This window comes from Narcine bancroftii, chromosome 13 (assembly GCF_036971445.1).
Source record: "Narcine bancroftii isolate sNarBan1 chromosome 13, sNarBan1.hap1, whole genome shotgun sequence".
NCBI lineage: Eukaryota > Metazoa > Chordata > Chondrichthyes > Torpediniformes > Narcinidae > Narcine > Narcine bancroftii.
The window spans coordinates 1,875,244-2,451,959 of record NC_091481.1 but is presented as its reverse complement, the minus strand read 5'-3'; the positions used below and the strand labels follow the sequence as shown (position 1 = coordinate 2,451,959).

At 44.8% G+C, this 576,716-nt stretch overlaps 4 protein-coding genes across 15 annotated transcripts in view; 1 reads left to right on the top strand and 3 right to left on the bottom strand.

Moving 5' to 3' along the window:
- The window catches only part of sephs1 (selenophosphate synthetase 1), a 51,626-nt gene extending 4,380 nt beyond the window's left edge, over positions 1-47,246 (bottom strand). For 2 of the 4 annotated variants that reach the window (XM_069909645.1, XM_069909647.1), the window contains exons 1-7: positions 46,314-47,184; positions 19,155-19,258; positions 15,292-15,399; positions 11,666-11,820; positions 5,209-5,299; positions 3,586-3,685; positions 2,154-2,366 (exon numbers count right to left, since the gene is read on the bottom strand). In XM_069909645.1, the coding sequence (XP_069765746.1) occupies positions 2,154-2,366; positions 3,586-3,685; positions 5,209-5,299; positions 11,666-11,820; positions 15,292-15,399; positions 19,155-19,258; positions 46,314-46,506 (964 nt within the window). In that variant the 5' untranslated portion in view covers positions 46,507-47,184. Of the gene's footprint in view, positions 1-2,153; positions 2,367-3,585; positions 3,686-5,208; positions 5,300-11,665; positions 11,821-15,291; positions 15,400-19,154; positions 19,259-21,103; positions 21,227-46,313 lie in introns of those variants that run through there. The other 2 variants (XM_069909646.1, XM_069909648.1) reach the window with 2 other exon arrangements.
- Positions 47,247-51,294: 4,048 nt separating this feature from the next.
- On the bottom strand, positions 51,295-82,582 carry bend7 (BEN domain containing 7). Of its 3 annotated transcripts, none has more exons than XM_069909642.1 (9): positions 82,382-82,581; positions 72,426-72,500; positions 68,297-68,638; positions 60,041-60,157; positions 58,998-59,287; positions 55,350-55,575; positions 54,517-54,636; positions 53,463-53,519; positions 51,295-51,913 (listed from the first exon to the last, which is right to left on the bottom strand). In XM_069909642.1, the coding sequence occupies exons 1-9, from the start codon at positions 82,440-82,442 to the stop codon at positions 51,840-51,842; spliced, it is 1,362 nt and encodes a 453-aa protein (XP_069765743.1). In that variant the 5' UTR covers positions 82,443-82,581; the 3' UTR covers positions 51,295-51,839. The 3 variants fall into 3 exon arrangements, with proteins under 3 accessions (XP_069765743.1, XP_069765745.1, XP_069765744.1); XM_069909644.1 differs by lacking the exon at positions 82,382-82,581 and adding an exon at positions 73,058-74,639; XM_069909643.1 differs by lacking the exon at positions 60,041-60,157 and having other exon boundaries at positions 82,382-82,582.
- A 1,989-nt stretch (positions 82,583-84,571) lies between these two features.
- prpf18 (PRP18 pre-mRNA processing factor 18 homolog (yeast)) lies at positions 84,572-188,971 on the top strand. 2 transcript variants are annotated; one of them, XM_069907584.1, is made up of 11 exons: positions 84,572-84,662; position 85,675; positions 88,671-88,747; positions 91,439-91,543; positions 167,819-167,932; positions 175,541-175,687; positions 176,788-176,856; positions 180,828-180,968; positions 181,894-181,965; positions 182,678-182,833; positions 188,529-188,971. In XM_069907584.1, the coding sequence occupies exons 1-11, from the start codon at positions 84,597-84,599 to the stop codon at positions 188,607-188,609; spliced, it is 1,029 nt and encodes a 342-aa protein (XP_069763685.1). In that variant the 5' UTR covers positions 84,572-84,596; the 3' UTR covers positions 188,610-188,971. The 2 variants fall into 2 exon arrangements, with proteins under 2 accessions (XP_069763685.1, XP_069763687.1); XM_069907586.1 differs by lacking the exons at position 85,675; positions 181,894-181,965 and having other exon boundaries at positions 84,572-84,666.
- A 15,458-nt stretch (positions 188,972-204,429) lies between these two features.
- On the bottom strand, positions 204,430-576,082 carry frmd4a (FERM domain containing 4A). 6 transcript variants are annotated; one of them, XM_069907581.1, is made up of 24 exons: positions 575,907-576,082; positions 558,384-558,497; positions 394,400-394,465; positions 365,346-365,440; positions 344,956-345,048; positions 330,353-330,437; positions 323,408-323,464; positions 321,225-321,247; positions 297,564-297,647; positions 295,260-295,325; positions 294,623-294,680; positions 287,949-288,035; positions 267,894-267,970; positions 267,127-267,265; positions 265,073-265,214; positions 245,710-245,843; positions 243,572-243,694; positions 231,649-231,877; positions 229,298-229,354; positions 228,021-228,255; positions 226,134-226,310; positions 219,344-220,203; positions 209,167-209,263; positions 204,430-206,282 (listed from the first exon to the last, which is right to left on the bottom strand). In XM_069907581.1, exons 2-24 carry the CDS (start codon positions 558,426-558,428, stop codon positions 206,180-206,182), a joined length of 3,132 nt encoding a protein of 1,043 aa, XP_069763682.1. In that variant the 5' UTR covers positions 558,429-558,497; positions 575,907-576,082; the 3' UTR covers positions 204,430-206,179. The 6 variants fall into 6 exon arrangements, with proteins under 6 accessions (XP_069763682.1, XP_069763681.1, XP_069763683.1 ...); XM_069907580.1 differs by lacking the exon at positions 575,907-576,082 and adding an exon at positions 575,053-575,403; XM_069907579.1 differs by lacking the exons at positions 558,384-558,497; positions 575,907-576,082 and adding exons at positions 207,114-207,188; positions 426,116-426,698 and having other exon boundaries at positions 206,192-206,282.
- Between the last annotated feature and the right edge of the window lie 634 nt (positions 576,083-576,716).

The window sequence follows — 576,716 nt, the reverse complement described above, 5'->3', positions numbered from 1 at the left end:
GATAGATGTGTGTGAGAGACCGAGGGAAGGGAGAAGAACATACAAAACACACGCAGCAGACGGGCAGGGAGCTAGCCATCTTTTCCTTTAAAGCCCCCATCTGCCTTGGCATAATGAAAGGGCTGTAGGCACTGAACACTCACGGAGGAGTTTCTCTGCTGCACAGAATTCTGGAAGGGCAAGTCCGCCATCGCTCGATGCGTCACTCAGGACATCACTGCTGGATGATAGGTACCCCTTTGCTCTGAGCACACAGAACCATTTTTCCTTGGTCCAGTGTGAACAGCACTACTAGTTTTTCTAAACAGTTCGCTCATCCACCAATTTAGCGGTTTGCCAATGTGAAAAGGGCTAGCGTCTAATCAGACCTTCAGAATATGGCAACATATTAGATAATGTTGTTTTCACTGGAGGGGAGACTTGATAGGTTATAAAATGAGAGGCACATGGAATAGAATTCCCAGGTTAAAAACATCAACTAACAGAGGACACGCATTTATGGGGAGGGAAAGAAAGTTTAAAGGGGTTGTTCAGGACAAGTTATAGTTTTAAAAAAAAAAACACAAAAGAGTGGTAGGTTCCTGGAATTGAAGCCAAGGATAGTGGTGAAAGCAGATATGATCACAGCATTTAAGAGGGTCAAATGTACAACATGGCAACAGAGCCTTTCGGGCCACAAGCCCGTACCACCTAAAAACACCTATCAACCTATAACTCCCGTACATTTTGAAGGGGAGAGAAAACAAGCATCCGGAGGAAACCCATGTAGACTTGGGGAGAACATACAAACTCCTTACAAACAGGCTGGATTTGAACCTGGGTTGCTGGCATTATAATAATGTTGCTCTAACATGTCACCTTCCCAATCGAAAATTAAGATGCAGGAAAATGGAGGGATTTAGTTTAAATTGGCATCAAGTCTAGTCCACACCACGTGGGTCAAAGGTCTTGTGCTATACAGTTTTTTTTAGCCACTTTGTTAAAATCTGCTGCCAATAGAAATGGACTCCAGGCATCTATGCTTGGTTCATAGATTACAAAGTAACAGCTGCCATTCACTTAGTTGCAAGCTGCTTTATGGAATTTTAAAATGTTTGCCACTGTCTAAATGTGAGAAAAACAGCTTGTAATTTAATCAGTGAATTCAAAAGCAGAGTATTCTTGTGATGTTAAATGAGGGATAAGCTGTCTAGGGGTGACTTGTGGTGCACGGCTTGACGCCATTTGGCACGTCACCACTCTTGTAAACTTTTACAGGTGTGCCATGGAGAGTATTCTGACCAGTTGCATCACAGCCCGGTATGGAGACGCCAACTCTCGAGACAAGAATAAACTGCAGAGAGTTGTTAACTCAGCCTGCGACATCACAGGCCCCAGACTTCATTCCATTGAGGACAGCTACATGTGGAGGTATTTTAAGAAAGCGGGCTCTATCCTCAAATACCCCCACCACTCAGGTCATGTCCTCTTCAATTTGCTACCATGGGGGGGGGGGGGGGGGGGAAGGTCCAGGAGCCTAAAGAAGACTTCCCCGCTGCCATCAGCTTCCTGAATAATCAATGATCCAAAGTCACTGCCTCACTTTGACTTTTTGTGCACTGTTATTTTTTTCTTTCTTAGTGATGTAGTAAGATGGTACAAAATGAATGTACAAGTATGAGCCTGCCACAAAACAATGAATTTCATGATTTGAAACATACAAACAAAGTGGGTACATATCACAATCAAGGATAGATAGATGTGTGTGAGAGACCGAGGGAAGGGAGAAGAACATACAAAACACACGCAGCAGACGGGCAGGGAGCTAGCCATCTTTTCCTTTAAAGCCCCCATCTGCCTTGGCATAATGAAAGGGCTGTAGGCACTGAACACTCACGGAGGAGTTTCTCTGCTGCACAGAATTCTGGAAGGGCAAGTCCGCCATCCTTTCTGCACTACTTGGTCAGCCTAGATTATGAGCACACTTTTGAATGATTAAATTAAGTACACTAAGTTGCGCAAGTTCCAAAACATTGAACCTTTTTAAACACTACATCCAGTTTCCACGAGATTAACGATTATATTATTTAACTGTGGTTAGATGACAGGCAAAGCTATGCTAGCAATCAACAATTGACAACCAAAAAAATCCATTAAATGTGAATTGTATGTACCTGACGTTTCAGGGCACGTGCCATGCATTAACCCAAACATATTTCCACACGCTTTGCTCACAGCTGCCATTTTAGCGAGGACAGGCAGGTTATGGATGACGAATGACACCTCATTTCGTTGCTGTTTGGCCAGGTTCTGAGCATGTCCAAGGATCCCAAAGCCCGTGATATCCGTTGCTGCATGTGCGTTGAAGGTGTGCATAAGGCCAGCAGCTGCAGGGGAAAAGGTCGAGACTTTGGTTCCATTTACAGAGGCTCACCTTCACCAATTTGGACACCAACTGTGATTTCAGAGCAGGTCTCATGTACATCAATATGGAGCACACAAATCTAAACTAGATCAGGGTTCTGGTTATTACTGATTGATTGTTTAAAAAAAAAGAAAATTCAACACCCAAGCGACAAAATATGTTGAATGCATGCCATCAGCTCTATTCTGCAACGAAGCACAAGGGGTATCATTTGATTAACTGTAATCAAAACTACCGATGAAAAATCTCATCACTAAAAATGCTTGGAGATTGGAGAAGGTGGACTTTCAATGACAATTCAAGGGTCACATAATATTTATGTCATGAGAAAGAGTGAACACAATTGACTGTTTAAAGGCCCCAGTTATTTTTAGAATGTGCCCAGAAGTATTGAACTGCACGTTTTACAAACATTTCTACGTCTGATTCCACCTGCATGGAATTCGCCCATCGTTACTGAATGAAGATCTACCGGGACCCGTGCCTGAAGAGGGCGCACAAAATCAGGGAACCGGTGCGGACTCGAAAGGCCAACGTGGCCCTGTTTCCGCTCCGTCAATGGTTAATACCCAAGGTACAGGAGCCCATTGGAGCTTTGCCATTAATATCAAGGATGACCCATTTAACGCAACTTCCGACCACATCCCTATTACCCTCAACTTTCATTAACTCTCAAAAGCCTGAGCCTGGGATACATCCAAAGGCTCAGTATGCAAATGAGGAATTTCAAAGATTCACACCCTTTAAAAGTAATTTTCATCACAACTCAACAAAAATGTTAAAAATGCACGTATAGTTAAGCCAGAGGATATTCTTGAACGCCATGAAAGAGAGGGTGTCTATTCATTAATAGTCCTATCACCAACAACAATTTGCATACAGTAAAATCTCTGGAATCCCAAATCTGCAGGGAATCGGCAGATCAGTAATTTCCCACTTGCTTGTTGCATGGAGAACGGTGAGGTCCACCAATTTTAAACTTCTATGTTTTTTAACCATTTATTTTCCGTGATTTTTTTGTGCCAGATGGTTGAATTCCAGAGAGATTTTACTGTCCATTTCCTTTTAAAGCTGTATATAATGTGCCATCACCAATTCTCAAGTAGAATTACACCCGTTTGTAAAATGTTTCTTGATATTCTCTTTGTGGCTATGAACAGAACAAACGAGTCACATCATACCAGTTCTGTTCAACCGTGCCATATTCATCATTGCTTCTTGGTAAGCTAATTCCACATCCTCTTGAGTGACAACAAGCTTAATCTTATTCCATTTTTCAGGCTGTTGGTAAAATATGAATAATTGATCAAAAATACTTTTGCAAATATTCAATCTTTGCACTAACTTAGCTTACCAGAATAGGTCTAATCCATGAAAATGAGGTTGAAACCAAGCCTTCTGCTGGCAGGCAGGCAAAGTTCCACATTAAAACCAAATTTATAAAATTATTTTTTAAATTTGTACTCATTTCATCAATGATCAGAATTGTCCAGAATGTATTAAACAGTTTGGGTGAGGCAAGTACACCCAGGTAAACTACGGAGAAGAAAAACACAATTAAGGGTCTTAAAATAATGTTTCATTGAATCCCATTCCCCTCCCCCCCATGAAAGATTTTGATGTTAACAGTTTCAAATGGAGTTCTGACAACAGTGAGCTCTGTACCCACAAATAGCACCAATCAGGTCAACATGCACCAAGAGTTTATTACACTCAAGTCTAGTTCAAAATGAATGGCCAATAGTTCACATGATAACACAATAAATGAATGAAATTTATCAAAACCTTCTTTCAGATACAAACAGGACAAAATATTCCAACAGGTCTCGTCATGGTGGCAGACAAGCTGAAAACGTGCTTTTCTGTTTTGAGGAAACACAAAGGGCTGTGGACACTACAACTGGGCAAGGGCATGACAGGCAGAATATATTGTGGAGAACAAAAAAAAACAGAACAGAATTTTTAATGCAAGGAAAAAGATTTTGCTGTTCAGAGGTAACAAATCAGTTAATGCACAAGTCCCCCAAGAAACGTGAAAGGTCTTTATTACAAGAGCAAAAGTTTAATCATGAAGAGGTCAAATATAAATTAGACTGGATTATTGTGAGATGCACCTGGACTATCATGGCATTTGCTACCATTTCACCAATCACAGTGTAGTTTAAGAATGGTGGTAATTAGTCAATTAGTCATGTAAACTTCCACTTTTATTACCAACTGCGCTATTTCCTCAGAAGCCCTAGGGAATTTGCCATCTTTTTTTTTAAAACAGATACATAATATAAAGTATCCTGTCTGAATGCATCAAAGGGAACTGGTCTGCCCAAGATCACAAAAAACTGCAGAGATGTGAATGCAACTCAGGCAATCCCACAAACCAAGCTTCCATCCAACTCCATCAGTACCTTCTGATGTTTCAGGAATGAAGATGTGCAGAGCAACTTATTTTTACACAGATAGTAGTAGGTGCCTGGAATGGGCTGGCAAGGATAGTAGTGGAAGTAGATATGATAAATAGTATTTAACTGGCTTCTGGATAGGCATATGAATGAAGATGCAGGGAATATATTCATCATTTTAGTTTAATTTGGCCATTATGTTATTGAATGACAATCTACCGGGACCAATGCCTGAGAGGGCGCACAAAATCAGTGAACCAGTGCGGACTCGAAAGGCCAACATGGCCTGTTTCCGCTCCGTAAATGGTGATATGGTTATTTGTATTTTTTTTTAATGGACAAGAAATGAGCTTAAAGCAACTGAAATTTGTCATGCAGCTTAAAAGCACAACTAATGATACTCACAATATCGAGCCACTGGTGGACAGCCACTGCTACTTGAGTTCCAAGTGGTTTTGTTAATACCAATACATCGCCTGGAACTGCATTGTCTGGCCTGGAAAATATTCAAAAGCTATTGCAATATATCCATAATGATCACTTCACATTTGTCAACAACAAAGCATTCAAGTGGACATAACAATTGTAAAGGTTGGTTTGAGGGAAAGCAGGCTATCAAGGAAAATGGGATGTTGGCTTTCATGGCTAGAGGAATGAAGAGCAGGGAGGTTATGTTGCCATTGTACAAGGTACTGGTAAGGCCACCTCTAGAGTACTGTGTACAGTTCTGGTCTCCTTACTTGAGAAAGGATGTATTGGCTTTGGATGTGGTACAGAGATGTTCACCAGGTTGATTCCAGGGATGAAGGGGTTAGCCTATGAAGAGAGAATGAGTCACCTGGGACTGTACTTGCTGGAATTTAGAAGAACAAGAGGGGATCTTATAGAAATGTATAAAATTATGAAAGGCATCAATAAGACAGAGGTAGGCAAGTTGTTCCCACTGATGGGGGAGATGGGAACTAGAGGACATAGCCTCAAAATTTAGGGTAATAACCCAACAGTATCAGATAGATGTTTTCGCTGTAAGAAGGAAACGGGAACAACAGTACATGCAATTTGGGCATGTGAGAAAGTGGAAAAGTTTTGGGAAGATCTAAATCAGGTATTAAATAAAATCACAAAAAGCAACATCCCAAAAAATCCAGAGATCTTTCTTCTAAGTAATATAAGTAGTAAAGAACTTGGCCTCAAATTGGATGAAGCACAAAAAAGATTTATTATGTTAGCCTTAGCTGTAGCAAAAAAATGTATTATGTCAACCTGGAAATTAGAAGATAGCCTGAGAATACAACAATGGTACATAGAAATGAATAAATGTATTCCATTGGAAAAGATAACACAAGAAATAACATCACAGTATTCGAAGAAATTTGGTCCTACCGCGGACCTCCATCATCTAAACTGACAGAAGGAGAAGAAGACGAAATGAAATGACCCAGTGTAAAAGTAGATGACACAAATTTCTTGTTTATTTTAATTGTGTGATGACATTGTTTAATGGGTTTAATGTATCATATATGTTGAACGTTGAGTGGGTGGGGAGGGGGGGTGAAGGAGGGAGGGGAGGGGGGGAAAAGGGGAGAAAATGACACTGTGTATATTCAAGAGGGAAATGTTTGTGTGTATTTTGGTCAGTATGGTTCATAGTGTGAAAAATAAAAAAATTATAAAAATATTTAGGGTAGTAGATTTAGGACAAAGAGGAGGAGGAACTGCTTTTCTCAGAGGGTGGTGAATCTGTGGAATTCACTATCCATTGAAGCAGTGGAGGAGCCTCAGTAAATATATTTAAGATTGGATAGATTTTTACAAAGTTGGGGATTTGAGGGATATGGGAAAAAGGCAAGGAGGTGGAAATGAGCCATGATCACATTGAATGGCAGAACAGGCTTGACAGTCCTTCCCTCCTTTATCTGGCTGCACGACTCACCTTCCTTATCAGAATCTATACCTCCATAGCCTGATTTCAAATCACCTCCTCGCCTCTTCTTCCTCTCTACATCCATCCATCCCTTGTCCCATCTGGGCTCTTTTCTCTTTGTCTCTTCCATTGGCCACTGTCCTGCAACTCCAGCTCTCCCCACTATTTACCTCCTCACATGGTTCCAACCTGCATGTGCGAGCTTCTGTCTCACCTTTTAGTTGTTTATCTCTCTCCACTCAAACCTGATGCAGGGACTCAACCCAACATTGTGACCATCCCTCTGCCATCATTACTGCTGGTTATTTCAGTTCCTTCAGCAACTTCTGGAAAAAAACTTTGCAAGGTTTACCTTCTTTATAAGTCCATATTAACTGACCCAAGTCTATGTTTATTTCTCAAAGGGAAATGGATGAGAAAATAAATATTAGAGAACACTATATTGGTCAAATTGATCGGAATTTTCATGGCAATACACTGAAAATTTTATTCCTGGTGTGTTAGCAGGAGTGGAAGACATAGGGAATATGTCCACGATATTTTAATTCAAGATACTGTAGCGGCTACTATGGTAGAGCTACTGAATACAAAAACAAACACCAGATAGTCAACTCAGGACTGATTTATTCAGAGTTTACAGGCTTCTTTTATATACCACATCCCAGGCTCCACTGGACAAGGTGGGACGTTACTATGAGATTACTGCCGATCCATTAGACCAGCAGATTTAAATTGAGCCTTGGGAGTGTCCCGCGCCTTCCGGCAGGAGATTCAATAGCTCCACATGCCGTTCTTCAGCACTTGGTATCTGTCACGTGCGGTCCGTTAAGTGAGTATGCAGGCAGACATCCATATTATGGTTCCGCACACCTTCAGAACTGTGCCAGCGACTGTTTGCGTTACTGCGCTGTGCACCCGCTTGGCCCACTACCCAGCCGCTACATCACTCTAATTAGTTTTAATCACCAAGAATGCATATTCACTAACAGCTACATTTTGGAAAATAACTGACTCTGATTAGATTTTCCAACTGCAATTCTGATCATTTGTGTGTAAATCAGATCACGGTAAAAATCTCAAAATGGACACTGAAAAAGTGATCAATTGCAGAAAATAGAAAACTGAAAAATAAGTCAAACTTGGAACATAGAACATTCCAGCACAGTACAGGCTCTTTGGCCCTCAATGTTGTGCCAACCTATACATTCCTAACAAAACAAAATCTTACCTCATAACTCTCTATATTTTTCTTTAATCCATGTGTCATTTAAGAGTCTCTTAAATGCCCCTAACGTTCTGGCCTGCACCCCTGGCAAGGCATTTCTGGCACCCATAAAAATCTTATCCAGATGTCTCGCCTAAACTTTCCTTTGTATTCACTTATGGAGCATTAACCACGAGATGCACCCAGTTTCACAAAAGCATGAACCAGTTATCATAATAGAAAAGGAAAAGATGGGGGGGGGGGGGGAAAAAATCACAGCTTTGGGTGACTTTGTTCTCAAAGTTGTAAATGGGAACCCCCCCCCAGCCTTCCTAGCAGAATTCTGAAATTTACAATGAAAATAGCAAATGCTGAGAATGCCCAGCAGGTCAGGAAAGAGACAGAGTTAACATTCCAGATCGAAGATCTAGCCTCAACCCAAAATATAACTGTTTCTATCCCAAGAGATGCTGCCTGGCCTGCTGAGTGCTGAGTAAAACTTTGAGTAAAGTTTGGACTTTACAAAACAAATGAACCCAGTGGAGTTCGGAGGTCTTTCCATACAAGAATAAATTACCTCCACGATTTTCTCATTACTCCAGTTTGTCTTGGCTACAAAGCTTCCTATTCCTTAGGCAGCTAATCATTATTTATCTGCAATATATTGATAATTAAGCTATTTTAGCACTGGGTAAAGAAAAGTCAAGATTAGTATTACTTATGAGAGATGATGGATTTACAAAAATGTATTCTGAGCATCAATCACCTCACTGGGCCAATCTATTAAACTGTGTTCCAATGCTAATTACAACATAACAGCTGCTAATCATCCCAGTACGCAAATTAAATTCAGGACCACTTTGGTCCACAAGGCTCAACTTATGTAAAACAAATCAGTATTTCATAAAGTTAAAAACCCAATTAAAATTACACTGTCATTAGCCCATTTTTCACTGGCATCCCTGTTCAATGTCCCAGGATAGGAAGTCCTCTGCGCCATTTCCATTGGGCCACCCTTCACTGGGACACTAATTGCTTTTCCAATGAACACAACTCATCTCCAGGGATTGGAGAGTTCTACTTTCAACTGGAAACAGGTGACTTTATGCTGTCCCTTTTCCACTGGCTTTATCAGCTCGCTGGTGTCAGCAAAGGCCGGGGATATGAGTAGGGGTAGAGGCAGTTAATCCCCAGCGTGAAAAGACGTGATTTGACGCTGGCATTCAGACAGTGTTCCTTTTCACTGGACCCTGTCCTGGTAAATTCCCAGTTAATTTCTGGCGCAGGGTGCCAGTGGAAAAGGGGCTATTGAAACAGGTTAAATATCGTAACAGCAGAGGGCGATACAGTTCTTTGGTGTGATCAAGAATGACAGGGAGCAAGTCATTGCCTGTAATTCCTTATATGGCAAGGCTATACAATTTCTCCTCTGCTAGAGAGGGGCCAGATGTTTGTTGTAAGGAGAAAGAAAAATACAAAAAACATCATTGTCATTTCAAAACATTTTTTCCCTGGCTTGATTAACTTTTGAAGATTACAAGTCTTGTGATTAATTATAAAAAAAGTAAACTTGAATTACCTGCACGATGCCAATCTAAAAGCTGTGTTCCATTGAGGACTGACAAGTTAAAATTCAAACTCTATACAAAATAATGCAAATGCAAAATTCGGACCTGTTTAATGCACTCGGGGTGGAAGTTAATTGGGTGCGATTGGGCGGCATGGGCTCGTGGGCCAAAATGGCCTGTGACCGTGCTGTAGGTCTAAATTTAAAAAGCTAATACTGCATATAGTAGGAGTACCCCATCCACAAACGTAACCATCTACTTGCTGCTGGTGCACCATCACTGCAGGGCATTTTAATCTACAAAATGATCAAAGGCACACAGATCATTACCTCTCCTACTTTGAAAAGAAAAGACCAGCAGATGCACACATCCACTTACATCTTCTTCTTCTAAATCACAATCCTCAATCTGATTAAACAGCACTGTGGATGCAACTTCAGCACAATTACAGATCAGAAATACAGCCCATCATCACATTCTTCTGGCCAATCAGTTCAGATTTGACCATACAAGCCCATATTCTAGGTACATACAAAACAGCTAGTTAACCTATATTATGGCATTGCAAATTTAGGATAATCCAAATTGTAAAGTTCTATATTGACACAACAAATTAATACTCCAAATGTCGGCCATCGTGCAAGTAACAGGAGGCACTGTTGATGTAGAGGTTAGCGCAACACCTTAAGAGTGCCAGTGATCAGAATTGGACCTGGGTTTGAAACCCCCACTGTCTGCAAGGAGTTTGTATGTTCTCCCAGTATCTGCATAGGTTTTCTCCGGGGGTCCGGTTTCCTCCCTCCCTTTAAAAGTGTACCGGGGTGTAGGTTAATGGGGTGTAAGTTGGGCGGCATGGCCTCATAGGGCCAAATTGGCCCATTACAATGCTGTATGTCTAAATTTTAAACATTTTAAATTTAAATTTTTAAAGATTCAAAAGTCAAAATGATATTATGTGAGTAGTTTGAATATCACAGTTTGTTCAAAATAAAACTTCTAAAGAATTAAATTCCATAGCTTCAAACTTCAAGTGGAGTTTTTAAAAAAAAAAATACCTGGTCAAAACTATTTCTCTACTGGCTTTTCAGGAAGAGGAAGACTTTGGTGCAGCCAGAAATCAATAAATTTAGGATTCTTGATACATCTTGTGGCATTCTTATTATCAGACTATTCAAAATTTCTTTGGCAATCCTATACTTGTGCGTGAAGTGTGCTGGAGTGCAAACAGCCTATGCCAGAGTGGCAAAAGTCAAAATGACACCATTAATCGGACTCAAATTATCACAGTCAGAGGGACGGACAAAAAATACAATCTGGATTACAAAGGTCCAACAAAAGTTGTTTCCTTACAACTAAGGCAGACAACATTTTAGTATGAGGCAGATAAGACCGGGAATGGGTTAGAGTATTTATAGTTTAAAATAGTTTGAACATTCACTAACTTTGGAATCTTTAAAAATTCAAAATGCCAAATCACTTTCAGTTCAGAGGTCCATTCTATTGTTCAATATTGTGTCTTCCAAACTGAAATTAGAAACAAATGACACTAGATCTGTAAATCAGGAATTTTATTCAAAACAGGATTTTGCCCTCATGTTAAGAATTCAGTTGCCCTTTGAGATAAGGATTACTCAATGTGGAAAAGGAAGAAATAGACTGCTTTATCCACAATGCAGAGTACCACTAAAGTCACAGGCTGCTAGATGACTGATACTTTAGAGTGTATAAATGTTAATCATGCAACATATCAGGACAATTTCTGCAGTGTTATTTTATCGGAATTTGAGGTACACCTCGGAATAAAGCAACTTGTAATTAGAAAAGTCCTTTATCCTGGTTCACAATGAGTTATTTGGAGTGAAAACACCAATAGAAATTGTTATCCAGTGAATTTATATTTTATTTAGGCACTTGCCTGCTTTTTGGTCATTCCTTGAGGAAAGACAAGCCTGAAATATCAGTTATATATATTTATCTCCCATGGATGCTGAGAGACCTGCTGAGTTCCTCCAACATTTTATTTTTCCTTGTATCTTGTCCCTTTTAGAATATAGCTACTCCCCTCAAATTAGTAATTAAAAAATATACAAAACCTCTATAAACTTTTCTACCTAGAATGAAAATGCTTTCCCTTCAGTACACATTCAATAAAAATAATACACTTACATGATGAATTCATTCGGTTGACAAACCGTAGTGGCCACACCTCCTAAAATGATCCAAGGGTTTAATACTGTTTGTCCACCAGTAACTGATGTACCCGCTTCATCTGCTGAATCTTTGAAACCCTGTATTATTAGTGGCATGACTTTGTCCCTCTCCTGCATTCAAAACAGACAAAAATTTGAAGATTTTTAAGAGTTAGTTTCAGCTATTAAAACTGTGTTCATCACTATATATAAATGCAGTTGCATAATTATGCATGACAGACTTAAAATATGAGTGACTCTAGCAATATGTAATTCTATTCTCTAGTGAATATATTAGCCTCAGTGTCAGACTGAAGTCAACTGCCTGGTTCAGGTGTCAAGCTCCCAATTCTACAAGTATTAGTAAACCAGTTGTGTTGTTAACCCCCAACAGCTTTCATCATTCTGTGGCTTCTACACTACTAATTACCAGATTGTATTTCACATGAGAAAGACATGAGAAGACCATTGGATTACTGCAGAAATCAGGCCAAACACCAGATTTTTAAAAAAAAATTCAATTATATCTTTAAACAATTTAAGAAAAATTATATCACTCAATGACATGGAACCAGTATCTGACTGACAGTATAACATCTATTGATGCAGGCAGTAAAAAAAAAATTCAAACACAAGATCCCAATGTTGCCAAATAGGTTAGATTTTGTTAATCCAAACTGGAGTGACTTCTAATTCTGAGTCCTTGTTTTATTCTGGCTAAATTAGACTTAATGATAGTTTGATTGTCCTACTTTAATGGCCAATTAACTTTGATCGGAACACAAAAACCCACTTGTATCCATTTCATATGTGCAAATTAAAAGCAGCAAACTGTACCAAAGAATTGTTTAAATTAACTGCTTGAATCATTTTGCTTCTTAAGCCCCCTGTATAGTCATAGATTCAAAGAGATGGACAGAAAAGGGCCCTTTTGCCCACCACATTCAAGCTGATCATTTTGTCTACCTTCCTGCATTAGATCAGTGTCCCGCCATGCCTTATTTATTCAAATGCCTCTTAAAATTGTAGAGGACTCTCACACCTTTGGCAGAATTCCAGATAATAAATCATTAAAGAAAACTTCCTCCTCAAATCCCCTTTAAAATTATTCCTCACTCCTTAACCCTTTGCCCTCTTTTTGATCCCCCGACAATGTGGGAATGAATCTCACCATCAATCCTTTCTATGCCTGTTATAATTTGACATCCCTTCAAGTCTCCCCTCAGCCTCTTCACTTCAGGAGCACGTCTAGTCTATCAATCACTAACGTTCTCTAATTCTGCAACATCCTGGTCAATTTCCTTCACAGTTCCTCCTGCACAATCATAGCCTTTCACATAGTGTTAGAACAAACTGCAAACAATGCCCCATCATGGTCTAACCACTGTTTAGGAAAGTTGCAATACAACTTCGATGTTCTCTGCCCTGACCTATGAGGGCAAGCATGATACCTACATTTCCACCCCCCACCCCACCTACTCATGTTGCCACTTCCAGGGAAATATGAACAAACCTCATGACCTATGTTCATTAACATTTCCAAGCACCCTAGCAGTTCCTGTTCATTTCCTACCCTTTTTTGACTTCCTAAATGCATCAGCTGACACTTGTTGGAATGTCAATTTCCATGTCCTTTACAAATTTACTAATCATACCTTCTGCATACATCCATATTATTAATAAAGAATATAAACAAACAACAAGGATCTCAGCACTTAATCGAATAAGTCACAGACTTCCAATCAGAAAAGCATCCTTCCACCAGTACCCTCTGATCAGCAAGCCAATTCTGGATCGAATTTGGCAGATCACATTAGGCTCGATGTGCATTAACCTTCTGGACCTTGTCGAAGGCCTTATTAAAGCCAAAGCAGACAATATCTACCACACAGCCTTCAATTACAGGTTCTATCTTTCTGACAGATGCAATTACACACTCACTACGCTACGCTCACGAGCAATTGGCACAGAGAGTAATCCTGAGATTATGATGCCAGAGCATTGTCTAATTCCCTGAATTTGCTTTGCAGGACCTCATCTTCCACAACCACTGCCCCCACCCCCACCCCAAACCATCCCATTAGAAATAGTGTGTACTATGCTGGTTGTTTTACAACCAAGTCATGCCTCCTTGACACCAGGGAGGCATTCTGGAAATCTCCCTCTTGGCCACAGACATTGTCTGCACATAATTTTTACAAACTAATCACATTCATATAGCATTTGGACTGAATTTGACATTTGCTCATTACCTGCATCCAAATTAACATGCTCCATGTACCAACCAAAACTTGTATAATGCACACCCAAGTTTACACAAAGAATCAGTATTCTTCCCTGGAGAACTTCAGTTTCTTCCAGTTGCAAAACAGAATCACAGGATAGCAAAACTTCTGGAAATGTGGCAGATTTGCCAGAATATTGGACATTACTTATATAATACCCCAATCCAATTTTATCTTTTGTGAGATGCTGCAAAGAATTGTAATGCATTTTCAGTGAACCAGATGAGTTTAGGGAACTCTAGAAACCGCCCTGGGGAACTGGATGCTGAACTATCAAGATTTTCAAACAACAGGATAGTGGATTTTCAAGATTTTTATTTTTCATAAATTACCCATGACCTGTACTCTGTGATTACATACCTGAAGGACTAAAAAACAATGGACTGTTTCTAACAGTACTTTTCTTCCCCCTCAATTATATACAAAGTTATCGCCAATGTGAAGGTGATATTTAGGATATCCGAATTTGGAAAGATTTTGTATAGCTTCAACTCAGTAAAACTATTTACAGAAACAAAAAGTACCAGAAATATCTTCTTCTCGAGCAATCCTATGGTTCAAGTATAATTTGCCTCAAATCTGGTTTTGTATGTTGAGGTTCAGCATGGGAACTACATTCTTCCATACATGAAACAGGACATTTCTGACAGGATGAGTAGGTAAAGAGTTTGCCAAACTCCTACTGTTCATACATGGACTTGAGGCTCAATATCATCTCACATATTTCTCCCCACATTTGAGCCAGGGATTCCCAAAAATACAGAGAAATATTGTATAATTTTGAAGTTTTGAGCATATCTTTGATTTTTATTTTCTCTCTCTCCCCCCCCCAAGTGTTTTCAGAAACCAAAACATAATTGAAGTAGTTAAGTTGCATACTAAACAGAACCAACCAAGTGTAATAAAGGTGTTAAGTGCTTGCTTTGTTGGTCTGGGAAAGATGCTTCCAGTGAATTTGGAAGGCAGGATCGGTATCTTACCGATGTCTGCGGTAGGAAGATGTCTGCGGTAGGAAATCCAGGTCTGAACATGTGGAAGACCGAGGACTACTGCTGCCAATAGACCACAAGGTCTATTTGGTCCCAAACTGATTGGGCCCCAAGGACATGAACTTCCAACATCTTTTTCCTCATTTCAACAAAAGGCTGCGTTGCCACACTGAAGAAGATTGAGAATTTCAAAGTCTGACTTAACAAGGAGGTGGATTGGAAGAGGTTTCCATTTTACATCGAACAAATATTCTTTGGAAATTTACCTAAAAATCTACAATTACTCTGCCTTTAGAGCATATTATTCAGACTACTTGGATGTGGCTTACCTTGTCTGTCATTTTATTGCTGACTCCAAGTAGCATCAACATATTGTCACACTCTGTGACACCCATAGCATAAAGATCACTTAGAACATTGGCACAAGCAATCCGACCCTGCACAAAAAAAAGGAGTAAAGAAAAGACAATGATCAGAATATGGATCAAAGGAAGTGAAATTAAGAGAATCTTTTGAAAGGAAAATTATAAAATTAGATGTCTGTGTCAAAATACCCCAAAATTATGAAACATCAAAATCAGGAGAATAAGAGTTCTAATTTAAATGAAAATAAATGCATACCTGGAGTTTGTTAATTGTCACCCAAGTTCAAATTCTCATTCAATGTTAAGATCTCAGCCTTTTGATGATCAAATCTGTCATGAATTTTTCACATGTTGCAATGCCATTTTAATGGACCCATTATAAGTATACAAACATTTTGAAACAAAATGGTACAAAACTAGAATTCTAAATACTACAAAAGAAAGATTAATACATACAAGGAATCCCTAAAGAAGCAAACTTTGATGTTCAAGTGACTTCATTTGAAAATGATGACTGCATTCAGATCCATGTGGATTTTTAATTTTTAAAAAAAATATTGACATACAGGTAATAGGCCCTTAAGCTCATGCTGCCCAATTAACCTACAACCTCCAGTCATTTTTGAATGGTGGGAGGAAACCTGAGCCCCCATGAAAAACCCACACAGATACAGGGAGAAAGTACTAACTCCTTATGGAGAGGGATTCAAATCCCCAATCCTGATCACCGGTGCTGTTACAGCGTCGTGCAAACCGCTACACTAACTCTACCGCCCAAGACTACAGTGGATTAAACTTTTACCACAATTAAGCTGTTATTGCATCGGGCTACATTCATGTCCATCTGTTCCTCCCATCCAAAACAAGTGTAGAAACAGCAGGAGGAAGCAAGAAAGAAAATACACAAACCTTCACGGGGTACTGCTCCAACTGCCAAGCATAAATCTGCAACACATCTGTGCCCAAGGACAAGTCCAGGAACCAACCACAGGAGAAGTCACAATATGACAGGATACCATTCAACCAAACAAGTTCCTGCCAGCTCCAAGCAGAGCAATCCTATCAGTTCAATCCCCCTCCACTTATTTCCCAGTAGCCCTACAACTGACTCTCACGTGCTTTCCAACTTTCCCTCAGATTCATATTGCCTTTCAAAGCCGCATGAGAGATCACCAGATTTTACTTTAGTTTCAACAGGTGAAATCGGAGAGTGGGAGCACCTGTCACCTCCTAATTTCCCATATTTCAATATTAATGTTAAATTTACAGTGACCAATTAAGATAACAGGATGATGGGATGTGGGAGGAAATTTCAGTCTTGGACAGAATGTGCAAAACTCTCCACAAAGAGGTCTGATTGGAACTCACAAGACCCCAAGATTATAGGATCAGAAGTAGGCCATTCTGCCCATCAAGTCCACTCTCTCCACTATTCCACCATGAGTTGATCCATTCATCCAGCCCCACTCCCCAGTCTTCCCATAACCTTCGATACCCTTACACTAACCAGATACTAATCAATCTCTGCCTTAAATATACTCAACAACCTGACCTCCACAGCTACCCATGGCAGCAAGTTCCAGAGACTCGTGTGCTGTGGCTGAAGATATTTCTGCGCATTTATGTTTTAAATAGGCACCCTTCAATCCTGAAGTTGAACCTTCTTGTCCTAGACTCCCCTACCAAGGGAAGCAACATTGCCACATCTACTCTGTCCAGTCCTTTCAACATTTGAAATGCTTCTGTGAGGCCCCTCCCTCATTCTTCATGCCTTAACATCACACCTCTCTACAGCTGTCAAAACCACCATGGACCCAAACAAAAAGGTTACAGATTCATTCCAGAAAGCACATCATGTATCTCTAGACAATATTATATATTGGGAGCACCCCAAAACCATCAAGAAAACACGAGACTTTACATGAACTGAACATTTTCCCACATAACTAATATCTCTAACATGTCCATCACCAACATACCAGTTTCCTGGCATTCCTAAATAATTGATCTTCTGCCTTCTATATTCTAGCCGTTGCTATTGAGCAATGAAGGATGGGACCCATGAGGAAGATGCAGATTGAAACAGTTATGCCACCTCGTAAGGACACTGTGTAGACCACCAGACCCCAAACAACTTCTGTTTCCAGATTTGTAGTTTTATTAAAGGACCTGACTCAAGTTCAGGGTGCAGAAGGAAAAGGAAAAAACAGCAGAAAGTTACAGTAGCCATCGACCAATTCTCACCTCAAATATAAAGATTCCATTATTGTCACGTAATATTTACACTTATAATGTAACATACATGAAATTCTTTAACTTTCATCTACCATAAGGCAGACGGAGAGTTACCACTTGGTCCAAAATAAGCATCTTCAAACATTTAGTACTATTTATGGGAGTCATTTAGTTTCTCTAGGTAAGTAATCATATATTATAAATCCTCTATCAAGTTACACAATGAAATCTTAGTACAACCATAAGCATCAGGCCATAACTTGGTGGCACATTCAGGATAAAGTAAGCAAAACAAGGGCAATTTCAATTTAAAAAAAATTCACCATTAAAAGGAAAAGGGGAAAAAAAAATTCACAAAACCAAGTTAAGAAACTGTAGGCCATTTGGCCCCTTGAGCCAATTCTACCAATCAACAAGATCATGGATGATTCTGTACCATGGAGTGAAACGCGATAGTATGCAGATGTTGCGATTGTAGCAAAAACAAATGCTGGATAAACTCAGCAGGCATCACAACGTACATAGGAGGTAAAGAAATATAACGGACGTTTGAGCCGGAGGCTTGTAGAATGGCTCAAGTCCCAGATGCCGGTTATACATCGTTACATCCTCTGGACACTGAGACTTGCAGTGTTCATTTTCCACATAAACTCTGAAGGAGCTCATTTTATTCCACATCCCAATTTTTTTGTGAATTTTCCAAGGGTAAATTTCCATTACCCACACTGTCATAATGTGGGCTCTCATGTAACCATGAAATTCCTGGATTGTGTAATAACCAATATTTTAAAAAGAAAATCAGCCATATTTTTCTGGGTCATTCTACAAACTCAGCTCAACCCTCAACATCCTCTAAAGTAACTTGGCAAGTCTCTCAATTGCATCCACACATTATGATAAAGCAGAATAATATAACTAGATAGGGAAAGATGTTTCCAATCTCAGCAACCAACACCAGGACACTGCCAGAAACATAGAACCATATCTTTAAGACAACTCATGAGATTCCTCCATCACCATCCCCAGTAACTGAATGCTGTAATGATAGAGTGCTAGTGATCATCCTGACCACTAGAGGGAGTCAAATACTAGTGGGTGGCAGCTTCAGTTGAATTCAAGATGGATGGATCCATGCGGTAAATTCGATATCCAATAATGTATAGTTGTTTTAAAAGAACCCAAGTTTCTTTATTACAATAAAAGAAACATCACAAACTGGCAGTACTTAATCCTTACTTTGAAGTCTCATGGCAAAGGATTAGATGAAGACAAAGAAATCTTTTGAGTGAAGCATCACTCCCAATAGCTGATAAATCATCAGTTGTATATTAACCTGAACCAAGAAGTAGTACTAAGGCCAAAAAGGACACATATCTACTAAGTGGGAGACTGCACTGCTGGAGGTGGTCAATTTCTGAAGGGCATAAAAGCAAAACCACAAGATATCAACATACAAGCTATTTGAAATATATCAGGAGTCTAAGAAATGCAAAGGTATTTGCTACCATGTACAAATATTGATAATTGTTTGCAATTTATCCAAGTTATACAAATGCACTTAGCGTTTTACAAATATATTAAAATATTCTCACCATCATATAAGGATCATCAACAATAGGATAAAAATAATCAGTCGTCTGAACCAGAGATAGACCACCATGTCTTAAGGGAATAACGCATGTATCCATCCCAATACCTGAAAACATTAACAAATGCATATTTTGAGAACCAACACCTCAAAATGATTAGAACAAAGTATAATTATAAACTTAAGAAAATTATTTCATCATTTGTGACATAAAATTTCAGTTTATTAATGTTAGTGACTTGTACAAGACACTCATTATATGGCAAAAGAGTTAACCAAGAGCTTAACAGAAAGCAAGAGGCAAATCACACAATAATCTTTATTAAGATGGTATTGGAGTCTCAGGAGGAAAGTGTTTTATTGCAGTTGTTTCGAACATTTGTGAGAATGAGGATTATGATCTTCATACCACAGTGGGTGTGCTGGTTCAAGGGATACCAAGAATGCCATATTCTCCTCAAATTCTTCAAACTATGATTTCTTGAAATTCTTGAAGGGATTAACAGGCCAGAAGCAAGGAGGATACTTCCCTTGGTTGAGGAGTCTACAATGTCAGGACACATTTAAGCCCAAGAGGAGGAGCGTTTCTTCACTTTGAAGCTGGGGAACCTTTGGAATTCTCCACTTGTTGGGCTGTGGGTCCAATGGAGATCCAATATAGATTTCCTGACAACTGAAAAAATCAAGGGATGCCAGGACAAAGCAGGAAAATGGTGCCACAATAGATCAAACAGGATTTTAATAAATGGCAGAGAAGGATTCATGAGCCAGATAGATTATGCTACGACCTCAGTTTCTGCCTTTAAAAGAAAGTTAAATTAAACCGTGGTCCAATTCATTCTGAAGGTTAATGCTAACCTGTTCACGGGCGATGTGGTAATTAGTCAACTGGACAGATGAAGTCTTTGAGGATAAAAGAGGCTAATAAAATGGGCAGATATTATTATACCATGATGGGGAAGCAAGATGACAAGATGTGCATATACAAAAAGTGGTATGCCAAATATCTGGGATATTTTAGTCTGAACAGACAGAGAGAGAGCGAGAGAAGGAATTCAACATACAGTAGTTGTATTGTATGTATCAATGAGGTGGGGGGGGGGGGGGAATAGAGCAAGGCATGTTATTACAGTCTGCACATTTTTTCTGAAAGTAGTACACCATGGGTTTCAAGTACAATGAAGACAACTCAAGATTAAAGCAGGGATGGAGTGATTCAATTCCAAAGAGTTTGTAACACAACAATAATTTTCTTCAGAGCAGGAAAATTCACAAATATATAGCAATGGGCGGGGGGGGGGGGGGGGAAGAAGAGAGACATTGTTGGAATTAAGAAGTTTCTTCACAAAGGGTTAATAGGATTTGAATACATCACTTGAAAATGTGTAGTAGAAACCAACACCAGATGTAATTGGGCATGTACCAGAGGACTAATTTATAATCAACTGCCTGCAGAGAGCAATCTTGACAACATTTGAAAGCACCAATGCAGTTACAAATGATAAAATGCAAAATATTTAGCTTTAGCACAAAAATCATCCATCCTTTTCCCACAAAATATAGTTGCTGGTACAGTCAAGTATCTACACGCTTATAAGCATCATTGAGCTACCAAGTTCTGGCAAAGGATAGAGCAAAAATGAGAAAATAGCATGTCTTAGACAAGGAGAGATACAAGATAAAATGTTATAATAAATAAACAAGGGCCATGGCAAGGGTAAATTTCAGAAAAATTAGAGAACAGTAAGCGAAGATGTACCTCAAAGGCCCACAAGAAGGCAACTGAGGAACATTATATTGAAAGTAAAATTACAAAATCTATTTTAAAAATAGTTCCAAGTCTTAATCCTCATTTATTCATACTTTAAAAAATTTAATCAAGAAATATGTGGCATTTATATTCACTAGACCTCATTTGGAATTTAAAAAAAACATTAATGAAAGATTTCTTGCCTTTATTTCTCTTGTCAACTCTTTCTACATTTCATCTTCAGCTCATTAAGAATGATAGAACGGTTTTGTATTATTCTTTAAAATCAAACCATATGTACTTGCTTTTCAAACAATGCACTGTCATGCTCTGACTTGGATGAAGGATTTCAAGCACCCTAACATTAACAGAGATGAATATTATAAAAAGGTGTTAAAAAGTTTAAATCAATTTTAAATTAACATTTTAAATCAAGAGGAAGGTGGGGGAGGGGAGGGATGGAAGAATGGGGGACATACACACACCTGAACATAATTCTCGGAAATAAAGTTAAAGCACAACGCTGCAGAAACTCAGCAGGTCAAATAGTGTTACTTTATATAGCAGAGATACATAACCAATGTTTCAAGCTTGAGCCTTTCAAGGTATGAGCAAAATATAAGCAGACACCAAACAAAATGGTGGGGGTAGGGGATGGGGCAGGAGCACAGTGAAAAAGGCAGGAGGTAATAGGTGGAGAAGGGAGGGAGGGCACACTAGCAAGCAGGGGGAGGAGGGGAAGTCGATATTAATGCCATCTGGTTGGAGAGTTACCAGATGGAAAATCAAGTGTTGTTTATGGGTAGTCTTGGTGGGATAGAACACAAGGCCATGGACAGACATGTGAGTATGGGAATTGAGTGCAGAATTTAAGTGATTGGCCACTGGGAGATCCTTATGACTGATGTGGACAAAAGCGATCTCCCTCTATGAAATGAGCATGTATGGGGGGGGGGGGGGGGGGGGTAGTGGAAAGGCTTACAGTGAGCCCATAAGACCTAGTTATTATTTGGCTTGATTTAATAAAATTAGAATTTAATAGAAATAAAAGGAAATGAACATTTTTAAAATGGAATAAGATCAATTTTATGAGGTTGCCAAACGATATAGCAAAGGTTGGCTGGTTAAAAAAAAATCTTGGAAAAAAGACACTCAAAGGTTAGTATTTCACTGAAGAAATGTCCTTTCTTCAGCTGGAATATACAAGAAATAGAAAAATACTACTGTCAGTAGAGGAACAGATGCAGCCCTAAATACCCTTGCTAGTAGGGCAGACATTTAAAAAAAGCACAGAGAATACCTTGTATTTCTTGAAGTAGTCATGCTAGAACTGCATGGAAGACACATTGGATTACTAGCTAAAGTACAGCAGTTTTGGTCTGCTAAACAGGAAGTGGTTTTCTTTAGAACAGAGAATTTAATCAGGTAGATAAAACTATGAAGGTCTTACCTAGATGGCCAAGAGAGACGCATTTCTCCTTGCAGAGAGCAAATAACTAGCGATGCGGATTTACAATAATTGTTAAATCAAGACACTAAGTTAGACCTACTGAAAACTATGATACATATGGTTCATATATTGGTCAGCAGAGAGGTGAAATAAACTGAAATTAAAACTCAATTCTTATTGTAAAATATCTCACAGCAGTTACTAGCAGAATGGTTAACATGAAAAGTTGAAACTTCAGAGACTGTAGCTTCTTTCATGTTACTAGTTACACATAAATGGACTGGAGATCTTGAGAATCAACTGCACAGGAGGGAAAACATTTGTCAACATTAATACTCTGACCATGGTAAACTCTTTCCACAATTCTTGTGTTTAGATGTCCTCTTAGCATAAACAATTAAAACTAAATACACAGGTTTACACCAAGATTAGAAAGGGATTGAAGTCTTTAGCGAGAGGGTAGTTGGAATTGAGAATGCACTCCGATAGGGGGTAGTGAAGGTAGACTCAATGTTTTAGTATCTAGATGCCCATGGACCAAGTGCTGGTGAAGGGAATAGAATATCTGGATATATTGCTGACATAAGCTTGGCAGGCGGTTTCTGTGCTATATGTCTACATCCCACAATACAAAACATCTAGTCAAACTGCAAGAAATTAGATTTTGGTCTAAGATTTCAAAAATTATTGACACCCGGACATTCAAGGTTGAGTAGTTCTAATCAATAAGATCAAACACTAAGTGTCTTACAAATCCATGTACAATGCAACTTAATTAAAACAGTAGTCTTGACCAGGAATTAATGCTCATTTTACAAACTTCACTTCCTCACTTAACATAACATAACAATTTACAGCATGGAAACAGGCCATTAGGCCCTTCTAGTCCGCACCGAACCAAACACCCCTCTCTAGTCCCACCTCCCTGCACAATGCCCATAACCCTCCATCTTCTTCTCATCCATAGACCTGTCCAACCTTTTCTTAAATAATACAATGGACTCCGTCGCCACTATTTCTCCCGGAAGCTCATTCCACACGGCTACCACTCTCTGAGTAAAGAAGTTCCCCCTCATGTTACCTCTAAACCTCTGCCCATTTTCCTTTCCCAACAGAAGAGGGGCTATTTGCCCGCATAACAATCAAATTAGATACAATTTTGTCATACAAGAAAATTCTTTAAGTAGCATTTAGGGTAAGGAATACTGTTGAATCTTCATAATGAACACAATCTTATCTTTTCAAATTAATGAACTGGTGGCACAGCTAACATAGTGGTTAACACAAAGCTATAACAGCACCAACGACTGGGGTTTGCATCTGGCATCGTCTGTAAGGAGTATGTACATTCTCAGTGTGTGTGTGCATTTCCTCTGGGTTCTCTAGTTTCTTCCCACCTTCCAAAAATTTAAGGGATTTGTAGGATAATTATCATATTGGTGCAGCACAGGTTTGTGAGGTAGAAAGGCTTTTTATCATGCTGTATCTTTAAATTTATTTATTTTTTAATTTAGCGATGACAATTTTGCAATTGTAATTCCATCATAACCCATTTTCCAAACTCTCACTTAACTGGTGGGTAAATGTAAAAACATAGAACATGTTTGCAGCGGGAAAGAAAATTCCTCTGCAGAGAGCAGTTTTGACCATAAAAAAAAAACATAAACCAGATCATCTGCAATGAACTTGCAATGAACGTGCAGGTGCAGCCAGCGGTGAGGAGGGCGAATGGTATGTTGGCTTTCATAGTGAGAGGATTTGAGTACACAGGAGTAGGGAGATCCTGCTACAGCTGTACAGGGCCTTGGTGAGACCACACTTGGAGCACTGTGTGCAGTTTTGATCCCCTTATCTGCGGAAGGATATCATTGCCTTAGAGGGGGGGTGCCGAGAAAGTTCACTAGGCTGATACCGGGGATGGATGGGCTCACAAATGAAGAAAAGTTGGATAGACTAGGGTTGCATTCTCTGGAATTTAGAAGATTAAGGGGGGGGAAAATCTTATATAAAATTCTTAAGGGTTTAGACAGACTAGACGCAGGAAGGTTCTTTCCAATGCTGGGAAAAACCAGATCCAGCAGCTATGGTTTAAGGTTAAGGGGGAAGTTTTTTAGGACTGAGATGAGGAAAAATTTCTTCTCAAAGAGTGGTAAATGTGTGGAATTCTTTGCCACAGGAAGTAGTTGAGGCCAGTTCCCTGTCAATATTTAAGTGTAGGTTAGATTTGGCCCTTGTGACCAAGGGGATTAGGGGGTATGGGGAGAAGGCAGAAACCAGGTACTGATCAGCCATGATCATAATGAATGGCGGTGTAGGCTTGAAGGGCCAAATGGCCGAATCCTACACCTATTTTCTATGTTTCTAACTTGGAGAGGAAATATGGTAGAGGTGATGGCAACACTTACAAATACTGGCTACAAATGCAATTGATGAAAATGCAGCAGAATCCTAACAAGTTATTTTTAAAGCATAGCTTCATCATGCAAGTTGAGGACTTATTTTAAGTCAGATCGAGAAAATAATTACTTTTCAACTCAATCAAAACAAACATTTAAAAACCCATCATGGCTTTAAGTTCAGTATAAAACACAAGCTATTTTATGATGTAATTGTATTTTAAACTATGGAATCAGACCGATTTCTCAGCACATAATGAAGACATCTCAAAATGTGTAAAAAAAACAGACTTGGCCATTAAACTGCCACATCCAAATTGATAGATTAAAAGGACTTACTTAAAACCCCAACAATATAGAATGAAGAATTTAAGTGTTATGTCAGACAACATTAAAATAGATTTCAAATTTACTAGCAAGAAAAATTTGATCTTTACAAAGACAGCAATTAAAAATAAACTAAAAATTAAGGGGGCATATCTCAAGAGCAGGTTTGTAAAGGACAAATTAGAAACACCTCAGACTACCAACACAATAAAATTTCAAGATCTGTTGTCCAATTATTCCAAAAAAGTGATTTACCATCTGCACACTTCTCCCACCCCTCTCCCACCACACCGACACACCCCACCACCATCTTCAAGGCCCTGCACTCCCTTTCAACTTAGCTGATTCATTATAAAATTTATCATATTGGATCTAATGTCCAAAAATAAAATTAAGAGGATACTGTATTAAGATAAAAGATATTTTGATTTAATGGTCCGGGTAAACTGCCGACCCAGCAAAATCCTAAACCAGCCAGATCATTTGAACTTAATAAATGAGCCAACATTGGTGCAGAGGCTGATGGTCTCAATGTGATGGCCTGAGCCATCTTGACAACCCTTTGCAGTTTGTTGCAGTCTTTGGTGGAGCAATTCCAGAAACACACAGCAATTCAACTGATAAGCTGCTTTTAATTATACACCTGTAGAAGGCATGAAATCCTGGTGACATGCCAAATTCATGCAGTAAAGGAATTCCATGTCATCACTGATGGCTAATAAATCTGAAATCTACATTATAAAAGAATACCAAAAAATTAATATTTGGTCCGTTCGTAGCAGGGAAAAAATTTGCAAATTTCACTTCAAGATCGTACAACTTTACAGGTTAAGCTAATTAAAATGTCTCAATGAGGTGGCATTTACAGTTTGAATTTTTTTTAAACCACTTTCCATTTGACTCCCAAAACTGAATTTTAGAAAAATACATTTTAATAAATGCTTCTCCTATACCTTATTGGCCATTTAAAATTGGAAGGTTACTTTCAGAGTGAATGTGTTTAAAACAGTGGAAGATTCTGAATGTAACAATGAGCCAAGTCAGTTAAACCAAATGAGTGACAATGTTGATCTTTGATCACAAATGCTGCAAATGTTCTGTAAAGTGAAGTTCTAGTCTCTAAAATCATGTCTCCAAAAATGCAAAAAATGTTTACAACCGTTTATTAATAACAGACCACCCATTAGAACAAGATTTTGCCTGGCAAGTAACAGCATTTTTTTTTAACCATACTATGCAAAGGTTGACTTGTTTGGATAGCACTCAAAACAGTTTTCACTGCATCTCTGTACTCCTGTCAATTGTTGTCTGGTTGCATTCAATTTTTAGAATTCTGGAATTTCAAAACATTTGTGCACAAAACAGTTATTTAGTTAAGAATTTTTTTAAAAAGCTCATCAGTCTCCCTATACATGTTCATGCTTTGCTTTAAAAGGGATGGTGAACTATAACTGAATGCCAGTAAGATTCTATGATTAACTTTCAAGAATTTAGCTCCATTAGTAGAAACTTCTCCAGAACAATATACAAATATCCATTTTAAAGTCTGATAATGAGAGAAAAACAGAACTGAAAGCAAGATATTCATTTAACATTTTCCGAACTGCTACAGCTTGTTGGTCAGATTTAATTGTTTTTTTTAAAACTTCTAGGTGCTTTTGTTTAAATTTAAATCACAATAGAAGCCAATTCCAGCCTTTGAAACCTATGTTCTCCAATTAACCTGCGAACCCTGTATGTTTTTGATGGGTGGAAAGAAACCAGAACACCTGGGGAAATCCCATGCAGGTCATGGGGAGAACAGACAAACTCCTTAGAGTAGGTGCCAGATTCAAACTCAGGTTGTTGGCACTGTAATAACATTGAATTAACCGCAATGGTAACATAAGCATTCATATTGTAAAAAGTTGGCAAATTATCTCAGCATTTACACACCTCGTAGAACCAACCGTGCTTAGTCCAAACCTACAGTGATTTGCAGCCATTAATTCTGGGGATTACAAATGCTGGAATCAAAACTAAATAACAATTCAATGCCATAAATCCCTCTCAATGTGGAGGAAGTTTAAAAACACAATTCAAATCAATTAATGTGAAAGTTATTAAATGTACAAACAATTTGAAAGATTAAATTCTAGGGATTGTACGAAAAAATGTACAAGGCATTTAAACCATATTATTTTTTAAAATCCTGTATATCTGCTCTTGCTATTTGAGTATCCGTTAGAGCAGTGGTCCTTAACCTTTTTCTTTCCACTCGCATACCACTTTAAGTAATCCCTGTGCCATCAGTGCTCTGTGATTAGTCAGGGATTGCTTAAGGTAGTATGTGAGTGGGAAGGGAAGGTTGAGAACCACTGTGTTAGAGTAATTAGTGTTTGGCATTCAGCCGAGTTGCATTTTTCTTTAATGAGAGGCTGGATTAGGGAGAATGGAATTTCCCCAACACCTGCCAGCAATCTGGTGATTCTTGCTACTCCTGCAGAAAATTACCATTTTTTTTCCAATATGCTGAATCAAGATTAGATGCACCTCCAATATTAGATTCTGCAACTTATAAACAAAGGTCAATATTCAGACTGAATTTTATTCATTCTTTAAATGAAATAACTAGCCAAGAGCATGAGCAATTAAACAATTCTAGTTTCATAGCAAGCAGCATTGAATTTTATTTGACTGACCAAGAAAACAGGAGGGACTTTATGGAATGCATTAGTGTTTAAATTGAAATAGACAAAAGATCCGTGACAACTTGACAACATTGACTAGATAATCACTATTTAAAATTCTGAATACAATTCAAGCATCAAAAAAGTTACATTTTATTTACAATATGTGAACATTTTATTTTAATTTTCATAGACTCGCAAAATTCAAACAATTCAAAAATAAAATTTTTTAACATTCATGCAGCATATAAAGTCTATTTATTCCCCCTTCTCCCCCCCCCCCCCCATCACATCCCCATCCTCATACAACTGAAAATGCATTCAATTAAATTACATTGATACAAATCCCAGAGGGGTCAAAGACCCCTACAGAAACCTAGGGGAAAAAAAAATCAGAAAGGCTAAGTAACAAATGATTAGAAATGAAAAAGAACTTAAATTTAATTTTTTTTAAAAAATGGTCACCTGCACCATATCATTGCATTCATTTCCCTGCAGGGATGAATTGCTACAGTACCCCTACTTCAAAGTGTGTGTGTGGGGGTGGGTGGTGGCTAATCAATCTATGTGCCAATATAATTCAAGGAAGGTTGCCACACTTTAACAAATGCGTTATGTTTCTTCCTTAGATTGTATATGTGATCTTCTCCAGGGTGATGCAACTCTATTTCCACATTCCATCATGTGGTATTTAGTTGGGAGTCAGACTTCCACAAAACCACTATATATCCCCAATGTTCCCCAGTAGGTACACTTCTAGATTCTGCTGAAAATCTACTTTAGTAATTTTTGTTTTAAAAGAATGCTCCCCCCACCCCCCCAGGTCTTCCCAGAAAGATGTTACCTTTGTACACAGCCAGATGGAGTGGACAAAAGTTCCACCTTCACACCAGCACAGATGACTACCACCTTATGTTCTCCCTTAGCAATCTCTAACCAGACAATAGCAACAGAGATCACCAATTTCTGGAAACCTTGCGTCTCGTTTTCTCAACTAACCACATCCTCCCCTGATTTCCCTCATCTCTCTGGCTCCATTCCTCCATCTCCTTTCTTTCTTTTATCCCTCCCAAGCTCTCTCTACCTGACCATCACCCACAACTTCCTTCCTCCAGCTCCCTACCACCTTTCCTTCCCATCAGAGTGCCTCTCCCTTGGCCCTCTGCTTCTTCCTCCCATCACCTCCTAGCTTCTTACCTCATTCCCCCATTTCTTCCACCTCCCACCTATAGGCATTCATCACCTGCTTTTCAAGGAGTCTGAGGAATTTTTGGCATGTCATCATAAACTCTACAGGTGCAATGTCAAAAAGTATACAGGCTGGCTGCATCACAGCCTGGTTTGGTAATGCAAGTGCCTAGCAATCCAGAAAACTGCAAAAGATAGCAAACATTGCAAGGTCCATCAGACTCTGACCTCACATCCAGTGCAGACATCTATGTGAGGTGCTGCTTCAAGGAGGCAGCCATCATGAAAGCACCCCCTCCCCCCAACAAAATCCCCCTGGTCACAACCTCTTCTCACTGCTACCTTTGTGTAGAAGGAACAGAAGCCTGAAGATCAGTACTTCTAGGTTCCAGAACAGTTTCTTTCCAATTTTTTTCTTTGGCTTGGCTTCGCAGACGAAGATTTATGGAGGGGTAAAGTCCATGTCAGCTGCAGGCTCGTTTGTGGCTGAGGGACAGGAAGACACGGTTGCAGTGGTTGCAAGGGAAAATTGGTGGTTGGGGTTGAGTGTTGGGTTTTTCCTCCTTTGTCTTTTGACAGTGAGGTGGGTTCTGCGGTCTTCTTCAAAGGAGGTTGCTGCCCGCCGAACTGTGAGGTGCCAAGATGCACGGTTTGAGGCGATATCAGCCCACTGGCGGTAGTCAATGTGGCAGGCACCAAGAGATTTCTTTAGGCAGTCCTTGTACCTCTTCTTTGGTGCACCTCTGTCTCGGTGGCCAGTGGAGAGCGCGCCATATAACACGATCTTGGGAAGGCGATGGTCCTCCATTCTGGAGACGTGACCTACCCAGCGCAGTTTGATCTTCAGCAGCGTGGATTCGATGCTGTCGGCCTCTGCCATCTCGAGTACTTCGATGTTGGAGATGAAGTCGCTCCAATGAATGTTGAGGATGGAGCAGAGACAACGCTGGTGGAAGCGTTCTAGAAGCCGTAGGTGATGCCGGTAAAGGACCCATGATTTGGAGCCGAACAGGAGTGTGGGTATGACAACGGCTCTGTATATGCTAATCTTTGTGAGGTTTTTCAGTTGGTTGTTTTTCCAGTACACAAGGACTGTCTATACTACAGCAAGTCACTTTTTAAAAAACCATTAGAATTACTATGAGACTATTCTCTGTCATATGCATTTATCACCTCTTAATTTAATACAAATTTATTATAGTTTTTTTTTAAAATCAGAACCTTTTGAAGGATTTTGGTGTCCAAAATCATTCACATTATCAACCTGTGCTCCACCTCCCCCCTCCCTTTTTTACTGGGTTGTTTGCCTGTTTCTTGCCATTTCTGATGAAGGGTTTTGGCCTGAAATGTTGACTATTGCCTTTTCTGCATGCTGCCTGCCCTGCTGAGTTAGTCCAGCTTTTCATGTGTTGCTAACAATCAACAACATTTTGGTGGATTTGGAGCCACATCTACCTAAACTTATTCTGGTCTATTTCTTTCTTGAGAGGATAGAAGAAAAGTAGCGTTTTGTTTTTTTTAAATTACTTTGATATCCTGGTAGCTACATTACTGATACTATAACAGGTTTTTAAATTCCAGATATAATTACTCAAATCCAAAATCCCAAGTCATTATAGTAAGATTCAAACATCTCCAGATCATCCATCTAGGCCCTGAGGTACTACCAGTCTAGTATCTTAATCACTACCCTACCTGTTCCCACATGATACAAATATAATCTATAGCAGAAATAGGTTATTGCATAACTTTCAAAAAAGACTGTTACACTGCTTTATCGCTAACCAGTTCCATCTTAATTGCATGTTATTATTAAAGAACTTATTTTTTAAAAAAAGACGCTTACCTCAGAGGATAGAGATAAGTGTAGGATAACTTTATCACTGAGCACTTTAAAAGGGCAATTATCATGTAGAATTGAAGTTAGCAAACACTAATAAACCCAAAAATCTTAGGTTTTTACAGAATCAACCAACGTTCAAGACAATCTTTGAAGAAGTAGCTCAGAGATTAAAAATGTTTTTGTTTTAATTCAACTTCTAAGCAATTTCATCTTTTGATTCTGCATAATGGGTATCACCTGGCCTCAAATGGTGGCAACGTCAGGTTATAGGCTACGTCAGGACATTGGCCACGTCAGGTCATTTGCCACGTCAGGTCATAGGGGCTTCATTAATGTTTTAGTGCAGTACTCAGGGAGCAACATGCCAGAGGTCCTATCTTTTAGATGTTGAGTTCAGGTAGATGCAAAAGATCCCTGGACAATAGGCAAGCTACCATTTCTCTCTCAATCACTGCAAATTTCATGACAGAAATAAGGGAAAGATTAGAAAATGTGGAAGAACGAGAAATGGCTGTAGAAATGGAAGTGAATGACTTAAGAAGAAAATTGGAAGACAGTGACAAAAAAGTTAAAGAAACACAGGAGTTGTTGGCTCAGAAGATGGATTTAATGGAAAACTATAGTGGGCGAAACAACATAAAGATGGTGGGCCTAAAGGAAGATGAAGAAGACACAAATATAAAAGAATTTATAAAAGAATGGATCCCAAAAGGTCCTGGGAATGCCAGAAATACAGGAAGGAATGGAAATAGAAAGAACAAACAGAACATTAGCCCCGAAACCACAGCCACAACAAAAACCAAGATCAGTTTTAGTAAAATTTCTGAGATACACGACAACAGAAAATATACTGGAGCGGGCAAGGAATAAAATTAGAGAAGACAAAAAACCATTGGAATACAAGGGTCAAAAAATATATTTTTTTTTTAACCCAGACTTAAGATTAGAACTCTTAAAGAAGAAGAAGGAGTTTAACACAACAAAATCGATCCTATGGAAAAAAGGCTATAAATTTATGTTAAGATATCCAGCTGTGCTTAAAATATTTATCCCTGGGGAGCAAAACAGACTGTTTTCGGATCTGGAGAAAGCACGAGAATTTGCAGAACGCCTGCAGGACAGAAGGAGAGATGAAGAGATGTAACAAGAACGAATAACGACAACAAACTAAATATAAAGATGTAAAAAATAATGTACAAGTAAGAACTAAAGAAGGGAAAGAAAAGGGAAATAAGAGGAGGTTAAAAAAAAGAGGGTGAGTTTTGTTAAATATGAAGATAAAAGTCTTTTCTGGAGGGGGTTGGGTGGGAGAGAATAACAGTCACTGCGAAATTAGTTGATGCTTGTGAGATGGTTTGCAATCCAAATGGAGAGGGGAGTTGTGGTTGCCCGGCTCGGGGAGGGGGCGGGAAGACACTTGGGGTTAAGGAAATTTTAGATGTGGGAGTTGTTGAAGTATTTTATGTTTTAGAAGTGTTGTCAGGAAACGCATCTAACTGAAGTGGAACATAATAAATTAAAGGAGAGATTGGGTAGGACACGTAGTGGCAACATCATATAATTCAAAATCCAGAGGTGTAGCTATATTAATCAATAAAAATGTACCAATCAAAATAGAGGAGGAAATAATAGATCCAGCAGGGAGGAATGTAATGATAAAGTATCAGATATATTCAGAATTCTGGAATTTGATCAATATATATGCACCTAATGAAGAGGATCAAAAGTTAATGCAACATATATTTTTTGAAGGTTTTAGATACGCAGGGGAATATATTGATGAGGGGATTTTAACCTTAATTTGGACTCAATGTTGGATAAAACTGGACAAAAGACTAGCAAAAAGAATAAAGTGGCCAAATTTATGGTTAAATCAATGCAGGAAATGAAACTTATTGATATATGGAGGAGGCAGCACCCAAGGGAGAAGGACTACTCATATTATTCGAGTAGACATAAAACATATTCAAGGATTGACATGTTTTTGTTGTCAGCCCATATTCAAGGGAGAGTTAGAAAAATGGAATATAAAGCTGGACTGCTATCTGATCATTCACCCCTGTTATTAGCAATAGAACTGGAGGACATCCCACCAAGAACATATAGATGGAGATTAAACTCCATGCTACTTAAAAGACAGGAATTTAGAGAATTTATTGAACACCAAATTAAAATGTATTTTGAAATAAATACGGAATCAGTGAAAGACAAATTTATTTTATGGGACTGTAATGGAAGATTCTAACCTGCTTTTTTAATTTGCTGCTCTTGGTTTTGCAAGGCTGAGAACCTGCTTGTGTTTTAGAATCAGCAGACACAAGCTAAATTCCACAGAGGGGCCAGAGATGCTGTTATCTGAAGAAAGGACATCTGTGTACCAAGAACATTTAATCTTCCTGCTTGTTTTGGTCACAGACTGTCAGAGGCCTAGCCTTGATGCAAAATAAACCATTGTATTCAAAATGATAAGCTGAAAATTATGTTATTCGTTAATAGCCTAGCATTCTAGCTTGCTTGCCTATCTTTCTTGCTGTGCTGGGAATAGGTGCTTGGGTAAGCAGTTTTTGGGTAATATAAGCCATGGTCCCGCTGCTGAAGAGAGAGACTCTCCGAGAGGTGGCAACATCTCTCAGTGAGAAGAAAAACTTCTAGAGTCCAGCCAACGTCCCGGTCAGGGGAGGTGGAGAAGCTGCTACCGGCGCCCTGACAACCAACTACAAGTGTGCAGTCATTGCCTCGCTTCGGCAGTTGGGACCAGTCCAAGCATTGATAAGTATAGTTGGGAAAGGCTTGCATATTGTAGTGTGAAATCAGCTTTTGAATTTGTAATAAACATTTGTATAAACTGAACTGCTCTCGGTGTGTGTGTGTCTATTTTCTTTCGGTAGCTCAAACACTGTGACCAATCTAAAATGAACAAAGTGAGAGGTAAAAGTTTACCCAAGACAGGGACGCAATGAAAGCCTTCATTCGAGGGCAGATAATAAGTTATGTAATTAAGATGAAAAAGGACTACAGTCGGGAAATAGAGCAGTTGGAAAGGGAAATAGTAAGTACAGAAAAAGAACTAGCAACAAGGGAAGATGTAACAAAAAGAGAATTGGCAGACAAAAAAAAAAGAAACATTACAAACATAAAAGGTAGAGAAGAACATAATCAAAATAAAGCAAAGGTATTACGAGCTAGGAGAAAAAAAAATGCACAAAATATTAGCCTGGCAACTTAAAACAGAACAAGCTAAAAGAACTGTATTGGCATCAAGGAAAAAGGACAAAACAAATTACATATAATCCAACAGAGATTAATGAAAACTTTAAGGAATTTTATGAACAATTATACAAAACTGAGAATGAAGGGAAATAATACAAAATAGATGAGTTTTAGCTAAAATTGAACTGCCGAAATTGCAAGAGGAGCAAAACAAGTTGATAAAACCATTTGAAATAGAGGAAATACAAGATATATTTAAAAAGTAGCCGTACAATAAAACACCTGGAGAGGATGGACTTCCAATAGAATTCTATAAAACATTTAAAGAGTTATTAATTCCTCCTCTACTGGAAGTAATGAGCCAGATAGAAGAAACACAAAACTTGCCAGATTCATGTAAAACAGCAATAATTACAGTAATACCAAAGACAGGGAAGGATCCACTAACACCAGCATCATTCAGACCAATATCTCTACTTAACTCAGATTACAAGATAATAGCAAAACTATTAGCAAACAGATTGGCCAACTGTGTACCAAAAATAGTAAAACTCGATCAAACTGGATTTATTAAGAAAAGATGGACAATGTCTGTAAGTTCATTAACTTAATCCATGCAGTACAAGGAAATAAGATACCAACAGTGGCTGTTGCTCGAGACACAGAAAAAGCCTCTGACGGGGTAGAATGGAATTATTTATTCAGTATTACAGAGGTTCAACCTACCAGAAAAATTAAAGCATTATATGATGGACCATTGGCAAAGGTGACAGTAAATGGATATGTATCGAACCAATTTAAACTAAGTAGGTCAACTAGGCAGGGATGTCCACTATCTCCCTCACTGTTCACTTTAGCAATAGAACCATTGGCAGAAATGATAACAGAAAATAAAATAAAAGGGATAAAAATAAAGGAGGAGTATAAAATCAGTTTATTTGCAGATGACATCATAGTATACTTAACAGAACCAGAAATATCAATAAAAGAACTACATAAGAAATTGAAGGAATATGGAGAAATATCGGGGTACAAGATCAACGCAAATAAAAGTGAAGCAATGTCAATGAATAATGCGGATTACACAGAATTTAAAAAAAGAATCACCATTTAAATAGCAAACACAAGCAATCCGATACTTTGGTATTAGATTAGATAATAATTTAGGCCATCTATACAAATTAAATTATCAGCCATTAATGAAGAAATTACAGGATGACTTAGAAGATTGGAAAGAATTGCCACCAACATTGATAGGGAGGGTAAATTGCATTAAAATGAATGTCTTCCCAAGGATTCAATACCTATTTCAATCGTTTCCAATTCCCTTAACAGAGAAATTCTTCAATGAACTAAAGAGAATAATAAGGAAATTCTTATGAAAAGGGGGGGAAACCGAGGATAGCTTTAGATAAATTATCAGAGAGGTACAAACAAGGTGGTTTGCAGTTACCAAACTTTTAAAATTATTATAGAGCAGCACAATTAAAGTATTTATCAGATTTTTTAATCAGACAAGGGAAAAACCAGATTGGACTAAGATAGAGCTAGATAAAATAGGGGACAAGGTACCGGAACATATACTTTATAAGTGGGATGAAAAACTGGCACAATATAAAAGTTCACCAGTACTGCATCATTTACTCAACATATGGAAGAAGATTCACGTATAAAGGAAAAAAAATTACCAACTACCAAAATTATTATTGACGCAAAATCAACTATTCCCTTTCACGATAGATAACCTTTCCTTTAGAGAATGGGAGAGAAAAGGAATTAAAAGAATAGAAAATTGTTTTTTGGGAAATAATTTATTAACATTTGAACAAATGAAGTACAAATATGGAATAAGCCATGGTACAATGTTTGCATACCATCAACTGAAAGCCTACTTAAAGGACAAATTGGGAAGCAGACTGAGATTACCAGAAGGAAGCAGCTTTGAATATGTGATTACATAAACAACGATAATAAAAAGATTTATAACAAACATGTACTTCAAGCTGCAAGAGAAGGAAAATGATGAAATAAGCTATAAACCCAAAAAGTGGGAAAAAGATTTAAACAAAGATAAAAAATGAAATATGGGAAAAGTTATGCTCTGGAACTATGAAGAATATAATAAACACAAGGTTACACATGATACAATACAATTGGTTACACAGATTATACATCACGCCCCAAAAGTTAAATAAATGGGATCCAACATTATCAGATAGATGTTTTTGCTATAAGATGGAAACTGGAACAACAGTACATGCAATTTGGGCATGTGAGAAAGTGAAAGAGTTTTGGGAAGATCTAAATCAGGTATTAAATAAAAATCACAAAAAAAAAACAACATACCAAAAAAATCCAGAGATCTTTCTTCTAAGTAATATTAGAAGTAAAGAATTAGGCTTCAAACTGGATGAAATGCAAAAAAGATTTATTATGATAGCCTTAGCTGTAGCCAAAAAAATGTATAATGTCAACTTGGAAATCAGAAGAGAGCCTGAGAGTACACCAATGGTACATGGAAATGAATAAATTATTCCATTGGAAAAAATAACACAATTTTTTAAAAAGTCATATTATTTGAACAAATTTGGGAACTGTACATGAATAACTGTACACGGACCTCCCCCCTAAAAAGATAAGACAAAATGACTTGATCCAGTGTGCAAAAGTAGAACACACAATTTTCTTGTTTATTTTCACTGTGTTATGACATTGTTTAATGGTTTTATTGTATGTATATGTTGAACATTAAATGGGTTTGGAGGGGGGTGGGAAGGTAGGGGGGGGGTAAAAAGGGGAGAAAATGCCACTGTGTATATTTAAGAGGGAAATCTTCGTCTGCATTTTGATTGATATGGTCTCAGTGTGAAAAATAAAAAATAAATAAAAAAATCACTGCCAAATTTCAGATTCTCTCCTCCCCTTGCTGTAACTTGAACAATAATCTAGATGTGCAACGACTAATCATTTCATATTTTATAATGTCTACATTTCAACAATTTAACAAATATTTTTGAACTTTGCAAGACTTCATTTTCTCATTTGGAAATATCACCGTCTGATAGTTTTCCTCTACCAATGGTATTTTTTCAGAAATATACTTAATTTATTGCTGAAGAAAATGCTTCTAACATAGAAACACAAAGAATACATTATTTCATTACAGCAAACTACATATGTAATACTCATTGAAAGGTCATGCATCCTGGGAATGACTTTAGGAAATTCATTCACCCAATTTGACCTTGAACTTCTCATGAAGATCAAAAAAGATTCCCAATCTATTCTAGTCAAAAAACATACACTTTTAAAGGAGAATGGAGAGGAAAGGAATGAAGTTTGTAATCTCATTCAAAGCAATTGATCCAATACTCTATTGCATGTGAACTTCTGAACACTGGGAATTTTCAAGCAACACATTCCTACTATAACATGTTTAAAACCATCAACATATGTTGCCCAAAATTATAATTGAACCATTTAACACCAGGTATCATTCCACCAATGGAAGGAACTGCAACATGGGAATATCTTAAAATGGTAAAATCATATATAAACAACTACATGTAGCACACGTCATAATATCTTCAATTAATGGAGTTAATAAAGTCAGTTCACTATTACATTTGCTTCCTTATTTATTCTGTCTACTGGAGGGGTGCTTTCTAAACTTAAAATTTATGGTGGTCACACTCTTTAAAAAATATTTATTTGCAAAAATTCCACTGTCAAAATATTGCATGAATAATTTTGATGTATTTGAATATATCAATTTGAATATAATTTTGGCTAACATCATAAAGTTGAAGGCTATACCCAGAGCAGACAGGGGGCACTCATGGCATAATCAACATCAAACCACAACACAGATTTAATATTCCACTAAGTCTCAGTATGCACCACAACAGTGTGGTAGACGTGGATGGACATCAGCCACCAAAGTTGGAAGGTTTAAAATAGCCAGCTAATGCACTCCTATTCATTTTGCATGCAGAAGTTCAGTTTATCTACCAATACAAATCTATTTCAGGGCAAACAAAAGTGTATTTTGTATGCATGGAATCTTGAATAAATGTAATCTTGGATGCTGGAGTTTAACCATGTTGGCTTAATGCAAATTATTCAGATCATATTCTTTAAGGGATTCAATGAAATTTTAATACTTTTAAAACCCTATCAGTGAACATTAAAGAATGAAATTTAACTTGGATATTAAAATATAAAATTCTAAAACCACAAAATAATATCTTTGGGTCAATTTATGAAATTATCCATTGCTTGATATCTTTTCATGTCAATTTTATATAATTTCCAAACATGGAACATTACATTTCATTCAGGAATTCTAAAGTCTGCTTCAAAAAAGTCAAAGGTAGACATGAGATTCTTCAATGTAAGTAGGTGATAAATAACCAAACTGCTGTATGTTTTTCTTCCTGTTAAACATTACTTTTAAAGACAATGAGCAAAACAATCAATTCTCCATTTACTAAAAACACGCAAGTACAGTAATAAATAAAAAGCCCAAAAATCCTCAAGGAACCATGACATAGCTGTAACTCCATGAGAACAAAGAGAACAATTAATTTCAAAAACTTTGAAAAAGGATAAAATTATGAAAATCTATCAGAATAGGCAGGAAACTCAAGACTTCTAAAAAAGTTATACAGTTTATATTATTTTCAGACACAACTGCTACAGAAATAGATCATCCTTAAACCATGATCATTCTTCTTTGGTTTGGCTTCACGGACGAAGATTTATGGAGGGGTAATGTCCACGTCAGCTGCAGGCTCGTTTGTGGCTGACAAGTCAGACACGGTTGCAGCGGTTTCAGGGGAAAATTGGTGGGTTGGGGTTGGGTGTTAAGTTTTTCCTCCTTTGTCTTTTGTCAGTGAGGTGGGCTCTGCGGTCTTCTTCAAAGGAGGTTGCTGCCCGCCGAACTGTGAGATGCCAAGATGCACGGTTTGAGGCGAGATCAGCCCATTGGCGGTGGTCAATGGGGCAGGAATCAAGAGATTTCTTTAGGCAGTCTTGTACCTCTTCTTTGGCGCACCTCTGTCACGGTGGCCAGTGGAGAGCTCGCCATAGAACACAATCTTGGGAAGGCGATGGACCTCCATTCTGGAGACGTGACCTGCCCAGCACAGTTGAATCTTTAGCAGCGTGGATTCGATGCTGTCGGCCTCTGCCATCTCGAGTACTTCGATGTTGGAGATGAAGTCGCTCCAATGAATGTTGAGGATGGAGCGGAGACAACGCTGGTGGAAGCCTTCTAGGAGCCGTAGGTGATGCCGGTTGAGGACTCATGATTCGGAGCCGAACAGGAGTGTGGGTATGACAACGGCTCTGTATACGCTAATCTTTGTGAGGTTTTTCAGTTGGTTGTTTTTCCAGACTCTTTTGTGTAGTCTTCCAAAGGCACTATTTGCCTTGGCGAGTCTGTTGTCTATCTCGTTGTCGATCCTTGCATCCGATGAAATGGTGCAGCCGAGATAGGTAAACTGGTTGACCATGATCATTAACAATTGTACAACTAAAATGAAGGACACAGGCAGTACGGATAGCGTAGCAGTCGGTGCAACACTATTACAGCGCCAGCGACCAGAGTTCGAATATGGCCCTGTTGAGAAGGAGTTTAGATATTCTCCCCATGTCTGCTCTGGTTTTCTATCTTTCAAAAACATAGGAGGGTTTTAAGTTAATTGGGACTAAAATGGCCTGTTACTGCACTGTATGTCTAAAGTACAGGTTAAAAATCACAACACCCAATAAATTTGAAAAGTGCATGTATTTGAATTTGAAAAGTGCATGTATTCGAATTCGAAAAGTGCATGTATTTGAGGGTTACAGGACAAGATTAAAAACAGGGAGGAAGAAGAGGGATTTGGAAAAACAAGAGGAAGAATACAAAATCCCAAGGTAGCTCCATTAGCACAAGGTAGATGAACAAACAGGCCTTGGTGTAAACTATAACCATGAGAGGTCAAAACTAAGGCAGCAAGCAAAGACTGCTGGAACAGTGATCAAAAAGTAGCAAAGAGTTTCAGTTACAGATGAACAGAGGCATGGGCAAAACCCATTCATATAATCTTTAGAATGGCAAAGATACAAGACCCAAAGCTCATCTTGAGGTCAAATATTGCACCATGGTGGCAAATAGTATGGTTCAACAGGAACCTGCTGCAATTATTAAATTTATTAATACAGTTTCCCTGAATTACTCCAAGATTTCAGAGAGGCATAAATTTTGCATAATTAAGAACAACCAGCGTTTAAATTAACTATTCAAAGCCACTTCCTAAATGAATTGTTCCAACAAGTTTACAGAATTAACTGCTTAGAGCGATCTGACAGAACCTGTTCCCATTTGAATAACGGCTGACCGAGAGCAATCTATCAAGATTACTGCAAAAGCAATAGACTTCATATCTCAGTATCAAGCCGTGACTTTCTCTTTGAACTTGAGCAAAAGTTCCTCTTTCCTTGTGAGCCCCAGACTGATAAATTTGTATGTGATTATTGAACCTCATGCATATAGAAAACAGATGTCAAACAAACCCTCTAGACATTGCCTTATCTGTATGCAAGATGTGAAATTTTACCAACAATACTGGTACCTGTAGCTAATTTATGTCAATCATATACATTTCTTAAGAAAGAACACATTAATTAGTATTAGCCAGGAACTGTAACAAATACTTCAAATGAATTCAAATAGATTCTTAGCAACTCGTAAGAGATCCACTGCCAAAATACGACATAAATACGGTGCCATTCACTGTGATCTTTGAATGAGATTTGACGACAAGGTGACATCAATATCCTTCATTCCCACTAGCATGTCTTAATAAATGCGTTTTGTATGCGCTATTTTCTGTTTTCGATGGCATGGACTATCACACTGCCATAGAGGATGAAGTTGTTGGCTGTGAAAAGGATTGGAGAGTACTAAAGTAGTGTAAATAATGTAGTTGACAGGAATAAAAATCTGATCCAGTGCCAGATATCGTGATGCCAATTTACGTGCTGCAAGGTTACCCACCTGTAAAATGCAAACACAAAAATGACATTGCACACGAAGAAAACACAAGTCTAGACATCACCCGTGACGGAACAGACCTCAATGATAGTTACTCGGTAACACCATTGCTCCAAAATCTTTCCACTTTGCAGACCCATTCTGCCCTGCTGTAAAATAAAAATGCTCTATTTGCAGCATTTTTGTTTTAATTTTAAATTTGGGGATGATACTGGACTCAAGAGTGAATGTGTGCTGTGTTATGGGGCAGAATGAATCTTGGTGGGGGTGGGGAGATGGAAACCTGAGATAACAGAGCAGGAATTTTTTAAAAACTGGCAATGATTGGAATAATACACAAGTTGTGTATCAATGAATAAGAGTCGACAACAATAGTATGGTTAAACATCATAAAGCTGTAAACAGTGGGAAATTTAGCACACATCTTTTAGAACGATGCTATGAATCAGTCACTTTGAGAAGGTGTGGTATCTGATTGGAATTCTTTCTCCAAAAAGCCGAGTATTGCCCAGCATTTTTTAAAAAATTAGATCTACAGTAGTTCACTTTATGAAAGATTCAAACATAGGACACAAGAAAAATGGGCATGGAATTAGGAAGTATCAACAAGTTCAATATTTTTTGAAAACACCTACTCAAACCTTTACTTTTTTAAAAAAGGGCAAGGCAGAGAGTTAACATCAGAACCAGAAAAAAAGTTGGTTAATTAGTGGGCATAGGGTCAATTAAGCAGGTAATGTGGATACTTGATCAAGTTATCCTTGACTAACATGTTAATTTTATCAATTTCAGATGTAATTTTTTACAAATGACTGTCATTAATCAAAAAAAAATGAACAAAGTAATCTATTTCACCAAATGCTAATTCCACCATTTAACTAGATCTTGGCTGATTTACAACTTCATATATGTCAGGTGATTTATTTTAATTACCATTAAATTGCTATTTGAGAACACTCTAAACTTCTAATACCATATACACCCAAAAATATTTCAAAACCCTACTCCTGAAAGATCTGGAACTAATTTTGACTCTGTTCCATTGTCTCAAATTCCCCAAGCAGCATTGGAAAACTGTCTCATCTACCCTAACATTCTGAGAGTCAGTCTGACAGCATGGAAAGCAGTCCCACAGGCCTACGTTGACCATGATAAACAATGTGCCCTCCTGAATTATTCGCACTTGACCGTATCAAGTCCATAGTCTTCCAATCGATGTAGTTATCCAAGTGAAAGGAAGCTAAAAGACATGCTAAATTAACTTAAGATCATCCCATAAGCCAACCACCCCAAATGAAGACCTGTCCCTTCACATTCCCACCCCTCTAAATCCCACCTCCTCACCTTAGTTATGCCCCCTCATCTTAAATTCTCTTATTCTAGTAAACAATTGCCACTCTTTAAAATCCTTATTGGACATGGATAAAGTACAGACTTCAATAAAATTCTACCCCCACCCCCCCCACCACAAACCCTCAACATCCCATGCTCCAAAGAAAATTTTCCTGACCCTGACAACGACTTTGTAAACCTCTTCGACTTTATATCTTTCAATGGCTAGATTATCAAAACAACACCCAATATTCTGTCTGGTCTCACCAATGTCTTGTACCACTTTAACATGACATCCCACTAGTTGCATTCAAATTCTCCCAAATGCTTCTTTCACAACTCCATCTACCTATTTCCATTTTTAAAGAGCTGCGTACATGCACCTTTAGATCCATCTACTCCACAACATTTTTTAAGAGCAATGAAATCAACAGAGCAAATCCTGTCCTGCTTTGATTTACCCAAATGCAGCTCCTCATACTTATTAGAGTGGAGCTGCATTTGTTTTTACCCATCCTCAGCATTATTATGACCTATATGCATGGAGTCCCATATAAAGACCATAAGATGTAGGAGCAGAATTAAGTTGTTTGGCCCATTGAGTTTGCGCATTTTCCTCTCAATTGCATTCTCCCCATGTCCTTCGACACCCTTCCTAACCAAACCCATAAAACCCGATACAAGTTTCACATCTTTGTTGTGTCTTTTAATGTCATGTGTAGCTGTGGTTAGTTAAGTGTTAAATGTTGAGGGTGTGAGAGGAAAGAGCTTAACTCTGCAGAAAACTTTGTATAAAATTGACATTTGTAAATTGTAGTCAATGCTGATACTGTTAACATTGACACTAATAATGTCGATAATTGAGTTTAAGTTTGGAAAATCATAAATAAAATATTCAAAAACCTATCAACCTCTACTTTAAATATACTCTACAGCTGCCTGTGGCAACAGATTCCATAGATTCACCAGAGAAACTTATCTCCATTTCAAAAGGACGTCCTTTTATTCTAAGGCTGTGCCCTCTTGTCCTAGACTCTCCCACCAATGGAAACATATTCTCCACATATATCCAGCCCTATCAATAAGCTTCAATGAAATCCCCCATATCCTTCTAAACTCCAGCAAATACAGGCTCAGAGGTATCAAATTCTCCTTGGAGATCAATCCTCTCATCTTCAAGATCATTATAGTAAACCTCCTCTGTACTGTCCCCAACGCTAGCAGATCCTTCCAGATACAGAGCTCAAAACTGCTCACGATGTTCTAAGTGTGATCTGACTAACTTCTAAAAGCCACAGCATTACATCTTTTTATTTTAGTCCTCTCAAAATGAATACTACACAAGTTCCCAAAGCTTGAGAGAAATACAAAAAAGGGGTTTCCATTCAGTGCATTTCAACTCAAGTCTAGTTTCCCACCTCAAGAGATACAAGGGAAAAGTAGAATGTAGCTGTAGAAACAGCCACTAAGATGTGATGTTTCGATCCATCAATGCATGGGGACACAGCATGGAAGGAGACCCTCTAGGCCAAATCTTTTTCTTGCACTATTTTTATTTATTTCGTAAGGTGGTTTATACAAATGTTTGCCCTGTGACGCTGCTACAAATTTTGTTTCATGTTCATGAGAATAAATTCCACTAAACAAAATGTCAATTTCTTTGGCTTGGCTTCGCGGACGAAGATTTATGGAGGGGGTAAAAAGTCCACGTCAGCTGCAGGCTCGTTTGTGGCTGACCAGTCCGATGCGGGACAGGCAGACACGATTGCAACGGTTGCAAGGGAAAATTGGTTGGTTGGGGTTGGGTGTTGGGTTTTTCCTCCTTTGCCTTTTGTCAGTGAGGTGGGCTCTGCGGTCTTCTTCCAAGGAGGCTGCTGCCCGCCAAACTGTGAGGCGCCAAGATGCACGGTTTGAGGCGTTATCAGCCCACTGGCGGTGGTCAATGTGGCAGGCACCAAGAGATTTCTTTAGGCAGTCCTTGTACCTTTTCTTTGGTGCACCTCTGTCACGGTGGCCAGTGGAGAGCTCGCCATATAATACGATCTTGGGAAGGCGATGGTCCTCCATTCTGGAGACGTGACCCATCCAGCGCAGCTGGATCTTCAGCAGCGTGGACTCGATGCTGTCGACCTCTGCCATCTCGAGTACCTCGACGTTAGGGGTGTGAGCGCTCCAATGGATGTTGAGGATGGAGCGGAGACAACGCTGGTGGAAGCGTTCTAGGAGCCGTAGGTGGTGCCGGTAGAGGACCCATGATTCGGAGCCGAACAGGAGTGTGGGTATGACAACGGCTCTGTATACGCTTATCTTTGTGAGGTTTTTCAGTTGGTTGTTTTTCCAGACTCTTTTGTGTAGTCTTCCAAAGGCGCTATTTGCCTTGGCGAGTCTGTTGTCTATCTCATTGTCGATCCTTGCATCTGATGAAATGGTGCAGCCGAGATAGGTAAAATGTCAATTTAAACCAATCCTATTTGCAGGTGTTTGGTCAACTTTGATGTTAGGTACAGACTAGAGCTCCAAAATTTATTTAAAATACAAATCCCCAAATCATTAAAAAGGTACATCATTTACTTTCCACACTCCAAAAATAGAATTATCACTGATTGACAAAAAGACGTAAACAGAATGTTTTATAAAAAAAAATAAATAAAATGCAAAAGTTCTTAAAGGAGTCCCTGATTGAGTTGGTTGTTGAGGTGTTTGATGATGGAGGGGGGAGCAACCTTGTTATTTGGGGCAGAACACATTTGATGCAGAAACTCGGAGTTCTGCATACACTTCTATAACATAACGGCAAATTTATTTGTATGGTAACAACACTCAGCAAATGCAAACTTCAAAGGAATGTTTAAAGGGCAGAACAAATTACTTCAGTGACTGAAATACACAGGTCGGTCTGGTCTCTTAATTAAAGTGAGCCCGTTCCCAGCCGGAAGGCACGTTTCCAATGAGGTTGACAACAGTTTGGTTGGGGGGGGTGGGGGGTGGAAAGAAGAGCTCCAACCTCAGAGCCACACACACATACACACACACGGGGAGGGGAGAGGAGGGGAGGGGGGGTAAGGGGAAAAGTGAGAGAGAGAGAGATTATAGGGATACAGCAGGACTTGGAGAAGAAAGCGTTGCCACCTGTGTTTACACGTTTGGGGGGGGGGAAATAGATAGAAGGCAGAGCTCCTCCCAGAACCACATTTGGGGGGAGGGGGGGGCAGAAGGCAGAGCTCCTCCAGAACCACATACAGTTGGGGTGGGGGGGGGGCAGAAGGCAGAGCTCCTCCCAGAACCACATACAGTGTGGGGGGGGGGGAGGCAGAAGGCAGAGCTCCTCCCAGAACCACATACAGTTGGGGTGGGGGGGGGGCAGAAGGCAGAGCTCCTCCCAGAACCACATACAGTTGGGGTGGGGGGGGGGCAGAAGGCAGAGCTCCTCCCAGAACCACATACAGTTGGGGTGGGGGGGCCAGAAGGCAGAGCTCCTCCCAGAACCACATACAGTTGGGGGAGGAGGAGCAGAAGGGAGAGCTCCTCCCAGAACCACATACAGTGGGGGGGGGGCAGAAGGCAGAGCTCCTCCCAGAACCACATACAGTTGGGGTGGGGGGGCAGAAGGGAGAGCTCCTCCCAGAACCACATACAGTGGGGGGGGGGGCAGAAGGCAGAGCTCCTCCCAGAACCACATACAGTTGGGGGAGGAGGAGCAGAAGGGAGAGCTCCTCCCAGAACCACATACAGTGGGGGGGGGGGGGAGAAGGTGATATGCAGCAGCAGGTTTTGGAGGGGAAGGCAGAGAGACACGTTGCCTGCTGGGTTTACGCCGGTCGGGGGGGGGGGGGTGAATCCGAGCTCCAGCCCCTGAGCCGCACAGTGAGGGGGTGGGAGGGAAAGGAGACACGTTTCCAATGCGGTTTACACCGGGGAGGGGGGGGGGGGGGGGTGGGGGGAGGAGGCGGACTCACCCAGCCGGGGCATGACGGCGCCGAGGAACTGCTCGTCCTCCTGGTAGTGGTTGTCGTGCAGGGCCTCCAGCAGCTTGTGCAGGACATCCTGCGGCACCTTGCAGCCCGTGCCCTTCAGCTCGGCGAAGCGGCTCAGCCGAAAGTGCTTATCCAGCTCGTAGGTCTCGGGGTTGAAGGTCTCCCTCACCGACATGGTCGGACCCGGCCTCCCCCTCCGGCCCCCGGCCCGGCCCCGGGCTCTGGCGACAGGCGGCTCGGACCCTACTGCCGGCGCCCCCGGACCTGCATCAGCGGCAAGGAGAGAGGCGGCGGGTCTGCTCGCTGGCGCCGCTTCGTCCCCTTTAAAACGGTCGCCGTTTAACTCGATTAACCCTCGATGGGGCCGCTCGCCGCCTTCCCTTCGTCCCGCGCGCGCCTCGGCACCCAGCGGAAAGCCTCCCACAACCCCCCGCGCGGCGGGAGCGCGCGCCGGCGCTTCGGCGCATGCGAGGTGGCCGGGAGGAAGACGAGCTGCAGACGCCGCGATTGAAGATCCCAACAACCGCGATGCTGGAGAATCTCCGCGGGGGCTAAGGAGTCGACTCGAGGGCTCGAGCGCTTCGTCGGGGGCGCGGGGGGACGACACCGCGCATGCGTCGCCGGTCCTCCCGCTCGCGTTCGCAGGTGCGGTGGGGCCGGAGCGCCGGGCAGGTGGCCAGTGCGCAGGCGCGGAGCCGGCGCTGGGGGAGTTGGCGCGCTCACGGGTTGGGGGAGCCCCTCGCCGTCCCCCCCCTTCGAGCTGCCGGGACACTTCACCGTCCGAACTGGCTACGAAGTCGACACCAGCGGCGAGGACGGCGCTGAGATCCTCTCCTCCCCTCCTCCTGGGCGCTCACCCGCGGCCGGTTCCACCGCCATTCACGGGTGCAGCGGGGCGCGGCTCCTTTAAACGCTGCCAAATGGCGCCTTTTATTCCTGCCCTGCGCCTTTAAGCGGCCATGGCAAAAGGGAATTAAAGGGATTTTCTTGGAGGCGGCGCCCAAGCCCCCAGCGCCGCATGGGAGGCCGTTAGTGTCGGCTCATTCAAAGTCTGAACAGAATCTTAAGGGGACCATGGCCAGAAACAGGGTTGTTTCTGCCTTCTGCCCCCCCCCCCACTCCCCCACTTATTAAGTGGGTGTCCAAATGGCCCACTGAATCAATGAAAGGGGACTTAGGAAGGATATGCCAGCTTTGGAGGTGCTCCAGATTACTGAATCTTGAGACTATGACCTCCCCCATCAATGGGAGCAACTTACCTACCTCCATCTTTATGCCATTCATAATTTTGTTTCTATAAGATCCCCTCTCATTCTTCTAAATTCTGGCGAGTACAGTTCCAGACAACCCCATCTATGGAATCAACCTGGTGAACCACGTCCATCACATGAAGAACATCCTCAACTTCACTTCAGGGACTTCTGCAAGTGCAATATGAAAGCCTTAAAAATCAACAGTGCTGGGAGGATACAGCAGACGACTGCAACAAATGGCAAGGTACTCTTCATCAACACTTTGAGCAAGGTGAAAGAATGATCTTGAGTCAGTTTGAGGAGCGGAGAGCTAAGCAAAGAACACAGCGGACAACAATTCAATGATGCCCTACATTTGTAGCAACTGTGGCAGAGCCACAGTTGACGCTGCTGAACAAAGCAGTGACTACCAGAGGTGCAATACCCATGATTGATCATGACTGACGGAGGCCAAGAAGGAAAGGGATTGGAGGGGTCTGGGGCTAATGCAGGCAAGTGGGACTAAAGCAAAAGGGCACTGTTTGGCATGGCCTGCTTCTGTGCTGTAGGACTCTTGTGAGTTTATGGTGTCAAAACAGATGCAACTTTTTATAGTATTGCAACAGTATCATTTCAATTATTCAATGATTTTAGGGTTCTTTGTGAAATATATTCTGGACATTTTAATATGCAGAGAATAGCTGTATTTTCTGTAGCAAGCTATTGAAGCAGTATAATTTCAAGGAATTTTTCATGCAATTTATTAGCAGAGTTGGTACTGTAAGATATCAAGATAGTCGGATTAACTTCAGCAGGCCTGGTCAACCTCCAACATTGGACCATTTGGACCTGTGGAGTATGTGAGAATCCAGGTGAAAGAAGAGACTGGAAAAAAAATCAGCTTCTTCCATGTGCAACTCTAGTGAGCAATTATCAGAACATGCACCAGATGCAGTTTGTGAAAAGATCAAAACGCTAAAGGCCAAGTTTTACCATTGTTAAGAATGGACTGGTGTAAAATCCAGCTGGTTTCTATTTTGCAACAAATGCCAAAACTACCAAGTCAATATGGTCAAAACTACTGTAAACCCACAGCAAAACATACAGAGACCTACTAGTACTGCTGTAATACCGCTTCTGTTCATGCACATACAGTTATAGATTAGACCATTGGAAGAGAATGCATTTACAAGCATACCCTGTATAACACGGCTAATATGTTCCAAGCAAGTTCAGTGTTGTGGAAAGCCACACGGTTAAAAGCACTGGCACAGTGCACTTTAATGTAATATGTACCAATCCTATCATCATTTATTCTTCTACCATGAACTCTTATACAAACATCTGGATAAAATATTTACAAGAAATATATAAAACTGAAATATGACAGATCTCTATTGGCAGTAAGTGGAGATTGGACAAATATTCTCTTCAATAAACAATGTTCCAGCTCCCCCACCGGTCTCTGCCAAACTCCACCCGCAACGCTCATCATGTGTGATCTATCAGGTGAGGAGGGGGTGGGGTTGAAGGTGGTCTTGGGGCCGTGGAGATGCAGAGCCAGGTGATTGTCGAACATCCGTCTTCGGCTTGGGACGGGGACTGCCTGGGACGGGGACTGCGACCAGCTGCTCAGGACGGGGACCCACTGGATGGGATGGGAATTTGCACATTTTCCTTGAATATATGTAAATAATTTTCTATGTAGTCATTTTTGAATTGACTAAATTACATGCTGAAAGAGTGACTAACCAACCTGAAATCATACCAAAATAGGCACAAGGTCAATTATGTCACTAATATCACAAGATGCAAAGAGAAATAAAAATTAGGCTATTCACTATTTGTATCTTCAACCTAGTGAAGAAATGCAGAAATTATATATATTTTTTTTAAAATCGAATCAAAGATGGAATGAAAGTACATGGACTGGCTGCGTTATATCAAAACCGTGTTATACAGGGTATGCCTGTACATCAAAGGTAGAGGTTTAGCCAGAGAGATGCATGCTGAATCTATTCGATGTATTTCTTCCCTATTGAAATGGCAAAACACTCTCTGTTGAAAAAGCAGCCAAAGCAATATTGTGATAGCAAATAGCATGACTGAAACGACACTTGTTAATTAATAAAGAAAGAAATAAGACAATAATAACAATTGCAGCAACTTTTATTATAAAGATGAATACAAGTCTCACATATTAAAACAACTGTAACTGACAATATATTACAGTACTTTTTGATCCAGGTTTAACTAATTTCACAATTACTAATAAAAATCCAATTTATTTACATTCCTCAATAATTTATAAAATGAGGACTTAAAAAATTATTCAATCTTACAAATTAATAACAATTAGTAAATAAGCTTCTAAAAACAATTACAGTAGAAATTATCTTTTGTTAATTGCACAATTATTTTCCTGAACAAGTGGCTAGTAAAATTGATCTGTAAAGCAAGTCCTCTCTCTAACAGCATCTGCATCATTGCAGATCACCAACGTTACCCTCCAGTGAAAAGCACCGGTTTTTAAAATTTTGCTGATAACTAAAAGGAGCTGGATTGAATATTATCTTGGGGTCAGTAGTAATTGCATAATACTGTCTGCTATTCAAATTTCACATTTATCGCCGTTTCTTCAATTAAAAATCACTAAAAAATACACAGAAATGACAATTAAAAAGAGTAAATTTATGCTGGAAAAAAAGTGTCCTTTTAAACGATTACATGATCTGGATAACTAGTAAAGATAAAATAATACTCCTCTCATGATGTGGGACTGCTGGGGCACAGAAGTGGAGTAGATTTACCTTTGAATGCCTGCTCCATCAGACAATGAATTCCACCTGACTGCTTTTTCTTCATCTTCCATTATACCTTTGGTTATCAAATATCTAATAAAATTATTTGTAGAAGAGAATTCCAAATTTATCTCACACTTTGCCTGTAATTAGATTTTACCACTTAGCTCCAATCTCTCCAACCAGTGGAAGTAGTTTCACTCTACCTCAAACAGATCTCCATAATATCTTGAACACTGAGAATAATGCAGTCCTGCTTTGTGAGATGTGTCTGCCATTTAACTTATGGTATCCATATGTTAAATCTATGCCACACCCCAACAAAGCCAATATACCCTCAGTGGTAACCTCCATGTATGGTCTAACCAGGGATTTATAGAGATGTTGCAAAATAGCTACCATCTGCATTCAATCCTCTAGTCTAGAGCTAGTGCTCAGCCTTCCATTATTTCTGAATCCTTCCATATTAGTTTGATGACAACTGGCAAGGAATTTACCCACTAAAACTGTGATACACTTGACAAAGCAAGTCATACAGCAAAACCCCAAGACCCAACTCATCCATGCTGAGCAAGTTGGCATTCTAGAATTCATACATCTGTCTAAATATTCTTTAAATGTCAAAAGCATACCCACTCTGTGGCTTCCTCTGGTTGCTCCTTTCAGATACAGACCACCTTGAGTGGAAAAGGTTGCCTCAGATCTCTCTGAAAACTCTCCCCTTCAACCTGCACATGCAGAGTTGTCTGGCCTGGGAATGACACAGTGAGCATGAACTTTATGCATGTCCCTTATGATTTTATATGTCGACAAGATCACCCATCAGCCTTCTTCACTCTAGGGAATGAATACCTAGCCCATTGAACCTCTCCCTATTGCTGAACCCATCTAGACCTGGCAACATCCTGGGGAATACAGACACTGATAGAATTTACAGAGACAAGGCAGCAGGGCAAAGAGTTCCATGATTTTCACCTTGTATTTTAAATCAGTACAAAAGCAATAGATGAAGAACAACTCAGTATCTTCTATTTCACACTTAACCTCCAAATCAGAACTGCAGAGAAGTTTGGGGAATAATTAAACTATGCAACTTGAATGCCATATTTCAAGAAGAGGTGTTTTGTACAATTTTCTAATTATAATAAGCTTGTCGCTGAGCTTTATTCCATGTTCTGTACTATTATATGACAGTAAAGGAATCTGGAGTCCAGAGAAAACCTGTGCTCATTTTGCAATGTTCTTAGCATTTGCGATAGCAGTACAATATTTCAGGAATATACACATCTGTCAAAAATTTATGATGGTTAACTAGAGTGTTAAGTGAATAAAAGATTAAAATGAGAACATCACATTGGTGTAGCAGATGCCTTGATGAACGAGACTGAAAGAAATGAATATGAATGTAAAGAATTGCCTTTGATCCAGCCTCCTCATGGGTTGGGTTCCAACAGGAAAGAACAGCTGTCCAAATATCACATTTGAACTGTACGTACTGGTTCTGAAGTGTTCCATATGTCACTTGTGCTGGCTGCAGTACTGCTCTCCCCTAAAACAACCATAAATTTCAGAGTTATTAGTTACCATTTGAAAGAAAATTTTAGCTCATCTTTAGCTTAAAAAAGGCAATTGACAACATTTTAGAAAGGCATCTTGGAACAAGAAAAGCCATGAATTTCTAGGAATTTTAAGACCTGTTTAAGTCCTTCAAAAGGATAATGTAACTCAAAGAGCAATTATGATGCAGAATACCTTACTGAGTCTTGAATTAATGATACAGAATTCATGATATATGCTCATATCTGGAGTGCTTGTTCTAATTCTCTGCACTGTCTGAAATCTGAAGTAGCACTTTTCAATTCTTGACCTCTCTATACTTAGTCAGAGACACAGGAACAGAGTTCAGAGTCTGCTTATTTTATTCTCTCTGTTTTACTCTCTGTAGAATCCACTGACCTTTCCTGAAATGGTGTCTAATATGTGACCCAACAGCTATCTGAGGACATCAACCATTTTACGCACCTTAGGAGACAACCCTACAGGACGCTGACCATAACCTCGGACAAGCGAGGGGCTCAGTGGTTGAAGAACCCACACAAGCTGCTGGCGACTTGCGGTCAAAGGACCCACATAGGCCTCACGGTCGATGGACCCACATAGGCTGCAGGCTACTGGAGACTGACATGGGAACCAGGTATCAGAACTGGGATTCGAGTTGGGGCTGAGGACAAGAAGGGCTCCCAAAGGTCCTCAGGCACAGACGGCTTCCTGATTGTGATGGAGATTTGAATCTGGACTTCACGTTGTCGATGGTTTGAACAGGAGCCTGTGCGGCTGCAGAGGCCACAGAATCATTGGAATCGAATCCATGAACACTCAGTGACTCACTTTTGTTTCTCTTTCTCTTACTGTAAGGGGCACCAGACAATACTAATGGCAAATCTTAATCTTCCTTATGGAAGCTGAAAGGAAAAGTTGTGTAATATTACATTTTTTGTTTTATTACATGACAATAAAAGAATCTTAAATATCTCCTCACAAGGTGCATACACAGCTATTTGGCAGCACAGGCTTATTAGTGATTCAGAGATGTATATCTGTCCTTCCCTTTTCTGTACCCAGTGCAATGTGGTCGTCTCTTAACTGCCCCCTAACATAACTGACACAGGCCATTCAGTTACGTATATGGAATTTGTTCAGTGGGTTCAGAGCAAGAATTGTGGCAGATGTTAACCCAGGACTCAACATCAGATTTCTTATTATCGCTTACATTAAAAATTTTACTATGGATCAAAATAACCCAACAAAGAGAAATTATATTATTTTAAATATTTCAATCGGTCTCTTCAACTCCTGGGAAATGTGTGTTTCCATTAGTGCCCAGTATGCAGAGCAGAAAAATAAATGAATCTATATTCAACAAGGAAACTAAAATGGACTTGTATGATTGAGTCTCATGTGTCAGCAGGTTATTATTTTATTTGGAAAATGCTAGACCCCTTTATAGTTTTTGTTAAAACTTTAAGAATATATAATTTATAATGTAATAAATTTGAACATCTGAGACACATTGTTCGAAAAATTCACCAAGACTTTACCGGTACTTAGAATGAAACTGGTTCCCATTTTCCCACTGGATTCAAATGACTCGAGAACTGGAAATATAAAAACAATTAGTTAGTATCAAAATAAAAAGGTTAACACCAAATTCCAAGTTAGAAATGATTAACTGAATCAAATTAAGTTGTGCAAGCTATTCAACATTAAAACTTGCTTTTCCCTCATACAAAAGCAAAGCGATACCAAAAAAAGACAGGAAATTTGTGATTAATACCAGAAATACTCAAAGATCCATGCAGCATCTTTGAGAGAAAGTGTCAATAATTTTTTTTAAGGAATTGGAAAGTTAAGAGTTGTATCAAATTTTAAACAAGTTCAGAGGAAGAACCAACAGAAGAGAACAAAATGGAAGGAGAGGCAGGATATATTAAATAAGGAGATGACGTGCAAGGAAAGATGAAGAAATTGAGCTGGTGGAAGTGGGAAAAGCAGAGCAGCTGGGCCAGTTCTGCAGCTGCCATCCTCTCTTCAGTGACTGCAGTGCGTGCTGTCCACTGGGGATTCCTGAGCAAGTTCAGCAAGTAGATGCCATGGCAAACTTCCCTCACACAGGTCATCAGTATGCACAGAGGTCATGTGATCACTGATGATGCTAACATGAAAGCCACACCAGCACCCCGTCCAATAGTTCATTCTTCAACTTGCCAATCAAATTTGTACATAAAGGTGTTCTGTGAGAATAAATACTGAACTGATTTCAAGAAGAAAATATTTAATTGACTGGGATCTTAGAAACAGAATGAAATATTGCAAGATGATCTAAAACACCTGACAAAGAAACACAGAACCCTGAAAAATTAGTATTACTGCATTAGAATTGAAAAGTAAACACAGAATGAGTTCAATGATGTGACCAGCTAGAATTATGTTTCCAAAGGAATTTCCCCTGCAGATTTTCTGGAGAGACAAGAGCAAAGATGATACTGCTGCTACGTATCATATTCCACAATGTTTAAAAGTATGCGGATAACACTCCTTGTATTAATAGCACATCTTCAGTTACTCTTGAGGTTACAGAGTACATTTACTCACCAGAACCTCTTTTTAAGCGCTTTCTTGCCAGCTTAATTTGATCTTGGAGAATCTGTATCCAATCCTTTGGTCCCGGAACTCTGTCGATTTGATTTAATGTGCAGTACTTTTCTGTAAAAACTTAAATTTTAAATTTTACATCAGTTCAAAGTCTCAAGTTTGTGGTCGAATTTATAGACCATTATTGATTTGAGAAATTGAGAAAAATCTACAGTAAAACCCATGGTATCCAGCACCTATAGGGATTGGTATATGCCGCATAAGTGAATTTTACGGTTGTTTGAGATAATGTGTTGCATAATTGGCGAACTGACCGCTAAGGGGCACCAATTTTAAACATTTGTAATTTTTTTTACCTACCGGTATTTCCACATTTCTTTTTGTTGGTTGAAAAACTGAGATTTTACTGTACTAATGTAAACCTTACACCCCAACTCTATAACTAGTCTAGTTTTAGAGTCCCCTTCTCTGGGAAAAAGACTGTCTTTATCTCTGTATCTAACCAGTATCTCCATGCAGTTCAAGTCCTCCTGTCCCGGTAACATCCTTTCCAGCTTAATTTCACCCTTCCGAGATTGGGGTGACCAGAACTCCACATTTTGCTTTTGTACAAGAAATTCAGCATCCTACTGATTAGTATAATTGAAATAACACCTATGGTAGGATTTTACAGCCTATTAAAGGGGCTCCACTAGATTTGCCTACTTGGCAATATACCGCACCCAAAAGGGACATCTGTGAAGCAATCGTTCACCAATGTAACCTCTTCACGCGAATTGTAAGGAACAAAGATCTTTAGTATAAACAAAGCAAGATTTCTTTTTCAGAATTACCTTTTATTGCTCCCACAATATTTTGATCCAGACCTTTCCTGTTGTCATTGGCTCCTCGTTTTCTTTTTCCATTTGGGAGCGAGTTCGCCAGGGTCCGATCATCAAAAAATGCAGAGACAAGTTTCCGGAAAAGCAGACTTCCTGTGCGGGAATAATTGAGTAATATGGATTCGAGCTGCGACTTGGGGATGAGCACGTCATATCCATCTGCGAGTCGGACTTCAGGCTGTTGGAAGAGAATGGGATTTTATCTGGTCGTTATTTTGTTTTCCCTCGATCTTCCCTCGTCATTCTCAAAATCACTGACACATAATATCAAAAACACAAGGAGACATTCTGTGAAGATATTTTAAAAAGTCCCTGCATCCTGTTATATTCAAGTGAAATTTGTAACACTGATTTGAAACTCCATTTCTATCCATTCCTTTAAATGTAAATGATAATCACTTCAAATTTGAGTTTTAAGTTTGCATGTCACAAAATATTAGTCCAAAGAAGAGTTCTTCTGCGAGCAGACTAACATAATCTCTAACATTATATGCACCCAAATAGAAACCAAATTTACAAAGTACTGGATTACAATGAAAAGGAAGATCAGTCAACACCAAGCATAAAAGCACAGTTGTAGGGTTTATTCAGGAGCCTTAAGGCACCAAGAAAGAACCTGTCATTAAGTCTTATTTTGTTCATTAAGATGTTTATCCAAGGAAATGTTCAAATGCTAATCTCTGAACTCCTATTGATCCAATAAACGTTAAGTGACGACAAAAATCAAATGCTCTCTAACATGGTTGTCAAAGCCCAGCACTTACTGACTTTGTAATAAATGGCTAATTAAGGTTAATGGTGTGTAAATTGGGTGGCAATCTTAGGGCCAATTGTCCTGTTACAGTGCTGTATGTCTTAATTTAAATTTTAAAATTTTAATTTATGAACACCTGGGCCCAGAGATCCTGTGTACACACACACACACACACTCAGAGACAGATCCTTGTGTACACACACTTGGACCCACAGAAGCATCCTCCTTTCCCATAGTATATCAAATTTGCCAATTTCTTATCTGGTTTACTCAACCTATCTTCATTGCAGACTCTCCCAAGTGCTAGCAACCTGCTACACACTTTGTATCGTTGACTTCAGTGCACCACCCAAGTCCAGAACTAATCCCTGTGGCGTCCCTCCACTTACTGATAGATGATCAAAAAAAAGACCCATTTCTCCCTGTTTACTGATAGTTGGTTAATCTCCAATCTATGCCTTTTTTTTGTCTGGATTGCAACGAGGGTTTTTGCCTTTACAAAAATCCCTTTTATTTCTTTGCTCCCGGAACAGGTGGATGTTGCTGGACCCTACCCCCACCCCGGCAGATCTCATCCCGGTGTCGGCTCTCCGCTTCTAATCCAATCTATGCCTTTGAATTAACCCAACCTTGTCCACTCTGGTCCAGTACATTATATGGCATCTTATCTAATGCCTTCTTCAAATTCAAATATACTTCATCTGCTGGTTCCTCATTACCCATCTATTTTATGATTTTTGGAAATACCTCCCTACTAAACCCCTCCATCATTCTCCCCTTTAGTTTATTACATCTTGCCTCCCTCATTCCTACATCTGCGGGATTTTAATCCTCTTTTGCTTCTCCAGAATCCAGGGAACTTTAGTAGATTCCAAGCTGCACATCCTTTAACTCTGCAGCCATAGTCTTTTAGCCCCGTTGACTGGCCTGGTACTTTTCCTATGATGAAAGAGATCAGATTAAATTCCGTCTTCCCTGCAGATTCTTAATTATCTGTAATAAGTTTGTGTCTTCTTATCCAGAATAAATATTTAGAACCTCATTATAGGAAGGACACAGATAAGAAATTGGCAAATTTGATATACTATGGGAAAGGAGGAAGCTATGGAGAGGGGGCAGAAGAGATTTACCAGGATGTTGCCTGGATTGCGAAATAAGTCTTATGAGGCAAGGTGAGCAGAGCTCTTTGGAGCGAAGAAGAATGAGAGGAAACTTAATAGAGGTCTACAAGATAAGGTGAACAGCCAGCACCTTTTTTCCAGGGCAGGAGTAGCAAACACTACAGGGCATTTACGCAAAGCGAATGGAAGAAAGTTTAAAGCCAAATTTTTCCACACACAGTTGAGGGTACATTACCAGGTGGAGGCTGAAACATTAGGGACATTTAAGAGTCTCCCAGACAAGCACATGGAAGAAAGAAAAATAGAGGGTTATGAGGTAGTGATGGTTTAGTTTTTTTTTGGCAGGAATATATAGGTCCACATAACATTGAGGGCCGAAGGGCCAGTACTGAGCTGTAGTGTTCTATGATCTCTGCCATTTCCCATGATTAATTACCCAGTCTCATCATTTAGGGGACCAAAATTTATTCTTCTCTTGGACAAAGGAGACATTCTCGCTGCCTGCTTTTATATTATTTTCTAAAACTGTCCTGGTCCAAACGACCCAAGAGGTGAACGACTCATTATGTGGAGGGAATGGAGATTAAAAAACGGGGAATGAGAGGACTCGACGAGCAAAACAGTTGTGAGTTGCCCTATTTGCGGTGTATTGAAGGGTGTAAGAAGCAGATTTGATAATATTCAGAAGCGAGGAGGTGAAAAAGTTTGGAGGCCAGACAGAGCTCCACAGGCAGAGCAGCCGGGGCTAAAACTTAGTCATTCTCACTTTTGTTTGAGCTGGAGGAAAGTGGAACCCTGTCGATAATTGGATCATATTAGGAGTCCGCAGATTCATCGCCAGTTGTTCCCAGGAGATTAATTACAAATTCACAATGCAGAATAATAAATATGCAGCTTTTGAAGTGCAAAACAGGTATTTGAGCTAATTTTCATGGAAAGAAATTCAAAGCAAACTGAACAGAATATAAATTACACACTGAGCAGGCTTTGTTGTTTGTCATCCACCCTGATGACTAACATTGCACTATTGTACTTAATCAACATGGGAATGTCATCATGAATAATTTGGATAACTTATGAACTCCTTGAGGTGCCTGGACCTTAAAAAAAAACTCAAGTTACTTTGTACTAGTCCTCTATTTTAATTACTTACGGTCTTCAGGGTCATTTTGGATGATTTTGAGGAGACCACCCCACACCAAATACTATGGATGCAGTCAGTGCCTAATTCAGACCAAAAGAAAATCTGCAGACACCGTGGTTGAAGTAAAAACACGAGGATGGAGAAACTCAGCAGGTCGAACAGTGTCCTTTATACATCAAAGATGAACATACATAATCAATGTTTCTGGCTTGGGCTTGAAGATGAGCGCTCAGCAGCACAAGGACGGCTTCTTCCCCTCCGCCATCAGATTCCTGAATGAACAATGAACCACAGACACTGCCTCACTTTGTCTTTTTCTTGCACTATGTTATTTATTTTGAAATGTGGTTTGAAGAAATGGTTGTACTGTGACGCTGCTACAAAACAACAAATGTTGTGACATGTTCATGACAATGAACTGTTTCTATCAGATTGGAGGAACTCGGAAATCTCGATCTATGGGATTTGAGTTGACAGAAATGTGAGGAAGACCAATGTCTTTCTCTTGTGAAGCTGAAGCCTAATACTCCATAGAACAGGGAGTGTGTTTCTGCAGCGAAGTATTCCATACTTTCACTTACCTCTAAAAGATCACTGTTGTGAATGCTTTCCAGTTCAGGGATACAGCTGTCCACCAGGCTTGGTGGAACCTGCCTTGGGTTTATTTCTGTGGTCAGTCTCTCTGCAGGTAACCCCTGGTCTTTCTCTGCCTGTGGTACGCCACTGCTCTGACTATGAGGTTTCCTGTTTGGCTGAGCTGGAACAGGTCTCAGCCTGTGGATGAGTCTTTTTTTAATGATCTTATTCCGTAGCAAAGTTGAGCGAAATGGATTGGAGTGGGCTGAGGCGACGTGCACAGTGTTCTGAGGACCTGTTAAAAAAAAAAAGCAGGGGCAAGATTCTGATAAATATCTCATTTTGATGGAGAATATTGTTTAACTAATAAAGTTTACCGAAATTAGACTACATTTTGAAAAATTTAGATATACAGCACGGTAAGAAGCCCTTTTGGATCTCGAGTTCATGCCGCCCAAGCACATAGATTGACTAACAGCCCCATACGGTTTGGAGGGTGGAAGGAAACTTGAGTCCCAAGGAAAGCCTCACAGACACAGGGAGAACATATAAAACTCCTTACAGATGGCTCTGATTTGCTCTGCTCACCGCAGCACCATTAGTGTAGTGGTCAGTGCAATATTATTACAGCGCCAGTGACCTGGGTTTGAATCATGTGCTGTCTGTAAGGAGACCTGCGTGGGTCTCCTCTGGTTTCCTTCCACTCTCCAAAAACGTATGGGGTCATGGGTTAATTGGGTGGCAAGGGTTTCACGAGCCGGAACCGGCTACTGCCATGTTGTAAGTAAAAAGTGAAAACAATTTACCTTAACCCAACATCAGGATAACACATTATCACTTCACCACACGGTGTGCATGCATTTGCATTTCCAATATTAAAAATAAATATGTAAAAAATACAGATGTTTAAAATTGGTACACCTCTTAACCGGCATTTACCAATCCCCATAGGTGCCAGATACCAGGGGTTTTATTGCACTTTAATGAAAATATTTAAAACACATGAAAGAAAGTCCACACTTGTTATTGTAACAAACTTGCTCCTCACCTGCCTGTGCTTGCATCAGCTCTCGCAAGGCTCGGAGCTCCTGCAGTATGGCCAGTAACGTTGGCTGACAATTGCACATACAACAGTTAGAACCCAGTGTAGAATACGATATTTCCCCTACAGAAAAGGTAACACAAATTGTACTTTTAATCCTGTTTCCTGAAAGGTTGTGCAGTTGGCAAAATACTTCATAATGAAAACAAAAGTGCGTTAGAAACTGTGAGATGAGGTGCAGTGCCTGAGGTTTGTTCGGCATGAGAAATTATTGTCATATACACAAATTCAATGTATAATCCAAATTCTTCCTTGCTGCATACACACAGGTAGGCAAGATACACTAACCATATAAATCAAATTACCACGAGACTGAAAGAAATAATACAAGATAATAGATCAATAAATATTCACAGTTGGGACAGAGAGTGATGTTTCAATACTGCAGTCACAGAACTATTTTACTTTAAAGTATTTTAATTATTTTTTTGATGATACGACATGGTAGAAGGCCCTTCCTGCCCAAGAATCCCATGCCTATCCCTAACCCAATTATACCTAATTAACCTACCAACCGCGTACGTTTTGGAACATGGGAGGAAACTGGAGCACCCAGAGAAATCCCAAGCAGGTGCCAGGGAGAATGCACAAACTACCGAGTGGCAGATACGAATGTGGGTCACTGACCCAGTAATGGCGTTGTGCTAACTACTTATACTAACCAATAAACACATGGAGATAGACTAGTTATTTCACAGCAAAACTGTCAATGAATTGTAATTTGAGATTTACATGGCACGGTGTGCTGATTCTTCAATTACAAGTTGCGTTCAGCGTGCCACTAAGCTACACCATAATGAAGCAAATGGGCAATGTCTAGAGCAGCCATTCTCAATGGGGCCCTACACCCAACCACATTTAAGAGGGGGCCACAGGCTGAAATCATAAAATTTGAGGGGCGAGGCATGGACTGAAATCATAAAATAATTTTTATACAGTAGGTAGGAAAGAAGTAGAGAAGAAACTAACGAAACATGACTGCCTCACCTAAACTTTGAGTAGAGTCCTAAGGAGGCCATAACTGAGAATGGCTGGTCAAGAGTACAGGAAAATTTGCATGTCCTGCAGAGTTTCTCCATTATGGTCCAGTGGGTGAGTCACAGTGGCAGCTCTGGGTCATGAATAACGGGCGAAACATTCCAGAAGAGTGCGTAAAATAGGCAGACTTAGATTTTCACTGCAGCTTTCAGTGCAGAATGTACTCTTGCCTTAAACATGGAGGAATTACTTAATTGCAACAGACTGGATTGACTTTACAGTGCTCTTGAGAAGAAGGCTCACAATTTCAGGTCTTCTCAGGTCCTGCTTAGACTTTGGTGTTTACTGAAGCTACAAGTAGGTCATATCTTTTTCTCTGCCCTTTGCAAAGGCACAAGTGGATCCTGACATGTTCAGGATCTTGCACGGGTGACTGTTTTCAGAGTTGTGTTGCACATTCAGAAGCAGAAGGAATGGGAACCAAGGCTCACGGGCAATATTCATCTCTGGTGGTAAAGCAATACAAAGAGCATTTTTTATAAACGTGTTGTTTTCTGCAAGTCAGCTGACCAGGGAATGGAACTCAGGCTCTTCTGGTCACATGCGTCAGTTGCAGGATGATGTTACCATTGAATTCCTTGAGCTCCCATTCTATCAACCACTTGTTCCCTAAACTGACAAAAGTTACCATGGAGGGCTCAGATCCGATTTGCAAGCTGACATTTGTAGCAGAGTTTGGAAAGCTGAGACAAAATCTGAGTCTTTCTTCAGCTCTTTGACTATTTGAACATTTGAAAAAAATAATTCTAACAATGGCACCGCTCCAGACTGGCCTCTGCCAGCTTTCATCTGATATTGAAAATGAGTTTATTCACAGACATATTGTACAATGTACACACGCATTTGCTGCAGCCATACAGGTGCTTTGTAGAAAACAACTCTAAGAATAGACATTGCATAACTGAATGGAAAGAGTTAATGAATAGAAAATATAGATAAATATACGCAGTTTCAGTAGTTTTAGAAGGATATGGGGCAAATGCAGGCAAATTGAACTAGCTTGGTTACCGTGGATAAATTGGGATGCAAGGCTGGTTTCCATCCTGTGGAATTGTAGGACTCCATGATAATAATCTGCAGCAGGTTCAAGAAATAGTCAGCCTTACCTTCTCAGGAGAAATGAGGATGGGGGGGGGGGGTGGAGTGGGGGGAAATGTGGGAGGTGGTGACACATTGCAAGAAAATTTGTGGATAGAACAAGAAGTCTATAGATGCATGGCCTGATGAGTTTTCTATTGCTTTCCATGGATTTTGCATGTCCTGCAGAGTTTCTCCAGCACTTTTGTGTACTGCAGGAAAATCTGGTTCCTCAGAAGGTAACCCTTTTGTCCTCAACTCAATCCAATGAAGCTCTTCTGAACCACCTCCAATAAAGATGCCAAGTGTTGTCCCACCAAAGCCCTGTACAGTTTTAGTTAGGTTTCATTATTTGTATTCTACTTGCACTAAAACTCCATCCCACTCATGATAAGTGAGAACCACAGTTGAACCAAATATTGTGGCACGCTTGTTTGGTTTCTAATTGGGAAAAACGGAAGTCTGCAGATGCTGTAATTGTAGTAAAAACACACAGTAAATGCTGAAGGAACTCAGCCAGTCTCGGAGCTTCCACAGGAAGTAATGATATATTACCAACGTTTCAGGCTGAGTCCTTCTTCAAGGTGCAAGCAAAGAACAGGAAGGCATCAAAATAAAGACTGGGAGAGAAAGGGGGAAAAATGGGAGGGGGAGGAGTCCAGACCAATAAACAAAAAGTGTTCATTGGATATGATCAGAGGAAAGGTGAGAATTGATTTGGTTCTGTGAAAGGAGACAGAGGGAAAAGGGAAGAGAGAGAGAGAGAGAGATGCGAAACATTCACTTTGCTTTCCATGGATTCTGTGATGGCTAATTTTGGCTGCAGAGAACTGTAAACTTTAGCCTTATTCCTTGAATTGAATATAGCTGTTTACAGCGCGGAAACAGGCCATGTTGGCCCTTCAAGTCCGCACCGGTTCACTTATACAACTCCACTAGCAGCTCGAAAGTTTTGGGGATCTAGCTGAGCATTTATACCCATGAACCCAAAATAAATTATCTGAGAGATATAATTGTTTCCACTCACCTCGTTCAGCAAGAACCAACAAGTCATCATGTAACCATTAAGTATAGACAGTTTTTACATTAGCCATAAGCCATGAATAAGTTTAAAATGGAATGAGTTATGAACATTTACCTGTGATGCCAAAGCACACATCATTTTAGAAGGTGCAAAAGATTTGGGAATCTGGAATCCACAGATGCTTTGTCCCGTACTCCCAATTTAAAATAAAAGGTTTATTTTAAATTCTAAACAACCCTGTCAGCAAGAACACAGATGGGAATTGCAGCAGTGCCTTATGTTACCTGCAGGCATCATCGTCAGACCAAAGACCTGCTGCTTGTCCCATATGCCAAAGTAACCATCGCACCATATCATTACATCACCTTTCAACGTTGGCATTTCAGACTAATTCAATCAATCTGAAAGTAACAACTAAAGGGATTCAAAAATCTTTTAATATTAAAATTTCACTTTCAAAAATATCCTTTTCCAGGAACAAAATCTGTGAGATTTACTGGAAGAATATAAATAGGGATGGAACATTCATCTCTTGGCCTGTTCAAGATTCAAAATTCCTTTATTGTCATGTAATAAAAACAGTGCAATATTACAGAGAATTTGCTTTAGTCCGATTTACCATAGGCAGAAATTTGTCAGAGAAAAACAAAAGAGAGTCCCCCCCAGAGTCACTGAGTGTCCATAGATTCGCCTCCAGTGGTACTCCTGCAGCTTCCAAAGCCACACAGACTCTAGTCCAAACTATCGGCAACCTGAGCTCCAGATCTGAATCTCTGACACAATCAGTAAACCCTCAGTGCCCTCGGCACCCTCTCGCATCCCGGTTCCAATACCTGGTGCCCCTTCAGCCTCTTCTTGAACCAGTCTCCAGCAGTCCGCCACCTGGTGAAACCTTCGACCACAATTGCCAGCAGCCCTTAGCCTGCGTGACTTCCTCACCTCTAGCCACCAACAGCCCGCTGCCTGTGTGTTCTTTAGCCGCAGAACCCCTCACTGGTAAGATACTGTGGTCACCGTCCAGAAATAAGGCTAAAGTTTACAGTTCTCTGCAGCCAACATTAGCCATCACAGAATCCATGGAATGCAAAGAGAATGTTTCCCATCTCTCTCTCTCTCTCTCTCTTCCCTTTTCCCTCTGTCTCCTTTCACAGAGCCAAACAGAGGGTGTTCTCCCCATCTTCTGGTTCTCTGTGCCAGTCCTCTGCTTTTCTGGAATCTGCTATCTCTCATGGGTTGCTGTCAATCATAGGTGCCACCATCTTGGGCACAGACCCCACGGTCACAGAATTTTTAAATAAAACCAGGCCGTTTAAACCAATAGGAAGCTTGTGGCAGTTGGACTGGGCAGTTGGACCTTGTGGGATCACTCTATCTCCGCTCCCTGCTATCCGTGTGTCTACACCAGTGTCAGCGATGCCGTTACAGCAGCTCTGTAGCGCCGCCACTCTGCTTTTACAACACACTTGGAATAAGAGGAGCAGGAGTGTGTCTAATAGCCAATGTGTCTAATAGCCAATGTGTTGGATTACGCCACAAGTTTCCTTGAACCTATTCAGCCACTGAATAAGATTACTGCTGATCTTCACTTCACCTCTAGCTTTCTTGTTGATCCCCCAACCCCTTTGGCAGCCCAAACATTATCACTCTTCTTCACAGCACTCAGTGACCATTTGGAGTGGAGAACTTCAGAGATTTACACTCCTGTGTCAGAAGGTTTCCTCTCATCTTTATTTTAAATAGACAACCTCTTATTGTGAGATTCTCATGCTACTACATGTCAGGACACACAGCGGAAACCACCTTACCACATCTACTCTGGTAAGCTATTAAAAATTTCACGAGTTTTAAAGGGGTCACAACTCATGATGAGAAATTCTAGAGGAAATGGGCACATCCTTCTACTGCACCCAGTGCTCCCATTGTGGTCTTCTCTTCGTCAGAGAGACTGTGAGGTCACTTTGTCGAGCACCTTAGCTCTGTCCGCTGCAACAACATGGATCTTCCAGTGGCCGCCCATTTCAATTCCCTGTCCCATTCCCTTGCTGACATGTCTGTCCATAGTCTTGTGTACTGCCAGACTGAGACCATCCACAAATTGGAGAAACGACACCTCATCTTCTGACTGGGCCCCCTCCCACAGAATGGCATTAACATCAATTTCTCCAGTTTCAATTACCCTCCCCCCCCATCCCTATGTCTCCTTTCCTCTAGCTCTGTCCCTCTCTCTCTCTTTCCTTTTTCCTGTCTCCTTATCCCCAGCTCTGCATTCACAGAGCCACCTTCTCCTCCAATCAATTCTCACCTGTGACCTATCCATATCCAATTATCATCTTTTCTCTATTGGTCTAGGCTTCTCCCCCTGTCTTTTCTTCCATTCTTCCCAGCCTTTTAATTCAGGCACCTCCCTGCTTTTTACTCACACCTTGAAGAAGGACTCAGGCCTAAATGTTGGTTATATATCGAGAATGGCGGACTTCCTCCCGCATTTCTATTTTCACTGCAATCACAGTGTCCGCAGACCTTCGTTGCTTCACCCCATTCGTGTCACAGGACATTTCAAAAGTTTCTCAGACATGTGCTTGCTATGTCTCCGAAAGTGTTGGAAACCTGTGTGGCAAACCGTGCTGCTAGTACATCTATGAAGACATCGGGATGAAGAAACCTTTCAGATGGGGCCTTTAGTTCGAACTCAAAAATTCACTCTCTCTACCTTTTAAATGTGTAAACATCTTCCACTTTTACTTTAGAAATTGGGAACTTGAACTGCTCCATTTGTTAGTTCAAGTTTATTACACTTATCTGTCTTATAAGAGGAAATGAAGTGAAAATCTCCCCATATGCTATGAAATGGGCTAGTAGTGTGATTACAAAATATATTCTAGAATATTGCATTTTAATTTACAAATTCTGGTCAAGTTGATCAGAATACCACCTCTTGGTTCACGTGACAATGGAGTTGAACTTGGTTTAGACACCAGGAGCTGATGTAACAATGATTTCCAGTTAAGCACAACATAACGACAAAGTTTTCTAACTCATTTTTAAATCCTCCTCTTGGCTGACTCCTCCATAAATATGAATTCCCTCCAGCCCTATAATCCTCTGAGATCTCTCCGTTTGCCCTGCTGTTCATCACCAAATTTTACTGCTCCACTATCAGTGGCCATACCTTCAGCTGCCAAATCTCCTGAGAGGCTTCTGAAAAATCAACCTTTGTCCAAACCTTTTGCTTAATTTTGGTTGTTTTCTCCTGTGGTTCGCTTCCAGTGGGAAGAAATACAGCTCTTGTTTTTCTTTATTGGAATAATTTAAAATAAAAATGTCACGTGTATTTATCCTTGAATATGAAGGCAGCTCCTGTGTTCGGCAGTGGCTTCGAAGGGATGCATACTCCGGGGCAGCTGCAGACAGTGCAGCGCACCAGTAACGGGAGAACACCTGTTGTTGAGAAGGAGAATCAGAGACGATGACCCAAAGATCAGTGACCATGGTGGAACACCGGCAAGGGGCTCTGCGGCTGAAGGATGTACACAGGGGGTGAGCTGTTGGCGACTTGCAGGCAAGGGCTGCTGGAGACCGGTTCGTGAAAACCAGGTATCAGAACCAGGATTCAAGAGGGTGTTGAGGGCAAGAAGAGTTCATGAACGGCCTCGGGCGCTGATAGTTTCTTCATTCTGTCGGAAGTCTGGATCTGGGTTCGGGTTCGCTGATGGTTTGAACTGGTCTGTGCGGCTGCAGAGGCTGCGGGAGCGCTGGAGGTGAATCCAAGGACACTCAGTGTCTCTGGGTGGGAGGGGTGGTTGCGGGGGGGGGCGCGGGGGTAAACACTCTCCTAAAGACAAACTCTCCTTTGCTTCTCTTTCTCTGACTGTAAGGGGCGCTGGGCAGTTTCTGCTAATGGCTAATCTTCGTCTGCCTTATAGCAGACTAAAGGCAATTTTGTGTAATGTTACATCTGTTTTATTGCATGACAATAAATAGTATCTGATTTGATCTCTGGGTAGAACCTGGAAAGGAAAGCAGACAAAAACAACTACCATATTTGAGGGATATAGGATCTACTTTTTCCCCCAAAATTTGGCACAAAAATATACCACAGGTCTTAGCTACAAAGTTGAAATTTTGAAAGATTCCTGCCAGACCCTGTGCATGGTTCCTGTTCGCAGGCCACAGTTTCCTGACAGTCCATGTACGCCTTCTGTTCACTGGACCCTGTGCATGGTGGGAACTGAACATTGCCGGGGAGAAGTGGTGGCCTGACCCGGGTCTGGTGGAAGATGAGCCTGTCACTACGACAGGTGGTGCACGCCACGTCCAGCAGGATAGACAGCCTTGTGGCTTCGCTGCTGCTTCGGCAGAGGGGTAAGGAGCCGCGGGTGACCAAAGGAGCGTGGTCGCTGTGAGGGTGCAGAGGGAGTGCGGCATTTGCTGCTGGGAGAGGCTCCATGTGCACCAGCACGAGCCTCCAGCTCCGTAGAAACCCATCTAATTCCAGAGCTCCTGCCACTGTTCATCTCCCCTGGTGAGAAGGTCGTAAATACACTAAAAGATTTTTTTCTTAATATTCCCTCCTGAAATGGGGAGGGAGGGTCTTATATGCCTGTCAGTTTTGTATGCCGTCAAATGTGATAAATATTTTCCACCTTCAGAGAGCACTTCTCAGATGCTGATATCCCGAAAAGTTCTAAAGTTTGACATTATTTTGAACAGCATTACTTATTTTAAACAGCTATTCACAGCTTACTGTGGATAACGGTGAGACATTAAATTGCAATCTTTCGTGCTTTAATGACAAAAATAAACAATTATTTAAAATATAACTATACAGTAAAATCCCTGGTATCCAGCACCTATAGGGATTTGTAGATTCTGGATAGGTGAATTTTCCGGTTGCTGGAGATTGTATATTGCATGATAGGTAAAGTAACGGCGAGGCGTACCAATTTTAAACTTGCGTACTGTATTTTTTACCTTTTTATTTTCTGCAATATTTTTTGCCGGTTTCTTAAATTCCGGATAACAGAGGTTTTACTGCACTCAATCACAAGACAGAAATAACATACCATTGCTTTCCAAAATGCCTTGAATTCTTTCAGAACTTGCATCGATGATTGGTTTAGACGATCTGGAGCCTTCATTAATGTATCCTCCAGAAACAAAGGTATCATGTGTTTGAACCTGGATGTCTTTCCAGACAATTCCGTGAGATGAGTGTGGCTCATCACGGCGGGCATGGGGCAGACTCACATTGCGTTGGAGCCATGTTAAATCTCGAGGCTCTGGTTCCCTCTTCACTTTCCCTCTGCTTTGCATCAAAGGCTGATGGATCCTCCCACTATTGACTCTGTTATCCAGCAAGCGCCTCATCCCAGAAACTTGCTTCTGCAGACCCTCGCATAGATTACCTAACAAACCACATCAACAGATGGTCACTAAAACTCCTTCAAGCATGGCTTATAGTTTTGTGGATTGATTGATCAATTGGCAGTTATGAATTGCCCCTACTGCTTGGGTACCTGGTAGAATCTGCAGAGAGTTGATGGGATTGTGGGAAGAATTAAAATGGGTTTAGTGCAGGATGAGTGTAAAATAAGTGCCTGATGGTTGTCATGGATACAGTAAGCTGTAGGGCCTGTTTCCTTGCTGTATGATTCTATGATTCGATTACCTTCCCTAATGCGTGTGAGTGCAGTGATTGGATTTTTCCAGACAATGCTCTGCCAGACCGTGACCACCCACAAATTGGAGGAATAACACCTCATAGTCCGATGGGCATGCTTCAACTGGATGGCAATAACATTGCCTTCTCCAATTTCCGTTAGTTCTCCCTCCCTCCACCCTATCTTTCCTGGTCCCTTTTCCTCTAGCTCGCTCTCTATTCCTTTTCCCTCTGTCTCCTTTCACAGAGCCAAAAACAAGCCACTCCCCCAATCAATTTTCATCTTTCCTCCCTCCTGTGTCCCAACCAGATCCAAGAAATACCTTTTGTCTGTTGGTCTGGACTCCTCCCCCTGCCCATTCTTTCCTTCTCCACAGCCTTTTAACACTTGGACCCAGAAGAAGGGCTTAGGACCAAAATGTGGTTTCACAAAACATCTTTACCTCCTATGAATGCTGGAGACTGGCTGTGTTTTTATCACAATCACAGTGTCTGCAGACTTGCTCCTCTCAACACTATCATTACATCGACTGAGGCTGGCTTTTTTTAAAACTCTGATTGTTCGAAGTTAGGCACCGCACCACTGCATGATGGTGAAGGATTTGGAGCATCAAGGATCTGATAATGGAAAGTCCATTAATGTAAGAACGTAGGGAACAGAAGCCTCGAGGATGCTCAATGAGATCATTGCTGATATTAAACCTCCACTTTGATTTCTTTTATATCCGATAATCTACCTCCCCTTTGAGTATGCAATAATCATCGACTTGAGAAAAGCAGCCTCTATCCTCAAGGACCTGCACCACCCAGGCCATGCCCTCTTCGCTCTTCTACCATTAGGAAGGGGGTACAGGAGCCTGAAAACGAACCCCCAGAGCCACAAAAACAACGTCTTTGCCTCCAATTTCTGAACGGACGATGAACCACAGACACGAACTCACTTACTCTTCTTTTGCACTAATTTAGTTATTATTTTAATGCAATTTATAGCAATATTTGCACTGTAATTCATCCACAAAACAATGAATTTCATGACATGCTAAATTCTGATTTTGAAGCTATGCATTGTGATTAGAGAATTCCAAAGAACAGCAACTTTGGGTTTATAAATGAGTTAGAAAGGTCTTGACAAATTTGTAAATAGGTTTGGGAATCCTGGGTGCAGATTTGGGTACCCCTTGCATCCTCCAAGAAGATAGACGTACTGGGGTTTGTAGGTAAATTGGGCAGCATGGATTCATGGGCTAATTGGCCTGTTACCATGCTGTATGTCTTAATTTAAATTTAAATAAACAAAAGCAGTGTAAATACTTGAGGTTTGAAACTACTTCATCCAAGCAGAGAAGGTTTACAAAGGAACTTTATATTTTTTTTTAAAGAAGCATCTTCATGGGGTGGATGGGGAAATCTCATTTCTTCAGGTCTGCAAGGTGGATGATTATTTTCAATTTGTCACTGTGAGCAAGTTGACTGCAGGTTAAATTTCTTTATATGGAGACAACTGGAGCATGAAATGTGCCACAGACGGTAGAGAGACAAGAGACTATTACATTTTTCAGTGATAAATAAATATATACTTGGAGCGGATGGCAAGAGAGGGATTTGTTGATGCAGCAGTCTGTGAAATTAAATTTGGACTGTCCTAATAAAGAGACATTATAATGTTTCAAAAGGCTCTTTCTGTGCCTCAAAGCTAAGTCATTACACATTGCTTTGACTTAGATCTCAGATCAAGTTAACGGCATTCTCAGGAGAGAGGGTGGGCAGTCAGACGCCGTGGTCCATATAGGGACCGATGTGTGTACGAAAAGTGAGGAGGTCCTGTAAGGAGAGTTCAGGGAGTCAGGCGCTAGGTTGAAGGACAGGACCTCCAGGGCAGTGATTTCAGGGTGGCTACTCGCGCAAACTGTGAAGTTAGGCTAGAAACAGGAGGAGGATGCAGCTTAACACGTGGCTCAAGACCTGGTGCAGGAGGGAGGGTTTGAAGTTTCTGGATCTTTGGACCTGTTCTGACAGGACAGTTTGCATCTGTGCAGGAGAGGGTCTAATATCCTTGCAGGAAGGTTTGCTAGTGCTGTACAACTTGGTTTAAACTAGATTTGCAGGGGGATGGGAACCAGAGGGTCAGATCAGATAAAGGAGTGGAGGAGGGAAATAATTATGCTAAAATTGCATGCACCGTTAGAGGTCAACAGGTTGTAAGTGGTGGAATTTTCCAAATCCATCTATTTCAATGCAAGGAGCTTTGAATTGGCACATGGAGTTATAACATTGTGGCCATAGTGAAGCTTGGTTGCAGGAGGGTCAGGACTGGCAGCTCGATGTTCCGGGCTTCTGTTGCTTTAGACACGATAGAACGGGGAGTGGGGGCAGTGGGGAGAAGTGGCATTGCTCTTCGGGGAAAATATCACAGTTGTGTTCAGGCAGGACAGATCGGAGGATTTGTCTACCGAGGTGATATGGGTGGAACTAAGGAACAGGAAAGTTATGACCACACTCATGGGGATGCCCAATAGTCAACGAAAATTGGAGGAGCAAATCTGTAGAGATAGCAGACAGCTGCAGGAAACACAAGGTTGTGATAGTAGGAGATTTTAACTTTCCACATATTGACTGGGATTCCCATACTGTAAAAGGGCTGGATGGCTTAGAGTTTGTCAAAGTTTTCTAAATCAAAGGAACTTTAGATATAGAGGTACCTTTGCTATATAGAGGTACCAACTAGAGAGAATACAAAACTGGATCTCCTTTTAGTGAACAAGACAGAAGAGGTAGGGGAACATTTTGGGTCCAGTGAACATAATACCATTAGTTTCAAGTTAATGATGGAAAAGGATAGGTTTGGGCCTTGGGTTGAGATTCTAAATTGGAGAAAGGCTAATTTTGAGCAAACGAGAAGGTAAAAATATATCACCGATGTTTCAGGCCTGAGCCCTTCCTCAAGGTGTAAGCAGAAAACAGGTAGGCATTTGAATAAAGACTGGGAAGAGAAAGGGGGAAGAAATGTGTGGGGGAGAAGTCTAGTCCAACAAACAATAGGTGTTCACTGGATATTTTGACTGTTGGTCTGGACTCCTCCCCATCCCATTCTTCTCCCTTTCTCTTGTCTTTATTCAGATGCCTGCCTGCTTTCTGTTCAAACACTGAAGAAGGGATCAGGCCCAAAACGCCAGTAATATTATCTTTACCTCCTGTGGACGTGGCGAGACCTGCTGAGTTCCTCCAGCATTTCTGTGTTTTTAACCACAATCTCAGTGTCTGTACTGATTAATATGTAGGTTGGTGCCTACATATGTAGGGGGTCCATCAGCAGGAGGTCAAGGGTGGATATGGGAGGGAGGGCACAAGAGGAAGGGTGTTAGGGGGACTGATATGCAGGGGGTGGGGGAAAGTGGGGGACTGAGGAAGCCGAGGGGGGGGGGTGATGGCTGGAGAGGCCAGAGAGAGTGGTGGCAAGCAGGGGTCTCTTTCGTGTCATTTCAAGATATTTTATTTCAACATATGCTTCATGAATATTTGTCAGCATTGCATACCTGTAACAAACATCGAGTCCTGAGATTTCCCCACATTTTCACCGCTGCTGTCGGAATGGTTCTCATCCTGACAATCTGCAACAGACACGGACATTTACCATCTCAGCACCCTTCATCAATCAGTTACAGGATCTGTAAATAGCTCCCGTGACAAATTACAGAAATAAATATGAATCACGTTTTGGCATAAGCCAGTTTCTCATTCTGTCCTCAACTTCCTAAATACCATTCCTTTAATAGGATATTAACAAAACTGTAGAACCTGGATCCAAAAGCATAATCAACCCTGTGCCTCCAGAACTGCTTCCCTCTGTACTAGGTATAACTGGAATCATTTTTGCTTTTTTTGTCTGGTCTTCCAAATCTTTTATTTTTTTCAAGGGATGTGGATTTTACCAGAAATTAATTGCTCCTTACTGAACTGTTGTTAAGAAGGTAATGGGGCCCTCAAATTCTCTACAGAAAAATGTATTAGTAGAATGGCACGATGGGAACTGCCCAATCACTGCATTGAATTCTTTCCAGCATACCAATCTGTACAGTTCCTATTCAATCTTTCCCTTTATTACAAATGGTACCATTCTGGGCTTATAGAACTTGGGTTCAACACCTGATTTCAAGAGTAACTTCACCTGAACTCCTTGGATTTTCCTCAGGCCTTTTTGAAAACCGTCTGATACTTCTTAAGCACTTGCTCCAGTTTTGGCTTGGCCTCGTCCTCCAGGCATAAGTTCATTACGGATCCAATTTCCAGCCAATCTCGTTGAATGCCTGATAACCAATTTCTTCCAAACAGCACCGGCCCCTTGATGTCAATGATGTAAAGGGTTAAATCGGTGTGTCCTTTACATTCCAACTTGACTTTGCATTTTCCAAACACCTTGACTTTCTCCCTATGACTGTTTTTAAACACCATGTCAGACTCTTTAATGGTGAGGTAACAGTCATGTTTTTAACTTTAGTGGCATTAACGACACTGCTGCCTCTGTGTCCAACTCCATTCGAAGAGGTTCATTCTTGATTTTCACATGGACGTAGATTTTTGATTTCATAACCTTTAGTCCATGAATATACTTTACTTCCAGTCCCTTGTTTTCCTCTGAGTCGTTAGTTTCACAGTTAGGCTTTTCATCCTTCTCCTCCATGGTTTTTTACTCCAAAGGGCTGTCTTCTGTATCTAGACCTTCACTTTTTCTTTCTTTTTTTCCTTAGTGGCCCCTTCTTTCTTTCTTGGACACTTGGCTTTAATGTGTCCCTCTTTATCCCATAGATGGCATCTAGATTTTCTGAAACAATCCGGACCATGGTTGCTTTTTCCACAGCAGAAGGATTCTTACCTATCACCTGTGGATTGTCTTGGCCAATGTCCAAGTTGTAACAGGCCATCTTGAAACCCAAGGTTGTGTCATACACCAACTTATGGGATATATCTTTTGTACTTAGCAATTGTTGTCTGGCACTGCGGTCTGCTAAACCCATTACTAACCGGTCTCATAATGCCTCGTTAAGAATGCATCAAACTCAAAGTTTTCTGAGTCTACTCAATTCTTACAGAATCGCCTGTTTTCTGCTTTCTGAAATAAAATTAGTCTTTTCTGCCATAATTAGTGGTTTAGGGTATAGGTTTACTCCTATTACTGCACACAACTCAGCATGTTTTTGTATTTGGTCTTTCAGGTGCAACCTAGAGATTTCATCATTTTAAATGTCTTGCTTCCCATTTGGCTCAGAAACAGCACTTGAATTTGGTTCAAAACCGGTGCGTCTCTAATATTATGGGCAAGACAGTGTTCATCGAATTTTTCTACATAGTCATACACGTCTTCTTTGGATTCCACAAATTTTCCAAACTGTCCATCTGCCATTTTGGATTGATATTCCAGCCTCTCTTCCTTTGTTCTCTGGGTTTGAGCCTGTGGGGCCCATTGGTGTGGTAGCCTTCCGTTCCTCTTTAAATCTTCTATCTGATGTTTGGAGCAGAGAGTAAGTTTGTTTCGATCCTCGTCATGTATTCTAAGCATAGAAATACACGAGCACATGGAGACATGGGGCTTCATTCATTCTTTGTTACTAGACTAAAATGGTTCCCGCGGCACACAATTTATATATTATATATATGTGATGACATCATATGCACTCTGGCATATATTCACAATATTTGCATCTTTATTAGCCAAGCATCTAATTCTATTGCATTGAAAGTCTAATAGGGCCCCCCTCCATTCTTCTCTTTTCTTCTTTGGCTTGGCTTCGCGGACGAAGATTTATGGAGGGGGTAAAAAGTCCACGTCAGCTGCAGGCTCGTTTGTGGCTGACCAGTCCGATGCGGGACAGGCAGACACGATTGCAGCGGTTGCAAGGGAAAATTGGTTGGTTGGGGTTGGGTGTTGGGTTTTTCCTCCTTTGCCTTTTGTCAGTGAGGTAGGCTCTGCGGTCTTCTTCAAAGGAGGCTGCTGCCCGCCAAACTGTGAGGCGCCAAGATGCACGGTTTGAGGCGTTATCAGCCCACTGGCGGTGGTCAATGTGGCAGGCACCAAGAGATTTCTTTAGGCAGTCCTTGTACCTTTTCTTTGGTGCACCTCTGTCACAGTGGCCAGTGGAGAGCTCGCCATATAATACGATCTTGGGAAGGCGATGGTCCTCCATTCTGGAGACGTGACCCATCCAGCGCAGCTGGATCTTCAGCAGCGTGGACTCGATGCTGTCGACCTCTGCCATCTCGAGTACCTCGACGTTAGGGGTGTGAGCGCTCCAATGGATGTTGAGGATGGAGCGGAGACAACGCTGGTGGAAGCGTTCTAGGAGCTGTAGGTGGTGCCGGTAGAGGACCCATGATTCGGAGCCGAACAGGAGTGTGGGTATGACAACGGCTCTGTATACGCTTATCTTTGTGAGGTTTTTCAGTTGGTTGTTTTTCCAGACTCTTTTGTGTAGTCTTCCAAAGGCGCTATTTGCCTTGGCGAGTCTGTTGTCTATCTCATTGTCGATCCTTGCATCTGATGAAATGGTGCAGCCGAGATAGGTAAACTGGTTGACCGTTTTGAGTTTTGTGTGCCCGATGGAGATGTGGGGGGGCTGGTAGTCATGGTGGGGAGCTGGCTGATGGAGGACCTCAGTTTTCTTCAGGCTGACTTCCAGGCCAAACATTTTGGCAGTTTCCGCAAAGCAGGACGTCAAGCGCTGAAGAGCTGGCTCTGAATAGGGCCCCCCTCCATTACACAATGGATTAAGGACATCATATTCTTCATTAAACTGGGGAAAAATCAAAGGAAGAGTGTCCACAGCAAATTTTTTCATAAATGGAAACTACTTTTTTTTTTAAAGACATACAGTGCGGTATGTTATATCGGGAAAGGAATGGAGGGTTATGGGTGGAGTGTAGGTCAGTGGGGTTAGGTGGGAGGAAGTGTTTGGCATGGACTAGAATGGCCAGGTTGGCCTGTTTCTGTGCTGTAATTGTTAGATGGTTATATATTTAACAGGCCTGAAGAGTCAGTAATACAGGCAAACCCTACTCCAATCAGCACAAAATTCAGTTACCGCGATTTGGAAAACTGCAACCATTTCCTGGTTTTACGCGTGTAATTATTCAGTTACCGAGATCTTTTTGGAAAACTTGATTACAAGTAGATCGTGTGAACGGCCCTAACAAATATGCGCAATGACAGTCAGACTCAGTGTATGTCCCCTATTAATATGGATAAAATAAAATGTGGAAAGAATCTGACATTAAAGGGAAAAGAACAGCAATTACTTTAGAAGAAAAACTTTTATTAAATGAGATGAAGAATGGGGCCAGCAATGTTAAAATTAGACACGATTTGGGCTACAATGGGTCAACACACAATGTTAAGTAAGAAGTACAAATCTGTTTCTCCAAGCTCAAATGTCTCAAAACAGAAGTCCATTAATGATTGAAATGGAACAGCAACTTCACCTTTGGATTGAAGATTGTAACCAAAAGCGAATAACATTTTGTACAAAAAACATTCAAACATTTTGTCAATGCATAAAGAAAATAAATTTCAAGAGGATGTGGAAACTTTTGCTGCAAGTTTAGATTGGTTGGACCACCTTAAATATCGAACAGGATGACACAAGACAAGGATTCTAGGGGAAGCTGCAAGGGCTGATAAAATTGCTGCTGCAAAATTTCCAGGAATTTTTCAAAAGGATTTGAACTTGTTGAAGACATCCAAGGATTTTTAATCAAAATGTTGATCCTAGCATGGAAGTCCACAGCAATTGAGAAAAAGCAATTGCTACTATAGGAAATTGTATAATGAGAGAAAACAAAACAAAATCTCTGCAGTCAACTTTGGACAAATATTTTTCTAGGAATTACTTTAGTTATGATGTCATTATGAAATAAATTAAAAATATTATTATTTTATTAACCTTAACACTTTTGGCATTATATGTGGGTAAAAGTTGTTTTCAAAGCACATTTTTATAACTCTTAATGGACTATTTGAAAGGATGGGGATTCATTGCAATTAAGCCCATTGATTCTATTAATTGCTTAACGTCAATTTGCCTTACACAAGTGAAAATTGGGATGAATTAATTGCGTCAAGTGTGGTTTGCCTGTATATTTTTCCCTCCGACAGACGCTGTGAGACCGGCTGAGTTCCTCCAGCATTTACTGTGTTTTTAATAATTTCAGACTCACCCACGTTAAATTTATCTATGATGAATACAAATTCTTGAATTCCTTAAGAGAAGGATATTGATCTGTGTGAAGTAAGGGAAATAAGTCGGGAAGTTATGGAAATGATTATGTTAACTAGAACCTTGAGGGAGGTTAGTGTAGAAATAGTAGGGACTTTGTCAGAGTTATTTAAAATGTTATTAGTAATGGGAATGGTGCCAGAGAATTGGAGGGTAGCTCATGTAGTTCCATTGTTTAAAAAAGATGCTAGGAGTAAATCTAGTAGTGGTCAAGTTAATGGAAAGTATTCTTAGAGATGGTATATAGAAATATTTGGATAGGCAGGATTTGAATAGGAACAGTCAACATGGATTTCTGAGGAGAAGATCAAGTTTGACAAGCCTTATCTAATTTTATGAGGAAGTTACTAGGAAAGTTGATGAGGGTAAAGCAGTGGATGTTGTCCATATGGACTTTAATAAGGCCTTTGATAAGGTTCCTCAGGGAAGGTCAGTTAGGAAGGTTGAATGATTAGGTATTAACAATGAAGTAGTAAAATAGATTCAACAGTGGTTGAATGGGAGATGCCAGAAAGTAGTGGTAGAGAACAGTTTATCAGATTGGAAGCCGGTGACTAGTGGTTTACCTCAGGGTTCAGTATTGGGTCCTTTACTGTTTGTCAGCCTGAAGAAAACTGAGGTCCTCCATCAGCCAGCTCCCCACCATGACTATCAGCCCCCCCACATCTCCATCGGGCACACAAAACTCAAAACGGTCAACCAGTTTACCTATCTCGGCTGCACCATTTCATCAGATGCAAGGATCGACAATGAGATAGACAACAGACTCGCCAAGGCAAATAGCGCCTTTGGAAGACTACACAAAAGAGTCTGGAAAAACAACCAACTGAAAAACCTCACAAAGATAAGCGTATACAGAGCCGTTGTCATACCCACACTCCTGTTCGGCTCCGAATCATGGGTCCTCTACCGGCACCACCTACGGCTCCTAGAACGCTTCCACCAGCGTTGTCTCCGCTCCATCCTCAACATCCATTGGAGCGCTTACACCCCTAACGTCGAAGTACTCGAGATGGCAGAGGTCGACAGCATCGAGTCCACGCTTATGAAGATCCAGCTGCGCTGGATGGGTCACGTCTCCAGAATGGAGGACCATCGCCTTCCCAAGATCGTATTATATGGCGAGCTCTCCACTGGCCACCGTGACAGAGGTGCACCAAAGAAAAGGTACAAGGACTGCCTAAAGAAATCTCTTGGTGCCTGCCACATTGACCACCGCCAGTGGGCTGATAACGCTTCAAACCGTGCATCTTGGCGCCTCACAGTTTGGCGGGCAGCAACCTCCTTTGAAGAAGACCGCAGAGCCCACCTCACTGACAAAAGGCAAAGGAGGAAAAACCCAACACCCAACCCCAACCAACCAATTTTCCCTTGCAACCGCTGCAATCGTGTCTGCCTGTCCCGCATCGGACTTGTCAGCCACAAACGAGCCTGCAGCTGACGTGGACTTTTTACCCCCTCCATAAATCTTCGTCCGCGAAGCCAAGCCAAAGAAAGAAAGAAGAAAGAATATATACACTAACAATCTGGATGATGTGATGGTAAATTGGATTAGTAAGTATGTGGATGATACGAAGATAGGTGGAGCTGTCAATAGTGAAGAAGGGTTTCAAAGCTTGCAGAGGGATTTAGGTCAGTTAGAAGAGTGGACCAAAAGATGGCAGATGAAGTTTAATGCAGATCACTGTGAAGTGTTACATTTTGGTAGGGCTACTCAAAATAGGACATACATAGTGAATGGTCGGGCAGTGAAGAGTGCAGTAAAACAGAGGGATCTAGGAATAATGGTACATAGTCCCTGAAGGTGAAGTCACACACGGATAGGGTGGTGAAGAAAGCTTATGGTATGTTGGCCTTTATAAATCAAAGCATTAAGTCTAGGACCTGGGATGTAATGTTAAAATTGTAAAAGGCAATGGGGAGGCCAAATTTGGAGAATTATGTACAGTTTTGGTCACCAAAGTATAGAAAAGTTATCAACAAATTGGAGAGAATGCAGAGAAGAATTACTAGAATGTTGCTGGGGTTACAGGGTCTGAGTTACAGGAAAAGGTTAAACAAGTTAGGTCTTTATTCTTTGGAAGTGTAGAAGGTTGAGAGGGGATTTGATTGAGGTATTTAAAATTATTAGGGCTATCAACAGAGTTGACTTAGAGAGGCTTTTTCCTTGAAGGGGAACGATACAAACGAGAGAACATAAGTTGAGAGTTAGGGGGCAAAAGTTTAGAGGAAACATGAGGGGGGGACCTCTACTCAGAGTGGTGGGTGTGTGGAACGAGCTTGCAGACGAAGTCGTGGAGGCATGCTCAATATTAGCATTTAAGGAGTTGGATATGTACAAGGACGGGGAAGAAAGATTATCTGCTGAGTGTAGGTCAGTGGGGTTAGGTGGGAGAAAGTGTTTGACTTTCAAGGGCAAACTTGACGTAATTGTTATATGGTTATTTATTTAAATTTAAATTGACTTGATTTTAATTCCCCAGTGTTAGTGGTGCAAATCGAGCTGGTTTTTCTGGATGTCTGGATTGGGTCATTGGACACCTCATCCAAAGCGCAGTACTACTATATTCCTAATATGCAAGACCAGACATAGGAGCATAAATGGGCCATCAAATCAGCCCTGCCATTTAATCGTGAGCTGATCCATTCTCCCATTCAGCCCCACTGCCCGGCCTTCTACTTCAGTGTCTCGATCATTCCCAGGTTGTGGTTTTTGAGGTGGACGATGAAATCAATGTACCTTCAGATTCTGCCTGTCGTCAGGGTGGTGGGTGATGGTTTGGGAGATCAGCTTCCACTCATTACTTCAAGAAACCCACCTCTTGTTCATGCATTCACGGTCAAGAGGTTCCAACAAATGAGCAGAGATGTTACACTTACTTCCAGGAGACTTTGAGAACATCCTTGAATCATTCTCTCCATCCACTCTTGAAGTGACAGAGCTCTGTATCATTTAGTCATTCATGGTTCAGTGTAAGGGGCTCATAGTTGGTAGAGAGAAGGTGCTGATGTTGATTTGCTCATTTTCCCAGTGGAATTTGAAAAAATTAGAGACAGGGTTGATGGTATATCTCAATCAGTTTGAGTGTCAACTTTTGAAGAGGTGATATACGAGTAATGGGCATCCATTTCAAAGCCAAATGAACTCTCACATCCTTCAGTTTTCAATTTCAGATTTATTGTCAGAGTACATACATGACATTACATACAACCCTGAGATTCCTTTTTCCTGCGGGTGAACCAGAATCACCACTATTGGTAGTATTAAAAAAAAACTGTACACAGCATACACATTTAAATATATACACAGCATATATATTAAATGAGTCCCTGATTGAGTTTGTCGTTGAGGAGACTGATGGTGGAGGGGGAGCAACTGTTCCTGGTGGTGCGAGTCTTGTGAAACTGATGCCTCTTTCCTGATGGCAGCAGCGAGGAACAGAGCTTGTGCTGGGTAGTGTGGATCTTTGATGATTGCTGCTGCTCTCCAATGGCAGCGTTCCCCATAGATGTTCTCGATGGTGGGGAGGGGTTTGCCTGTGATGTCCTTGGCTGTGTCCACGACCTTTTGCAGGGATTTTCACTCAGGGGTATTAGCAGGGGTGCAATGCTAAGTTTTTAGGTGCCGGAGCCAGCCCATGAGGTACCAGAGCACCACTCCAGTGACCACTGCACCCTGTCCCCATACCAGGCCATGATGCAGCCGCTCAGCACACATCTGCAAAAATTTGCCAGGGTTTCTGATGTCATACCAAACCTCCTAATTGACATAGAAGGTTATCTTGGGGAATGCTACTGAAGTGATGTTAGAAGATCAGTCATACATAGCCACTGATACATGGCTATGGACGAAACTGAAGAAAAAGCATTATGTAGAACAGATGGATGATGAAATATTCACCAAGCAGTAGAAACATTCACCCTAACATCAGAAATCTCAAGGGCACTGCGTTGTCACACCAACACACAGCTGCAAAGCACAACATACCCTCAACATCTGCTGCAGTGATCATGTCAGACTCCTATTTATATTGCTCTTCCTCCAAACTCATCTCCAAACCTCTGGGCTGAGCTCTCAGCATCCCCTTCTAGCTCTTAGATTTCCTGTCCTGCAGACCACAATCACACACCTCATCTTCAGTTGTGCAGATAGACTCAGCCTCATTGTCACAAGGCTAAGGAGCTGGATAATGACTTCTGGGAGAGGATGGAGCTCATTCCAGAGTCTGCATCAATCCTCAGCAACCTGCCCTGTTCCATCCACGTCCACACATTGACTAAGAAAGTACATGAAACTCACACTCGTCAATTAATGTTGCGTTGGTTCTCTTCCCCACTGTTACGCTACCCTACTGTACGATTTGATTTGCTGTACTATAGACTGTTTTGGTGGACTGCTCACAAACAAACTTTCTCCTTGAACCTTGGTAGATTTAGAATTTATGGCCGTGAACAATGTCATGAAATTCGTTGTTTTATGGCAGCATCACCAGGCACAAACATTGCTATAAATTACATTTCAAAATAAACAGTGCAAGAAACGAGGAGAAAATGAGGGAGACGCGATGATAAACGTGAACTTAATCCCAGTGCCCTGTCAGGTTGGGCACTCAACCCCTCCCTATGTTCACAACAGCAGCCAAATATTGCTACGACTCACTCTCCCTCCCTCTCCATACCCCCTCACTTTCCTCACCCCCCTCCTCACCCTGTCCCTTCACTCTCCCCGTCCCCCCTAACTCTCCCCCTCCCCATCCTTCAATCCTACTCCCCCTCATCCTTCCTGCCCATCACATCTTCTCTCCCTCTACCTGTCCCTCTGCCCCTCCCTGCCCCTCCCCCCCTCCCTCTCTCCCTCTCCCCTCCCTCCTCCCCCCTCCCCCTCCCTCCCCCCTCCCCCTCCCTCCCTCCTCCCCCTCCCCCTCCCTCCTCCCCCTCCCCCTCCCTCCTCCCCCTCCCCCTCCCTCCTCCCCCTCCCCCTCCCTCCTCCCCCTCCCTCCCTCCTCCCCCTCCCTCCCTCCTCCCCCTCCCTCCCTCCTCCCCCTCCCTCCCTCCCTCCTCCCCCTCCCTCCCTCCCTCCTCCCCCTCCCTCCCTCCTCCCCCTCCCTCCCTCCTCCCCCTCCCTCCCTCCTCCCCTCTCCCTCCCTCCTCCCCTCTCCCTCCCTCTTCCCCTCTCCCTCCCTCCCTCTTCCCCTCTCCCTCCGCCCCCCCCCCCCCCCACTCACCCTCCGCCACCCTCTTGAAGCTCTGTGATTTCCGGCTCCGTCTCCGCTCCGTCGCCTCCATGGGTTTCCCGACACGGGGTCTCGGGCGGGTTCAGGAGCGGTGACGCCAGCTCCGGGGCTCGGGGCGGGGTAGACGCGGACTTCAAACCGCGCCCGGGGCCCAGGGGACGGCGGCGGGCTGCGGCGCCACCTGCGGGGAAGGAGCGGCGGCCGGCCGGCAAGCGTCAGGTGGAGCTCCGCCAGGGGGCCGCTGCGCCCAAGGAGCTCCGCCAGGGGGCCGCTGCGCCCAAGGAGCTCCGCGTCGACTGCTCCACTGGGGGACACTGCATTCACCAAGGGAACATGACCCCAGAGTTCTGCCAAGGGGAATGGTAAGGGGACTGCTGCACACGTGGAACTCCATCGAAGCGAACCACTCCACCCGTGGTGCACCACCAAGTGGACCGGTGAACGTGTGGAGCTCTGCTGAAGGAACCAGCACATCCGTGGAGCTCTGCCAAGGGGGTGCACCATAGAGCTCCACCAAAGGGACCACTGCACCCAGGCAGCAAAATGAAGGAAACATCGCCTGGAGCTCTTAACAGGAGAGAGTTGGTGCCCCAGGAACTCCACTGGTAGTCACTACATGCAAAGAACTCCCGCTGGAGAAACACGACACATGGTTCTCTGCAGGGAAGCTCCTGGGAAAGCAATGCCAGGGTGAAACGAAACTGAAGGGCAGGTTAATAGTACTTGTCCCCGGAGCTCGTCAAAACAAGCCTGTTGCCAGTTACCTTAATGAAAATAAATTGGACTTTACTCTGGGCCACTCCCTTTGCTTCTTTTCTGCCTTGAGATAGATGTCATTAAGGCAACATCACCAATGACACCTGGGAATCCCTGGCCGATGCCCGATATGATACACATACAGACAAGCAATATACATGCAGGACAAGTGTTCATATATACAAATAAATAAATCTATTGTTATGAACATGATGGTTTTGCTTTTTTAAAAAAAAAGTCATATCCCTGCAGTGTTCTATTGACATTGTGGAAAGTGTTATGTAAATATAACCCGAGTTAATCCGGAAATATCAAATACTCAATATTTTAAATTTCTTCGAGTCAGTCTCTTGGAATTGAGATTGACTAACTTCCACTCCAACTTTGTGGATCCCAAATAAAATATTGCAAAATATTTTAGAGAAAATATTCATTTTTTTCAGAGATCTGAAATATTTGGCGATAGAGCAAGTTATATACAACTGAATATACTGTGTTAAGGTGCAAAGGAGATGACTATTTCATTTTAATCTAACGACGAGTGTGGGTATTGCAACACTGATACTTTATTGACCATAAAGATCTAATTTTTATAAAGGTGAAAGCAATTCGTATTTTATGAGAGTATACATCATATATTCAATTACAAATTCATAAATGCTTCCAATAATCATCATCCTCCAAGTACATATAGGATAAAACAGACATTTTGAAGTAATATTTCTGAAGTCTTTTGGGAACTCAGGCAATGTAAAGTCCAAGTGACGTAGAGCTCTTAAAGCCAATCAGACATTCAGCATGGAAACAGGCCCTTTGGCCAAACTTGCCCACACCAACCAAAATTCCAGCCCCGATATGCCTAGTCCCCCAGCCTGTGTTTGGCCTGTATCTCTCCAAACCTATCCATGTATCTGGCCATCTTAAAAAATATATTGCTCAAGTGCCTGCCTCAACAACTTCTTCTGGCATCCTGTTCATGCACACCATCCTCTGGATAAAAGGTTATCCCTCAGGTTCCAATTAAAATTCTCCCCTTTCACCTTAAACCCATGTCCTCTGGTTACCAATTTTCCTGCTCTGTCTTCACCTAATCAATTCCTCCCAATATTTTGTCCACCTCTCTGAGATCACCCCCCTCACCCTCCACTCCTCTCTCTAATAAATCCCCAACCTCTCCCTGCAGCTCAGGACACCACCACACCTCCCCACCCCAACACTGCAATACTCCTTCAGTCATCCCCGCCCAGAAACACCCCGTTAGTTCATCCTTCCCAATGCAAAGCTCCCTCAGTACCGTCCATCCCAGTGTGGTCCTCCCTCCCAGTGCGGCGCTCCCTCAGCACGTCCGCCCACCCAGCCACGTCGCACTCAATGCACATGCTCCGTTACCATGGCGACACCGCTGCGCCCTTTGACCCCCGCGCTTCCCGACGACCAGTGCGGCACTGTCATGGAGGGACTGCGGGCGGAGATCGCTCGAAAGCGGCGGCAGGTGGAGGAGAGAGAGCTGCTGGCGGTGAGCGGCGCTCCCTCGGCGCGCTCCCTCGGCGCGCTCCCTCGCCGCCGCCGCCGCCCCCCTCGCCGCCTACGCCCCCTCGCCGCCGCCGCCCCCCTCGCCGGGACCCCCCCCTCCCCTCGCCAGGACCCACCCCTCCCCTCGCCGGGACCCCCCCCCCACCCCTCGCCGGGACCCCCCCCCACCCCTCGCCGGGACCCCCCCCTCCCCTCGCCGGACCCCCCCCCTCCCCTCGCCGCCCCCCCCCTCGCCGCCGAGCCCCTCTCGCCGCCGCCCCCCTCGCCGGGTGCCCCCCCCCACTCCTCTCTCCAGGGCCCCCCCCACTCCTCTCTCCAGGGCCCCCCCCACTCCTCTCGCCGCGGCCCCGGCCGCCGCCCCCCCTCCCGCCGCCGCCCCCCCCCTCGCCGGGCCCCCCCCCGCGGGGGCCCCCTCCCCTCGCCGGGACCCCCCCCCTCCCCTCGCCGGGACCCCCCCCTCCCCTCGCCGGGACCCCCCCCTCCCCTCGCCGGGACCCCCCCCTCCCCTCGCCGGGACCCCCCCCTCCCCTCGCCGGGACCCTCCCCTCACCGGGACCCCCCCTCACCGGGACCCCCCCTCCCCTCGCCGGGACCCCCCCCTCCCCTCGCCGGGACCCCCCCTCCCCTCGCCGGGACCCCCCCCTCCCCTCGCCGGGACCCCCCCCTCCCTCGCCGGGACCCCCCCCTCCCCTCGCCGGACCCCCCCCTCCCCTCGCCGGACCCCCCCCCCCCTCGCCGGACCCCCCCCTCCCCTCGCCGGGACCCCCCCCTCCCCTCGCCGGGACCCCCCCTCCCCTCGCCGGGACCCCCCCCTCCCCTCGCCGGGACCCCCCCCTCCCCTCGCCGGGACCCCCCCTCCCCTCGCCGGGACCCCCCTCCCCTCGCCGGGACCCCCCCCTCCCCCCTCGCCGGGACCCCCCCTCCCCTCGCCGGGGCCCCCCCCTCCCCTCGCCGCCGCCCCCCTCGCCGGGGCCCCCCCCCACTCCTCTCGCCAGGGTCTCCGCCGCCGCTCCCCTCGCCGCGGCCCCGGCCGCCGCCCCCCCCTCCCGCCGGGGCCCCCCCCCTCGCGGGGCCCCCCCCCCTCGCCGGGGCCCCCCCCCCTCGCCGGGGCCCCCCCCCCTCGCCGGGGCCCCCCCCCCTCGCCGGGGCCCCCCCCCCTCGCCGGGCCCCCCCCCCTCGCCGGGGCCCCCCCCCCCTCGCCGGGGCCCCCCCCCCCTCGCCGGGGGCCCCCCCCCCCCTCGCCGGGGCCCCCCCCCCCTCGCCGGGGCCCCCCCCCCCTCGCCGGGGCCCCCCCCCCTCGCCGGGGCCCCCCCCCCTCGCCGGGGCCCCCCCCCCTCGCCGGGGCCCCCCCCCCTCGCCGGGGCCCCCCCCCCCTCGCCGGGGCCCCCCCCCCCTCGCCGGGGCCCCCCCCCTCGCCGGGCCCCCCCCCTCGCCGGGGCCCCCCCCCCTCGCCGGGGCCCCCCCCCCCCTCGCCGGGGCCCCCCCTCCTCGCCGGGGCCCCCCCTCCTCGCCGGGCCCCCCCTCCTCGCCGGGCCCCCCCCTCCTCGCCGGGGCCCCCCCCTCCTCGCCGGGGCCCCCCCTCCTCGCCGGGCCCCCCCCCCCTCGCCGGGCCCCCCCCCTCGCCGGGGCCCCCCCCCTCGCCGGGGCCCCCCCCCCTCGCCGGGGCCCCCCCCCTCGCCGGGGCCCCCCCCCTCGCCGGGGCCCCCCCCCCATCGCCGCGGTCCCGTTCCCCCCGCCGCGGGCCAAGCCCCGTCGTCCCTCGCCGTTCCCCCTCGCCGGGGCCCCCGCCGCCGCCGCCGTCCCCCCTCGCCGGGGCCGCCACCGTCGTCCCCCTCGCCGGGGCCCCCAAGGCCGCCGCCCACCCCCGCCGCGGCCCCCCTCTCCGCGGGCCCCCCCCCGCCGCGGCCCCCCCCCCGCCTCGCCGCGGGCACCCCCGCCACCGCGGCCCCCGCCGCGGCTCCCCTCGCCGCGGCCCCCGCCGCCGCTCCCCCCGCCACCGCGGCCCCCCGCCGCCGCTCCCCTCGCCGCGGCCCCCGCCGCCGCTCCCCTCGCCACCGCGGCCCCCGCCGCCGCTCCCCTCGCCACCGCGGCCCCCGCCGCCGCTCCCCTCGCCACCGCGGCCCCCGCCGCCGCTCCCCTTGCCGCGTCCCCCCTCGCCGCTCCCTCGCCACCGCGGCCCCCGCCGCCGCTCCCTCGCCGCTCCCCTCGCCGCTCCCTCGCCACCGCGGCCCCCGCCGCCGCTCCCCTCGCCGCTCCCCTCGCCACCGCGGCCCCCGCCGCCGCTCCCCTCGCCGCTCCCCTCGCCACCGCGGCCCCCGCCGCCGCTCCCTTGCCGCGTCCCCCCCTCGCCGCTCCCCTCGCCAACCGCGGCCCCCGCCGCCGCTCCCCTCGCCACCGCGGCCCCCGCCGCCGCTCCCCTCGCCACCGTGGCCCTCGCCGCCGCTCCCCTCGCCACCGCGGCCCCCGCCGCCGCTCCCCTTGCCGCGTCCCCCCCCGCCGCTCCCCTCGCCACCGCGGCCCCCGCCGCCGCTCCCCTCGCCACCGTGGCCCTCGCCGCCGCTCCCCTCGCCACCGCGGCCCCCGCCGCCGCTCCCCTTGCCGCGTCCCCCCCCCGCCGCTCCCCTCGCCACCGCGGGCCCCCCGCCGCCGCTCCCCTCGCCACCGCGGCCCCCGCCGCCGCTCCCCTCGCCGCTCCCCTCGCCACCGCGGCCCTCGCCGCCGCTCCCCTCGCCACCGCGGCCCCCGCCGCCGCTCCCCTCGCCACCGCGGCCCCGCCGCCGCTCCCCTCGCCACCGCGGCCCCCGCCGCCGCTCCCCTCGCCACCGCGGCCCCCGCCGCCGCTCCCCTCGCCACCGCGGCCCCCGCCGCCGCTCCCCTCGCCGCTCCCCTCGCCACCGTGGCCCTCGCCGCCGCTCCCCTCGCCACCGCGGCCCCCGCCGCCGCTCTCTCTGAGGAGCATGTGTTTGGTATTGAAGGTGTGAGGTTACATTTACATTCAACCCGTGAAGGCCTGGACCGAGACCCGTTTGAATATCTTTATATTTTTAAAATTAACAGCAAGGTAGTAGCTGATTCCGGCCATTCCACCCGTCTCACCCAGTTAACCCACTAACTCTATACGTTTGGAGGGTGGGAATAAACCAGAGCACCCGGAATATACTCTCACAGGACACGGGGAATGTACAAACTCCTGATGTAATTCAGACACCAGTAAAACACAAAAGTCTGCAAACGCCATGGATGAAGTAAAAACAACGCCGGAGAAACTCAACGGGTCCAGAGTCAGAACAAGTCTAATCGGGCATTAGGGTCACCTTGGGTGGGGGCGGGAACAATCTGATGTTCGCTCACCGGGGGCGGGGGGGAGATGTGCCTACCTGCCTTGAACCTCCTCCGTGCACAGGTGCTGCCATCACATTTCCCCCTCCCTTCGAGGTAACAAACGCGCTGCTCATATCCCGTGGAGTCGGGACGCTTGTGCTGCAGGTCATCGTAACCTCATTTTGGGGTGGGGGGAAATGACCACGAGTGCATCCCCCCCCCCCCACCTTGGCGCCTGCCCTGAGTAGGTCAAATCGTATACTTTAAAAAGATGCCTAACTCTTCATCACAAGCCCAAAATGTTGGTTCTTTTGCTCAATAAAGTACATTGTTTGACTTGCTGAGTTTCTCCACGTTTGTGCTTTTAGTCCTTTCAGACAGAACCAGACATGGGCCAAGTTTTTTAAAAAAACTGGAGTTAATTCGTAGAGCCAAAAAAAGTCTGAAATTGACCCTAAATTGAGTTTTGATCTTGTGTGAGTACAGTCCAATACATCTCCAAGTGTTTGGACTTCTGACTGCTGTGTGGAGTGGCCTGTGGCCATGCTGGTAGAGTTATCTAAAACTGCATTATTTCTTTTCATCATTTATACAAATCTTATTCGATACGGTTATAAATATTTTAGCAGTTCTGATGTTTGCTAAGAAATATATCTTTCTGATATCCCAGGAATCAAAAAATACTTCAAGCGTAGTGACTTGGCTAAGAAGGAAGAAGAAAATTACTTGGAAAGATGTGGTTACAAGGTAATTCCTTTGCATTTATTTTGTATTCAATATTGAATGAATTTATTGTCATTTCTATAAATGTAATGGCCAAATACATTTCACCAATGACATTATAAGCATTTACAGCAAATCTTTCCTGTGACGCTTGTGTCAATAGGTTGTAAATGAGGAGTCACCAATAAAGGTATGGGTTGAAATACAGTTTTTTTTTGTTTTGAGCTGCATGCAAGTCATGTAGCTAAGTGCATGAGAGCAACTTCTGAACAAGTTGAAAGTCTGCAGCTTGGCTTTGGGTTTTTGTGTTGGTTTATTATATTTGGCTGGCCTTTTTTAAGATTCAAGATTCTTTTATTGTCATGTGATAAAACAAAAAATGTATAATTACACAATTGATTTTCATCTGGCGTAAAGGAGGCACAGTTGCCATAAGAGTCAGAAAGAGAAGCAAAAGAGAGTCACCGAGTGTCCATGGATTCGCCTCCAGCGCTCCTGCAGCCTCCGCAGCCGCACAGACTTCTGTTCAGTTCATCGGTAACCTGAGCCCCAGATCCAAATCTCCGACACAATCAGGAAGTCTTCAGCGCTTCCATTAAACAAACATGCATCTTGTAATAGGTGGAAAGAGGTGTTAAGTAAACAGCAGATGTTTCAGCTCTGCCAGCAGATGTGGTTGTCTTGGCAATATGATTTAAACATAGTCTTCAACTTGTACATTCAATTGTAAGAAGACAGGTACCAAAATGATCTTCACCTAAAACCCCAAGCTGATCTTAACTGAATAATTTCCAGCGACATAATGCCGAATAAGTGCCCCTAAATTGACATTACCATTGCCTGGTTCTTTGACCGAGGTTCCTGCTCTACCAATAACTTCTATTAACTCCAGCACTGTTGATCTAGTGCAAGCAGACTGTGAACCAGTAAATGCAGAGGAGTATAAAAGTGAGCTGGTGTCCTCGCCATCACCTCTATCAGGCACTAATCGATATGTAGCTTTTACCAATTATACATTGATTCACTTTTACCTGCTATAATACTCTTAGCTTTAAAGGTAAGTTTCTATGTGTGCAGCTCTCCGTCAAGGCTGAAGAGGCATAATTTAAATGCTTTTTTTTCTTGTGTTTCGCTTGCCAAAGAATAAAATGCTTATTGCTTCTGCAGAACCGTGTTACTATCCTCTTGTGCATGAACTGAACAGGAAAATGTTAGTGTGTGCACTTTTGGAAATGATAGTAAATGCAGTCAAAGGCTGTGGCTTCACAGATGTCTATCTGCTTCCCACCAATGTCATTGACAATTAAACTCTATTTTCCATTCATGGTGATCAATTGTTCAAGTTTGTTGTCATCTGATTGTACATATTCATATGCAAGCTGAAGAAACAACGCATTTCTGGACCATAGTACACACACGAACACGTGGTGCACCCTTCACACAAACTACATATATACATAGTGATTCAAAATAAATCTATAGAAACATCATTTATGGGTTTCTATAATTGTTCTGCAGTCTCACTGCCTGCAGGAAGCTGTTTCCCAGATCAGTTTTTTTTCATGCTCCTGTATCTCTTTCTTGAAGTAAAGGTACCACAGGATGGATAGTAAGGGTTCTGAATGATTCTCTCAGCTCTCTTTAAGCGGCACTCTCCACAGAGGTTGTTGGTAGAGTGGAGGGAGACCCCAGTGATTATCTTGGCATTTTTTATTACCCTCCACACTGACCTCTCTCAGTAGTACTGCCAAGGGTTCTTTGGATACTGCAACATTCCATGCAGAATGTGGAGATGGGTGTCTGTATCACTCTTCCCCTGTAAGTTGTTAATAATGTTTGCGTTTCTGGGTGAGGTTGAAGTTCACATTTATTATCATGTGTATGAAAATGCAGTGACGTGCTGTTTAGTGAGTAGACCAATTAGACATCTCATACACAGTACAACTAGTAAGACACGATACAAAAATGCAGAGTTGCTCAGAGACATGAGTTGGAGCAAAGGCAGCATCATTTTAGTATGTGAGTTCAGGAGTCCGGTGCAGATGAGAAGGAAGCTGTCCTTCAATATGGCACTGCATAATCTTCTACTTGTGTTTCTTCTTGGTGATGAGAGGGAGAGTGTGGAGAGTGAGGGATGAGCCAAGACTTTCACAATGGTAACTAACGTAGTGATGGAGTGAGATCAGAGGAGCTTGTGGCACAAGATAAGGATATTTGGCCCATGTTAATGTTTTCTCCAGAGCCCTGCAGGTAATTTTTAAATATGGTGAGAGATTCCAATATCCTGTCAGGCAGTGAGTTTACTTTTGACAGATCCTCTGATATCAAAATTATCTTTCCTCCAATTCAGTCCATTCTTGGCCCATTTATAAGACCATACTGAAGCATTTCGTGATTTAATCCCATTGCTTTCTCAAATACCAATAATCTAATAATTGCTCATTCACTGTTATTAGCACATTGTTGCCTGCCTTATATAAAATGTTTTTTTGTCTACAGTGAATCTCTTTGGTGAAATCCACAGAATAGCAGATTTAAGGTACTTAATTCACTCAAATAATAGCAGCTCCATTTCGTGGGAAATGCGTTTTTTCCTCTGTTTCACAAAGCAGTGCATAAAGTGACGTACGATGATATTTGTGTGATTGCTGATGGTGTGAAGTGTAGCTTGGTTCCTGCACGAGTAATTTAATGATAAATGCTGTCAATATACAGGTACAAACAAAAACGAATGAACAAGACGATTCTTCGGCATCACATCCAGTGCTTGAACTCGAACTTGCAGAAGAGAAGCTACCAATGACCCTTTCCAGGCAAGAGGTACATTTTAGTCCAGCAGATTCAGAGCCTCATTATTCAATCGGAATTTGTATGATGTTAATATTCAATGTGAGTGGCAAATGGAATCTGTTATTTACTTTTGATAATAATTATCAAATTATAGCAGCTCTGTTTCCTCATTTAATCTAAATAGTTTAATTGGAGCATATAACAAAATAATCCATTTACATTGAAAGAGGCCACGATGGGATAAACTTGCTTTTGTGTTGTGCTGAATAGGAACCTGGCAACATCGAGCTCAAGCCTGAAATGTTGGTTATGTATCTTTACCTTTACTAAACTGGTTCTCAACCTTTTTCTTTCCACTCACATCTCACTTTAAGTATTACCTGTTCGTGCTCTGTGATTAGTAAGAGATTACTTAAGGTGGGATGTCGGTGGAAAGAAAAAGGTTGAAAACCACTGTTTTAATCGTCCCACATTGACTTATTATTTCAGTAACAATTGGGTCGAGAACAGAGATTCTTAACCTTCCCTTCCCACTCATATCCCACCTTAAGCAATCCATTACTCATCACAGAGATTACATAAAGTGGGATGTGAGTGGAAAGAAAAAGGTAGAGAACCACTGTTTTACTAAATGAAATACATTGTTTGATCTGCTGAGTTTCTCCAGCAATATGTTTTTACTTATAAGAACACAAGAAATAGGAGCAGAAGTCAGCCATCCGCCCGTCATGCATTCTCTGCTATTCAATGAGATCATGGTTGATTATTTTATATGAAAAGCACATCCTTTTATTAATGTTCACCTTGACCAGCAAAATGTGGCAGAGAAGAGATACTCCACTAATTATTAGAATAGTTATTTAAAACTGTTCCTAGCTGCATTTAAAATAGATATTGACTTTAACCTTCACAAGTTTCATTGTGGAATTTGGATATTAAGTGTTTCTTCAAATTTGCTGCAAGTCTGACTGTACATTACAAACAGCATTTCTCCAGACCGGTACGCACGTACACTTCTCATACAGCATTTCTCCTGACATGGTGCAATGGTACACCTCTCACACAGCATATCTCCAGAACACGGTCCACACGTACACTTCACACACAGCATTTCTCTGGACCACGGTGGACACGTACACTACTCACACAGCATTTCTAAAGTGCATGGAGAACACGTACATTTCTCGCACAGCATTTCTCCGCACCAAGGTGCACATGTACACATCTCACATAGCCTTTCTCCTAAACTCGATACACTGGTACACTTCCCACACTTCATTTCTCCAGACCCCGATGCAAATTAACACATCTCACACAGCATTTCTAAAGTCCCCGGTGCACACGTACAATATTCATACAGCATTTCTCCAGACCATGGTGCAAAGGTACACCTCTCACACAGCACTTCCCCGGAACACGGTGCACACGTGCACATCTCACACAGCATTTCTCCGGAACATGGTGCACTCGTACACTTCACACACAGCAGTTCTCCAGACCCCGGTGCACATGTACACTTCTCACACAGAATTTCTCCAGACCGGTGCACACGTACACTTCTCACACAGCATTTCTGCGGACCACAGTGCACACGTACACTTCTCACACAGCATTTCTCTGGACAACGTTGCACATGTACATTTCTAACACATACAAATTTCACACAGCATTTCTCCGGAATACGTGGCACACGTTCACATCTCACACAGCTTTTGTCCAAACCACGGTGAACTCGTACACTTGTCACACTGCATTTCTCCAAACCCCGATGCAAATTAACACTCCTCACACAGCATTTCGTAAGACACCGGTGCACACGTACAATTCTCATACAGTATTTCTCCGGACCACGGTACACAAGAACACCTCTCACACAGCATTTCTCCTGAACATGGTTCACACATACACTTCTCACTCAGCATTTCTCCAGACCATGGTACACACGTACACTTCTCATAAAGCATTTATCCGGAACACGGTGCACACGTACACTTCTCACACAGCATTTTTCCAGATCATGGTGCACAGCATTTCTCCGAACCACGGTATACACAGAGCACAAGAGATAGAGAGAGAAAATGCCTTGCACTGGCCCCACTGGGAGAAAAGTCTTCAGATTAACACTTTCGTTTCAAAGGTTTTAAAAGGTTCTCATCCTGTGATCACTGGTCTGGATCAGATTGGGTCTCCCACCACTGGGAACTATCACTCCTTCCTTCCCTCCCACCTCGAGTGAGCTACACGTCAGCCCACAATGTCTGCCCTGATCCCGCAATGGTGGGGGTGCGGGAAAGAGGGAGGGAGAGAGGATAAAACAGGATCCCATTTGATGCGGAGCTGGAATTGTGGGCACAAAATTAAAACCAAATTGTATTTCTCTGCCCTGCCCAACCTGGGGATTTCAGGGCAGCACCGCCACAGATTGGGATTGGGAGGGGGAGTGGGTGAGAGAGGAGGGGGGGGAGAAGAGAGAGAGGGGGAGAGAAGAGAGAGAGGGGGAGAGAAGAGAGAGGGGGAGAGAAGAGAGAGGGGGAGAGAAGAGAGAGGGGGAGAGAAGAGAGAGGGGGAGAGAAGAGAGAGGGGGAGAGAAGAGAGAGGGGGAGAGAAGAGAGAGGGGGAGAGAAGAGAGAGGGGGAGAGAAGAGAGAGGGGGAGAGAAGAGAGAGGGGGAGAGAAGAGAGAGGGGGAGAGAAGAGAGAGGGGGAGAGAAGAGAGAGGGGGAGAGAAGAGAGAGGGGGAGAGAAGAGAGAGGGGGAGAGAAGAGAGAGGGGGAGAGAAGAGAGAGGGGGAGAGAAGAGAGAGGGGGAGAGAAGAGAGAGGGGGAGAGAAGAGAGAGGGGGAGAGAAGAGAGAGGGGGAGAGAAGAGAGAGGGGGAGAGAAGAGAGAGGGGGAGAGAAGAGAGAGGGGGAGAGAAGAGAGAGGGGGAGAGAAGAGAGAGGGGGAGAGAAGAGAGAGGGGGAGAGAAGAGAGAGGGGGAGAGAAGAGAGAGGGGGAGAGAAGAGAGAGGGGGAGAGAAGAGAGAGGGGGAGAGAAGAGAGAGGGGGAGAGAAGAGAGAGGGGGAGAGAAGAGAGAGGGGGAGAGAAGAGAGAGGGGGAGAGAAGAGAGAGGGGGAGAGAAGAGAGAGGGGGAGAGAAGAGAGAGGGGGAGAGAAGAGAGAGGGGGAGAGAAGAGAGAGGGGGAGAGAAGAGAGAGGGGGAGAGAAGAGAGAGGGGGAGAGAAGAGAGAGGGGGAGAGAAGAGAGAGGGGGAGAGAAGAGAGAGGGGGAGAGAAGAGAGAGGGGGAGAGAAGAGAGAGGGGGAGAGAAGAGAGAGGGGGAGAGAAGAGAGAGGGGGAGAGAAGAGAGAGGGGGAGAGAAGAGAGAGGGGGAGAGAAGAGAGAGGGGGAGAGAAGAGAGAGGGGGAGAGAAGAGAGAGGGGGAGAGAAGAGAGAGGGGGAGAGAAGAGAGAGGGGGAGAGAAGAGAGAGGGGGAGAGAAGAGAGAGGGGGAGAGAAGAGAGAGGGGGAGAGAAGAGAGAGGGGGAGAGAAGAGAGAGGGGGAGAGAAGAGAGAGGGGGAGAGAAGAGAGAGGGGGAGAGAAGAGAGAGGGGGAGAGAAGAGAGAGGGGGAGAGAAGAGAGAGGGGGAGAGAAGAGAGAGGGGGAGAGAAGAGAGAGGGGGAGAGAAGAGAGAGGGGGAGAGAAGAGAGAGGGGGAGAGAAGAGAGAGGGGGAGAGAAGAGAGAGGGGGAGAGAAGAGAGAGGGGGAGAGAAGAGAGAGGGGGAGAGAAGAGAGAGGGGGAGAGAAGAGAGAGGGGGAGAGAAGAGAGAGGGGGAGAGAAGAGAGAGGGGGAGAGAAGAGAGAGGGGGAGAGAAGAGAGAGGGGGAGAGAAGAGAGAGGGGGAGAGAAGAGAGAGGGGGAGAGAAGAGAGAGGGGGAGAGAAGAGAGAGGGGGAGAGAAGAGAGAGGGGGAGAGAAGAGAGAGGGGGAGAGAAGAGAGAGGGGGAGAGAAGAGAGAGGGGGAGAGAAGAGAGAGGGGGAGAGAAGAGAGAGGGGGAGAGAAGAGAGAGGGGGGTGGGTGAAAGGAGGGAGGGAGGGAGCAAACCCGGACACTTCGTAGCTGGAAACTGGAAACAGGCACTTTTCCTTTCCCTTCTGTGTTTTGTTTCTTCCAGCTTATCTAAGCCTCTACGTTTTAAAATTTTGTTTCCCTCACCTGTTAGGAACATCTCAGTGCCCCCGGGTAACCAACCCCTCTTCCTCCAGCGGTCTACACATTTTCGGAGCATTTTTTGTTTTTCCAATGCCACATTACTGGTATTTCGCTCCTCTAATTCCTGATTAATTTCCTTAATAACTTGGTCAAAAGTCTTAGCAGGCAACTGTACAGCCATAGCTGCGGGACCGCTTTCTAATGCCTGTTTTAATTTAGGTTTTTGTCCGTTTAGGGGATCTATGTCAACGAAAATTGCTTTTAAAAATGTCTCCTTGCAAGCTGGATGACTAATATCTTTTAAAGGAACAGTCTCTAAGTCTTGTCCTCCAATTGACTTCGGACTGTCCTGTATACTCTGATTGCTCGTTTTCCACTCTCTGTTTTCCCAAAGGGGTCTGAAAGTTAAATTACAACTAGAAAACCAAATATTTGGGCTATACTTTTGTCCTGTTTCCCTGTACCAATCTATGAATTTACGTAACTTTATCTCCTTGGTGATGTTGGGAATACCCTCATTTAACTTATCAAAAGTATTTCGAATAAACCGGGTGTCTCTTAGGAGTTTATCAACTTTTTCATTAATATCTCCTACCTGATCCGGACACAGCTGTCGCAGCCTTCTGTCGTCGTTCTTGTTCACGAGGCAGGCGTCCCTGAGTACTTTTTTTGTTGTCTCAAGGTCTCTAGTGTCTGCTGTGGTATTCCACCACGGCGAATTGGGGAAATAAATTCTTAACTTCTCAAGTGTACAGACATTATCATACCTACCGGACATTTATAAGTCAGTCTCTCAGATACAATTGAGGCCAATAAGCCTGAACCTTTGTTTTCTTTCAAAGCCCAACCTTCACGTGGGAGATTTCTCCTCTTAATAACCAGTTTAGGGCAGAAAACTTAGGTCCTCAATTGTTTATAGACCACCTTCTCACTCTATTGGACTTTGCAACAACACAATAAAGACTTTTAAACTCTAGTAGTTTCTTGCGAAGCACTTAATAAATGTCATTCAAACACCTTAAGGACTTTTATCTTGTCTGTAATCACTTACGTGTTACAATCCTGGCATGCGACCTTCAATTGTGGTCGTCTAATTTGTCCGATCTCCAGTTCTTACTGACAATCATAAAGATTTTAAAAAAAAAAAAGAGAATTTTGTTAAAACAGGCTTCTCTGGACCTTTTTATCAGCCGGCTGAGATGATTGTCAGAAAAAACAGAAACCGTTGTCCAGTGTTCACTCACCCATCACGTCGGGGTCACCAAATTGTTAGGTCTGCTTTGTTCATGAATGAGTGAGACAAACACCAGACTGAGTCGAAATCAGGGTTCTTTGTTCTTTATTACCGGATTGTAACACTTGCGACTAACAATGTTAGTCGGAGAATGCATTCTGCCGTTATCAGCAAAATGGTGATTTTTTTATACCCTTGGATACGTGCTTAGAACATCATCATATCATTACTTGTCCAATGACTAAAACTGTTGCTATCCTTTCCCTGCTAGCTTCCTGCCTCTCAATCCATCAATGTCTCTCTTATCTTGTAAGTACAAGGATGCATTCACATCTTGTTACAGCCCTGCCCAGGGTAACTCCTTACACATTCCCATCTCATGATGTTTTACCTTACAACAGGTACACCTCTCACACAGCATTTTTCCGGAACACGGTGCACACGTACACATCTCGCACAGCATTTTTCCAGATCATGGGGCACACGTACAGTTCTCACACAGCATTTTTCCGGACCACGGTGCGCACGTACAAATGTCTCACAGTATTTCTCCAGACCACGGTGCTCATGTACACTTCTCACACAGCATTTCTGCGGACTACGGTGCACACGTACACTTCTCACACAGCATTTCTCTGTATCACGTTGCACATGTACATTTCTAACACATACACATATCACACAGCATTTCTCCGGAATACGGTGCCCATGTTCACATCCCACACAGCTTTTCTCCAAACCACGGTGCACTCGTACACTTGTCACACTGCATTTCTCCATACCCCGATGCAAATTAACACTCCTCACACAGCATTTCTAAAGACACCGGTGCACAAGTACAATTCTCATACAGTATTTCTCCGGACCACGGTACACAAGTACACCTCTCACACAGCATTTCTCCTGAACATGGTTCAAACATACACCTGTCACACAGCATTTTTTCAGACCACGGTGCACACATAGAATTCTCACGGAGCATTTCTCTGGACCACCGAGCTCACGTACACTCCTCACACAGCATTTCTCTTCATCACGGTGCATACGTACACTTCTCACACAGCATTTCTCCAGACCACAGTGCACACCTACACTTCTCACACAGCATTTCTCCAGACCATGGTGCAACGGTACACCTCTCACACAGCATATCTCCGGAACACGGTCCACACGTACACTTCACACACAGCATTTCTCTGGACCACGGTGGACACGTACAAGTATCAAACAGCATTTCTCCGGACCACGGTGCACACGTACACTACTCACACAGCATTTCTAAGGAGCATGGAGTACACATACATTTCTCGCACAGCCTTTCTCCGCACCAAGGTGCACATATACACATCTCACATAGCCTTTCTCCTAAACTCGGTACACTGTTACACTTCCCACACTTCATTTCTCCAGACCCCGATGCAAATTAACACTTCTCACACAGCATTCCTAAAGACCACGGTGGACACGTACAAGTATCAAACAGCATTTCTCCGGACCACGGTGCACACGTACACTACTCACACAGCATTTCTAAGGAGCATGGAGTACACATAGATTTCTCGCACAGCCTTTCTCCGCACCAAGGTGCACATATACATATCTCACATAGCCTTTCTCCTAAACTCGGTACACTGGTACACTTCCCACACTTCATTTCTCCAGACCCTGATGCAAATTAACACTTCTCACACAGCATTTCTAAAGACCCCGGTGCATACGTACAATATTCATACAGCATTTCTCCGGACCACGGTACACAAGTACACGTCTCACACAGCCTTTCTCCTGAACATGGTTCAAACATACACCTGACACACAGCATTTTTCCAGACCATGGTGCACACATACATCTCACACACAGCATTTCTCTGGAAGATGGTGCACAGGTACATCTCTCTCACAGCATTCCTTCGGACCATGTTGCACACGTACACTTGTCACCCAGCATTTCTGTGGACCACGGTGCACATGTACACTACTCACACAGCATTTATCCAGACCCCGGTGCACACGTACAATTCTCACACAGCATTTCTCCAGACCCCGGTGCACATGCAAATTTCTCACACAACATTTCTCCATGCCACGGTGCGCACGTACACTTCTCACACAGCATTTCTCTCCTGACCATGGTGCAAAGGTACACCTCTCACACAGCACTTCTCCGGAACACGGTGCACACGTGCACATCTCACACAGCATTTCTCCGGAACATGGTGCACTCGTACAATCGCACACAACAGTTGTCAAGACCCCGGTGCACACGTACACTTCTCACACAACATTTCTCAAGACCGGTGCACACGTACACTTCTCACACAGCATTTCTGCGGACCACAGTGCACACGTACACTTCTCACACAGTATTTCTCTGGACAACGTTGCACATGTACATTTCTAACACATACACATCTCACACAGCATTTCTCCAGAACACGTGGCACACGTTCACATCTCACACAGCTTTTCTCCAAACCACGGTGAACTCGTACACTTGTCACACTGCATTTCTCCATACCCCGATGCAAATTAACACTCCTCACAGCATTTCTAAAGACACCGGTGCACACGTATAATTCTCATACAGTATTTGTCTGGACCACGGTACACAAGTACACCTCTCACACAGCATTTCTCCTGAACATGGTTCACACGTACACTTCTCACACAGCATTTTTCCAGACCATATTGCACACGTACACTTCTCATACAGCATTTATCCGGAACACGGTGCCCATGTATACCTCTCACACAGCATTTCTCCACACCATGGTGTACATGTACACTTTTAACGCAGCATTCGTCCGGACCATGGTGTACACGTACACCTCTCACCCAGCATTTCTCCAGACCGGTGCACACTTACACTTCTCATACAGCATTTCTCCTGACCACGGTGCAGTGGTATACCTCTCACACAGCATTTCTCCGGAACATGGTCCACACGTACACTTCACACACAGCTTTCCTCTGGACCACGGTGTACAGGTACAAATATCAAACATCATTCCTCTGGACCACGGTGCACATGTACACTTCTCACACAGCATTTCTGCGGACCACAGTGCACACGTACACTTCTCACACAGTATTTCTCTGGACAACGTTGCACATGTACATTTCTAACACATACACATCTCACACAGCATTTCTCCAGAACACGTGGCACACGTTCACATCTCACACAGCTTTTCTCCAAACCACGGTGAACTCGTACACTTGTCACACTGCATTTCTCCATACCCCGATGCAAATTAACACTCCTCACAGCATTTCAAAAGACACCGGTGCACACGTATAATTCTCATACAGTATTTGTCTGGACCACGGTACACAAGTACACCTCTCACACAGCATTTCTCCTGAACATGGTTCACACGTACACTTCTCACACAGCATTTTTCCAGACCATATTGCACACGTACACTTCTCATACAGCATTTATCCGGAACACGGTGCCCATGTATACCTCTCACACAGCATTTCTCCACACCATGGTGTACATGTACACTTTTAACGCAGCATTCGTCCGGACCATGGTGTACACGTACACCTCTCACCCAGCATTTCTCCAGACCGGTGCACACTTACACTTCTCATACAGCATTTCTCCTGACCACGGTGCAGTGGTATACCTCTCACACAGCATTTCTCTGGAACATGGTCCACACGTACACTTCACACACAGCTTTCCTCTGGACCACGGTGTACAGGTACAAATATCAAACATCATTCCTCTGGACCACGGTGCACATGTACACTTCTCACACAGCATTTCACAGGAGCATGGTGTACACGTACATTTCTCGCACAGCATTTCTCCGCACAAAGGTGCACATGTACACATCTCACATAGCCTTTCTCCTAACCTCGGTACACTGGTACATTTCTCACACTTCATTTCTCCAGACCCCGATGCAAATTAACACTTCACACACAGCATTTCTAAAGACCCCGGTGCACACGTACAATATTCATACAGCATTTCTCCTGACCATGGTGCAAAGGTACACCTCTCACACAGCATTTCTCCGGAACACTGTGTACACGTACACATCTCACACAGCATTTCTAAAGACGACGGTGCACACGTTCACCTCTCACACAGCATTTCTCCGGAACACGGTGCACACGTGCACTTCTAACACTGCATTTCTCCAGACCGGTGCACACGTGCACTTCTCATACAGCACTTTTCAGGACCATTGTGCACACGTTCACCTCTCACATAGCATTTCTCCAGAACATGGTGCACTCGTACACTTCTCACACAGCATTTCTCCAGACCGGTGCACACGTACACTTCTCATACAGCATTTCTCCTGACCATGGTGCAATGGTACACCTCTCACACAGCATATCTACGGAACACGGCCCACACGTACACTTAACCCACAGCATTTCTCTGGACCATGGTGTACACGTACAAATATCAAACAGCATTTCTCTGGACCTCGGTGCGCACGTACACTTCTGACACAGCCTTTCTCTGGACCAACATGCGCACGTACACTTCTGACACAGCATTTCTCCGGAACACGATGCACACGGGCACCTCTCGCACAGAATTTTTCAAGACCACGGTGCACACGAACACTTTTCACACACCATTTGTCCGGACCACGGTGTACACGTTCAAATGTCACACAGCATTTCTCTGGACCATGGTGCACACGTACACCTCTCACACAACATTTTTCCGGACCTCGGTGCATAAGTAAACCTCTCACACTGCATTTCTCCGGAACACGGTGCACAGGTACATCTCGCTCATAGCATTGCTTCGGACCACGTTGCACACGTATACTTGTCACCCAGCATTTCTGAGGACCACGGTGCACACGTACACTACTCACACAGCATTTCTCCAGACCCCTGTGCACACATACATTTCTCACAGCATTTCTCCTGACCATGGCGCACACGTACACATCTCCCACAGAATTTTTCCGGACCACGGTGCACACGTTCACCTCTCACACAGCATTTTTCCTGATCATGGTGCACACGTACAGTTCTCACACAGTATTTCTCCGGACCACGGTGCGTACTTACATATGTCACACAGTATTTCTCCAGACCACGGTGCTCACGTACACTTCCCACACAGCTTTTCTGCGCACCAAAGTGCACACGTACACTTCTCACACAGCATTTCTCTGGACCACATTGTGCATGTACATTTCTAACACATACACATCTCACAGCATTTCTCCGGAATACGGTGCACATGTTCACACTCACACAGCTTTTCTACAAACCACGGAGCACTAAGACACTGCTCACACTGCATTTCTCCATACCCCGATGGAAATTAACACTCCTCACACAGCATTTCATAAGACACCGGTGCACACGTACAATTCTTATACAGTATTTCTCCGGACCACAATACACAAGTACACCTCTCACACAGCATTTCTCCTGAACATGGTTCACACGTACACCTGTCACACAGCTTTCTCCAGACCACGGTGCACACATACAATTCTCACACAGCATTTCTCTGGACCACAAAGCTCACGTACACTTCTCACACTGCATTTCTCTGGACCATAGTGCACACGTACACCTCTCACACAGCATTTTTCCGGACCTCGGTGCATATGTAAACCTCTCACACAGCATTTCTCCTGAACATGGTTCACACGTACACTTCTCACACAGCATTTTTCGAGAACATGGTGCACACTTACACTTCTCATACAGCATTTATCCGGAACACGGTGCCCATGTACACCTCTCAAACAGCATTTCTCCACACCATGGTGCACATGTACACTTTTAACGCAGCATTTGTCTGGATCACTGTGTACACGTACAAATGTCACACAACAATTTTCCGGGCCATGATGCTCACGTACACTTCTATTACAGCATTTCTCCAGACCGATCCACACGTACACTTCTCATACAGCATTTCTCCTGAACATGGTGCAATGGTACACCTCTCACACAGCATATCTCCGGAACACGGTCCACACGTACACTTCACCCACAGCATTTCTCTGGACCACGGTGTACACGTACAAATATCAAAGAGCATTTCTCCGGACCACGGTGCGCACGTACACTTCTCACACAGCATTTCTCACCTGACCATGCCGCACACGTACACCTCATGCACAGCATTTCTCCGAACCACGGTGCACAGGTACACCTCACACACAGCATTTCTCCGGACCACGGTACACAAGTACACTTCTCACACAGCATTTCTCCTGAACATGGTTCACACGTACACTTCTCACACAGCATTTTTCCAGACCATAGTGCACACGTACACTTCTCATACAGCATTTATCCGGAACACGGTGCCCACGTATACCTCTCACACAGCATTTCTCCACACCATGGTGTACATGTACACTTTTAACGCAGCATTCGTCCGGACCATGGTGTACACGTACACCTCTCACCCAGCATTTCTCCAGACCGGTGCACACTTACACTTCTCATACAGCATTTCTCCTGACCACGGTGCAGTGGTATACCTCTTACACAGCATTTCTCCGGAACATGGTCCACACGTACACTTCACACTCAGCTTTCCTCTGGACCACGGTGTACAGGTACAAATATCAAACATCATTCCTCTGGACCACGGTGCACATGTACACTTCTCACACAGCATTTCCCAGGAGCATGGTGTACACGTACATTTCTCGCACAGCATTTCTCCGCACAAAGGTGCACATGTACACATCTCACATAGCCTTTCTCCTAACCTCGGTACACTGGTACATTTCTCACACTTCATTTCTCCAGACCCCGATGCAAATTAACACTTCACACACAGCATTTCTAAAGACCCCGGTGCACACGTACAATATTCATACAGCATTTCTCCTGACCATGGTGCAAAGGTACACCTCTCACACAGCATTTCTCCGGAACACTGTGTACACGTACACATCTCACACAGCATTTCTAAAGACGACGGTGCACACGTTCACCTCACACACAGCATTTCTCCGGAACACGGTGCACACGTGCACTTCTAACACTGCATTTCTCCAGACCGGTGCACACGTGCACTTCTCATACAGCACTTTTCAGGACCATTGTGCACACGTTCACCTCTCACATAGCATTTCTCCAGAACATGGTGCACTCGTACACTTCTCACACAGCATTTCTCCAGACCGGTGCACACGTACACTTCTCATACAGCATTTCTCCTGACCATGGTGCAATGGTACACCTCTCACACAGCATATCTACGGAACACGGCCCACACGTACACTTAACCCACAGCATTTCTCTGGACCATGGTGTACACGTACAAATATCAAACAGCATTTCTCTGGACCTCGGTGCGCACGTACACTTCTGACACAGCCTTTCTCTGGACCAACATGCGCACGTACACTTCTGACACAGCATTTCTCCGGAACACGATGCACACGGGCACCTCTCGCACAGAATTTTTCAAGACCACGGTGCACACGAACACACCATTTGTCCGGACCACGGTGTACACGTACAAATGTCACACAGCATTTCTCTGTACCATGGTGCACACGTACACCTCTCACACAACATTTTACCGGACCTCGGTGCATAAGTAAACCTCTCACACTGCATTTCTCCGGAACACGGTGCACAGGTACATCTCGCTCATAGCATTGCTTCGGACCACGTTGCACACGTATACTTGTCACCCAGCATTTCTGAGGACCACGGTGCACACGTACACTACTCACACAGCATTTCTCCAGACCCCTGTGCACACATACATTTCTCACAGCATTTCTCCTGACCATGGCGCACACGTACACATCTCCCACAGAATTTTTCCGGACCACGGTGCACACGTTCACCTCTCACACAGCATTTTTCCTGATCATGGTGCACACGTACAGTTCTCACACAGTATTTCTCCGGACCACGGTGCGTACTTACATATGTCACACAGTATTTCTCCAGACCACGGTGCTCACGTACACTTCCCACACAGCTTTTCTGCGCACCAAAGTGCACACGTACGCTTCTCACACAGCATTTCTCTGGACCACGTTGTGCATGTACATTTCTAACACATACACATCTCACAGCATTTCTCCGGAATACGGTGCACATGTTCACACTCACACAGCTTTTCTACAAACCACGGAGCACTAAGACACTGCTCACACTGCATTTCTCCATACCCCGATGGAAATTAACACTCCTCACACAGCATTTCATAAGACACCGGTGCACACGTACAATTCTTATACAGTATTTCTCCGGACCACAATACACAAGTACACCTCTCACACAGCATTTCTCCTGAACATGGTTCACACGTACACCTGTCACACAGCTTTCTCCAGACCACGGTGCACACATACAATTCTCACACAGCATTTCTCTGGACCACAAAGCTCACGTACACTTCTCACACTGCATTTCTCTGGACCATAGTGCACACGTACACCTCTCACACAGCATTTTTCCGGACCTCGGTGCATATGTAAACCTCTCACACAGCATTTCTCCTGAACTTGGTTCACACATACACTTCTCACACAGCATTTTTCGAGAACATGGTGCACACTTACACTTCTCATACAGCATTTATCCGGAACACGGTGCCCATGTACACCTCTCAAACAGCATTTCTCCACACCATGGTGCACATGTACACTTTTAACGCAGCATTTGTCTGGATCACTGTGTACACGTACAAATGTCACACAACAATTTTCCGGGCCATGATGCTCACGTACACTTCTATTACAGCATTTCTCCAGACCGATCCACACGTACACTTCTCATACAGCATTTCTCCTGAACATGGTGCAATGGTACACCTCTCACACAGCACTTCTCAGGACCACGGTGTACACATACAAATATCAAACAACATTCCTCCGGACCACGGTGCACACGTACACTTCTCACACAGCATTTCTCTGGACCACGGTGTACACGTACAAATATCAAAGAGCATTTCTCCGGACCACGGTGCGCACGTACACTTCTCACACAGCATTTCTCACCTGACCATGGCGCACACGTACACCTCATGCACAGCATTTCTCCGAACCACGGTGCACAGGTACACCTCACACACAGCATTTCTCCGGACCACGGTGCACACGTACACTTCTCACACAGCATTTCTCCTGACAATGGTGCAATGGTACACCTCTCACACAGCACTTCTCAGGACCACGGTGCACACGTACAAATATCACACAGTATTTCTCCAGACCACGGTGCTGACGTACACTTCTCACACAGCATTTCTGCACACCACAGTGCACACGTACACTTCTCACACAACATTTCTCTGGACCACGTTGCACATGTACATTTCTAACACATACACATTTCACACAGCATTTCTTCAGAATATGGTGCACATGTTCACATTTCACACAACTTTTCTCCAAACCACGGTGCACTCGTACACTTGTCACACTGCATTTCTCCATACCCCGATGCAAATTAACACTCCTCACACAGCATTTCTAAAGACACCGGTGCACACGTACAATTCTCATACAGTATTTCTCCGGACCATGGTACACAAGTACACCTCTCACACAGCATTTCTCCTGAACATGGTTCAAACATACACCTGTCACACAGCATTTTTCCAGACCACGGTGCACACATAGAATTCACACGCAGCATTTCTCTGGTCCACCGAGCTCACGTACACTCCTCACACAGCATTTCTCTGGATCACGGTGCACACGTACACTTCTCACACAGCAATTCTCCAGACCACAGTGCACACCTACACTTCTCATACAGCATTTATCCGGACCACAATGCACATGTACACCTCTAAAACATCATTTATCCAGAATACGTTGCCCATGAACACCTCTCACACAGCATTTCTCCACACCATGGTGCCCATGTACACCTTTAACGCAGCATTTGTCCGGATCACTGTGTACACGTACAAATGTCACACAACATTTGTCCGGGCCACGATGCTCACGTACACTTCTCATACAGCATTTATCCGGAACATGGTGCCCATGTACACCTCCCACACAGCATTTCTCCACACCATGGTGCACATGTACACTTTTAACGCAGCATTCGTCCGGACCACGGTGTACACGTACACCTCTCACCCAGCATTTCTCCAGACCGGTGCACACGTACAGTTCTCATACAGCATTTCTCCTGACCACGGTGCAATATTATACCTCTCTCACAGCATTTCTCCGGAACATGGTCCACACGTACACTTCACACACAGCTTTTCTCTGGACCACGGTGTACAGGTACAAATATCAAACATCATTCCTCCGGACCACAGTGCACATGTACACTTCTCACACAGCATTTCCCAGGAGCATGGTGTATACGTACATTTCTCGCACAGCATTTCTCCGCACAAAGGTGCACATGTACACATCTCACATAGCCTTTCTCCTAACCTCGGTACACTGGTACATTTCTCACACTTCATTTCTCCAGACCCCGATGCAAATTAACACTTCACACACAGCATTTCTAAAGACCCCTGTGCAAACGTACAATATTCATACAGCATTTATCCTGACCATGGTGCATACGTACACCTCTCACAGCATTTCTCCGGAACACTGTGCACACGTACACATCTCACACAGCATTTCTAAAGATGACGGTGCACATGGACATTTCTCACACAGCATTTCTCCCTGCCACGGTGCGCAGGTACACTTCTCACACAGCATTTCTCTCCTGACCATGGCGCACACGTACACATGTCCCACAGTATTTTTCCGGACCAGGGTGCACACGTACACTTCTCGCACAGCATTTCTCCCGAACACGGTGCACAGGTACATCTCTCTCACAGCATTGCTTCGGACCATGTTGCACACGTACAGTTGTCACCCAGCATTTCTGAGGACCACGGTATATACGTATGCGACTCACACAGCATTTCTCCAGACATCAGTGCATACGTACATTTCTCACAGCATTTCTCCAGACCCCGGTGCACACGTACACTTCACACACAGCAGTTCTCCAGACCCCGGTGCATACGTACACTTCTCACACAGCATTTCTCCAGACCGGTGCACACGTACACTTCTCACACAGCATTTCTCCAGACCGGTGCACACGTACACTTCTCATACAGCATTTCTCCTGACCATGGTGCAATGGTACAACTCTCACACAGCATTTCTCCGGAAAACGATGCACACGGGCACCTCTCGCACAGAATTTTTCCAGACCAAGTGCACACGAACACTTTTCACACACCATTTGTCCGGACCACGGTGTACACGTACAAATGTCACACAGCATTTCTCTAGACCATGGTGCACACGTACACCTCTCACACAATTTTCCGGACCTCGGTGCATAAGTAAACCTCTCACACTGCATTTCTCCGGAACACGGTGCACCGGTACATCTCTCTCATAGCATTGCTTCGGACCACGTTGCACATGTATACTTGTCACCCAGCATTTCGAGGACCACGGTGCACACGTACACTACTCACACAGCATTTCTCCAGACCCCTGTGCACACATACATTTCTCACAGCATTTCTCCTGACCATGGCGCACACGTACACATCTCCCACAGAATTTTTCCGGACCACGGTGCACACGTTCACCTCTCACATAGCATTTTTCCTGATCATGGTGCACACGTACAGTTCTCACACAGTATTTCTCCGGACCACGGTGCGTACTTATATATGTCACACAGTATTTCTCCAGACCACGGTGCTCACGTACACTTCCCACACAGCTTTTCTGCGCACCAAAGTGCACACATACACTTCTCACACAGCATTTCTCTGGACCACGTTGTGCATGTACATTTCTAACACATACACATCTCACAGCATTTCTCCGGAATACGGTGCACATGTTCACACTCACACAGCTTTTCTACAAACCACGGAGCACTAAGACACTGCTCACACTGCATTTCTCCATACCCCGATGGAAATTAACACTCCTCACACAGCATTTCGTAAGACACCGGTGCACACGTACAATTCTCATACAGTATTTCTCTGGACCACAATACACAAGTACACCTCTCACACAGCATTTCTCCTGAACATGGTTCACACGTACACCTGTCACACAGCATTTCTCCAGACCACGGTGCACACATACAATTCTCACACAGCATTTCTCTGGACCACAGCGCTCACGTACACTTCTCACACAGCATTTCTCTGGACCATAGTGCACACGTACACTTCCCACACAGCATTTTTCGAGAACATGGTGCACACGTACACTTCTCATACAGCATTTATCTGGAACACGGTGCCCATGTACACCTCTCACACAGCATTTCTCCACACCATGGTGCACATGTACACTTTTAACGCAGCATTTGTCTGGATCACTGTGTACACGTACAAATGTCACACAACATTTTTCCGGGCCATGATGCTCACGTACACTTCTATTACAGCATTTCTCCAGACCGATCCACACGTACACTTCTCATACAGCATTTCTCCTGAACATGGTGCAATGGTACACCTCTCACAGAGCATATCTCCGGAACACGGTCCACACGTACACTTCACCCACAGCATTTCTCTGGACCACGGTGTACACGTACAAATATCAAAGAGCATTTCTCCGGACCACGGTGCACACGTACACTTCTCACAAAGCATTTCTCAGGAGCATGGTGTACATGTAGATTTCTCGCACAGCATTTCTCCGCACCAAGGTGCACATGTACACATCTCACATAGCCTTTCTCCCAAACTCAGTACACTTCTCACACTTCATTTCTGCAGACCACGATGCACACGTACAATATTCATACAGCATTTCTCCTGACCATGGTGAAAAGGTACACCTATCACACAGCATTTCTCTGGAACACTGTGCACACGTACACATCTCACACAGCATTTCAAAAGACCACGGTGCAAACGTACACCTCTCACACAGCATTTCTCCAGACTGGTGGACACGTACGTTTCTCATATAGCATTTTTTCAGGACCATGGTGCACACGTTCACCTCTCACATAGCATTTCTCCGGAACATGGTGCACTCGTACACTTCGCAAACAGCAGTTCTCCAGACCCCGGTGCACACGTACACTTCTCACACAGCATTTCTCCAGACCGGTGCACACGTACACTTCCCATACAGCATTTCCACTGACCGCGGTGCAATGGTACACCTCTCACACAGCATTTCTCTGGAACATGGTCCACACGTACACTTCTCACACAGCATTTCTCTGGACCACGTTGCACATGTACATTTCTAACACGTACACATCTCACACATCATTTTTCCGGAATACGGTGCACATGTTCACATCTCACACAGCTTTTCTCCAAACCACAGTGCACTCATACACTGCTCACACTGCATTTCTCCATACCCCGATGCAAATTAACACTCCTCACACAGCATTTTCAAAGACACCGATGCACACGTTTAATTCTCATACAGTATTTCTCCGGACCACGGTACACAAGTACACCTCTCATCCAGCATTTCACCCGAACATGGTTCACTCGTACACTTGTCACACTGCATTTCTCCATACCCCGATGCAAATTAACACTCCTCACACAGCATTTCTAAAGACACTGGTGCACACGTATAATTCTCATACAGTATTTCTCCGGACTATGGTACACAAGTACACCTCTCACACAGCATTTCTCCGGAATACGGTGTACATGTTCACATCTCACACAGCTTTTCTCTAAACCACGGTGCACTTGTACACTTGTCACACTGCATTTCTCCATACCCCAATGCAAATTTACACTCCTCACACAGCATTTCTAAAGAAACCGGTGCACACGTACAATTCTCATACAGTATTTCTCCGGACCACGGTTCACAAGTACACCTCTCACACAGCATTTCTCCTGAACATGGTTCAAACATACACCTGTCACACAGCATTTTTCCAGACCACGGTGCACACATAGAATTCTCACGCAGCATTTCTCTGGACCACCGAGCTCACGTACACTCCTCACACAGCATTTCTCTTGATCACGGTGCATACGTAACTTCTCACACAGCATTTCTCCAGACCACAGTGCACACCTACACTTCTCATACAGCATTTCTCGGGACCACAGTGCACACGTACAAATATCAAACAGCATTTCTCCGGACCACAGTGCACACGTATACTTCTCACACAGCATTTCTCAGGAGCATGGTGTATACGTACATTTCTCGCACAGCATTTCTCCGCACCAAAGTGTACATGTACACATCTCACATAGCCTTTCTCCTAAACTCGGTACACTGGTACAGTTCTCACACTTCATTTCTCCTGACCCCGATGCAAATTAACACTTCTCACACAGCATTTCTAAAGACCCCGGTGCACACGTACTATATTCATATAGCATTTCTCCTGACCATGGTGCAAAGGTACACCTCTCACACAGCACTTCTCTGGATGACGGTGCACACGTGCACTTCTAACATTGCATTTCTCCAGACCACGGTGCAATGGTACACCTCTGACACAATACTTTCTGGAACATTGTCCACACGTACACTTCACACACAGCATTTCTCTGGACCCAGGTGCACACGTACATTTCTCACAGCTTTTCTAAGGACCACGGTGCACACATACACTTCTCACACAGCATTTCTCCAGACCCCGGTGCACACGTACATTTCTCACAGCTTTTCTCCAGACCCCGGTGCACATGTACATTTCTGACACATTTCTACATGCCACGGTGCGCACGAACATTTCTCACACAGCATTTCTCTCCTGACCATGGCGCACACGTACACCTCATGCACAGCATTTCTCCGAACCACGGTGCACAGGTACATCTCACACACAGCATTTCTCCGGACCATGGTGCACACGTACACTTCTCACACAGCATTTCTCCTGACAATGGTGCAATGGTACACCTCTCACACAGCACTTCTCAGGACCACAGTGCACACGTACACTTCTCACACAGCATTTCTCTGGACCACGTTGCACATGTACATTTCTAACACATACACATTTCACACAGCATTTCTTCAGAATATGGTGCACATGTTCACATCTCACACAACTTTTCTCCAAACCACGGTACACTCGTACACTTGTCACACTGCATTTCTCCATACCCCGATGCAAATTAACACTCCTCACACAGCATTTCTAAAGACACCGGTGCACACGTACAATTCTCATACAGTATTTCTCCGGACCACGGTACACAAGTACACCTCTCACATAGCATTTCTCCTGAACATGGTTCAAACATACACCTGTCACACAGCATTTTTCCAGACCACGGTGCACACATAGAATTCACACGCAGCATTTCTCTGGTCCACCGAGCTCACGTACACTCCTCACACAGCATTTCTCTGGATCACGGTGCACACGTACACTTCTCACACAGCAATTCTCCAGACCACAGTGCACACCTACACTTCTCATACAGCATTTCTCCGGACCACAATGCACATGTACACCTCTCAAACATCATTTATCCAGAACATGTTGCCCATGAACACCTCTCACACAGCATTTCTCCACACCATGGTGCCCATGTACACCTTTAACGCAGCATTTGTCCGGATCATTGTGTACACGTACAAATGTCACACAACATTTGTCCGGGCCACGATGCTCACGTACACTTCTCATACAGAATTTTCCAGACCGATGCACACGTACATTTCTCACAGCTTTTCTCCAGACCACGGTGCACATTCAAATTTCTCACACAACATTTCTCCATGCCACGGTGCGCACGTATACTTCTCACACAGCATTTCTCTCCTGACCATGGCGCACACGTACACCTCATGCACAGCATTTCTCCGAACCACAGTGCACAGGTACACCTCACACACAGCATTTCTCCGGACCACGGTGCACACGTACACTTCTCACACAGCATTTCTCCTGACAATGGTGCAATGGTACACCTCTCACACAGCACTTCTCAGGACCACGGTGCACACGTACAAATATCATACAGTATTTCTCCAGACCACGGTACTCACGTTCACTTCTCACACAGCATTTCTGCGGACCACAGTGCACACGTACACTTCTGACACAGCATTTCTCTGTATCACATTGCACATGTACATTTCTAACACATACACATTTCACACAGCATTTCTTCAGAATATGGTGCACATGTTTTCATCTCGCACAACTTTTCTCCAAACCACGGTGCACTCGTACACTTGTCACACTGCATTTCTCCATACCCCGATGCAAATTAACACTCCTCACACAGCATTTCTAAAGACACCGGTGCACACGTACAATTCTCATACAGTATTTCTCCGGACCACGGTACACAAGTACACCTCTCACACAGCATTTCTCCTGAACATGGTTCAAACATACACCTGTCACGCAGCATTTTTCCAGACCACGGTGCACACATAGAATTCACACGCAGCATTTCTCTGGTCCACCGAGCTCACGTACACTCCTCACACAGCATTTCTCTGGATCACGGTGCACATGTACACTTCTCACACAGCAATTCTCCAGACCACAGTGCACACCTACACTTCTCATACAGCATTTCTCCGGACCACAATGCACATGTACACCTCTCACACATCATTTATCCAGAACACGTTGCCCATGAACACCTCTCACACAGCATTTCTCCACACCATGTTGCCCATATACACCTTTAACGCAGCATTTGTCCGGATCACTGTGTACACGTACAAATGTCACACAACATTTGTCCGGGCCACGATGCTCACGTACACCTCTCATACAGAATTTTCCAGACCGATGCACACGTACATTTCTCACAGCTTTTCTCCACACCACGGTGCACATTCAAATTTCTCACACAACATTTCTCCATGCCACGGTGCGCACGTATACTTCTCACACAGCATTTCTCCAGACCCCGGTGCACATTCAAATTTCTCACACAACATTTCTCCATGCCACGGTGCGCATGTATACTTCTCACACAGCATTTCTCTCCTGACCATGGCGCACACGTACACATCTCCCACAGCATTTTTCTTGACCACGGTGCACACATAGAATTCTCACGCAGCATTTCTCCAGACCACAGTGCACACCTACACTTCTCATACAGCATTTCTAAAGACACCGGTGCACACGTACAATTCTCATACAGTATTTCTCCGGACCACGGTACACAAGTACACCTCTCACACAGCATTTCTCTTGAACATGGTTCAAACATACACCTGTCACACAGCATTTTTCCAGACCACGGTGCACACATAGAATTCTCACGCAGCATTTCTCTGGACCACCGAGCTCACGTACACTCCTCACCCAGCATTTCTCTGGATCACGGTGCATACGTACACTTCTCAACAGCATTTCTCAAGACCACGGTGCACACGTACACTTCTCATACAGCATTTCTCCGGACCACGGTGCACATGTACACCTCAAAACATCATTTATCCAGAACACGTTGCCCATGTACACCTCTCACACAGCATTTCTCCACACCATGGTGCACATGTACACTTTTAACGCAGCATTTGTCTGGATCACTGTGTACACGTACAAATGTCACAAAACATTTTTCTGGGCCATGATGCTCACGAACACTTCTATTACAGCATTTCTCCAGACCGATCCACACGTACACTTCTCACACAGCATTTCTCCTGAACATGGTGCAATGGTGCACCTCTCACACAGCATATCTCCGGAACACGGTCCACACGTACACTTCACACACAGCATTTCTCTGGACCACGGTGTACACGTACAAATATCAAACAGCATTTCTCCGGACCACAGTGCACACGTACACTTCTCACACAGCATTTCTCAGGAACATGGTGTATACGTACATTTCTGGCACAGCATTTCTCCGCACCAAAGTGCACATGTACACATCTCACATAGCCTTTCTCCTAAACTCGGTACACTGGTACAGTTCTCACACTTCATTTCTCCTGACCCTGATGCAAATTAACACTTCTCACACAGCATTGCTAAAGACCCCAGTGCACACGTACACTACTCACACAGCATTTCTCCAGACCCCGCTGCACATGTACATTTCTCACAGCTTTTCTCCAGACCACGGTGCACACGTACACTTCTCACACAGCATTTCTCTAGACCCCGGTGCACATGTACATTTTTGACACAACATTTCTACATGCCACGGTGCGCATGTACACTTCTCACACAGCATTTTTCTCCGGACCACGGTGCACACCTACATTTCTCACACAGCATTTCTCCGGACCACATTACACACGTACACTTCTCAAACATACACCTCGCGCACAGCATTTCTCCGGACCACGGTGCTCACGTACACTTCTCACACAGCATTTCTCCAGACCACAGTGCACTTCCGACACAGCATTTCTCTGTATCACATTGCACATGTATATTTCTAACACATACACATATCACACAGCATTTCTCCGGAATACGGTGCACATGTTCACATCTCACACAACTTTTCTCCAAACCACGGTGCACTCGTACACTTGTCACACCGCATTTCTCCATACCCCGATGCAAATTAAAACTCCTCACGCAGCATTTCTAAAGACACCGGTGCACACGTACAATTCTCATACAGTATTTCTCCGGACCACGGTACACAAGTACACGTCTCACACAGCCTTTCTCCTGAACATGGTTCAAACATACACCTGACACACAGCATTTTTCCAGACCATGGTGCACACATACATCTCACACACAGCATTTCTCTGGAAGATGGTGCACAGGTACATCTCTCTCACAGCATTCCTTCGGACCATGTTGCACACGTACACTTGTCACCCAGCATTTTTCCAGACCCCGGTGCACACTTACAATTCTCACACAGCATTTCTCCAGACCCCGGTGCACATGCAAATTTCTCACACAACATTTCTCCATGCCACGGTGCGCACGTATACTTCTCACACAGCATTTCTCCAGACCCCGGTGCACATTCAAATTTCTCACACAACATTTCTCCATGCCACGGTGCGCATGTATACTTCTCACACAGCATTTCTCTCCTGACCATGGCGCACACGTACACATCTCCCACAGCATTTTTCCAGACCACGGTGCACACATAGAATTCTCACGCAGCATTTCTCCAGACCACAGTGCACACCTACACTTCTCATACAGCATTTCTAAAGACACCGGTGCACAAGTACAATTCTCATACAGTATTTCTCCGGACCACGGTACACAAGTACACCTCTCACACAGAATTTCTCCTGAACATGGTTCAAACATACACCTGTCACACAGCATTTTTCCAGACCACCGAGCTCACGTACACTCCTCACACAGCATTTCTCTGGATCACGGTGCATACGTACACTTCTCACACAGCATTTATCCGGAACACGTTGCCCATGTACACCTCTCACACAGCATTTCTCCACACCATGGTGCACATGTACACTTTTAACGCAGCATTTGTCTGGATCACTGTGTACACGTACAAATGTCACACAACATTTTTCCGGGCCATGATGCTCACGAACACTTCTATTACAGCATTTCTCCAGACCGATCCACACGTACACTTCTCACACAGCATTTCTCCTCAACATGGTGCAATGGTACACCTCTCACACAGCATATCTCTGGAACACGGTCCACACGTACACTTCACACACAGCATTTCTCTGGACCACGGTGTACACGTACAAATATCAAACAGCATTTCTCCAGACCACAGTGCACACGTACACTTCTCACACAGCATTTCTCAGGAGCATGGTGTATACGTACATTTCTGGCACAGCATTTCTCCTGACCCCGATGCAAATTAACACTTCTCACACAGCATTGCTAAAGACCCCAGTGCACACGTACACTACTCACACAGCATTTCTCCAGACCCCGCTGCACATGTACATTTCTCACAGCTTTTCTCCAGACCACGGTGCACACGTACACTTCTCACACAGCATTTCTCCAGACCCCGGTGCACATGTACATTTCTGACACAACATTTCTACATGCCACGGTGCGCATGTACACTTCTCACACAGCATTTTTCTCCGGACCACGGTGCACACCTACACTTCTCACACAGCATTTCTCCTGAACATGGTGCAATGGTACACCTCTCACACAGCATATCTCCGGAACATGGTCACACGTACACTTCACACACAGCATTTCTCCGGACCACAGTGCACACGTACACTTCTCACACAGCATTTCTCAGGAGCATGGTGTATACGTACATTTCTGGCACAGCATTTCTCCTGACCCCGATGCAAATTAACACTTCTCACACAGCATTGCTAAAGACCCCAGTGCACACGTACACTACTCACACAGCATTTCTCCAGACCCCGCTGCACATGTACATTTCTCACAGCTTTTCTCCAGACCCCGGTGCACACGTACAATTCTCACACAGCATTTCTCCAGACCCCGGTGCACATGCAAATTTCTCACACAACATTTCTCCATGCCACGGAACGCACGTACACTTCTCACACAGCATTTCTCTCCTGACCATGGCGCACACGTACACATCTCCCACAGCATTTTTCCAGACCACGGTGCACACATAGAATTCTCACGCAGCATTTCTCGAGACCACAGTGCACACCTACACTTCTCATACAGCATTTCTAAAGACACCGGTGCACACGTACAATTCTCATACAGTATTTCTCCGGACCACGGTACACAAGTACACCTCTCACACAGCATTTCTCCTGAACATGGTTCAAACATACACCTGTCACACAGCATTTTTCCAGACCACGGTGCACACATAGAATTCTCACGCAGCATTTCTCTGGACCACCGAGCTCACGTACACATCTCCCACAGCATTTTTCCAGACCACGGTGCACACATAGAATTCTCACGCAGCATTTCTCCAGACCACAGTGCACACCTACACTTCTCATACAGCATTTCTAAAGACACCGGTGCACACGTACAATTCTCATACAGTATTTCTCCGGACCACGGTACACAAGTACACCTCTCACACAGAATTTCTCCTGAACATGGTTCAAACATACACCTGTCACACAGCATTTTTCCAGACCACCGAGCTCACGTACACTCCTCACACAGCATTTCTCTGGATCACGGTGCATACGTACACTTCTCACACAGCATTTATCCGGAACACGTTGCCCATGTACACCTCTCACACAGCATTTCTCCACACCATGGTGCACATGTACACTTTTAACGCAGCATTTGTCTGGATCACTGTGTACACGTACAAATGTCACACAACATTTTTCCGGGCCATGATGCTCACGAACACTTCTATTACAGCATTTCTCCAGACCGATCCACACGTACACTTCTCACACAGCATTTCTCCTCAACATGGTGCAATGGTACACCTCTCACACAGCATATCTCCGGAACACGGTCCACACGTACACTTCACACACAGCATTTCTCTGGACCACGGTGTACACGTACAAATATCAAACAGCATTTCTCCGGACCACAGTGCACACGTACACTTCTCACACAGCATTTCTCAGGAGCATGGTGTATACGTACATTTCTGGCACAGCATTTCTCCTGACCCCGATGCAAATTAACACTTCTCACACAGCATTGCTAAAGACCCCAGTGCACACGTACACTACTCACACAGCATTTCTCCAGACCCCGCTGCACATGTACATTTCTCACAGCTTTTCTCCAGACCACGGTGCACACGTACACTTCTCACACAGCATTTCTCCAGACCCCGGTGCACATGTACATTTCTGACACAACATTTCTACATGCCACGGTGCGCATGTACACTTCTCACACAGCATTTTTCTCCGGACCACGGTGCACACCTACACTTCTCACACGGCATTTCTCCTGAACATGGTGCAATGGTACACCTCTCACACAGCATATCTCCGGAACACGGTCACACGTACACTTCACACACAGCATTTCTCTGGACCACGGTGTACACGTACAAATATCAAACAGCATTTCTCCGGACCACAGTGCACACGTACACTTCTCACACAGCATTTCTCAGGAGCATGGTGTATACGTACATTTCTGGCACAGCATTTCTCCTGACCCCGATGCAAATTAACACTTCTCACACAGCATTGCTAAAGACCCCAGTGCACACGTACACTACTCACACAGCATTTCTCCAGACCCCGCTGCACATGTACATTTCTCACAGCTTTTCTCCAGACCCCGGTGCACACGTACAATTCTCACACAGCATTTCTCCAGACCCCGGTGCACATGCAAATTTCTCACACAACATTTCTCCATGCCACGGAACGCACGTACACTTCTCACACAGCATTTCTCTCCTGACCATGGCGCACACGTACACATCTCCCACAGCATTTTTCCAGACCACGGTGCACATATAGAATTCTCACGCAGCATTTCTCCAGACCACAGTGCACACCTACACTTCTCATACAGCATTTCTAAAGACACCGGTGCACACGTACAATTCTCATACAGTATTTCTCCGGACCACGGTACACAAGTACACCTCTCACACAGCATTTCTCCTGAACATGGTTCAAACATACACCTGTCACACAGCATTTTTCCAGACCACGGTGCACACATAGAATTCTCACGCAGCATTTCTCTGGACCACCGAGCTCACGTACACTCCTCACACAGCATTTCTCTGGATCACGGTGCATACGTACACTTCTCACACAGCATTTATCCGGAACACGTTGCCCATGTACACCTCTCACACAGCATTTCTCCACACCATGGTGCACATGTACACTTTTAACGCAGCATTTGTCTGGATCACTGTGTACACGTACAAATGTCACACAACATTTTTCCGGGCCATGATGCTCACGAACACTTCTATTACAGCATTTCTCCAGACCGATCCACACGTACACTTCTCACACAGCATTTCTCCTGAACATGGTGCAATGGTACACCTCTCACACAGCATATCTCCGGAACACGGTCCACACGTACACTTCACACACAGCATTTCTCTGGACCACGGTGTACACGTACAAATATCAAACAGCATTTCTCCGGACCACAGTGCACACGTACACTTCTCACACAGCATTTCTCAGGAGCATGGTGTATACGTACATTTCTGGCACAGCATTTCTCCGCACCAAAGTGCACATGTACACATCTCACATAGCCTTTCTCCTAAACTCGGTACACTGGTACAGTTCTCACACTTCATTTCTCCTGACCCCGATGCAAATTAACATTTCTCACACAGCATTGCTAAAGACCCCAGTGCACACGTACACTACTCACACAGCATTTCTCCAGACCCCGCTGCACATGTACATTTCTCACAGCTTTTCTCCAGACCACGGTGCACACGTACACTTCTCACACAGCATTTCTCCAGACCCCGGTGCACATGTACATTTCTGACACAACATTTCTACATGCCACGGTGCGCATGTACACTTCTCACACAGCATTTTTCTCCGGACCACGGTGCACACCTACATTTCTCACACAGCATTTCTCCGGACCACATTACACACGTACACTTCTCAAACATACACCTCGCGCACAGCATTTCTCCGGACCACGGTGCTCACGTACACTTCTCACACAGCATTTTTGCAGACCACAGTGCACACGTACACTTCTGACACAGCATTTCTCTGTATCACATTGCACATGTATATTTCTAACACATACACATATCACACAGCATTTCTCCGGAATACGGTGCACATGTTCACATCTCACACAACTTTTCTCCAAACCACGGTGCACTCGTACACTTGTCACACCGCATTTCTCCATACCCCGATGCAAATTAAAACTCCTCACGCAGCATTTCTAAAGACACCGGTGCACACGTACAATTCTCATACAGTATTTCTCCGGACCACGGGACACAAGTACACGTCTCACACAGCCTTTCTCCTGAACATGGTTCAAACATACACCTGACACACAGCATTTTTCCAGACCATGGTGCACACATACATCTCACACACAGCATTTCTCTGGAAGATGGTGCACAGGTACATCTCTCTCACAGCATTCCTTCGGACCATGTTGCACACGTACACTTGTCACCCAGCATTTCTGTGGACCACGGTGCACATGTACACTACTCACACAGCATTTTTCCAGACCCCGGTGCACACTTACAATTCTCACACAGCATTTCTCCAGACCCCGGTGCACATGCAAATTTCTCACACAACATTTCTCCATGCCACGGTGCGCACGTACACTTCTCACACAGCATTTCTCTCCTGACCATGGCGCACACGTACACATCTCCCACAGCATTTTTCCAGACCACGGTGCACACATAGAATTCTCACGCAGCATTTCTCCAGACCACAGTGCACACCTACACTTCTCATACAGCATTTCTAAAGACACCGGTGCACACGTACAATTCTCATACAGTATTTCTCCGGACCACGGTACACAAGTACACCTCTCACACAGAATTTCTCCTGAACATGGTTCAAACATACACCTGTCACACAGGATTTTTCCAGACCACCGAGCTCACGTACACTCCTCACACAGCATTTCTCTGGATCACGGTGCATACGTACACTTCTCACACAGCATTTATCCGGAACACGTTGCCCATGTACACCTCTCACACAGCATTTCTCCACACCATGGTGCACATGTACACTTTTAACGCAGCATTTGTCTGGATCACTGTGTACACGTATAAATGTCACACAACATTTTTCCGGGCCATGATGCTCACGAACACTTCTATTACAGCATTTCTCCAGACCGATCCACACGTACACTTCTCACACAGCATTTCTCCTGAACATGGTGCAATGGTACACCTCTCACACAGCATATCTCCGGAACACGGTCCACACGTACACTTCACACACAGCATTTCTCTGGACCACGGTGTACACGTACAAATATCAAACAGCATTTCTCCGGACCACAGTGCACACGTACACTTCTCACACAGTATTTCTCAGGAGCATGGTGTATACGTACACTTCCGACACAGCATTTCTCTGTATCACATTGCACATGTATATTTCTAACACATACACATATCACACAGCATTTCTCCGGAATACGGTGCACATGTTCACATCTCACACAACTTTTCTCCAAACCACGGTGCACTCGTACACTTGTCACACCGCATTTCTCCATACCCCGATGCAAATTAAAACTCCTCACGCAGCATTTCTAAAGACACCGGTGCACACGTACAATTCTCATACAGTATTTCTCCGGACCACGGTACACAAGTACACGTCTCACACAGCCTTTCTCCTGAACATGGTTCAAACATACACCTGACACACAGCATTTTTCCAGACCATGGTGCACACATACATCTCACACACAGCATTTCTCTGGAAGATGGTGCACAGGTACATCTCTCTCACAGCATTCCTTCGGACCATGTTGCACACGTACACTTGTCACCCAGCATTTCTGTGGACCACGGTGCACATGTACACTACTCACACAGCATTTTTACAGACCCCGGTGCACACTTACAATTCTCACACAGCATTTCTCCAGACCCCGGTGCACATGCAAATTTCTCACACAACATTTCTCCATGCCACGGTGCGCACGTACACTTCTCACACAGCATTTCTCTTCTGACCATGGCGCACACGTACACATCTCCCACAGCATTTTTCCAGACCACGGTGCACACATAGAATTCTCACGCAGCATTTCTCCAGACCACAGTGCACACCTACACTTCTCATACAGCATTTCTAAAGACACCGGTGCACACGTACAATTCTCATACAGTATTTCTCCGGACCACGGTACACAAGTACACCTCTCACACAGAATTTCTCCTGAACATGGTTCAAACATACACCTGTCACACAGCATTTTTCCAGACCACCGAGCTCACGTACACTCCTCACACAGCATTTCTCTGGATCACGGTGCATACGTACACTTCTCACACAGCATTTATCCGGAACACGTTGCCCATGTACACCTCTCACACAGCATTTCTCCACACCATGGTGCACATGTACACTTTCAACGCAGCATTTGTCTGGATCACTGTGTACACGTACAAATGTCACACAACATTTTTCCGGGCCATGATTCCCACGAACACTTCTATTACAGCATTTCTCCAGACCGATCCACACGTACACTTCTCACACAGCATTTCTCCTGAACATGGTGCAATGGTACACCTCTCACGCAGCATATCTCCCCAACACGGTCCACACGTACACTTCACACACAGCATTTCTCTGGACCACGGTGTACACGTACAAATATCAAACAGCATTTCTCCGGACCACAGTGCACACGTACACTTCTCACACAGCATTTCTCTGGATCACGGTGCATACGTACACTTCTCACACTGCATTTATCCGGAACACGTTGCCCATGTACACCTCTCACACAGCATTTCTCCACACCATGGTGCACATGTACACTTTCAACGCAGCATTTGTCTGGATCACTGTGTACACGTACAAATGTCACACAACATTTTTCCGGGCCATGATGCTCACGAACACTTCTATTACAGCATTTCTCCAGACCGATCCACACGTACACTTCTCACACAGCATTTCTCCTGAACATGGTGCAATGGTACACCTCTCACGCAGCATATCTCCCCAACACGGTCCACACGTACACTTCACACACAGCATTTCTCTGGACCACGGTGTACACGTACAAATATCAAACAGCATTTCTCCGGACCACAGTGCACACGTACACTTCTCACACAGCATTTCTCTGGATCACGGTGCATACGTACACTTCTCACACAGCATTTATCCGGAACACGTTGCCCATGTACACCTCTCACACAGCATTTCTCCACACCATGGTGCACATGTACACTTTTAACGCAGCATTTGTCTGGATCACTGTGTACACGTACAAATGTCACACAACATTTTTCCGGGCCATGATGCTCACGAACACTTCTATTACAGCATTTCTCCAGACCGATCCACACGTACACTTCTCACACAGCATTTCTCCTGAACATGGTGCAATGGTACACCTCTCACACAGCATATCTCCGGAACACGGTCCACACGTACACTTCACACACAGCATTTCTCTGGACCACGGTGTACACGTACAAATATCAAACAGCATTTCTCCGGACCACAGTGCACACGTACACTTCTCACACAGTATTTCTCAGGAGCATGGTGTATACGTACACTTCCGACACAGCATTTCTCTGTATCACATTGCACATGTATATTTCTAACACATACACATATCACACAGCATTTCTCCGGAATACGGTGCACATGTTCACATCTCACACAACTTTTCTCCAAACCACGGTGCACTCGTACACTTGTCACACCGCATTTCTCCATACCCCGATGCAAATTAAAACTCCTCACGCAGCATTTCTAAAGACACCGGTGCACACGTACAATTCTCATACAGTATTTCTCCGGACCACGGTACACAAGTACACGTCTCACACAGCCTTTCTCCTGAACATGGTTCAAACATACACCTGACACACAGCATTTTTCCAGACCATGGTACACACATACATCTCACACACAGCATTTCTCTGGAAGATGGTGCACAGGTACATCTCTCTCACAGCATTCCTTCGGACCATGTTGCACACGTACACTTGTCACCCAGCATTTCTGTGGACCACGGTGCACATGTACACTACTCACACAGCATTTTTACAGACCCCGGTGCACACTTACAATTCTCACACAGCATTTCTCCAGACCCCGGTGCACATGCAAATTTTTTTCTCACACAACATTTCTCCATGCCACGGTGCGCACGTACACTTCTCACACAGCATTTCTCCAGACCACGGTGCTCACGTACACTTCTCACACAGCATTTTTGCAGACCACAGTGCACACGTACACTTCTGACACAGCATTTCTCTGTATCACATTGCACATGTATATTTCTAACACATACACATATCACACAGCATTTCTCCGGAATACGGTGCACATGTTCACATCTCACACAACTTTTCTCCAAACCACGGTGCACTCGTACACTTGTCACACCGCATTTCTCCATACCCCGATGCAAATTAAAACTCCTCACGCAGCATTTCTAAAGACACCGGTGCACACGTACAATTCTCATACAGTATTTCTCCGGACCACGGGACACAAGTACACGTCTCACACAGCCTTTCTCCTGAACATGGTTCAAACATACACCTGACACACAGCATTTTTCCAGACCATGGTGCACACATACATCTCACACACAGCATTTCTCTGGAAGATGGTGCACAGGTACATCTCTCTCACAGCATTCCTTCGGACCATGTTGCACACGTACACTTGTCACCCAGCATTTCTGTGGACCACGGTGCACATGTACACTACTCACACAGCATTTTTCCAGACCCCGGTGCACACTTACAATTCTCACACAGCATTTCTCCAGACCCCGGTGCACATGCAAATTTCTCACACAACATTTCTCCATGCCACGGTGCGCACGTACACTTCTCACACAGCATTTCTCTCCTGACCATGGCGCACACGTACACATCTCCCACAGCATTTTTCCAGACCACGGTGCACACATAGAATTCTCACGCAGCATTTCTCCAGACCACAGTGCACACCTACACTTCTCATACAGCATTTCTAAAGACACCGGTGCACACGTACAATTCTCATACAGTATTTCTCCGGACCACGGTACACAAGTACACCTCTCACACAGAATTTCTCCTGAACATGGTTCAAACATACACCTGTCACACAGGATTTTTCCAGACCACCGAGCTCACGTACACTCCTCACACAGCATTTCTCTGGATCACGGTGCATACGTACACTTCTCACACAGCATTTATCCGGAACACGTTGCCCATGTACACCTCTCACACAGCATTTCTCCACACCATGGTGCACATGTACACTTTTAACGCAGCATTTGTCTGGATCACTGTGTACACGTATAAATGTCACACAACATTTTTCCGGGCCATGATGCTCACGAACACTTCTATTACAGCATTTCTCCAGACCGATCCACACGTACACTTCTCACACAGCATTTCTCCTGAACATGGTGCAATGGTACACCTCTCACACAGCATATCTCCGGAACACGGTCCACACGTACACTTCACACACAGCATTTCTCTGGACCACGGTGTACACGTACAAATATCAAACAGCATTTCTCCGGACCACAGTGCACACGTACACTTCTCACACAGTATTTCTCAGGAGCATGGTGTATACGTACACTTCCGACACAGCATTTCTCTGTATCACATTGCACATGTATATTTCTAACACATACACATATCACACAGCATTTCTCCGGAATACGGTGCACATGTTCACATCTCACACAACTTTTCTCCAAACCACGGTGCACTCGTACACTTGTCACACCGCATTTCTCCATACCCCGATGCAAATTAAAACTCCTCACGCAGCATTTCTAAAGACACCGGTGCACACGTACAATTCTCATACAGTATTTCTCCGGACCACGGTACACAAGTACACGTCTCACACAGCCTTTCTCCTGAACATGGTTCAAACATACACCTGACACACAGCATTTTTCCAGACCATGGTGCACACATACATCTCACACACAGCATTTCTCTGGAAGATGGTGCACAGGTACATCTCTCTCACAGCATTCCTTCGGACCATGTTGCACACGTACACTTGTCACCCAGCATTTCTGTGGACCACGGTGCACATGTACACTACTCACACAGCATTTTTACAGACCCCGGTGCACACTTACAATTCTCACACAGCATTTCTCCAGACCCCGGTGCACATGCAAATTTCTCACACAACATTTCTCCATGCCACGGTGCGCACGTACACTTCTCACACAGCATTTCTCTTCTGACCATGGCGCACACGTACACATCTCCCACAGCATTTTTCCAGACCACGGTGCACACATAGAATTCTCACGCAGCATTTCTCCAGACCACAGTGCACACCTACACTTCTCATACAGCATTTCTAAAGACACCGGTGCACACGTACAATTCTCATACAGTATTTCTCCGGACCACGGTACACAAGTACACCTCTCACACAGAATTTCTCCTGAACATGGTTCAAACATACACCTGTCACACAGCATTTTTCCAGACCACCGAGCTCACGTACACTCCTCACACAGCATTTCTCTGGATCACGGTGCATACGTACACTTCTCACACAGCATTTATCCGGAACACGTTGCCCATGTACACCTCTCACACAGCATTTCTCCACACCATGGTGCACATGTACACTTTCAACGCAGCATTTGTCTGGATCACTGTGTACACGTACAAATGTCACACAACATTTTTCCGGGCCATGATTCCCACGAACACTTCTATTACAGCATTTCTCCAGACCGATCCACACGTACACTTCTCACACAGCATTTCTCCTGAACATGGTGCAATGGTACACCTCTCACGCAGCATATCTCCCCAACACGGTCCACACGTACACTTCACACACAGCATTTCTCTGGACCACGGTGTACACGTACAAATATCAAACAGCATTTCTCCGGACCACAGTGCACACGTACACTTCTCACACAGCATTTCTCTGGATCACGGTGCATACGTACACTTCTCACACAGCATTTATCCGGAACACGTTGCCCATGTACACCTCTCACACAGCATTTCTCCACACCATGGTGCACATGTACACTTTCAACGCAGCATTTGTCTGGATCACTGTGTACACGTACAAATGTCACACAACATTTTTCCGGGCCATGATGCTCACGAACACTTCTATTACAGCATTTCTCCAGACCGATCCACACGTACACTTCTCACACAGCATTTCTCCTGAACATGGTGCAATGGTACACCTCTCACGCAGCATATCTCCCCAACACGGTCCACACGTACACTTCACACACAGCATTTCTCTGGACCACGGTGTACACGTACAAATATCAAACAGCATTTCTCCGGACCACAGTGCACACGTACACTTCTCACACAGCATTTCTCTGGATCACGGTGCATACGTACACTTCTCACACAGCATTTATCCGGAACACGTTGCCCATGTACACCTCTCACACAGCATTTCTCCACACCATGGTGCACATGTACACTTTTAACGCAGCATTTGTCTGGATCACTGTGTACACGTACAAATGTCACACAACATTTTTCCGGGCCATGATGCTCACGAACACTTCTATTACAGCATTTCTCCAGACCGATCCACACGTACACTTCTCACACAGCATTTCTCCTGAACATGGTGCAATGGTACACCTCTCACACAGCATATCTCCGGAACACGGTCCACACGTACACTTCACACACAGCATTTCTCTGGACCACGGTGTACACGTACAAATATCAAACAGCATTTCTCCGGACCACAGTGCACACGTACACTTCTCACACAGTATTTCTCAGGAGCATGGTGTATACGTACACTTCCGACACAGCATTTCTCTGTATCACATTGCACATGTATATTTCTAACACATACACATATCACACAGCATTTCTCCGGAATACGGTGCACATGTTCACATCTCACACAACTTTTCTCCAAACCACGGTGCACTCGTACACTTGTCACACCGCATTTCTCCATACCCCGATGCAAATTAAAACTCCTCACGCAGCATTTCTAAAGACACCGGTGCACACGTACAATTCTCATACAGTATTTCTCCGGACCACGGTACACAAGTACACGTCTCACACAGCCTTTCTCCTGAACATGGTTCAAACATACACCTGACACACAGCATTTTTCCAGACCATGGTACACACATACATCTCACACACAGCATTTCTCTGGAAGATGGTGCACAGGTACATCTCTCTCACAGCATTCCTTCGGACCATGTTGCACACGTACACTTGTCACCCAGCATTTCTGTGGACCACGGTGCACATGTACACTACTCACACAGCATTTTTACAGACCCCGGTGCACACTTACAATTCTCACACAGCATTTCTCCAGACCCCGGTGCACATGCAAATTTTTTTCTCACACAACATTTCTCCATGCCACGGTGCGCACGTACACTTCTCACACAGCATTTCTCCAGACCACGGTGCTCACGTACACTTCTCACACAGCATTTCTGCAGTCCGCAGTGCACACGTGCACTTCCGACACAGCATTTCTCTGTATCACATTGCACATGTATATTTCTAACACATACACATATCACACAGCATTTCTCCGGAATACGGTGCACATGTTCACATCCCACACAACTTTTCTCCAAACCACGGTGCACTCGTACACTTGTCACACCGCATTTCTCCATACCCCGATGCAAATTAAAACTCCTCACGCAGCATTTCTAAAGACACCGGTGCACACGTACAATTCTCATACAGTATTTCTCCGGACCACGGTACACAAGTACACGTCTCACACAGCCTTTCTCCTGAACATGGTTCAAACATACACCTGACACACAGCATTTTTCCAGACCATGGTGCACACATACATCTCACACACAGCATTTCTCTGGAAGATGGTGCACAGGTACATCTCTCTCACAGCATTCCTTCGGACCATGTTGCACACGTACACTTGTCACCCAGCATTTCTGTGGACCACGGTGCACATGTACACTACTCACACAGCATTTTTCCAGACCCCGGTGCACACTTATAATTCTCACACAGCATTTCTCCAGACCCCGGTGCACATGCAAATTTCTCACACAACATTTCTCCATGCCACGGTGCGCACGTACACTTCTCACACAGCATTTCTCTCCTGACCATGGCGCACACGTACACATCTCCCACAGCATTTTTCCAGACCACGGTGCACACATAGAATTCTCACGCAGCATTTCTCCAGACCACAGTGCACACCTACACTTCTCATACAGCATTTCTAAAGACACCGGTGCACACGTACAATTCTCATACAGTATTTCTCCGGACCACGGTACACAAGTACACCTCTCACACAGAATTTCTCCTGAACATGGTTCAAACATACACCTGTCACACAGGATTTTTCCAGACCACCGAGCTCACGTACACTCCTCACACAGCATTTCTCTGGATCACGGTGCATACGTACACTTCTCACACAGCATTTATCCGGAACACGTTGCCCATGTACACCTCTCACACAGCATTTCTCCACACCATGGTGCACATGTACACTTTTAACGCAGCATTTGTCTGGATCACTGTGTACACGTACAAATGTCACACAACATTTTTCCGGGCCATGATGCTCACGAACACTTCTATTACAGCATTTCTCCAGACCGATCCACACGTACACTTCTCACACAGCATTTCTCCTGAACATGGTGCAATGGTACACCTCTCACACAGCATATCTCCGGAACACGGTCCACACGTACACTTCACACACAGCATTTCTCTCGACCACGGTGTACACGTACAAATATCAAACAGCATTTCTCCGGACCACAGTGCACACGTACACTTCTCACACAGCATTTCTCAGGAGCATGGTGTATACGTACATTTCTGGCACAGCATTTCTCCGCACCAAAGTGCACATGTACACATCTCACATAGCCTTTCTCCTAAACTCGGTACACTGGTACAGTTCTCACACTTCATTTCTCCTGACCCCGATGCAAATTAACACTTCTCACACAGCATTGCTAAAGACCCCAGTGCACACGTACACTACTCACACAGCATTTCTCCAGACCCCGCTGCACATGTACATTTCTCACAGCTTTTCTCCAGACCACGGTGCACACGTACACTTCTCACACAGCATTTCTCCAGACCCCGGTGCACATGTACATTTCTGACACAACATTTCTACATGCCACGGTGCGCATGTACACTTCTCACACAGCATTTTTCTCCGGACCACGGTGCACACCTACATTTCTCACACAGCATTTCTCCGGACCACATTACACACGTACACTTCTCAAACATACACCTCGCGCACAGCATTTCTCCGGACCACGGTGCTCACGTACACTTCTCACACAGCATTTTTGCAGACCACAGTGCACACGTACACTTCTGACACAGCATTTCTCTGTATCACATTGCACATGTATATTTCTAACACATACACATATCACACAGCATTTCTCCGGAATACGGTGCACATGTTCACATCTCACACAACTTTTCTCCAAACCACGGTGCACTCGTACACTTGTCACACCGCATTTCTCCATACCCCGATGCAAATTAAAACTCCTCACGCAGCATTTCTAAAGACACCGGTGCACACGTACAATTCTCATACAGTATTTCTCCGGACCACGGGACACAAGTACACGTCTCACACAGCCTTTCTCCTGAACATGGTTCAAACATACACCTGACACACAGCATTTTTCCAGACCATGGTGCACACATACATCTCACACACAGCATTTCTCTGGAAGATGGTGCACAGGTACATCTCTCTCACAGCATTCCTTCGGACCATGTTGCACACGTACACTTGTCACCCAGCATTTCTGTGGACCACGGTGCACATGTACACTACTCACACAGCATTTTTACAGACCCCGGTGCACACTTACAATTCTCACACAGCATTTCTCCAGACCCCGGTGCACATGCAAATTTTTTTCTCACACAACATTTCTCCATGCCACGGTGCGCACGTACACTTCTCACACAGCATTTCTCCAGACCACGGTGCTCACGTACACTTCTCACACAGCATTTCTGCAGACCGCAGTGCACACGTACACTTCCGACACAGCATTTCTCTGTATCACATTGCACATGTATATTTCTAACACATACACATATCACACAGCATTTCTCCGGAATACGGTGCACATGTTCACATCTCACACAACTTTTCTCCAAACCACGGTGCACTCGTACACTTGTCACACCGCATTTCTCCATACCCCGATGCAAATTTAAACTCCTCACGCAGCATTTCTAAAGACACCGGTGCACACGTACAATTCTCATACAGTATTTCTCCGGACCACGGTACACAAGTACACGTCTCACACAGCCTTTCTCCTGAACATGGTTCAAACATACACCTGTCACACAGCATTTTTCCAGACCACGGTGCACACATAGAATTCACACACAGCATTTCTCTGGTCCACCGAGCTCACGTACACTCCTCACACAGCATTTCTCTGGATCACGGTGCACACGTACACTTCTCACACAGCAATTCTCCAGACCACAGTGCACACCTACACTTCTCATACAGCATTTCTCCGGACCACAATGCACATGTACACCTCTCAAACATCATTTATCCAGAACACGTTGCCCATGAACACCTCTCACACAGCATTTCTCCACACCATGGTGCCCATGTACACCTTTAACGCAGCATTTGTCCGGATCATTGTGTACACGTACAAATGTCACACAACATTTGTCCGGGCCACGATGCTCACGTACACTTCTCATACAGAATTTTCCAGACCGATGCACACGTACATTTCTCACAGCTTTTCTCCAGACCACGGTGCACATTCAAATTTCTCACACAACATTTCTCCATGCCACGGTGCGCACGTATACTTCTCACACAGCATTTCTCTCCTGACCATGGCACACACTTACACCTCATGCACAGCATTTCTCCGAACCACGGTGCACAGGTACACCTCACACACAGCATTTCTCCGGACCACGGTGCACACGTACACTTCTCACACAGCATTTCTCCTGACAATGGTGCAATGGTACACCTCTCACACAGCACTTCTCAGGACCACGGTGCACACGTACAAATATCATACAGTATTTCTCCAGACCACGGTACTCACGTACACTTCTCACACAGCATTTCTCCAGACCGGTGCACACGTATACTTCTCATACAGCATTTCTACTGACCATGGTGCAATCGTACACCTCTCACACAGCATTTCTCCAGACAACGGTGCACACGTACACTTCTCATACAGCATTTCTACGCACCAAGGTGCACTTGAACACATCTCACATAGCCTTTCTCCTAAACTCTGTACACTGGTACACTTCTCACACTTCATTTCTCCAGACCCCGATGCAAATTAACACTTCTCACACACCATATCTAAAGACCCCGGTGCACACATAAAATATTCATACAGCATTTCTCCTGACCATGGTGCAAAGGTACACCTCTCACACAGCATTTCTCTGGAACACGGTGCACACGTACACTTCTCACACAGCATTTCTCCAGAATACGGTGCAAATGTTCACATCTCACACAGCTTTTCTCCATACCACAGTGCACTCGTACACTTGTCACACTGCATTTCTCCATACCCCGATGCAAATTAACACTCCTCACACAGCATTTCTAAAGACACCGGTGCACACGTACAATTCTCATACAGTATTTCTCCGGACCATGGTACACAAGTACACCTCTCACACAGCATTTCTCCAGACCACGGTGCACACGTACACTTCTCACACAGCATTTCTCCAGACCCCGGTGCACATGTACATTTCTGACACAACATTTCTACATGCCACGGTGCGCATGTACACTTCTCACACAGCATTTTCCTCCAGACCACGGTGCACACCTACATTTCTCACACAGCATTTCTCCGGACCACAGTGCACACCTACACTTCTCAAACATACACCTCGCGCACAGCATTTCTGCAGACCACGGTGCACACGTACACTTCTCACACAGCATTTCTCTGTATCACATTGCACATGTATAATTCTAACACATACACATCTCACACAGCATTTCTCCGGAATACGGTGCACATGTTCACATCTCACACAACTTTTCTCCAAACCAGGCTGCACTCGTACACTTGTCACACTGCATTTCTCCATACCCCGATGCAAATTAACACTCCTCACACAGCATTTCTAAAGACACCGGTGCACACGTACAATTCTCATACAGTATTTTCCGGACCACGGTACACAAGTACACCTCTCACACAGCATTTCTTCGGAACATGGTTCAAACATACACCTGACACACAGCATTTTTCCAGACCATGGTGCACACATACATCTCACACACAGCATTTCTCTGGAAGATGGTGCACAGGTACATCTCTCTCACAGCATTCCTTCGGACCATGTTGCACACGTACACTTGTCACCCAGCATTTCTGTGGACCACGGTGCACATGTACACTACTCACACAGCATTTTTCCAGACCCCGGTGCACACGTACATTCATACAGCATTTCTGCTGACCATGGTGCAAAGGTACACCTCTCAAACAGCACTTCTCCAGACGACGGTGCACACGTACACTTCTAACACTGCATTTCCCCAGACCACGGTGCAATAGTACACCTCTCACACAGCATTTCTTCGGAAAATGGTCCACACATACACTTCACACACAGTATTTCTCTGGACCACGGTGTACACGTTCAAATATCAAACAGCATTCCTCCGGACCACGGTGCACACGTACACTTCTCACACAGCATTTCTCCTGACAATGGTGCAATGGTACACCTCTCACACAGCATTTCTCAGGATCACGGTGCACACGTACAAATATCACACAGTATTTCTCCAGACCACGGTACTCACGTACACTTCTCACACAGCATTTCTGTGGACCACAGTGCACACGTACACTTCTCACACAGCATTTCTCTGTATCACATTGCACATGTACATTTCTAACACATACACATATCACACAGCATTTCTCCGCAATACGGTGCACTCGTACACTTGTCACAATGCATTTCTCCATACCCCGATGCAAATTAACACTCCTCACACATCATTTCTAAGGACACCGGTGCACACGAACAATTCTCATACAATATTTCTCCGGACCTCGGTACACAAGTACACCTCTCACACAGCATTTCTCCTGAACATGGTTCAAACATACACCTGTCACACAGCATTTTTCCAGACCACGGTGCACACATAGAATTCACACGCAGCATTTCTCTGGACCACAGAGCTCACGTACACTCCTCACACAGCATTTCTCTGGGTCACGGTGCACACGTACACTTCTCACACAGCATTTCTCCAGACCACAGTGCACACCTACACTTCTCATACAGCATTTCTCCGGACCACGGTGCACATGTACACCTCTCAAACAGCATTTCACCGGACCACAGTGCACATGTACACTTCTCATACAGCATTTCTCCAGACCGGTGCACACGTACACTTCCCATACAGCATTTTTTCATGACCTTGGTGCAGACTTTCACCTCTCACATAGCATTTCTCTGGAACATGGTGCACTCGTACACTTCGCACACAGCAGTTCACCAGACCCCTGTGTATACGTACACTTCTCACACAGCATTTCTCCAGACCGGTGCACACGTATACTTCTCATACAGCATTTCTACTGACCATGGTGCAATCGTACACCTCTCACACAGCATTTCTCCAGACAACGGTGCACACGTACACTTCTCATACAGCATTTCTACGCACCAAGGTGCACTTGAACACATTTCACATAGCCTTTCTCCTAAACTCTGTACACTGGTACACTTCTCACACTTCATTTCTCCAGACCCCGATGCAAATTAACACTTCTCACACAGCATATCTAAAGACCCCGGTGCACACATACAATATTCATACAGCATTTCTCCTGACCATGGTGCAAAGGTACACCTCTCACACAGCATTTCTCTGGAACACGGTGCACACGTACAATTCTCATACAGTATTTCTCCGGACCACGGTACACAAGTACACCTCTCACACAGCATTTCTACTAAACATGGTTCAAACATACACCTGTCACACAGCATTTATCCAGACCACGGTGCACACATAGAATTCTCACGCAGCATTTCTCTGGACCACCGAGCTAACGTACACTCCTCACACAGCATTTCTCTGGATCACGGTGCATACGTACACTTCTCACACAGCATTTATCCGGAACACGTTGCCCATGTACACCTCTCACACAGCATTTCTCCACACCATGGTGCACATGTACACTTTTAACGCAGCATTTGTCTGGATCACTGTGTACACGTACAAATGTCACACAACATTTTTCCGGGCCATGATGCTCACGAACACTTCTATTACAGCATTTCTCCTGACCGATCCACACGTACACTTCTCACACAGCATTTCTCCTGAACATGGTGCAATGGTACACCTCTCACACAGCATATCTCCGGAACACGGTCCACACGTACACTTCACACACAGCATTTCTCTCGACCACGGTGTACACGTACAAATATCAAACAGCATTTCTCCGGACCACAGTGCACACGTACACTTCTCACACAGCATTTCTCAGGAGCATGGTGTATACGTACATTTCTGGCACAGCATTTCTCCGCACCAAAGTGCACATGTACACATCTCACATAGCCTTTCTCCTAAACTCGGTACACTGGTACAGTTCTCACACTTCATTTCTCCTGACCCCGATGCAAATTAACACTTCTCACACAGCATTGCTAAAGACCCCAGTGCACACGTACACTACTCACACAGCATTTCTCCAGACCCCGCTGCACATGTACATTTCTCACAGCTTTTCTCCAGACCACGGTGCACACGTACACTTCTCACACAGCATTTCTCCAGACCCCGGTGCACATGTACATTTCTGACACAACATTTCTACATGCCACGGTGCGCATGTACACTTCTCATACAGCATTTTTCTCCAGACCACGGTGCACACCTACATTTCTCACACAGCATTTCTCCGGACCACAGTGCACACCTACACTTCTCAAACATACACCTCGCGCACAGCATTTCTGCAGACCACAGTGCACACGTACACTTCTCACACAGCATTTCTCTGTATCACATTGCACATGTATAATTCTAACACATACACATCTCACACAGCATTTCTCCGGAATACGGTGCACATGTTCACATCTCACACAACTTTTCTCCAAACCAGGGTACACTCGTACACTTGTCACACTGCATTTCTCCATACCCCGATGCAAATTAACACTCCTCACACAGCATTTCTAAAGACACCGGTGCACACGTACAATTCTCATACAGTATTTTCCGGACCACGGTACACAAGTACACCTCTCACACAGCATTTCTTCGGAACATGGTTCAAACATACACCTGACACACAGCATTTTTCCAGACCATGGTGCACACATACATCTCACACACAGCATTTCTCTGGAAGATGGTGCACAGGTACATCTCTCTCACAGCATTCCTTCGGACCATGTTGCACACGTACACTTGTCACCCAGCATTTCTGTGGACCACGGTGCACATGTACACTACTCACACAGCATTTTTCCAGACCCCGGTGCACACGTACATTCATACAGCATTTCTACTGACCATGGTGCAAAGGTACACCTCTCACACAGCACTTCTCCAGACGACGGTGCACACGTACACTTCTAACACTGCATTTCCCCAGACCACGGTGCAATAGTACACCTCTCACACAGCATTTCTTCGGAACATGGTCCACACATACACTTCACACACAGTATTTCTCTGGACCACGGTGTACACGTTCAAATATCAAACAGCATTCCTCCGGACCACGGTGCACACGTACACTTCTCACACAGCATTTCTCCTGACAATGGTGCAATGGTACACCTCTCACACAGCATTTCTCAGGATCACGGTGCACACGTACAAATATCACACAGTATTTCTCCAGACCACGGTACTCACGTACACTTCTCACACAGCATTTCTGCGGACCACAGTGCACACGTACACTTCTCACACAGCATTTCTCTGTATCACATTGCACATGTACATTTCTAACACATACACATATCACACAGCATTTCTCCGCAATACGGTGCACTCGTACACTTGTCACAATGCATTTCTCCATACCCCGATGCAAATTAACACTCCTCACACATCATTTCTAAGGACACCGGTGCACACGAACAATTCTCATACAATATTTCTCCGGACCTCGGTACACAAGTACACCTCTCACACAGCATTTCTCCAGACCACGGTGCACACGTACACTTCTCATACAGCATTTCTCCGGACCACGGTGCACATGTACACCTCTCAAACATCATTTATCCGGAACACGTTGCTCATGTACACCTCTCACACAGCATTTCTCCACACCATGGTGCACATGTACACTTTTAACGCAGCATTTGTCTGGATCACTGTGTACACGTACAAATGTCACACAACATTTTTCCGGGCCATGATGCTCAAGTACACTTCTATTACAGCATCTCTCCAGACCGATCCACACGTACACTTCTCACACAGCATTTCTCCTGAACATGGTGCAATGGTACACCTCTCACACAGCATATCTCCGGAACACGGTCCACACGTACACTTCACACACAGCATTTCTCTGGACCACGGTGTACACGTACAAATATCAAACAGCATTTCTCCGGACCACAGTGCACACGTACACTTCTCACACAGCATTTCTCAGGAGCATGGTGTATACGTACATTTCTGGCACAGCATTTCTCCGCACCAAAGTGCACATGTACACATCTCACATAGCCTTTCTCCTAAACTCGGTACACTGGTACAGTTCTCACACTTCATTTCTCCTGACCCCGATGCAAATTAACACTTCTCACACAGCATTGCTAAAGACCCCAGTGCACACGTACACTACTCACACAGCATTTCTCCAGACCCCGCTGCACATGTACATTTCTCACAGCTTTTCTCCAGACCACGGTGCACACGTACACTTCTCACACAGCATTTCTCCAGACCCCGGTGCACATGTATATTTCTGACACAACATTTCTACATGCCACGGTGCGCATGTACACTTCTCACACAGCATTTTTCTCCGGACCACGGTGCACACCTACATTTCTCACACAGCATTTCTCCGGACCACAGTGCACATGTACACTTCTCAAACAGCATTTCTCCAGACCGGTGCACACGTACACTTCCCATACAGCATTTTTTCATGACCTTGGTGCAGACTTTCACCTCTCACATAGCATTTCTCTGGAACATGGTGCACTCGTACACTTCGCACATAGCAGTTCACCAGACCCCTGTGTATACGTACACTTCTCACACAGCATTTCTCCAGACCGGTGCACACGTATACTTCTCATACAGCATTTCTACTGACCATGGTGCAATCGTACACCTCTCACACAGCATTTCTCCAGACAACGGTGCACACGTACACTTCTCATACAGCATTTCTACGCACCAAGGTGCACTTGAACACATCTCACATAGCCTTTCTCCTAAACTCTGTACACTGGTACACTTCTCACACTTCATTTCTCCAGACCCCGATGCAAATTAACACTTCTCACACAGCATATCTAAAGACCCCGGTGCACACATACAATATTCATACAGCATTTCTCCTGACCATGGTGCAAAGGTACACCTCTCACACAGCATTTCTCTGGAACACGGTGCACACGTACACATCTCACACAGCATTTCTAAAGACCACGGTGCATACGTACACCTCTCACACATCATTTCTCCAGACCGGTGCACACGTACACTTCTCAAACATCATTTTATCAGGACCATGGTGCACACATTCCCCTCTCACATAGCATTTCTCCGGAACATGGTGCACTCGTACACTTCGCAAATAGCAGTTCTCCAGAACCCGGTGCACACGTACACTTTTCACACAGCATTTCTCCAGACCACAGTGCACACCTACACTTCTCATACAGCATTTCTCGGGACCACGGTGCACATGTAAACTTCTCACACAGCATTTCCCAGGAGCATGGTGTACACGTACATTTCTCGCACAGCATTTCTCCGCACCAAGGTGCACATGAACACATCTCACATAGCCTTTCTCCTAACCTCGGTACACTGGTAGTGTTCTCACACTTCATTACTCCAGACCCCGATGCAAATTAACACTTCTCACACAGCATTTCTAAAGACCCTGGTGCACACGTACACTTCTCATACAGCATTTCTCCTGACCATGTTGCAATGGTAAACGTCTCACACAGCATATCTTCCGAACACGGCGTACACTTCACCCACAGCATTTCTCTGGAGCACGGTGTACATCTACAAATATCAAACAGCATTTTTCCGAACAACAGGGCGCACGTACACTTCTCACACAGCCTTTCTCTGGACCAAGATGCGCACGTACACTTCTGACACAGCATTTCTCCTTACCTCGGGGCACGCGTATACCTCTCACACAGTATTTCTCCGGAAAAGGATGCACACGGGCACCTCTCGCACAGAATTTTTCGAGACCATGGTGCACACGTACACTTCTCACACAGCATTTGTCCGGACCACGGTGCATATGTAAACCTCTAGCACAGCATTTCTCTGGAACACGGTGCACACATACATCTCTCATACAGCATTTCTCCGGAAGATGGTGCACTGGTACATCTCTCTCACAGCATTGCTTCGGACCACGTTGCACACGTACACTTGTCACCCAGCATTTCTGAGGACCACGGTGCGCACGTACACTACTCACACAGCATTTCTCCAGACCCCGCTGCACACGTACATTTCTCACAGCTTTTCTCCAGAACACGGTGCACACGTACACTTCTCACACAGCATTTCTCCAGACCCCGGTGCACATGTACATTTCTGACACATTTCTACATGCCACGGTGCGCACGTATACTTCTCACACAGCATTTCTCTCCTGACCATGGCGCACACGTACACCTCACGCACAGCATTTCTCTGAACCAAGGTGCACAGGTACACCTCTCACACAGCATTTTTCCGGAACACGGTGCACACGTTCACATCTCACTCAGCATTTTTCCAGATCATGGTGCACAGCATTTCTCTGAACCACGGTGCACAGGTACACCTCTCACACAGCATTTTTCCAGAACACGGTGCACACGTACACATCTCACACAGCATTTTTCCAGATCATGGTGCACACGTACAGTTCTCACACAATATTTTTCCGGAGCACGGTGTGCACGTACAAATGTCTCACAGTATTTCTCCAGACCACGGTGCTCATGTACACCTCTCACACAGCATTTCTCTGGATCACGTTGCACATGTACATTTCTAACACATGCGCATCTCACACAGCATTTCTCCGGACCATGGTGCACAGGTACACCTCTCACACAGCATTATTCCGGACCTCGGTGCATATGTAAACCTCTCAAACAGCCTTTCTCCGGAACACGGTGCACACATACATCTCTCACACAGCATTTCTCTGGAAGATGGTGCACAGGTACATCTCTCTCACAGCATTCCTTCAGACCACGTTGCACATGTACACTTCTCACCCAGCATTTCTGAGGACTACGGTGCACACGTACACTTCTCACACAGCATTTCTCCAGACCCCGGTGCACATGTACATTTCTCACAGCTTTTCTCCAGACCACGGTGCACACGTACACTTCTCACACAGCATTTCTCCAGACCCCGGTGCACATGTACATTACTCACACAACATTTCTCCATGCGACGGTGCGCACGTACACTTCTCACACAGCATTTCTCTCCTGACCATGGCGCACACGTACACATCTCCCACAGCATTTTTCCGGACCACGGTGCACACCTACATTTCTCACACAGCATTTCTCCGGACCACGTTACACAGGTACACTTCTCAAACATACACCTCGCACAACATTTCTCCGGACCACGGTGCTCACGTACACTTCTCACACAGCATTTCTGCGGACCACAGTGCACACGTACACTTCTCACACAGCATTTCTCTGTATCACATTGCACATGTACATTTCTAACACATACACATATCACACAGCATTTCTCCGGAATACGGTGCACATGTTCACATCTCACACAGCTTTTCTCCAAACCACGGTGCACTCGTACACTTGTCACACTGCATTTCTCCATACCCCGATGCAAATTAACACTCCTCACACAGCATTTTTAAAGACACCGGTGCATACGTACAATTCTCATACAGTATTTCTCCGGACCACGGTAGACAAGTACACCTCTCACACAGCATTTCTCCTGAACATGGTTCAAACATGCACCTGTCACACAGCATTTTTCCAGACCACGGTACACACATAGAATTCACACGCAGCATTTCTCTGGACCACCGAGCTCACGTACACTCCTCACACAGCATTTCTCTGGATCACGGTGCACATGTACACTTCTCACACAGCATTTCTCCAGACCACAGTGCACACCTACACTTCTCATACAGCATTTCTTCAGACCACGGTGCACATGTACACCTCTCAAACATCATTTCTCCGGGCCACGATGCTCACGTACACTTCTCATACAGCATTTCTCCAGACCGATGCACACGTACACTTCTCATACAGCATTTCTCCTGACCATGGTGCAATGGTACACCTCTCACACAGCATTTCTAAAGACCCCGGTGCACACATACAATATTCATACAGCATTTCTACTGACCATGGTGCAAAGTACACTTCACACACAGCAGTTCTCCAGACCCCGGTGCACACGTACAATTCTCACACCGCATTTCTCTGGACCACTGAGGTCATGTACACTTCTCACACAGCATTTCTAAACACCACGGTGCACACGTACATCTCTCACACAGCACTTCTCCGGACGACGGTGCACACGTGCACTTCTAATACTGCATTTCTCCATACCACGGTGCAATGGTACACCTCTCACACAGCATATCTCGGGAACACGGTCCACACGTACACTTCACACACAGCATTTCTCTGGACCACGGTGTACACATACAAATATCAAACAGCATTTCTCCGGACCACAGTGCACATGTACACTTCTCATACAGCATTTCTCCAGACCGGTGCACACGTACACTTCCCATACAGGATTTTTTCATGACCATGGTGCACACTTTCACCTCTCACATAGCATTTCTCAGGAACATGGTGCACTCGTACACTTCGCACATAGCAGTTCACCAGACCCCGGTGCATACGTACACTTCTCACACAGCATTTCTCCAGACCGGTGCACACGTATACTTCTCATACAGCATTTCTACTGACCATGGTGCAATCGTACACCTCTGACACAGCATTTCTCCAGAACATGGTCCACACGTACACTTCACAGACAGCATTTCTCTGGACCACGGTGTACAGGTACAAATATCAAACAGCATCCCTCCGGACCACGGTGCACATGTACACTTATCACACAGCATTTCCCAGGAGCATGGTGTACACGTACATTTCTCGCACAGCATTTCTCCGCACCAAGGTGCACATGAACACATCTCACATAGCCTTTCTCCTAACCTCGGTACACTGGTAGTGTTCTCACACTTCATTTCTCCAGACCTCGATACAAATTAACACTTCTCACACAGCATTTCTAAAGACCCTGGTGCACACGTACACTTCTCATACAGCATTTCTCCTGACCATGTTGCAATGGTAAACGTCTCACACAGCATATCTTCCGAACACGGCGTACACTTCACCCACAGCATTTCTCTGGAGCACGGTGTACATCTACAAATATCAAACAGCATTTTTCCGAACAACAGGGCGCACGTACACTTCTCACACAGCCTTTCTCTGGACCAAGATGCGCACGTACACTTCTGACACAGCATTTCTCCTTACCTCGGGGCACGCGTATACCTCTCACACAGTATTTCTCCGGAAAAGGATGCACACGGGCACCTCTCGCACAGAATTTTTCGAGACCATGGTGCACACGTACACTTCTCACACAGCATTTGTCCGGACCACGGTGCATATGTAAACCTCTAGCACAGCATTTCTCTGGAACACGGTGCACACATACATCTCTCATACAGCATTTCTCCGGAAGATGGTGCACTGGTACATCTCTCTCACAGCATTGCTTCGGACCACGTTGCACACGTACACTTGTCACCCAGCATTTCTGAGGACCACGGTGCGCACGTACACTACTCACACAGCATTTCTCCAGACCCCGCTGCACACGTACATTTCTCACAGCTTTTCTCCAGAACACGGTGCACACGTACACTTCTCACACAGCATTTGTCCAGACCCCGGTGCACATGTACATTTCTGACACATTTCTACATGCCACGGTGCGCACGTATACTTCTCACGCAGCATTTCTCTCCTGACCATGGCGCACACGTACACCTCACGCACAGCATTTCTCTGAACCAAGGTGCACAGGTACACCTCTCACACAGCATTTTTCCGGAACACGGTGCACACGTTCACATCTCACTCAGCATTTTTCCAGATCATGGTGCACAGCATTTCTCTGAACCACGGTGCACAGGTACACCTCTCACACAGCATTTTTCCAGATCATGGTGCACACGTACAGTTCTCACACAGTATTTTTCCGGAGCACGGTGCGCACGTACAAATGTCTCACAGTATTTCTCCAGACCACGGTGCTCATGTACACCTCTCACACAGCATTTCTCTGGATCACGTTGCACATGTACATTTCTAACACATGCGCATCTCACACAGCATTTCTCCGGACCATGGTGCACAGGTACACCTCTCACACAGCATTATTCCGGACCTCGGTGCATATGTAAACCTCTCAAACAGCCTTTCTCCGGAACACGGTGCACACATACATCTCTCACACAGCATTTCTCTGGAAGATGGTGCACAGGTACATCTCTCTCACAGCATTCCTTCAGACCACGTTGCACATGTACACTTCTCACCCAGCATTTCTGAGGACTACGGTGCACACGTACACTTCTCACACAGCATTTCTCCAGACCCCGGTGCACATGTACATTTCTCACAGCTTTTCTCCAGACCACGGTGCACACGTACACTTCTCACACAGCATTTCTCCAGACCCCGGTGCACATGTACACTTCTCACACAACATTTCTCCATGCGACGGTGCGCACGTACACTTCTCACACAGCATTTCTCTCCTGACCATGGCGCACACGTACACATCTCCCACAGCATTTTTCCGGACCACGGTGCACACCTACATTTCTCACACAGCATTTCTCCGGACCACGTTACACAGGTACACTTCTCAAACATACACCTCACGCACAACATTTCTCCGGACCACGGTGCTCACGTACACTTCTCACACAGCATTTCTGCGGACCACAGTGCACACGTACACTTCTCACACAGCATTTCTCTGTATCACATTGCACATGTACATTTCTAACACATACACATATCACACAGCATTTCTCCGGAATACGGTGCACATGTTCACATCTCACACAGCTTTTCTCCAAACCACGGTGCATTCGTACACTTGTCACACTGCATTTCTCCATACCCCGATGCAAATTAACACTCCTCACACAGCATTTTTAAAGACACCGGTGCATACGTACAATTCTCATACAGTATTTCTCCGGACCACGGTAGACAAGTACACCTCTCACACAGCATTTCTCCTGAACATGGTTCAAACATGCACCTGTCACACAGCATTTTTCCAGACCACGGTACACACATAGAATTCACACGCAGCATTTCTCTGGACCACCGAGCTCACGTACACTCCTCACACAGCATTTCTCTGGATCACGGTGCACATGTACACTTCTCACACAGCATTTCTCCAGACCACAGTGCACACCTACACTTCTCATACAGCATTTCTTCAGACCACGGTGCACATGTACACCTCTCAAACATCATTTCTCCGGGCCACGATGCACACGTACACTTCTCACACAGCATTTCTCCAGACCCCGGTGCACATGTACATTTCTCACAGCTTTTCTCCAGACCACGGTGCACACGTACACTTCTCACACAGCATTTCTCCAGACCCCGGTGCACATGTACACTTCTCACACAACATTTCTCCATGCGACGGTGCGCACGTACACTTCTCACACAGCATTTCTCTCCTGACCATGGCGCACACGTACACATCTCCCACAGCATTTTTCCGGACCACGGTGCACACCTACATTTCTCACACAGCATTTCTCCGGACCACGTTACACAGGTACACTTCTCAAACATACACCTCACGCACAACATTTCTCCGGACCACGGTGCTCACGTACACTTCTCACACAGCATTTCTGCGGACCACAGTGCACACGTACACTTCTCACACAGCATTTCTCTGTATCACATTGCACATGTACATTTCTAACACATACACATATCACACAGCATTTCTCCGGAATACGGTGCACATGTTCACATCTCACACAGCTTTTCTCCAAACCACGGTGCATTCGTACACTTGTCACACTGCATTTCTCCATACCCCGATGCAAATTAACACTCCTCACACAGCATTTTTAAAGACACCGGTGCATACGTACAATTCTCATACAGTATTTCTCCGGACCACGGTAGACAAGTACACCTCTCACACAGCATTTCTCCTGAACATGGTTCAAACATGCACCTGTCACACAGCATTTTTCCAGACCACGGTACACACATAGAATTCACACGCAGCATTTCTCTGGACCACCGAGCTCACGTACACTCCTCACACAGCATTTCTCTGGATCACGGTGCACATGTACACTTCTCACACAGCATTTCTCCAGACCACAGTGCACACCTACACTTCTCATACAGCATTTCTTCAGACCACGGTGCACATGTACACCTCTCAAACATCATTTCTCCGGGCCACGATGCTCACGTACACTTCTCATACAGCATTTCTCCAGACCGATGCACACGTACACTTCTCATACAGCATTTCTCCTGACCATGGTGCAATGGTACACCTCTCACACAGCATTTCTAAAGACCCCGGTGCACACATACAATATTCATACAGCATTTCTACTGACCATGGTGCAAAGTACACTTCACACACAGCAGTTCTCCAGACCCCGGTGCACACGTACAATTCTCACACCGCATTTCTCTGGACCACTGAGGTCATGTACACTTCTCACACAGCATTTCTAAACACCACGGTGCACACGTACATCTCTCACACATCACTTCTCCGGACGACGGTGCACACGTGCACTTCTAATACTGCATTTCTCCATCCCACGGTGCAATAGTACACCTCTCACACAGGATTTCTCCGGAACATGGTCCACACGTACACTTCACACACAGCATTTCTCTTGACCACAGAGTACACGTAGAAATATCAAACAGCATTCCTCCGGACCACGGTGCACATGTACACTTCTCACACAGCATTTCTCTGGACCACGTTGCACACGTACATTTCTAACACATACACTTCTACACAGCATTTCTCCAGAATACGGTGCACATGTTCACATCTCACACAGCTTTTCTCCATACCACGCTGCACTCATACACTGCTCACACTGCATTTCTCCATACCACGATGCAAATTAACACTCCTCACACAGCATTTCGTAAGACACTGGTGCACCCGTACAATTCTCATACAGTATTTCTCCGGACCATGGTACACAAGTACACCTCTCACACAGCATTTCTCCTGAACATGGTTCAAACATACACCTGTCACACAGCATTTCTCCAGACCCCGGTGCACACATACAATTCTCACACATTTTTTCTTTGGGCCACAGAGCTCATGTACACTTCTCAGACAGCATCTCTCTGGATCACGGTGCATACGTACACTTCTCACACAGCAATTCTGCAGACCACGGTTCACACGTACACTTCTCATACAGCATTTCTCCAGACCACGGTGCACATGTACACCTCTCAAACATCATTTATCCGGAACACGTTGCCCATGAACACCTCTCACACAGCATTTCTCCACACCATGGTGCACATGTACACTTTTAACGCAGCATTTGTCCGGATCATTGTGTACACGTACAAATGTCACACAACATTTCTCCGGGCCACGATGCTCACGTACACTTCTCATACAGCATTTCTCCAGACCGATGCACACGTACACTTCTCATAAAGCATTTCTCCTGACCATGGTGCAATGGTACACCTCTCACACAGCATATCTCGGGAACACGGTCCACACGTACACTTCACACACAGCATTTCTCTGGACCACGGTGTACACATACAAATATCAAACAGCATTTCTCCGGACCACAGTGCACACGTACACTTCCCATACAGGATTTTTTCATGACCATGGTGCACACTTTCACCTCTCACATAGCATTTCTCAGAAACATGGTGCACTCGTACACTTCGCACATAGCAGTTCACCAGACCCCGGTGCATACGTACACTTCTCACACAGCATTTCTCCAGACCGGTGCACACGTATACTTCTCATACAGCATTTCTACTGACCATGGTGCAATCGTACACCTCTCACACAGCATTTCTCCAGACAACGGTGCACACGTACACCTCTCACAGAGCATTTCTCTGGAACACGGTGCACACGTACACATCTCACACAGCATTTCTAAAGACCACGGTGCACACGTACACCTCTCACACATCATTTCTCCAGACCGGTGCACACGTACACTTCTCAAACATCATTTTATCAGGACCATGGTGCACACGTTCCCCTCTCACATAGCATTTCTCCGGAACATGGTGCACTCGTATGCTTCGCACATAGCAGTTCTCCAGAACCCGGTGCACACGTAAACTTCTCACACAACAATTCTCCAGACCGGTGCACACGAACACTTCCCATGCAGCATTTCTGACCACGGTGCAATGGTAAACGTCTCACACAGCATATCTTCCGAACACGGCGTACACTTCACCCACAGCATCCCTCCGGACCACGGTGCACATGTACACTTATCACACAGCATTTCCCAGGAGCATGGTGTACACGTACATTTCTCGCACAGCATTTCTCCGCACCAAGGTGCACATGAACACATCTCACATAGCCTTTCTCCTAACCTCGGTACACTGGTAGTGTTCTCACACTTCATTTCTCCAGACCCCGATGCAAATTAACACTTCTCACACAGCATTTCTAAAGACCCTGGTGCACACGTACACTTCTCATACAGCATTTCTCCTGACCATGTTGCAATGGTAAACGTCTCACACAGCATATCTTCCGAACACGGCGTACACTTCACCCACAGCATTTCTCTGGAGCACGGTGTACATCTACAAATATCAAACAGCATTTTTCCGAACAACAGGGCGCACGTACACTTCTCACACAGCCTTTCTCTGGACCAAGATGCGCACGTACACTTCTGACACAGCATTTCTCCTTACCTCGGGGCACGCGTATACCTCTCACACAGTATTTCTCCGGAAAAGGATGCACACGGGCACCTCTCGCACAGAATTTTTCAAGACCATGGTGCACACGTACACTTCTCACACAGCATTTGTCCGGACCACGGTGCATATGTAAACCTCTAGCACAGCATTTCTCTGGAACACGGTGCACACATACATCTCTCATACAGCATTTCTCCGGAAGATGGTGCACTGGTACATCTCTCTCACAGCATTGCTTCGGACCACGTTGCACACGTACACTTGTCACCCAGCATTTCTGAGGACCACGGTGCGCACGTACACTACTCACACAGCATTTCTCCAGACCCCGCTGCACACGTACATTTCTCACAGCTTTTCTCCAGAACACGGTGCACACGTACACTTCTCACACAGCATTTCTCCAGACCCCGGTGCACATGTACATTTCTGACACAACATTTCTACATGCCACGGTGCGCACGTATACTTCTCACACAGCATTTCTCTCCTGACCATGGCGCACACGTACACCTCACGCACAGCATTTCTCTGAACCAAGGTGCACAGGTACACCTCTCACACAGCATTTTTCCGGAACACGGTGCACACGTTCACATCTCACTCAGCATTTTTCCTGATCATGGTGCACAGCATTTCTCTGAACCACGGTGCACAGGTACACCTCTCACACAGCATTTTTCCAGAACACGGTGCACACGTACACATCTCACACAGCATTTTTCCAGATCATGGTGCACACGTACAGTTCTCACACAGTATTTTTCCAGAGCACGGTGCGCACGTACAAATGTCTCACAGTATTTCTCCAGACCACGGTGCTCATGTACACCTCTCACACAGCATTTCTCTGGATCACGTTGCACATGTACATTTCTAACACATGCGCATCTCACACAGCATTTCTCCGGACCATGGTGCACAGGTACACTTCTCACACAGCATTATTCCGGACCTCGGTGCATATGTAAACCTCTCAAACAGCCTTTCTCCGGAACACGGTGCACACATACATCTCTCACACAGCATTTCTCTGGAAGATGGTGCACAGGTACATCTCTCTCACAGCATTCCTTCAGACCACGTTGCACATGTACACTTCTCACCTAGCATTTCTGAGGACTACGGTGCACACGTACACTTCTCACACAGCATTTCTCCATACCCCGGTGCACATGTACATTTCTCACAGCTTTTCTCCAGACCACGGTGCACACGTACACTTCTCACACAGCATTTCTCCAGACCCCGGTGCACATGTACACTTCTCACACAACATTTCTCCATGCGACGGTGCGCACGTACACTTCTCACACAGCATTTCTCTCCTGACCATGGCGCACACGTACACATCTCCCACAGCATTTTTCCGGACCACGGTGCACACCTACATTTCTCACACAGCATTTCTCCGGACCACGTTACACAGGTACACTTCTCAAACATACACCTCACGCACAACATTTCTCCGGACCACGGTGCTCACGTACACTTCTCACACAGCATTTCTGCGGACCACAGTGCACACGTACACTTCTCACACAGCATTTCTCTGTATCACATTGCACATGTACATTTCTAACACATACACATATCACACAGCATTTCTCCGGAATACGGTGCACATGTTCACATCTCACACAGCTTTTCTCCAAACCACGGTGCACTCGTACACCTCTCACACAGCATTTCTCCTGAACATGGTTCAAACATACACCTGTCACACAGCATTTCTCCAGACCCCGGTGCACACATACAATTCTTACACATTTTTTCTTTGGGCCACAGAGCTCATGTACACTTCTCAGACAGCATCTCTCTGGATCACGGTGCATACGTACACTTCTCACACAGCAATTCTGCAGACCACGGTTCACACGTACACTTCTCACACAGCATTTCTCTACTGACCATGGCGCACACGTACACATCTCCCACAGCATTTTTCCGGACCACGGTGCACACGTACAAATGTCACAAAACATTTCTCCGGACCACGGTGCACTGGTACACCTCTCACACAGCATTTTTCCGGAACATGGTGCACACGTACACCTCTCACACAGCATTTTTCCAGATCACGGTGCACACGTACAGTTCACACACAGTATTTCTCCAGACCACGGTGCTCACGTACACTTCTCACACAGCATTTCTGCAGACCACAGTACACACGTACACTTCTCACACAGCATTTCTCTGTATCACATTGCACATGTACATTTCTAACACATACACATATCACACAGCATTTCTCCAGAATACAGTGCACATGTTCACATCTCACACAGCTTTTCTCCAAACCACGGTGCACTCGTACACTTGTCACACTGCATTTCTCCATACCCCGATGCAAATTAACACTCCTCACACAGCATTTTTAAAGACACCGGTGCACACGTACAATTCTCATACAGTATTTCTCCGGACCACGGTACACAAGTACACCTCTCACACAGCATTTCTCCTGAACATGGTTCAAACATGCACCTGTCACACAGCATTTTTCCAGACCACGGTGCACACATAGAATTCACACGCAGCATTTCTCTGGACCACCGAGCTCACGTACACTCCTCACACAGCATTTCTCTGGATCACGGTGCACATGTACACTTCTCACACAGCATTTCTCCAGACCACAGTGCACACCTACACTTCTCATACAGCATTTCTCCAGACCACGGTGCACATGTACACCTCTCAAACATCATTTATCCGGAACACGTTGCCCATGAACACCTCTCACACAGCATTTCTCCACACCATGGTGCACATGTACACTTTTAACGCAGCATTTGTCCGGATCATTGTGTACACGTACAAATGTCACACAACATTTCTCCGGGCCACGATGCTCACGTACACTTCTCATACAGCATTTCTCCAGACCGATGCACACGTACACTTCTCATAAAGCATTTCTCCTGACCATGGTGCAATGGTACACCTCTCACACAGCATATCTCGGGAACACGGTCCACACGTACACTTCACACACAGCATTTCTCTGGACAACGGTGTACACATACAAATATCAAACAGCATTTCTCCGGACCACAGTGCACATGTACACTTCTCATACAGCATTTCTCCAGACCGGTGCACACGTATACTTCCCATACAGGATTTTTTCATGACCATGGTGCACACTTTCACCTCTCACATAGCATTTCTCAGGAACATGGTGCACTCGTACACTTCGCACATAGCAGTTCACCAGACCCCGGTGCATACGTACACTTCTCACACAGCATTTCTCCAGACCCCGGTGCACATGTACATTTCTGACACATTTCTACATGCCACGGTGCGCACGTATACTTCTCACACAGCATTTCTCTCCTGACCATGGCGCACACGTACACCTCACGCACAGCATTTCTCTGAACCAAGGTGCACAGGTACACCTCTCACACAGCATTTTTCCGGAACACGGTGCACACGTTCACATCTCACTCAGCATTTTTCCAGATCATGGTGCACAGCATTTCTCTGAACCACGGTGCACAGGTACACCTCTCACACAGCATTTTTCCAGAACACGGTGCACACGTACACATCTCACACAGCATTTTTCCAGATCATGGTGCACACGTACAGTTCTCACACAGTATTTTTCCGGAGCACGGTGCGCACGTACAAATGTCTCACAGTATTTCTCCAGACCACGGTGCTCATGTACACCTCTCACACAGCATTTCTCTGGAAGATGGTGCACAGGTACATCTCTCTCACAGCATTCCTTCAGACCACGTTGCACATGTACACTTCTCACCCAGCATTTCTGAGGACTACGGTGCACACGTACACTTCTCACACAGCATTTCTCCAGACCCCGGTGCACATGTACATTTCTCACAGCTTTTCTCCAGACCACGGTGCACACGTACACTTCTCACACAGCATTTCTCCAGACCCCGGTGCACATGTACACTTCTCACACAACATTTCTCCATGCGACGGTGCGCACGTACACTTCTCACACAGCATTTCTCTCCTGACCATGGCGCACACGTACACATCTCCCACAGCATTTTTCCGGACCACGGTGCACACCTACATTTCACACACAGCATTTCTCCGGACCACGTTACACAGGTACACTTCTCAAACATACACCTCACGCACAACATTTCTCCGGACCACGGTGCTCACGTACACTTCTCACACAACATTTCTGCGGACCACAGTGCACACGTACACTTCTCACACAGCATTTCTCTGTATCACATTGCACATGTACATTTCTAACACATACACATATCACACAGCATTTCTCCGGAATACGGTGCACATGTTCACATCTCACACAGCTTTTCTCCAAACCACGGTGCACTCGTACACTTGTCACACTGCATTTCTCCAGACCACAGTGCACACCTACACTTCTCATACAGCATTTCTTCAGACCACGGTGCACATGTACACCTCTCAAACATCATTTCTCCGGGCCACGATGCTCACGTACACTTCTCATACAGCATTTCTCCAGACCGATGCACACGTACACTTCTCATACAGCATTTCTCCTGACCATGGTGCAATGGTACACCTCTCACACAGCATATCTCGGGAACACGGTCTACACGTACACTTCACACACAGCATTTCTCTGGACCACGGTGTACACGTACAAATATCAAACAGCATTTCTCCGGACCACAGTGTACACGTACACTTCCCATACAGCATTTTTTCATGACCATGGTGCACACTTTCACCTCTCACATAGTATTTCTCTGGAACATGGTGCACTCGTACACTTCGCACATAGCAGTTCACCAGACCCCGGTGCATACGTACACTTCTCACACAGCATTTCACCAGACCGGTGCACACGTATACTTCTCATACAGCATTTCTACTGACCATGGTGCAATCGTACACCTCTCACACAGCATTTCTCCAGACAACGGTGCACACGTACACTTCTCATACAGCATTTCTATGCACCAAGGTGCACATGAACACATCTCACATAGCCTTTCTCCTAAACTCTGTACACTGGTACACTTCTCACACTTCATTTCTCCAGACCCCGATGCAAATTAACAGTTCTCACACAGCATATCTAAAGACCCCGGTGCACACATACAATATTCATACAGCATTTCTCCTGACCATGGTGCAAAGGTACACCTCTCACACAGCATTTCTCCAGAATACGGTGCACATGTTCACATCTCACACAGCTTTTCTCCATACCACGGTGCACTCGTACACTTGTCACACTGCATTTCTCCATACCCCGATGCAAATTAACACTCCTCACACAGCATTTCTAAAGACACCGGTGCACATGTACAATCCTCATACAGTATTTCTCCGGACCATGGTACACAAGTACACCTCTCACACAGCATTTCTCCTGAACATGGTTCAAACATACACGTGTCACACAGCATTTTTCCAGACCACGGTGCACACATAGAATTCTCAGGCAGCATTTCTCTGGACCACCGAGCTCACGTACACTCCTCACACAGCATTTCTCTGGATCACGGTGCATACGTACACTTCTCACACAGCATTTCTCCAGACCACAGTGCACACCTACACTTCTCATACAGCATTTCTCGGGACCACGGTGCACATGTACACTTCTCACACAGCATTTCTCAGGAGCATGGTGTAAACGTACATTTCTCGCACAGCATTTCTCCGCACCAAAGTGCACATGTACACAGCTCACATAGCCTTTCTCCTAAACTCGGTACACTGGTACAGTTCTCACACTTCATTTCTCCTAACCCCGATGCAAATTACCACTTCTCACACAGCATTTCTAAAGACCCCGGTGCACTCGTACAATATTCATACAGCATTTCTCCTGACCATGGTGCAACGGTACACCTCTCACACAGCATTTCTCTGGAACACGGTGCACACGTACACTTCTCACACAGCATTTCTCCAGAATACGGTGCACATGTTCACATCTCACACAGCTTTTCTCCATACCACGGTGCACTCGTACACTTGTCACACTGCATTTCTCCACACCCCGTTGCAAATTAACACTCCTCACACAGCATTTCTAAAGACACCGGTGCACACGTACAATTCTCATACAGTATTTCTCCGGACCATGGTACACAAGTACACCTCTCACACAGCATTTCTCCTGAACATGGTTCAAACATTCACCTGTCACACAGCATTTTTCCAGACCACGGTGCACACATAGAATTCTCACGCAGCATTTCTCTGGACCACCGAGCTCACGTACACTCCTCACACAGCATTTCTCTGGATCACGGTGCACACGTGCACTTCTAACATTGCATTTCTCCAGACCACGGTGCAATGGTACACCTCTCACACAGCATTTCTCTGGAACATGGTCCATACGTACACTTCACACATAGCATTTCTCTGGACCACGGTGTACAACTACAAATATCAAACAGCATTCCTCCGGACCATGGTGCACATGTACATTTCTCACACAGCATTTCTCCTACAATGGAGCAATGGTACACCTCTCACACAGCACTTCTCAGGACCATGGTGCGCACGTACAAATATCACACAGTATTTCTCCAGACCACGGTGCTCACGTAGACTTCGCACACAGCATTTCTCTGGACCACGTTGCACATATACATTTCTAACACATACACATCTCACACAGCATTTCTCCAGAATACTGTGCACATGTTCACATCTCACACAGCATTTCTCCATACCACGGTGCACACGAACACCTCGCACACAGCGTTTCTCCGGAACACGGCCCACACATACACAACACACACAGCATTTCTCTGCAGGACGGTGTACACGTACAAATATCAAACAGCATTTTTCCGGACCACGGTGCGCACGTACACTTCTCACACAGCCTTTCTCTGGACCAAGATGCGCACGTATACTTCTGACACCGCATTTCTCCTTACCTCGGGGCACACGTACACCTATCACACAGCATTTCTCCGGAACACGATGCACACGTGCACCTCTCGCACAGAATTTTTCCAGACCATGGTGTACACGTACACTTCTCACACAGCATTTGTCCGGACCACGGTGTAGATGTACAAATGTCAAACAGCATTTCTCTGGACCATGGTGCACATGTACACCTCTCACACAGCATTATTCCGGACCTCGGTGCATATGTAAACCTCTCAAACAGCCTTTCTCTGGAACATGGTGCACACATACATCTCTCACACAGCATTTCTCCAGAAGATGGTGCACTGGTACATCTCTCTCACAGCATTGCTTCGGACCACGTTGCACACGTACACTTGTCACCCAGCATTTCTGAGGACCACGGTGCAAACGTACACTACTCACACAGCATTTCTCCAGACCCCAGTGCACACGTACATTTCTCACAGCTTTTCTCCAGACCACGGTGCAATGGTACACCTCTGACACAGCATTTCTCCGGAACATGGTCCACACGTACACTTCACACACAGCATTTCTCTGGACCACGGTGTACAGGTACAAATATCAAACAGCATTCCTCCGGACCACGGTGCACAATGTACACTTCTCACACAGCATTTCCCAGGAGCATGGTGTACACGTACATTTCTCGCACAGCATTTCTCCGCACCAAGGTGCACATGTAAACATCTCACATAGCCTTTCTCCTAACCTCGGTACACTGGTACACTTCTCACACTTCATTTCTCCAGACCCCGATGCAAATTAACACTTCTCACACAGCATTTCTAAAGACCCCGGTGCACACATACAATATTCATACAGCATTTCTACTGACCATGGTGCAAAGGTACACTTCACACACAGCAGTTCTCCAGACCCCGGTGCACACATACAATTCTCACACCGCATTTCTCTGGACAACTGAGGTCATGTACACTTCTCACACAGCACTTCTCCGGACGACGGTGCACACGTGCACTTCTAATACTGCATTTCTCCATACCACGGTGCAATAGTACACCTCTCACACAGGATTTCTCCGGAACATGGTCCACACGTACACTTCACACACAGCATTTCTCTTGACCACAGAGTACACGTAGAAATATCAAACAGCATTCCTCCGGACCACGGTGCACATGTACACTTCTCACACAGCATTTCTCTGGACCACGTTGCACACGTACATTTCTAACACATACACTTCTCACACAGCATTTCTCCAGAATACGGTGCACATGTTCACATCTCACACAGCTTTTCTCCATACCACGCTGCACTCGTACACTGCTCACACTGCATTTCTCCATACCACGATGCAAATTAACACTCCTCACACAGCATTTCGTAAGACACTGGTGCACCCGTACAATTCTCATACAGTATTTCTCCGGACCATGGTACACAAGTACACCTCTCACACAGCATTTCTCCTGAACATGGTTCAAACATACACCTGTCACACAGCATTTTTCCAGACCACGGTGCACACATAGAATTCACACGCAGCATTTCTCTGGACCATCGAGCTCACGTACACTCCTCACACAGCATTTCTCTGGATCACGGTGCACATGTACACTTCTCACACAGCATTTCTCCAGACCACAGTGCACATGTACACTTCTCATACAGCATTTCTCCTGACCATGGTGCAATGGTACACCTCTCACACAGCATATCTCGGGAACACGGTCCACACGTACACTTCACACACAGCATTTCTCTGGACCACGGTGTACACATACAAATATCAAACAGCATTTCTCCGGACCACAGTGCACATGTACACTTCTCATACAGCATTTCTCCAGACCGGTGCACACGTACACTTCCCATACAGGATTTTTTCATGACCATGGTGCACACTTTCACCTCTCACATAGCATTTCTCTGGAACATGGTGCACTCGTACACTTCGCACATAGCAGTTCACCAGACCCCGGTGCATACGTACACTTCTCACACAGCATTTCTCCAGACCGGTGCACACGTATACTTCTCATACAGCTTTTCTACTGACCATGGTGCAATCGTACACCTCTCACACAGCATTTCTCCAGACAACGGTGCACACGTACACCTCTCACAGATCATTTCTCTGGAACACGGTGCACACGTACACATCTCACACAGCATTTCTAAAGACCACGGTGCACACGTACACCTCTCACACATCATTTCTCCAGACCGGTGCACACGTACACTTCTCAAACATCATTTTATCAGGACCATGGTGCACACGTTCCCCTCTCACATAGCATTTCTCCGGAACATGGTGCACTCATATGCTTCGTATATAGCAGTTCTCCAGAACCCTGTGCACACGTAAACTTCTCACACAACAATTCTCCAGACCGGTGCACACGAACACTTCCCATGCAGCATTTCTGATCACGGTGCAATGGTACACCTCTGACACAGCATTTCTCCAGAATATGGTCCACACGTACACTTCACAGACAGCATTTTTCTGGACCACGGTGTACAGGTACAAATATCAAACAGCATCCCTCCGGACCACGGTGCACATGTACACTTATCACACAGCATTTCCCAGGAGCATGGTGTACACGTACATGTCTCGCACAGCATTTCTCCGCACCAAGGTGCACATGTACACATCTCACATAGCCTTTCTCCTAACCTCGGTACACTGGTACAGTTCTCACACTTCATTTCTCCAGAACCCGATGCAAATTAACACTTCTCACACAGCATTTCTAAAGACCCTGGTGCACACGTACACTTCTCATACAGCATTTCTCCTGACCATGTTGCAATGGTACACGTCTCACACAGCATATCTCCCGAACACGGCGTACACTTCACCCACAGCATTTCTCTGGACCACGGTGTACATCTACAAATATCAAACAGCATTTTTCCGGACAACGGGGCGCACGTACACTTCTCACACAGCCTTTCTCTGGACCAAGATGCGCACGTACACTTCTGACACAGCATTTCTCCTTACCTCGGGGCACGCGTATACCTCTCACACAGTATTTCTCCGGAAAAGGATGCACACGGGCACCTCTCGCACAGAATTTTTCCAGACCATGGTGCACACGTACACTTCTCACACAGCATTTGTCCGGACCACGGTGTACACATGCAAATGTCACACAGCATTTCTAAGGACCATGGTGCACACGTACGCCTCTCACACAGCATTTTTCCGGACCTCGGTGCATATGTAAACCTCTAGCACAGCATTTCTCTGGAACACGGTGCACACATACATCTCTCATACAGCATTTCTCCGGAAGATGGTGTACTGGTACATCTCTCTCACAGCATTGCTTCGGACCACGTTGCACACGTACACTTGTCACCCAGCATTTCTGAGGACCACGGTGCGCACGTACACTACTCACACAGCATTTCTCCAGACCCCGCTGCACACGTACATTTCTCACAGCTTTTCTCCAGACCACGGTGCACACGTACACTTCTCACACAGCATTTCTCCAGACCCCGGTGCACATGTACATTTCTGACACAACATTTCTACATGCCACGGTGCGCACATATACTTCTCACACAGCATTTCTCTCCTGACCATGGCGCACACGTACACCTCACGCACAGCATTTCTCCGAACCACGGTGCACACGTACACATCTCACTCAGCATTTTTCCAGATCATGGTGCACAGCATTTGTCCGAACCACGGTGCACAGGTACACCTCTCACACAGCATTTTTCCGGAACACAGTGCACACGTACACATCTCACACAGCATTTTTCCAGATCATGGTGCACACGTACAGTTCTCACACAGTATTTTTCCGGAGCACGGTGCGCACGTACAAATGTCTCACAGTATTTCTCCAGACCACGGTGCTCATGTACACTTCTCACACAGCATTTCTCTGAATCACGTTGCACATGTACATTTCTAACACATGCACATCTCACACAGCATTTCTCCGGACCATGGTGCACAAGTACACCTCTCACACAGCATTATTCCGGACCTCGGTGCATATGTAAACCTATCAAACAGCTTTTCTCCGGAACACGGTGCACACATACATCTCTCACACAGCATTTCTCTGGAAGATGGTGCACAGCTACATCTCTCTCACAGCATTCCTTTGGACCACGTTGCACATGTACACTTGTCACTCAGCATTTCTGAGGACTACGGTGCACATGTACACTTCTCACACAGCATTTCTCCAGACCCCGGTGCACATGTACATTTCTCACAGCTTTTCTCCAGACCACGGTGCATACGTACACTTCTCACACAGCATTTCTCCAGACCCCGGTGCACATGTACACTTCTCACACAACATTTCTCCATGCGACGGTGCGCACGTACACTTCTCACACAGCATTTCTCTCCTGACCATGGCGCACACGTACACATCTCCCACAGCATTTTTCCGGACCACGGTGCACACCTACATTTCTCACACAGCATTTCTCCGGACCACGTTACACACGTACACTTCTCAAACATACACCTCGCGCACAACATTTCTCCGGACCGCGGTGCTCACGTACACTTCTCACACAGCATTTCTGTGGACCACAGTGCACACGTACACTTCTCACACAGCATTTCTCTGCATCACATTGCACATGTACATTTCTAACATATACACATATCACACAGCATTTCTCCGGAATACGGTGCACATGTTCACATCTCACACAGCTTTTCTCCAAACCACGGTGCACTCGTACACTTGTCACACTGCATTTCTCCATACCCCGATGCAAATTAACACTCCTCACACAGCATTTTTAAAGACACCGGTGCATACGTACAATTCTCATACAGTATTTCTCCGGACCACGGTACACAAGTACACCTCTCACACAGCATTTCTCCTGAACATGGTTCAAACATGCACCTGTCACACAGCATTTTTCCAGACCACGGTGCACACATAGAATTCACACGCAGCATTTCTCTGGACCACCGAGCTCACGTACACTCCTCACACAGCATTTCTCTGGATCACGGTGCACATGTACACTTCTCACACAGCATTTCTCCAAACCACAGTGCACACCTACACTTCTCATACAGCATTTCTCCAGACCACAGTGCACATGTACACCTCTCAAACATCATTTCTCCGGGCCACGATGCTCACGTACACTTCTCATACAGCATTTCTCCAGACCGATGCACACGTACACTTCTCATACAGCATTTCTCCTGACCATGGTGCAATGGTACACCTCTCACACAGCATATCTCGGGAACACGGTCCACACGTACACTTCACACACAGCATTTCACTGGACCACGGTGTACACGTACAAATATCAAACAGCATTTCTCCGGACCACAGTGCACATGTACACTTCTCATACAGCATTTCTCCAGACCGGTGCACACGTACACTTCCCATACAGGATTTTTTCATGACCATGGTGCACACTTTCACCTCTCACATAGCATTTCTCTGGAACATGGTGCACTCGTACACTTCGCACATAGCAGTTCACCAGACCCCGGTGCATACGTACACTTCTCACACAGCATTTCTCCAGACAATGGTGCACATGTACACTTCTCACACTGCATTTATCCAGACCCCGGATCCCACGTACACTTCTCACACAGCATTTCTCCAGACCGATGCACACGTACACTTCTCATACAGCATTTCTCCAGACCGGTGCACACGTACACTTCCCATACAGGATTTTTTCATGACCATGGTGCACACTTTCGCCTCTCACTTACCATTCTCAGGAGCATGGTGTACATGTACATTTCTCGCACAGATATCTCCGCACCAAGGTGCACATGTACACATCTCACATAGACTTTCTCCTAAAGTCGGTACACTGGTACACTTCTGACACTTCATTTCTCCAGACCCTGATGCACACGTACAATATTCATACATCATTTCTCCTGACCATGGTGCAAAGGTACACCTCTCACACAGCATTTCTAAAGACCATGGTGAACATGTACACCTCTCACACAGCATTTCTCCAGACCGGTGCACACGTATACTTCTCAAACAGCATTTTATCAGGACCATAGTGCACAAGTTCACCTCTCTCATAGCATTTCTCCGGAGCATGGTGCACTCGTACATTTCGCACACAGCAGTTCTCCAGAACCCGGTGCACACGTACACTTCTCACACAACATTTCTCCAGACCGGTGCACACGTACGCTTCTCATACAGCATTTATGACCACCGTCGAATGGTACACCTCTCACACAGGATTTTTCCGGAACACAATGCACACGTATACCTCTCACACAGCATTTTTCCAGATCACGGTGCACACGTACAGTTCTCACACAGTATTTTTCCGGACCACGGTGCGCACGTACAAATGTCTCACAGTATTTCTCCAGACCACGGTGCTCACGTACACTTCTCACACAGCATTTTCCGGAATACGGTGCACTCGCACACTGCTCACACTGCATTTCTCCATACCCCGATGCAAATTAACACACCTCACACAACATTTCATAAGACACCGGTGCACACGTACAATTCTCATATAGTATTTGTCCGGACCACGGTACACAAGTACACCTCTCAAACAGCATTTCTCCTGAACATGGTTCAGACGTACACCTGTCACAATGCATTTCTCTGGACCACTGAGCTCATGTACACTTCTCACACAGCATTTCTAAGCAGCACTTCTCCGGACAACGGTGCACACGTGCACTTCTAACACTGCATTTCTCCAGACCACCGTGCAATAGTACACCTCTCACACAGCATTTCTCCAGAACATGGTCCACACGTACACTTCACACACAGCATTCTTCCGGACCACGGTGCACACGTACACTTCTCACACAGCATTTCTCCTGACAATGGTGCAATGGTACACATCTCACACAGCACATCTCAGGACCACGGTGCGCACGTACAAATGTCACACAACATTTCTCCGGACCACGGTGCTCACGTACTCTTCTCACACAGCATCTCTCTGGATCATGATGCACACGTATACTTCTCACACAGCATTTCTCCAGACCACGGTGCACACGTACACCTCTGAAACATTTATCCGGATCTCGGTGCCCATGTACACCTCTCACACAGCATTTTTCCACACCAGGGTGCATATGTACACTTTTAAGACAGCGTTCGTCCGGACCATGGTGTATACGTAGAAATGTCACACAACATTTCTCCAGACTACGGTGCTCACGTACACTTCTCACACAGCATTGCTGAGGACCATGGTGCACTCGTACACTTCGCACATAGCAGTTCTCCAGACCCCGGTGCATACGTACACTTCCTACACAGCATTTCTCCAGACCAGTTCACACGAACACTTCTCATACAGCATTTGTCCTGACCATGGTGCAATCGTACACCTCTCACACAGCATTTATCCGGAACACGGTGCCCATGTACACCTCTCACACAGCATTTCTCCACACCATGGTGCACATGTACACTTTTAACATAGCATTTGTCTGGACACGTACAAATGTCACACAACATTTCTCCGGACCACGGTGCTCACGTAAACTTCTCATACAGCATTTCTCCTGACCACGGTGTAATGGTACACCACTCACACAGCATTTCCCCGGAACATGGTCCACACGTACACTTCATATACATCATTTCTCTGGACCACGGTGTACATGTACAAATGTCAAACAGCATTCCTCCGGACCACTGTGTACAAGTACACTTCTCACACAGCATTTCTCAGGAGCAAGGTGTACACGTACATTTCTCGCACAGCATTTCTCCGCACAAAGGTGCACATGTACACATCTCACGTAGCCTTTCTCCTAACCTCGGTACACTGGTACACATCTCACACTTCATTTTATCCAGACCCCGATACAAATTAACACTTCTCACACAGCATTTCTAAAGACTCCGGTGCACACGTACAATATTCATACAGCATTTCTCCTGACCATGGTGCAAAGGTACACCTCTCACACAGCATTTCTTCGGAACACGGTGCGCACATACACACCTCACACATCATTTCTCCAGACCACAGTGCACACGTACACTTCTCCCACAGCATTTCTCTGGACCACGGTGCACACGTACACATCGCACACAGCATTTCTCCGGAATATTATGCAGTCGTACACATCACACTCAGCAGTTCTCCAGACCCCGTTGCACACATACACTTCTCACACAGCATTTCTCCAGACCGGTGCACACGTACACCTGACACACCATTTCTCCAGACCACGGTGCACATGTACACCTCTCAAACATCATTTATCCGGAACACGGTGCCCATGTATACCGCTCGCACAGCATTTCTCCACACCATGGTGCACATGTACACTTTTAACGCAGCATTCGTCTGGACCACGGTGTACACGTACAAATGTCACACAACATTTCTCCGGACCACGGTGCTCACGTACACTTCTCATACAGCATTTCTCCTGACCACGGTGCAATGGTACACCTTTCACACAGCATTTCTCCGGAACATGGTCCACACGTACACTTCACACACAGCATTTCTCTGGACCACGGTGTACACATACAAATATCAAACAACATTCCTCCGGACCACGGTGCACACGTACACTTCTCACACAGCATTTCTGAGGAGCATGGTGTGCACGTACATTTCTCGCACATCATTTCTCCAGACCCCGATGCAAATTAACACTTCTCACACAGCACTTCTAAAGAACCCGGTGCACACGTACAATATTCATACAGCATTTCTCCTGTCCATGGTGCAAAGGTACACCTCTCACACAGCATTTCTTCAGAACACGGTGCACACGTACACATCTCACAAAGCATTTCTCTGGACCATGGTACACACGTACTCTTGTCACACAGCATTTCTCCAGACAACGGTGCACATGTACACTTCTCACACGTACACATCTTACGCAGCATTTGTCCAGACCACGGTGGACTCGTACACTTCGCACACAGAATTTGTCCAGACCACGGTGTACACGTACACTTCTCACACAGCATTTCTCTAGACCCGGTGCAATTGTACACTTGTCATACAGCATTTTTACGGACCACGGTTCATATGTAAACCTCTCACACAGCATTGCTCTGGAACACGGTGCACAAGTACATCTCTCTCACAGCATTGCTTCGGACCACGGTGCACACATACACTTGTCACACAGCATTTCTGAGGACCACGGTGCACATGTACACTTATCACACATCACACATACACTTCTCACACAGCATTTCTCCATATTGTAGTGCATTCGTACTCTTCTCACACAGCATTTCTCCAGTCACGGTGCACACGTACACTTCTCACACAGCATTTCTCCGGATCATGTTACACACGTACACTCCCCTACAGCATTTCTACAGACCACAGTGCTCTCATATACTTCTCACACAGCTTTTCTCGGGACCACGGTGCACATGTACACTTATCACACATCACACATACACTTCTCACACAGCATTTCTCCATATTGTAGTGCATTCGTACTCTTCTCACACAGCATTTCTCCAGTCACGGTGCACACGTACACTTCTCACACAGCATTTCTCCGGATCATGTTACACACGTACACTCCCCTACAGCATTTCTACAGACCACAGTGCTCTCATATACTTCTCACACAGCTTTTCTCGGGACCACTGTGCACATGTACACTTCTCTCACAGCATTTCTCCAGATCCCGTTGCTCACGTACACTTCTCACACAGCATTTCTACAGACCACGGTGCACACGTACACTTCTCATACAGCATTTCTCCGGAACGCGGTGCCCATGTACGCCTCTCACACAGCATTTCTCCAGACAACGGTGCGCACGTACACTTCTCACACAGCCCCCTAATAATCACATACATACATAAAAATATAAAAAATAAATCTATCTGGCACTCTGCGCAGTTGAAGTATGCATACCCACCCTGTTGAGGGTCGTTAACTACTGTTTATTTGAATTTTGTGTGCGCCGCTTTACGTGCAGTGCTGGCTCAGTCACCACGTGCATGATGACATCGTGATTGTTGCCCGAGGCGTACACTGAGTGGAACGCTTGAGTTAGGGTGAATGCCTGTCGGCGCCATCTTCCCCTGACTGCCTCGCCACATGGCGTTGCACGCGGTCCCGGTTCGCCATGAAGGAGTGCGCTGCTACATATATATAAATATTCTAGAAAATTAGACTAATAATATTTGACGACAAGGGCCAATGTTTGATATATTTGAAAACATCCACTTCGACCCCTCTCGTATGTGCCGAATAATTGAGACTACATAGTTCCACTGACCTGCATCTAGTCCATAGCCCCCGTACCCCTCCAATCCATATATCTGTGCAATATTTTCCTTTAATGTAAAATTTGAGTAAAAATATTGACAATGTTGTAAATTGTTAAATCTCCAACCCAGAGAGTGAACAAGTAAACATGGAGGTTTAGTGAACATCACAGGTTGTTGGAGGTTTAACAATTGACACCATTTACAATTCATGTTCATATTCCCATCTGCCTCTGGTTTTGACATTGAATTCATCCAGTTGAATTTCGTCCTTTCTCAATCATCTTCAAATTTATTGGGTGAAGCAGATCAACTGGGTCTGTTGTCTACCAAGTTTACAGATGATCTGTTGTTGCCCTCACTGTGCTTTAAACCAGTTTGCTACTTCAAACACCCTTCAGGGGTAAAACATTTTTTGTGTTGAAGAGTGCAGTGGCAAACCTAACCAACAGAGCATGCGTGAAGCATTCTGCTCCTGCTAACTGACCTGTAGGAACTACGAATCTTAACTGCAGCCTCAACTATAGTGTTATCGCAGGGAGTCAGAGCATTGTTTGTTAATTCCACCTCAGACTTGAGTGTCCAAATCTAGGCTAACATGCCAGTACAGTTCTTGGGATGTGCTGCACTGTCTTTGAGATGTTTTAATGACATTTTCAAAGAGTCGGAGAGTTTCCTGGGATCCTGCCGATATTTATCTTTCACTAAAATGAATAGACTGGTCATTAATCACATGGCTGGTTGTAGAAGGGCAGCACATTAGTATGATGCTGTTACAGCAGGAGCAAGCTGGGTTTGAATCCGATGCTGACTATAAAGAGTTTGTACATTCTTCCCATGTCTGAGTGGGCTTATTCCAAGTTCTCTTGTTTCCTCCCAGCCTTCAAAAACATATGGACTTGTAGGTTAATGTGAATGTAATTGGGTGGCATGGATTTAAATGGCCAGAATTGGCTTCTACCATGCTGTAAATATCATTTAAAAACGTAATATTGCTTCAATGCAGGCACTTCAGGAGTACTTTGTACCATATGCTCTGTAATACAAGATAGACATTATGAATAATTTGGTCTTTTTCTTTCCTGTGTTAAAGTTTCATATCTTTAGAGGGGTGGGTTTTGAAAGTAGCTGTAAAAGTTTTTGGGACAGTATTGCAGTAGATGGTGCTGTTGTACCCTGCCAAATTTATTTAAAAGATGCTGCAGAGGAATGGTGCTGCCTTAGTTATTTCGGCTTAGTTCGCTGAAGGGAAAGGAAAACTGGACACAGATGCCCATTTCAAACAGGAGGTTGCTTTACCCCAAGGCAAACATTGAAAGCTGCAGCTTTTGTGTTTGGTTTTAATCCAGTGAATAGTTGGAGTTGCCATAAGTTTCTTTATTTCTGTAAAACAGATTTTTCACTCCCCCTGCTTTTACCTAAAAATCAAGTGTCTTTGTCCTGGCCGCCCATCAACCAGACCTCCCCATGCCCTGACTGCTTGCCCACTGGAGCACAAATGCCCCGAAAGCAGACCCTCGCCCCAGCTGCCTCCTCACCAGAGCACCTGATGCCCAGGTCACCCCCCCCCCCGAACTCCTGACACCCCATCGGTAGACCCTCACCATGGCTGCTCACCCATCTGAACTCCCAACACCTCAGCCACCCACTGATCTGCGCTCCTGACGTCCCGAATATGAACTTAACACCTGGTCCCAGCCATCCGAGCTCCTGCCGCCTGAACGATTCAGGTACTTTCAAGGTCAAAATTTGATCCATGTAAAAGTGGACCCCTCTCTGCCTGAAAAAGTGGTCCAAAAAATTTGCTGATTTTATGAGTCTATATGGTAATTATCACTGTGGATTTCCAATAAAAAGTTTAATGTTTTTTTCCTTCCAAGGTAATTAGAAGGCTACGAGAGCGAGGGGAACCAATTCGATTATTTGCTGAAACTGACTATGAAGCTTTTCAACGTCTCCGAAAAATAGAAATCCTAACTCCTGAAATTAACAAGGTAATGTTTTAAAATAACGTTTGGAGTTTTTCTGTGAACGACATCTTGATTATTCTCCACTTCTGGAAGCTCGAACATGATGCTGCTGTACTGATTGAATGTAGTAAAATGTGGAATTGATAAGGGAGAATTAATCTAATAAAGTCAATTATTTTAACCTAGCCACCTGATCTCCCCTCAGGATCCAATTTTCCAGAGGATGGCATGGTTATCAAAGTGGTTAGTGCAACGCTGTTACAGCGCCAGTGATTGGGACCAGGATTCAAATCCCGTACTGTATATAGGGAGTTTGTACGTTCTCCCTGTGTCTGCGTGGGTTTTCCCCGAGGGCTCCAGTTTCCTCCCACTGTTCCAAACATACCAGGGTTGTAGATCAATTGGGTGACATGAGCTTGTGGGCTGAAGCGGCCTGTTACCGTGTTGTATGTCTAAAATTTAAAATATCCATGTTTGTCTAATGTTCTCGAGCTAATAGTCTCCAATCCAGGCAACACACTGGTAAATCTCTTCCGTACTGCATATCCTTCCTGTAATGGGACAACCAGGAGACAACACATTACTCCAAATGTGGTCTAACCAAAACTACCAGAGCTGCATCAACCACGGAAGTGGAATATTCTGCACAGTTATTTTATTGTGGAAAAAGGATGTGCTAGGCATAGTGGTGTTGATTCATAAGGTTAGTCCCAGGACCGATAGGTTTTAGCATTTGAAGAGATGTCGTGTCAACCTGCCTTGTATTCTCAATGGAAGTTTACAAAATTCTAGCAGGGCTGAACAGATCTCTCTAGAATCGGTCCCCAATTCAAGTCAAGTTTATTGTCATCTGATTGTACATGTCTTTTCTTTGGCTTGGCTTCGCGGACGAAGATTTATGGAGGGGGTAATACAACCTAGCGAAACCGCGTTCTCCGGTCCTTGGTGCAAAAGCATGCAGACACACAACCAGACTTAACACACATATAGACAAATAATACATGCACAGGACAAGTATTATATCTATAAAAATAAATAAATATGAGAGTCTCAGATAGTTAGTGTGAGAGATTCCTTTGGTTGTTCAGCATTCTCGCTGCCTGTGGGAAGAAGCTAGTGGTCATGTTCAATAAGGGATGAGTATTTAGAGTTGAGATGTGGAGAAGTTTCTTTACTTGGAGGGTAGTAATCTCTCTACCCTGAAGGGATGTGAACACTCAGTTATTGAGTTTTCAACAGAATTCTGGATAGGTGGATAGCAAATAATTTGAGAGAGTTGGTATAGGGTAGAGATGTGGTACTAAGGTTGAAGATCACCCATGACCTTTATGAATGGCAGTTCAGGCTCACAGAAGCAGATGGTCTTCTCCACTCCTGTTTCTTGCTCTCCTAAAAGACCACAAGACAAAGGAGCAGAATTAGGCCATTCAACCCATTGAGGCTGCCCCGCCATTCCATCATGTTTGATTCATTTTCCTTTTCAACCCATTCTTCTGCCTCCTCCCAGTAACCCTTGTTTCCCTCTTCCTGACGTATCCACTTGCGCCTCAAATATCCCCAATGACGGGTTCCACGGCTGTCCGCGGTAATGAATTCCACAGATTCACCACTTCTGTCTATTTTAAACAGATGTTCTATGAATTCCTTCTCATAGGATCGAGCACTAACTTGGTTTTCTCAATCAACCTGCATATTGAAATCCCCCACGACTATTTTAATGTTGCCCTTTTTGCATGCATCTTCTATTTCCAAGTGTAATTTACACGTCACATCCTGGCTACTGTGTGGAGGTCTGTATACAACACCTGTCAGAGTCTTTTGAGCCTTAGAATTTCTTAGTTTTTAAGATTACAGTCTCTTAATTTTTAAGGACCTGCAACAGGCAAGGTCACGTAAGATCAGAATCAGGATTTATTGTCACGAACAAGTCATGAAATACAGTGCATCATAGCGCAAACATATATATTATAACCATCTTACGACTTTACTATAAAAATAAAAATATAATAACCATAATACTGCATGAAAAGTGAGGCCGTGACCTTGGCTCATTGATCATTCAGGAATCTGATGGCGTTGGGGAAGAAGCTGTCTTTGTGCCACTGAGGGCCCGTCTTTAGGTTCCTGGACCTTTTCCCCAACGGTAGCAGAGTGAAGAGGGCATGGCCTGGGTGGTGGGGGTCTTTGAGGATAGAGGCTGCTTTTTTAAGGGACCGCCTCATGTAGATGTCCTCGATGGAGTGAGGTCTGGTGCCTGTGATGTTGCAGGCCAAGTTAACAACCCTCTGGAGTTTATTCTTGTCCTGAGAGTTGGCGCCTCCCTACCAGGCAGTGATGCAACCAGCCAGAATGCTCTCTACGGTACCCCTGTGGAAGTTTACAAGAGTCTTCGATGAGATGCCGAATCTCCTCAGACACCTCACAAAGTATAGATCTTTTGATAATAGCCCAGAGAAGGCCGTGGGGATGGCAGCGGAATGCTCCAACTGCAGGATTTGGGAAAGCACAAGTGTCCCTGATGACTACACCAGCAAGAAGTGTCCACAAGGGTTCTATCTTCCGATCCAATGCCTCTTCTTTCCAAAGATTTGATTCTATTTTTGACCAACGGAACCACTGTTTACCTGCTTGTCCTACTTATACACTGTGTAACCTTGGGTGTTCAGTTCCCAGTCTGGTCTTCTTTCAGCCACAACTCACTGATGCCTACAACATCGTATCTGTCAACTGTCAGCTGTGCTGCAAGATCATCAACCTTATTTCTTACACTGCGGGCATTTAAATACAAGACCTTCAGTGCTGTGTTCATCATACTTTTAAATTTTATTTTTAAAGACCACAAATTAAATCCTTAGTCTTATGCTTTCAATTTTTCCCTCCTTACTGTCTATCCTCCCCTCACAATCTCACTACGCAGTGCATTTTCTCGTGTGTCTTCTGCACTATTCACTACCCTCTCATTCTGGATCCCATCCCCCTGCCAAACTAGTTTAAACCCTCCCCAATAGCTCCAGAAAACCTGCCTGCCAGGATATTGATCCCGCTCCAGTTCAGGTGCCGCCCATCTTTTTTGTGCCGTTGTCATACCCACACTCCTGTTCGGCTCCGAATCATGGGTCCTCTACCGGCATCACCTACGGCTCCTAGAACACTTCCACCAGCGTTGTCTCCGCTCCATCCTCAACATCCATTGGAGCGCTTTCATCCCTAACGTCGAAGTACTCGAGATGGCAAAGGTCGACAGCATCGAGTCCACGCTGCTGAAGATCCAGCTGCGCTGGATGGGTCACGTCTCCAGAATGGAGGACCATCGCCTTCCCAAGATCGTGTTATATGGCGAGCTCTCCACTGGCCACCGTGACAGAGGTGCACCAAAGAAAAGGTACAAGGACTGCCTAAAGAAATCTCTTGGTGCCTGCCACATTGACCACCGCCAGTGGGCTGATAACGCCTCAAACCGTGCATCTTGGCGCCTCACAGTTTGGCGGGCAGCAACCTCCTTTGAAGAAGACCGCAGAGCCCACCTCACTGACAAAAGGCAAAGGAGGAAAAACCCAACACCCAACCCCAACCAACCAATTTTCCCCTGCAGCCGCTGCAACCGTGTCTGCCTGTCCCGCATCGGACTTGTCAGCCACAAACGAGCCTGCAGCTGACGTGGACTTTTACCCCCTCCATAAATCTTCGTCCGCGAAGCCAAGCCAAAGAAAAATATCTTCCTCAGAAGAGATCCCATGAGCCACAAATCTGAACTCCTGCCCTCAAGACCAACTCTTCAGCCACAAGTTCATCTGCCATAATTTGTTATTCTTGCCTATCAGAGATTACCATCCTTTTTTTAAATTTTTAAAAATTTTTCACACTATGAACCATATTGACCAAAATACCCATAAATATTTCCCTCTTGAATATACACAGTGTCATTTTCTCCCCTTTTTCCCCCCCTCCCTTCCCTCCCTTCTTCCCACCCCCCTCCCCACCCACTCAACGTTCAACATACATGATACATTAAACTCATTAAACAACGTCATCACACAAAGAAAATTGTGTAATCTACTTTTACGCATTGGGTCAGTTCATTTCGTCTTCTTCTCTTTCTGTCACGGTAGGCCCTCTCTGTTGTGTTCCATGTACGGTTCCCAAATTTGTTCGAATACTGTGATGTTATATCTTAAATTATATGTTATTTTTTCCAATGGAATACATTTATTCATTTCTATGTACCATTGCTGTATTCTCAGGCTATCTTCTGATTTCCAGGTTGACATAATACATTTTTTTGCTACAGCTAACAGATTACCATCCTTGAGGTACCATCTTGCTTCTTAGTTTCCTTCCTAACTCCCTATATTCACTGTTGAGCATCTCATCCCTACTCCCATCTATGTCATTGGTACCAATGAGGACCACGGCATCTGGCTGCCCACCCTCCTGCTTGAGAATGCTGTGGACTTGATCTGAGATGTCTCCTAACTATCTGTTCCTCTAACCATTGAATCTCCTATCATTACAGCTGTCCTCTTCACCCCCTTCCCTTCTGACCTGATCTCTATGGCTTGTCCCTGGTACACTCCCCCCCCCCCCCCCCCCCCCACAAATTATCCAAAACAGTATACATTGTTGAGAGATCAGCCACAGAGGTGCCTTGCGCTGAGTGCCTATTCCCTTCCCTCTCCTAACAGTTATCAGTTATCTGTCTCTTTGGTGTGACTGTCTCCCTATAGCTCCTCTCTGTCACTCTCTCTGCCTCCTGAATTATCTGGAGATCATCCAGCTCCACTTCCCTAACATGGTCTCCAAGGAGCTGAAGCTGGATGCACTTTTTGCCAGTGTTGTCATCAGGGACACTTGTGCTGTCCCAGATTAGGCACATGCTGCAATTGGTGCATACCACTGCTCGAGCTGCCATCCACACTGCCTACTCTAGGTTATTATGAAAAGTTCTTACCTGACCTTGCTTGTAGCACGTCCTCAGCCACTGCTCCCCAAAGCCTCATGAGCCAAACCCTCTAAACCTCCACTCCCACTCTGGGCCACTCCACTTGAGCCTCCATTTTAATTTGCTGCTGGGTCTGTCTGTATCAATAGATTCCAAACAATCACCAAGGTTCCTGCTCCGCTTCTATGTAAGCTATCCTGGAACAAAGCACAGCTCCTGAGACTCACCTGTATCCACAGACTCAACCAAAAAGCACGTGATCTGAATAATTAGCAGGTTAAAGGGGCAGTCTAATTGCCTTGTCTGTTATTAATGAAGACAAAGCACGGGAGGAACTCCAGCAGGAGTTTGTTATTGATGTACAGTAATTTCTATTCAAAGTAATTCAGAGAAATGGTTTGTTTTTGCTTGTTGCATTTTACTTGTGTTCCAGGTTTCATTGCCTTCTTGCTTTTTACTTTCATTTTTCAATACTGCTTCTCTCCCTTTTGCATTTTTAACCTTCCCTTGATTTGCATTGTTCAGTAATTGAACCACATGAAATATGAAAAAGCAGGAAGAAACTGTACAAATCTGAGTACAGTGAACCCTGTTATCCAGAATTCAAGCAACCTGCAAAAAAAATTGCAGAAAATAAATAGGTAATACATATGGAAGTTTAAAATTGGCGCTCCTTGCTGTTAGTTTGCCAATCGCGCAATGTGCAACCTCAAGCAACTGGAAAATACACTTCTCTGGCATTTACCAATCCTAGTAGATGCCGGATACCATGGATTTTACTGTACTCCCTCTTTTAAAATGGACATTCTGAAATTGTACCAGGGACAAGCAAAGAAATAAAAACTGATGAGTCCCACAACTTGTTAAAATATGGGTAATGTTATTGCACTGTTGACTGGTATCAATTTAAAAAGTGCATGTATTTCATCTGGTGGGGGTCTTTGTCTTTCAGCTCTGAGTGAAGAGCTGAAATTATATCAGGCGATGAATAGTCGGTCGCACACCATTGATCAAGGACTTGGCTGGGGATTTCCAGAAAAAAAGGAAAGAAGTGAAAATGTCAGCCCTCTGGATTAATATTTTTCTATTTATATTGTCAGATTGTTAGAATTGAACTTACTGCCTGGAAAATGGTACTGTGAGCTCATCTGATGAGGCAGCGGCCTTTCCAGAGAGTTTGTCAGCTCTTAAAACAATCTCCAATCAATCTATTTTCCCAAATCCCTGCAAATGATTTTACTTTCCTTTACTTATTTAATTGCACTTTGAAAAAATGCAATTGAATCCCTATCTGCTGCACTTACAGGCAGTTCATTTCACTTCTTCATGACCAAATAAAAAAGCTGCTTCTCTTGTCACCTCTGGACCTTTTTAAAATTCTTCTTTCTTTGGCTTGGCTTCGCGGACGAAGATTTATGGAGGGGGTAATTACTTTAACTATAACCCCTGTAGTCTAGTGGGGATTGTTTCTGTCTCTTTGCAACTACTGAGTCTTTGAATACCTCTAATCACATCTCTCAACTTGGTTATTTGAAATGAGATGAGTTGTCAGAGAAGGTGATGGAAGCAATCCAATTCGAATCAGACTTTATTGTCATGACCAAGTGTCGTGAAATTTGTTTTGTGGCAGCATTATTGTTCAATACAGGTGAAAAATTGCGATAAATTTCATTTCCGTAAATACACTATTTAAAAAAAAAGTTGTGCAAAAGGAGAGGTAGTGTCTGCGGTTCATTGCCCATTCAGAACTCTGATGGCAGAAGCGAGGAAGTTTAATTTTTTTAAAAAATGTAGACGTACAGCACAGTAACAGGCCATTTCAGCCCACAAGTCCAGCCCACCCAATTTACTTTCAATTAACCTACACCCATGGTACTTTCCAAACGGTGGGAGGGAACTAGAACCCTTGGGGAGAACCCACTCAAACATGGGAAGAACGTACAAGCTCCTTACAGATAGCCCAGGATTCCTGATCGTTGGGGCTGTAAAGGTGTTGTGCCAACTGTGCTACTCCAGCTGTTTTTGTGCTGTTGAGTGTGCATCAGTTACAGCTTTTAAAGGGCATTTAGACTGGTACTTGGATAGGAAAGGGGTAGATTAGTATGGGTAAAGGAGTTAAACAGCAAAATGTTTGGATGCTGTGATTGTAGATTGCACAAAATGCTGGAGAAACTCAGCAAGTCACACAGCGTTCTTTACACAGCAAAGATAAAGATACAGATCCAACATTTCCGGCTTGAGCCCTTTATCAAGTTCTGAACAAAAAGCAGGCAGGAGTTTGAATAAAATGGTGGAGGAAGGGAAAGGGGAGGAGGCGATCACAGGGGAAGGTACCAAAAGGGTGATTAGTGGGAAGGGATAAGTGGATGAGGGAGTCACAGAGGGAGTGGTCCCTGCGGAAGGAGGAGAGGGGAAAATGTGTCTGGTGATGGGATCATGTTGTAGGTGACAGAAATTGAGCACTTGAGGTTGGTGCAGTGGTAGGTGAGAAAGGGTCAAGGGCCTGTTTCTGTGCTGTACAACACTATACACAGCAAGCAGGTGATTTTTAATCTGAATGAAACTATTTTTAAACATTAGAAGACAAGCAAATATTTCCAAAATACAATAGGTTCAACCATTGAGCAGGATCTTTCTGATCAGGAGGCATAGTTCTGAGAAAACTCAAATAATTTGTTTCTTTATTTCTTCAGGGTTTGCGAAATGACTTGAAAGCAGCTATGGATAAGATAGACCAGCAGTATTTAAATGAGATTGTGGCTGGACAGGAGCAAGGTGAAGAGGAGGAGCAAAATGACCTGAAAGTTCATGAAGAAAACACCACAATAGAGGAACTGGAGGTAAGAACTGCATTCATTTCTACCTTACTCCTTACTCCTTAGGGTTCTCTAAACCAGCCATTCTCAACCTTTTTCATCAATAGCCCCCACTAGTACTGTTCTTCCCGTGAAGCAGACAAGTTTTAGTTTTTTGGATATTTCTCTCTTACCCACATGGTTTTTATATATTTATGTTCCATGAGGGTGAAAAGCTTTTACTTAAATGTGCTGGAGCCCCATGAAGAATGGGTGTTCTAAACAAAAGATCAATGTTTTAATCTATCTAATCATTGGTTTTATCGTCTAATACCGTTTTACTAAGAATAGCTTCCTTTTAAACTTGTTTGAGAGATGATGAGTATTGTGGACAAGGCCAGCATTTATTGCAAATACCAGTTTGCTGCTATGTCTTCATGTTCATGGCCTAGTTTACTTTTTCATCTTGCCACACTCTTCCCTCCTTCTGTTGGGTGGAAGATTCAAAAGTGTGAATCTTACACCACCAGATCAAGGATAGTTTCTTTTGCCGATATCAGACTCCTGAATGATCCTCATGAATAAAATGATGCCCTTGCGCTGATCTATCTCTGCACTTTGTACTGTATTTTATTTGCTGTACTCACATATGGATTGACTTGCTGGATAACACGCAAAACAAACTTTTTCATGGTTTGTTTATATTGATTAACTATTCACATTTCTTTATTTGGTTGCATGTATTCGCTGTGTACAGTTTTGTTTGCACTACCAGTAAGGGGTAATTTTGCCTGGCCCGCAGGAAAAAGAATCTCAGGGTTGTACGTGATGTCATGTATGTCCTCTGACAATAAATCTGAAATCTGAACCTCTGAACACGTGGCAAAAAGCTTGAATTTGAATGTTCCCAGTATTTTCTATTTCTAATACTGTTTGACAGAGATCAATACATTTTTGAACTTGAGATCATTGAGTTCAGGAAAGTGTTACTGAGGTCAACTATTGACTCTGACCTGAAAACAACATTTGGAAAACAATTTCAGCAACTTTGAATAAGTTGTTTGCCATTTGATTTAGCTGCTGTTAAGTGGTTAATTTCCAGTACTTTAACATATAAGAGCTAATGGTTTGTTTTTTCAATGCAGGCCTTGGGTGAGTCCTTGGGTCAGGGAGATGACCATAAAGACATGGACATTATAACCAAAGTGCTCAGGGTAAGATTGCATCCATTAATAGTACACTGATGGGATGTTTTGCCTAGTGAGTTAGATCATTTGCTGATCAGTGGTTCTCAACTTTCTTTTACCACCTACAGATCCACTTGTGTATTCCTTTACTGCCAACCACCTACCATAAAGCCATGGGCCACAATTTTGGGGGAGGGGGGTGCTGAATGTGAATGCACATGGATGTCTGAGCTCAACCACTGACTGGATTTTGGTTTGTTTTAGTGGGAATATTTTTTGAGAATTTTTGTTGTTGTCATTATCTTGTACATATTATATCAGCGGCGTTTGGCCTTGCTGAGCAGTTGCAGGTCATCTTTAACAGCCCACTGATTACCAGTTTGTGCATCACACGTTGAGGAATACTGCTCCAGCAGGTTGCTGGGATGAAAGTGTCTTCTTACCGTGTGGAGAAGTCCAGAGTGATCTGCAAGGACCTTCACAATAATATGTCAGCTGTTTTACTTTAAGTCAATCGCATAGATCATGTTACAAGTTTCAGGGTTACCTTCGACTTCAGATGTGGTGACCTTATAAGCAGACATCTGTTTCTTGGTGTGATTTTACTGCCCGTAATCTAATTATGCAATCACTATTGTGGAGTTGATCAAAAAATTACAACCAGGAGTCTGTGCTCTCTGTGCCATCGAGAATCTGACGCTATAATTTCCTTTCGTGCAAAATATTGATTAGAAATCTGCTCCAGTATTCTAATTTATAGAATGAATGATGATATAGCCTTGAGTCGAAATTTTCTTTCACACATTCTTAAGTGCACTCTTCCAGTATTTCCAATCAGTCTTACCAAGACCAATCTCCCTTATTGTTTCATTTTACTGACAACAGTGAACACACTTAATCAGATCTTGCTTTCACCCAACTAATGGCATAATGCTCCCCAAGAATGGGAATAATATTTGCTTTTCAATATCCTCATCAGCAATCTTGTCCAACGTTTTGTGATAAACGCTTTGATTTCAATAGGTTCTATATTTAAGCTAATTTTTGCCTTGCTCAACTAGGTTCTGTTCCCAGGTCCAGGTAGCAGGGCCAGGTTGAAGCTGATAATGCCTCTTGTTTTGCACTGTCCTTCCAACAACCAAAGCTGATCACCTGTTTCTTAGTTCCAATCCTGTGGCTGAAAATTAGACCTTTGAACAATGTGATTTTTACTCTCCCAAGAACTATATTAGTTAGCCCGCTCTCACATGATTCAGTTGTATTTTCCCAAGAGTGGACTTTTATCAAGGCTCTTTAAAAACCTCCTGCATGGTTTTCTGGCTCAGAAGGTTGAGGCACAAGGGATCTGAGATGAGGCAAACTGACCTCACGTAGAGGATCGTGGTGGATGGGCGTTTCTCTCGAAGTCTATAACAAGTGGTACACAGAAAGGATTGATGCTGGAACCTTTGTTATATATAAATTGGTGTTCTTAAAAGATGAAGATGGCTACCTAAGGATAACAAGCCATAGATCAGCTAATGACAGAGGTGACAAATCCATCCAGGTGAACGTGAAATTTAAAGATCTGGGAGGGTACAATTTTTCACGTGGGGAGATTGTAAATCTATCTGCCTCCACCACCTCGTCTAGCAGCTAGTTCCAGATAACTATGTTTAAAAGGTGTCTGTGCAGGTACTTGGATAGGAAGGGCAGAGAGCGAGATGTGTTTAATGCAAGCAAAAGGGATTCACATGGAGGAGAAGGTCCGAAATGGTTCTTTTCTGTGCTGCATGTTCCGCTAATTCCAGTGGTTTACTAATTAACCGGGATGAAGTCGCTCCAATGAATTTTGAGGATGGAGCGGAGACAACGCTGGTGGAAGCGTTCTAGGAGCCGTAGGTGGTGCCGGTAGAGGACCCATGATTCGGAGCCGAACAGGAGTGTGGGTATGACAACGGCTCTGTATACGCTAATCTTTGTGAGGTTTTTCAGTTGGTTGTTTTTCCAGACTCTCTTGTGTAATCTTCCAAAGGCGCTATTTGCCTTGGCGAGTCTGTTGTCTATCTCATTGTCGATCCTTGCATCTGATGAAATGGTGCAGCCGAGATAGGTAAACTGGTTGACCGTTTTGAGTTTTGTGTGCGCGATGGAGATGTGGGGGGGCTGGTAGTCATGGTGGGGAGCTGGCTGATGGAGGACCTCAGTTTTCTTCAGGCTGACTTCCAGGCCAAACATTTTGGCAGTTTCCGCAAAACAGGACGTCAAGCGCTGAAGAGCTGGCTCTGAATGGGCAACTAAAGCGGCATCGTCTGCAAAGAGTAGTTCACAGACAAGTTTCTCTTGTGTCTTGGTGTGAGCTTGCAGGCACCTCAGATTGAAGAGACTGCCATCCGTGCTTTACCGGATGTAAACAGCGTCTTCATTGTTGAGGTCTTTCATGGCTTGGTTCAGCATCATGCTGAAGAAGATTGAAAAGAGGGTTGGTGCGAGAACACAGCCTTGCTTCACACCATTGTTAATGGAGAAGGGTTCAGAGAGCTCATTGCTGTATCTGACCCGACCTTGTTGGTTCACGTCTCCAGAATGGAGGACCATCGCCTTCCCAAGATCGTGTTATATGGCGAGCTCTCCACTGGCCACCATGACAGAGGTGCACCAAAGAAGAGGTACAAGGACTGCCTAAAGAAATCTCTTGGTGCCTGCCACATTGACCACCGCCAGTGTGCTGATATCGCCTCAAACCGTGCATCTTGGCGCCTCACAGTTCGGCGGGCAGCAACCTCCTTTGAAGAAGACCGCAGAGCCCACCTCACTGACAAAAGACAAAGGAGGAAAAACCCAACACCCAACCCCAACCAACCAATTTTCCCCTGCAACCGCTGCAACCGTGTCTGTCTGTCCCGCATCGGACTTGTCAGCCACAATCGAGCCTGCAGCTGACGTGGACTTTTACCCCCTCCATAAATCTTCGTCCGTGAAGCCAAGCCAAAGAAAAAAAAACTAATTAACCAATGATGTCATTTTCCAGGCATATCTTTCAGCACAGACTTGGTGCTGAGCTCATAAATTAATTTATATGAAACACAACCTTTAAGATACAGTATCTTAATGTGTAGCTGTTACATGTTTTGGGGTTTCCTAAATCGTCATCTTGTAAGCAACCTTGTGTTTCTTGGTGTAATTAAAAAAAACAACTTCTCATTATTTGTCACTTGTTGAGTAAGACCGTAGCATCTAGAAGTGTAATGTGCAAGAAGATGGCTGTTCTGACCAACCTGGTCTGAACAGTTCCTTCCACACAGGTGACCTCCTGTGAATGAGCGCTGCCTTTTATGCGGTACACCAAAGAGGATGTAGTACACCAAAGAGGATGATCCAATGCTTGCTGTTCCCAATGGTGCATGTCATGGTTCAACTTCTCTATGATGTTCCAAGAATCTCCTGTCCACCATGTCACCACTCGCCCTCAGTCAGTTCTCCAAAAAGTAGCTGCTTTTGTATTCAATAATCAGACATTCTTCCTATCTGGCGGCACAGTTAGAAGTGTAATGTGCAAGAAGATGCTGTTACAGTGCCAGCGGCTTGGGTTTGAAACCGTTGAGGTCTGTAAGGAGTTTGTACGTTCTCCCTATGTCTGCGTGGGTTTCCTCCAGGTGCTCTGGTTTACTCCCACCCTTCAAAATGTACCAGGGTTGTAAGTCATTTGGGTGTAATTGGGCGGTCCAGGCTTGTGGACTGAAAGGGACAATTACCATGCTGTATGTCTCTGTCTAAATGTAAAATTTTAAATGTCCTGTCTGTACAATCAATACACAATAAAAAAAATTACAACACTGGGGTTTGCCATTGTATCGGTGCTAATGACAAGTCAGAGTTTCTGGTGAACCTGACTTTGGAATACCAATACTAAACATGCACATTTTTTTTTTTCCGCTGTTTTTTGAAAAATTAAGCATTATTTTACTCTAATTTCTTTTATGAAGTACTTGAATCTACTTCTACTTTCTCTCTTTCAGTTTCTTCTGGGAGTTTGGGCAAAAGATCTAAATGCTAGAGAGGATTATTTAAAGTGCAGTGTCCAAGGTAAATTGGCCGGGGCAACTCACAAGCAGACAGAATCCTACTTAAAGCCTCTCTTCAGGAAACTTCGGAAGAAGGTAAGAAGCCTGAAGCTGCTGGAGTCACCTCAGTGCTTCAGTTAGTAGCAAGGATTCATAAAGTTGACTGGAATCAAGTGGTTAATTTAACTCAACAGGAATGGAGATTCTCAAAAATAGCCTATTGTAGATGTAAAAAAGGTTGTTTCGCATGGAGGGAGCGCTAAGACAAGAGGGTACAACTTCATGATTGCAGGGTGTCCGCTTAGAACAGAGAATTTCTTGAGCTAGAGGGTAGTAAATTTGTAGCCACAGGAAGTTGTGGAGGCCGGGTCATTGGGTGTATTTAAGGCAGAAATTGATAGGTTCTTGATTGGCCAGGGCATCAAAGGTTATGGGGAGAAGACCAGCAGTGGGGCTGAGTGGGGTAATAGAACAGCTCATGATTGAATGATGGGGCAGACTCGATGGGATGAATGGCCTATTTCTGCTCCTATGTCTTATGGTCTTAAATCAAAATAAAAGCAGGGAATGGTGGTAATAACATTTTTGGAGTGAGAAATGTTTAACAGCTTGGTTCAACGACCTTTTATCAGTTTCACTGCCAAGTGTTTTCAATAGTGGGTATGTGGTCTGAGAATTCTGCAGAATTGGAGATCAGAGTGTTTCTGCTTAAAGGATTTAATTGAACTCTTTAAGGTTCTTTGATCCTGACTATACCAGAAATAAATGATTCTAGGGGACCTTATCCTTAGCCCCCTGAACTCTGCTTGTACCGTTGCAGAGCACGAGAAAGCTGATTGTGACATTCTTAATGAATGTATTATTTTCTCTGATTACTGACCTTGATATATTTTTGACATAGGATAGACAGGGCAAGTCAGTCATGGTTAGTGCTGACATAAAATTTGTTGTGATTTCAAGAAATATAATCTTTTGGAAATAATGTGAAATGAGAGTATATTTCTTTTTCTTTGTTCCCCAGACTTTGCCACAGGACATTAAAGAATCTATAACTGATATTATCAAATTCATGTTACAGAGAGAGTATGTTAAGGTATATTTAAACAATTATTAAACATATTTTACTTTTTTTGTTGTTTTTATAACTTAAAATTAATTTTGATAGATGAATGTTTTTTTGTTAGTTTTTAGCCTTGTGGAATACATTGTTTTTATACTAACAAAATCATCTTCAGTCAAATAAAATATAGATTTCTTTTTTTAATTTAAAGGCAGGTTAATCTTTACAGTCTCTAGAGGGGATCTTAAGTGAAGATAAGAACTTAAAGAATAGAAACAGGAGTCGGCCAACCGGCCTGTCGAGCCTGCTCCGCCATTTAGTAAGATCAGCGCTGATCTGGACGTAGATTCAACTGCACATACCCTCCTTTCTCCATAAATCTCAATTCCCATATTCTTCAAAATCTTTGTCTTAAATACACGCAAGAAGACAGGCTCTACTGTTCCCTTGGATAGAGAATTCCATAGATTCACTACTCTCTGGGAGAGGGTAGTGGAGCTGAGTGGGAAAATGGATCAGCTCATGATGAAATGGCAGGGAAGATTCGATGGGCTGAATAGCCTATTTCTGCTCTTATGTCATGTGGTTTTATGGTCTAATTGTTACTGTTGAACTGAATTAGTGTACGGTCACCAGACCACTTGCTGTATACATAAGTGCCTTTGTTGAGTTTACTTAATCGTGGAAATTTTACTGCTCATTTTGGTGATACAATTTTATCCAAATTGTTCTATATTTCCTGCAGGCGAATGATGCTTACCTTCAGATGGCCATTGGAAATGCTCCCTGGCCTATTGGGGTCACCATGGTCGGTATTCACGCACGTACAGGTCGAGAAAAGATCTTTTCCAAACACGTGGCACATGTGTTAAACGATGAAACACAGCGGAAATACATTCAGGTTTGTTTCAAAACTCTCAATTTGGAGATCCTTGCTGACCTTTGAAAGGAATTGGGAATTTTTAAGTATCTGATTTGTTGTCATTGAGTTGTACAGCATGGAAATGGATCTTTTGGCAAATTGTGTACACCAACCCTCAAGTACCCATTGATACTAATCCTTTTTTTAATTCTCCCCCCATTCCCAACCACTCCCCTCCACCCCTCGGGATTCTATGCTCACCCTCAAAGTGTGGGCAATTGACCCACCTACTTGCATGTCTCTGGGATGTGGGAAGAAACTGGAGTCCCCCCGGGGGAAACCCATGCAGTTCACAGAGAGAACGTGCAAACTACACACAGACAGAATCAGGTTTATTGTCAGGAATATGTGTCACGAGTTTGTATTTTTGCGACGGCAGTGCATTGCAGATGCAAAAATTGGTATAAATTATAAGCAGTGTATTTAAAAATAAATTTAGTGCAAAAGAGAAAAAAGTGAGGCAGCATCTGTGGTTCATTGCCCATCAGAAATCTGATGGCAGAGGGGAAGAAGCTGTTTTTGTACCATTAGGTGCTCATCTTCAGGCTCTTGTACCACTTCCTTGATGGTAGCAATGAGAAGAAGGCAAGTCCTGGGTGGTGAGGGTCCTGGATGATGGAGGCTGCTTTCTTATAGATGTCTTTAATGGAGTGAAGACTGATGTCCGTAATGGCACTGGCTGAGTTCACAACTCTCTCTAAGCTTCTACCTGCCCTGTGCCTCCGTACCAGACAGTAATGCAACCAATGAGAACATTGTCAAAATTTGCAAGAGTCTTTGGTAACAAACCGAATCTCCTCAAACTCCTATCGAAGTATAGTCATTGACAATCCTTCTTCTCGATTGCATCAACATGATGGCCCCAGGACAGATCTTCAGAGATGTTGGCACGCAGGAATTTGAAATTTGGCAGCACTTGAGGTCAGGATTGTTCCTAGGTTGCTGGAGTGATGTGGCAGCAGCAAAACCGGTTGTGCCACAGTTTTTTGATAGTTAACTCCGCCACTAACAATTATACTGGAGGAGAGAAAATGTGGGCTGACTTCAGTTCAAGGATTTCTATGTCCACAGGGACCTCTGCACCAACTTCCTTTAGTACTAGTATGTGGGTGTGATTCTAATGTGCTGAGTAACGTTTCAATATCACCCCTTTGCCATTGTTTTCATTGGAACAGAGGAAAGATTCAATAGAACAATAGAGAGCTCTACCAGAGAAACAGGCCTTTCGGCCCACTGATGCCCCACCCTCACCACTATGTACACTAATGGGGGAAGTGCTCAAGTCCAAAACATCAACTGCCTTTTATATATTTGTGATAGTACAGATCTATCACCAATGTATATAATGTATATAGTTACAGTATCTAGACTGTGCTTCCAGCGATTGGCTGAGAGCTAAGCCACGCCTACTGTCTGGGCCTTAAAGGGTTGTGTCCCTCGCCAGGTCAAATCATTCCGGACTGGTCGGCCACCCATGAAGAGCTCCTGTCTTTTGCTAATAAAAGCCTTGGTTTGGATCAACAAGTCTTTGGTTCTTTCGACGAGCTCCACAATATTGCTATGTAACCTGCTGAGTTTCTCTAGAACTTTGTGTGTGCTGCACTGCACACCGGCCTCTGCAGAATTATTGATTGCCTTTTCAAGATTCTTTTATTGTCTTGTAATAAAGCAGAAAAAGAGTTTATTACCCAAAATTTCCTACCGTAAGGCAGACAAAGATTTGCCATCAGCAGAAACTGCCCAGCACCCCTTAGAATCAGAGAAAGAGAAACAAAAGAGAGTCTCCCCCCCCCCCCCCACCCACCAGAGTCTCTGAGAGTCTGTGGATTTTCCTCCAGCGCTCCCACAGTCACACAGCCTTCAGTCCAAGCCATTAACAAACCGAGCTCCAGATTTGAACCACTGACATGATCAAGAAACCTTCAGTGTCCTCGGCACCCTTTTGCATTCTGCTTCCAATACTGGTAGCCTTTCAGCCAATCTCCAGCAGTCTGCAGCCTGGTGCGAGTATTTTGGCTGCAGTCGCCAGCAGCCTCGCCTCAAGTCACCAACGGCCTGCCGCCTGTGAGTTTTCAGCCTCGGAGTCCCTCGCTGGTCTGCCACCATATCCATGCTGCTGTATTAATCTAATTGATTATTCTCAGACCCCTAGACTTAACTGCCATTACTTAACATAGCAGAGAGATGATGAAGGGGGCAGAGTTTTAAGGAATCCTCTTCACTGCTATCATCAGGGAAAAGGGACAGGAGCCTGAAGACGAGCGCTCAGCAGCACACGGACGGCTTCTTTTCCGCTACCATCAGATTCCTGAATGATCAATGAACCACAGACACTGCCTCACTTTGACTTTTTCTTGCACTATATTTGTAAAGTGGTTTATATCAAGGTTTGCCCTGTGACGCTGCCGCAAAACAACAAATTTTGTGACCTGTTCATGACAATAAATTCTGATTCTTTATGATCAGAGAGGATCAAAAAATGATCTAGAGGAACGAGTAAGGCATCAACAATGGTGGTGGGGGGTGGTTTGTGGTTTTAAGAAATGGGCTTGTTCAAGATTACTTTGGAATGGAATTAGTTAATGAGCAAAAACAATGAAAAGTAAGTTGGTCAATAGCTGTGGCCTCATACCCAGAGCAGATATATCAGAAATCAAGGAGCACCGAGGTTGTTATTGCAGAAGGAGAAGAAGGATAATAAAGTAATTTTCACCCAGAGTGTGAGGGGTCTGGAATTCACTGCTTGAAAGAAAGGAGAGAGCAGGCCTACCCACATTCAAGATGTACCCACACAGACATACCTAGTTGTTGGCATGGACATGGTGGGCCAACAACTGCTAAACTCCAAGGAATACAGACACAACCAGTTTAGCCTTTCTTGACCCTTTCATCCCAGAAACTTCCAGTTTTCATCCAATTGGACTATAGTAAAAATACGAGGCTGGAGAAACTTGGCAGGTCAAACAGTGTACTTTATATAGCAAAGATAAAGATACAGAACCAACTTTTTGGACTTGAGCCCTTCTTCAAGATATGACTCTACGACCAGCACCTGAAGGACTGTAGAGCTGGAGATCGAGAACTGGGGAGTGTGATTAGGCTAGTTCATTCTTTCTTAACTGGTGGTCCATGGGTGTGATGCAGGTAGTCTGCAGTGACATGGCAAAGACTAATATTAATAGCGATGTATCAAACAAGGTTATAAATTTGATGACAAATACAACAAAAATTTTCAAAATGTTCCCACAAAAACAAACTAAAAATCCTGTTGGTGGTCCAGAAAGGTTCTAGATCACTGGCCCTTCCCCTTCTCACTGGTAATTAAAGAAGTACTTAAGGTGATCTGTGGGAGAAAAGAGGTTGAGAACCACTGGCACATGACTTTTTTGGCCATCATGGATGTGAAGGGCTGAATCTCCAGCATCCATGTCATAAAATGGTTGTGGATTTAGTGCTAAAATAAGGTACTTCTACTACTTTCAAAATACAATTGCCATTAACTTTATGCCGGTCCTTGGATCAGAGACAGAAGTTTCAATCTGCCCAGTTATGACTGATTGCCATTCGCAGTCTTGATCTTTAACAGAGACTGTTCATTGGTGACCTTGCAACTTGCCAGGAAACTGAAAATCACAGCCAAGAAATATGTTGCGAAATCAACTAGCTGTTTAAAACTGTTAATATATTCTGTCAACAATGATAAATAATAAACCTGGAATTTCAGTGTTTTGCAACCTGTTAAATTTAGAAGGGAAGATGTATAGAAGTTCATTTTTGAGTATTTGTCTTAATTAATGAATAGCTTGTGCAAAATGGGAAAACATTGGAGAGAAGAATCATTCAGAACAGGTACAAGAAACATGTACGGCCTTTTTTTCTGATTGTTGAAGAACATGAGTTTACAGTGTTCATATGCTGGCTTAAATGAACTCCTAGCAAACACCTAAAGTTGTATTTATCACACAGCACTAAATTGTTCCAGTGTAAACTTCTATAATAGTTACAAGGCTGCCCCAGGTAACAAATGTGTTCGATTTTTATACACATCCGCAAGTCCATTTTGTCTCTAATTTGCACAAAAAGCACCTGATATGGTGCCATTTCAATCTGCTATGCTTTTGATGTTATTCGTTCTAAAAAGCTCCATGCTAATAAAGCACATAAACTGATGTTCAAAAAAACACTGACTAAAAGTGGAGAGAAATGAAACACCGGATGTCTGAATTTAATGAAGTCTGATGATCCTACCCTGTTCCCAGGTCTGCCAGTGTTAGAAAATAAAATTGAAAAGTATTGGAATTCTAAATTGTAAAGTGATTATGTAATATAATAGTTATAACAGAATTCCAAGTTCCTTTTTTTGATAAATAAAACTTGGGTACCTAGGTTTGTGAATCACAGAAAATTTGTGGAAAGGCAAGTTGTGGTAAGGGCATTGTGAAGGGATGATCGAGGGATTGAATGAGTGGGTGGAAGTTAATGTGAGAAGGTGTGAGGTCTTGCACTTTGTTAAGAGGAATCAAGAGGCAGATTATTATCTAAATGGAGAGGGGCTGCAAATGAGGGAAGTTAGAGCTATACGTAGATCATATGGTGAGCAGGTAGGGTAAAAATGAACCGTTGGCCTTGATTGCAGAGATTGGTGTTTAAAAAGAGTATGCTTTACAATTGTATAGGGTGTTGGTGAGCCTCCAAGTGGACTACTGCACTGTGGTTTGGTCCCAATTCCTAAAAAAGGATATAGTAGCATTGGAGTGAAACACGAAAGTCTACAGACACAATGCAACGATTGAAGTAAAACCCCAATGCTAGAGAAACTCAGCAGGTCACACAGCATACTTTATATAGCAAAGATAAAGATATTTCAGGCTTGAACCCTTCATCAAGATATGAGCAAAATGTAGGCAGGCATCTGGAATCAGGCTACATAAAGTACACTGTGTGTCTTGCTGAGTTTCTCCAGCATTGTGTTTTTACTATAGTAGCAGTGGAGGCAGCCTGGAAGGGATTCACCTGGCCAGTCCCTGGGATGAAAGGATCATGAAAGGTTAAACTGGTTGTGTCTGTTTTCGTGGAATTTAGCAGAATGAGAAGTGGCCTTCTTGAAGCTACTAAGAGAGCTTGATGGGTGGACGCTGAGATGTTTCCACTTGTGGAAAATTCCCCAACCAGGAGCCATAATAGAGGGGCATAGGCATTTCTTCTCACAGAGGATAGTGAATCTTTGGATAATGGAAGCTTGCCCATCAGAAGAGTTGGCATTTTAAATTAAAATATTAAATGTAGGCATCTAACACAGTAACAAGCACTTTTGCCCAATTATTGCCCAGTTGGCCTACAACCTCCAGTAAGTTTTGAAGAATGGGAGGAAAGTTGAGTGCTCGGAAGAAACTCATGCAGACACTGGGAGAATGTACAAACTCTTTCGAGACAGCGTGGGATTCAAACCCCGGTCCTGAGCGCTGGTACTGTAGCAGCACTGCCACCCTAAAGTAAAGATGGATTGATTAGAAGGGGTTTGAGGACTGTTGGAATCTGGCACAAAAGGGATGAGATGTGGTAGATCTGCTGTGATGAGACTGAACAGTATGGCAGGTTTGAGGGGCCATCTCCTGCTCCTATTGTGCTCTTTCGTTTAAGACTATATTGAATATTTTTCTTCCGCCTTTTCTAGGGGATGAAGAGATTGATGACCATCTGTCAAAAGCATTTTCCAACAGACCCGTCTAAGTGTGTCGAGTACAATGCTCTTTGATCTGCTCGCTTCTGAGTGGAATACATTATTATTCTTCAGTTGGAGAACCTGGAAGGGTCGGCGATTATAAAGAAAATTGTGTGTGACCATGCAAGTACTTCGTATATGACATTTTGTTCTTCAGAAAAGCATCAAAATTTAACATTTCTTGGCCTCAACAATTGTTTGTTTAATATTACATACATTGTAAACATCTGTCTTCAATTCTCTTCAATTAGCCTTTCAGTAATTGAACCCGTTTTTCTATTGAAAAAGGGCAGAACAAGTCACATAATACTTTGGGGGATGGGCAAGGAGAAAATGCAATCAGGAGTTGACTTTTTATATAGACATGGTTAATAAATGGTATCCATTTAGTAAAAGGTTTTGACTTAATCACACTTTTTGGCCCTCAGTTACTCTCTAATATTCTATTGCCTTGTTTGAGTCCTTGTTGTGTTGCAATATAAAAGATTGAGATGCATTCTGTCCAAGCAACATCAATTGATGCTTTGGACAAAGTTTCTTGGAGACCTAGCATCCGGAATCCCTATCTGGGCTGTTAAAATGTAATACTGTACTGCTATGGTGCCAATTTACAATGATCTCCTTCTCTTGTTGTGTTCACTTGGCACTTCTGCATCTCTTTAGCCCCTTGGGGCTCCGTGTCCTGGTTTTCAGGGACTACCAGCAAGCGCACATACTTCAGGTCCCCGTTTTCTGACTGGTTTTGTACCCAACTACCCGCTGGTTCGTACCAGTTCCGTACTGCAGTTTACCCATGGACCCAGTCTGGAGTATATATTAGGTAAGGTTAAAAGTGGCCGGAGTCCAAAGGGTTAAAGAGATCCTGATGTGTACGTTTTTCTTCTTGGAAGGTCCAAATGAACCCTGGTGCATTGAGTCCAATCGTTGCTGCATTTTAGTTTAAGTTTATTTGTTACGTTATTCAAAATTTTATTCTGTACTCAAAAATACACAAAGTGGTTCAGGGAGAAGGGTTCTTCTGTGAGCTGTCTTACAGGTTAACATTCATGCAGGCATGTAATGTAGAACAAGAACACAATTACAGGGCATAGGATGACAATACAAGTATGATCATTCAACACCAAGCAAGGGCAGTCTAAGAGCCCTATTGTGGGATTCATTCAGGAACCTGATGGCTGCACAGAAGAAACTGTCTTTAAGTTGGTGGGTGCATGCTTTCACACTCTAGCCTTCTCCCCAATGGAGGGAGGGAGAAGAGCGTGTGTCCGGGTGTGATGGGCCCTTCAATGTGTTGGCTGCTTTTCCCAGGCCACGGGAGATGCAAATGGTGGGGAGGGATGTTTGTGTGATGTTCTGAGCTGCATTCACACCTTCTGTAGCTAAAGCAGCAGTCAGGTGGCTCTGTATAGCTGAAGTTATTCATCTATGATTTTCTCTTTCTTTGGTCTCTATCCTGTCTGGGTTTTACACCACACCCTGCCTCATGTCTGCACTCAGCCCCACTGCAAAATGTATGAAAGCGTGCTATTTGTGATGTCTTTTCTTCCATTCACCTTTCCTCATTTTTCAGCAAGTAAAAGCTGAGATGTCAGTAATCTCATCTGGAATGGACATTTTGAAATATTTCAGAGAATTTCAATTTTTATGCATCAACTTTTTGGGCCAGAAATATGTTTAAGCAATAATTCAATCAGAGTGTCATTAGGAACTCAGGGAACATGAGAATCTCCAGCCACATGAGCCAAGACATCTCTCCTTGGTCTGATATGCCCGATATTACTTTGGCTCACTGAGTTTCAATTCTCAAATTTCCTGAACCGGACCACCTCATTTTTACTAGAGATGTCCAATCCCTTTACGCCTCTATCCCCCATACAGAAGGTTTCAAAGCACTTCTTTCTGAACAAAAGACCCAATCTGTCATCCTCCTCTGCTTGCAGAATTTGTCCTCACTCTTAATAACGTCATCTTTAACTCATCTATCTTCCTTCAAATCAAAGGAGTAGCCATGGGGACCATCAACATGGCACTCCCCCCATATATCCTCCATTGCCCACACATCTGTCCTGGCTCCCTCTGCCCCCATGCGCAACAAGGACAAGATTCCTCTTGTCCTCCCCTCCCACCCCACCAGCCTCTGCATCCAACACATCCTCCTCCACCTACTACGTGATCCCATCACTAGACACATATTCCATTCACTGGGTTTTGTTAACTCTCTCCCACGCCTCACAATCGCCTTCCCCCAGTCCTGACTCACATACACATGATAAATTCTTACCTATCCCCTTAACATATCCAATTAACACCTTTTCATTGTCTGGATTCCTCCCCCAGCCAGCATTGTCCGAATTCCTGCTGAGATTTCCTGCTTCTGATTCATTCTACATTCCTCGAAGAAGGACTCGGGCCTGAAACGTTGGCAATATAGTTTTGCTTTTTATGGACGCTGAAAAGACTGGCTGAGATCCTCCAGCCTTTCTGTGTGTTTTTACTACAATCACAGCATCTACAGACTTTTGTGTTCCACCCAGCCACGCCTGTTTGTGGACTTTGTGGAGCAACTCATGCTACATATCTGCACAGGCAAGGCCCCTCAACTCTTCCCCTGGTACATTGATAACCACATCAGGGCTGCCTCATGCACCCGCAATGAGCTTGTCAACTTCGTTCACTTTGTGGCCAACTTCCACTCTGATCTCAATCTCACCTAGTCCATCGCTGACAGCACTCTCCCCTTTCTGGATCTGTCTTTCTTCATCTTGAGAAATAAGCTTTCCATCGACATACCTTACAAACCCACCTGGGAGATCGCTTCGCTGAGCATCTTCGTTCTGTTTGCATCAGTGACTTGGATCTCACAGGGGCCAATCATTTTAATTCTATGCCCCACTCCCATGTCTGTCCATGGCCTCATGTACCATCCCACCAAGACCACCCGCATATTGGAGGAGGAACCCCTGATTTTCCATCCGGGCACTCTCCAGCCAGATGGCCTTAACACCGACTTCTCTGGTTTCTACTAACCTGTTCTCCTTTACCCCTCCCTTCCCTTCTCCTTGTCTTCTTTCCCTTAGCTCTTCATCCCCTCCCTTCTCTATTCACAGAGCCACCCCCCCCCCCCTCTCCCCGTTTGCTGCTGTGCCCTCCCTCCCTTCTCCACCTATTACCTCCTGCCTTTGGGACTGTGCTCCTCCCCCCACCACATCCCCCCTATCTTTTGTTTGGATGACCTGCTGACATTTTTCCATACCTTGATGAAGGGCTCAAGGTTCTGTATCTTTATCTTTGCTTTTAAAGGACACTGTTCGACCTGCTGAGTCTCTCCAGCGTTGTATTTTTACTTCAACCACGGTGTCTTCAGACTTTTGTGTTTTACTTCACTCCCCAACTGTCTCCACCCCACTGCATCAGCTTTGTCCAAGCTGAAATACCTCTCGCAAACAAAAATATTAATATGGACATCTACCCTTTTAAACCCCATAAGACATAGGATTAGAATCAGGCTGTTCAGCCCATCGAGTCTTCTCTGCCAATTACAGTGACCTCCATAATGTTTAGGTCATTTGATTTCAAAGGTGTTTGAGATGACTTGGGTATGTTTAATTGCTTCATTGGTGCAGGAATAAAAGAGCTGGGTTTGCTTCTAAGCTTTTGATCACCCTTTTGCCATTTTTCAATGGGAGGATGAGTTGAGGGGACTGTGTGGGGGGAAAAAAAGTGCTGTAATTTCTACATGATCCAACCAAAATGTACACAAATTCTTTGATTGCAAATTTAAAACTGCGGAGCAAATAAAAGTAAAAATGTCCCCAAACATCATGGCGGTTAATGCAAATACTGGCTGATGTTCTCTTTTCAACCCCTTTTCATGCCTTCTCTCCATAATCATTGATATCCTTTCTCATTTAAAACCTATCAATCTCCAATTTAAATTTATCCAATGCCAGGGGATGAAATGAATGTGGAGTGAATAAAAATAGGTTTAGTTCAGGATTAAACCCAGGAAATTCTGTAAACCTTTTGCAAGTCCTGCAGCAACTGTGGAAAGAGAAATGATTAACATTCCCAACAACTAGACTCTTATGGGAAAAAGTTTTGGACCTGAGCCATGAACTGCTTTACCTGCTGAGTGATTCGGCAGATTTCCAGCATCGAGAACATGAGTTAAAATTTTCATTTAATTTAGAATTATTGTAGATGAGTGCCTGGTGGCCAAGTGTGGACTTAGTGGCTTGAAGAGGCAGTTTGCATGCTCTCTTCCCCCATCAACGTGGGATCGTTGTCTGAAGCGGGCATGCAAAATCATTGAAGACCCCCTGCCCCCCCTGCCCCCCAACCCACCACCCTGCACACAGTATCTTTCAGTTGCTCCCATTAGGAAAAAGATACAGGAATATCTGAGCCAGAACCATCAGGCTGAGGAACAGCTTCTTCCCACGGGCAGTGAGAATGGTGAACGACCAAAGGAACTGCTCATATTCACCCTCCGAGACTCTCATATTCATAAAACAATATTTATTTCTTCAGTTTTGTAGATATGAATACTTGTTTTTCATATATGTTTGTCTGTATATGTGTTATGTCTGGTTGTGTGTCTGTGTGTTTTGCACTGAGGACTGGAGAATGCTTTGCAATCGGATGATAATAAACTTGACTGTAACTCTAGAACTTTGGAAAACATTCACATTGCAAACAGCTGGAAAAATTAGTGGACCTCAAATAATGATTGCATTGGGTGAATGATCATTGAATGCACAATTTAATGGTAGCAATTTCACCTGAAGAAAAAGGATTAGCTAGGTTTGATGTAAGAAAAATGTTCCTGATATTGGGGAGGTCCAGAACAAGGGGGTCACAGCCTTGGGAGAAGGAGGACACCATTGAGGACAGAAATAAGGAGAAACTTCTTCACTCAGAGTTGTGGAACTCTCTGCCACAGAATATTTGTGGGGATGGATCATTAGGTACATTTTGAAGGGTGTGTATGTGGTCCTTGTGGCTAAAGGGATCAGGGGTTTGGAGAGAAAGCACTGAGATTGCATGTTCAACTATGATTGTAATGAATGGTGGATAGTCTTGAAGGGCTGAATGGCCTTCTGCTCCTATATTCTGATCTTTATAAAGTTCAAATTTATTATCATCCAATTGTACAAGTACAACCCGACCAAACAGCGTTCTCCGGTCCTTGCTGCAAAACTATGCAAGCACACAAACAGAGATCACACATAAGACAAATGATACATATGCAGTACTTATGTACATATACAAAAATAATAAATATTTTTGGAAAATAAATAATAGAGTTATGGAGGATGTGTATGAGCAGTTCGTCTGTCGTTCAGCATTCTCACTGCCCGTGGAGGGAAAAAGCTTTGCTGATGTATTACAAAGTGTAAAGCTAAATTTGCGTGCTCAAGAAACAGTTAATATTTCAATGTATTCACATGTATTATGCGTGTAATTATTGCATGTATGTTTATTTGCTTCATACTCCTTTAAGCCTACACATAATAATTCTGAACAGAGGCAAGTTGTTCCCACACTCTCAGAATTATATTGGAATGGAGAGATAATTTACCAGCTGGTGAGTAGAAACAGTTACACCAATCAAGGTTTTAGTTTGAAGTTTTTATGGGAACTTTCTGCATTTGAATGTTACGTTTAGAGGTTTTGAGAACCAGGTATAAAATGTGTATGATTATTATGGTATTGTAGAGAAAACGTGGAACTACCCCGAATTAACCTTTGATAAAGGAGTTAATTTCTAATGAAAACTCCCAAGTGGCAATAACTCCAGACTATGGCAATTTATGGAATGAACCCATTCAGAACCCAAATAGTCTGGGAAAAAAAAAGTTCTCACAGTTCTTCTGTAACAATTTCCAGCTGCCGGTTGTGTTTGAAGCCAGAAGTGAAATTGTCTTTGGATAAATTGTATTATGACAGCTGCATCCCATCATTAATCCATTTTCTTCATCAATTTATTGGTCAAGATCACACCTCAATTAAAGATACTCAGCAATGAATAAGATCTATTTATTTTTTGTTACAGCAGCATTAATATTGCATCTCTCGATTCCTGCGTGCCCAGATGATGAAGGTGATGATGAACGAAGTTGATGAGTTTCTGCTGTGGTGAAGTCTAATGAACTGTTACGGTGGCAAATGTGGTAAAAATAGTTGAAAAACATACTAATCTTTGTTTAAGAAGCTTGTGTGAACAATTTTTAACATTGGTCTTAATTTGGTTTTATAGAATTATCTGAAAGCAAGGTCAATTTCAGGTGAGGTGCCATTTCCAATGTTTGCCTCTTTGAAAGTAGTCCAAGAATTGTATCATGAATGTTGTAAGTGAAAGGTTAATGCCATTCTCCTCGGGGACAGATATTTTTCAAATACAAGGTGAAATTAATTCTTTGCATATTAAAGAATAACACATTTCTAGAGCACCTTATGGTAAAACATCCTGCAGCCAAGATTTTTGATCTACGCAGTCCAAAATCTATAAATCGAGACAAAACTGTAAGTGCTAGAAATCTGAATTCAAAACAGAAAATGTTTGATTATATTCCAGGTTATTGAAAGAGGAAAGGGATGAGATTTCTGTAGCCTTGACAGAGATCTTTGTATCCTCGCTAGTAACAGGTGCGTCCCAGTGGACCAGAGAGTAGTCAATGTTGTCTCTTTGTTCAAAGAGAGAAATGGGGATGATCCAGGAAATTACAAGTCATTAAAGCCTCACATCAGTGGTAGGGAAATGATCAGAATTTACTGCCATGAACAAGTCATGAAATTCGTTGCTTTGCTGCAGCGTCACATTAACATTCATATGATGAATCTTACATTACTATAAAAAAGTAATAGTGGATTATTCAGGAATATGATGGCAGTGGGATGAAGCTGTGCAATGCACACTTGGAAAGGCGTGGTTAGGTTTGGGACAGCATGGCTTTGTGCAGCGCAGGTCATGTTTTTTTTGAGGAGGTGGCAAATATGGTTGACAAGGTTAGGGCAGTGGATGTGGTCTGCCTGGACACGCAAGGCATTTAATGGCTAATTCAGAAGGTGCAGATGCATGGGATATACGGTGGGTAGTTTAGATTCAAAAATTGGAAGACCGATCCAGGCCTCAACTCTTCTGTGCCCATTCTCCCCATCACCTACAATCCTCCAATGTTTGAAAAATTCATCTTTCTTTTTAATGCTCCCAATGATCCAGCTTCTACCTTTAGGGTGGATAATTCCAGTGATTCCATGATGGAGTCACACAACACAGAGCAAGGCAATGGAATTAGTTTTGTTTTAACTGCAGAGATGGCAGAGAGAGCGACTAAGTGATCTTCACTCATGTCGTCAACATGAAAATTAAAGTTAATATTTCCCATTTTGAATGTTAAATGAGGTGGAGTGGTCTGTATCGTTTGTTTTAATCACACCATCCAGTAGATAGTGATTCATCCCTGAAACTTCCAGCTCCTTCAGAGCTTTGTTTCTAATTCTAGCTTTCTGTGTTCTTTGGATTGGAATTGTTCCACCTATGGCAGTCTTGCCTTCAGCTGCGTGGTCTTTAAGGAATTCCCTCCCTTAACCTCTGCATCCCCAGCTTTAATTCCCCTGTTATTCATCGTGTACAGACAACCAGCGTTTTGACTAAATAACCTATCCTGGTCCAACTATGTGTGACTTCCAAGAAAGCACACCAGCTTCTCTACTTCCATAGAAGCCCAAGGAAATCCACGTCACCTACATCCCTCGAGAACTTTTACAGAGGTACGATTGAGAGTGTCTTGCAGGGTGCATCTCCGTTGACTCTGTCTGCATTTCCAGCTCTCTTGGAAAATGACTTGTCTCACCCCAGCCACACTCTTGTCCCTTCTGTCAGAAAAAAGATTCACAAACATGAGATCATGCACCACCAGATTCAAGGGCAGTTTCTTGGTTTTTACAGACTCCTGAATGAACCTCACATTGATGGAATATGTTCTATATCATAACTCATCTCTCTCTGTAACCTGATTCAAGATTCCTTTATTGTACATAATACACAATTTGAAACCTTTTGCTTGTAAAGGCACATAAAAAGGTGCCACTTACCCAACGCGCCCTTCAAAGGAAAGAGAAACAAAAAAGTCCATAGCACCAGATGTCTGTGGATTTGCCTCCTGTACTCTAGTCTTTTATTTGCTGTAATATACAGGTTGGCTTGCTGGGTAGCACACAAAACAATCCTTTTCACTGCACATTGGTGTACATGACAATAAACCTTAACTTAGTTATCCATTTTGAACACCTTGAGGAAGGTCTCGGGCCCAAAACGTCAGTAATATATCTTTACCTCCTATGGACGCTGTGAGACCTGCTGAGTTCCTCCAGCGTTTCTGAGTTTTTATTCATTCTCTTGCCCACCTCTTGGAGGACTTGGGTCTGTGGTCTCAGACAGCCAAATGCCCCTCATGTTTCCATGGAATGCAATAGAAATCTAGAGTAAATACAAACTGCTGATGGCCAGTTGGAAGCCTGTTGTGACACTGCGACCTTTTTCTTTTCATTAACCCTCCATGACACCACTTCAAATCCCGGTATTCGTGCCATCCAAATCCTTTGTCTCTGCAATAAGTGAAAATAAATCCTACAGTGGAATCAAGAAGGGAATTCCAGATCGGAGGGTCAAAATCCTAAACTGATATAAATTAAAAATTAACACCACTAAATAAATGTCTCCTTAAAGAAAAAAATCAGTAAAGTGAAGCCCAAAAACTGCAGTTGCTGGAATCTTGAGTGAGCTAGGCAGGTCAGGCAGGTAGATTGGAAACTGCTTCGCTGAGCACCTGCTTCTGTGGGTCTCAGCTGGAAATCCCAGGAGCCAACCATTTCAATCCTCATTCCCACACGGATATGTTGCCCTCAGCCTCATCCATTGCCAAGATGAGGATAAATGTAAACTTGAGGAAGAACACAGAGGACAGCATGGTTAATGTATGCTACAATAGTGTCAGCGGCCCAGGATTCGAATCCTGCGCTGTCTGTAAGGAGTTTGTATGTTCTCCCCATGTCTGTGTAGGTTTCCTCCAGGGGATCCGGCTTCCTCCCACTGTTCAAAATGTACAGGGGGATTAGGTTAATTGGGTGTAATTGGATGGCACGGGCTCGTGGGCCGAAATGGCCTGTTAATGTGCTGTATTTCCAAATTTTTAACATAGCCTTAAACCCAACGATGTGAACACTGAATTTGAACATTGAACACTGCTTCCACCTTACCTATTTTTCTCTCCAACTTTTCACCAGTGGTCTCTACCTCTATCCAACTCTCCTCCTTTCCAACTTTGTTCAAAATCTTTTCACTTCTCCCCTCTCTTTTTCTTCTTGATATCTCCCCTTCCCACCTTAGTCTCTGCACCCCAACCCAAAATATTGACTTTCTTTCCTATGGATGCTACCTGAACTGCTGTGTCTCTCCAGCTTCTCTCTGTTCAATCAAGAATATCATGTTTACCTTCAAAGTTATCCCCAAATGTTCATTTGGCTCAGTTTATATTGAACCTCTTTCATTCTTGGACTGCAGCCTTTGTGAAATTTGACTGCCAACCTAAGATTAAAGCAAAATTTTGTAGGTTGATAAACAATCTTTGTAGGGGCACAACTGGGGAGATGTTGCTATGATTGTACCAGTGTGTTGGTGATTAATCCATGATGGTGTGAAACTACTTTGGAAGTTGTGCGGGTCTGATTCTGCAACAGTAATCAAAATAACTTTTCCAGACATTCATGCAACATGATAAAAATCTGGGTTTAGTATTTGCATCTTTGCAAAATAAATGGGAAATTGTGTGTGATATGGAAGATTGTACTATTTTGGGAAGCTTTGTAGTGAAGGTCGATGCTGTGAAATTTACCCGACGAACCAGTCAGATTTACATGCTGATTCCCCTCATTAAATTCTTCTATTTTTGAAAGCAAAACTGGTATTTTTCTAGAAATGATGGTTATTTTGGTACAAAGCTCTCTTACAGGCTTCACAAGTTATAGCAGAGAACTAGAAAAAGCCTGGGAAACAGAATTAAATCGGAAAAATAAAAAAATTAATTTTCTCAATTCGAATCTATTCATTAAATTCACTTTAAAGCATGAGTATGTTGCAGGCAAAATCAGCCATCGTCCTTCCCTAATTGCCCTTGAGGAGGCAGTAGTGAGCTGCACTTTGAATGGCTGCAGTCCTTGTTTAAAAGATATTGTCTGAACATCAATGTGTTTCCATCATTTGCTCTCTGCAGTTAAAATGTTTACCTTTTGTATAATTTCACTGTTGTATCACTGTAAAAGTTAGGGTAAGAGCTTGTGTTAAAAGAGTTGAGAGTGAATGAATGCTTTGTTCACCTTGCACAAAAAGTTGTTGTCATTGGCTAGTATTGCACTGAAATGCAGGCAATGAAAGTGGCACAAAGTGGAGGGAGGCTGCTCCAACCCCAAACTCCCAGTCCCATTAACCCCCCCCCCTGCTTCCTGTCCCATTCCCTCCTGCTCCCAGTCCCAACCCCGCACTCAGTTATTAACAAGTCTAACCCTTTTTTTACCAATCGCCAAAATATGATGTTCTCAAACCTTTTCTTGTTAAGTATTTAACATTTATTAGTGTTTAGTGAGCAAATTATTCAATTTTTTAAAAATATAATTGTCAACTACAATTATGCCACCAGATTAAAAGCAAGGCATAGACATAGTGTGGAGCAAGGGGCCTTTAAGACAAAAATATCATAGCTTCACGGCTACCCTTCCTTCTCTCAGCCCCAAGGTCTTAGATCCCCTTGGAGTTCGATAACCTCCAACAGGGTGGATGGCCAGAATCTTTTTCAGGGAAACAAATGTCAAAAAGTAGAGGATACTTGTTTAAAGTTAGAGAAGGACGTTGTAGTTAAGGGCAGGTTTTCTTTTACACAGAGGATGGTGGGTTCCTGGAACAGACTGCCAGGAACAGTGGAAGCAGAGAGGAGAGTATAATGTAAGAGGCTTGCAGGTAGACACATGAATATGCAGAGAGCAGAGGGATAAGGATCCTGCACAGGCAGGAGAGCTTCAGCTTAATTTGTCATCCTGTTCGGCACTGAAGTTGTGGGGTGAAGGCGTGCTCCTGTGATGGACTGTCCTATGTTCGATTTTCAAACGTAGAATAGTTAAACACAAGAAGAGGCCTTTTGACCTATGAGAGGCAGGAATTGTTTTCTTTGGAGTGGAGAAGTCCAAAGGGAGATTTAATTGGGCCGTACGGTAGAGGCCAGCAACATGTCGGGAGATGAAAGTGAATTGTTATGGAGATGATGTGAGGGAACCTTACCCCCCCACCCCCCCCCCCCATAGGGTGGGCCTGGACCTCTTCTCACCCACGTGACAGAGAGTCAGGGAACATGTCGAGCGGCATGTTTAGCGTAGCAGTTTACACGATGGTATCACAGTGTTAGTAACCAGGGTTCAAATCCAGTTCTGTCTGTAAGGAGTTTGTACATTCTCCCTGTGACTGTGTGGATTTCCTCTGATTGTTCCGGTTTCCTCCAACCCTCTAAAGATAAGGGGTTAGTTGGTTAATTGGTTTCTTGGGTGTATTTAGGTGGTAAAGGCTTATGGGCCAGAAGGGCCTGTTGCTGTGCTGTATCTCTAAATAAAAAATAAGTTCCATACCCTTCTTTGGCTGGTACAGGCATGATGGATCTAATGAGTCACACCTGTGTAGTCATCTCTACAGTGCTTTCATAGAACATAAAACATTACAGCACAGTACAGGCCCTTCAGCCCACAATATTGTACTGACCCATATAGACCTATTTAGAGGGTGGTGGGGGAATGGAATAAACTTCTGGCAGTGGTGGTAGAACGAGATCGATGTTAATATTCAAGGATAGGTTGGATAGGTATATGGACAGGAGATGTGTGGAGGGTGATGGGCCAAATGCGGGTCAGTGGGACTAGGTGGGAGATTATGTTTGGCACGAACTAGTAGGGCCAAACTGGCCTGTTTCGGTGCTGTAAATGGTTATATGGTTATAACAATCTAACCTTTCCCTACCTCACACCCTTAACTTTCTAATTTTCTTGTATCCATGTGTTAAGAATCTTTTAAATATCCCTGTTGTACCAGCCACTACCACCAACTTTGGCAATGCATCCCAGGGCCCACTGCTCCCTGTGTAAATAAACCCCTGATGTCTCCCCCAAACTTTCCTCCCCTCACTTTGTACAGATGTCCTCTGGTGGTTATTACTCCCACCCTGGGAAACAGGTGCTGTATGTCCACTTTATTTATGCCTCTCATAATCTTGTAGACCTCAATGGTCCCCTCTCATTCTTCTTCACTCGAGAGAAAAGCCCTAGGTCTGCTAACCTTGCCTCATAAGACAATTTTGGTCACATTGTCCTCCAGTGAGTTTCTCTTTGGCTCTGATCCATTTATTACATTGAAACTTCCCAGTCTAGAATCTGCACAGCAAGTGAAGATTACCACAACACTGCCCTAGGTGAGGAAACATCACCTCCTCTCCCGCATTTGGAAAGAGTTGGGAAGATGGCTCATTCTCTCTCCTGCAGGAAGTCGAGAAGTAAAACCAGGTGAAATAACAGACCCTACTCCCATAAAGGGGCAAATGGGATATTATCATGAATTGTGGTTGGAGAGGGAAAGCCTCACTGGGAAATTTTAAATTACATTTGATTAAAATTAGGCATGTTACCCAACTACACACAAATTCTCAGACAACCTCTCCCTTTGCAGGGAAGGTGGGGGAGCACTCAGGAGATCCAAACATCTTTCAACTTCACAACAAAACATTGTTGGAGAACTCATACCTTGAAGAAGGGCCCAGGCCCAAAACATCAGTAATATATCTTGTCAGCAAGGCCGGCTGACTTCCTCCAGCATTTTTGTGTTTTCACTACAATCACAGCATCTGCTGAATTTCGTGTTTCACATGGTTGAAGGTCATTTAGGTAGGTTAAAGCAAGCATTAGTTTTATAGTCTTAATTATTAAACTGAACACCATGTATGTTGTGACCTCCCATCTCCTGGATGTCACATCCTCAGCTGAAGATATTGTGACTTCTTGCCTTGTCCAAACATGTTATTTTTATGTTTTCGATTATATTTCAGAAAATACAGGTTATTAGGTCCATCACATCTGTGCTTGCTCTCTCGAAGAGCCATCTGTTCTCTTACCACCAATTCCTGGAGTATTCTTCTTAAAGAACTGACCCAGTTCCATGTTGGGTTGCGACTGAGTCCACATTACCACTGGAGATTGCATTCCAAACCCTGACCACATGCTGTGTTAAAATGATTTTCCTCGTGCCTCTTGCATTGTTGCTAGAATGTAATTAATTTAGTGAATGTTATTGTCTTTGGTAAATTAGATGTGATGTTGAAGTGGAGACGAGAATTAACCACCAGATCAGCTGTGGGCTGCTGGAAACTGGTTCATGGGAACCAGGTAGAGGAACTGGGATTCGAGAGGGTGCTGAGGGCTTCCTGATTGTATCAGAGGTTTGTATCTGGGGCTCAGGCTGCTGATGGTTTGAACAGAAAGCTGCACAGCTGCAGAGGCTGCGGGAGCGCTGGAGGTGAATCCACGGACACTCAGTGCCTCTGAAGGGCTTCACTTTTGCTCACACTGTAAGGGGAACCAGGTAACACTAATGGTGGCTCTGTCTGCCATTAGTTCTGTACAATTACATGAACATAAAAGGAAGGGGTGGCTAAAGGAGGGGCCAGCATGGAGTGGTCCAGTATGTGAGTGGCTCAGTGTAGGAGGAGAGCTTTGAGGCTTTGGCTCAAGTGGCTTTGGGGAGCAGAGGCTGAGAAAGAGCTGGCTTGCTTGCTATGAGAAAGGAAAGGCCAGGTGAGGTAGTTTAATCCTTTAATTAAAGTTAGATAATGGAGTCAGCTCAGGCTGTGGGTTGCTCCAGTTGCAGGATGTGTGAAATCTGGGTCAATGTACTTGTCCTTGACGACTACACCTGCAGAAGATGGATCCAGCTGCAGCTCCTTACAGCCTGAGTTAGGGAACTAGAGCAGGAGTTGGATGAACTGCAGATCTTCAGGAAGGCAGAGATAGTGGCAGACAGGAGTGTCAGGGAGGCAGTCACCCTATAATTCAGGAGGCAGGTAGCTGGGTAACTGTCAAGAAAAGGAATGGGAAGATGCAGACAGTGCAGAGTACCCCTGTGGCTGTTCCCATCAACAACAGGTGTATATACCATTTTGGATACTGTTGATAGGGACCTACAAGTGACATGTCGAGATGGTCATGTCTCTGGTGCAGAGACTGGTCCCCTGACTCAGAGGGGAGGAGACCAATAGTGATTGGGGACTCATTGGTTGGACGAGTGGATAGGAGGATTGCTGGATGAGATCAAGGCTCCCAGGTGCCAGGGTCTGGGACGTCTCTGATTGAGTTCACAGCATTCTGGAGGGGGAGGGTGAACTGGCAGATGTCATGGTCCACATGTGGACCAATGACATAGATAGAAGTGGGATTGAGGTCCTGAAGGAAGAATTTTAGGGAGTTCGGGAAGAAGTTAAAAAGAGGGACCTAAGGGTGGTAAACTTGGGATTGCTGCCTGTACCACCACATGCTGGAGAGGGTAAGAATAGGAAGTTATGGTGGATGAATGCGTAGCTAAAGAGTTGATGCAGGGGGCAGGGGTTCAGGTTTGTGGACCATTGAGATCTCTTCTGGGGATGGTCTGACCTGTACATAAAGGACGGGCTGCACCTGAACTAGAGGGAGACCAATATCCTGGAAGGTAGGTTTTGCTAGATCTGTTGGGGAGGGTTTGGCAATGGGGGTGAGACTCAGAATTGGAGTTCAGAGATTGGGGTAGAAGGACAACTAGATTTGAAGGAAAAGAGGAATGAGATTATTAACATTAATGAAGGAGAGGGGGTGGTAAAATTAGATGGTAAAGGAGTGTATGTGGGGCACATTCTCTCAGATGTATATATTTCAATGCAGGAGTATTGTAAGAAAGGTGATGATCTTAGAGCATGGAAATATTGTATTGTAGCCATTAGTGAAACTTAGTTGCAGGAGGGGCATGATAGAACATGGGGAATCGCATGGCAAAGTGCTAGGGCAGAATAGATTGGAGGTCTTGTTCAGTGAGGAATTGGAAAAGCATGAAAACACTAATGGAAAGAGGGAATTAGAGGAGCAAATTTGTAAGGATATAGTACAATGGTTCTTAACCTTTTTCTTTCCACTCACATCCCACTTTAAGTCATCCCTGAGCCATCAGTGCTCTGTGTTTGGTAAGGGATGACTTAAGGTGGGATGTGAGTGGGAAGGGAAGGTTGAGAATCACTGCTCTAGACCCAATTGTGACTGAAATATTTTGCTTGAGAAAAATGGTCATTGGCCCATTTCCTTTGGAGTTGTGAAACCGGGCACATGACGAGTCAATGAGGGACGATTAAAACAGTGGCTTTCAACCTTTTTCTTGCACTATTTTTAATTTATTTTGAAAGGTTTGCACTTTGATGCTGTGGCAAAACAACGAAGTTTGTGACTTGATGATGATAATTTCAGACTCTGAATTGTGGAGAAGGAACTGGGAGAATTGTCCTGAACAATGCAATGTTTTTATTGGAGTTTCAGCACAGCAGGGTGCTGGAACGAGGCTGAACAGTCTTCTCAAGGAGCTCGGCCTCCGACGATCACACACCTGCTGTCCACTGAGAGTGAAAATCTTCCCACGCAAAGCTGATGGCAGGAACCAGTGCAGGTAATCAGCTGGTACAGCTTGATTCTGTTCCCCCCCCCCCCCCCCCCCCCAAGACAAGTGCCACATTCTTGTAACATACAGTAATAATTTATTGTGTTAATTTCAAGAACCACCAAATTCATTATTTTGAAAATTCTTCATTTAGGAATTGTTGACAACACTTCTGCAAAATGTAAAGGTACTATACAAATTCTTAATACAAAAAAGAATAAATTAATAGCAGAATTTCACAATTCTGCACTTTCTACGCCATACATGTTCCTCTTTGATTAAAATTAAACAAAAGCCAGAGGGATAAAAAAAAAGACATTTTACATGCTTTTTTAGGATCTACAGTCATTTCAGGCTGCAATCTACTGAATTTATTTCAACTACATTGCTTTAATTGACACAACTTGTAATAAAACTATTGACATTTATTGATTTTAAACCCTACATCTATTCTAGTGGTAACTGTCTGTTGGGTTAGCACCTGAATGTGACTGCCTATGTCCAAACTAAACTAATACTGATTTAAAAAACATATTGGAACTTTTAACATTTTCCACAATGGTAATTGAAACTGAGAATTAGAAAAAAAAACTCACCCCACTAGAAATGCACGGTGGCATCTGGGAATGTTAGCCTCAACATCAATCCCTTCTTCGCCCTCTCCCAAAGACAAACAGTGATGTCTGGTTTTCCAAGTGCTCTACCTTCTTTCTTGGGGACCACACACAATGGTCCTGACCTTGGGCCCACCCCCTCAAACAGGAAACCACAGGAGGTGGGGGGTTGTGAAGAGAGAGAGAGAAAAGCGCTCTGTGTCTGTAATGGCCACCTTGCCGAGAGGTCTGGGAGCACGCGCGGACTTTGCAGGCTCTGTCTGCCAGGCTTTTCAGCCACTAAATTATTACTGACGAGTACTTCATGGGAAAATATTTTTTAAAAAGTGTGAGGCCTTCCAAGGGTCACGCTCTCCAAGGACTCATCCAATAAATCAGCACAAACCTTTGAAGAGAAAATGTGAACTGATTTCCATCCTGAATTGAGACTGATATTGCACCAATTTTCCTCCGACTCAGAAATACATCGTGTCTCCTCCCACTGGGTCCTCTTCCTGCACATCAATGACAGCTCATACAGTCGCCGTGTAAGCCCTTGCTTAACTAGATGAGAAACAGCTTTTCCGCACCCTGGCAAAGTTAACATGAGGAATGCATCTTTTGGACATTTCACAGCATCTGCCAGAATCATAAAGTGAAACAGGAGCAAGGGAATGAAGCTCTGACTGTTCTCGCCGCCGCTCGGTTAGATCCTCGTTCATTGGGACGCAGAGACGGCTGTAACCAGCGTTCGTACTAATTGTCCAGTTGTTTAACAGGTAACCAATGGACAACATATGTCCAATTTGTTCTCATCAGCTTAAAGTTGGTCTTTGGTAATATTCAAGTAAACATTAAGCTCCATTAAATTCTGAAGTACTTTATTCAGCTATTTCCCACGAGCGATTGAAACGGAATCATACGCAGGCTTCAGGATGGGGGTCTGGTGTGTACGATTCACAATCTTGAATCATCTTCCGACTTCAGGTGTAAAAACCTTTTTTTTCTTAATGGTTACCTGAGAGGGAGAGAGCGAAAAAGAGGGAGAGAGCCTGGGTGAGAGAGAAAGCGAGAGCACAGTTTATGGAACTTTAATGAGGATTTATTTTCCCTTTGCTCATTGATTTCTTTAGTGCGTGTGCTTGCTTGGAGCTGGGTTGCTGGTCCTTGTGCATAGAGTAAGGCAGTGACAAAGGACAGTGAGATGATCATCAGGTGGACTTGATGCTTGTACTTTGAGCTGAGGTCATGGGTCAGACCAGAGTTCCAGGTTTAGCATTGTCACTTCCATACCACTGGCCATCTGTTAATTCAGAATAAAGAGGCCTGTCCATGTAGCAAGTGTCCTGATAGGGCCTGGAACAAGAAAAGAGCAGTGAGCAACACCATCACTGACCCATTTGTAAACTCTTACCAACTATGTCAAGCAGCACATTATTAAAATGAAGTTCACTAGACTGTGGTTGTTGCCTAACGAACGCAACCACAGGGTAGAGTAGCGTAGTGATTACTTCATTCTTACCACCATGCAGCTGCGAATTTCCCTTTGAATAATCGAGTAAATCTGGGATTTATTTGCAGAAGTGACTGTGAAATACCCAGTTGTTTTAGAAACCTATCTGATTCACAGAAGCAAATGGCTGTCCTTTCTCCATCTGACCTAACCCAGAGATGTGCCTGCTTCATTTGGCGGGGGGGGTTGGGGTCATTCAACACAGGGGTGACACAGTTGGTGTAGCGGCTAGCGAAACGCTGTTACAGTGCCATCGATCGGGACTTGAGTTTGAATCCGACGCTGTCTATAAAGAATTTGTACATTCTCCCCATGGTCTCCTCCCACGCTCCAAAACTTATGGAGGTTGTAATTGGGCAGCGTGGGCTGGAAGGGCCTGTTACTGTGCTGTAGGACTAAATTAAAAACGTAAATATATCTAATCTACCTCTCACTTTAAGCCTATGTCATCGTCCCCGCTTTAGACACCCACATTATGGGAAAAAGATTCTTCCCATGACCCCATCCATCTCCCAATTTTGCACACACAAAACCATGCACTGGCATTTCAACTTTATTTGAGTCAAGATCTTTAATTTCAATGACAAGCTTAATGTGGTGATGCCACAAGGCGACTACGAGGAAAGAGAATGGAGGGGGTGGGATGTACACCAGAAAGCTCATTTGTATCATACCTCTACTTTACTGGACTTTGGTGAGTTGGCGATAAAGGCTGCTCATCATGAAGTGTGTTGTTTTCTGTTGCATCTCTACAGAAGAGCAGGCGAAAGAGGACCAGGTAAGATTGAATATTAGTGAAAAGAAGAAAGTGAGGAAAAGGTTAGTCAGAACTTGGGGTTAGATGGTTATTACAAAACATGCTGGTGATGTTATTTGTTTAAGCGTTGAAATGGGCCAGAGCTAATACTGTAATGTAACCTTGTGTCACATTGCCATCAGACATTTTACGTGCTTGCTCTGTAGAAAATAGACAAAAAGCTTTGAACACAATGTGCAAGGCGATGCAACATTTCCCTCACTCACTCTCCCCAATTGTGGGGAAACCTTTGGCTACAAAAGTAGGTGGTCTTGCTGTGACAGTCCGGAGGGTTGATGAAACCTCACAGGCTTGGCTTCCTTGTCTCTAGTAGAGTACGCCATTTGGCTCACATTTGGCTCCTGTCAGGCCGCGGTACGCCATGTCCTCTAAACCAGCCATTCTCAATGGGGGCAACAGCAGATTTAAAAGGGGAGGGGGCACAGACTGAATTCATAAAGTTTTAAATGGGGGGAAAAGACTGAAATCATACAATATTTTTAAATGCAGTCAATATCAAAAAAATACAGAAGAAACTGAACTTGTCTGCTTCATAGGGAAAGGGCCCCTGAAACTTTGAGCAGAGCCCTAAAGGGAGGCACATCCAATAGAAGGTTGAGAATGACTGTGAAATCCACATATCCCATGATTTCCCCTTCCTCTCTAAGGTTCTCGAGCTTGGAGTCCCTCTTTGAGTATACCCAGTGCTCTGGGGTTGAGGATCTGCAACTCTGAGAAAGGAAATCTCTTCTCTCTGATGCTCCAGTGTGGGACCAGAGGCCCTCCCACCACTTCTGGAAGAACCTGAAGAAACTGCAGGTGGGCAGGGCAAACAAGAGAAAGAGGGAATCAGAGGAATTTCCTGTGAAGGAAAATCCAATGTTGGTAACTTGGCATAAAGGAAATCTGACAAATAGCTGCACCACTTTTAACTGTTCTTCAGGAAGGAGCAGGGAGGTAGGGCAGAGATCTCACATCCAAGCCTGACTCACAAATGGTTTGGGGGTGATGGAGAAGGGGAAGGGGTTTAATTATGTTTTTCACCTCTTCCTGAAGATTATCAGGCAATAGGTGGCTTATGGGCAGCACGGTTGACGTAGCAGTTAGCACAACGCTGATACAGCACTAGTGATGGGGACCAGAGTTCAAATCCAGCGCTCTCTACAAGGTGTTTGTACGTTCTCCCTATGTCTGTGTGGGTTTCCTCCCACCCTTCAAAAACACACTGGGGGTGCGTAGGCCAATTGAGCATAATTGGGCAGCACAGACTTGTGGGCCTATCCTGGATCATCGAAAGACTGTCGACCATTTGGAAGGGAATTTTTCCAGGACTGAGCACTCTACGTTTCAAATTCTACTCCAGGTTTTCACTCTTGGGTTTAATTTTGCCAAAGAATACCGAATGCCAACTCAGTTAGAAATATATACAACCAGTCTTACCTGACCAGCAATTAAGCAAAAGCAAAGCATATGTTAAATGAGTATAACCTTGATCCCTGATGGTACATATTATAACTTGTGTAAGGTCTCCTGAGAAAACTGTGACTGTACTAAAAACACAGAGAAATGCTAGAGGAATACAGCAGGTCTCACGGTTCCTGGGCCAAAACATTGGTAATACATCTTTACCTCTGATGGATGCTTTGAGACGGCTGAGTTCCTCCAGCATTTCTGAGTGTTTTTACTTCAATTGCAGCTTTTGCAGACTTTCATGTTTCACTCCAAACTTACTGTACATCCACTGTTTGTCAAGTTATGTAACAATGGAAAATGAGGACCACTTTGCAAAATGCCTTTGATGCGTTAATGACAGGTGATGGGCATATTATGATGAGTCTGATTTCTTCTACCATGTGGCAATGACCAGTTCTGTTTGCAGTGAGTAAAAGCTTTGATCCTGAGTGTTTTTGTCTGCGGAGGACTTGACTCACCCACTCTGCCAGGACACAATGTGGTGGGGACTGTTTGATGGGGAAGGAACGGCCAATTCAGCAGGCTGTGTTGTGCTCCTCTGACTGCGAGGTGAGGCTGCAGGGAAGGAAGAGACACAATAAAGGTCAGACAGTGCTCCAAACAGACAATGCAGAACTTCTGAAAAGGTTTAACTCATGGGTTATATTTAGGATTAAGGCATTAGCTTCAGCATTAACCTCACAAAGGAAGGTACAAGCTAGTCTGCAGGAATGCTCTCCCAAAGCCAGTGCCATTGTTTGTTGTGAGCCAGAGAGAGTAGCTTCTCTGCTTCAGAATTGCCCTGCCAGCAATCCACTTCTGAAAATTTCCATTCCCTCCCACTTTGTATCGATTTCCTGGATTTTACCTTATTTAGTTTTGATTAAGGTAACCATGTCCTTGGCCATTTCCTTCTCTTATTCCAAGGATTCAGAGGCCCCCTGGGTGAATTCTTCCCAGTGTACCAACCTATATTATCCTAAGTAAAACCACAATGCTGGAGAAACCCAGCAGGTCAAACAGTGTACTTTACATAGCAATGATAAAGATTCAAAACCAATGTTTCAGGCTTGAGCCTTTTATCAAGGTCTGAGCAAAATGTAGGCAGGCACCTTATCAAAATGGTGGGGGGAGGAGCATGAGGCAGGAGGTAATAGGTGGATAAGGGAGGGAAACACACCAGCAAGCAGGGGGAGGGGGGGGATGGCTCTGTGAATGGAGAGGGAAGGGATGGAGAGCTGGAGGAAAGAAGACAGAGGGATGGGGAAGAGAGAGAGAACTGGGAGTGAGCTATCAGAAACCAGGGAAGTTGATGTTAATGCCATTCTGGTGGAGCGAGCCCAGATGGAACATTAGGTGTTGCTCCTCCAGTTTATGGGTGACCTTGGTTTGGCCATGCATGAGGCCACGGACAGACATATCGGTGCAGGAGTGGAGCGCAGAATTGAAATGGTTGGCCACTGGGAGATCCGGATGGAGCAAAGGTGCTCGATGAAGCGATTCTCAGTCTGCGTTGTCTCTCTGATGGAGAGAAAGCCACACTGGGAGCACCAAATACAGTAGATGACCCCAGCAGATTCACAAGTGAAATGTTGCTTCACTTGGAAGGACTGTTTGGGGCCCTGAAAGGTGGGGAGGGAGGAGGTGTGGACTTCCTGCGGTCACAGAGGAACATGCCGGGAGGGGAGGGGTGATTGGTGGGGATGAGTGGACAAGGGAGTCATGGAGGGAGTGGTCCCTATGGAAGGAGGAAAGGGGAGGAGAGGGGAAGATGTATCTGATGGTGCAATCATTTTGGAAGTGACAGAAATTGAGGAGGAAAACGTATTGGATGCAGACGCTGGTGGGGTGGTAGGTAAGGACAAGGGAAATCCAGTTTTTGTTGCATCTGGGGGCAGGGCAGATGAATGGGAAATGGAAGAGATGTGGGTGAGGGCTGAGTCAATGGTGGTGGAGAGGAAGCCATGTTTGGGGAAGGAGGAGAACATGGCGAATGATCTGGACTGGAAGACTCCATCTTGGGAGCAGATATGATGGAGGAGAAATTGAAAGGAATAGAATCCTTGCAGGGGACTGGGTGTGAAGAAGTGTAGTTGAGGGAGATGGGGGAGTTGCATTAGAGATAGTACTTCAGACAGTGGGTTGATGTCCTTTGGTGGGATCCTGTTTATGGGAGGAAGAGGAGGTGTTTGAGAGCAGTTGTCAGGCTTTGGCAAGGTAGAGGTCAGTGCGCCAGACCACAAGATCGCCACCCTTTTCTGTGGGTTTGATAGAAGGTAGGGATTTGTGCTTACCCCAATACTGGTGAAGTTAGGAGAATACTGCGTGCAATTCTGGTCACCCCATTACAGGAAGGACCTGGACAGTTTTGGAAAGGGTAAACCCTGGATTAGAGGGTGAGGAGAGGTTGGACAAACAGGTTGTTTTCCCTGGAGTGTCGGAGGCTGAGGAGCGACCTGATAGAAGTTTATTCAACTATGAGAGGGACAGATGAGGTAGAAAGTCTGAATTATTTTCCATACTAAAGGCCAGGCATTTAAGGTCGCAGAGGACGTTCAAACGAGATGTGAGGTGCATGTGCTTTTTTTTTTTACAGCGGTGGGGACCTGGATACTGCTGGGGGGAATAGCCTATCGGGGACGAGTCGTGGGGGTCAGGTCTCTGGCACAGGGGCTGCCCCTGAGGTTCAGAAGGGAAGGAGGGATAAGAACAGGATACTTGTAGATGGGGACTCATTAGTCAGAAGGACAGAGAGAAGGTTTGTGGGACGAGTTCGGGGATCCAGGTTGGTCTGTTGCCTCTCTGGTGCCAGGGTCAGGGATATCTCTGATCGAGTTCATAGCATTCTGCAAGGGGAAGGAGAACAGCCGGAAGTCGTGGTTCATGTGGGGACCAATGACTTAGTTCGAAGTGGGGATAAGGTCCTGAAACAGGATTATGTGGAATTAGGTAGGAAGTTAAAAAACAGGACCTCCAAGGTAGTAATCTCTGGATTGCTGCCCGTGGCACGCGCTAGTGAGGGTAGAAATAGGAGGATGTGGAGGATGAATGCGTGGCTAAAGAGATGGTGCAGGGGGCAAGGGATAAGATTTCTGGATCATTGGGATCTCTTCTGGGAAGGTTGGACCTGTACAAAAGGGACGGACTCCACTTGAACTGGAGGGGGACCAATGTGCTGGCAAGCAGATTTGCTAGAGCTGTGGGGGAAGGTTTAAACTAGTTTGGCAGGGGGTGTGGGGAACAGAGTGTGAGTGCAGTGTCAAGGGAGCATGGCCACCTAGATAGGAATAATAACGATAACAAAGGTAGGATGGAGATTAGGGTAAAAGGTAGAAAAGAGAATATAGGAGAGGGTCATTCTCTGAAATGCATATATTTTAATGCAAGAAGCATAGTGAACAAGGTAGTTGAGCTTAGAGCATGGACAGATACTTGGGGTCATGATATTGTGGCAATTAGTGAGACCTGGCTACAGGAGGGGCAGGACTGGCAACTTAATATTCCAGGATACATTTGTTTTAGAGGCGATAGATCAAGGGGTAAAAAAAAGGGGGAGGAGTTGCTCTGCCTGTTAAGGAGGACATTACTGCCGTGAGGTGGAAGGATGGTATGGAGGGATCATCCAGTGAAGCTGTTTGGGTGGGATTGAGGGGTGAATGAGGCATGAGGGTGCTAATAGGGATGTATTACAGACCACCAAATGGGCCAAGAAAATTAGAGGAACAAATTTGTAGGGAGATAACGTATATGTGTGAGAAACATAAGGTGGTGTTCGTGGGAAATTTTAACTTCCCTCACATTGATTGGGATACCCATACAGTTAGAGGGCTGGATGGGCTAGAGTTTGTTATATGTGTTTAAGATTGTTTTCTAAATCAATTAGTCGAAGAACCGACTGGGACGGTGTAATACTGGATCTCCTGTTAGGGAATGAGCTAGGTCAGATATCAGACATTAATGGTGGAGAACAAATTGGGTCTAGTGATCATAACTGTTAGTTTTCGGGTAGTTTCAGGGAAGAGCAAGGAGGGGCCTAAAGTTGAGGTTCTGGATTGGAGAAGAGCAAATTTCGAAGGAATAAGAAGGGATCTGGGGAGTATTGAGTGGGACAGGATATTTTCAGGTAAGGATGTAAATGAAAAATGGAGGATATTCAAAAAAGAAATTTTGAGGGTACAGAGTAGATATGTCCCAGTGAGGATCAAAGGAAAGGCTGGAAGTCATAGGGAGGCTTGGTTTTCGAGGAATATTGGAAATTTGGTTAGGAGAAAAAGGGAGGTGTACAAGAGGTATAAAGAGCAGGGAGCTGAGAATTTGAAGGAGGACTACAAGGAGTGTAGAAGGAATCTTAAGAAAGAAATTAGAAAGGCCAAAAAAAGGCATGAAGAGGCTTTGGCTGAAAGAGTAAAAATAAATCCAAAGGGTTTCTATAGGTACATTAAAAGTAAAAGATTAGTGAGGGATAAAATTGGACCCCTTGTAGATAGCGAGGGTAGGCTGAGTGAGAAGTCAGAGGAAATGGGGAAAATTTTGAATGATTTCTTTGCCTCGGTATTCACTAGGGAAAAAAATATTGAACCAGTTGAAATAAAGAAAAATAGTGGGGAGGTCATGAAGCATATAAGGATAACCGAGGAGGTAGTGATGGCTGTGTGGAAAAAGATAAAGGTGGATAAATCTCCGGGACAGGACAAAATATTCCCAAGGACACTCAGGGAGGCTTGTGGACAGATAGCGGGGCCATTAACAGAGATATTTAGGATGTCACTGGCCACGGGGGTAGTGCCAAAGGATTGGAGGGTGGCGCATGTGGTTCCGCTGTTTAAGAAAGGGTCCAAATGTAAACCTGGGAATTATAGGCCCGTGAGTCTGACGTCTGTGGTGGGCAAGTTGATGGAAAGTGTTCTGAGGGATGGTATTTACAAATATTTGGAGGTACAGGGATTGATAGGGAGTAATCAGCATGATTTTGTCAGGGGTAGATCATGCTTGACAAACCTGATTGAGTTTTTCGAGGGGGGCTACAAAAAAGGTTGATGAAGGGAAAGCTGTGGATGTTGTCTATTTCGACTTTAGTAAAGCTTTTGACAAAGTTCCCCACAGGAGGTTAGGAAAAAAGGTGGAGGCATTAGGTATAAATAAGGAGGTAGTGAAATGGATTCAGCAATGGTTGGATGGGAGGTGTCAGAGAGTAGTGGTAGAAAATTGTTTGTCCAATTGGTGGCCGGTAACTAGTGGAGTTCCTCAGGGATCGTTCCGGGGTCCACTATTGTTTGTTATATATATTAATGATCTGAAAGTAGGGGTGGAGAATTGGATAAGCAAGTTTGCAGATGATACAAAGATTGGTGGTGTTGTGGACAGTGAGGAAGATTACCGTAGATTAACAGGTGATTTAGGAAGGCTGGAGGTGTGGGCTGAGAAATGGTTGATGGAATTTAATACAATAAGTGTGAGGTGTTACATTTTGGAAAGGCAAATCTAAATAGGTCATGTGCATTAAATGGTAGGCTATTGAGATGTCCAGAGCAACAAAGGGATTTAGGAGTGATGGTAAATAGTCCCCTCAAGGCTGATACTCAGGTAGATGATGTGGTGAAGAAGGCATTTGGAATGTTGGCCTTCATAAATTGGAGTATTGAATTCAAGAGTAGGGAGATTATGATGAAATTGTACAAGGCACTGGTGAGGCCAAATTTGCAGTACTGTGTACAGTTTTGGTCACCAAATTATAGGAAAGATATAAACAAAATAGAGAGAGTGCAGAGAAGGTTCACGAGAATGTTGACAGGATTTCAAGGTTTGAGTTGCAGGAAAAGGTTGTGCAGACTGGGGCTTTTTTCTCTGGAGCGTAGAAAAGATTGAGGGGGGGACTTGATAGAGGTGTTTAAGATTTTAAAAGGGACAGAGAGTAAATGTGGATAGGCTTTTTCAATTAAGAGTGGGGGAGATTCAAACTAGAGGGCATGGTTTAAGATTGAAGGAGGAAAATTATAAGGGGAACATGGGAAATTTCTTTAAGCAAAGGGTGGTAGGGATGTGGAATAAGCTTCCGGCAGACGTGGTTGAGGCGGGATCATTGGTTACATTTAAGGAAAGACTGGATAGTTACATGGAGAGGAGAGGACTGGAGGGGTATGGACCAGGTGCTGGTCAGTGGGACTAGGAGGGTGGGGATTTGTTACGGCATGGACTAGTAGGGCCGAACTGGCCTGTTCTGTGCTGTAAGTGGTTATATGGCTTCCAGGAGTACTGGTGGAAGCAGATACGATATGTTCAAGAGGCTTCTAGACAGACATGTGAATGGAAAACAGTAGTGATTTAGTTGAGCATCATGCATTGTGGGCTACTAGAGACTGGCTCATGAGAACCAGGTATCGGATCTGAAATTTGAGAGGGTGCTGGGAGCAAGATGGGCTCCAGAAAGGACTCAGGTGCCCTCATCGTGTTGGAGGATTGGGTGTGGAGCTCGGTTTGCCGATGGTTTGAGTCTGTGTGGCTGCAAAGACTTGGAGGCAAATTCATGGATACTTAGTGACTCGGTGTTGGGGGGGTGGGGGGGGGGTAGAGAGAGACTCTTCTTCCACTCCACCCCCCACCATTTCGTTCAGGCGCCTGCCTACATTTTGCTGAGACCTTGATGAAGGGCTCGAGCCCAAAATGTCGGTTCTGTATCTTTATCTTTGCTGTATAAAGGACACTGACCTGCTGAGTTTCACCAGCCTCATGTTGTTACTTCAACCACGGTGTCTGCAGATTTTCGTGCTTTAATTCTCTCTTCCCTTTTGTTTCTTTTTCTCTGACTGTAAGGGGTACTGGGTAATGCTAATGGGGTATTTTTGCCTTATGACAGACTAATGGCAATTTCATGTAAATATTACATTTCTGTTTTATTACATGACGCCAAATAGTATCTGATGTTCAGTGCAGACTGTGGGCCAAATAGCCTGTTCTTTTGCCATATTGTTCTCTGTTCTTTATACTTGTTCAGTGTTTTTCAGTTTTATATTTTTATGACTTAATTAACTAACATTAGCAAATTGAGTTTCTACAAATGTATTATTTTCAAAGAATTTTTGAAACAATTTTAGACTTCATAAAGATTTGGATCACTTTCAGTCTTTACTTATCAGGACCTTCAAGGAGGGCAAATGGGGCAGGGGCTCAGGATGTTCCCCTGAAACTCAGGCAGCACTGTTAAGAGTCGTGGTTAGTGCACCGCTGTTACAGCACCAGTGATCAGGACCGGGGTTCGAATCCCACTCTGTCTGTAAGGAGTTTGTAGCTTCTCCCTGTGTCTGTGTGGGTTTTCCCCGGGGGCTCCGGTTTCCTCCCACCCTTTAAAATGTACCGGGGTTTGTTGTTTAATTGGGCATCATGGCATGTGAGCCAAAAGGTCCTGTTACCAAGTTGTATGTCTAAATTTAAATTTGATACTCTAATCAGGGACGGGTTCAAGACCACAAAAGGATGGTTTGCACTATTGGAATCACTTTTTATTGCACTGCAATAACTGTGAATATTTGTAACTTATTGCAATTTTTTTTACAACGTAGCGGTTTTGCTGCAGTAAGGAAAGTTTTTCATGAATTTTACAGTGTATACAAATAAACTGTCGACATTTTAAACAGAAGCTTCTCAAACCAACAACAGGTGACAAACTGCGCGGTCACACAGATCCATCGTAAGGGAAGAGCAAGAGATGAGGGGGGCGGGGGAGTGTCACACTGGTAAGGGGCAGCACTGAGGGAATGTGACCCTGTGGGAGGGGCAGTACTGAGGAAGGGTCACACTGTGGTAAGTGGGAGTACTGAGGAGTGCTCCACTGTCTCAGTATCCTCAATCTGAATCCCGCCCGCCCCCTCTGACTCAGGTAATCACTGGTGTGGCACACTTTCACAATCCACCACTGTGACTGCACCTCAGTTCTTCACTGGCTTTGTGAGAAGATGTGAAAGGAAGTTGGAATGTGTTGTAGAAACTCTCACCTTTCACGGTTAGTCAAGGACTTGACAAGTGAACTATTAGACACTCTACTTACATGCACTTATAGGCGATGGAACTATCCAATAATTAACTCTCCCTGTCTAGCACCACGCAGAATGCATGGGAGAAATCAGGATACAGTAAAACCCCTGGTATCCAAATGCAAGCGACAGGCAAAAAAAAAAAAAATTGAGGAAATAAATAAATAATAAAAATTAATGAAAGTTTAAAATTGTTTTAAAGCCCTGGGTGAAGATGGGAGCAAACCTCCAGCCACTGGAACAACCTGGTCGTGCCCCGCCTGCAGCAGCTGTTTAAAAAAAGTTGTGTTTGAATAAAATGGCAGCGCCCAGGATGAAGAGCTGGCCAATGCTGCTCGCCCTGCGGTGACTCCCCCAAAGTGTCTCCCTACCCCTGCCCAGTAAGAGTCTTTATTAGTATGAGGTATATCAGTAAAGCTTTATCTGTAAACTTGGGGGAGGGGGTTAATTAGAACGGCGCCACGGTTAGTGTAGCAGGCCAGCGTAACACTGTTACAGCACCAGTGACCGGGGCTCAAATTTAAATTTAAATTTTGTAAGTTACAGGAATCACTTGATTAAAGTGAACTTTACATAATTAAGGACTATAAATACTGATTTTTTTTTTCAAATTACTTTACATTTTGCAGTCTTTTATCTTTTAAACTGTTTATACTTAATGCAGGTGTATTAGTTAGATATTGGAAGAGTAAGTCTCAAGCAAATGGAAAATTTGCATATCCAGCATTTGCAATCCCTGTAGGTGTCTGTCCTGGAAAGTTTTGGAATATTTCATCCAAAATGACATCAATGGGTCATAATTGGGCTTTGGCAGAAAGATGAACATTATCCAACTCAACCGGAGCTTTCCCTCATTATCTGCTGTGTGGGGGGTCAGAGGAAGTGTCACTTGTTGACAGTTAACCACTTTGTGCAGGAAATGAAGTCATTTTGGACCAGGATCTACTTGAGGCTGTAAGGAAATGTTAAAGGATGGAGTGGTATTTTGTTCACAGAAATACCAATTTTTGCTTGTGTGTTATGTTGACCTTAGGGTTAGTCCTAAGTCTGGGGAAATCCCATTTGCTCCTGCTGTCCTTTTTGGGTTTATTTCTTCTCTTGTTTTCAAGGATTGGCTCCAAACTACTGCTCCTCATTTGATCTCTTACAGAGAGGTGAGAAATCAATGTACCCTCTCTGTTCCTGCCACTTTCATATCTCATTGCTGATGCATCTCATGTTTTTTTTAGACTGCAATGTTGGGAAAAATCATGGAAAAAAAAAACATAATTACTGGCCGTGTGGTCGTTCACACTGGCTGCCTTTTTAGACTGCAAGTCCCTGAGTGCAGCTGCTCTGGGGGTTGAATGTGCAGGAGAGTGGATGACCGACAACAAATTTTTCCGGTACGATTTACACTGCAGGCTTCCTCCAAAAAGTTGTAGGGGGCCTTCAGGCTAAATCACGGTGCAGGAATTGACTCCAAATTCCTGCACATTCCTTTTTAGACTGTCCATGAAGTGGCAAGAAAATTCCTTGATTGTGCCGTTCGTTACAGGCCTGCAGTCTAAAAACCCCTACTGACTTTCAGGCTGGCAGACACACACTGTGGGCTTTTCGCTTTTCAATCCCTGGCTCTAAAAGGTAATGTCATAGAAAAAGGCCACTTGTCCCCCACCATTAATACTAACCAATGAGCACCTTTCTGTATTAACCTCATTGCTCAGTACTGTTGCTTAGTCTAGTATGGCTGAAATTTTCAACTGTTTGCAGCAGGATCTTGATCAGCTGGGCACATAGGCGGAGGAATGGGTGTTGGAATTCAATAAAGAAAAATGTGAGGTGTTGTATCTTGGGAGCTAACATGGGGAGGACCCACACAGCGAAAGGTCGTGTTGTAGAGCGGAGCGATCTCGGTGTACAGGTACATGGTACCAAGTGGCGCCAAAGGTAGATGGGGTGGTCAAAAGGTATTTACATTTAGACACATATAACACGGTAACGAGCCTGTCCAATTACACCCAATTAATCTAAACCCCCAGTATGCTTTGAACAGTGGGGGGAAACTGGAGTCCCCGGCGAAAACCCACGCAGACACGGGGGAGAACATATAAACTCCTTACGTTCAGTGCGGGATTCGAAGCCCAGTCAGCGTTGCACTAACTGCGCTGCCCATTGGAGTATTATGTTCAGTTTTGGTCACCGTGCTACAGGAAAGATGACGTTAAGAGATTTACAAGGATATTTCCAGGACTATAGGATTCCTTGGAGCGCAGGAGGGCGAGGGGTGATCTCACAGAGTGCAAAACATAATGTGAGGAATAGATCAGGTGAACAGAGAGTCTTTTGGCCAGAGCAGGGGGATATCAGTAACCAGAGGGCACAGGTCTAAGGTGAGGAGGGTGAGGGGAGAGATTTAACAAAAATCTGAGAGGCAACTTCTTTCACAGAGGAATGGAATGGGCTGCCAGAGGAGAGGGTTGAGGTAGGTACTATTGCAATGTTTCAGAAACATTTGGATGGATACATGGATAGGATGGGTTGAGAGGGATATGGGCCAAACGCAGGCAGGTGGGACATTTTGGTAAGTTGGGTCAAAGGGCCTGTTTCCATGCTGTGTGACTCTAGGAATGGCACTAGGTGCCCTTACCTGAAACAGCTGTCGTTGCTTTGGACGATTGAGGCATTCGGGTTATCCTGCTGTGAGCCATGAAGGCACTCTGTGCTGGGGAGTACGGGGAGCTCCTGTCAGATGAGTCGGAACTTGTGTGAGAAAGTCTATTGTGTTCCTTCAGTGTGGCTGACGACCTTTCGTACCAAGACCTCAGCTCATCAGACAGCGCAGTCCTGTTTGTGCTTCTCTCAAGGTTATCCTTAACAAGGGAGGGAGTCCTAACAATTTGAGAGCGTGATGGCATCAACTTGATTGTGTCGATGTCATCACCACGCCAAGTATCCTTGTAGATCCCTCCCGCGGTGTAGGAGTTTGACGTTTTAAATTGTGCCTTCACGCTGTAGTGTCCCTCCTGGTCATTCTCCAAGCTGCGTACCACGACGGGCGTGGGGCTCCCCTCAATGTACAAAGGATACTCCTTGATCCGATACTGTGAGGATGGCTGGCTCTGGCTGTGAAGGTAGACCCCACTGTTCCCACTTCCGCTTTTGCCGGCCAGGTTTGGCATGCTCCCTGAATTGGTGGAACCCAGGTTTCCGGCAGATCGGTGCCTCTGCCGCTCCCGTGCTTTGGATGGTGAGTCCTCGGCCAGCGTTGAGTAGTTGGCGTGCATGTGAGCTGGGTAGTAGTGTTCCGAGCTGGAGTGGCTGGTGCAGGATGAACAGTCATCCAAAGGGTCAGAGCCGTTACTGCTACGAGTCCTTGGGGTGTAGAAGTCCGGACTCCCTGTTTCATTTTCGGACACAACCAGCTTGCTCTGTGACTCTAGGCTGGAGCTTCTGTGTCTAAAGTGCTGTGCCAAACTGTGAAGGCGGGTGGGGCTGATATCTACCGACCTGGGAAAGAGGAAGACAACATGTTAAAACTGGGAGGGGGTAATGTTCAGAACCAAGGGGATTTGAATTGGCCTTGCTAAAATTTCACTCACTCTGCAACAACAGGAGGCAGCGATCTGGCCCGCAAGCCTGAACCACCGTTCAATTACATCACAGGTGATCTGGCCCTGGACTCCGCTCCACCTACCTACCTACCTACCTGCTCCCAAAAATCTATCATATATATTGTTGTATAGGATGACTCTGTACAGTACAACCCCTAAAATGTTGGTTTTGAGTGATACCTTTAGTAGAAGACGACCCCAAATCTGGCACTTGCTATTGACTAGTGGATGCTGTAAAAGCAAATCACAATATTTTAATAATAAATTACCTTTAATTTTATTTGCATGTTTTAAAATAAACCACCATTGGCTCCTGCAGCAGGCCGTTTGGAGTCGACAGCAGTCGGACCGGGCGGATAGACCCCGCGGAGAGGCACTCAGACTTTGCTGATAACTAACAGGGCATATGTGCCAGATTGGGTTGGAGCCAGTGGGAAGATGGCGGCGGTGTTGAGACACTTGGCGTATCGAATGGCCCCTGGTTTTAAGGTGAATTTTTTTAAGTTTTGAGGATCATCTTATACAATGGCATATACAGTATCTATCTGTGTCTTAAAAATATTTACTGAGCCAGCTTCGATGGGCAGAGAATTCCACAGATTTGCTGCTCTCTGGGAGAAGCAGTTCCTCCTCATCTCTGCCTTTCCACTTGCACAGATGCATGCAGTGCAACACTCGAGATCACCCAGAAGACCATAGCGAGCCCAAGTCGTGCTGTAGTTCAGAAGGACATGCACGTCCTAGTAAATGAAACCTAGAGCATTGGGGTACAGAAAACCAGAAGTTGTTTGGAAGGCAAATGGAATGTTGGAAGTGGGTTGGAGAAGTGCATCTTGGCGGGCAGCAACCTCCTTTGAAGAAGACCGCAGAGCCCACCTCACTGACAAAAGGCAAAGGAGGAAAAACCCAACACCCAACCCCAACCAACCAATTTTCCCCTGCAACCGTGTCTGCCTGTCCCGCATCGGACTTGTCAGCCACAAACGAGCCTGCGGCTGACGTGGACATTTACCCCCTCCATAAATCTTCGTCCGCGAAGCCATGCCAAAGAAAAGGCAAATCTTGCTACAACATTGCAGGACATTCCTGAGACCAGACCTTGTAGAATGCATACACTTTTGCTCTCCTTATATAAGGGATACACAAAGTGTTGGAGGTAGTCTGGAGAAGGAAGGGAATGTGTAACCAGAAACAATTACGCTGGAAGGGTGGGGATTCACTGGGGTTCAGTAGAATGAGAGGTGATCATCTGAGGGGCAGGACATGCAGAGAGTGTTTCCTTAGGTGGAGTTTTCTTGCATTGGGAACTATAGTTTAACAATTATCCCACTTAGAATGGAGCTGAGGTGGAATTTCCTCTCTGAGGTTGAAAATCATTCATCTTTTATCCCAGAGAACTGTGGAGATGGAGTCATTTCTCGAACTCTTTCGAGGCTTTAGTCTATAGGGGTATGAAGGATTTTGGGGAGTAAGATCAGCTGTGATCTTACGGAGGAGCCAAGTGGCTAATTCCTGTTCACATTTCTTAGGCTTCATACTTGTTTGTCTCCCCTCTAGTTCGTACATCATTCTGACTTGGGATTTATCGCTGTTCCTTCACTGTCACTGGTCCTTTACATATATTTATATTTAAAAAAATCACAGATACGGTGAATGACCACAGTCTTATTCCCTCGAAAGGTGAGTCTGGAATTGGAGGGGAAAGATTTAAAGGGGACTGAGGGGCACCTTTTATATGCAGTGTGAAATGAGCTGTTGGGAAAAGTGGGAGAGGCGGGGAGAATTGTAATGTTTAAAACCCATTTAGACAGAAAAGGTCTGGAGGGCTGTGGGCTGAACATAGGCAAACAGGATGAGCTCATCTAAACAGCATGGTCAACCCGGATTAGTTGGTCAAAAGGCCTGTTGCATGCTGCATTAACTAGGACCAACTCCCTCCCCAATAGCACCTTCAAGGAGACAGACCATTCCCAACTTCTCAAGGACCGTTAGCACCTTTGCTCTGTCCGCACCAGTGACCGAGACCTCCCAGTGGCTCCACTCCCATACTCACATGTCTGTCCCACCAAGACCACCCGTAAATTGGAGGAACAACACTTGATTCTCCAGCTCCATGGCATTAAGATGGACTTTTCCAGTTTCAGCTAAATTGCTCTCCCTTCCCTTCCTCCGTCAGCTCTCTTCCCCTTCCCTCTCTATTCACCCAGCCATCCCTCCTCCCCTGGCTTGCTGCTGTGCCCTCCCTCCCTTCTCCACCCATTACCCTTTTCCTCGTACCTTGATGAAGGGCTCAAGCCTGAAACATCGATTATGCAACTTTATCTTGGCTACATAGAGGAAAGTGTTTGTACGACAAGGATAGTTAGGGTCAGAAAATAAATACTAGTCATAACAGCAATGTTGACACCCAGGGAATTAAGTAAAAGATATCTTTGTAGATCCCAGGCAAGTTTGTGATATTCCCTCTTCTGGTTGTGATATTTACGCAAAATTGGAAAGTAGTTAATATATTTTTTGGATTCAGCAAGGGTTAAAATCTGTTGATGCTATTCCAGCTGTACTTTAGTTTACTGTTTGTAGAGTGGTTGGAATGTGTGGGAAGTGTATGTCAGGATTATTTCCGTGACCACAGTGACGGGCAGCTGTTGTAAGATGGAGGATCAGTTGTTTTGCAGGAAACGCTTCCTTTCTGGGCACCTTCCTCACAGGAATGCTTGGTACTGCCCCTGAACATCTCTAGGGCATCCTGAGAAAGATCACTGACCTCTCCCCACACGTGGACATGTGGAACAGGAGCAGGCCATTCACTTCTTCTGTCTGTTTTGCTGTTCAATAAGGTTGTGGCAATGGAGAAGGGTTTGGAGAGCTCATTGCTGTATCTGACCCGACCTTGTTGGTTTTCGTGCAGTTGGATAATCATGTTGAGGAATTTGGGGGGGCCATCCGAGGCGCTCTAGTATTTGCCAAAGCCCTTTCCTGCTCACGGTATCAAAGGCTTTGGTGAGGTCAACAAAGGTGATGTAGAGTCCTTTGTTTTGTTCTCTGCACTTTTCTTGGAGCTGTCTGAGGGCAAAGACCATGTCAGTAGTTCCTCTGTTTGCGCGAAAGCCGCACTGTGATTCTGGGAGGACATTTTCGGCAACACTAGGTATTAGTCTATTAAGGAGAATCCTAGCGAAGATTTTGCCTGCAATGGAGAGCAAAGTGATTCCCTGTAGTTTGAGCAGTCTGATTTCTTGCCTTTGTTTTTGTACAGGGTGAAGCAAGGCTGCGTCCTCGGATCAACCCTCTTTACTATCTTCTTCAGCATGATGCTGAAACAAGCCATGAAAGACCTCAATAATGAAGACGCTATTTAAATCCGGTACCGCACGGATGGCAGTCTCTTCAATCTGAGACGCCTGCAAGCTCACACCAAGACACAAGAGCAACTTGTCCGTGAACTACTCTTTGCAGACGATGCCGCTTTAGTTGCCCATTCAGAGCCAGCTCTTCAGCGCTTGACGTCCTGTTTTGCGGAAACTGCCAAAATGTTTGGCCTGGAAGTCAGCCTGAAGAAAACTGAGGTCCTCCATCAGCCAGCCCCCCACCATGACTACCAGCCCCCCCCCCCCCCCCCCACATCTCCATCGGGCACACAGAACTCCAAACGGTCAAGCAGTTTACCTACCTTGGCTGCACCATTTCATCTGATACAAAGATCGACAAAGAGATAGACAAAAGACTTGCCAAGGCAAATAGTGTCTTTGGAAGACTATACAAGAGACTGTAAAAACAATCATCTGAAGAAACACAAAAAGATCAGCGTGTACAGAGCCATTGTCATACCCACGTTCCTGTTTGGCTCCGAATCATGGATCCTCTACCGGCATCACCTACGGCTTCTAGAACGCTTCCATCAGCGCTGTCTCCGCTCCATCCTCAACATTTATTGGAATGACTTCATCACCAACATCGAAGTACTCGAGCTGGCAGAGTCCACAAGCATCGAATCCACGCTGCTGAAGATCCAACTGCGCTGGGTGGGTCACGTCTCCAGAATGGAGGACCATCGCCTTCCCAAGATCGTGTTCTATGGCGAGCTCTCCACTGGCCACCGAGACAGAGGTGCACCAAAGAAGAGGTACAAGGACTGCTTAAAGAAATCTCTTGGTGCCTGCCACATTGACTACTGCCAGTGGGCTGATCTCGCCTCCAACTGTGCATCTTGGCGCCTCACAGTTCGGCGGGCAGCAACCTCCTTTGAAGAAGACCGCAGAGCCCACCTCACTGACAAAAGACAAAGGAGGAAAAACCCAACACCCAACCCCAACCCACCAATTTTCCCTTGCAACCCTTGCAACCGCTGCAACTGTGCCTGCCTGTCCCGCATCGTCCGCGAAGCCAAGCCAAAGAAAGAAGGTTGTGGCTCATTCCTGTGCTGACTGAATATCTTTTGATCAACAGTGCCCTAAAGCCTACTGGCCAGAGCTTCAGATGTACTCAGTGGCTGCATATTAACCTGTGTGGTGGGGGGAGAATTCCATTACTGACTTCTCTGTCTTTATCTCATTCCTCACCTCTTCAGAGCCTCTATCTCCATTCATTCCATACTTGCAATATTAACCTTTCCAGTGAGTAACGTGAAAAGATTTCAAATCTATAACCTCGCAAAGACCATGGGCCCCATTGGGAGGTGATAGTTCCCTTGTATAAATCCCCACATGCACTGCCCAACCTGCCAAGTTTTTCCAGCATATTCAAGTTTGATTGCTCTTTGTTGGGGCGGGATGGGTTGTTTGATTCCATAACGTTCAGCTGCAGAACTCTCCAATCACTGCAAATTAAATCCATTGCTTTGCCATAAATATGGACACACACACTCAAGTAAACACACATAAAGTTACTTCAAATCTGGTTTCCTGTGCCACCTGGATGTTCATTAAAATCTTAGATATCTATAATAAATATTCAAACCATTGTAGCAAATACACAATACTGTCTGAGGTATGTTTTTGAACAAAAAAGGTACAGTTTGTATATGATTTCACAGTGGTTATGTGTTGTGATGACTGTGTCACAGGAAATGTACGGATTTGGCCCACCATGAAAAGAACGGACATGATTTAATGAAGCAGATTGTCCCAGACTTAAGAGGTCTTTGCCCTAATGATCTATTAGGCTTGCGTTCTTCCCCAGATTCCTGTTTTTATTTTGTTTTTGTTCAATATTCTTGTTGTTACTAGTCAAGAGAAAGATCCAGACCACCCAATACATCCCAGGCAAACCCCTCCTCGCCATCCAGAACATCTATGGGGAACGCTGCTGTCATCAAGTATCCACCCAACCCAGGACACGCTCTGTTCTCGCTGCTGCCATCAGGAAAGATGTCTAGGTGCCACAAGACTCGCACCCCCAGGTTCAGGAACAGCTGCTCCCCCTCCACCGTCAGACCCCTCAACATCAAACTCAGTCAGGGACTTGTACTTTTTTGCACTAGCAATAAATGGTAATTCTGCCTCACCTGCAGGTAAAAGAATCTCAGGGTTATATGTGACGTCAGTGTCATCAAGTTTGCAGATGACACAACAGTCATTGGCCTCATCAGCAAAAACGAGTCACACTACAGTGAAGAGGTGGAAAATCTTGTGAAATGGTGCAAGAGTAACAACCTGAGTCTCAACGTGGACAAGAGGAAAGAGATGATTGTGGACTTCAATAGAACCAGGAATGACCACCCTCCACTACACATCAACAACTCTGTAGTAGAGAGAATGGAGAGCATCAAATTCCTTAGAGTTTAAAGTCAGAGAGAGAGAGAAATGTTGCGGATTATTTTTTACTTACCGCGTGGAATGTACGTAAGGGGGGCTGCGTATCCGTAGGTCTGGTGTCGAGGGCATGCTGGACTGTGCACAGTTCCAGTGTGGGGCTCCTCTGACAGGGCTGTTCTGTAAGGATCCTCCTGCTCCCGCCTCTGCACAGCTTGCCACGCTGGGAAACCGTGTGTGGCCACTCGCCAGGCTAGAGGACAACACAAAGTCCAGGAGTTACTCTAGCATCTTCCGCCGCTCCTTGGGCTGTGAAGCAGTCCCCATCCAAATGCTGGCAGACCTGGATGAGATCCGGGCCTTGGCTGATGGGGGTGAGTAACATTTGTGCCGCACAAGTGCTGGGCAATAATGATATTCAACAAGAGACAATCCAGCTCTCACCCCCTGACAGTCAGTGAACCCCTACCCACTATCCGTATCATTGGGGATACTGAAGTGGAGTACCTGGGAATACAGCTGGTGGTACATGGCGACCTCACCTGGTATGACAGGTAGACCGAAATCCACCCTCCATGCTAATCGCACACCATGGATGCAGAGTGTTGGGGCATGAAGTAATTCCACACGGTGTGGAGCTGAAATAGGTGCCATCTGTGTTACGGCATTCAAATTAAAGTCTTTCAGTCTTTCTAATACCTTTAAGACCATAACACATGAGAGCAGAAATAGGCCATTCAGCCCATTGCATCTGCTCCACCATTCAATCATGAGCTGATCCATTTTCCCACTCAGCCCCACTGCCTGGCCCTCTCCCCATAACCTTTGATGCCCTGGCTCATCAAGAACCTGTCAATCTCTGTCTTAAATACATTTTGCAATACCCGTAGCCATAAAATGTTGGTACACGTGAAGCTGCACTAAGCAGGAATTTCAGTGCATCTGTGCATTATACTTGTGTATATGACAAACTCTCATTCGCATTCCACTACACCCGGCACTTTGACTTACTGTGATGTTGCACCCCCACCTTTATCACAGCACTAAGTATGGGTTGACTTGCCTGGAGGCGAAGGGTGTGGGAGAATGAAAAAAAGATGGAGAGAGCAAGAAAGAGTTTATTGTTATATACCTGTGCAATGTACAGACACACTGAAATTCCTACCTGCTGGAGCCATACAGGTATGTAAGATATACCAACCACAACGGACAGAAAAATGCCCGATTTCCAGAATTCAAGCAACCGGCAAAAAAAAGCAGCAAGGAAATAAAGAAATAAAAAGAAATTGAACTAAAAGTTTAAAATTGTTAAAGTAAATATTTTCCAAAGCAACAAACAACTCCTTGGTGAAAATGGGAGCAAACATTCAGCCAGTGGAGCACCCCGGTCGTGCCCTGCCCACAGCAGCGGTTTGAATAAAGTTGAGTTTGAATAAAATCCCGGCGCCCAGGATGAAGAGCCAGCTGGTGCCACTCGCCGCTGGGGCAACTCTCTCAAAGTGTCTCCCTATCCCTGCTGAGTAAGGCTTTATTAGTATTAGGTATATTAGTAAGGCTTTATTTGTAAACTTGGGGGAAGGGGATTAATTATGACAGGGGCACATTTAGCGTAGTGGTTAACGCAACGCTGTTACAGTGCCAGCAACTGCAGTTCACTTTACATAATTAAGGACTACAATCCTGATTCCCCCCCCCCCCCCTAAATTACATTACATTTTGCACAGTCTTTTGTCTTAATGCAGGTGTCTGAGTTAGGCATTGGAAGAGTCTCAGGCAACCGGAAAATTTGCATGTCCGGCATACGCGATTCCCGTAGGGGTGCCGGTACCAAGGATTTTACTGTATAAATTATTTATGCCAGTAGAAAATAAAAAAATCTATTAAACAACTAGAATAAATATCATGCAATCAAAGCACTTCAGGTGACAAATGCAAGTTCAGTCTCTGGTGCAGTGGCTCTAACCTGGAGTGGCTGGGAGAGGTACGTTTCTTCACCTTCTCATACGGTTCATCTAGAGATGACTCTTTCCACATTTTTGGTTTGATGGGGGACTTGTAGTCGCTGTGATGATAATGCAACTGGCGGAGTCCATCCAGAGACTGCGGCGGGTGGGGCCTCTGGTGTGACGGCGGCCGGGGAGGGAGGGCTTTATGTGGAGACTGCACTGGGGTTGAGGCACTGGAAACATGACAGTCGTCTGCAAAAGAAACACAGGGAGGGCGGATGGTAAGTGGCAGGACCTCAGCGAGTGTTGGAGGATAGAGAGAGAGACGAGGGGTACGTCGTTCAGGTGGACAAGGTGCTGAAGAAGATACATTCTATCCTGCTGGAGCAACTTAGCGGCCGGACAGCATCAGTGGGAGAAAAAGAATGGTCAATGTTTCGAGCCAGAAGCCCTCACCAAGATTCATCCCAAATAAAATGAAGATATTCTAAAATTAATCAACTGATTAAAGTGTTTTAAGAACTAAAAGGAAATGAACTCTGCTTTCATTTAATTTAAAACCATGATTGGTCTTGAAATCAAAAGGTATAGCTGTGTAAACAAGGACTCTATTCTATTAGAACAATGTATAGAGAGGAGCCACTTGACACAAGTGGTCTGGAAACTGATCTCTCCACTTAAAATAAAGACAAAGCTGGAGAAGTTCAGCAGGTCAAACAGTGTTCTCTACAGAGCAAAGATACAGAACCAATGTTTGGAGCTTGAACCCCTCATCAAGGTATCACCGAAAAGTATAAAAACAAGTTTTGTAAGGCGGAGGAGGGTGGTGTTGGAGGGGGACTGGTTAGGTCGCTTGTCAAGAAAAAAAACTAAGGCTTTGAGATATCTGTATGGGGGAATGGAGATGCAAAGGGATTGTGAAAACGAGGCAGTCAAGTTCAGGGAATTGAAGTCATGAAGAGATGGAAGGCATGTGAGTTATTGTGGATAAAAAGGCTCAGGCCCAAAACGTTGGTTCTGCATCTTTACCTTTGCTACATGAAGTCCACTGTGTGACCTGCTGAGTTTCTCCAGCGTTGTTTTACTTCAATCATGGTGTCTGCAGACTTGTGTTTCACTCCTGATGACTGCATTTACCCAGACAACATGTATGTGTGCTTAGGTTTACTTGTTGGCAAAAGTTTAGATGGGATCTGGGGCTAACCTTGGAAATAGGTAAAGCTACACACAGCAGAGCAGTAGGTGATAACTGCCTGTTGACCAGCGATGTTCCAACATTTGATATTGTACTCACCATCCTCAAGGACCAGGGCATCCGACAGCGAGCTGTCTTCTGAACCAATGTTTGCCTCTATAGGGAGAACCATAAAAATATGCCTGATTATGGTTAAAGTTGCAAAAGGGGTGAACAGGCTGAGCTGTGGCCATGCCTCATCACACCTCAGGTTTCCAGCCCCGCTCTGTGACATGAATCATTAACTAGACTTTCTTGCTCCACAGATGTTGCCTGACCCACTGAGCATCTCCCGCCTCTTCTGTCCTTATTGAATTTACAGTCTCTGCGCTCAGTTTCCCACCTGAACTTGAGCACAGTTGGGAATTGCGAGCGGATGCAGGAAATCCAAAAGGAAAACCAGGAAGTTCTGGAAAAGCTCTGCAGGGCAAGCAGCATCTGTGGAGAAAGAAAATCAGGTCCAAGCGAGAGAGAAAAGTGTTTGGAGTTGCAGAGAGTTTGACGGAAGGAGTGGATTAGTTGGATAGGATCTTTGTCCCATAGCATGCTGCGCAAACTTTCTCTCTTTCCCTATTCCCAACCCTGATGAAGGTCATTGACCCTGACCCTAACTTATGTCTTTGCACATTGCCAGTGACCCTAAAGAGAGATCATGTGAGCTTACTGCTGATCGAAACAGAATGCCCCATTTCATACCTGACTCACCCAGCTTGAAGCACAAGGGTACCAAGGGACTGGTATTCCATCCTGAATGTAAGGCTCAAGTGAGTGTCTGTGATTAAATGGCAGAGGAAGCCTGGATGCACTTACGCCCCACACTCCTGATCACCAGTCGCCCATAGTGTTGGGTGGGGGTCAGGTGCTCGCAAGATGTTATGATGAAATTGTATAAGGCATTGATGAGGCCAGATTTGGAATACTGTGTGCAGTTTTGGTCGCCGAATTACAGGAAGGATATAAACAGAATAGAGAGAGTGCAGAGGAGGTATACGAGAATGTTGCCGGGGTTTCAGGGTTTGAGTTACAGGGAATGGTTGAGCAGACTGGGACTTTATTCCCTCGAGCGTAGAAGGTTGAGGGGTGATTTGATAGAGGTATTCAAAATAGGACAGATAGAGTCACTGAGAGTGGGGGAGATTCAAAGAAGAGAGCATGAGTTGAGAGTAAAAGGGGAAATATAAGGAGGAATTTCTTCACGCAGAGGGTGATGGGGGAATGGAATGAACTTTTGGCGGAGGTTGTAGAAGTGAGATCGATGTTAATATTTAAGGAAAAGTTGGTGAGGTATGGAGGGTTATGGGCTAAAAGTGGGCCAGTGGGACTAGGTGGGAGAAATTGTTTGGCACAGACTAGAAGGGCCAAACTGGCTGTTTCTGTGCTGTAAATGGTTATATGCTCTCACTGGGGTTGTCGCTGGGCCAGGCCAAGCTGGCTATACATGGATCAAGGCTGCTGGTGGACGAGGGTTTGAGTTGACTGCCTGCCCCTCTTTTGGGGTTACATCCGGGCCGTGGATCACTAGAGTGAGATGCATGGCCTTGTTCCGGGAACGGTGCGTTGTAAATAGGAATAATGGGATATTAATTTGAAATGTAAAGTGCATGTATTAGAGGGGAAATATTGATTTACAGCCAACTGCAAAATTTCTTCTCACGATTAATGTAAGTACTTTATTAGATGTAGTTGTGTGTGTGTGTACTTTGTGTTTTGGCATGTTTGTATTGAAATAAATGTTTTGTTTAAAAAAAATCTTCTTTCTTTGGCTTGGCTTCGCGGACGAAGATTTATGGAGGGGGTAAAAATACAGGAAGTAAATAGACATGTTAAAGAGCATCGAGGCTCTGGCCAGCTGAGCAAGTAAAGCAACGGTCTCCCAGCTCCAGCAACCTGAGTTCAAACCTCTTCTGTCCCAGCACAGCTGTTACTTGTGCGGAGCCTGCGTGTACGCCTATGATTGAGTTGGCTTTGCCCCAGGGCTCTGGTTTGCTCCCACATCCCACAGGTGTGGGTTAATTAGCACAACGCTGTTAAAGCGCCAGTGACCAGGACTGGGGCTGTCTATAAGGAGTTTGTATGCTCTCCACATGTCTGTGTGGGCTCCAGTTTCTTCCCACCCTTCAAACGATCTGGGGGGCGGAGGTTAATTGGGCAGAAAGTGCCTGTTACCGTGCTGTACATCTATATTTAAATTGTTCCATTATTGGTCAATTCATCAATTAATGGCACTGTAAATTACCCCAAGTGTGAAGGTGAGGAGCAGAATTTGAGAAAACTAATGGGAATGTGGGGAGGATAAAATGAGATAATGCATATGGGTGGTTGACATTGGCACAGACAGGATGGGCAGAAGGGCCTGTTTCTGTGCCATTTGACTCTGTTCCATGACTAAATCTTAGTGACAGTTCACTCACCCTCGATAATTAAAGATGCCCTTTGAGTGGGCTTCTTTCCTGACTTGATCCGGTATTCATTGATGGCGTTCTCAATATCCTGCAGCTTTTTAAGTGCATTTAAGTAGGACATCTTCCTCTGCTTTTTCACCTTCTTGTTGACGTTGGGGTCGCTGGCAAGCCTCCTCGCTGCCTCCGTGATCTGGGACTGAATGGCAAACTCTCGCTCAAGGCGTTCCAACTCTATCTCCTGCAGGGGAGAGGAGGTAAACTCAGTCCGATCCTTTAGGAGCCCGAGAGAGGGACAGGCATTCGTGGAGGCGGAGCATCACTGGGGTGGGGGGAGGAAGATTCTTGGATATTAAGGGAATGAAGGGATCTGGTGTTGGTACTGACACCGGCTGTCAACCTTCTACAGGAGTGAAATCCCAATGCTGGAGAAACTCAGCAGCTCGAACAGTGTCCTTTATATAACAAAGATAAAGATTTAGAACCAACATTTCAGCCTGAGGCCTTCATCAAGGGATGGACAAAATGATGGCAGGCGTCCGAACAAAGAGGTAAGGGGACATCGGGTAGGTGGGGGGAAGGGGTAATAGGTGGATAAGGGAGGGAGGGCACAGCAGCAAACAGGAGGGGGAGAGTCCCTCTTCATTCACAGCCTCCCCTTCCCCGTTTTCTGCTGTGACCTCCCTCCCTTATCCACTGTTACCTCCTGCCTGTAGGACTGCTTCCCCCTCCCCTCACCATTTTGTTTGGGCATCTGCCGACATTATTCCACACCTTGATGAAGGGCTCAGGGCCAAGACACTGGTGTCTTTTTCAGGTATGCCCTCCAACCCCCCCACCGGACTCTGCTCAAAGTTTATCGGCCCCCTTCCCGGTGAAGCTGTCAAGATTTGGTTTCTCCTGCACTTCTCTCCTACCGACAGAAAAAATATTCATGTTACACAAGGTGAAAAGGAACCAAGGCTTTTACTTCAATGTGCTGGGGCCCCTGGGGTGCTATAGGGAATGGCTTCTCCAAATAGACATGTAAATGTGGAAGAGATTTTGTTTAACTTGGGCATCAATTAGCACAGGCATTGTGGCTGAAAGACCTGTTCCTGCGCCGTACTGTTCTGTGTTCTCAATATAAATTAACACACACGAGAAAAAAAATGTAGAAGAGGATTCACAAGACTGGATTTTGAAGAGGGGGTAGGCCATATGTGAATGTCTCAATTCAAGTTCACGTTCAAGTACAACCTGACAAAACAACGTTCTCTGGTCCTCAGTGCAAAACACGCAGGCACACAACCAGACACAACACACATTCACACAAGCTGCAAGATGGTACTCTCCCGACGGGAGTACCTCTGAAAAATGTGGTGTGCAGGGTGGGAGGGGTCCTCGACAATTTCCAGACAACAATCCTGCTAGATGACCAGGACCCACCTCTCTGTGTAAAATATTTACCCCATACATCTCCCTTGAACTACCCCCCTTCCCCTTTCCTTAATCGTATCTTCTATAGTGTGCAACGCTGTTATCCCGGGGAAAAGATTGACTGTCCATCCTATCAGTGCCTCCCATAATTTTATCAACCTCTATCCAGTTTCCCCTCAGCCTCTGAGGCTCCAGAGAAAACTCCATGTTTTTCCAACCTCCCATAGCTAACGTCCTCTAACATAGACAGCATCGCGGGAAACCTCTTCTGTCCCCTTTCCAAAGCCTCCCTGGGGCAATTGGAACTGCCTCCAGTACAGTCTAACTAAAGTTTTATAAAGCTGCAACAGGACCTCTTTACTGAAACCCTGTGCCCTGTTTAGTGGAGCCAAGTACACCATAATTCTTTTTTACCACACTATCTACACACACAGCTACTTTCAATAATCTATAGACCTGGACCCAAGATCCTTAGCACATCTGTGCTTTTAAGAATCCTGCCATTAACTATTAATTTCTCCTTTCATTTGACCTCCTGAAGTGCGCGCATCGTTCTCTGCCCTCTTCCTCCCATCACCCTTAAATTACCATTTATCATTTCATCCCCCACACACCTGCATTTGCCTACCACCTGCCAGCCTGTGTTCACCCCCCGCCCCTTCATTCAGCCGTCTGCCTGTTTCTTTCTATACCCTATGAAGGGTTTCAGCCTGAAACGTTGGCTATCCTTTACCTTCCACTGATGCTGCCCCACCCACTGAGCTCCTCCAGCCTTTTAAGTGTCTCCCCACTTCTCCAGCATCTGTCGTCTCTCCTGTGTACACCCCACCCTCGGCCAGATTAAACTCCATCTGCCATTTCTCTGCCCGCTTATTATGTGTTAGTGCATCTTCTGGCTGCAGCAAGTAAGAATATTGGTGCATTTGTACATTGTATTATGTATATGACAATAAACTCTCATCATTTCTGATTGTCCACTCTAAATTGGCTTTGGAGTAGAGGACATTTCAAGTTTAAGACCACGTTGGTGTGGGCTACAGTCAGGTATATTCCGGATTGAGGAAGAATAGTAAGCTTCTTCTGTTGAAGAATTTTTTTAAAATAACAAACCAGTGGTTTTGTGGTTAATATTACAGATGTTAGCCTTTACTCCAGATTTATTTAATTATTTGAATGTAAATTTCTAGCCCAGTCACATTTACAAGCCTCTCCCACAGGAACAATTTATTCTTACGTACAAGAAACTAACCTAGGAAAGGACTTCAATTCCAGAAGGAGTGATACATACCGAAATTCAGTGTGTTTACTTTTAGTCAGGCTTAAGATTAATGACTAGCTCACAAGCAATTATTTAACCACTCTCTGAGGGGAGAGGGTTTGGTAGATCTCAGATAGTACCTTGTACTGAGGCTCCCTGAGATGAATAGAGCAGATCCCGTGCACTACATCAAATTAGAAAGGGAAGACCTCGTCAAGTGACCCGACGTCAATATTTACCCCTCGATCAATGTCACTGATTACCTAGTGAACATCACACTGCTGTTTGTGGGATCCTGCTGTGTGTTCAACAGTGAAAGGCAGCGTTGGTTAACAATGCGCTGAGAGATTTGAACCCACTACCTCCACCACAGAAAGGTTGCAGCACAACCACTGAACCATACCTTTGTGGGGTACCCTTACCTTCTGGATCTGCTCAGCATCCAAGGAGGGTGAACACGGATACAAAGAAGGCTGTAAATGCTGGAATCCGGAGCATCTGAGGGGGGTCAGAACACACCACCAAGACTGATGCTGTTCCACCTGAGCACCTCCAGCAGATTGTTTTTTGGCACCACCATCAGTCTGGACTTTAAGACTCAGCAACTGTTAAATCCGAGCCCCAAGTTGCTGTCAAATCGCCAATTTCAGGTGAATAATTTTGCAGAAGTGGTTAAGCTATAGAGGGAGCTGTAGGAATGTACAAGTCTTAAGAACACAGCCTCTATCCTCAAGGACCCCACCGCCCAGGCCATTCCCTCTTCACACTGCTACCGTCAGGATGCACAGGAGTCTGAAGACGAGCACCCAGCGGCACAAGGACAGCTTCTTCCCAACTGCCATCAGATTCCTGAACGGACAACGAACCCCAGACACGGCCTCACTGACTCTTATTTTTGCACTAATTTATTTATTTTTAAATGTAATTTTATAGTAATATTTATGTAATAATCCTGCAAAACAATGAAATTCATGACATGTTCACGACAATAAATTCTGATTGTGATCCATGACATTCAAAAGATGTTTGGCCACAGATACCAAGACAGAAATGTCTTAGAAGGATGTGACCAAATGGAGGCAATGGTCAGAATGCCATGAGATTGGCCTGGACAAGTTAGGCCCAATTCTGTTCTGAATGACTCTGTAACTCCCTTGACATACAAAATAAACTCGTTCAGAGATGACAGCTTTAGGGACTCAGCAGGTCAGGTAGCTTCCGTGGAGGGAATTGCTTTGCCAACATTTCGGGTCAAGACTCGATTATTAGATGATGGAACATAGAACATCACACCACAGTACAAGTCCTTTGGCCCACGATGTTGTGCCGACCTATATATATATATCTAAAAATAGAAATCCTCCCTACCCCATCACCCTCTATTTTTCTTCCATCCATGTCTCTAAGAGTCTCTGAATTGCCCCTAATGTTCCATCCTCCACCACCAAGGCATTCCAGGCCCCCACAACGCTCTGCATAAAAAAGCTTAACCCTGACGTCTCCCCTAAACTTCCCTCCCTTCAAGTTGTACATGTCCTCTGGTGTTGGCTGTTCCTGCCCTGGGAAACAGGCGCTGGCTGCCTACCCTATACATGCCTCTCATCATCTTGTAGACCACAATTTAATCACCTATCCTCCTTCTTCAAAGACGGAGGTTCCCAAGCTGAAACATTGACTTACCATCTCTTTCCATGGTCGCTGCCTGACATGCTGAGCCATTCCAGTTCTCACTCTTCACTCAAGATCTGTGGTTTTGGTGTTTCTCTTACTTTAACCATCCTCTACTGTGAGCTCATGTTCACCATCACCACTGCATTGCTGAACTTCACAGGCTTCCTCTTTCCTTCATCTTTGGGAAGCACAGTTAGCCCAGTATACAACTCTGTTCCAGTGCCAGCGACCCGAGTTCAGATCAAGTCTGTAAGGAGTTCTCCCTCTGCCTGTGTGGTTTTCTTCCGGGTGCTCTAGCTTCCTCCCACCTTCCATAGGTTAACTGGGCTGCATACTTGTCCGGGGCTTCAAGGTCCTTCTACCTCGTGAATTGTAAAAATAGAGCTTTTCCTTTGTTAAGATATTCTATTGTGGTCTTGCCTCTTCCTCTTGGTGTAACTACCTCCAACCCTAAAACTCTCTGGAATCTCTAACTTCAGCATCTCTTTTCCATCCCTGACGATAACTGCTCCACATAAGTCTTGCATCTAAATTCTGGAATACCCTCGAGGAACCTCTCCTCCTCTCCCAATCTCTGTCATCCTTTAGAAGATCTGCTCCAATGATCTCCCCAGATAGTTCAGAGAAATACTCAGCAGGTCAGACAGCATTTGTGGAGACAGAGGACTGACAGTTCAGCTCAAGGACCCTTCTGTTTTTCTCTCTCCACAGATGTTGACTGACCTGCTGGGAGTTTCCAGTTTTTAGAATCATACTGCACGGAATGGGCCCTTTGGTCCAACACATCTTTGCTGACCACAGGATTCACATTTGCCTCAATTTTGTCCATATCCTTCTAACTACTTCCTATCCATGTGTCTGTCCAAATGTCTTTTGAACATTGTAATTGTCCCCGCTTCTAGTTTCCTCTGGCAGCTCATTCCAGGAACCGATCATCCTTGGAGTGAAAAAGTTGTCCCTCTGTTCCATCTTAAATCTCTCTCCTCTCATCTTAAACCTATGCCTTCTAATTCTAGAATTTTCTATCCTTGGAGAAAGACTTAGAATTAGCTTCACTGCCCAGGGGGTTGGAAGAAAGTTTATTATTCATTCTTGGGAACGTGAACATCATTGATTAAGGATTCGGTGACCATTTTTCATCCGATGGGGGAATAGTTGGACGTGGCTCATGGTCTCATCCTGGTGAAGTGGGATCAGTTATGCATTGCATGAAACTGTCCCTTTGTTGAAGGCCTGCTTTGTTTTCCTATAAAAACACAATCTGTCCTGGCATTTGAGACTGCGCACACAGCAGAGTCTAAAAATACCAGAGTTCTGGCATCTGTGTGACTTTCCTGAGTATTGTGAAACAGCCAATATCCACAAAGCTGTCCAAGACTAATACATGGAAGGTGCTCTGGGCCAACAGTCGCTGAATCAAACCTGAGGGTCGCAAATGGGCTGAGCTGTTACAAATATTTAACAGTGGTAGCTCTGCTCAGTTTAAACACTGGTCTTCATGCTGAACAGACCCCCTCCTGTCTCCTCAACACAGCCCCTCAAACCCATCTCTGCTCCTCGCCCAGAACTTGACCCCTCCCTTACCAAACCTGCCATATTTTTCTCTCTCTCTTTCCCTCCCTTCAAGACTTTCCCCACAACCTCACACCATGGCTGATCCATCAGTTAGTAAAAGCGCAGGAATGCTGGAGGATCTCAGCCGGTCTTGCAGCGTCCATCGCGGTAAAGATATTATCACCAACGTTTCAGGCCTGAGGCCTTCCTCTAGGTAGGAGAAAAAGCAGGCATGCGTCTGAATAATTTTTACCTTCTACGATAAGGGGTTGAATCAATTTTTTTTGTCCTGACCCAACTTTGAGGAAGGACCCAGGCCCAAAACGTCAGTAATCCATCTTGACCTCCTGCGGGCATGGTGAGACCGGCTGAGTTCCTCCAGCATTTACTGCGTCTTCCTACAATCACAGAGCCTGCAGACATTCATGTTTCACTGATCTTTCAGTTACCTGATTTAACATTTCGTCTGGCACAATTTCAAATTTTGTTTTATAAAGCTCCCATGAAGCCAATTTGGATGTTTTGCTACATTACAAGTCATTATATAAATGGAAGTTGTATAGACAGCCACTGAGTCATCAATTTGGAGAAAAGCACATTCAGTTTCCTGTTGTCCGGGAGATTCCTTCCCCCAGGGGACATGGTTGCAGAGAAGTCACCGAACTGAAGGATCGGGAGATTTACTGACAGCACAGTAAATCAGTTGGTGGAGATCAGGTCAAACATAGGCTGCCCACCTGATTGAACTTTGAAGGGAGAAATTACAAGGACATTGTTGATTAAAACAAACCAATGAGAGAGAGGAACGGGGTTACGGAGATTGAAGGAGACGGGGGGGGGGGGGGTGGGGGGAAGAGGGACAGGGAGTGAGGGCAAGAAATGGGAGAGGAGAGAAGGGGGGAAGAGAGACAACACAAGGGCCACTGTAAACCAAGTGACTGTCTTGGGCGGTTGAGGGTGGCCCTGTCAGGGTGGAACTGACCTGAAGGGGGCCTGCTCTGCCCAGTTTGGCACAACATTGGCTGAGCAGGAATAAGAGCCTGGAGGCCTACTCCTGTTTTTTTTGGGTCTCTTGTGTTCAAGTGTCATGTGGGCAGAATGTGGGACAAAGCCACGAGCTCCCAAGTCAGGCACAACTCTGTGACATCATCAGATGTTCCAAGGTGGTGACACTTGGGACCCTGGTTCTTTATGCCACTGGAATATTTGTGCAATATCACGTTTAGGAAGCCGCCTGTCCCAATGGAGGAATTACATGCACAAGACACCCAGGGGTCCTCTGCACTTTTCCAATCCTTCACTCTGGGTGCTGCAGTGTTGGTTCAAGCATTACTGTATCTGAAGCCTGGCACCATGATAAAAGATTGCCCGATGAATGTGTTCACAGGCAAAATGAACCTCTCAACTCCTCCCCACTCCACCCTCCTCTCCTCTGGTTGGCCTCAGGACATGCGAATCAGGGTAGGAGGCAGCTTCATGCCTGTTCTAGCTGATGTGCCACATTCCTACACTAACCCCATCTCCCTTGCTGCCTGCAATATCCACAAACAAGACCTGCCCTTCCCACTGCACCTGCCCTTTGGAACAATTTCTGTCCAGACCACTTGCTATTTTCCCCACGACAGCTGTGAGGCCATCTGGGCTATAGATACCCGCCTTTTGGCTGACCCGCGTTTAAACAGTGGAGTTACAATCCAATCACTTTTCCAGAAGGGAGGAATTCCTCCTCATCTCAGTCCTGGCCCCTTATTCTGTTACTCCAGCTTGAGCTGATAACTGGAGGTGGGGATCCTTGTCCCTGCACCTCCCTCCTGCATGTGGTGGAAAGCTCGTTTCCCTGTGGCCAGATGGATTTACCCAGGCACTCCGGTTTCCTCCCACATGCCAACAATCTCTTCCCACTTCAGGCAGAAGGTACAGAACCCCAAAGTTCAGTACTTCCACGTTCAAGAGCAGTTTATAATCCAACAGCTATCAAGCTCTTGAACCTCCCTGTAGTACCCCATCCCTAACCTACTCCGGGACCACCAAAAAATCTCTCTGCTCTATTGAAACATCACTTTTTTCTTGCACTTAACTGCAACTGTGAAACAGTAAAACCCGTCATGCAGAATTCAAGCAACCGGCAAAAAAAAAAATCTTGGAAAATAAATAGGTAAAAAATAACAGAGGTTTAAGATTGGCCGCCTCGCTGTTGGTTCACCAGTCACGCATAACAGAAAACTCACACAAGCGGAAAATTCACTTATCCAGCATCTACCACACCAATAGGTGCTGGATACCAGGGGCTACTGTATTGTTTTAACTTTCTTTTCATATTTGTTATCTTTTTATCTTTCTTGGCATATTGTGGTAATTTTAAGAGATCAACTGTGAAATATACTTTAATTTAGAGATACAGCACGTAACAGGCCCGTGCTGTCCAATTAACCCCGAACATCTTTGGAATGTGGGAGGAAGCCGGAGCCCCCAGAGGAAACCCCCGCAGACACGGGGACAATGTACAAACCTCTTACAGACAGCACCAGAATCTACATCGCTAATGCTGTGAAAGTGTTGCACTAACTGTATATTACCTACCTGTGGAGCTGCAGCTAGTAGGAATTTCAGTGCATCTATACATTGTACTCATGTATATGACAATAAGCTCTCAGAACCAGCATCAAGATGACCGGGTCAATTGGCTGCTCTAAATTACTCCAAGTGTGGGATAGGATAGAATCAGGAAGGGGTGGGAATGGAGGGAGAATAGGTGGCAGGGACGTGGAACTGAAACATCCTCCTCCAGGGACCATCAACACCAACAAAAATTGTTCTTTTTGAAGATCAATCCTCCACAACTCAGGCGAGAGTGAAGCTTATGAATGGACTGTCAAAACCTGCGTGCGGTTTCTCTCCTCCCTCTGTCTCAGGGCCTGAAGGAACATGATCTCACTTGGAGCAGAACTGAATGAAACAAAGAAAGAACAAATTCTGGAGAAGTCTAAAGTAAAACCTCAGGAGGGAAATGCACTTGTCAAGAGATATTTCACTCTGCAAGCATTTCCTGCCATTCTTTCATGGAGAAAATATTCCGGTCATGTACGAGCAGCTACTTTTGTCCCACTAGTAACTGCACAAAAGGCCTTTCTTCAGTCAAGCTTATCTGTGCTTGGAAGTTGAAAATATTTACTCCTTTAGAAAAAAATCTTTCAAGGGATATGGTTGACCCATTACTAAATGCCCTTGAGAAGGTGGTGACCAGCCACTGTTTTGACAACTAAGTAAAAAATATGCTAAAAAAAAAAAGGTCCCTTTCATATTTTCTTATGATCTAGACAAACATTCAGCCGAGTTTATGTTGTGTGTCAAATCAATCTCGCCAGTACTGTTCCACCATTATTTGAAAGTAGTCGAGCTTGATGTATCCCAGTGTGGGACAGAAGCTGCTCTGCTCAAGGTCAGAAGAAGCTACAGAAGGTGGGGGGTGCAGCTCAGAGCATCACATAAACCTCCCTCCCCCTCCACGGACTCCTTCAATGCAACGGTCAAGAAAGCACACCATCGCCTCCTCTACTGTCTAGGAAGAGGCAGGAAATTCGGCCACGTCCCTCAACAACTTCTATCGGATCGCTGTATGTATCACAGCATGGGACAGGAGCTGCTCCGTTCAAGATGGGAAGAAGGTGGTGAAGGAAGCTCAGAACCACGCAAACTCCCCTCCTCGCCTTGGACTCCATCTACATCTCGCGCTGCCTAGGAAAGGTAGCCAACATACTGAAGGATCCACCACACCTCGAACACACTCTCCTCTCCCTCCTCCCATTAGGGAGGAAGACTTAGGATTGTGAAATAAGGTGCCAACAGGCTAAAACACACTTTTCTCCCTGCTGTCATCAGGCTCTTGAATGAACCTCACAACCGTGCTCTCATGCTGCCCTTGCTTTGAACCAATGAATTGTTTTTCACGATAACACTACATTCGGCAATTGAGATTTTGACATTTTTACTTTATACGTATGTTAGAATTGACACGTTAAGAGAACTTGGAACCCTTTTCACTGCATAATGTGGCAATTAGACCAATTTCCCTGAAACACATTCTCTTTCATATCAATCCCTACCAGGTTCTACCCCTCAACCCACTGACCTGCAGGTCTTTGAAACGTGGGAAGAAACTGGGTTAGGTGGGGTGTGGGGTCCCCATGCGGTAAAAGGGTGAACGTGCAAACTCCAAACAGACAGCACTCAAGGTCAGGGTCGAAGCTGGGTCACTGGAGACTGCACTGGCCAGTTTGAAGTGTGATCGCCACATATTGGTAGGAAGAGCAGCTGCCAATTTGGGCACAGCAAGCTCCCACAAATGGCAATATACCAGGTGACCCAGGCGTGGCATAGGAAGTGCAGTGGACTCGAGCAACACTGGGCAATGTTCTCCCTGGAACTGCTTCTAAATGTAGGTGGGTGGCAGGAGATTCAGGGGAATTAGTGAGGAAAGGTTAGGTTGCAGGGATGCAAGTTTGGAATGTGATTGCTCTGATCACCAGCAGGAACTTGAAGGGCAGAATGGCCTTGTACAGTGTGAGAAAATATTAACATAGAACAGTTCACCCCAGGTGTCTCCACCAAGTTTGATGCCCAAATTAAACTACAACTATGCAGCTTCCACATGACGATCAGCCACGATTGTATTGAATGGTGGAGCAGGCTCAATGGGCCATTTTTGGCCTACTCCTGTTCCTACTTCCTATGTTCCTATGACCCAATCCCTGTATCTCCCTGCATGTTCACTGTTTATTCAGAAACCTCTTTCTTCAATCAGCTGTTGTCTTTGCCCACTGCACCTTGGCAGCCTGTTCTAGGCACCCACCACTCTGTGCAATAAACCTGGCCCATACATCACCTTTAAACTTCCCATACCTTGACCTTAAAACCATGTCCTCTAGTGCTAGATGTTTTTACCCTGAGAGAAAGATTCCAACAGTCCACCCTATCACTGCCTCTCATAACTTCATAAACATTGATCGGGTCACCCCTCAGACTCCAGAGAAAATAGCACATGTTTGTCCAATCTCCCCTTATAGTTCCAAATCTCTAATGCAGACAGCATCCTGGGAGCTCTCTTTTGCACCCTTTCCAAAGCCTCCATATCCTTTCTGTGTTGGGTTGGGGCGACCAGATTTGCACACATTTTTTTTCAACGATACCAGTGGCAGGACAAATGTAGGGCAGGACACTTTGGAGAATACACCTGCTGTTTGAAAGAGGACCTCAGAATCAGTTCTGTCCCCCAGTAAGGGGTCAATTCCTTGGAACGTTGGTACCTCCGAGTGCTGCACTCACTCAGTACTGTACCGGGGTGGGATCAGGCCCACAGTTTTGTCGGTGAGCTTTGAAATCCAAGGGATGGAACCTCAGAAGCTCCCTGCTGCATCAAGTGCTGGGCACTTTGTCCTCGAAGTCAGAGAGGGAGGGAGAGACTTGCGGAAGGTCTGCTCCCAATGAAGCGGTGGGGGGGTGGATGAGGATAGAACGCAACTACACCATTGCTTTGCATAGTTCGGGCAGTTAGCCTATTTCTCAAAGTAGGGGAACCTAAAACTAGAGGCATGATGGCTGGGGTCAAGTGCAGTACACAAAAGTGATGGGAGAAACTCAGCAGGTCACGCTTGTCACATGAACGGAGATACAATGAAAAACTTTGTCGTGTGCTATCCAGGGAAGTCAATCTGTCCCTGAAATCCATAGGAAGTAAAAGGCAGTCAACATTTCAAGCGTGAGCCCTTGGTCAAGTTCAAATACGACGCTGGAGAAAATCAGTAGATGAAACAGTGTAGTTTATATAGCAAAGACAAAAATACAGAACCAATGTTTCGGGCTTGAGCTCCCTCAGGGTTGGGTTGAAGGGAATTGAGCAGATGGTTGTCAGGAAAGGTTGGTGTCACACATACAGGGGAGGGGATTGCAGAATGAGAAGGGGGAGGAGTGGGAGAAGGGAGACAGCAATATGAAGCAGGTTCTGGAATGGTCCCACATTCTAAGCCCTTCCTTTACCTCTCCCTTCGCTCTGATCTTCTGCTCGTCCAGCTTAAAGGAGGTGCCCACCCTTCGACGTACAATGGGGGGCTGCTCTCCAGGGTCCAAAGGATATTCCTTGGGCAACTTTCCTGTCAGCTCCTGTGGAAGAGATCATCAGATTATCAGGCTCTGAGAGTGTGGACAGGAGTCATCTCGATGATGCTTGAGTCTACAGGAGTGCTGCCGATTCTTAGCGCAGAATTTTGTTTTCTTGTTCTCTTCAGCTGAACTTAATTGTCTCTTGTCACATGAACCAAGATACAATGAAAATCTTTGTCTTGTGTGCTATCCAGGCAACTCAACCTGTCCTTGAGCACAACAAGGATATGGCCCAAATGTTGGCAAGTGGGACAGAGGGGTCTTTCTGTGCTGTTAAACTAGGACTCTGTAATAGGTAGTGCAAAATAAAACAAAATTATACGATGCTAAAATGTCCAGTTAAAACAGTGCAAGGGCAGCATAATTTTATTAACTAAGGACCTATTTACTAGTCTGATAACAGTGGGGTAGAAACTGTGCTGCCACTTGTTTTCAGACTTTTCCCACAGCCCCTGTTACCCAGTGACAACCAGAGAACTGTGGGGCATTTCATTCAGGGTGAAGATGCTCAGGGAACACTCCTGTCGGAGGGCAGCAGTATTCATCATGGGCCCACCCCACCCAGCACATGCTCTGTTCTCGCTGCTGCCATCAGGAAAGAGGTCTCAGTGCCTCGCACCACCAGGTTCAGGAACAACTGCTCCCCCTCCACCATCAGACTCCCCAACAGCAAACTCCAGAGTAAAAACAGAGCGCTGAAAAAACTCAACAGGTCAAACAGTGTTCACTATAGATTCTTTATCTTTGCTATATAAAGGACACTGTTTGACCTGCTGAGTTTCTCCAGCATCATGTTTTTACTTCAATCACGGTGTCTGCAGACTTCACTGTTTTACAACAGACTCCTTCAGAAACTCTTATTTTGCACATTATTTATTATTTAATTTTTTTTCTGTGTTACACAGTCAGTTTGTTTAGATCTCTTTGTTTGTATTTCTCTTTTGTATACATATTGAGTACAGTTTTTTTACACGACCTACAAGTGGAAATTCTGCCTGGCCCACAGGAAAAAGAATCTCAGGGTTGTATGTGACGTCACGTACGTACAATGACAATAAATCTGACCTTTGAGGGCCGATGTAGACACGGATTGCTTTTGGAGTCATGGAGTTCTATTTCCTTCAGCCAAACATGTTCGTGCTGATCAGGCTAGTCCCATCTACCTGTGATTGGCCCATATACCTTTAAACATAACCTGTTCATGTACCAGTCTTCTGAACATCACAAATGTTCCTGTATCCACCACTTCCTCTGGCAACTCGTTCCACATGCCCACCACCCTCTGTGAGAAGAAGGTCCCCCTTCAGGAACCTTTTAAATCTTTCCCCTCTCTTCTTAAACTTATGCCGTCTAGTTTTAGTTTCTGGGGAAAAAAGTGGCAAACTTTTCATGCACTTAAGGGAGAAACTATTTATTAAATGGGGAGAAAATTGAAAATGCCCAGATGCAAAGGGAACTGGGAGTCCTCGTGCGGGAGCCTGGAGGCGAACTTTCAGGTTGAGTCGGTGGTGAAGGTGGCAAATCAGATCGATGCTGGCTTTCATTTCAAGAGGAGTGAAATATAAGACCAGGGATGTGATGTTGAAACTTTATAAGCCTCACTTGGAGAATTGTGAGCATTTTTAGGCTGAATTTGGAGAGGAGGTTCACGGGGATGAATCCGGGAATGAAGGGGTTATCATACGAGGAGTGTTTGACAGCTCTTGGCCTGGAATTTTGAAGAATGGGGGTGGGGGGGGGTCCTCATTGAAACATTTTGAATATTGAAAGGCGTGGAGAGTGGATGTAAAAAGGTGGATGTAAACTTCCCACAGTGGGAGAGTCTAGGACAAGAGGGCACAACTTCAGGATTGAAGGGCGACTGCTTAGATAAGGAGGAGTGGGGTGAATCTGTGAAATTTGTTCTTACAGGCGGTTGTGGAGGTCAGGTCATTGGGTGTATTTAAGACAGAGATTGAGAGGTTCTTGATGAGCCAGGGCATCTAAGATTATGGGGAGAAGGCTTTTGGTCTTACCGCCTCTCTCAGACACAACTTCTTGAGTTCCTCTAGCCGAAGCCTCAATGTCTCCTCCAGAGCATCCTGTCTGGACTTCAGAGCAGCCAACATGTCCTTCTTGGCAGACTGGGAGCTGTCCGATTCCTGGGAACCTGCAGATGCAGAGAAGAGTTAGTACAGACATCTGGAGTGGTGCACTGGTCGCTGGAGGAGAGAGAGCCAGCACCTTTTTCCCAGGACAGCAATGGCCAATGCCATTGAGTTGAACGTCAGAGGTAAGTTGTTTTTACACAGAGTGGTGGGGGGTGTGTAGAATGGGGTGGTGGTGGAGACTGGTACAATGGCGACATTTATATGAACTATTTTCAAAGGTATCTTTTACTGTCACATAATAAAACATTAAAAATGTCACACACCAACTTCTGTCTGCCATAAACAACAAGTTACATGAGCATTGCCGAGTACCTCTAACAATAGGAGAAAGAGGAGCAGCAGAGAGTCCCTTCAGAGACACTGAGTGTCCGTGGATTCGCTTCCAGCGCTCCCGCAGCCTCTGTTGCAACACAGACTCCTGTTGGATCCATCGGCCTCCCGAGCTTTAGATCCAAATCTCCGACATGACGAGGAAGCCTTCAGCATCTGAGGCCCTTCAGGATTCCTTGCTCCCCTCAGCACCCTCTCAAATCCCAGCACCAATACCTGGTTCTCACAAACCAGTCTCCAGCAGCCCACAGCCCGTGTGGGTCTCCTGACCGCAAGTTGCCCACAGCCTACGTTGGTCCCACAGCTTCTGAGCCCCATGCTGGTCCGCCACCGTGGTCACTGTCCTGTAGGGGTCGTCTCCTCATCGGGAGGTGTTCTCCTGGTTTCCAGGGCCCAGCACTGGCTCACTGCTCCCCCAGAATCTGCAACACCTCAAGGCCACTGCCTAGCTCAGCTGTCGCCATTTTGGGCACAGACTTCACAGATGCAGGTTTAAAAACACTGCTGACTCCTCTAACAGGCCGTTTATAGTGTAATGGAACCATCGGCATTGGAACTTGGCGGTAGGATCCGTTGGGGCAGCGCTACATCACCATTTCCCCCTCTCCCAGGTCCACACCACCAGCAGCAGGCTCTGGCAGCACTGCCATATTTTTAAGCTAATCACTTCCATTTCCATCATCGATTCAACCAACCACTCTTCCAGGCCTTTTTACTTGCTATATGAAAGAGATGAGAAAAGACCATCTCAAAACTGAAATCTGGGCTGCTGTCCAATTCATTTCTCTCTGTAGCAATGAAGACGCTTTCTGGAGTTAAACTCCAAATTAACCATGAAATGAAAGTGCCTGCTTTAAACATCAAACTCTAACAGCTGTGAAATGAACACTATCAGCTGCATCTTGGATCATTGCTCAACTGCAATTTCCAATTTGTTTCCCTTGAGCGTTGTTTGAGTTTCAAACTGAACAGAACTCACAAACAGCTGGAACCAACAGAGCAATCTCGAAACATTGCCTCTTCCTGGTGGCGAGATGGAGGGACACTTCATTCAACTTCAACAGATACATCTCTCAATCAGGGCTGCATCATGGTCTGATATGGGGACATCAATATCCCTGACCGTGAAGCCCTGCAAAAGGTAGTGGACACAGCCCGGGACATCACAAGCAAAACCCTCCCCACTATCGAGAACAACTACAGGGAACGCTGCCGTCGGAGAGCAGCGGCGATCATCACCCCACCCAGCATACACTCTGTTCTTGCTGCTGCCATCAGGAAAGAGGTCTCGGCACCACAAGACTCACACCACCAGGTTCAGGAACAGCTGCTCCCCCTCCACCATCAGACTCCTCAACAACAAACTCAATCAGGGACTCATTTAAGGACTCTTACTTGTGCACTTTACTGATTTATTTTCTTTATGTATTGCAGTTTGTTTACATTTCTTTATATGTTTACATGTGTATGAGGAGTACAGTTTTTTTTGCCCTCTCATTAAGTGGTAATTCTGCCTGGCCCACAGGAAAAAGAATCTCAGGGTTGTACGTCATGTTCTGCATGTATTCTGACAATAAATCGGAATCACACACTGGAATTATATCACTGATGCAATTTCTTCCGTGCTTCTGGACCACAGTCCTGGGACTCCCTCCCAAACAGTCATCACTAGGTTCCAGAACAGATTCTTCCCAATGGCTATCAAGCTTTTGAACCTCTCCTTACTGCACTAATCGTACACAACGTTAACTCCAAAAAAGATGATTGTTTGCACAGTTGTAATGTCACTTTTTTTTCCTTACACTACGTTAACTGTGATTACTTATATGTCTTTTGTATTTATTTTTACTTTTTAGTTTAATTTAAAGTATTCTATTGTAGTTTTGTTTGACGAAGAATCTGTGGGGGCAAGTATGAATTCCACTGAACATGCACATTATCATTTTTATTGGGGGAGCACCTTCCCACTCCTCATCAACGTGACTGACCAGGACCGTTGTCTGAAGAGGGTGCACAAAATCATTGAGGACACACAGCATCTTCCAGCTGCTCCCGTCGGGGAAGAGATGCAGGAGGATCAGAGCCAGCCCCACCAGGCTGAGGAACCGCTTCTTCCCACCAGCAGTGAGAACGCTGAACTGCTAAAACAACTGTCTGTGACTTAATATTTATTAATAATATTTATTTTTATATGTGTACATATGTACTTTGTAATATATCGATTGTCTGCATGTGTTACATTTACATGCGTGTTTGCACTGTTCTGCACCAGGGACCGGAGAACGTTGTTTTGTTGGGTTGTGCTGGTAAACTTGAAATAAACTGCAGGGGTTCAAGAAGGCAGCTCAGTAAAGGCTGGCCCTGCAGGAGGTTTATATTTAAATGAAGATTTATCAATCCTTCTATAGATATCTCTTTTTCGGTCTGAGGGTGCTTTAATTTAGTGTCTATTTTACATACGTGTGCGACTGCAGCAAGGAAGAATTTTGGTGCATTTGAACATAGTATATGACAGCAAATGTTCATATTGTATTGTAGGAATGAACAAAAGAAACTACTCACTTGGGCAACATCAGAGTTTTCGTTGGGTAAAACTGATCTCCCTCAAAACTGATCAGCAAATTTGGATTGGGACTCAACACTCCACTGTGTAATTGGATCATGGATTTCCACACCTCCAGGCCACAGTCAGTGAGGATTGGGTAAAAACTTTTCCTACACAATCTCCAGCAGTACTGGAGCACCACAGGGCTGGGTTCTTAGCCCCCGATCTACTCACTTTACACCTACAACAGTGAGGCTCGATACTACAAAACGCCACCTACAAATTTGCTGATGTATAAAGGAAGGGGATTGAAAACTTGGCTGAATAATGCACCAACAACAACCTCACACTCAATGTCATCAAAACTAAGGAGCTGACTTCAGGAAAGGAAAGCCTGAGATGTACAATCCAGTGATAATTGGGGGAAATCAGAGGTGGAGAGGGTGAGCTTTGGGAGTCACTGTCTCGGAGGATCTTTCCTGGACCCAACACACCAATGGCATCTTGAAGAAAGCACGTTAGCACCTCGACTTCCTCAGGAGTTTGTGGAGGTTTGGGATGACATCAGAAACCCTGGCAAATTTCTTCAGATGTATGGTGGAAAGTGTGCTGACCGGTTGATTCACAGTCTGGTATGGAAACGCCAATAGCCCTGAGTGTAAAGACCTCCAAAGGGTTGGGGACACAGCCCAGGACATCACAGGCAAAACCATCCCCACTCTTGAGAACATCTACAGGGAACGCTGCCATCAGGGCCAACAGAAATCGTCAAAGACCCACACCACCCAGCACACTGTTCTCACCGGTGCCATCAGGAAAGAGGTATCGGTGCCACAAGACTTGCACCACCAGGTCCAGGAACAGCTGCTCTCCCTCCACCATCAGACTTCTCAAAGTCAATCATTTAAGAACCCTGACTTGTGCATTTTATTGATGGATTTTCTTCTTCTCTCTGAATTGCACAGTTGGTTTACATTCGTTATTTGTTTCCAGTTCTTTATTTGTTTACACATTTACACTGTACAGTTGTTTTTGCACTACTAATTAGTGGTAATTCTGCCGCATCCTCAGGAAAAGGAATCTCAGGGTTTTATCTGATGTCATGTGATAATAAATCTGAAAGTTAAATTCCTCAAAGCTCTTCATGACCTCTCAACAACCCACATGGGAAAACATTCCCAAAGATAAAGGCATTATAAGCGCTACCAGCCATAACACGACAGTCATTAAGGATTGCTGTGGTTGGCAGCAGAGGGTCCTGTGCTGTCAACACAGATGACAGAAAGCAGGAGTGTCCATCACTGGCCACCTGGCTGTATGGGGAAGGGAACTGAGCAAGTGCTTCGAGGACAAGTTAGGCGACACGGTAAGCCAGGTTTGAATCCCGCTCTGTCTGTAAGGAGTTTGTATGTTCTCCCTGTGATCCGTGCGGGTTTCTTCCGGGTGTTCCGGTTTCCTCCCATCTTCCAAAATGTACGGGGTTTATAGGTCAATTGGTGCATTTGGGCGGCACGGCCTGTTACCATATTGTATGGCAGATCGTGGGCTCAAGCAGCTCTCCAAAAATAAACATTCCATGCGGAGGAGCGGTGCGCTGTCCGAGAGGCTGCCTGTGGATAAGGTATCAAACCTGGATCCTGTCATTGTCTCCAGTGAGTGTAAGGGGCCAATATTCATCTCTCGTTTTTGATGTAATCTGCAAATTTACTCACGATGCCACCTCAATTCTCAGCTATATTGTTAATATAGGTGACAAACAATACCACTGGTCTGAAACTTCCACTGATACCACCCTGACTCCCACTATCAAGCCAATTCTGGATCACACTGGATCCTGTGATCTGATCTTCTAGACATTATATGATCATTATCAGGATTGCAGGTGAGCATTAGATCAGTATTTTGGAACAGGCTGGAGATTAATCTCATCCAGACTGCACCACCTCCTCCACCCCACTCCCAGGAACTAATGTCCAGAACTCAACTGCTTGATGAGTGAAAACATTTTCTCCCAGTTCCCTCTCAATTTCTACTTTGTCATTTCCTGGATTACATCAGTAACTGAACAACTTCAAAAAAAAGTGCCTCATTGGCAGAGATGGATTTGGGTCCTGTCAAGGGCGGTGGGGAACTGGAAGGAGAGCAGTGCCTAAAGATCGTCTTCAAAGACAGAAAAAAAATGTCTCTGTGTATATTTAATGAAGAACACTTGTACATATTGTTGTTGATATAGTTCATAGTGCAATAAACAAAAGAAATAGATCTTCTTTGAAAACCAGTGTCATGGAGATTACAGCAAGTCTCCCTGCTTTCTTCAACCATTGGTGCACAGTCTTAATCCATTCCTACTCTCAACACTACATTCCCCTCTGCTATACCGTTCCTTCATTCCAACCAATGGAGTCAGGTGAAAACATCTTTAATTGAAGTGCCTGATGTGAAGAGGGACCTACATGGAGTGAACAGAGAGGACAACGCCCTTGGAGAGAGATGTCAATAACTCGGCTACAGATTTAATTCGGGGGAAAATCCACAGGTTCATTAAATACTGATGCATTATTTTCATGACACAAACTCGTTAACTTCTTCAGTCATCTCTCAGTCAAGGATGTTATTAGTCCATTTGAAGGAAGTGACTTAAAGCCCATTATTGAGACAGCTGATGGGTTTTATGGTGACCACATGCCCAATCAGGGATAATCACATCTCTAGATTGCTTCGTAAAGGTTCAATTTGCCCATCAAATCACAACTCAGTTTGAAAATAAATGAGCCAAGAATCTCCCCAAGTCCAGATTGCAAATGTCACCAATTAGATTAATGGGCTGAAATATGCTTCCCAGAAGGGTGACGTTAAACCGAGCTGATCAAAAAGCAGCAGTGTCAGTATTCTCTCTGTTTCAGTTCAGTTCTAATTTAGAACATATCACAGAAGGAAGGATCTCTTGGTGTCTCGAGACCAGGTGTCTCGACTGGTACTGCAGTGCAGTGCTGAGAGAGAGAGAGAGAGAGAGAGAGGGAGAGCATTGTCAGAAGCACCGTCTCTAGGATTGTCTCTGCTACCTTTGGGAGTGAGCTGTGCTCTGTACTTCGAATACAACAACAGCAACTCCACACAAATATTGCTGTTGCAATGTAAGAATGACAGAGAACAGTGTAAAACATTTTAGTCTGTCAGGAACGAGAGATTACAGCGCTGGGTGGCCATTTCTCCCCGTGGATGTTACCTAACCCGTTGGGCCCTTCCAGCTGCTTTTTGTTCACCCAAGATCCCAGCATCTGCAGTTTTTACAACACTTTCCTGCATTGTCAAACACTAACAAAAGCCACAGGTTAATGAAGTTCAGGAAATGGAGCTGATTGGCCAGACTTTGTCTCTTGTCTAGAAGCAAAGCCAGTCATAAGTGTCTTGGCTGGCTGGTTGGAATGGGATGGAAAACCTGGGAGGTCAAATTCAAGTTTATTGTCATCAGATGGTACAAGCACAACCTGACAAAACCGTGTTCTCCAGTGGCGTAGCTAGGGGGTGCAGGGGGAGTCTCCACACCTTCCCCCGGTCTGCCACCAGCAGCCCCACCCAATGTCACCCCCATCCCTTTCCTGCCCGGTCAGATGCCACCGCCACCCCCCCCCCCCCCCCCCACCCACATCCGACGCTGCTGAATAGTCAGTGCAGTACACCATTCAACCATTCACCATCTGGAATGTATCGTGGGGCTTTAGAATCTGGCTACAGACAAACAATACAAACGCAGGACAAGTATTTCAGCTTTACACATAAATAAATAAATACTGATTCATCAATATGAGGGTCCTGTACAGTAAGTGCGAATACTTCCTTTGGTTGTTCAGCGTTCTCACTGCCCGTGGGAAGAAGCTGTTCCTCAGCCTGGTCGTGCTGGCTCTGATCCTCCTCTATCTCTTCCCCTAAGGGAGCAGCTGAAAGAGGCTGTGTGTGGGGTGGAAGGGGTCCTCAATTATTTTGTGCACCCTCTTCACACAACGATCCCGGTAGATCACGTCGATGTGGGGAGGGAGACTCCAGGGATCCTCTCTGCCGCTCTAATAGTCCTATGGATTGACCTCCAATTCATTTCTCTGCAGCAACTGTTCACATTGTGATGCAGCTGGCTGGGTGCGGCTGACAGAGAGTCTGAATTAAGTCCCCCACATTATTTGGCTGGAAGAAAGATCCAGTATAAGAATAAACTCTAGAGAGTTGTGAACTCAGCCAGCGCCATCATGGGCATCAGTCTACTCTTCGTCAAGGACATCTACAAGAGGCAATGTCTCAAGAAAGCAGCCTCTATCCTCAAGGACCCTCATCACCCAGGCCATGCCCTCTTCACTCTGCTACCATCAGGGAGGTGGTACAGGAGCCTGAAGACGAACACCCAATGGTACAAAGCAACTTCTTCCCCTCCGCCATCACATTTCTGAACAGTCAATGAACCACAGACACTGCCTCACTTTGTCTTTTACAAATGTTTGCCCTGTGATGCTGCCACAAAACAATGAATTTCGTGACACGTTCATGACAATAAACTCTGATTCTCATCATTAGCGTCCTGTCACAGGCCAGCATCCCCACTACTGAGGATCATTCAGTTGATTCCAATGTCAGGCAAAGTCGTTTCCATGGTGGACAGACTCCTGAGAAAGGCTCCCTAATCTCAGCTCTGGGACAAGAAGACCTTTTACCCAGTGGGCAAAGGAAGAATTTGAGAATGTTCTCAAAGTCCTTCTGAAAACATGCAACATCCTCATTGATTACTGGCTCGTCACTACTCTACTTGGGAAGGTGATGAACTCCTCAGCTCTCAGGGTTGGACCAAGTGAAGATCCCACCAAGGTGGAGGAAGGAGGATCTCCCCCACCAGCCACTTCCTGCCCCACATGTGGACGAATCTGTGACTCCCACCCTTGGTCAGCTCATTGATGACCACCCAGAATGAGAATGGCTCCTTTCAATAACAAGAGCCGGGGCCTCCTGGAGCTGGTGTGTTCAAGGTGCGCCGCGAGTTAGTTTGAACAGCTCACCCCGGACACCCAGGATTCCGTAAAGTCAATCAGCCCTAACGCAGTGTCAGAGTTAGATGGCTCGGACACAGACCCTTCCACCCAACCTATCACTGACCTGTTGAAGTGAACCTGAGGTTGTTTGAAAACAAACATGAATAAAGTTGCAAAAAAACTATTTTAATCACTTTGCAAAGTGCGAGAACTCCATTACAGCAAGAAGCACTGCCACAAGCAGCTAGTCTCACCAAAAGAGAGTCTGCCTCATGACTTATAAGTCTCATGTTTATACAGTCCGAACCCCATGGCTGTCAGAATATCTGAACAGACTGCTCCATATTGGTACATTTCTTAGAATTCCCTTGGGATTCCTGAATCCGGATTGTGTTCCTTACCCAAGGAATGTAGCAGCTTCCCTCTTCCAATTCTCAGACTCAACTGCCCATCTAATCCCATTGCCCTTGTTCAATGTATCTCTAAATCTTTCCCATTTGTGTACCTGTACAAATGTTCCCGTTCCCACCACTTTCTCTGGCTTGCTTGTTCTACACACACTCCATGCAAGAACATTGCTAAACAGTTCCCTTTTAAATCTTTTCCCTCTCAGATTCAATATTTAGACTTACACATACAGCACAGGTAACAGGGCCATGCCCCCCAATTGCACCCAATTAACCTACAACCCCCAGTATCTTTTGAAGGTGCGAGGAAATTCCACGCAGACTCCTTACAGACAGTGTGGGATTCGAACCCCAGACCTGATCGCTGGTGCTTCAAGGAGAATAGTCCCAGCTTATCCAGCCTCTACTTATAACAAGCCTTCCAGTCCTAGCAACATTCTCGTGAAGCTTTTCTGCACCTTTCCCAGCTTGATGACATCTTTCCTATTACTGCGCCCAACCGTCTGAATGTGGTCTCATGAACACCTTGTATCTTAACATGAAGCCCCAAGGCCCGTGTACAGCGCCCTGACAGATGAAGGCAAGTGTGCCAAACACGCTCTTCACCACTCTGCACTATACCACCCTGGATCTGTGTACCTGAACCTCTGGGTTTCTCCGTCCTATTGTACTCTCCAAGGGCCTACCATTCATGTGCAAGGTCCCGGTTTTACTTCCCAAAATGGAAACACCTCGCACTTGCTGGCATTCATTTCGAGAGGAATAGAATACAAGAGCAGGGGTGTGATGTCGGGGCTCTATAAGGCAGTGGGGAGACTTCACTTGGAGAATTGTGAGCAGTTTTGGGCTCCTCATTTAAGAAATGATGTGCTTAAGTTGGAGAGGGTTTAAAGGAGGTTCACAAGGATGATTCCAGGAATGAAAGGGTGATCATACATGGAGCATTTGACAGATTTTGGCCTGTACTCATTGGAATTTAGGAGAATGAGGGGGGGGGGGGGGGATATTATTGAAACATTTTGAATGTTGAAAAGACAGAGTAGGTTGTTTCCCAAGGTGAGAGACTTTAGGACAAGAGGGCACAACTTCAGGATTGAAAAATGTGGAGAAATTTTTGTCAGCCAGAGGGAGGTGAATCTGTGGAATTTGTTGCTGTGGGGAGTTGTGGAGCCAGGTCATTGGGTGTATTTAAGAAAGATTATGGAATTAGTCAGGGCATCCAAGGTTATGGAGAGAAGGTCATGCAGTGGGACTGAGTGGGAGAATGGATCAGCTCATGATTAAATGGCGGGACGGACTCAATGGGCTGAATAGCCTATTTCTGCTCCCATGTCTTATGGTCTTAAGGAACTACTGAACAGGTCAAACTCTGGAATATCTGCTCAGTTATTCACTGCATTACTGAGCTGCTCATAAAGCAGTTGTGGTATTGAACGGCAATTGAAGCATAACCTCCCAGCTCACTTCCTGCCTTAAACACACAGTGAAACTCAAGGACACGAAAGTAAAAGTGGCTGGAAATTGATCCCTGGGTCTCAACTTCCTGCTCAGAGGAAGGACAAGGATCCCTGTGGGATATTCTAGAGAGGTATTATTGTTACATATTGCTTGACTTTACCTATACCTCAATTGCTGTACCAATATGTCAGCACCACAAGTGGGCAAAAGGTCCCTCCATGTCGGGCCAATGGTTGCCCTTTTTGTGCCTGTAAATGTGGTTCAATGTCACCCATTCGTTGCCCTGGAGACCCCTCCCATAACGACAGACTCCTACCCCCAAAAGTGGCATTTAATTTAATTTATTGTCACACGTACCAAGATGCAGCGATAGAGGTTGTTTCGCGAGCAGAAACAGCTCATGCAAAGGACAACAGGAAGACACCGTGCAAAAGTGCAGAGTGACAGAGAAACCAGTTGGTACGGAGTCCAGGCATTTTTCTATTTTGGGGGCCATTCAGGAGTCTGATAACAGTGGAAAAGAAACTGTACCTGAACCTGGTGGGGGGGGGGGGGGGGTGATCTCACACTTGTGGACCTTCTTCCTGCCAGGAGACGGGTGGAGAGAGTATAGCTGGGATGGGATGACTTTTAATATGTTGGCTGCTTTTCCAATGGGAGTTATAGACGGAGGTGATTGGGGAGAAGGGGAGAGGGTGTGGTGAGTGAGTTCACAACTCTGTTGAGCATCAATGCTCTTTCTATGTTCAGAGTAAACATATGTTGGCATATAAGAAGGAATTTGAACCTTAAAAATGTCACCCCAAAAAAACCAGGGATCATCTTATTCCCCAAATATAAAACCCAAGCCTTAATATCCTGTGGTTTAGAGTCCCCCATGGCAATGAAGAACCGCATAAGACACTTGGATAACACCTACAGTCCTACCACTAAATATTTTTCTACTGAAACTTGCACTTGGGAAGAGTAAAGTTATATTAAAACAATAAAAATATATTATAAACCAGTCTAACATACCTTAAAATAACAGCACGGCAAATTAAACTAACTGCATCTACCAGTCGCCATTTGCAACAGTCGACAAATAGGATTCTGCTGTGTACTTTATGTCAACATTTTTACAGTATAATATATAATCAGTAAATCAATTTCAAGCAAACGGTAAAATTTCTGGTACATTGACAATCATATTGGGGCTGCCTCATGCACCCAAGATGAGCTTGTCAACTTTATCCACTTCTCATCCAACTTTCACTCCAATCTCAAACTCACCTGGTCCCTCTCTGATAACACTCTCCCCTTCTTGAATCTCTCTGTCTCCATCTCAGGAGACAAACTTTCCACTGACAAACCCTCCAATCCCCACAACTACCTGGACTACACTTCCTCACCCTGCCCCCTGCAAGGATTCCATCCCCTGCTCTCAATTTCTCCCTCTCCGCCGAATCTGCTCCCACTACGAGGTCTTCCAGTCCAGAGCTTCTGAAATGTCTGCCCTCTTCCACAAACGTGGCTTCCCCCTCAACCACCATCAGGTCAGCCCTCACCCATATCTCCTCCATTTCCTGCTCATCTGCCCTGGCCCCCTTTGCCCCCAGACACAACCAACATAGAATCCCCCTCATCCTCACCTACCACCCCACTTGCCTCAGCATCCAACACATCATCCACCAGAATTTCTGGCACTTACTACAGGATCCCACCACCAGACACATTTTTCCTCCCCTCTCGGCTTTTCGCAGGGATCGCTCCCTCTGCGATTCCCTGGTGCACTCATACCTCCCCATCCATCACATCCCCGGCACCTTCCCCTGTACCCATGTTCTGGGGCCTCAAACAGGCCTTTAAGTGAAGCAACACTTCACCTGTACATCCACGGGACTGATTTACTGCATCTGCTGCTCCCTTTGTGGCCTTCTCTACATCAGAGAGACCGGTCGCAGATTGGGAGATCACTTCGTTCAGCATCTCTGCTCCGTCCGCCACCACAGCAACCTCCCAGTGGCCAACCATTTCAATTCCGGGACACACTCCCGCAATCACTTCCATGGCTTTATGTACTGTCCCACCCTGATCACCTGCAGACTGGAGGAACAACATCTTATTTTCTGTCTGGGCACCCTCCATCCAGATGGTCTTAACATTGACCACTACTTTCCATTAAACCTGCTCACCTTTTCTTCCCTCGCCCCCATTTCCTATTTTTCCAGTTCCTCCACCCACCCAGCCATCCCCCCTCCCCCTAATCAGTGCTGTCTCCTCCCTCCTTTCTCCACCTATCATCTCCTGCCTTCCTACCCCTCCTACTCTTTTGTTCAGATGCCTGCCAGCATTTTCTCGTACTTTGATGAAGGGCCCAAGCCTGAAATGTCAGTTCTGTAATTTTGCCTTTGCTACAATAAAGGACACTTTGACCTGCTGAGTTTTAACTCCACACCAGATATGTTCCTGTAAAAGAACCAATGCCGAGGTGACGTCACTAGTGTTCACATTACACCAGCTGGGAACATTTGATGCATCTGGTTGGTAATTGACAGTATTTTGCCATGACTTGAAATTGATTAGCTAAATTTTAAATAAACAAGACTTTGTTTTTTGGTAGTGTGCTTAACCACATCTCTCCACTGGTCAGTGGGATGGTTGATAAAGGTCAATTGGGGCCAGACTTCCCAAACAGTGAGTACAGCTCAAAACCTACATTTTAAGTGGAAATGCTGTGGTCGTCTAATACACCCAGTTGCCCTTCTACACTGACATATACAGTAAGAGAAAGAACTTCAACCAATAAAGTGCAGATGCTGTTACAACTCAGAAAATATGGCCGTCGTTTTGCAGATCAAGTTCTCACAAACAGCAAAGTAATAACGACGTGCCCATCGAGAGATTTTTCAGCATCCATGGAGGAGAAAGAATTGTATTTCGAGAAGCAATCCTTTGGGTTTTGGTTGGAAATCTTTCTCCCCCACGGATACTGGTTGACCTGCTGAGTTCCTCCAGCAGATGGCGGTTAGCTTCAGGTTTTCAGCCTCTGCAGTCTCCTGTGTGAACTCTCCAGTGGTTCCATGAAACACTACTGTGGGATCTTCCCCAGCAATCTGAGGCCTCTCTGATTCCCCTCTTCCTCCAGTGCTGCATGTCCTCCATACCAATTCAGAAACTGAATTCTCCAATGCTTCAGGGAATGCAGAGTGTCACATTCCTGGCACGGGACACTGCAGGTCAAGTCCCTACCTCAGAGCAGTGGAGACCTGGGTTCGATCCTGACCTGCGTCACTATCTGTGTGGAGTTTCTCCTGGCTTCTCCGGTTCCAATTAAAAACAAATGTAGACATACAGCACAATAACAGGCCATTTCGACCCACGAGTCCATGCCACCCAATTGCACCCAATCAATTTATAAGCCCCGGTACATTTTAAATGGTGAGAGGAAACAGAAGCCCCTGAGGAAAAGCCATGCCCACATGGGGAGAATGTACAAACTCCTTATAGACAGCATGGGATTCGAACCCCTGTCCCTATCGCTGGCGCTGAAATGACGTTGCACTAACCGCTACCCCAATCATGACACCCAAATCTCAAAATCCCCAAACCATGCGAGGAAGTAAATTAACTGGTCGCTGTATATCGTAGGGAAATAGTTCAATCTGTGGGGAGTTGATGGGAAGTGAAGGAAAATAAAAATCAGCATGAATATCAGGTTAGTATGTGGGTGGTTGACTGTGGACATGGGCTGAAGGGTCTGTTTCTGTGCAGTATGACACTGGGACATCATGGCCAACAAGGGAACAGGACAACTCCTTGCTCACACTACCTTTCCTGAAGAAGCTTTCAGAGCTGAACTGACCTTCTCAGTCTCTCTCCCTTTTCCCTGTCTCCTTTTGCACAGATATAATCAATTCTCCCCTCCCCTCACCATGTCCAATTAACATCTTTTGTTGGTCTGGATCCCTTCCCCCAGCTGGCACTTTCTCTATTCTGAGATTTCCTGTTTTTTGATCATTCTGCTTATTCCTTGAGGAAGGGCTCAGGCCCAAAACATCGGCAATACATCTTTGTCTCCTATGGATGCTGAAAGACTGGTCAAGTTCCTCCAGCATTTCAGTTGTGTTTTTACTACAATCACAGCATCTGCAGACTTTCGTGTTTCACTGCTTGGATGTCCTTGAGATTCATCCAGCAAGCTGAACAGCACGGCAAAGGCCCACCAGCCAGGGCTGTAGAGCATCCACCTCGTCTGGCAGGCACTGCTGTTTACTGGCTACCTGTATCCGGTGCAGCTGAGGCTCTATTGTGTTGGGCCCCAATCTGGATAAGCAGAGCGATCAGCTGAGCAGAGAAACAATCTGTGCAGAACTTGTTACTCCTATTTTAACCATACTTTTCTTGATCGTTATCAGTCTCTCAACGAACCGGATATTTCTGGAATGTTCAGTAACAATGACCTGGCACGACTACATTCACCTCCCCCACTCTCCCTCCCTGCCACTATAAGGCACGCATGCTTACAGCATCTCGACGGACTGCCTCGATCTCATTTCAAGTCAAGTTTATTGCCATCTGATTGCACAAGTACAACCTGATGAGACAGCATTCTCCGGTCCTCGTGTAAAACACGCAGACGCATAGACGTAGCTCATATACAAACAATACGTATGCAGGACAAGTATTTATCTATAAAAATGTTGCTTTGCAATATGAGAGTCTCGTATGGTGATGGGAATCTTTCCCCCCCCCACCCCCCCCACATTAATGTGATCTATCGGGATTGTTTGAAGAGGGTGCGCAAAATCATTGAGGACCCCTTCCACCTTGCACACAGCACCTTCCAGCTGCTCCCGTCAAGGAAGAGATAGATCCAGGAGGATGAGAGCCAGCACCCCCAGGCTGAGGAACAGCTTCTTCCCACGGGCAGTGAGGATGGTGAATGACCAAAGGAATTGCTCACACTAACTATCCAAGGCGCTCATATTCATTTAAAATATTTATTTATTTTTATATATGAATATTTGACCTGAATATGTATTGCTTGTCTGGGTGTGTGTTGTGTCTGGGTGTGTGTCTGCGTGTTTTGCACCGAGGACTGGAGAACACTGTTTCGCTGGGTTGGACTTGTACAATCGGATGACAGTGAACTTGAAGTGTCTGGTTTGGTGTAGGCTCTCGAACCTCTGTTTACTACCCAAACCCTAACTGTAAACTGCTCCAAGACTTACCGAAATATCCGTCTGCACTACTGGACTCTCACCTTCCTTTTCTTGTACAAACTGCAACTGTGAATATTTATTACCTAGCAATTTTTGAGTATTTATTGCTTTCTTAATTCAATTATGTTGTTGCTTTGCAGTTTTTTTTTAAAAACAAAGTACCTGTTTGGCTGCAAAAAGTAAGAATTTTGTTGCATGTCGACATTGTACAATGCGTTCGACAATAACCAACTGGGATCTGCCTTCTAAGTTTTCTAAACCATCAGAAGATTGAGCAGGCATCAGTGGGAGAAAAGGGATTGTCAACATTTCAGGACAGAGTCCTTCAGGAAGATGAACTCCCCACTAAGCCCTTTCCCCATGTTATACAGTAGGGATGATAAATCAATAATCGGCCCCTCACAGAATTCAGAAATGATGCTTGAGGTTACAAAAGTGTTAATTCTATAACTGACATAAATTGCTGCAGTTTCCTTAATTAACTGACATAAATTGCTGCAGTTTCCTTTATTATGCAATCTATAAATTTGCTGGTCACAACCTCTTGTCACTGCTCCCTTCAGGCAGAAGGTTATTGGAAGACCAGATCTTCTCGGTTCAAGAACAGTTTCTTTCCAACAGCTCTCAAGTTCTTGAACATCCGCTTGTTACACTGATCAGGGACTGAGGCCACACCACAAATGAACCGTCTGCATTATTTGCAAAGCTTATTTTTCCACTAGAATTGCTGTGAATATTTATTATCTACCTTGTGTATTTATTGTCTTTTAATGCAATTCAATTACTTCACTAATCATAGATTTTATTTACAAAGTACCTGTTCAGCTTCAGCAAGGAAGTATTCCAGTGCATATGAACATTGTACAATGTGTATGACAGTAAACTCATAATCATTATCACAGCGAGACTATTGAATGACAGTTCTTCGTACAACCCGCTGAGACCCTACGTATTAAACAATATTTCATTATTTTAAATATGCAGATACATACTGCCTATGTATTGTTTGTCTGGATGTGGTTTTGCATGACTGGAGAACACTGATTCATCGAGTTGTACAGTCGGATGATAATAAATTTGAATATAGGCCAACAAAGATTTCAAAGATAGAGTCAAGAGATGTTATTTTTTTAAATCGCTCAGAGGACTGTGAATGTGTGAGAAGGTGGTGGAGGCGGATACTTTAATCGCCACACACTTGGGCCCACAGCCAGCATGTCGGAAAAGTATGAAAACAACACCTCTACCCTCTCAAAAGGTCAGCACAAAGCCCTCTCCAACATTTCCACACCCGCTAAACACAACCGAAAATAGCCACAGAAGTATTGGTCTGACAGACAGTTTAAGGACACTGCAATCACAGGATTCCAACATTCATCCACTCTGTGATTCAATTCAATTTCGTGATTCCAATTATTTCAGCTGGCTTACATCCAACTCATTTTCTCAAACTACGGGGGAGACGTTTGAAAAAAGCAAAATTAACTGTGATTTATTTCTAAAAAAAAACACGCAGAAAAGCCAATACAAAAGATCTGTTTCATGGGTAATTTCAATTGGAAAAATCATACAAGCTGGTTGACAGCTGAAAGGAATTTCTTTCTCTTCCACAGAATAATGGGATTGGGCAAGAGGATTCTTTGCTGAATATTGAGCAGATAAAGGGGCTGTGGTTAATAGGGGTCACAGGAATTGTACCACTCATTCATCATTTCTGTGCTTAAGAGGTATGAGTAGATCTGTGATGTGAACACTCTTAATTTAGTTATTTTTCACTTCCTTCCATATTTGTTGCCCTTTTTTCTCTTTTGTGTTAATTATTCTTTAATTTGTTGTTATGTAGCTGGGAAGTTGCAGCAAGTTAAGAATTTGGGTGCATCTGTACTCAAAACATTCATCCAGGACGTGAAGAGGAATGTGATTAATTGTGCTGGAGTTTGTCTTTATTTCAGGGATAAGGATTAATGGAGGAATAGAACAGGTGCAGAGCAGACCCTTTGGCCCACAATGTTGTGTTGGCCTACACCATGGTCCATCTAATCCTTCCTTCCCTCACACCCATAACTCTTTAATTTTCTTACATCCAAGTCCCTATGTGTCTTTTAAATGTCCCTATTGTACCAGTCTCCATCCCCACCCCCAGCAATGGTTTCCAGGCGCCCGCTACTCTATAAAAAAACCTTACCTCTGAACTCTCTCCCAAACTTTCCTCCACTCACCTTAAACAGATGTCCTCTGGTATTAGCCATTGCTTCCCTGGGAAAAAGGTGGTGGTTGACCACTCTATTAAACTATAGGAGCACAAGTAACCCATCAAGTCTTCCCCACCATTTAATCATGAGCTGATCCATTTCCCCACTCACCCCCACTGCCTGGCCTTCTCCCCATAACCTTTGATGCCCTGGCTAATCAAGAACCTATCAATCTCTGCCTTAAATACACAACTCCCTGTGGCAACAAATGCCACCGATTCTCCACCCTCTGGCTAAAGAAACTCCTCCGCACCTCTGTTCTAAGTGGACGCCCTTCAATCCTGAAGTTGTCCGAGGCTCTCCCACCATGGGAAACAACCTTTCCACATCTACTCTGTCCACGCCTTTCAATATTCAAAATGTTTCCTATGCCCTATATTTAGGCCTCTCATAATTTTATATACCTCTACAAAGTTACCTCTTACCCTCTGTCATTCCAAAGACAAAAGCCCTAGCTACTCTGCCTTTCCTTATGTGTGCTTGATCTCCCAGGGTCAACACAGACACAGTATGCCCTCTTGGTCAGGCTCCTACACCGACCTCTGTCCAAAGAGTTGGTCTCCAGATTCAACATGATAAACAAAGTACCAATGAAGACAGGACAGCACACACTCTGTTCTCACTGCTGCCATCAGGAAAGAGGTCACGGTGCCACAAGACTCACACCATCAGCTTCAGGAATAGCTGTGAATGAATCTGTACTATAGTGCCTGACAGATATAACTGAAGCTTCAATGGAGAACTGGATTAATAATTGCAAGAGAAAAGGTTAAAAGGAAGAACAGCAAGGTAGGAAACAGCGGCCAGAGAAGTGGTTCTCAACTTCATATTCCCCCACTTACAGGCCACCTTAAGTAATCCCTTACTAACTGGAGAGGATCTAATGACATAGGATGTTCTGTGGTTAGTGAGGAATTACTTCAAGTGGAATGTGAGAGGAAAAGGTTGAGAACCAATGGACTAGAGCAGAGAGTTACCAGGAAAAAGCAAGGAGTAGAGTTGAGGCCAAACATCAGCCACTCTCTTACTCAAAGGTAGAACAGGATCAAAAGACCTTGAGTCGTTGAGGACATCCACTCCTGTTCTCACTATCAGCAACTTGGATATTTTATCTGCACAATTTCTAAGCAACTCTTATAGAAAATGCTCTTTCTGGGAGATCTTGTCCCCTCGCCCCATGAGGAGAATCTTCCTCTCAGCATCTTCCCCGTCGATCTCACTCAAACTCTTTTATGTCACGGCTGTAAAGATTTAGCTTGATTTGGACATTATGTTCAGCACAGACTCATGGGTCAGCACAGATTGGTGGGCTGAAGGGCCTGTTCCTCATTGAGATGGCCTCTCATTTTTCGACACTAGCCATTCTCAACCTTTTTTTCCCACTCTTTGGAGTCTACTCAAAGTTTAAGGGCCCCCATCCCTGTGAATCAATCATTTAGTTGGCTTCTTTCGTACTTCTCTTCTACTGACCACATAAAAAGTATTTTATGATTTCAATCTGTGCACCCTCCCCCCCCAACCCAGAGGACTGTGTTGCTCCTTAGAGAATGTCACTGACAGCAAATCAGAGCCCGACCTTCTGCTGCCCTGAGGCAGCGTCTGTAGGAAGAGAAGCAGGAGTTAACATTTCAGATCCAAGACCCAGTTCTGACGAAGGGTTTCAATATGAGTGGTAACTCCTGATTCTCTGTCTGTGGATGCTGCCCATACTGCGGACTGTTTCCAGAGTTCCAGCATCCACCATCCACGTAACTATCCTCCACTCACTGTTAACCTGTCAACATTGGCCTGCTATTATTGGGAGAAGCTGCTGAAGATCGGTCTCTTCAATTCTGTGGGAGATTGTTTGCAATCAGTCCAGACATACTTTGCACAAAATCACTTACCAACAACCTGTCTTAAGAATTAATTGAGTTTTTAAATGTAGTTTTTGCCAGCTGGCAAACTGACACCCAGTGGAACGAAACCATTCTTTGAGAGATGGAGCTGGATAACAGTGAGCCCCCCGTGGTGGGGTTACCTGACGAGAGCAGACTTCCACTACTGCCACTGATAATCTTCCCTTTGCTCCCCATGTTGGCCAGCTTCGACATCTTCAGTGTGCCCGTCTCGGTTAGGTCGATAGCAATTTCGCTCAGACTTCTCGCTGCGTGGATTTTTGACTGAGTGAAGCAACAAAGGCAGTGATCAATCCAAGCAGCAGCGATCATCAAGGACCCGCACCACCCAGCACACGCTCTGTTCTCCCTGCTGCCATCAGGAAAGAGGTCTCGGTGCCACAAGACTCGCACCCCCAGGTTCGGGAACAGCTGCTCCCCCTCCACCATCAGACTCCACAGTGACAAACTCAATCAGGGACTCATTCAAGGACTCTTACTTGTCCATTTAATTAATTTTTAAAAATTCTCTCTGCATTGCAGTTTGTTTACGTTTATGTGCACATTGAATCAGATTGAAATGGTAATTCTGCCTGCCCCGCAGGAAAAAGAATCTCAGGGTTGCATGTGATGTCATGTATGTTCTGACAATAAAGCTGAACTCCACATTGGGTAGTAGCCCCTCAAGCATAACAGGGAGATGCATTTCCCTAGAACTCTACACAATCTCCGAACAACCCAGGGATTCTTCGTTGCCAGTTAAGCATTTCTGAAGCATCAGTATTTCTTTTAACATTGGAAAGATCTGTGCTAATTTGTGGACAATGATCCGACTAGATTTGGGGGTCAGCATAGCCCTTAGCTTAGACCTAAGTTCAAATCTACCACTGCCTGTAAAGAGCTTATACTTTCTCCCCGGGACCGCATGGGGCTTCCTCCAGGTACTTGGGCTTCCTCCCTTGTTCTAAAGACATGCAGAGTGTGCAGGTTAATTGGTTGCAAGGAAGTATTTCAGCAGCGCGGGCTGTGGGTCAGAAAGGCCTGTTACCATGCTGGATCTCTAAATTAAATACTCTCAATTCTCTGCCGCCAGACTCAGCTGAGGCCCAGAGACTGGGGCAAATTCCACCCGCAAACCGCAGCCTGGTTAAAATTAGCGGTGGTTCCCAGGTCAGTGTAGTTCACTGGGCAGAATATCTATCAACTGAACCCAGGGAGCTGAAGGCACGCACATCACGGTCGAGCACCAAGGGTCTGCCAGCCATCCCAGTTGATGATCACCCCTTACTCCTGGAAACACAGAAGGCTGCAGGAAGTGGCAAACACACCCAAGCCCATCACAGGCACTGGTCTCCCCTCCATTGAAGACATCTGTGTGAGCTGTCGCCTCAAGCAGGCAGCCAACATCACAGTGGACCCATCACCCTGGTCACAACCTCTTCTCGCTGCCATCTCCGCGTACAGAGGTCTGAGGTCTGAGGTCCAGCACCTCTAGGTTCAAGGACTGTCTTTATCCAACAGCCGTCAGGCTCCTGAACCATCCTCAACTACCCTAAACTACTCTGGGATCACCAAAAGATCTCTGCACTACTGAAATGTCTGTTTTTTCATCTCGCGTAAACAGGAACTTTAAATATTTATTTATGTATCATTTTAACTTTGTCTGTTATATTTGGGCATATTATGGTTGGTGTATCTCACAAACCTGTGTGGATTCAGCAAGTAAGAATGTCGGTGCATATGTACTTGGCACTTGTGTGTATAACAAGAACTCACCAAATCTCAGGATTAACTGATCAGTGCACACCCATGCCCACCGATTATGTTTTCCCAAACACTGTGAGGTAATCTGGAAGCTCCTGTTTGGAGCCTGAGAAACGCAAGTTTGAAGCAAGGTCCGCAGCAATAATCAGCTAAATTAGTGGCTCCTACACTTGCGTGGGAGAGCTCAGTAGAACATGCGGCTCACCTGCCCTTCCCTACAATCCTCGAATGACATAGTTAATAAGGCCAGGGATCAACAGCAGCCCCACAGCTGGGTGTTTTAATTTCATTTTACTTTTCTGATAAAATTACCTCTATATTCCCCCCCCGCCACACTAATTTTTAGTGCACCCCTTTGCTCCCAATGCACTCAGGTTGGAAACCACAGAGTTGAAACACTTGACCCGAGGCATCCCTTTTTGTTTGTACTTACTTTGCTCTGCTTTCTGTCCAGATAGAACTGGTGTTGGCTAATGGCCATCGCCCAGATTGACTTGATCAATGCAGCACTGGCATACCATGTATGCACTGCAATCCCACTGTGACCAAAGGTTCTCCTGGTTACAGAGGCCCTGGGAATGTAAACAGAGAGCCAGGTTGCTGTATGCTAACCCTTGGTGTGGATAGGATTACCAAGCACTACAGCTCTTTCACAGGAAACACAAATCCCCAGCACACTGTAGATGAACAACCTTCCCCCTCCCAGCAGGCTTCAGCCTCCCATTCAAAAAATTAGAGATTCTTTTAATGTTGTGCACACGGTCAGCTTAGTGTAACACTATTGTAACAACAGCAACCAGGTCCGGGGTTCAAATCCCACGCTACCTGTAAGGAGTTTGTACGTTCTCCCTGTGACTGTGTGGGTTTTCCCCAGGGGGCTCTGGTTTCCTCCCACCCTTCAAAACGTACCGGGGGGCGTCGGTGAATTGAGCGACACGGACTCATCGGCTGGAAGGGCCTGTACCCGTGTTGTACGTCTACATTTAAATTTTAAAAAATTTCAATCTGTTTTCTGTTATTTGCTTTGTAAATTCCGCATCTGCCTTAAAGTTTAACTTAACAGGGTAAAAACCACATGGGATGCAAGACGGATGCCTGCCCTTTGTACGTGTACGTCAATAATTTAAGGTAGCAAAGATTCCAGGCGTGCCCAGTTAACCTGGCTGTTTGACATTTTACAAGTTGTGCATCGTGACTTACCTGCGTGGGTCATGAACTTCCACAGAAAATTTCTTCTCTCTGAAGTACAGGTTCTCCAACTGCTTCCATTGGAAAATCTTAACAAGACAAAAGGGTGAAAGGCATGTGTATTTCCAAACCCTGGTAACACATGAATGAGTCCTGCACACTCACGCACATGGCTAGAGAAAGCTCTGGCACTCTGTAGACTCTCCCTCTCCTGTTCTGTGAGATCCAGCATTAAGCGACTGTTTTCTAACACTTAGGGTGTGTTTTCCTGAAGAGGTTTTTTTTTCCTCTCGAAGAAAAAAAACCAGCTCACGAGTCCCTTCCGGTAGTCTGCTTTTCCTCTCCAGTTTGTACCTAGTCCTGCAACGCCGTGTTTTGCTGGACTGAGTATGCTTCACTCCGCTGCTGTAAGCAGAACCATCTGTGACTCAGTACGGGACAAGTACTGAAGATAATTCCTTCCCTCTGATGGGAAGACATTCAATCATATGCTCCCTGTGGGATCTTCATTTCCTGCTTGCTATTACTGGGAGGAATGAAATAAAAGCTTTAGGGTGGGTTCTTTCAGACACCATGTGATGAGCCAGAAATAAAAAATTCAGCTGAATGACTCTCTGCATTCCTGAGTAAAATTACTATATACTGCTTTAACAAGCCCAACTCCTCCGAGTGACTGGAATCTTCTGTTTTATTCACCACCATGAGCGACAGTCTTTTGGACCCACACAGCCAGGGATCAGGAATTTCAAACATGCCAGCTGTGCGCATTGGGAGACCTCCTGGGGCTGTAAATGGGGAGACCGTCACCTTGGAGGCAAATGGACAATGTCACACTCGAGGCGGTCCAGATGCTGGGGTGAGAACTGTTCTCCGCAGCTCCCAGTTGGAGAAGCTGTTCCTCGTCCCACAACGTTTACACACTGACATTTACTCCACGTGCTCAACCTTAAAGATACAGCAGCAGGCGAAGGCCATTCAGCCTTCCCCAACATTCAGCAAGAACAAGCCTCTATCTCTTTCTTGCCAAAGCTACCGATTTCCAAGGCCCGTATCGAGACAACCATAATGAAAATCATTTTATAAAGTTGATGAAAATCTGAAATAAAAGAAAATGCTTTAAGGCACTCAACAAGCCAGACAGTACTGGTGGAGGGTAAAGCAGTTAACGTTTCAGGCTGCAAACCCTTTGCAATAAGAAAAAAAAACAAGTCATTTATCAGTGGCATAAGGATAATTGAGGGGAAGGAAATATCTCTGATAGTGTGGGACAAGAGAGGTAACGTTTCAGTCTTTATCGGTGCTAAACAGTGAGAGAAACATCAGCCAAAATCCCAGATGAAGAACATGCACACTGCCTACGGTCAGAGAATTCATACAGGGTCTGGAAATTCCCATTTGAAAGAGTCAATGACACATTAATGCAGATGGTATCAACATCATCCAGCAGCTTACGGTCACCATTACTGATGCCAGCTCTTGAATGGATTTAATTCATTAATGAAATAGTTTTAATTATCGCAGCTGGCAATGGCATGGAAATCAAACTCATGGCTGGGATTAATGCAGGAATTGAGATTATTGATACAGCTCATCTAGCCCTGAATTGCTGAAAGACCACCCTGTTAAACATTTGCTTCACCACAGGGCACATGCAGCAGGCTATAAAACTGAGAGAGGGATATAAAATCAGGAGAAGGCATTGAAGGGGTGGACAGAATGTGGGCTCCATTTTGATATTTCAGAAACATTTGGACAAGAACATGGATGGGAGAGGCATGGAGGGATATGGCCTGAGTGTAGTTCACTGAGACGAGGCAGAATAATAGTTTAGCACAGGCTAGATGGGCTGAAGGGCTGGTTTCTGGGCTATGGTTCTATGGGTAAAAGTGTCACATACGAGAAGACATGTTTGAGTTGGGGGGGGGAGAGGTGTAAGGGAGGTGTGCGGGATTAAGTATTTACACAGAGAGTGGTGGGTGCCTGGAACAGGGTGTCAGGAGTCGTGGTTGAAGCAAAAATGATAGAAAATAGAAGTATTGAACAGGCTTCTAGATGGACGCAGGAAGAAAGATTGTTTAAACTAAAGCATTCAGAAGAAAGAACAGGGATCTGATGAAGACACAAGCTTTGGACAGGGCCGGATACATCAGATCCAGGAAGAATGTTCCCAATGTTTGGGAATTTCAGGACAAAAGGTCACAGTGTCAGGATAATGCATTTAGGACTGAGATGAGAACCTCTTTGCTCAGAGACTTGTGAACTGGTGGAACTCCCTGCCACAAACAGTTGAGGCTACTTCATGAGATGTATTCAAAAGGGAAAAGGATGTGGCCCTTACGGCCAAAGGAATCAAGGGGTGTGGAGAGAGCAACGGGTCTAAACTATGGGTCACGCTCCCTGACAGAAGTGCAGGAGATCCCTCACCAGAAGGACTCCAGGTGTTTATAAAGGTCACAGTGACAGAGCAGAAATAGGGTCTTCAGCTCAACAAGCCCATGCTTGACCAATTTACACTAATCCTGCACTAACTTTATCCTCCTCCCAGATTCTATCTTGAGTCAATTTATCAGAATCAGAATTTATTGTCATGAACAAGTCTCGAAATTCAGTCTTTTGAGGCAGCGTCACAGCGCAAACGTTCACATTATATCCATCTTACATAACTATAAAAAATAAAAATGATAGTGGATGAAAAGTGAGGCTGTGGCTTTGGTTCATTGATTATCCAGAAATCTGATGGCAGAGGGGAAGAAGCTGTCCTTGTGCCACTAGTTCTCAACTTTAGGCTCCTGTACCTTTTCCTCAATGGTAGCAGAGTGAAGAGGGTATGGCCTGGGTGGTGGGGTCTTTGAGGACAGAGGCTGCTTTTTTAAGACACCACCTCATGTCCATGTCCCGTGATGCCACAGGCTGAGTTCAGAACCCTCTGGAGTTTTTCCTTATGCTGAGATCTGGCACCTCTGTTCCAGGCCCTGATGCAACCAGCCAGAATGCTCTCCATGGTACACCTGTAGGTTTTGAGAGTCCTTGGTGGCAGACCAAATCTCCTCAACAAAGTACAGCCGCTGGCGATCCTTCTTCGTGATTGCATCAATATGGAGGTTCCAGGACAGATCCTAAGAGATGTTGACCACCCAGGAATTTGAAGTTCTTGACCCTCTACTACTAAGCCCTCGATGAGGACTCCCTGACTCCCTCCTGAAGTCCACAATCATCTCCTTGGTTTTGCCTACATTGAGTGCAAGGTTGTTGGTGTGATACCACTTACCCTACCAACCTGCACATCTTTGGGATGCACCCGTGGGAAGGTCCATCTGGTCCTCAGAGAGAAACTACATGTGGATAGCACCAGAGGTCTGGATTGAATCTGGGTCTCTGGTGCAGTGAGGCAGTGGCCCTATGAGCTGTGCCACTGAACCACCATGTTGCTTAACCCCTCCTTCCCAAAGCAATGAGTAAACAGATAAATACATGTGCAAAAGAAGTATCATCTACTAGAAACACACAAGAAAAAGAATAAACATAACATAACATAATTACAGCACGGAAACAGGCCATTAGGCCCTTCTAGTCCGCACCGAACCAAACACCCCTTTCTAGTCCCACCTCCCTGCACAATGCCCATAATCCTCCATCTTCTTCTCATCCATATACCTGTCCAATCTTTTCTTAAATAATACAATTGACTCCGCCGCCACTATTACTCCCGGAAGCTCATTCCACACGGGCACAAACCCTTGAACTCTCATTCTTCGTCACTCCAAAGAGAAAAGCCCTAGCTCGGTCAACCTTGTTTCAGGTCTTGACAGCATCTTCCAGCTGCTCCCGTCAGGGAAGAGATCCAGAAGGATCAGAGCCAGCACCCCCAGGCTGAGGAACAGCTTCTTCCCACGGGCAGATGAACTGCTCATACAGTCCCTCCAACACTCCTCTATTGATTAAACAATAGTTATGTTTATAAATGTATATACAGTTCACACTGCATCCGAATAGTTTGTAAATATGTGTGCTATATCTGTATATGTGTTTGCATGTTTTTACACCAAGAAGCAAAGAACGCAGTTTCGTCCAGTTGTACTTATACCATGGAATGATATTAAACATGAACAAAGAGTTTCAACCCGAAACATCAACCACTCTTCTCCCCACCCCCCACCCCGTTGTTGCAGCAGATTGTGCTTTGCAAAGTTATCCACTTCCTTTGCTAAATTCTTTAACTCTCTGGCCCGAAATGTCAGCAATATATCTTTCTCTCCTATGGACGCTGAAGAGACCAGCTGAGTTCCTCCAGCATTCCGGTGCGTTTAAACAACGATCACTTCTTTAGCTCCGAACCTAACTGTATTTTGTACGAGGCGATGTTTATTTGATTGTCACAGGTTCAGCTCTTGCCTGTCTGCAGAACTGCAGAAAGCAGAATTGATTAACAGGCTGGAAAATGTTTAATACTTGATGGTGCAGGGGGCTCAGGAGGCAAATAAATCAATGAGTGAGGGTGAAGGCTGCGGAACATGCTGACAATTTCATTAGGAGTGGAAGAACTAGAATCAAAAATCTATGGAAAACAATGTGAACAGACAGAAACTGCTCCAAGGATAATATTATGGAAACAACCAGCAAAGGAAGGCAGAGGTTTTAAAAATATTCCCATCTTTCTGTCTGAAGACGGGGCAGAGCAAGCACATAGCAGGACGCTGTCAGTGTGGGACAAGATGGAACTCGGGCAACAGTGCTCAGAGAATAGAGGAGTTGAAGGAGCCACCAACCCGACAAGCCACACAGTCTCCTCCCAGCTTCCCGCATCAGAGGTATGTTTTTTTTTTACACGGGGTGGGGTGCCTGGAATACATTGCCTGAGGTAGTGATGGAGACTCAGACAGGTGCATGGATCCTAGAAGAAATTGTGGGTTATGGGTTGGGAAGGATGGTGGAAAACATTTACATGGGTCAGCATGTGTGGGCTGAAGGGGCTGTTCCATTCCATGTTCCTCTCGCTGCTCCGTATCTCTTCCTCACCACCTCTCCCAGTGCCAGCAAGCTCCACCTTCTCACTGAGAGTAGGATGCTACAACAACTCCTGAATTACCTAACTTGTTGAAGGATGCACTGCATTTCCATAGCAACCTTCAGGTAGTCACTTCACAACCAGTGAGGTGGAGGCAGGCCACAGAGCAGCCAACGTGCACAGTAAGCTCCCACGAGCAACGTTTGTGGCAGTGCTGTTCTTCGGCTTCAGCTCTCATCCAACATCTGGTACCTCCAGCAGTCAGCTCACCCTCACCAAGTCACAGAGATCTACAACACCCAAACAGGCCCTTTGGCCTAACATGTCCATGCTGACCCAAATGCCTGTGTTCACCCCATATCAAATCAGATATCATATTTATGATCAGAGTACATACACGACATCACATTCCACCCCAAGATTCTTTTCCCTGCGGGCCAGGGAGAATTACCACTTATTGGTAGTGTAAAAAAACTGTACTTGATGTGCACATGTAAACAAATAAAGAACTGTAAAAATGCAATGCTGGAGAAACTCAGGTCAAACAGGGTCCTTTATATGCAAAGATAAAAATAGAGAACCAACATTTCAGGCTTGATCCCGTCATCAAGGTTTTAGAAAAATGTCGGCAGGCACCCAAATAAAAAGAAATGTAAACAAACTGACTGTGCAATTCAGAGAGGGAGAAAAAAAAATCAATAAAGTGCACGTGTAAGAGTCCTAAATGAGTCCCTGATTGAGTTTGTTGTTGAGGAGTCTGATGGTGGAGGGGGAGCAGCTGTTCCTGAACCTGGTGGTGCGAGTTTTGTGGCCCCTACACCTCTTTCCTGATGATAGCGGTGAGAACAGAGTGGATGGTGAGGGTCTTTGAGGATTGCTGCTGCTTTCTGATGGCAGCGTTCCCTGTAGATATTCTCGATAGTGGGGAGGGGTTTGCCTGTGATGTCCTGGGCTGTGTCCACCTTTTGGAGGGCTTTACGCTCAGGGGTATTGGTGTCCCATACCAGACTGTGATGTAGTTGGTCAGCACACTTTCAACATCTGTAGAAATTTGCCAAGGTTTCCGGTGTCATTCCTCTAAATCAGTCCATCTCAATGGGGGGCCCTTAGGGCCCACTGGAGGCTACAGCACATTAAAAGGGGGAAGGGGGCCACAGACTGGAATCATAAAATATTTTTATGTTCTTTAAGATTCACAGGGAAGGGGGCCCATGAACTTTAAGAAGAGTCCTAAGGGGGCCTTAGCCAAAAAAAACGGTTGAGAATGCCTGTTCTAAACATTCCTTTCCAGGTATCTGTCTTAAATGTCTTTTCAATGTTAAAACTGTCCCCACTTCGAGAATTACCTCGAGCAGATGATTCCATAGAATCACCACTTAATGAGTTGCTAAACACGTTGCCCCTGATTTTCAACCTATGCCTGCTTTTAGATATCATCCCATGGGGAAAAGTATTATTTTTCTGATCTATCCTTCCAATGATTTTATAAACCTCTGCCTCATACACTCCAGGGAGAAAAGTCCCCGCCTCTCCTTCCAATTCAGAACTTCAGCATCAAAATTTATGATCATGAACAAGTCACAAATTTGGTGTTTTATGTCAACATCACATTGCCAGTCCCAGTAACTTTCTTGAATCCTTTCAGTTTAGTGATATCTTTCCTACAGCTGGGTGACCAAAATTGAGTACAATACTCCCAGTGCAGTCTCACCGAGGTCTTCCAGCTGCAACGTGACATCCCTGCTCCTGTACTCAACGCCTTGACCAATGAAAGCAAGCGTGCCAATCCCCGTCTTCACCACCCTGTCCATATGCGCTGCCACTTTCATGGCAGTCTGTATCTGCATCCCTTGGTCTCCCTGCCCTTCACCGTGCAAGTCCTGGCCTGGTTTAACCGACCAAACCACAACACCACACCCTTCCCGAGTTAAACTCCAGCAGGTAAAAATTTCAGTGCATCTGTACCATGCACTTGTTTCAGGTTTCAGATTTATTGTCAGAGTACATACATGATATTACATACAAGGCTGAGATTCCCTTTCTTTTGAGATTCATATATATGACAATAAATGTAATGCTGGCTTTCATTTCGAGATGAATAGAATATAAGAGCAAGGATGTGATGTTGGGGGTTTAGAGGGCACTGGTGAGACCTCATGTGAGCAGTTTTGGGCTCCTCATTTAAAGAAGGATGAGCTGATGTTGGAGAGGGTTCAGAGGAGGTTCATTAGGATGATCCTGGGAATGAAAGGATTATCAAATGTGGAGCGTTTGTACTTGTTGGAATTTAGGAGAATGAGGGAGGATCTTATTGAAACATTTCAAATGTTGAAAGGCTTGGACAAAGTAGATGTAGGAAGGTTGTTTCCCATGGTGAAAGAGTCAAGGACAAGAGGGCACAACTTCAGGCTGTCTGCTTAGAACAAAGATACAGAGGAATTTCTTCAGGCAGAGGGTGGTGAAACTACAGAATTTGTGGCCACAGGCAGTTATGGGGACCAGGTCACTGGGTGTATTTAAGGCAGAGATTGATAGCTTCTTGATTAGAACCACAGAACATTACAGCACAGAAGTGGGCCTCTTCAGCTCTTCTAGTCTGTGCCAAACTATTTTTCTGCCTCGTCCCACTGACCTGCAACCAATCCATAACCCTCCATGTCCATGGACCTCCCCAAATTCCTCTTAAATGTTAAAATTGAGCCTGCATTCACCACTTCAGCTGGCAACTCATTCCACACTCCCACCACTCTGTGTAAAGAAGTGCCCCCTCATGTTCCCCCTAAAGTTTTCCTCTTTCACTCTTAACCCATGTCCACTGGTTTGCATCTCACCGACCCTCAGTGGAAAAAAACCCCGACTACATTTACTCTGCCTTTCCCCTCATAATTTTAAATAACTCCATCAAATCTCCCCTCATTCTTCCCTGCTCCAGGGAATAAAGCCCTAACCTGTTTATCCTTTCCCTGTAACTCAGTTCCTGAAGTCCAGGCAACATCCTAGTAAATCTTCTCTGCACTCTTTCCATCTTATTGATATCTTTTCTGTAGTTAGGTGACCAAAACCGCACACAATACTCCAAATTTGGCCTCACTGATGTCTTAAACAACTTTACCATAACATCCCAGCTCCTATACTCAATACTTTGATTTATGAAGGTCAATATGCCAAAAGCTCTCTTCACAACCCTGTCCACCTGTGACACCACTTTCATGGAATTATGTATCTGTATTTTCAGGACCTTCTGTTCTACCACACTCTTCAGTGCTTGACCATTCACCGTGTACGTCCTTTCAAAATGCAAGACATCACACTTGTCTGCATTAAATTTCTTCTGTCATTTTTCCATCTGGTCCAGCTTTGAAAACCTTCTTCACTGTCCACAATGCCTCCAAACTTGCTGATCCAATTTACCACATTATCATCCAGATCATCGATATAGAAGACAAACCACAATGGTCCTAGCACCAATCCCTGGGGCACACCACGAGTCACAGGCTAGTTAGAGAAGCAATCGTTCACCACTACTCTCTGGCTTCTCCCATCCAGCCATTGTTGAATCCAGTTTACTTCACCATGAATACCAAGTGTCTCAACCTTCCTGACTAACCTCCCATGTGGGACCTTGTCAAAGGCCTTACTAAAGTCCATGTCGACAACCTCCACAGCTTTTCCTTCATCAACATTTCTCTATTAAGATTGATTAAATATGAACTGCCACACACAAAGCCAGCCAGTCCATGGCTATCCAAATAATAGTATTAGCCAGGGCCTCAAAGGTTATGGGGAGAAGGCCGGGCAGTGGGGCTGAGTGGGGAAAATGGATCAGCTCATGATGAAATGGTGGGGGAGACTTGATGGGATGAATGGTCTATTTCTGCTCCTATATCTTAAGGTCTAAACGAAAGGTCTATCATCATATCTCTCCACAGCACATCCCTACCACTGTGTACTACTATGGTGAGTGCTCTTAGCACAGGGATTTCTGGAACGCCAGACAACTGCACAGAACAGCTCCCAGCTGCAGTTAAAGAAAATCAGGCCTGCATGTTGACCCCATGGTTTCCTGCTGTAACCTTTAAATCAAGATCATGCCTTTAATTCCCTAAAACATGTGTTCCACATCATATGTGATGTAATGAATGTTTCACTGTTAAAAGCACAACCGACAGATGTCAGTAAACACTGGGAATCCATAGCAACAGTATGACTGCCAGAATTTTAAAGAAACAACTTTTTTTTTAAAAAAACACACGTGTGTCCCAGTTAGTGTAGGACAGCACGGTTAGCGTAGTAGTTAGAGCAACACAATTACAGCACGGGCAACTCGGGTTAGAATCTGGCACTGTCTGAAAGGTGTTTGCACGTTCTCTGTGTCTGCAGGTTTCCTCCGAGTGCTCTGGTTTTCTCAAAGCATACAGGGTATTGTAGGCTAATTGGGGTATTTTGGCGCACAGGCTTGTGGACTGGAAGGGCCTGTTACTGTGCTGTATGTCCAAATTTAAAATAAATAAAATATGTTCCTCTTCATGGCAATTATCCATTTCTATAGCACTTCAAACATGGCCAAAATATCTTGAAAAAAAAATACAAGTAAACAAAATCTCTATCTTGCGAAGAACACAACCTGCTGGAGGAACTCAATGGCTCGAACAGTGTCAGTGGGAGAGAAGGAATGGTCAGCGGGCTGGAACCCTTCATCGAGACTGAGAGGGCAGAGGGTCAGTGTAACAAGAAGCAGGTACTAGGACAGTTCAAGAGGCTGAAAGTAACAGGCAGTTAAAATGCTGGCTCCAGAGAGTTGTGGAAAGCATTAGCTCCTCCAGTGTACAGCTGTGACATCATGCCCAGCCACATCTCCTCCCCCACCCTCCATCCCGACACAGAACTCGGTCCCCTGGTGCACAGACTGTCTGCCCTGGAGAATGCTCTGCCTTCCTGCTTGCGATCACATGTCAGAGCTTACAGCCCTGCATCATTTTCTCCGGAACCAGATGCACTAATGAATCTAACATGCTCCCTTGGCAGGGACACAATGGGGTCCCCCGACAATTCCAGTTGCACATGTTGTCTAAGGCCTTAGTCACAGACTGAGCAAGTGTTCGCACCACTACATTCTGCATGTCCCTGAGGTTGATACTGGACCGCGGGACCCTACAGGTAAGCAGCGCTGAGATCATCAGGTTCTCCCTCCCAACAAAGGATCCCTACCACCTATCCTACCATCTCTGACCTACTTCCAACAGGAAGGAGGGACATGACCATTAGGACTGGGACTGCTGGGATGAGTAACGGGCAGTGAGCTGTCTCCTCTGAAGTCTCTTTGCTGTATATTTTATTTAACTATGAATATTGTGGTAACATTTTGTTTTATGTGATGTGCATGATATATGCCTTGTGAATTGGTCTGCATTGGTATGACATCAGAAACCCTGGCAAATGTCTACAGAGCTGTGGTGGAAAGTGTACTGACCGGCTGCATCACGGTCTGATATAGGGACACCACAGGCAAAACTCTCCCCATCATCGAGAACCTCTACAGGGAACGCTGCCATCAGAGAGCAGCAGCAGTCGTCAAGGATCCACATCACCCAGCACACGCTCTGTTCTCGCTCCTGCCATCAGGAGAGAGGTATCGGTGCCACAAGACTCACACCACCAGGTTCAGGAACAGCTGCTCCCCCTCCACCATCAGACTCCTCCACAACAAACTCAATCAGGAACTCATTTAAGAACTCTTACTTGTCCACTTTATTGATTTTCTTTGCTCTCCCTGTATTGCACAGTTTGTTTACACTGGTTGTCTGTTTAGATTTCTTGATTGTTTACATGTTCACGCTGTGCACAGTTTATTTTTTTGCACTACCAATTAGTGGTAATTCTGCCCAGCCCACAGGAAAAAGGAATCTCAGGGTTGTATGTGATATCATGTATGTGCTCTGACAATAAATCTGAAATCTGAATGCACCATGGTCCAGAGAAACATCTATTTGGTTGTACGTGTACACTGAATTTGGCTGTACATATTCAAAGAAACTCTGTCCTATTCTGATGAATAATTAGCTGCCAGAGCTGTGATGGGTTGAATGGCCTCTCTGCAGCTATAACAATTCTATGTGGGTAACCATGAGAGAGTCTGTTTGGCCATTCACCCTCTCTGATGGGTGACAGGATGCTGTGGAAGGGAGGTCGTTAGGTATATTTAAGGCAGGGATTTCCAGGTATTTGATTAGTCAAGGCATCAAGGGTTACGGGGAGAAGGCCGCGGTGTGGGGCTGAGTGAGAGGATGGATCAGCTCATGATTACAAAGGTGGAGGAGACTTGATGGGTTAATTGGCCTACGTCTGCTCCTATACCAATGACCTGGTCACGGTTGGTGGGTGATGTGTGGAGCTAGTAACACTGCCTTCATCCTGAAGAGAAATAAATCACCAGAAAAGACTGGAATGATCTCTCTGGGTAGCCAATGTGGCCCGTAGCCGGCGACTTGAATAGGAAACCTTTCAAGGGATACGAATTGAATGCAGGCACATGGGACTAGTTTAGCTTGTATAGATCAGTTGGGCCAAAGGGCCTCTTTCCATGCTTTTGAACTCCATGACAAACTCTGGATCAAGAGAGGCTGCCAGTACTCAGACATGGAACAGAGACGAGATGTGGGTCACAAACACTTTAATTAAATGGGGCTGAATGGCCTCGTGGTTGCTACATTCAGTGGAACGGTGACACTCTAACGTACCAACAGGACATTGAAGGATGGAAGGAATCCAGGTAGTGGCAACATCCACTGGTATTGGTCAGATTTTCACTCATTTGCAGAGCAAGGAGACGCCAGCCAGAGCAATCATGTTGGACAGAGTCCCTCTCCCCCTGGCCCAGCCATAGCTATTGTGTTGGACAGAGCCCCTTGCTCCATCTGGCCCAACCCAGAGTAACCAACTTCACTGACCTCGTTCACTGTCTATCATAGCTCAATGTATGATGAACGAACAGATTCACAAGAATGAAGAAACAGCTCCACTTCACCATCAAACACACACATGGAGGTTATGGTAGATCAAAGAAATCAACACTACAGGTTGAAGCCACTGTTCTCAGGATAGCCAGAGAGGAATGAGCGAGACTCATCAGACATCTCTGCACTGAGTCTGTGGCTCATGCAAGACCTGTTCATCTGTAGGCCGGGTTCCATCTCCTCCATGCTTCTTAGCTCTAAACCATGGCACCTCCTGCGTAAAAACGATTTTCCTCAACTTCTCTCTAGTCCTCTGCTTATGACCTGACATTACCTCTCCATTGAGGAAATTTCCCTCTGCAGCTCTCACTGCTGTTGGACACCTAAGTAGACCGGTTACATCCAAACACTCCATTTATTACTCATCTTTCATTTATTATTCAATTCGACTATCTGGATTTCCAATCCCCTCCTTGAATCTGTATCTCCAGGGCCAGTGAACACCTCTTCAGGTAATGGCATCACGAGCTTCCAGTAATTACCAGCCCCCTTTCATTACTTTCTCCCAGATTGTCGAATGACTCAGCTCAAAACAAATGAGCATCTGTGCATTGTGCGGAGATATCATCTGAAAGGACTGGAGCGGACGACACTGCAGTGACTCAGCAATAATTCCCTGACAGATTTTCCCATCAACATCTGCATCGTTTAGAGTGGAGCAACCTCCTGCCTTGATCCACAAAGCAATCAAAGTTGGATCAGACCACATCCTGCCCACACTAGAGGAAGCAGATTAAGTTCTCCAATCTATTTTTAGCACGATGGGTGGGTCTTTGCCGAGTTTTTCCAGGAGTCACCTGTTACAGCACAAAAAGGAAACCTTCTGCCTGTCAAATCCTTTGGCTACACTGAACACAGACACAAGAAAGCTATAATTTAAAACATTTTTTACATTTTTGGAGGGTAGGAGGAAACTGGAATACTCGGAGAAAGCCCACACAGACACAGGGAGGATGTACAAACTCCTTACAGACCAGCGTAGGATTTGAACCCGGTTTGCTGGTGCTGTAACAGCATTGCACCAACCATTACACACACCACAACTGCCTAGGTGAGCTAATCGCAGCTGGAGATTTGCGGGGTTAGGGTTGTGGTGCAGTGGCCAAGTTACTGGACTAGTAAAGCAGAAAACCCGAGAGAGGAGGGAGTCACGTGATGGAGTAGTGGCCGGACGGTGAACTCCAGCCCTCTCCAGAAAAGTCGGGAAAAACAAAGGAAAACACAAAGGCACAGAAATAAAAGTTACAGAAAAGTGAGTATAAAGGTGGAAAGAAGATGGCGACAAAAAAAGAAAAATCGAAAACAACGGTAAGAAGAGAGGAAGAGAAGACAAAGGAGGAAAAAGGTGAAGGCCTTACCTGTCCAAAGAGGCCCGCTGCGGAGAGAGAAACCCGCTCCCTCAGGTCGGTAAATAATGGACTACAAAAATGGCTCGCAGAGCCGAGTAAAAGTGCGCAACCGCGCATGCGCGATACTTCGCGCATGCGCGATGCGAATGAAAAAAAACACACCGACGGGAGGGGGGACCAGCTGGGGAGTCGACCTCCACAGCCGGCAACGACATCTGCAGAACACCTGCAGCAAGAAGAGACCACAGAAGACAATAGAAACAAGAAAGAAGAGGAGGAAAGGGCAACAAAGAAACAACAGATGGCCAACCCAGAGGAAGAAGAAGAGGAAGAGTACAGGGAAATAGAAGAAGAAAAGAAAGGCAAGGTAAAGGATATACTTGCTCTTATTAAAGGATACATGGAGTCATTTAAAGAATGGCAAACACAGGAATTTAAGGATTTAAGAAAAAGAATAAACAACACAGAAGAGAAAATAAATAAAATGGAGATGACCTTAACAGAAATGGGAAAGAAAATGGACAAGATGGAAGAGCGGGCAGTAGCAGCAGAAATGGAGGTAGAAGACTTAAAAAAGAAATTGGAGGAATCTAATAAAAAAACTAAAGAGACACAAGAACTACTAGCTCAAAAAATAGATACAATGGAAAACCATAACAGAAGAAATAACATAAAGATAGTGGGCCTTAAGGAAGATGAAGAAGGCAAGAATATGAGGGAGTTTATAAAAGAGTGGATCCCTAAGACCCTAGGATGTCCAGAACTACAGCAAGAAATGGAAATAGAAAGGGCACATAGAGTATTGGCCTCTAAACCACAACCACAACAAAAACCAAGATCTATTGTAGTAAAATTCCTAAGATATACTACAAGAGAAAAGGTACTGGAGAAGACAATGGAAGAAGTAAGAGAGGGCAACAAACCACTGGAGTATAAAGGGCAAAAAATCTTCATTTATCCAGATATAAGTTTTGAACTCCTAAAGAAGAGAAAAGAGTTCAATACAGCAAAGGCGATTTTATGGAAGAAAGGGTATAAGTTTATACTAAAGCATCCAGCGGTATTGAAAATATTTATTCCAGGACAACAAAACAGACTATTCTCGGATCCAGAAGAAGCACGAAAATTTGCAGAACAATTACAAAAATAGACTGAGGGAGGAAGACGGGTAATGAGAGTTAAAATGATCACGATTGATATGGATGTGGGTAAAGACAAAAATAGACTGAGGGATGAAGACGGGTAATGAGAGTAAAAATGATCACGATTGATATGTATGCGGGTAAAGAGGTATAAGAGTGAATAGAGACAATGAGCATACATGAATGTATCTGTACTTAGAGGAAAATATAGATAGTATAGACAAGAATTAATAAGGGAAGGTAATGGAATAGAGAGAATAAGGAGGGAATTAAAAGAGTGACCTTTGTGACATATGAAAAGTGAAATCTTTTCTGGGGGAGGCGGGGTGGGGGGAAATAGCGGTCACTGCAAAATCAGTTGACGCTTGCGAGTGGATTCGCAAATCCAAATGGAGAGGGGAGATGTGGTTGTCCGACAAGGGATAAAGGACAACTCAGGAGGTGAAGGGGAGATTGGGGATAAATAAGATAGAAATAGGAGAATAAGGAAAATGTTGAATGTTGTAGGAATGTTGTCTTATAAAGAGTTGAAAATAAGAAAACAGAAATGGAAAAGGAGGAAAGGTAATGATGGAAAAACGGAAAGAGAAGATAAACAAAATATAAAAGGGCTACGCTGAACTATATGTCTTTAAATATTAATGGAATACATAACCAAATTAAAAAGGAAGAAACTACTAAATTTAAATGAATAAATGTATTCCATTAGAAAAAATAACATATAGGTTAAGAAATAATATTGAAATATTCGAACAAGTATAGGAGCCTTACATTAAATACAATAGCGAAAACCTACCGGGGACAAACATTACCTAAGTTGATGGAAGGAGAAGGAAAGAAAAGAATGGACTCAGTAGAATTTCTGGTGTAATTTTGTTGAATGACAACATTGTCTGACTGGCTTAATGCAACCTAGATTGTATACCTAAAATGGATGGGGGGGGGGGGGTGGCTTGGGAGGAGGGGGGGGAGAAAAAGTCACTGTATATGTGTGAAAAAGAAATAGTGTATATCATGGCTAATGTGATTTATGGTGTGAAAAATAAAAAAAATTTAAAAAAAAAAAGCAGAAAACCCGAGTAATAATCTGTGAGTCTCAACTCCAATCCCACCATGACGGCTTGGACATTTAAAACAAATAGATGGAAAGGAAGGGGATGTTCAGCCAAATTTGAGACGAGCTGGATGACAGTGGACTTCTCGTTCAAGCACGGAGAGGAGAGGTCAAACTTCTACTGAAGTTTCCCGAGGGCTGCATGACTGTCTGGTTTGGAAAAAGAGAGTACCCAGGAATGCAGGAGACTGCAGAAAGTGGCAACCTGGCCAAGTGCATTGTGGGCAGCGACCTCCTATCCATCGAAGATATTGACATGAGGTGCTGCCAACAGGAACTCTGCTCCTATGGTCTCTGCTGTATGAGCTGATATAGTTAGAAAGGATAGGAACAGGCCATTTGACCCTCGCCTGTATGTTGACCATCATGCCTGCATTAATGCCATATTCCTCGATGGGCCTGCTCCCTCAAATACCCGTCCAGGTGCCTTGTCTATGATGTTCCTGTTTCCATTACCTCCTCTGACAGCTTGTATCAACCATTAATCATGTGAAAAACCAACCCCTCTGATCCCCCAGCTCACCTTAAAACTACTGACCCCACTGCCGCAGGTATACATACAGATTCTGGATCTCTGGTCTCAGCCTGCTCTGCTCCGGGGGACACAGCCGCAGCCTATCCGGTCTCCCCTTCAACGTGGCTGGGAACCTTTTCTGCACTTCCTCTTGTTTAATCCCATCGCTCCTGTAACTCTCCGACCACATGTACCCCCAGTGCAGCTTGACCAATGTACTGAAAGCAAAGAAATGCTAGAGGTCCCGCAGCATCCATGGGAGGTAAAGATACATAATCGAGATCTTTTTTTAATGTATTAAATGTAGACATACATCACAAAGATAAGCGTATACAGAGCTGTTGTCATACCCACACTCCTGTTCGGCTCCGAATCATGGGTCCTCTACCGGCATCACCTACGGCTCCTAGAACGCTTCCACCAGCGTTGTCTCCGCTCCATCCTCAACATCCATTGGAGCGCTTACACCCCTAACGTCGAAGTACTCGAGATGGCAGAGGTCGACAGCATCGAGTCCACGCTGCTGAAGATCCAGCTGCGCTGGATGGGTCACGTCTCCAGAATGGAGGACCATCGCCTTCCCAAGATCGTGTTATATGGCGAGCTCTCCACTGGCCACCGTGACAGAGGTGCACCAAAGAAAAGGTACAAGGACTGCCTAAAGAAAGCTCTTGGTGCCTGCCACATTGACCACCGCCAGTGGGCTGATAACACCTCAAACCGTGCATCTTGGCGCCTCACAGTTTGGCGGGCAGCAACCTCCTTTGAAGAAGACCGCAGAGCCCACCTCACTGACAAAAGGCAAAGGAGGAAAAACCCAACACCCAACCCCAACCAACCAATTTTCCCTTGCAACCGCTGCAATCGTGTCTGCCTGTCCCGCATCGGACTTGTCAGCCACAAACGAGCCTGCAGCTAACGTGGACTTTTTACCCCCTCCATAAATCTTCGTCCGCGAAGCCAAGCCAAAGAAGAACAGCATGGTAACAAGCCCTTTCAGCATACCAGCCCGGGCCGCCCAATTACACACAATTAACCTACACCCCTTGTACGTTTTGAACGGTGGGAGGAAACTGGAGCCCCCGGAAAAAATCCACACAGACTCCTTACACACAGCGAGGGATTCGAACCCTGGTCCAGATCACTGGTGCTGTAACAGCGTAGCTTTACCCACGAGGCCAACCGTGCCACCCATTTTGATGTATTCGATAATATATCTTTAACCCCTACAGACGGTACAAGACCTGCTGAGTTCCTTCAGCATTTCTGTGTTTTCATTATAATCAACTATAAGCCATAGCAGCACAAACAGGCCATTCAGCCCATCGAATCTGCCCTGCTATTCAATCATGAGCTGATCCATTTTCCCACCCAACCCCACTGCCTGGCCTTCTCCCCATAACCTATGATGCCCTGGCCAATCAAGAACCTATCAAACTCTGCCTTAAATACACCCAATGAGCCAGCCTCCACAACTGCCTGTGGCAACAAATTCCACAGATTCACCACCATCTGGCTGAAGAAATTCCTTCACATCTACGTTCTAAGTGGACGCCCTTCAATCCTGAAGTTGTGCCCTCTTCTCCTAGACAATCCTCCCACGGGAAACAACCTTTCTACATCTACTCTGATGTTTGAGTTTCTAATCAGTGTATCATACAGGCCTAACTGTCGTACTCAATTCCTTGGCAAGTGAAGTGACCTACGGCTTTCTCATCACCCTGTGCGCCTTTGATGCCACTTTCAGGGAACTATGTGCTGTAGCCCTTGGTCTCCCTGTTCAGCACCACGTCACAGGGTCCTTCCATTCACTGGGCAGGTCATGCCCTGCTTTAACTTCTGTTGAATGCATTGCTCTGGGCCAAATTCCACTGCTGCTGCCAAGCATTCGTTCAATGTGATCTCTGGCAACAGCGAGACCATCAAACACCAGTTACAGGAAGAAATTATTCCTGTCCAAGAACGATTCTTGGAATGAAGGGATTAGCATTGGTGGAATGTTTAATGGCTCTCCTTGGAGTTCAGAAAAATGATGTGGGGAACAATAGAAGCATTTTGAATGAAGAAGGGCCTGGACAGAGTAGATGGGTAAAAAGTGGTTTCCCATGGTAAGGGAGTCCAGGACAAGAGGGCACGACTTCAGGACTGAAGGCCGCCCATTCAAAGCAGATACGGAGGAATTTCTTCAGCCAGAGAGCAGTGAACCTCTGGAATTTGCTACCACGGGTAGCTGTGGAGGCCAGGTCGTTGGGTGTATTTAAGGCAGAAATTGGCAGGTATCTGAATCATCAGGGAATCAAAGGTTTTGGGGAGAAGGCCGGGCAGTGGGGCAGATGGGAGAATGGATCAGCTCATGATGGAATGGCAGGGCAGATTCGATGGGCTGAATGACCTGTATCTTATGATCTGATGGAAATGCCAACACACTCAACATGCTGCAATAAATAAAGCCTGGAACATTCCGTTAGCAGCTCCTCAACAAGTGAGGTGGACCACAGAGCAAGAATTCGAGAGTGCAGCATCTATGCCACAACAATGCCAGGCAGAGACCATCTCTAAGCAGACTGGCCTCCTTTGCTGGCCCTCCCAGCACCAAGTGCTCAGTCACCAACCTCCCTGGAAATCACCAATGATAAGACGTTCGTTGAGGCCAGTCACATAAATACTGTGGCTGCAAGAACAGGTCACAGACTGGGTATCCTGCAGTGAGTGGCTGAACTCCTCTGCCCCAAAGCCTTTCCACCATTTCCAAGGCACAAATCAGGTACAGGGTAGAATAATCTGGATAAACACAATGCCGACTTTACTCAAGAAGGTCGATACCAATATAGCCCAGGAACAGGACATGTGGACCAATGCAGTTCGCTGGATTGGCACCCCATCAATCACCCAAAACATTCATTCTCTCCATCACTGGCACACCGTGTACTATCGATGTTAGAGGCGGCACAGTTATTGTAATGCTGTTCTGGCGCCAGTGACTGAATCCAGCACTGACTAAGGAGTTTGTATGTTCTCCCCGTGACTGCGTGGGCTTCCTCCGGGGGCTCCGGTTTCCTCACACCCTTCAAAAACGAACGGGGGTTGTAGGTTAATTGGGCAGCACGGGATCATGGGATGCAAGGCTTGTTACCGTGCTGCATATCTAACCACTCTGATTGCACCTCCCAAATCAGTGCTCTCTACCACCGAGGAAGGCGAAGGTTGCTGGGGCATGGGCCCACCGTCAGCCGCAGATACTCCTCCATGTTGACGGTGCTTGTCATAAACCCTGGAGGTCTCTCCCAACAGCAGCCAGAGGACACATTGCCATGCAGAATTCAGTGGCTCAGGAAACTGCCTCACCATCTCCTTCCGAAAGGCTCCAAATACTGGTTTTGCCAGGGATCCACAGATCCCAAAAAATAAAATATGGAAAAGTACTCACTAAAACACTTCAGAAACACATGAAAACGTATTACTTAAATGGGTTAGCGTTCAGCGCAACGCTATTAGAGAGCCAGCAACCTGGGGTCGAATAGAGCACTGGTTCTCGCCGCCTGTGTGGGTTTCCTCCCACGTTCCAAACACGTATAGGGTTGGTTGGCTAACTAGTCACATGGGTGTATTTGTGGGCAGCATGGGCTGGAAGGATCCCTGCTATATCTCTAAATGTAAATTTATGCCTCAATCAAACCCCATAAGTGTTTAAATATCACTTCAGGATTTCACCTTTCCTGCCACCCACCCCCTCCCCCCCCCCCCCCCCCCCTCCACCCACAGCTATGAGTGAGATCTGAGTGACACCCTGTTACTTCCAGTGATTTAAACCATCCGCAGGTCACCAGGCCTTCATGCGCTGAGCTGCTCATGAGCTTTAATGGAATGAGCAATAGGATGCCCCGCACATTTCCACGGCCCTCACCTCTCCAACCCGTTCAGTGTGCTTACCTTCCTGGGCTTCACTTTGTCATGGTAGTCATATTGGAATATCCCTTTGTAACTCAGTCCCAACCACCAAGGAATTCCTTGCTTGTCCTGTCGGATAAATCACAGCAATTCAGTGTGCAGCATTTTTTTTATTCTTAAAAGAAACAGATGCTCACTGGAATTTATACAAAGATCAAGCATCTAAGGGGCCAAATTAGCAGATCTCAACCCTTTTACTCCACTCAAATGCCACCTGAAGTAATCCCTTACTAACCACAGAGACCCTATGGCATGGGATGGTGTAGTAGGGGCAGCATAATTGGCATGGCAGTTAGCTCAACATTGTTACAGCACCAGCGATTGGGACCAGGATTCGAATCTGGCAGCGTCTGTAAGGAGTTTGTACGCTACCATGTCGCCCTCCTATGCCATCTATGCCATAGGGGCTCTGTGGTTAGTAAGGGATTTCATGAGGTGGTATGTGAGTGGAGAAAAAAGGTCAAGAACCACTGAGTTAAATAGTTACGCTCAAAAATGTTGAATGGGATTCAAATCTCTGCAAAGTTTCCAATTGTTAAAAGCAACACCAAAGAAATTCACCAAACTACAAGAATTGGAATCCTGAACAAACCACGAGAAGCCAGAGGGAATGAACAGATCAGGAAGCGTCGATTGGTCAATGTTCTGGACCAGGACCCTTCCTCGATTCTTGGAAAAGGGCCCTGACACAAAACGTTGGCCGCCCATTTCTCTCCACGGATGCTGTCTGACCTGCTGAGTTCCTCCTGCTTGTCTTTGCCAAGAAATCATGGCTGATCACAAAGTACTGGAGCCAGGTTGCGGAGAGCCACGGATGAGCTTTGAGCTTCTGGAGAAGGTGAGAGAAAGATTTACGGGGGTAGCATCCGAGATGAAAGTTTGCAGCGACTGAGCCAAATGGAACTTTATTTAGTCTTATTTCACAGTCAGAGCAATGATTTGAACAAAACCCAATGAAGCACTTTAAAATCCCAGGGGGTGTTGTGGGAGGCTGCAGCCACCCTTCAGAATGTCCAAAATCGAGAGAGGATAAACTCAGGAATGAAAATGAGGTATTGATTCAACCTCCAGTTTGAACATGGACTGCAGTAACACCAAGCGGTTGAAGTAAATAGTTTAGAGACCTTCAAGAGGAAATGAGAGGATTACATGAGAGAGAAAGGGATCAGGAAAGAGCCAACTTGAGCTGGAAAGAAGGTCGGAAACTCGAGTCCTGCACAACCTTGTCGAACTAATGGTGGGGTCTGACTTGGCGTCGTTCTTGTTCTGTATTTTCCAAGTAACTTAACATTAAAGGAAGGTTTACATATGGTTAGAGTCAGAATTACGCAGCATGAGAACAGACTCTTTGGCTCAATTCCACAACGGCCATCAACCACCCACTACGACGAATCTGACACTAACCCCAAGTTCCTAGTGCTCTCCACATTCCACAGTCAGAGAGATACGGCACAGAAACAGGCTTTTCTGCCCCGTGTCCGTGCCGGCCATGAACATTAATGATACATTCATCCCATATTTGTCCCCTCAATTCTACCCCCCAACCCTATTCCACCCCTCACGTATGCATGGAGGGCAATTAATAGCTGCCGACTACGCAGCCAGTGTGGGTCCTTCAGCCACTGAGCCCCTCGCTGGCCTGCTACCGTGGTCAATCCTGCTCGTGGTTGGGATGCAGGGATGTGGTTCAACAGATGCAGTGATCCTTCACCAGGTTAACAGCTGCCAAGGTGGAGCCCCATCAAACGCTTACTACTGCCTGTCGCCTGGGGAGCATTTAGTGATTTCCCTGTCAGGAAATACCCAGAGGCAGAGAGTGGCAAAGGCCACCATCAGTGGACTGGGAAAGGGTGCGCAGGAACTTTGTGGGGGTTGGAACATGTAAAAGCACTCAGCTCACCAAAACTGATTCTCAATGAGGGAAAGGCACCTTCAACTGCTCCCCTGAACTTTCTGGGGGGTGTATGTAACACTTCTTCTGAAATTCACTTCTACTAACTTGAGCGGAATTGGTTTTGGGAAAACGAATTGAAAACAACCTACCCATTTGTCACATGTGACCTGGTGAGTGTGCTGGGTTGCAGACCTTTCTGGAGTCAAGTGAGAACAGCTCATTATCCAAAAGAAAACCATGAATTAGTTCAGCAATGAGAATTCCTCCAATCAATGCCTCTCTCAATCCACCCATGACCTTTTCAGTTAACCCAACTCGCTGAACAAACATTGCTGGAATTCTCTAAGGTTCTTCAGCAATTAAAGTTGACCCTGCCAGGAGTCTGTACCTGACTCCACCATATCCTCGATTCAGGTTTCTAAACGCAACCACGGACAAGAAAAATTATATCCGTGTGCCACAGGAGAATCATGTCCACAGAGAGAGACCCATCCTGGACATCTGGGATGTGACAGCAGTGGAAAGAAGTCTGTTATTAATTGCTGGAATTCAGGTTGCCATGAGGATATTAAAACTGAAACATGTGGCTGATGAATTGAGTCACAGCCAGGAAACCCACTCCTTCTGCGGACAATTTGGTGCAACCATTTCCAGCTTTTACACAACAAATCCCATGGTGCCATCTGAACTCCTGACCCTGAGATCGCTGGCATGGTATTTTTTTTGGCCAGATTTTTATTTTTATTTTACTGAAGGCTCAATGCTCTGAGGATATCCCCTCGAGTCTCCATGTCGATGCCACCATGTCAAAGGCATGCCAGCAGCTGTCTTTATGAGGCATTTGAGGAGATTGGGTAGGTCACTGAGGACTTTCTAAAACTTCTACAGGTGTACCGTGGAGAGGATTCTGGCTGGTGCATCACTGTCTGGTACGGAGGTGCTATCACTCAGGACAAGAAAACTCTCCAGAGGGTTGTTATCTTGGCCTGTGACATCACGGGCACCAGACTCCACTCCATCAAGGACATCTACAAGAGGCGATGTCTTCAGAAACCAGCCTCTATCCTCAAGGACCCCCACCACCCAGGCCATGCCCTCTTCACTCTGCTACCATAGTGAAGGAGGTACAGGAGACTGAAGTCGAGCACTCAGCGGTTCAAGAACATCTTCCCCGCTCCCATCAGATTCCTGAATGATCAATGAACCACAGACATTGCCTGACTTTTTCTGCTCTATATTTATTTATTGTTGTAAGGTGGTTTATATGAATAAACTGCTGCCACAAAACAACAAATTTCGTAGCCTGTTCATGACAATAAATTCTGACTTTGAATCTCCTTTGCCCTCTATCTCCAGCAGGGGAGCTTCAGATGTCCAGAGGCCCCGGTTCAATGTTCACTGTCTGTGTGCCAGTCATTCTGTATCAACACCTTGCTGCCCCTCACCTTTCACTTCCTTGCCTATCAATAATCTACCTGCCACTGCCTTAACAATCTTCAAAGCCTCAGCAGTGCGGTAACATGGTTTGTCTCACAGATCCAAAGACCCGCATCAATCCCTGAGTTTGCACGTTCTCCCTGTGACCGGCTGGGTTCCACATTTGCAAAGACGTGCAGCTTCGTGGGTCTACTGGCTACCGTACTTTGCTGCCGGTAGATGTGTTTGGGTGATGGATTGTTGGGGAGAATAAGATGGCATCAGGAAAGAACTAGCGTAAATGGGTGCACAGCCTCTGTGGGCTACAGCACCTGCTTTAGTGTGGGATGGTCCAGCCAGCCTTACCCAACCTTTTATCAGCTATGGCCCCATCCAGGACCCTGCTCAACATTTATGAGCCTCCTTCCCTGTGAAGCAGTCAAGTTCAGTTGGTTTCTTCCGTACTTCTCTCCTACCAACTCATGAAAAACACAAAAAATATTTATGTTACATGAGGTGAAATGAAAATTAGGCCTTTACTTAAACGAGTGGTGGCCTCCGGAGGGGGGACAGGGGACTGTCGGGCTTCCATTGAGAATGGCTGGCCTAACGAGTGTTGGAGAGACTTCCAGGCTAACATCCCTGCAGTCCTGAAGCCTGGGGACGCCAGAGAAACCTACGAGGACCAGGAAGGAAGAGCATCACTTTGACCAGGGAAGGAAGGAAGTGTGATTTGTACGGCAGTTATTAGGAGGAGGAGATTCCTGGAAACAGAGGAGCACTGAGCATTCATAAAGACATGCAGCATGGAAAAAGGCCCTTCAGCCCCATTGAGTTCAAACTGACTACTAACCACCTATATTAATTCAATTTTTTCTAATTCTCCCCGCATTTTCATCAACTCCCCCCAAATTCTATCCCTCACCCCCACACCAGGGGGAATTTTAACCCACTGAACTGCACGTCTTGGAGATTTTTTTAAAAATTTAGACATACAGCACAATAACAGGCTCAAGCCACCCAATGTTATAAAACAATGCTATGGAATGTTTTTGAAGGGTGGGAGCAAACCAGAGCATCTGGAGGAAACCCACTCAGATACAGTCCAGTTGCTAGCGCTAATTGCTACGCTAATCGTGCCACCCTATGTGGGAGGAAGGCAGAGTAAATCTAGGTGGTCACAGCCGCTCAGACTGCACTAGGGGTTGGGTCACTGGCGCCGTGAACCAGTGTGTTACCAATCTCCGGCAAATAAATCGGGAAATGTGTAGATCCGACCAAAAGGCGAGAGTGCAGCATTGCTCTTCAAACCATTTGTGGGAGACAACACCTCAGTGAAAGGCAGGTGCGGCTGCCTGGTTAGGCAGCTTTAAGAGGGCTCCAATCTCCCTGGGGGGTTTCTCATCTCATCTCAAGAAAACTGGAAAAATTTTAGACGTACAGCACAGTTATAGGCCATTTTGACCCATGACCCTGTGTCACCCAATTACACCTAATTGACCTCCAACCCTGGTTCGTTTTGAACGGTGGGAGAAAACTGGAGCCCCCGGGGAAAACCCATGCAGACACAGGGAGGACGTACCAATTCCTTACAGGCAGTAGGGGATTAGAATCCCAGTTGCTGGCGCTGTAATAGTGTTGCATTAACCATTTCGCAAGCCGTACCACCCCATTGTTATAGAACAGAGAACGGTACAGCACAGGAACAGGCCATTCGGCCCAAGTAACTGTGTTAAACACCATGCCCACATCAAACAAAACTCTCCTGCTTGTACCTGATAGATGTTCCTCTATCCCCTTCATACTCACATCTGGAAGCCTTTTAAACGCTACCGCTGCATCTGATTCTGCCACCCCTCTCCGTGTAAAATATTTTCCCTGCACATTTCCCTTAAACTTCCTCCCCCCTTGCCTTAAATCCATTTCCTCTGGTGTGTGACCCATTTACCCTGGGGGAAAAGATTCTGTCCACCTTCTCAAAGTTTCTCATGATTTAATAAACCTCCTTCAGGTCTCGCCTCAGCCTCCGACACTTCAGAGAAAACACTCTAGCTTTTCCTATAACTCGCACCCTCTAAACCACGCAACATCCTGCTAAACCTCTTCTGTCCCCTTTCCAAAGCCTCTCCGATCTTTCTGTGAGGTGGGGGGAAGTGTCTGGAGCTGCACAGTAGATTCTGTGATTCTGCTCTTTCAACGGGAGATTAGTGGGTCGTGAGCAAAACATCAGAGCTGTTATTTTGTTATTTAAAGGCACTGATTTTTAAGAGCTCTGAGTCGTAAAATTCCAGAATCCGTGACGTATTAACCATAAAATCCTGCATTTGTATCAATCACTCCAGGTTTAAGAGGTTCCTAGTGAGTGTGAAGTTGTTGGTGGAAAGGGTGGATTTGAAGGTTTTTGAAGGGGAGCAGAAGTTTGGGAGATAAAGCAATTGAGACAAGCTATTCAAACTTTGGGCTTTGGAGCAGAAGGCAAGGCTATCAATGGGGAAGGAGGGACAGGGGTTTGGGAATGAAGTGGAGGTCTTTTCGTTGGAGGGTTTCAAAAATTCTCGGGGCTGAAGGGAGGGGGATTGTACTGAGAATAGCAAGTCTTTAAATGGTGCTCTGCAGATGCAGTGCGGAATGTACACTGGCTAGTTGCATCACAGCAATATTTGGCAATTTGACTGGCAAAGAAGGCAGCCAGGTCAATCACAGGCTCTGACCTCCCATCCACCGCAGAGGTCTATGAGAGGCACCGACTCAAGAAGGCAGCCAACGTCATAAAGGACCCCTATCACCCTTGTTTCAAAAACGGTGGAAATGAGGTTGAAGAGTGAAACAGCCATAGGTTGTGGAGGGTTTTGGAATGCCTGGAACTACTATGACAGATGTTGTGAAAGTTCAGCTGCAGAGTGGTGCCGACATTGGGAGGAACTGATATTGATCCGGAGATGGGCGCAGGAAGGATTGGTCATGGAGGGAGAGAGATCCCAACCAGAGAATGTACAGTAGCTTGGGTTTGTATCCTGCTGCATTTAGAAGAACGAGACGCGGGCTTATAGAAATAGAAAAGATCCCAAGGCGCCCCTGACAAGGTCAATGTCGAGCAACAAATAATTTGCTGGAGGTTTAGCATCAGAATGGTCGATATTTCAGGCCGTGATCCCATTCAGTCAGAATTCCACAGCTCTCCCTCTGACGCAGCTCAACCTGCTGACTCCTTCAGTCTTCTACGTCTCCAAGGTAGATTTAAAGATATTTCCATTAGTGGGAAATTGAGGAGACATGCAAGATTCAGCATTGATCATGAAAACATATCAAGATGCAGCAATTAAAATAGAAATTAAAGACATCGTACCTTTACTGCATAATAGTGGACCCCGTACGTTGGAAGGGATTCTGTAATACTCATGTAACTAGGGGAAGGAAGAGAAGAAACATTAGAAGGAACAGCTCCTACCTTCTCCTCCCCAGAGCTATCAGAAACATTGAACTCGCTGATTCACCAATCTTGTAAAAGAGTGTTGCAAAATAGTAAAGAATAAAACAAGTCAAAACATTTAAAAAGAAGACAAATTAACAACGTCCTGTGAGAAACTAAACATCTCAGAGTAATATCAAAGAACAATGTCAGGAATCTAAACGTGTCTTCCATTTCACATTGAAGGGTGAAGGTTATAAATCTGGAAGCTGTGATCAAATCAGATTTCTGATGCCCATTTAACAGAGGCGACACACCATTCACTTCCAATAGTTTGACCCTCTTCTCTAAAACGTTGGGAGAAAAAAGGGCGGCACGGTTGGCGTAGCGGTTAGTGCATCGCCTTTAGAGCACCAGCGATCGGGACCGGGGTTTGAATCCCACGCTGTCTGTAAGGAGTTTGTACGTTCTCCCCATGTCTGCATGGGTTTTCCCCGGGGGCTCATGTTTCCTCCACCATTTCAAACATATCGGGGATTGTAGGTTAATTGGGTGAAATTAACACAGGACTTACTTAACTATAGCTTGTCCTCTTGTCTGCCCCGTCACCTTCTTGTAATGTTCGATCACTCGATCCTCACTAGAAGTGGCCAGGCAATAAATATTTAGTATTAAAACCACATTTCTGATGTAATGAAATTGTCACATGGTCAAACAATTGCTCATTTAAAATGTCACAGATATGGAGCAGGGGTACACAATTTCTACCTCTTGGACTTCTCGGGAAGGGATGTGACACTGGGGGACCAGGGCACAGTAGGAACACGCATGAGAAGCAAGAAGAGAAAATACAGTGAAACCCCTGGTATCCGGTATTCAAGCAACCAGCAAAAAAAATCAAGGAAAATAATTTTTTTTAATTTTAAATAAATAAGAATAAAACAATAGGTAAAAAATACGCAAGTTTAAAATTGTAAAAGTAAATGTTCTTCGAAGTTGCACGTAAACCTGTGGTGAAGATGGGAACAAATATCCAGCCAGTGGAGGGCCTTGGTCAGGTTTTGCTCGTAGCAGTTGTTTGAATAAAGTTGTGTGAAACAGCGATGGTGTCACCCAGGATGAGGAGCTGGTTGACACTCGTCGCTGTTGGGGGACTCTCTTAAAGTGTCTCCTGATCCCTGCTTAGTAAGAGTTGCCCCGGTCAGAAGCTTTATCTGTAAACTTTGGGAGGGAAGGGGAGTTAATTATCTATAATGTTATTGTTCGTCTTTCGGGCGGCTCCGTGGAGGGAGAGGAACCTCGAGATGCAGCGACGGTTAAATGGTTTCAAACATTGCGACTGAAAATAAAGTAAAATAAAGTAAAATTCATGCAAGTGAAGTTTGTTCAGTGTTAGTACAGTCTAGGATTTTTGTTTTTTAAAAAAAAACTGTTATTCTTAATACAAGTATATTAGTTAGGCATTGCAAGAGTAAGTCTCAAGCAATCGGAAAATACCCTTATCCAGCATCTACCAATCCCCAGAGGTTCCAGATACCAGAGGTTTTATCAGAAACATTGAACCAATGCATCTTAGATTCTCTCTCCACAGATGACGCCTGACTTGTTAGTTTTCATTTCAGATTTTACACATGTGCAGCTTTTTCAATTTCCAACACATGAGGAGAGTGAGAAGGAATGCAAGTAAGACAAATGAAATGGAAGGAAGATCAGAGTTCATTGATGCCCCTAATTACAACTCAGGTCCAACAGGTCATGGTCTGTGCATTTGCAGACAAAAGAGCCACACTAAAAACCAGGACGTGTCGACTGATTTGACGCTAGGGGAGTGCTGCACTGTTGAGGGCACTATCTTTCACATGAGATTGTAAATCAAGGTCCTGCCTGCTATCTCTTGTAGATGTAAAGAGCATCAAATCTCTCCCCCATACCCCAGTGCCCTCAATCAACATCACTGGCGCAGATCTCCGCGCTTCAACTGCGTTCCTGTTTGTGGGAGCTTCCTGAAAACACATTGTTTTTGAAATGCGACAATAACCACACATTAGAAGTACTTCGCTGAAAGGCCATTCAGTTCATTGTAATTGCCCTAGCTTTTTCTGCTGGTTCATCCAAAATAAATACAATGCCCTTGACTCTTTGTACAAAGTTATTTTGTGTTCAAGTTTATTAGTTACATTATATGTTATGGCATCTTCATTTATACTATGTTAGTTCATATACTTTACATATCTGTGTGGCTGCAGCAGGTAGGAATGTCAGTGCGTCTGTATATGACAATAAACTCTCATATCATCATCGTGTGAGCCCCCTGCTCACTCACGTACTACAAAGCCACTCTCACAAAACCCTAATACCTAAAATACAAAGTTCAAACACAGATGGAGGAACTCAGCTGGGCTTGCAGGGTCAGTAGGAGGTAAAAATATATTACCGATGTCTCGGGCCTGAGCCCTTCTCCAAGGAATGAGCAAAAAGCAGACAGGCACCTGACTTAAAAGGCTGGGGGAGTAGGGAAGAATGGGCAGCGGGAGGAGCACAGGCTAAAGGTGGTAGCTGGACATAGGAGGGCACGAGAAGAAAGGGGAGAAATGATCGGGGGAGGGAGTGGGGGAGAGAGAGTGAACGCTAGAGGAAAGGAGACGTGGGGCGAGATGGGGGAGGGGCTAACGTAAACTGGAGATGCCAATGTTAATGCCTTCCAGTTGGGGTGAAATATGAAGTGGAGTTACTCCAATTTGTGGGTGGTCTCAGTCACCAAAGTTACTCTGAAGGCACAGCAGATATAAAATTCATTACCGTGCACAAACTCTCCACCTAATGCAGACGACTGACTAAAGTGGGAATTGTCCAGCTGCGGAAAGGAGTTGGTGCCTACCAGTAAGCGAGAGACGGATGCTCCTTCAGAGCTTGCGTTGGAAGCACTGGCAGTTTCTTCAGATCAGCTCTTGTTACTTCATTACTGAAACAAAATATTGGAAAGGATATCACGTTTGTACCAAAACCACGATCTGTAGTGTATGAACAAGACCAGATGGAACATTCTGAAAGCCTACATCTGTTCCTCTTTTAGCGAAATAGGAACAGTTTATAGCAAGCGTCACCTCAAGTAGTTTTAAACGAATTTTTAATAGTATTTTTCTTTAATTGAAAAAAAAATTGCCTTGTGTCTCGCTCGCTGTGTGGTCCAGACAGATTCCTCCTGAGGACTAGCTGGGACCTTTTCAACAAAGACATTTTCTGTACGGTTCAGGGGAGATTCAATCACTCACATTCCTGGAGGTGATGGGGTATCTCTGGTGCCCAGGGAAAGGATTTGCACAGAATTAAGCTTTGAAAGTGAGATCCAATTTTCTTATAGTAAAAGCACCATGCTGGCGAAACTCAGCAGGTCAAACAGCGACCTTTATATCAAAGATAAAAAGCCAACGTTTCGAGCTTAAGCCCTTCATCAAGGTGCAGACAAAATGTAGGCAGGTGCCCGGAAATGTTGGTTCTGCATCTGCTGAGTTTCTACAGCGTCATGTTTTCACTTCAATCACGGTGTCTGCAGACATGGGCACTGAGTCCCTGATGCTGTGAAACCACAATTGTTTGCAAGCACAATGCAGGCCTTGTCTGGGCACCAATGAGCCAATTTACAAATCCATGGTTTCTTTACATCCTGTGGCTCTGTGAAAACAAGCCTAGATTTATGGAGCTCAGAGTGCCTCGTGGTTGTGCACGTAACTTTGGAACCATTTTCCCATCGCAGCTTCTGTTTTAGGCTGTCCAGCCTGCAGCCTGTGCTGACTGACGGACAATATATTCCACATCATATTCACCACTGCTGAACTTTCAGAATAATTGATACATTATGTGAGGTGAAACCCGATCAAGGCTCCACTGAAATGCAGCAGCCCTGGATTCTGGCTGTTGTTTTAAACAGTGTTACAGACTGAAATATAATCAGGTCTTCGCCCACTCAAGATGCTTATAAATTCAATGTGAAGACAGTTGGTTTAAGCCCCAGGCTGCTGCCTCTGTGCACTGGTAAGGTACTGTTAAACCCAGGGATTCAGGAGAAACTATTCTAAAACTCTGAATTCATGAACAGTTCCTGGCCAGGTCCAAAAGCTTCATTTATACTGCACTTTTAAGATAATAAAGTTCTCCAAGGAGCTTTCGAGGTGTTTGTAGAATAACGGAATAACAGCTCAGAGTGAATACCAGCTCTCACCAGAGCAATCTCAACAGCCTCCCACAAGCCCCTGAAACCCTGCATGTTACTGCCCCTGCAATGCCCACCCAATTCCCATTTTCAACCTTTGTTTCTGACACCTGTAACTTGTGAATTCCAGATCAGAACAAATCTCTGCATCATAAAGATTCCACCTGTAAAATGAACATTTTCCCAAGGATACAATACCTATTTCAGACATTACCAATACGCTTAACAGAGAAATTCTTCAAGGAGTTAAAGAAAATAATAAGGAAATTTTTATGGAAAGGGGGGGAAACCGAGGATAGCACTAGATAAATTAACAGAATGGTATAAACAAGGAGGCTTACAACTACCAAACTTTAAAAATTATTATAGAGCCGCACAATTAAGATACCTATCAGATTTTTATCAAACAAGGGAAAAGCCAGATTGGACTAGATTAGAACTAGATAAAATAGGGGAGAAGATACCTGAACATATATTATATAATTGGGATGAAAAATTGGTACAACGTAGGAATTCTCCAGTATTACATTATCTGCTCAATATTTGGAAGAAGATTCATGTAGAAAGGAATAAAACAAATTACCAATTACCAAAACTAATACTGACGCAAAATCAGTTACTCCCTTTTATAATAGATAACCTTTCCTTTAGAGAATGGGAGAAAAAAGGGATCAAAAGAATAGAAAATTGTTTTTCGGGAAATAAATTATTATCCTTTGAACAAATGAAAGATAAATATAATATAACTCACGATACAGTGTTGGCATACTACCAACTGAAATCCTACTTGAAGGACAAATTGGGAAGCAGTCTGAGGTTACCAGAGGGAAGTAATTTTGAATATGTGATTACAGATACAATGATAATCAAAAAATTTGTAACAAACATGTATATTAAACTACAAGAAAAGGAGAATGAGGAAACAAATGGTAAAACTAAACAAAAATGGGAACAAGATCTAGACATAAAGATAAAGAAGGAAGCATGGGAGAAGTTATGCTCTGGAACTATGAGAAATACAATAAATATGAGGTTACGTATGATACAATCTAACTGGATACACAGGCTATACATTACACCTCAAAAGTTAAATAAATGGGACCCAACAGTATCTGACAGATGTTTTCGCTGTAAAAAGGAAACGGGAACAACAATTCATGCAATCTGGACATGTGAGAAAGTGAAAAAATTTTGGGAAGATCTAAACCAGATATTAAATAAAATCACAAAAAGCTATATACCAAAAAACCCAGAGATCTTCCTCCTAAGTAACATAAAAAACAAAGAGTTTGGACTCGAGTTGGATGGAGCACAAAAAAGATTTGTTAGGATAGCCCTAGCTGTAGCAAAAAAATGTATTATATCAGCCTGGAAATTAGAAGATAACCAGGAAAAACAAGGACTGGTTCGACGATAACAGCCAGGAAATCCAGGAGCTGCTGGCAAAGAAGCGAGCTGCCCACCAGGCTCACCTTACAAAGCCGTCCTGTCCAGAGAAGAAACAAGCCTTCCGTCGCGCATGCAGCCATCTTCAGCGCAAACTCCGGGAGATCCAAAATGAGTGGTGGACTAGCCTCGCCAAGCGAACCCAGCTCAGCGCGGACATTGGCGACCTCAGAGGTTTTTACGAGGCTCTAAAGGCTGTGTACGGCCCCTCACCCCAAGTCCAAAGCCCGCTGCGCAGCTCAGACAGCAAAGTCCTCCTCAGCGACAAGATCTCCATCCTCAATCGATGGTCAGAACACTTCCAATCTCTTTTCAGTGCCAACCGCTCAGTCCAAGATTCCGCTCTGCTCCAGCTCCCTCAACAGCCCCTAAGGCTAGAGCTGGATGAGGTCCTAACCGGGATGAGACATATAAGGCAATTGAACAACTGAAAAGTGGCAAAGCAGCAGGTATGGATGGAATCCCCCCAGAGGTCTGGAAGGCTGACGGCAAAACTCTGCATATCAAATTGCATGAGTTTTTTCAAGCTTTGTTGGGACCAAGGAAAACTGCCTCAGGACCTTCGTGATGCCACCATCATCACCCTGTACAAAAACAAAGGCGAGAAATCAGACTGCTCAAACTACAGGGGAATCACGCTGCTCTCCATTGCAGGCAAAATCTTCGCTAGGATTCTCCTAAATAGAATAATACCTAGTGTCGCCGAGAATATTCTCCCAGAATCACAGTGCGGCTTTCGCGCAAACAGAGGAACTACTGACATGGTCTTTGCCCTCAGACAGCTCCAAGAAAAGTGCAGAGAACAAAACAAAGGACACAGTGCGGCTTTCGCGCAAACAGAGGAACTACTGACATGGTCTTTGCCCTCAGACAGCACAAAGAAAAGCGCAGAGAACAAAACAAAGGACTCTACATCACCTTTGTTGACCTCACCAAAGCCTTCGACACCGTGAGCAGGAAAGGGCTTTGGCAAATACTAGAGTGCATCGGATGCCCCCAAAAGTTCCTCAACATGGTTATCCAACTGCACGAAAACCAACAAGGTCGGGTCAGATACAGCAATGAGCTCACTGAACCCTTCTCCATTAACAATGGCGTGAAGCAAGGCTGTGTTCTCGCACCAACCCTCTTTTCAATCTTCTTCAGCATGATGCTGAACCAAGCCATGAAAGACCTCAACAATGAAGACGCTGTTTACATTCGGTACCGCACGGATGGCAGTCTCTTCAATCTGAGGCGCCTGCAAGCTCACACCAAGACATAAGAGAAACTTGTCCGTGAACTACTCTTTGCAGACGATGCCGCTTTAGTTGCCCATTCAGAGCCAGCTCTTCAGTGCTTGACGTCCTGTTTTGCAGAAACTGCCAAAATGTTTGGCCTGGAAGTCAGCCTGAAGAAAACTGAGGTCCTCCATCAGCCAGCTCCCCACCATGACTACCAGCCCCCCCACATCTCCATCGGGCACACAAAACTCAAAACAGTCAACCAGTTTACCTATCTCGGCTGCACCATTTCATCAGATGCAAGGATCGACAACGAGATAGGCAACAGACTCGCCAAGGCAAATAGCGCCTTTGGAAGACTACACAAAAGAGTCTGGAAAAACAACCAACTGAAAAACCTCACAAAGATTAGCGTATACAGAGCCGTTGTCATACCCACACTCCTGTTCGGCTCCGAATCATGGGTCCTCTACCGGCATCACCTACGGCTCCTAGAATGCTTCCACCAGCGTTGTCTCCGCTCCATCCTCAACATTCATTGGAGCAACTTCATCCCTAACATCGAAGTACTCGAGATGGCATAGGCCGACAGCATCGAGTCCACGCTGCTGAAGATCCAGCTGCGCTGGGTGGGTCACGTCTCCAGAATGGAGGACCATCGCCTTCCCAAGATCGTGTTCTATGGCGAGCTCTCCACTGGCCACCGTGACAGAGGTGCACCAAAGAAGAGGTACAAGGACTGCCTAAAGAAATCTCTTGGTGCCTGCCACATTGACCACCGCCAGTGGGCTGATATCGCCTCAAACCGTACATCTTGGCGCCTCACAGTTCGGCGGGCAGCAACCTCCTTTGAAGAAGACCGCAGAGCCCACCTCACTGACAAAAGACAAAGGAGGCAAAACCCAACACCCAACCCCAACCCATCAATTTTCCCTTGCAACCGCTGCAACCGTGTCTGCCTGTCCCGCATCAGACTTGTCAGCCACAAATGAGCCTGCAGCTGACGTGGACATTTACCCCCTCCATAAATCTTCATCCACAAAGCCAAGCCAAAGAAGGGAGACAACAATGGTATATAGAAATGAATAAATGTATTCCATTAGAAAAAATAACATATAATTTAAGAAATAACATTACAATATTTGAACAAATATGGGAGCCATAAATGAAACACAATAGAGAAAACCTACCGGGGACATCTACCACCTAAAATGACAGAAGGAAAAGAGAATGAAAAGAACTGACTCAGTGGAATTTCTTGTTTATTTTTATTGAGTGACAACATTGTTTGACGGGTTTAACGTATCTTAGATTCTGTACTTTAAATAAATGGGAGGGGAGGTAGGGAGGGAGGAGGGAAGGGGGGGGGAGAAAACGACACTGTATATATTTAAGAAGGAAAATGTATGTATCTTGATCAATATGGTTTATAGTGTGAAAAATAAAAAATTAAAAAATAAAAATAAAAATAAAGATTCCACCTGCATCCCCTTTTCAATCCCGTGCCAGTTCTAAGATACTGGATGAATCTTGGACAGGAAATGCTAACCTTGGATAAACAGAGGACCATCAGATGGGAGGAAATTAACACCACTGTCTCCTGCCAATGAGTTTTCACTGTGGTCAAAAGGAAAAGTTAAGGTCAAGTATGTAACGTGAAAGAAACAGGAGCAATTAAATTCCTGGGATAGTGGCTCCCTCACAATGCTGGAGATCCAGATTTAATCCTGATCTCCAGTGCTGTCCAGAGCTTACTTGTTCTCCCTGTGACCACGAGGATTCATCTGGCTGCTCTGAAGGATTCAACAGGCTGGTCCTGATGCCTGGGCTCCAACGAACCCCTTTCACGTGCCACCTTTCTCTGGTCTACCTCTGTGACCCACTAATCTGATTGCTTTTTCAATCTGCCCCCGGAAGAGGCACAGTAAGGTACTTGGTGGGCAATAAACAGTGGGATGCCCAGTGATTCCAGGGTCCAGAAAATAAATGATTAAAAGAAAATGTATTTCGTTGCTTGCAGGAAGTTCTGCTTGATGTGTACAAGATGTGGAGAGGGTGAGCAAGTTCTTGAGAGACACGATCTTGGAGGATCTTTCTTGGACCTAACACACAAAAGGCATTGTGAAGAAATCATACCAGGATCTCTACTTCCTCAGGAGCTTGCGGAGGTTTGGTACAACATCAGAAACCCTGGCAAATTTCTACAGAGGTGTGGTTGAAAGTGAGCTGACCAACTGCATCACAATCTGGTATGGGGCATCAATACCCCTGAGTGAAAAGCCCTACATAAGGTAGTGGTCACAGCCCAGGACATCACAGGCATAACCCTCCCCACCATCCAGAACATCTACAGGGAAACACTGTCATCGCAGAGTAGCAGCCATCATCCAAGGATCCACCCCACTCAGCACTCGCTGCTGCCATCAGGAAAAAGGTCTCGGTGCCACAAGACTCACACCACCAGGTTCAGGAACAGCTGCTCCCCCTCCACCATCAAACTCCTCAATGACAAACTCAATCAGGAACTTATTTAAGGACACTTACTTAGCACATTAGTGATTTTTTAAATTCTCTCTGTATTGCACAGTCTGTTTACAGGTGTACATTGTGCAGCTGTTTGTTGCACTACCAATAAGTGGCAATTCTGCCTGGTCCGCAGGAAAAAGAATCTCAGAGTTGCATGTGATGTCATGTATGTTCTGACAATAAATCTGAACAATGAATCCCCCCTCCCCCCAGCAGTTTGTATTTTTGCTCCAGATTTCAGCATCTGCAATCTCTTATACATCTGTGATCACTAAAGAACACTGATCCCTCTAAAAAGCTACTTATATTAAGGAAACGCCAAGAGGTTTCTGCTACAGCTTGTTAAAATGTCTACATTGTATCAAATACACATTTTGTTACAGGACATTTTATACAAGCATTGACACAATTCCTAATAGAGACACATTAGTTTGACATTTAACTAACCGAATGTTGCTTTATTTTTTAAAATGAGATTCTGTAGCGACTCAGAGTATCCTGACCTGTACACTTTGTGAAAAGAACCTTTAAATAATGCCCAGCACACTTTTTTTTAAACAACGTATTTTCCAATTTCAACTTTGTCCAAATGAACAGCTGAACCTTATATAGAGAATTTCAGTAGGCTGTAGTAGGTTGCAATGGGAACTATGATCTTTGAAGCAGGGTGTTAAATGACCTCCTACCTCATTGTGGTTTTAACAAAGGATCATTCAGAAGTAAAAAAGAAGACAGCCAAAGGATAAACAGGTTAAGACTTTATTCCCTGGAGCATAGAAGAATGAGGGGGAGATTTGAAAGAGGTTTTTAAAATGATCAGGGGGGCAGACAGAGTAAATGCAATCAGGCTTTTCCCACTGAGGGTAGGTGAGATACAAACAAGGGGACATGGGTTAAGGGGAACATTCGGGGGAACTTCTTCACACACAAAGTATTGGGAGCGTGGAACAAGCTGCCAGCTGCCAAGTGGTGAATGTGGGTTCAATTTTAACATTGAAGAAGAATTTGAGGGGAGGGTATGGAGGGCTGTGGACTGGGTGCAGGTCAGAGGGACCAGGCAGAATAATAGTTTGACACAGACTAAAGGGCCTGTTTCTGTGCTGTAATGTTCTATGGCTCTAAAAGCCGCTCTTGTTGGAATCTTGAGCAAAGAATTGCTGGAGGAACCCAGCAGGTTAGGATGCATCCAGGCGTAGAAATGGTCAGTTAAGATTTTGGATGTGAACCTTTTATCAAGACTAAGTTAGAATAGGCAAAATATAGGAGGAAAGAGCTGGGGGAGGACATAAGGTGGAGATGGGTGGAGGGAGAACCATTAGGAGGGTTGTGGGGAAAGGAAAACTAGAGAGAGAAAAAGGTACAGGTAAAAAAGAGATGGGAAGAGTGGAATCAGATGGGGTTACGTAAAATGAAAGAAATCAGGGTTCATTGCATTAGATTTAAGTTGTGGTGTGGGAGATTCGGCTGGACGGACATCACTCTCTACTCCCCACACGGGTATTCAAAGGGCAGGTTCCAGAAGAGGTTAGGAACTGTGAGTTCTCAACCAAACAACAGGGATATAAACAAGGGTGAACTGTTTCAAACCCAGTTAGTGATCTGGGTCAATGCTTCACCCTTAATCCCCCTACAATCCAACTGTGTCTTAAATGCATTTAGTGAGGCAGTGCCTAGTTTCTCTGGACAGAGAATTCCAGATTCACTACTATCTGGGAGTAGTAGTTCCTTCTCACCTCTTTCTTAAATCAATTCTTCCACATCTTGAGTCAGTGACCCCTGGTTCTAGTCTCACATGTCAGTGGAAACAACCTCCCCTTTTCCTCTCAGAATTTTATATGAGATCCCGTCACATACACTGAGTCAAACTACACTGAGTACAGTCCCAAGCGACTCCAATCTCTCCTCATAAGCTAGCCCCTCATCCATGGAATCCACCTGTGAACCCCCTCTGCACTGCCTCCAAAGCCACTCTATCCTTTCTCCAGTGAGGAGACCAGAACTGCACCCAGTTCTCCAGGGGTAGCCTCACCAGCACATGTGCAGATTAGCAGAACCTCCCTGCTCTTGAATTGAATTCCTCCAGCAATGAAGGGCCACATCCCATTAGCCTCCTTGATGACCTGCAGCACCTGAAGACTAACCTTTTGTGGTATATCACTAGACTTGGAAATGGAATGACTCTGGGGAAAATATGACTGTCATTCCTGTTATATTTTGTCCACGGAAATACCACCCATTCCTGGAAATACTTCAGGGCAACAGGTAGAAGTGAGGCACAAGTTTCTGGCATGTCAGATACTATTAAATGGAACTGCTTTCCTGCAAACTGAAATATTAATGACTAAAGCAGAAACTGCATTAACAGCCTGGAATGAGTTATGGTGGAGAATTGGCAAAACTATAATCGTTACTTCAAAAACATCTCCTTTAACCAACCAAATAAATGGAATACTACATCTAAAAAATGTAAATAAATTCAAATCATACTTTGTATTAGTATAAAGTAGTTGTACAAGATCCTGAGGGTGGTTGTGGAGAGGAGGCTTCCTCCTGAGGGAGACTCTCCAGCCAAGGCTCACTTTGAACAATAAAAAGACATTATTTTAAGTCCAAGATGAGGCAGCAGAGATTTGTAAAAACACAAAGCTGGAAAAACTCAGCAGGTCACATAGTGAACTTTATAGAGCCAAGATAGATAGATGACCAACGTTTCAGGCTCGAGCCCTTCATCAAGGGATGAGCAATATGTGGGCAAGCACCCGAACAAAATGGTGAGGAGGGAGGAGCACGGGCCCACAGGCAGGAGGTGGATAAGGGAGGGAGCAGCATACAGGGGGAGGGGGGTTGGCTCTGTGAATTGAGGGGGAAGGGGTGGAGAGCTGGAGGAAAGGAGAGAGAACAGGGAGTGGGTTAGCAGAGACTGAAGATGTTAATGCCGTCTGGTTGGAGAGGACCCAGGTAGTCCTGGTTTTGGCAGTACATGAGGCCACAGACAGACATTTGGAAAATTTTCATGTGAAGGAGAGGGAAATGGATGATTTGGTCAGAGGCAAATGGTTCTGAGGAGGTGGGTGGGAATACAGAGATCAGCCAGGGTTGTTTGCAAGACCTGTGGTCTGTCCCCCTTCAGTGTCCTAACTTTGGACACATGTTTCAAATCAAATGCAAGCAAAGGACATTATTTATTTTCTTTAATGAAGTAATGATGAAAGGCTAGGTTATGTGTCTGCCTTGGTTCTTGTTCAATGGAATTTAGTTCAAAGATTTCAACCCATTCCAAGGTGTTTATTATTTGAGTTTGTCGAATTCCAACCCAGCAAGGACTATAGCACTGAACCATTTAGAATCTTAAACGTAATAACCATTTATAACCTCCACTACCATAGATTCAACTGTTATACAGCCCGGGCAAGGCCATTTGGCCCACCATGTCCATGCTAACTCAAGGCCACCTCTTCATATTAATACCATCTTCCAGTACCTGGTCAGGAGCCTTCTACACCTCAAGAGCTCATCTAGACATTTCTTAAATGCTGCCTGGGACTCTACGTCCATGACTCCCACAGGCCATGTGTTCCAGGCACCCATCACCCTCTGGGGGAAGAAGTCCCCCTCAGATCCCCACTACATCTCTTACCTAGAGGAAAGTTCCTCAGTAGATGGAAAGTGGCTCTTGTAGATAACTTCACATCTTATTAATATAATAATGCTTTGTATTTAGTTACAATTTTAATGATGTAATATTTCATTTAACAGTTGCCATATTTAAATAGTGACTCTTTGGAGCTGACAATTACCAGCAGAGGATAATTAAACACATCTTCACTGAACCACCTCTAAACATCCAGCATTAAGAACATCACAAGAGAAGATGCAGCATCAGGCAGTTCTGCCCCTCTTGCCTGTCCTACCATTCATAAGAGCCTGGCTAATCTTTCACCTCAGTGGCAATAACCCCCATAATCCCTCGATTCCCTCACTACCCAAAAAACTGTTGATCTAAGTCTTCAATATACTCAGTAACCGAATCCTCACGGGTGTCTCAGGCAGAGATTTCCAAATATTTTTAGTGGAATTCCAAAAAGTTCTAAGAAATTTATTTTCATCTTAGTTGGGCTGAGGGACCCACACGGGCTGCTGGAAACTGGCTCACGGGAATGAGTTATCAGAAGTGGGATTTGAGAGGGTGCTGTGGGCAAGGAGGGCTCCCGAAGGGCTTCGGGTGCTGAAGGCTTCCTTATCGTGTCGGAGGTTTGGGTCTGGAGTTCGGGTGGCTGACAGATCGAACAGGAGTCTGTGCGGCTGCGGAGGTGAATCGCCAGACACACAGTGACTCTGAGGGTACTCTCTTTTGTTTCTCTTTCCCTGACTGTAAGGGATGCCGGGCAAGGTCCATACCAGCCGATCTCTCTCTAAGTCTGCACTTCTGAAAATTGTCTATGTTATATTATGTATGAGCTGACCACTGGATTGCTCACAAAACCACCACTACCACTGCATCTTGGGCATGTGTCACAATAGAAGAACTTCAACCAGGTGGTTTTATGACAGACTTACTTCACTCAGTCACCATCACACAAGCTAAAATTCATTCCAGATTTATTTAATTCACAGTGAGTGGCCATTCTTCCATTTTACTCTGGGTGTAGATCCCATCCTTTATGGCAGGGAAGGAGGTCTTTTTGGCCCATTGAGTCTTTGCTGGCTCACAGCAGCCCCATTTCCTACTGGAGGAGCTCTATGAGTCGAGCAGAGGTGGGAGAAAGAGTGGTCGACTGCTGAGCTCCTCCAGCAGTTCATTACATAAAGTGCCCAGAACTAAATAATGCACCAACAGAACACAGTCAACTCAATGTACCTAATTCAGAACTAATGTGCTCGTAACCCTTTGGACTCTGGCCTTTTTTATAAATATAAATTTTATTTATAAATTTAAAACCACAAATTTTACAGTAATACAAGTCCATTTCAAATATATGTGGAATATACAAGAAAAGGAAATGAACCTCCCAACTGCCCCCCAACCCTCTACAAAGCAAACGATAAAGAATGGGACATGAGACCCTCCTTTCTACAAGATTTCTTCTAATATACAGAGACCTTTAAGAGAAAAGGGATTTCAGAGATTCATTCAAATATTCATACCCAGTTTTCCAAATATGATCTTTATCCCTTGAATTACAAGTACTTTTCTCAAGTAGTATACAACTCCAAACTTCCACAGGCCATCTCCCCATTGTCAAATCTATATCAGATTTCCAAGTTATAGCAATACATTTTCTATCTATTGCTAAAGCAATTTGAACAAACTTCACTTGACAGATATTCAATTTTTAGGTTTAGCCTTCTAATCTCACCCTTTAATTCTGGCTATTTTTAACCTTTCATAATATATACTTTGGACCGGCTCCATGCATAAACTGCAGCACGAACATCAGTACAAAGGGCCTATCTCTGTGTTGTGACATTGAAGGCATCTTGGACACTGTGTGGGATCTAACCCGACCCAGGATCGAGGAGGTGAATCCACAGTATCACCTTGGCGAATACTGACAGTTGGGTATAAAAAAAACCAGTCCTGGAATACAGGGGCTTGGAGTATGTGCGCATGTCAGTAGTCGCGGAGAACAGAGACTGGGGTCCAAAGGGTTAAGACTCTGCAGTCCTGATATTCCAAACCAGGAAATTTCTTTCAAGAGATTTATTTTAGCCACTGTGTTTCAAATCGCACACAGCATCATTTAAAATGGTTCCTTCCCCTTAAACATCGAGGAAACAATTGTCACTGGCTCGACAGGTAGCAAGGGCTTCCGGACAATCTGATATAACCAAGGCATATATTTATCTGGATTGAATTTCTCAGAATATAATAATTGGAAAACTGCTCAATTAGGGATTTTTATGAATGCAGGAAACAGGATATTGGGTTTTCCATGATTAAAGTCAGTGGTAATGAGAAGGAAAGCATGGAATCAATGGCAGCCCTGTACTCTGCACCATCTGTGCACCAATCTTGTAGGTGAAGGTTACTCTGTGCTCTTAATCCCAGAGTAGCAATCATCCGCCACAGATGACACATTCCCACTTCCAGGACCAAAGTAAGCACTGCTGCCAAAGTTTGAAAGTTGAGAGTCTGACCTTTCAACAAAGGGGTGGTGTGTGTGTGTAGGGGGGGGTGGTGGGTGGGTGTGTGTAGGGGGGGGTGGTGGGTGGGTGTGTGTAGGGGGGGGTGGTGGGTGGGTGTGTGTAGGGGGGGGGATGGGTGGGGGGGTGGGGGGAGTGGGTGAGTGAGTGAGTGAGTGAGTGAGTGAGTGAGTGAGTGAGTGAGTGAGTGAGTGAGTGAGTGAGTGAGTGAGTGAGTGAGTGAGTGAGTGAGATAGAAAGAGAGAGAGAGAAAATATTACCTGCTTGTGGATACATCGATATGCTAGTGGTCACCTGCATGCAGGGATGTATCTACCAGAAATAGAGCCTAAGGCAAGCACTGAAATTGTGCCTCTGTCCAAACATCATAACTTTACCATAATATCAGCTCAAAAATACAAGTCGTTTGTACTCTTTTAATTAACAAATTACAGCACTACATGAAAATTATAACTGCACCTTCCTTGCTTTCACTGATGCAAATTGGTCTGTGATGTGATCAATGTCAGATTTTTCAGTATCTCCTCTTTCTACACAGGAGAGCAAGATCACAGGGTCTGCGCTGATCCATGGCGGCTCGGTGTGTCTTGCTCCTGAAGACCAGCAGGATGGACGGGTAGTCTTTGACGTGCGTAATGTTGAGGAAGTATAGGACGATGAGCTCCTGCAGCCTATCCTCACAGTTCAGCAGCTCCTCGAAACACTTGGGCTCACTCAGGCTAAACACCACATAATCGGCCCCCGGAGCCACTCGAGGCGGGGGTCAGCAAACAACATGGCCGGGCCTCACCACTAGATCCATGCTTTAATGGATGAGCTCGCGGCCTTGGCCCCTGGGTGTGTGCCAGAGTCCCATCTCCATGGAGATCGTGGCATTGACACCTATTCCCATGGTAACCAACACGTCACTTCTCTAGAGTTTGAACCACTTAATGGCAGCGAAGTTGATGCACATGAACAAATGCCCAAAAATTCTGCTCCTTAGAGGCTGGCTTGTCTGACTTTAATAGAAACTGGTCAGTGGCGCCCCCTTCGTGAGGCATGAGCCACACTTTATATTCCCCACTGCCTGCTCGAGGCTGACTGAAGGGGGTATTGGAACCGGGATGTGAGAAGGTGCCGAGGGCACTGAAGGCTTCTTGATTGTGTCAGAGGTTCGGATTGGAGCTCGGGCGCTGATGGATTAGGCTAAAAGTTGTGCAGCTGTGGGAGTGCTGGAGACGAAGCCATGGACACTCACAGAATCTCTTTTGCTTCTCATTCTTCAATTTCTGCTGTTAGCGAATCTTTGTCCATCTTATAGTAGACCAAGGAAAAATTTGTGTCATATTGCATTTCCTCTTTTATTATATGACAACAAAGGAGTCTTGAATCTGTGTGGTGACAGTGTTCCCTGTTGCTGTCCTGGACTTGGACCGATGGTGAAGCACATCGAGGCTGTGCTGGGGTGCAAGTGGAGGGGAATGTACAGGAACTGGTGTTCCCATGCACTCTGTCCTTGCCTGCTAGTTAATAAATGACCTTGACAGGAACTTTTGTTTCTATTTACCTTAGTTCCTCCTCTCTCTTCAATGGTGAATTTTGAAATGTTGACAAGTTACATTCCAGTGTTGAATTAAAAGTGGGAAGTGTTTTATGTGGTTAAACTTGGAGGTTTTTGTTCCAAACAGTCTTTTTACAAGCAATTTGTCAAACGGCCTTGAGCTCGATGCCTTTTGCTACTTAATTTCTTCACTGTCATTGAACCTTGAATTTAAATGGAATCTTTTCCAAGGACAAGACCAGCCAGTGCCTTTGTTTTTCAGATTTCTTGCCATGTCACGCCACCATTCATTTATTTTAGGGAAGTTGAATTTCTGTAACCCCTTTCATGACCTCTGCATTTACCAAAGTTCTCTGGCATCCTTCAAGAACCACAGCAAGATCCCACACATAGGGAGTCACGTGATGGAGTAGTGGCCGGTCAGGGAATTCCAGCCCTCTCCGGAAAAGTTAAAAAAAAGTGCACAAAACACAAAGGGACAAGATTAAAATTTAAAACAAAGTAAAAATAAAGGTGAGAAGAAAATGGCAGCAAAGAGAGAAAAGTCGAAAACAACGGAAAGAAGAGAAGAAGAAAGAACGTTGGAAGAAGAAAGTGAAGGCCTTACCTGTCCGAGGAGGCCCGCCACGGAGAGAGAAGCCCGCTCCCTCAGGTCAGTGGAAGTCCCGGGCTCGGGACGACAAAAATGGCTCACAGAGCTGAGTAAAAGTGCGCAACTGCGCATGCGCGATGCGCATGAAAAAAAACACACTGACGGGAGGGGGGAACAGCTGCAGAGTCAATCTCCACAGCTGAGAGAGACACCTGCAGCACAGCAGCAGGTGCAGAACAGAGACAATAACGAGAACAAGAAAGAAGAGGGTAAAAAGAAAACAAGGAAACAACAGATGGTCAACCCAGAGGAAGAAGAAGAAGAAGAACAGAAAGAAGTGGAAGAAGAAGAGAAAAGCAAGACAATGGATGTATCTTTTTTTAAAGAATATATGGAATCAGTGAAAGAATGGCAATTACAAGAATTTGATGAGATAAAAAGAAGAATTAAGAATGCAGAAGAAAAAATGAATAAAATAGAAATGGTCATATCAGAGATAGGAAAAAGAGTGGAAAATATGGAAGAACGAGAAATAATCGTAGAAATGGAAGTAGAGGACTTAAAAGAGAAATTAGAAGAATCTAATAAAAAAAGTTAAAGAGGCACATGAGCTGTTAGCTCAGAAGATAGATATAATAGAAAACTATAATAGAAGAAATAATATAAAGATAGTGGGCCTTAAGGAAGATGAGAGAATTTATAAAAGATTGGATCCCCAGGGTCCTAGGAAGACCAGAATTACAGGAAGAAATGGAAATAGAGAGGGCACATAGAATATTAGCCCCGAAACCACAACCGCAGCAAAAACCAAGATCTATTTTAGTAAAATTTTTAAGATATACAACAAGAGAAAATATATTGGAGAAAGCAATGAAGAAAATAAGAGAAGACAAAAAGCCATTGGAATACAAAGGTCAAAAATTTTTTTTCTATGCAGACATAAGTTTTGAACTCCTGAAGAAGAGGAAGGAGTTCAATACAGCAAAAATGATCTTATGGAAAAAAGGATATAAATTTATGTTAAAGTATCCAGCGGTACTTAAAATAGTTATTCCAGGGCAACAAAACAGACTATTCTCAGATCCAGAGGAAGCACGAAAATTTGCAGAACAACTACAAAACAAACAGAGAGATGAAGACATGTAATGAGAGTAAAAATGACCACGAACTATATGTATGTGTATATATGGGTATATGTATGTGCATATATGTGCATATGTATAGATGTGCATGTATTGTAAGGTAAAACATCATGAGATGGGAATGTGTAGGGAGTTACCCTGTACAGGGCAGTAACAAGAAGGGGAGGTGTCCTTGTACTCCTGTTAGGTAAAACATCATGAGATGGGACCGGAGAAGGAGTCACCCAGTACTAAGGAGTAACAGAATGCATCCTTGTACTTACAAGATAAGAGAGACATTGATGGATTGAGAGACAGGAAGCTAGCAGGGAAAGGATAGCAACAGTTTTAGTCATTGGACAAGTAATGATATGATGATGTTCTAAGCATGTATCCAAGGGTATAAAAAATCACCATTTTGCTGATAACGGCAGAATGCATTCTCCGGCTAACATCGTTAGTCGCAAGTGTTACAATCCGGTAATAAAGAACAAAGAACCCTGATTTCGACTCAGTCTGGTGTTTGTCTCACTCATTCATGAACAAAGCAGACCTAACAGTATGTGTGTGTATACATGAATGTATCCGTATTTAGAGGAAAATATATAGAGTATAGATAAGAATTAATAAGGGAATGAAAGGGAATAGAGGGAATAAGGAGGGAATTAAAAGAGTGACCTTTGTTACATATAAAAATTGAAATCATTTCCGGGGGGGGGGGGGGGGGCTGGGTGGGGAGGAGTTACGGTCACTGCAAAATCAGTTGACGTTTGCGAGTGAATTCGCTAATCCAAATGGAGAGGGGAGATGTGGTTGTCCGACAAGGGCTAAAGAAGTTTTAAATAGGAGAATAAGGAAAATGTTTGATGTTTTAGAAATGTTGTCTTATAAAGTGTTCAAAACAAGAAAGCAGAAATGGATAAGAAGGAAAGGTGATGATGGAGAAACGGAAAGGGAAGATAAACAACGTATGAAATGGCTACGTTGAACTATATGACTTTAAATATTAACGGAATACATAACCAAATCAAAAGGAAGAAACTGCTAAATTTACTGAAAAAAGAAAAAATTGATATAGCATTTGTGCAAGAAACACATTTAACTGAATTGGAGCACAAGAAATTAAAGAGAGATTGGGTAGGACATGTAACAGCAGCGTCATTTTATTCAAAAGCAAGAGGAGTAGCTATATTAATCAGTAAAAATGTACCAATTAAAATAGAAGAGGAAATAATAGATCCAGCAGGGAGATATGTAATGATAAAATGTCAGATATATTCGGAGTTTTGGAATCTACTCAATGTATATTCACCTAACGAAGAAGATCAAAAGTTTATGCAAGATATTTTTTTGAAGATAGCAGATACGCAAGGGAACATATTAATAGGAGGGGATTTCAACCTTAATTTGGATTCAAATATGGATAAAACTGGGAAAAAAATTAACAGAAAGAACAAAGTAACCAAATTTATAATTAAATCGATGCAAGAAATGCAACTTTTGGATATATGGAGGAAACAGCACCCAAAGGAAAAGGAATATTCATATTATTCGGGTAGACATAAAACATACTCAAGAATAGACCTATTTCTGTTATCAGCTCGTATGCAAGATAGAGTAAGAAAAACAGAATATAAAGCTAGAATATTATCGGATCATTCACCCTTGATATTGACAATAGAGTTAGAGGACATCCCTCCAAGAATGTATAGATGGAGATTAAACTCCATGCTACTTAAAAGGCAGGATTTTAGAGAATTAATTGAAAGACAAATTAAAATGTACTTTGAAATAAATACGGAATCAGTGAAAGATAAGTTTATACTATGGGATGCAATGAAAGCGTTCATTAGAGGGCAAATAATAGGTTATGTAACCAAGATGAAGAAGGACTATAATCAGGAAACAGAGCAGTTGGAAAGGGAAATAGTAAATATAGAAAGAGAATTAGCAATGAAGGAAGATACAACTAAAAGAAGAGAATTGGCAGATAAAAAAATAAAATATGAAACACTACAAACATATAAGGTGGAGAAGAACATAATGAAGACAAACAGAAATATTATGAACTAGGGGAAAAAACGCATAAAATTCTAGCATGGCAGCTTAAGACAGAACAAGCTAAGAAAATGGTATTGGCATCAAGGAAAAAAGACAAACAAATCACATATAATCCAACGGAGATCAAGGAAAACTTTAGAGAATTCTATGAACAATTATACCAAACTGAAAACGAAGGGAAAGAAGGCAAAACAGATGAATTTTTAACTAAAATTTAACTACCAAAATTACAAATAGAGGAACAAAATAAATTAACAGAACCATTTGAAATAGTAGAAATACAAGAGATAATAAAAAAATTACCAAATAATAAAACACCAGGAGAGGATGGATTCCCAATAGAATTCTATAAAACATTTAAAGATTTATTAATTCCTCCCCTCCTGGAAGTAATCAACCAGATTGATAAAACACAAAGCTTACCAGATTCATGTAAAACAGCAATAATTACAGTAATACTAAAGCAAGGGAAAGATCCACTCGCACCAGCGTCATATAGACTAATATCATTACTTAACACAGATTATAAGATAATAGCTAAACTATTAGCAAACAGATTAGCAGAGTATGTACCTAAAATGGTAAATCTAGACCAAACTGGATTTATTAAAAAAAGACGCACAACAGACAATATTTGTAAATTTATTAACTTAATTCATGCAGTAGAAGGGAGTAAAGCACCAACAGTAGCAGTTGCTTTAGACGCAGAGAAGGCCTTTGACAGAGTAGAATGGAATTATTTGTTCAAAGTATTGCAAAAATTCAGTTTACCAGAGAAGTATATTAATTGGATTAAGGCATTATAAAAGGGGCCATTGGCGAAAGTGACAGTAAATGGATATATATCAAAGCAATTTAACAAGCAGATCAACAAGGCAGGGATGCCCACTATCACCCTTATTGTTCGCGTTAGCTATAGAACCACTAGCAGAATTGATAAGAACAGAAAATAATATAAAAGGGATAAAAATAAAAGACAAGGAATATAAAATCAGTTTATTTGCGGATGATGTTATAGTATACTTAAAGGAACCAGAACTATCAATAAAAGAATTATATAAGAAATTGAAGGAATATGGAGAAGTGTCGGGTTACAAGATTAACGTAAATAAAAGTGAAGCAATGCCTATGAATGATGCGGATTTCTCAAAATTTAAGAAGGAATCACCATTCAGATGGCAAATGCAAGCAATAAGATACCTAGGTATACAAATAAATAAAAACCTCGGCCAACTATATAAACTCAATTATTATCCACTAATGAAAAAATTACAGGACGATTTAGAGCATTGGAAAGATTTACCACTAACACTAATAGGAAGGATAAACTGTATTAAAATGAACATTTTTCCAAGGATATTATACCTATTTCAGGCATTCCCAATACACCTGACAGAGAAATTCTTCAAGGAGTTAAAGAAAATAATAAGGAAATTTTTATGGAAAGGGGGGAAACCGAGGATAGCACTAGATAAATTAACAGAATGGTATAAACAAGGAGGCTTACAACTGCTAAACTTTAAAAATTATTATAGAGCCGCACAATTAAGATACCTATCAGATTTTTATCAAACAAGGGAAAAGCCAGATTGGACTAGATTAGAACTAGATAAAATAGGGGAGAAGATACCTGAACATATATTATATAATTGGGATGAAAAATTGGTACAACGTAGGAATTCTCCAGTATTGCATCATCTGCTCAACATTTGGAAGAAGATTCATGTAGAAAGGAATAAAACAAATTACCAACTACCAAAACTAATACTGACGCAAAATCAGTTACTCCCTTTTATAATAGATAACCTTTCCTTTAGAGAATGGGAGAAAAAAGGGATCAAAAGAATAGAAAATTGTTTTTCAGGAAATAGATTATTATCCTTTGAACAAATGAAAGATAAATACAATATAACTCAAGATACAGTGCTGGCATATTACCAATTGAGATTCTACTTGAAGGACAAATTAGGAAGCAGTCTGAGGTTACCAGAGGGAAGTAACTTTGAATATGTGATTACAGATACAATGATAATCAAAAGATTTATAACAAATATGTATATTAAACTGCAAGAAAAGGAGAACGAGGAAACAAATGGTAAAACTAAACAAAAATGGGAACAAGACTTAAATATAAAGATAAAAAAGGAAACATGGGAGAAGTTATGTTCTGGAATGATGAGAAATGCAATAAATACGAGGTTACGTATGATACAATATAACTGGATACACAGGCTATACATTACACCTCAAAAGTTAAATAAATGGGACTCAACAGTATCTGACAGATGTTTTCGTTGTAAAAAAGAAATGGGAACAACAATTCATGCAATGTGGACATGTGAGAAAGTAGAAAAATTTTGGGAAGATCTAAACCAGATATTAAATAAAATTACAGAAAACAATATACCAAAAAACCCAGAGATCTTCCTTCTAAGTAACATAAAAAACAAAGAATTTGGACTTGATTTGGATGGTGCACAAAAAAGATTTGTTAAGATAGCTCTAGCCGTAGCAAAAAAATGTATTATGTCAACCTGGAAATTGGAAGATAATTTGAGAATACAACAATGGTATATAGAAATGAAAAAATGGATTCCATTAGAAAAAATAACATATAGTTTAAGAAATAATATTGAAATATTTGAACAAATATGGGAGCCATACATGAAACACAATAGAGAAAACCTACCGGGGACATCTACCACCTAAATTAACGAAAGGAGAAGGAAATGAAAAGAATTGACTCAGTGGAATTTCTTGTTTATTTTTATTGAATGACAACATTGTTTGACTGGTTTAATGTATCTTAGATTTTGTACTTTAAATGGATGTGGGGGAGGTAGGGAGGGTGGGATGGGAGGAGGGAGTTGGGGGGAGAAAATGACACTGTATATATTTGAAAAGGAAAATGTATGTATCATGGTCAATGTGGTTTATGGTGTGAAAAATAAAAAATGTAAAAAAAAATGACAAACTCAAAGAACAAAAGATCCCACACACAGCAACTGTGTTGAATTGGACATAACAAATGGGAGACTCATAACAGTAAAATGCCGGTAACTCTCAGCAAGTCAGGCAGAATCGGTGACAGATCCAAGGGTCTCCAATATGAAACGTCAACTCTGTTTCCCTCTTCACAGACATGGCCTAAATAACAATTGAGTCTAGAGCAGTGGTTCTCAACCTTCCCCCCCCCCCCCTCACTCACGTACCACCTTAAGTCATCCCCTAATAATCTCAGAGCACCTATGACATAGGGATGACTTAAGGTGGTACGTGAGTGGAAAGAAAAAGTTTGAAAACCAATGAGGGGAGGAAAATTTAGGGGAGAATTTGAAGGCAAATATTTTACACAGAGAATGGTGGGTGCCTGCAATGCAATGCCAGGGGTGGTGGTGGAGGCTGGGACAATGGGAGGGTTTAAGAGGGACAAACAAAGATGTTAGTGAAAGAGGGCAGTAGGTGTGAGGTATAATGCCAAGCAGGTTCATATAGGTCAGCACAACATTGTTGTGTTCTATGTAACCAGCCCAAGTTGGCCAGGCAGTGCATTGGCTCATCTACCTCATGCCTTGAATCAGAAATTTAAACTGCAAACACTGGGCAAGAACAATGCATGAAGTTGCTCCGTGCACAACCTTCTTAAATTGTGAATTCAAGCTCCACTTCAGAGACTTAGGTGAGTCTGTGCTTGCGCACTGAGGGAATGCTGCATTGTCAAAGGTGGCGTCTTGTGGATGAGGCCATGAATCGGAACGTTGCCTGCTCTGCCAGGACAATGGGAAAGACCTCCTGATACTGATCTGAGGAAGGATGCAGCAATTTCGCCCAATGTCCTGGACAATAGGTCCTCCCTTAATCCATGAGTTACTCACTCATTCCTGCTTTCTGCAGGGGGCTTACTGGGATACAATGGGTTGCCAGATTTCCTAAATTAGAGCCTTGGTTGGAACTCTGAAGGTTCTCATTGTCTGTAATTAGTTTAACAAGTTGTAAAAGTAAAGGAGAAATGTAAAATGCAATACACAAATGTGCTGGAGAAATGCAGTAGGTCATTCAGCATCTATTGGAAGCAAAGGGTGACCGAAGAACACCAAAGGACCCAGACACGAAATATTGGTTACCTTTTACTTCCGACTGATGCTGTGTATTGCATATTGTACTACAATCACTACAGACTTTCCTGTTTAATAAAAAATATAAAATGCTCTGGTCTGCTAGACTACGTCACACAATAAAACAGTGCACTTGCAAGCGGAGTTCTAATTGGCAGTGAAGTCCACATTGTGTTTCCTGACGTGGAGTTCTCAATGTTTCTGGAACATTCCTGGCACTGAATATCCACAGAAAGCTGTCCAAGAGTCGGAAAGCAGCCAGGCAACCATTTGAGAGATTTACACTGGTGTGTCTGGGACTGGCTCTTAGTTGTAGGACCCCCCCTCCCCCCAACGAGAGTTTCCACCTATTTAAGCCCATGAGAAACTTACATGTATCAATAAGATCACTATTTAATCATCTAAGCTCTACTGAGCACAGCTCTGAATTAGATTCAAGATTACTTGATTGTCATGTAATAAAACAAAAAACTTAATATTACATAAAATTTCCTTTAGCCCTACTGTACAGCAGAAAAAGATTTGCCATCAGTAGAAATTGCCCAGTGCCCTTAACAGCCAGAAAAATCCCCCCTCCCCCCAGAGTCACTGTCCATGGCTTTGCTTCCAACACTACTGCAGCTTTCAGTCGGAACCATCAGTGACCCAAGCTCCAGATGCAATTCCTCAGTCATTGCCCCTGTTAAACCCTTCACCCCAGGAGTCTATTAGAGGTCTACAAGATTCTGAGAGGCAGAGATTGGGTGGACAGCCAGCACCTTTTTCCCAGGGCGGGAGTACCAAACAGCAGAGGACATTTGTACAAAGCGAAGGGAGAAAAGTTTAGGGGAGATGTCAGGGGAAAGTTTTTTTTAAAACACAGAGTTGTGGGTGGCTGGGATGCATTGCTAGGGGTGGTGGTGGAGGATGGTACAATAAGGACATTGAAAAGGCATTTAGTCAGGCTGAAATAAAAATAGAGGGTTACAGGTGTGAGGTCTGGAAGGTTAAGTTGTTGAGTAGGTTTGTAGAAGTTGGCACAACATTGTGGGCAGAAGGGCCTGTAGTGTGCTGGAATGTTTTATGATATTACCTCCACTGCAAAGTCAAGGGTTCCCAGGTTATGGAAGGAATGATTTACAGAAATACGATATTACGCATATCCCCCCAACTTACTTTTTAAAGTATTATTTAGGTAATATAATAATAAACATTGTGTGGTATTCATTAATGGCTACAGGATTACTTATGGGTAGTGTCGAGGTAAATATTTAGCAAGAGTTCTAGCATGTGTATGTGGAGTGATATGACGTGTAGCTTTGGAACTCAGACGCATCTGATTTGTGGAGAAATCAGTTTGTAGACAGGTCTCCTGACGTAACCTGGGGTCTGCTTCTATCCCCTTCCTTGAACAGCATCAGGGCTCATCGCAAACACAAAGGAGGAAAGTCAACTCAATCAACGATGACAAACAAAGTCTCACAAAACCCTCCACTAATGTCTTCACTGGTCAACCTAGTGAAGAGCACATTCCAGCAAGTGATGGAAGGAAATGGCCGTGGCTCCCGGTCAGGCTTACCTTGAGTAGTCGCCTTTAGCTTCCTGCAAAGAATGGAAGAAGCAGAATGTTAATCACTCACAAACAAAGAACCTCCCCATATAATCCAAGCAGTTCCGGCTGCCTTGCAACTGAACTGCACCTCTCTCTCTCTGCTTTGGCTTCTGACTGTGGGCTGACCCACTTCTGAGCAAATTATTGTCTGTCTATTCATGAGGTAATCCTGGCTCATACATGAACTGACTGGAACCCAGCCTTGGGCTCTGCTCCTTCTACAGATTTGTACCACGGACTCCACTGGAACTTACTGACTCTTGAGGGCAGTCAGTGGAATGGAACACACACTATGCAGTTACCATGAGTGACCAGGCTTCGCCACATTAGGCAAGTGTGAATAGTGTGGGTGGTAGGAAATAAACCCCGTTCTGTCATCTTCTTGCGGAGTCTTGCCCAGAAACGACAAGCCTGTGCTTAAGTGTTAACTATAAGTTTTGGGGTTGTGGAGTGAGAGTGAGACAGGAGAGCTGGTCCTGTAACATCAAATGCCTTCCATCCTTCTATTTGTCTAACACTAGATGACGTTCTCTCACCATCCATTCCAGATGAGCCTTGATTAATCATAAAAGTTATAATAATTTAAGGTTCAATAGTTTTTCCTGGGCCAACAAAAGGAAATAGTGGATATTTGTTTAAGGTGAGTGGTGGAAAGTTTAGAGGAGGTTCTTTCCCCCCCCCCCCTCCCCACAGAGGGGTAGGTGTGTGGAATGTATGGCCAGGGTGGTGGTCGAAGCTGGTACAATAGATTTAAAAGACTCTTGGACTGCCACGTGGTTGCAGGAAAATAAAGGATTATGGGTGTGGGCTAACTAAGATTCAGCAGATAAATTAAAAAAATTTAAATTAAATAAAATGTAGACATACAGCACGGTTCTAGGACCTTCCACCCCATGCCACATAAATACATCCAACTGACCTACACCCCCGGTACATTTTGAAAGGTGGGAGGAAAGCGGAGTCTCTGGAGGAAACCCACGCAGACATAGGGAGCTCCTTAAAGACATCACTGCATTCGAACCTGACCGCTGGCAGTCTAAGTGTTGCGCTAACTGTGACACTAACCGTGCCACCCTGCACCACCATCCCTTTTGCCACTCAGTCACTACTGCCCCTCTCCCCATGACCCTCTTTCTATCTCCAACCCTCTTCTCTCCACCCTTCCCCAGTTCTGATCATTAACGGTTTCCAATAAATTGATATCCAGCCTCCCCCTGTGATCATTGGGCAAAGTGCCCCTGAAGTAGTAAAAGGTGTGTTGAGAGGTTGCGAGGAACCTCAACAGATCCAGTCATAATTTCAAGAGATTTTACATGTCCACTTAAAACACGTTTAACACCCTAAGTTAAAACCCACTTCAAACCATAAATTAAAAGCTACACCTGTGGGCCTCTTGTATTACTCTCGGATGGAAACAGTGATGGGAAAATAGTCGGTCTGTGCTCAACAATTCACTGCCGTGAATGGTTCTGCAAATGAACCTCCTTGACCAAGCCCCTTCTTGATCGGTCCGATTGTTCTGTTGCCAAATTCCTGGACATTAATCACTTCAATTAAACCGATCATCCCATGAACCTTCCTTTTTAACTGTACATTGAGCAGAAGCAAATGCCCTGATTAGAAGGTAATAACCGACTACATGGACTCAGGGTCATGAATGGGAGCTTGGCTGCAGATTCAGGATGGGGGCCAGGCATAGACAGGGAACACAGAAGAGAACAGTATCGGTGCTGAGCTCCAGGCACAGATCCCACAAAATCTTGGCACCGTGGGGGTCCTTCGCAGACGATCTGCTTCGGCCACGACCCTCAAACCCCGTCCCCTTTCCCGGGGTGGGGGGATAGAGATTCTCCGCATTGATTGCTCTCAGCTCACTGGGTGGCAACTTCAAGGGGGAAGATGGAGCGAGAGGATGTCCCTCTCTCTCGGTGCTGGATGGGCCGGGGGGCAGGGGGGGTTTCCCAGGGGAGGGTGGGCAAACCACCCGCAGCCGTCACGGTGGAAGCGCTCCTTTTGCACGGGAAGCACCAGAGCGCGGCCGCCGACCCGACCTGATTGAAGGGTCCCGGCTCAGCCTCCTCCCTGCCCCGGGGTGGTGGTGGGGGGGGGGGGGGCAGGAACAGACCGGGGGTCCCGTTTAAAGCCCTTACCTGCAGGATGTAGGCTGCCAGTTCAAAAATGGCCTCGGTGTCGACTTCAATCAGCTCCTGCAGGAGGAATGAACAAGTCTCAGCGAGGGACATGAGGGGGCCGGCCCCCCGCACCCACCCCCCTCCCCCGACGCGCCCTCGCTTCAACGGGACCTTTCATTCGGAGTGAGCTGCGGGAAGGCGGGGACCTGCTGATCGCTGCTCGGGGCAGGGCGCAGAAACAAAAGGCAACCCCCCCCCCCCCCTCCCCCCGGTCCAGCGGGGCGCAGGGAGTCTCCAACGGGACGGGCACGAATGCCGGAACTGAGTCCCGGGTGGAGGGGGGATGGGTCCCATCCCACCGCCCACTCTGCAGTGGCCGGCTCTCCGGAAGGGGCAGGGGTGGTGGGGAGAGGGTGAGAAGGAGTAGGTTGGGGGGGGGGGGGGGGGGGGGGGGGGGCTCCGCGCCCCACCCTCTCAGATGACGGCGCCCTCTTTGCACAAAGCCGGCCGGAGCTCCAGGCTGAGTTGGGCAACACCCACGAGGGTCTCTTCCCTCACCTCTCCCTGACCGGGCAGCCGCAGCTACTCCTTCTCTCCCCCCCCCAATAAAACCTCACTGTTCCTCTCCCCCCCCCCCCCAATCGCACAAGGCAGAGGATTGTTCTTCAGTGAGTTCCATTGAATTAACGCCCCCCAGCCCAGTGTCGATGAAACAGCCCAGACCCAGTCGAGACACAGCAGAGGGTCTGCGAACAGTTGTGTTGGAGAGGGGCAGCTTCCCAACCACTCCAGCCTGGCTATGAGGAACATTAATCAGAGGGGCAGACACTGCTGCATCCGTGGGTACCCGCCACTGAGCCGCCTAATGAGAGCGAGTTTATTGTCATACACTGTGTAGAAATCTGCACATGCACTCCAATTCTTCCTTGCTCCAGCCCAACAGGGGTTTCCCGAAGGAAAAAAAGCTATGACCGCTTACATTAATTAAAGAGATCATAAATTCAAAAGATAGATCATATTCAAAATTTTTTTTAAAGTCAATGAAATTAAAATTTAGCATGGTAACAGGCCCTTCTGCCCCATGAGCCTGTGCCACCCAATTGACCAACAACCCCAAGTCCATTTCAAACGGTGGGAGTAAACCAGAGCCTTGGGGGAAACCCCACGCAGACATGGGGAGAACATACAAAGTTCTTGGAGTCAGCACAGGATTTGAACCCTTGTCCCGATCGCTGGCGCTGTAACAGTGCTGACTATTAAATGAAAATGCTATTCTTTGTGTCAATTAAGTCTGGCCTTGTCAACAAAAAATCTGCCTCAGGTTTAAACTTTTTTAAATGATCCAACAGTATCAGTCATATCGAGCATCTGGCCATGCGGTTAGGTGCGGGGTTTCAGTTTTTCTCCTCTACTATTTTCTTCTTTCCTCCTTTTTATATTTTAAGGTTTTTTTTCCCAATAAATGTATATACTATTTAGAATATGAATTATGGATATGATATACAATTTATGTATGTAAGTGATATACGGAATGTCTCATTTCATTTGTTTAATTGTCCATATTATCATATTGAAATGTGCCTTTTTGTGTCAGTTCTTTATTAAAATCAATAAAAATATTTTAAAAGAAAGATGATCCAACAGTGACTGGTATTGGGGAAACAGGTTGGAGATGGGGAAATTGTCTAGTTGGAAGCCTTGCTCAGTACAAAACTTGACACCAGGACTTTCTTGGCAGATTCAGCTTCTGATACCCATGGGACTGCAGACAAAAGGATGTCCACAAAATCCCAAATCCCTCTCATACCTGTTTAAGTCAGGAGAAAGCATGCACTTGGCTGCTGGCCAGATAGGCCTGCGACGAAGTCTCATTTACTGAGAATTGTTTCAGGAATTAATTCCTGAAACCCTGAGTCCCTGACCAATGGAGTTGGAACGTGCTCCACTCTCTCCGTCAGTTCCACAGAGAATCTCCCAGCATGCAGTGCTCCTTGCCATTCCTTGGAAGCACAGAGAATAGGAGCTAGAGAAGGCCATTCAGCCCTTCAAACATAAACCTCCATTCAATACGATCATGGTTGATCATATGACCTCAGTCCCCTATTCCTGATTTCCTTCCATATCCCCATATCCCCTTGATTCTCGACCAGTGGGCCATGGCTTCCATGTGAGTCTTTAAAAATGTTAAATAAAATACTTTAAATTAGATAAAGAGTTGAAAATATTCTTCAGTCATTGCCACTAGTGGGCAATAGTATGTTAGGCTGAAAGCAAGGTGGACCTGAGACTAAAAAAGTTGAGAATCACTGCAGTACAGACACATCCAACTCCTTATTAATATAGAGAAACACAAATGCTGGGGATGCTGGAATCTCGAGCAGACAAGGAATTTCTGGAGTAACTCAGCAGGCCAGAGAGGACCCATGGGAGAAGAGTTTCTGGTCAGGATTCTTTATCAAGATGGGGATTTTCTAGGTCTGAAGATGATTACAGAGATAAGTCTGGGGAAGAGGAATAGGCTGAGATCATGGAAGAATTTGAAACAATGCTGAGAATAGGACTGTTGATCATGTTCCCCTCAGTGGCCCACATTCCCCTCCATGAGCCTTTGTGTGCTTCATTATTTCAAGGGGCCTGTCACAGAGAACGGGACGAAATCTCGTTCTCCATTCTCATACATATAGCTGCTCTTCATAATCTACAGCTCAGCCTTCAACACCAGGATTCCCTCAGTGTTGGTCAAGAAGCTACAAACCCTGGGCCTCTGTACCCTCACTGCAACTGGATCCTTGACTTCCTCATCAGCAGGCCACAGTCAGTGCGAAGTGAAAATGTCTTCTCCTCACTGATTATCAACACAGGGACACCCCAAGGATGTGGGCTTAGCCCACCACTCTACTTGTTATACACCCATGACTGTGTGGCTAGGCACAATTCCAATGCCATCTACAATTTACCAATGACACCACAGTTGTCGGCAAAATCACAAATGGCAAAGAGGAAGAGTACGGGAGGGAGATAGATCCAGCTCGTTGAGAGGTGGTACAATAACAACCATGGACTCAACATGAGCAAAACCAAAGAGATGATTGTGGACTTCAGGAGGAGTTAGGAAAATATGACCCAGTCCTCATCAAGGGCTCAACAGTGGAGAGGTTCAAGAACTTCAAATTCCTGGTGTCAACATCTTTGAGGATCTGTCCTTGAACCTCCATGTTGATGCAATCACAAAGAAGGCTCGCCAGTGGCTATACTTTGTGAGGTGTTTGAGGAGATCAGTACGTCATGAAGACTCTTGAAAACTTCTACAGGTGCCTCACTTTGACTTTTTGGACTCTGTTTTTATTTATTTATTTTGTAAGGTGGTTACAAATGAATGTTTGCACTATGATTTTCATGACTTGTTCATGACAATAAATTCTTATTCTGATTCACATGATCAGTGATCTAGACATAGAACATGAAGAAGAGCAGATGTATGAAGGACTTGTTGTCAGGTAGAAGGGAAAGACGTAGTGAATGTTTCGAATGAAGGGGTTATGACCTGAAACATTGGCTGTTTCTCTACAGATGCTACCTGATCTGTTGAGTGCTCAAATCGAAACCTTACACTTGCAGAAGTGTTTACAACCTGCTACTCTCAAATTGAATGAGACATGCAGTTGGCATAGGAAATGAACATCATCCCTGAAGATCTGTCCTGTGGCCTCCACGTTGATGCAATCACAAAGAAGGCTCGCCAGTGGCTATACTTTGTGAGGTGTTTGAGGAGATCAGTACGTCATGAAGACTCTGCAAATTCTACAGGTGTACCATGGAGAGCATTCCGACTGGCTGCATCACTGTCTGCCAATTCACGGGGCTGGAAAAGGCTACAGAGGGTTGTGAACTCGGCCAGCGCCATCACGGGCACCAGTCTTTGCTCCATTACGAACATCTACAAGAGGTGATGTCTCAAGAAAGTCTACTCAAGGGCCCCCACCACCCAGGCCATGTCCTCTATCATCTGGAAGGATGTACAGGAACCTGAAGATGAGCACCCAACAGCACAGGACAGCTTCTTCCCCTCCGCCGTCAGATTCCTGAACAGACAGTGAACCCCAGGCACAGCCGCACTTTCTCTTCCTTTACATTTATTTATTTTAAATGTAATTTATAGCATCACTTGCACCTGTGACGCTGCCGCAAAACAATGAATTTCACGACAAGACAATAAATTCTGATTCTGAAGGACTGACAAGTTGAGTAGCTGTATATATATGCAGGATGTTGCTAAGACCACACTTGCAGTATTATGCAAAGTTTGGTCACCCAGCGAAAGGAAAGATGACATTAAACTTGAAAGGGTGCAGATCAGGTTCCTGGGATCTGCTGGATAGGCTTCAATCGCTCACCCTGGAGCGAAGGACATTGAGGAGGGACCACTCAGAGGTCAAAAAAATCACGAGGGCATCATTCAGGTCAATAATCATTATTAATGCAAGCAACTAAGTTTTAGTTTACCTTCGGCATTAGGTTCAGCACAGATAAGTTAAGCCAAGGCCTGTTTTGTGAGCGATAGGGTCTAACCTCTTTACTGAGAGCTGCTGTAAAAGGAGTTTCTCCAGCACTTTTGTGTGTTGCAAATTGGCTTGTAGTAACACTTTTCAACAGCCCTCTTTAAAATTAAATTCCTTGCCATGCACTCAGTGAATACTGGGAACAATTACAAGCCTGTAATCCAATCCAGGAGTACAGATATCCTAAATCACCACCGAAACCCAGAAGATTAGATTACTGTCTCACACCACCCCAGGATACCAGGATAGCAGTTTAAAGATGAAAACGATTTGCACTGTAAGCTTTATGGGGGAGGTGGAGTTGGGGTGGGAGTTTAGCGCATGCACTGCAGATATCTATGTGAGGCCCTGCCTCAAGAAGGCAGCCAACATCACCCTGGTCACAACCTCTTCTCACTGCTCCCTTCAGACAGAAGGTACAGAAACCTGAAAACCAGCATCTCTTGGTTAAAAACAGTTTCATAGAAAATAGAACATATAACATTATAGCCCAGTACAGGCCCTTTGGCCCACGACGCTGTGGTAACTTATATATACCTACCAATCAAAACAAAACCCTCCCTACCTCATAATCCTCCATTTTTATTCCATCCATTTGCCTGTCCAAGAATCTCTTAAATATCCCTGTTGTACAAGCCTCCACCACCACCCCTGGCAAGGCATTCCAGGCACCCACAACTCTCTGTGTCAAGAACTTACCCCGATGTCTCCCCTAAACTTTCCTCCCTTCACTTTGTACACATGTCCTCTGGTCTTTGCTACTCCTGCCTTGGGAAAAAGGTGCTGGCTGTCCACCTTATCTATCTCTCGTAATCTTGTAGTCCGCTATTAAGTTCCCTCTCATCCTTCTTTACTCCAAAGGGAAAAGCCACAGCTCTGTTTACCTTGTCTCATAAAATCTATTTTCCAATCCAGGTAACATCCTGGTAAATCTTCTCTGTTCCTCTCCGTAGCTTCCACATCCTCGCTGTAATGTGACCACAACTGAACACAAGTGTGGTCTCACCAGAGATTTGTGGAGTTGCCTCATTACCTCACGACTCCTGAACTCAATCCCCCGTCTAATGAATCCCAGCAGACCATCGGTCTTTTAAACTATTTTATCAATCTGCGGAGCGACCTTGAAAGATCTATGAATTTGGACCCCAAGGTCACACTGTTCTTCCACACGGTCAAGTATTCGACAATTAACCCTTCATGTTTGACCTTCCAAAATGCATCACCTCACACTTATCCAGATTGAACTCCATCTTTTCCTCCCAACTCTGCATCCTGCCTCTGTCCTGTTGTAACCTTCAACAACCCTCAGCTCCATCCACAACTTCTCCAGCCTTTGTATTATCTGCAAACTTACTGATCTTCCAACAGCGATCGGGCTCTTGAACCTCCCCTTGTTAAACTAATCGGGGGCTGCTCTGACACCACAGAAGGACAGTCTGCACGATGGCAAGTCACATTTTTGTGCACTGGGAATTGCTCTGCGAATACTATGTATTTATTGTCTCTTCTAATTTAATTCAATTATTTTACTATTATAGTTTCCCTTTATAAGTACCTGTTGAGCTGCAGCAAGTAAGAATTTCAGTGCATGTGTACATTGTGCAATGTGTAAGACAATAAACTCATTTTCATTATAATTTTTATAGGTTCAATGTTTGGTGTTTTCTATGTGTTCTCCAAACAGCCTGTGGTTTCTCATTGCTTCTGGTGAAAGAGGAATGGCTTTTGCCACATCAGGGTCTACTGTTCTTCATTACTAAAGCCCATCACAAGCTTTAAGAGAGTGTCTGCAGGAAGGGTGTTTTGCCTGAGATTTGGAAGCAAAGGAATAACACGAGGAGAAATCTCCACTCAACGGATGGTGAATTGTTAGAATTCTCTACCCTGCTAAGGGAGTTCTGGAGGCTCACTCACTGAATTTGTTCAAATCAGAGATCAATAGAGATAGGAAGGGTTGAGAAGGATATGAGCCAAATACCAGCAAATGGGACTAACCCACAATATCAACTTGGTTGGCATGGAGAAGTTGGGCCGAAGGGCCTGTTGTGTGCTTTATGAATCTCATCGTATTCTGGAGACTTGGGGACTGGAGCACATGAAGACAGTGCAGGGACATGGCACAGAGGTAAATGAGGACCCTTGACCATGAGTGACGGAGCAGGGTTGAAAGGTTAAAATCACTAACTCCTGCCTATGTGCTCAGGGAAACTAGAACAGAAACAGGCTCTACAGCCCACTATGGCTCTGGGCTAAAACAATTCTTCCTCAGGCCCCGTTCTCTCTCCACTGATGCTGCCTGACCCGCCGAGCCTTTCCAGTGTTTCCTGGCCTTATTTCTGGTATCCAGCACCTGTGCGATTTTGCTTGTGGCGGACTGTAACACGGAGGGTTTTCACTTCCCTACCTTGTAGATGCAAGACTTGGCATTCAGGAAGAAGAGTTCAATGGTGGCATTGTCCTTCAGATAAGCGATGCTCTCGATGTAGAACCTGTAAAAATAACCAGGAGCTGAGTCAGAAAGGAATTACCCTTTTCTTTGTAAAAACCCTCGCTGAGTTGCCCACCACTTCCCAAGATCCCTCCGGCTGCCTCTGAGGACTGAAGTCAAACAAATGACTTCCATAATTCTTATTTGATTTAAAACACCTTGGCTCAACCAGGAACACTCAAGAGCAGAAGGGGAAAATGAGCAGGCACCAACCTGCTAGATGCCTATTGGCGGATAAACCAATGATTACCCTCATTGTAGCTACAATTCCTGTCTACGTGGCGTCTTATAGTGAGTTGGACAGCAGAAGAATTTTAAATGTAGACATGCAGCACAGTAACAAGCCCTTCCAGCCCACGAGCCCGTGCCACCCAAATACACCCAGTGAATCTACTGGGAGGAGCACCCGGAGGAAACCCGCATAGGTCACGGGGAGAACTTACAAACTCCATACAGACAATATGAACCCCGGTCGCTGGTGCCGTAACAGCGTTGTGCTAAATGTGATGTACAAAGTACAAGTTTTGCGGAGACATCTGGCATAAGTTCTTTTACACAGAGAGTTGTGGGGGCCTGAAATGCTTTGCCAGGATGGTGGTGGAGGGTGGAACATTATTGGCATTTAACAGTTTCTTGGACAGGCACGTGGTCAAAATAAAAAAAACTTGAGGGTTTCTTTCCCATCCACATATCTGTCAAATGGTTTTAAACATTGTGATTATACCTGCCTCTACCACCTCCTCTGGCAGCTCGGTCCACGTACCTACCACCTTTTGCAAGCACCTCTCAGATAACCTTTAAATATTGCCCCACTCAACTTAACCGTTTGGGTTCCATGTCCCACATATAGTCCGTGTTCTTGTTTGTCAGGACTAGTTTTATACCCAACAACCAGCTGGTTCCGACTGTGGTTTACCCAAGGACCCAGTCCAGAGTATATATTATGAAAGGTTAAAAAATGGCTGGAGTCCAAAGGGTTAAATCTGTGAGGTCTAGTTTAAAATTACCCTTCCCTTGGAAAAAGACTGCAACTATCTTCCCTATCTCTGGTCCTCATAATTTTATAACCATCTAAAAGGTCACTCTTCACCCTCCTGCCCCAGTCGATCCAATCCCCCCTTGTAACTGAGCCCCCCAATTCCTGACAACATCCAGGTGAATCTCTTTTGCATTCTTTCCAGGTTGCCAGAACTGCACACAATATTCTTTGTGGCCTCACCGGTGTATGGTAGGGCTGTAATATGACATCCTAACCTCATACTCAATACCTTGGCCAACAAAGGCCAGTGAGCAAAGCTCCTTCTTCACAACCCTATTCACCCATGCATCATGTGTGACCCTTTCCTTTTCAACAAAGCATAGATTGGGAACAGAGGTGATTAAACCTTGTATGTTAATCATTTCACTACCTTTTGTTCTTTAAATTTAAATTTAGATGAACAGCATGGTAACAGGGCCTTCCAGCCCATGCGTTTAGAAGGACGGGAGGAAACGGAGACCTTGGAGGAAACCCTCGCAGACATGGGAAGAACGTATGAACTCCTTACTGGAAGTGCGGGATTCGAACTCGGGTTGCTGGCGCTATAACAGCTGCATGATGGTAACTGAATATTTAATATCTACATTTTGCATTTATTATCTTTCTAATTTAACATCATCTATACTATTGTAGCTTTTTAAACGAAATACCCGTTCAGCTATGGAGTCAGAATTTCGATGGGTAAAGTGTCTCCTTATCCCTGCTTAGTAAGAGTCTTTATTTTTATTAGTATATTTTAAAGTATATTAGTAAGGTTTATCTGTAAACCTGGGAGGGGTTAATTATCTATAATGTTATTGTTGGCTCCGTGGAGGGGGAGGAACCTGCAGATGCGGTGACAGTTAAATGTTTTCAAAAAATGTAACTGAAAATAAAGTAAAATGCTTTAAGGTTTATATATTCGTACAAGTGAAGTTTGTGCAGTGTAAGTACAGAATAATATTTTTGTCTTTTAAACTGTATATTCTTAATGCAGGTGTATTAGTTAGGCATTCTAGTAAGAGTAAGTCTCAAGCAACCAGAAAATACACTTATCCAGCATCTACCAATCCCCATAGGTGCTGGATACCAGGGGTTTTACTGTACATGAATAGGAGGGACTTAGAAGGACAGGGAAGAAATGCACGAGTTGGGTTGAAGAGCCTGTTCTGTGCTGCCTGGTTCTGTGACTGTTAAGACTGCGTGATAATTTAAATCAGTTCACTAAAGTGTTACAGAGTGTACAAAAACATATTTCGTTCAAACGTGTATCTAAACCTGTATATCGGGAGGACTAAAATTTCCACACTCATTTGGCCCGTCTGTTAACGCTGAAAAATTGATGCCTGATGCTTAACATCACAGTGGGGAGAGTACACAATAAACTCTCCAACTCTCAAGAAACGAGTGTCAAATGGCAGCGGCGGCATCACAAATTGATTTTATTACTGGAACACGAATCCAGGGACAGGAGCTCCCTAGGGAATTAAGGTTCAATTAAATAAATCAGTAACTAAAAACTCACATCAGTAACGGTGAACAAGGCATCAGCGAATTGTGGTAAACAACCAACAGTTTCACCAATGCTCTCCAGCCACCTTGTTCCTGCTGACCCTGACGCCTATGCATGCAAATCTCACTTTCCCACTCTAGGCCCGTATCCCTGGAGCATAGAGCTTCTCATCATGGAAGGGGCCATTCGTCCCAACTCAAACTAATTGGGACTAGTGCTGACTCAGTTGGCAATCTGGGCGAGTCATTCACAGGGCAAAAACACTGTCCATGGCAGTATTTATAGTTCACCCTTAATTGTGAACTGAGGAAGAAGTAGGAGCTGGGCTTAGCATGGAAACTGGCACCTCATCGTGTTGCCCAATGTGTTCTACCCAACCTAATCCCATCTGTTTGTTGTCATTTAATGGAATACAATGGAGAGAATATTCTTACTTGCTGCACCAACTCAGGTGTCTAAAATGCACTAACAAACAACAGTATTAATTACAAGAGAGGAAAAAAGATAAATATTTACAGTGGCAGTTTGCCTGTGTTTGGCCCATATCCTTCAAACCTATCATTTCTATATACCTGAGGAAAACACACGGATTGAAGTTAAAACACAAGGCTGGAGAAACTCAGCAGGTCCAACAGTGTACCACTCTGCTCAGACCTTGTGGTAGCTGGATGATTGTCTGTACCAAGGCTAATCCCAGATTTATTTAATGAGTTGAACACAAGTTCTCCTGCTACTGTGGTGGAAATCCAGCTTTGGACTAATGATCCCAAACTCTGGCTGTTTGTATCTGTATCACCTCAGCACCTGCTAAATGCTCACTGGCTAAATGTCATTATTTGTAATTCAAAATAATTCATTAAAGCCTCAAGCTTAATTGCTGATGTTTTCTTACCTCGTGCTGTGAAGGACAAGTGCATTGAAAGGACCCAGTGTCTCTCCCATTTGCACACTAGAGGGTGCAGCACACCACACAATGGTGATGTAATTGCTTGCCCTACACTTCGACTAGGAACTGAGCTCATTCAATGCAGCCCACAAGCGCACTAGAATAAAGCAGGAAAGTCTGTTGTTGCCGCCCTTGTCGTAAAAACACAACACGCTGGAGAAACTCAGCAGGTCAAACGGTGCACTTCATATAGCAAAGATAAAACCTTGATGAATGGTTCGAGCCCAAAACAAAATCTTTATCTTTGCTCCATAATGTTTGACCTGCTGAGTTTCTCCAGCATCGTGTTTTTAGCTCACTGGAATCACTTGTGACGGTCAACCTCCAGAGCTTCTCAAATACACCCATTTTGTAATGGCTCTTCTCATGGATGTATAGCACAGAATCAGGCCCTTCATCCATGCTGACCAGGTGCGATTCCAAGCCAGTCCCATTCACCTGCATTTGGCTCACATCCCTTTAAACTTTTTCTCCTTTCTTCCTAGTTTGAGTCTCACCTGCCAGTGGAAGCAACTTCCTAACTTCTATCTTATCTATTCATTTCAGATCATATACTATTTATTGTCATGTAATAAAACCAAAGTGTATTATTACACAAAATTGCCTGTTGTCTGTCTGCAGACAAAGACTCGCTCCTATCATTGCCCGACGCTTCTTAAAGTCAGAGAAGGAGAATGTAGAGCTCGTCGAAAGAACCAAAGACTTGTTGATCCAAACCAAGGCTTTTATTAGCAAAAGACCGGAGCTCTTCACAGGTGGCCGACCAGTCCGGAATGATCCGACCTGGCTAGGGACACAACCCTTTAAGGCCCAAACAATAGGTGTGGCTTAGCTCTCAGCCAATCGCTGTAAGCACAGTCTAGATACAGTAACTATATACACTATGTACATTGGTGATAGATCTGTACTATCACAGAGAAGCAAAAGAGAGTTCCCCCCAGAGTCACTGAGTGTCCGTAGATTTTCCACCAGCATTCCTGTGATCCTTGCAGCCGCATAGGACTTCTGTTCAGTTTAAATCATCGGCAACCGAAGCTCAGATACAGTTTGGAATCCTGTAAGGAGTCAGTCGGTACGTTCTCCCCGTATCTGCAAGGGTTTCCTCCAATCCTCAAAACGTTAGGGGTTGAAGGTTAATTTGGGTGTAACTGGTTGGCACAGATTTAAATGGCTAAAATCGACTTCTACCAGGCTGTAAATAAAATGTTTAAACATCAGGCAAGATACTGGAGCCATACATCACCGGATCGGGACTACACAGTGCTATTTCGTCGACGGATTTCAACTGAACCAAAACCTGTTTTGCCCGACTGTGGTGAAATGTCATTGACCTAAAGTAACAGGAAGTGGGAAAAATGAAACAAAAACATGACACAGAAACATTAAAGAAAAGTATGATTTAGAATGGGGAGGAAAGTCTGTATATCCAACATTGCAGCAGAAGATGTTCCTATGTTTGAAATCAGGACCATGAAGTTTTGATGATCAAGGACATGGTGAGTTCCAGCTCAGCAAAACTCATCCGAAGTAAGGAGCAGAAGGCCACACTGCCCATTCAGCCTACTCCACTGTCCAAATAATCATGGCTGATTTACACCTGGTGCCTCTACTTCATCAGAGGCTTGTGGAAATGTGGCATGTCATCTAGACATGCACCACTGAAAGCATCCTGTCAGGGTGCGTCGCTGTGTGGGACGGGAACTGCTCCACCCAAGACTGCAGAGGGTTGTGAACGTGGCTCATACCATCACAGCTCCAGTGACCCAGGTTGCATCAAGACTTTGGTGAGTTTGTATGTTCTCCCCGTGATGGTGTGGCTTTCTCCCAAGTACTCCGGTTTCATCCCAAATCCTAAAGATGTGCCGGTGACTTAACTGGTGCCGGTGAGTAGGTCAGAAACCAGGGGGAAGAGATTTTAAATGATTGGTGGAAGGACTGGATCAATGGTGTAGAAACATTTCCCCCCACCCAGAGTCTGGAACTCACTGTCTGAAGGGGTTGTGGAGGCAGAAACCCCTCCCCATATTTAAACAGTGGGGATGCACAGTAAGGCCTTGAATAAATTCATTTCGTTCAATGTCATTTCATTGATGAGAAAAAAAGTAAATACTTCAGTATTTTACCGTGATATAAAATTGGTTTCATTTAATGTAGCACTTTCCAAGAACGTCTCAGCAACGTTAAGTGAGGACCTGCTGAAGTTGAAGACAGACTTTCAAGGCTGCAGACCCAGGGCTTGGAGGTGGAGCTGGATTAGAAAGTGGTTGAAACACGGAAGTCTGTGATTGTAGTAAACACACACTGGAATGCTGGAGGAATGGTCTTTTCAGCATCCATAAAAAGCAAAGATACACTGCCGACATTTCGGGCCTGAGCCCTTCTTCAAGGAATAAGCAGAAAGTCCCACTATGACCAGCACAGATACGATAGGCTGAATGGCTTCCTTCTGGGTCAAAACCTTGTAATGGTCATTTAGTTCCTGTGAAAGTTGCCACAGAAGAATAAATCTTCCTTCTGAAAACTGACTAATAAATGCTAAATTAAGCAATAAATTAAAATAAATTGAAGTGGAGTCTGGAAACAACACTGGGAAATGGACCGAGAAACAAACCACTTCTGCAGAAAAGAGGCACCAGGATCTAACACGGGTGTCAAGATAAGTAATAGTTACGATGGTTCCGTTTCAATCATATCCGACTCTGATGAAGTTACTGAGTGTTATCGTTGCTGGCAGGAGCTCAAGCTGAAATGATGTAATAATCCATTGCTGGGTGGCTGCTCCTGTGTATCAAGGAAGAGCTGCCTCGGTTATTATTATTCTGTGCCGCATGACTCGAGGACTAGATCAAATCTTATAGAGGAAAACGTTCCTGTTCTTGTACGTGGCTTCAGTGTCTCCATTGTACCTGTTACCAAAAGTTTAGAAAATTTAAAAACTTTGTCCCTTGCGAGGCCATGCTGAGCCCCTTGCTTGAGTTTTGTCACTGAGATGGTTGATGATGTTACAACAGAGTGTATACACTGAAATTGAAATAGATTTCTCCCCTGCCGCTGTTCAGAGTTCTCTCATAAACAGGTAGCCTTCTGACACCCTGTTGAAAAGATGAGATGCAATCGTTCCTGCCGGGATGATTTATCAAAGCAAAGTCGGAAGGGATTTAAGAAGATGTGTTCTTCGAGTGGTTAATCATGCATTTGGCATGTACAATGCTAAATATGAAGACATATGCTGTGAAATATGTCAGCTTGAGAGAAAGCATTACCTCTCTTGTATGTCCATGAATCACTATCAGGTTCCCGATGAAATGATTCTGCTGTAGAACATCTCTGCTTCACTGCCATTCCTCGCTGAACTCACCTTCAAAAAATGGCGGCGCTGCAAGAGCTGCTGTAACAGCAGCACAGGTGCCAACTCGGAGGAATGGGAGGGGGGCTGAGACAGAGTGCCCCCCCCCGCCCCCCTTCCGCAGGGTCTGACCGCCAACAGCTCTGTACACAGGCTTGAAGTGGCCCAGTTAAAAGAGCCGATAGTGGTTTATTTAAAATCCTGCGACTGCGGGGGTCTGGGCCCAAGGTGGTGGTGTCTGTGCTCGGCAACAGCCTTGAGGGGGTTGCAGACTGCGGGGGAGCAGCGGACCGGCGCAGGGAGGGAAAGCAGAGGTGACCACGGTTGAGGGCCAGCGAGGAGCTCAGTGGCTGAAGGATACACACAGGGGGCGAGCTGTTGGCACTTTGCGGGTGAGGAACCCACACAGGCCGCTGACTGCTGGAAACTAGCTCAAGGGAAGCAGATGTCAGAACTAGAATTCGAGAGGGGGCTGAAGGCAAGGAGGGCTCCCGAAGGGTCTCGGGCACTGAGGGATTCCTTATCGTGTTAGAGGTTTGAATCTGGGCTCCAGTTGCTGATGGTTTGAACTGGAGTCATTTAAGGACATGCACTTTATTGATTATTTAAAAATTCTCTGTATTGCAGATTGTTTACATCTGTTATCTGTTCACAATTTTTCTTTGTTTACATGTGTACTTGAGTACTATCAACCAGTGGTAATTCTGCCTGGCCTAAGCAGGAGAAAGAATCTCACACTGATTGTGATGTCGCTCGTGTATGAACTCCGGCAATAAATCCAAAATCTGAGTCTGTGCGGCTGAGGAGGCTGCGGGAGCGCTGGAGGTGAATCCAAGGACACTCAGTGACTCTGAGGGTGGGGGGGGGGGGGGGGGCAGTCCTCTCTCTGACCGTAAGGGGCAACACTAATGGTGAGTCTTGATCTGCCTTCTGGCAGACTAAAAGCAATTTCTTGTAATATTACATTTTTCTTTTATTACATGACAATAAATCAGTACATGAATCATTTATATTTGGAAATGGCTTGCTGGTTTCACCCAATGTAAACCAACCCTCTCTGCTGGTTCACTGGGATAAGAAAGCTATTGTTAAATTTTATTTGGTAAGCTCTGCCCTGTTTAAAAACTGTCCTGTTGTTCTATAGACAGAAACATGCAAGTTTATCCCTGTCACCCCCTTGCTTTCCAGCATCAACAGAAAGATTAATTCACCAGTCAAGAAGGAACAGCCATCAGCTGACAGGGCCCCTGAAAGAGCAGTGTTACCGAGCCCAGAATTTGAAGAGGGTTGAATATCCAATAAACCTTCAATTTATGGAGCTAAACGTGGAGGTCGGGTCATTATAGAAACTGTTTTGGAAAATCTTTCTCCACATTAATCTTCACCCCATCGAGAACATCTACGTGAAGCAGCGTCTCAACAAAGCAGCCTCTGTCCTCAAGAACCCCCACCACCCAGGCCATGCTCTCTTCTCTTGGGAACCATCAGGAAGGAGGTCCAGGAGCCTGAAGACAAATGCCCAATGTTACAAGAACAGCTTCTTCCCCTCCGCCATCAGTTTTCTAAATGGGCAACGAACCACAGACACTACCTCACCTTCTCGGCTTCTGCACTTATTTATTTTTTTAAAACTAGTGTATTTATGGAAATGTAATTTATTCCAATTTTGCAACTGCAATGCATAATAATGCTGTCATAAAACAATGAATTCTGTGATACATGTTCATGATGAGAAATTCTGATTCTCCTCTTCAAGTTTAAATCCACTTTGGTATTATTCTTAACACTAACCCCTGCATGTGCTATTTACAGACTGACTATCTGCAGATGGACAGGAAGTCTGCGAACGAGTTTGAAAAAAGATGCAGATTGAGGGAACTGTGACATCTTGTGTTAAGGGGTGGGTGGGTGGATATGTGTGTGTGTGTCTGTGTGTGTGTGTGTGTGCATGTGTGGTCTTGTCAGAGAGAAAGATGGAGTTTGAAAATGCAGATGTCTGTGTGTGTGTGTTTTTGTGAGAGAGAGAGATGGAGTTTGAAAATACAGAAGTGTGTGTTTGCTGCTTTTGTGTGTGCATGGCATGCACATATTTTGCAGGAAAATGTGTCCACCCAATGGGTCCAAATATTCATCTACGCTGAAGTGGATAGAATCAGTAATGGTGGAGAAAAAATAGAGGTTTAAAATTGGTGTGCCGCACCATTAGTTCACCAATCACACAACCTCAAGCAACTGGAAAATTCACTTTTTCACCGTCTCCTCATCCCATTGATATATACTGATGATGTGGACATGGCTTGTGTACACCATCTCCACAATTGCCCATGACACCAAGCCTGTAGGTGTGGTGAAATGCGACAAGGATCAAAAGGACATCTAGACAGGAAAAATGAGGAAAGGCCAAGCAAATTAAAGAACACAATTTTAAAATGGAAATAAGAACACAGAAATGCTGGAGGAATTCAGCCAGACTTGCACCGCCCATTGGAGGAAAAGATATATTACTGACATTTAGGGCCTAAGCCCTTCTTTAAGATGTGAGCATAAGACAGGCAGCCCCTGAGTAAAAGAAATGGCGTTGGGAGGAGTGCAGACAAGCAGACAAAACGGGATTATGTTTTTAATGATAATCACAGTGACTGTAGACTTTCGTGTTTACACTCAGTTCTAAAATACTGTATGTTCAGGAACGGAGAGATGTGGGGTTATATGCCCTTCGTTTGTTAAAAGCAGCAAGGGCAGCCAGAAAACTCCCAAAACAATTTCCCACCAGAATTAAACAAAAATCCCATTAGTCATCTGGGAAGAGGCTTGTTCTCTCAGACCGTGGTGGTACATTGTAAGTATACTTAATTGGGTCTGTGGGTGTAAAAAGGTTGAGAACCACTGTGCGAAAGCACATTCCTCCACTCTCTTCCAAGCTGCAATGCAGCTTATAGACAGTAAAACTGATATTCAGCACCTACGAGGATTGGTAGATGCAATCCCTTTTTCAATGCCTAAATCTTCAAATCTGGAATGCTCAGGGATTGGGCTGGTCCATACTTTCCGGATTCTCAGTCATACATCTGTGGCACTTATGCAATGCATGAACAGAAAAGCCAAGAGTGGCCAAGCAGTCTGGGTTCTCGGGTTGTCTGTATTTCGAGGTCTGGATTCTCAGATGGTCCGGATTCTTGGCATCTGGATTTTCAGACCTTTACTGTAAAACTGTCCACTGCCTTGTGACCTGCTGATTTCTGCACACCAGACAAATCTAAGACATGGATTCTTTTTGCTGATTGCTTGAGACTGTGCCAAGGTCGGTGTGATTCAGGTCTTGTGTCTTTAGATTGACTAAGATGGTCATTATCACTCATCTATTGCACTAATATTTATAAAGCAAGAATCAACAGTTCCGACCTGACCAATAAAACCGATTTGAAAAGGTTGCAATTTATGGCAAGGGGTCAGATATTTGCAGATCATTTTCTTTAAACAACGGCACTTAATTGGAATATAAAATTATTTACAAGCTTGACTGGGAGAAGGATTGACGATATCTGCTCCTTTGGCCTTTCGGGGACTACGGAATAATGACAGCATTTATGGAATTTTATATGGGTGGGTCATTACAATGCAGCAGATTTAAGCCATGCCATTACAATTCTTCAAATACTAAATCACATCAGTTGTACCTCACAAGTTAAGGCAGCTTGAAAATATAACCATGATAAATTTTGCATGAGGATTAATGTACAAAACCTAATATTGTGAATAAATTGTGTCATTCCTCTCCTGAGTCTCACAGACCTCAAACTCTGCACTACGTTCTCATAAAAATTATCCACATTTCAGGATCTGCAGGTTCCCAGAGGGGTCATGGAGGACGTGACAATGAGCAGCTTGCAGAGCAGGTGTGCTTTGATATTCCGTGGGAGAGGGCGTCGCAGGATTTAGAACCAGTGACGATAAAAACCATCACTACATTCCCAAATCCGGATGGAGGGGGACTATAGTGGTGGTGGCCTTGATGTCAAAGTTCAAAGTTCAGATTTATTGTCAGACATCACATGCTTTTTTCCTGTGGGCCAGGCAGAATTTCTACCTATCGGTAGAGTAAACTGTACTCAAGAAAATGATATGCATTCAAAAGAGAGAAATGTAAACAAAGCAATAAATATAAACAAACTGACAGGGCAATACAAAGAGGAATAAAATCAATAAAGTGGACAAGTAAGAGTCCTTAAATGAGTCCCTGATTGAGCTTGACGTTGAGGAGTCTGATGGTGGAGGGGTAGCAGCTCTTCTTGAACCTGGTGGGGCGAGTCTGGTGGCACCGAGACCTCTTTCCTGATGGCAGCAGTGAGAACAGAGCGTGTGCTGGGTGGTGTGGATCCTTGATGATTGCTGCTGCTCTCTGACGGCAGCGTTCCCTGTAGATGTTCCCGATGGTGGGGAGGTTTTTGCCTGTGATGTCCTGGGCTGTGTCCACCACCATTTGGAGGGCTTTACTCTCAGGGGTATTGGTGTCCCCATACCACACTGGATGCAGCCGATCAGCTCACTTTCCCATTATATATCAGTAGAAGTGAGCCGAGATTTTCAATGTCATATTGAACCTCTTCAAACACCTGAGGAAGTAGAGATGCTGACGTGGTTTCTTCATGATACCATTAGTGTGTTGGGTCCAGGAAAGTTTCTCTGAGATAGTGACTTCCAGGAATTTAAATTAGCTCATCCTCTCCACCTCTGGATCATACACATCTACTTTTCCCCTCCTACTCGAGACAGAGACAGCAGGTTTGGGAGGTGCTGCTAAGATAACTGCAGTTCCCTTTTTAGATGGTACACTCTGTAGTCACTGTGTGCCAGTGGTGGAAGGGGGGGAGTGTTTAGGACAGTGGTTGGGGAACCAATGAAGCGGGCTATGTCCAACATGGTGCAGGGCTTCTGGACTGTGGTTGCACAACACTCAAGGACAGAGTTATCGGGACTAGTGACTTGTTGATGGTGGGAAGTCTTTGTGCGTCAGGGGATGGGTCACATTCGCAGAACACCCAGCCTCTGAGATGCTCTTTTAGCCAGTGTTTATGTGGCCATTCCAGTTGCATAGCAGGCCAAAGGAGATATTGATGTTGGGGGGGTTCAGTGACAACAAGGGCCATGTTGAACTCTGCACCTGCTTCTTTTTGCAAAAGGCAATGGTGCAGTTGGCAAGACCCAGATGCTACAAAGCTCCTACCTGGCCAAGATCTGGATTACTTTCATCACAGCATGGCTGGACTATAGAGTGAGTTCTGTTCCCCATGCTGGAGGACGGATGTGATTACACTGTAAGGATGCAGAGGAGACTCACCAGGATGTTACCTGAGATGGAGCATTTCGGTTATGAGGAGAGGCTGGGTCTGATTTTCTTGCAGTGGAAAAAGCTGAGAGGGAACTCAAATCTGAAGGGTACAGCAGGAAAGTTTTGATACAAATCCCAAACCAAAACATTGACCGGCCATCTCTCTCCACGGCCGCTGCCTGACCTGCTGTGTCCCTCCAGCACCTTAATGTCAATCCACAGGACCATAAGAGCAGCAAGGAGGATCACTGGGGTCTCCCTCCCCACCCCCGTCAATAGGATTGACCAGGATAGTTGTTTCAAGAGGGTGTGCAAAATCCTTTAGGACCCCTATCACCCTGCACACAGCTTCTTCCAGCGACTCCTATCGGGGAAGCCATAGAGAGCCAGCATCACCAGAAATAGCTTCTTCGCACGGGCACGCTGAATAACTGCGAAATCAACTCCCCTTAACTATTATTTACAATCATATATATATATATATATACATATACACACACACACAGTATATAATATATATTTATCACACACGCGCACGCGTGCATGTGTGTGTGTTTCGCACTTTTCTACACCGTGGACCGGAGAACACTGTTTCATCGGGTTGTGCTTGTCTAATTGGATGACAAATAAACTTGAACTTGTTTGACTAAGGGTAGAAATACGTAGCCAAGCAACAATGGGCATTTTGGCACATGGGAAAGATTCACTGATCAAAATGTTAATTCAGCTCTCCAATCCGTTGAAACTTCCTGTGGTGATTAGTTGAGCAGAGAGACTATGAATTCAATTCTGGTAGCATGGAGCACTTCGCACGGTGGATTCCAGTTCAAGGTCACAGCGATGGTTCCTGCACCTGCCTCTTTTGTTCATCAATTTGGAGAAAATGACACGTCTTGTATGCAAATGAACGCAAGAACACTTATGCTGAGAGCAAGGATGCCACTGAGGATTTCCAAATTACAGCTCTTTCATAACACATCTGGAGGAAGAGTAGACCAGATTCCACTCCAGAAATAGCCAAGAGAACAGAATGTTTACTGGTTAATTGCAGAGCATCTTGCAGAAACTATACGTTTGGAGTTAGAAGCTGAAGTTCTGGCTCATATACCCCCCTCCAGAAACTTCACAGACAACAGCTCCTGAGACACCGCAGGGATCAGTGCAGAAAACCCAGCTATTCATCACCACCATCTAGAGGCAAGAAGAGAATGGAATGCAGTACCTTGAAGTTGCTACAAGTGTACTTTGGGTGGGATTGTGCAGAAGGTACAAGGGCCATTTGGGCAATATTTGCCTTGGATTTTCCCATTCTACAAGGATAAATGTGAAGATGAATTGAAATAGAGCTGATTTCTTTTTACCTGTAACAATATAGAGTGAAATGCTATTCAGGCAGGTCTTTAGTGCAAGAAGGGTAAAACACGAAAGTCTGCAGACACTGTTATTGAAGTAAAATCACAGCGTGGGAGAAACTCAGCAGGTCGGACAGTGTCCTTTATAAAGCAAAGATACAATTCTCCATCCCTGTCTTCTTTCCTCCAGCTCTCCACCCCCCTTCCCTCCAGTGATCTGGCCTCCACAAACTTCCCCAGAGTCTGGAATTCCAGATTCACCACTCTCTAAATTTAATTCTTCTAAACTCTTCCGCTGCTGGTGTAAGAAGAATCTAAATTCAGTGACGATATAAATGCAGGCATGGTATTGGGATGGAGAGGAGATCACTTTGAAATGCACGTGAGTGTCGCCTGGTTAGTAACAGCTGGTCATACAGTAAAGAACAGGCCCTTTAGCCTCACTCATCCATGCCAACCATTGGCATTTTGGACTCGTCGGGGTGCAGACTCAGCTGTTTCTACTCCTATAGCATATGGTCATATTTGCCTGCATTTGGCGCATCTCCTTCTCAACCCTTCCTCTCCGTATGTCTACCCAAATATTATAATTGTACCTTCCTCTTCAGCTTCCTCTGGCTCTTGTTCCAGACGCAGACCACCCCCTGAGTGAAAAGGTCGTTCCTTACATTCCTCATCAATCTCTCCCTCTCTCTCAAAGTTATGCCCTCTCATTCCAGGATCACCTTCTCCAGGATAAAGGCTGCGAGCATTCACTTTATCCTTGCCCCTCATGGTTTTACAAACCTCAATAAGATCACCCCTGCACCCCATGGAATAAAGACACAGGCTCCCTCAATAACAAGTCCTCCATTCTTGGCCACGTGCTGGTGAATCTTTTTGGCACCCTTTCCAACAAGATGATATCCTTTAATAGAACTGCAGGAGCTTGTGAACAGGGTGTGAGCAGTACAAAGCTGTTCCTCATTCAACAGGATGATTCCTATCAGTGATAAATAATTCAGAAGCAACTTACTTTACGCAAAAGTACAAGACGACCGGTCCTGATTTTTTGGGGAAGTCATGCTCCAACACCCTGCGGTCCAACTGCAGCCAGCTGAAGTGTGCCCTGGTTGAGAGAGGAGTAAAGTAGGAAAGTGTTAGAGCAGCTCAGATCATTCTAATGCAAAGAAATCAATGTCGACACACCCAACTCTCCCACCAACCACAGGACAGACTGACAGCTCATCAGAACATTGCCTTAGTTATGCTGAGGTGTTTCCCCAAACTTCACTTGCATTAATTTATGCATTTTTCTATAAATGAGGGTAAATGTCGTCTTGGCAGCAGAATCCAAATATTTAGAGCTAAATTCAACCCTTCAAGACTACTTCACCATTCAGCAAGACCACATCTGATCCTATACTCAAGTGTAGAAGTTGTAAGACATGTCACTCAACAACTTCCAGGGGGGCACCATCGAGAGCAGACTTGCTGGATGCATCACACCGCGCGGGACGGGAGCTGCTTTGCTCAAAATCAGATGAAGCTGCAGAGGGTCCCACTGCCTGGGAAAGGTGGCCGACGCCCTGAAGGACCCCCAACACAGCCCGGACACACTCTCGTCTCCCTCCTCCCATCATGTGAAAGTGTGCACCAACAGTTTCCTTCATTCATCGTGTAAATCGCAACCCCTTACATTTATCTGGGTTAAATTATCCAATTGAACTCAGGCAGCAAGTAAAAAATCTTTACCAGAGACACTGAATTAATTGTGGTCATTCTTTCAAAGTACAGAATTTTTATACATCATCTATGGAATTGTACTGGCAACTGTGTGACAATACAGGGCGGTACATTGAGCGCAACACTATGACAGCAACTCGGGTTCAAATCTGGCGCTGTCTGTAAGGGGTTTGTAAGTTCTCCCGTATCTGTGTGGGTTTTCCCCGGGGGCTCCGGTTTCCTCCAACACTCCAAAAACATTTTGGGCTTGTAGGTTAATTGGGTGTAATTGAACAGCATGGGCTCGTGGGCCAGAAGACCTGTTCCTGTGTTGGGTGTCTAAATTTAAATATGAAAAAATATTTCTCACAATCCTTAGCCTCCTCCTGTAACCCGAGCCTGTGCCTCACTGCACTCTCTCCACGAGACCAATAGTCATGTCTCTGAGCCCCAGACACCGTCAGAGGACAATCCCCTCAACCCAGAAATAGTTTGAGCAACCCACTGTCCGAAACAGCATCCGCTGGAGGAGCTCAGCGGGTCGAGTAGCATCAATAGGAGAAGAATGGTCAACATGTCAGATCGGAACCCTTCATCAATCAAGCTGAAGAAATGATAGATAGTCTGATGAGACTGAGGGATCATCTGCTCTCACAGGACCCTGGGAAAGCATGGGTTAACATGGAGAAACCCCAAAGCCCTCGCCTTACAAAATCCTTGTGCATCCTGCCTGCTAAAGTCAAGACTTTATGTCAACATTTAACATTAAAACTGCTTTTGTAAACGTTGGGCTGAGTGTTCATAATGGAAACAGCTGGCCTTCACCATTGGCTGACAACCAGCTGAACCACCCAAGCCGCTTTTAGAGCTCCACTCGTTCATCATTTTTAATTTTATTGGTTTACAATGTTCAGAATGAGGATACAGACAAAACAAATGATGCATGAAAAGTATGTACTTTGCAATAATGACCTGAAATTTTCTCGGTAATTGCAATATTCAGTACTTCGATTAAAGTTGTTTTTTTACTCCGTGCCTGGTTCCAATTGCATTATTTTACGCTACCTTATTTGCCACATATGTGGCTGGTGACTTAACCTGGTCTCTCATCGTTCAAGGTTCCTTTCGTTATCATGGAATAATACATTAAAAATGTAACATATATGTCAACTTTTGCCTGCCGTAAAGCACAGTCACCATAAGCCCGGCGCCCCAAACAATAGGAGAAAGAGAGCAGTCCCTTCAGAGTCACTGAGAGTCGTGGATTCGCCTCCAGCGCTCAGAATTAGAATTTTTTGTCACGAAATTCATTGTTTGGTGCAAATATTGCTATAAATTACCTTTCAAAATAAATAAATAGTGCAATAAAGGAGAAAGTCAGGCAGTAGTCTCTGGTTCATTGATTATTCAGGAATCTGATGGCGGAGGGGAAGAATCTGTCCTTATGCCGCTGGGTGCTCGTCTTCAGGCTTCTGGACCTTTATCTCCCAATGGTAGCAGGGTGAAAAGGGTGGTGGAGGTCCTTGAGGATAGAGGCTGCCTTTTTTAAGACACCGCTTCACGTAGATGTCCTCGGGGGGTGGTGCCTGTGATGTCGTTGGCTGAATTCACAACCCTCTTGGAGTTTTTTCCTGCCCTGAGCATTGGCGCCTCTGTCCCAGACAGTGATGCAACCAGCCAGAATTCTCTCCACAGTACACCTGTAGAAATTTGCAGGAGTCTTTGGTGATGTACCAAACTTCTCAGAAAGTATAGCCACTAATGAGTCTTTTTCGTGATTGCATTGACATGGAGGCTCAGGACAGATCTTCAGAGTTGACACCCAGGAATTTGAAGTTCTGGACTCTCTCCACTGCTGACCCCTCGATGAGGACTGGTTCGTGTTGTCCTGATTTCCTCCTGAAATCCACATTCAGCTCCCTGGTTTTGCTAATGTTGAGGGCAAGGTTGTTATTGTGACCTATCTCCTTCCTGTACGCTTCCTCATCTTATAGCCTCTGCAGCTGCGCAGATTCCTGTTTGATCTATCAGCAACCTGAGCTCCAAATCTCAACGTGATCAGAAGCCCTTCAGCACCCAAGGGTTTTTTTGGAGCCCTCAGCCCCCTCTCGAATCCCGGTTCCGATACCTGGGTCTGATACCAAGTCTCCAGCAGCCCGTGCAGGTCCCTTGACCGTGTTGCCCGCAGCCTGTATGGGTCCCTCATCCGTGGACCCCCTCGCTGGACCTCTGCTAAAGATTTATCAGGAAGATTCAAACCAAGAAATTGCAGATTAACCCACAAAGTCAACCATGATTTCAATTCACTACATATGTTTAATGGATGTTGCTTCAAATTTAAAAAATGAGCTTCTCTAGTGATTGATCACCAGTACACACAGTAAACTCCCACATAATAATAATCCCAATTTTGATTGAGAGCTAAATGTTGACCAAGACACTTGAGGTCAAGAGCTCTGAAACTTTGAACACAAAACTCCTGACAGACATCTGTACAGACATCACCCCATTGCCTAGTCATTGCCCCACCACCCAGACATCTCCCAGACATCGCTCCACCGCACAGTCATCACCCCGTCGCCCAGACATCACCCCGCCACCCAGTCATCACCCCACCGCCCAGTCATCACCCCACCACCCAGACATCACCCCGCCACCCAGTCATTACCCCGTCGCCTACTCATCACCCCCGTTGCCCAGTCATCACCCCCGTCACCCAGATATCACCCCGTCACCCAGATATCACCCCCGCCGCCCAGTCATCACCCCCGTCAACTACTCATCACCCCCGTCGCCCAGTCATCACCCCCGTCACCCAGATATCACTCTGCCGCCCAGACATCACCCCTGTCACCCAGTCACCACCCCACCGCCCAGTCACCACCCCACCGCCCAGACATCACCCCGCCGCCCAGACATCACCCCGCCGCCCAGACATCACCCCGCCGCCCAGACATCACCCCGCCGCCCAGACATCACCCCGCCGCCCAGACATCACCCCGCCGCCCAGACATCACCCCGCCGCCCAGACATCACCCCGCCGCCCAGACATCGCCCCGCCGCCCAGACATCGCCCCGCCGCCCAGACATCGCTCTGCCGCCCAGACATCACCCCATCGCCTCATGTGCAGCCACCTGCAAATTGGAGGAAGACCCTGGATTCTGTCTCGCCCTCTCCAACCGGATGGTATCAAAAACTAACCTCCAATTTCCATTAACCTCCTCTCCCAACCTCTCTCTTTTCCCCACCTGTCTCTCCCTTCCTCCATTTCCCTACCCCTTTCTCCTATCAGAGAATGATCTTTTTTAGCCCTCTGGCCTCTCTCTTCACCCCTCCCGCCTGTATTCGTGCCCCTTCTCCCCTCCCCCACAACTATTCAGATGCCTGCCTGATTTTCGACACTCCTGAAGAAGGGATCAGGCCCGAAACAACGCCTTTTACTTTCCATGGATGCTGCGTGGCCTGCTGTGTTCCTTCAGCACTTTTGTGAACCTGATTACAGCAATATCTGCATTGTAAGAATTTCTCCATTTCTCCATTAGATTGTGAAATATGGGTTATGGTAACTTCATGTCATGGTGCATCCAAGCAGTGTGAAATCTTCATTCATTCATTCTCAGCAGCAGGCTTCCAAGAGTCACCATGGAAACACTGCAGGCAACCTGACGCTAATTAAGTCAGAATAAAACATTTTATTCTGTTAAAGGAATCTTTTCTGAGGTGCCAGACGGTGGACAATTGTCTCCCAGAGCCTGGTTTGGAGGTTAGTTCTGCTCCAGGAGAGGCCACAATCCTGGGAAATGGAACCACTGGTCAGCAGAAAGTGGGACAACTGTTCTGGGCCAAAGGAGCAGTTTTCGGTGGTAACTTTTAATCACCTCTGATTAAATATGTTGGCTGAGCACGGATTTATTTTAGGAGGCAGTTTGTACAGTAAAATCCTTGATATCCGGAATTAAAGCAACTGGCAAAAAAAATAAATAAATAGAATTAAAGTAAAAAGGAATAAATAAAAATTTAAATAAAATAAAAGTTTTAAATTGTAATTGTTCTCTGGAGCAACACACAATCCCTGGGTGAAGACAGGAGCAAACGTTCAGCCAGTGGAGTGCGCCAGTCGTTCCTCACCCGCAGCAGCTATTTAAAGATGGCAGCACCCAGGATGAAGAGCCGGTTGATGCCGTTGGGGCAACTCCCCCAAAGTGTCTCCCTATCCCTGCCAAATTTAATTATTTATTAGTATTAGATATATTAGTAAGGCTTTATCTGTAAACTTGGGAGACAGGGTTCATTATGACAGCAGCTACACAGGCCAGCTATACCAGTGAATGGGGTTTGAATTTAAATTTAAATTTTGTAAGTTATAGGAATTACCTGATTAAAGTGAACGTTACATAATTAAAGACTATAAATACTGATTTTTTTTCCAAATCACTTCATATTTTGTCTTTTAAACAGTTTATTGTTAATGCAGGTGTGAGTCTCACGCAAGTGGAAATTTTGCATATCCAGCTTCTGCAATCCCCGTAGATGGTGGATATCGGGGGGGGGTTTACTGTACATGGAGCGATTTCTGGTCTTTAATACCAGAACAGAGCTCTCTGTTTGAAGTTACTATATTTTGAAGTAATTCTTTGGACAGAATACTTCTGGCAGATGTGAGATAAGTCAGTCTGTAATTGCAAGTCCCAGTTGTTCCTCATTTTATCTCATGATTTGAATTACTCTCTTCAGATGTAAAATTAATAACAGATAATGTTTTCCATGAGAAGTACCTGATTAAAGGAACCACTCCTGAGCTGAGATATCTTCATCTATAAAAAGTTGAGAGGCAATTATGAAGGCGTTCCCATGTGTACAGTTCCCTTTGCAATTCCGCACCCTCCCCGCCCCATAGTTCCCCTGTTCAACAGTTTTAACTTCTTAGAAGTGCCGAATAAATGGAGCTGATGATGGGTTTTATTTAAAAATCCCATGACCGCGGGGTCTGAGCCCAAAATGGTGCCACCTCTGATCGGCAGCGTCCACGAGGGGTTGCAACTCTAGGAAAGCAGAAGACGGACGCAGGGCATCAGAAAATGAGGAGACCATACCCCTGTTTGAGAAGGAGATGCAGTTGACCCATGGGACGGTGACCATGGTGGTGGACTAGTGAGGGGTTCTGCAGCTGAAGAACACACAGGCAACAGGCTGTTGGCGATTCGAGGCGAGAAAACCTCTCAGGCTGTGGGCTGCTGCCGACTGTGGTTGAGGGATTCACACCAAACTTCAGGCTGCTGGAGACCTGCTCAGGACTGGCTGAAGGGGTAGCAGGTATTGGAAAGGAGATGAGAAAGGGCACTAAAGGGTTCCTGATTGTGTTGGAGGTTCAGATCTGGAGCTCGGGCTGTTGATGGTTGGAACTGGACTGTGTGAGGTTGTGGCAGCGCTGGAGATGAATCCATGGACACTTGATAACTCTGGGGGAACCCCTCTTTTGCTTCTCTTTCTCTGATTAAGAGGCACTTCAGGCAATTTCTGCTGGCTGCGAATCTGTCTGCCTTATGGCAGACGACAGCAAATTCTGTGTAATACTGCACTGTTTTATTCCATGACAGTCAAGGAATCTTGAATCTTTCAATGAATTACCGTTTTCCCACCCAGAGCAGTATGGCCTAACAAAGTGTGACTACCTGTTCATTAACACTGGGAGGTCCAATGGGAATCTCTCCTCAGCCTTGGAGTATATTAGGAGTAAGCCACTCTCCCCTCATTCCACATGACTAAGTTACAGTGAGAAAGTTTGGTTAGTGAGCTATCCGGCTAACAGCATTAATAGTCCTCGATATCTGTTCTTTCTTTAATTGCCATGCCAATACCTTATGTGCTTTCTCTCCCCATTCATAATATCATTGTTTAGTCCTATTAATCACACATTAAAATTGATAAGATTGCAAAGTATTATATTCCAGTTTCAACCTAGATAATTCTATTTTCTGATCTTCTGTAGCATCTTTCTGAAATTCCTTTTCTAACTCATCAATCTGTTTCTCTAATTCAAGACTCTGATTTAATCGATTCTTTTTTTTATTTTAGAAGTATAACTAATTATTTGTCCTCTCAAATAAGCTTTCATAGCATCCCATACTACAAATTTACTTTGAACAGAATTAAAATTTTCTTTAAAAAAAAATTAATTTGTTTTTTCAAAAAATCAATAAATTCCGTATTTTTTAACAACATAGTATTAAACCTCCAACAATAGGCCACTTGAATTTTCTCAGAGGTTGCATATGTAAAGTATAACAAAGAATGATCTGAAATCACCCTACTTTTGTATTTCGCTTGTTGTATTTTCCCTTGTAAATGTGCCGATACTAAAAAAAAATTCAATCCTTGAAAATGATTCATGTCTAGATGAATAAAAGGAGAAATCTTTCTCTGTCGGATTAAGACATCTCCAAATATCTACTAAATTAGATCTTTCATCAACGCTTGAACCTGAACTGCCATTTTAGATTTCTTAACTTTCTTCGGAGATTTATCTAATAAAGGTTCCAAAACACAATTAAAATCACCACCAACTAAAACATTATCATTAGCCTAACCCAGATATAAAAATGCATCTGAAATAAATATTTCATCATCTGCATTTGGGACATAAATATTAAGTCCAAAATTCACTGAAAATCTTACAATTCAATTTAAGAATACATCCTGTCTTTTCCTCCATTGATTGTAATTCAAAAGATAAATTCTTATGTATCAAAATTGCTACACCTTTAGCCCTGGAATTAAATGAAGAAGAATATACATGCCCTATCCAGTCCCTCTTCAATTTCATACTTTCTTTGACATTCAAATGTGTTTCTTGTAAAAAAGCGATATCAATTTTCATTTTCTTAATATACGCCAAAATTCGCTTACGCTTAATCGGACTGTTTAAACCTCGAACATTAAAAGTAGCAAACCTCAACTTTGACATATCTACTAATATTACTAAAGACCAATAATATCTTTATATGAAAACTCAAATCAACGTATATAGGCCCTCCAATAGGAGAAAAAAATTACAAATTAAAAGCTAGATAAAATGAAAATATAAGAAAATAATTTTTAAAAAACTACCAAAAGGTAGTAATCCCTAAACAAAATTTGGGTATGGATCACCCACCAGTGGCTGATGACTAATAGAACTTAGAGCAAATTTCTCCCTCCCCAGCCGAACAAAGAATAACATCAAAATATCATAATAACATAAAAAGTAAAATAAGAATAAGAAAATTGTTCTATTCGTCCAAGAGATTACAAACTCGGAGATCCCATTTCAAAAGAAGTTAGACTCTTTCCATTCCTGTTTTTCCCATTTCTGCCATTTCTTCCATTTCCAGAACAACCAGATTTTTCTTTAGGAGATAATGGTGGACTACGTCTTTGTCCTCTTATATCTGACAATGAATCAGCAAAAATCATTGCTTCATGATCATTCTCAAAAAACCGAGATTGATAGTCTCCATAAAACACCTTCAACACTGCCGGATAGCGAAAAGTAGACTTATAACCTTTACGCCACAAAACTTCTTTAACTGGATTAAATCGACATCGAATGACCTCTTGACTCAAATCAGGATAAAAAAAACTCTGCTATTCTGAATCAATAACGGAGTTTGTCATTGTCTCGCATTTTGCACTGCTAGTCGAAGTATTGCTTCTCTGTCCAAATAATTAAAACATCGAATTATTACAGGTCTCGGTGGTTGACCAGGTAAAGGTGTTCTTCTTAAAGCTCTATGAGCTCTTTCCAGTACCAAGCCTCCAGAAAAAAATTCTTGCCCTTTGTGGAATCCAGTTTTTAAAAAAACGAAGAGGATCTTGTCCTTCTATACCTTCTGGAAAACCAACAATTTTCACATTATTCCTTCTACTTTGATTCTCCAAATAGTCTATTTTCCTCTCTAACCTCTTCTCACGTTCTCACAATTCTAGATTTTTCAACCTTCAACACTTTTTCTGTATTAGAAGCCACTTGCTGTTTACATTCCAAAAAAGCAGACTGAAATTTTTTAAAATCTTCACAAGATGCTTCCGCACGTGCTTTAACTGTATTCAATTCTGAACTTATACTAACATTCATTTGGGCCAACTCATGCATTATAGGCTGGATGACAGCATTTAACTGCTCTCATTGTAGCTCAGAAAAGCTCAGCCCTGCTTTCTCTGACGTAATGGCAGAACCAGGTAACTGCGCTCCTGCTGCAACTCAACAAAAGGCATTTTAAAGGTTTTACTGCGGGTCTGGACTCCCAGCGGCGGCACCCCGACTTCCTCAGGGGGTCAACGCTGGTCTCCCCCCACAGCTCATTGTTTTTCCACTATTAATGCTGTTAGACGGAATTCGCTTATCACTTATAAACCTTGTGAGATTAATGATGAATTTTGTTCATTTTATAAAAAGTTATATACGTCTGAAGGAAAACAAGAAAATAGATCGATTGATCTTTTTTTTATCACAGTTGAATTTACCGACATTAGAGGATGCAGATATACAGAGTTGAAAGCACCATTTACTGATTCGGAGATTAAAATGGTTATGATGGCAATGCCGAACGGTAAATCGCCTGGTGATGATGGATTTTCGGTTGAATTTTATAAAATTTTTTATGATGATTTTTCTACAGTGTTTGGAGATGTATTATGTCAAGTTGGAGAACACTATGAATTACCTGAGTCTTGTTCTAGTGCTTTAATTACAGTAATCCCAAAAAAAGATAGAGATCCTTTGAAAGTATCTTCATAAAGACCAATTTCGTTGTTAAATGTAGATTATAAAATAATAGCTAAAATTTTAGCGAATAGATTGGCTAAACTTTTACCCAAGTTGATTCATATGGATCAGACAGGTTTCATAAAGAATAGATATGCCTCAGATAATATCCTGCGTGTGATTAATAGTTTGATTAATAGATTTTAACAATCTATCACCCGACGGTGATATCTTTAGATGCAGAAAAAGCATTTGATAGAGTTGAGTGGAATTTTTTGTTTAAAGTTCTGGAGAAATTTAAGTTTGGTCCTATCTTTATTGGTTGGATTAAGGCTTTATATAGTAAACCGGTAGCTAGAGTATTGATGAATGGCTTGATTTCGGAACCATTTAAATTGACTCGATCAACTCGTCAAGGTTGTCGTTTATCACCAGCTTTGTTTGCATTAGTGATCGAACCTTTAGCACAGCTGATAAGACAAAATACACAGATACAAGGTATGAAAGTTTTAGATGAGGAGTATAAAATTAATTTATTTGCCGATGATGTATTGGTGTATTTAACAAATCCAGCTCAATCACTTTTGCACTTGAAGGAGTGTCTGATACAATATGGATGTCTTTCTGGATATAAAGGTAATTGGGAAAAAGTGAAATCTTACCGGTAAGTGAAGGAGATTATTCAGTTCATAAGAATATTATTAATTTGAAATGGACTGATCGAATTAAGTATTAGGGTATTATTTTGAATGTTAATTATCAATCTTTATATAAATTAAATTATATTCCATTAATAAAAAAAATTAAAACTGATTTGATTAAATGGAAAGATTTACCTATTAATTTATTGGGTAGGATAAATACAATTAAGATGAATATTTTTCCGCGTATGCAATGTTTGTTTCAATCTTCTGTATTTACTTGATAATTTTTTTTTCGAGATTTGAATAAAATGGTTAGGGGGATTTTATGGAGAGGTAAATTTTCAAGAGTAGCTTTGAATGAATTAATTTGGAAATATGAGTTAGGGGGATTACGTTTACCACATTTTTGAAATTATTATGAAGCAGCCCAACTTCAATTTATTAGTTCCTTGATGGATTTGGAACGGCCTCCTAGTTGGGCCAAAATTGAGATGGCAAATATTTCTGAATTTGAAATACATCAATTTTTGTTTCAATGGAATATAAATTTGTTACAGCAACATAATGTGCCTATATTAAAACATTTAATGAAGATATGGATAAAGAAAAAGAAAATGATAGGTTCTAGGGGTGAATTATCGGCTTTGACTCCGTTGTATAAGAATCAATTTATTTCTTTTTCGATACACAATCGAATTTTATTACATTGGAGATTTAAAGGTGTGGAAAACTTGGGAGATTGTTATAAAGAAGGTAATTTTTTATCTTTTAATCAGATGAGGGACAGTTTTGGTATTGATAAGAACTCTGTTTCTTTATTATCAAATTCGATCTTTGGTAAAACTTGTGTTTGGTAGAGATATGATTTTACCTGAAATGATTAAATTTGAGACTTTTCTTTTGAAGGTACCAGAGAAGGGGTATATTTCATTTATGTATCAAATATTACAGGATGGTATGGATAAAAAGGGTTGGGATAAATCCAAAGGTAAATGGGAAGTGGATACTGGTTTTATTTTCTCCGAGGATGATTGGTCAGATATCTGTTATGATACTGTAATTGGACTGATAAATGCACGTTATGCAATGATTAACTATAATTTTCTACATCAATTATACTTAACACCTGAAAAACTAAAAAAGTATGGTTTTCATGAATTAGATTTGTGTTTTAGATGTGGTGATACAGTTGGAACTTTTTTTTCATGCTGTCTGGTCATGTATACATATACAATCTTTTTGGAAGATGTTTCTAGAATACTTGTATAAGATTAAAATACCTTTAGATCCGACAGTATTTTTATTGGGTAGTTTGCAACCTCTGAAAGGTTTGGGATTAGATAAGTTTCAACTTGCTTTTGTATATTTAGCTTTATCTGTAGCGAAAAAATGTATTGCTAGTACGTGGAAAGATACGAATATGATTGATATTAATAGACGGCATAATGAGATGAAATATTGTTTAATAATGGAAAAATTACATATGTTTCACGCGATAATTTTAGTTTCTTTATTAAAAAGTGGTTGTTATATTCAGAGTATTGACATTTCAATTTAAATTGATTAGATCTTAACTTTTTTTAAATATTTTTTCTTTTTCTCTTTCTTTATGGCTCTCCTTAGGAGAGTTGGCTGAAGGGGGGGTTCTTTCTTTTTTTTTCTCTATATATAAAAAATAACGTTCATGTTTAGGGTTAATTGTTGTATATGTTATTTACTATTTGTATTTTGAACGAATAAATAAAGTTTTTTTTAAAAAAAGCTATCCGGCTAATGAACACTGCACAATGGTACAGTTCCTCCGGCCCTCACTTCCCCCACATCAGTGACAATAGCAGACGTAACAAGCCTTTAGCACCATTTTCAATAATCCAGACTGAAATACTCTTTCCCGATGATTGAAAGCAGCCATTTTCAACCTTCTTGTAACTCTGCTCAAAGTTTATGGGCCTCCTTCCCTGTGAATTAGCCAAGTTTAGTTGGTTTCTTCCATACTTCTCTCCTACCGATGACACAAGAAATATCAAGAATATTTTATGATTTCAGTCAGTGGTGCCCCCTTAAATGTGCCGAGGCCCTCGGGGTGGGTTGGGGGAAGGGGATGGTGTTCTATGGGCCTCGTTGAGAATGGCTGATCTAAAGACAGGTAAAGACTTGCCTTTCTCTGCTCAAGTTATTTACACGCAGATATATTCCATAACCTTGTAACGGCAGGTCATTGTGCTAAAGATGTAGTATGGTGAATAAAAATTGGCCTCATGAATTTGAAAAGCAATTATTCAGAATAAAAGCTCATCCCCATTCCTTTGCAACATTCCATAAGACACGGGAGTGGAATTAGGGCACTCAGCCCATCGACTCCCCCTCCCTGAGTTACTATCCTTTTCAACCCTGCCTTCTCCCCATAACCCTTGATTCCTTTCCTCATCAAGAATGTTTGCACTTCTGTTTTAGACAATGTTCTGACCTCCACAGTCAACAGTGGCAACAAATTCCACAGATTCACCAGCCTCTGGGCAAAGAAATTCCTCCTCCTCTCTGTTCCAAAGGGACATTTTTGCATTCTGAAGCTGTGCCCTCTGCCCCCAGACTCTCCCATTATAGGGAACATCCTCTTCATGTCTACTCTATCCAGCCCTTTCGTTATTCAATAGAAACCTTGAGTATTTGCAGTGGAGTGGAACAGAAACACTGCAGATGCCAGAATCTTCAGCAAGCAATGGAGGAGCCTCGTGGGTCGGACAGCATCAGTGGGGAGAAATGGTCAGTCAACATTTAGATTTGGGACCCTTTTATCAAGACTCTGTCTGACTACTTGGAACATTGACCATAACTTTCTATCCTCTGTCATGCCCTCTCTACCCTTGAAAATATCCCTGAATTCTATTCTCTTCCTTCCTCACTCAGCATGGGCTGCGATCTTTTGAATTAAAGTGCGCCCAATCAATGGAAATCCTTACTTGTTGCCATATCGGCACCGAACTGAAGACCCACCACAGTAATGTGGCTCACACCAGCTCATCCACGGTTGGTGCTGTCTCCAGCCACAACAATTCCAACACAAACCTGACCACCCGCTTGCTCTCACTCACTCAAAGACCCATCTCAGGCCAAAACTTAATCATATGTCACCGCTGCTCGCTGGAAACAAAAAAGGCAGCATTTTAAAATTCTGAAGCACTCCCTTATACCTTCCTCCTCTCACAAATCTGATCAGACCCCCCCCCCCACCCCACAATACAGAATCAGAATTTATTGTTATGAATGTGTCATGAAATATGTTTGTTTGTGACAGCATCACAGTGTGAACATTCATATAAACCACCTTACAAAACTAAATCAAAATAGTGCACGAAAAGTCAAACTGAGGCCGTGACTGGGGTTCATTGATCATTCAGGAATCTGATGGCGGAGGGGAAGAAGCCGTCCTTGTGCTGCTGGGTGCTTGTCTTCAGGCTCCTGTACCTTTTACCCGATGGCAGTAGAATGAAGAGGGCATGGCCTGGGTTATACTCTGAGATATTTGTGCCCCATGGTCATTGATGTCCACAGCTGGAAGGGGATGGGGTTGGGGGGAGCATTCCTTCAGATGCTGTGGTCTTGAGCTCGAAAATTCCTTTTCTAAACCTGTCCACCTGCTTCCTAACAACTCCCTCGTGTTCTAGGCTTTTGGTCACCTGGTCTAATCTTGATTGATGCAACTCAGTGCTTAGTTGTCCTGCAACACACCTTTCCCATTCCTGTTACATCAAAGGTGCTGTGTAAAGGAAATTACTTTCTGATCATAGTAAAACTTTGGATTGAAACGCTTTAAGCCAGGGCATTTCACATCTATGTGTGACATTAATATACGAGTTGTGACTCCATTGGTACCAGCCTTGTACCACTTCCCACAATGTACAATGGTAACAGCTGTCCTTTGTCGGGCTTTAAGTGTTAAGGACAATGAAGCAAATCATGTCTTTTTTATTTCAACTCCCACTGGGAACGCGTATAGTATAATTTCCACCATATCCACACCATTTCAAATAACAGTCTCCACTGTGTGACATGGAAATTAAGCTTTGCAAACATTTATTTAATTTGTTAAGTACCGCATGTCAACAAAAACTATACAGTATATTGTTTGATGAGCAGTTTGGCAGAAGCAATTAATGTTTTGGAAAAGTGCTTTAAACGCATTTTATGCAAACATTTATTTTCAACGACTTTACGCTCATTTTTGTGTCCAGCATGTCAGAGTAGCAGCAATGAAAGTGTTTACTGTGTCCGATGCAGGGAATGCACTGTTATTTATTAAATATCACAGGCTCCCTGTAAAGAAAGACCACAGTACCACACTGGAGGGAATTTGGGTTGGATGGGCCGTCTTATTGTAGTCCATTGCGTAGTTAATCAATTCAACTTGCATGAACAAAAACGTGGAGATGAAACATAAATTATGATTGAAATGACTCCAACTTCTGGTAGAAGCAAACCTCAGTGAGTGGAGAATACTCACAAAACACCTTGTGCATAAAATCTCCTCGGCAGCAAGGACACCAGGCGGCATGGCTCAAGGAACTGTACCCTGTTCACTGTGAGATCCAATAGAATCAAGGCACAATGCTGAGAGACATGAGGCTTCAGCTCACTGAGTCAGGACTGGCTCTTTCAAACAATATTGGTTTCACTCCTAACCCTACAGGGTCCTTCAGACTGCAGGGACCTTCATGGTACCCTGCCTCTTCTGGAATCACCCACCCATCACCCCATTGTCAAGGTGCAGGCTAATCAGCCCTTTGAGACTGGTTTTCCATTCAATAAGGCCACGTCTGATCAGACAGAGTCTTCAAATTCAGTTTCTCTTGACTCACGTTGTCTGAAGAGAGCACACAAAATCATCGAGTACCCCTTCCACCCTGCACACAGCATTTTTCAGCTGTTCCCGTCAGTGAAGAGATATAGGCTGAGGAACAGCTTCTTCCCATAAGCAGTGAGAATGGTGAACGACCAAAGGAACTGCTCACATTAACCATCTGAGACTCTCATATGTACAAGACAATATTTACCTGTATCTATGAATACTTGTCCTGAATATGTATTGTTTGTCTGTATGTGTGTTATGTCTGGCTGTGTGTCTGCATGGTTTTTACCGAGGACTGGAGAACGCTGTTTCTTCGGGTTGACTTGACTTGAATTGACATAAAACAAGTGATAAATGTCAGCATTAATCTGCAATAAAATCAAGAACTAGCTGTGCAAACACACATAAGAGTTTAAAACATAAGAGTTTCAATATAGTACGCAAAGAGCATCAATTAACAAAATTAAACTTTGTAAGCCAGAAACTTATTGATTCCACAATATTGTTTTTGCAAAACCCAATGTGAAATTCAGTCCCAATGCTCAGCTGAATCAATTTCAGCTACCATGGTCCTAGATTTTTAATGCGACAAAGAACACATTTCACACCTTGCTCCATGACGTTGAAGGGAGCTGATTGTTGACTTCAGGAAAGGAAACCAGAGGTGTACAATCCAATGATTATTGGAGGGATCAGAAGTGGAGAGGGTGAGAAAATTTAAGTTATTGGGAGTCACTATCTCAGAGGATATTTCCTGGACCCAATACATCAATGGTATCGTGAAGTAAGCACGTCAGTGCCTCTACATCCTCAGGAGTTTGTGGAGGTTTGGTATGACACCAGTAACCCTGGCAAATTTCTGTAGATGTGTGGTAGAAAGTGTGTTGAGAAGTTGCATCACAATCTGGAATAGGAACACCAATACCCCTGAACATAAAACCCTACAAAAGGTCGTGGACATAGCCCAGGTCATCACAGGTAAAACCCTCCCCACCATCGAGAACATCTACAGGGAACACTGCTGACAGAGAGCAGCAGCAATCATCACGGATTCACCCCACCCGGCACACGCTCTTGTTCTCGCTGCTGCCATCAGGAAAGAGGTACAGGCGCCACAAGACTCGCCCCACCAGGTTCAGGAATCTGGTTTCATTCTGTTAATTTGATGCTCTTTGCACACAGCTCGTCCTTGATTTTATTTTAGATTGATGCTGACATTTATCACCTATTTTATGTCAAGTTAAACTCCCCCTCCAGCATCCGACTCCTCAACAACAAACTCAATCAGGGACTCATTTAAAGGACTCGCACTTGTGCACTTTATTGATTTTTTAAAATTCTCTCTATATTCCACAGTCAGTTTGTTTACATTCATTTTGTTTTGCACTGTCAATACGTGGTAATTCTGCGGTGCCCACAGAAAAAAGAATCTCAGGATGTCGTGTATGTTTTCTGATGATAAATCTAAATCTGAAATAAAAGCACATAGCACTGAAACTCATCACAGCTCAGCAGCTTCTTTGTAGAGAGAAACAATTAATGCTTCAGGTTAAAGATTCCTTGTCAGAAGAGCCCTCAACGTGAAAGGTTATCACTGCTTCCAATGTTTTCTGTTGTGATTTCAGATTTCAGCATCTGGCGTATTTGCATTTTGATTTGAACTAATGTTCATTGAACAAGCAGTTTCGATCTGCACTGTACTACAACCCTCAGAACTCCACCCTGACCTGTTTTGCACATCATCCACAGGAGCATAAGAAGGGCAGAAAGGATCACTGGGGCCTCCCTCCTTCCCCCCCCCCCCACTCCACCTTTGACATGATCCAATGCGATCATTGTTTAGAGGGTTTGCAAAATCATTGAGGACCCCTTCCACCCCGCACAGAGCCTCTTTCAGCTGCTCCCGTCGGGGAAGAGATCCAGGAGGATCAGAGCCAGCACCACCAGGCTGAGGAACAGCTTCTTCACACGGGCAGTGAGAAGCTGAACTGTTCATACATTTTACAATGTATTTTTAAAAAATATTTGTATTTGTATGTATTTATCATTTGTCTGGTTGTGAATTTGCAGTGTTTTGCACCAAGGACCGGAGAACACTGTTTTGTCAGGTTATACTTGTACAATCGGATAATAATAAACTTGTTTCGAACTGACCCTCAGTACATCATCCTGATCTTTACCATATATGACCCTCAGTACACCATTCTGACCTGTACATAACCCTCATTACCCCATCCTGCCATCTACATGACCCTCAGTTCACCATCCTGCCATGTACATGACCTTCAGTTCACTATCCTGACCTGGAAATCAGCTACCATTAATCCAGTGTCACTAGCTCTAAATCCTGGAACTTCTCCCATTGCTGTACAACTCATTCACTTGAAGGACGGCAGTGATTCAAGGAGTATTTCCCTCACCTTCTCAAGGGCCAAGAGGGATGGGGAATAAATGTTGGCCAAGCCAGCAATGTTCGCATACCAAAAATTAATTAAAAACATTCTCCTTGCAATGTCAAAATCTACAGTTGCCAAGACACACGCAGGTGACTGCAGACACCGAAATCTGGAAGAACAAGTAATCTGCTAGAGGATCTCCAGAGAAAGATTGGTTGACGTTTCAGGCCAGAACCCTGACTCAATCCTGATGAAGGATTTCAGCCTGAAACATGGACCACTCTTTTTCTCCCATGGACGCTGCTTGACCTGCTGAGTTCCTCCAGCAGATTGTTTGACCATTGCCGAGAAACGGAAACACGCAGCACTGACATCCTATGCTCTGACACAGGTGCTCTCTGGTTAGTAAGGGATTACGTATGGTGGTATGCGAGTGGAGAAAAAGGTTGAGAACCACTATTCTAGACACACAAGAGTACCATCTCAGTTTGCTTCACTTCTCCTCGGGACAAACCTACCAAATGGAGCACTCCCTCTATGCTGGCTCTATTCTTAGATCTGTACACCATATTCCTGTGGTGATTTCACCACAGTACTGCTCAATGTGGGTAGATATGCATGAAATCCTTCTGCAAACAAAGCCAGTTGTGTTCTACTGGCTGAACTTGGGCATTAATTTGTAATCTAAACTCTGAACTCCAACACCTCACCATTTAACAAATATTCTTCTATTTCTTGTGCAAAAATAAATCAGATCAGGTCAGATTTATTTATTGCCAGAGGTACAGGCATGACATCGCATACCACCTTGAGATTATTTTTCCTGCAGGCCAGGCAAAATTCCCATTGATCAGTGGTGCAGAGAACTGCACGCAATGTACACATGCAAACAATCAAAGAAATGGAAACAAACTATGCAACAAAAAATTATTAAGAGTCCTTTACCAACTTGAAAAATATGGGCTCCGTATTTTCAAAAAGAAACGATATCTATCACGTAATTTATGTTATTTTTTTTAAAGAGGAATACAAGATCTCATCTCAGTACGCCACCTCTGCATCCCCAAATCCAGATCAGACTTCCATGTAATAGCTACACATTTCCTTGAAACAGCTAAAGCCAATTGTAAAAATTCAATTAGATACATGGTTAACCTTAATTTTAAACTAAACATTTTAATATTTCCCAACAGAAATAACATTGGATCCAACGGAAGTTTAACCTTTAACACTTTGTCCAAAAATGCTTTAATTTGTATCCAAAATGACTTAACCTTTGATAAACTGCCAAGTCGAGTGGAAAAAAAAGAACCTATCTCTTTATGACCTCTAAAACATAATTCTGAAGAAATTAAATTAAATCTTTTTTAATTTTTGAGGTGATAAATATAATTGATGTAAAAAATCATATTGCACTAATCTAGATCTTATATGAATAATTTGAACATATTATCTTTACATAACATTCTCCAATCATCTTGATCTATCGTTCTCCCTTAATCATTTTCCTACTTTAATCTTGATTTATGAATATCTATTTTAGGAATTTTCCTTTGAAGAAATTTATACATTTCTGAAACAAATTTATTAATGCCTCCTTTCGTAAGTAAAATTTCTACTTCAGACTGTCTAGGTAATCTTAAATTTTGACCTAATTTATCAATTAAAAAAGCTTTAACCTGATAATAACAAAAAAGGTATTATTTGGAACATTATGTTCTTCTTTCATTCGTCAAAAAGAAATAAAATAACCAGCTTCAAAACAGTCTTCTATTGTTTTAATCTCCATTTGATTCCATATCTTTAAAAACTGATTTTGATATAAAGGTGTTTTACATGAAATCTTACCTTTCCCACCTATCTCATAATCTATTTTGTTCCATAATTCAATTAAATGTTTCAGTACAGATGGGTCCTTATAGCCGATTAATAATTTGGTATTCCGTTTATAAAGAAGTTCTAGTATAAAGTTTTCATCTATTCTATGCCTTCACATATGCCATTGATTTATTCCATCTGCCACGTCCTTGCCCTTAGTCTCTCAGTATACCTCTGAAGACACAGGAGACTCTTCTTACACAGCACCTTCCTTCTTGTGGTTATCACTCAGAGAAAAGCCTCTGTGGCCCTCCCAGGGAACCAGGGAGTACTCTCCATCTTCTTCATCACGGCTAGAGCCTCTGTTGCAATCATGGGGTGTGCCTTTGAGTCTGACTCTCTTTGAATATTGAAGAGCAAAGTGTGAGGAATTTCATTCACCATCAGATTGGGGCCCCATGCACCTTGCTGGATGTAACCCAGCCTTCATATGGGGGACATCAGCACAAGATTAACACTCCCAAAATTGGACCACACAAGAACTGCTTCAGAGGTCAACAGGCATCACAAACTATCAATCATGCCCTGAAGCATTCTGGTGTTTATTTTTAGAATTGTCCTGCATGTGCGTTGCTTGTTTGTATGTGTGTTATATCTGTTTTGCACCGTGGTTCAGAGAACATTGATTTTTTGGCTGTACTTGTGCAATCAGAGGATATATAAACTTGAACTTGAAGTTCTGAACTTTACAAGGCTTCAGCCAAAGGAACAAGTGGAATATATTCGGAGTCTGCACTCCTAGATCCGGACATTCAAGGGACAACATCGTTCTCTTTAAAAGTAGCAAGTTAAAGAAGATACATCAACGTTTCTTCAGCGAATGCACATTGGTGACAGTCACATCAGAGAAGCACAGACTTTACAACACAGGTTTGGGCTTCAATTTAAATTTAGCCATACAGCACAGTAACAGGCCCTTTCGGCCCACGAGCCCATCGCATCCAAATATCCCAATTAACCTCAACCCCTGTACATTTTGAAGGGTGGGAGGAAACAGGACACGGAGGAAACCCACGCAGACATGGGGAGAATGGTACAAAGTCCTGGTTGCTGGCACTGTAACGGAGTTGTGCTGACCGCTAACATCCAAAACCTGAAAACGACTTTATATACTGCTCACTGTTGACCAAAGGCATTGGTGGTGGGGGGGGGAGGGGGTGTGAATGATCCTTTGATGAGATCCCAGTACTCACGTCTCATCTGTAAATGCTATCCCAAAGTACTCCTTCTCCTTCAGGCTGAAGTGCGATGCCACCAAGTCAAGCAGCTCCTTTGCCAAGAGTTTAGGCTGGAAGAGAGAACATACAGGCATCAGCAGAGCCTCGGTCAGCCAGAGACACGGGAAGCAAAATGCTGCAGATGCTACAGCTGAAATCAAATCAAAACACTACTGTGTGTACTTATCCGCACGAGCAGGATCTGCGGGGATGAAGTTGGCGTTTCAAATTTAATGGCCCTTTGCCAGAATCCTTTCACCTCAGACTTTGCTGACCAGATTTAGTAGGATGATTCAAGTTATAGGGCCCTCCATAATGTTTGGGACAAAGATATTTCTCCTTTATTTGCCCTTTATTTGTTCAAGGTTATTTGTGTACCTTTTATACATTGTCTCCTCATTTTAGGACACCATCATGTTTGGTTTAGTGAGGCGGTCATTTGTGAGTACTCATTGGTGAAGGTGCAAGAGGGCCAGGCTGGCTTCTAAACTTTTGGTCACCTTGTAAAGGAGTGAAACAGGGGAGTCTGTAGATGCTGTGATTGTAGTAAAAACACAGAAAATCAATTCTCACCTTTCCGCTTATCATATCCAATTTAGTCTGGACCCCCCCCCCCCCCCAACCTCTCATTCTTCCCCCTTTCTCTCTCAGTCTTTATGGAGATGCCCTCCTACTTTTTGCTTTCACCTTGAGGAAGGGCTCAGGCCCAAAATGTCAGTAAGATGACTTTACCTCCGATGGATGCTGTGAGACCACGCGAGTTCCTCTGGCATTTCTGTGTGTTTTTAATACTATTATAAAGCCTAGACTGCCTTCCTAGCATTATGACTCTATGGTTGGCAGACAGTCAGTGCAGAATCGATGGGCCAAAGTGCCTGTTTCCATGCCATGTCTCCCTATCAGCTAACCCCTTCATCTTCAGAACAGTATCTCTGTTGCAATAAAAAACACAGGTTCAATGTGTTGACTGTTAAAATGCAAAAAACCCCATTTGAACAGAAACATTACAGCACAGTACAGGCCCTTTGGCCCCCAATGTTGTGCTGAGCCATAGAAACCTACTCATCAACAATCAAACCCTTCCTTACCTCATACCAATAACCATCCATTTTTTCTTACATCCAGGTGCCTATCAAAAAGTCTTTAAAATGCCCCTATTGTACCAGCCTCCACCACCACCCCCAGCCATGCATTCCAGGCACCCACTCCTCTCTGTGTAAAAAAAACTTACCCCTGACGTCTCCCCTCAACTGTCCTTCACTCACCTTTAAAAATCTCCTCTGGAATTTAACCTCTCATTAATCTTGTCATTTTGTTTTCTACCACTTGACTTTCTGCAACTTTCGTCCAAAATGGCAGCAGAGAGTGATGTCTTTTTTATTCCACCTGGATAGCACGCACAATTAAGATTATCTCAGGACCCGTGACAACAAACTAAACCACAAGTCAGAATCAGATGTATTGTCATGTCTTGAAATGTGTTGTTTTGCATCACAAGGCGCAACATTACTATAAATTACAGTTCCATAAATAGAAGATTTAAAAAACAAAAAAAAATAGTGCAAAAAGAGAAAAAGTGAGTCCATGGATCATTGTCCATTCTGAAATCTGATGGCGGAGGGGAAGAAGCTGTGTTTGTAACACTGAGTGTGCGTCTTCAGCCTCCTGTACCTCCTTCCTGATGGTAGCAGTGAGAAGAGAGCACGGGGTGAAACATGGCAGTCTGTGGACACGGTGATTGTAGTCAAAACGCAGAAATGCTGGAAGAACTCAGCAGGTCTCACAGTGCCCATAGGAGAAGGGAGGCCTCAGGCCCAGAACGTCGGAAGTGTACCTTTACTGCTAGAGGTGCTTCGAGACCAGCTGAGTTCTGCAGCATTTCTTTGCTTTGAGAAAAGGCCTTGGCCTGGGTGGTTGAGGGTCCTTGATGATGGCGGCTGCTTTTGTGAGGTTCTGCCTCTCTTAAAATCTCGAACAGTGGTTTTAATTTCAAGTGGATGTTGCTTTAATTAGTGTCACAAGGAGTTAGTTGGAGCCTATGCACAGGGCTTCAACCTAAAAGCAATGGGGGGGGGGGGTTTACTGGTCCAAGATGGTGGCACAACAGCTGCCCGCAGTGGCCTCTCTGGACCCCACGCTACTGTAACTTCTTAGGTCAGGCACCAGGCACAATTTTTAATTGGAACAAATGGACGTTAGAGCATCGTGAGACATTGTTATGAAGGAAATCGTCAAGCAATAACCAACGTTCGGGAAGGGGCTACAAGGCTACGCAGCCTCGTCTGCTGTGGGGACCCAGCCTCTGCCTTGGGGACAAGGCCTCAATCCGCGGCATTGCTTGGAGCTGGTGGCCGAGTTGGGGACGTCTTGCCGTGCTCTGTGGAGGGTGTGCCGTGGCATCCGGAGCGCCTGTATCACGTGCCTGGTTTGGGAGTTCTGGAGGTGGTGCCGTCTTGGATTGTGGGGCCCTGTGGCGGACGTTGAGGCCGGTTGAAGAGGTCATGCATGGAGGCTGGTGGCATTGCAGTGGGGGGGGGGGGGGTGTGGCCACACACATCCTCATGCAGTCTTCTTCTTCCTTCTGGCATTTGGGTGGTGTCGAAGCTTTCAGGCTCCTGTGCATTGTGAACTATGTGATGGTTTCTTTACTCAAACGACCAGACTTTTAATATCCAGAGTCTATTAGATTAAAACTTGTCTCTACTGTGCCCATTGTCTAGTTTTTTATTAATTACTGGTGTTTGCCCTCTTTCATTCACTTTAAGTCACTTTGTGTAGGTTGTCGTCTCGTAGTTTTTTTTTCTTTTTGTCCTGCGTAGTAATGGTGTTGTCTTGTGTTGCCGCACGCTGTTTTTGTGTATTCTTCTGTCATTTTATCTAGCACCATGGTTTAGAGGAACCTTGTCTCGTTTTTTTTTTACTGGGCCCTGCATTTGCAGTTTGGCTTTAAAATTACAAAAAAAAAGCTTCGAACTTGGGAAGATTTCTGTTCAGAACCTCTCAGATACAAGGGGTGGGAGTGTACATTAGGTACACTTGCAGAAAGGATTTACTTCTAAGGCACACTCATGAATTTTCCTCAAATTTCATTCCTGCTAAGTCCTTGAGCATCCTCTCTCCGCTTTTACCAATGATCTTGAAATGGTGACAACCCTTGCCCACCGATCATTTAATCCCAAACAATAATTGACTTCATCAGAAATTCAACTGGCCCAAGAAATCCATTCAATTGATTTGTTGGTGCAGTTAAAAGGAAATCAGCACAGCCGATATTTAATTTGTGAGTTCACTCAAAGCAATTGCTGAGTTTTCAGCTCCAAGAGTCCAGCGTCCTGAAAAGGGTTGAGCCGTGCTTTTCCCCTCTGGTCTGTGGATGGTTGTGACTTTAAGTAAAATATCAGAAATAGTCTAGACACCATTAGGGAGGAAAGGCATCCTTTTAATCAAAATAAATGCTCTCTGATTCTTTTCTTCCAATATATATGCAGGAAATTGCAAAACCACTGATAAGGACAGGTTAAGCCGGACGCGGAGGCTGCAGATATTAAAATGCTTTCTGAATTGGAATGAATTGGCCTCTGCTACTGGGAGAAGGAGATCTTTGAAAACACATAGGACTGTGTCAACCGGAGATACTGGGGAAACTCAGCAGGTCTTGTAGCATCCATATTTCTTCCTTTCTTTGGCTTGGCTTCGCGGACGAAGATTTATGGAGGGGGTAAATGTCCACGTCAGCTGCAGGCTCGTTTGTGGCTGACAAGTCCGATGCGGGACAGGCAGACACGGTTGCAGCGGTTGCAAGGGAAAATTGGTTGGTTGGGGTTGGGTGTTGGGTTTTTCCTCCTTTGCCTTTTGTCAGTGAGGTGGGCTCTGCGGTCTTCTTCAAAGGAGGTTGCTGCCCGCCGAACTGTGAGGCGCCAAGATGCACGGTTTGAGGCGATATCAGCCCACTGGCGGTGGTCAATGTGGCAGGCACCAAGAGATTTCTTTAGCAGTCCTTGTACCTTTTCTTTTCTGTCACGGTGGCCAGTGGAGAGCTCGCCATGTAACATGATCTTGGGAAGGCGATGGACCTCCATTCTGGAGACGTGACCCACCCAGCGCAGTTTGATCTTCAGCAGCGTGGACTCGATGCTGTCGACCTCTGCCATCTCGAGTACTTCGACGTTAGGGATGAAAGCGCTCCAATGAATATTGAGGATGGAGCGGAGACAATGCTGGTGGAAGCGTTCTAGGAGCCGTAGGCGATGCCGGTAGAGGACCCATGATTCAGAGCCGAACAGGAGTGTGGGTATGACAACGGCTCTGTATATGCTAATCTTTGTGAGGTTTTTCAGTTGGTTGTTTTTCCAGACACTTTTGTGTAGTCTTCCAAAGGTGCTGTTTGCCTTGGCGAGGTCAAGATATATTACCGACATTTCAGGCCTGAGCCCTTCTTCAAGGTGTGAGTAAAAGTCCTAAAATCTGAACTGCTCAGGGATTGGGTCAGTTCAGATTTTCTGGATTCTTAGGCAGTACTTTTAAAATTCAAAGTTAAGGTAAATTTTGATAGTTCATTAACAAAACATCTGTTCATATAAAATACAAAGTACAAAAAAAAACCAAATGAATGTTTTTTCTTGCCTTTCCACGACTTCAGCCGGGTCACTTGTTGCCGCTGTGCATCTGTGGCGCTTACGCACACGCATGCAAAAGCCAAGAGTTTTCGAGAAATCCAGATACTCAGGTGGCCCGGGTTTCAGGCATCTAGATTTTTGAACTTTTACTGTATATCTGGGAGAGTGCGGGAGACAGTGGTCTAGTGCGTGTTGGTGGGGTCGTGGTCAAGGGGTAAAGGTATGAGGAGGGAACTGAGAGCTAGTGTCTGGCCTCTTGCAAGGTAGAGGTCAGTCTGCCAGACCACTACAGCACTCCTTTTGTCTGCAGGTTTAATGACAAGGTTGGGGTTGATGAGAAGAGAGAGGTTCCTGTCGAAACATCGATCATTTTCCCCTCGGTGAGCGTTCCTCTGAATCCCATTTCCTCCACTGCCCTGTAACCTTCTCTCTCTAACATGCCCCTCAATTCTGCCCAAGTCTGCTACCACTCACACATACGAGGGCTGTGGACACCTTTGGGAGATGGGAGGAAACCAGAACACCCGGGGGAAACCCAGGGAGAACATGCAAACTCCACAAGGTCACCATTTGTAGTTGGAATCAAACCTAGATGGCTGGAACTGGGAGGTGTTTATGATCAGTTTGATGTTTTTATGGGCCCAGATTTATTTAGTTTAGTTACTGAATTTGAGTTACCCAAAATGTACAGTGGGATTTGCCCTCTGCCTTTGCAGCAATACCCGGAACTCTATCTGCACGTCCATTCCCCGTTGAGTTCCCGTACTGCTGCATCTGTTCCTCGTGTTCGTCATACTGCCGGGGAAACATTGCTGGTATTGCCAAGTATGGTTCAGTGGTTAATTGATCATCTCAGAGTCTGAGGAGTCTGCCTTCACATTCCACTCTAGACCAACATTCAAAAAACTCCCGCCTCCCCCCACTTCACTGATCGTGGACAGGGTTCGTCATAGGAGGACTTTTGGTCCATCTGGTACAGGGTGGCTTAGAAGAAGCAATCCCATCAGTCCCCCTCCCCTTGCTCCCCTGTATCTCTGAAACTTACTTTCTATCTTTCTCTACACACACACACATTCATCCACACATAGACCCACCCACTCACCCACACACACACTCACAAAGACAAATAAGCACAATCCCCCACCCCTCCCCCCACACAAATACCCATCACTGCTTCTTTTCCCATTCGCCCACATCCATGAGGGGAGGGGGGATTGAAGAGTGTGTAGCCGGGGTGGGATAAATTTGTTAATATGCTGGTTACTTTTCCAGTGGGAATTATGTTGGAGTCGTGTGTGTGTGTGTGTGTGTGTGTGTGTGTGTGTGTGTGTGTGTGTGTCTGTGTGTGTGTCTGTGTCTGTGTGTGTGTGTGTGTGTGTGTGTGTGTGTGTGTGTGTGTGTGTGTGTGTGTGTGGGTGTGTGTGTGGGTGTGTGGGTGGGTGCAAGTGTGTGTGTGTGGGTGTAGGTGGGTGAGTGCGTGCGGGTGGGGGTGGGGGCGGGCGTGGGGGCGTGGGGGTGGGGGCATGGGGGTGGGGTGGGGGAAGGGGCGTGGGGGTAGGGGCATTGGGGTAGGGGTGTGTGTGTGTGGGTGTGTGTGTGTGGGTTTGGATGTGTGTGGGTGTGGGGGATGTGTGTGAGTGTGTGTGGGTGTGTGTGAGTGTGTTTGCGTGGGTGGGTGTGGGTGTGTGTGGATGTGTGTGGGTGTGGGTGTGTGTGTGGGTGTAGGTGTGTGTGTGGGGTGTGTGTGTGGGTGTGTGTGGGTGTGTTTGTGAGTGTGTGTGTGTGGGTGTAGGTGTGTGGGGTGTGTGAGTGAGTGTGTGTGGGTGTGTGAGTGTGTGGGGGTGTGTGTGAGTGTGTGGGGGTGTGTGTGAGTGTGTGGGGGTGTGTGTGAGTGTGTGGAGGTGTGGGTGTGTGTGTGTGTGGGGTGTGTGTGTGTGTGGGGTGTGTGTGAGTGTGTGGGGATGGGGGTGTGAGTGGGAGTGTGTGTGTGTGAGGGAGTGTGTGGGGTGTGTGAGTGTGGGGTGTGAGTGTGTGTGTGGGGTGTGTGTGAGTGTGTGTGGGGTGTGAATGTGTGTGGGGTGTGAGTGTGTGTGTGGGGTGTGAGTGTGTGTGTGGGGTGTGAATGTGTGGGGGTGTGTGTGAGTGTGTGGGGGTGTGGGTGTGAGTGGGGGTGTGTGTGTGTGAGGGAGTGTGTGGGGTGTGTGTGTGAGTGTGTGTGGGGTGTGTGTGTGTGGGGTGTGTGTGGGGTGTGAGTGTGTGGGGGTGTGGGTGTGAGTGGGGGTGTGTGTGTGTGGGGTGTGTGAGGGAGTGTGTGGGGTGTGGGTGTGAGTGGGGGTGTGTGAGTGTGTGTGGGGTGTGTGTGAGTGTGTGTGGGGTGTGAGTGTGTGGGTGTGAGGGAGTAGACTGCTATTTCATAAGCAAGGCGATGCAAGGTTACCATGGGGAACCGGGAATGTAGAGCTGATGACAGTCAGATCTTATTAAATGAAAGAGCAAGCTCAAGGGGCTGTGGCCCCCCTTTCCTGTATGAAGAAGGGAAATCTGAGTACTATCTCACTCTACACAGCCTGAGATTTGATTTCACTCAGAACGAGAATTGGTTTCTCTCTTTTCCTTCTGAAAAACCAAAAGTGCCTGTTGATTCTGGTTAATATGATGAACTCCCACTATTTGACTTGCTCACAAAACAAGATGAAGGAGCTGGGACTGGTCTAGGTGGAGCTAGTACTGATGCGGAGGTATCTAACCCAAGGACAGTGATGGACCAGCGGGGAGCTTGGTGGCTGAAGGTTGGCGACTTGGGGGTCAAAGGGGTCACACCGGGCTGCGGGCTGCTGGAGGCTGGCTCACGGGAACCAGGCATCGGGCGCAGGATTCGAGGGTGCCGAGGGCAAGGAGGGCTCCCAAAGGGCTGAAGGCTTCCTCATTGCGTGGGAGGATTGGATGTGGACCCGGGTTACCGGTGGTTGGGACTGAACTGAGGCTGCGGAAGCGCTGGAGGCGATCCACAGGCACTCAGTGACTCTGAAGGGATTCCTTTTTGCTTCTCGATCCCTTGCTGTAAGGGGCACCGCACCGGGCAATGCTAAAGGTGAATCTTTAAAGGCCTTATGTTAGACTCAAGTCAGTTTTGTGTAATATTACGTTTCTGTTATATTACATGACAATAAATAGGATCTGATCTGATTTTTAGCTCTCAGTGAAAATCTTTGTAATGATGTAAATACTTTTAAATTATCAGAATTTTTAAAAGAATTTGTACTTTGCAGTACTCAAATCCCATTTTTCAAAAGTATAGGATTATCTTTTCCAGGGGAGTGTCATGCTCTAATTATAAATGCAAATGGCTTCCAATAGATTTAATAAGAGGTTTGAATTTAAAGTTTTTAAAGCTTTTCACTTTCAGCAAAACCTCGTGTTTTCGTAGCCAGGAGCAGAATTCAATCCCTTTTTTAACCAGCTAATTTGTACACAGAAATACTTCAATACCTTACAATATGGATTTTAACTTATCGTTGCAGAACACAGAACAAGAGCTCAGGAGATGACTTGCAAAATGTATAATTTTTGTCTTTCTGCCAGAGATCGCAAGTGATCTACTCAACTTGTTCCCCACTGGTCTTTTTTAACCTTATAATCATTTAATTAGAAAATTGTGCGAAAGGAGAAGAGATCTCCCCTAAAGGCCTGCAGGTGCCAAAAATCTAAAATAAATACAAAAAAAAGGCAGGGAGCATTCAACATGTCAGGCAGAGTCCGTGGAGAGGGAAACAGTTAATGTCCCAGGTTGAATAACTTTCAGAAATGTTCCTCTCTCTATGGATACTGTTCTTTTATAGTTTCTTCAAATGTGGTTAAAATGATCTGAACTCAGGAGGCAACATTTGGTTTGGAGATACCAGATCAAATCCCAGCACAATGGAACAAATAACATTCAACTTATCGCATGTCACAGCCACGTGGATAGGAAAGATTGAGAGGCCAATGGGCCAAGCACAGGCAAGTGGGACCAGCTCAGGGGGACCACTTGGTTGCCGCAAATAGGCTGGGACGTTTCTGTGCTGGAAAACTCCATGATTCTAATCCACTAACCAGCCCGTCTTTGATATATGGGAGAGCGCACACGGTCATTCGGAGACCATGCCAATGCCACATTCACAGCATCGGAGGTCAGGGTTCAACTCAGGTCACTGGAGGCTGTGCTCTACTTGTGAAAAGTACATTGCAGGGCTGCATGGAAAGGAGGAGGGGAATGGCACGATTGAGATTGTGGTCCTGGGAGCTGGCATGTTCCTGATGGGTTGGACGGCCTCCTTCTAGATTACAGCTATTATATAGAGGATACAGAGCTTTGTCTGCCCAATCTCTCCTGGAGGGGCAATGCCACATCTTAGGAACCAATCTGGTGAACTTCCGCTGCATTCCCAGTCTTGCAAGTGGAAGGGAGGCCAGGCCTGTGGACCATATTCTAGCTGCAGCCTCACCATGGCCCAGGATCATTGGAGCAAGGCCCCTGAGAGCTTTTGGTTATCATGAGGCAGCTTTCACATTCTGAATATTGAAAGGTGTGGACAGAGTAGACGTAGAGAGTTTGTTTCCCACGATGGGAGAGTCCAGGACAGAGATGCGGAGGAATTTCTTCAGCCAATCTGTGGAATTTATTGCCACAGGCGGTTGTGGAGGCCAGGTCATTGGGTGTTTTTAAGGCAGAGATTGAGAGGTTCGTGATTAGCCAGGGCACCATAGTTATGGGAAGGAGGCCGGGCAGTGGGGCTGAGTGGGGAAATGGATCAGCTCATGATTAAATGGTGGGGCAGACTCAATGGGCTGAATAGCCTATATCTGCTCCTATGTCTTATCTCCATCTTAAAAACAGTTTCAGAGACTGAGAGAAGAAATCTTGTGAAAGAGAGAGGGAGTTGTGAAAGCTGGCTCCCAGGACCCACATTACATGTGTGTATTTAAAGCAGAGACTGATGAGTTTTTGATTATAGGGTATTAAAGGTTACAGGCAGTGGGGCTGAGAGGAAAATTGGATTGGCTCATGATTGAATGGGTGGGCAGATTCAATGGGCTGAATGGCCTATTTCTGCTCCTGTGACTTATGGGAACTTGCTTTGCACAAACTGGCTGCTCGTTTCCCTCACTACAAAAGTGGCTCTTCCTCAGATGAGGATGTCTGAAGAAATACCCAGTCCTTCTCCATCCTCAAACCTATGGCCTTCAGTTGAGAGGAGCCTGCACTTTTCAGATTTCAGGTCCACAGGCATTTAAATTACATTATTCGCCAAAGTTCCTCAGTGGGACACCTCTGTTTTAACATGCAAGAGTTCAAAGTCTTATTTGCTCCTTTGATTGCAATCTTCAAACATTTCTCGATGCTGTGATTCGACGTTGTTGAAATGCGGCTCTGCCAAGGGAACCAGACGTGGCGATGCACGTCAATCATTTATCTTTAAAATAAAAGACTTCAAATTCAATTTCAATCAATTGTGGACTCCATCTGCGTTACAGACAAACCTCAATAAACCACAGAATACTGGCAGGCAATCCTTTAGGATTCAGAAAGGGCCACTAGTTCCCAGCCTGGATATTATCAATCACCGAGAGAAAAATCGCTTTCTTTGTTCCTCGAGAAATGATGTTACATATTGTCACTTCAATCAGAGTGAAGGAGATGGTTCCACCTCAGTGAAATCCTGCTGACAGCTCCCAATAAGAAAGCATAACCAGCTTTTGTTGCTGTCACAGGATTAAAAAATAGCAGAATTTGAATGCATTATGTTTGTCACATGTTCAATTTTTGATGCTCGTCAACACTTCAGAAGGAAAGAATAGATCAGATTATTATTGAGGAAAGATTGCAGATTGCGGTGGTGCAGAGGGGCGTGGGAGAACTTGTACGTGAATCGTAAAATGTTAGTTTGCAGGTAAAGCAGTTAATCAGTCGGGCGAATGAGCTGTGAGAGGGATTGAATTTCAGAGCAGGGAGGTTCTGCTGCAGCTGTACGGGGTGAGGCTGGTCTCCTTACTGGAGAAAGGGTGGATTGGCTTTGTAGGCGGTGAAGAGGAGGTTCACCAGGTTGATTCCAGAGATGAGGTTTAAAATGCACCAAGGCGTGAAAGTGATGGAAATTCTCACCTTCGGAAAAGGAGCCAAGATCCGAGGCCAGAGGTGGAAAACACAGCTTAACGCTAGCTGAAGGAAAAGTCCCAGCTCTTGTGTTGGACCAAGTTTCATCAGGGACAAAAATAATCTCAGCCTCACGAGAATTGGTATCCCTTTGTTAACTGTTCATTTTCCACAGTCAGCTCTTTGGGTGAGATTATCCAGTAAAAGCTGGTCTACAACCCACTGGGAACGGGGAGGGCAGTGGCCAAATTCATTTCACTTTGGATCACTGGCAGAGACTGTTATCTCATTAGTCTGGGGTGGATCGTAGATTCCAATGGGAAAAGGAGGCAGCTCCAGATTGCAGTCTCGACAAACTCATTACAGGAGGCAGTGTGGAGAAATGTCTGCACATTCTGTCCTTGTTTCTCAGGGCCACTGGGATTTGTTAAAAAATTTACTGCATCCTTTCAATCAATAAATATTTTATTCTATATTCTAGTTTGTGCTTTGCCCTTTTCCCCTTTGAAGCCAGAACCACACAGGAAGCTGTAGACACTGCAATCGACAGTAGAAAAAAAATCTGCTGGGGAAAAGAATGATCGATCTTTCGGCTTGGGTCCCTGCATTAAGACTTAAAATATTGAACTTTACAACACATTCCAGGTCCTTTGGTCCATGATGTTGTGCCAACTAATGTGTACCTAAAATAAACCAAACTCTCCCTGCCTCGTAATCCTCTATTTTCTGCCATCCAAGTGGATGTCTAAGAGTTTGTTAAATGCCCCTAATATTCCAGCCTCCAGCACCACCCCTGGCAAGGGATTCCAAGCCCCCATAATTCTCTGCGTAAAAAAGTCTTACCCCGACATCTCCGCTAAATGTCCCTCCCTTCACTTTGTACATCACAGTTAACGTAGTGGTGAGTGCAACGCTGTTACAGCGCCAGCCACCTGGGTTCCAATCCAGTGCTGTCTGTAAGGAATTTGTATGTTTTCCCTGTGACCTGCATGGGTTTTCTCCAGGTGCTCTGGTTTCCTCCCACCCTTCAAAATTTGCAGGGTTGTAGGTTGATTGGGCGTAATTGGGCGGCACAGGCTCATGGGCCTGTTTGATGCTATATGTCGAAATTAAAATTAGATGTCCTCTGGTGTTTGCTACTCCCGCCCTGGGAAAATGTTTTTGGCTGTCTGCCTTGTTGATGCCTCTCATTATCTTGTAGACCTCTATTCAGTCTCCTTTCATCCTTCTTCACTCCAGAGAAGTCCCAGCTCTGTTTACCTTGCCTGGTAAATCTCCTCTGCACCTTCTCCACACCTTCCACATCCTTCTGTAATGAGGTGTCGAGAACTGAACACAATACTCCAAGTGTGGTCTCACCTGAGATTTATAGAGCTGCCTTGATGAAGGTTTCCAACCTAAAGCATTGGCCATTCTCCCCCACCCTCCGTATGCCTGCTTAACCTGCTGGATTGGGTTTTGCTCCTCTTTGAACATGCCGTTCCCGCAATTCTCACCTTGTATGCACACAATGGGCTGAAGGGCTGCATTGCAGCTTGTCTGTCAGGGCTCTGTGTTGCCACAGTTGTACATTCAGGGATCTAATTGCACAGGAAGGCAAACACTGCAAAAACAGGCTGCACTTCTCCATCAAGGGAAAAAGATGAAGAGAAGGTTTACCAGAATGTTACCTGGGTTTAAGCATCTAGAGTATAGGGAGAGATTGGACAGATTAGGTCTTTATTCTTTGGAGCGTAGAAGGTTGAGAGGGGATTTGATAGAAATATTTAAGATTATGAAAGGGATAGACAGAGTGGATGTGGATAGACTATTTCCATTAAGAGGAGGAAAGATTAAAACAAGAGGACATGAGTTAAGAATTAAGGGGCAGAGGTTTAGAGGTAACATGAGGGGGAACTTCTTTACTCAGAGAGTGGTAGCCGTGTGGAATGATCTTCCGGGAGAAATAGTGGTGGCGGAGTCAATTGTATTATTTAAGAAAAGGTTGGACAGGTATATGGATGAGAAGAAGATGGAGGGTTATGGGCACTGTGCAGGGAGGTGGGATTAGAAAGGGGTGTTTGGTTCGGTGCGGACTAGAAGGGCCTAATGGCCTGTTTCCATGCTGTAATTGTTATGTTATATGTTAAGGGAGGCATGACTTTTGATATCAATCCAGATTAAACTGGTTGACCCTGTTATTAAATGTTTTCTTTCACCAGAGCATTCAATCGGGAGTAAAGCACAAAGTGCAGCGGGTCAAGCATGTGTGGAGGCAGAGGGATGGAAAACATTTCGGGGCGAGACCCTGCATCAGGATGGCCAGTATATTGAAGTGAGGCCAGGGGTTGGATCCAGGGGAGAGGGTTCCACCTAATGGCCCCTGCCTCACCCGGCCCCATCACCTTTTTATACTGGCTCTCCCCCATCCACACTGCCCCTTCCTCTGCCTCCACAGATGCTGCTTGACCTGCTGAGTTCCTGCAGCAGTCTGATTTTTGCTTCCATTTGTTGATCCCATTCTTGCCCAGTCTTGAGCTTCACGATTGAGGGTGCTGGAAGCAGCTGGTATCACTGCCTCAAATCTCCAGGGGTTCCATATTCTCTACATTTGGAGGAGTTTGTTCATCCTTCCTTGGCATCTTCATCTTTCTTCCCAAGTCCTGAAGATCGCTAGACAGTTATTGATCATTTATCTACCCATAAGGGTCAAATGAACTAGATGGGGAATGAAGGAAAACAGGAGAGGGAGAAGATTGCTGGGATACAGGAAAGAGGGAATAGAACTTATGGGTTATCTGCTCAGAGACAGCACTGATCATAGTGGGCCGAATGGCCCCTTTCTGTGTCGCAGTGAGTCACAAGTGGCAACAATTGCACAGCTGCCTCTCCAATGCAACTTCACTCCCTTGACTCAAAATTGGCTTATTTGTGAAATATCTCAGAGGTACATTTCTGTAGCACCTTTCACAACATCACCATTCTCCCACAGTCAATGAAGGCATAGAACATTACAGCACAGTACAGGCCCTTCGGGCCACGATGTTGTGCAAACCTATATACACCTTTAAAAAAATCCATACCTCATAACCCTCAATTTTTGTTTCATCCATGTGTCTTAGAGTCTCTTAATTACCCTAATTTTCCAGCCTCCACCACCACCCTTGACAAGGCATTCCAGGCACCCACAACTCTCTGTGTTAAAGAACTTACCCCTGACGTCTCTCTGACACCAAAGGTGTGTCTAAAACTCCCTGAAAATGAAAATGCATTGGTATCCTTGCCTACATAGGTCGAGGCAGGGAGAACAAAACTTGGGATGTCCACGTAACAGCTGTACAAACCACTGTACAAACCATTGCCCAGGTCAGGTCACCACATTACAGGAAGGACGTGGCGGCAATGGAGAGAGTGCAGAGGAGACTCAGAAGGTGTTGCCTGGAATGGAGGGCTGTGGTTATAAGGGGAGATTGGACAGGCTGGGTTCATTCCCATTGGAATGTAGGAGGCTGAGGGGGTGACATTATAGAGGTTTATAAAACTAGGTGGGACGAACGTAAGGATAGGGAGTCGGCATCTTTTTCCTTGGGCATGGGAGGGCTTGAGGTTAGGTTCATTTAGAATTAAATTTAGTCGTACAGCACAGTAACAGGGCCTTCTAGCTCATGGTGCCCAATTACACCATACTCCAGGTACGTTTCAAACAGTGGGATGAAACTGGAGCCCCCGGGGAAAACCCATGCAGACATAGGGAGAATGTACAAACTCCTTACAGACAGTGCGGGACCTGTACCCCAGTTCTGATCCCTGGTGCTGTAACAGCATCACGTTAACTGCTAGGCCAACCACGCTATTAGAGGGGAGAAATGTAAAGGAGATCTGAAGGATACGTTTTTCACACCGAGGGTGGCGAATATCTTGAATGAGTGGCCAGAGGAGGTGAATGCGATTGCATTGGGTAAAGGGTATTTGGACAAGTACTCAGGTAGGAAATGAATAGAGGGACAAAGGCCTAATGCAGGAAAGCAGGATTCGAATAGAAAGATATCATGGGCAGCCTAGAATGGATGGGCTGAAAGGCCTTATTTCAATGCTGTCTCATCGTAAGTACTGTCTCTACCACAATTCAGCAGCTGATTTGTGCACATCATGTTGATAACTCTGTGGTAGTTTATTCCAGATAAACAGACGCTGGCCTAGATTTTAGGGGGGAGAAGTGGCCTGTTCTCCTTTGCTGCACAGCAGTCTCTCCATCCTTCCAAGGGAGCAGATGGAGCCCTGTATAAATGGTCATTGTGCCGGCAACGCCACACTGCACTGCTGCCTTGGCCCAGATTCCAGGGCCCAGCTGGTCGAGGCAGGGCTCGAACCCTCAACATTCTGGCTTAGGAGCGTGATCCACATGACTGTGCTTCAGGAGATCAGGGCTAGAACACTCCCAAAGGTGAGAACCCCAGGCAGTGAACATTAGGTGGCCATGATGCTGATAACTATATCCAACACACTATAGCAAGGCACTGGCTAACCAAGCTAGTCCTCTTTGGCTGCGTTTCGTCAACCTTTCCTCTCCTTTTACCTGTCCATGTCTTTTAAATATCATATCTATGCCCCCCCCCTTCCCTCGGCAGCTCGTTCCGCACCTCCGCCTCCCTCTGTGTGAAGAAGGTTCAACCTCAAGTCCCTTTTAAATCTTGCCCCTCTCTCTTTAAAGCTGTGTGCTCTGGTTTTAGATTCGCCTATCCTGGGACTCTTTACCTTCTCCATGTGCCTCATGATGTATAAACCTCTTTCGGTCCCCACTCAGCCTCCGACCCGCCAGATAAAACAACCCACGTTAGGGGCAGCATGGAGAGCATAGCGGCCAGCATAACGCTGTTACAGCACCAGCAATCGGGACTGGGGTGTCTGAATCCCAAGCTGTCTGTAAGGAGTTTGCACGTTCTCCCCATGTCTGCGTGAGTTTTCTCCAGAGGCTCCGGATTCCTCCCATCCTTCAAAAACATTGCAGGGGTTGTAGATCAATTGGGTGTAACTGGGCGACACGGCTCGTGGGCCGAAAAGGCCTGTAACCCTGCTGTTTTAATTTGTGCAACCCTCTATTCCAGGCAGCGTCCTGGTAAATCTCTTCTATCCTATTCCAAAGCCTCCACATCCTTCCTCAAAGGTTTCTTTTATTGTCACATGTTAATACATTAATATAATGTACACGATAGATTTCAACTTTTGTCTGCTGTAAGGCAAAGAAAGATTTGCCATGAGCATGGCTGAGTGCCCCTAATAGGGTCGAGATATCTTCCTCCAATCATTTAAAGTGAAACTCCCTGTAGATGTTAACAAATCCAAAACCTTGACCACACACAAAATATGGAAGGAGATCTCGGCTGCACCATTTCATCGGATGCAAGGATCGACAACAGACTCGGCAAGGCAAATAGCGCCTTTGGAAGACTACACAAAAGAGTCTGGAAAAACAACCAACTGAAAAACCTCACAAAGATTAGCGTATACAGAGCCGTTGTCATACCCACACTCCTGTTCATCTCCGAATCATGGGTCCTCTACCGGCATCACCTACGGCTCCTAGAACGCTTCCACCAGCGTTGTCTCCGCTCCATCCTCAACATTCATTGGAGCGACTTCATCTCCAACATCGAAGTACTCGAGATGGCAGAGGCCGACAGCATTGAATCCACGCTGCTGAAGATCAAACTGCGCTGGGTAGGTCACGTCTCCAGAATGGAGGACCATCGCCTTCCCAAGATCGTGTTATATGGCGAGCTCTCCACTGGCCACCGTGACAGAGGTGCACCAAAGAAAAGGTACAAGGACTGCCTAAAGAAATCTCTTGGTGCCTGCCACATTGACCACCGCCAGTGGGCTGATATCGCCTCAAACCGTGCATCTTGGCGCCTCACAGTTCGGCGGGCAGCAACCTCCTTTGAAGAAGACCGCAGAGCCCACCTCACTGACAAAAGGCAAAGGAGGAAAAACCCAACACCCAACCCCAACCCACCAATTTTCCCCTGCAACCGCTGCAATCGTGTCTGCCTGTCCTGCATCGGACTTGTCAGCCACAAACGAGCCTGCAGCTGACGTGGACATTACCCTATTTTGTGTGTTGCTAAAAAAAAATTAATGCCCCTCTGTTTTAGTGGTTGATCCTGAGGTTTCATGCCCTCTTTCCCCACTAGGAACCTCAGTGCTGTGAACTCATCACAGGAATTCAGAGCGGATCAGTTCAGCAAACTACTGCAAGAACTCAGCAGGACAGGCAGCATCCATGGAAGCAGAGGAGTGTTCGATGTGGATGGGAGAGAGCCAGTATAAAGAGGTGATGGGAAGGGGCGAGGCAGGAGGTGATAGGTGGAACCCTCTCCTGTGCCACCACTCTCTCTCCTCTTCATACTGGCCATCTCTTCTCCCTACTCTATCCTGATGCAGAGTTTCGACAACAAACGTTGCCCCTCCCTCTGCCTCCACACGTGCGGCTCGACCCGCTGAGTCCCTCCAGCACTTTGGGTTTTTCTGCAGGCTCCAGCCTCTGGTGTGTGCACAGAATCAGTGCCTCGTTTGTGAAATCCTTTTAGACTGTTGATTGAATTAATATCTGGGTCAAAACAGAGTCAACAAGTTTAATCAGGCTTCATATCCAAAGACCCACCTCCCGCTGACATCTAGGGGCAGGATAGAAAAGTGCAGCTTGTCGGTGTGGAACCTGCCCCAGATGTCCCTGAGCTGAAATAGGTCATGGACATCCTCAAGCGTGAGCTTTCATTTCACTTTAGGTTTTGATGGTGAAATTCCTCTGTGGGGAATGTTGTGAGCAGATCCAGTTTACAAGAGGGCATAGAAATGAAACGCAGCGACCATACGAAGACAGCAGTGGCCTCAGGGCGCCAGAGACCCCGGTTCAATCATGTCCTCAGGTCCTGGCTGTGTGGAGTTTGCATGTTCTCCCTGGGACTGGGTGGGCTCTCCCCCCCTCCCCCCGCCCAAGGTGCTCCAATTACCTTCCACATCCCAGATCCACAACCACGGGTCAGAGGGTTAACTGGTTGCTGTAAATTATTCACAGTGCTTAGAATCGGGGCAATTAAAAATAGGATTAATGTAATCCTACAGTTTTGACTCGTAGTTAACGCCAGCGACTGAGACTGGGGTTCGAATCCGGCCCTGTCTGTAAGGAGTTTGTACGCTCTCCCCGTGTCTATGTGGGTTTTCCCCAGATCCTCTGGTTTCCTCCCACCGTTTGAAACGTACCAGGGATTGTAGATTAATTGGGTGGCACGGTCTCATGGGCCAGAAGGGCCTGTTTACCATGCGGCATGTCTACATTTAAATTTGAAAATAAAATGGGTGTGTGACATCAGCACAGACTCACTGGGCTGAAGGGACTGTGTTTGCGTTGCATCTCGAGGACATTTTGAAACAAAATTGAATGACCTACTTCTAGTGGATAATAGTCAAAATTTCCAACCCAAGCTTTTCCTTGTGTTCACTCTCAGACACTTGACATGCCCTGACCAGTCGTAGCCCAACCATACTGACCCAATGGCCAAGTCAGAACCCCAGCACCTTTACTTGCTCAGAGAAGATTTACTGGGTTGCTGCTGGGACCTGAGCAACTGCGTTATAGGGAAAGGCCAGAGGGACTCAGCATATCTCACAGTGTCCATCGGAGGTGAAGATATATTACCAACATTTCAGGCCTGAACCATTCTTCAAGATAATGAAGGCGGCCTCAGGCCCAAAACGTCAATAATATACCTTATCTCCCATGGACGCTGTTAGCCCGGCTGGGTTCCTCCAGCCTTTCTGTGTTTTTACTGCAATCACAGCATCTGCAGACTTTCGTGTTTCACTACAGGGAAAGGTTAAACAGGTTAGGACTATTTTCCCTGGGGCGTAGAAGAATGTGGAGAGATTTGATAGAGGTATTTAAAATTATGAGGGGTATACATAGAGTTAATGTAGATCGGCTTTTTCCACTGAGGGTAGGTGAGATACAAATCACAGGACATGGGTTAAAGGTAAAAGGGAAAAGTTAAGGGAAACATTAGGGGGAATTTCTTCACACAGAGAGTGGTGGGAGTGTGGAACGAGGTGCCAGATGAAGTGGTGAACGTGGGCTCAATTTTAACATTGAAGGAATTTGGATAGGTACATGGATGGGAGGGATATGCAGGGTGAAGGTCAGTGGGACTAGGCAAATTAAAAATTCGGCACAGACTGGAAGGGCCGAAGGGACTGGTTTCTGACTTGCAATGTACCAATGCTCTAAGCCTGAGGAAGTTTGGCAGCTCACCTCCATCTCTTAACAACTTCTGCAGGTGCACCGCTGGAAGAATCCTGCTAGGATGCTTAAACACAATCTGCTGGTGGAACTCAGTGGGCCAAGCTGCATCCATGGGAGAGAAAGAGCAGTTGATGTTTCAAGCCGAAAGCCTTTATCAAGACTGAGAAAATACTGCAGAGAAGCCTGTGTAAAGAGGGCAAGGTGGGAGGGGTGGAGCAGCGACCCCATGTAAAGAGGGCAGGGTGGGAGGGGTGGAGCAGTAGCCCCGTGTAAAGTGGGCAGAGTGGGAGGGGTGGAGCAGTGGCCCCATGTAAAGAGGGCAGGGTGGGAGGGGTCGAGCAGCGGCCCCGTGTAAGGTGGGCAGGGTGGGAGGGGTGGAGCAGCGGCCCCGTGTGGGACTGGGGCAGAGGTAGGAGGAGTGGAGTAGTGGAGGTAAAATGAGACAGACAGAGGCAGAGGATTAGCAGTCTTATATGCTCTCAGTGTGTGATCATATTACATAGCGATAAAAGACCACAAGATATAGGAGCAGAAATAAGCTATTCAGCCCATCGAGTCTGTCCCTACCTATTCAATCATGATCTGATCCATTTATCCACTCAGCCCCACTCCCCATCCTCCTCCCCAGAACCTTTGATGCCCTGGCTAATCAAGAACTTACAATCTGTGCCTTAAATACACCCAATTTTGTGGGAACTAGGAGCCACTTTCACAACTCTTCAGAGTAGAGATGTACAACCTTGCACTGCCCGAATTTTGACCAGGACTTCTTTCATTTACTGGTACCACAACGTAATTGAACAGGAGAGGTTCAGCCACAAGGTGACAGGAACACCCAAATTGTTCTTGCAACAAAAGGCAACTGATAGAAATGGCCAACTCCCTGCAGAGCAAAGTTTGAGTGTGGAGTTCTCCTGTGTCTGACTTAGTAGCAGGAAAGGAAATCATCCATCAAACCACTGGGAAGCCCAGAGTTCAAGTCTTGTTCTGCCAAGACGTTGTTCCCCTTTTTACAAGTCATGTGACCAAAAGTCTGCTCTGATATGGGTGCCTTTGATTTGATTTTTTTTGTGTGTTGCGAAGGGAGATAATGAAATCAAACATCATTCACTCCATGGTGTCAGGCATAGTGGCTGGATTAATGGAACGGTCAGATACAAATAAAAGGCATTTGTGACGTAACGTGACCCACATCAGCAGGGCAAATACCCCCGAGGGAGGTTCCAAAGCTGCCCCATCCATCAGGGTGATTCACATCAACACACTGGGCCTGCCTTACACATCTCAGCAATTTCCTTCCAATATATCCCATGCTTCAGTCCAAAACTGTGCATTGTTCCAAGATGCATTCCCCTATCACAGAGCCCAGTTCAACAAGTGTCTGTTATGCAGTGTGATGTTACAGGCCAGTTAGCTGTGTAAATTGTTTTGATTGGGAAAGACATTGAGTCTTTAACAGTGACATATGCAAGCACACACACAAATGTATCTGTACATACATGCACACTAACACAAACATCATGTGCACACACATCTCGCTTAAACATACACTCCAAAGCAATCTCACTCTCTCACACCCCCACAAATTCCCATTTCCATCTCTCTTGTTCACGCATCTCTCCCTCTCTCTCACACACACACTCAGTGTAGATACAAGTCACATTACACATATGCACACATGCACAGACACAAAACAAACACATACACACTGACGTGCACACACCCACAGACACTCTCTTACACGCACACGCGCACATGAAGCCACCTGCAGGGGCGTGCGCACATAATTTGGACGCCACAATGTTCACTGATTGGAGGTGGATCTAAACACCGTGTGGAGACACAAGGAACTGGAGGTATTGGAATCTGCAGCAACAAACCATCTGCTGGAGGAAGTCAGAGGGGTTGAGCAGCGTCAGTGGAAGAAAAAGATTTGTTCACCTTTTTGGTCCTGGGGTCTGACCCGAAACATTGACCATTATTTTTCTCCCACAGGTGCTGCTCAATCGACGAGTTCCTCCAACAGTTTGTGCTTTTGCTCTAAATACTGCGCCCTGAATAAACATCCTGTTGGGTACCTGATCTCACTGACTGGCAGAGCAGGCTAGAATGGCAGAAATCACCCCCTCCTGTCCCTCGGTAAATCACTAACTGTTCATTTCCTATCTGTTACAGCGTCACATAGACACAGCCCTCTAAATCTGCACCAACCATTCATACCAATCCCACATTAATCCCTGCTGTACTAGGTATAATGTGAAAAATAAACAGACTAAACGACTCCAGACAAGTGCAAGGTAATGCATTTTGGGTGGTTTAATACTGGGTGGTCAAATGTACAGAAGAAGCACAGATGTACAAAGGGATATTGGGCATGGTTCCATGACTCCCTGAAAATGGCGACACGGATGGCTATGGTAGTGAAGAAGGTGTTTCGCTGCCTTGCCTTCATCGGCAGAGATGCTGAGTACAAGAAATGGGAGGTCATATAGCAGCTGTGCAGAATAATGGCGAGGCCATACCTTCAATAGTGCATGCTGTTCTGGCCACCCCACTGTAGAAAGGATGTGGCAGCATGAGAGAGAGGGCAGAAGAGATTCACCAGGATGTTGGCTTTAGTTAAAGGAGAGATTGGATAGGCTTGGATTGTTCTCACTGGAGCCAAGGTTATAGCAGTGGTTCTCAACCTTTTCCTTCCCACTCACATCCCACTTTAAGTAATCCCTATGCCATAGATGCTTTGTGATTAGAAAGGAATTGCTTAGGTGAGTGGGAAGGAAAGGTTGAGAATCACTGCTCTGGACCCAATAGTTAATGAAATATTTTGCTTGAGAAAAATTGTCAATGGCCCATTTCCTTTGGAGTTATGAAACCATGCACATAACGAGTCAATGAGGGATGATTCAAAGTAATTTTTCAACATTTTCTTCCCACCTTAAGCAACCCCTTACTAATCACAGAGCATCTATGGCACAGGGAATACTTAAAGTGGTACGTGAGTGGAAAGGAAAAGGTTGAGAACCACTGGGTTACAGAGTCCATTAAAATAAGGGGCATAGAAAGGGGAGATGAGTCACAAACTCCTACTCAAGGTAGAGGAGTTAAACACTAGAGAGCATCGTTTTAAGATGAGAGGGGAAAGATTTCACTGTTTGGACTCCAGGTCCTGGTTTTCAGGGACTGATTTTATATCCAACCATGCACCATTCTTCAATAATGTAAAGGTTTACCCATGGACCCAGTCCAGAGTATATGTGATAAAAGGTTTAAAATGGCCGGAGTCCAAAGGGTTAAAGGAGAGGCAAGTTTTTCACACAGAGGGTATGTGGGATGAGAAGAAGAGGCAGAGGTGGGTACAGTTGCATATTTAAAAGATGTTTGAATGGATAGGAAAGATTGAGTGGAATATGGGCCAAACACAGGAAAGTGGAATTAGCAGAGATAGGCATTGTGGTTAGTATGAGTGAGTTGGGCTGAACAGCCTGTTTCTGTGCTGTATAACTCTATGACTAATCGCAATTTATAATGGCCAATCAATTGCCCAACCTGCACGCCTTTTGGATGTGGGAGGAAACCAGAGAACCCCAGGGGGAAGCCACATGGTCACAGGGAGAACATGCAAACTCCTCAATGACAGCATCAGAATTGAACCCAGGTGTCTGGTCCAACAATGGCGCAGTTCTACCTTCTGCGTCACTGAGCTGCCCCTAAATAACAGAGGAAATCCGATGTCGGAGGAAACTTTCATCAGCTCTCGTCCTTTCTTACAGATGACGGAGATCGGAGAACCACTGACACTGATACTGTGTGTGGCAGACAAGGAGAAAAATATCTGTATACTGAACAGGCAGTAAAACAAAATCACACTAAAGTAAATACAAGACTCGTATTATATTAAAGTGAACTTGGTTGTCTTCTGTGAAGTGACACTGTTTGTGCCAGACTGCTCAACTACAGGAGGTATTAAGCCCTGAATCTGCAGGTCCTCCCAGCCGAGACATTACAAAAACACAATAAATAAAATATCTGGGACATCCTGTCAGTTCTAAGGGGCAGTGCACAGAATGAATAACAGAGAAACTTTGCAGGCCAGTCTGTTCCAATAATTCAGATGTGAGCAGCATGGAGAACAGTTTCCTGACGATCAACATGTCAAAATTCTTTCAAAACAGGTCCGTGAAAAAGGCAGGGCAGAAACCCATACTACTTGATAATTTGCCAAAATAAGCACTGCACTTAAAGACCATGGTCTCTCAGGACTCTGGGAGAGAAAGAAAGCAGGGTTTTAAAACTAGGGCCCTTGTTTGGTAAAGAGATTAAGTCATGGTGTTGTTTAGTGAGGCAAGTTAATTTCTGCAAATCAGTTATGACAGAGTATCCAGACTGATGCATACTGAGCAACGGTTGTTCTGACTACACACCTCATCCATTCCTTCAATAGCATTTCATTTCAGTTTTAAAACAGAAAACCGCTCTTCAGTTCATTTGGCTTTCAAGGCAATTCTAAAACATTGGGGTAGGATCTGCACTGATGTGTCTCTTCATGTGCAGGAGGTGCAATTAAATGTATGAATGAGACCAGTAAAACACAAGGCTGGAGAAACTCAGCAGGTCAAACCGTGTCCTTTATGAAGCAAAGATAAAGATACAGAACCAACGTTTCAGACTTGAGCCCTTCATCAAGGGACAAGCAGAAGTTGGCAGGTGCCTGGACCACCTTGATCAGACCTTAATGAAGGGCTTTTGCCTGGAAACACTGGTTCTGTATCTTTATCTTTGCTGTATGAAGGACACAGTTTGACCTGCTGAGTTTCTCCAGCCTCGTGATTTTAACTTCAACAACAGAGTCTGCGGACTTTTGTGTCTTACTCATATGAATGAGACAATGTGTTTATACATCTGACGATCATTCGTCAGTGAATGTGTGTGAGTATGCATTTGTGAATACATACGTGTGTGTGTGTGTGTGTGTGTGTGTGTGTGTGTGTGTGTGTGTGTGAGCGAGTGAGTATGCGCTCATGTACATATTAATCATATCCCTGAGATGGCATATGAACATGCTTGTATGGTTGGGGTTGTGTGCGTGCGTGCGTGCGTGAAGCTACACACTGGACATGTTTGTGTGTGTATGTGTGAGAGAGAGTGTGTGTAGCTACACGTTGGACATGTTTGTGTATGTGAGAAAGTGTGTGTGTGTAGCTACACACTGGATACGTTTGTGTGTGTGAGAGAGTGAGAGTGTGTGTGTAGCTACACGCTGGACATGTTTGTGTGTGTGAGAGTGTGTGTGTAGCTACACGCTGGACATGTTTGTGTGTGTGTGAGTGTGTGTGTAGCTACACGCTGGACATGTTCTGTCTGTGTGTGAGAGTGTGTGTGTAGCTACACGCTGGACATGTTTATGTGTGTGAGAGAGTGTGTGTGAAAGAGTGAGTGAGTGAGTGAGTGTGTGTGTGAGTGTGTGTGCAGCTACACGCTGGACATGTTTATGTGTGTGAGAGAGTGAGAGTGTGTTTGTGTGTAGCTACACGCTGGACATGTTTATGTGTGTGAGAGAGTGAGAGTGTGTTTGTGTGTAGCTACACGCTGGACATGTTTATGTGTGTAAGAGAGTGAGTGTGTGTGTAGCTACACACTGGACATGTTTGAGTGTGTGAGAGAGTGAGTGAGTGAGTGTTTGAGTGTGTGTGAGAGTGTGGGCTCTTTATGACAGGTTGGCAGGAGTGAGGTAACAGTGGCTTTGTTCTGCCGAGACTTTTCACATTACTGCCGAGCAGCTCTCTCGTTTGGGGAGATTTCCCAACCTCCGTCTCAATGCAGCCAGAGGACTTAGGTTTAAAGCAAGACTTCACGACCTTGTCGCAGTGGGAACTTCCATGCTAAACATCCTCTGACCACCGTGCAGGCATTTTACAACAATATCTGTGGGAGCATCGTCTGCATCCCTGTAACATCCTTGGCCTAGTTACCAGCTTCCAAACATATGAAACTAATAGAAATGTCAGTCCATCTTGGCACTGAAGAGCTTCTAACCAGGTACCTCAAACTGGAAACTGGGGCTAATTAACTTTTAGCTGATTTAATAGTTCACACAGGTTTTGTAATCAGGTATTTAAATGTTTTAGAAAGTTAAAATAGTTCTAGGCTATGATATCTCAGTATTCACAGAGCTCACAGTGACAAGGAGTGGGCAGCACATGGAACTACCTGGGGACTGGTGAAGGAGAGGTAGATTACATTGTGTCAGAAAAGTCCATTCCCACCATGTTTGCCCACTGATCTCAGTTACACCTACAATGAGAAGGGGGCATTGGAGTGACTTATCTTGAGCAGGATTGTAGGGTCAGGTTCTGCTCTGTGGGAGAGGGTCTGTGTGGGCAATATGGGAGGGAGCAGGACTGAGAATTGGGAACTGTCCCAGATTGAGTAGGAAGTCCCAGAACCTGACTTCAGGAAAACCCTGCTGACTGTCAATGTATCCAGCTGATGTGCCGTAACAGATCGTTAAAGACCCCGTCTCCACCACTTTGTGAACAGCCACATGTACTGATGGTAACAAACACAACCTGCTGAAGGAACTCAGTAAGTCGAGCAGTATCGGTGGGCGATAAAGGGTGGTTGACCTTTCGAGCTGATACTCTTCAGCAGATTGTGCTGGGGTTCACATACCAGCAGGTGCAGTCTCCTGTGACTCCTTGTACTGATGATGTGGCAGCTTTTAACTCGATGATTTACATATTGAAAAGACCACCCCCCCCCCCCCCACCCCCGTGAACTCGAGGTTGCTGCATCTCTACCAACACAGGTGTGTCTAGATGCAGGAAGGTTGTTTCCAATGCTGGGATAAACTAGAACCAGCGGCCATAGTTTAAGGATAAAGGGGAAGTTTTTTTAGGACTGAGATGAGGAAAAATTTCTTCTCTCAGAGAGTGGTAAATGTGTGGAATTCTTTGCCACAGGAAGTAGTTGAGGCCGGTTCCCTGTCATTATTTAAGTGTAGGTTAGATTTGGCCCTTGTGACCAAGGGGATTAGGGGGTATGGGGAGAAGGCAGGAACCAGGTATTGATCAGCCATGATCATAATGAATGGCGGTGTAGGCTTGAAGGGCCAAATGGCCTACTCCTGCACCTATTTTGTATGTTTCTCCGTCCAGTCACTGGAATTGGGCTGTGGTTTGTCTTCAAGAGCAGTTATGAGTCTCCCTATGTATTATTTGCCTGGTTGAGTGTCTGCGTGTTTTGCATCAAGGTCCGGAGAATGCTGTTTTGTCGGGTGAACTTGTGCAATCAGATCCTAATAAACTTGATTCAACTACGATGCCGTAATTTTGGTCTCAGGCACTGGCCAGAAGTTTATCAGAATTATGGATTCTATCCCCTGATGAATATCCATGACCAAATAACATACATTGAATATAGAACATGTGAAGAGGCCCTTCTACCCACAATGCCTGTGCTGAACATGATTCAACTCAATCTTTCCTGCCTGCACATAATACATATCCCTCCAATCCCTGTCTGTTCCTGTATATTGCACGGCAGTCACAGAGTCTGCAGACTTTCCTGTTTAACTCTTAAACATTATTATTGTTCTTCTTTCACCATTACTCCTGGCAACCGTTCCAGGCAGCTCTGTGAAAAAACCCAGCCCTGCACATCTCGTTTACACTTTCCCCCTCTCACCTTAAATGCATGTCATCCAGTATTCGACTTTTTAAGCCTGGGGATAATCTCAGTTCTGTCCGCCGCAACAGCATGGATCTCCTAGTGGCCACCCATTTCAATTCCCCGTCCCATTCCCTTCCTGACATGTCTGTCCACGGTCTCATGCACTGCCAGACTGAGACCACACGCAAATTGGAGAGCCACACTTCATCTTCTGTCTGGGCTCCCTCCAACCGGATGGCATTAATATTGACTTCTCTGTGTTTCGTTAAACTCCCCCCTCCCACTTCTTACCCTGCCACCTTCCCCCAGCTCTATGTCTCCTTTCGCACAGACACGATAAATTCTTGCATCACCCCTTCTCATGTCCAATTAACACCTTTAGTTCCTCCCCCCAGCCAGAACCGTCTGAATCCGGACACTCTCGGAGATTTCCTGCCTTCTGGCTCATATTCTGCTTATTCCTTGAGGAAGGGCTCAGGCCCAAAACCTCGACAATACATCTATGTCTCCTATGGATGCTGAAAGACTAGCTGAGTTCCTCCAGCATTTCTGTGTTTTCACTACAATCACAGCATCTGCAGACTTTCGTATTTCACATAAGATTCTGACAGTCTACCCCAGCCATTCTCAACTTTTTTTTCCCGGCTATGGCCCTCCCTCAGGACTCTGCACAAAGTTTATGGACCCCCTTCCCTGTGAAGCCGTCATGGTTTCTTTTTTACTTCTCTCCAATTGACTATTTAAATCACATAAAAAACAGTTTATGATCCCGGGCCCCCAGCTGAGAATAGCTAGTCTTTCCTATCGATGTCCTTGTCAAACTTATTTAGAATCTCAAGTATCATGTTGAGAACTGAAACATAAGTGTGGGGTTGAGATGGTTACCTCAGTAATGTTACTAACAGGTTGGTTTACTAACTGCATGTATTGAATTGAATTTACACAGAAACTGCAGGGTGGTGAATGCAGCTCAGGCAATTGAACAAACCAGCCTCTCCTCCATCGACTGTTCATAACTCCTGCTGCCTTGGGAAAGCTGACAAATATTGAATGACCCACCCCACGCCAGTCACACACTCTTCTCCCCCCTTCCAATGGGCAGAAGATAACAAGCATGGAAAAACATTCAAGGACAGTTACTTTCTTGTTATTATCAGATTCCCAAACACATCTCTCATTGGTAAAGATAACGTTCTTGCATTGTGTAACTACTTTTCTCTATATCGTGCACTTTGCCCTTGTAACACTACACCATGATGTATAACGCTACACCATGCACTTTGATGTACTGTGACACTGCACCATGCACTCTTTGAGGTTCTGTAACACTGCACCGTACACTGTTTGATGTACTGTAATACTGCACTTTGACATACTGTAAAATTACACTGTGTACTCTTTGACGTACTGTAATGCTACACCGTGCATTTTGACATACTGTAACACGGCACCGTGCACTCTTTGATGTACTGTAATACTGCACCGTGCACTTTGACATAGTGTAACACTACACCGTGCACTCTTTGATGTACTGTAATACTGCACCGTGCACTTTGACAAACTGTAAAACTACACCGTGCACTCTTTGACGTTCTGTAACACTGCACCATGCACTCTTTGATGTACTGTAATACTTCACTTTGACATACTGTAAAATTACACCGTGTACTCTTTGACGTACTGTAATGCTACACCGTGCGCTTTGACATACTGTAACACTGCACCGTGCACTCTTTGACATTCTGTAACACTCCACTGTGCACTCTTTGACGTTCTGTAACACTGCACCTTGCACTCTTGGATGTACTGTAATACTTCACTTTGACATACTGTAAAATTACACCGTGTACTCTTTGACGTACTGTAATGCTACACCGTGCGCTTTGACATACTGTAACACTGCACCGTGCACTCTTTGACATTCTGTAACACTCCACTGTGCACTCTTTGACGTTCTGTAACACTGCACCGTGCACTCTTTGACATTCTGTAACACTCCACTGTGCACTCTTTGACGTTCTGTAACACTGCACCGTGCACTCTTTGATGTTCTGTAACACTGCACCGTGTATGCTCTGCTGTATTGTAACACTACACCATGCACTTTGTTATTAATACACTACCTGCTGTTCCCAAGTGTGAGTTGGCTTGTTTGGATAGCATACAAAATGAAGCTTTTCCAGTACATGTGACAATAGATATTCAATGTAATTTACATGGGAGTTCTTCTTATTATGGAACTTTAGATGCCCAAAGTGTTGAATAATGAGCATGTACAAAGTTCCTGTTGCCATGTGAAGAGGCTGTTCACTCAGTGTGACAGAAACTGTTCACTCACCTGAACAAGAAGTTCCAGCTTCCTGTCATCCAGAAGGTGTACCTGACACCGACGACCTTCCGACATCTGAAAGAGACCGCAAACATCTGTCAGAATGAAGATTGGCCACCCAAGAGCGTTAGAACCCCAAAAGCCCTCTGACCCTCTCCGGGGATCTGGCTGGAGAGAGAGTGGAGTGGAACCACGCTGCCACGCCGAGTTCTGCTAACTGCATCAGCTTGGACCAGCTAGCAAAGAGCTAAGCAGAATGAGTCTGGCACAATCCCCACAGGAAATCTTTCGTAAAACTAGCTTCCGATGCATGTCACGGAGTCAGGGCTGCAGTGCTCTGTTTTAAAGTGGAGGGGACAACGATACATCCACCGTGTTCCCAGAACTTGCTGCACCACCAACTTGCTGGAGCCAGACACAGTGAACAGTAACTTCCCCCACAGTCAGAGAATTCATCACCTTTGAAGGCTTTTTATCCATATTTCAGCTGAAAATGAGCCCAGAGTTGCCTCACTCGATCTGTCTGCTTCTTATTTTTCCCCACTGATCTGACATTCCCACTTGCTTTAAAAACAGTGAGCACGTCCCCACTGCACCGCCTCCTCTGCTCTCCAGTCCTGAACTCTACAATGGCCCCAGATTTAATCTCCCCACCTCTTTTAGACCTGCCTCCTGTGAGGGTGGAGAGATATAGAGAGAGATGGGGAGAGAGAGATATAGAAGAGGGGAGAGAGGGAGAGAGAGGGAAGGGAGAGGCCCTATCTCTACACTCCTCCACACACAGATCCTCTCCCTGTAAGCCCCAAATTCTTTTACCCTTTTGAAGATGTAAATTAAAACCAAAACTGTGCTTTTGTTCATTTCAAATACTTCGCCACAGTAACACTCCTGTGTGCTCCACTATTCTGAGGGCAGAGCACATCGGTGTTCTTATTATGTGCTTCCCAGTGTGTCAGTATAACTCCGTGCTGTGCACAAGTTAAACTAGACGCCAATGCACACTGAGGGAAGGGGGGCTGAGACATTGTTCATAAAAGCTCCTTGTGCCTGGGTGTTCAGATGCGAGAGTTTGAATAGTCTGGAGAACAAGATTCAAAATTCCTTTATTGTCTTGTAATACTACAGAACATGTAATATTACACAAAATTGTCTGCCTTATGGCAGGGAGAAGACAAAGAGTTGCCATTAGCATCACCCGTCCTTTACGGTACAAGAGAAAGGGAAGCAAAAGAGAGTCCCTTTAGAGTCACTAAGTGTCCGTGGATTTGCCTCCAGCAATTCCCACACCTCTACAGCCACACAGGCTCCTGTTCGATCCATCAGCCACTCGAGCTCCAGATGCAAACCTCTGACGTGATCAGGAAGCCTTTCAGTGCCCGAGACCCCTTTGGGAGACCCTCCCACCCTCAGTGCCCTCCCAAATCCTGGCACCAACATCTGGTTTCCACGAGCCAGTTTCCAGCAGCCCGCAACCTGTGTGATTCCTCCGACAACATTTCCCACAGCGTGTGTGTCCTTCCGCTGACGAACCCCTCGCTGGTCTACTGCCATCATCTCCTCTGCTTCTCCTTCACAATGTAGGGGGAGGGGGAAAGAGTTTCCACTGGATATCCATTAATTCAATTAAACACACACCAAAATGCTGGAGGAACTCACCCCCACACCCCCCAGCCCCTTCCTCAAGGAATAAGCAGAATAAGCCAGAAGCAGGAAATCTCAGCAGGAATTCAGACAGTGTGGCTGGGGGAGGAATCCAGACGGATAAACGGTGTGAATTAGATATGATAAGGCTCAAGGTAAGAATGATCATGTCTGTACAAAAGGAGATGGAAGGAGAGACAGAGCTTGGGGGGTGGGGGTGGAAGTTTTAACAAAGCCCAGAGAAATTGATATTAATACCAAGTGGTTGGAGGGGGCCCAGTCGGAAGATGAAGCGCTGTTCCTTCAATTTGTGGTCCCAGTCTGGCCATGCATGGACAGACATGTCAGCAAGGGAATGGGTCGGGGAATTAAAATGGGTGCCCACTGGCAGATCCACGCTATTGTGGCAGATAGAGCCGAGGTGCTCAACAAAGCAATCTTCCAGTCTGCGTCCAGTCTCTCCAATGTAGAGGAGACCACAACAGGAGCACCGGACGCAGTAGATGACCTTAGTAGAAATAGTGGATCAGTTGATCCACTAATTCAATGAATAACAAGTAGCCAAAGCACCCACTGTGACCTGAAAGTTGACATCCCTTCGTCACTGTGATTTGGTTCTGATGTCACCTCAAAGCAAAAGATTTTTGTGCATTTTGTGTACGTGACAATATATGGAATCTTGAATGAAGAAGGCAGGAAAGTGGACGGGAAAAGTCGGTAATACATCTTTACTTCCTATGGGCGCTGCGAGACCTGCTGACTTTCTCCAGCATTTCTGTGTCTTTACTTATACCTGAATGTCATGCCAATGGGGAACCTGAGGCTGTAAAACTGGGTCCTGCAGGTTTTGCATGCCAAAGAATGTCGTTGTAAAAACACCGGAAACGTGTGCAGCTTAATCAGTGAAATAGACCATCTGCTTGCTATTCTCCCACTGTTTGTGGGACCTTGCTATGTGTTTCCTTCAACAATCACTGCTCTTCAAACAGCTCTTCGCCAGCTGTGACGTAAAGAAATCCTGAGGTGCTCGAGAAAGCATTGTCTTTATTTCTGTCTGTTAGATCAGATCAGATACTATTTTACTGTCATGTAACAAAGCAGAAATGTAATATTGCACAAAATTGTCTTTAGTCTGCTATAAGGCAGACAGAGATTCACAAGATGAAGGAGCAGAAGTCAGCCCATTAGCCCATTGAGTCTGCTCCACTATTTTAATCATGAGCTGATCCATCTGTCCACTCAGCCCTAATCCTGGCTTTCTTCCTGTAACCCATGATGCCCTGTGAATCTCTGCTTCAAATACACCCAACAGCATTAGCATTGCCCGGCGCCCCCTTACAGTCAGAGGAAGAAAAGCCAAAGCGAGTCCTTTCAGGGTCACTGGTTGTCCGTGGATTCGTCTCGAGCGCTCCTGCAGCCGCACAAGACTACAGTGCAAACCATTGGCAACCGGAGGTCAAATCCAAACCTCCGACAAGAGCAGGAAGCCTTCAGCACCCAGGGCCCTTTGGAAGCCCCTCCTTCCCCTCAGCACCCTCCCAAATCCCGGTTCTGATGCCTGGTTCTCTAGTAGCCCACCACCTGGTGTGAGTCCTTTGACCTCGTCGCCAGCAGACTGTAGCCTGTGTGGGTTCCTTGCCCGCAAGTTGCCAACATCTTGGTGACTGTGTGGGTCCTTCCTGTGTCCAATGTCCAATCTTGCGGTGCCTGAGCATAATACAACCTACGGAGCAGCAAATTCCTTCTATTGTCCTGGAGACAATCCCTTAGGAATAATTCAAGGCTTAACTACAGTTTAGAAGGTGTACTGTCAGTCAGGGGTTGTTTCACCGTCAAGGATGAAAGATTATAAAAGCCCACACTGATCCGAAGAACCATGGTTGTCTGCCATAGTCACCTTACACCCTGTCCACCCAGGCGAACCCTGAGACTCCCTGATGGCAAGGTTTGTTCAAGTTTATTGTCAAATGATTGTACAAGTACAACCCCATGAAACAGTGTTCTCCGGCCCTCGGTGCAAAACTCGCAGACACACAATCAGACACAACACACGTATAGACAAACAGTACATATGCATCGAGTCCACGTTGCTAGGTGGGTCACGTCTCCAGAATGGAGGACCATCGCCTTCCCAAGATCGTGTTATATGGCGAGCTCTCCACTGGCCACCGTGACAGAGGTGCACCAAAGAAGAAGTACGAGGACTGCCTAAGGAAATCTCTTGGTGCCTGCCCCATTGACCACCGCCAGTGGGCTGATCTCGCCTCAAACCGTGCATCTTGGCGCCTCACAGTTCGGCGGGCAGCAACCTCCTTTGAAGAAGACCACAGAGCCCACCTCACTGACAAAAGGCAAAGGAGGAAAAACCCAACACCCAACCCCAACCCACCAATTTTCCCCTGCAACCGTGTCTGCCTGTCCCGCATCGGACTTGTCAGCCACAAACGAGCCTGCAGCTGACGTGGACATTTACCCCCTCCATAAATCTTCGTCCGCGAAGCCAAGCCAAAGACATATGCAGGACACATGTTTTATCTTTTATAAATAAATATTGGTTTCTACATATGAGAGTCTCGGAGGGTGAATGTGAGCAGTTCCTTGGGTCGTTCAGCATTCCCACTGCCCGTGGGAAGAAGCTGTTCCTCAGCCTGGGGGTGCTGGCTCTGATCCTCCTGGATCTCTTCCCCGACAGGAGCAGCTGAAAGATTTTGTGTGCGTGGTGGAGGGGTCCTCAATGATTTTGCTTGCCTTCTTCAGACAACAATCCTGGAAGATCATGTCGATGGTGGGGAGGGAGATTCCAGTTATCGTTTGAGTGAAGGAACTTTGAGTTGTGAGAACCAGTCATTCCCAGTGCATTACTTAAGAAAATCCTCAGTACAGTTCAACTAAAACATTGGACTCAGACTTCAAATACGTTGACTAAATATTTACTCAGTGCTCTTAGAAAGTGTTCTGTCTGAAGACCAGCAGTGTGTTTGCACAGCAAGTGCTGTGATATCAAGCAGTCTCTCACTCCAGTGTTTGAAACTCATAACAAAGTGAATGGAGACCAACCATCAGTAGTTAATGAGTAGTGACAACCTTGGCAAAATCACACCATAGAACCTTAGGGCAGCACAGGCCATTCAGCCCACAGAGGACATGTTGGCCCTTTCAAGGACAAACCTAGTCAGTCCAATTCCCTTGCCACTGTGTGAGGACAGGGTGCACAAAGGTTTTACATTCACGGTGATCATGAATGGGGCTTGGTCCCAAAAAGAATTATTCATTCTCGCCTTGGATCAGGCCTTATCCGCTGGTCAGTTGGCTTCAGATTGGTTGTGGCTGAGACACAACTGAATGGAGTGTGGTCCAATCAGATTTGAATTGGCTGAGGTCAGGTCAGGTTGGCCTCTGATTGGCCCTAGTTTGTGTCTGGTTTTACTTTTATTCCCAAGAAGATCCCTGGTACAAGAGACCAGACATTTGGACAACAGACTCCTGTCCTTGGAGCTTCATTCTACACGGCAGGGATGACATAAAGAGGATATTGCCATCTTTGGCTACACTTGGAATAAGGCGTATTATTCTGGTCACCCCACTGCAGAAAGGGTGTGGAGGCATTGTAAAGAGGGCACAAGAGATTAACAAGAATGCTGCCTAGATTAGAGGGATGAGCTATCAGGGGAGGTTCGACAAACTGGGGTGGGTTACTCTGGAGTGCCGGAGGCTGAGTAAGATTTGACAAGACTTTATATAAAATTATGAGAAGCACAGATGGGGTAGACAGTCAGGATCCTTTTTCCCTAGAATAAAAATATCATCTATCAGAGAACGTGTTTAAGATGAGGGGACAATGTTTTGGGGAGATGTGTGGGGCAAGTCTACACAGAGAAGTGGGTGCCTGGAATGAGTTGCCAGGAGGTGGTGGAACTTGATACGACAGCAACATTAATGAGCACATAAATGTGAAGTTAATAGAGGGAACAGGCCATGTAGAAGCAGTAAAGTTTCAGTTTATGTTGGGCAGAGAAATAGAGTTGGCCATCACCTTTCACAAGACCATGGCTGATCTGACTATGGATCAGCTCCACTTACCTGCTTTTTCCCCATCTCCCCAAAACCCCCTATTATGTAAACATCTATTGATCCTTGCACAGAGAATTTCACAGATTCATTACTTACTGGGAGAAGAAGTTCCTCCTCATCTCTGTCTTAAATTTTGTTCCATGAATCTTGAGGCTGTGCCCTCTAGTTCTAGTCTCACCTAACAATGGAAACAACTTTCTTGATTCTATCTTCTCCATCCCTTTAATAATTTTATATGGACTTGGCCTGGCTGGTGTTGAGAGAATCCTTCCCAATCAGATTTTTCCTACATGACCAGAACATCACCCACACGCACGTTGTCCCCAAGATGATTGCAGTGAATTGGAGACAGACACCCACCTCTTTGCTGAATGCAGATTCACTAAGACAGTGCGCAGAAGGACGCGAGGGTCCTTGTCACGGTTCATCCCCAGCGGCAACGTGACAAGGGACTCTCTGATCGATGAGCTGTTCCTGGGCACAGACACAGAGTCTGACACGCAGAACTGCTGGAAGACCATTGACTCAGTGAAAGGTGCATGTTGGTCTCCCCGAAGCCTGTTGGTCTTCCAGCGCATGGAGATGTTGGTGGGGGAAATGCTGCCGACTGGCACATTCCAGTTGCAGGAGTACGTGCTGAGGGATGCACTGAGGCTTGGCGCAACCATCACGAGGGCACTGTGGGGAAGGCCCTCGGTCTAGAGTCCTCCCACTACCGGGCACTGAGGGGCTGAGATGGAGGAGAAACAACAAGGTGCCACAGGGGTGGTAATGGTGTAAACAGAATTGAATATAATGACGTACAGTGACAGGTGTATGGATATGAAACGAAGGATTGGAAGAGACTTTAAACCTTTTTCATCTAGTAAATAATTTATTGTGAATAAAGACTACCCTCTGATTTTATGAATGCTCCACGCAGACATGGCTGCCAAAGAGCCTTTTCCTGAGCTGTGCACCATTCCTCGTGGGGAAGATGCAGAAGGTTGGAGTGTTGGCCCCTGCTTACCGACCCCAGCAGCAATCAAATTGGTTGTGCTGTGAACCCACTAATATGACTCTGGAGAAGAATTTCCCAGTTTGGGCAAGTTTGAAAAGGATGTTCTAGTGCACCCATTCCCAACCTTATCTTCCTGTGATCCCCTAAGGACCCTGCTCAACGTTTATGGGCTCCCTTCCCTGTGAAGCAGTCAAGTTTGATTGGTTTCTTTCATACTTCTCTCCAACTGACCTCCACAGGGGCCTGTTGAGAGTGGCTGCTCTATAGAGTTGACTGTTTTGTGCCTTCAATCATGTCCATGCAATTATAGGTTTATTTAAAAGACAGTACAAGCTGATTCTGGCCCATGAAACCATGTCACCCCTTTTACCTGCCACTCCTAGATGGTTTTGGAGGGTGGGAGGAAAATAGAACATCTGGGGAAACCTGGGGGAAACCCGGGGAAAAACAGAGGCTTTCATACCCTGCGTCTCTCCTTGGAATGATCTTGTTCTGAGGATCATATACATCGTGTCCTTAAGTCTGACAGCACAGGAATAAGTCCTTTGGCCCATAAAGTCCATGCTGTCCACAGTCTGTGCCCTTCTACACCATGGAAATTCAAATGTTTGCCCAGATGTTGTGAGAGTCGCTGCCTTCACCGCCCCTCAGGCCCTGTGGTCCAGGCAACAAACAGCCTTGGGATTTTTACTGGATCCCTTCTCAGCTTCAGGGTGAAAGGATCATCATGGGAGTGTAAGCAGAAGGACCTGTTTCTGTGACGTACACCACGACATGTACGCTGACCCTGAACCTGATTGCTCAAGGAAAGGATACCTCATCTGTTGGTCAAGTTTCCATCCATGCCCCTCATAGTGCTGTGTCTCCCGATGGATGGAATCCTTGTTGGGATTTGGGGAGCAGATCTTCAGCCACTGAGAGGAGGATGGGAAGGTGGAAGAGGAGGTTGAGGAAGTCCCTGTTGCTCCTCCCCTTCTGTAGTTACCACAGTGAGATTTGTCACGGTGGTTACAAGGAGAGCGTCCCTCAGATCCCTCCTCCCAGCCCTGTGAGAGTGACGGAGGACTTTAGCTGTCTCCAGCGTGACTCTGCCCAGAATGACCTCCACCCTTGTGGGCGCACAGGTATTAAACCACTGCACCTCCCTCCCCATCTCGATAATGCTGTCCTTGCTCATTAACCCACTTCAGCAATGATCTACTATGTAGCAAGTACCGAGGTGTGTCGAGGAGGAGGGGAGGGTCAAAAGGCTTCCCAAAATTCCCGAAGCTCTGCCGCCCAATAATCAATAACCATGTTGGGAGGTTGTCAACTACTCCATAAACAGGAGCCGTAACTGACACTTGTGAGTACATTGTGCCTTTAACATGCCTCTCCAAACCTGATCAATTTTTACATCCCCTGCATGGCCCCAATTCAACTCAAGAGAAAAAACTAACACACTGCCTCTGTCACACACTCCTCATGACCCCAACATCCTGCCTTGGGATTGCAGCAGCTGAAAGTGTATTGGTCGGAAAACTCGAAAATCTGCTGAAACCGTGGTTGAAGTAAAAGCACACGATGCTGGAGAAACTCAGCTGGTCAAACAATGTCCTTTCTATAGCAAAGATAAAAATACAGAACCGATGTTTCGGACTTGAGCCCTTCATTAAGGTATGGGAAAATGTCAGTAGGCGTCCGACAAAAGAGTGGGGGGGGGGGTGGGAGGGGTGGTCTCAAAGGCTGAAGGTGAGAGGTAGAGAAGGGAGGGAGGGGACAGTAGCGATCAAGGGGAGGAGGGAAGGCTGGATGAAGGGAGGAGGAAGGAGAGCTGGAAAGGGGAAGGGAAGGGGGGGGAGAAACCGGAAATGTCGATGTTAACGCCATCTGGCTGGAGGTATCCCAAACGGAAAGTAAGGTGTTGTTCCTCCAATTTGCGGATGGTCTTGGTGGGATGGTATATAAGGCCATGGACAGACATGTAAGTGTGGGAGGGTGACACAGACTGAAATGGTTGGCTACTGGGAGATCTCGGTCACTGGTGTGGACGCAGAGAAAGCCACAAAGGGACACCAGATGCAGTAAATCAGTCTGGTAGATACACTAGTGAAATGTTGCTTCACTTGAAAGGCCTGTATGGGGCACTGGACTGTGGTGAGGGGGGAGGTGTGGGCACAAGTATTGCACCTCCTGCAGCCTCCGCAGTTCCAGAGAGGCGATTGGTGGGGAGGGAAGAGTGCATGAGGGAATCATGGAAGGAGCGTTCCCTACAGAAGGCAGAGAGGGGAGGAGAGGGGAAGACGTGTCTGGTGGTGGAATCCTGTAGTAAAAAAGCTGGAAATTCCGACGGATGATGTGTTGGATGCGGAGGCTGGTGGGGGGGGGGGGGGGCGGGGGAGTAGGTAAGGATGAGGGGGATTCTATGTTGGTTGTGGTGTCTGGGGGCAGTGGGGGCCATGGCAGATAAGTGGGAAATGGAGGAGATGCGGGTGAGGCCTGAGTTGCTGGTGGTGGAGGGGAAGCCACATTTGTGGAAGAAGGCAGACATTTTGGAAGCTCTGGATTGAAAGATCTCATCTTGGGAGCAGGTGTGGCGGAGAGGGAGACATTGAGAACAGGGGATGGAGTCCTTGCAGGGGGGGTGTATTGGACTCTCTCCCTGATACTTTATCTATTTTCAATTCAGTGGATTAGAGGCTTGATGAAAACGGGAGCATAGACTGGACAAACTCCCAGGGTCAGAGAACTGGCATGTTTAATCAGTATATCTTCTACATGAAAGCATTGGCAGGACAAAAAAATCTTCAAGTGTCTGTCATTTTAATACCTTTGTATTGTTATTGCTGGAATACAAAGTCCCAGCAATAAGGGGTAAAATTCCCTTCAGTCCCAACCTTCCAGTGCAGTTAGTGCTATGGCTTTGCTGCAGCCCTCAACAAGACATGGTTAGATGCTTTGGCAAGCTTCGCTTTTAAACATTTAATTGTTTTCTATCCATCAAAGAACTTTCACCTGCAACTGTATTCAGATCACATAATAAACATTGCAACAGTACAAGCCAGGCGAGGCCCAGGCTTTCAGACTGAATCCCGCTTCCTGCACCCCAGTTGCAGGAATCTACGCACAGTCCTCAAGCTGAAAGAAATGGCAGTCCCACGAGAATGTTACGCTGCCATAGAAACACAGTCTTTCTGTCTCTCTCTCACACACACACTCTCTCACACACGCATACACACACTCTCTCACACGCACACACTCTCTCTCTCTCACACGCACACACATACTCTCTCTCACACACTCTCTCACACACTCTCTCTCTCACTCTCACACACACACACACACACACACACACACACACACACAGCAGAGCAAAGCTCTTGGGAACAGCGACCAGCATTCAACAACGTGAAGTGATATCTTACTAACATACCATCGGCAGCAGCCGCCTCCTGCGGGCTCTCTCAGGCTGGATGGAGTTCTGGACAGCTCATGAGCAGAGAGAACACAAATGAATGGGAAGCGATTGGGGGAAGGGAGCTGGGAAAGCAACACAGAGAAGGAAGGGGGAGGGAGAGAGAGAGAGAGGGGTGGGGGAAGAAATGAGGGGGTGAGGAGGAGGAAAGGGGAGAGAGGAGTGGGGAGACAGGAAGAAGGATGAGTGGAGAAGGGGAGGGAGAGATAGGAGATGGGAGAGAGGAGGGGTAGATGGAGGAGGAGAGAGAGGAGAGAGGGGGAGAAGGAGGGGGAGGTGGAGGAGTCTGTCATCCTTCAGCTCTTCCTAGTTCACCCATCCCCTACTGACACTGTCCCAGCCCTCTCTCCCTGTCCTGATTGCACTGATTATCCTCTCCTCTGTGCTCTCAGTCTTGGTGCAGGGCTCCAGCCGGAAACGTTGACCATTATTTCTCTCCCAATGATGCTGTGTGACCTGCTGAGTTCCTCCAGCAGATTGTTTTTTTTAAATCACTATTGCTCCACTCTGCCGATCTTTGTGCATTCCCATCATGCCTCTCACACCCACATCCAAATCATTCACGTCTCTTACAAACAACGGACCCAGCGCTGATGAACACTTCTCATTACAGGCATCCGATCCCAAATAAAGTTCAAAGTTCAGATTGACTGTCAGAGCACATACAACCCTGAGGTTCTTTTTCCTGCGGGCCGGGCAAAATTTCTACTTATTGGTAGAGCAAAAAAAAACCGTGCTCAAGAAAAGATTACATAGACAAAGGAGAGAAATGTGAAGAAACTGAGTGTGAAATGCAGAGAAAAAATAAATCTTCAGTCATAAATAATGTTTAGGTAAGAGAGGTTAAACTGCCAAGCTAATTGTGGGGCAGTCAGATCACTGTGAGGGATGGGAACTGCTCCGGCCAAGACTGCAAGAAACTGCAGAGGGTTGTGAACGCAGCTTCAACCATCACACCCCACCCTTGCCCCCCCCCCCCCCCCCCCCATCGACTCTGTCTATTCCTCTCACTGCCTCAGGAAAGCTGCCAATCTCTTCTCGTCTCTCCTACCCCCATCCATTGGGAAGTGGCTTTGAAAACACGAATGTCCAGATTCAACCACAGTTTCTCTCCTGCTGTTAGCAGGCTCTTAATGGACATCACGTGCTGGCATAAAATGATGCCCTTGCCCTGTACTTTTCTCCATACCCTGTACTATTTGACTTATTGTAACACGCCCCCCCCCCCCCCCGAACAATACTGTTCATTAAATTATTATTACACGACCAGCTGCATGAGTTGACTTGCCTGGATAGCGCTCAAAAGAAAGATCTTTACATGTGACATTAAAACAATTCATGATGATGCCTGTGTACTGCTTCAATATCTCATCTGAATGATGTTTCCTCTGACAATGCAGGGATTCCTCAGCACCATGTTTAAAAAATAAAGCCATTCTGCCCGAGCAGCTGTAATGGCAGCACTGCCGCGGAGGGAGGGGAGTGGAGACCCAGCGCTCCTGCACAGGACTCTGTTGCCTGGTCCTCATGCCGACTGACCTGTGCAGGCTTCAAACAGTCTGTTAAAGGAGCCAATGGTGCTTTTTTTAATCCTGCAACCACGGGATCTGTGCCCAAGATGGTGCTGCCTGTACTGGGCAGTGTACCATGAGAGGTTGCAGACTCCAGAGGAGTAGTGGACCAGAGCAGGGCACCAGTAATGAGGAGAAAGCCCCGCCTCTCCCCCCGTTGAGAAAAAGACTACTGTATGGGGTGGTGACCACGGCGGCGGACCAGTTAAGCGGCTCAATGGTTGAAGGACCTACACAGGCTGCGGGCTGCTGTAGACTGGCTCATATGGAACCAGGTAACAGAGCTGGGATTCGAGAGGGGGCTGAGGGCAAAAAGGGCTCTCAAAGGATCTCAGGCGCTGAAGGATTCTTGACTGTAACGGAGGTTGGGATCTGGAGCTCGGGGGGCCGATGGATCGAACAGGAGTTAGTGCAGCTTCAGAGGCTGTGGGAGCCCTGGAGGCAAATCCACGGACACTCAGTGACTCTGAAGGGATTCTCTTTTGCTTCTCCTTCTCCTATTGTTAGGAGCGTTGGGTGATGGTCACGGTGACTTACAAAATCAAGAATCAGACAAAACTTGAAGTTTATATTTTAATGTAATATTACCTAACAATAGAAGGAACCTTGAACCTTTGCGTCTCTGCAATGTTCGCCTGATCTCCAGCCAGTGTGGTGATTGTACTGAGAGCTGTACCTGGGTTATGGAGGAAGAAAACATTCCAGACAGCTCCGAGCCTCTGATTGACGTCCCTGGGAAGTACACGCGTGTTGGTGTTGGGTATGGACTGATTACTCTCCCTGGTTACAGATCTTCAGAGAGCACCTTGCCCAGTCCCAGGGTGAGATCAGTGAAGACTGAGATCCTCAGTGGCATCCCAACTCTCCAAAAACCGTCTGCCTTTTACATCCCTCGTGACCCAAGAGAGGCAAGGAAGTCCCTCAAATCTGCTCCCGTGCATTTCCACCTTCTTGTATTATTCCAAACTGAACCTGGTTTCATTAGATTTTTTTAAAATGTAGACATACAGCCCGATAACAGGCCCTTTGGCCCACGAGCCCGTGCTGCCCCAATTACAGCCAGTTAACTTGCAACCCCTATACATTTTGAACGGTGGGAGGAAACTGGAGCACCCAGAGGAAAACCACAAAGACACAGGGAGAACGTACAAACTCCTTACAGACAACGCGAGATTTGAACCCGAGTCGCTGGTACTGCACTATCCATGACAATAACCGTGCCGTTTTAATGTTGTCACTCTGGTAACCGTGTTTTCCATATATATAGCTGAACTGATGATTGCATACATTAGCATAACCGCTATATTCAATCTCCAATGTTACATTAAGCAGATGGATAAATTACACTCACACGGAATAATTTTACCCAAGTGGCAAGGAACGTCAATATCCAGACAACCAGCACCAGAACAAAACAGGTTCAAGTATGAAGGAAACATCCACAACCGCTTTGACCTCACTTCAACTGTGCTGTTAAATGCTTACATTTATTGGGGATATAAATGTGCTTCAGTGAAAAACAAGAGCCAATGAGAATGGAAACCAGAAAAAGGAAAAGTGGCTTTCTCTGAAAAAATTAAATCTTTAGCATGCTGAGAGGTTTTTGTTTTTTCAGACATACAACACGGTAACAGACCCTTTCGGTCCATGAACCTGTGCTGCCCAGTTACACCTTTTAACCTACAACCCCTGGTGCATTTTGAACAGTGGGTGGAAAGCAGAGTGCCCGGAGGAAACCTACGCAGTCAGAGGGAGAACGTACAAACTCTTCACAGACAGCGCAGGATTTGAACCTGCGTCGCTGGCGCTGTAATGGGTTGTCCACAGTTAGGACAAGGCGGATGATTCAACAGAAGTGAGATGGGGAATAATGCCTCTAGATAGCAAGTGTCTGGGGTATGGGAACCACGGCCGGGCTGGGATTCAATTTCAGTGTACAAAAGTGCCTGAGATTTACAGTCCCATGGATAACAGCTGCATGGACTGGGTGGGCTGAATAGCCTCCTTCTGTGTTGCAGTCGTTAAGGAGCAGTGGCATAGCCTGCCCAGGTCCTGGGGACATCCTTGCGAGCAATGAAGCCCGTGAAGAAACCGACAGAGGGGTTCCTTTGCCGTGATAACTGAGGCAAGAATGACATCTGCAAACTCTCTCACACAAAGCACAGCTTCAAAGTGTAAATGACAAAGCATTCATCTGACAATTCCACTTCCTATGTCCCTGCACCTCTTCCTTTAATTGACCTGATGTCAACCACCATTACACCAAACAATTCTGAGGTCATTGGTTTATTTTTATTCACTCCAATGGCAACTTCCCAGAGACTCCGGCTGCAGGAAACATATTCAGGAACATTATTTGCTTTCACAGACTAATGATCCTTTCCATATTGACAGAACAAAAAAGAATCTGTGGAATTTACGTTCAGTCTCCACCGAGTGACAACTAATGTACTGGAAACCATATGTATCTTTGCTGTGGGCCTCTGTCCTGAGGGTAAAATTATTCCCATCTTTCTACCGTTAAGTTTCTACAAAAGGAAATGAACAGAACAATGGCAGAAAGAATTTTAGCTCACTGCACTCGTGACCACAGATCTGTACAGCATCCAAAGCTCTGCAACAACATGCCCAAATTCACCTTTCCTTCCCCTCTCCATTTCCCAAATTCTTCAACCAGAACCACTAACAATTTTATCCAGGTTATACAAGAATATCTCCAGATGCTGGCATCCAACCCAGTGCAAAGGTGCTGGAGAAACTCAGTGGGTCACACAGCACCCAGGGATGATAAAGGGTAACCAACACTTTGTCAGGTCACTCTTACTTTGCTGTCTACTGGCTCAGTTGGTAACCACAATTCCTACAATCATGGCCACATTTTGTTGGCTGTTACAGATTTCAGACATTGCAAAATGTTCAACAAAAATTTTCTATTTTAACAATCTGTCCCCAAAAATCCCAAACACCAATCAGGTGAGGAGAAGTCTATAATTCTTAAACAAGATTGGCCAAATGTGAGGGCAGGTTCACAGATGACATCGTCGAGGGCAGGATCCCAGAATGGAGCTCAGAAAGGAGGTGGAGGCTTGGTGCCAGGACACCACCTCCCCCTCACTGTCAGCACAGCCAGGGAGATGTCATTGACCTTCAGAGGAGAGGCGGAACTCACTTCCTGGTCCACATCACCTGACCTGAGGCAGAAATAGTAGACATTTTGGTGTAAATGTCTCCAGTGACCAGTTCTGGTCCACCCACGTCGATGCAATGATCAGGAAAGCACACCAGGGCCTCTACTTCCTCAATCAAAATTGGCATATCAAAAACCTCTGCAGAGGCACTGCTGAGAGCATCCTGCCGGGGTGCGTCACCGTGTGGGACGGGAACTGCTCTGCCCTCGACTGCAAGAAAGTGCAGAGGGTTGTGAGCGTGGCTCAGTCCATCCCACATCACCTTCCCTCCATCAACTCCATCACACACCCTCTCCCCTCCAGCAATTCCATTGCACACCCCCTTCCCTCCATCGATTCCAACATACACTCCCCTCCATCAACTCCATGACACACTCCCCTCCCTTCCATCGATTCCATCACACACTCCCCTCCCCTCCATCGACTCCATCACACACTCCCCTCCCCTCCATCGACTCCATCACACACTCCCTTCCTAACCATCGATTCCATCACATACACACACACACACCCTCATTAACTCCATCTATAACTCCGGTGCCTTGGAAAAGCAGCCAACATGTTAAAAACTCATCCCACCCCGTCCACACTCTCTTCATCCTGTCAGGAAGAAGATTCACAAAGACTGTCCCCTGGAGCGTAGAGATTGATGGAAATTTGGTAGAGGTATACAAAATTATGATGGATACAGGGTGGATGCGATACAAACCAGAGGACATAAGGGGAAAAGTTTAGGGGGAACTTCTTCACACAGAGAATGGTGGGAGTGTGGAACGAGCTGCCAGCTGAAGTGGGGAATGTAGGCTCAATTTTAACATTTAGAAAGAATTTGGAAAGGTACATGGATGGGAGATGTAGGAAGGGCTATGGACTGGGTGGGACTAGACAGAAGAATCGTTCATCACAGGCTGGAAGGGCCGAAGTGCTGGTTTTCTGTGCTGTAATGTTCTATGGTTTTAAACCTTCCAATGTGAATGAATTATTTATTGCTGCCCATATTGAGAAACATTGAAAAACTTTGTTTTATGTGCTATCCAGGCAAGCCAACTCACACAATGCAAAAACAAATAAATGAGACCACAATGTCAAACAGAGAAAAGTACAAAGACATAGAGCAGTTGGATCACCCAAGGGCAGAGAAGGCAGCAGATCCAAGTGATGGTATATCTGCTGGGGTGTTGTTCGTGACCAAGCAGTTCACACTGTTAGGTGTGATGCACCAACAGGCTTAAACATTCTTTTTGTGCATGGAGAAATGAAGGCCATTATCTTTTGTCAGTGTGAGAATCCATTTAGTTATCTGATAACAGCAGGAAAGAATCCGGACGTTTGCGTTTTCCAGCTCAGGCTCTTTCTCCCCATTGGAAGGGAGGACAAGAGGGGGAGATCGTGACAGGGTGGGTCCTTTAATATTTCAGCAGTTCTCCCTGCCGGTAACATTCCCCAATCTCTGGATGGAGACCTCAGGTTCAAGGTTTTAGGAGATATCTTCATGTGATACTTACAAACAGCTCAGCAAAGTTTGAAACATTTTCTTTTTTGTGTAAAAATGAATTCCCAGAACATGACATTGGCTTGGTGAAACTTTTCCCTCCCCCCCATCTCCAGTGCAAGGGGAACAATGCCATTAATTCTTGCAAGTTAATAAGTAATAACAAATACCTCATAAAGGAAGCATGGCTGTAATTACATCTGGAACATTCCACTGGCCAGAGCCCTGAGCCTGATTACAATTTCCCCGATCTGAGTGAAGCTCTGTGGGCTGAAATGGGAAGGGGCTGATTTAAAAGGCCATTGCCTTCATTCTAAAGGACAGTGAAGAGGAAGGGAATCCAAAGAAGATCGAGTACTCCGTAAGTTCATTGAGACACCGGATCAATACAACTTACTCTCCAACACCATCGATTAATTAGGAAAAGAAAGATGCCTCATCTACACTTTCCATTGAAGATTCGGCACATTATTGTAAACTTTGGGAAATCTGGATTAAGTTGCCACGGGCAGCTCCTGGCAAGTTACATTCTGGGAAAGAAAGACTTGCATTTGCAAAGCACCTCAGGCCATCTCACTGACAACAATGGCATTTAAGGGACAACGACTCCATCCTCGGATTCACCGAGGACACCACATTAGTGGGCCGGGTATCAAATAATGAGTCAGATACAGGAAAGAGGTTGCACGCCTGGCAACGTGGTGCCAAAGTGACAACCTCTCTCTCAATGTCAATAAGACAAGGGAGATGATAACTACTGTCAGGACAGGGCAGATTCCACACCGCCATCCACATCAGTGGCATCGAGATCAGAAGAGTTGTGAGCTTCAAGTTAATCTCCAATGGCCTGACCTGCGACATGAGGGTCAAGAAAGTGCAGCCATGCCTCTACTTTCGTAAGAAGGGAAGCACGGTTAGTGTAACGGTTAGCACAACATTATCACAGCGCCAGCGACCTGGGATCGAATCCCACACTATCTGTGAGGAGTTTGGATGATCTCCCTGTGCCTATGTGGGTTTTCTCCAGGGGCTCCGGTTTCCTCCCACCATCCAAAACATACAGGGGTTGTGGGTAACTGGAATATTCAGGTGGCACAGCTTGTGGCCAAGGAGGGCCTGTTACTGACTGAGGAAGTTTGGCATGTTCATCCTGTCCCTTCTACATAATCCTATACTATGTAAATAATGCTCTTTACTCTGCTATATGAATGTTAGAGAGCTAACCTACCATACTGCTTGCAAAAGAACCCTTCTCACTGTACTACTGATAAGTAGAAATTCTGCCTGGCCCGCAAGAAATGGAATCTCACAATTGTATGCGATGTCATATATGTACTCAGATAATAAATCTGAACTTTGCATACAACTTATATACTCATACACGTTCGCACACCTATGTACATACATGCAGACAACATGCATGCACGCACACACGTACACATACCTCTGCAAGGCTGCACTGGGCTTCATGAATTAAGACCCACACTGCTCCACAAAGGACTAGAAAGTTACAATCTGAATGCCCATTGTAGAGGGGAGGGAGGGAGGGAGGGGTTACATTATGGATAGAGATAAAAATGTAATCATCTTCCCAGTGCCTGATTGATTGGACACTTCCTACTGCTATGGCATTTTACAGCTATCATGTGTCCCTTTGTTCATCTCTTTCTGTAACTGTCAGTAAAGTATCAAGCAGAAGCTTTATCACCACCATAAACTTGGACTCGCCCGATCAAGGATGTTCCCTTTGTCCTATTCATTCATTCTCCACTCCCCACTGTCACTTAAAACCAATTTACTTTCTTATGAGGGGTATTCACTTTATTAATTCAAGGGATCTGGGATTTGCAGGCCGAGCGAGCAGTTAATTGTCCATCCCTTTCTGCCCTTGAGGTAGTGCTGAGCTGCTTTCTTGAACTGCTGCAATCCTTAAGGTGTGAGTACACCCAGAACATTGGCTCCCTTCCCACAGATACTGCATTGATTTAGCACTGTGAATGATGTCAATGTTAAACAGATGCCTGTGGTCTTCAGGTGAACGATGAAAGTTCCCAGTAATAGTATTTCAAAGGGTATGGGTTGAGTGTAGATCAGTGGAGTTAGGGGAAGAAAGTGATCGGCATGGACTAGAAGGACCAAGTTGACCTGTTTCTGTGAAGTAATTGTTAAATGGTTATATGAAAGTCATTAGAATTCTCCATCGCAAGAATCTGTCGAATTTTCCAAGACACATGCAGAACATTTAATTTCCACTGCAGCCAATTTCAAAATGGCCTCGTTGTGGAAACGGTGCGGAGGAGATTTACCAGGACGTTGCCTGAATTGGAGAACGAGTCTCATGACGCAAAGTTAACAGAGCCGGGGCTTTTCTCTTTGGAGTGTAGAAGGATGAAAGGACACTTATTAGAGGTCAACAAGATTATGAGAGGCAGAGATTGGGTATGTACAGCCAGTGCCTTTTTCTGGGGCGAGAGTAGCAAACAGCAGAGGACACTTGTACAAGGTGAGGGGAGGCAAGTTTAGGGCAGACGTCAGGTTTAAGATTTTTACAGAGTGGTGGGTGCCTGGAATGTGTTACCAGAGGTGGTGGTGGAGGCTGATACAAGAGGGACATTTAAAAGACAGACACATTGATGCAAATAATAGAGGGTTAAGGGTGTGAGATCGGGAAGGGTTAGTTTGTTGAGAAGGTTTCTAACTCATTGGACAAAGGGCCTCAACTGTGCTGTAATGTTCTATGAATTCTATGATTGTGGAAATTGGAATAACATTGCGGGCTGAATGGCCTTTTGTATGCTCTAGGTAAACCAATTGGAGGGTTATCATTTACATGCTAAAAACCAATGCTTGCATTTTCATTGGGCCCTTCAGGATTACCCAAAGGTCTTTGCAACTAATGAAGAACCATTGAACTGCCGTCGCTAGGGTGATGTGACAAACACACTGACCACTTTATGCACAGCTCGATCCCACATGATAATCCAACAGCTATCAGTGAACTTCCACAGATGTACAGGTTGCATCACAGCCTAGTTGGGAAACATGAGTGGCCAGGAATGCAAAAGGCAGCAGTTGTGGCAAACCCAGCCAAGTCTATCATGGGCACTGACCTCCAGTCCACTGAAGACATCTGTGTGAGGCGCTGCCTCAAAAAGGCAGCCAACACCATGAAGGACCCTCATCAGCCTGGCCACAACTTCCTCTCACTACTACCTTCGAGCAGAAGGTACAGAAGACCAGCATCTCTCAGTTCAAGAATAGCTTTTTTCTGAACAGCTCTGAAGCTCTTGAACCTCTCCCTTAAACAAACACCTCTCAAAAGATTTATCTGTACTACTAACCAAACACACTATCGGCAACTATGAATACTTATTATATTTCTTTCTTTTCTCTTTCTTTCAGGATCTTTTATTTTCTCCTTGGGCATCTTGATTATAATTAAATTGTTGTTAGTGTGTTTTAGGTAACGGATGCTGAGGCAAGAAAGCTTTTCATTACAGTGTACAATAAAACTCTGCATTTTTTGGATATGGGATTGGATACAGATTGGTTGGATTTTAATTTGTACCCAAGCTGTTTTCTAACAGCGACCAGATATAAAAAAGCCATTTATTGGCTGTGAACCACCTCAACGAGCCCCAGGGCTGTGAAAGGCACTGGAGAAATGCAAACCAATGATCTATCCAGAAGGTAGGGGACACAGCCCAAGACATCACAGGTAAACCCCTCCCCACCATCGAGAATATCCACGGGGAACGCTGCTGTTGGAGAGCAGCAGTAATCATCAAGGATCCACCCCACCCAGCGCACACTCTGTTCTCGCTGCTGCCATCAGGAAAGAGGTCTCGGTGCCACAAGACTCACCCCATCAGGTTCAGGAACAGCTGCTCCCCCTCCACCATCAGACTCCCCAACGACAAACTCAATCAGGGACTCATTTAAGGACTCGCACGGGCACTTTATTGATTTTGTCAATTCTCTCTGTATTGCAGTTTGTTTACATTTGTTATCTGTTTACAGCTCTTTATCTGCTTACATGTGCACTATGTTACAGTTTTGTTTTGCACTACCAATAAGTGGTAATTCTGCCGGGCCCGCAGGAAAAAGAAACTCAGGGTTGTACGTGATGTCACAAATGTTCTCTGGAAATAAATCCAAAATCTAAATCTATTAAATCCGAAAGGGACTCAATATTTCCAGGTCTCAAGTGATGCAAGGCGTTCTGTACAGTCAGCTCTGAGCACTTTGTTCTGATCTGATTGTAAACAGCGGAGGACATTTTATTGCTTGGTACTTCCTCCTGCCTGTCACCAGCTTGTTCAACAGTCCACAGCAAGCTCTGAACAAATCCAGATCCGTGGTTCTGAGGCCAATGTTCAAGTGTCAATGAGTCTACACTAAACAGATTTAATTCAAACTGGCTGGCAAAGATCAGAAACAATCAACAAAATCCTCTTACAGGGAGCCCATAAGATTTAGAATGAACTGCTGATGGACACAGAATCAGTCAGAGCCTTCAAAATGAGACGTGAAGCAGAAGGAATGGGTAGAAGGGCTGAAGAGAGAGATCTTTGAGAGTGCCAGCACACGCTAACTAGATCCTACAGCCGCCCAAGTATTGGTTTGTCAAAGTGGTAGCTGCCTGAAATCGAGAAGTCTGGGGATTTACTGGGGGAGGCAGTGAAGCTCAACGACAAAAGCAGGAAAAGAAGAATCATTGTTTCCTTCTCTCCGCCCTGACTGAATATTTTGTGCTTTACATCTACCTGCCATGTGTGGACAGGGGACATCTCCTCAATGGTACCTTGTGCATTGGGGGAAAAAGATCAGAATGGGAACACACTTTCTGTGCAAAATCACAAGCTCTCAACTCATCTGGATCTATCAGCGCTAACCTGCTGCAGGAAGCCTTGGTGTTAGCAGCTTGGAAGATGTAACGCGAATTCCTCGAGCTGCTGTTACTAAGTCTGGTGCTGATGAGTTCATTCACAGTCTAGTAAGTTGGATCGGAAAAGAATCAACGAGAAGGCTCCTCCGTTCTCCCCCACAGAAGCAGCCCGATGACACTGATAACTGAGGCAGAGCTCAGAATGGAGCCTGAAGGGCTTTAGGATTAGCGGTTAGTGCGACACTATTACAGCGTCAGCGACTAGGGTTCGAATCCCCCGCTGTCTGTAAGGAGTTTGTACCTTCTCCCCGTGTCTGTGTGGGTTTCCTCCGTCTGCTCCGGATTCCTCCCACCCTCCAAAATGTAGCAGAGTTGTAGGTTAATTTGGGTGTAATTAGGCAGCATGAGTTTAAATGGCTGGAATTAACTTCTACCACACTGTAAATAAAACTACAACTTCATAGGCTGGCACAACATCATGGGTCACAGGGCCTGTACTGTGCTGTTCTATGTTAAAGGGTGGGCTTTGTCTTGATAGCAAGCCGGGCTGTGTGCCTGACGTGGCTGACTTAACTGGTTTTAATGAGTACCCATAAGGAGAGAAGCTTGCATTATGATAGCACCGTTATCTCCCATTCTCAAGGCCTTCAAACTGCTCTGCCAGCAGTCCTCAGTAAACAGTGTGCACACAATAGTAACTTTCTGATCAATCAGTAGAGTCCACAATGAATGACATAGTCCCAGATATCTCAATAAACAATCAGCAGGCCAGAGGTACTGTTCTGAGACATGACTCATATCTGCTGCTTCAACTCTTTATCAGTAAAGCTGGCCAGCTGTGCGCTGTCAACCTGGGCACAGGTTCTGTAGCCCTGCCCTGATGAAGGTGGCTGATCAGTGTGGCTGCTAGTCCATTGTACTCGGGGAGATCCATGGCGCGCACACACTGGTCAAGCCAGCGTTCAGCTGAGCACTTGCTCCCAGCAAGGTCAGGGAACCAAAGAGAATGGGAATGGGAGGTTGACACCACCTTCAATCAGAATCAGGGAGACTGGCCTTTATAAAGGGCCACATTCCAGAGATCACCAACCAAGGCTCTCTGCAACACTGGAAACGTGGCAGACATTATGACACAGGTTTCCGTGGAAAATTATGTACCAGGTAACATGGTAATGGGGTAAATGTTCAGACTTTTACGCACAATCTCTCCAAGTTCTCAGGCCTCCCAACTTTCTCTCCAAGCTGACAACCTCCAGATTCTCAGACATCAGCAGAGCTGTTATCTGAACAATAGACTTTCTTGTTCTGATGTCTCCCTCTCATTGTCACCTCTACCACAGCCCTCAACATCCACGTCTTGCAGCAAGTGTGTCATCACCTCCGGTACCATTAGTTTCTAAAGCTGATGCTAAAGTTTGATTGCCAAACCTTCCAGGAACCACCACCAGACATTTCACTCTGTTTAAATTTAGGCTCCACTATTTTCTAAGAAGTCAGAGAAAATGCGGCACGTGTTCCTCAACAATATGTAGACACGTTCCATCGAAAGCATCTTGTCAGGGTGCGTTACTGCACGGACTGCTCCACCAAACACCTCAGGAAGCTGCAGTGGGTTGCGTACATGGATCAGACCATCACTCACACTCCTCCCCTCTATTGACTCCATCACAAACCCCCTCCCCTTCATCAACTCCATCACACAACCCCTCCCCTTCATCAACTCCATCACACACTCCCTCCCCTCCATCGACTCCATCACACAACCCCTCCCTTCCATCACCCATCCCTCCCCTCCATCAACTCCATCACATATCCCCTCCCTTACATCAACTCAATCACACACCCTCTCCCTTCCATCTACTCCATCACACACCCCCTCCCCCCCATCGACTCATCACACACCTCTGCCATTATCAGACTCTTGAATGAGCTTTTGCTCCATACCAACGGACCTTGCTCGGTAACTGTACACTGAACCATGGTTTATTTGCTGCTTTATGTACAAGTTGACCTGCTGAGCAAGAAACAAACCTTTTCATTGATCCTCAATACATGGGGCAATAAACCTGAACTTGTAATGAGGAGATGCTGGCTCCTCGAAAATCTCATCAATCCAAACCCCTGTTTATTTTCCTGACACTGATTCTCTCTCACTTACTCACCAACCTCCCTATTCTCCCACCATCTGCCTGCACAGGGGACGACTAAGTGGCCAGTGCATCCTAGAGATGCTCCTCCCTGTCTGTCCAGAGTAACCAGAGGGAACCAAGAGGTGGGGAGAATGTGCAAACTCCACACAGAGAGCACTTGAGGGTCGAATCAGGTCTCTGGAGTTGTGTGGCAGCAGCACGAGAGCTGCCTTGTCAGCAATGAGAAGATAAACTGGGGAAAGGAAGCTTCTATCTTCCTCGAACTGATGATGACAAATCTGTGCCTTATTATTGAACGAGATTTCTGCGTTCCTCTGTTGACCCATTAACACAGCAGGAATTTTAGATCAACAATCAGGGCGAGTTCTGAACATTCCTTCAAATCCCATTTACACTGGCCCAAAGAAGAAAAAATAAGGAATTGCCTGTAACTGACCCTGGGGAATTCTCAACTCAAAAACCCATAAAAATAAATCCACGCCAAGATGGTTTTCATTTACATTCATTGAGCTGGGAAAACGCAAACTCACCATGGTTCAACTCTCCCAGTTACTGTTGTCAGTTCTATTCTGTCCTGTGCCAATATGAGGTAGGTACTCAGTGAATTCAGGTGACCTCTGGGCGTGGTTCCGAGGGGCTGGGATTCCAGACATTGGGGTGGGATTGAGCACGACCAACAACGGTGGAGTAGGTTAGGTCAGGGTGGCGAAAAGGCAAAATGCAGAGCTCCGGAAGGTTTTAGTACGAGAGGGGACGATTTTCGGTAGCTAGTTAACCTGCCATCCCACGCATCGTGGATGTGGGAGGAAACCAGAGCACCAGATGGTGACCCTATGATTGTGGCAACCTAATATTGAGGGATAGCTAGCAAAGAAAGCGAATGGGGGGACAGCGGGTTCAACATTGTCCGTGGGTGGAAATGGCCAGTCAGCGTTTCAAGCTGGGCCCTGTCATCAAGAATCATTCACTTACTTATAGGATAAAATAACTCACCTGGCCATTTTACCTCTACATGTTTGAATGAAAGGGAACAGCAGTCGTTCCGCTAAGTCAAGTTTATTGCCATCTGGTTGTACAAGTACAAACTGACGAAGCAGTATTCTCTGGTCTTGGTACAAAACAAGCAGACACACAACCAGACATAATACACATACAGACTCACAATATGTATGCAGGACAAATATTTCATCTATACAAATAAATATTGTTCTGCACATATGAGCATCTCGGATGGTCAGTGTGAGCAGTTCCTTTGGTCATTCAGCATTCTCAAATCAACGGACAGTTGTGTGGCTTAGGACACACAGGAGACTGTAGACATCTCATTCATAAGAAACATAGAAACATAGAAGATAGGAGCAGGAGTAGGTCATTCGACCCTTCGAGCCTGCTCCGCCATTCAACGAGATCATGGCTGATCTCAAAGTTCAGAACCCCGTCCCCACCTTCTCTCCGTAACCTTTAATACCCTTATACTGAAGAAATAGATCTAATTCCCTCTTAAATATATTTAGTGAACCTGCCTCTACTGCCCTCTGTGGCAATGAATTCCACAGATTCACCACTCTCTGGGTAAAGAAATTCCTCCTCATCTCGGTCCTAAATGGTTTGCCTATTATCCTCAAACCATGGCCCCGGGTTCTGGATTTTCCCATTATTGGAAACATCCCATCTGCATCCATTCTGTCCAGTCCTGCCAGAATTTTATATGTCTCTATGAGATCCCCTCTCAATCTTCTAAACTCCAGCGAGTACAATCCCAATTTGTGCAATCTTTCCCCATAAGTCATTCCTGCCAATCCAGGTATCAGCCTGGTGAATTGCCTCTGCACTCCCTCCATTGCAAGAACATCCTTCCTTAGATAAGGTGACCAAAACTGCACACAATACTCCAGGTGGGGTCTCACCAAGGCCCTGTACAGCTGCAGTAAGGTATCCTTGTTCCTAGACTCAAACCCTCTTGATATGAAGGCCAACGTCCCATTTGCCTTTTTAACCGCCTGCTGTACCTGCATGCTCGCCTTCAGAGACTGATGTACAAGTACCCCTAGGTTTCTCTGCACTTCCCCATCTCTTAATCTATTGCCATTCAAATAGTAATCTGCCCTCCGGTTTGGTACTGTTGACAGTGCAGTACACCCTCAGTACTGTACTAGGGCTTGACCCCTGCATTTGAATAGGGTGTGAACCCGTAGAACATAGAAATAGGAGCAGGAGTCGGCCATCTGGCTCAGAGCCTGCTCCGCTGTTCAATAAGATCATGGCTGATTTGGCTGTATGTGATGTCTACCCACCTGCCCCATCCCCATGAACTTTAATATGCAAAAACATTTCTAACTGAGGTGGCCTCTTGGACAGAGAATTCCACAGATTCATTACTTGCTGGGCCATCTCCTCCAAAATCTACTCCCTGGAATCTTGCAGCGATGACCCCGAGTTCTGGTCTCACTCCCAGTGGAAGCAGCGTTCCTTCCTCCGTTCAGGCACAGCTTGGTCCACTGCTCCCTGCTCTTTTGTTTATTAAGGCACTGTATTTAAACATGGGTTGACTTGCTTGGATAGCGTGCAAAATAAAGCTTTTCACTCCATTTCAGTAAAAGTGACAATAAACAATTCAATTGAGGAGAACTTGCAAACAGGAGATCAGGATTTAGCCATGAAACAACAAACCAGTGCCCACTTATATCATAAGGAAATCAGATGTAAATCATGGAAATTAGAAATTACCAGGGAAAGAATGAGGGCTGGAAGAGAGAAGTACAAGGTCCAAAGCCGCGGCCCAACTCAATAGGTTTGTACAGATCTAAACGTCCAAAAATCGCTGATTTCACTTCTGAAGAAGGGAATAAAGCATCAAGTAACATTGCCGGTAGCAATGCAGTCTGCTGACATCTAATAATAAGGCTTCCTGTGAGAAACTCCTCCTGATGGCCCCTGCGGCCTCAGTACCCACACTGAGATTGCGTTTGACTGAATGGATTTCGAACAGCCAGGAGACCAAGAGCAGGCAGCCTTCATGCTGGCAGTGCTTGCAGCCTTCACGAGGCACAGACCAGCCACACATCTTGGAGGACTGTCGTTGCTCCACGCTCAGTGAGAAAGGTCACTGCTGCCTGGTCCTGTGATCATTTTCATCACAAACTGCCCTGATTATTCATTACTATTCGGCATTATAGATTAAACATTGACCTCAGAGGTGAAATGGACCAAAATCCTAGAAATTTTCTCATTTTATGTCACCGTTATGTAAAATATCCAGTGCGTTAGGGTCATGCAGCAGGCAACAGATCCTTTGGCTGGCCCCACTTGGAATTCTGGGCTAGACCCATTGGTCAATATCCTTCTAAACACTTCCTGTCTGCATATCTATCCAAATATCTTTTGAAAATTGTAATCCTACCCATTTTTAATGGCTTCCTCTGGCATTTTGTTCCAGATATGTACAACCCTCTGTGTGAAAAATTTAGTCCAGAATACATAGGAGCAGAAATAGACCATTCAGCCCATCGAGTCTGCCCTGCCATTTAATCATGAGCTGATCCATTTTCCCCACAGCCCCACTGCCCGACCTTCTCCCCATAACCTATGATGCCCTGACTAATCAAGGACCTATCAATCTCTGCCTTAAATACACCCAATGATCCGGCCTCCACAACTGGCTGTAGCAACAAATTCCACAGATGTACCTTTCTCTGGCTGAATAAATTCCTCCGCATCTCTGTTCTAAGCAGACGCCCTTCAATCCTGAAATGGTGCCTCTTGTCCTAGACTCTCCCACCATGGGAAATAACCTTTCTACATCTGTCCACATCTTTCAACATTCAAAAGCTTTCAATGTGATCCCCCTCATTCCCCTAAATTTCAACAAGTCAAACGCTCCACATAATAACCCCTCAGGTCCCTCTTAAATCTCCTTCTCTCACCTTAAACCTGTGCCCTCCAGTTCTAGAATTTTCTCCCCGATGAGAAAGACCTTGAGTGACTGTGGCAGTGAGGGACTATTTTGCAGCATATCGACTACTTCTCAGTAAACCTTCCCACATCCAAATCCAGGATTTGGCCCCAGTGTGTAGGACGTTCATGTCCTTAACACCACAGAAGGATACAGAGTGCATGCTGAGAAATGGGGCTAGTAGAGATGGGTGACTGGTTTGGCATGGATATGGTGGGCCAAAGGGTCTGCTCCTGTGCTGTACCACTTGATGAATCAAGGAAAATGAGAGGCAACTGGGGCCTCTGCCTCTCTCTCCCTCAAGCAACCAGAACTTCAACCATACCCCACCATCAAAAGGAGCAAAGCAACCTTGCTATCCATGTACTTATCCAATTTATTTTTAAAACTTGAGACTGAATCTGCATTCACCACATCAGATGGCAGCTCATTCCACTCTCCCACTACTCTCTGAGTGAAAAACTTTCCCCTAATGTTCCCCTTATACCTCTCCCCTTTCAGCCTCCTGTATCTATCTCCCCAATCTAAGTGGAAACATCCTATTCACATCTACTCTGTCCATACCCCTCATAATCTTACAAACTTCAGGTTTATTGTTAGAGGACATACATGACATCACATACAACCTCGAGATTCTTTTTCCTGCGGGCCAGGCAGAATTTCTACTTGTCAGTAGTGCAAAAAAAACTGTACTCCAGAAAATATAGGTATGCAAAAGAGAGAAATGTAAACAAAGAAAGGTGCAAACAATCTGATTGCAATACAGATAATGAGCAAAGAACAGGTCCTTAAATGAGTTTGTTGTGGAGGAGTCTGATGGTGGAGGGGTAGCAGCTATTCCTGAACCTGCTGGTGTGAGTCTTGTGAGAAAAACAGGCCATTCAACCCTTCTGGTCTGTGCCAACCAATAAAACTAGTTAGCCCCACTGACCTACTTTCATTCCATAACCCTCCAGACTTCTCCTATCCATGTATTTATCCAATTTATTTTTAAAACTTGAGACTGAATCTGCACTCACCACATCAGATGGCAGCTCATTCCACACTCCCACTACTCTCAGTGAAAAACTTTCCCCTAATGTTCCCCTTATACCTCTCCCCTTTCAGCCTCCTGTATCTAAGTGGAAACATCCTACTCACATCTACTCTGTCCATACCCCTCATAATCTTACAAACCTCTATCGTCTCCCCTCATCCTTCTTCGTTCCAAGGAGTATAGAACTAACCTGTTTAATCTTTCCTGGTAACTCATCTCCTGAAGACCCGGCAACATTTTAGTAAATCTGTGCATAAAATATCAGAGCTCTCCATTCATGGAATTACCTAGGAGAACTAAGCACTAAAGGTAAAATATTCTTCAGCCCTTTGCACATGTCTTATTAAACAATTAAGCTCATCACTTTCTCCAACTACTCCTAAAATCCCTTTGCAGTATTATATATAAAATTATGAAAGGCACAGATAAGATAGAGGTAGGTAAGTTGTTCCAATTAGTGGGGGAGACTAGAACAAGGGGACATAGCCTCAAGATTCAGGGGAGTAGATTTAGGACGGAGATGAGGAGGAACTGCTTGTCCCAGAGGGGGGTGAATCCATGGAATTCACTACCCATTGAAGTAGTGGAAGTGACCTCATTAAATATATTTAAGACCACTTTGGATAGATTTCCACATAGTACAGGAATTAAGGGATCTGGGGAAAAGGCAGGTAGGTGGAGATGAGCCGATCATCAGATCAGCCAGGATCTCATTGAATGACAGAACAGGCTTGACGGGCTGGATGGCCGACTCCTGCTCCTGTTTCTTATGATGTTATTAAGGAGGACGTGAGGTGTCTTTGTAAATACCGATGAAACACCTTGCCTACAACAGTTGAACCTTGTCATGGTCCTATCGTTGTCAGTGGGAGCTCGTCGGTTTATTGTTTCTCAGTGGCCGGTCCAGGAAGGTGCTGCAGAAATTCCCCTTCCCAGCGCTGGTGGCCAACCCCTACCACTGCAGGTGAACGGGGTGGAGACAGGGCAGACTGGAAGAAACTGATTTCTAACTTCAAGGCAAAGCGCGATAAAGTCATTGTTTGGCTGTTTCCCGGAGCATTTCCCAAATTCTTTGATCCTTTGCCAATATCTTGTAAATTCCAATGATCAAACTAAAGAGCACTGAAGTGTTCATGACAGGATCTGATGAAACGATTCACAAAATTCAACTGCTCACAGTGCCTGGAGTTGACTTGACTGAGGGAAGAGTTTGTACTTGCAATGAACTCTGAAAAACTAGTTTCTTCCCACGTTCTGAAGTATAAAAACTTCACTATTTTCATACAATGTCAGAACGAGTGTGAACCTCCATGGTTAATAGAAAAAGTTCTGTTGAAATGTCTTTGTGTCATAGAACCTTACAGCATAGAAACAGACCCTTCAGCCCACTGATTCTATACCAACCTTCCTGCCTATCTATACTAATTCTATGCTTCCCTGTCCTGCATATTGAGGTGCCTGACAAGAAGCCAGTTTAACGTTGTTCCTGTCCCTGCCCCCACCATCTCCCCTGCCAGCTACTAACTACTCCTTGTGGGAACCTTTTTAAACCTCCTCCCTCTCACTTCAAATTACTGTCTTGTGTACCGAGATACAGAGAAAAGCTGTGTTGTGTCTGCTATCCAGGCAAGTCAACCCCTACTGAAGTGCTACAATAATAAAGCAGAGAATGCAGGGTGTAGTGTTGCAGGAGCTCTCCACACATGCGGCCTGGCCTACTGAGTATTTCCAGCATTTTTTCCTCTGCTCCTTTCTACATCATTTCCTTCTCCTCCAGATTACGATAAAAATATACAAAGGAGAAACCACAGAGCTGGCCCTAAACAGTCTTGGAATCATTCACTCTATAACAGTGTTATTAGTTCTATAAACACACCACCGTTGCGACTCATGTCCCTCCCCCCCCCCCCTCCCTTTTGGTGGCCTATGGGCTCTAGTTGTTTGAGGGGCTTCCCCACCAGACTCAGCCCCTCTAAGTCCAGGAGCAGAAGGATCCTACACTGGGAAGGGTTCTCCCTTGCGTTCACTGCACCAAGCTTCAATGCACCCCTCCTCACACACCTCTGCAGATCAAACTGAACTGAGTTATCTTCATGCAAAAAGCTTTGTTTTCTGGATATCCAGTAAAGTCAGCCTTTTCTTCAGTACAGCAGGTAGAGCATTTTTCTACTAAAAATGTTCAGTTAAAAATATGTAAGGGCGTCATCAATTACTAAAGAGAGGTCTGTTCAATAGTCTAAAGACAAGGGGGAAGAAAGTGCCCAAGGATAGATGCTCCCTATCCCAGGAATGAGTCTGGTGACCTACTGAACACAAATGGACAGCTCCAGTCCACTCAGTCACCGCGACGGTGATTTTACCAGCAGTACTTTTTTAAACAACATATCAGCTTTCAGATTGTTAACATCCTAAAACAGGCTAACTAACTGGTCACACAAGTCCTGCAACACTGAGTCAACCATTTATTTACAGGCAATCGGGCACCTGCCGACATTTTGCTCATACTGTGATGAAGGGCTCGTCTGAAACGTTGGTTATGTATCTTTATCTTTGCTACATACACTGACCTGCTGGGTTTCTCCAGCTTTTACTTCGATCACAGTATCCTGCAGACTTTTGTGTTTTTACTATTATTTGATTTTCCCTGAACAAATGACCTTGGAACTGTGAAATAACCACATTTTAGATGCTCAGAGGCCCCGGTTAATCAGCTGGCCTTATTTGCTGACAACAAACCCAGTGCAAGACATGAGATGGGAGTTTTGTCTTAGAAATGACAGTGCACAGATGCACTGAAATCCTTGAGCAACCAACAATCTGCTGGGAACTCAACCTGGTGATATATCTTTGTCTCCTATGGACGCTGTGAGACCGGCTGAGCTCCTCCAGCATTTCTGCGTGTGTTTTACTGCAATCACAGTGACTGCAGATTCTCGTGTTTCACTGAACTCAGTAGGTCAAGCAACATTCATGGGAAAAAGAAAATAGTTGATATTCTGGACGTGAACCTTCAAGACCGTTGGTCTTGATGAAATGGCGACTGTTCTTTTTCTCCCATGGATAATGATTACCCTGCTGAGTTCTTCCAGCAGTTGTTTGTTGTTCCAGATTCCAGTGTCTGCAGCCTCCACCTTGTCTCCGAATTGCTCTACTGAGATTCTAACTTGCTTCAGCCACACATACGCAAGAGCGTACACCTCTGTTTTCCTTAGATTGAAGTACGTGTGCTGTGTTCTCTACACTGCATTAAGCCAGATGCGTGTCCAGATTGCACCTCCTCACCTGATAGACGCCTCGAGGGATGCACCATGGTCTGAGCAGGGCCTGGAGAGCACGGAAGTTCGCAAAGCGCCAATTCCTCAGGGCTCGTGCTGTCAGGTTCCACACCACACTGTCCCAGCTGTACAGCAAGTCCTCGAAACTGAAGAGCACTGCAGACATCACATCTGCAGTGTATGCTCCAAGTCTACTCTCAGGTGTGTAGTTCCTTTGACAGCAACATTGATTGGATCTTCTTCCTACAAACCCTCCAGTGGACGTCCTGGAGCTGAGGGGAAAACGCCCAACCTCACCTCACCCTCAAGAACTTTGACATCATCTTTCCCTCAAGAATCATTGTTCAGGGTATTGTGCAAGTGGGGCAGGCACTGTACCACCATCCGGTCCAGTCCTTCACCATTCGTCTGGTCCAGCCCTTCACACCACTGTTTGATCCAGCCCTTCACTGTCTGTTCCAGTCCTTCACCGCCAGTCCAGCCCTTCACCTCCGGTCCAGTTCTACATCTTCTGGTCCATCCCTTCAGACTCACAGGGCTCTCACATGAAAGACAAAAGTTGCTCCCAATAAACAACAAAGGGAGAGAGATGAAGGAGCTGGGGTTGTGTGGCTTCCTCCACACTGTCCATGGAAAAATTAATTCTGAGCGTTGCCTTCCAGCCAACATTCCCATGACATTCCATTTCTGTGCTTTGGACCAATGGGCTGACACTGTACGTCAGAACACCAATAAAACAAGAGCAGTGATCGCAGACTTTTAACTGCTTGTCAATTTGCAAACAAAATTTTACAATGTAATCAGTGAATAGCATTTGTTCCCACAGTTATTATAGCTCTCTGGTTGGAGTTAGTTGTTCCTTAATTGCGTTCCATAATTATTCTCTTCCTGTTGCGGTGAACTGTTGGTTGATTAACTCGGGTTCTAACGTTACCCCAAATACAGAGCATGAGGTTTTCCACAGATTCCATCCCCTCATGTCACTGTTGGCCTCTGCTGTTTGATCTGCCTTTGTACATTGCAGGGCAAAGCATGGAAAGGGGGCAAGGGGAGGGGAACGTCCCAAAGTAAATGAGCTGTGGGAGGGGGAAGGCAGCACCCGTGGGGTAGAAATGGTCAGTCGATGTTTCAGGTTGGGATTTATCGAAGAAAGTGGGAAGGAGGAAAGAAAAACGAGGGGGAAAGTAGTTAGGGAGGGACTAAGAAGCAATGGTAAAATCACACAGAGATGCTGGAGGAACAGCAGTGTCCACAAAGGGTAAAGATATATTAGCAACATTTCAGCCCTGAATAAGCAAAGAACAGGAAGGGTCAGAATAAAGACTGGCTGGGGGAGGTCCAGACTAGCAAAAGGTTAATTGGCTATGATCAGAGGAGAGATGAGAATTGATTTTGGCTCCGTGAAAGGAGTCGGGGAAAAGAGAGGGGTGGTGGAGAGAGAGAGAGCGCGTGCAAGCTGTGGGAAAGGCGATGGGGGTGGGGGGTGGGGGGGGGTGGGGAGATGAAGGGCGCCCAGATGTAAGATGAGCAATTTGCAGGTGGTCTCAGTCTGTCAGTGCATGGACAGACATGTCAGCAAAGGAATGGGATGGAAAATTGAAAGGATGGTTGAGGCAGGGACTATTGCAATGTTTAAGAAATATTTGGATAGGATGGGTTTAGAAGGATATGGGCCAAATGCAGGCAGGTAAGACTAGTGGGGGTGAAATATTTGTTCGGCATGGGCAAGTTGAGCCCACGGGCAGGTACGACTCCATGCGTCTACGTGCAGAAGCATACAACACACTCTGGGGATTATCAATGTTCATTCTCCGTGTGGAAGGTTCAACAGCACAGATGTCCAAAGACAAAGTAGTACTCAACCAAATCTGGACAATCCACTCAACAGATCGTACAACCTTTTACCATCAAGAATAAATCTTTACCTTACTATGGAATGCTCAGAAGTGTTTCACTCCAAGAAGTGAAGGGGTATTAAACACAAGGTGGGAGAGCTGGAGAGACAAGGGAAGGAGAGACCACTGCAAGTGGGGAGAAAGGTTAGAAAGAAATTAAGAGCAGGAACTGGTGTAGAAGAGAAGGAACCAGATAGTGGTGTGGGTTTCTTAAAATTAGCAAAGTCGATGTTCATGCCACTGGCCAGGGGGACTAAGATGTGTTGCTTCTCAAGTTTATGTGTGGCCACGGATGAGGCCAAGGACAGATGTCTGGGTGGGAATGGGGATTGAAATCAAAATGGTTTTTGTTTTTGTTAACTAAAAATATTTAAAAAAAATACTAGGGTGAAATGATAATGCACAATCGCTGAATGGTGGAACCAGCACAAATCGCTTCATGTTCCTGTCTTTGCAGCTCGTATGATGGAAGCAAATGGCCTTTCAACAATGAGGAAGCACAAGGAGTTCTGTTAAATAGACAGTGACTTGAAACACCACTTGCCTCTGCACAGACGCTACCCGACCTTTTGAGTATCTCCAGCACTCTCAGGTTTTATTTCCAGTTCCCTGCATCTGCAGTAATTTACTTTGGCACCAGTCATGAGAATTTTGCAGAAGCTCTCATAGGATTCTTGTGGCCTGGATTTATATTCTGCTGTTACTGGGATTCATGAGAAACTGCAGTGGGAATTGACCTGCTGGTTAATTAACTCATCCTGCGTCACTAACTGGACTATTTGCTATTTTTACAACCTCCCTTCTTTCTGGTTATTCTGAGGTCCTGCGATGTAAACCATAACTCGACCCTTGGCTATAGAAACTGTCCCAACTGCTCAGCCCATCACTGTTTGAAGGAATTATTTTCCAAACTGTCAACAAGAGGAAATTACCAAATTTCTTCCACTTACACATTGATTTGCAAGTAAGACACTATTTACAAACAGAATTATAATCAATAAAATCTCAGCAAAAATATGGGCAGTAATATGGGAAGGACAAGAAGATGAGAATGAAAGCCTGAATAAACAGAGAACGTTTCACCCTCAGAGCCTCCAATTCTTGCCTTAGTTCAGCTGCAGGAGGGAGCTCATGTGAATTGTTTGGCAGCCAGAGTCATCCAGACTGGACAGCAACATGGTGTAGAACCAAATCTCCTCCGAGGAGTTGAACTGATAGAATCACCTCAATAAAGTGCTTTGACTCAAAATGTTGACTGACTTATCCAGCTGAGTCGCTCCAGCTTCTTTTTGTAGGTTTTGTGCTTCTCACCTGCTGGCCGGTGGCCTGCCCAGCTTGAAGCCTTTCACGTGACCCACTGAAAGTAGACAGCCACATCTGATCTCCTGCATTCACCATTATTATCCAGCATTGGTTTCTCATATAAGAGCAGGGATGTGATGTTGAGGCTTCATAAGGCCCCAGTGAGACTTGGAGCATTGTGAACAGTTTGGGCCCCTTGTTTAAGAAAGGATATTGCTGACATTGGAGAGGCTTCAAAGGAGGTACACTAGGATGATTCCAGGAATGAGAGGGTTTTCATATGTCCTGTATTCATTAGAATTTAGGAGAATAAGGGGGGGGGATCTCGTTGAAACATTTTGAATGTTGAAAGGCATGTATAAGGTCGACGTTGAAAGATTGTTTCCCACGGTGGGAGAGTCTAGGACAAGAGAGCATAACTTCAGGATTGAAGGGCGTCCACTTAGAACAGATATTTAGGAATTTCAACAGCAGGAGGGTGGTAAATCTGAGGAATTTGTTGCCACAGGTTGTTGTGGAGGCTGGTTCATTGGGTGTATTTAAGGGAGAGATTGATAGGTTCTTGATTAGCCAGGGCAGAAGACAAGGCAGTGGAGCTGAGTGGGATAATATAACCATAACCATATAACAATTACAGTACGGAAACAGGCCATATCGGCCCTTCGTGTCCGCACCAATTTTAGTGAACTCCACAAATCCCACAGAATGTGGGAATAAGCTATTTCCCAGCCTGGCTCTCGTGATTTTGATGCTCCTACCTGATGGTAGCAGGTTAAAGATGATGTGTGATGGATGTGGGGGGTCTACAATAATTCTTTAAACCTGATTTAAGATTGCCAGTGACCTCCTGTGGAAGAGTTCAGGCCCGAAATATTGATTGTATTTTACTTCACTTTGGCGGAGTTTCTCCAGCACTTTAGCTGACTACTAGTTTTTCATCGTTTGCTCAAGATTCCAGCAAATGCAGTTTTCATGTTTCACTTACTACAAGTCTGAAGGCACCAAACCCCCCCTCCCCCCTCTATACTCTTGCTGTTCCTCAGGTTCCAAATCCCAAGTAGGACAGTGCAAATTAAGGTCCAAATGTCCTTCCCTGGAGGACATGAATAATCCTGATGGATCTTTATAACCAATGGATACATTTATGGTCACAATTCCTTGCATTGTATTCCAATTTTTAAAATTGGCCATAGAATTTCTATAGGATTTTGACCATTCAATTAATAATGTGGCCACAGCACCAGAGATCTTGTGGGATGGGACTCTCCATTGGCAAGGCACAAGTCAAGAGGAGAAAATCAATCGGAAGTATTAACTGTTACTAACCCGCAGGCTTTCCAACGTCTTCTGGTTTTATTCCCGATTTCCAACATCCACATTAATTTGCTTTTTACTTCCAGATTTAGGTAATTCTTTGATGTGATTGGCTGCAGAGGAATGACATCACAACTGCAGGGGACCAATGATCCCCAGGACCAGTCTGCGCTGGACATCTCTCCTGCCTTGCTGGCAGTTATCTTCAAGGGGAGCTGCAGACACTCATTGGTTTAATCTAAGCTGCTCAATGTGCTATATTTTGGCTATAACGCAATTTAAAAGCCACAAAAACTTGACTGGAATTTATCCTATTCAGTAAAATAGAGGAGAATTTGTGAGATTTTGTGATTCTCCTGTCACTGCTCTGTAAGTGCTGGAGAAACTCAGCTGGCCTCAAAGTAAAGGTATAGAACTGATGTTTGGGGCCTGAGCCCTTTGTCAAGGTTAGCCTTGGGTGGCACGATTAGCATAGCGGTCAGCACGACGATACCGCTGCAACAGCGACCCGGGCTCGAATCTGGCGATGTCTGCAAGGAGTTTGTATGTTCTTCCCATGTCTGTGTGGGTTGTCCTCAGGTGCTCTGGTTTCCACCCACCCTCCTAAATGTACGGGATGTAGGTTAATTTGGGTGTAATTATGAAGCACAGGATTAAATAGCCCCATTCGGCTTCTAGCTTCTAAGAAGGGCTCAGGTCCAAAATATTGATGATATATCTTTACCTCCTATGGACGCTGTAAGACCGGCTGAGATCCTCCAGCATTTCTGTGTTTTTACTACAATCACAGCATCTGCAGACTTCTGTGTTTCACACCTACAACCACACCTGTCTCCTGCAAAATGCAATCAACTTTTTGTACAGCAGTTTAGCCACTTAACTCACAACATCCATCACACGGCACTGGTACGCTGATGTCTCTACAAGATTAAAGCAGCAGTGAAAGTCCTTTGATCCCAGTTTAGTAAAACTTATGATTCATCGCAGATTTCAACCAAAATTGCTGCAGCCTCAAGCTGTGTCCGTGGTACACAGAAACGCCATTCAGTATTCTTGCTCCAATCATCTGCTCAGACAAAGGGTTCGGATGTTAAATCTCAAAATGAAATGATGTGTCTTGCTATCAATGGAGGAAATGCTGCAGATTAATTAACTGGCTTTGATGAACTGAATCTGAGCTTGTGTCAGTGGACAATGAAAACCATTGGGTCAGAACCCTGGGAAGGGAAGGAGCAAAGAGATCACACAGTATTCTCAACTCTCTGTGACTAGAACATAACCCAGCCATCTATGCTCTCCGAAAAGCTCTTGCCAGTGGAGTATGAGCACAAAACTAATTATTACTGCCCCATTGTGAATGGAGTTAACATTAGAGATTCTACTAACTTGTTTTTCAGCTCTCCACAAAATCAAGGCGAGTACCTCTAGAGTAAACACTTCCAATGTCTCAGAGTAAAACACGAAAGTCTGCAGACACCGTGACTGAAGTAAAAACACAATACTGGAGAAACTCAGCAGGTCAGGGCGGCCCGGTTGGCACAGCGGTTAATGCAAAGCTTTACGGCGCCAGCGATTGGGATCGGACAGGAATTCGAGTCCCGCATTGACTGTTAGGAATTTCTACGTTCTTCCCATGTCTGCATGGGTTTTCTCGGAGGGCTCCGGTTTCCTACCACCGTTGAAAAACATACCGGGGGGTGGGGGGGGGAGGTGTAGGTTAATGGACTGGAAATTAGGTGGCATGGGCTCGTGGGTCGAAATGCCCTGTTCCCGTGATGTATGTCTGTATGTCAAACAGTGCATTTTATGTAGCAAAGTGAAAGATACATAAACAATGTTTCGGGCTTGAGCCCTTCATCAAGGTTTGGACAAAATGTAAATGCTGGTGATATATCTTCACCTCCTATGGACACTGTGAGCCCAGCTGGGTTTCTCCAGCATCCCTGTGTTTTTACTACAATCACAGCATCTGCAGATTTCCGTGTTTCACTCCTTTGATTGCAGAATGGGAATTACAAAGACCTAATTACTGACAAGATCAAAGTTGATTACAAATTAAGATGTCTAATTACCCAGAAGTTTAACTTAGTTCAACAGAAATAGATCCAAATTTCTGTTACAACAATGGGTGCATGCTATAACAATAATTAATGAGGTTCCTGAGAGTTGGGTGTCAGTCTGTGGTTGCCTGTAGTTCTGTGTGCAGTTCTGGTCGCCTAATTATAGGAAGGATATAAACAGAGTGGAGAGAGTGCAGAGAAGGTTTACCAGAATGTTACCTGGGTTTAAGCATCTAGAGTATAGGGAGAGATTGGACAGATTAGGTCTTTATTCTTTGGAGCGTAGAAGGTTGAGAGGGGATTTGATAGAAGTATTTAAGATTATGAAAGGGATAGACAGAGTGGATGTGGATAGACTATTTCCGTTAAGAGGAGGAAAGATTAAAACAAGAGGACATGAGTTAAGAATTAAGGGGCAGAGGTTTAGAGGTAACATGAGGGGGAACTTCTTTACTCAGAGAGTGGTAGCCGTGTGGAATGAGCTTCCGGGAGAAATAGTGGCGGCGGAGTCAATTGTATTATTTAAGAAAAGGTTGGACAGGTATATGGATGAGAAGAAGATGGAGGGTTATGGGCATTGTGCAGGGAGGTGGGACTAGAAAGGGGTGTTTGGTTCGGTGCGGACTAGAAGGGCCTAATGGCCTGTTTCCGTGCTGTAATTGTTATGTTATGTTATATGTTATTAGCGCAATCCATATCCCCACTTACGCATTGAGGCCCTCATTCATCTTTCCCCTGCTCCGAGTGAGGCCATTCAATCCACTGGGTTCATGCGGGCTCTGAGTAGTGCAGGACCATTCACTTCAACTGTGGGCTCCACATTCTTGCACGTTTTACTCTCTTGCGGACACCCAATTCCCATTGGAATGATGTGACTGTCCCCATCCACCCTTAGTCAGAGAGCACCAGGTCCCCATCACTTGGAGTAAACTATCTTTGGTTTGAATTGATCTGTGACTGTTATAAATCTCTCCTTTCTGATGCTTCTAGAAACAGCTGCCCTCTCAGCAGCTCTGTCACCATTTAACTTTCTCTAGTTACGGCAATTCTCCCCTTTAAGTGAATTGCTGATAACTCGACAGTATCCCTCATCCAGGACAGAGCGAGTGCTAGAGTGTACAGTCTCTATGGGGTATTCTCTTCCACTGTGAGAATCACTGTCGCAACAGCAATGACCTGAATCTTCAGCGACGTCAGCTTCAGAAAATTAGAATTTTCATCTCTGCAGAGAGGTTGACCAGGCTCGGCTCTGCAAAGCATCTCGTTGGCAACAGCTATTTAAAAGATTATTTAACCATATAACCATATAACCACTTACAGCACAGAACAGGCCAGTTCGGCCCTACTAGTCCATGCCGTAACAAATCCCCACCCTCCTAGTCCCACTGACCAGCACCCGGTCCATACCCCTCCAGTCCTCTCCTCTCCATGTTACTATCCAGTCTTTCCTTAAAAGTAACCAATGATCCCGCCTCAACCACATCTGCCGGAAGCTCATTCCACATCCCTACCACCCTTTGCGTAAAGAAATTTCCCCTCGTGTTCCCCTTATAATTTTCCCCCTTCAATCTTAAACCATGCCCTCTAGTTTGAATCTCCACCACTCTTAATTGAAAAAGCCTATCCACGTTTACTCTGTCTGTCCCTTTTAAAATCTTAAACACCTCGATCAAGTCCCGCCTCAATCTTCTACGCTCCAGAGAAAAAAGCCCGAGACTGCACAACCTTTCCCTGGAACTCAAACCTTGAAATCCTGTCAACATTCTCGTGAACCTTCTCTGCACTCTCTCTATTTTGTTTATATCTTTCCTAATAATAAGACTTTCACAAGACTCGCTCACCAAAGAAACCTCTGAAGGACAATGCACCACTGTACTCTACAAGAAGGGTGTGGTTAGACTAGAGAGGGTGCAGAAGCCTGAAGTCTAGCACCTCCATGTTCAAGAACAGTTTCTTTCCAACAGCCACCAGGTTCTCGAATCTCCTCCTCGTTACACTAATCAGGGGCTGCTCTGACACCACAAAAGGACTGTCTGCACCATCGTGATCTGCGTTTAAATAGCTATGAATATTTATTCTCTATCTTCTTGTTTACTGTCTCTTTTTAATTAAATTCTGGATACTTTTGTACACTAACATCAGTAGGGCGGCATGGTTAGCGCAAGCGACTGGGACCAGAGTTCAAATCCCATACGGTCTGTAATTCTCTCCACATTCTGCGTGGGTTTTCCCGGGGGCTCCGGTTTCCTCCCATCCTTCAAAACGTACAGGATGGTTGGAGGGTTGAAGGTCAATTGGGTGTAATTGGGAGCACAGGCTTAAGGGCCAAAAGGCCCTCTTATGCTGCACATCTAGATTTTTTTAATATTAACATTTTTTTGATGAAATACCTGTTCACGGTAGCAAGTAAGAATTTCAGTGCAGATATACATTGTATATGACAATAGTGGACTAGTGGGCTTGAGTTATGAGGAGAGGCTGGATAGGCTGGGACTGTTTTCTCTGCAGCCAAGTGGGCTGAGGTGCGACCTTAAAGGGGTTTATAAAATCATAGAAGATAGAAAACTATAGGCCCTTCAGCCCTCGATGTTGTTCCAACCTATATATCCTATGAAAATATTAAAAAACATAAATCTTTCCTACTCCATATTTTTCTTCCATCCATGTGCCTGTCTAAGAGTCTCTGAAATGCCCCTAATATTTCAGCCTCCACCACTACCCCTGGCAAGGCATTCCAGGCACCCACAGGTCTGTGGGAAAAAAACATGAGGGACATAGATTGAGGAACGAGTCTTACCCCAGAGTATTTGATTAAAACATTCCTCGGAATCTTTTCTTCCTTCCTTGTGCGGTGACCAGAACAGAACACAATAGTCAAGGTTCAGCCTAACCAACGATTGGTAGAATGGTAACAAGATAACTCCTGTTATTAATACTTCGTACAAGAATGCCTTTCTCCACCCTATCTACCTATATCACCATCCACATGGAACTATGTACCTGTGCTCCAAGATCTTGCTGATCACAAACTCTCCCTCATCCACGATCTCCTCTATAGTCCAAAGCGAGTGTCCACATTGAGCCACACCATCTGGAATTATTTTATTGTATTCCACTACAAATTGGAGCGTGCCATTGATTCATATTGACATGGAGACACAGTAGGCTAGTCTAGAGCTTGCATTGCATGCAACTCTAAAGTATGCTACATATATTAAGATGGAAGACCATAAGACATAAGAGCAGAAATAGGCCATTCAGCCCATCAAATCTAACCTTCCATTTTATCATGAGCTGATCCATTTCCCCACTCAGCCCCACTGCCCGGCCTTCTCCCCATAACCTCGGATGCCCTGGCTAATCAAGAACCTATCAATCTCTGACCCAATGACCTGTCCTCCACAACTTCCTGTGGCAACAAATTCCATAGATTCACCCCCCCTCTGGCTGAAGAAATTCCTCCACATCTCTGATCTACGCAGACACCCTTCAACACTAAAGTTGTTCCCTCATGTCTCCCACCCTGGGAAAATGATTTTATATTAGATGTGTAAGTTGATGACTAACCAGTGGCACTAGTAGAATTTAAAACAAACGATTTTAGCAAAATGGGCCTTCAATCCATACGAATGGGCACCTCATTTGATTTTTCTTGTGAAAGGTTTATTACTTAATTTGAAAGCATAAATAACGTGCAAGCATGCTGTTTACGTTGTACGGGAGTGAATGTGCAGAGTGTGTGCAAGGACACAGAACACAGATGGTGTCCAATTTCAGGGGAAAACTGTCTGCAGCAATCACCAAAGCAGCCTTCTTTCGAGAAATCTCCACTGCCCTTTATATTGAATGCCTGAATCTATGCCCCTACCTCCCCAAGTCAGGGCATGGCAGGATGAAGATGGAATTCATATCCCATGAAAACATCATCCTCGAAATGATTAAACAGAACATTTCAGAACAACGGCCACAGAGCTTGGTTTGTGAGCTGACAGCTGGTCTTCCATGTCAGGGGAGCTTTGACTTCATGGTGAATTAATAAGACACACAAATTCACCTCTGAGTGACCCACTATAATGACAGTGAGACTGCAAATATCCCGAAGCACCTCCTCTCACACGCTGTCAGCCATGGAAAGCGATCGAAGATCTCGACTGAGATCTAGTTGTGTCTCTGGTTATTCTCGTGAGGGCAGAGTCAATTTGTTCCCTCCTTTTAGGTTTTTCCCCAGGACAGGGGAGTCTAAAACTAGAGGGTAGAAATTTTAAATGAGAGGAAGATTCAAAAGGGACTTGAGGGGGCAGAAGATGCTGGGTATGTGGAAACAAGGTACCAGATGAAGTTGTAATGTCTAAAAGATAAATAGACAGGTACACAGAAGGGAAAGGTTTCGAGGGATTTCTGGAGACTATTGTCATCTCCCCTCTGTACTCTCAGCCCTGATGCAGGGTCTTGCCCCGAATCCATCCATCTCCCCCACAGTGCTGCCTGACCCTTTGAGTTCGTCCCCACTGATTAGACAGAGCTGAGACCTGCTTTAAATGCCCAGCAGGACAGAGAGTGTCGAATAAAGCTGAGTTAATGTCATAGATAGATAACCTACAGCCAAAACTGGCCAGTTCTGAAGCAGAAGAGAAAGAGCGTTCTAAAATGCTTGATCTGTCCATCCCACTAGTTTGATCAAACATAATCAGATTTTGAAGTATGGTTTTTGGCCAACATTATTGCTATTTGTAAAGTGTCTAATCCATGTATACAGTCCCACCCACCCCCTTCTGTCAGACAAAAGATACATGTAGATGATAACATGAAATTCCAGATTCAAGGACAGCTTATCTTATCAGACTCTTGAAAGGATCTCATATAACCATATAACCACTTACATCACAGAACAGGCCAGTTCTCACACTTAGAAAAGGTGGTGCTCTTGCAGTATCTTTTAGAACTGTAAATTTTTCCATCCCCTGCACTATTTGACATTGCAACATCACTTCCAACACTGTGATTTTATTTATTTGTCATTATTGCTCTACCTGCTGGATGAGTTGACCTACCTGGATAGCATGCAAAAAGAGCTGTTCACTGTATTTTGGAACACGTGACAAAATAAAACATTTCATAAGCAGATATGAAATGCAACATTTCCAGGTGAAACATGTCCAGAATTTGACATGGTGGTGCATGACAGGAACAGATCGGGTGAATGCACAGGGTCTTTTGCCCAGAGTGAGGGAAGCGGTAACCAGAGGACATAGGTGTAGGGTAGGGTGGGGCGTGGAGAGTACGGAAAATTAACAGGAAGCTGAGGGGTAACTTTTTTTTAAACACAGAGGGTGGTGGGTGTATGGAACGGGGTGGGGTGCCAGAGGTGTAAAAACACACAGAAATGCTGGAGCCAGTTTTGCTGTGTTCATAGGAGGTAAAAATATACGTATTACCGATGTTTCAGGCCTGAGCCCCTTTTCAAGGAATAAACAAAGGACAGGAAAGGATCAGAATAAAGACTAAAGACTGGTCGGGGGAGGAGTCCAGACCAACAATGGTGTTAATTTGATAAGAGGAGAGATAAGAATTGATTTTGGCTGTGAAAAAAGAAACAAAGGATAAAGGGAAAGGGGAAGAGAGAGGGGGATAGAGAGAGAGAGAGAGAGAAAGAGAGATGGGGAAGAAGTGGTGGGGGGGGGGTGGTTTAACAGAAACCGGACAAGTCAGTTAATGCAATCCAGTTGGAGGGGGCCCAGACAGAAGATGAGGTGTTGTTCCTCCATTTTGGAGGCGGTCTCAGTCTGGCAGTGCACAAGACTAGGGTAAACATGTCAGCATGGGAGTGGGACGGGGAATTGAAAGGTTGGTTGAAGCAGAAACTATTGCAACGTTTAAGAAATGTTTGGATGGATGCTTGGATAGGATGGGTTTAGAAGGATATAGGCCAAATGCAGGCAGTTAAGACTAGTGTGGGTGAGACATCTGTTTGGCATGGGCAAGTTGAGCCCATGACAGGTGCGACTCCATGAATCTACATGCAGAAGCATACAACACACTCTGGGGATTATCAATGTTCATTCTCCTTGTGGAAAGTTCAACGGCACGGATGTCCAAAGACAAAGTAGTACTCAACCAAATGAAGCAAATCTGGAAAATTCACTCAATGGATAGACTAACCTGTCAATAAATCTATAGCTTTATGCGACGTTGGCAAACACACCAAGGAATCTACATTTGAATTTAAGTTATCAAACCTTCAGATTAGACTATAAAGTCAGTCAAATCCTTTCATTCTGAATTAACTTAAAGCATGCATTGTTTTTTTTTTAACCCATGAGAACATAAGATATAGAGTTGGCCAAGTGACCCGTCAAGCCTGCTCCATCATTCAAGAATATTGTGGCTGATCTGGCCGTGGACTCCATTCTACTTGCCGCCTGCTCCCTATAGCCCTTAATCCCCCTACTTGGCAAAAACCTCTCTAACTATGTCTTAAAAATATTTAATAAGGCAACCCCTTCTGCTTCTCGGGGCAGAGAATTCCTCAGAACAAAACAGAAAGGGCTTCATCGTTTCTGACTGTCTTGATTTTGCTGCTATGCTTTGTTACATATTTTTCCTGCAATTGGTGGGGAGTAATTTATAATTGAAATTCTATAGTGGTGGATCCTTTTAATACAAGCACTGGTGAATGTTCCTGCCAGCAGCACCATTAGTTTATTAATACAACACGTGCACGACAAAGAATGAAAATCATTTAAAATGTACCAAGAAGGTCTACATTGGTGGGCGTCAAAGTCAAGAGGTTCCAAAACCACTTGAGGGAAGAGGAAAGCTCGTTCCTTCTTCCATGTTACATACTGGGAACACTGAGCGAAGAGATTTATTATAGCGTAAAGCCATTGTTAAAAGCATAAACCACAACAGAGAATCTATTACACTCCCAAACTGGGAACAGTGTATTATTCATCTAGCTCAATGAAAGGCTGCTGCCATTTCCATTTTGGTTCATGAATGACACTAAACAACCACTAACCTCTTTTATCAAATGTCAAGGCAAGGGTTAACGCCTGATTTAAGCAAATTAATTGTGAGTGTATTGCTCCGAATGAGTCAACTGACCCCATAGTCTACTGCATAATCTAAGCAGTTGGGCACACCCACACCCAGGCTCCAGATCTATTTTGGAGAACTGTCAGTGTCTGGCATAAGCTTCACATGGGGGACTGCAGACACCGGAATCCTCACCAAACTCAGCAGGTTCGGCAGCATCCGTGTGGTCAAGGTTTCGGCTAAGGGTCCTTTATCAAGACTAAAGTATAAAAGGGGTGGTGTTACACCTATGAAGTGGGGAGGAAATTGGGGCAAGGCCAAGAGGTGATGGGGTGTCGAAGCTGGAAGGACCCTGGAAGTGGTGGAGAATTAGAGAGAAAAGTAATAACATTTTATGAGTTGATAACAGTGAAACCACTGTGTTAAATATAATTAAAAAAACAATCTTCATGCCGGGATTTAAGGCTGTCTGAAAGGAATATGATGTGTATTTCCTTGAGTTTATGTTTGGACTCGCCCTGACAATGGATGAGGCTGAGGCCTTCTCTGTGTGGGAACAGGTGGGATATTAGGAACATGAGCAATACTGCACACTGGAACATTATAGGGAGTCGTGCTTGTCCCTGAGTCAGCAGGCGGTGGGTTCAAATCTACCCTGGGGCCTGAGTGAGGATCATTCAATTTCAAGTTTATTGTCATCAGATTGCAAAAGTACAATCAGCGTTCTCCAGACCTCAGTGCAAAACACGCAGACACATAACCAGACATAGCACACATACAGACAAACTATACAGGACAAGTATTCATATAAATAAATGAATAAATATTGCTTTGTGAATGTGAGCGTCTCGGAGGGTCAGCGTGAAGAGTTCCTTTGGTCGTTCAGCGTTCTCACTCCCTGTGGGAAATGTAGACCACCTCAGCCTGGTGGTGCTGGCTCTGATCCTCCTGGATCTCTTCCCCGATGGGAGCAACTGCAAGTTGCTGTGCGCAGGGTGGAAGGGGTCCTCAATGAATTCGGACAATGATCCCGGTCGATCGATGGGGGAGTGGGAAGACTCTATTGAACCTCTCTGCCACTCTTATGCTCCTGTGGATTGACCTCCAATCCATTTCTCTGCAGCAACTATCCCACACTGTGACGCAGCTGGGCCAGGATGCTCTTGATAGAGGCTCCTGTAGACGGTTGACATGATGGTGGCTGGTAGCCTTGCCCGCTTCAGTCTTCTCAGGAAGTGCAGTCGCTGTTGTGCCTTCCTGACAAGTGAGGAGATGAGGCTCCTGTTCCATAGTGGGAGTAAGGAGTGCTCTGGACTGGCTCTGCAATGCAGCTAAACTGAAGCCTTGCCTGCTCTCTCCAATGAGTATAGAACATCTAATGGCAGGGAATCTCTTCCCAAACATTCAACTGACAAGTGATGGACCTGTCACTATCACATCACTCTTGAGAACAAAGACGGTACAGCACAGAACAGGAAGTTCCACAATGTCTGCCCTGAGCGCAATGCCAAATTTCTTCTGCCTGCATGATCCATATCCCCTTGTTCCGGGGGGAGGGGGGAGCATATGCAGCTCTTTGACTTCAGGAACTGAATAACAGGGAAAGATTCAAGGTTAGGATTTTATTCTCTGGAATGTAGAAGAATGAGGGGAGATTTGATCAAGGTGTTTAAAATGATGAGGGGGACAAACAGAGTAAATGTAGGTCGGCTTTTTCCACTGAGGGTGGGTGAGATTCAAACCAGAGGTCATGGGTTAAGGGTGAAAGGGGAAAAGTTTAGAGGGAACATTGGGGGGACTTAACACGGAGAGTGGTGGGAGTGTGGAACAAGCTGCCAGCTGAAGTGGTGAATGTGGGCTCAATTTTAACATTTAAGAAGAACTTGGACAGGTACGTGAATGGGAAAGGTATGGAGGGCTATGGTCTGGTTGCAGGTCAGTGGGACCAGGCAGAAAAAAAATGGTTTGGCCAGACTAGAAGGGCCAAAGGAGCCTGTTTCTGTGCTGTAATGTTCTATATAATGTGCAGCTCGTGGAGATACGTTGGCTGAGACAGGAGTCATATGAGTCGGTGCTCACAGTGGTTGTTTTAGTGGGTGTAATTTATCATCGTGTGATTGCGGCAGGCGTACCTTATCAATGCGGGATTGCAGCGGACGTAGCTCATCAATGCGGGATTGCGGCAGGCGTAGCTCATCAATGCGGGATTGCGGCGGGTGTAGCTTATCAATCCAGGATTGCGGCGGATGTAGCTTATTAATGCGGAATTGTGGCAGACGTAGCTTATCATCAAGTGGTTGTGGCTCTCAAACATCAGAAGTTTACGGTTTACAGCTCTTACATTAAGCAAGCTTGGCCACCCCTGCTCCATTCCCTTCTTCTAGATAGTTGTGAGTCTATCTAGAAGCCATCTGAACGCTAACTGCTGTCAGGTCGCTCCAGGCGCTCACCACCCTCTGTGTAGAACATGGATCACCCTTAAATTCTCCCCCCTCACCTTGTGTGATCCCCTTGTGAGATCTTGCTGTGCCCCAAGCTGGCTTCGGAACACTGGCAGCACCAAAATTGATAGAGCAAAACCTGCTCTTAACAGTCGGAAATAAACCCTTTACCCTGCTGCGGCCTGGGCAGTTGCCACTTCCCCCACCTTCAGCCCAGTATCCCAGACTCCTGGGCAGTTGCCACTTCCCCCACCTTCAGCCCAGTATCCCAGACTCCTGGGCAGTTGCCACTTCCCCCACCTTCAGCCCAGTATCCCAGACTCCTGGGCAGTTGCCACTTCCCCCACCTTCAGCCCAGTATCCCAGACTCCTGGGCAGTTGCCACTTCCCCCACCTTCAGCCCAGTATCCCAGACTCCTGGGCAGTTGCCACTTCCCCCACCTTCAGCCCAGTATCCCAGACTCCTGGGCAGTTGCCACTTCCCCCACCTTCAGCCCAGTATCCCAGACTCCTGGGCAGGACGAATGACTTACAATGGGACCAATGACTCTGCTGGAGACACCATGAAGGCAAAAATAATTCAAAGTGCAGCAAGCATTATACACTCAGCATTGTCATTCTCCTGAGGACGGATAAGGAACATCTCCCTGAGGGTGACTAAAGAGCTAAAACACTGAGTTTTCTATAGTATTTCCCTGCAAATTACTTTACAATATGCAATGGTTGTCACATTTACAACATAGCCACAAAGGCATCACTTTGCAGCATGGAATCAGGCCCTTCCATTCTACTCGTTCATACCAGCCAAGCTGTCAACCTAAGCTAATCCCATTTGCCTGTGTTTGTCTCTCTCAGCCTTTCCTATCCATTTAAAATGTTACAATTGTACCCACCTCTATCACTTCCTCTGGCAGCTCGTTCCCACTGCCTACCATCCACTGAACGAAAAATGTGCCCAACGGGTCTCTTTACCCAAAGCAATCCTGATGGATCTGTCGCTGAGAATTGCTAGCTGAGTCTAGTTCGAGAATGATTTACCAGTGAAGAATGAACCCAGTACTTACAAACACATCCATCAGGAGATGCTCCATCTTAACTTCCAAATCTTCCAGTTTTGCAGCGAGAGACATTGTGATCATGTGGCAGATTTCAGAGTTCCCTCGTCTTGTAGCGAGTCACTCCACGTCCAGGACTACAGCCACATCCCTTCCACGGCTTGCCAAGCTCAACAGGGAAGTACCTCTGCCGGTGAGTTCTCAGACAAGCCGCCGAACCATCTCTGCAGAGCGCTTTGCCTGTTGCTGGGCTCAGGAGAACCCAGAGGTGGGAGTGAAGGGCGATGTTTGCAGGAGCAGGCTATTTCCGGGATCTGAGCTCCCCACAGTTTCCCTGCTGACCTTTTATAGATGACTCTCCACACTGAAGTGCTTTGTTCGGGGTACAGCAGGCTTGCTGAAACTGCCTCCCAGGACTATAAGTCCTTGAGCACTTGCAGGGACAGTCTATCAATAGTTCATTGTGCCAATTCTCAAGATCTCCTCTATTACTAGGAAGCTAAGAAAGGGCACCAGTTCATACAGAACAAGAAAACGCCATGAATATAGCCAAGTGTACTGGCCAACTGTATTACAAGGAGGGGGGGGGGGTCCATACAACTGCAGGGAATTTTAGAGGAGCATTATATTCTGTTGGAAGATATTCTGCCACAACACACAATGAATCAAGTGCCACGCTTGAACAAACTGGTATGCTGAATGTTAATGGCTGGAGCGAATCTCATTCAGCAGGCCATCTGATGCTGGAACAAGTGCAGCAACCAATCTCCAGCAGCAAGGCAAGAGTTGACCACAGTCCCTAGAGAGAGGGGATGAAGGGAAGGGAATGCTATCTCTGTGCACGGATTCATGTGGCCTTTCGCGATGGAGAATGCACTGTTTTTTTCTTCTAATTGAATGAAAGCTCACTATCTCCTGAATTTAATTTGGTTCAGCAGCAATCCAAAAAATTAATGTTTGTGGTTAAGGGAGGATTTGCCCTTCTGAAGCATCTCAGGGTGTCCAAAAGCGTTTACAGCCACTTTCAACATACTGTCACTATTAGGTAGAATTAGAACAAATAATTGGAGTAAGATTCCCACAGGATCCAATGTTATTTTACTGGGAGATGTTAGAGGGATTAAACCTAAAACCTAAATTAAAAGTGAATATATATTAAGTAAAACCTATTCAAATTGCCTTGGCCATAGCTAGAAAATGTGTTGTTATAACTTGGAAATCAGATATAGATTTGGGAATGGATAGACAGTAGGCAGAAGTTTGGAGACGTATTCCACTTGAGAAAATTACTCATAATTTAAGAGATAAATATCATACAGTTTGTGAAATATGGAGCCCACATTTAAAAACTGCTGGTATTAAAATTTAAATGAATCTTGGACATTCCCTTTTTCTTATAGGTCTCTATAAATATTTATGTTTAAAAGTATTGGGAAGTGAAGTTCTCCTGCTGTAGTTTTCTCCTCCATCTTTTCTTTCTTTTTCCTCTTTTTTTTAGTTTGTGGGGGTTAAAGGGCTGGGGAAGGGGATGGAGAAGGGGGTTGGAGGGAGGGGTTTGGGTGAAAGGGGTTGGGAGAGGGGATGGAGGGAGGGGATGGAGGTGGGTTGGAGGGAGGGATTTGAGTGAAGGGGGTTGGGGAAGGGGATGGCGAGGGGATGGAACGGGTGGAGGGAGGGAATGGAGGAAAGGGATAGGGGTGGGGATGGGGAAGGGGGTTGGGGAAGATGGTGGGGGAGGCATGGGGAAGGGGTGGAGGGATTTATAGGAGCGTTTTCTTTCTTTTGTATTTCTTTATTCTCCTTTATTGTTTTTAAACTACCACATGTATTTGGATTAAGTTTGAAATATTGTGACTTGTTTGCTGTGGTTTTGTTTGAAATAAAGTACTAAAAAAAAACTATTGTAAGGTAGCGGCACAGGAACAGCACCAGGAGAGCCCAACAACCTGGCCTGACATCTGAGTCCCCACCATCAACATCCTAGCATCACATTGTAGTTGGTACGGTTAGTGTAGCGGTTAGCGTAACGCTGTGACAGCGCCAGCGACCGGGATTCCAATCTGGAGCTTCCTGTAAGGAGTTTGTATGTTCTTCCTGCGTTTGCGTGGGTTTCCTCTGGGCGCTAAGGTTTCCTCCCACCTTTTGAAATGTACTGGATTGTAGGCTGATTGGGTGTGATTGGGTGTAATTGGGTGGCATAGGCTCGTGGGTCAAAATGGCCTATTACTGTGCTTTATGTCCAAAATGTATTAAATTTAATAACATTGACTAGAAAGTCAGATGAAGGCATGGAAAAGAGAGGGCAAGGGGTACAGGTGCAGAGTTCCCTGAAGTGGCAACGCAGCTACACAGGGGGGTGAAAGAAGCAGTTGGCAGCTTGCCTTCATTGAGTAGAAAAGTTGGGACCTCATGATACAACTGTACAAAGCATTGGTGAGTCCACACTCGCCCAGCTATATATCAATAAATTGGAAGGGGTGCAGAAGAGATTCCCCAGGATGTTGCCATGACTGGCAGGGTTGGGTTTTTATTTCCTGGTGGCTGAAGGGTGACCTTAGAGAGGTTTATAAAATCACGAGGAACATGGATAAAATCTTTATTTTTCCCCCAGGGTAGACAGTTCTGGAGCTTGAGGGCATAGGCAGAAGTGAAGAGGGGAAGAGATCAAGTAGAGGCAATTTTTTCATTCAGTGGGTGGCTCTTGTCTGGGATGAGCTGTCAAAGGAAACTGTAAAAACAATATTGAGAAGACATTTGGACATATTTATAGACAGGAAGATTGAGAAGGATGTGGAACTAATGCAAGCAAATGGGGTGAACCCAGAAGGCCAACTTGGCCAACACGGATGAGATATGAAGCCATCTTTCTGTTGATAAGAAACTATAACTAGTTGTAACAATAAACCACAGATGCTGAAGTACTCTACCAGTCAAACAGCATCTGTAGAGAGAGTCAGTTCCGGTCCTAACATCATTTATCACCTTCCCATCTAACCAAATATAATTAAAAATAAATTTAGACATGCAGCACAGTAACAGGCCCTTCTGGCCCACGAGCCCATGCTGCCCAATTAATCTACAACTCCTGGTATGTTTTTGATGGTGGGAGGAAACCAGAGCTCCCAGGGAAAACCCATGGAGACACGTGGAGACTGTACAAACTCCTTACAGATGGCGTGGGATTCGAACCCCGGTCCCTGGTGTAACAGTGTTGCGCTAACCGCTCTGCCATCCGTGCTGCCCTGTTCTCTATGCCCCACCCTTTCACTGTAACATTTAACACATTTATTTTTCTCTCACTTTTCCAGCTCCTCATCTGAAACATTACATAAGAAATAGGAGCAGGAGTCAGGCATCAGACCCATAGACTTGCTCTGCCGTACAATAAGATCACGGCTGGTCAGGCTGTGGACTCAGCCCTTATTCCACTGCCATGCAAAAATCTATCGACCTATCTGTGTCTGAAATGCATTCAATGAGGCAGCCTCAACTGCTTCCTTGGGCAGAGAATTCCACAGATTCACTGATGGTGATTCACTTTATTCTCATTGGACCAGTAAACCAGCCAAATGAAATACAACCAGCATTGACCAGAAGTTTAAAATTAGTGCTATAAAACACGTGGAATTAAAACCAACAGCAACATTGCTCTACCACAAACTGTTAAAAAGGACTGATTTTACAACATGAGTGCAGTCCCACTCCGCGCTGTGATTTAATGTTCAACATTGTCACAGCTTTGCAAAAAAGCTCCTTTTGACCCTACTGGTGGATGATCGAAGGCTCCAGTAACATCTGCCTGCTGGAAGAAGAGTGAATAGTCCGTGATTTGGGCGTGTTGCATCTTTGATGATGTTTTTTGCCCTGCCCAGACATCGTTCCCTATAGATGTTTTCGATGGTAGGCAATTGGATTCCAATAATCCGTTGGGCAGTTTTCACTACCCGCTGGAGTGCCTCTTGCAATCTTGTGTAATACAATTCCTGTACCACACCAAAATACTGTAGGTCAGCACGCTCTTCATTGTGTATCTATAGAAATCCAACTGTATCCTGGGAAAAGCAGATACTATTTGTTGTCCATGTAATAGAACAGAAATGTAATAATGCACAAAACTGCCTTTAGTCTGCAAAAGGCCGACAGAGATTCGCCATTAGCATTGTCTGGTTCCCCTTACAGTCAGAGAAAGAGAAGCAAAAGAGAGTCCCCCCAGAGTCACCGAGTGTCCGTGGATTCGCCTCCAGCACTCCTGCAAAATCCCAGTTCCCATACCTGGTCCTCGTGAGCCAGTCACCAGCATCCCACAGCCTGGCACAAGTCCTTTTACCTCAAGTCGCCAGCAGTTCCTCCTCATCTCTGCCTTAATCTGCTCCCCTGTTCTTGAGGTAATGTCTCCTAGTTCTAATTTTATCTTTCAATGGACACAATTTTCCTGCCTCTTGTTATCTCTCCCTTTCATCATTTATTTAACTACAGGAATGATATGACTAGGATAGAAAGAGTGCAGAGAAGATTTACTGGGATGTTGCCAGGTCTTCAGGAACTGAGTCACAGGGAAAGGTTGAACAGGTTAGGACTTTATTCCCTGGAGGGTAAAGAATGAAGGGAGATTTGATCGAGGTAGAATCTCATGAAGAAGGCTTTTGGTATGCTGGCCTTTATAAATCAATGCATCCAATACAGGAGTTGGAAAGTGATGTTGAAACTGTTCAAGGCATTGGTGAGGCCAAATTTAGAGTACCGTGTGCAGTTCTGGTCACCGAATTACTGTAAGGATATCAACAAGTTAGAGAGGGTGCAGAGAAAATTTATGAAAATGTTGCCTGGGTTTTACAAAGAAAGATTGAGCAGATTTGGTCTTTATTCCTTGGAGCATAAAAGGTTGAGGGGGGATTTGATCGAGGTATTTAAGATTATGAGGTGTATAGATAGAGTTGATATGGATAGGGTTTTTCCTTTGAGGGGAGGAGTTAAGTGTTAAGGGACAAACGTTTAGAAGTAACATGAGGGGGAACTTCTTCACTCAGAGAGTGGTGACTGTGTGGAATGAGCTTCTGGGAGAAGTAGTGACGGCAGGGTCCATTTTGTCATTTAACGAAAAATTGGATAGGTATATGGATGGGAGAGGAATGGAGGGTTATGGAGAAGGTGCAGGAGGGTGGGACTAGAGGAGAGGACTTGGTTCAGTGCGGACATGAAGGGCCGAGATGGCCTGTTTCTGTGCTGTGATGGTTATATGGTCTTTAAAACTATGCGGGGGAGTAGACAGAGTAAATATAGATGGGCTTTTTCCACTGAAGGGAGGTGAGATGGACATGGCTTAAGAGTGAAAGGGGAAAAGTTTAGGGGGAACTTCTTCACATAGCGAGTAGTGGGGGGTGTGGGACCAGCTGCCAGCTCAAGTGGCGAATGTGGGCTCAATAATATTTAAGAGGAATTTGGACAGGTACATGGATGGGAGGGGTATGGAGGGCTATGGACTGGGCGCAGGTCAGTGGGAGTAGGTTAAAAAAGAATGGTTTGGCACAGCCTAGAAGGGCCAAAGGGACCTGTGCCTTTATTGTGATGTTCTCTGATTCTGTAAGATCCCCCTCATATTTCTAAATTCCAGTGAGTATAGTCCAACACAACTTCAGCTCACCTCCAGAATCACCCCTCCCCTTCTCTGCAACAGGACACACACTTGTTTCCTTACTTCCGATAAAGGACCGTCATTGATAACTCTCAATTATTGGGAAATACAGCCTCCTTGACCCCATAATGTTCGCTGCTACCCCTATAAATGCCTTGCAATCACAAACCCGATTTAAAAAGTGGAGGTGAAGAATGGTCATTTATTTGCACATCTTTTCATTGGTGCATTATTTGAACCCAATTTTACACTGGGTTTTTAAAAACATGCCATTAATTATTAACTCCAGTCCAAGGACCAACAATGCCCACACATTAATCCTGATGACAAGCAGACGTGGAAGGAGAAATTTGTTAAATACACACCAGGCAACAGTGGGATTTTTAATACACTCAGTGTGGCCTCCTTTCCATCAGAGAGATCAAACACAGACTGGGTGACCACTTCACCCACTCTCCATCTGTGGCTGAAGCTCGAGTTTCCTATGGCCATTCATTTCAATCCCTCCCCACCTCCCCACATGCACATCTGTCCTTGGCCTCATCTAGTGCATCATGTTCACCTTGGTCTGCCTTACACCTAACAGTGTTTATCACCACATTTTCCAATCTTCGGTGACCCCCCCCCCCCCCCCCCCCCCCCCGCCACCATCACCTGGTTCCACTATTACCATCTTTGCCATTCCTGCACTTATCTTTTTTTCTCCGACTTTTCTTCCACTCTCCCTTTCCTTCTGGTCTCAAGTTCAAATGTATTTATCATGTGATTGTATGACTCCAGTAAAAGTCCTAAAATCCGGCTGCTCGGGAGGGGGAGGGTGGCTCGGTCCAGATTTTCTGGATTCTCAGGCTGTACTTTTAAAATTTAAATTTAAGGAAAAATAAATAAGAGAGGAACAGGTAAATTCTGATGGAATTTTATTTGAAAAAATGTTTTGTTAATAAACTAAGTACAAAAAAACCCTAATAAATATTTATTCATTCACTTCCACGACTTCTGTGCATCTGTGGCGCAAACCCATGCAAATGCCCAAAAGCCCACTCAATTTACAAAGTTTGAGAGTTTTTGAGAAGTCTGGATTCTTGGGTGGTCGGGATTTCCGGCATCCAGATTTTTAATGCACCACCCGACGAAACCGCGTTCTCCGGTCCTCGGTGCAAAAACATGCAGACACACATCCAGACATAACACAAATGCAGACAAATAGGACATATGCAGGCCTTATATACCAATATATAATACATGAATATTGACAGTTAAGTAGTAGAGGCTCGGAGGGTTTGTATGAATTTCTCAGCAGTATCTCCCCCTCTCATGCCTTGCCCTATACACACTGGGCCCTTCCACCAGCTTCTTTCCTCCTTTATCTTAGTCTCGATAAAGGGTCTCGAACCAGAACATTAACTGAACATTTGTTTCCGTGGATTCTGCCCGACCTCCTGATCCCTCCAGCAGGTCATGGTTTGCTCAACACTCCTGCATGTGCAACCCTTTGTACCTCTGAATCTTTCAAGCTTTACGCCTGCTTCCCTCTTCTGCGGACGTGCACGGTGCCCAAAACTCCCTGCCAAATTAGTTGCAAATTGAGTTTTGTTCTCAGGAGGGACCATGTTGATCGGTTGGAGCAGACAATTCACTCATACACCAATAGGTTGGGGTGTCAGTTTGCAGGCAGCTGGGTAATTACTCCTCACAAGGTTTGCTGATCTTATTACGGCAGACAGATCATTATTCTCACTGGTAAACTACTCCGTTCCCCTAATCCAATTCTCTATTCACCCAGTCCTGAGTTGGGGAGAAAGATCTGTGTGGAGCTTGCATGTTCTCCCTGGGACTGTGTGCACTCCCTCCCTGTTTCTTCCTTCTTCCAAAGATGTGCGGGTCGGTAAGTCAATGAAACCTGTCCTGAGTGTGAGTTAGGGAATGTGAGAGAATAGGTTACAAACAAAAGCGCCTGCCCACGTTTTGTCCATACCTGGATGAAGGGCTCAAGCCCGAACCTTTGGTTATGCATCTTTATCTTTATGTGGGTTTCCTCCGGGGGGCTCCATTTTCCTTCCACCCTTCAAAATGTACCGAGGGTTGAAGGTTAATTGGGTCTAAGTGGGTGGCACATGCTTGTGGGCCAAAAGGGCCTGTCACTGTGCTGTATGTCTAAATCTAAATTTAAAAATATAAAGTGTACAGTTTAACCTGCTGAATTTTACTTTTGTGCTTTATTTCTGAACTTAAATTGACTTATTCTCATGTATGAACAGCTTTATCTACCTGCCATTTAAAGGCTAGAAAAGGTCTGCACCTCAGACACTGCTCAACTTGTCTCAGTCAGCTGACCTCCTGAACTGGCCAAGTTCTTCCCTCACACCACAATCTTTATTCCAGGAACCCACCTCGGTTCTGCAATTCATCGTCACAATCTTCTACAGCAAGCACAATATCGCTGGCTCTCCACTCAGCTCTGGATCACCTCGAAAACAGAAACTCGTATATACGGCTGCTCTTCATCGACTCCAGCTCAGCCTTCAGGACCATTATTCCCTCAGTGCTGGTCAACAAGCTCCAAGCCCTGGGCTTCTGTAACGCCCGCTGCAAGTAGATCCTTGGCTTTCTCATCAGAAGGCCACAGTCAGTACAAATTGGAAACAACATCTCCTCCTCATTGATTATCAATACAGGTGCACCCCAAGGATGTGGGCTTAGCCCACTGCTCTACTCATTATACACCCATGACTGTGTGGCCCGGCACGATCCCAATCTACAAATTTGCCAATGACGGTTATCAACAGAATCACAAACAGCAATAAGGACGTGTACAGGAGGGAGAGAGACCAACAACCTCGCACTCCACGTTAACAAAACCAAGGAGATGATGGTGGACTTCAGGAGGAGGTCAGGGGAATATAACCCAGTCCTCATCAAGGGCTCAGTAGTGGAGAGGATCAGGAACTTCAAATTCCTGGGTGTCAACATCTCCGAGGATCTGTTCTGGAAGCTCCATGTCTATGCAATCATGAAGAAGGCTCGCCAGCGGCAGTGAGGTGTCTGAGGAGATTCGGTATATCACCGAAGACTCCTGTAAACTTCTATAAGTGTACTGTGGAGAGCATTCTGGCTGGTTGCATCACTGCCTGGTATGGATATGCCAACTCTCAGGACAAGAATAAACTCCAGAGGTTTGTTAACTCGGCCTGTGACATCACAGGTACCAGACCTCACTCCATCAAGGGCATCTACATGAAACGGTGTCTTAAGAAAGTAGCCTCTATTAATAAGGGTTTTTGTCTTTTCATGCAAGTCAAGTTTTTTTATTTCAATGGTTAATGTGTTTTTTGTTGTTTTCTGTTGTGGGGGGGGGGGGGGGGATATAAAACCAGACTCAGCAGAAGAAATATGTATATACTTGATAAACGTAATTGTTGAACTGTGAATTATTGGAACTGTCTGAGTTTGGAAAAACTATAAATAAAATATTCAAAAAATGAAAGCAGCCTCTATCCTCAGAGACCCCACCACCCAGGCCAGGCCCTCTTCACTCTGCTACCCTCAGGGAAAAGGTACAGGAGCCTGAAGACGAACACCCAGCAGCACAAGGACGGCTTCTTCCCCTCCGCCATCAGATTCCTGAATGATCAATGAACCCCAGTCACGGCCTCAGTTTGACTTTTCGTGCACTATTTTGATTTATTTTTTGTAAGGTGGTTTATAGAAATGTTTGCCCTGTGATGCTGCCACAAAACAACTAATTTCATGGCTTGTTCATGACAACAAATTCTGATTCTGATTGTTGTTTTACTGCTCCTCAGGTAGGACAGAGGCAAAAGTTACCCAGCATCTCCCAGATGTGGGCTCACCACTGCAACAGTTCTCATATTGTGGAATGTCTGAGGCAGATCACTCCAAACCACTGATTCCCCTTTCAGCCTCTTTCCAAGCCACACTTTTATAACTTAGAAGAATTCAGCACAGGTAAAGGACCTCAGTCCGCAATGTCCATGCTGACCACAATTCCAATCTAATTCTATCCGTTCTGTCTGTCTAAATCCCTCCGACATGGCTATTGTATCTGCTTCCGCCACTACACCTGGAAGCCCGTGTCGGGCACTCTCCACTCTCTTTGCAAATATTTCCTTTACCCTTTCCCCTCTCATCTTAAACCTCTGCCCTTTAGTTTTTGAGATAAACAAGGAATGCTGGAAAACAGAAACAACGTACAGGTACAAGGTGCTGGAGGGATTCACTAAGTGAGGCAGCATCCGTGGAAAGGTATGAGGCTATTGCGCCAAAATATTTTTTTTCTGCTGGCGAACAGGTGCTTGTAAAGAAAAACTATAAAAGTAAACTTTGAGTTAGAAGAGACAGATATAAATATTCACACTAATTCGAGTGCAAAAAAGAGTGACTTGCACGAGTACAGACAGCCCTTTAGTGGTGTCAGAGCAGTCCCTGATTACTGTAACAACAAGAGGTTCAAGAGCCTGATCGCTGTTCTTGAATGGAGAGGTTCTGGTTTTCAGGCTTCTGTACCTTCTGCCCCGAGGTAGCAGTGAGAAGAGGTGGTGACCAGGGTGCGGGGGCCCTTTGATGTTGGCTGCCTTCTTGAGGAGGTGCCTGCAATGCACGGGAGGTTGGAGCCTGTGATGAACTGTCAGTGTTTATTGCCAGCTATACTGCATACGGACAAAGTGCAGGGTATGGAGAAAGTAGGTAATCACTGCAAGGGGCATCGTCAATTGAAAATGAAGTCCATTCAAGAGTCTGATAAAGAACCTGAAAAATTTGCAAGTTTTTGTGTTTTTAAGCTCATGCCTCTTCTGCCCAGTGGAAGGGGGTGGGGGCGGTGGGGGGGGGGGGGAAGAACAGAGCTAGTGTGGGATGGGTTCTTTGGCACATTGGCAGCTTTCCCATGGCAGTGAGAGATATATACGGAGTTGGTGGCGGTGAGGCTAGTTTGTAGTAAGACAGTGAAGTTCAGAAGCAGAGGAGTTGCCGAACTGGGAGCCAGTGTGGGTCAGGGAGCTCAGGGGTGAGCACGATGGAGTGATTTCAGGAGCTTTGGGTGTCCCAGAGAGAGGAGCGAGGGAGGTTGTCTCTCAAAGTGCTGGGGTGGTCAGCAGAGGCAAGAGGTTCAGCAGCAGAAGAGGGAAAGCTGAATTCAGCATAAATAAATGTTCTCGTCATTCAACATTTCCAGCCAAATGCAATCATTCTTCTAATAGGTAAATAGAATTCTGGGAAATCCCTTTTGAATGATCTTTGAAGGTGGACGAATTGTGTGATGTAAAAAGAGAATGGAAAGTTTCTAAATTCAGTATTTCCAGGGAAGACGCTGAGCCAAATATAAGGCACCCACGCAAAACAGCTCAACATTTATTTTGAATTTAACTGCATGGCCTCAAGTAATAACTTGGAATTACTGGCAATTGCAGCTTCATGGATTTGAACGACATTGTCAACCAGTGAATTTTTTTGCTCCCCTGATCACAGCATTTCCCCAAACCATTTCATTACATTTTAAACCCATACAAAATCATTTGTTTTCCTGTTTACTCCATTTGTCAATACAATCACACGTATAATGTTAATGTGTCCCTAATGCTGAAGCGTGCAATTCTCCATTTTACATTCGAAAGCAAATGATGTCTTCATGGTAAATCTCCTCCACAAGGTCCCTGAGGCTCTCATTGCATGAGTTTGCTGGCCTGTTGTCCATCAAGATTACTGTTGGGTGTTATTAATATACATGTTATCGGCTACAGACAAGAAGCTCTATCACATCTGTCAGGGACTGTAACAAGGTTACCAGCATCCCTTAACAACCTGTACAGGTGCACCATTGCAAACATCCTGTCAGGGTACATCACCGTGTGGGACAGGAACTGCTCCATCCAAGACTGCAAGAAACTGCAGAGGGTTGTGAACATGGCTCAGATCATCACACATCCCCCTCCCCTCCATTACACAGCCACCTCCTCTCCATCGACTGCACACACACACCCCCTCCCCTTCATCACACACCCCCTTCCCTCCATCACACAGCCACCTCCCCTCCATCAATTGCAACACACACCCGTCCCTTCCATCAACTCCATAACACACACCCTCCCCTCCATTACACAGCCACCTCCTCTCCATCGATTGCAACACACACCATCACACACCCCCTGCCCTCCATCACACACCCCCTGCCCTCCATCACACACCCCCTGCCCTCCATCACACACCCCCTGCCCTCCATCACACACCCCCTGCCCTCCATCACACACCCCCTGCCCTCCATCACACACCCCCTGCCCTCCATCACACACCCCCTGCCCTCCATCACACACCCCCTGCCCTCCATCACACACCCCCTGCCCTCCATCACACACCCCCTGCCCTCCATCACACACCCCCTGCCCTCCATCACACACCCCCTGCCCTCCATCACACACCCCCTGCCCTCCATCACACACCCCCTGCCCTCCATCACACACCCCCTGCCCTCCATCACACACCCCCTGCCCTCCATCACACACCCCCTGCCCTCCATCACACACCCCCTGCCCTCCATCAATTGCAAATCACACACACCCCCTCCCTTCCATCAACTCCTTCACACACACTCCCCTCCCCTTCATCACATACCCCCTCCCCTCCATCAATTACAACACTCACCCCCCTTTCATCAACTCCATCACAAACACTCCCCTCCCCTCCATCGAGTCCATCACACACCCCCTCCCCTCCATTGATTCTATCTATACCTCCCACTGCCTTGGAAAACCAACCAATATATTTATAGACTCTGGCCACAATCTCTTCACCTCCTCCCATCAGGAAGAAGTTTTATGCATCCCCAGATTCAAGGACAGTTTCTTTCCTGCTGTTACCATACTCCTGAATTACGCACCTTTGCTACGTTCCAACTAAACTCTTTTTAACTTTGCAATGTGTCTTATTTGTTGCACTATGTGTGTGATATTTAGCCAAACCACTCGCAAAACAAACCATCAGCACTTTGTTGCAGGCAACAATAAACGTTATTAAACTCAACGTTCAAGTTTATTGTCATGCACACCACAGAACAGTAACGAAGTCGAGCCATTCTACCCATGCACAGTTCGGCACTAAAACTGCAGTACAGGGTGCAGTACAGAGAGAGAGAGAGAGAGAGACCAGTGTCGAAGACTGACTAGGAAGTGAGGAAGGAGCAGGGGATGCACCTTTGGGCTCAACTACACAACAGAAAAATGAGAGTGAATTTCCATCCTCCGTCCCTGCCTCCAGCGTGTGCATGCACACTCCCAACGAGCTCTTGGTCGTTGGTCTGCAAAGCATCAGCAGGCAATGGGTCACTTGGAACATGGGGAGAGGGTTGGAGAATGATGACAACTGGGAGTGTGGGTGGGTGCAGAGAGTGGAAGGCCACAAACAACAAAACAACAATAGAGACTCCCCCCCTCCCCCATAGACCATAATCTCTTGCTTTGGTGAGTTACCAGCCTCATGGACTGCACAGAATGGGGGAGGGTCAATCTGGAGGGATCACTGTGAGAGTGGGGTAAGGGGAGGAAGGCTCTGTTCAGGGGAACCAACCTAAGTGTGAGTGTGGGAAGGGGAAGAGATCTATCTGGGGGCCCACTTTGGGAGTGGGTCTGGGAGACTACTCTGAGTGGGGGAGAGAAGGGTTTGCCTGGGAAACCACTCTGACAGTGGTGGAGGGGTCCTTCAGAGGGATAACCCCATTGAAGAGGGGGAGGAGGGGTCTGAACATGGACAGCCCTGACAATGATGTGGGGGAGACGGCAATGGTAACAAAGATCGAGGTGAGCGGCTTTGACAGTGGAGGCTGGTATGGAACGGGAGAGAGGGGACCTGACCAGGACATTTCTGGGACTGGAACGACAGAGAGAAAGAGGACCAGACCAGGTCCCAGTCATGTCAGATTCCCATCAGGAAGCTGATGTTAGATTTTAATTCACATTGTAAATTATTTGGATGCCATGTTTGTGTTAAAGTTAAATCCTCCCATTGTTGCAGACCCACCCGTGAAAGTCTATATGAGCCAGTCAGAAGATCCCTGTGTCAAACTCACAGCATTCCGGTTGCAAACACCAGCTGGGTGGCGACAGGGCCAAGGTTATGAGGCAGTGATCAAATTCTTAACATGGTGCAGGTTCAGCACTACCTCTCCAGAAGGAATTTCTATTGCTGCTGGGCTGCAATTTTAGAATTTCCTGAAATCCCATTCAATTCTGTTGTCAAGGTGACAGTCATGTTGCTGGCATTGAGTGGTGTAGGTACCATCAGAAGTGTTTGACTTGCTGACATTAAATGGTGGCACTGATCTCCACAGGCTCAATTCCAATGTGAGCCATGGAAGGGGGTAGCAAGGAGTGCCCCCACTCCAGTCAAAATCCTCCTGCACTGGTCCCAAGCTCCCAGCTAACAGGGGGCTTGGCAGAAGGGCCTGCAAAGAGAAAGAAGGGGAAGTACAAAAAGAGGCTGCAGCCTGTCCTTGAAAGATCCTTTAACCAGGTAGAGACACATGTAAACATGTAAAGCCAGTATAGCGCATGCACACTGAAGGTGAAAATGAAGATGCCGGAGGTGTGGAGGGATCTCAGAGTCCCGAATCCCGGGGATCGGAGCGCCGCACTCAGCCTGCCCGGTTCCCGGACACACAGACGCGGCTGGAGTTGGGGACCATCCTCGCTGGGTCTGCACTTCAGCGGCGATGCCGGAACGAACGTCTCGTTGGCGATGCCTTCCCCCTCGCTCCGTGCGCGGCGGACCCTGCCTCCCGCTCCTTTTGTTGGAGACGAGCCCGGCGCCGTGAGATCGCAGTTTAATCCCTCTCCAACCATGGGAGGGGGGTGGGAGCAACGCGCTCTTCTCAGCCAATTCCTCCACCGCCCCGGACGCCGGCGTTTCAACGGGGGGTTTGGGTGCCTTCGTCAGGCGACTGACCTGTTGGTCCAAGACAAGGGGAGAGCGTACAAACTCCACACAGACAGCACCTGAACTCGGGTGAACGTGGAGCTGCGACCCCACATTCCACATCAGGACTGTGTGTAAGATTGGGAGCAGTGAGACAGAAGCTTATTTTGTTCCTGTGATTTAAGCCTTTCATGGGGTGGGGGGGGTCCTTCTCTGACCACTTGCCTAACAATTAACCTAATCAGATGTGGAGTTACCACAATACAACAGTTCTCAACCTTTTTCTTTCCACTCGCGTCCCTGTGCCATTGGTGCTCTGTGATTAGTAAGGGATTGCTTAAGGTGGTCTGTGGGTGGGAAGTTTGAAGACCACTGTTTTAATCATCCCTCATTGACTCGTCATGTGCACGGTTTCATCACTCCAAAGGAAATGGGCCAATGACAATTTTTATCAAGCAAAATATTTCAGTAACAATTGGGTCTAGAGCAGTGATTCTGAACCTTCCCTTCCCACTCACATCCCACCTTAAGCAATCCCTTACTAATTACAGAGTTCCGATGGCATAGGGCACACATGTCAAATTTGGCTCGCGATATAATTATATTTGGCCCGCAAGATCATTTCAAAAATGTATTAGAGGTGGCCCGCTGGCCGCCGCGCCAGTATAGCGCATGCACAGTAATACAACAAATCCCAGAATGCATTGGCGTCAGCCTGCTAATCGCCCCCACCTCCTCTGTTTACGTTGCAGGGTCTCACCGTGGACTCTGGTTTTGGGGCCTGGCCAGTGTCAGGGGAAGCCAAGGCCGCTTCCCAGCGCCCGGAACCGGAGGCCTCGGGCCTGACCTCGCCAGGACCGTTGCCCACTCCCCCTCCCTGCCGCAGGCCGATCCGCGACTCACGGTGACGGGGCCGCTGATCCGCCGAGATGCCGCCCTGCAGCGAGAGCTGATGCCCCCGCACTGTCATTGTCCAACCCGATCGGACGCAAACCCCGCCCTCCCGCACACAGGCCTGAGTAAGGATTATGAACTTTAATCTCAGGATAAAAACGATCTTCCAATAGTTTCATGTCACGGTGATAAATATATTCCTGGTTAAAAATGGTCCTGCACCTGGATACAAGCTCATTAGGCATAAAACTTGAAAAGTGTGTAAATCAAAGGATATCTGTACCAATGGAAAAAGGGCATGGCAAATAACCCTGCTAGAGTTCATGCCCACAATCAGTCACCCATTTGATTGTTTCAGGTATCATGTTATTCTCCCACATTCTCAATAGCCCTCAGATTTTACTATTCGACATCACACTAGCAACATTTGACAAATCCTCTATAGAGGAATATTATTTATTGAATATTTTATTTCTCATTTGTTAATGCTTCTGGAAAGAGTTTATTCAAAACTATTATTAAACATTTATTTTAATAAGAAAAAGTTTAACATTACATATGTTGAAAGAAGAGAAAACATGCAGATGTTGTTGAAAATTTTCAATAAATATTTAGTTCGGCCCTCGACTTAGTCCAAGTTTTTAATTTTGGCCCTCCGTGAATTTGAGTTTGACACCCCTGAGGTAGAGGATGCACTCAGCAGGGCAAACATTGAAGCTCTAATCTCAATTCCTCAATTTTAGACAAATGGATTCAGCTATAAAGTTCAAAGTTCAGATTAATTGTCCGAGTACATACATAACATCACATACAACCCTGAGATTCTTTCTCCTACGGGCCAGGTAGAAAACTGTACTCAAGATATAGCCTCAAGACATGGACATAGCCTTAAAATTTCAAATCAAGTTTATTGTCATCCGATTACACAACTGGATGAAACAGCGTTCTCTGGTGGAGATTTAAGACAGACGTGAGGAGGACCTGCTTCAAAGAGTCCAGTGAATCTGTGGATTTCTCTGCCCAAAGAAGCAGTAGAGGCTGCCTTGTTAAACCCTAGGAAGTTTGGTATGTACTGCCATTACAGAGTCTGAACAATTTCTACAGGTGCATTGTGGTAAGTATACTGGCATCTCAACCTGATTTTGGAATTTGGCTGCTCAGGAATGCAGAAGGCAACAACCACAGGCAGCTCCATCACAGCATCCAACCTCCCATCCACTGCAGGCATCTCTGTGAGGCACTGCCTCAAGAAGGCAGCCAACATCATAAAGGCCCCCCATCACCCTGGTCACAACCTCTCCTCATTGCTCCCTTCAGGCAGAAGGTGCAGAAGCTTGAAGACCAGCCCCTCAAGGTTCAAAAACAGATTCTTTCCAACAGCCATCAGGTTCTTGAACCTCCCCAATCACATTGATCAGTGACTCCTCTGACACCACAAAAGGACTGTCAAAGTTTTTTTTTGAACTAGGCTGACTGAATCTAGTTTTTTTTAAATTCAATTTTATATACTGTTGGTTTTTTTTTAACAAGGTACCTGTTCAGCTGCAGTAAGAATTTGGTGCTTATGTACAGATACATTGTACAATGTGTATGACAGTAAACTCATTGTGTCTTTATTACATTTAATGAGTTAGTTGTCGTACACACTGTACAGTGTATGTATTAGATAGAGTTTCCCTCACATCCATAACCCTCTTTTTCTTGCATCCATGTGCCAATCTAAATCTTATGAATATCCCTGTTGTATCAGCCTCCACCAGCACCCTGGCAATGCATTCCAGGCACCCATTAGTCTCTGTGTAAAAAACCTATCATTTATGGTTTTTAGACTGCAGGCCTGTAACAGCACAATCAAGGAATTTTGTTGCCACTTCATGGACAGTGTAAAAAGGAATGTGCAGGAATTTGGAGTCATTTTCTGCACCTTGATTTATCCTGAAGGCCCCCTACAACTTTTTGGAGTGTAAATTGTACCGGAAAAATTCATTGATGGTCATCCACTCTCCTGCATGTCCAACCCCCGGGGAAGCTGCACTCAGGGACTTGCAGTCTAAAAAGGCAACCAGCGTGAATGACCACAAGGGCAGAAATTATGTTAATTTTTTCCACAATTTTCCCAACAGTGAAGTCTAAAATACATATCTGACAACTTCCCTAAACTTGCCTCCATTCAAAATCAGAATTTCTTGTCATGAACAAGTTATGAAATTCATTGTTTTGCAGCAGGCGTCACTGGGCAAACATTCAGATTATAACCATCTTACAACATTTCTACAAAAAGTAAAAATGATAGTGGTAGAAAAATAAGTGTCTTTGATTCATTCAGAAATCTGATGGCGGAGGGGAAGAAGCTGTCCTTGTGCCGCTGAGTGCTCATTTTCAGGCTCCTGGACCTTTTCAGAGTGAAGAGGGCACAGCCTAGGTGGGGATCTTTGAGGATAGAGGCTGCTTTATTGAAACACCACCTCACGTAGATGTCCTTGAAGGAATGAAGTCTGATGCCTGTGATGCCTCTGGCCAAGTTAACATCCCTCTCCTTTAATAAATGTCCTCTAGTACTGGCCATTGCCACCCTAGAAAATAGGTGCTGGCTGTCCACTCTATCCAGGGTCAGTGCCAAGTGGGGGGCATCTGTGGGCTTTGCCCCCCAAGAGGTGCTGGCCCCAGATACGGTTGTGGCCTACGTCTGCTGTCAGACCTGCCCCACCGATTTCGGCTCCTGTTTTCATACTTTGATGGAAGGGCTCAAGCGTTTGTTCTGGATCTTTCTCTTTGATCCTGTAAAGGACAGTGTGACCTGCTGAGTTTCTCCAGCATTGTGTCTTTACTTCAATGACAGCATTTGCAGACTTTCCTGTTCTACTGTCACCTCTTACCTCCATCGCTCTGAAGAGAAAAGCCCCCTAGCTCCTCGACCTTCAGCAGATTGAGCCCAATATTTGGGTCAACAAATGTGAAAGTTAACAGAGGTAATGATTTGGGTTGCTGTGCAGCCCAATAACACTCTCGTCATTACCGTTTACTGCTCCGCTGTGGGCAGTGCCTGCAAGATATAACGCAGCTGAGTGTTGGAGTGAATAACCTTTCCAGCCAGGGAAAACACTGACTCTATCAAACAGGTCTGTTACCTGATGCATGTCAATGGAAGGTGGAGGGATCTGCTGTAGAATAGTGGAAAAGACTTGCATTTCCAGAGCACCTATCACCTCTGGTAATTTGAGCGCCCAGGAACAGAAGGTGGCAGAAGCTAGCAAATGTAGCCAATTCCATCACCATCACCATCTCTGACCTTCCATCCTCTGAAGGCGTGCATGAGAGGCACTGTTTTGAGAAGGCAGCCAATATAACCTTGGTTACAACCTCTTCTACCTTCAGGCAGAAAGTGCAGACGCCTTAAGTCCAAGGTATAAGAACAGCTTTTATTCAATGGTGATCAGGCTCTTGTACAGGAGGGAGGTAGATCAGCTCGCTGAGTGGTGTCACACCAACGAATTTCCACTCAATGTTAGCAAAACCAAGAAGAGATTGTGGGCTTCAGGAAAAAGTCAGGAGAACATGAACCAATCCTCATCGAGGGCTCAGCAGTGGAGAGAGTCAAGAGCTTCAAATTTCTGGGTGTCAACATCTTCAAGGATCTGCCCTCGAGCCTCTATTTTGATGCAATCATGAAGAAGGCTCACCAGCAACTGTTCTTTGTGAGGTGTTTGAGGAGATTTGGTACGTCACTGAAGACCATCGAAAACTTCTACAGGTGGACCGTGGAGAGCATTTGGGCTGGTTGCATCACTGCCTGGTATGTAGGCGCCAACACTCAGATCATGAAAAAGCTACAGAGGGTTGTTAATTCAGCCTGCGACATCACAGGCACCAGAATTCATTCCATCAAGGACAGTTTTTAACCTCAAGACCCTCACCACCCAGGCCACGCCCTCTTCACTCTGCTACTTCAGGGAAAAGGTACAGCACTCAACGGCACAAGGACACCTTCTTCCCCACCGCCATCAGCTTCCTGAATGATCAATGAACCACAGACACTGCCTCACTTCGACTTTTCGTGCACTATATTTATTGAGTAATATGGTTTATTACAAATGGCTGCCCTGTGATGCTGCCGGAAAACAACAAATTCCATGATTCGTTCATGACAATACATTCTCACCATCCTACCTTCAGCAAAACCATCTGACCTCTTCCACCAAGCAGGGGAGTGCCACCACTTTCAGATTCCCCTCCAGGCCACACAGAACACTGATCTGGATGTATTTGCTTGTCCCTGGGAGCTCCTACTCTGACAGCCCTGCCTCATGGGAACACCTTCACCTGAAGGACTGCGTGATTCAAGGGGACAACTCACCTCCCACCTTCTCAAGGACGGTTAAAGATGGGAAAATGATGAAAAAAACTTCCTTCAGGTTGACTGAATTTGTTGGCGATTGCAGGATGCGTGTTGACCTTCCATGTTGCATTACACCTTAACAGATAAGGACCCAGCAATTACAAATTTGGGACAGACAGGTAATTAGCCAGTAATGATTCTGCAGAAATGGACAAACACTTGGAGATAAGCCTGGTCTCCTGTGCACCCATTATAATCAAGTTTGTCACCAACATTGAGCAGGAGTCGGCAATCATTCCCAGCTAATAATCCACCAAAAGGCTAATTAAAACTGGTGCTCTTTAGTCATTACAATTCCAGTAATATCATCTCTGGGCTTCATGATAATAAGAGGCCCATTATTGCAGCTGTCACAGGATTTCGACAGACACAATGCCTTTCTACATTCAGCAGAGCTGGCTGTGAACGTCAAGGGCATGAGGTGGGCTTTTCATAACAAACAACAGTTTTGTGGCAGCAAAATTTATAAGAACATCAAATTTCGGAGCAGGAGTTGGCCATCTGGCCTGTCGAACCTGCTCATCCATACAGCAAGATCGAGGCTGATCTGGCTGTGGACTCAGCTCCACTTACCTGCCTGTACTCCATCAGCCTTAATTCCCCGACTATACAAAATTCTACCAAACTGCGTCTTAAATAGATTTAACGAGGCAGCCATTACTCCTTTCTTAAGCAGAAAATTCCACAGTTTCACTGCTCTCTGGGAGAAGCAGTTCCTCCTCATCTCGGTCTTAAATCTACTCCCCCGTCTTGAGGTTCTGACCTGAAGTTCTAGTCTTACCTGCCAGTGCGAAAAAACTTGCCTGATTCGATCCTATCTATTCCTTTTGTAACTATCTTAGCCCCCTGCTCTACTCACTTTACACCTACAACTGTGTGGCTCGGTTCGACAATAACACCATCTACAAATTTGGTGACGATACCTCAGTAGTGGGTTGTGTAAATGAAGTTGATGAGTCAGCGTACAGGATGGTGATTGAAAACTTGGCTGAATGGTGTACCAACAACAACCTCTCATTCAACGTCTCCAAAACCATGGAGCTGATTGTTGATGTTCGGAAGTCAAAACAAGGGGTATATAATCCAGTGATCCGAGGTGGAGAGGATGAGTAAATTTAAATTCTTGGGAGTCACTATCACAGAGGATCTTTCCTGGACCCAACACACTAATGGCATCGTGAAGAAAACACGTCAGCGCCTCTACTTCCTCAGGAGTTTGCGGAGGTTCAGTATGACACCAGAAATCCTGGCAAATTTCTACAGAGATGTGGTGGAAAGTGTGCTGACCGACTGATCACTGTCTGGAATGGAAACACCAATACCCCTAAGTGTTAAACCCTCCAAAAAGTAGTTGACACAGCCCAGGACATCACAGGCAAAACCTTTCCCACCATTGAGAACATCTACAGGGAACACTGCCATTGGAGAGCAGTGGCAATCATCAAGGATCCACATCACGCTCTGTTCTCGCTACTACCATCAGGAAAGAAGTATCAGGGCCACAAGACTCACACCAACAAGTTCAGGAACAGCTGCTCCCCCTCCACTATCAGACTCCTCCACAACAAACTCAGTCAGAGACTAATTTAAGGACTCTTACTTGTGCACTTCATTCATTTTCTTTTTCTCTCTGTATTGCAGTTTGTTTACATTTCTTTATCTGTTTACATGTGTATGTTGTGGACAGTTTTTTTTTGCACTACCAATAAGTGGTAATTCTGCCTCACCCACAGGAAAAAGAATCTCGGAGTTGTATGTGATGTGTATGTTCTCTGACAATAAATTTGAATCTATCGAGCTACAGGGAGAACATGCAAAGTCCACATAAACAGTGCCGGAGGGCAGAGTCGAATCAGGACCAGTGGAGCAGTGTGGGAGCCACACTCCTTCATTACAAGTGAGGGGGAGATACATTCCTGATGTCTGTGTTACCTTGACATTCCCACCATCAGCAATGTACAACATCTGCGTCAATTAGCATCAACTGCGTCAACTGCACTGTAGAACAGCACTCAAATTTAGTTTCCAACCCATGCACAAATTAAACTCTGACAATATCCTCTACTGTGATTCTTTATCCACGTAATAAAAAGTCTGAGATCAATAATCTTAATTCTCTTCTTTGCAGTCCTTAACAAAATCTGATTGCCTATCAGCATCTGTAAATATTCACCTGTTCGGCTTGGCGTTTATCACCGTCCATTAGTCCAACCAGAACTGGATCTGTTATAGTACCATCAATCCCAGGTACCTGTCAATAGTCCACAAGCCAAACTGCTCCCAACACATCTCAGGACGATTAGAAAGAATGGCTCATATTAGCTGGTTTTTCTCCATGTTCAATGTGACTAGTGACTGGTGGACACGGGTTCAGGGTGAAAGGGAAGAAATTAAGGAGGATCATAAGGGGGAATTTCCTCACCCAGAGAGAGTGCTGGGTGTGTGGAATGAGCTGCCAGCTGAATGCAGGCTCAATTTTAACATTTAAGAAAAATTTGGACAGGTATATGGATGGGAGAGGTACGGAGGGATAAGGAATAGGTGCAGCTCTGTGGGACTCGGCAGAAAAATAGTTTGGCACAGACAAGAAGGGCCAAAAGGCATTCTGCGCTGTAATGTTCTATGGTTTTGTCATTCTATGGAAAGAGGAACAAAATGTAATGTTTTAGCAGAAGGGTTCTCGGACCAGGGTTTTAGAAATGCTTGTGAGCATCTTGATGCCCTCTCCAAAATGTCGACAGCTGGGCTCAACCAGGGCAATCCTAAGAGAAACACAAGGACTGCACATGTTGGGATCTTGAGCAAACAACAAGAAGCTTGAGATTCAACAGTTCAGACAGCGACCATAGAGGGAAACACCAGGCCAGCAATTCAGGTCGGGGCTTTTATTGAGAATAAAGTGGGAAGTGGGGGGGTGGGATCAACTGTATCATGGGGTGAACATCATCTTCCTCCTGGACAATTTTAAACCAATGTCTGTCTAATTTCAGGTTAACTCCCACCTTTATCCGGTTCCACTGTTTCCTTCCACTAACGGCTGCTGCTGTTCTTTCTCTCTCTAACCTCCCCCCGCCACGACCTGACATTATTTGTTTGGAAATACTCCGTGAAGAACATTTTGTGAAGGATTTCTGCTGAAAATTCACTTTGGGGCCTTATCCTTAATGTAACTTCTGTCCTGATAACAAATCACACAGGCAAACGCAGAACAATACCCATACACATTAGTGATCGGCTTTGGTGGCTTTTAATTCGTTTTTGCTGCCCTGTTAATAGCTGACTGTTGAAGGAGAAATCTTATAGAAAGTGGACAACGCAGGAGCACCTTGCACCAAAGAGTTTTAAATATCATTGTCCATGGAAGTATTCAGAATTCATGCCAAGATGGGGTTGACACGTCGCTGTTAATGAGCAGGGAGTCAAAACTCAAACTATTTTCTGAGCTTCAGGGATCCAGGGCCTGGGATCGGGATCAGTGAGGGTGCTGAAGGAGAGTGGGGCTCCTGAAGGGTTTCGGGCCCTGGCAGATCCCTGATTGTATCTGGTGTTTCGAACCAGGGGACGGATGCCTGAAGCTTGGGTTCACCGCTGGAATGGATAGGGGGGCCGTGCAGCTACAGAGGTCACAGGGGCACAGAAGGCAGCAGGAGTGGAGGAGACTGTAGGATCACGGACACTCAATGTCTCAGAAGGGACTCACTTTAGCATCTTCAGAGTGAAATTAGAGGAAAACAAATGTTGGTGGGGTTGTCAAGAACACCTGCAGGTGCTGGGGTGCTAGCGAAGTCCTCAAAAGTGCTGGAGGAAGCTCAGCCTGGTCGTGCAGAATCCATAGGTGGTGAAAGGCAGTCAACGTTTCGATCCTGGGGTCTGAGGCTTTTGTTGGGAATTTGGAAAATCAGTAAGACGCATGAATATAAAAGGAGAGGGTGCAGGGAGGAGGAAAGGAGGGAGGAAGGGGGAAAAAAGGAGCAGAGGCCTACAGGCAAGAGGAAAGGGTGTTTGCAGATGAGAGGGGAGTAGGGAAAGAAGCTGTGAAGTGATGTGGGGAGAGGCCGGAGGGCAGGAAGGGAGATATATCTCTCAATAAATATATCAATTTGAATTTTCCCACTGGAAGATCAAGTGCAACAGCATTCTCATTTTGCATTTAATTGTATGCTAATTGTGAGTTAAAGTGAATTAAAATAAATACAGAAGCTTTTCTCCAATTACAACAGCTCAGGCACCTGGGTGACTGAATGGTGATCCGCAAACCAAGTTAGAATTTCCAGAAGATAGAATACTGAAACCACAGCAAATAATCCTGATAAATAACCCAGTCACAGTTTAATGAATTAAATCAACACAGGGCACTGCTTCTATTAATAACAAGACTGGAAAGCTGCAGAAGGATCTGCAGTTCAATTGACTTCAATACATCACCATCAAACACCATCTGCAGAAAGCAATTGTGATGGGAGACAAAAATGGTTCTCACAAACATAGGGTTCCAACAGAATTGAGTCGCACTGAGTACGCATCCCTGGGCTACATTGTGTGCAAACAGAGAGGAGTGAAACACGACAGTCTGCAGACGCTGCGAATGTAGTAACAACACACTGAAATGCCTGAGGAACTCAGCCGGTCTTTTCATAAAAAAACAAAGATACACTGCCGACATTTCAGGTCTGAGCCCTTCAAGGCTCAGGCCCGAAACGTCAGCAATATATCTTTACCTTCTATGGACACCGAAAAGACCGCCGAGTTCCTCCAGTATTTTGGTGTGCAGAGAGGAAACAGCCTACAAACAGGGCAGAAAGGACAGGTATGGAAGGGCTGACCATCACGTCCATATCATGCTGAGGGAAGGGTGAGGCAAATTGGGAACTGGAGGAAAGCAGAGAAAGGATCAGTGTCTGAAGTTGGGATGCTCTCCTGCAGAGAGGGTGGGCGAGAACTGAACCCTCTTCTACTCATTGCAGAGCCAAATATAAATTTGAAATGTAAGACTGAGAGGTGGCTGTTAACCCAAGATAATAAAGCAGAGGTTCTCAACCCTTTCTCCAACCCACAGATGGCCAGGAGTACCCCATTGCTTACTGTGGGGCACTAGTTTGGGGAGGAATCTGGCGAGCTCAAACTCATTTCTAGACCACCAAAGAGGGTTTTATTTTGTTTTGGTGGGAAACCTATCAGGAATTTTCAATTTTTGTTGTCAAATTTACAGTCTTGCTTTACATTTTACTTGGCATCAGTAACTATTTATCTTTGCTGCATCTCCTCGGAACATCTAATAATAAACCCACAGACTCCAGGAACAGAAATTCTATATTAAGGGATACAGAGAAAAGGAGACCTCCTTAAATGATGACAAAATTACCTGCTCTCTTTTCAATGAAAGTTCTTTCAGTGGAGTTTTACAGGCACGTCATTCAACCTAATCTATTGCGTTTGGTGTAATCTGCATGGACCTCCTACACATGACCAAACCTAGATCAAGTGACCACTTGACCTAACATCTGCACTCTGTCTGTGGGTCTCAACCACCCATTCAGATTCCCCTCCCCATTCCCACATGGACATGTCTGTCCTTGGTTTCATCTATCGCTAGGACAAGGCCAAACATAAACCTGAAGAAGAACACCATCACATTTCCCCTGGACGGACGTAAAACTAACAGCATAAATATTATTTGTTCCTAATTTTAGGTAAGCCACCCACCCTTGTCTGGTTCCACAGCCTTCCATCTCTTCTTTACCTAATGCTGTTCTTCAACATCAGCTCCCTAGATGGTGTGAGGAAGTGGTGATCCAGATGATCTGATAGTGCATTGAAAAGCCTCCCTCAACTCTAAGTCACTGCTTGTAGGTTTGTACATTAAAACCACCTGATCCCTGGGTCCACTCTGCCCCACGTCTACATAGCACCTTATCAAGTGCCTGCAGGAAAAAGAATCTCAGGGTTGCATATGATGTATATTCTCTGACAATAAATCTGAATTCTGAATTATAGTTCATGTAAACAGCATCCGCCACATTACCACCAACTTCTCTTTAGCAGATGAGGCATAAACCTTGCTCTTCCAGATCCACTGAGACATTTTGAGGAGACTCCAGTGAAGCCACATTGGGGACATTGGGAACCACGCTCTGGAAAGAACTTCAAGGGTCGGGAGGTTTACACGGAAGCTTCCAGAGATGAGTAAGCTTAAGTTACAAGGTGAGACCAGTAAACCTGGGTTGTTCCTAATCCCTTAATGGAAGGTACAGTGGCGAACAGCTAGTGCCTCTGCCTCATAGCACCAAGGACCTGGGTTTGATCCTGCCCTCCAGTGCTGTCTATGAGGAGTTTGCATATTCCCCCTGTGATTTCTTGCTCCGGTTTCCTCCCACAACCCAAAGCTAGGTTAAATGGCTGCTGTAAATTATGCCTAGCATGTGGCCAAGTGGGAGAATCTGGGGGGGGGGGGAAAGGAGGAGTTGATAGGAATGTGAGGGGAATAAAAAACTATTTGGGAAGAAAGTAGAAATGCTGTAAGTGGGTGGGCACTGGGTGGCCTACACTCAGTGGGCTGCAGGGCTGCTTGACAACACCGCAAGAGCAGTCCATTCTCCCGTCTTCCTAACCCAAACTCTAGGCTCACACTTGCCAAGGCCCTCAGCTGTGAGAACAAGACTCTCCCTTTAAATGAGGATCATTACTTGTCTTGTATTGATAATTCAACAGATCAAAGGCATCACAAGGAACTCCAGTTTACCCAGTTCCACAGTTTTGTGGTGCTGCAGGCAATCTTTAAAAGTATCGATTATAGTTGCTGGGGAGAGAATTAGAGGGGGATGTCACCCAGATAATTAGCGAAGACCCAATTAACACTCTAAGCAGATGAGAGCATCTCTTTAATAAAGCCAGAGATTGTTGAAAACACTCAGTGGTCAGGCAGCATCTGTGGAGGAGGAGGAGGAGACAGGGGCAATATTTCAGGTCGAAGACCTTTCTTCAAGACTGGGAAAATTTGGAAAAGAGGCTTGATTAAACTGTTGGGGGGGGGGAGGCGGGAGGGGTCAGAAGGTAACGGAGAATGTTTGCAATAGGGCGGGGTTCGGATCTTGAGGCAGAATGCAGAAGCAGTTCTGGGTGAGAGTGGGTTCTATTCTCTTGCTCAATCTCTCTCAGTCTCGCCCTATCCCGTAAAATCCCTGTCCTCTCCACCCTCCCCTTTCCCTGCACGTTACAGTACACGTGTATCCCCCACCTTTTCCTGGGTCTGTCTAAAGTGGCCATTTTCAATGAGGGCCATATGGCCTCCTTGGGGGCCACAGCACATATATGGGGTGTGGGGGCACTGAAATTATAAAATATTTATGTTTCTGATGCAGCTGGTGGGATAGAAGTATGGAAGAAACCAAGTAAACCTGACTGCTTCACAGGAAAGGGGGTCCATAAGGCCGAAACAAGGTTGAGAATATCTGGGTCTAAAAGATATTAACCCAGATCCCATTTATTTAAACAAATAAATAACTAAATAAATATGGCTTCATGAATATGAGAGTCTTGGAGGGTCAGTGGGAGCAGTTCCTTGGGTCGATCACCATTCTCACTGCCCATGGGAAGAAGCTGTTCCTCAGCCTGGTGGTGCTGGGTCTGATCCTCCTGGATCTCTTCCCCAACGGGAGCAGCTGGAAGATGTTGGAAGATGGGGTGGACGTGGGGGGTGGGGGTCCTCAATGATTTTGCTAACCCTCTTCAGACAATGATCCCGGTAGATCATGTCGATGGTGAGGGAGGGATGTAATTAACTCCACGGCACTCCTGAAGGAGCAATCACGAAGAAAGCTCAGCAGCTGCTACACTTCGTGAGATGGTTCAAGAGATTCGGTACATTGCTAAAGACTCTTGAAAACATCTACAGGTGGACCGTGGAGAGCATTCTGGCTGGTTGCATCACTGCCTGGTATGGAGGTGACAATGCTCAGGACAAGAAAACACTCCAGAGGGTTGTGAACTCGGCCTGCGACATCACAGGTACCAGACTTCACTCCATTGAGGATGTCTACAAGAGGCGGTGTCTTAAAAAAACAGCCTCTATCCTCAAAACCCCACCACCAGCCCATGCCCTCTTCATTCTGCTACCATCAGGAAGGATGTACAGGAGTCTGAAGATGAGCCCTCAGCGGCACAAGGACAGCTTCTTCCCCTCCGCCATCAGATTCAAGAATGATCAATGAACCAAAGACACGGCCCGACTTCCTGCGCACTATTTTCATTGATTGTTGTAAGGTGATTTATATAAATGTTTGCCCTGTGATGCTGCCAAAAAACAACAAATTTCATGACTTGTCCATGACAATAAATTCTGACAAAGAGGGATCTGGTTGGGGGTGGGGGGGTGCAGATCCATGGTAGACAGGTGGTAAGGAATGCTTGCCTTCATGGATCAGGCATTGAGTAGAGAATAAGGAGATCACGTCACACCGATATAAAACTTTAGTTAGGTTTATCAAAGAAGGTCGAGACCTGAAATGTTGACTGACCATTTCTACCCTCAGAAAAGTTCTCACCAATGAAACAAATTCTTCTCGATTTCTCTCTTCCCATGGGGTGAAGTGTTAATGCTTCACTAACGATTTCCCAATCTGAAGATGGAATCTCCTGGATGAAATTCACTTCTTCACCAACAGTAGTGACTCGTAGAAAGTCTCTTCACTTCATTAAAATTCACATGCAGAGGAACCTTGGTTCTATTATTGCTGTTGAGGCAACCCTTTCCCAACAAATTAAACAGCACATGGTTGTATTCCATGGTACGTTATTTTGCATTAAAAGATCTCCTTCGGGCTCGGAACATGAAGACACAGAACATGACAAAATAAAATTAACCCATAGCCACCAGCAAAAAGCGCAAGTTCAAACAAATCTCGTTAATTTCAATGTTGCTCAATAAATGTGGAGGACAGGTGGAAAACAGCTGATTCTGTGCAAAAATTCACCCCAAGGTTCGCAGCACTCACACGCATGCCCGCGGTCAACAGCAGCAGTTAATGACATGTAGCCATTTTCCAAACCTCACTACAACATCAACCAAGATTAACCAATTAAAAAAAAATTTAGGCATGGTAACATGCCATTTCGGCCCACGAGCCTGTGCTGTCAAGTTTACACCCAATTAACTTACATCCGCAGTACGTTTTGAAGGCAACCAGAGCCCACCCCCTGGGAAAACCCACACAGAAACGGGGAGAACCTACAAACTTCTTACAGACAGTGCGGGGTTCGAACCCCAGTCCTGATTGCTGGAGCTGTAACAGCGTTACGCAACCTGCTTCGCCGACCATGCTGCCCTTAAGAGGAACACAAAAACTGCAGGTGCTGAAATCTTGAGCAAACGCTGGAGGAACCGAGTGGGTCAGGCAGCATGCGTGGGGAGAAAGGGTCAGTCAACGTGCCAGGAGTTTATCAGGAGTGACCGCCCAAGATTGACCACTTGGAGAAACAATAAGACACAGGAGCAGAAATAGGCTATTCAGTCCATCGAGCTTTCCCCACCAAGAGACCCTGGTTGCAGTGTGCTCCACTAACAAAATTAAACCAAAATTGTTAGGCCTCTCATGGATAAGATAATCGTATCTCCTAAGTCCTCTGAATGGATAGCTCCCTTGTGCTTATGTTAAAGCCTGATGGATGAATCAGGATTTGTGGAGGTGACTGTTAGTTGTCATCCCAAGAACAGAATCAAATCCCGTGGTTGAAGTAAAACCACGATGCTCGAGAAACTCAGCAGGTCACACAGCATACTTTATAGAGCAAAGATAAAGATACAGAAATGACGTTTCAGGCTTGAGCCCTTCATCAAGGGAGGTGATACCTTAATGAAGGGCTCAAGCCCAAAACATTGATAAGTTGAGGATTGCTGTTCCTTTTCAAGGTTAGCGCAGCAGAGATAATAAAAGCGGGGAGAATGGGGCAAAGATAAAAGACTTTTTTTTTAGCTTTCTCTCAAGACGAACTGATCATTAAAGCTGCAGATCAGTCACGAACATCAGTGTTGAGAAATCAGCATCAGATGTTTCTGACCGACTGTCAACACGCACAAGGGCTTGTTCACAAACAGGCTGCCCTCCAGACTTCTGTCTGCACCTGCAATTCTTTGGAGAAAGAAAGCTATTGCTGCAGGGCATTCCCAGGGTTGGTGGATACTTGGTGGATATTCTGGTTTCTGGAACCCCAAGGTACGAACACCTGCAGAATCTGAGCGAACTGGCAAAGGCAGACCTAGCCCTGAAGAGTAATGCCTTCATAGTGAATGAGGCACTGCAATGACTCGAGAAGACACTCCCAGTTCGAGAGAAGGTGAATGCTCCTGCCTCCACTACTGAAGTGTACCGATGGCACGACTGAGGTCACAAAATGGCTGTGATAAATTCTCCCCACTTTTATTATCTCTGCTGCGCTAACCTTGAAAAGGAGCTGCAATCCTCAACTCAGCCTGGACCCTGCGAGGCTTCAACACTTGGTGCAGGTACAGTGGCATCCTCTGCCATCACAGTAAAAGCACACGGAAATGCTGGAGGAACTCAGCCTCACAGCACCCATAGGAGTTAAAGATACATCACCAACATTTCAGACCTGAGCCCTTCCTCAAGGTATAAGCAAAAAGCAGCAGGCGTCGGAATAAAGACTGGGAGAGAAAGGGGGAAGAATGAGAGGGGGGAGGGGTCTAGACCAACAATCAAAAGGTGTAAATTGGATAGGATAAGAGGAGAGGTGAGAATTGATTCTGGAGCTATGAAATGAGTCAAAGGGAAAATGAGTCAGATAGAAGAAGAGGAAAGAAGACAGGGGGACAAAGATTGGTTGGAGGGGGTTAAAATGGAAGTTGGAGAAGTCAATGTTAATGCCACCCAGTGGGAAGGGGCCCAGATGGAAGGTGAGTGTTGTTCCTCCAATCTGTGGTGATCTCAGTCTGGGCGTGTGTTCTATCTCAATTCAGGGGTTCACTGATGTGAAACTGGTTGGATCCTCCATGTACTCCTAACGCACCACCCCCTTGCTAGACTCTAGTTTTATCTCGCCTGGTCTATCAAGTAGCTACTGTTATAGAATTCCTCTGACCCTCTGCCAAATGAAACTGGTGAAGATAAAAATCAGTCTCTGGAAGTCAGAGGACAGCCTCTGTGCAGCAGAGAGCTGTTCAATTTACAGTTGACCATCCCTCAAAGAAAACGGGTCCATACGCTGGACCACTGGTGGAAAAATGAAGTCACACTGGAAATGCTCCACCGGTCAGGCAGCGTCTGTGGAGACAGAAACAAGAGCTAGCACTTTGGATTCATGATGAATGTCACTGACCTGAGACATTAATCCTGCTTCTCGTACCACACAGGGTGCCTGCCAATGCCAGGATTTCCCCCACCTGCTGCTTTAGCAGCATCGCAACGTCTACAAGCTGCTTCACATGAAGTTGTTCACAGGCTTTAATTACTCAGTAGCAAATAATTACTTCTTAAATCAAAGCTTTCAATCCAACTTCAACACTCACATTTTTATTCCCTGAGAAGGGAACGGAAATGTTTTCACAGTGGAATTGCAACTCTTAATGAACAAATCAAAGGAAAATGTGAAATTGTCAATCGCCTCAGGAATTTCAGCATTTTCCCTTTTTCAGATACACTGAAGAAAGTATCTCCGTCCGGGTGCATCGCCGCGTGGGATGGGGACTGCTCTGCCCAAGACCACAAGAAACTGCAGGGAGTTTATCAACGTGTTTCAGACCATCACTAACCATGCCGCCCATGTTAAAGTACCCGTCCCACCCCAGGCACACTCGCTTCTCCCCCTATCCGTCAGGCAGGAGTTATAGACAGTTTCTCTCCTGCTGTTATCAGACATGTAAATGGACCTCTCACTGACAACATATTGCCACCTTACATGGCAATAAATATTTCAATTCAGTTCAATGTCTTAAAGTCCATTAGATCAGCAATTCTACCTTTTTTTTGGCTATATTCCCCACCCCCAGTCTCAAAGTTTATGGCTTCCCTTCCCTGTGAAGCAGTCACATTGAGTTGGTTTCTTCCATACTTCTATCCCCTCCACACCTTGGGATCTCCTTTATTAAGGATTTCAGTCCATGGTCTCCCCCTTAAATATACTGTGACCCCGCTGAGAATGGCGACATTAGATTAACGACAGCTCCTCAGAAGACCTAGCATAAAGAAATCTCAGAGAGCATATTAAATTTTAAGCGTAGACATCCAGCATGGGAACAGGCCCTTCCAGCCCGCGAGCCCATGCCATTCAAATACCCCAACCCTATTCATTGTGAAGGCTGGGAGAAATCCCATGCAGACAGGGGGAGAACATAGAAACACCTTAAGGACCAACGCCAGATTTGAACCCCAGCTGCGAGCGCCACAATGGCATTGAGTTAACGGTGGTGCTGACCATGTGGCATGCCGATTACATACCTCCAACAGGGTAAATGTGTCCCATACTAGAGGACATGGTGGGGGGGAAGGAAGCGTAAGGGAGATGTACAGGGCACGTTGTTTTATACAGAGGGTGGTGGGTGATTGGAACAGGCTGCCAAAGGAAACAGATACGAGAGCAGCATTTACAAGAGAGAGAGAGACACACACACGTGACTACAATGGAGGGATACGGAGCAGGTGCAGGCAGCAGTTTTAATTTGATTTGGTCATCACGTTCAGCCCAGATGTGGACCAAAAAGCAGCCACATTGAGGTGCAATTTTTTTTATGAATGAAAAATTTAATGTATGAAATATTAACAGAATTAATGATTAATACTGAGAGTTTATTGTTAAAAACCTTACTTCCATAGGCACACAGGAACGTAAGATCCACCAGCATAAATCAAATTACAACATTAAGACAGAAAAAGAGATAAACATAAAAGGGTAGAAAAATACATTTTCACAGTTGCCATTAGCGTCAAATAAAGTGGCATTTTTTGGTAGTTAGGGTTAGGGTAGTGACCCACCTCACTGACAAAAGGCAAAGGAGGAAAAACCCAACACCCAACCCTAACCAACCAATCTTGCCCTGCAGCCGCTGCAACTGTGTCTGCCTGTCCCGCATCGGACTTGTCAGCCACAAACGAGCCTGCAGCTGACGTGGACCTTTACCCCCTCCATAAATCTTCGTCCGCGAAGCCAAGCCAAAGAAAGAAAGAAAAGTGAGTTCAAGAGCCTGATGACTGTTGGATTATAAACTGTTCTGGAACCTGGAGGTGCTAGGTCTTCAGGCCTCTGTACCTTCTGCCCGAAGGGAGCGGTGAGAAGAGGTGGTGACCAGGGTGGTGAGGGACCTTTAAGAGTTGCTTGCCCTGTTCAGGCAGCACTGCCCATACGTAGGCACCTTTGATGGTTGGCAGTTGGTACCCACGATGGATTTGGTTGGGTCTGCAGCCTTCTGAGTTATGGGAGAACTTTCATTGTTCTCAAAAAGTGGTTGTTAATTAAAGGTCTTTTATTTAATCATTTCAAGGTTCAATTCCTTTATTGTTGTGCAATATTACATGAAATAGCTGTAAGGAAGTCAAAAGAGTCACTATTAGTGTTGCCCAGCACCCCTTACAGTACAAGAGAAAAGGAAGCAAAAGGAGGTCCCTTCCGATACACCGAGTGTCCGTGGATTCGCCTCCAGCGCTCCCGCAGCCTCTGCCGCCACAGACTCCTGTTTGATTCTTCGGCAACCCGAGCTCCAGATCCAAATTGATCAGGAATCCTTCAGCGTCCAAGCCCCTTCAGAAGCCCCTCCTGCCCTCAGAACCCTATCAATCCTGGATCCGATACATGGTTCCCATGAGCCAGTCTCCAACAGCCCGCAGCCCGTGCAGGTCTCCCGACCGCAACTTGTCCGCAGGCTGTGTGGGTCTCTCGCTGGATTGCTGCTGTGGTCACCTCCCCTGGAGGGTCTTATCCTCTGCTTTTCCTTCTCAAGGCGGGGGTGGGGATGTTCTCTCTGTTACAGGTGCCCTGCACTGGTCCACTGTTCCCCCGGGGTCTGCAACCCCCTCATGGCCGCTGCACAGCAGAGGTGCCACCATCTTGGGGACGGACCCCATGGTTGCAGGACTTCAATAGTAAAAATGAGAGATGGAGATTTCTCCTTGCTTGCATGTGCCTTAAGGCCAGCAGTCTAAGGCCATTATAAGGCACTTTGAAGAGATTTGACATGTTGTCAAACTTCTTTGAGCATACAGTGGAAAGCGTACTGACTGGTTGCATCGTGGTCTGGTTTGGAACCTGAGTGTCCAGGAGCAGAGAAGACTGCAGAAAGGGAAGCTTCTGTCCAACTGAACAGGGCAGAGGAGGCTACAGGTCACCATCTCCCTGAGAAATGGCTCCCTCGACAGTGGAGCACTCCCTCATCATGGGCGTCTGAGCCCAGATTTCACACTACACTCACACACTGCACAACAAAAGGTTAAAAGGGCCTCAATTTAAAAGAAGGATGGGGAAACATTTTTTAAGTCAGTGAGAGGGTCGTGAGTCTGGTGGAACACGTTGCCACAGGCAGCTGTGGAAGCCAGGTTGTTGGGTGTATTTAAGGCAGAGATCTGATCAGTCAGGGCATCAGGGGTTACGGGGAGAAAGCCGGGGAGTGGGGCCTAGAGGGAGGACGGATCAGCTCATAATTAGAATTGCAGAGCAGGCTCGATGGGCCGACCTGCTCCTAGTCCTGGTGATCTTGGGACAAGGCTGAAGCACTGAACTCAGGAAAGGTCCCACACTGGAGCAACAAATAATCCGTGGGTCGAGCAACATCAGTGGGGAAAACAATGGTTAAAATTTCGGGCCAGGATCCTTCATCATGATCTGATGACGGGTTCTGGCCTGAAATGACAACCATTCTGTCTCTGTTCTTCCAATTGGTTGGTTCTTGCTCCAGATTCCAGCATCTGCAGGCTCCTGTGTGTCTCAAGGCATCACCCAGCAAGTAGGAACATCAGTACATCAGGTCATTGTACTTAGGTGTATGACAATAAACTCTAATACTCACAGAACACACCCTTCAAAAGGTACAGTGTTGTAGGTTAATTTGGGCGGCCTGGGTTTAAATGCCGGAATCGTCTTCTACTGTAAATAAATAAATACTTGAGAATTTAAAGACGGAGTGGGTGCCTGAGTAGTGGTTACCCACAGGTGAAGCTGGGCACTGTTCATTATACACGCTCTGCTCCAACTCCACTATAGGTCACAGTGACGGGGATCTGGGCTTTCATCTCTCCTGCAATCTCTCGAAAGCTGAGACGTGATCGTAATACGTGAAATAAATATTGGATCTTAATTACTGAAAAATTATGGCTCCAACCTTTGAACATCAACAAAGAATTTGAATTTTGCAGTGACAGCCTGAAATTATGTCCACCCGATCCTTTCACAGACCTCAATCGCTGAAGCGTAGCTGTACTTAACGCTGATGGAGTTCATGACCCAAGTGGTTTCAAACAATAACATCCATCATTTACTTAACCCCCTCAGCTGCAAGACAGTCACAGCAAGATAATTTCATGTAATCATCGGTAAATCCATGAGACATGGACCCAGAGGGACCAGCAAGATCAGGTTTAAAGTGCTTCAACACACATGTACACACACGCTTGCATGTACAAGTGCATGGAGACAGACAGGTATTGCACACACAGTCATTCAACTGCATGCGCAAACAAACACTAATTCATGTACACACAAACACATGCTCACACACAGAGAATCACACACACACAAACAAAATGACGTTCATTCCCTACCATACAGCTTTCCATCTCAGCGTGACTGAAAACCACAGTAGAGTCTGCGAACAGCCTCTCTCTGTGGTCTTGCTTCTACCTATCTCCATAATTTCCACCAGTCCTTCCAAGTGAACACCCCTCCAGCTCTGAGCTTTCGCTCACCCCTAAACGTAATCCCTCCACCAGCAAGCCTGCCTCTGCCTCCAGAACCCCAAGCTCTGGAATTTCTATCCTGAACCTCTCTGCTGTGAAGAAGGAGAATAATCCTCCTCCCAGCCAACCTCTTTGACCCGCTATCTCATGTGATGTTAAATGAAATATTTGGCTCCGTTATGGATGAAACAAAAGCCTTGTTGCTATTTTGTTATATAATCAGTTGCTTTTCATATAAATATGTTCCAATATAACATTGGTTGTACAGACATCAACACACCTAGAGAGTTGGCGTTTTCACTGACCGTGTTGAAGAACAGAAGGTATTTTATTGTGGTCCAATGCACTGTAGTCAGTTCTTCATAAGGACCTTGCAAGTGTTATGTGGATTTACCTTCAAGTTACATTGGGTGTTTAGCAACTTACACCTTGAACTGTAATCATGTTGTTTTGGCTTAAACAAAGACTTCACAAAGGTCAACAGAAGAGGTGGTCAAATTACAGCTGGTGGGTCAATACTGGTCCTCAGTGTCCCTAGCTCAAAGATAGAAGTGCCCAAGATAGATTATATGCTTGCTGTATGTAGGTAACTATGTGAAGATCAGGAATGGACGTTAGGGTAGGAGGCAGTGCAGTGCACTACCTGTTGAATGAGTTGACTTGTCTGGATGGCACACAAAAGCTTTTTTAGTACATTCTGGAAAGCGTGACAATAAAACAACGTGGCTCAATTTGCTCCCAGGACAGAAAAGACCAGCTTGCACTTTATCGCAACAACCTGCCCCATTTCACAGCACTCCTCATGGCTGAAAACCATCCAGGCAGCAGCAGTAAATCAAACCCTCCCCTCACACTGAAATCTTCACCCACGGCAACTTGACAAAAGATTTGTGTGGCTTTAATTTTGTGTCTGGCTACCTTTAACCTTTACATTTCTATCATGCAAAATGTTTGTGATGGTTTCATTTTCTCTGTGACAGGCACAAGTGAGAATGACACAAATAGGGCCAGGGAATAGTGTCTGATTTCCCACCCACTCTTCCCCTCTCTCTCTGATTATACAAGACCTGCTGAATTGTAATGTTTCCTTTCTCAGTTTGAAAGCATATTGATTAAAAGCAAACACAAGAAGACAGATAAGACACCACAGCTGTCATCATCTCCGACAGCAATTGCAGTGAAATGCTTTGGCAGGCTGCTTGGGGACTCTCCCACAGGGTGCACCATCTCTGCTAGGGCCATTGGACACAGCCGGTTTGACTTTGGATCAAAGGCATTTTTCTGCAGAAACCTCTTTCACGCTGGACAGGGAGTGTAGGGCAACCAGATGAATGCAGTGTTCCACAGCAGCGAGGCCAAGTGCACCCTTTCAAAGACTCCCAAAAATTTCAACAGGTGTTATGTGGAGAACATTCTGGCTGGTTGCATCACTGCCTGGTACAGAGGTGCCAATGCACAGGACAGGAAAAGGTTACAGAGAGTTGGGAACTCGGCCAGCACCATCACGGCCATCAGTCCTCCATTAAGGACATCTACAAGAAGTGGAATCACCAGCCTCTACCTTCAAGGACCCCCACCACCCAGGCCATGCCCTCTTCACACTGCTACCATCAGGAAGGAGGTACAGGAGCCTGAAGACGAACACCCAGCAGTACAAAAAACAGCTTCTTCCCCTCTGCAATGAAATTTCTGAATGGACAATGAACCACAGACACTACCTCACTTTCTCTATTTTTGCACTAATTTATTTATTTTTAAAAATGTAATTTATGGCAATATTTGCAGCTGTAATACTACGGCAAAACAACAAATTTTGTGACATGCTCGTGAGAATAAACTCCAATTCTGATTCTGTTCTGCCTGCTGATCTCCATCTAATGGCTCCCGGTGAAATTACATGTGCAGAGGCTGAGAATGTCTTCCTGCTTCTTCAATGGAGAAATGTGCTCCACCACAATCAATGGGGTTTTTGGATTCTCCTCAAGCCTGCCAGAAGAATGAGGTCCCCTTTCCCTCAAACCTTTGCCCACTCCATCAATTTCTAGCATTGTTAAAATGATTCTACTACCGGACACATTTTCCCCAACAAAAAAAACCTACTGGAGGAACTCAGGATCGAACAGCATCCGTGGGAGTAAAAGATTGGTCAACATTTCAAGTCAGACCCCTTCATCAAGACTGAGAGGGCAGAAGAGATGAAGAGAGGGTGGGAGGGGTTGGACGGGGGCCAGCAGGGGATAGGTGAAGCAGGGAAGGGTGTTGGATGGGGAGGCAGAGTTGATTGGCAGGTGCCAGACAACAGGAGAGAGAGGCCAGGGAGATGATGGGGTCAGGTGGAGGAAGGCAAGTTGCCAGGGTGGACCGGGGCGCTAAATGGAGACTGCAGTGATGGAATCTGACTGCAGCAGCAATCATCAAGGATTCACACCACCCAGCACACGCTCTATTCTCACTGCTGCCATCAGGAAAGAGGTATCGGTGCCACAAGACTCGCACCACCAGGTTCAAGAACAGCTGCTCCCCCTCCACCATCAGACTCCTCAACAACAAACTCAATCAGGGACTCATTTAAGGTCTCTAACTTTGCATATTATTTATTACTGAATATTTATTTTCTGTGTTGCAGTTTGTTTATATTTCTCTCTTTTGTATATGTATCTTTTCTTGAGTACAGTTTTGGTTTTGCACTACCGATAATTACATGTGATGTCATGCATGTATTTGGACAATGAATCACTGTGGGAGGGGGTTCACCATGGTGGGAGTGTGATCTTTCACCGTGGAGGGTGTTCACTGGGGAACAAACTGCTGTTAATTGGGGTAGGCACAACTGAGAAACATTTGGATGGACCCGTGGACTGTACGGGTTTCGAGGAACATGGCCATACACAGACAGGTGGGGCTAGTGTTGATGGGGCATTTTAGCTAGCATGGGTACAATAGACCGAAGGGGCTGTTTCCATGCCGTGGGTTTCTATGACTCTCTAACTCTCTCACTCTAATTTTCTTTTTCTCTCTCCCCCAGCAATCACCATTTATGAAGTTACATACTGCTTAACGAACCCGCAGTTCTGTGGTTGATGACGCCATGTGCTGCATCCAAGCCTGAAGTGGGCACGGCAGTGAAATGAGCTGAACTCTGCTGGGCCTGATCACAGTGATTAATGCTGTAGAAACAACTGCTCCTTCCACTGAAGGGAGACCATGCCAACAGAGTTTCTGCCTGTGCCGGGTATCAGAAGGGTTGGGCGGTTGGGATCCCATCAGGGAAGGGCTGGAAGTCCACAGAAGGTTGCCAACTGAGAATGATGGAGCTTGTTAGCCAACGGTTGGGAAGAACATGGACGTTTGATGCGTGGATGGACTCCAGTAACACTCAGCCATGGCTTCATCAAATAGGAGCACAGGAGTCAAGGGGCTGATAACCTGCACCTGCTCCTCCCTGCAGTCTGTAACAGTAAGGTTCTCATGATAAAAGTGTTTGGTGGGAGCATGTATTTATTAGAGTTTGTGTGAGCAAGTGTCTGGACGTAGCTGTGTGTATGTGTGCATGTCTGTGTGAATTTGTGCGAGTGTGTGCGTGCGTGCACACTTGTGTATTCGCATTTGTGAGAGTGTGTGCCTGCAGAGCATGTATATAAAGATATGGGTGTGTCAGGGTGTGTGTGTGAGTGAACACGACTGTGTGAGTGAGAGTGAGTGTACATGTATTGTACGTTGCTACGCCCACATCCCTCAATTCCCTTAATATCCAAAAATCTTTTGGAGCCTGCCACCAGTGACCCAGCCTTTGTAGCCTCTGGGGCAGATTCATCGCACTCTTGGATAAGGAATTTCTCATCTCTGTCCTGAGTGCCAAACCCCTTATTCTGAGACTTGGACCCATGGTTTTAGAGATCCCAGCCAGAGATACCCCGTCTCCACTTCAAAATCCTGAAGAATTTTGAATGCTTCAATGTGATTGTCTTTCATTCTTCTGAATACAAACATTTTACATCAAGGTCTATATTGTCCCAAAACTATCCTCATTGCCAACGAATATTGTTTCCCGTGACATAACCCACCACTAAGATGCAGAGAGATAATTCAATGCAATGACCTGATGTGGGAAAATAAGAAGCACGTTTGTGTTTTCAGTTTGAATATACCTGCAGCACAAAAGAAATTCCAAACTCTTCCCAAGGGAACAGGAATTCAAATTCCTTGCTGGAATGACTCTAAGCATGCAGTAAGCACATGGTGGAGGGAAAGAGAAGGCGTTTCTCCTGCTTTAAAGCAAGTGAGCCCCAAGTAGAAAATGACCTGGGAAAGAGTTAATTTCAATGTCATTGTCTTAAACACATAGCTGAGTTATTTTTATTCACATGTACGTTGAAAGAATATCTCTCAACTGTGCATTATATCTTGGAAATCCAAGGCTCATGTAATTATTATACAGTTGAAGAACAGATTCTGGCAGTGGAATGGTCTCCATCGTGTGTGCATTAACAAGAATCTTTTGGTGGTGGGGAGGGGGTGGTTGTTATGCCCACACAGCCTCATTCCACTGGCACAATACCCAGCTTAGGGTCAATACCATAACCACAGTGCTCACCAGTTAAACATTCCACTGTGGAACAGCGGTCGTTCAGCGAAAATCCTCGCCAAAGCAAGTCACGAGGCTCCTCGTGGGGTTTATTAATCACTTCTGTCTACTTCATCGGATTTTATTCACACAATCTGAGCCTCCGCTACATCTGTGTGGGTCCAGGATATGGAAGAAGCAACACAGACTTTACAATTACTTCAACATGGCATGCACAATAAAATCTGAAGAGAGTGTGGGTGAGGGTGATTCTATCTCTGCACCTCTGTTTGGATCGGTCTCTCTGCTTGTTCTCTCTCAGTTGGTTTATGTGCCTCTCTAGGTGATGTTTCCTTCTCTCTCTATGTATGTATCTCTCTTCCTCTCTCCCGCTACACATCTCTCTCTGGATGCATGTGTCTTTCTGGGTCAATCATGTACATTTACATATGTGACTGTAAGACAGTCTGTACTGATGTGTTTGCATGTGTGTTTCTTTTCTATCAGCATTTCTCTCTCCCTCTGTTGCTGTACTTTTCTCTCTCCCTGTACATGCTGTGTGTGTGCATCTGTATCTCTCTTTTCTATCAGTCCTTCTCTCTCTCTCGCTCTCTGCCTCACTGCCGTGTGCATCTGTGTACACATTCGTGTCTGCCAAGTAACAAATTTTCTTTTCACACTACTCCTTATGCGTTCCTCCCTCTTCACAGCGAACTGTAAAGATTCGTTTCCAAAGATTCCAAACAAATAAAAGCTTCATTTTTAAAGATTGGCACCATTCAGCCACCCAGCAACACAAGAATTAAACCTTGGGAAACAATTGTCAGATCACTGGAGCAACCAGGTGTGCCTAACAGATTTTTCCATCGCTGCTTCAGCTGCCAGTCATGAATTTACTTCAAACTGAACGTCTTCCCACAAAACACAATCCTGCATACAACTTGAGGCTCTCTCTCTCTCAAACTAAAATTGGGACAGGCCCCTTCTCGCTGTGTCCCTTTTAAAGCTCCTGTCTGCCGGTCTCTCCCCTCCCACCCCCGCACCATAGTAACCAAGAGAGAGATCCTGGTGAACCGGTGAATCTCTAGTCAAATGCAACCATTCGTTTAAATGGAAAGCAAGTGTAAACATGGCTGTCCACACAGGCTTGAGTCCCTGTTCCACAAATCTGCATGCAGCAACAGTAATCAGAGCCCTCTCCCCTTAGAATCCTGCCAGAGACAACATTCCTGCGAGGACAAAAGCTTCAGGAAGCAGCTTAGCCCCAGCTCTTGACACTAGCCTGGCTGCGCCTCCCCTCTCTCGGCAGGGTTAAGCAGGCTCCTCCACAGTTTAATTCACCTACCTTTGTTCGCATCGGAGACAGAAGCCCGTCCATGTTGGTGCTCGCTTCATAACATTCCCCCCCGCAGCCTTCAGCTCTCAGGCACCCTCTGTAAAGGCGACCAGGGCAAACGCAGGCTCGCCTTCTCCATATCAACCTGCTCAACTTGATTCGCCAGAGCTGCTTCCAGCTCCCGTCAGAGTCCTCCCCTGTTCCCCTCTAACGTGCTTGCAGTACACTCATTGACTAATGAGCCCTGGCTTACGTCGTGTATCCAATGCAGTGAGAGTGCCATCACCCAAACCGCTGCTATCAGGTCACTGAAGGATCACAGCAACATGCTTATTCCACATTATTATTATTGATGGTGAAAGGATTTTGCAAGCTGCAAGTTTTCTTTAACCCTGCCGAATGTTACTTTCATATTTATTATCCTTCACTCTCTTGGTATAGTGTGGTCATTTACGTAGTTGTGTCCGACCTAGTTGTGTGGCCACAGCAAGTAAGAAATTCAGTGCAGCTGGCCACTGTACTCATGTCTTTTCTTTGGCTTGGCTTCGCAGACTAAGATTAATGGAGGGGTAATGTCCACGTCAGCTGCAGGCTCGTTTGTGGCTGACAAGTCCGATGCGGGACAGGCAGACACGATTGCAGCGGTTGCAAGGGAAAATTTGTTGGTTGGGGTTGGGTGTTGGGTTTTTCCTCCTTTGCCTTTTGTCAGTGAGGTGGGCTCTGCGGTCTTCTTCAAAGGAGGTTGCTGCCCGCCGAACTGTGAGGCGCCAAGATGCACGGTTTGAGGTGAGATCAGCCCACTGGCGGTGGTCAATGTGGCAGGCACCAAGAGATTTCTTTAGGCAGTCCTTGTACCTTTTCTTTGGTGCACCTCTGTCACAGTGGCCAGTGGAGAGCTCGCCATATAACACGATCTTGGGAAGGCGATGGTCCTCCATTCTGGAGACGTGACCTACCCAGCGCAGTTGGATCTTTAGCAGCGTGGATTCGATGCTGTCGGCCTCTGCCATCACAAGTACTTCGATGTTGGTGATGAAGTCGCTCCAATGAATGTTGAGGATGGAGCGGAGACAACGCTGGTGGAAGTGTTCTAGGAGCTGTAGGTGATGCAGGTAGAGGTCCCATGATTCGGAGCCAAACAGGAGTGTGGGTATGACAACGGCTCTGTATACGCTAATCTTTGTGAGGCAAAAATCACAATTTGCTGGAGAAACTCAGCAGGTTGCACAGTGTACAGGTCATCCTCGACTTTCAACCATAATTTGGACCGAAGGATCGGTTGTATCTCAGAATGGACATGCCAGAATTTTGCCCCCACACATGGAGTACCAAAGTCTTAAAGCAAACTTTTTAATCAAATGTTTTTTACTTGTAGATTTTGGTTGTATTTGATAAACTATAACAGGGACACAGGGCATGTAAGAGCCAAAATGTGTGCACTTACCTTGTTATTCAGCATCATAGGGTCCATAGGTTGGGCACCGCCATCTTGAATTCTGTCCGCATGCGTTAATCTTCGGTTGGCGCATGCGCAGTGCCTTTGTGTATTGGAGTTTGGTTGGTGCACATGGGAGAATTAAGCGCCTTAATGATACTGAATTCGCTCCATTATCTCTCACACATGCATCAACCAAACTCCAATACATGAACCCACTGCGCATGAGCCAACTGAAGAATGAAGGCATGGGCACAGGAATCAAGATGGCCACCCGCAGCCTATGGATCCCAGGACACAAAATATATTGTCAACGTTTCGGGCCTGAGCCCTTCCTCAAGGAATAAGCAGAATGAACCAGAAGCAGGAAATTTCAGAAAGTCTCCGAATTCGGATGGTGCTGGCTGGGGGAGGAATCCAGACCAACAAAAGGTGTTCATTGAATATGATAAAGGAAATCAGCAAGATGTGTTTATTCTTTGAAGGGTTTAGGCCTGAAACGTCAGCAATATATCTTTGCTTTTTATGGATGCTGAAAAGACCGGCTGAGTTCCTGCATCATTTTAATGAGCTTTTACTACAATCACAGCATCTGCAATCTTTTGGGTTTCAAACATTGTACTCCATGTAACAAAGATAAAGATACATAACCAACATTTCAGGCTAGAGCCCTTCATCAGGGTATGAGGAAAATGTCTGGAATCGGGCACCTGTCTACATTTTGCTCATTCTTTGATGAAGGGCTCGTGGATAAGGCCGAGGGGCAGAATTCAACCATTTGACTGTGGAGGCCAAGACATTGGGTATGTTTAAAGAGAAAAAGAATAGGTTCTTGATTAATAAGGGTGCAGGAGAATGGGGTTGAGATGAATGGGGAAGACTTGATTTGAATGGTAGAGCAGACTTGAAGGGTCAAAAGATTTAATTCCGCGCCTATACCTTATGGGTCTAATTTGTTCTAACAGGAAAACTTCCCATCTCCAGAATCCATCTGGTGAATCTTTGCTAAACTCCCTCTGTGGCAAAGTACAAAGTTTAGATTTGTTGTCAGACTATATACATGACATCACATACAGCCCCAAGATTCTTTTTCCTGGGGGCCATGCTGAATTCCACACTGACTGGCTGAAGGAATTTCTCCTTATTTCTGCTCTTAAAAGATATCCTTTTATTCTGAGGCTGTGCCCTCCTGACCCCTCATTCTTCTACTCTCCAGGGAAGAAACCCCTAATCTGTTTAACCTTTCCATGCAATTTAAAATACGAGTCAAACGTACGTAAAAGAGTCTTGTTAAGGGAGAGAAAATAGTCAGTATGGACAAGTTGGGCTGAAGGGTCTGTTATACCTTCTGGAACTGGTCACCTCATTATAGAAAGGATGTGGAAGCTATGGAGATTTACCAAGACATTGCTTGGATTGGGAAACAAGTCTTATGAGGCCAGGGTAGCAGAGCTGGGACTTATCTCTTTGGAGCGTAGAAGGATGAGGAGAGACTTGATGGAGGTATACAAGATTATGAGAGGCATTGATAGGGTGGACAGCCAGCACCTGTTTCCTAGGGCAGGATCAGCAAACACCAGAGAACATCTGCGCAAAGTGAAGGAAGTTTAAGGGAGACGCAAGGGGTAAGTTTTTAAACCCAGAGAGTTGTGGGTGCCTGGAATGCATTGCCAGGGAGTCTGGAACAATAGAGGTATTTAAGAAACTCTTGGGCAGGAGCATGGATGGAAGAAAAATAGAGGGTTATGGGATAGGGAGGGTTTAGTATTTTTTTAAAGAATATGTGCTCGGCACAATCTCAAGGGCCGAAGGGACTGTACTGCGCTGTCGGGTTCTATGTTTTAGATCCAGGCAAAGGATGAGAGCACATTATGCTGAGAACTCCCCCTGGGCCCTGATTCGCATTGCCAAGGCAATGATGGATCAAAGACAAATGCCCACAGCGAAGACTTGAAATACCAGAGAATGCTGGGAATATTCAGCAGGTAAGGGGGCATTTGTGGAGAGAAAAGCAGGTGCTAATGTTTCAGTTTTGAGGCCTGACAGGACCATTTTAAGTTGCTGAGATGGTTATGAAGGACTGGATAGGTCAAAGGGAATATCTGTAATGGTATGAGGTGACTTCAAACAGGTTGGTGATGCAGGTTGAAAACATTGACACACTTGCTTTCAGGTTGAAGCTTTTGCTGGCAAGGTTAGTCTTTACAAAGCAATGGAAAAATTTCACTGAATGAGAACATGGTCGTAGAGCTCGAGAGCAGCAGGGCATGCAGATGGGGAGCAGTGAGAGAGACTGTCGCAGAATATCACTGCAAGAGCCACACCTCCCCAACTGAACATTTTCAGCTTTGCCGCTGAGATTCTGCTACCGATCTTCTTTGAAAAACTGGATCAGAAATATTTCCATCCCAAGCCAACTTGAATTAACAAGCAGAACAACTTGTGCATTAGAATAAGTGCCAAACACACACCAACTCGCATTCCCCCTCAGTATTCTGCTTTCGTTAATAACCTCTGACACCCACAGGGCACATAGCGTGTGTCCTCTAAAGAAAAATCATCTCACCAGACAAACACTACATTGTGGTGGTGGGGGAGCGAGGGGGAGTGGCGAGGGGTGAGATTCGTTTTGAACACAGCTTGACATTATTTCTTTAGGTCACATTGGGCCAAAGAACACACTATTCAAGAGGGAGTGCGTGGCAAGATGGCGTAGAGGGAAGACATGCAGTTCCATCTTTCCCCAGTTTGACTTATAAATACCCGATTTTAAAACCTATACAAGTGGTTAAAAATAGTATTTGCAGACTTTGGAATAGTGGAGGATTGCAATGGCGACAAATGTGAAGAAATCAAAGTCTCAGTTACAAAAGAAATTAGCTTATAAGTGTTGAAGGATTAAGGCCTACCTACCAAGTTGAAGCCACGGAGTCGTTGACTGGAGTTCCCAAGCCTGAAAGGACCCCTGCTCGGCTGAGTATTACACCTGCACCGATCGCGCGACCGCAAGATGGCGCCGGTTCTGATATGAGCTCGGCCGGCCCTGACTTGTGCTCCCGTGAGGCTGGACACATGGGTGGATCGGCCGAGTGGGGACAGACTTGCGAGTCTGCAGTTGTGCCTGGTGGTCTGGGGTGCGCAGTGTAGCATCAGAAGATACACCTGCGTGGTCGGTGACTCTTCCGGGCATGCACAGTGTGTCGCGAGACCAAGAACTATTAGAAAAGGTGTGGGCTGTGGGGGAGCCCGAAAGATGCTGGGCTGACGAGGTCGGCACGCTGTCAATGGGTATCCAGACCTGCAGCCGTACAGAAGAGGAACCACTGTATCAGAAGAGGAAGAAAGCACAGCATTATTGGAATCAACACAGGAAGAATATATGGGGACAGGGACCAGAGAAGGTAGGGCTCCAGGGGGAATGATGGAACCTGGACTGGATTCTGTATTTACAATATTGGAAGGGATTCCTCATCAAATGGAAAACATGTCAATGCCGATATCTACTCATAGAAGTGAAAACTGAAATGAATAATATGTGAAGAGATGACTTCTATGAAGAAAGATATGACTATACTTAAAAGTGATGTTAGTAAATGTATGAAAACAGTGGATACTGTACAGGATAGTTTTTTTAAAAATTGAAGCTTTTTTTGAATGTAAGAATCAAGTGGATCGTAATAGAGAAAAATGGAAAAAAGTGAAGGATTCTTTTGTGGATTGGGGGATTCAGAAGAAGGAATTATTGAAGAAGATTGATTCATTAGAGAATCAAGGTCGAAGAAATAATGTAAAGATTGTAGGTCTCCCGGAAGATATGGAAGGTTCAGATCCAGTAAAGTTTTTTAAGAAATGCATCCCTGAGGTACTGGGCAATGAATTTTTTCTGGATGGTCTGGAGCTAGACTGGGCACATAGAGCGTTGAGGAAAAAATCGTTTCCAGGTCAACTACCGCGAGCAGTTTGATTCGTTGTATGAAATATCAGGATAGAGAAATGATACGACGAGTTGTGGTCCAGAAGGCGTGGCAAAATCAAACTTCAATGATGGTTCAAAATAACAGAGTGGTTTTTTTATGCTGATCTGAGTCAAGAAATTAGAAGGCACCGAGAATTTAATTCAGCTAAAAAAGTATTGTGGTGAAAGGGTTATAAATTTGCTTTTATGGGAATTTTCAATCTCAATTTTTTGAAAATGACCATGATGCATTAATTTTTGCTAATTCGTTGCCAGATCTACGAGGAAATGGACGGTTGCCATTATCATCGTCTAAAAGGAGGGTAAATGGTAAAGGGAATGGGAAGAATGGGAAACAGAAAGAATGGAAGGAAAGTTGAATTGACGCAAAGTCTTCTTGATATTGAAGACCCGGAACAATCATTGGGACTGGAATCATTGGGTTGAATATATTTGATTATGTACTTTGTGAAAGTCTGACTGGGGTGGGGGGAGGGTGGTGGATGACACTGAGACCTTGTACTCATCTGCCACTAGTGGGTTTTTACCACACCCAGATTTTTAGGGAGCTACTACTTTTTAGTAGTTTGTTTGGGGTAGTATATTTTCTTTTCTTTTTACTTTGTGGAATTTTTATATAGGGGGAGGGTTTAGAATATTAAGGGAATTAGAAAGGGGAAGCAACATTTTATAGTAGTGCAAAGTTTATTAACGAAATGTCTAATTTGAGTTTTGCAACTTTTGATGTTCAGGGATTGAATAATCCCATTAAGCATAAACAAGTATTGGCTTACAATACACTTGACGGAGAAATTCTTCAAGGAGTTAAAGAAAATAATAAGGAAATTTTTATGGAAAGGGGGGAAACCGAGGATAGCACTAGATAAATTAACAGAATGGTATAAACAAGGAGGCTTACAACTGCCAAACTTTAAAAATTATTATAGAGCCGCACAATTAAGATACCTATCAGATGTTTATCAAATAAGGGAAAAGTCAGATTGGACTAGATTAGAACTAGATAAAATAGGGGAGAAGATACCTGAACATATATTATATAAATGGGATGAAAAATTGGTACAACGTAGGAATTCTCCAGTATTACATCATCTGCTCAATATTTGGAAGAAGATTCATGTAGAAAGGAATAAAACAAATTACCAATTACCAAAACTAATACTGACGCAAAATCAGCTAATCCCTTTTACAATAGATAACCTTTCCTTTAGAGAATAGGAGAAAAAAGGGATCAAAAGAATAGAAAATTGCTTTTCAGGAAATAAATTACTATCCTTTGAACAAATGAAGGATAAATATAATAACTCAAGATACAGTGTTGGCATACTACCAACTGAAATCCTACTTGAAGGACAAATTGGGAAGCAGTCTGAGGTTACCAGAGGGAAGTAATTTTGAATATGTGATTACAGACACAATGATAATCAAAAAATTTATAACAAACACGTATATTAAACTACAAGAAAAGGAGAATGAGGAAACAAATAGTAAAACTAAACAAAAAATGGGAACAAGATTTAAACAAAGATAAAGAAGGAAACATGGGAGAAGTTATGCTCTGGAACTATGAGAAATACAATAAACACGAGGTTACGCATGATACAATATAACTGGATACACAGGCTGTACATTACACCTCAAAAGTTAAATAAATGGGACCCAACAGTATCTGACAGATGTTTTCGCTGTAAAAAGGAAATGCGAACAACAATTCATGCAATCTGGACATGTGAGAAAGTGAAAAAAATTTTGGGAAGATCTAAACCAGATATTAAATAAAATCCCAAAAAGCAATATACCAAAATAACCCAGAGATCTTCCTCCTAAGTAACATAAAAAACAAAGAATTTGGACTTGATTTGGATGGTGCACAAAAAAGATTTGTTAGGATAGCTCTAGCCGTAGCAAAAAAATGTATTATGTCAGCCTGGAAATTGGAAGATAACTTGAGAATACAACAATGGTATATAGAAATGAATAAATGTATTCCATTTGAAAAAATAACATATAATTTAAGAAATAATATTGAAATATTTGAACAAATATGGGAGCCATATATGAAACACAATAGAGAAAACCTACTGGGGACATCTACCACCTAAAATGGCAGAAGGAGAAGGAAATGAAAAGAATTGACTCAGTGGAACTTCTTGTTTATTTTTATTGAATGACAACATTGTTTAACGGGTTTAATGTATCTTAGATTCTGTACTTTAAATGAATGGAAGGGGAGGTAGGGAGGGTGGGATTGGAAGAGGCGGGGGGGGGAGAAAATGACACTGTATATATTTGAAAAGAAAAATTTATGTATCTTGATCAATGTGGTTTATGGTGTGAAAAATAAAAAATTTTAAAAAAACAAGTATTGGCTTACATTAAAAAAAATGCAAGTGGATTTTGTTTTTTTGCAAGACACATTTGACTGAAAAAGAACATTTGAGGTTGAAGAGAGATTGGGTTAGGCATGTGTTCTCTTCTTTTAATTCTAAGGCGAGGGGTGTAGCGATTTTAATTCATAAGAAATTACCATTTGAATTGGAATCATTTGAAGAAAATGCTGGGAGGGCTCTGATGGTGAATTGTAACATTTTTACTGAATCATGGACCTTGTTAAATATTTACGCACCTAATGTAAATGATGAACGGTTCTTGTCGAGGCTTTTTTATTGTTAAATCAAGCCAATAATAATATTTTGATTGGGGGAGACTAACTGTTTTGGATCCTTTATTGGATAGATCTCCGAAAATTATAAGGAAATCAAAGGTGGCATTACAAATAGGAGCTTGGATGAAAGATTTGAATTTAATTGATGTTTGGAGGAGAGTAAATCCTATAGAGAAAGATTTTTCTTTTCATTCATTTAGACATGATTCATTTTCTAGAATAGATTTTTTTTGGTATCGGCACATTTACAGGTCGAATACTACAGGCTGAATATAAAAGCCGGGTTATATCGGATCATTCTATGTTGTTTTTCTCCTGTGCAAGTCCGGAACTGGTGCAATTGTCTTAGAGATGGAGATTTACCATTTCATCGGATGCAAGGATCGACAGCGAGATAGACAACACACTCTCCAAGGCAAGTAGCGCCTTTGGAAGACTACACAAAAGAGTCTGGAAAAACAACCAACTGAAAAACCTCACAAAGATTAGCGTATGCAGAGCCGTTGTCCTGTTGGGCTCCAAATCATGGGTCCTCTACCGGCATCACCTACGGCTCCTAGAACGCTTCCACCAGCGTTGTATCCGCTCCATCCTCAACATTCATTGGAGCGACTTCATCTCCAACATCAAAGTACTCGAGATGGCAGAGGCCGACAGCATCGAATCCACGCTGCTGAAGATCCAACTGCGCTGGGTAGGTCACGTCTCCAGAATGGAGGACCATCGCCTTCCCAAGATCGTGTTCTATGGCGAGCTCTCCACTGGCCACCGAGACAGAGGTGCACCAAAGAAGAGGTACAAGGACTGCCTAAAGAAATCTCTTGGTGCCTGCTACATTGACCACCGCCAGTGGGCTGATCTCGTCTCAAACCGTGCATCTTGGTGCCTCACAATTCGGCGGGCAGCAACCTCCTTTGAAGAAGACCGCAGAGCCCACCTCACTGACAAAAGACAAAGGAGGAAAAACCCAACACCCAACCCCAACCAACCAATTTTCCCTTGCAACCGCTGCAACCATGTCTGCCTGTCCCGCATCGGACTTGTCAGCCACAAACGAGCCTGCAGCTGACGTGAACATTACCCCTCCATTAATCTTCGTCCGTGAAGCCAAGCCAAAGAAAAGAAAAGAAACTGAGGAAACCAGAGTGTATTGCTTTTGTTAAGGAACAAATTGCTTTATTCTTGGCTGAGAATACTAATTCAGAAAGTAGTAATTTTGTATTGTGGGACACTTTGAAAGCATATTTGCGAGGGCAAATCATTAGTTATACTACGAAAGTTAAAAAGCAATATGTAGCAGAAAGTTTAATGTTAGAGAAACAAATTGCTGAATTGGAAAAGGAATTTCAGAAAGATGTTACAGAAGATAAAAATGCTGCTTTAACAAAGTTGAAATTACGTTATAATACATTACAAACTTATCAGTATGAGCGTTTAATTCACTGATCTAAGCAACGTTATTACGAACTGGGTGAAAGAGCTCATAAGGTATTAGCATGGCAATTAAAAACGGAACAGACATCGCAAATTATTAATGCCGTTAAACAGGATTCAATAGTTACCTATAAACCTCAGGAAATTAATGATCAGTTCTATTCATTTTACCAAAAATTATATACTTCTGAAGGTAAGCAGGACGTTGGTTCTATTGAATCTTATTTATCCAAATTAAAATTACTTGTTTTAGGGGAGGAGGAGGTTAAGGAATTGGAAGCTCCATTTACAGATTTTGAGATTAAATAAGCTATACAGGAGATGCCGAATGGAAAGTCGCCAGGGGATGACAGATTTTCAGTTGAATCTTATAAAGTATTTTATGAAGATTTATCCACTGTATTTGGAGAGGTATTGCAGCAAATAACTGAGGATCAGTTGTTACTGGAAACTTTTTCGAATGCTATAATTACTGTGATTCCAAAGAAAGATAGGGACCTGTTGAAAGTATCTTCATATAGACCTATTTCTTTATTAAATGTAGATTATAAAATTATAGCAAAAGTGTTAGTGAATAGACTTGCTAAATATTTGCCTCAGTTGATACATATAGATCAAACAGGCTTTATTAAGAATAGAAACATGTCTGATAACATCCTTAGATTGATAACATTGGTCAATGCATCTGCATAGCAACCTAACCAGTGGTTGCACTGGATGCGGAAAAAACTTTTGATAGGGTTGAGTGGAATTTTTTTTATTTAAGGTGTTAGAAGTTTAATTTTATATTATTGGTTGGGCTCAGGCTCTATATATAAATCTATTTGTTAGGGTGGTGACAAATGGTCAAACTTCTTTACCATTTAAATTCTCCATTATCACCAGCCTGGTTTGCATTGGCTATCGAACCGTTAGCTCAGACAATATGACAGAATGATAAGATTAAAGGGATGAGAATTGTGGATGATGAATATAAGATTAATTTATTTGCAGATGATGTGTTGGTGTATTTGACAGAACCGGAGCAGTCTTTGAACTATTTGCAAGATTGTTGAAATTTGGGGAGTTATCTGGATACAAAGTAAACTGGGATAAGAGTGAAATACTGCCAGTTGGGGAAGGAGATTATTCAGAATATAAAAATATTATAGAATTAAAATGGTCAGATAGAATTAAATATTTAGGAGTGGTAGTAAATGCAGATCATCAATCTTTATATAAATTATGTTCCTTTATTAAAAAGGATTAAAATGGATTTGATTAAATGGAAAGATCTTCCATTAACATTAATTGGTCAAGTAAATTACATTAAAATGAATGTTTTTCCTCGAATCAAATATTTGTTGCAGTCAATATTGTGTTTACTTTCAAATGGTTTTTTTAGGATCTGAATAGAGCGGTGCGGGAGTTTTTATGGAAGGGAAAATTAGCACAAGGAGCTTTGCACAAACTTACATGGAAATATGCATTAGGTGGACTTCAGTTACCTCAATTTCAAAATTACTATGAAGCAGCTCAGTTGACATTTGTTAGTAGATTGATGGATATGGACCAACCCCCGAGTTGGGCGAAGGTGGAAATGACTTGTATTTCTGAAGTTGAGGTACATCAGTTTATATTTAAGTGGAATATGAAGGGTAAATTATCAATTCAAACCCCGTTATATCATAATCAGTTTATTCCTTTTTCAATGTTCAATAATCATTTAAAGAGATGGAATTCTAAGGGTATAATGATAGTTCAGGACTGTTTTGAAGAGGGTCAGTTTCTTTCTTTTAACCAATTGAGGGAGAAATTTGATATATCTGTAAATTCTTTATTTGTGTATTATCAACTCAGAGCTCTGATAAAAGATAATTATGGTAAAGAGATGAATTTACCTATGTTGACGAAATTTGAATCTTTGATTTCCTGGACACCAAAGAAAGGTTTTATTTCGGATATGTATCAATTGTTACAAGAAGGTATGGATAAACCGGAATGGGAGAAATCAAGGGTTAAATGGGAAAGTGATTTAACTTATATTATCCCTCAAGAGAATTGGGAAGTTATGTCTTATGAAAGCGTAACTAAACTGACAAATGTAAGATATGGAATGGTTAACTATAATTTTTTTTTTTACATCAGTTATATTTGACTCCAGAGAAACTGAATATGGGTTTAGTAATTCAGATTCTTGTTTTAGATGTGGATTATGTATTGAAACTCTCTTACATGCCGTTTGGTCTTGTGTTAAAGTACAACCATTTTGGGAAGGCATTAGGTTGGTTCTGGAAAAATTACTCAAAATTAAATTACCATTAGACCCATCGATTTTTTTGTTGGGTTATAGGGTCTCTTTGAAGGGATTGGGGTTGGATAAATTTCAGATTGCATTTGTACGTTTAGTGTTGGCTGTAGTACGAAAATGTGTAGCTAGTACTTGGAAAGATAATGTGGAGATTAATATAGCATTTGGCATAATGAATTGAGAGCTTGTATCACTATGGAAAAAATTACATGGAATTTGCATGATAATTATTCCTTTTTTGTTAAAATGTGGTTTTCTTATTTGGAATATATGAATTTGGAAATACTTGAAATAGTGTATATATTCTCTTGTTTTATATTTGGCTCCCCTTAAGGGAGCTGGCTGAAGAGGTGGGAGGGTGGGGAGGGGTTTTTGTTTCTGTTGTTTTTATAGATGTTAAAATTGGGTTTTTTTTATAGACAATAGGCACTGGAGTAGGCCCTTCGGCCCGTCGGGCCAGCACCGCCATTTTACAGATCGTGGCTGATCACTACCATCAGTACCCCTTTCCAGCCTTATCCCCATAACCTTTAACTCCTTTGTTATTTGATTGTACACTGTTCAAAAATTTAAATAAAGTTTTAAAAAAACACACTTTGCAGCATCCTATCGTTCACGGAGAGGCTTCAGAACACGACTGACCCAGGTCAAACAGATTCCTCCCTCCTGCTGGTTACTAAGAAGGGCTTTGTTATACATGCTTGCACTCTCCGTTGAAATGCACACATGGAGGTTGTGTGAAGATATCCTGAGTCTGAATAAAACAGTCCAGCACCCATTTATGTCAACTGACTCCAGGTTTACATGACACAAAATATCTAGTACAGTGAGAGGAGTTCTTCTGAGAGCAGTCTGACAGGTTATCTCTAACACACACACAATTTACAGAGTGTAGGATTGCAATGAGAAGGAAGATCAATCAGCACCAAGCAAGAACAGAATGGGAGCACCAGTATGGGGTTCGTTCAGGAACCTGATGGCTGCGGGGAAACAACTGCCCTCTTCACTCTGTTACCATCAGGAAGGAGGTACAGGAGCCTGAAGACAAACACAAGGACACCTTCTTCCCCTCCACCATCAGATTTCTGAACGGACAATGAACCACAGACACCGCCTCACAGACTTTTCCTGCACTTTTTATTGTTGTAAGGTGGTTTATATGAATGTTTGCCCTGTGATGCTGCCACAAAGCAACAAATTTCGTAGCATGTTCATGACAATAAATTCTGATTTCAGTGTTTTCACTACAATCCTACCATCTGCAGATTTATGTTTCACTCCTTCAGTGTGTGGCTGCCTTTACTACACAGCAGGAGATGTAGATGGGGTCCAGAGAGGGGAAGGGAGATTGCGTACTGTTCGAAGCTGCATTCACCGCCTTCTGTAGCTTCTTACGCTATTGAGCAGAGCAGGTCCCATTCCACGTTGCGATGCATCCAGCGAGTCTGCTCGCGACCTAGCAGGCTGCAGGCTTGAGTCAATAACTCTGCCGGATTGAATTTATCATTTACAGGGGCGAGGCATTTGTGAGCTTGGTTGTTTGAACTTGTGGTCCAGGCCAGGAGGTCGTGACACAAGCGTGAATCCACGTGGAGAGCTCAGAGCAGCTGTGCATGAGCCCTTCGGCCCTTCTAGTCTAAGCTGAACCATTTTTATGCCTAGTCCCACTGACCTGCACCCAGACGATAATCCCTCTCATCCATGTAACTGACCAAATTCTTCTTAAATGTTAAAATTGAGCCCATATTCACCACCTCAGATGGTAGCTCATTCCACACCCCCACCACTCTTTGTGAGAAGAAGTTTCCCCCGAAACCTTTCCCCGTTTACCCTTAACCCACGTCCTCTGGTTTGTATCTCACCCACCCTCAGTGGGAAAAGCCAACCTACATTTACTCTGTCTGTCCCCCTTATAATTTTAAATACCCCTGTAGAGCTCGTCGAAAGAACCAAAGACTTGTTGATCCAAACCAAGGCTTTTATTAGCAAAAGACAGGAGCTCTTCACAGGTGGCCGACCAGTCCGGAATGATCCGACCTGGCTAGGGACACAACCCTTTAAGGCCCAGACATTAGGTGTGGCTTAGCTCTCAGCCAATCGCTGTAAGCACAGTCTAGATACAGTAACTATATACACTATGTACATTGGTGATAGATCTGTACTATCACAACCTCTACCAAATCTCTCTTCATTCTTCTACACTGCAGGGAATGAAGTCCTAACTCTTTCAATCTAATGAGAGTTAGCAGACCTAGTGGGTCAAATGACCTCCTTCTAGCTGCATCACATCTCCAAATGGAACCCACTTCTCACCTTTCTGCTGCATGGCTCAAAGTGCATGTGAGGACGAGCTGAAACAGACAGCTGATTGTCATTCATCGGAACCAGACGAGCTCCCACCTCAGCATGGTTCCCCGGCGACCAATGCTCAGGCAGCAGGTCTATCTTCTAACGTCTGGTATGATCCTCTGGAAATATCTGTGGTGGCTTTGGGAGGAGTTGCTGTTAATTAGTGGAGCGACATTGGTTAGTATCCCCTCCCATCCGGAATCGAGCATTATTACAGATGGGAATAGAGGGAGGAAAGCATCGAGCTGTTGCCATGGCACTTACAGAACAAAGCATGCAACCAAAGCTATTACAAAAACCTTGGAACTCATCTATCTCCCTCCAAGAAGCTGTGTTGTGCTTTCTCTGTGGGATGGGCGCTGGTGAGAGCCAACTGCTGTAGAAAGCGTCAGCCCTGTCCAGAACCATCAATCCTCGTCCCAAAATCACAAAAGTCTGTGGATGCTGTGACTGTAGTAAAAACACACAGGGAAATGCTGGAGGAGCTCAGCTGATCAGGAGATAAAGTTATATTTTTTAATTTAAAATTTATATTTAGAGATACAGCACAGTAACAGATCCTTTCAGCCTACGAGCCCGTGCCGCCCAATTGACGGTGGGAGGAAACCAGAGCCCCCGGGGAAAACCCTCAGACATGGGAGAACGTACAAACTCCTTACAGACAGTGCTGGATTCAAACCCCAGTCCCCAACGCTGCAACAGCCTGGTGCTAACCGCTATGGCAACCATGCCGCCCCTTCTTGGGCTCAGGCCCAAAACGTCGGCAATATACCTTTGTCTCCTATGTCTATATCCCGATCTGCATCTCTCATCATCTTAAATATTTCTATCTGGCCACCCTTTAACTTTAGGGTAAACAAGCCCAACCTATCCCATCTCTCCCCAAAGCTAAAGTTCTCCAATGCAGGCAAGATCCTGGTGAATTTCTTCTGCACGATCTTACCCATGGTGAGGTGACCAGAACTGCACACAGTGCAGCTGAACCAGTCTTCTGCACCATCTTACCCACGGTGAGGTGACCAGAACTGCACACAGTGCAGCTGAACCAGTCTTCTGCACGATCTTACCCACGGTGAGGTGACCAGAACTGCACACAGTGCAGCTGAACCAGTCTTTTGTAAAGTTGATGATGGTGATGAGAGTTTATTGTCATATGCACATGGAATATGGTGTCCAGTTCTGGTCACCTCATTATAGGAAGGACATGGCAGGTTTGGAGGGGATGCAGAAAAGATTTACCAGGATGATGCCTGGATTGGAGACAAGGTTAGCAGAGCTGGGGCTTTTCTCTTTAGAGCTAGAAGGATGAGAGGAGACTTAATTGAAGTCACAAGATTATGAGAGGTATAGATAGGGTGGACAGCCAGCACCTGTTTCCCAGGGTAGGAACAGCAAACACCAGAGGACAGATATACAAAGTGAAGGGAGGGAAGTTTAGGGAAGATGTCAGGGGTAAGGTTTTTTTTTTAAATACAAACACAGAGTTGTGGGTGCTTGGAATGCATTGCCAGGGGTGGTGGTGAAGGCTGAAACATTAGGGGAATTTAAGAGACCCTTAGAGACATAGATGGAAGAAAAATAGAGGATTACAGGTAGGGAGGATTTCATTTTTTTTAATGTAAGGAATATATGGGTCAGCGCAACATTGAGGGCTGAAGGGCCTGGACTGTGCTGTAGTGTTCTATGTTCAATAATAACTTTACTTGCTGCAGTCACACACGACGGTAAGCCAACTATTGCAGTGTGTTAGATTACCATAATATGTAAATCCAGAAAGAGAGATAAATAGTTATTGATAAAAACATATTTACATTTGCAATTAGTGCAGGAAAAATTGGGATGTTTCAGTAGTGCAAACAGATTTTTGGGGGTTAGAATAATTTATGGTCAGGGTTAGGATTACTCAGGGAGGTTCAAGGGCCTGGTGGTTGTTGAAAGAATCTGTTCTTGAACCTCGAGGGGCTGGTCTTCAGGCCTCTGCACCTTCTGTCTGAAGGGAGCAGTGAGAAGTTGTGACCAGGGGGGTTGGAGTCATTTATTATGTTGGCTGCCTTCTTGAGGACGGGAGGTTGGCGTCCATTGTGGACTTGGCTAGATTATTCGATACACTGTTGTGAAATGGGAAATGAGACACAATGAGATTCCTCAGACACCATGGTGTCATCGACCAGAAAATCCCAGATCAAGATTGAGGAACAAATCATAGCCTGGCAACCCTAGGGAAAAATGTCTAGCGTGTTTCTAAATAAAGCAACAAAGCTCCTTAGGTCTATCTGTGCGGAAGAAATCACTGCCACTCATGGGGGCGTTCTGAGTGAGCACAAAATCTTTTCCTTTCACTGACAAAACATAATAGTGTATGCCTTCTGCCCAGACAATAATCACTGTATCAGACCACCAGCATTTGTTTCCCCCACTGACCTGACAGCTCGACAACAAGCGCCATGCAGCCCACTGCCCCACGGTGCCTTAAACAACTGGGCCACTTGTTGCTCCACGACAAGCATCAGAATTTTTTGTCAAGAACAAGTCACAAAATTCGTTGTTTAGCAGCAGCGTCACAGGGCAAACATTCATATAAACCTCCTTACAAAAAATAAATAAGAAATAGTGCAGGAAAAGTCAAAGTGAGGCAGTGTCTTCGGTTCATTGATCATTCGGGAACTTGATGGCAGTGGGGAAGAAGCGTTCTTGTACCATGGAGAGGCTGACACGACCCTTTTGTTTCACCAGCAAAAACCCCTGACCCCAATACTTTGCCCAATTTGCCTGATGGAGTGACGGGGAATGGATCCCCAGGCGCGACCTACAAGTGATGAGGACACACAGGCCAAGCATCAATATGGTAGAGAGGAAACAGCCAACAGCAGCCTGCTTCCTCTAGAGGGCCGGCCGTTGAACCCTACTGCCTTTGATGCTTTGTCGGTGCTGTATACATTAGCTGCGTTTGACTCTCTGCGATTGTGCTGGTTTTGCCCGACTTCAGGAGCAGGCTCGTCAAGAAAGTAATCTGAACTCGGATCCCATCCAGTGTGTGGATGCAAAGCAATTCTTCAGCACCAACCATTCGTATTTCATCTTGTGAACTGTTCTCAAGAGGGCCCCGTAACAAAATTGACATGGTTCCAGACTAATGGTCAGATAATCAAAAGCTTGGGGCACAGGGAGGTTTGAGTGTCTGGAGGGAGAGGGAGGATAGGAGAGACAGGAGAATGGGAGGGGGAGAGAAAGTGCGGGAGAGAGGAGAGAGCAAGGGGAGTGAAATAGAGAGGTAAAGAAGGGAAAGAAAGAAAGTGAGATCAAGAGAGAGGAAAACAGAGCAGGTGACAGGAAAGAGAGCGAGAATTAAAGGAGGGATAGGGATAGATTAGACAGACAGACTTACAGATTCAGGAGGAAATTCAAGAGGGGGTTCAGGCAGCTCGGGCACGGCTGTCACAGTGGCAGTGATGAGGAGATCTAAGGGATCCGGAATTGGAGCAGCCCACAGATCCTGAGTGCTGGCAGGTGGAGGATATGACAGATCGCAAAACATCGAAGCATCAAATAAAAGCCGAAGACATTTGGCCGTTGGAGCCTGCTCGACATTCCCGTGCCACCCAATAACACCCAATTGACCTACAACTCCCATCCATTTTGAAGGGTGGGAGGAAACTGGAGACCCCAGAAGAAATCCATGCAGACACGGGGAGAACGTACAGACAGCTCCAAGTTCGAACCGTCGCTGATGCTGTAACAATGCGTGCATAAGTACAGCAAATACAGCAGAGTTAAAGAGAGAGCAGGTAGTAAGAATATTTAAAGGAAGAGTGTTAGTGATCTTGAAAGAGGAGAAGAATGGAGAGTGGTTGAATGATATGAAGAGGTCTGTGGGGAGCAGATCACGAATTGTCACTGCTTTCCAGCCCTTTTTCCTAACGTCATCTCTTTGAAGGTACACTGCAATCTGCCACATTTTACTCCGTTAAATCCTATGAAATTGAAATGATTCAAGGTGGCTGCTACAATGCTTCCTGTTATGGACCCTGATGAAGGGTCTCAGACCCAATATGTTCTTCCCACTGAGTTGCCTGACCGGCATGTGCTGGCTCCTTCTAGCTTGATTTCAAATTTCCTACACTGTGATTGAGCTAACCACGCCACCCTTAAACTTGAACTTTGTGGTTTCCACAGACGTGGCACGAATTTAGCTGCACAAAGCAGCAGCTCATCCATGGCACCGATGCTGTTGAATAAAAAACAAGCCCCTGTCTACGGTTGTAACCCACTTCCTTTTCGCTTTTAACCACCCGCATGACACTCAAGGTGTTGAGTGTAACTTGGACCATCTGTACAACCTTTTAGCTGCCTAGATTTTCAGCATCTTCTTCCTGGTAATGAGAGAACAGTTTGACTGCCTCACACTCAGGGTTCTGAGATCATGCCTCCACCAGTAGGAGCAGCACCCCGTTATCGACAAACCATTTCTTTTCCTCTAAATGATTTGGCGGGTTAATGTTTGCAGCCACGAGTAGCTCCTTGATCAGCACAAGAACATGAAACTACAAGCAACCTCGCCAAGCATCTTGGACGCCTTTTGCTGCCGATTAGATTGTGTCAACCAATTAAACATTTACGATTTGGCTGACAGATTTCAAACGCAATAAACAAACCTTCATGTTAAAATCTGCAAATGACCCATTGTGCAAAGACTGGTTTGTAAGTGAGGGAGGTGAACAGTTACCAGGAGCCATTTTAAATTTACAAACACAAAGAAAGAAATGAGAAATTAGGAACAGGAGTAGGTTTAGTCGACCCTACCCTCCTCCGTTCAGTAAGATCAAGATTAAGCTGATTCATATTTACTGTCAGAGTACATCACATACAGCCCCGAGATTCCTTTTCCCTGCAGGTGCAGCAGAATTACCACTAATTGGTCGTGCAAAAGAACTGTCCTCAACGTACATGTAAACAAATAACGAAATGTGAACAACTCACTGTGCAATACCAAAAGAATTTTTTTTTAAATCAATAAAGTGCACAAGTAAGAGTCCTTAAATGAGTCCCTGATTGAGTTTGTTGTTGAGGAGTCTGATGGTGGAGGGGGGAGCAGCTGTCCCTGAACTTGGTGGCGCAAGACTTATGGCACCAATACCTCTTTCCTGATGGCAGCAGCGAAGATTTACTAGGATTTTGCCCAGACTTCAAGAACTGGGTTACAGGGAAAGGTTAAACAGGTTAGGACTTTATTCCCTGGAGCGAAGAAGAATGAGGGGAGATTTGATAGAGGTGTTTAAAATTATGAGGGGGACAGACAGAGTAAATGTGATAGGCTTTTTCCACTGAGGTACAAACCAGAGGACATGCATTAAGGGTGAAAGGGGAAAACATGAGGGGAAACTTCTTCACACAGAGATTGGTGGGAGCATTGAATGAGCTGCCAGCTGAGGTGGTGAATGTGGGCTCAATTTTAACATTTAAGAAGAATTTGAACAGGTACATGGATGGGAGGGGTATGGAGGGCGATGGACTGGGTGCAGGTCAGTGGGACCAGGCAAAAACAAAAATGGATCAGTACAGACTAGAAGGGTTGAAGGGGCCTGTTTCTGTGCTGTAGTGTTCTATGGTTTTACGGTTCTAACAGAGTGTGTGCTGGGTGGTGTGGATCCCTGATGATTTTAACACCAGCTCTGCAATCCCAACTACCTTCCTACAGTTACCCTTTGGCTTAACAAGAATCCATATGCTATGGCTTTAAAAATATTCAAAGACTCTGCCACAACCACCCTTGGAGGAAGAGAATTCCAAAGGTTCACAAACCTCAGCACTAACATCACCTCATCTCGATCATGAAGGGTCTTTGAGCAGTGACCTTATGGGGTTTGATTCTGCCATAAGGGAAACATCGTCTCCACACCCACTCTACCGATCTCTCAGCTTCGAACATTTCAATCAAATTGCCTCGCATTTTCAGTCCAGTGTGGGGTGTAAATTCTAGCAGAACTGGGGTTGGTGTGAGTCAGTCCCTAGGAGACAATCCAACCTCAATCAGACTGTCTCCTGTCCCTGGTGTGAAAACACTCACTTTGTTACTGTGGAGGAATCTTCAGGCTGTGGACAGCTATGGAGCATTCCCTTAGCACAGCACCTGTAAAGGAGCAGCAATCTCTCAGCATTAGCCCAGCAAAGGTGAAGCCACCCTTCAGCTCTGTGACAGGCAACTGCACAGGGATACATCAGCATGCCCCATGCATCAGTGCAGCCTTCACCCACCGCTGTCCACATCAGTGCAGCACTCCTTCAGTATTGGCTCCACAGCACTTCAGGACTCCAGCAGCTAAACCTGACAGCTTACATAATTCTTTAATAATGCCTGTCCAACAGAGAACTTCACCTCCAATAATGCAGTGGGCCCTCACAAAGCCTTTTTTCTAACAGCGCAACTCTGCAAATGCTCGTCTTGCAATGCACAACTCCCTCAGGACTCCATTGAAGGTGCATACGTGTGAAGACTTCAGACAGATGTTAACCCACAAAGGTGCTGCATGGGAGCAGGGATTTTAGACCAGCATTCATTCTACGGATTACCTGCCCCTATGTTCTTTCCCATTAAGCTACAGATGTCTGAGCAAGCAATGCGTAACTTCTCGTCCAATTAACAGATGTCTGAGCAAGCTTCACAAACTGCACTTTACCCTGTCTGCTAACAGTACATTAACAAAGATAAATCGCTCTTCCGCCATGTTTAAAACTACCCAGGTCTGAAAGTCTTGTTCTGATAATTGCTCGGATCGTGTTGCAAATCAAATTCATTGCACCCAGCACACGCATTCTATCCTCACCAATCAAACACCACGTTACATGCACAAATGAACTCTGTCGAGAGCAGCTGACTACTTCACACCTTAACTCTCGACGCTTGAAGCTGAGATTTAAAGTTCATTCTGCCACAGTTTTGTCAGACAGGGGTGCCTATCCATGTTTATCCTGGCAATACATGGCCATTCAGCCCATTGAGGCTATACTAGCTCATCAAGCTTTCCTCATTCAGATGGAACGCCAAATGTGAGATTTTGATTACTCGCTGAAGTGAATGCTAACGATTTCATGGAACAGAGCAGCTATTTCCAACAGGGGCTCTACGATCCCCTGGGGGCCAGATCACGCTTAATTAAAAGCCTTCTTTTCTTTTCACCTCATGTAACATAAATAACTACAACCCCCAGTATCTGGCACCTATGGAGATTGGTAGATCCTGGATAAGTGAATTTTCTGGTTGCTTGAGATTGTGTGTTGTGTGATTGGCGAACTAATGCGCCAATTTTAAACTTCTGTGTTATTTACCTATTTATTTTCTGTGATTTATTTTGCTGGTTGCTTGAATCCTGGATAACTGAGGTTTAACTGTATTTTTTAATGCTTTTATGAGTAGGTAAGGAGAGAAGTATGGAAGAAACTTTCACAGGGAAGGGGCCCATAAACTCTGAGCAGAGTCCTGGGTGGGGAGCACAGGTGAAAAAAATGGCTGCAGCAGAGAGATGTGATGGAGATGATCAAAAAGGAAGAGATCAACTGGGGTCAATGATATGGTGGGGACAGGGTGGACGGTGGCTCAAGCAGGTTCCCTGCTGTTGGACAATGGGAACAACCTTCAGAGTTCTCGGCGGGGCAGTGACACCGGGGGGTGGGGGAAGCGACGCTGGGGGTGGGGGCAGCGAGTTCCTCCATCATCTGCTGTCTCCAGAGGGAATTTCTTGTCTTTGCTTTCTTTTTTTCCTTTTTGCATTACAAAATGGAACTGGAGTGAGGCCTGTGACTCGCGATGCTTCTCGGGAATTGGTGCGAAGTCCATTGTTGTTTGTCAACTATATCAATGATGTGGTAAATGGGATCAGTGAGTTTTCCAATTTCACAAAGATTGGAAGTATAGTGGACAGTGAGGAAGGCTTTCTAAGCTTGCAGTGGGGTCTGGACCAGCTGGAAAAATAGGCTGCAAAATGGCAGATAGAATTTAATGTGGGCAAGTGTGAAGTGTTGTACTTTGGGAGGACAACAGAGTAGAACTTTTACAGTAAGCAGTAGGGAACTGGGGAGTGCAGTAGAACAGAAGGATCTGGGAATACACAGGCATAATTCCTTGAGAGCACTGTCACAGGTAGAAAGGGCTGTAAAGAGAGCTTTTGACATACATGGGACTTTGAAAATCAAAGTATTGAATGCAGGAGTTGAAATGCTATGTTGAAGTTGTACAAGACATTTGTGAGGCCAAATTTGGAGTATTACATGCAGTTATGATCACCTACCTGCAGAAAGAATATCAATTAGCAAATTTCATTTTGTGCAGAAGGAAGTGAGGTGATTTAACAGACGACTACAAAAGGCATAGATAAGGTGGAGAGTCATCGCCTTTCTCCCCAGGACGGGAGTAGCAAACACCAGAGGACGTGTACAAAGTGAAGGGAAGAAAGTTCAGGGGAGATGTCAGGGGTATGTTTATTACACAGAGAATTGTGGGGACCTGGAATGACTTGCAAGGGATGGTGGTGAAGGCTGAAACCTTAGGGCCATTTATGAGCCTCTTAGACAGGCACATGGATGAAAGAAAAATGGAGGATTATGAGGTAGGGAGGGTTTTGACTTTTTTTTTTGCAGATATATACAGGCTGGCACAACATCAAGGTCCTTTAAGGTGCTGTAATATTCTATGTTCTCATAAGTTTGAAAGAGTGTGTCAAAATTTATAAGGAGATTTCCAGGACTTGAAGAACGCGAGTTACAGGGAAAGGTTTAATAGGTTAGGGCACCAGAAAATGAAATTTGCCAGAGGTATACAAAATGATAAAGGGTATTGATAAGGTAAATGCATGCAGAGTTTTTGTTGGGTGAGGCAAGAACTAAAGGACATGGGTTAAGGATAAAGATAAAATGTTTAAGGGGAACCATAAGAGGTGGTGAGAATGTGGAACAAGCTGCCAGGGGAGGTGGTGAATGTGGGTTTTATTTTGATATTTAAGAGAAGATTGAATAGGTACATGAATGGGAGGGGTATGGTTGAGGTGCAGGATATTCGGCGTGGACGAGTAGTTTCTGTACTGTGATGTTCTATGGATCTAAACCCATTTAACCTGGGCAGAGCGCTAATAATGAGACATGTGGGCATGATCAGGAGCATGGCTTCAGATTAAGGAGTTGCCCACTTTAGCTGGAATGAAGAGACGTTGCTCATCTCAGATTCTCCTCCTCAGCAGAGTGGAGTCATTGATGCATTGAGTGAAACATGAAAGGCTGCAGATGCTGTGATTGTAGTAAGAACGCAGAAACACAGCGTCCATAGGATATATCGCTGTCACTTCGGGCCTGAGCCCTTCTTCAAGGAAGAAACAAAATGAGCAAAACTCAGGAAATCTCAGAATAAAGACAAGGTTGGCCAGGGGGAGGAGTCCAGACCAACAAAAGGTGTTAATTGGATATGATGAGGGGAGAACGGAGAATTGATTATGTCTGTGTGAAAAGGGACAGAGATAGAACTGGGGAAAGGTGAAGGTGGGGTGGGTTAACGAAAATCAGAGAATTTGATACTAATCCCAACTGCTTGGAGGGTGTATTCCACATCACATGCATTTAAACGACAAGCAAAAAGAAAGGAGGTGAAGATGAGAGATTATTGTCATACACGTGGTTACAATGGGGAGATGTACTGAAAATCTTACTTGCTGAAGCCACACAAGTTTGCAAGATGATCCCACTGTGATAGCATACATTAAATTACCACAATATGCCAAGAGAGATTATAAATGTCAAAGGATAGATAAATAAATATTCACAATTTCAATTAGTGAGCAAAAAAAAGGTTGTGGTGTGATCTGGCAGAAGGAAGGTTCTGACAACAGGTTGAACACTGCTGGAGGTCCGTTTGGTGCTGGATCAGTGTTGCAACCACAGAGAGGCGATGAGGAGAGAAATGGGGAAACATTTCCATGCCAGACAATGGAAAAATCATGAACTCTCTCCCATAAAAAGCATTTGACATGCGTGGTTAAACATCAAATCCGAGAACAAAGTTGACTAGAGGAGTTTTTGGAATGCACAGGGAAACGTAGGTACTAACTCATGGGTTAACCTTGAAACCAAGGAACTGAATAACCTCCTCTAGTTCCTGTTATAAATCACAGTGGGTTGGCAAAAAATTTCTTAATTTCCATGTAAAGTCATGGCTGAAATCATAATTTAAAAAATTGCACATTATATATCTCAACCTCCAGCCTGCTCCAAGCACCGATAATCAATTTTAGATCAACAGCTTGATCAAAGTGCCTCCAAATTACTTACACTCAGCCCCGGAAACCAACATTATCTCCAGCGAGCAATTAAATGCCTGCTAATCAAGAGAACAACAGCTCTGCTTCTCTCTCCTACTCCATCCTCCCAAATCCCTTCTAAAGCTTGAACTAAAATTCCATCTGATTACTCTCATCTATCCATGTCATACCAACGACTGTTGCAATCAAAGTCCTCTGGAAGGGTACAAAGCCACATTAATTCCCACAACTTACTGGCTGTTCTTTCACTATGGACAGAATATGAATTTGCGCATCAGACTGCAGGCTTACTTAGTGGAGCCACACTGAGGTCATGCAGTAGTGCTTGAAAAATGGAATGACACCCACGAGCATGGACCTGGGTGAGTTCAATTTTACACTCTGTGCCTCCCCCCTGCTTCAGCTAACACAATGAGAGGACATCCAGGGAGTAAATCAATTCAGGTAGAAAGGGTGGTGAAGGGGGCGTTTGGTCAGCCTGCACAGCTTGGAGCGACTGGGCTTGTATACACTGGAATTTAGAAGGATGAGGGGGGAATCTGATTGAGACATACAAGATTATTAAGGGATTGGAAATGCTAGAGGCAGGAAGCCTGTTCTCAATGTTGGGGGAGACCAGAACCAGAGCCCACAGTTTAAGAATAAGGGTAGGCCATTTAGAAAGGAGTTGAGGAAGAAATTTTTCACCCAGAGTTGTGGATCTGTGGAATGCTCTGCCTCAGAAGGCAGTGGAGGCCAATTCAAGAAAGAGTTAGAGCTCTTAATGATACAAGAGTCAAGGGATATTGGGAGAAGGCAGGAACGAGGTACTGATTGTGGATGATCAGCCATGGTCACAGTGAATGGCTGTGCTGGCTCAAAGGACCGAAGGGCCTATTCCTGCACCTATTGTCTACTCACTGAGCTGGTGTTGCATTGACCGAGCCGTTGTGTGCGGCTGGAAGGTGGGTGGTATCATGGAGCCTCCAGCAAAATGAAGAAAGCATGAAGCAGGTTTCAGTTTAAAGTAATTGAAGTGGCCACGGAATCTACCAAATGCGCTGTTGCGAGGACATTTGACGTAACTGAGAAGATGGGAAGAGAGTGGAGAAAGAATGAAGATGTTTTAAGAAAAATACCAAAGAAACAATGTTTGATGAAGAGAGGAATCACTCATTGGCCAGAGTTGGAAAATTACACTACAGAATGGGTATGTAAACGGAGGCAAGATTACTACGTAGTCATAAGAAATAAAATCAGAGCATGTGCACTGAAGTGGGCACAGCCAAACCCAGAACCCAATGAAGATTTTAAAGGTACAGGAGGCTGGGGCAGCTGTTTCATGAACAGGAAAAATCTGGTCATACAACAAATAAAGTGAAATTGGAGACTGCAATAAAATCTTTCAAAAAGTGCGGTGTCTCTAATGTAATGGATGGAAGGGAGAATAATTTATTGTGGGGCATTGACAATGAAGCAGAAGATTCAGACTGGGACCCGTATGACAAGAGTGTAAACATTGAGACTCCGCCAAGTTCTTTGCCTCAGACGATGATTTTGAAGGATTTTAGATGTGTTTTTTTTTTAATAATAATTTCATTCTCATATTCTAATTTCTCTGAAATGCATATATTTTAATGCAAGAAGCATAGTGAACAAGGTAGTTGAGCTTAGAGCATGGACAGATACTTGGGGGTCATGATATTGTGGCAATTAGTGAGACCTGGCTACAGGAGGGGCAGGTCTGGCAACTTAATATTCCAGGATACATTTGTTTTAGATGTGATAGAGCAGGGGGTAAAAAAAGGGGGAGGAGTTGCTCTGCTTGTTAAGGAGGGCATTACTGCCGTGAGGTGGCAGGATGGTTTGGAGGGATCGTCCAGTGAGGCAGTTTGGGTGGAATTGAGGGGTGAAGGAGGCATGAGGGTGCTAATAGGGGTGTATTACAGACCACCAAATGGGCCAAGAAAATTAGAGGAACAAATTTGTAGGGAGATAACGTATATGTGTGAGAATCATAAGGTAGTGATCATGGGAGATTTTAACTTCCCTCACATTGAGTGGGATACCTATACAGTTAGAGGGCTGGATGGGCTAGAGTTCGTTAAATGTGTTCAAGATTATTTTCTAAATCAATTAGTAGAAGAACGGACTCAGGACAGTGTAATACTAGATCTCGTGTTAGGGAATGAGCTAGGTCAGGTATCGGACATTCATGTTGGAGAACAAATTGGGTCTAGTGATCATAACTCTATTAGTTTTGGCGTAGTTTTAGGGAAGAGCAAGGAGGGGCCTAAAGTTGAGGTTCTGGATTGGAGAAGAGCAAATTTCAAAGGAATAAAAAGGGATTTGGGGAGTATTGAGTGGGACAGGATATTTTCAGGTAAGGATGTAAATGAAAAATGGAGGATATTCAAAAAAGAAATTTTGCGGGTACAGAGTAGATATGTCCCAGTGAGGATCAAAGGAAAGACTGGAAGTCATAGGGAGGATTGGTTTTCGAGGAATATTGGAAATTTGGTTAGGAGAAAAATGGAGGTGTATAACAAGTATAAAGAGCAGGGAGCTGAGAGTTTGAAGGAGGACTACAAGGAGTGTAGAAAGAATCTTAAGAAAGAAATTAGAAAGGCCAAAAAAAGGCATGAAGAGGCTTTGGCAGACAGAGTAAAAATAAATCCAAAGGGTTTCTAAAGGTACATTAAAAGTAAAAGATTAGTGAGGGATAAAATTGGACCCCTTGTAGATAGCGAGGGTAGGCTGAGTGAGAAGTCTGAGGAAATGGGGGAAATTTTGAATGATTTCTTTGCCTCGGTATTCACTAGGGAAAAAAATATTCAACCAGTTGAAATAAAGAAAAATAGTGGGGAGGTCATGAAGCATATAAGGATAACCGAGGAGGTAGTGATGGCTGTGTGGAAAAAGATAAAGGTGGATAAATCTCCGGGACAGGACAAAATATTCCCAAGGACACTCAGGGAGGCTTGTGGACAGATAGTGGGGCCATTAACAGAGATATTTAGGATGTCACTGGTCACGGAGGTAGTGCCAAAGGATTGGAGGGTGGCGCATGTGGTTCCACTGTTTAAGAAAAGGTCCAAATTTAAACCTGGGAATTATAGACCCGTGAGTCTGACATCTGTGGTGGGTAAGTTGATGGAAAGTGTTCTGAGGGATGGTATTTACAAATATTTGGAGGTACAGGGATTGATAGGGAATAATCAGCATGGTTTTGTCAGGGGTTGATCATGCTCGACAAACCTGATTGAGTATTTCGAGGGGGTTACAAAAAAGATTGATGAAGGGAAAGCTGTGGATGTTGTCTATTTCGACTTTAGTAAAGCTTTTGACAAAGTTCCCCACAGGAGGTTAGGAAAAAAGGTGGAGGCATTAGGTATAAATGAGGAGGTAGTGAAATGGATTCAGCAATGGTTGGATGGGAGGTGTCAGAGAGAAGTGGTAGAAAATTGTTTGTCCAATTGGAGGCCGGTGACTAGTGGAGTTCCTCAGGGATCGTTCCGGGGTCCACTATTGTTTGTTATATATATTAATGATCTGGAAGTATGGGTGGAGAATTGGATAAGCAAGTTTGCGGATGATACAAAGATTGGTGGTGTTGTGGACAGTGAGGAAATTACCGTAGATTAAAAGGTGATTTAGGAAGGCTGGAAGTGTGGGCTGAGAAATGGCTGATGGAATTTAATACAGATAAGTGTGAGGTGTTACATTTTGGAAAGGCAAATCTAAATAGGTCATGTGCATTAAATGGTAGGCTATTGAGATGTCCAGAGCAACAAAGGGATTTAGGAGTGATGGTAAATAGTCCCCTCAAGGCTGATACTCAGGTAGATGGTGTGGTGAAGAAGGGATTTGGAATGTTGGCCTTCATAAATCGGAGTATTGAATTCAAGAGTAGGGAGGTTATGATCAAATTGTACAAGGCATCGGTGAGGCCAAATTTGGAGTACTGTGTACAGTTTTGGTCATCAAATTATAGGAAAGATACAAACAAAATAGAGAGACTGCAGAGAAAGTTCACGAGAATGTTGACAGGATTTCAAGGATTGAGTTAAAGGGAAAGGTTGTGCAGACTGGGTCTTTTTTTCTCTAGAGCGTAGAAGATTGAGGGGGGACTTGACAGAGGTGTTTAAAATTTTAAAAGGGACAGAGAGTAAATGTGGATAGGCTTTTTCAATTAAGAGTGGGGGAGATTCAAACTAGAGGGCATGGTTTAAGATTGAAGGGGAAAAATTATAAGGGGAACACGAGGGGAAATTTCTTTTTTTTTAAATTTTTTATTTTTCACACCATAAACCACATTGACCATGATACATACATTTTCCTTTTCAAATATATAGTGTCATTTTCTCCCCCCCACCTCCTCCCAACCCACCCTCCCTACCTCCCCCCCATTCATTTAAAGTACAGAATCTAAGATACATTAAACCAGTCAAACAATGTTGTCATTCAATAAAAATAAACAAGAAATTCCACTGAGTCAATTCTTTTCATTTCCTTTTCCTTTCGTTATTTTAGGTGGTAGATGTCCCCGGTAGGTTTTCTCTATTGTGTTTCATGTATGGCTCCAAGGGGAAATTTCTTTACGCAAAGGGTGGTAGGGATGTGGAATGAGCTTCCGGCAGACGTGGTTGAGGCGGGATCATTGGTTACATTTAAGGAAAGACTGGATAGTAACATGGAGAGGAGAGGACTGGAGGGGTATGGACCAGATGCTGGTCAGTGGGACTAGGAGGGTGGGAATTTGTTATGGCATGGACTAGTAGGGCCGAACTGGCCTCTTCTGTGCTGTAAGTGGTTATATGGTCCAGTAGCTTAAAAATTTGTGGTAGAATGGGGTCTGGGTGGGTTGTGGGACCAATCGGGTGGTATTTTGAGTAGAATTTTAAGGTCATGTTTGTGTATCTGGCCTTTAAGACGACCCCTGTTTTTGTGTGCTTCAAGGGTTGTCTTACACTGAAATGTATGGTATATGACAATAAACTCTTGTTCGATAATGCTCCAGTAAGACACTTTGGGTGGTTGTGCTATGTCATATGGACAATATAACCAAAGGTTATTGCATCCATTGTCAACGGCAACACAGCATTGGCTCAGTGCCGCACTACATAATGTTCTGAGATCCAGGGCGGATCCAGGCCTCACATACAATTTAACCATCTTCAAATGATAACGGTCAGCGATTCACAGAGTATGGAGCCAGGCCCTTCGGCTCATCCTGACCATTCCAACCAAATCATTGAACTTACAGTAGTCCCGCCTGCTAGCATTTGGCCCATATCCCTCAAAACCTACCCTACCCATGTATCCAGCCAAATGTTTAGGACCTGCCCCAGCTACCTCCTCCGGCAGCCCGCTCCATACACCCACCACCCTCTGCGTAAGAAAAAGGGTGGCACAGTTGGCGTAACACCTTTACAGCACCAGCGATAGTGTCTTGGGTTTGAATCCCATGCTGTAAGAAGTTTATATGTTTTCTCCACGTCTGCGTGAGCTTTCCCCATGGACTTCAGGTTCCTCCCACCATTTGAAATGTACCGGGGGGGTTGTAGGTTAATTAGATGTAAATTTGGCAGCACGGACTCATGAGCCAAAAGGGCCTGTTACTGTGTTGCATGTCTAAAACAATTTTTAATTTAAATTTTAAAAAGTACCCAAAATAGTTTCCTCAAAATTTATCACAGCAACATTTAGTGCGCGAAAACATAACACCTCAGAAAAGATGGTACTTTCTCTAGTAACTAATCAGATCAGTTTTAATATAATTGGGTTTCTTCCAATATTTGCATTCTTCAAGAATAACCATTGTGCTCCTTCACAAAGAAGTCCAAAGGGCTATATATCCCAGATTCTTTTTATCTAGTGAAAATGGTATCGTTTGATGAATCGAGCTAGGTTTGAGTTACCACACACGTTAATCTGGAGATTTCTTTTCATTTGTTCAGTTTCTTTTAAATCCACAGGTGTTGCTGCTGGACAGCAAAAAGGCCATCCCCCCTTGCTTTGTGGAGAGAACCGTCTCAGATTTCAGTGTCATTGTCTTGACTGGAAGTAAGGGAAGAGTTAATTAACTTTTGTATTCATCTTCGAACAGGGAACTTTGCAAGTGAAAGCCCCAGGCAAATGCAGACAACAAAGACACAACTTCCATCCTATTGAAGGAGGTCCAAAAGAGACAGTTGATGAAAAGTATCCACAGTGGGGTTTTTCAGCCTTTTGATATTCTGGGTGTGATGGGAACAGGGGCAATGAAAACAACTTGCTTTGGGCTGGTCTTCCTCAAGTTTCACCCAGAGCCACAATCTTTCTTGGCCTTCTCACGACACCCTCCAATCAACAGGCTGATGAATTCTCCCAGATGAGGGGCGTCCTCCACAACAAGGCTGGGGTGAAGAGAACCTTCTGATGGGTGAGTCCTCCAAATGTGATGGAGCTAAAGGCCCATCTGGCTTCCAGCCTAACATGCCATGGCCCACTAGTGGCAATGACTGAACAATAGTTTTTCAAGTCGAAGGCAACTCTGTAAGCACACCTTTATTTAAAGTATTGTATTTAACAATGTTAAAGATCCACATGCAAACACAGGGCAGCCTCGCAGTGAGCCATGGCCCACCAGTTGAGAAGTGCTGTTAGATAGTATACCTAGCCAGGTCCTTAAAATCCTATGCAAACCAACTGGCGGAAGCATATGCGGACACGTTCAAAATCACGTTATAGCGGTCATAAATCTCACCTGCTTCGAAAGGGCATCCATCGTTTAGGTGCCCAAGAAGAAGAAGGTGACCTGACCCAATGACTATCAGCCATTGTCACTGACATCTCCCATGATGAAGGGCTTGGAGTGGTTGGTTCTGAAGCAAATCAATTCCTATCTCAGGAAGGAACTGGATCCACTTCAGTTCACCTATTGCCATGACAGGTCAATGGCAGATGCCATCTCGCCAGCCCTCCATTCTGCTTTACGTCACCTAGACCACAGCAACACCGACATCAGAAGGTATGTAGGGAAGAAGGTACAGAAGCCTGAAGACCAACACCTCCAGGTACAAGAACAATTTCCTTCCAGCAGCTCTTGAACCTCTCCTTGGTACATTAATCATGCACTATTATTAACTGTCTGCCACATTGTAGTGCATTACAATTTTATGGCAATCCTTGAGAAATGAAAGCACCTTCGCTCTGTCTTTTGCAATAGCAGGGTCCTCACAGTGGCCAACCATTTCAATTCTGCACGTTGGGACTGTTCATCGAGACCAATAAGCAGAGCCTTGAATTTAATATAGTTCCCTTGTTTCAGAATCAGACACGTCACGAAATTTGTTGTTTTATGACGGCAGTATTATTCATTACAGGTGCAAAATTCCTATAAATTACAATTCTGTAAATACAAGATTTAAAACCTAATAAGTGCAAAAAAGAGAAAATGTGAGGTAGCGTCCATCATCTGTTCAGAAATCTGATGGTGGAGAGGAAGAAGATGTTTGGTGTTGTTGAGTGTTTCCATCTACACTATTGGAAAAATTACTTTTTTTTTGCATGAACTGCGACCGCGAATATTTACCAATCCTTTTATATTTTCTCATCTCCAGTTTCTCATAATTGAGTTTATGCTTATTGTTTGTTGGCGTAGGTTACTTATGTTCCTGTGTGGCTGCGGCAAGAATTTCCGTCTATCTGTACATTGAACATGTAACAATAAAAACTCCTTTAATCTTCAACTCCGTGGTTTTATACTCTCCCTATCTTTGCAACCCCGGGACCTCGTCTGCTTGAGCCTCTCAGCCACTTAATCCATCCATTGGAGGTGGCCATGTCTTCAGCTGGGCCCCGGAGTTCCAACTTCAGCACCTCCCACCTTACAAATGAAATCAACACTCTTAAAATCTCTTAAAAAAACCATGGGTGTTGGCTGAACGTTTGCACAAATCAAAAAAGAATTAGCACAAAACACAGTCATAATGAAACTAAATAGCTCCTTACTGCATTCTACTGGTCTGGGAATAAATAATACATTCATGAATAGTTTATTAATTTGCGGTAATAAAATTGCAGCTTTTGGAAATTATTCTGAAACAGATTCACTTCAGTAAACTCATACCAAGGTGTAAATCAAACACTTGAGCAAATCCAGATCTGTTAAAAAGCCGGTTTCAGAAATCAAAAGGCAACCACCTCAATGGTGGGGACAGGGTGGTACACAAGGTAGTCTTGCTACCTCCCAGTTCAAGTGACCCAGGTTCAATCATAAACTCTGGTTTTGCCTGCATGGAATTTACATGCTTTCTCTGGAACTGGATGGATTTCCTTCCACATCCCAAGGCCATGTGGATTGGTCAGTTAATTGGCTGCTATAAATTGTCCTGAGTGTAGGTGCGTGGTGGGAGGATCAGGGGGAATGTCATAGGAAAATAAGTACAGAAGGCCATTCAGCCCTTCAAACCAGCTCATTACGATCATGGTTGATCATACTCCCTCTAAACCTATCCTTGCTTTCTCTCTAGACCCTGTTATCCTTTTAGCGATGGAGCCACATCCAACTTGCTTGTGATTATATCTAATGTGTGGGCAAAGCAGAAGATCACTAAACAGTGGGGGATGAGACCGATGGAGTTTCTTTGAGAGCTGTGTGTGAGAGGTTGCAAGAGATAACTCTGGAGCTTGAGGCCAGCTAAAGGCACAGCTGCCAATTTAGGCATATTCTGGTCATGTAAAACACTGAACTATATCAGGAAACCATTTCTAGAGTCTCGACAACACAATGCCTTCTTTCTGGAGTGTGCTGATCTACGTTATATTGAAGCCTTGTTCATTTCTTTAATAGGAAAACTATTCAATTTACAACAGGTCCTCGGTACAAAGATCACATCAACCTTGGTTCGCAGAGCTGCTCTAATCTTTGAGATGGTCTATGGATTCGCGATCCATTACAGAGAGTCATGCATCAAAAAGGAGGAACTGTGGGAGGAGTCACGTGATGGAGTAGTGGCCGGTCAGGGAATTCCAGCCCTCTCCAGAAAAGTTAAAAAAAAACACACAAAGCACAAAGGTACAAGATTAAAATTTACAATAAAGTAAAAATAAAGGTGAGAAGAAAATGGCAGCGAAGAGAGAAAAGTCGAAAACAACGGGAAGAAAAGAGGAAGAAAGAATGTCGGAAGAAGGTGAAGGCCTTACCTGTCCGAAGAGGCCCGCCGCGGAGAGAGAGGCCCGCTCCCTCAGGTCAGTGGAAGTCCCGGGCTCGGGACGACAAAAATGGCTCACAGAGCTGAGTAAAAGTGCGCGATGCGCATGAAAAAAAACCCACTGACGGGAGGGGGGAACAGCTGCAGAGTCGATCTCCACAGCTGAGAGAGACACCTGCAGCACAGCAACAGGTGCAGAACACAGACAATAACGAGAACAAGAAAGAAGAGGGTAACAAGGAAACAACAGATGGTCAACCCAGAGGAAGAAGAAGAAGAACAGAAAGAAGTGGAAGAAGAAGAGAAAAGCAAGACAATGGATGTATCTTTTTTTTAAAGAATATATGGAATCAGTGAAAGAATGGCAATTACAAGAATTTAATGAGATAAAAAGAAAAAGGAGGAACTGTCACAATGTGGATGAGATATTTATCTTTAATGCTACCAAGAATACTGAAGCAGATCTAAATGGAAGCAAAGTAACTCAACAGACATATCCACCGAAGGACCTGTATTTGTAATGCTCATTCCAAGGTGTTCTACAATCAGATTGGCCTTCCAAAAATCATGTCGGAAGCACAGAAAAAGCTCGGCACACTGCTCTACAAATATGACCTGGTAATATGTTCTTGTCACATTGAGAGTTTGGCCAGAGTATCAAGGGTAACTTGAGTTGAGAATGTGAAGTTGGGTGGGCTCAGCAGTCAGGCAGTATCCGTGGCCAGGTAGGGACCCTTTATCAAGATGCTTTCTAAGCCTATGAGTCTTGATAAAGAGCCCCAACCCAAAATAGGCCCAGATGTTGTGCCAACCTGTATAAACCTACTCAACAATCTCAGCCTTCCTCACTTCAACCCATAACTCTCTATTCTTCTTGCAACCTCATGCCAGTCCAAGACTTCTTGTTGTTCCAGCCTTCACCACTACCCCCTGGCAATAAATTCCAGGCACCCACAACTCATCCAGTTGAGTCCCTGCAGCTTCTCTTTGTTCATTCAAGATTCCAGTTTTGGTGATAACTTCCTGGCATTCAGTCGCAGGAACTCCATCTGAAACACTGTACCTCTGAAAATGCAGCACCCTTCCTCCCTCCCTGGCGAACCCATGAAACGTTTGGGCTGAAACCTCTAGAGTGGAAATTGAACACCCAACCCTCCGCCGCAGAGGCAAGAGGGCGACTCATGAACCCTGCGATGGGTGTTAGATTAAAAAGCTGGTAATGTGACTGAGGAAAGCGTGGGTTAGAAGCTTCTCCTTGGCTGCTCTCATGGTAGATATTGTGATGTGAAAAGGTGCGCAAGCTCCTGAACAATCCATGAAGTTCTGAGTCTTCCCAGCTGGAGATGGAAGAGCAGATATAATAATTACAATCTTTGGGTGAAAACCATCCCAACCAAAGAGTCAGAAGTGAATTCAAGCTTAAATATAAAAGGATCAGTATTCTAATAGGGAAAAATTAGAAGAGTTTACGTTTCTTTTTCTCTCCGAGCACAAAATGAGAACTGGGATTGTTGGCACATATTAGGTGCCATGGAAACACTAATTATTCGATGCAAAGTAGCATTAAATCTTTCTGCTGGCGGAGAATCCAAAATGAAAAATAAATGTGGTGGAGGAGGTTACATTTTTACAATTCTTTCTGCAAGGACATCATGGAATGCGCAGCAAAGATTCGGGAAATGTCTGGGGTCACTAGATTCCTCTCTAAGGTAATGGCAATAAGCATCGAAGTTTCCACGCTGTCCAACCACATGCAGATGCATGGGGTGGGATTTACAACTATCAGCCAGAGAGATAAAGGACAAATAAAATCCTGCTCTAAAAGTGCACTCAAAGATTTATTTGGCTGAGTTAGCAATGCCAAAGGAAAAGATTTACGAGTGAACTGAGGGGCACCTTCTTCATGCAGAAGGTGGTGGGTTGATGGAACGAGCTGCCAGAGGAAGTGGGAGGAAGGAGGACAATTTCAACACTCAAGATATTTATACAGATACATGGTTTGGGGAGATAGAAGCAAAATGCAGGCAAATAGAACTAATTTGGCCAGCACGGATAATTGGGACCAAGAGCCTGCTTCCATGCTGTAAAACTCCAGGATTTTAGGATGAAATACTGGAATGTTGTTCCCACAATGAACAGGGTGTGGAATTCTAGAAATAAAACAAATGCAGGGGTAAAAACACGATACTGGAGAAACTCAGCAGGTCAAACCGTGTCCTTTATACAAAACCAATGTTTCGGGCTCGAGCCCTTCATCAAGGTGTGAGCAAAATCTAGGCAGGCACCTGAACAAAATGGCGAGGGGAGGGGCAATGTCCCACAGGCAGGAGATAAAAGGCAGGTGGATAAGGGAGGGAGGGCACAGCAGCAAAGAGGGATGGGAGGATGGCTCTGTGAATGGAGGGAAGGGCGTGGAGAGCTAAGAGAAAGAAGACAAGGGAGAGAGAATGGAGAGTAGGCTAGCAGAAACTGGAGGTTAATGCCATCCGGTTGGAGAGGGCAACTATACAAACATTGGTTCTGTATCTTTATCTTTGCTATATAAAGGATCCTGTTTGACCTGCTGAATTTCTCCAGCGTTCTGTTTTCACTTCAACTACAGTATCTACGTTAAAGAAAATAATAAGGAAATTTTTATGGAAAGGGGGGAAACCGAGGATAGCACTAGATAAATTAACAGAATGGTATAAACAAGGAGGCTTACAACTGCCAAACTTTAAAAATTATTATAGAGCCGCACAATTAAGATACCTATCAGATTTTTATCAAACAGGGGAAAAGCCAGATTGGACTAGATTAGAACTAGATAAAATAGGGGAGAAGATACCTGAACATATATTATATAAATGGGATGAAAAATTGGTACAACGTAGGAGTTCGCCAGTATTACATCATCTGCTCAATATTTGGAAGAAGATTCATGTAGAAAGGAATAAAACAAATTACCAATTACCAAAACTAATACTGACGCAAAATCAGCTAATCCCTTTTACAATAGATAACCTTTCCTTTAGAGAATGGGAGAAAAAAGGGATCAAAAGAATAGAAAATTGTTTTTCAGGAAATAAATTACTATCCTTTGAACAAATGAAAGATAAATATAATATAACTCAAGATACAGTGTTGGCATACTACCAACTGAGATCCTACTTGAAGGACAATTTGGGAAGCAGTCTGAGGTTACCAGAAGGAAGCAATTTTGAATATGTCATTACAGATACAATGATAATCAAAAGATTTATAACAAATATGTATATTAAACTGCAAGAAAAGGAGAATGAGGAAACAAATGGTAAAACTAAACAAAAATGGGAACAAGACTTAAATATAAAGATAAAAAAGGAAGCATGGGAGAAGTTATGTTCTGGAACGATGAGAAATACAATAAATACGAGGTTACGTATGATACAATATAACTGGATACACAGGCTATACATTACACCTCAAAAGTTAAATAAATGGGACCCAACAGTATCTGACAGATGTTTTCGTTGTAAAAAAGAAATGGGAACAACAATTCATGCAATCTGGACATGTGAGAAAGTAGAAAAATTTTGGGAAGATCTAAACCAGATATTAAATAAAATTACAGAAAACAATATACCAAAAAACCCAGAGAACTTCCTCCTAAGTAACATAAAAAACAAAGAATTTGGACTTGATTTGGATGGTGCACAAAAAAGATTTGTTAGGATAGCTCTAGCCGTAGCAAAAAAATGTATTATGTCAACCTGGAAATTAGAAGATAATTTGAGAATACAACAATGGTATATAGAAATGAATAAATGTATTCCATTAGAAAAAATAACCTATAATTTCAGAAATAATATTGAAATATTTGAACAAATATGGGAGTGATACATGAAACACAATAGAGAAAACCTACCGGGGACATCTACCACCTAAAATAACGGAAGGAGAAGGAAATGAAAAGAATTGACTCAGTAGAATTTCTTGTTTATTTTTATTGAGTGACAACATTGTTTGACTGGTTTAATGTATCTTAGATTCTGTACTTTAAATGAATTGGGGAGGGAAGGTAGGGAGGGTGGGATGGGAGGAGGGAGGGGAGAAAATGACACTATATATTTGAAAAGGAAAATGTATGCATCTTGGTCAATGTGGTTTATGGTGTGAAAAATAAAATTTTTTTAAAAAACTACAGTATCTACAGAGATCTAATCAGGTATTAAATAAAATCACAAAAAGCAACATCCCAAAAAATCCAGAGATCTTTTCTCTAAGTAATATAAGAAGTAAAAAACTTGGACTCGATTTGGATGAAGCACGAAAAAGATTTATTATGATCGCCTTAGCAGTAGCAAAAAAATGTCTAATGTCAACCTGGAAATCAGAAGAGAGCCTGAGAATACAGCAATGGTACATAGAAATGAATAAATGTATTCCATTGGAAAAAATAACATATAATTTAAGAAATAACATCACAGTATTCAAACAAATTTGGGAACCGTACATGGAACACAACAGAGAAGTCCTACCACGGAGCTCCACCCCTTAAAATGACAGAAGGAGAAGAAGACGAAATGAACTGACCCAGTGTGTAAAAGTAGATGACACAATTTTCTTGTTTATTTTCATTGTGTGAGGACATCGTTTAATGGGTTTAATGTATCATATAATTTGAACGTTGAGTGGGTGGGGAGTGGGGTGGGAAGGAGGGAGGGAAGGGAGGGAGGGGGGGAAAAGGGGAGAAAATGACTGTATATTCAAGAGGGAAATGTTTGTGTATATTTTGTTCAGTCTGGTTCAGTGTGAAAAATAAAAAAATTTAAACAAAAAATATCAAAAGGTTTCTCCAATAACATGTTTAACATTTAGACATTTCAATACTTTCTTACATTAATTGTTTGAAAGATAAATGTCATCATCAAGAAAACATGTTACAGTCATAACTTCAATAGCCTTTCAAGTAAGTTTAGTTCTTTGTGGAAAGAATAAAGATTTTAAATAGAGAGAAAAAAAAACTACGGTATCTACAGAATTTTGTGTTTTACTTTTCAAAAAGATGCTGGATATACCCAGCAAGTCATGCCATATCCATGGAAGAGGAAACAATCAACGCTTCAGGTCGGTGACCTCCCACCTGAGATTGCCCTATGTCTCTGGAGTCCATTAGCTCCCTGAGATCTCAGCCAACTCTCTCGCCTCTTGATTTCCCAATTTAACAGCTTCACTACTAATGGCATCGCCTTCAGTTGCCTATGTCCCGAGCTCCAGATCTCCCACCCTAAACCTTTCAACATCTTGTTCTACCACAAAGGTTTTTGACCAAGCTCCGAAGAGTTTAGAAAAATGACGGTGCATCTTACCAAAAACTTGTTGAGGAAGCAGTGGTGTTGGGTGGCAGGTGAGATGTCTGTCATGGATTTCTCCAATGGGGATGTGTCGACCCTGGGGTTACTGGTCCACGCAAATGCAGGAGGTTGAGCGGGCTGCTTCCCTCCTCTTTGCGGACAATTAGATGATTGCTTTGTGAAAGAATAATAGGAAATAGGTGGAGCAAGCCATTCAGATCTTCGCGACTATACCATCATTCAATACGATCGTGGCTGATCATGTGACTTCCTGATATCTTTCCATACTCCTTGATCACTTTAACCATAAGGGCCAAATCCAACTCCTTGAATATATCTAACAAACTAGACTAGTAACTTTCTCCTTTTACCCCACCAACACGACTCAGAAACTTCCAGTTTCCCTCTCCTTCCTCCTGTCTGACCTCTTACACAGTTCCAATGAAATTCAATTTGAACTCAAGGAGGCACACCTCATCTTCCCACCAGACACATCAGATGCCTCCAGACTTAACAGCTATCAGGCTCTTGACTCATTCCTTATTACACCAATCATACTGACCCCACAAAGCAGGCAGTCTGCATGACTGCAATGCCACTCTTTCTTCAGAACGGTAACTGTGAACATTTTTTCTCCATCTTCTGCATTGATTGTATCTTTTTAATTTAATGAACACTAATTATTGTTTTTTTTAAATGATGATCCTGTTGTGTTGCAGCAAAAATTTCCGTGCATATGGTGCACTGTACCATGTATATAAAAATAAGCTCCACATCAACACGGAGTTCAGCAATTCCAGGTTATCAGTCATTCCGGTGGCAGTATTTCAGATTTCTTACTCCTTTTTTTTTTCCAGTGCTCTGACGCCGAGACTGTGTTCACACCTCCTCCAGGATTCCCTCTTCTATCCGAGCTCCTTGATACTCCATCTCTCCTACCTTCCCCCTTTCTCGCCATCTGAGAAAATATCAGTCATCTTCTCACAGTTCCGATGAAGGGCCCTCAACCAGAAAACTAATTTTGCTTCTTCCTTCACAGGTGCTGCCCAACCTGGTGAGTGTTTCCAGCATTTGCTGCTTTTCTTTCTTATGTGTTTACACAGTTAATTGTCCAAATGCATGTAGTGTGTTCTCAGCTAACAAGTCTTCAATTTGTTATCAAACTTGTTACCAAAAGCCAAATGGTATCCAAGATTCCTTTATTGTCATGTAATAGTACAGAACATGTACTATTACATGAACCTGCCATAAGGCAAAGAGTCACCATTAGAGTTGCCCGACATCCTTTCCAGTAAGAAGTGTCACTGAGTGTCCACGGATTCGCCTCCAGCGCTCCCACAGTCTCTGCAGCCACACAGATCCCCGTTCATCCATTGGCAACCTGAGCTCCATTTCCAAACCTCCTTTAATTAATAGCCAGTATGGAGCTGCCGGAATCACTACTGGGCAGTAGGACCTGCAAAGCAGCCCTGCCTCTCTGCTCTCCCTGGGTTCACACCAGCTCCGGCAGCAGCACCATGGGATCGACTCGGGCAGTCCTGGACTTGAGATGCCAGATATCCTGAATGTTTGTTCCACACTGATCTCATACATCACAGTTCCAGCTACCCAGCCTCAATCCTAACCTCTGGCTCCGTCTGTGTGGAGTTTGTACGTTCTCCCAATGGGGTACTCCAGTTTCCTTCCTCATCCCTCAGCCTTACTCGTAGGTTGTGGCCATGGTAAATTACCCCTAGTGTAGATCTATGGCAGGAGATTCAGAGAGGAGTTGATGAGCACATGAGAGCGAACAGGAAAGCAAGAGGGATTGGTGGGATTACTCTGAGCTAGAATAAACACAGGGGGTCAAATGGTCTCCTGCTATGTCACAAAGGAATTGTGTACACTTTTACGAAACCTTACCCTGCTATTTACAGTTCAGGAACCTTTTAACACTTGTTTTCCCCTCACTGTTTCCACCACAATTAAAGAAGAATTTGCCTCAGCGTGGCATATTTGTAAGTGTGAGAGGGCAAGGACATCTGTGGAAACAGGAGAAGAATTTTGTTGGTTTTAACACAATGTTAATCAAAACTGACACAAAGTTACTGGTAGTGATTTCTTTTCCTAATGACCCAAAATCTGCATCTTAATCAGTGCTGGTGTGAGACATTTAAAAAACAAGCAGTGTTGAAATAAAGCATCCAACAGCCTTTGTGCAGAAACCGTGATCATTTTTAATAAGAGCTTTCCAACAGCAGATTCTGTTTGATGCTTCTATGTAGTTCTAAAGTAACACAGAGGCAGGGAGCATGGGGAAACTATTTGGTGCATAAAACAAAGCAGCAAGTATTTGGACACTGAACCTTAATCTGCTTGATTGATTGACATTTTTGTATGGATTGTGGAAGGGCTTCACACACACACTGCACTCCAGTAGAATCCATGCTGCAAACACTCATCGGGTCAGGCCACATCTGGGGGATGCAACAGAGTAAATGTTTCAGCCCGTAATCTTACACTGCAGAGAAGGGGTGGTTCTGAAGAGTAGGAACATCCCCCAACTCACTGACATTAGCCTCAGCACTCCTCCCTGCAACCGGATTCGTGACCTTCTGTCCCTGAAGGCCATAATCAGTGAGAATTGGTGACAACCCCCGTCCTCCACAATCATTCACGTCATTGTCCTCTACGTGATCGGCACTCTACAACACTTCCACGACTGTGTGGCCAACCACAGCTCCAACTCTATCTATAAATTCGTGGATACTGCCGTATAAATACTACTGTAAACAATATCTCGAACAACAGCAAGTTTGCATGCAGAAGGGGGACTGAAAGGTTCTTGAGTGGCCAGGGCATCAAAGGTTTTGGGGAGAAGGCTGGGAAGTGGGGCTGAGTGGGAAAGCGGATCATCTCATAATTGAATGGTGGGGCAGACTCGATGGGCTTTATTTTTTTTTAATTAGTCAAACATGAAGTCCCTTCAACCCATGAGCCCGTGCTGCCAATTACACACAATTGACCTACAACTCCAGTACTTTTTGAACAGTGGCAGGAAACCGAAGCCCCCAGAGGAAACCCACGCAGACACATGAAGAATGAACAAACTCCTTGCAGACACCGCTGGATTTAAAACCTGGGCCCAGTCACTGGCGCTGTAACAGCATTGCGTTAACTGCTGTGCTCACCTAAAAAAAAATTCAAAGCCTTTAGGCATACAGCACGCTAACCGGCCCTGCCAACCCGCGAGCCCGTACCACCCAAATAACCTACAAGCCCAGTATGTTTTGAAGGGTGGGAGGAAACTGGAGCCCCTGGAGGAAACTCGCGCAGACGTGGGGAGAACACAAACACTGTGCAGACAGGGACAGATTCAAACACAAGTTGCTGGTGCCTTAATAGCATCACGTGACCGCAATGCTAACCGTGCCGCGGTTAGTGTAGGTTGAATAGTTTATTTCTGCTCTGATGTCTTATGGTCCTAAGGAGATAGAGGGGCTTGTGACTCCAGGACAATAACCACTCCTCAACATCAGCAAGACCAAGGAGCTGGTTACAGAATTCTGGAAGAGGGGCAGGCTCACTCGCCGATCTGCATCAACTAGGCTTATATATATAGGGTAAACATCTCCAGTGACCTGTCCTGGTCAATCCACATCAATGCAACAGCCAAGTGCCATTGCTCCCACAGAAGACAGAGGAAATTTAGAGTATCACCATTGTGCCTCCACCTCTTTCACAGGGGATTGTGGAGGGGGTTGTGAACTGCAAGGGGGAGGGAGACTGGAAAAGGTGGACTTTCCCGATCTGACATGCACAAAAGGCAGCTGCTACTAAACACACACCAGTTCACAGCCTCAAGCAAAGACAATGGGAAGACAGCGCGAGACAGCTTTGCTCTGTGCATCCACCATTACTGCTCTTAGTCTAGTATCCAGCCACTGGTAAATTATATCCGTGTGAAAGAAATGCAAAATGTACTGCTTGAAATCACTGAATATGTATCCAACATTGCCTTGTATGCTGAAGTGAAACCGAACATGACACACAGTCACAAGAATTAATTGCATTTGAGAAGAAACAATCATTGAACTAAAAATAGGAGAGATGGCTTCGCAGAATTAATCAGTTTCAGCCTAGACAGGGATTTGGGGAAAGACTGGGAGATCCATGGTATCTGGACATGGTGATCCATCTGTCTGCTGCGCTCAGTGGAGTTTCCCTAGTTCCTGATCCCACAACCTATATTCCACCCCTACACAATCCATGGCAAGACGAAGGCCATCAACACATAAGGTATTACATTTTAATGACAGCAAATATTTATCTTGGGCACAAAATTTGACATCCAAGTTTTAATCAGCACATAAAGGTTTCTCACGAAGAAGGATCGGCCATCGCTCTCAGATGCCGAGCAACTCCTAATCCCACGTGAGCTGGGCACCTTCAGGTGGGGTCAGAGGAGCAAGTGTTCTTTGGGGTCCTCAATGCTCAAACTGATTAACCCCCCCCCCCCCAACCTCTTGAAGTTGCAGAAGTCTGACATTTCAGGATATCCCAAGAACTTAGCAGGGAGTGTCACTGCTGTAGGAAACAAGACAGCCAATTCACACACAGCAAGCTCCCATGGAGAGTCTCGGGATGCTGAGTGAAAAATAATGACAGGCCCCAGAAACAATTCTCTTGTTCTCCCTTGAGGGTCTTGAAGTTTAACACCCCGGCTGTTTATTTATACCTCAGGATCTGGGCATTATTGCCCGTCCCTCACTACCCTTGCTGGGTCAAGAGTACATAGGTGGGTCTGGAGTCACACACAGGCCAGGCTGGGTCAGCAGGCAGATTTCCTTCCCTGTGGCACATCTGTGTACTGGGTGGGCTTTTAAAGCAACCCAGAAGCTTTGAGATCAATATTATTGGAATGATCATTTAATTCTAATTATCATTTAAAATTCTGGAATGTGCTCACTAAAGTACTCTTGAATCAATGGGAATGATTGCTGCAGACAGACATGGAGATCAAGTCATTGCATAGATCTAAAGCGGAGGTTGTTGGGTTCTTGATCAGTTCTGGGGAGAAGGTAGAAGAATACATCAGACGTGATTTTAAAGGCCCAATTCTTCTTCTGTTTTTGGTTTTGAAAGGGAGTCGTCAAGTTAGTGAGAGAGAATGCTATTGCAGTTCTCTGGACAAATACAGAGGGGGTGAGTGAGACTGCTATCAGCTAGCATAGACCCAATAGGCTGAATGACTTCCTTCTGCATTGTGGCAAGTAAGTAATAGCAGGGTTGATCTTTAGCAAGAAGAAAAGGGAGCAAAGCAGATTTATAGAGAGAAAAAATATCCATCTTGTCTCACAGTTCCACACTTTCTCCAACACATTCCAAAAAGAGATTATGCAGAATCCAGCAAAACAACATGGGAAATTGATGTTAATGACTTGGTAATTAACAATTTTGCGACTCCTGTTGTGGACGCTCTATGAATATTTCATCTTTTCTGTTTATTTGCTCATTTGATATTCTGTTCCCCCAAGTTGGAGAACAGCAGGTCAATCATTTGAATTCATTTTAAATTCTTCCAACGTGGAGGTTTCCAATTGAACTAAAAATAGGAGAGATGGCTTCGCAGAATTAATCAGTTTCAGTCTAGACAGGGATTTGGGGAAAGATTGGGAAATCCATGGTATCTGGACATGGTGATCCATCTGTCTGCTGCGCTCAGTGGAGTTTCCCTAGTTCCTGATCCCACAATCTGCCTGTACCCTTTGGATCCTGATTGACAAAGGTTAATCTGCAGTTGTAATTAGAATTGTAAAGTAATTTTTAAAAGATAAAACTTTAATACAATGATTACTCAAAATTAACCACAGCAAAAACAGCTCGCACTGGAGAAAGCAAGGTCATGTCACAACCATGGGGTCAGACTGCAGCTCTGCAGTCCTGTATCAGCTCGTTGCAAATGGTGATGAACCTTTAAACAGCTAAAGGTTCTCATCAGGCCCAGCATGTAAATGCCAAGCAGATAATCCCTTTTAGCTTCCTCCTGCGATCCCACCATGGAATCAGACTACACCGATTCGACTCACCCCGCATGGTTACCGAGTATCCTGTGGATAGCGCAGACCCTCTGGGATCAGGCAACATCCTCACCAAAGCAATGCACAAAAGTGCAGGGGGAACTCAGCAGGTCAGGAAGCCTCCAGGGAAAGCCACAGGTAGTCAACGTTTCAGCCCGGAGCCTTTCTTCCAAGATCAAGCAAACACCCAAATAAGGTTGAGGAGGGAAAGGAGGGAGGGGCAAAGACTTACAGGTCCAAGTTCAATGAAATCTGTTCTCCGGTCCTTGGTGTAAAAGACTGCAAACATATCTAGACATAACACATACAGGCACGATACATATGCACAAAACTGATAAGACAAATATTAAAATTAAATAAACAGGCGAGTCATAGAGGGTTTGTGTGTGGAGTTCGTCAGTGAGGATGGCAGTGTGAGGGAGAAGAAAGAAAATTGGCGCAGAGGAAATGGGGGGGGGCAGAGCACTGGGAAATGTGGTCTCTAATGGAAGGGAACAGGGTGGGGAGCTGGAGGATGAAAGGTGTGAGTAATGGGCAGGGAAACGAAGAGGAAGGGGTTGGAGAGGAGAGGGAAAGAGAGGAGAGGAAGCCTTGCACTCCTGAACACACTGTACATCTATCGGACAACCAGATTTCAGATTTATTGTCAGAGTGCATACATACATGCCATACCACCCTGAGATTCTTTTTCCTGTGGGCCAGGCAGAATTACCACTAATTGGCAGTGGGAAAAAAAACTGACAACGTACATATATAAACAGATAAATGTAAACAAACAGCAATACAGAGAGAAAAAGATAAGTAAATTGCAAAAGTACAAGTCCTTAACTAAGTCCCTGATTGAATTTGTGGAGGTGTCTGATGATGGAGGGATAGCAGCTGTTCTTGAACCTGGTGGTGCGAGCCTTGCGGCACCTGTACCTCTTTCCTGATGTTATCAAGGAGAACAGAGCATGGACTGGGTGGTGGGGGTCCTTGATTGCCCAGGTGTGTCCTACTAGCAAAGACCAGGACAAATCACTTCTGGCTCATTATCGCCCAATCAGTCCCTCTCAATCAATCAGCAAATTGATGGAAGGTGCCATCACAGTTCTACATCCCTCTGCTCCTCAAAGCCCAGTTGGGTTTCACCAGGATTATTCCGGGCAGATGTCACCATAACCGTGGTCCAAACTGCGAATGAATTTCACTCGCAGTGTGGGAGTGCCTGTCCTGGACATGAAGGCAAAGTTTGACCAACTGAGTCATGAAGGAATCCAGGTGACAATGAAGGAAATGGCCACAAATGGGGAAACTCCTCCGGCTCACAACGGCCTCACACAAAGGAAGATGGAGTGGCCATTCAAGATCGATCACCGCAGGGTAGGAAAGGTTTAGAGGGATACAGGCCAAGTGGAAACAAATGGGACTAGTTGAGGTAGATAATCTGGTCAGTATGAATAAGTTGGGTTGAAGGGCCTGTTTCATGCTGTGAAACTCTCTCAGAATCAGAGTTTATTGCCATGAGCATGTCACAAAATTCATTGTTTTGTGGTAGCACCACAGGTACAAAAATGGCTGTAAATTAAATTTTAAAAAAATAAATAAATTAGTGAAAAAGAACAAGTCCGGTCTGTGGTTCACTGTCTGTTCAGAAACCTGATGGTGGAGGGGAAGAAACTGTCCTTGTGTGGCTGGGTGTTCATCTTCAGGCTCCTGTACCTCCTTCCTGATGTGTGTGAAGAAAGCATGGCCTGGGTGGTGGGGGTCCTTGAGGGTAGAGTCTGCTTTCCTGAGGTGCCACCTCTTGTACATGTCTTCAATGGAGTGGAGACTGATGCCCACAATGGCGCTAGCTGAGTTCACAACCCTCTGTAGCCTTTCCGTCCTTTACATTGACACCTCCATAACAGAGGGTGATGCAACCTCTGGCCAATTTCTCAGTAAATGAAGCAATCCACCTGTACCAGCAGCAAGGCCTGGACAACATCCACACATTGGCTTGTCGTTGTAAATTCATGTCAGAGAACTGCCAGATAATGGACATGGGAAATAGAGCAGCAATTAGCCATCCCGACTGCTCTACCAATCAATAAAGTTATGGCTGCCCCAATGTGTCCTCAACACCTCTCGACTTCTCCAGCCCCACAGACTCTCCTGTCGTCTAATACCATTCACAGCATTCCACAAGAAGACTCCTCCTCAGCAACCCTTTTATTCTGAAGCTCATTTGATATGTCCACCATTTCTAATTTCCTCCACTGGGGAAAACAATCAAGATTCCTTTATTGATATGTAATAGTACAGAACACGTAATATTACATGAAACTGCCTTCTGCAAGGCAGACCAAGAGTTGTCATTTGTCACCCTGTGCCCCTTCCAGCATGAAAGAGTCAGCAAGTGTCCGTGGATTTGCCTCCAGCGCTCCTGCAGACTGCAGCCACACAGACTCCTGTTCAAACCGTCAGCAACCCCAGCTCCAGATCCAAAGCTCTGACATGATCAGGATTCCTTCAGCGCCCGAGGCCCTTGGGGAGCCCTTCTTGCCCTCAGCATCCTCTTGAATCCAGGCTCTGATCTCTCACCATCCCACGGTCAATCCACCAGTCTATCTATTGTCAAACTCATCCGGTGCCATCATGATTTCATAAATCCTCTCACGTTTCTCTACCTGCCAATAAGCACTGGCTCAACCATCTTTCTTTGAACAGTCCCTGTTTGTGGATTAGAATGGGACTGAATTCACTAAAGGAGAAGACAATGAAGGGCTTTACGTGGAATGTTAAGTCAATAACAAAAATAAATGCGATAATCCTATATCAATAGAGGATTAGAATATGGCAAGAATTAAATGAATGTATGGGGAAAAAAAGCAGGTATATCACTGAGGACACCATTATGTACGACTACCTATGAATCTGGGTAAAATATTGAATTCACCGTATGACAAAGGAATAGCTATGTTGTTGATTGTTATATGGAAGGATCTCATGTCTTTTGAGCAACTAAGAAATAAGTATTAAGTGGCTAATGGCACATTCTTCTGCTTTCTCCAGTTAAGTTGTTTTTGAGAAAGATGAGGACCCGAAATCTGTGAGATGGAACAATTTGGCTGAGGAACACACCTTTATATCTAAAATGTAAATAAAAGTACAAAACCAGGGTGTTTTTTTTTAAAAGAGAGAGAGAGGAAAGTTGGATCTAGGAGTTGCAATAATGGAAAGTTGCTGATCTGATTGGTGTTTGGACAGCATGACGTCAATTATAAATGCAAGATACGGATTAGTGCAAAACAATTTCCTTCACCAATTATACCTCACGCCACAAGGATAACGGGGTGGCCTTCACCGACGACCTGGAGCTTCATCTTTTGGGCAATTTTATTGAAATAAGTAATAAACTAACTACATTCCAAATTTCATTTGTTAAAATAGCTTTAGCTGTGGCTAAGAAATGTGTTACAATGACTTGGAAATCCGACTCCCCTCTACAGACAGCACGAAGGAAGACAGAGATGAACAGTTGTTTAGCTATGGGGAAAAAAAAAAATCACATAATCTAAAGAAAAGACATTTTTATAAACATTCGGCAACAAGTTTTGAATTATATTGGGGCCCAAATACAATATAAATAAATGTGCTACTATTATAAAAATGAGAGATGTCCCCAATGAGGATTTTCTTTTTTTTTAAAAACCCAACTGTAAGCCCTGGTGGAGTACGTATTTATACTGTGAAAGGAGTAGGAGGGAAGGGGTGGTGATGTTTTGTAAGTTTTATATATATTCTATATAGAAAATGAAAAGTTTTGATTGAATTTTTTTTTCAAAAAAATATGCATAAGAAAAAAGCTCCAGCCCAAACTGCTCAATCTTCACGACAACCACCTAATCCCAGGAGTCCATTAGGTGAACCTGCACTTTTCGGCCTTCAATGCAAGGACATCCTTCCTTATGCAGAGTACAAAGCCATGTGTATATTCCAGCTTTGTTTCACCAGTGCCCCAAAATTACAGTGGGTTAACTGTCCTCTGGGACCTCTCCAGAATCCAACGAGTTCTGGTAGTTTATCACCAATGCTGTGATTTTGTTTGCAGACACTTCCTTGAAGACTGTAGGATTCAGAGCATTGGTTGCAGCGGGCTTGACAGTTTAATTTGTTCCCCCAGGAGTTTTTCTAGTGATAGAGGGGTCTTTAAATTCCTTCCGCTCCCTTTCATCGATTACTTTCTCCTATTGGGATGATTTAATGTCTCTATGACTGTTCTCCCCACACTCCCCAAATATACCCACTTCTCCCACAGTCCCATCAACATCTCCGTGCCCCACCTACCCTCTGTGGGCAATTTACAGTAGACAATTTGCCAACCGACCCGCACGTCTTTGGGATAGAACAAAGAACACTGCAGCACGGTACAGGCCCTTCGGCCCATGACATTGTGCTGATCCATATATATTCCTTAAAAAATATTATACCCTTCCTACCCTCTTTCTTCCATCCATGCGCTTGTCTGAGAGCCTCTTAAGTGTCCCTAATGTTTCAGCCTCCACCTCTGGCAAGGCATTCCAGATATCCACAACTCTCTATGTAAAAAAACAATTTACCCTGACATCTCCCCTAAGCTTCCCTCCCTTCACTTTGAACAGATGTCCTCTAGTATTTGCTGACCCTGGCCTGGGAAACAGGCACTGGCTGTCAACCTTATCTATGACTCTCATAATCTTGTAGACCTCTATTAAGTCTCTTCTCATCCTTCTGCACTCCAAAAAGTCCCTGCTCTGGTAACCTTGCCTCACAGGGCATTTTCCAATCCAGGCAACATCCTGGTAAATCTCTGCTCCCTCTCTGCAACTTCCACATCCTTCCTGTACTGAGGCGATCAGAACTGAACACAGTACTCCAAGTATGGTCTCACCAGAGATTAGTAGAGTTGCAGGCGGAACCAAAGCAAAGCCCACACAGAGAGGGCCAGAGGTTAGGATCAAACCTGAGTCGCTGGTGTATTGAGACTATACTAACTTTGCTACTATAGGACATGCCACTGGGTAACTCAACCCAAGTAAAAGACTGAGACATCTGCTTTTATATCACACCTTATAAAAACTGAGATCACTGCAATCCACACTGCCACATAGCTCCTCAGTCTGTTTGGAGCAGATATATAAAAACCTACAGCATGGTAATAGGTCATTTCAGCCCAATTAATCTATATCCTTGGTATGTTTTGAACTGTGGAAGGAAACCGGAGCCCTTGGGTAAACTCACGCAGACACAGGGAGAACGTACAAACTCCTTACAGACAGCGTGGGATTCAAACCCAGGTCCCAATTGCTGGTGCTGTAAAGGCGTTGCGCTAACTGCTACTCGAACCATGCTGCCATGGAATTCTGATCCCTGGAATCACAAAACAACATGGTAATCCTTCATCGAGAACTGTGTGTCTGTCAAGTTTCACCAAATGTTATGACTTTTGAAAGTGCACAGAGATCTTTGCACATCGGTGAGACAAGATTCAGTCAGACTTCATTAAATAATTCTCTTTGAAGTACACTGCCATTGAATTTTCAGACTGAAACATCATTGTGTAAGTTCTTGTAAAGGGCTGTGGGAAGATCAAATACCGTCCTTGGGGATTTAGCAATCTAATTATTCCGAGGTTCGGCTTACATTTACAATACTCTTATCTCTGCATCTGATGGTAAAAGTCCTGACTGAGAGCCAAAGCTTGCGATCCAGGTCAATGCTCTGGTGCAGAGCTGTGTACATTGCACAGCAGTCACATCCCTGACAACACCAAAACCTCCCTGCCTGTCCCTGCCATTTAGGAGATATTAGGAGACGGGGTTTCATTTCTGCAGTAGTGTAGACAACAGCTGAAGACTCCAAGCAGCCAATTTGATCACCTTTAAGAAACGCGATGGCTCATTTGCACACAGCAAAATCCCACAAACAACAGTGACGTTGACCTGCTTTGGTGATGTTGAGTGAGTGATAAATGTTCACCAGACTGGAAAAAGGCTCACTGTGAAAGACTCCCATGGGATTCTGTACATTGGCCTGAAGGCAGAAACCCTCAATATTTATTAAGACAGGCTCTTGTATTGAGATGTGTAGAACGCTGGTAAATGGGATTAGTCTGGATGGACAACATGGACATGGTGGTCTTTCTCCATAGCTGCAAGAGGGCAGCTATGTTCCTCTTATTGACATGTAATAATGCATTAAAATGTAATATACTCGATACACAAATTCTGCCTGCCGTAGACACACCCGGCACCCCTTACAGAAAGTAATAAAAGAGAGTCCCTGTGTGTCCATGGATTCACCTCCACTGCAGCTGCAGAGACTCTGTTCTTTCCTTCAGTCACCTGAGCTCCTGATCCAAACCTCCGATCCAATCAGGAAGCCTTCAGCGCCCGAAGCCCTTCGGGTGCCCTCCAGGTTCCGATACCTGGTTCCTCCAAACCAGTCTCCAGCAGCCTGCACGAGTCTTTCAGCCGCTGAGCCCCTCGCTGGTCCGTCGCCATGGTCACTGTCCTTTAGGGTGGTCTCCTATGCTTCTCCTTCTCAACAGCAGGGGTGCTCTTATTGTTACTGGTGCCCCACTGCTCCCTGGAGTCTGCAACTCCTTGTGGTACACTGCCCAGCACAGGCGCTGCCACCTTGGTTGCAGGATTTTTAAAAGCCATCAGCTCCTTTAACAGGCCTTTAAAAGCCTGTATGGGGCTGTCAGCATTAGGAGCGGGTGATAGGACCCCCATGGAGCAGTGCTGAGCCCCTGCTTCCCACTCTCCCGGTCCATGCCAACAGCAGCGCTGCTGTTACAACTATACATTTATTTTTACACTAGGCAAGACATCTGATCTGAAAGACAACACCTCTGACAATTCAGCACCCTCTCAGTAGGGCACAGGAGAGTCGGCCTAGAATTATGCAGCTAAAGCGTCAGAAATTTTCCACTGTTTGTACAATGACGGCTCTCGTGAAAAGAGGGAGTTCTCATTTCAGTGTACCACTGCGGGTCATATTCAGATAAACGATCCCAATGAACTCTCCAATTTCAGCCAGACTCAATTTCACTTGGAGCTGATTTATGAAAAGCTTCTAGATTGTGGAATGTCATTCCCTGGTAACCTTCTTCGAGCTGCAATTAGTGTGAAGTATAACAGAACACTAAGTGAGAGTTTTTTTAAGCCAGGTTCAATTTCTAGACAATTGGATTCTGCTATCTGTAAGTTAATTGCATAGAAAAGTTAGCTGACACAACACTATAATCGATGAAGTATCTACTCTAATTATAAAACTATTTTAATAATCTAGTGTTCAGAATGGTATCTCCTTTAATCAGAATTACTTGCCCTGTTACTGAACTGCATTCCCTCTCTCCAGTGTCAGAAAAGCTACAATTGAGGAAACAAGTTTGGAATTCACATTACACTCACCACTGTCGGCTGCGATTGTATTTACCAAAGTGTTATTCATTAACCAAGGAACTGGTGAAAGACCTCAGCAGGTCAGACAGCATCTATGGTCAGAGGGTCTCGCAACCCAAAACGGTGACAGATCATTTCTACCCACGGACGCTATCTGCCTGCTGAGGTCCTCCAGCAGTCCTTTGCTTGCTCAAGGTTCCAGCATCCGCAGTCTCTCGGTTTGTGTTGTTTATTAAACCACCTTAAAGCACAGGTAAAGATGTGTCACAAAAGTGAACAAACATCAATCTCTGGTGGATGTCCCAGGCAATGGATGGAGAGTCTCCATGAAAACCTGCCTTTGAATTACTCAAAAACCTCAAAGGCACCATGGTGCCCACAGCGGTGGACCAGCAGCTGAAGGACCCACACAAGCCGTGAGCGACTTGCAGTCAGGGGACCTGCACGGGCTGCTGGAGACAGGCTCATGACAACCAGGGGTCGGGGCCAGGATTCGAGAGGAGGCTGTGGTCAAGAAGGGTTCCCAAAAGGGCCTCGGGTGCTGAGGGCTTCCTGATCGTGTCAGAAGTTTGGATCTGGATCTCGGGTGGTTGATGGATCGAACAGGAGTCTGTGAGGCTGTAGAGGATGCAAGAGCACTGGAGGTGAATCCACCGACACTCGGTGGCTCTGAAGGGATTCTCTTTTGCTTCTCTTTTTAAAAAAAGAGTAAAGGGTCACCGGGCGACACTAATGGGGACTCTTCAGCCCTTTTTCCACTGGCGCCATGTCCTGGGAATTTACTGGGACAGGAACACGTGGAAAAGGAACACCGTCCAAACACCGGCATCAAATGACATCATTTCATGCTGGAGATTAACCACCTCTACCCCTACTCGTATCCACCCCACCGGTGTTTGCTGACGCTGGCGGGCTGATAAAACCAATGGAAAAGGGGCAGCAGAAAGTCACCCGTTTCCAGTTGAAAGGAGAACACTCCGATCCCCGGAGATGAGCGTTCGGTGGAAAAGTAATTAGTGTCTCGGTTACGGGAGGCCCAGTGGAAACAGCACAAAGGGCTTCCTATCCCGGGACACTGCACAGGGGATACCAGTGGAAAAGGGGCTCTTGCCTGCCTGACGGCAGCCAGATGGCAATTTCATGTAATATTGCATGTTCTGTATTATTACATGACAATAAAGGAACCTTAAGATTCAATGATCTATATAAAGAATAAAATTATTAGAGGTCATTCAGCATGTCCTGACCAAGGGATCAATTTCATTTCCTTGCTCAGATTCTGTACTCCCATAGGTAACGGCTCCTCGAGGTTCAATATGGCCAATGGATGCACTCAATCCTGTGCCTTGCAGCTGGGTCCTTGAAGATGCAGAACAAGGTAACCCAACATAAATTCACCAAATCTTACCAACACTTCACTGATGTGCCCGACACGAAGACAAAAATGGTTAGCATTTTGCCAAAATGTCTTGAGGATGGGTATGCAAATCAGATTCATTTTTTATGCAATGTAATGATGATGTCTTCCTCTAGATGGTATTCACACACTCAAATTCCTGGGTGTCAACACCTCCAAGGATCTGTTCTGGAGCCTCCATGTGGACAAAATCATGAAGAAGGCTCGCCAGCAGCTGTACTTTGTGAGGAATAAGGAGGTTCAGTATGTCACTGAAAGCTCAAAGTTCTACAGGAAGAGCATTCTGGCTGGTTGCATCACTGTCTGGTACATAGACTAACTCTCAGGACAAGAAGAAACTCCGCCCGTGACATCACAGGCATCAGACTTCACTCCATTGAGAACATCTACATGAGGCGGTGTCTTAAAAAAAAGCAGTCTCGATCCTCAAAGATCCACCACCCACCAGGCCATGCCCTCTTCACTCTGCTACCATTGGGGAAAACGTTACAGGAGCCTAAAGATGGGCACCCAGTGGCACAAGGACGGCTTCTTCCCCGTTGCCGTCAGATTCCTGAATGATCAATGAACCAAAAACACTGCCTGACTCACTTTTCAGACACTGTCTTTATTTATTGTTGTAAAGTGGTTTATATGAATGTTTGCCCTGTAAAGATGCCACAAGGCGACAAATTTTGTGACTTGTTCATGACGACAGATTCAGATTCACTCCATTCACCCAACACAATTGCTCCAAGGAAATAGACAGGAAGTGGGATCAGTATAGAAAGAGAATTCCTGGGAAAAGCAGGAAAATGTGAGGCCAGTGAAGGAAGAGAAATGGTGGAGGGTGATAACGGGCTGGAGGTGGGACACACAAACAGGCTCTGCACAATCTACACGTGGATGGTTTCTACAGTTTATTTTTGGAATGCTTTGATTGTAACCTAGTTATTATCAACTTTAAGGTATTATTGATGACTATATCCTGCTTTGAATTTTCACCTCTAACTGGCTCTGCAGTGAAAACAATGCTATAGCACACCATACGGAGCAGGCAACACACACTCAGCAAGATGAGCCTATCCGCACACGAGCAGCAGTTTCCCAGCAACGGTTGTTACGGGCAACACTACCATCCCTAGATACAATTCAGGGGGTGAGATCAGCTGCTTCTGACTGCCTGAGGCCAGTGGCCAATCCCCAAGAGGACAACCAACCAGGGCAAAAGTGTTCCTCACCAAGCATCACCCTTCCACACACTGCAGACTGCAACGATTAATAAACTGAGCTGCTTAACACAATCAAACCTGGCAATCTTCAGAGAACAAGGTTCGGGGTGCTGTCTGGAAATGCAGAACCAGGAGAAGGAAGTGGCGGGCAGCAGCAGGTTTTATGTGAACTAGTTAAGCATTCCAGGCAGTGCGCTGAGCCAGTGAGAAGGCTTCTCAAGCCGTGCTCCGAGCTGAATGGGAACGGAGTCTTTATTAACTCAACAGCTTTCGGAAACCTGCCAGATTGCCCGCCTTGGACAATTCTGTGCTTGCAAGGTGATTCAAATTGTAAGGGATAGATTTTAATCCCTATACAGAAACTGGCAGTGCTGTGCCATGCCTCTGACAAGGGAACCCAGCCCAGCCCAGCAGCATATTGCCTCAATTCCCACAACGGCTCAATCAAATTCAGAATTGATAAATCAGGATACCATGCCCGAGACAGCAGATGGGCCAACAACGGCTTTGAGATATTCTAATTCCTTCCACCCAACTTGTAAATCGCATCCAACAGCTTCTGCAAAATGACTTTATCAGCAGATTGCTTCGCGATTTTAAAAATTTCAATTCAAATTACCCTACAGACACAGGAATAATTAAAAGGATCCTATTTCCTCAACATTAGCAATCTGCTGTTATTGGTGCTCACTTTTAAAACCTGTGCCAATTCTCTAAAAAAAACCCCAGCTCACTGTGGATTTTGTAAGGAAGGCTTGTGTTACACAGATAGTTCAAAGCACCCCACAGCCAGTGATGTGTTAGTAAAGCTCAGCCAGTGTGTTCATGCAGGAAACATGGCAGCAACTCTCTACACAAAGCCAGATGCTTAATCATGCAACTGTGCAAGTCCCCAGGCTCTCTGACTATAGCCAGTTTTATGACAGAACCAGGTAGAAGGAAAGACTCAAGTGAAAACACGATGCTGGAGAAACTCTGCAGGTCAAACAGTGTCCTTTATGTAGAAAGGATAAAGATCCAAAACCAACGTTTCGGGCTTGAGCCCTTCATCACGCAATCAAGCAGGTGCTCGAACAAAATGGTGGGGGGTGAGGGGCAGGGGAGGAGCACAGACCCACAGGCAGGAGACAATAAGGGAGGGAGGGGACAGCAGCAAACAGGGGGAGGGGGGAATGGCTCTGTGAATGGAGAAGGGGTGGAGAGCTGGATGAAAGATGACGAAAGGATGGGGAGAATGCGGTGGTCCAACAGAAACCAGAGAAGTCGATGTTAATGCCATCCGGTTGGACAGTGCCCAGACGGGAAATCAGGTGTTTCTCCTCCAATTTACGGGTGGGTTGACAGTACACGAGACCATGGACAGACATGTCCGTGCGGGAGTGTGGCGTGGAAATGTCTGGTTTAATGAGGATGTCCCTGTGACCTCTGTGGCAGTCCATAGCCCAGCAGGCTTAACTCCACTATACCAAGTGACAAGGAACAATGGAGCTGATGACTTGGATTGGTCTAACTCTATTCTATGTGATGGACTTGTTGGATACCGCGCAGAACGAACTTTTTTTTACTGTACCCCGGTACACATGGCCTCGGTGGTTACTGATCAGAGGGAGGTAGGAAGAGGAGGAATCAATCTATGCGAGAGCTGCGTGAGAAGCTTGGCGTAGCTCCGTGAGGGCACGATCATCACCGCCTTGGACCTCTGGTCCAAGAATAACAAATCAAATAAATCTGGAACTACGCAGCCAACCACTGAATTGTTGCTTAAAAAAAATACACCTGGTTCATTGACATCTTTCAGAGAAGTAAATCTGCCATCCTGACTTGCTCTGGACTGTAGGTGACTCAACCCCAGCACTGTGGTGGAAGCTGATCTGCTTCCTCATTTGAAGGCAATTAGGGATGCAAAATAAATCTGGCACTCAAACAACATCTGCATCTGGTTGCAAGAGTAAATAAAAGATCTGTTGCAGTGTCCTTAACATCAAGATTGTTATGTGTTTTATATCTGTTTTGCATGACCTGTTAGAACACTACAGCACAGAAAACAGGCTATTTGGCTCTCCTAGTCTGTGCTGGAACATTATTCTGCGAGTCCCACTGACCTGCCCCCATTCTATAACCCCCAGACCTCTCCCATCCAGGTATCTATCCAATTTATTCTTAAAACTTAACAGTGAGCCTGCATTTACCACATCAGATGGCAGCTCGTTCCACACTCCCACCACTGAGTGAAGGTCCCCCCAAACCTTTCACCCTAAAGCCACGTTCTCTTGTATTTATCTCTCCTAATCCAAGTAGAAAGAGGCTACTCGCATTGACTCTGTATATACCCCTCATAATTTTGAAAACCTTTATCAAATCTTCCCTCATTCTTCTATGGTCCAAGGAATAAAGGTAAAAGGGTAAAGGATCCATTAAAGTCCTAACTTGTTTAATCTTTCCCTGTAACTCAACTCCTGTGGTCCCAGCAACATCCTAGTCAATCTTCTCTTTCAATCTTACGGAGATCCTTCCTGTAGTTAAATGACCAGAACTGCACAGAATATTCCAAATTTGACCTCACAAACCTCAACATAACATCCCAACTCCAGTACTCAATACTTTGATTTATGAAGGACAAGATGATAAAAGTTTTCTTTACAACACTATCTACCTATGATGCCACTTTCAGGGGATTATACTCAAGGATAGGCTGACTTGCCTGGATAGCACACAAAACAAAGTTCTTCATTCCATCTTGGTACACATGGCAATTAGCAATTCAACTCAATTTAATTAATACCTTATTAAATCAATGATATTACACACTACATTTTATAACAAATATTTCAAAAGATCTTTAGATGGTACAGTAATTGTCAGACATTGATGGCTCACACAAGATCTAGCAGGAGGTCTTTTAACTAAATAATTGGTTTACAGAAAAGTATAACTGCAGATATGAGCAATGCAGTGTCTCACAGGAAGGAAGGGGAAGACGGTTTTACAGCCCTCTCAGAAACTGGAAAAGGATGTTTGTGGCAAAGGGGGTGGAGGCAAAGAAATGGGCTAAAGGAGGGGAGGGAGACAGGGATGAGAAAGAGTGTGAGACAGAGGTAAAAGGAGAACCGGGGGTGGGGGGAGGGGAAAAGGATGCCACATACAGAGCACATTAAGATACCTGCAGAGCTACGGGGGATAGAACATGGAAGATAAATGGGCTATTGAGAACCAGGTATTGGGACCGGAATTAGTGAGGGTTCTGCTATCGAGCAGGGCTCTCAAATGGCCACGGGCGCTAACAGCTTCCCAATCTCTTTCCGGGGTAGCTTGGATGCCGGGAGCCTGGGTTCATGGGATCGGAAGGAGGCTGTGCGGCTAAGGGAGTTAAGAGGGGAGCAGGAAGCAGCATGGCCACTCAATGTCTCTGAAGCTGGGAAAAGGGGTGGATTAACCCACTTTAATCATGTTGGTCATCGCACGAATATGCTTGTCGGAGGCGAGAAAGCTGTTATCCTTCCTCGTAAGTACCAATAATTTTGTGATCTCGATCAATCCTCTCTTCCCACGCATAGACAGATTCTCCCTGAATTGTTAATGTTGCCTTTTGTATTTTTTTTAATTAATCAGAAGGGAATTTTATGAACATTTTTGGGTTTTGCTGCAAAAAAAAAAATCTGTCAGCAAATATCCTTCTAACTTCCTATAGCACCAGCAAGTACCTCCTCTTCAGACTGTTTCTTGCCAGCCGTTATCAGCAATAACCATGAGCAGACAAGCTCTGAAATAATCTCCTCAGTAATATCACAGAAGAGGTTTATCCCACAAGAACTCAGTAATCTGTGAGCTGTTGGAAACTGGCAGCTGAAGGACACACCAGGCTGCAGGCTGGCTCGTGGCGACCAGGATTCGGGAAGGTGCCGAGAGCAAGGAGGGCTCCCAAAGGGCTCTCAGGAGCTGAAAGCTTCCTATTTGCATCAGAGGTTTGGATCTGGGAGATTGGGTTCACCAATGGATCGGACAGGATGCTGCACAGCTGTCGAGGTGAATTCACAGACACCTCTGAGGATGGTCTAAGAAGGGACTCTCTTTTGCTTCTCTTTCCCTTATTGTTAGAGGAGTGCTTGCAATGTCTTTTTGTGTGCCTTTATGGCAGACAAAAACTGACAAATGTGTACGACATTTTGTCTTCTTGCATAAAAATAAAAGAATCTTATCCCTGAACCTCCTAAAAAAAATCAGCTTGGTTTCAAACCTGAATGGAAAATGGTTGACATTAATCAGATCCAACTTACTTTTTTTGCCAAATAAAGTTGTCCATGTGTGAACCAATCATAAATAACCAAACATGCCAACGAACAGTGCACTGTCCAACCAGGAGTTACAGTACATGATATCTGATAGTTATTCCAACACAGAATAAAGATCATAAGGCAGTGATCCCACAAATCCCATTCAAACTTCTAATATCTAACACCTGCAGTTTTTGACTTCTTCTAATATAATCTAGGATGCAGAGTTGGGTGGAGAAGTGGCAGATGGAATTCAAACCATACAAGTGTGAAGCGATGTGGTTTGGAATATTGAACTTGCAGGTGGATACATGGTCAATGGCAGGATTCTCAACAGTGTGGAGGAACTGAAAGATCTTGGGGCTCCAGATCCATAGATCCCTCAAGGTTGACGTGCAAGTTGATGGGGTAGTTAAGAAGGCGTACGGTGTACTGGCCTTCATTAGTTCTAGAGTTGAGAGGTAATACTGCAGCTCTATAAAACTCTGGTGAGACCATCCTTGGAGAACTGCATTCAGTTCTGGTCACCTCATTAAAGAAAGGATATGGAAGTTTTAGAGAGGGTGTACAGGAGATTCACCAGGATGTTGTCTGGATTGAAGAACATGGTTGAAGTAAGATTGGCATTTTTATATCTTTTTCAATGATTCAATTTTTGTTCCCAAATCTTTTTTTTTTTTTTTTAAACTTACTTAACTCGACTATATCATCTTACATAAGGAAGGGTAAGCATCCTCGCCTCAATAAAGTTCTTCTACAGAGATCTAAGAGAAAAATACTCGACTAGCGCTAGATACTGGACTCAGCATCAGGAGGTAATGGCATTCATGAATATCCATCCTTCAATGCTCTTGGAAGTCTGAATAATCTGAGGCAGCATCTGTGCCGCCATCTATTGTCAACGCTGAAACCTGTTCAGCTTTACTGGAAGACAAAGAACTTACTTTCAAGGGAAAATAAAGTTCTCAATTAAAAATATCAAAAATGGATTAGAATTACAATATGCTTGTAAACCCAAACAAAAGTGGGAACAAGATCTAAACATAAAGATAAAGAATGAAACATGGGAAAAGCTATGCTCTGGAACTATGAGAAATACAATAAACACGAGGTTACACATGATACAATATAATTGGTTACACAGATTATACATCACGCCCCAAAAGTTAAATAAATGGGACCCAACATTATCAGATAGATGTTTTTGCTGTAAGAAGGAAACGGGAACAACAGTACATGCAATTTGGGGATGTGAAAAAGTGGAAAAAGTTTTGGGAAGATCTAAACCCGGTATTAAATAAAATCACAAAAAGCAACATCCCAAAAAATCCAGAGATCTTTCTTCTAAGTGATACAAGTCAAGAATTAGGCCTCAAACTGGATAAAGCGCAAAAAAGATTTATTATGATAGCCTTAGCTGGAGCAAAAAAATGTATTATGTCAACCTGGAAATCAGAAGAGAGCCTGAGAATACAGCAATGGTACATGGAAATGAATAAATGTATTCCATTGGAAAAAAATAACATAATTTAAGAAATAACATCACAGTATTCGAACAAATTTGGGAACTGTACATGGAACACAAAAGAGAGGGCCTTCTGCGGACCTCCACCCCCTAAAATGACAGAATGAGAAGACGACGAAATGAACTGACTCAGTGTGTAAAAGTAGATGACACAATTTTCTTGTTTATTTTCACTGTGTGAGGGCATTGTTTAATGGGTTTATTGTATTGTATATGTTGAACGTTTAGTGGGTGGGGAGTGAGGTGGAAAGGAGGGAGGGAAGGGAGGGGGGGAAAGGGGAGAAAATTCCACTGTGGATATTCAAGAGGGAAATGTTTATGTGTATTTTGGTCAATATGGTTCATAGTGAGAAAAATAAAAAAAAATTTAAAAAAAGAATTACAATATGCTTCGGATGGTTTGGATGCAACGCTGTTATGGAGTGCAACCAGGCATTGCGTGATTTAATGCCTCACACATTCACTGGCTCCCATCATTCGAGCTTCATTAATATTCTGAGAGTTATCAACCAATCTTCACTGACCAACCTTCCTCTGGTAAAGTCTGCATTTCTTCAGGCAGAATTGCCAATGGCAGCAGTGATGCCAAAGGCCCATTTCCACAGTGACAGGAGGGAAGGAAAAAAAATAAATCTCTTACTTTCCAATAAACAACAAAGGATGTCAGCAGGCCAGACGATATTTTAAATCCTACCGCACCAAGACAATCTGAAAAATTAGGTTTAGAATCAGGAGTCCTAGTGGGACAAATAAAGAGGGCAAGATGACAGGTATGAGCAGTCTCTCCCATGCGTTAAGACCACAAGATATAGGGGCAGACATAGGGCATTGTATATATTTGTGTGGCTACAGCAAGAATTTCATTGTACTTAAGTGTATGGCAATAAACTCTTGTCATGAGCAGTGGTGAGAGGAATAGCATAGTTACATTTAAATGGAGGCTGTGGGTAGTTATGAGAGTGAGGGGAACCAGAAGTCATAGTGATACAACTAGCTGAGGAATGACAGGAGGCAGCTTGAGTGGCGCAAAAAGACAGCATGGATTGTGGGGCTGAATGGCCTGTTTCTGTACCGAATAAAATGTGCTATCCTGGCCAGTGGCACATTTCATTTAACTGCTGAATCCCAATAGCGACAGGGCGCTTGGTCTTAGATTGGTCTACTGTTCTGAAGCATTACAATCAGCAAAAATGCATCTATTAATTCAATAACTTGCTCAGAACAAGGGTCTGCACTTATTTGCAAATCCACACAGCAGAACGCAGACACCGTCTGGTATACCAGCATAGCAAACTTAAAATCAGCTGGAAAACTGCTGCCTGGAGGTAGAGTGGAATTACATTTACCTAATCCAGTCACGTGGCCATAAAGTGGGAAGGTTTTACTGCAGCCATAGCCAAATCCAGAAAATGAACGGATAAATGTTCACAATCCTGCTGCACTATTTCTCCTAAAAGTAGGAAGCGACATGGTGCTCCCTGTCAAAACCATTCCAGAACTTTTAAAGTGACAAGCTGGCAAAACAATTTGTTGCCATCCATTAATAAATCAGAAAGATTTAATCTCCCAGGAGGATCCACACAATAAATCTTAAACTCGCTGTTAAACAAGGGCACATTACATGTTGCTGGCCGATTCTTCCCTCGCGTACCTCTCTTAGATGGAAATAATGAGGGGGTGCGAGGGGTGGAGGCAGTGCTGAGTGGGGAGGTTGGCAGCAGCAGTGAGCAGGGGGGTGCTGAGTGGGGGGTGGAGGAGGGGCCTTTGTTCTAACTATACATTACTGTTGAAACACTGAATAAAAATTTTATACCCAATTAATCTACACCCCAGCACATTTTGAACCACGGGAGGAAACTGGAGCCCCCGGGGAAAACTCATGCAGACACAGGGAGAATGCACAAACTCCTGTCAGACAAAGCAAGATTCGAACCCCTGAGCCAATCGCTGGTGCTGTAAAGGCATTGCGCTAACCTCTATGCCAAATGTGCCGCCCTATACACAGAGAGTGGTGGGAGTGTGGAACGAGCTGCCAGCTGAAGTGGTTAATGCTCAAGTTTAACATTTAAAAATAATTTGGACAGGTACATGGATAGGAGGGGTATGGAGGGATAAGGACTGGGTGCAGATCAGTGGGACTAGGCTGAAAAATGGTTTGGCACAGACTAGAAGGGCCGAAGGGGCCTGTTTCTGGGCTGTAATGTTCTATGTTCTAATAGAAACTCAAATTCTGCTGGTTTGTGTGCTGTCACTAGATGGAGTGGTTCACCACTAATTGAGCACCTGAGCCTGCAGCTTGGCACAGAATCTACCCGAGTGTGACAGGGGGTGCATGGACAGGACATGGGCTGGGAGTTGTGCACTTTTGAGTGTTTTGGACAGCAGTGCAGCAGCCACATTAGCACCATGTTTGACAGTGAGTGACAGCAGTCTGGATAATGCACGTGGGAGACGGTGTCCATCAGTAGGTTACCAGGAGCGAAGCCTGGGGCTCAGAGTTGGATCATTCCTCACCGTCATATTTACCATTCTTGCATTTCTTTACGACAAAGAAAGACTTATTCAGCCCTTCGACTGTGCTAGCTCGTGGAGCCGTCCAAGTCCACATTCAAGTTGTGCAACACTCAAGACCTTCGGCCTATCTTGTCCTTCCAAACCAAGCTGGCCTTCTGGGATACTCCCATTTGCCTGCATTTCGTCGACATCTAAACCCTTTCTGTTCTGAACTGTCCAAATGCCTCGAATGTCAGAATTGTCCCCATTTCTAGATTCCTCTGGGAGCTCATTCCGGACATAGATTGTCCTCGGAGTGAAAAAGTTGTCCCCCAGGTTCCCTCTTAAATTTCTCCCCTCTCACCTTAAATCTATGCCCTCTAGTTCTAAACTCTGTTCTGGGGAGCAGACCATGAGCATTCATTTTATCCACCTGTAAGGTCACTCCTCAGCCTCCTGCCATTCCCTCCCTAAATGCACTTAACCCACGAGCTCCCTAGGGGCAGTTCATAGCAGCCAGTTACCATAAACATGCACATCTTTAGGAAGCGAGATGAAACTGGGGCTCCTGGGGAAACCCACTGTCACTGGAGGCGTGAGGCAGATCTCCCCTCCAATAAATCAACATGCAGCTTGGGTTTGATCCTGACCTTGAGAGCTGGCTGTGGAGTTCGTACATTCTCTCTTACAATACACAAACTTGGTCAACTTTCATCTGCCGTAAAGACACACGTCCATCCTCCACAACGATAAGGGAAAGAAAAGCAAGAGAGAGAGTCCATTCAGAGACACCAAGTGTCCGTGGATTCACCTCCTACGATCCTGGAGCCTCACAACCTCCTGTCCAATCCATTCCCAAATCTGAACCTCCAATATGATCAGGGAGCTTTCAGTACCTGAGGTTCCTACGCTCGCTTTCAGTGAGGGTGCCCAGAAAACCAACAGAACTCAGCTGCTCCTCTGACAAGGACCATCCTCCATGTCCCCCATGTGGGGTGACAGTGCAACAGTCCCTCAGCCCTGTCCCACGTGCCACTCCACAGCCCATCCCCTGACTGGGAAACTAGCACCAGTACAAGCTGGTAACGTGCCTCCGACACCTCTGTCCCAAACACAGGGCACAACACCCAGCCCGCATCCTGCCGTCACACCTTATGTTCTACTCAGGCAGCTGTAACATCCCAGAGTTCAAGGATTGAGGTTACCGTGGTGAATTGCTCCATCTAGTGACCAGACACAGTCCGGGTGAAGCACGGAGAAGCTGGAGGAAGTCAGCAGGACTCGCAGCAGCCACAGGAGGGAGGTGAAGGAATATAACCAAGTTTCAGGCCTGAGCCCTTCTTCAAGGTACCCACACACAAACCCACGGAACTCATCTGTTACTGGGAGACCTCTTCCCTCTCTGGGCTCCCTCTGCATCATATAACATCTGTAACCCATTCTTAAAGTGGATCGACAGGGATGTTGCCGGGGCGGGAATATTGTAGGCACGAGGTTCGATAGGAGGCAGTGGGGTTGCCTGCTTCAGAATAGCTGGAATTGAATTGTTTTATGGTTGACTCCCTTCACCCTGGTCACACTCTCTTCAGCCCCCTCCCAACAAGAAAACTCACGAGTGTGAGGTTGTACACCACCAGATTCCATGGTCGGCTTACACAAGTGAAATAATGCTGCCTTTGGTCTGTTCCAATAATCCTCTCTCAGCAACTGGGTTCTCATTGCTGGACCATATATGGATTGACTAGCAGGACTGCTCTCAAAACAAACGTTCCCATGGTACATCAGTGCACGTGGCAATAAACTCGAACTCAATTTCACAACTAACTACCACTCTACCCTCAAGTTAACAGATTGTTTCTGACTTCTCACTCCTTTACTGCATCCATCTCAGGAGACACACTGTCCATTAATATCAGCTACGTCCAGGGATTACCACACCTACTGAGACCAGGGGTTCAAAATCTTTTTTTCCCCCACTGACATACCACTTTAAGTAATCCCTTACTAACCACAGAGCACCTGCACTGTCCTATGCCATAGGTGCTCTGTAATTATTAAAGGATTACTTAAGGTGGTATGTCAGTGGGGGAAAAAAGGCTGAGAACCACTGACCTAGTCTATACCTCCTACCCAGTGTCCTTCAAGGATGTCAACCCTGTCTCAAGCCATTTCTGTCACTACCACATCTGTTGTCTAGAAGAGTCATTCCATTCCAGTACAACTGAAAACATATTCCCCAGAGAGTGGTGGAGTTGGGAGCACTGCCCGAAAGGATGGTGGAGACAGCGACCCTCAGCCCTTTTTAACTGTCTAGAGATGTCTACTTAAAGAACTCTGATCTGCAGGGCTACAGGCCCAGTGCTGAGACATGGGATTAGGCTGGGAGCTCTGTAATGAGAGTTTATCGTCAGTTACATGAGTACAATGAACAGATGCAACCAAATTCATACTTGCTGTAGCCACAGTTGATATGATACACCAACTACAACTGTTCAAATTAAGTTACCATAATATGACACGACAGATAAAGTCATAAATATGAAAGGATATTCACAATTGCAATTAATACAAGAAAATGAAGTGGTGCTCAGTAGTGTACACAGATCTTTTAGAGGTCCACAGTAGTTCTGGGTTAGAGTTATTGTAGTGACATTTTTTAAAATTTTAGACACACAGCACAGTAACAGACCCTTTCGGCCCATGAGCCTGTGCTACCCAATTGACCTACAACCCCCAGTACATTTTGAACAGTGGGAGGAAACTCGAGCCCCCGGGAAAAACCCACGCAGACACAGGGAGAGCTTACAAACTCCTTACAGAGTGCAGGATTCAAACCCCAGTCCAGTTGCAGCCGCTGTAACAGGATTACGCTAACAAGGAGATTCAAGAGCCTGTTGGATAAAAACAGTTCCAGCACCTCGAGGTTCAAGATTTCAAGTTTCTGTACCTCCTCCTCGAAGCTAGCAGCGAGGAGAGATTGTGACCAGAGCAGTGTGCCTGACTGCATCCATGTGCAGTATGTTAGATGCAAAGCATCGGACCGGCCATCAATTCACAGGACCATCAAAACGGCCAAAAAGATCATTGGGGCCTTCCTTCTAATGAGGACATTTCCCACGAGTGCTGGTCAACTAGGGCTCAAAGAATTACTGAGAACTCTTTCCATTCAGCAGACAGCATCTTTGACCCACTACCATCAGGAAGGAAGTGCAGGGACATCAATATTAGGACTGCCCGGCTGGGAAATAGTTTCTTCCCACAGTCTGCAATATTGATGAACGGTATCCTGTAAGCATGTACATCATCTATATAGATTTATTTTAAATATCTTTACATCTCTATGTGAGTATTATGTGTGTGCTCGCACCGCGATCTGGAGAAATGCTGTATCGTCTGGTTGTAGATGTACAGATGGTAATAAACTTGATGGGATTCCTGTAAAATGACCAGCAGTCACAATGGGCTGGAAGGTTTATTTTTCTACCATAAATGTCCTCTAATCTTTGCCAAAAAAGGTTTTTATTCTCATGTGCCAAGGAGTCTATATTTACCTAATTATACTAGGATTATTCTTCACCTCAGATCCCATCTAATTACTCTCAGTGCACACATCTGATTCACCACATACAATACCACTTACTCCCATGTTTTTATTTCCCAACATAATTCCCCAGGGTATAGATTCATGGTTCATCTTCCCTGAGGTCTGATGTGACTGACAGGATGAGAACATTACCCACAGAAAAAGATAAGGCAGAGAGTCACTCATATCTGGATGATCACACTGGACGCTTATTAAACTGCAAGGAGAATGGAGACGCAGCAAACAAAGTGTTGCCTCAGCTATCAAAATGCAACCTTTAATTAAGCTTGCAATGCCAGGGGGACAATTAACTGACAGGGAAGATCACTTTAAACAGGAGCACAGTAAGAACTAAAAGTCTACAGCCTGCTCTCCCTACATCACATTCATTCTCTGAGACCCCTCCACATAGACCCAGAACCTCAAAAACTGCAGATGCTTGGGTCGTGAGTGAACAAAGAGAAACCAGAGGAGGTCAGTGGTCAGGTAGCATCCATGGAGAAGGACTGAGAGCGAACATTTCAGGTCGGGACCCTTATTAATTTAACAGAGATAGTGGACAGCAAGAGGCCCTTCCAGCCACAAACCTCTGCCACCCAATTACACCCATTTGAAAATGAGAAATCCTCACTTTCTGCAGCCGAATTGATGTTTGTAAAGAAAACTACAACAGGAAACTAATTAAACTAAATTAAAAGAGACAATAAACACACAAGATAGATAGAAAATAAATAATCCCAGGAATCCTCATGAAAAGAGAAGAGATGGAATAATGCAGACAGTCCATTTGTGAAGTCAGAATGATCCCTGATCAGGATACCATGGGAGGTTCAAGAGGATGAGCGCAGTTGGAACCTAGAGGTGCTGGTCTTTGAACTTTTGGACCTCTTACCCGAAGGGAGCAGTGAGAAGAGTTGGTGGCCAAGGTCCTTTATGATGTTGGCTTCCTTCTTGAGCCAGTGCCTCACACAGACGTCTGCAATGGATGGGAATTTGGATCCTGTGGTGGATCTGGCTGACTGACCCACTGAGTTCCTCCTACAGTTTGTTTATTGCCCTGGATTGCAGCATCTACAATCTCCTGTGTCTCCAGAGTTTAAACACTGCCTCTTTGCTGACCAGATGCATTAATCTGATGTGATGTATCTATCCTCTGACAATTAGTCAGGAGCTCGCATTGTAGACACCATGTGAGATACTGCCTAAAACCCCATCACCCTGGTCACCACCTCTTCTCACTGCTCCCTTCAGGGAGAAGGTTCACAAGCCTGGATTAGGATCAAGAGCTATTCTGTTTTTCCCAACAGCCACCAAGCTCTTGAACCTTCCCTACCCATAAATTACTCAGTAATCACCAAAAGATCCGTCTGCACAACTGGAACTTTTTCTTGCACCAACTCAAACTGCAAATATTTATTTATCTCTTTTTTTTGTCTTGACATATTGTAGTTCACATTGTGGCTTTAGCAAGTAAGAATTTTGGTGCATCCGTATACTGTACAAGTGTTTAATATCAAACTCTCCTCATCACCATGTGCAGAGAGTTGTGAACACAGCTCAAACCATCACAAATCCCCCTCCCCTCCATCGACACTTCCCACTGTCTGGAGAAAAGCAGCAAACATTAAAAGGTTCATTCCCCCACCCTGGCCACAGTCTCTTCCCCTCCTCTCATCAGAAAGAAGATTCACAAGTGTGAGACCACACACCAGCAGATTCAAACACAGTTTCTTGCCTGCTGCTATCAGACTCCTGAACGTACCCCACACCAGTAAAATAATACTGGCTTTGCTCTGTGCTGACTGATCTCTCCGATGTAACTCTGCACCTTCCACGGTTTGTAAACTGCTGTAGTATGTGTGGGATCGTGAGATGGACTATTCATAACACAAACTTTCTCATTGTAGCTCAGTAAGTTTCGAATGGTGGGAGGAAACCAGAGCCCACACAAGCACGGGGAGAACATACAAACTGCTTACAGATAGTGTGGGATTCAAACCCCGGTCCAGTCGCTGGCTCTGTAAAGACATTGTGCTAACCGCTACGCCAACCGTGCGTCCAACTTGGAATTGAATTTAGGCAAGTTTGAGAGATAACTCCTCTAAAGACAACTTATTGCCACAGGTGGCTGAGGAGTGAGGTTGTTGGGTGTATTTAAGGCAGAGATTGACAGTTAGGGTTACAGGGAGAAAGTCGGGGAGCAGGGCCGAGTGTGTGAATTGATCAGCTCATGATTAGAATGGCGTGCCAGTCTCAATGGGCAGAATGGGCCTACCTCTGCTCCGAGATCTTGTGAATTCCAGCCAAATGTTGCATTTTTAATTGGTGTCCCAGTCAGATTAAGCATTTTTTTCCACCTCATTCAGAAAATCTGTGAACAAAAGCTATCCCAGATCCACATTTCTAGCACGCTCTCTTGGCTTCAGAATCTCAAAAGGCCATCACGTTCCAGTTGGTGGTGGTTTAGCAGTTCAATTTGCAAATATCCTCATTTCTGAAGGAAATTTCTGTTTTGAATATCCTTTGTAATAAGGAGGAATTAAATGCAAAGCCAATACAGGAAAGTAAATAACACGTTATGTTAGAAATTTAACGACTACATTGCAAGCTCAGTAACAGGATATGAATAATCTCATAGTCTATCGAGGAGAGTTGGTAACCAAGGATAAATCTTGGATTTCTCTGAAGTGAGCAGCAATGGCTGGCACCATATGGAGGCAAGATCCCCAACAAACTTTAACACGTGACACACGAGAATAAATGAGCCACCCACCCCTGCCCGATAAAACTTCAAGCCAGCTGTATACAGACAGTACGCATCTGGGATTAATCTCTGGGAGGTGCGAGTGATGCTCGGAATGCAAATGAGGACACAAACCCTCTAGAAAAGTTTGCTGATCTCCAGCTCTCTCACTGACAGGGCAGAATTGGGAAGTGAGGAGAGGGGAAAGTTGGCTGGAATTAGAGTCTCCCAGGCTAGAAAAGTTAAAAGTGGTTTCAACCCAAATGCTGACAAATTCAGGCAGGTTTGGTCATTGGGTCACATGGCACAAAAACAGGCCTTTCTCCCCACACATCCATGCTGACCTCTACTCATCTACACTATTCCCATCTGCCTGCGTTAGGTCATAAGAAACTGAGAGCAGGAGTCGGCTCATCAAGCCTGCTCTGCCATTCAAGAAGGTCACGGTTAATCTGGCCACGGAGTCAGCTCCACTTACCCGCTTGTTCCCTATACCCCTTAATTCTCCAATTCTTCACAAAATCCGTCTGTTTTAATACATTTAAAGAGGAAACCTTTAATACATCTTTCAATGCCATTTCTATTCAAGAGTCTAAATGTCATTTAAATGTTGTAATTATAAACAATTCCACCTCCTCTGGCAGCAAGTTCCCGATACCAACTGTTCCCTGGGTTAAAAAAAACTTACCCCTCTGTTCCCACGGCCAAAAAGAGGTTGGGAATTGTTGTCCAAGTGCAGATAGCCCTTCTGTGGTATGGGAGCAGTCCATGGTTAGTGTCACAAGGGGGAGTTCAAGAGCCTGATAGCAATTGAAAACTATTCTGGAAATAAAAACAAACCAAAATGCTGGAGGAACTCAGCCAATCTTTCAGCATCCACAGGAGAGAAAGATATATTGCTGACGTTTCAGGCCTGACCCTTCAAAGAATAAGAATGGACTGTTCTTGAACCTAGAGGAGCTGGTCTTTAGGTTTCTGTACCATCTGCTTGTATCTTGGTTCTGCTCTTTGTTTTAGCCGTGTGGGAGACTCAATCTCTCTTCACAGCACTCCAGAGAGCTTCAGGTTTACATACACACAGCGAAAGTAAGAGATGACCCCTGAAAGGCATCATCTTAGCCAGGTGAGACAACATGATTGGCACTCCTCAAGACTTTCTGACTATATGCACAATATCATCTCATGTTTCAGACCTCGTGGCTTGGATTAGTTTAATGAAAGCCTTAAAATGGCCAATTTTATTACTGAAACAACACAAACAGTTGAGAGGGTAAAGTCAAAGGTCAGGGATGCTGCAGGTTAGCTGGAAGAGAACAATAAAATAAAGCAGTGAACCAGAGCAGACTGGGCAAGATGATCATTGAAATTCTGCTCTAACGTTAGGTAAAATAATCCTCACATCACTGGCTTTATTTTTAATCTCTTTTGTGAGATTTGAAAAGAACAAGGCATGATAAAATAGATTAAAATTTCCTACGATGTTCAAATTCTCTCTGGGGATTACAAAATCTGAACTGCTTTACAATGTAGAAGTGACATTGGACACAAGTGACATCAAACTCTTTCCTCAATTTAAAAAAAATTAGTTTAATGCATCTCCCAACATCACTTTGCACAATCGCCTATGCTGAAGTTTCCCTCAAACCTTTCAGTCCGTGAGCAGGGTTGGAGGGTCACCAGAGCTGTGGTCACAAACCCAGAAGTTATTTCAGGAACATTTCTAGAGTTAGCATTAATGCTTTTGGCCAAGGGCACATGAGCCTTCACATCCACACAATGGAATAGAGGACATGGGGAGCTGAGGAGGCTTGGTCACTGAGCACATTCAGAGGCTGAGATTTTTAGATATGCAAGGATGTAGACAGAGAGCAGAAAATAGTTGCAGGAAAGGATCAGCAGTTTTCACCAAAGTGAATGATCTCACATTTTTCTTATATACGTCAGCATACAAGATACCCGGTGTAGAAGGCGGCCCTCAGAATTCCCACTTCAATGTCGATTTTGAGCTATACTTGGTGTTTAAGACTCCCCCAAGTCTGGCACTGACCGCAGAGAGCTTACTGTCCACGCCTGTTACACGCTTCTCTGGAATTGGCCAGTGTGCATGGTACGTTAGTCAGTTTTAGAATACATTTTTATTGTTTTACTATAACATTACCATTATTCCAGCTTCCCAAACGCCAGCCTCAGTCGAAAACTATTTCGTGGTAGGACCATAGAAATTATGCAAGTGTTTTATGTGGTTCTCCATGGGGGACATTCTAAACCCCAGAATATTAAGGCTCGGATTTTGTACAAAATTACCCCTGGTGAGGGAGTGTTTGCTTTGTTTAGATCTATAAATCACTGTTCGGATTCCAGTACAACTGAACTTTGCAGAATATGGATGATTTAATGCTACCAGTCTCTCACCCGCCACCCCATTCCATGGCATCAGTGCCGTTCCATCAGTCGACCTACTGCCTCAAAGCTCCAGCAATCTAGGTTTGAACCAGGGCTGTGTGGTATCTCCCTATGACTGTGTGGGTTTCCTCTCTGTGCTCGGCTTTCCTCCCACATCCCAACATCGTGCTGCTGGGTCAATTATCCACTAGTGTGCGGTAGAATCTGGGGATGGGGCCGGGGCTTAATAGGAATGTGGGAGAGAATAAAATGGGATTAGCCTTAATGAGTGGTTGTCGATCAGCATAATTTGATGGGTTGAAGGGCTTGCTTTAATGTTGCATGACATCACCTGCAAAACTGCGAATGGGAGGGAACAGTATTCACGTGGGACTCCATGTCACGTGGTCCTGCTTTTACACACCTAAGAAAATCAGGTAACAAATCAGTGCAGTCCAGGAGGTCCCTGCTGCAGCAGAAGCAGCTGGCAATTAAATAGGCCCCTGGTTATTGTCATACCCCTGAACGATCAATGCTGCCAAAATGCTTGCTTTGGCCCAAGTGAGGTCCCAGAGGCTTCCGGACAAAGTGACTGGTCCCATCCTACTAGTTGATGTGTGGACTTTGAATGGGATGGCACCTCGAGGCAGCGTATGAGAGCTGTTTGTGTACATTCTTAACCTTGAACTAAACAACACATCAACCCGCAGGAGCAGAGCATGAAACAAACTAGCGCAGCACCAGCAACGTTCATTCCTTCCTTTTGCACAGAAATGAAAGCCACCAGGAGTATCCGTCAGGTTGCATGGAAGAACCAAGTCATCCAACTTAACTGTGCTAACCTTAATCACACTGCAATCGGAAAGTACACCAAGAAATGTGACACGAGGAGGGCATCCCACAAGGAGACAGGTCACTAAAGAAACTCTGACCCTGTAAATAAGCAGTATGTCAGACTTGGTTGCATTTAAAATGCCTGTCCTTGGTAGGTCGATGAATAATGAATTCTTCTTTGGAAACAAAGGGGATAATTTAGAGGTCATCTCCATCAACAATGGGACAGTGTTTTCCGAACCGTTTTAATTCAGCTATGATATCATTGGGATCATATGCCCTGTTCCAAGCACTTCCATGCACAAGGAAAAAAAATTAAATCAGAAGAAAATGGAGAACTAAACAGTTATTAAAAACGTCCCATGGATGGGAAAAATAATGTGCTTTTTCAAGTTATAGTAAATACCAAGCATCTTGAGAGCAGTTATGAATGGATGAGTAAGAGAGCTGATGACATCCTCCTTGGGTAACCGCTCTGATCAGTAAAGGCCTCCTCACAACCCTCATAAGAATTTCATTGCCCTCCTCACTGGGTCGGGTTTCAGCAAAGGCAAACGGGTCTCCTACATCCGCGCCATGGTAAAAACATTACCGAGCTAAAACAAAATGAAAAGGCTCCATCTTTGACAAGGCATCCTAGTGCTATGCAGTGTGCATCAAATGAGGAAATCACTTACCGTGAGCAAGCTGAAAGAAGGTTCCGGCATCAGTTGCACAGCCATAGTCCTCTGAGTCAGCCGGACTCCCTCACACTAAGCACGTTGCCGGCCCGGTGAAGAACATCCATGTACCTACAAGCAGCAGAAAAAGGGACAAGCTGGAGAACAAGCCTTAAATACTGACCGCGAGCCAGGAATCAAAAAACAATATCACAGCTACAGAAAGGAGCAGCACAGGGAGGGGAGGAGTGACAGGGAAAGAACAGCATAATTAGATGTAAAAAAAGAACAGTGACTAGATCAGCAGCTCAATCTTGCAACTAGTTTCAGAGGAGATTCTGCAGACAGCAGCAGACTTCAAGCAAAGTCAAGCGATTGCAGCCACTCAGCAAAGAGCAGTTACTCAGCATCTGACAAGCAAGGCAGCACAGGCTTCAAGCAAACACCGCCACTCACTTAAAACCCTGGGCCGTTAACCCTCGGCTTTCTGGCGTAGGGCAGTTCGAATCACTGCACCTCGGACAGGATCGTGAATGGCTCGTTGAAGCCCACACTGTGCATGTCGCTCTGGTTAGTCTCCTCCACACTACTTGCAATGCACAGACACCACAAGTACTCAGAAACATACAAAATTAAAAGCACAGAAGCCTCTGCATCTAATTTACAGATGAATTGAGATAATCCATCACCCTCCTTAGCAAATTCCTTGCCCCCTTCCTCCCAGAACCAACTACAATCAGAAATCCCCCCCCCCCCCCCAGGGGACGCTATACACTTGCAGGAACTCCAGCAGCCTTGGCTGAATTCGAAGTACCAGGAACACAGTTACAGCCAAGAGTCCCTCCAATCCCCCTGTGACCAATCCCACAAAAGTCTCCACAGCACAGGCGGGCTAATTAAAAGGGTGGATTGTGCATTGGGACTTCATGAGAAGACTGAAAGACAAAGAGGGTGCCTGAATCGCAGACATGATTTTGATCCGTAAGCAAAATTACATTGGCTGGTCTAGACAGATTATGTAAATGTTTACATTAGCCATCCAAAGGGCTACTACTAAGAGTGTTAAATATTAGAACTCTAAAATATGCAGAGCCCTAATAAGGTAAATGGCAACATTAAATCCTGCTGGTACAACAGTATAGACTTTGTTTTCCTCCAGCATTATATCTAGATAGATTCCTTGTTCACAGCTAAATTAAGGTGGCCTGACACATAACCGTCTCCATTTGCATAGCGCCTGTCAAAGTGTCTGAGCCTTACAATGTGCTTGAGCTAATGAGGAACAGCTATACTAATCAGCTTCAGGGCACTCACATGAGGAAAGCTCATGGTCAGAGCCCGTGTAAATCCCACCTGCTGTGCACCTCTAAGCCAGGACTACCCTCAGCCATGACCTCAGAGCAGTGGAGAGATTCCACCCACGCCATTTTGATGAGTGAAATAATATCAGCGTCCAGTCCTAATCCAATCTCCCCAGCCCAGGGCACCCCATTACAGAGCCCTCCAATGCACGGGCCAGTCTTTGCCTGCCAACATTAAACTCTGAAAGAGGCACGCTTCTCAGAGCTTTGTCTTTGCAGATGGACAGAGGACAGAATGAAGAATGGTCTCAAAGTCTCCTTAACATTCCCAACTTGTGGAATCCCTGGCCTGTGACCAAAGATGCAGAGAAGCATTTCGAATCAGAATGTGCAGAGTCTCAAATCAAGTCAACTTTATTGTCATTTGGAGGAGTCACGTGATGGAGTAGTGGCTGGTCAGGGAATTCCAGCCCTCTCCCGAAAAGTTAAAAAAAAAACACACAAAGCACAAAGGTACAAGATTAAAATTTATAATAAAGTAAAAATAAAGGTGAGAAGAAAATGGCAGCGAAGAGAGAAAAGTCGAAAACAACGGGAAGAAAAGAGGAAGAAAGAACGTCGGAAGAAGAAGGTGAAGGCCTTACCTGTCCGAAGAGGCCCGCCGCGGAGAGAGAGGCCCGCTCCCTCAGGTCAGTGGAAGTCCCGGGCTCGGGGCTACAAAAATGGCTCACAGAGCCGAGTAAAAGTGCACGATGCACATGAAAAAAAACCCACTGACGGGAGGGGGGAACAGCTGCAGAGTCGATCTCCACAGCTGAGAGAGACACCTGCAGCACAGCAACAGGTGCAGAACACAGACAATAACGAGAACAAGAAAGAAGAGGGTAACAAGGAAACAACAGATGGTCAACCCAGAGGAAGAAGAAGAAGAAGAACAGAAAGAAGTGGAAGAAGAAGAGAAAAGCAAGACAATGGATGGATCTTTTTTTAAAGAATATATGGAATCAGTGAAAGAATGGCAATTACAAGAATTTGATGAGATAAAAAGAAGAATTAAGAATGCAGAAGAAAAAATGAATAAAATAGAAATGGTCATATCAGAGATAGGAAAAAGAGTGGAAAATATGGAAGAATGAGAAATAATTGTAGAAATGGAAGTAGAGGAATTAAAAGAGAAATTAGAAGAATCTAATAAAAAAGTTAAAGAGGCACATGAGCTGTTAGCTCAGAAGATAGATATAATAGAAAACTATAATAGAAGAAATAATATAAAGATAGTGGGCCTTAAGGAAGATGAAGAAGGCAAGAATATGAGAGAATTTATCAAAGATTGGATCCCCAGGGTCCTAGGAAGACCAGAATTACAGGAAGAAATGGAAATAGAGAGGGCACATAGAATATTAGCCCCGAAACCACAACCGCAGCAAAAACCAAGATCTATTTTAGTAAAATTTTTAAGATATACAACAAGAGAAAATATATTGGAGAAAGCAATGAAGAAAATAAGAGAAGACAAAAAGCCACTGAAATATAAAGGTCAAAATTTTTTTTTCTATCCAGACATAAGTTTTGAACTCCTGAAGAAGAGGAAGGAGTTCAATACAGCAAAAACGATCTTATGGAAAAAAGGATATAAATTTATGTTAAAGTATCTAGCGGTACTTAAAATAGTTATTCCAGGGCAACAAAACAGACTATTCTCGGATCCAGAGGAAGCAAGGAAATTTCCAGAACAACTACAAAACAAGCAGAGAGATGAAGACATGTCATGAGAGTAAAAATGACCATGAACTATATGTATGTGTGTATAGGGGTATATGTGTGTATATATAGTGTGTTGTATCCATATTTAGAGGAAAATATATAGAGTATAGATAAGAATTAATAAGGGAGGGAAAGGGAATAGAGGGAATAAGGAGGGAATTAAAAGAGTGACCTTTGTTACATATGAAAATTGAAATCTTTTCCGGGGGGGGGGGCTGGGTGGGGAGGAGTTACGGTCACTGCAAAATCAGCTGACATTTGCAAGTGAATTCGCAAATCCAAATGGAGAGGGGAGATGTGGTTGCCCGACAAGGGATAAAGGGCAACTCAAGAGGGGGAGGGGAAACTGAGGTTAAAGAAATTTTAAATAGGAGAATAAGGAAAATGTTTGATGTTTTAGAAATGTTATCTTATAAAGTGTTCAAAACAAGAAAGCAGAAATGGATAAGAAGGAAAGGTGATGATGGAGAAACGGAAAGGGAAGATATGGCTACGTTGAACTATATGACTTTAAATATTAACGGAATACATAACCAAATCAAAAGGAAGAAACTGCTAAATTTACTGAAAAAAGAAAAAATTGATATAGCATTTGTGCAAGAAACACATTTAACTGAATTGGAGCACAAGAAATTAAAGAGAGATTGGGTAGGACATGTAACAGCAGCGTCGTATAATTCAAAAGCAAGAGGAGTAGCTATATTAATTAGTAAAAATGTGCCAATTAAAATAGAAGAGGAAATAATAGATCCAGCAGGGAGATATGTAATGATAAAATGTCAGATATATTCAGAGTTTTGGAATCTACTCAATGTATATTCTCCTAACGAAGAAGATCAAAAGTTTATGCAAGATATTTTTTTGAAGATAGCAGATACGCAAGGGAACATATTAATAGGAGGGGATTTCAACCTGAATTTGGATTCAAATATGGACAAAACTGGGAAAAAAATTAACAGAAAGAACAAAGTAACCAAATTTATAATTAAATCGATGGAAGAAATGCAACTTTTGGATATATGGAGGAATCAACACCCAAAGGAAAAGGAATATTCATATTATTCGGGTAGACATAAAACATACTCAAGAATAGACCTATTTTTGTTATCAGCTCGTATGCAAGATAGAGTAAGAAAAACAGAATATAAAGCTAGAATATTATCGGACCATTCACCCTTGATATTGACAATAGAGTTAGAGGACATCCCTCCAAGAATGTATAGATGGAGATTAAACTCCATGCTACTTAAAAGGCAGGATTTTAGAGAATTCATTGAAAGACAAATTAAAATGTACTTTGAAATAAATACGGAATCAATGAAAGATAAGTTTATACTATGGGATGCAATGAAAGCGTTCATTAGAGGGCAAATAAAAAGAGCCAGCTCTTCAGCGCTTGACGTCCTGCTTTGCGGAAACTGCCAAAATGTTTGGCCTGGAAGTCAGCCTGAAGAAAACTGAGGTCCTCCATCAGCCAGCTCCCCACCATGACTACCAGCCCCCCCACATCTCCATCGGGCACACAAAACTCAAAACGGTCAACCAGTTTACCTATCTCGGCTGCACCATTTCATCAGATGCAAGGATCGACAATGAGATAGACAACAGACTCGCCAAGGCAAATAGCGCCTTTGGAAGACTACACAAAAGAGTCTGGAAAAACAACCAACTGAAAAACCTCACAAAGATAAGCGTATACAGAGCCGTTGTCATACCCACACTCCTGTTCGGCTCCGAATCATGGGTCCTCTACCGGCACCACCTACGGCTCCTAGAACGCTTCCACCAGCGTTGTCTCCGCTCCATCCTCAACATCCATTGGAGCGCTCACACCCCTAACGTCGAGGTACTCGAGATGGCAGAGGTCGACAGCATCGAGTCCACGTTGCTGAAGATCCAGCTGCGCTGGATGGGTCACGTCTCCAGAATGGAGGACCATCGCCTTCCCAAGATCGTATTATGTGGCGAGCTCTCCACTGGCCACCGTGACAGAGGTGCACCAAAGAAAAGGTACAAGGACTGCCTAAAGAAATCTCTTGGTGCCTGCCACATTGACCACCGCCAGTGGGCTGATAACGCCTCAAACCGTGCATCTTGGCGCCTCACAGTTTGGCGGGCAGCAGCCTCCTTTGAAGAAGACCGCAGAGCCCACCTCACTGACAAAAGGCAAAGGAGGAAAAACCCAACACCCAACCCCAACCAACCAATTTTCCCTTGCAACCGCTGCAATCGTGTCTGCCTGTCCCGCATCGGACTGGTCAGCCACAAACGAGCCTGCAGCTGACGTGGACTTTTTACCCCCTCCATAAATCTTCGTCCGCGAAGCCAAGCCAAAGAAGAAATAAGTTATGTAACCAAGATGAAGAAGGACTATAATCAGGAAACAGAGCAGTTGGAAAAGGAAATAGTAAATATAGAAAAAGAATTAGGAATGAAGGAAGATACAACTAAAAGAAGAGAATTGGCAGATAAAAAAATAAAATATGAAACACTACAAACATATAAGGTGGAGAAGAACATAATGAAGACAAACAGAAATATTATGAACTAGGGGAAAAAACGTACAAAATTCTAGCATGGCAGCTTAAGACAGAACAAGCTAAGAAAATGGTATTGGCATCAAGGAAAAAAGACAAACAAATCACATATAATCCAACGGAGATCAAGGAAAACTTTAGAGAATTCTATGAACAATTATACCAAACTGAAAACTAAGGGAAAGAAGCCAAAATAGATGAATTTTTAACTAAAATTGAACTACCAAAATTACAAATAGAGGAACAAAATAAATTAATAGAACCATTTGAAATAGTAGAAATACAAGAGATAATAAAAAAATTACCAAATAATAAAACACCAGGAGAGGATGGATTCCCAATAGAATTCTATAAAACATTTAAAGATTTATTAATTCCTCCCCTCCTGGAAGTAATCAATCAGATTGATAAAACACAAAGCTTACCAGATTCATGTAAAACAGCAATAATTACAGTAATACTAAAGCAAGGGAAAGATCCACTCGCACCAGCGTCAAATAGACTAATATCATTACTTAACACAGATTATAAGAAAATAGCTAAACTATTAGCAAACAGATTAGCAGAGTATGTACCTAAAATGGTAAATCTAGACCAAACTGGATTTATTAAAAAAAAGACGCACAACAGACAATATTTGTAAATTTATTAACTTAATTCATGCAGTAGAAGGGAGTAAAGCACCAGCAGTAGCAGTTGCTTTAGACGCAGAGAAGGCCTTTGACAGAGTAGAATGGAATTATTTATTCAAAGTATTGCAAAAATTCAGTTTACCAGAAAAGTATATTAATTGGATTAAAGCATTATATAAGGGGCCATTGGCGAAAGTGACAGTAAATGGATATATATCAAAGCAATTTAACTTAAGCAGGTCAACACGGCAGGGATGCCCACTATCACCCTTATTGTTCGCGTTAGCTATAGAACCACTAGCAGAATTGATAAGAACAGAAAATAATATAAAAGGGATAAAAATAAAAGACAAGGAATATAAAATCAGTTTATTTGCAGATGATGTTATAGTATACTTAACAGAACCAGAACTATCAATAAAAGAATTATATAAGAAATTGAAGGAATATGGAGAAGTGTCGGGTTACAAGATTAACGTAAATAAAAGTGAAGCAATGCCAATGAATAATGCGGATTTCTCAAAATTTAAGAAGGAATCACCATTCAAATGGCAAATGCAAGCAATAAGATACCTAGGAATACAAATAAATAAAAATCTCGGCCATCTATATAAACTCAATTATTACCCACTAATGAAAAAATTACAGGACGATTTAGAGCATTGGAAAGATTTACCATTAACACTAATAGGAAGGATAAACTGTATTAAAATGAACATTTTCCCAAGGATATTATACCTATTTCAGGCATTGCCAATACACTTGACAGAGAAATTCTTCAAGGAGTTAAAGAAAATAATAAGGAAATTTTTATGGAAAGGGGGGAAACTGAGGATAGCACTAGATAAATTAACAGAATGGTATAAACAAGGAGGCTTACAACTGCCAAACTTTAAAAATTATTATATAGCCGCACAATTAAGATACCTATCAGATTTTTACCAAACAAGGGAAAAGCCAGATTGGACTAGATTACAACTAGATAAAATAGGGGAAAAGATACCTGAACACATATTATATAAATGGGATGAAAAATTGTTACAACGTAGGAGTTCTCCAGTATTACATCATCTACTCAATATTTGGAAGAAGATTCATGTAGAAAGGAATAAAACAAATTACCAATTACCAAAACTAATATTGACGCAAAATCAGTTACTCCCTTTTACAATAGATAACCTTTCCTTTAGAGAATGGGAGAAAAAAGGGATCAAAAGAATAGAAAATTGTTTTTCAGGAAATAGATTATTATCCTTTGAACAAATGAAAGATAAATACAATATAACTCAAGATACAGTGTTGGCATATTACCAATTGAGATCCTACTTGAAGGACAAATTAGGAAGCAGTCTGAGGTTACCAGAGGGAAGTAACTTTGAATATTTGATTACAGATACAATGATAATCAAAAGATTTATAACAAATATGTATATTAAACTGCAAGAAAAGGAGAATGAGGAAACAAATGGTAAAACTAAACAAAAATGGGAACAAGATTTCAATATAAAGATAAAAAAGGAAACATGGGAGAAATTATGTTCTGGAACGATGAGAAATACAATAAATACAAGGTTACGTATGATACAATATAACTGGATACACAGGCTATACATTACACCTCAAAAGTTAAATAAATGGGACCCAACAGTATCTGACAGATGTTTTCGATGTAAAAAAGAAATGGGAACAACAATTCATGCAATCTGGACATGTGAGGAAGTAGAAAAATTTTGGGAAGATCTAAACCAAATATTAAATAAAATTATAGAAAACAATATACCAAAAAATCCAGAGATCTTCCTCCTAAGTAACATAAAAAACAAAGAACTTGGAATTGATTTGGATGGTGCACAAAAAAGATTTGTTAAGATAGCTCTAGCCGTAGCAAAAAAATGTATTATGTCAACCTGGAAATTGGAAGATAACTTGAAAATACAACAATGGTATATAGAAATGAATAAATGTATTCCATTAGAAAAAATAACATATAGTTTAAGAAATAATATTGAAATATTTGAACAAATATGGGAGCCTTACATGAAACACAATAGAGAAAACCTACCGGGGACATTCACTACCTAAATTAACGAAAGGAGAAGGGAATGAAAAGAATTGACTCAGTGGAATTTCTTGTTTATTTTTATTGAATGACAACATTGTTTGACTGGTTTAATGCATCTTAGATTTTGTACTTTAAATAGATGGGGGGGGGGAGGGAGGGAGGGAGAAAATGACACTGTATATATTTGAAAAGGAAAATGTATGTATCATGGTCAATGTGGTTTATGGTGTGAAAAATAAAAAATTTTAAAAAAACTTTATTGTCATTTGATTGGACAAGTACAACCTGACGAAACCGTGTTCTCCGGTCCTCGGTGCAAAACACTCAGACACACAACCAGACATCACACATGTACAGACAAACAATACATACACAGGACAAGAATTCATAGATACAATGATCCTGGGAGATCATGTTGATGGTGGTGGGGGAGGGGAAAAGGATGGGTATAGTGAGACTCCAGTGATCCTCTCTGCCACTCTTATGCACCTGTGGATTGACCTCTGATCCATTTCTCTGCAGCAAACATACCCACACTGTGATGCAGCCGGCCAGGATGCTCTCGATAGACCTCCTGACATAATGGTGACATAATGGTGGCTGGTTGCCTTCTCAGGAAGTAGTCACTTTTGCATCTTCCTGACCAGTGAGGAGATAGAGTGTTCACAATCAGTCAGTAGTTCAGTGAACTCTAAGGAACTTTATGCTCTCCACAACAGAGTCGTTGATGTGTAGTAGATGAGGGTCGTTCCTGGTCTTCCTGAAGTCCACGATCATCTCCTTTGACTTGTCCATGTTGAGACGCAGTGTTATTCTCACAGGATACCATGAGGTTTTCCACCTCTTCTCTGTAGTGTCTCCTCATTATGCAAGCCCAGCTTAAACAGATGCTGAGAGAATGCCCTCCTAAACTACCCAACTTCTCCCTCAACAGGCAGCTCCTGTATTGCCTGTGGACCCCACATAGACCACAGAGGCTGTTAGGAGCAAGACATGTGCTGTTCTATACACGTCACCTTTGACCCCAAGAACATGCCTGAGGTTGAGCACGCAGGCCCCCTCCGACTGCAGGCTCATGGTCTGGATGGTTGTAGGCATTTCACAGGATTGATCTGGACAAGCAACAATAATAGTAGCAAACTCATCTCCGTCGTCATGCCCAAACTTCCCACCCCTCTCCCAAGCCACCGTGGGCTTTCCAAAAACTGAACTAGATTCCTGGAGAAGGTGTAAAAAGGAGGGGAAGAAATGAGGAAAGAGCAACAATGATAGACCTCTGTGTACAGGCAATGCACCCAATTTCACGCCTCAGCCTACCAGCGTCAGGGTGTCATCAAACTGAAAGAACGCATTTCCATGGCACCTTTCACATCCCTTATAGATCATCCCAAGAACTTTACAGGCCAATATTGAAAGGTTGCCACAGTGGAAAGTAAATATAAATCCTTTCCAGTACGGAAAAAGGGCAGCAGAGTTAGCGTGACGCTATTACAGCACCAGTGTCTCAGGCTCGTATCCGCCGCTATCTGTAAGGAGTTCATACGTTTTCCCCGTGTCTCCATGGGTTTCCTCCTACTGTTCAAAACCATTCAAGGGTTGTAGGTTAATTGGTGTATTTGGACGGCACAGGATCATGGGAAGGGCCTGCTACCATGCTGCATGTCTAAAAAACAAAATCCCCTACCCACGCCAGAGTACAAACAATCAGCCAACACTTGTCTGAATTCAAGTAAAGAACACATTCAGGAACACTGAGTAAACACTAGAGATGCAAACAAGATCAACTTCACCTGAGCTGGTGGTGCTTTACCACACAAATGAACTCCTCACAATACAATGAGGTAAGACTGTTTGATACAAGCTTGAGCTCTGGAAACAAAGAGTTAATCTATGTTCTGGAAACCCTGGCATCTTCTAATTTCAGTAAAAGAAAAATCAAGCCACTGGAGGAATTCAGTGGGTCAAGAAGCATCAGTATGAGGAAAAGGATGGTTGGCGTTCGGGGCAGGAACCCTTCAAGAGTCTTTCTCTCCCACTGATGGTGTTTGGCCCACTGAATTCCTCCCCCAACTTGCTTTTTCCTCCAGATTCCAGCATCACCAGTCAATAGTTGCAGGAGGACCCCCCCCCCCCAACCTTATTCACGGGGACCCATTCACTGAGATCAGTGAGTGCTGTAGTTTATGTTAATATTTATGTTAATAAACTGTAGTTTATTAACATTGTGTAATGAAAATACACAACCCATTATAACAGGACCACTCCAATTACAAATGCTTGTAAACATTATCTTTGTGTTGCATTTTTAGACAGTTCTTCTTGCACAAGAGGCCATCACTAGAACAGACCAGAGAGAGGTAAGGTGTCAGAGTTCAATAATTCAAGATGGGAGCGGAGAAATCCTTCCCCTAGCAGGTTAGCACCTCTGATCAGCAAACACAATTAAAACCAAGGCATTTCTTGCCTCCCTGGTCAGTTGCTTGTGTACCAGTTAATCCCCTTAGGCAGTAGCAAGAGGCCAAGGCTTGCTCTGACATTGTAGGATGGATTTCACTGGATTGTATTAAATCAGGGAAGGAACATCTATCAAGGTCAAAATTACAATTGGTTTGTGTGAAACATTGAATCAGCATTTTCTTTAAAAGCAAATGTTCATGTGATAGTCTGTGGGTTGTTGGGAACTAGGAATCAGCAGTGGGATCCGTTAGATGGCAAGCAGGGTTCCTGAAGGATCCCAGACATCAACAGAACCCTAATCGCTTCTGGGGCTTTGAACTAGGGGCCCAGGGGAGTGACTTTGATGTCTGGAGCCTGGGTTCACCACTGAACTAACAGTACCTCTTTGTGTGCCTTCACAGGGTGAACAGAGGAAAACAAATTGGGTAATTTGTGTACGTGGCCAGAAATGGAACCTGCAAACGTCACTGAAGAACACTTCCCTCACACGCATTTTCTTGTTAGCGCAACACTGTTACAGCGCCAGCGATCCGGGTTTGAATCCCACACTGTCTGTAAAGGTTTCCTCTGGGTGTTCCGGTTTCCTCCCACACTTCAAAACATACCAGGGTAGAGGGGTGGGGGGGATTTGCAGGTTAATTGGGTGTCATCGGGCAGCATGGGCTTCGGAAAGGCTACAGGAACCAATAAGAGAGTCCACCAACCTGCCCTTGACTGAGACATCACCAACATCCTTGCATCACAGTTAAGTGATCACCACATCGCTGTTACAGCGTCAGTGATCAGGGTTTGAATCTTGCACTGTCTGTAAGGAGTTTGTACATTCTCTCTGTGGGTTTCCTTCCACCTTTCAAAAACCTATGGGGTTGAAGGTTAATTTGGGTGTAATTGGGCAGTGCAGGTTAAAATGACAGGAATTGACTTCTAACAAGCCCTAAATAAGATCTAAATTTTTGCGCTTGAGGAAGAGCTGAGTTTTGCAAATGATATCTGCTTTATAAATCCTGCGTCAATACAATATCTTATATTATTGATGAGCAAAGATCAAGCAGTTTAGGCAGACTTCTTTGATTAGATTATTAATAATCTTTCCATTAGAGGCAGTGCATATGAAATAAAGTCACTGACCACCACCTGCACACCATTGCAGCCCAGACAATGGCTGGCTGTTTTGCTGGTCATTGAATCACACATCACCAATAGCCTAAGTACACAACTCTCCACACAAAACACGAACAAGCGTGACTGTATTGGAGAACCTGCTGGTGCCAACATAATGAAGGACCCAGGGACACACGAGAGACCTGGAGTCACTGGAATCTGGAGCAATGTCAATGGGAGAAAAGAGGGACACCGATGCTTCGGGTTGGAACTTACATCAAGATGGAAAAATAAAGGACCCATCACATCCCAGTCATACTACATTCTCCCTTCAGGCAGAAGGCAAGAGTCACACAGCTTGGATAATGAGCTGGAAAACATTCACCACCAAACTGAAGAAGAGCAAAAGGTCATTAAAATCAGAGTTCACGTCAAAGTTGAGATTTATTGTCAGAGTCGGTACATGACATCACATGCAACTCAGATTCTTTTTCCTGTGGGCCAGGCAGAATTACCAACTTTTGGTCAAGCAAATAAAAACTGTACACAATATACAAGTAAAGAAATGTAAACAAATTGTGCAATTCAGAGAGAATTTTAAAAAAAATCAATGAAGTGCACAGGTACGAGCCCTTAAATGAGTCCCTGAATGAGTTTGTTGTTGGGGAGTCTGATGGTGGAGGGGGAGCAGCTATTCCTGAACCTGGTGGTGCGAGGCTTGTGGCACCGAGACCTCTTTCCTGATGGCAGCAGCGAGAACAGAGCATGTGGATCCTTGACAATTGCTACTGCTCTCAGAGGGCAGCGTTCCTGGTAGATGTTCTCCATAGTGGGGAGGGTTTTGCCTGTGATGCCCTGGGCTGTGTCCACTACCTTTCGCAAGCCTAAACATTGAACCATCTCACTCTACCCTGTGCGCCATTTCAAGTTAACTTCTTGCTCTGTAACACTCCACCCTGCACTTTCAATTTATAAAGGCACTACCTGCTAAACTTAATTATGAATTGACTTGCCTGGACACGATGCAAAACAAAGTTTTTCCCACTCGTGCAATAAACGATTCCAACTTTCCACTGTTTCTCAGTGCACAATTCCACAAGAAGAATTCAGCACAGGATTGCCTGGGGATGAAGCATTTTCACCCATGAGGAAAGAGTGGATGGGCTGGTCTTCCTTTGAGCAGAAGGGGGCTGTGAAGCGGGTGAGAGGAACGACAGAGGTCTGCAAAAGTAAGAGCTTTGCAGGGTTGTCAGTAAGGAACTTTCCCCAGAACAGCAACATCAAAAACCAGAAGGCAGAGGATGGTGTCAGCGGGGACATGAGGAAGTGATTTTAGTCCGTGCAGAGGGTGGTTCGAATAAAGAACATGCTGCCTGAGGGGGCAAGACTGAGACTCACAGCATCTTAACAGTTATTTGGACAAGCACTTGAATGACCAAGAGGGTAGAAGGCTGCATGCTGAGTGCTAGTAAACAGGATTGGTATAAATGAGGAAAAACTCAAAGCTGGAGAAACTCAGGTCAGCGTCCTTTATGTACCAAAGGTAAAAGTACACAACCCACGCACAAGCACTTCATCAAGGTGTGAGCAAAATGTTGGCAGGCCCTTCAAGCCCAAAATGTCAGTTCTGTCTCTTTATCTTTGCTACATAAAGGACCCGGTTTGACCTGCTGAATTTCTCTAGCCTCATGTTTTTACTTCAACCACAAACTTTACTGTTTTACTTTTAGTATAAACGAGTCCTTGATGAGCTGGGCCAAAGGGCCTCTGAGAATGGAGTCCAGCAAGTTTCCATTTTCTAGTGTACATGATGCTTTTTGTATTAATACCCAACAATAAAAGGAACGTTGAAGAGGCTCCACAGATAACCTGGTCCCGAAACTCAGGGAGGAGACCACTGTGGGCAGCTGACAGTCCCACAAACACTGGGAATTTGGACAAAGCAGGTGAGCAAAGATGTGTGTCAATCAACGATCCATCACCAGGATGTGGGCAGCCAAACCCCCCAAACCCTCATATCACCAATCAATGTGTCCTTGGGTCCTGAATTGAGGCTAATGGTGACCAGGTGCATCCCATCTAGCTTCCCCCACCACACAGCTCGTTATGCCGATCCTCCAATCGACCACCTCCCCACCCCAGGCACAGCACCCCCCCACCACACTGGGGGACCGCCTCGACCCTCCCCCCCCCACCACACTGGGGGGCCGCCTCGCCCCTCCCCCCCCCACCACACTGGGGGGCCGCCTCGCCCCTCCCCCCCCCACCACACTGGGGGGCCGCCTCGCCCCTCCCCCCCCCACCACACTGGGGGGCCGCCTCGCCCCTCCCCCCCCACCACACTGGGGGGCCGCCTCGCCCCTCCCCCCACCACACTGGGGGGCCGCCTCGCCCCTCCCCCCCACCACACTGGGGGGCCGCCTCGCCCCTCCCCCCCACCACACTGGGGGGCCGCCTCGCCCCTCCCCCCCACCACACTGGGGGGGCCGCCTCGCCCCTCCCACCCACCACACTGGGGGGCCGCCTCGCCCCTCCCCCCCACCACACTGGGGGGCCGCCTCGCCCCTCCCGCCACCACACTGGGGGGCCGCCTCGCCCCTCCCCCCCACCACACTGGGGGGCCGCCTCGCCCCCCCCACCACACTGGGGGGCCGCCTCGCCCCCCCCACCACACTGGGGGGCCGCCTCGCCCCCCCCACCACACTGGGGGGCCGCCTCGCCCCCCCCACCACACTGGGGGGCCGCCTCGCCCCCCCCACCACACTGGGGGGCCGCCTCGCGCCCCCCCCCACCACACTGGGGGGCCGCCTCGCCCCCCCCCACCACACTGGGGGGCCGCCTCGCCCCCCCACCCACCACACTGGGGGGCCGCCTCGCCCCCCCCCCCACCACACTGGGGGGCCGCCTCGCCCCCCCCCCCCACACTGGGGGGCCGCCTCTTCCCCCCCCCACCACACTGGGGGGGCCGCCTCGCCCCCCCCCACCACACTGGGGGGGCCGCCTCGCGCCCCCCCCCACCACACTGGGGGGGCCGCCTCGCCCCCCCCCCACCACACTGGGGGGCCGCCTCGCCCCCCCCACCACACTGGGGGCCGCCTCGCCCCCCCCACCACACTGGGGGGCCGCCTCGCCCCCCCCACCACACTGGGGGGCCGCCTCGCCCCCCCCACCACACTGGGGGGCCGCCTCGCCCCCCCCCCCCACACTGGGGGGCCGCCTCTTCCCCCCCCCCACCACACTGGGGGGGCCGCCTCGCCCCCCCCACCACACTGGGGGGCCGCCTCGCCCCCCCCACCACACTGGGGGGCCGCCTCGCCCCCCCACCACACTGGGGGGCCGCCTCGCGCCCCCCCCACCACACTGGGGGGCCGCCTCGCCCCCCCCCACCACACTGGGGGGCCGCCTCGCCCCCCCACCCACCACACTGGGGGGCCGCCTCGCCCCCCCCCCACCACACTGGGGGGCCGCCTCGCCCCCCCCCCACCACACTGGGGGGCCGCCTCGCCCCCCCCCCACACTGGGGGGCCGCCTCTTCCCCCCCCCACCACACTGGGGGGCCGCCTCGCCCCCCCCACCACACTGGGGGGCCACCTCGCCCCCCCCACCACACTGGGGGGCCGCCTCGCCCCCCCCCACCACACTGGGGGCCGCCTCGCCCCCCCCACCACACTGGGGGGCCGCCTCGCACCCCCACCACACTGGGGGCCGCCTCGCCCCCCCACCACACTGGGGGGCCGCCTCGCCCCCCCCACCACACTGGGGGCCGCCTCGCCCCCCCCACCACACTGGGGGGCCGCCTCGCCCCCCACCACACTGGGGGGCCGCCTCGCCCCCCACCACACTGGGGCCGCCTCGCCCCCCTCACACTGGGGGCCGCCTCGCCCCCCCCCCACCACACTGGGGGGCCGCCTCGCCCCCCCCACCACACTGGGGGGCCGCCTCGCCCCCCCCCCACCACACTGGGGGGCCGCCTCGCCCCCCCCACCACACTGGGGGCCGCCTCGCCCCTCCCCCCCACCACACTGGGGGCCGCCTCGCCCCTCCCGCCACCACACTGGGGGGCCGCCTCGCCCTCCCCCCACCACACTGGGGGCCGCCTCGCCCCTCCCCCCACCACACTGGGGGGCCGCCTCGCCCCCCCCACCACACTGGGGGCCGCCTCGCCCCCCCCCACCACACTGGGGGGCCGCCTCGCCCCCCCCCCACCACACTGGGGGGCCGCCTCGCCCCCCCCCACCACACTGGGGGCCGCCTCGCCCCTCCTCCCCACACTGGGGGGGCCGCCTCGCCCCTCCTCCCCACCACTGGGGGGCCGCCTCGCCCCCCAACCCACCACTGGGGGACCGCCTCGCCCCTCCACCCACCACTGGGGGCCGCCTCGCCCACCCACCACTGGGGGCCGCCTCGCCCCCCCCACCACTGGGGGGCCGCCTCGCCCCCCCCACCACAGGGGGCCGCCTCGCCCCCCCACCACTGGGGGGCCGCCTCGCCCCCCCCACCACACTGGGGGCCGCCTCGCCCCCCCCACCACTGGGGGGCCGCCTCGCCCCCCCCACCACTGGGGGGCCGCCTCGCCCCCCCACCACTGGGGGCCGCCTCGCCCCCCCCACCACTGGGTGCTGCCCCGCCCTCCCTCGCGGGCGCGGCGCTCCTCGCCCCTCTGCCCAGCCCAGTCCGCCGTCCCCTGCAGACACTGCATTGCAGCAGTCTCCGTTATCAGGTTGCCACGGGTCTGTATCGGCTGTGGCGGCCCCTCTCTCCCCCTCTCTTCCCCTCCAACCCTCTCTCTCCCCCCCCCCCCCCCAGGGTTTCAGCCATTGGGTGAAGCGCTACCTTGCAGCGAGGGTTGACATTTCCAGCCACTCCTGGTCCGACTTCTCGTTCCGCGACGCACCCGAGCAGGTCCCGCAGCTGCGCGTCTGTCCATCAGCCCCCAGCCGGGGCAGGCGCACCCGACCGGCCGAATGGGCAGGCGCAGTGTGGTCCTCTGATGACCTTCGCTGCGCGGCCCGAGCGCTGATTTGCAAATCAGTTCTTGAACATTCCCATCTCGCCAAATGCTCCATTAAAGGTGCATCGGAAACTCCTGCTCTCTCAGCTCCGACTCTCTCCTTTCCAAGTTGCAAAAGCAAGTCCAGCCCCGCCGTTTTGTGCATTGCAATGAGGTGGGAATCATGACCCGGGTGCACAGACCACGTTGGTGGCTTAACGAGCAATAAATAGATAACAAGCCGCATATCAGCAGAGATTGACGGATAATGCATTCGTCAGCCCATCAAGAAGGCTCAGTTCATGATTAAATGGCAGAGCAGACTCGATGGGCCGATTGGCCTCTTTATCTTGTGAATGTGATCTCTTACCACCCTCGATCCGAAAATGAAGGGGCAACACAGTAAACCCCCCCCCATTGTTAACCCTCCCCCCCCCATTGTTAACCCCCCCCCCATTGTTAACCCTCCCCCCCCATTGTTAACCCTCCCCCCATTGTTAACCCTCCCCCCCCATTGTTAACCCTCCCCCCCCATTGTTAACCCTCCCCCCCATTGTTAACCCCCCCCATTGTTAACCCTCCCCCCATTGTTAACCCCCCCCCATTGTTAACCCCCCCCCATTGTTAACCCTCCCCCCCATTGTTAACCCTCCCCCCCCCCCATTGTTAACCCTCCCCCCCATTGTTTGAAACGTACTGGAGGTTGTAGGTTGATTGGCTGGAATTGGGCAGTACTGGCTGGTGGACCCCCGAAACCTTGATCTCGGTCAGCTGCCCTTGCTCGAATCGATGAGCAGACAAAGAAAAGCCGGAGGCACTCGGCAGGTCAGGCAGCATCTATGAAGAGAAACGAAGGGTCAAAGTTTAGAGTTGGGACCTCCTTTCTGGACATTGAGGAGGATGTAAGCACTGAGTGAACAACTTTCCAAAGAGGATTGTTAAAACAGCCAGGAGGATCACTGGGGCCTCCCTCTTGATGACTTGTACTGAGTACACTGCCTCAATAGGGCTCAAAGAACCCCTGAGGACTCTTTCCAACCAGCACACGGTATCCTTGACCCCTACCATTCCGAAGAGGTGCAGGAGCATCATCATCAGGACGGCCAAGCTGGGAAATAGCTTCTTCCCGCAGGCTGTGAGGTCGTCGACCAGTTTCCTGTAACCGAGTAAATCAGCCCAAATATTTATATGTTGATTTTGATTATTTGTGTGTATTGTGTCTTTTTGGGCATGCACCGTGGTCCAGAGAGATGCTGTTTTGTGGGGTTGTCCATCTACAGTCAGATCATAATGAACTTGAACTTAAAAACCCTTTAGACAAGAGACAGGAGATTGACCAGGATGTGGTCTGGAATGGAACATCAGTCTCATGAGGCCAGGTTAACAGAGCTGGGACTTTTCTCTCTGGAGCGAAGAAGGATGAGAGAAGACTTCCTAGAGGTTTACAGGACTCTGAGAGGCATAGTTGAGGCAGCACCTTTTTCCAGAGCAGGAAGAGCAAACACCA

What these genes read in the sequence shown, in the direction of transcription:
- bend7 (XM_069909642.1), bottom strand. Translation starts at nt 82,442, where the DNA reads ATGGAGGCGACGGAGCGGAGACGGAGCCGGAAATCACAGAGCTTCAAG. An exon ending in CTTCAAGAGGGTGGCGGAGG is followed by an intron (nt 72,501 to 82,381) that starts GTGAGTGGGGGG and finishes TGTCTGTTGCAG; the next exon opens with ATTGTCAGGATGAGAACCAT. An exon ending in GCGCTTAAAAAGAGGTTCTG is followed by an intron (nt 53,520 to 54,516) that starts GTGAGTAAATGT and finishes TTATATTTCCAG; the next exon opens with TTCTCGAGTCATTTGAATCC.
- prpf18 (XM_069907584.1), top strand. Translation starts at nt 84,597, where the DNA reads ATGGAGGGACTGCGGGCGGAGATCGCTCGAAAGCGGCGGCAGGTGGAG. An exon ending in CCACAATAGAGGAACTGGAG is followed by an intron (nt 175,688 to 176,787) that starts GTAAGAACTGCA and finishes TTTTCAATGCAG; the next exon opens with GCCTTGGGTGAGTCCTTGGG. An exon ending in TACAGAGAGAGTATGTTAAG is followed by an intron (nt 181,966 to 182,677) that starts GTATATTTAAAC and finishes TATTTCCTGCAG; the next exon opens with GCGAATGATGCTTACCTTCA.
- frmd4a (XM_069907578.1), bottom strand. Translation starts at nt 426,274, where the DNA reads ATGTCTGCAGTGCTCTTCAGTTTCGAGGACTTGCTGTACAGCTGGGAC. An exon ending in AGCTGGAACTTCTTGTTCAG is followed by an intron (nt 365,441 to 394,399) that starts GTGAGTGAACAG and finishes TCTCTCTTCCAG; the next exon opens with CCTAAACTCTTGGCAAAGGA. An exon ending in CCTTACGTACATTCCACGCG is followed by an intron (nt 220,204 to 226,133) that starts GTAAGTAAAAAA and finishes CCTCTTTCCCAG; the next exon opens with GTCGGTAGATATCAGCCCCA.